At 36.5% G+C, this 576,716-nt stretch overlaps 2 protein-coding genes across 5 annotated transcripts; one reads left to right on the top strand and one right to left on the bottom strand.

Annotated features, from left to right (window-relative positions):
- Nucleotides 1-147,470: 147,470 nt before the first annotated feature.
- On the bottom strand, nt 147,471-395,684 carry GABRB2 (gamma-aminobutyric acid type A receptor subunit beta2). 4 transcript variants are annotated; one of them, XM_046000987.1, is made up of 11 exons: nt 395,197-395,684; nt 393,863-394,095; nt 393,615-393,706; nt 392,526-392,593; nt 308,608-308,828; nt 269,662-269,744; nt 194,188-194,325; nt 191,950-192,102; nt 188,068-188,312; nt 183,427-183,540; nt 147,471-153,488 (listed from the first exon to the last, which is right to left on the bottom strand). In XM_046000987.1, the coding sequence occupies exons 2-11, from the start codon at nt 393,937-393,939 to the stop codon at nt 153,141-153,143; spliced, it is 1,539 nt and encodes a 512-aa protein (XP_045856943.1). In that variant the 5' UTR covers nt 393,940-394,095; nt 395,197-395,684; the 3' UTR covers nt 147,471-153,140. The 4 variants fall into 4 exon arrangements, with proteins under 4 accessions (XP_045856943.1, XP_045856940.1, XP_045856941.1 ...); XM_046000984.1 differs by lacking the exon at nt 183,427-183,540 and having other exon boundaries at nt 395,197-395,681; XM_046000985.1 differs by lacking the exons at nt 183,427-183,540; nt 395,197-395,684 and adding an exon at nt 394,757-394,849.
- Nucleotides 395,685-548,184: 152,500 nt separating this feature from the next.
- GABRA6 (gamma-aminobutyric acid type A receptor subunit alpha6) lies at nt 548,185-564,078 on the top strand. Its single transcript, XM_045998724.1, has 9 exons — nt 548,185-548,616; nt 548,814-548,932; nt 549,525-549,592; nt 551,542-551,762; nt 551,847-551,929; nt 552,454-552,597; nt 553,004-553,156; nt 554,449-554,708; nt 563,021-564,078. Exons 1-9 carry the CDS (start codon nt 548,579-548,581, stop codon nt 563,294-563,296), a joined length of 1,362 nt encoding a protein of 453 aa, XP_045854680.1. The 5' UTR covers nt 548,185-548,578; the 3' UTR covers nt 563,297-564,078.
- The last annotated feature ends 12,638 nt before the right edge of the window (nt 564,079-576,716 follow it).

Genomic DNA, 576,716 nt, shown 5'->3' with positions numbered 1-576,716 from the left:
GGGATGGCTTTTCCTAGGCAAGAAAGATTTACAGGGCTCTGAGTAAATTAGCCAGTAGGAAATAGTCTATCGATCTAGAGATACAAGCCCTTTTCCTTACTTGGTTTTAATTAGAAATAAGTCTTTGAGGACTTGTCATCCATTCTGTAGGTAGCTTATTAAATTGAGTTTATCATCTCCATACTTCAAAAAGACAAAAGTAGAGATGCAGGGACCTCCCAGTCATACTAGCCTACAAGATTCTTCAGCTAATAATTGGTGCATAAATATAAACCATTGTTTTTTTCTAATTTTTACAGTCTAGATGTGTTAAGTTAAATCAGCTCCAGGAGCTACTAACTTCAAATAGATTAAAACCCAAATACCTCAGCTGTGTGATAGCTTTATTTTCAGATCCAGACAGGGCTAGGAACATGGCAGAGACTAAAAAATATATGTTTAATGAGTGAATGAATGAATGAATGAATGATGTTCTCCTTCAGTGTCACTTTTGAATGTATGTAGGGTAGACTGTGAATTGGAAGGGTACTGGGAAATTTAAAAAAAGTGATCTTATAACTCACCAGGAAATGATACCAGCTTCTCAGTATCTCTTGGAAACAGCCCTCCAAGGGTCTATGCCAAAAACACTGAGCCTATATAGGGCCAATGATGATAATTTTACCCACTTTTATCCGGGGATATCTGTATGTTAGAGCTTGGAGTTCTGGTCATCACAGTCTTCTAGGGTGCTCAAAGTCTGCACAATAAACAGCAGCATGTCTTCAGATCCTTGCTTACCATTTATTTAGATTTCTCCTCCACCTGCCAACCAGCCCCTGCTCTATTCTTTGACAGAAACCAAGGCATCATCTTTGGTTTTCCCTTTTTACTTAATGCTTCCACATCCAATTTAAAAACAAGTCTTATTGATTTTGACTTTAACTTACCCATAATCTGTCCATTACTTTTTTTTTCCTTGTTTATTTATTTTTTTTATTTATTTATTTATTTATTTTTTTCCATTTTATTTATTTTTTCAGCGTAACAGTATTCATTCTTTTTGCACAACACCCAGTGCTCCATGCAAAACGTGCCCTCCCCATTACCCACCACCTGTTCCCCCAACCTCCCACCCCTGACCCTTCAAAACCCTCAGGTTGTTTTTCAGAGTCCATAGTCTCTTATGGTTCGCCTCCCCTCCCCAATGTCCATAGCCCGCTCCCCCTCTCCCAATCCCACCTCCATTACTTTTTTTTTTTTTTTTTTTTTTTTTTTTTTTTTTTTTCCCTTTTTATTAATATTTTCAGCGTAACAGTATTCATTCTTTTTGCACAACACCCAGTGCTCCATGCAAAACGTGCCCTCCCCATCACCCACCACCTGTTCCCCCAACCTCCCACCCCTGACCCTTCAAAACCCTCAGGTTGTTTTTCAGAGTCCATAGTCTCTTATGGTTCACCTCCCCTCCCCAATGTCCATAGCCCGCTCCCCCTCTCCCAATCCCACCTCCCCCCAGCAACCCCCAGTTTGTTTTGTGAGATTAAGAGTCATTTATGGTTTGTCTCCCTCCCAATCCCATCTTGTTTCATTTATTCTTCTCCTATCCCCCTACCCCCCCATGTTGCTTCTCCATGTCCTCAAATCAGGGAGATCATATGATAGTTGTCTTTCTCCGATTGACTTATTTCACTAAGCATGATACGCTCTAGTTCCATCCACGTCGTCGCAAATGGCAAGATTTCATTTCTTTTGATGGCTGCATAGTATTCCATTGTGTATATATACCACATCTTCTTGATCCATTCATCTGTTGATGGACATCTAGGTTCTTTCCATAGTCTGGCTATTGTAGACATTGCTGCTATAAACATTCGGGTACACGTGCCCCTTCGGATCACTATGTTTGTATCTTTAGGGTAAATACCCAGTAGTGCAATTGCTGGGTCATAGGGTAGTTCTATTTTCAACATTTTGAGGAACCTCCATGCTGTTTTCCAGAGTGGTTGGACCAGCTTGCATTCCCACCAACAGTGGAGGAGGGTTCCCCTTTCTCCACATCCTCTCCAGCATCTGTCATTTCCTGACTTGTTAATTTTAGCCATTCTGACTGGTGTGAGGTGATATCTCATTGTGGTTTTGATTTGTATTTCCCTGATGCCGAGTGACGTGGAGCACTTTTTCATGTGTCTGTTGGCCATCTGGATGTCTTCTTTGCAGAAATGTCTGTTCATGTCCTCTGCCCATTTCTTGATTGGATTGTTTGTTCTTTGGTTGTTGAGTTTGCTAAGTTCCTTATAGATTTTGGATACTAGCCCTTTATCTGATATGTCGTTTGCAAATATCTTCTCCCATTCTGTCAGCTGTCTTTTGGTTTTGTTAACTGTTTCCTTTGCTGTGCAAAAGCTTTTGATCTTGATGAAATCCCAATAGTTCATTTTCGCCCTTGCTTCCCTTACCTTTGCCGTTGTTCCTAGGAAGATGTTGCTGCGGCTGAGGTCGAAGAGGTTGCTGCCTGCGTTCTCCTCAAGGATTTTGATGGATTCCTTTCTCACATTGAGGTCCTTCATCCATTTGGAGTCTATTTTCGTGTGTGGTGTAAGGAAGTGGTCCAATTTCATTTTTCTGCATGTGGCTGTCCAATTTTCCCAGCACCATTTATTGAAGAGGCTGTCTTTTTTCCATTGGACATTCTTTCCTGCTTTGTCGAAGATTAGTTGACCATAGAGTTGAGGGTCGATTTCTGGGCTCTCTATTCTGTTCCACTGGTCTATGTGTCTGTTTTTGTGCCAGTACCATGCTGTCTTGATGATGACAGCTTTGTAATAGAGCTTGAAGTCCGGAATTGTGATGCCACCAACTTTGGCTTTGTTCTTCAATATTCCTTTGGCTATTCGAGGTCTTTTCTGGTTCCATATAAATTTTAGGATTATTTGTTCCATTTCTTTGAAAAAAATGGATGGTATTTTGATAGGGATTGCATTAAATGTGTAGATTGCTTTAGGTAGCATAGACATTTTCACAATATTTATTCTTCCAATCCAGGAGCATGGAACATTTTTCCATTTTTTTGTGTCTTCCTCAATTTCTTTCATGAGTACTTTATAATTTTCTGTGTATAGATTCTTAGTCTCTTTGGTTAGGTTTATTCCTAGGTATCTTATAGTTTTGGGTACAATTGTGAATGGGATTGACTCCTTAATTTCTCTTTCTTCAGTCTTGTTGTTGGTGTACAGAAATGCAACTGATTTCTGTGCATTGATTTTATATCCTGACACTTTACTGAATTCCTGTACAAGTTCTAGCAGTTTTGGAGTGGAGTCTTTTGGGTTTTCCACATATAGTATCATATCATCTGCGAAGAGTGATAGTTTGACTTCTTCTTTACCAATTTGGATGCCTTTAATTTCTTTTTGTTGTCTGATTGCTGAGGCTAGGACTTCTAATACTATGTTGAATAGCAGTGGTGATAATGGACATCCCTGCCGTGTTCCTGACCTTAATGGAAAAGCTTTCAGTTTTTCTCCATTGAGAATGATATTTGCGGTGGGTTTTTCATAGATGGCTTTGATAATATTGAGGTATGTGCCCTCTATCCCTACACTTTGAAGAGTTTTGATCAGGAAGGGATGCTGTACTTTGTCAAATGCTTTTTCAGCATCTATGGAGAGTATCATATGGTTCTTGTTCTTTCTTTTATTAATGTGTTCTATCACATTGATTGATTTGCGGATGTTGAACCAACCCTGCAGCCCTGGAATAAATCCCACTTGATCGTGGTGAATAATCCTTTTAATGTACTGTTGAATCCTATTGGCTAGTATTTTGGCGAGAATTTTTGCGTCTGTGTTCATCAAGGATATTGGTCTGTAGTTCTCTTTTTTGGTGGGATCCTTGTCTGGTTTTGGGATCAAGGTGATGCTGGCCTCATAGAATGAGTTTGGAAGTTTTCCTTCCATTTCTATTTTTTGGAACAGTTTCAGGAGAATAGGAATGAGTTCTTCTTTAAATGTTTGGTAGAATTCCCCTGGGAAGCCGTCTGGCCCTGGGCTTTTGTTTGTTTGGAGATTTTTGATGACTGTTTCAATCTCCTTACTGGTTATGGGCCTGTTCAGGTTTTCTATTTCTTCCTGGTTCAGTTGTGGTAGTTTATATGTCTCTAGGAATGCATCCATTTCTTCCAGATTGGCCAATTTGTTGGCGTAGAGTTGCTCATAGTATGTTCTTATAATTGTCTGTATTTCTTTGGTGTTAGTTGTGATCTCTCCTCTTTCATTCATGATTTTATTGATTTGGGTCCTTTCTCTTTTCTTTTTGATGAGTCTGGCCAGGGGTTTATCAATCCTATTGATTCTTTCAAAGAACCAGCTCCTAGTTTCATTGATTTTTTCTATTGTTTTTTTGGTTTCTATTTCATTGATTTCTGCTCTGATCTTTATGATTTCTCTTCTCCTGCTGGGTTTAGGGTTTCTTTCTTGTTCTTTCTCCAGCTCCTTTACACGTAGGGTTAGGTTGTGTACTTGAGACCTTTCTTGTTTCTTGAGAAAGGCTTGTACCGCTATATATTTTCCTCTCAGGACTGCCTTTGCTGTGTCCCACAGATTTTGAACTGTTGTGTTTTCATTATCATTTGTTTCCATGAATTTTTTCAATTCTTCTTTAATTTCCTGGTTGACCCATTCATTCTTTAGAAGGATGCTGTTTAGTCTCCATGTATTTGGGTTCTTTCCAGCTTTCGTCTTGTGATTGAGTTCTAGCTTCAGAGCATTGTGGTCTGAAAATATGCAGGGAATAATCCTAATCTTTTGATACCGGTTGAGACCTGATTTGTGACCCAGGATGTGATCTATTCTGGAGAAGGTTCCATGTGCACTAGAGAAGAATGTGTATTCTGTTGCTTTGGGATGAAATGTTCTGAATATATCTGTGATGTCCATCTGGTCCAGTGTGTCATTTAAGGCCTTTATTTCCTTGTTGATCTTTTGCTTGGATGATCTGTCCATTTCAGTGAGGGGAGTGTTAAAGTCCCCTACTATTATTGTATTATTATTGATGTGTTTCTTTGATTTTGTTATTAATTGGTTGATATAGTTGGCTGCTCCCACGTTAGGGGCATAGATATTTAAAATTGTTAGATCTTCTTGTTGGACAGACCCTTTGAGTAGGATATAGTGTCCTTCCTCATCTCTTATTATAGTCTTTGTCTTAAAATCTAATTGATCTGATATAAGGATTGCCACCCCAGCTTTCTTCTGATGCCCATTAGCATGGTAAATTGTTTTCCACCCCCTCACTTTAAATCTGGAGGTGTCTTCGCGTCTAAAATGAGTTTCTTGTAGGCAACATACTGATGGGTTTTGTTTTTTTATCCATTCTGATACCCTGTGTCTTTTGATTGGGGCATTTAGCCCATTAACATTCAGGGTAACTATTGAGAGATATGAATTTAGTGCCATTAGTAGCCTGTAAGGTGACTGTTACTGTATATTGTCTCTGTACCTTTCTGATCTACTACTTTTAGGCTCTCTCTTTGCTTAGAGGACCCCTTTCAATATTTCCTGGAGAGCTGGTTTGGTGTTTGCAAATTCTTTCAGTTTTTGTTTGTCCTGGAAGCTTTTGATCTCTCCTTCTATTTTCAATGATAGCCTAGCTGGATAGAGTATTCTTGGCTGCATGTTTTTCTCGTTGAGTGCTCTGAATATATCATGCCAGCTCTTTCTGGCCTGCCAGGTCTCTGTGGATAAGTCTGCCGCCAATCTAATATTTTTACCATTGTATGTTACTGATTTCTTTTCTCGGGCTGCTTTCAGGATTTTCTCTTTGTCACTAAGACTTGTAAATTTTACTATTAGGTGACGGGGTGTGGACCTATTCTTGTTGACTTTGAGGGGGGTTCTCTGCATCTCCTGGATTTTAATGCTTGTTCCCTTTGCCATATTACGGAAATTCTCTCCAATGATTCTCTCCAATAGACCCTCTGCTCCCCTCTCTGTTTCTTCTTCTTCTGGAATCCCAATTATTCTAATGTTGTTTCGTCTTATGGTGTCACTTATCTCTCGAATTCTCCCCTCATGGTCCAGTAGCTGTTTGTCCCTCTTTTGCTCGGCTTCCTTATTCTCTGTCATTTGGTCTTCTATATCACTAATTCTTTCTTCTGCCTCATTGATCCTAGCAGTGAGAGCCTCCATTTTTGATTGCACCTCATTAATAGCTTTTTTGATTTCAACTTGGTTAGACTTTAGTTCTTTAATTTCTCCAGAAAGGGCTTTAATATCTCCAGAGAGGGTTTCTCTAATATCTTCCATGCCTTTTTCGAGCCCGGCTAGAATGTTCAGAATCGTCATTCTGAACTCTTGATCTGACATAGTACCAATGTCTGTGTTGATTAGGTCCCTAGCCTTCGGTACTGTCTCTTGTTCTTTTGTTTGTGGTGATTTTTTCCGCCTTGTCATTCTTTCAGAAAGTGGTTGATTTTCTGTTTCTAGAGTTGCTGTTCTTCTTCTCTTCGCTCTCCCGTTGGATTTGTAGGTGTTTGCTATGTTTAGATAAGCTATCGAGCTGATCTCCTGTTACCTGATGTAGTCTCAGCCTGCTACTTCTCCGCCATCTTGACTCCTCTTTCCTCCATTACTTTTTAATGTGGCCACAACCCATCTCTAATTTAGATAACTGCAACAGTGCCCAGGGAACCCCCTATATTTCCACTTCCGCACCTGTTCACCTAAAGTTGTGTCATGTTAACTTCTCTGTTTCAAGCCCTTCAATGTCTTCTCACTGGTAACGAGCTACATCTCTCATATGGCTTCAAGGGTCTTGAATGATTTGACCCAGTCTGCTCCTTTAAGGCACAACTTTGCCACTCTCCCCTCATGTACAATACCTGAGCTACACTGGGCTTCCTTCAGATGTCTAAAAGTAGCAAGCTTTTCTTCATGTCCTTTACACATGCTCATCCCTCTGACTGAAAGTGTCCTTTGCTCCATTGCCCCAGGGTCTTTCATCAGCTGATGCCCATTTATCCTTCAAGATTTCTTTTAAGTATTACTTCTCCAGATCCCTTAATTCAGGTTGGATTTCTTTCATGATTCCATTCACAAGTCCCCTCTCTTCTTTATGACATTCGTTGTAATTATAACTTTTGTTTAATATCATTTTCCTTGTTCTGCTGTAATTTCCATGAGGCCAGGGTCTGTGAGCATCTTATGAACTATTAGTACAAAATGCCAACCTGACACAGTGGCTGATAGACTGTAGGTGCTCAGTAATTATTTATTAAAAAAAAGAAATAGTATATATTCTCATCATTTCCAGTGATCATTTTCCTCTTTCTTTCACAGACCACTCTTTTCTTCATCCCCAAACTCTTCTATCTTCATAAATAAGTTATTAATGATCCTTACCTTTACACGCAGTGCTGTGGGAAATATGCCATTGTGAGAAGCTGGAGGGTTTGCCTGGGGAAGCATGTTTGTCTGGTGTAACAAAAAGGGTGCTCAACAGGGAGTTACAACTCCAAGTTTTAATGCCAGGGTCTACCATTAAGTAGCTACATAAACTTCACCTAGTTCCTTCCTTGCTCCAGGTCTTAATTTACTTTTGTGTAAACTGTACAGTAGAGGAACTTTAAATGACTACCTAGGGCTAATGTCCTATGTTTAAGGGCTTCCCCGAAGAAAACTGTGATAGCTGGCCCTTCCGTTACAAAGAGTAGAAGCCACAAAAGTTTTAAAAATAAAGTATAACCACCTTTTGGAAAATCTAAGGAAAAATACTGATATTCTTTCCAGAAAAAAGGAATGTGTGTATGTGTATGACCATTACAAATTTGCTTAGAATTCCAAGTTAAGAAGTATTACTCCAAGACCATTACAAATTGGCTTAGAATTCCAAGTTAAGAAGGATTACTCCAAATAAATTTTATAGATAAGACCATCTCTAGGGAAAGTTTTGAAGTCACTGAAGTTTGACTTTTATATCTTTTCACCATCCTATTTGCTCTCTCTCTGTTCAGTCACTTATAGGCACCTGGGACTACTTTCCATTTCGGTGCAAAAATCTCAATTTCTTTTTTCAATTGCCATGAAATATTACTTATCCAGCAGATAGAAAAATTCCAAAAGGAATTAAAAAGTCTACTAATTATGTAATAATATTAATAATGGTTAACACATATTGAACACTTACTAAATGTCCGGCATTATTATAAATACTTTACTTAACTTCGCCGATCCCCTTGATTAGCTTCTACTCCAGCCAAACCATTTTTTCTTATTCCTTAAACACCCATACACATTCCTATAGCTGAGCCTTTTCTAACATGGGGTCCTCTCTCTGATTCATATGTGAGTGAATAATTTGTTCTTTTTTAAAAATAAATTATTAACTTTATTTTTTTTAAGTATGTATAGTTCACAGCAAAATTGAATGGACAGTAAAGAGAGCTCACACACATCAACCACCACCCCCACACATGCACAGTCTCCCCCACTATCAACACCCCACCTACAATGACCCAGAGTGGCTCATTTGTTACCATTGATGAACCTACACTGACACATTATTACCATCTAAAGTACATAGCTTACATTAGTATTCACCCTAGGTGATACACGTTTCATGTTTTTTGACAAATGAAAAATGATATGTATTCTGTAGCATACAGAATGGTTTCAGTGCCCTAAAACTCTGCTGTGTTCTATTTATTCAACTTCCTGCTTTCACTGAACCACCGCAACCACTAGTATTTTTACTGTATTGCCTTTTCCAGAAGGTCATATTGTTGGAATCATATAGTATGGAATCTTTTTCAGGTTGACTCCTTTCACTTAGAAATATGCACTTTAGTTTCTTCCATGTTTTTTCCTGGCTTGATTATTCATTTCTCCTTAGACCTGAATAATAGTATCCTACTGTTTGGCTGTACCACGGTTTATTTATCTACTCACCTACAGATGGGCATCTTGATTGCTTTCAAGATTTGGCAGTTATAAGTAAAGAACAGAAACATTTGTGTTTAATCTATTTATTGCTTCCTCATTTGCTGTCTATTTTCTCACTGGATTGTAAGGGGAGGGCAGGGATCTTGTTTGCCTTGTCTTATGTTATACCCTCTGATATAGTACACTGACTGGTTCACACCTGGTGTTCTGTGGCTATTTGTGGAATGCATGCATGAATGAAATAGTTCCATTTTTTCAACACACATATTCCAATTACTTTTCAACACACAACCATAACTACCTATATGTCGTAAGAGTGAGATGAGGAAACAACATCAGTACATTCTTTGGGTGGGGAGATGTGTCTGGGACACCAATTCCTAGTGTTTTTTTCTCATTTTCCATTTTGCCCTTGGCATCTTTCAATTTTTAGCACTTGTGGATAAACCCTGAAGGATTGGGCTTGCCTGGACATCTTGATGCCTAAATCATAGGTTGGATCTTTCTTTATGTTCAGCTTTACTATGTCATCTGAGTACTAAAGTTATATAGATTATATATATGAGGGAGGGGTAAGGCTAAAACCATTCTAAGATCAGAATAGAGGAGAGACTACTGCTAGGTAGCCCAGGCAAGACTAACAGATAAGACAGAAGACTGAAGTATCACTTACAGTAATGCCTTAGTCCTGAAGAACAAAGAAAAGAGAATTTTCATCAGAGTAGATTTGTCTTCACTTTAAAACGGGAGCCTATTATAGCATCCCAATTCTGATAGAATCTTATCATTCTGTTATTTAAACTCTCCCAAAACTCCTCTCTTCCTCTGTTTCTAAATCATGGTAGCTGAACTAAATATTCTCTGATTCTGCTAACATTCTATGACGTTTTCATCCAGGTCAAAGAGTTAGTAGTTCTTGATTGTCCCAATCTTTCATGCACAATATATCATAGTCGTTTGTTTACTTTTACCTCACTAGGACATAAGCCTCCTAAAGTCACCCACCAGGCTTTTTTTTTTCTTTTCTTTCTTCCCATTATTGTATTCCTGGTACCTATTATAGTGACTGACATATAGACGTGACATATAGACGTGAATATTTGTTGAATTATTGAAACATCTATTTATATGGAGCCTCTAGTCCTCATAGCTTATATACATATTAAGTAATCAGTTGTTTGGGCCATAGAACATTACCACTGAAAAGGATTTCTCAAGATTTTCTAGTTGAATTCCTTAACTATATACATGAGAAAATTCAGCTACAGCTAACTAAGAATCTTGAAGAATAGTCTCACACACCCAAGTGGTTAACTTGTGCTGGTATTCTATTCATAAACATGAAAACTCAAGAGAATGTACTTAACAATGCAATCATAGTGCATGCAGTAGAACATTTTCTCAGTAATTCTCCAACCCTGCAAGTTCTTCCAGTTTTTCTGGGTCCTGGATAGGCATGATGATTCCCATGGAGAAATGTGCCAGTTAGTAGAGGTCTGAGGTTTTTTTCCAGTTTCAGATAGTAGGAGCTTGATTTGTTTCTCTGGGTCAGCAAAACAAAATAAAACAAAACAAAACCCCACCTCTGGGTTGAGTTAATACATTTCTTAGCTGTTAATATTTGTTTTGTACTTACTTTATGCCAGATACTTTTCAAAGTGTTTTATGTGAATTAACTCATGGAGTCTATTCTATTCTTGTCATTTTCATTCTGCTGGTAAAGAAACTGAGATACAAAAAAGTTACTTTTCTGTAACTTTTTTCTGTAACATTTCTGTTATAGAAAAGTAACTTCCCCAAGGCCACACAGCTAGGTAGTAGAAGAGTCAAGATATGAAACCAAGCAAGGTATTTAAAATGGCAAGAAAACAAAGTATTATCATTCGAAGTGAAGGTTATAGCTGGCTCCCTCCCCCAATTGCTTGCAAAATTGAGATTCAGCTTTCTCATACCCAAGATGTGCCTTTGGACTATTGAGTTACATGAATTCATCAGTTCTCTTATTATAATTAAGTCTCTCAGAGCTGGATTTTCTATTGCTCTTCCTAACTGATAAGAGTTTACAAATCAGTTAAATGAGTCAATGTGTACATGGAACTATGCCTAATAACCTGGGACTTACTAAGCATTCAGTAACTTGTACCAGTATTATTCTAACCAGGAGTTGCTCTCTGGTTTTTGGCGTTTTCTGCCTTCATTCACACATCCAAGGCTCTTCTCAGGTTCTTAAAGTCTCTTGACTTATTGAAATCTCATCTATTTTAGAGTCTACCTCATTCTCTTCTCTTCTTTGCCCAGGTCCCTGGTATCTGTCTGTAACCAGCTTCGATGAGATGCTCAAGGCCTTGTTCTCTGTGCTCATATAGCATATTCTTCCTCTATCATTTAGCAGAACATTGTAATTATCTGTCTCTGCTCCTTAAAAGCAAAGACTGTGTTTCCTATGGCTGTATTCCTCATAGACTGACAGATAGTAAGTGCTCAATAAATGCAAAAATAATCAAATGAAGTTTCCTTAGGTAAGCTCATCTCAACACGATGCCCCTGGAGTAGGAGCAGGAAAAATGTCAGGAACACTCCTTAGTATATCAGAGTCACATTAATAATTTATCACTAACAAGCAAAGGAACAACAAAGCAGAGAAAGTTTTCCTAACTACATGCTCCTGGAAACAAAGAGGGATTAGTTGACTGGAGTTACTTATAAATGTAGAGTTTCTCGGAGTCTCTGGTAATGATTTGTAAACACCTTTGATTTTTATTTGTCAGAGAAGTATTTCCTCATTCCTTCATCCTAATGCACCATATTTAAAACTCATTTCCCAAATATTGCCAAACTGAAAATTAAGTGGAGTCTCCCAACACACTTATGAAGTCTTTTTTTCTTATCATTTCTACCAGTAATCAGTTAAAAAGCTTTAGTTAAGGATGGGGGTGGGGCAGGGAACTCATTGTCTTACCCATCTCAGTGGGGATAACTTTAGGTCAAAGTTTTCCTTTTCAATCCTCAAGTTGAAAGGAGTTTTCACATTCTTTGAAAGGACTGGAGATGAGATTGAAGCAGGGTACTGAGGGGAAGAAAACGTCCCCCAACAGGGCTTTCTAAGGAGACTGATTGGGTCTCTTATTGTTCAAGAGGAAAAAAGAGAACAGAGTGTTTGATGCGGAACTTGAGCAGAGTCTCTCTGGGAATGAAAATGCTTCTTGCTGACTACTTGGCTCTTGAGGTCAACTTCAAAACTGCTTCCTGACAGAATCTTGAGTAAAGGAGGCTCCTCTCCCCTGGGTCCTGCCTCAAAGCTGGACAGCCTGAAGCTGCCTTGTTTCACTGAATAAATATATTTTCTGAGTTAAGCTAGGGATCAGGGTTAGGAAGCCAGAGCAATGCCACTCTCCAAATCCAAGGAGTGATGGGACACCTGGGTGGCTCAGTCAGTTAAGTGTCTGCCTTCAGTCATGATCCCAGTATCCTGGGATCAAATCTTTGAACTCCTTGCTCAGCAGGGAACCTGTTTCTCCCTCTGCCTGCTGCTCTTCCTGCTTGGGCTCTCTTTCTCTCTCTGACCAAAATAAATAAATAAATAAATAAAATCTTTTTTTTTTTTAAGTACCAAATCTAAGAAGTGTGATAAAGTCATCAAATATAGGTATTTAGTCCCAGATGATAATCATTTAGTTATGAACCTGTATGTCAATGCTCCTAATCACTATATGGTATTTGTGGTCTTAGTAAGGCAGGGTTTTTGTTTATTTCTTTAATGGTAGTTGCTCTTCTGCTTTTTTAACCATTTATTCTGTCTTTCTCTTTCTCTTTCAGTGTATGTGTGTCTGTGCTCTCCAATGTATTATCACATGAATGCTTGTCATATAGATGCCAGGAGGGGCAAATGTAAAGGACTATATGCTTTATCCTCAAGAAAAAAGGAAATGTAGTACAACAGGAAGGAGTTTCAACTCCAGAGTCATCATCTGGGCCAGAATTTGGACTCTGTTTCTGTCTCAAAGTCTATATGGCCTTAGTCAGTTTACTCTGAAGATCAAATGACATAATGTTTTATGTACATTATTATAATAAAATTAAACATTTATTGTACATTGTTCTACATAAAATTTAACTGTTATGTGTCAGAAACTGCTTATTTTATACACATTATTATATATTATATACATTGTTGTATATTAAAAAAAGAGTTTCTGACACAAAATAGTTATCACAATAAATGGTGTTCCTGGTGATGATTTCCATCAAATGAAGTTTTAGACTACATTCTTTCTGGAAAAAAAAAAAAATCTCACTACACTTATTACTTAGGCACCATAATGTCACCAAACTCTTTATCCCTCAGTTATCAAGCTTGATAGTAATTTCTACCAAATGACATTCTTCTTTCCATTGTGGAGACAGAAAATTGTGTAATGTGGAGTGATTGTTTAGTGAGTGAGACTGTAAAAGAGAAAAAAGTAAAAAGTCCAGATCCTCTTTACTAGGTCTAGCTGTTACTGTTGGCTGCTAATGAATGACTCATAGCTGCAAACTGTTCTTCAGAAATTTGCCCTAGGGCAATAGAAGCCACCTTCCTCAGGGACACCTGGGAGGATATGTCAACATCCCCCTACCCTTCCCTAGCCAAAGGTGTTGGGGAATAAAACTTGCTCTCTCCTCCAAGGTGGGATTTTGGTAGTGCCATTGTGACTCTGGAGTTCCCTGTGGGATCAGGCTGAGTTTTTGTTTGGCATCTTCCTCCATCTACCAAACTGATTTTTCTGAAAGCCTTCCCTCAATGGCTTACTTGTATACAAATCACCATCTTAGGCTCTGTTTCTAGGGGATTAGACCTAAGATAACAAACAGTCATGGCAAATTTCAGAGAAAAATCCCTTGGCTTTGAGAGGTAGTCCAAAATGAACATTTGTTTTAGCTTCTAGCTGGCAGACAGGAGAATGAATTTCCAAGAACATAGAAGTGAGCTTGGTAAAGCACACCTGTAGTATCTTTATGAGGTAAGAGTTGGGCAGATAGAAATGAGGGGACAAATCATTATTCAGTAGCAAACACTGTGTTGACACCTTATGTATGCTTTACCTTTTAAAAATTCTAATAATCCTAACATAATGTCCTCTAGGTTCATCCATGTCATTGCACATAATAGGATTTTCTTCTTTTTTAAGGCTAAATAATATTCCATCGTATGTATATACCACATTTTCTTTATCCATTCATCTGTTGATGGACATTTGGGTTGTTTCCATATCTCAACTATTGTGAATAATGCTGGTTGAACTTGAAGGACATTATGCTAAGTGAAATAAGACAGTAACAGAAAGAGAAGTATTATATGATCCCATTTACATGAAATATCTAAAATACTCAAACTCATAGAAACAGAAAGTAGAATGGTGGTTGCCAGGGATAGCAGAAAAGGAGAAATGAGGAATTGTCATTCAATGTGTATAAAGTTTCGGTTATGCTAGATTAGTAAATTCTAGAAATATGCTATACATCATCGTGTCTATAGTTAACAATACTGTATTGTACATTTAAAAATGTGTTAAGAGGGTAGATTTCATATTAAATGTTCTTAGCACAATAAAAATACATTCTAATAGGCCTAAAAGGTGGTTTAATATTTTCATGCTCATTTTGTAGATGAGCAAATTAAAGCCTGGGATGTGACCAAGGTTGTATAAGTTTGTATATGGCAGAAGAGGAAATAAAATATATTTGATATGTAGTTAATAGAATTTTTTCTAAATATTGGCATGGTCCTCTTTCAAAACTAATTTTTGATGAACAGGGGATCATTTTTCTCTACACTGCTTGTTATCACTCAAAATCAAGAATGTAGTGGTAAGCTGAGGAGAAAATCAGGGCAGTAAACCTAGTTAAGAGTCTCTGCTTATCTGGGACTTTCTTATCTGAAATGCAGGGTTCTCAGCAATGGCATTTTCAAATCCAGCATGCATGGTTTCAGGGAAGTCTTGTGGTTTGGAATAATTTTATGATATCACCATAGCAACTTATGTGATTGTGCAGATACTGAGGATATAAATCTACAACAAAATTGGCATGAAGGTAATTTTTTAACACATATATAGTTAGAACTAAATAAAAATGTAAGTGTTTTCATATGGTGATGTTGAACAAAGTGTTAAAAATGAATTTGTTTTTAATACGGGTAACTCTGTAAATAAAATTCAATGCAAATGACAGGTATAAAAAAGTTCTGAATAAAATAGTGCTTGTGTAGCAATGGAAGACCGAGGGCTGCAGGAGGAGCTTGCATGTTAGAAGAAGGTTGAAAATGTAGTGAATAGGAGTAGCTGATGAATATTTCAAAAGATTGATGAAAATAATCAGTATAGTGATTATTGGATCATTCCCTTCCCCAGCCTAATGTGCTCAGTTTGGGAGTTTCAGACGAGATTGGGCACGTTCAGCGTCAGTTTGGGAGTTTCAAAACTAGGGAATCAAAAACTATTAGTATTGGAAGAGTTCTTAGAGGTCATTTATGATGCTTGACACCCACCCCCACCACACCCTGCAATTTTTCCAGTAAATTACATACCAATAATATATAGTGGTGGATGTTGGTTGTTTTGCCTGCATAATCTGTATTCCTTCTTTATATAGTAGCATGTACTATAATTTTCATTGGGAAGCTAGCCTTCCCCATCATATCCTTCTGTTTGAATGGGTCTGAATCTACCCCAAACTCTGGCTCCTGGGAGGACACATGGCCCAGCTAAGCAGAGCACAGCATCCCCCACAACCACAACAATGAGATCAAGCCTGAGCAAAGGCTGAAGCCCAGTAGAAGAGAACTCACTCAGAAAATTACTGAACTCTTGGGAAAGAGGCTTTTTCTTTCCATGGGATTTGCTAAGGTGTTAGGATGTAAGCTAAGAGAAGTGGATATCCATTTTGGCGTAAACAGATTAAATTTGCTGGAGAATGAAGGCAAAACACAGAAATATGACCATAAGCCTTGTGAACCCTTGGCAATGCTGACGATGTACTTTGTCATTCTCTGAAGGGTCCACTTCAAATCTTTCTCTTCAAACTTCCAGTACACTCCCCTCACCATTCACTTACATCTGATGATCCTGCTTTTAATTTCAGGGAGAGAAAAGAAGCAATCTGAAGAGAATTTCCACTGGAAAATCTATCAGCCTACACCATGTTTTATTACAGTAGCGATCTGTCCCTGCTCCTGATATCAACCCCCTCTTATGCGCACTGGTTCCCAAATCTGAGTACATAGTAATCAAGGAGCTTGTTCCTTTGTTTACCCCTTGCTCTCCTTCATTATCAGAGTTCTTCTCTTTACAGTGCTATTGCCACCAATTTATAAATTTCCTAACTTTCCCCAATTTAAGAAATATACACATGAATGAAAAACATCCCTTCCCGGTCACATCTTTCTTCAACTTCTGCCCTATTTCTCTATTATCCATTACTCTGAAGAGTACTCTGTCTCTTCTTTCTCCTCTCATCTCATTTGGACCTTTTCCAATCAGGATCTCATCATCCCACTGAAATCACTCTTGCCATGTTCTGACCTTACTCAACATCCCTTAGTAGCATTTGGTACTATTAGATCACTTCTGACTCTTAACCTATTGACTTCAGTTGACTTTGAGAGTATCTGCTTTTCCCTTACTGTTGCTTTCTCATTTTTGTGGCTGGATCTTCTTCCTCTTTTAGCACAGAACTGAGTCCTATGCTAAAACATTGTCTATGTACACCCATTGTCTATGGTTTTAAATATTACCTTTTCACTCATAGATAACTCCCATCTTTTTATGTTCAGTCTTTACTTCTCCCTTGAAATGGCCTTATGTGCACCTCTGAGCCTCACAATATATATGTACAATTATTTTGTGCTTAGACCCTAAAATATCAGTCAGTGTTCACTCCTCTCTTTCTCTTATACCACAATCTGATCCGTCATAAATTTCTGTCTATCACAAACCTGACCACCTCTCTCCACCTTTACATCTTCCCTTAGTCTAAGTCACTACTATCTCTCACTTGGATTATAAGCATAGTCCCCTAACTGGTTCCGTGCTGCTTGGAGTATCTTGCCTCTTTCAGACAAGATTTTACTCAGCAGGTAGATGTGTTCCTTAAAAAGGAAACCAGATCATGGCACTTCATGGCTCAAAACATCCAACTGTTTTGCATAAAGCATGAAACCAATTGGAAGAAGTCTGAGAAACAAATATAATATGCTGTATTTTGAAGGTTACATTTTGAAAGCTGAATTTATAGGACTTGAGGATGGATTGAATGTTAAGTATTGAGGAAGACAGAGTGTCAAAAAGGGAGTCCTTGGTTGAGGACTAGTGCCATTAGAGAGATGATTATGACATTTACCAAAATGAGAAGATATGGTGCATAATTGATTGGAGGAGGACCTGGGTCTCTAGCATCCAAGAAATGGGACAACAAATCCTTCAAGACAAGAGCAATTCACTGAGCATGAGAACACATTTTTACACCTGTGAGTAATCCCAGGCATTCTCCCTAAACATGCCCAAAGAGGTCTTTACATTTTTCATTCTTTATGTGATTGTTTTAGTCCAGATTGTTCCTAGGTTTCTCCCCAGCTCTTTACTTGTTTGATTTATAGCAACACCTGCTTCTCCACAACCTGACACTCATAGGTTCCTGTTTTCACACAGGAAGAGAAGTTCTGGTTCCCAAAGTCAGATGTAGGTGTTCTATTCTTTGTCCTCTTTCTTTCCCTTAATTATTTTGCATTTTCCTGACTTTTCCAGGCAACAGGCCAAATATCAGCTCATATGTATTAAAGTCATGGCTTTTCAGGATACCTAAATTCATCTTTTTTAAACACATACTTGAAATAGCTTGCTTTATTCAAGTTGGGTCTCCCAACTGAAGTATGTTAGGAATATATATATATATATATATATATATATATATATATATATGAGTCAGATGTACTTTTTATTGTAGATCCCTCTAAACTGAAGAGTATTTTCCTGTGGTCAAATTTATCCTAATGAAAGAGATCCCAGAAATGGCAAAGGTAGCCATTTATAAAGAAGAAGGAGGGTAAAAGTAAACAAAGTAAGAAAGATTAATGTGCCCACCTTTAGGAATAATGTGCTGCCTGCCTGAAAAAGAACCAAGTACTGCTGTTTCCAATAATGCTTCCATTAATCAAAACCTGGTTGTAACTGCATAATGAGGCAAAGAAGTTAATGGATATTAGAATATTGCTGTACTTTCTCCTTTACTGTCATGAGTGGCAAGCTCATGGTCTGTACCAGCACCATTCTCTCTTTCCCAAATATTATAGCTGGAGAGAAAGAAAGGACTAGAGCAATTCCCAATCAGGATTCTGCAGATCACTCCCCAGCACTGAAAGATGCTCCAGAAATAAAACAGTTTCTTTGTTTATACATGTGGAAAACTTTGCATACTGTATAATCTTCTTGGATATTTATAAAACACATTACAAAGGTTCATGGTAAAGAAACTTATTTACTTTTGTTGAATGCAAACTTTCTCAAATGACTTGCTAATATTTTAACAATCTACAGTACACTTTGGGATGGGTGGAGTTATTCCCTTTTTACAGTTTCTACAGTTTCATTTACTTAATTACTAGAATTATCCAACTTGAACTCCACAAGTCTCAATGCCATGGCTTATGTGCTGTCTTTACCTGGGCAGAGTGTTTGGCACAGAACTTGGGTCAAGTAGGCCTCAAAAACATTAATTCCATTCGAATCAAACTCAGTCTAACATTCTGCCTGTTGGTGACATGGATTGTCCTTTTCAGTTTCTGTCAAATTGTGGAGCCATTTCTTAAAAGCTTAGCTGATGTCCATGTGGAGACTACCTTTTAGATCATGTTTGGAACTTATGTAGTGACACAGTTCAAGAAAATTCCACATATTAAATTCCTAGTTTAAAACCCAGAATTACCTTATACTTGTTCAAAACCTACTGTTTTTAAGATTCACAGAATTCTCCTGGACTTTATTATTATGGTGTTTATTTAGTGCAAAGCAAAAGCCACCATTTTAAGGTTTCCAGCTGTTTTCTCTTAAGCTGACAAAGTTTTTTGGATCAGTTTTCTTTGTTCTAAGAACAATCTGTCCCTCTGAGGTGCGGCCAGATTCAGAGGCCCACGGTACTTGCAGGAACTGTATAATATGTTGACAGCACCTGAGCTCAGCTGGGGGTGCAAGCTGGTTGAGTTGCATGGCTTTAAATGATCCCTTTGGAAGGAAAAAGATGGAAACTAACCACTTTCCTTTTGGAGAAGTTATCAGAAATTCCCTAGTAAATTAAAACAGCGCTAAAAAAGATTTTTCTATCAAACAAAGGGTCTCAAAAAGGAATTCATCATGGGGAAAGAAAAATCCAGTGAAAATAGGGGGCCTGTGTGAAGAGCATTCCAGCACTTAGGGCAAGCTTAGAGACCAGGGCTCAACCGATCAGTGTTATATAAAGGACTCACACAGGGTAGGGAACTACAGGAATATGAGCACAGCACAGAATTCAGGCATATTATGTGGAGCTAATTTTTTGTGGCCACATTAGAAGAACCTTCACTACAATAGAAGCACCTATGAGTCAATATCTGGAATCTTTTAGAAGAAAAATAACATGTCTAATTTATTCTGTATGGGAACGAACTGACCTATTTGGCTTCAATAAGCCCCTGGGGAGCTGTAAATTTGAAGCAAAGGATTGCAATGATTAATAGGTTTTTAATAAGATATGTGACTTTATTTTGCATGTGTTCATCTTCTGTTTCCGGAATTGTTCTTATAGCTTCCAAATTCTAACCACTAGGCTCTGTACCCATAGACCCTGTACTGGTCTTTGAATTATTTTAATTTAAATACTTAAACATACTTCCTTTAAAACAATGTTTGTCTTTGTGTTTGGTGAGATAATATGACATATCACAAAAAGGAGGATAGATTTTCTACTGAAAAATTTCCTTATCTGATAAAATGGGGAAAATATCCACATTTCTCTGTGGATTATTTTATATAAAAACATTTTTATTTACTGAAGGAATAATCTATCTGTCATTTTCTCCAATATGTAGCAAAAGTCTGTACATACATTAAATATTAAAAAAAAACACCTGCTGCTTAATAGAAGGGCAGGAAATATGGCAGTAACAGAATGATATTCATAGAGCAGGCAAAGACAAGACAATCAAAGCAGAGTGGGTATAACAGAATACATAACCACACATAATTTTACTCTTTGATGGGCACTATGCTAATATATCTATTCAAAAATTCACCCAACAAAGCTATGAGAAGGTGCTGTTATTATACTCACTGTAAGCACTAGTGAGGTTATATACCACAAAGTACAGAGCTGGGAATTTGACCACAGGACCATTTAAATTTAGAATTCAAGTTCTTTTTTTTAAATATAATTTTTTTATTATGTTATGTTAGTCACCATACAGTACATCATTAAATTTTGATGTTCCATGCTTCATTGTTTGCATATATCACCCAGTGCTCCATGCAAGTTCTTAACAATTTCATTATAATACCTCTCATTAAAAATTGAGATTATTTATCCTTTCTGATGGCTGTATAATATTCCATTGCATGTATGGATCACATCTTCTTTATCCATTCATCTGTTGAAGGGCATCTCAGCTCTTTCCACAGCTTGACAATTGTGGCCATTGCTGCTATGAACATTGGGGTACAGATGGCCCTTCTTTTCACTACATCTGTATCTTTGGGGTAAATACCCAGTAGGGCAATTGTGGGTCATAGGATAGCTCTATTTTTAATTTTTTGAGGCATCTCCACTCTTTTCCAAAGTGGCCGCACCAACTTGCATTCCCACCAATAGTGTAAGAGGGTTCCCCTTTCTCTACATCCTCTCCAACACTTGTTGTTGAATACCCAACTTTTGTATCAACATGGATGGGACCGGAGGAGATTATGCTGAGTGAAATAAGTCAAGCAGAGAAAGTCAATTATCATATGGTTCACTTACTTGTGGAGCATAAGGAATAACATGGAGGACATTAGGAGGAGGAAAGGAAAAGTGAATTGAGGGAAATCGGAGGGGAAGACAAAACATGAGAGACTGTGGACTCTCAGAAACAAACTGAGGGTTTTAGAAGAGAGGAGGGTGGGAGATGGGTGAGCCTGGTGGTAGGTATTATGGAGAGCATGTATTGCATGGAGCACTGGGTGTGGTGCATAAACAATAAATCTTGGAACACTGAAAAAAATAAAATTAAAATGTCAAAAAAATTTAAATTATTCCTATGTACCTCATGAAGTATCTAAATAAAAATACTTTAAAAATGTATTATAAATATAGACGACCAAATTTATATCCAACAGTAAGATGATTACCCTATTTTATCTCTTTCCCATTGCTCTAGAATGTATCTCTTCTCTTCACTTTCCAGCAGTGATGGTAGATGATGTAGATTTTGTATATTATTCTTAAACTTATAAGCAGAGAAAAGCAGATTCCCACACTCATTAATCAACACTATTTGAAGATGACTTTTCCTTTTCAAACAAGTTGATATCTATTGTAAGGGTAAAACATTCACTTTCTTCAAATGTTACTACAATTTGGCAGACTGTCCTAGGACCTGATGAATCTAGCCAGCACCTGGACACCCCAGCTAAGTTACTCAGCTTTTCATGATTTCAGTTTCCCCTTCTGTATTATGAGGGTTGAAGCCAAATTTTGAAAAATCATCTGGCACTAAAATTTTGAAGACCTAGGTTAAGTACAGCATAACTTAAGAGATTTATTTTTAGTTTAATCTGGACCAGTTTACCTGCTATTACCAGATGATAAATACTAACTAAAGAAGCAGTGCGGGGCAGTTGGGTGGGTCAGTGGGTTAAGCGGCAGCCTTAGGCTCAGGTCATGATCCTGGGGTCCAGGGATGGAGTCCCACGCTGGGCTCCCTGCTCAGCAGGAAGTCTGCTTCTCCCTCTGACCCTCCCTGCTCTTGTGCTCTCTCTCTCCCTCATTCTCTCCCTCTCAAATAAAATCTTTAAAAACAAACAAACAAATAAATAAGTAATCAATCAGTGCTTGGTTTTTAGAAATGTGTTGATTTTTACTTAATTCCACTACAGAGAACATTTTGAATGATTTCATTTTTAAAAAATTTGTTGAGATTTGTGTAATGGTCCAGAATATGGTATTTGAAAAGAATGTGAATGAATATTAGGTAGAACAATCTATACATGCCAATTCAGTCAAACTGGCTGATAGTATTGTTCCAGTTTTCTACATCTTTATTGATTTTTCTGTCTACTCATTCTATCATTACTGATAAGGAGAATTGAAGCCTCCAACTAGAACTGTGGTTTGTTCATTTTTGCTTTCAGTTTTATCAGTTTTTGCTTCATTTGTCTTGAAGCTCTGTTGTTAGGTGTACAACATTTAGGATAGTTGTGACTTCTCAGTGAATCGACACCTTTATATAATTATTTCTTTATGTAATTCCTTTTTATAATATTTCTGATAATATTTTATTTTCTGATTATCTTCTCTTGTTCTGAAGTCTTTTCTGATATTAAAATAGTCATTACGGATTTGTTTTGGTAAGTGTTTGCATGGTAAATATTTTCCATCCTTTTATTTTTAATCAGAAGTATTTACATTTAAGCTGTCTTTCTTATATATTACATAAAATGGGTCTTGATTTTTTTTTATCCAATTGACAGTCTCTTTTAACTGACATGTTAGAACAACTATAATTATTGATATTGTTTGACTTAAACCTATCATCTTGCTAGTTGCCTTCTATTTATTCCATTTGTTCCCTTTCCTCTTTTCTCCTTGCTCTCAAATAGTATTTTTATTATTCTATTTTATTTCCCCTACTGGCTTGTTATTCAAACCACTATTTTTTATTTTTTAATGTTTGTCTTAGGATTTATGACATGTAGCCTTAATTTATCACAGTATACATTCAAATAATATTGTATGATTTCTCATAAGTAAGAATCTTACAAGACATTAATTTCTGTTTCACTATCCTATTTTTTTGTTTTCACATTTTACTTTATGTATGTTATAAAACAAAATACATTTTCCTTCTAATATGCTAACCTGATTCTATTACTGCTTAAAACCCTTCAGTGGATCCCCACTGCCTTGAAGCATTGTGGTTGCTAATGATACATAACAAATCACCTAAGGTTAGAATTTCATATACAGCACAATGTGGAGAGCTTGTCTCTGTTCCACAATGTCTGGGATTTCATCTGGAAATATTTGAAAGCCAGGAGTATCCCAATAAATGAGGGCTGGTATCATGTAGAAGACAATTCACTCACATGTTTGGTGGCACAGACTAGTTAGGGCTTCCTCACTAAATTGTGACTGAGTTTCAAAAGCAAACGTCCCCAGAGAATGATACAGAAGCTCATGGTACTATATAATCTAGTATCAGAAATCAAAGTGTCCACCCAGTTTCAAGGGGAGGAAGCACATGGCTTCCATGATTTGATCCCTGCTTACATCTCTATGATATTACCCTTACCTGTTTTGAACTCTCCTCTCCAGACATACTAACTACTTTCCTTTAAATCTACCGTATTTACTTGCCTCTTACCTTGTTAATAAGACTACCTGTCTCTCTGAAATAGTTTCCCATCACATATTCCCACCCTCCTCATATTTCCTGGCTGACTTCCTCCTAGATGTTGTTTCCTTTCCTTTGATCTTCCTTCAAATCTGGGTTGCTCCTCTCTACTTTTATTTCTATATCACCCAGCATAGTGCGTGGAGCATGGTAAATGCTCAAGAAATATAGTTGAATGAATGGCTATTTCTCCTAAGACATTAGAATCCAGCTCACCATGATATCCCCTGAGACTAGTACAGTGCTGACCCAGAGTAGGTGCTCAAAAATATTTGTTCAAGGTGCCTGGGTAGCCAGTGGGTTAAGCATCTGCCTTTGGTTCAGGTCATGATGCTGAGGTGCTGGAATTGATTCCCACGTCAGGATCCCTGCTCAGTGGGGAGTCTGCCTCTCCCTCTCTCTCTGCTCCTCCCCCACTCATGCTCTTGCTCTCTAATAAATGAATAAATAAAAATCTTAAAAACTATTTATTAAAAGAATAAAGTACTGTGTTTTCTTGTTGATCTATAAGTTGTTTGTTTTTTGAGAATTTATGGGGCTAGGTAGAGCTCTTTGAAGAAGGTATCATATTGGGCCAGTGCTATACAAGCTGTTGCTAAGAGAACTCTGCAGAGCTAAGTTATGAGTCTATTGTGTTAGCATCCGAAAGCTTCTTCCAGGTTGGTTCTCTTTACCTCTCACTCAGATAAACACAGTCTCTGTTCAAAGGGAAGAAGCTTGATGAAGTCCCAAAAGTTCATTTTTGCTTTTGTTTCCTTGGCCTTTGGAGACATATCTTGAAAGAAGTTGCTGTGGCTGATATCGAAGAGGTTACTGCCTATGTTCTCCTCTAGGATTCTGATAGATTCCTGTCTCACGTTGAGGTCTTTTATCCATTTCGAGTTTATCTTTGTGTACGGTGTAAGAGAATGGTCGAGTTTCATTCTTCTACGTATCGCTGTCCAGTTTTCCCAGCACCATTTACTGAAGAGACTGTCTTTTTTCCATTGAATATTTTTTCCTGTTTTGTCGAAGATTATTTGACCATAGAGTTGAGGGTCCATATCTGGGCTCTCCACTCTGTTCCACTGGTCTATGTGTCTGTTTTTATGCCAGTACCATGCTGTCTTGGTGATCACAGCTTTGCAGTAAAACTTGAAATCGGGTAACGTGATGCCGCCAGTTATGTTTTTGTTTTTCAACATTTCCTTAGCAATTCGGGGTCTCTTCTGATTCCATACAAATTTTAGGATTATTTGCTCCAGCTCTTTGAAAAATACCGGTGGAATTTTGATCGGAATGGCATTAAAAGTATAGATTGCTCTAGGCAGTATAGACATTTTAACAATGTTTATTCTTCCGATCCAAGAGCATGGAACAGTCTTCCATCTTTTTGTGTCTTCTTCAATTTCTTTCATGAGTGTTCTGTAGTTCCTTGAATACAGATCCTTTACCTCTTTGGTTAGGTTTATTCCCAGGTATCTTATGGTTCTTGGTGCTATAGTAAATGGAATCGATTCTCTAATTTCCCTTTCTGTATTTTCATTGTTAGTGTGTAAGAAAGCCACTGATTTCTGTACATTGACTTTGTATCCTGCCACGTTACTGAATTGCTGTATGAGTTCTAGTTTGGGGGGGGAGTCTTTGGGGACTTCATCAAGATCAAATCTTCTGCACAGCAAAGGAAACAGTCAACAAAACAAAAAGGCAACACAAGGAATGGGAGAAGATATTTGCAAATGACAGTACAGACAAAAGGTTGATATCCAGGATCTATAAAGAACTCCTCAAACTCAACACACACAAAACAGATAACTATGACAAAAAATGGGCAGAAGACATGAACAGACACTTCTCCAACGAAGACATACAAATGGCTATCAGACACATGAAAAAATGTTCATCATCACTAGCCATCAGGGAGATTCAAATTAAAACCACATTGAGATACCACCTGACACCAGTTAGAATGGCCAAAATTAGCAAGATAGGAAACAACTTGTGTTGGAGAAGATGTGGAGAAAGGGGAACCCTCTTAGACTGTTGTTGGGAATGCAAGTTGGTACAGCCACTTTGGAGAACAGTGTGGAGATTCCTCAAGAAATTAAAAATAGAGCTTCCCTATGACCCTGCAATTGCACTACTGGGTATTTACCCCAAAGATACAGATGTAGTGAAAAGAAGGGCCATCTGTACCCCAATGTTTATTGCAGCAATGGCTACGGTCGCCAAACTGTGGAAAGAACCAAGATGCCCTTCAACGGATGAATGGATAAGGAAGATGTGGTACATATACACAATGGAGTATTATGCCTCCATCAGAAAGGATGAATACCCAACTTTTGTAGCAACATGGACGGGACTGGAAGAGATTATGCTGAGCGAAATAAGTCAAGCAGAGAGAGTCAATTATCATATGGTCTCACTTATTTGTGGAGCATAACAAATAACATGGAGGACATGGGGAGATGGAGAGGAGAAGGAAGTTGAGGGAAATTGGAGGGGGAGATGAACCATGAGAGACTATGGACTCTGAAAAACAACCAGAGGGTTTTGAAGGGGCGGGGGGTTGGGAGGTTGAGGAACCAGGCGGTGGGTAATAGGGAGGGCACGTACTGCATGGAGCACTGGGTGTGATGCCAAAACAATGAACACTGTTATGTTGTAAATAAACAAATAAAAAAAATCAAAAAAAAAAAAGGAAGAAGCTATATCAGTCACAGAAGAACCCACCAAGCAGAGAACATTCTAATACTGCTGTCAGAAACTTGAGTAGTGTTTGAAAGGAAGAAATTATGCAGGTTTTCCTCTCTCAAACTGGGCAACAGAGCTATGCAAGCTTCTTGGTCTTCCTATAAACATTGCTATGGTAACTGACAGGTAATTAGCTATTATCACACATGCACACATGCATGCCCACACAGTTTCAAGCTGGAGTCCTCTGCCTACAACAGTCTGTAAGCATAAGGAAAGGAAGTCAATTTGCACACTGTGCCCAAAATTACATTTTTGGAAAGTCCTTCCATTGTGAACCTTCTCAGGAAACAAAATATTTATGGATGGGCAAGCATCACTAAAAATGATAATTTTCTCAAATGTTCTCTAAACGTTCTCCTTGTCACTTCTCCCCAAATAGAACTGGGGTTTAGAGATACATCTTTAAGTTTGAGCTGAGGAGCTGACAGAAGAGACGGCAAAACAGAGATAGAGATAATCATAGGAACACTAATGGCAAACTCACCTATTAAGGAAATGTGCAAAGAAACCAGATTTCCTTTTAGCTAGAGGTCAGAATGACTAATTATTTCCTTTCTAGACTCTAACATGCCCCACAGTGCTAATATGAAAAAGGTAAGGTGGATACTAAAAGAGAGCGAATTGCTTATTTTGGTCCTAATCTATATCATTTTATGAGAAGAATACTAAAGCCTATTGTGCATTTTATTCACATAATTTTGAACATATTTGTATATAATAACCTTCCACCCATAAGTAATTACATCCTATTTATGCACAATCAAAAGAGGCATTTGGAAGAAAAAACAAGTTCATAATAAGATCTGTAATAGAGATTAAGAAGGGCCTAATTAAAATTTTTAAGGAGGCATGAACTCTTTCTCATTGCACCTTTTATAATTATGTTATTTAAGTTTTTTGAATCACAACTTTATATTGAAAAAAAGAAAGAAAAAAACTCTGAAGCAATTACCAGCATATATATTTTGTCTTGCTTAAAGGAGCATAGCAACAAATATTCCTAGCACCTGTAGATGGAACTTAAGCTAGGCCAATATTTATTCAATGATAACACATATCACAGATCAAATGAGTATAAAGAATGTATTTTAGAAATTTTGCTAATGTCTTTCTCAGCAAGGAGCCTGTGCTCCTTGATAACTTCCCTCCAGGAAGCCAAGTATGGTGTTATACATTAGTAAGGAGTGAGTTTGAAGAAGACAAATCATCAAGACAGAGGCAGGAAAGCTACTTAGTAAACTCTTAAAAGGAGTCATGATTGGAAATCTCAATGGGTAATGTGCTTCTCAATAAACTCTAATACCCTGGGTTATTATTTTCCAGAGGTATATTTAACAGCAAACAAGAAGGAGGTGTGGCTTCTGCTTCCTGAATGTGACACTTGAGAATTACCTCGGTGGTTAAAGCAAGAACCTAGGGCCACTGCCTCTCCTATCTTTGTTTCAGCTTCATATTTCCCAATCCTAGCCTTGGCCTCCAATGAGATGAGACTGTTCATTTGGGCTTTCTAGATGCAAACATCTGTGAGGAGGGGAAATAATGGGCTCCCACGGCAACTCCTGTGGCTTATAGTTTGGTAGAAGAGGGCACACACATACACACCCTTATTAAGCCAACCCTGACACAACTCCCATTGGGAAGAGCAGATGCCACATGATTCAGTATCGCTTCCCTTGGCCTCTGCTATGGACTAAATCAAGAGCCTCCAAAAGTCATGTTGAAACTCTAACTCCCCAGTGTGACTAGTTGGATACAGTGCAGTAAAGAGGCAATTAAGGTTAGATGAGGTCACAATGGTAGGTCCTTGATCTTATGGGAAGTGTGTCCTTATAAGAAGAGACACCAGAGAATTAATTCTTTCCCTTGCCACTCCCCAACCAAGTCTGAACACTTAGGAAAGGTCATATGAGCACATAGGGAGAAGGTGGCTAGCAAGAGGGCTCTCTTGAATAAGAGATACTGAATTGGTTTATACCTTGATTTTGGGCTAACCAGCTTCCAGAACTGTGAGAAGTAAATTTCTGGTTTTTTTTAATTAATTAATTTTTTAAAAAATTTCTTTTCAGCGTAACAGAATTCACTGTTTATGCCCCACACCCAGTGCTCCATGCCATACGTGCCCTCCATAATACCCACCACCTGGTTCCCCCAACCTCTCACTCCCACCCCTTCAAAACCCTCAGATTGTTTTTCAGAGTCCATAGTCTCTCATGGTTCATCTCCCCTTCCAATTTCCCTCAACTCCCTTCTCTTCTCCATCTCTCTATGTCCTCCATGTTAATTCTTATGCTCCACAAATAAGTGAAACCATATGATAATTGACTCTCTCTGCTTGACTTATTTCACTCACCATAATCTCTTCCAGTCCCATCCATGTTGACAAAAAAGTTGGGTATTCATCCTTTCTGATGGAGGCATAATACTCCATAGTGTATATGGACCACATTTTCCTTATCCATTCATCCGTTGAAGGGCATCTTGGTTCTTTCCACAGTTTGGTGACCATGGCCATTGCTGCTATAAACATTGGGGTACAGATGGCCCTTCTTTTCACTACATCTGTATCTTTGGGGTAAATACCCAGTAGTGCAATTGCAGGGTCATAGGGAAGCTCTATTTTTAATTTCTTGAGGAATCTCCACACTGTTCTCCAAAGTGGCTGTACCAACTTGCATTCCCAACAACAGTCTAAGAGGGTTCCCCTTTCTCCACATCCTCTCCAACACACGTTGTTTCCTATCTTGCTAATTTTGGCCATTCTAACTGGTGTCAGGTGGTATCTCAATGTGGTTTTAATTTGAATCTCCCTGATGGCTAGTGATGATGAACATTTTTTCATGTGTCTGATAGCCATTTGTATGTCTTCGTTGGAGAAGTGTCTGTTCATGTCTTCTGCCCATTTTTTGACATAGTTATCTGTTTTGTGTGTATTGAGTTTGAGAATTTCTTTATAGATCCTGGATATCAGCCTTTTGTCTATACTGTCATTTGTAAATATCTTCTCCCATTCTGTGGGTTGCCTCTTTGTTTTGTTGACTGTTTCCTTTGCTGTGCAGAAGCTTTTGATCTTGATGAAGTCCCAAGAATTCATTTTTGCTTTTGTTTCCTTGGCCTTTGGAGACATATCTTGTTGTGGCTGATACTGAAGAGGTTACTGCCTATGTTCTCCTCTATGATTCTGATGGATTCCTGTCTCACGTTGAGGTCTTTTATTCATTTTGAGTTTATCTTTGTGTACGGTGTAAGAGAATGGTCGAGTTTCATTCTTCTACATATCGCTGTCCAATTTTCCCAGCACCATTTATTGAAGAGACTGTCTTTTTTCCACTGTATCTTTTTTCCTGCTTTGATTATTTGACCATAGGGAGTCTGGGCTCTCTACTCTGTTCCACTGGTCTATGTGTCTGTTTTTATGCCAGTACCATGCTGTCTTGGTGATCACAGCTTTGTGGTAATGCTTGAAATCAGGTAACATGATGCCCCCAGTTTTTAAGTCACCCAGTACATGGTATTTTGTTATAGGATCCCAGGCAGATTAATCTAGCCCAAAGATCTCTGATGAAACCACAACTGGCAATGACACTGTCCATGTATAAGGGACCTTGCTGGATCTGAAAGTTCCAGTCTTGCCATATCATTGCCCTATACTTAAGGCTCCATCAATTAACACTTATGATTTAAGAAAAAATTACAAGCATATAGCCTTCCTTGTTCTCTGGCATCAATACTATTCTTGATTGTCATAGGACCTGGGAGGTATGAGGATATAAAGCACTTTCAGTGTCTGTAATCCCTAAAGAATACCTCTGTATACCTCTGCCACTAGCTTTTTCACCTCCAGGAAAACCCATTTTCTTGTACTACCATTCCCTCTGGGAAAGCTCATCACTTTCCACTGTGGTAGCTAAAACAAGAATCATTTCTTTTCCTTGTTATAAGTCTCACAACACTGTGTAGTGTTATTAACCTTACCCTCCCAGCTAAAGCAGCTGAGAAGCTCAGCCATTGCCCAAGATCACAAGTCTAGATTCATAATTTGAAACCAGGTTTGGCTGACCTCAAAACTCACAAGACTAATACAACAAATTCATTCCAAGTGTTCTATGGAGCAGATGAAGCTATAGAATATGGGGCTAATCTGATAAACAAATCCAGAATCCTCAAAGATTATATATATATATATATAATATTTATATATTATAATATATTTATATATATTATATTTATATATTATATATATATATATATATATATATATATATATATATATATATATAAAATAGTCCTCAAAGATTAACTGTTGGCTTAACCAAGTAATCCTGTCTGGCAATATACTTAAATCTTAATAAACACTATTTAGCTCTAGAGATCTTTTCATATTGGGAGTGAGTTTGAGATTTTGGCTTTTATAGTTAGATGCATAAGAAACTTTTCTCTAAGATAAAAATACAAAAAAACTAATGGTCACATTTCTGGTTTCCCCAAACCATGGAAAGAATCCAGACAACAAAATTCTACTTTCAAAACCAATGTGTTAAATTGGAAAATACCATATATAGGTTATGGTGTTAGAATGATGAGTGTATTTTTCTTTGTTTTCCATAATTTCTGTAATGCTATTAATTACCTTTGTGATGAAAAAAGTTATAAAAATGCTTATTGAAAACTTACTATTAAGGTCTGAATACTTAATGCATAATTAGCTCATTTAATCCTTATAACATCTTGTGAGTTAATTACTATTATTACTATCATCATTTTATAGATGAGGAAACAGTCCCTGGGAGATTTAATACTAGTAAGTGGCAGAATCAGGATTTAAAGCCCAGCATTCTTTCTCCAGAGAACATGCCCTAAACTCTTCAGTAAGCTGGTGTTTCAATGATTCACTCTACTAAAAGAGAGAGGGCCAGAGCATTAGAGTTTGGAGGTGTAGGATAGAAAAAAAGAGGGAAGAAGGTGGGACTGGGAAGCTCAGGAGCTAGACAAAGAACCCTGCTTCAGAAGAGGTGGCAGAAAATTTGCTCTGTGGTAGTCTTCCATCTCGAGTTAACATATCATGCTAAATTAATTCCCAATCCTGAAATAAATGAGTGGCTTTATATCCTTATATACTCAGCTCCAATAATCATATTGCATGCTTTATTTCACTCAGTCTCTCATCACAAATTACAAGGTAAATGCCTTTAATGGGTATGCTTCAGCCTTATAATTAGCAACCTTACATAACAAATTATTTTTTTAGGTAATCCCATCTACAGAGGAAAATAGCTATAGTTCTATAGTGATTTGCAAATAATAGAAACGAGATGTGTTGTCTAGAAACAAGACACTAAATACTCAAGTCAAGCAAAATAACATCTTGATATTTTATATTAGCCCATTACCACCTCAAAAATAATCATGTAAGCAATATTTACTTGATATGTAATGACGATAATGCAAATCATTGAAGAGCAAGTATTCACTTAACTTAATGGTTTCACAAAGACTGAATTTTTTTTTAAAGATTTTATTTATTTATTTGACAGAGAGAGAGATCACAAGTAGGCAGAGAGGCAGGCAGAGAGAGAAGGAAGCAGGCTCCCTGCGGAGCAGAGAGCCCGATGTGGGGCTCGATCCCAGGACCCTGAGATCATGACCTGAGCCAAAGGCAGCAGCTTAATCCACTGAGCCACCCAGGCGCCCCACAAAGACTGAATTTTACCTTATCTGAGGAGAGTGTTTTGGTGATGGTGGGAAAGTCACCATTCAGTTTGTTTAGAAAGAAGAAGAGAGTAAGTACCTTCATCTATATACCCAAACATTTATTTATCATTCTATTCTATCCACCCATCACTCACCCACTCATCCACCCATCCTTCTATCCACCTACCTTCCCAGCTACCGCCTGATCTAGGGAATATTTGTTGAGTGTCTATACTATAGCTCAGTTAGAAACTCTACTTCTGCTGCTGTGGATTATTGTTTGGACCCTTTGTCCAAACAAAGGTTTGCTCTCGTTTCATTTTTTTTTTTAAGTGTAGACTGTGGACCACCTTCTTCAGAATCTCCTATGGTATTATTAAAAATAATCTCCTGGGTCTTATTAAAAACACATACTCCACACACCCATCTAACTTTACCTACTTTATCAGAATTACTGGCAGGAATTTTTTTTTAAATCTTAAAAATAAATTTAGTCTGTTAATAAATGCCAGCCTGGACCAACTCCGTTTCATAAGAATTCTTCTAAAAAGAGATCAGAGAACAGAAAGAACTACAACCATTCTTTCAAAGGTATTTATTAATCTCTAGATGCAAAGAGCTAATGATCTAGAGATAAGGAAATGAGAATAGGATACTGAAGACCTTGAAGAAACATTTGCAGGAGCTGACCTTCCTTAGGCTGGACTCCAGAGCCTAGAATGAGAGAGGGTAAAATCAAGGATCTCAAAGCATTCACAGACAGTCATGGCTGTCCATTTATTTACGTCTGATGACCTTCCTTTTAGGCTTCTGACCACTGATATTTCACTTCAGAAGCCTGCATAGCTGTCTTTGAGTTTGGAATCAGAATCCCAGTTGACTTGCATGATCATAGATAAGTCACCTAACTTCTCTGATCTTTCTACTCCTTAATTATAAAATGAGAAGAATTGTACCTGTTGAAACATTTGAACATTTTAAAACAAATGTTGACATTACATTTCTTTTGGTTCTGTAGCCTTGCTCACCACTGGATTATGCTGTGTATGGTTTCAACTACCTCCAGCTCCCTAACTATGCTAGATCAGTTTATTTTTGATTCCTTCCTTGTACCGAACTCTTCTCTAACCACCTACCTCAAATAGCCCAAATTTCCCTTTTGCATGTAAATTTGTATTGAATAAAGAGTTGTGTCTATCTGTATATCTTCATGCTGAGTTAGCAATCTAGTCGTACCCAAGAAGCTGAATTTTGAAAAAATTCAGAATAAGATTTTATGTACAAGACAGTGAGACAGTAACAAATTTAGAATTTCATAGTAGATATATTCAAAAAAGTCCAATGGGAACCTATATCAAATATGAGTGATAAATGCCAGAAATCCTTCCTATATAAATTTCATCATCAGAATGTTATTCAGGGTCACTCAATCACTTATTTATTCACTCTATTTATCTATTTATCTATCTATCTGTCTATCTATCTATCAATCATCTACCTATCTATCTATTGAGTTTCTACAAGTTATACAGTACGTTGGGGGTTGATGTTTCAACAATGAATAAGAGTTAGAACACTAGGACACCTGCTCTCAAAGAGCTGATAGTTTGGTGAGAGAGTAGAACCATTTACTTTATGTATGTATACAGAAAGAACAAGCCCTTGGAATAAATGTTAGTGATATTCCAGGAAATCATGCTTGTCTATAGGTGGAAGTTAAACTTGAATCACTAAGTAGATCTATGGAGGATGGAAAAGGGATCAGGACGGGGGAAAAAATGGAGAGAGAGGTTAATATTTTCATAAGAGTAAAGGTAATAATTTTTAGGACTGTTTGTTCTCTAGATCTATAATGATTATAGTTTATAGAGTTAGCACAGCAGTTCCCATGTTCATGTCCAAAATTCCTCTCACTCAGATAGCTTTGATACATCAACTAAAGTGGTGGGTGACCCTTTAGAGGTAGAGGTATTTGGTGTGTATTTTTTGCAGTGGAATGAAGTGGTCTGAAAACTGGCATTGAGCTTTCTGTTCTGAAGCCGAAGTGACAAATAGCCCATTGTGAAGGTTAAGATGACTGGATGAGTTAAGATGACTGGATGAGAGGAAACAATACCCATCAACATGCCCTAGTTCCAGGGCTCGTTCCCCCTCATACTGGGGTGCACAAAGTTGACAACTGTCAGCTTTACAATCAGTAAGTTGTCATGTCCAAAAGAGGGAAGTGTCTTATCCAAGGACATGAAGCAAGTTGTCAAGAGAGCCAAGGTGAAAGCACAAGCCTCTCAATTTTCAATCTAGTGTTCTTTTGGCCGCGTCTCAGCATATACAGACACTGAACCTTTATGCTACTGTCTCCGAGGATACTCTTCTTTCTCTGGAAACTGCTGACAAAGAACCCATTTTTCACTGAAAATGTAACATGCAACTGAAAGACCCATACCAGATGGCCCATTACCTTAGCACCCAGCACATCAGCCAAGTTTTGCCTCCTATGGTGAGAACACAGGGCACAGAGCAAGACACTCTGAATCTCGGGCTGCAGCTCACATCAAGTAAAGCTCCATTCAAAAGACATTGTGCCATGAAATGGACACCTATCATCCTCCTCATTATTGTTAGTGTTAAAGACATCAGCACTGCCCACACAAATGACATTCATGTGTGACAGACACTTCATATGGTAAAAAATTCAAATGACATAATATATACCTATATTCTTACTTAACATGCATGATTTCAACTCTTCACCCTTCTCCTCATTCCCTACTCCCCAAAATATGTATAGGGGGAGAGACAGAGACAGAAGAGGAAGAAACAAAGGACAAAAAAGAACGTTAAATAATACTGGCAATTTTACCCTCTCATCCCCAAATGTCTTTGACACTTGGCAGAAATAATGACTAATCCTACACATGAGATTCTTCTCTTCAGGTAAAATTTTTGACAAATTGTACCTTACTCGCATAAGAGAGAAATGCTGACACTGGGCACTGACTTCATGCCAGGTCTTCTGTGAAAAGCTCTCATACATGTTGTCTCATTTAATCTTTCTAACAGGCTTATGAGCCAACTGATAACTTGCAGAGCCAAAGTTCTAGAATCATGAAACACAGAAAATGTTTGTATGACAATATTAGCTTTTACTTGTGTTAGAATTTATGGTTTTCAAAACATATCCACATCTATAACCTTACTGAATGCAATTAGTTTCCAGACGAGGAAACAGGAGAAACTGTGGTTGTTTTTCTGACAAGTATCCCTTTCTTTAATGACTATATCCTTTCCCCTTTCATGTGGTCTTGGGGATGTCAGTCAAGTAGCTACTCTGCTCTGCCACCCTTCCGGGACACACGGTTGGGCATGTTACCAGCCTGATTTCTCAGAGTTTGCACCCCTGGTTCCTTGAGTTTTCATAGATAGACAAAAGAGAGATGGAGAGATCTTTCTTCCTTTTAGATAATAAATTAAGACAAAAATCTTGGAGTTCTTTATGGCCATATTTGTTACCACCTGGAGAGAGTTAATGTAAGAAGACTGTTTAAAAGGTTTAGAGTTGAATTTGACCAAAAGAAGAATTTGAGAGATGGAGGGAAGACAGAAGCTTGCTGTTATTGCTAACCCCTTGGATGATTTCCTTCATAAGCTGGTTTAACCTGTGTTTCTGTAAATTCCAACTAAAGAAGTCATGACTAGTGCACCCACAGAACAGGAACCAGAATCAAAATCTTAGTCCTTTCTGTCTAGGCTAGCCCTCTGTCTCTAGGGAAATCCAGTGCCTAAGAAATCATGCAGAGCGGGCATATCAGATGAAAATACTCTGCTTTTAAAGAGAGGAGGAAGAGGAAGAGTAAGTGTGGAACTGATCACTCAAATTAAAAAGACAAAATGAGGGGCGCCTGGGTGGCTCAGTGGGTTAAAGCCCCTGCCTTCAGGTCAGGTCATGATTCCAGGGTCCTGGGATCAAGCCCTGCATGGGGCTCTCTGCTCAGCAGGGAGCCTGCTTCCTTCCTCTCTCTGCCTCTCTGCCTACTTGTGAACTCTGTCTGTCAAATAAATAAATAAATAAAATCTTAAAAAAAAAAGACAAAATGAATAGGACTAGGAAATGAGCACAATGAATATAAGTATACTTCTTCCCTAATTCTGCCAGTAGCTACCCTTAAAAATTAAACTTAATCTGCCATTCACTGCTGACTCCAACGCAATGATCCTTGTCAAGGAATTCACAGCTTCATTACTTAGGCATGGTAACTAAAACGGGAGTGGTTTCACCTTTCTTTCCTTCTTTGCCACTGTTTTCTACAACTGGGCCTTCTGACCTGCTTAGAATATGTTAATTTACAAAATGTAGTCATTTCCCTTATCAGCCCCTCCAGGCAGTTGGCAAGAAGTATTTTCAGCTCTGGACCTTGCAATCAGCCACTCAGACCTGCTGGCTTCCTGTGCCCTGACAGATAGAGCTAATTAGCACTCAGCAGCTTTTAGGCATTATCTCTGGCTCCAGAACATCCCCATAAATGAGGGGCAGGCCTGTCTCCACCCCTAAGGGACAAGAAGAAAATCTCAAATATTTGGAGGTTAAACAACTTCCTTAAAAGTTCCTCCCTTGACTGCAATTCCATTTCTCCTTTAATGGCCAGCTAATGTCCCATCTTATCTGAGCAGCTTTAGGGGATTACATCAACCTTTTTGTGGTGCTTCTTTGTCATGTGGATTTGTATATAATTTTCCTATCTAGCCATTACCATACACAGTGCAAGAATTGGTGGCATAATCCTTATTTATCCATCCATCCATCTATCCAGTCCACCAGCATTTCTTGAATCTATGGTCTATGCCAAGTACAGTAGGAATTCATAGAACCATGCACAAAAGATAGTTAGCTATACAGTACTTTTGAGATAAAGACAATGGTTAAGAAAACAAATTACCAGGGTAATTCCGTATCATGATGAGAGCTAAGTTAACAAAATCAAATAAAGATATGCAGAGTGAAGGGAGGTTTGTGTGGTTAGAGAAAGCCTTTCTGGGGAGGTGATGTGCAAATCCAGATAAGAGTCAGCTATGCAGACATGCAGGGATGGACATATTCCAGGAAGAAGAAAGCAGCGAGTCCATGGTCTCCGTGTGGAAATGAGGCCTGAGGCCTGTGCATTTGAGAAACAGAAGGACAGCAAGTGTGGCTGGAGCATAATGAGGGAAGGAGAGGTTGGCTTGAGAAGAAGTAAAAGATTCACCCTTCTTTGAATTATCTTCTAACTGCCATGGAGGGTCATTGGAAGGTTTTTGTACCACCGTGGACCAGAAACTGACTTCCTTTTCAAAAGCTCTCTCTGGATGCTAAGTGGGGAATGGACTGCAGGGGGCAGAAGACAAGACAAGCCACAGAGCAGTTTGGCTCCCTTTCCAGAGTTTACAATGTGCCTGACACTGTGCTGAGGGCTCCACTTATGTTCTTCTTAGATCCTTTTAGAACCTAAAGAAGCATTGGTTATTTTTGCATTTTATAGATGAGGAACCAGTTGAGAATTCCTCTAAATCATAAATATTCAGAGTTTGAGCTGGGATTTGCATCTACATCAAAATAGCTCCAGAGCCTTTGTTCTTAAAAGCTTTATTTATTGTATCATGCTGTGCCATGGACCCTTGACCTTCAGAGATTTAACAATCAAGGTTTTGATACATTGTAAGAAATCCTACTATCCCATGATGTATTAATTTTAATTTTGTGGAAGCTCCCACCTGTGTACACTATAAAGATGGTGTGTGGCAGGGAGGCACTTAAAGGGTGAGTGGTTCTTCTGCCAAGAATATGCAGTAACTCTTATGGGATATCTCTCTAGAAGCTAAGTGTAAGAAACATATTCTCCAGGGAACTGTGATTCAAGAACAATTTTTCTGATATATAGAATTAAGAATGTGAAAAGAACACTTACATTTTTCAAATACTACTGCTTTTTTAAGAGAATTTATTTGCTGTGGAAGTATTTGCAAATTGGAGAACTCTGAACATTGGTAGATATACTTTTCAGATTGTCAAAGGTTTGTAACATATTTATAAAGGTTTGGGAAGACCCATCACTAGGTCCCTTCAGTAAAGCTGCCAGACTTGGTTCTGTCAATCTCACTCTCTGTAATTCACACATAAAAACTTGAATTTGATTGCGGAATTTAATAGCCACAAACTCCATGTAAAATTAAAATAAACCATGCAAACTTTTGTAATTATTCTCAAAACTGGTACCAAGATCTTAGAATTATCAAAATATTTGGGTGTTTTTCTTTTTAAAAGGAAAAATGACAAGGTGAAGTGAGGCCCAACTTAGAGGTCCTTGAGTAGAAAGGAATTCTTTTTATGGATTTCCAAGGGAAATAGCAAAATACCAGTCCTTAGCCACTTGCTGGAGTTAGAGTTAATTGTGGGAATAGACAAAATTCACAGAGTCTCTGGCACCAACAGTTAAGTCCTCCTTAAAGTGGGAAGAGTACCATCCCACAATGCACCCTTTATACCTGTCCAAACCTCTGCTCCTCTCCTTAGGACCCAACTGCAATAGGTCTTTTCTTTCTGGAAACCAAGGACTCATATATCTTAGAGTATATATAACCACCCTAGTTAGGGCAATGATATTGTATCAGTGATTTACAAGATCTGTCCCACAGACCCAGATGCCCAGGCAGCACTGTGGATAATGTCTGGATAGCCAGACAGGCCGCATGGTTTTTCTAACTACCACATTTATTCAAGGAATGCAGTTATTTATTAAGAACCATGCCAGTTATTTATGAAGTATAGTGCAATATTAGAGAAGCTTCAAACACTAGGTAGTATCTAAATAATGGAAAAGTCATCTGGAAAGTTCTAGTATTAGCAAATAGCCTTCATTTTGCTCCCTATATTTTATTTGCACAACAAATTATTATTAAGACTCCTTTATGTCATAGGAAGTTATTTTGTAATAGGAACTTTTCTTGGTTCTTGGGGCACATTAGTGAATAAATGGACAAAAATCCCTGCCCCCTATTTAATAGCTAAGAGATGGGAACAACTGAAATGTTTACCAATAGATAAATGGATTTTTAAAATGTGGTCTATACATACAATGGAATACTGGGAAGACTTATTTTTTAAATTTTTTAAAAAAGATTTTATTTGAGAGAAGAGACTGAGTAGAGAGGGAGCGGGGAGGGAGAGGAACAAGCGGACCCTGTGCTGAGTTTGGAGCCCAAGGCAGTCTTGACCTCATGACCCTGATATCATGACCCCCAGATCCTGACTTGAGCCAAAATCAAGAGTCAGATGCTTAACGGACGAAGCCACCCAGGTGTCCCACTACAAAGCCTAAAAAAGGCAGGTCTGACATGGATGGATCTTGAGATCATTATGCTAAATGAAATAACCTTGTCACAAAAGATTGAATGCTGTATGATTCCAAGTATAGATGATATATAAAATAGTCAAATTCATGGAAATAGAAAGTTAAGTGGTGGTTACCAGGAGCTGGGAAGAGGGAGAAAAAGGGTTATTTAGTGGGTATAGAGTTTCAGTTCTGCAAGATCAAAAAAAAAAGTCTGGAGATCTGTTTCACAACTATACACACACATACACACACACATATATAGTGTGTATCTGCTGAAACTTGGGATTGAAAAGTCAAAATATTCTTAATACTACTCAACTGCATGTAAAACATAGTAAAGATGGTAAATTTTCTATATGTTTTTACACAACTAAAAAAAAAAACCTCCGGGCACCTGCGTGGCTCAGTGGATTAAAGCCTCTGCCTTAGGCTCAGGTCATGATCCTAGGATCCTGGGATCAAGCCCCGCATCGGGCTCTCTGCTCTGCGGGGAGCCTGCTTCCTCCTCTTTCTCTGCCTGCCTCTCTGCCTACTTGTGATCTGTCTGTCAAAAAAAAAAAAAAAAAATATTAAAAAAAGAAAAAAAAAACAAACCTCTGCCTTGTGGAGCTTACATTCTAAGTGAGACCAGGGGTATGGTAGAGTTAAGTGACAATATATAATAAGCATAATAAATAAATTATGGGGTATGTTAAAAAATGATAAGTACTATCTAAAAAGTAAAATGTAGGGCACCTGGGTGGCTCAGTGGTTTAAGCTGCTGCCTTCAGCTCAGGTCATGATCTCAGAGTCCTGGGATCGAGTCCCACATCGGGCTCTCTGCTCAGCAGGGAGCCTGCTTCCCTCTCACTCTCTCTGTCTGCCTCTCTGCCTACTTATGATCTCTCTCTGTCAAATAAATAAATAAAATCTTAAAAAAAATAAAAAGTAAAATGTAAAATAGGTAAGAGAGGACTTGAAGGGCTAGTTGCAGAGTGAAGTTCAGTGTTAATAGCATTTAAGACCTCAACTAAAAGTGATATTTGGGAAAAACCTTGAAGCAAAACAAGTGACTTAGCTATACAGGTAACTGAGGAAAGGCAAAAATTTCAGGCAAAAGGAACAGGTGGAGTAGACCTAATGAAGAGAACATGCCTATTGCATTGGAGAAACAGCAAAAAAGCTAGTATATTTGCCCCTTTGAGATACTCATAATGCCTGGGTGCCATTCAACAAAGGTTGGTGTCTTTGTGGAGAAGGTGATTAAAACTTACTCTAATGCCAACCATTCATTCATTCATTTGTTGCAAATTTTGCTCTTTATAAGGTTCCCAATATTGTGCTGGCATATAAAGATAAAGTGGTAAGCAAGACAAACACAACCTTGTTGCTGGTAGGGGAGAGGAATGGCTCTCCAGGCAAGAGTAGTAACTGGTCGGTGATTTATAGGGATGTATGAGGACTTACTCTACCTGGGAGGTCAGAGAAGGCCTCCCTAAAGGTAAAATGGACATTTTCACCAAGACAGCTAAGAGTGGAAGTTAGCCAGAAAATGAGCAAGAGGAAAAGTGCTCTGGGGTGGGAGGGGGCAGGGGTGAGGCAGGGTGTTGAAAGCCCTGAGGCAATATGACCAAGCATAGGAGGAACTCAAACAAGTCTGGCATGAGTTGTGTATAGAGGGAAATGGTACATAGTGAGCACAGTGAGGAAGAAAGATGCAGGGAGACATCACTGGGAACTTGAAAGCTATTTTAAGGATTTTTTTTTTTAATTAAAAAAAAAAGAGCATTGCAAAGAGGAAAATGATGTAACCAAATTTTGTCTGTATTCTTTTTTTTTTTTCCTGTACTAAATTGGTTTCTTCAAGATCTTTGGCTCATTACCATATTCTACATCATTGACCTATGTGTGGCCCTCTTTCATTGATTATTTATTTGCTATATACAGTAATAACCTTTGGACTCAAAGCTATGAAGTTTTGACAGTATCCTTCAATTACTTATATAATTGCCTCCAATTGCCCTGTCCCATACCCCTGTCCTTCCCAGTTCAAAGTAATCATTACCCTAGGTTCTGAGTTTATCTTTCTTTTATTTTCTGTTCTGTGTTTTTGTTGTTGGTGGTGGTATTCCTGTTTAACGTTTTAAATTTTGAAATTGTGGCTAAAAACCTAAACCATAAAATTTACCATCTTAATCACTGTTGTGTATAGTTGAGAAGTGTTACGTATATTTGCATTGTTGTGAAATAGATCTCCAGAATTATTTAATATTGCAAACTGAAATTGTATCCATTTGATAACCCTCAACGTTCTCCTCCATCCTACTTTGGTTTTCCGTGATTCTGACTGCTTCATATCTCACATATAAGTGGAATCATACAGTATTTGTATTTTTGTGACTAGCTTATTTTATTTGGCATAAATTCTCAAGGCTCATCTATGTTACAGCATGTGATGGAATTTCCTTCTTCTTTTTAAGCTAAATAATAGTCTTTATACCACATTGCTTCAAGAATTCTTAAAAGGTATACTTTTATTTTGGCAAGAGTACTCTGGCTGCTCTTGGTGTTTTAAAGGAGACAAGATAGTCCACAGGAGGGCTGTGATGTCCAAATTGCACTAGTGACATCAGTCCTTGTATCCTAAGCGTTCCCATATAAAAATGTCGGTTAACTAGAGTTCCCTAGGCTAGTGTATCACTTATTTTTGGCATGCTGCTTGGTGCCTGGCAATTATCCTCTCTTTGGTGAATCTGCCATAATTTATGGAAATCTACTAATTTCTCACTGTGTGAGATCAGAGATCTCTAGCTGAAACCCGCAGGGTTCTAAAAGTTACCAGTGGGCAGAAAGACCCCCAGTACTTCCTCAAATGACCAGGATTTTCTTCGCCCCTTTTTTTTCCTACCAGAAAAATCTTGAAATTTAGTACCAGACACAGAAATGAAAATTTAAATAGTGTCTTCCTTTCCTTCTCATTAATTCATACATGACCTCTTTCTGGAATGCTTATGAGTAAACAAGAATTCAATGGGGTCAGAGAGGATCAGGATGGAGCTGTTACAGAACAAAATACTAGGGAGGGGGCGGGGAAGGGGATAAAAAAGAAGGAAGAAGAGAAAGAACAATGTATGGCCAGAAAACTAGTCAGTCAGTGGGATGCAGAATGAATTACGCAGGGGTGAATATTTACTGGGGCACAGAGCGTTACAAAAGCAGCAAAAACAAGTAGGAGAGGAGGTGGGAGAGGGAAAGAGAGGGCAGAGAAAGTGAAATTGTGCCAACTCCCAGGGAGATTGCTGAGGGGTTCCAACCTGCAAATCCATCTGTCTCCTCGGATTCTAGGGCAAACCTCATTAATGTGAGGAGGCACCCCACGGTTCCATCCCTACCCCGGGGGACCTCAGATTCCCATCTGGCAAGCTAAGAGAACAAGTGTATTTGCTCTGCCATGGGGTTTGGATTCTCTTGCATACTTTTTCTAATAAGAAAAATGAACCTTTCCCGCTATTTATTAGCTTTTATTGCCTAGTCCATGCTATGTTATTCTAGTCCTAGGGTCACAGTAACTTGATTTTAAGTTGATTATTGAAAGACGCTAATAACTTAACTCTTTGTTCAATTAAATTCTGAAAAGCAAATCTTCGTTTTCAGTCATCCTACCTGGCAGGTGGTCAAAGACGTCTACCAGACTTCCAAACGGTGGTTCCTTGGATGTGGGCCAGATGATGCAGGACTGGGGTTACTCAGAAGGCCAAAGGGTCATGGGCTTGATGAGATGTTCTACTTCTTCCTGGAAAGAAGTGGGAGAAGTTAGGGGACCACTACAAATCTAGAAATTTACATTTCTAGAAGTGAAAAATGCTATTCATAAGAACCATAAAGGGAGTGAAAATATAACTGAAACTTATATAAGAAGCATTCATGCACATAGGAAGGCTTATCTGAAGATGGTTAAAATCTCTCAAAGGTTAACTTCCCTCTGTCATGACAGCATATTCATTCTTATTAGGGATTTGAGGACTTGGCATTACTTAAGTCATTTATTTATTCAACAAATATGTACCAACTACTCAGCCAGTGCCAGTATTGTGAAAAATAGTAGGGCTGTATTCATGTAAAAGATAGACTTTTTTTCCTGCCCTCATAGAGCTTGCAATTTCTTATGGTAATTGAGAATGCATAAAGAGAAGGAAATTATCAAGAATGCATGCAGAAGATATAATCACTTTGTCTTTGGGATAGTTGAAGACCTGACACCAGATTCTTCTGTATCCTCAATTAACTTCCCATTGGAACAAGGGAAAGAAGAGGCAGTGGGAACCCCAGTGCCTGCCTCATATTTCTACCTCCTCTACTTTGTTGACCTTGAGCATGGCATATAACTTTTCTGAGACTCCATTTCTCTCATCTCTAAAATCCAATCTTCCAGATTTACTGATCTCGCAACGCTGTGTAGTTGAAATAAAATCAAATTTGGGAGCACTTTGTAAATTTTATGGTATTATACAATAAGGTGTTCTCAAATGCCCTTCTTCCCTTAGGTCTTGGTTTCAAGCTCTTGGGTGGATAAATCCTTACTCTGTCACATCCAGTTGTGTGACCTTGCATGTTTTTATGACACTTTCCAAGACCTTTTTTCCTAATCTGTGAAGTGGACATTACAGCATTTGGCCCACGCATAGCAAGCATTGAACAAAGCTAACAATGTGAAGTCCTACTCTGTAAGGCAGAAAGTGTGGTGTCCTTGATAAACGTTGTTTCAATGCTTCCCTCTGTTTTTGTTCTCTCTGCTTTCTCCCACCCTTTCACTTGACCTCTAAAAACCACTATGGATAAAAGATCAAAGTTCACAAAGTTATTGTTGGTGGACGGGAAACCGTATAAGTTAGTTTTCGTCCTCAATAACAAATCTTAAGCACTTAAACTTTTTCTTCTCTGGCAAAGCTATAGTCACTAAAATGGCAGTAAACAACAATGTTAGAGTAACAATAGCAGACAGAGTTAACTGTGGAATTATGACTAAGCACTTTCTAAGAAAATCTCATTTAATTTTCTACTATCTAAATCAGACACTATTATGATAAGGAAAATGCGGCACAGAGAAGTTAAATAACCCAACCAAGATTATGCGGTTGGAGCCAGAACTTGAGTCCAGGCACTCTGACAAGAATCCGTGTTCTTAGCCACTTGGCATGCTGGGTTCCTGGTCACTATGTTTTATAAAAACTGAACAATTCAGGGAAAATTGACACCTTTTCTGGATTTCTCCTTCAGATACTACAATTAATTTTTTATAAAAGAATTACAAATGAGTATTGGATGATGATTACAAATAAAAATAAAATAAAAAAGGTTGGATGAAAGGATGGTTGGGGGTTGTCTGGGTGGCTCAGTCTTTAAGCATCTGTCTTTGGCTCAGGTCATGATCCCAGGGTTCTGGGATCCAACCTGGCCTTGGGTTCTCTGCTCAGCAGGAAGCCAGCTTCTCCCTCTCCCACTCCCCATGCTTGTGTTTCCTCTCTCACTGTATCTCTCTCTCTCCCTGTCAAATAAATAAATAAAATCTTTAAAAAAAAAAAACAGAAAAAAAGAAAGAAAGCATGGTTAGGTAGATGGGGGATAGGAGATGGAGGGATGAACAGTCCCTGAAAGCTTCAAATAGTACGTAGTTCTTCCAGGCTTTAATATAGTTCTTCCAAAATCTTTAAGATTTTGATCTTTCTAGGCAAAAATCTGTCATGTTCCAGAATTTTCTTTGTCCTGGTTTTTCTTTTCCTTATTCTTTCTCTACCTTTGTTTCAGAGAAGAACTACTAAGTCCTTTCTTACAGGAAAGTTACTAGCTGCTGCCACTGTAGGCTCAGCTGTTTTTAGCTCTGTTGGTTTATTCAGCTCTTTTGATCTAAATCAGTTTGGTTCAAGCACTGCAATCACCATTGCTTGCTTTTCATCTCTAAGGAGTGGGATGGGAATAGCAGAGAGGCTGCTGATAATCCATTTGTTACTAATACAACTGATAACATAATCATCTGAGAGTCTTCTGGAAGCCAGGAATTGCGAAAGAATGTTTTATCGTTTTATTTTATCTGCATTAATTTTCCTGCTTAAGCGTTATTCTGTCCATTTTCCAGATAAGAACATCAAGTTCACAGCCCCTGACCACAGGTAGGATGCAGTGCAACAAGGTTACAAGCCCAGGTCTGGCCTGTGCTCTTTCTTTTATGCTAAGCAACTTCCCACTCTCCTCTCAGTTTCAAGTTCTGATCAGTGAAACATTAAATGGATCACTAACTCCTTTTCAGGGCTCAAGATGATCTTTTTGAAAGGAGGCAAAATTGCTTTTTATCTATTTCTCGTCTCAAAATTATTCTTTTCTTTCTTATCAAAATCGGAAGAGCCATCTCCTAATTCTGACATTCTCTATATACCTGTGACACCCAGGAGCTTTGACTCATTTTTATATTTTTATATTCATATCACTTTTACCCTTGCATAATGGTTACATACCTCTTTTAGCATAGGAATGAAAAAAATCACATAAAATTCTCTTCTTTACCATGAATGACGTGTTGTGACAATAAGTATAAATAGCTTTAATTTTTTTCCATGTGTCAGGTCTATTTCAGCGAATACCTGATGTGAATATTTATTATAAATGTTTGAATACTGATGTCATCTCTCCACTGGGCAGGAAAAGCCAGGATAAAAGATGTGACCTTTACTTTGGCAATTATACAGTAGAGACGTGTTCCTATGCCATGGCTGCACTTCTTTGGGGAGGAGCATGTGCATGAGAATGTGGTAAAATAACCTTTTTCATAATCTTCAGGTGAAAGTGATGCTTCATTCTCTGTCTTCCTCCTGCTTTGGATAAATCAAAGGGTGTCTAGAAAACTGTTAAAGAAGGTGGGTGTGGTCCCTGCTTTGGAATGAGAGCTGTTATTAACTGGGTCCTCTGGAAGCAGACGATGAGGTGGAATTAGGAGCACAAGAGGTTGGTTGTATGAGAAAGATGAGAAGGGAGTTGAGGGAAATTGGAGGGGGAGATGAACCATGAGAGACTATGGACTCTGAAAAACAATCTGACAGTTTTGAAGGAGCGGGAGGTTGGGAAGTTGGGGAAGCCAGGTGGTGGGTATTACGGAGGGCACGTATTGCATGGAGCACTGGGTGTGGTGCATAAACAATGAATTCTGTTACACTGAAAAGAAATAAATTTAAAAAAAAAAGGAAAATAAACAGTATTGGGCATAGAAAGCTTCCAACCATGTTGTAGATTGGACAAAAGTCTTGGTCAACTGAATGGAAGAACTCTAGAGGAAATATGTCCCATGAGAGGAGTGTAGTCTTGCACAGAAGTGCCCAGGCCCTAAGATCCCACTGGAGCTGCCCAGGGAGAGAATGACACCAGTTTGAAAGCTAGAGAAGGTTCTGAGGGTGTAAACAATTGGAAGTTAGTTTATTGCACCCCTTGCAACTGAATGGCAAGTTCTTTCTTGAAAGCAGAGTCAAGTAGTGCACCCCTGTGGCTATTCTAATCCATTTGAGGTCTTTTAATCCCATTCTTACCTGTTACTGTGTAGTCCTAAAATCTCCTAAAAAATTCTTGGGCATCCTGCAGCCTCTTCAAATGCTTTGCATTTTTTAAAGTTTTCTTAGGGAGTCCAATGTACATATTTATTTTTTGCAGCCCAATTAGAAATAATATAGAACTTCTTCACACAAAATACAGAAACTTATGCCCCAATCCTGTATGTTGTAATGATCTTTATGTATCTCTACAGATGTTACAAATCCCACAAGACAATGTTAAGCGTTGCTTTAAATTTACAAAGTAATTATGAGAAATCGTAAGAAAGAATAAAATAATTTTTTAAAATTCATCCAGATATTTTACCATTTCCAATGTTCTTCACTGTATTTGAGGATCTGAATTTGCATCTGGTATCATTTCTTTCCAGTCTGTAGAATTCCCTCAACCATTTTTACTGGCACAGAATTCTCTAAAATGTCTTGGACCATTATTTATTAAATGCTTTGGTTGTCATAATGTTTTCTTTCTTCTCCTTTTGAGATTCTAATGTTTGTTGAACCAGCTCTTATTTCACAGGTTCTTAAGACTTTATCCACTTTACTTAATTTTATTTTTATTTCTCTTATTTTCTTTCTTGTATTTTTTCCTTCTCTCCTTTCTTCAAATTAGATAATTTCTACTAATGTACTTCTTTTCATTTAGCTTACCTAATTTCCGTCATCACCATATATTTAATCTTTGGTTAAGCTGCTCTGAGTCTAGCCATATATGCCTGGCCCAGGGAACAGTAGGGATGTGGGAAGAAAAAACATGGCGATCCTCTTTTTCCTTTGAGAAAAATCCCTCCCATCGACCTCAGCAGTAATGTTTCCTAAGCAATGAAAAAAATGCATTCTTTTTCCCAACAGTACCCTTGCCACCTCACATGAGCCATACCAACTGCACTTAGCTCTAGGCTAAAAGCTTTGAAAACAACTTACTTTATATGCCTCCCTGGCCCCCTGTTCTGAAAGAACACTCCCTACCAATCTGTCTTCTTCTGTTCAGTCTGTAGAGCCTCAGATGTTTGCTTTTTTTTCTTTCTCTTTTTTTATTAAGTTCATGTTTTATAGCCATTTTCTGCAGGGGAGTCATCAGGTTAGGGTCTTACTCTGCCATTGTTAGATGCTATTAACCGAAGGCTTTTAAAAAAAACATGTGTCAGCTATGGTTCAACTACATATGACTCAGTGAATTTTGCTCCCTGAATCCTTCTTGAATTTGGTCATATCCTTTCGGGTTAATGGCCACTTCAATGGTATTACTTCTGTCCTGTTCAACTAGTTTCTTTGAATATACTCTTATGTGAAGAGCCCCAATGGAAAATATGGCACATGATGACCAGAGAAATCCAGTTATAGTCCAACGTTAACTAGGTCACTTTCTTATTTGAAACCTTTAAATGTATCCCCAATACGTTTAGAATAAAATTTAAAATCCATACATAAACAAAACACTACACAGAATGGCTCTTGCCTATTGGTCTTGACTAGATCCTTATTTCTTATGACTCCAGCCACATAGTCTTCTTTCTTCTTTTTCAGTGACATGAATTTTCATGGTCATAGTCTATACACAAAGGGAATATAATTTTGGACAGGCATACTCTTCTTTTGTTCTTCGCTGAGTAACTTCAGTTCCTCCTGCAGATGTTAGCTCAAATAGCAGCTTCTCCAAGAGGTCCTTCTGTCCTTCAGATTAGCAAAGTGTCCCTTGTGATAGACTTTCATTGTACATGATTGCTTGATTACCACTAGTGTGTTATCCTCAGCTTTTTCCATTTGAAACATCATCTTCCAATACTCTACTATTTGATTTAATGTTCAGGGTTTTGAGCCAAGGTTACTTCTGAGTAGATTCTGGTCCTCTCCTGTTTCTGTAGATTGAAGCTATCTTTCATGGGCTGTAGTTTTGCTGAAGCATTGAAGGCACCATGAATTATAATAATTAGAGAATTGAACATTTTTTGGCACTCAGGACATAAGTGTGTTGGCTCTCAATGTTGTACTCTTGGAAATTGAGACCCTGTTCTTATATATTCATTCTCAGCTGCTTTCAAATACGATTATCATTTCAGTTTTGATGACTCTACATGCTTTCATATGATTCAGGCCCAGGGCTAAATTATTTTTATTTTGCATATTTATTTTTGAAACAAAGTTGAAGCATCTTGAGACTCAAAACTTCAGTTTGAAAAGATGTCAGGGCTTTGCAGCTGGAGCCCTGGAAACATGAACCTGGAATAAAGCCTTCTGGAAGGAGTGGGTGAGGTGGGAGAATTGGATTTGTTGGAAAACTTTGGATCTCTCCAAAGTTTTCACATTTAGGGGAAAAGTACCAGTTTACATCCCATGGAGATGTCTGACTTCAGCTTCCATTTGTGTTAAAAGGACTGAAGAAATCTGATCTTCTGGAATATTTTTAAAATAGATTTACTTAATAGATGGAAATGGGCAGTATTGGAAAATTGGACCTAATGCATTGTTATTCTTTCTCTTGTTTGCACTTGTTTTATAGCAACTAAAGAAAAAAAAAGGGAAGATGTGCTGTAAACATGTCAGCATCAGGATCTAAAACTGTGCACTGCAGTACCTTCTTTTATTGAAGCAAAACTCATATAACATAAAATTAACCACTTTAAGGTGTATAATTAAGTGAAATTTAGTACACTCATAATGTTATGCTACTATCACCTCTAGGTAGTTCCAAAAACTTTCATCACTGCAGAAGGAAACCTCATACTCATTAAGCAGTCATTTCCATTCATCTTGTCTCCTCCTTCAACCCCTAATGAACTCTCTGACTATGGATTTACCTATTTGGTATATTTCATATATATGGAACCAATCATTTTATTTGTGACTTTTTGTGTCTGGCTTCTTTCACATTATGGCATGTATCAGTACTTTGTTCCTTTTTTTTTTAGTGGCCAAATGATATTCTATTGTATGTATATACCACAATTTATTTACCTATATCCCATTGTATCTACATACCACAATTTCTTTACCTATTTATCTGTTTTGCACTTTTTGGCTATTGTGAATAGTACTATTGTGAGTATTTGTGCAGAAGGTTTTGTTTGAATATCTATTTTAATTATTTTGCGGTATATACCTAGGAGTGGGATTGTCGATCATATGGTAATTATATGTTTGTTTTGACAACCCACAGAACTATTTTTCACAGTGGCTATACCATTTTCCATTCTCACAAGCAGTGTATAGGGATTCCATTATCTCTATATCATCACCAAATCTTATTTTTCTTTTATTATTTTTTAAATTAAAGCCTAGCAGGAGTATGAAGCAGTATTTCATTGTAGTTTTATTTGCATTTCCTTAAGGACAGTGATATTAAATAATGTCTTATGTGCTTGTTGGTTATTTATGTATCTTCTTTGAAGAAATATCTATTCAATTACTTCACCTTTTTTATTGAGTTGTAAGATTGCTTTATGTATTCTAGATATGAGACTTTTATCATATATATGATTTGCAAATATTTTCCCCATTTCTGTGTGTTGCCTTTTCACTTTCTTGACAGTGTCCTTTGATGCACTAAAGTTTGAATTTTGGTGAAATCCAGTCTGTTTATTTTTCTTTTGTTGCTTATGCTTTTGGTGTCATATTCAAGTATCCATTGCCAAAATCAAGTTCATGAAGGTCTACCATATGTTTTCTTCTAAAAGTTTGAGTTTTAGCTCATATGTTTTGGTGTTGTTCTATTTGGAGTTAATACTTGTATACAGAAGGAGGTATAGATCTAACTCCATCCTTTTGCATGTAGATATTTAATTGTTGAGACACCATTTGTTGAAGAGACTTCCTTTTCCTATTGAATGGCCTTAGCATGCTTGTCAAAAATCAATTGCCCATAAATGTGTAAGGTAATGCATTCTTGTTCATCAGTGTTTTTACACTCATAAACATTATCTTTCTCTTGGGAAATAGAATCAAGATATATTTAATATTTTGTTGGAAATCAATCCAACCTCTGCATTTTACTTGCTAGAGTAAATATTGATATTCTTATTGTAATATATTACACTGTTCTTTTGTTTACCACTTATTCTTTTCCTTATAAAATTGTGGCTTTTCCCATTGAATCTAAAGTTATTGATGGGCCTACATCTATACTTGCTATATTGGTTCTTAAACTGTGTTAAATGTCAAAAGAAGTGCTCATAACATCTATCTTGATTGTTAGCCTATTATAAAGCAGTTATTAAGATGTCTCTCAGAAATACCATTAATATTGGACATTTGAACACAATGAATATCTAATATTTTCTTCATTATCAGTTTTTAAAGTTATTGCTGAAATTGAGGTCTTTTGATTACATTTTATATACTACATTATTTCTACTCAGTTTCATTGTTTTTTTAAAAGATTTTATTTATTTATTTGACACAGAAAGAGAGTACAAGTAGCAAGTAGGGGAGGCAGCAGGTTCCCCACTGAGCAGAGAGTCCGACATGGGGCTTGATCCCATGGATCCGTGGGATCATGACCTGAGCTGAAGGCAGACACTTAACTGACTGAGCCACCCAGGCATTCCTCAGTTGCATTATGTTAAGATAAAATAGATTTTCTTTTCCTTAACGTCCCATACTGAACACAAATAAGTGCCTATTTAATTTATATTTTATGAAATGTGGTCTAAAGACTCTTAATTCTGACTCTAGTGAAGAAAATAGTTCTAAATATATGAGGATTTATAATATAAAAGTATTGTAAAAAATGTAGGGATATTAATGTATCCTGTAAGTTTTTGTAAATTACTTTGTAAATTATTTGTAAATTGTTCTGCATTTATTTCAATTTTTGTTAATATGATTGGCTAGATATTGGATCATAGCCTTCTGTTATGTGTATATATATGTGTGTATGTATATATATATACATATGTGTATAAACTAGTATTTTCTTTATTATCAGTTATTTATAAACTACTATGTCATTATACTTAAAGTGAGTTTCTTGTAGACAACAAAGAGTTGGGTCCTCTATTAAGTCTGATCTAACAGTCATTGCCTTTCAATTGGGGTGTTTAGTCCATTAAAATTTAGCTATCAGTATTGTTGGACTTAACTATCATTTTGCAATTTGTTTTCTGTTTTCCTTTCCATTTTTTGCTGTTGTTGTTCTTTCCCACTCTCTTATTTTCTTAGGGGTGTTAATAAATATTTTTAATATTCCATTTTAATGCCTCTGCTGACTTTTTAGCTAACATATTAGCATTATTTTAATGGCTAGTCTAGAATGATAATATGTATCCTTAACTTATCACAGTGTTCTTGAATCAATTTGCACCACATATAGTAAAATGTAAGAATGTTGCAACAGTATAGTTTCAATTGCTCTTTGGACTTTGTGCTATTGTTAATTTACATAATATGTAGGCATATAATACATCACATAATACGTGCTATAATTTTTTTCCAATAGTCATATATCTTTCAAAGAAATTAAGGGAAGAAAAAAATCATATATTGAACATTTTCAGTGTACTCTCTTGCTGTATATACAAGTTTACATCCTATATTTCCTTGGAGTTATTCAAGCTTAAAAAATTTTCCATAATATTTCTTGGAGTTCAAGTCAGATTACTGATAATGAATCATTTAAGTTTTTGTTACTGAAACTTTCATCTGCCAACCTTCCATTAAATCTATCCTGCAAATTTGTCATTTTCGATATTATACTTTATAATTCTAAAGTTTCCATTTTGTTCTTATAGTTTCTATTTCTATTATGGGCTTTCGCATAATTCTTCTCATTATAAATATATTTTCCTTTAAGTCTTTAAATGTATTTGGAATAGGACTCAAAATCCAAACTCTGTCTTGCTTGTGGTGGGCAATAGTTGTTAACGATTCAACTCTTTCAGTTTTCCATCTGTTACTTTACACTGAGAACTCTGGAGCTTCACTTAATTCACTTACAGTTCAGGGATGACCAGAAAAGTTGAGCAGAGTTTATTTGCAGATTTTCAGAGTTTTGTGGCAATTTTTTTTCAAAACTGTCACGTTTATTTTCTAGGTTCTCTGACTGAAATGAATGTCATTGTATAACTCCTTAAGATTGTAAGCCCGGGACTAGAAATGCCTGTTTAGATTTGGAGTGTTTAGATGAAATAATAAATCCCTCATATACTTCTTTTGGTCTTAAACTGGTTTGATTTGATTTTTCATCTATTGCAACAGAAGAAGTCCTGATTAATAGAAAGGGTTTTGCTAATTAGCAGATCCTCTTGAAGAAAAAAAAAAATGGAGTTTCTTTAGTGGAGAGTCATCGATCCCAATCCTCTAATTCATGTCAAATTCAAATTATGTAGAAACACTGTACCTTCACCAGGTTATAGTAGTAAAAAATGTGACTGATTGTTTAATTTCTGGGTTTTGTTTTGTTTTGTTGTTTGTTTGTTTTTGCTGGACTGTGGTGAGATTCTTAATGGCAGCAGAAACATTTTATTTGCTTCTGTATTCCCACTGAATAGCATGGAGGGTTTGACAAATATTTGTTGAATGATTAAATTTTGATATTTGAATTTAGCAAGTAAGTTTCAAATTATTATCTAACCAAGCACTTATTGAGTCAGATTTATTTATTTATTTAACATTAACTGACATAATTTTTAAACTTTATACATTGAAAAAATTTGTTTATAGGTAATATACCTGGTGGTGTGGTTACATTTCTGTACTTTATACATACAGCTATTTTGTTTATTTATTTTATATATTTCACCATGTTGTGATATATTTCCCCCAGTATATTTAATAAACACAAGGTAATGTATCATATTTTTTCATGTATCTCTATTCATAATTCAGTTCCATCTACAAACTATTTAGTCAATAATTGCTTGTAAAACCAAAATAAATGCAGTTATTCAATTTCTCTACAGATAATTATCAGAAATTTATTAATCAACCCATTCTCTACACTAAAGCTAAAATAATCTTTAAAGAGTTAAAGTAAGATATTTCATAGAGGACTTAAAACCACCCACTGGTTTCCCAATGCACTCAACATAAAATGTAACCTTACTTCTAGGGTCTAGAAAATGTACTGTGTTCTGGGCCTTTCCTCTCTAATCTCATTTCTTACTACTCTCACTTTTTCTTTTTGCACTGACACATTGGCTTTCTTTCTGTTTCAAGATTTTATTGTCTCTAACTTTATTCTGACTTTATTCAAGAAGATCCTCTAATTAGCAAAACCCTTTATATTAATCAGGCCTTCTTCTGTTGCAATAGATGAAAAATCAAATCAATCCAGTTTAAGACAAAAAGAACTTTTTACTTGCCATTCAGGCCTCCTAGAATATTTTTGCCACACATTTTCATATAGCTGGTTCCTCATTCACATCTCAAAAGCTGACCTTTGCAGAGAACTTCTCCTGGATCTCTCCACTTCATATAATACAAATGCACGAGCACCCTCCTCCTAAACTCTATATAGTGCATTCCTTTATTTTTTATAATTTATAGCATTACTTATTTATGAAGTCATCTTATTTATTTTCTTTTTTATGGCCTTTTTCATGTCATAAAATATAATTTCCATGAAAGCAGAGATCTTTTTTGCCTGTTCACCCTTATATCTCCAGTGTCTGGATGTCTGGATGGTGAATAAATTTGGTGAATAAATGAATTTAATTATAACAATCAAATCAAGGGTGATTGTAAATAATCTGATTTTAAAATGGCCAATTAACTAGAAAAATAAGCAAAAGCAGTTATTTGGAATCATGGAATGAAACTGTTGTTTCTCTGGTTCTGTAGGGACAGGGATTAGCTGAGCCACAAAAATATAGCCATCATGTAAGAAAAATTGCAAAGGACCAGCCTAAGTTGTTTTATTGCTCTTTTTGAAGTAGAATTTATACATAAAAATGAGAACCATTAAAGTTAATGCTTTCACACAGCCTGGTCATATTGATTTTTCTCCACAATTGATCTCATTCATTTTGGGCATTTACTATTTACTAGATATTCATGTAGGGGTAGACATTAACCTCTATGTTCACTGTGATCATTTTTATTGTTAACTTTTTTATACTGTTGCTCCAAACACACTCACATGAATGCTTTTGGTGATTTTTACTGTAAACCTGCCATTTCTTCCAATGAAGACCTCATTTCAGCTATCTGTTCATAAACACGATAGCCAGTGTACAACAGCCCTGGTTGCACATTTATTCTACTTATTATACAAATGTGTATGGAGATGGCACATACCATGAAGGTTTTAGTAGTGTTATGCAGGAATTAAGGCAAGTATAGGTCACAGACTCTCTTCTATCTGCTTTGCAGATCTTCCAATTCTGGAGAGAGATTTCTCCTTTGTATGCAGGTGACTTGTGAACAAATTTGATCAGTGATCACAAAAAAAGCATCGTGTTTTCTCCACTTGTTCTGATCTCCTTCTAGGGGATGTCCTAAGATGTCTGCATCTTCACGTCTTTTGGGAAACACTGCTGTTTCCGTAAGGTCCAACTGCTTGCTTTCTCTGAGCATTACCATGTGCTGCTGCCTCCACTGCCACTCGTTCTTCGGTCAATGGCATGACCCACCACCGCCCCCAACATGACAGGGCTGTGCATTTCAGACAGAGGCAGGATTGATTTTTTTTTTTCCTTTTTGTAGCCTTCTTTGCCGCACAACCTCCAATAAAGTCTGTGTCTTCCAAAATTTCCTGGCGAGTTAGCTGCTTTTGATTTCACTTAGGGTTCCTGATCCTAACCTCTATAATAGATTCAGACTGTTGCATGAACCCATATGGGAATCTATATTCAAGTAAAAATTATGTAATAATTGTGCTCCTCCTCTATAACTATATAACTAAGCCCTCTATAACTAAGCCCTCGTTACTGAACCATGTGTATCTGTCTGACTCAGTGCCAGCTACTAACACTTACAGAGCACTAGACATGTGCTTTTTGTCTCTTTATCTCAGCGCAATCCCATAAGGCAGATGCTGTCATCTGCAAGAGAGCAGAGATTTTTGTCTGTTTTGTTCTCTGCTATATCCCCAACACCTAGAACAGAATCTGGAACAAGTAATTATTCAATAAATATTTGATGGATGAATGAATCTTCATTTCATTCATGAGAAAATTGAGGTTTAGCAAGGTAAAGTAATTTAATCAAGGATGTGGCAGCATCAGGATTTGAATTCAGGCCTATCTGACATTGAAATCCTCACTCAGAACCTTCTGAAGATTGCTTGGTCTCAGGTAGAGATTTCTGTCAGACCCAGAACACCAGACACACACGTCTAAATCTCAGCATGGAATTGGGCCAGGCTTTAGTGAGAACTCTGCTAATACTCATTTTGTGAAGAAAATGGAAAAGTTCATATGGAGTTGAATATTTTTTAAAAAATGAAATACTAACACCTGACAAGAATAAATAGATTGTTTAACCATTCCTAAGCACATTCTCCCTCCTGCCAGCCGAAGTTCCTGTTCATTGTTAGTCTGGGCTCAAAAACTGTAATCAGTTACACTAATCCCTCACCTGGAAAGCCTTTACTTTCCTCCTTCCCAACTGTTCCATCCTCAATGATCAACTCAAAAAGAATCATGCTTGTACAATTTTAACTTCCTTGGTGTAAAGTTAGCTCTTTCTTCCACTTGAGCTTAGTCTTTGTTTGCCTAACATTATTGTGAAATTGCTGAATAAACAGTAGCTATTTATATTAATTGAGTAAACTGAATAGCTCAAATTGAGTAGAATTTATTGTATTGCTTGCTTGTTAATTATATGCTATTTTGAATTTCATTTGTGCACGTGTCTTCTCTCTACAACTAAATCTCGGGAAACTTGAGGAGAGGGTGTGTGTCCTTTTTTTGCTTCACAATGCATACAGTGCTGAGACTATTGTTAGACCCTAAACTTTTGCTAGTGCTCAGACTGATTAGGAACTCTGGTGATTACAGCTGGACAGGGTCTTGAAAAAGGCACTGCTGTCTTTGGCATCACTATGCTTACCTTACACTCCATTGTGTTGATCCTCAAGGTTTACATAACTCAAAGTCAGAGTATGACATCTCCAATTAGAGAGTTTTGTATGTAAATGGTTTTGCTCAATAGAGATTTTCATTTCTGATGAAAACTTTTAATTGTTCAGTTGCCTGTAGAAATTCCAAAGTAGCTGAGAAGTTCATTAATGACAGAGGCAGATATTTTGTCCAGGGAAATCCAGATACTGATTATTTTTCCTTGGATGAGGATTTGGCCTGATTTGGTTGATTTACAAGAGTCTAGAAATGTCTCAATATTCTCTTAAATGGAAGTAGGAAACAGTTAACTTAAGTTCTTCCTGAAGGGTGATAAAACTCACTGCAAACAGGGTTTTTCTCAAGTCCAAGGTGACCTTATTCTGGAAGAATTGCCATCAACATCTAACCCTTCCACGAGGATGCACCTGCCCAGTGGAAGCTAGGATGAAATACACTGCAGCTACATGTGCTGCTGAGTTTTTATAACTTTATTGAACTAAACATAAATTAGGGTATTTGTGCATTTCCATGGCATTTACAAATGAACCAATAACATATCTGAAATACTCAAGGATGTCATTTACATGTCTAAATGTGAGAAGGAAAGTATTATCAGTTAACTCCTTCATCAACTATATGCTTCATTTAAATCAACATATTCTACCTTGCATATTTTCAATAAAAAGTGAGATTTTTGTCCTAGATTATTGGGATAATTCCCCATTTTCTAAACTCCTTTCTGTTTTAAGCACAGTCAAAAATGAGAAAACAATATCCCCAAGTTCCTAAGGATGTTACCTTTACTGGACTTCATATTTATGAAGGCAATTTGAAGCTACAATTCTTGGCTTCTAGAAAAGTCCTTAATCTCAAATTGCATTATCTCAAGACATCCTAAAAATCTTCTAGCTCATCAATGACAGCTCTGAAATAACAGGCGTAGAGGCAGACAAAAACAAGTTATCCCAAGCAGATCACCCTAGACAGGACTCAGGAGAAGAAACAGATTAAAAAATAAATGACAATTGCAGAAGTACACAAAGATGTTAAAGCATACTTGTAGAACTCAGCGGGACACTGGACATTCAGATTTATAAGCATTCAATTCATGACTATCTTCTAAGATAAAATATGCAGGCCTATAACCTGTCTTCTTAAGCCCCATGTATGTGTTAAAATGTACTATAGGGGAGTGCCTGGGTTAAAGCCTCCACCTTCAGCTCAGGTCATGATGATAGGGTCCTGGGATTGAGCCCCACATTAGGTTCTCTGCTCAGTGGGGAACCTGCTTCCCTGAACTCTCTCTCTGCCTGCCTCTCTGCATGCTTATGATCTTTGTCAAATACATAAATAAAATCTTAAAAAAATAAAATTTACTGCAGTTTTCAAATATATTTTGCATATGCTATTTAATTTGATCTTCCCAACTAATGTATAAACCTGACAGAATTATATTTGTGTGGCTCAGTGGGTTAAAGCCTCTGCCTTCGGCTCAGGTCATGGTCCCAGGGTCCTGGGATCGAGCCCCGCATCGGGCTCTCTGCTCCGCAGGGAGCCTGCTTCCTCCTCTCTCTCTGCCTGCTTCTCTGCCTAGTTGTGAATAAATAAAATATTTAAAAAAAAAGATGTGGAAATTGAAATATAGAGAGATGAAATTGTCATGGAGAGCCTGGTTTGAGTTTTGGCTCTACCCAGAGATCTCTTCTAATTATTAAGTAAAGTAAAGTACCTTAATCTCATTGAGGTATAGCTTACTTATATATTAAACAAGGGGAAGTTCTACATGCCTGATTGTTTCAAGGGGTAAATTAGGTAAAGTGTGCAGAGTGCTTCCTAAGCATTATGTTTGGCACATAGTATGTGACCTGATATTATTGGCATTTTCAAGGTTACTAAGCTAATAAATCACAGAGCAAGGCCCAAGACATCAATACTTATTGAGAAGTAAATAGTCTAGATATTGAAACTCAGTATAATATGATTTGTCCATTTACCCTTGACAACTTTTTGGAAATTGATGTCAGTGACTCCCACTATGAGGATGATGTTACAGCTGGTACCATGGCATTTTCACTGCATTTGATATTTTTATAAAGCCTTCCTAGCAGTGATTTTTTTTTTCTTCACAAGTATCCTGTGTAGTAAGACAGATTATATACCGATTTTCCAAACAGTTCAGGGAATTAAAATCCACACCCATCAGGTTCTCTGTCCATGGTACTCAGTGGCTCAGTAATATGCCTAAATGATACGCCTTTGTTCTAAAGGGGCCATGAGGCCTTTTCTCAGTGCCTCTTCAGATCTGAGATTGGGATTCAATGGACTGATTTTCTTTACCTTCCTCTTTCCTGAAGGTAAGTATTTTTGGATTCAGATTTTAAAGAGGATTTCATCCCCCTTTTCCCATCCTGGTGAGAACCCTGGACCAAGCCAAAGTTCTTCTCTTGGGCTTCTGCAACAGACATGTAAGTGGACTTCCCTGTTTTCATTTTTATTCCCTTCCAATTTGTCCGTCATGTGCAAAGTGACTACTTTCACGGTACGTCATGTAATGTTTTCATCCTCTAATGACTTGCCACGCTCTTAGGAAATAGTTACAAATTCCCACTGTGGCCTTAAGGGCCCTCATGTCTGGCTCCCAGGCACTTTTCCCTTATACCAGGCCACTCTCCCACATGCCCATCAAGCTCCTGCCACACTGGATGACTCTCACATTCTTAAACCCAACATGTTCTTCTCTAGTTCAGTCTTTGCAAATGTTTTTCCTTCTCCTAAAATTCATATTCTCTTAGCATCACCTGCATAAGCATATTGATATGGCTGGTTCTTCCCACTATTTCAACCTTGGCAAAAATGTCCCTTTCACAGAGTGGCTGTCTCTGACTTCCCCGATTATGGTTCTGAATGGTTATTCTCTTACACTGCTTCTTTTATATTGATCATAGATTATGGTACTTTATCTGTATTCGTTATCATGCCTCCCCCATTAGATGGAAAAATCCTTTGAGAGCAAGGGCCAGGATTGTTTTATTCATCAATGTATGTCTAGCACATATAAGTACCTTTTGCTATATGTAGAACATCAAAATATAATTATTTCATGAATGTTTAAACCAACATACACTTGTTGTTTGTTAGGCCATATATTCTCAGGCCCCAAAGAGGGTTGAGGGACCATATAGTGGTTTTTAAATAGTGCTGTTTGAAGACCTTGGTTTGATATTTGTGACTTAAAGCAGAGCTGATTTCCAAATAGTGTGCCATAAATTGGCTTCAGATGTGCCCAAGTCTCCCCCACCTCAACACTGCAGTGGCTCTATGGGTCAGCTAAAACATTTAAGCCATTAACTTTCAACCTGTCTTGTCAGTAGCCTGACCGTTTGTCTCAGAAGTTACACAAATACTATCAATTCTTGCATGTTCCAGGAAATAGAAAGGTTACCTTAAATTGGGGTGAAGGTGAAGGTAGAGGAAAGCAGGTGAGTATAATGGTTTGGTCCTAAGGTCATCTTCCTTCCAACCCACAAATGCTGCCTGGAACCCACATTCAACCTGAAAATCAGAGCACTCATAATCTTTTTTTTTTTTTAAAGATTCTATTTATTTATTTGACACAGAGAGAGAGATCACAAGTAGGCAGAGAAGCAGGTAGAGAGAGAGGAAGGGAAGCAGGCTCCCTGACAAGCAGAGGGCCCGATGCGGGGCTCGATCCCAGGACCCTGAGATCATGACCTGAGCCGAAAGCAGAGGCTTAACCCACTGAGCCACCCAGGCGCCCCCAGAGCACTCATAATCTTATCACCTTTATAAAGTGAAGCTTCTGGTTCAAATTTACTCTTTAGCTATATTTTTTTCATACAAAGAAATATGTTTCTTAAAAGATGTTTGAAAAATATTAGTAAAAGGACCTCACTTGACAAATAAGAGAACTTAGACAAGCAATCTTCTGTGTTGGCCAGTCTTTGTTTCCTCTTAGAAAGGCTTTAGAGGGCTGCCTGGGTGGCTCAGTTGGTTAAGCAACTGCCTTCAGCTCAGGTCATGATCCCGGAGTCCTGGGATCAAGTCCCACATTGGGCTCCCGGCTCCATGGGGAGTCTGCTTCTCCCTCTGACCTTCTCCCCTCTCATTCTCTCTCTCACACACACACTCTCTCAAATAAATAAATAAAATCTTTTTTTTAAAGGCTTTATAAAGCACAGGGTCTCGGTCTAAAAGTCTAAATCTAAAATCTAAGAGTTTGTTGGGGAACTTAAAAAAAATTCTTATGTTAGGCAATACCTCACACTAAAGAAATTGGAATTTTTGGAAGTAGGACTGAGGCATGAAGATATTAAAATAAGAAAATACTTGTTGAGATTAGTTTTAATAATAAATATATTTAATTTCTAACCTTTCATCTCATTAGTGACTGGTTTCAGAAACAACACAAAAAATGGCAATAAAACTAACAAAATACAAATAGCATTTTAATGGACTTAAAGAGTTTTTTGGGAAAATATTCTTTTTTTTTTTTTTTTTTTTTTTTTTTTTTTTTTAAAGATTTTTATTTATTTATTTGACAGAGAGAGATCACAAGTAGACAGAGAGGCAGGCAGAGAGAGAGAGAGAGAGAGGGAAGCAGGCTCGCTGCTGAGCAGAGAGCCCGATGTGGGACTCGATCCCAGGACCCTGAGATCATGACCTGAGCCGAAGGCAGCGGCTTAACCCACTGAGCCACCCAGGCGCCCCTGGGAAAATATTCTTAAAAATTGAAAAAATAATAATTTTTTTTGACAGTGGAAGAGCTCTGTAATTGAGAATAGATTTCTGGAAAAAGAAAGTATCTGTCAAGCTTACCGATTAGTTGCATAATTGGAGATGACTGCTAACCTCTTTCTTGGAAGGCAACATTAGGTTTTTGTCATGTTTGGTAATAAGAAATTGGCATGTTGCATAGGCTAGAGTACATGATGCTAATTTCAGATTCATGGGAAATGTTACTTAATCCTATTACTTAATCCTATTAGTAATAAGAAATTGGCATGTTGCATAGGCTAGAGTACATGATGCTAATTTCAGATTCATGGGAAATGTTACTTAATCCTAATATATGAGTTATATATGGCTATTTACACTTAAGTGCTGCGAAGTGAGGCTTTGTCAAAGGTCTGTCTCTTCCACCAAGCAGGGTGATAAGCAATATGGAAATTTCCTTCTAAAACCATCACCCTCTGAAGCTGGGACAAGAGGAGTCCTTTGTGAGGTTGTTGTGAGGATCAAACGTGGAAATATAAAAAGCATTTAAACACAATGCTTGGCAAGTAACATGGGCACCAAATGGTATCATTCTTATAGGTTATTATTCTTAGAATTGTGTTGATTCTCTTGTTGCTACTAGTAATTTAGAAATCCAGAGATCTGAAAATGCCCTCGTAGCACACCGAGAATTCTTGTATCCTGTTCTCAGTGCCTGGCACGGTATTCACTGTTTGCTATTCTTACATGCAAACTGGTACTGTATATTGAAGAATGTATTAAATGACAGACAAGAAAACCAAATGCAAGATTCCACCTAATTGGCTAACTGGTTGAAATCCTGACCATTTCATCAAATTTTCAGGTTCTTACAAGGAAAATACTAGAAATTTTACAGACATTATCCTCTTACTGTCAACATTGAAAAATTTTGATATGTCTTCAATGACATAAAAGACTCCACTGAAGTAAGAAGGTGAGGAACTAGGGATATATCACACTTAAGAGAGATAATATAAGGTCAGTACAGGTCCATTTTAAATTGCATATCATAAAACACCATTGTCACTCTGCTAAACTCAGGACCTGATACTAAAAGGATAATACAAGAGCGGGGACACAATGGTTAAGTTGTTTAACAGCATTTAACTACCCTAACTGTCTGGACACATATACAGAAAGGCATACATATGAATGTCTAAATAATAAAAGTATATTAAATCAATACATCAACATAAGAGGAACAATTAAATTGTATTATTCTGCACAGTAGTATAATCATTAGGAAGTTAAAGTTAGAATCAGTGGGGAAAATGTTTCCTTGAAATGGGAGTAACTCTAAATTACCTAATGCATTTTTGATGACTAAATTCAACATACTGAGTTTTCAATCAGGAGTTAGAGGTATGGGATTTGTAGTGACCTCAATGCCACTCCCTGACTTCAAAGCAGGGGCACATCTCTCTCACAGTTCTGTCTTCTTCCTCTCTCATCTTTATCTTTCTTTCCTTGCAAATGGTGAGATACCCGGTTGTGGGCAGGAGTACCCGGTCAGCAATCTTACGAGCAATAGTTAGCTTGTCTGTTCAGCCACAATGATCCTCTTAATTGCCCCTTATATAAGCAGGTTTCCCCAGTGGCCATGCTGTATGACGTCACCCCAACATTTTTCATTCAGAAGTGGACATTAATTCAAGTGAAGCCATGGTCTCCTTCACTGGAATTTAGGATGAGGTAAAAAGGTGGAAAGAAGAAAATGTAGGAGAGCGTGATGTCTCCTCATCAATAAGGTTTCCACTAACATGTCCCTCCCTTGTAAAAATCTTTCCTGACTATCCAAGTTAGAAAAGCCCACTTCACTCTCTATTTGACATCCTCCTGTTTTACCTCATTTTTGTCACTTATCAGTATGTGGAATAATCTTATTCTTGTTTCTGTATCTATTACTGATATCCCCTCTCTGATGATAACTGTGCAGGTGGGCACCTTTATTTCCTTGTTTTCTATGCCTTTGGAGAGTAGTACCTGACACATATGGACACTCAATTGCTCAATCAGTTCATGAAAAGGATGACAGACAGGATTTTCTTTTTTCTGTGTCAGAAGCTATAAGCCAGTATTTCTTTATCCATTTGGAATAATTGTACTTGATGCCATAAGGATTATTCAATTAAAACTGACAAAAGTTAAGTGCATGCAAAGGTCTTCTTCCCTTTCCCCCAAATCATGCTCTTCTTCATTTTCTCTCTCAGTAAAAGATACCACTCAGGATACAAAAATGATTTTCTAGAATAATTTCACTCAAATCTTTAATGACTACAAGCATCCTACCATTTTCTTTCCCAATTCTCATAGTTAAAAAGAAACATGACTTAATTCTCTAATTCTGAACGAGGAAAAAAAGCCTAGGGAAGAAAAGGAAAAAATTCATCTCAACTTAAATTTTACAGACACTTGGCCTCCCTTACCAAGTAACACTGATTCTTTAAATAAACTCTCTCCTATAGGATATAAACTAGTTACAGTGTAGCAGACTAATTCATTCTTCATTTAAGCTAACTTTGTTTTTGAGACCTATCCCGTGCAGGGAACTATTCCAAATAAGATATGCAAAAAAGAACAAAGCCATATTTTTCTCCAGGAGCTGTTAATCTAATCATGTATTCTGGATAAGCACAAAATAGTTACAAAGAACACAGAGTTAAAGTGCAAGAATATACAGAACATAAAAGGAGCTAGGACATCCATAGGTATAAGTGTTCAGCTTTCTTTTTTTAAAGATTTTATTTATTTATTTGACAGACAAAGATCACAAGTAGGCAGAGAAGCAGGCAGAGAGAGAGGGGGGAAGCAGGCTCCCCGCCAAGCAAAGAGTCCAATGCGGGGCTCGATCTCAGGACGCTGAGATCATGACCTGAGCTGAAGGCAGCAGCTTTAACCACTGAGCCACCCAGGCCCCCCGTGTTCAGCTTTGATGGTAGGATAGTCTACATGTATTTCTGAACTAATGTGTGCCTCTGTGCTATGATTATGTACTAGGCTCAGGGTTGATAAACCAGAATTGGTCTCATGGAATTTATTATTTAGTAGAGGAGACCAAGTAAGAGAGAAACAAGTACGGATTGTAGTAAATGCTATGGTGGAAAAGAATAGGGTAATATGAGAAAAATATCTTAGGAGACCTACATTAAGTGAGAGGCAAAGTAAAAGAGGTCTTGAAAGGCTTGTCTGAAGATATGACACTGAAGCTTAATACCTAAGGCAAGGGAATTGACCCATTCAGGAAGGGGATGGATATGATGCAGGCAGAGGGAAGTAATCACCTTGGCATGTTAGAGGAAATGAAAAAAAGTCACATAGCCAGAAAAAAGAGAGCAGAATAGCTTGAGATGTGTTGGGAAATGTTGGCTGATCAGGCAAAGCTTTGCAAGGTATTGTAAAGAGTCCATCTAGTTAAGCAACTTGAAAATTAACTAGGTATATCATTATTTAGATCTTAAATAATTAACTACTGACAAGGCACAGTACTAGGCACTGTTTCCTGGCAAGTTGACATGAGTAGACCTCAGATGAGTGTGTCTGAAACAAACTCTCTGTGGTTACGGGAGACCCAAGGACTTGGCTTAGAACACAGTGCCTTCACTCTTAAGTCCAGTCCTCACCCTGGTCTCATTGAGAGTCTTCAGAGATAAGAATAGCCTCATCTATTCTCTGCTCATTATTAGTAAGAGGAAATTACAAAAGAGGAAAAATGCCTTCATCAGAAGAAACTCCTTTAATCTAGTTATAACTAGATAATATTTTACATCTGCTTCTGAGGTGTCCCAAAGGGAGGCCTTTTATTATTAGCATTGCCAGAGTTGTGCTAAGTCTGCTATATGCCAAATGCTTTGGAAAATCCCACTGACATCCATGGCTGTTGTGATGTTGGGAAATTATAAGCAGTGATAAGATGTCAGGAGTCCCACCTGCTCTAATGACTAGGAAGAGGCTAAAATATACTTTGAGGATAATAAGTCTAAAGAAAAATAAGCAACTTTCATTTGATACCCTGAGAGTGGGGAGGGAAAATTCTAAACATTTGTATAGCTAGCCATTTCCTCTTTGATGTGGGATTTTATATTTTAAAGACTTGGGAGAACAAAGCATGATTTAGATTTCTCTAGCCTGTTGTAATCTTTAATCTTTCTAAAAATGTCACTTATTTGATTTTTCTAATTGAGGTATAATATAGTATAACATACTAGTTTCAGGTGTACAATGTAACAATTTAATTTTTATATATACTGTGAAATGATCACCACAAAAAGTCTAGTCAATATCTGTCACCATACATAGTTAAAAAATTTTGTTCTTGTCTTGAGAACTTTGAAGATTTACTCTCTTAGCAACTTCCAAATATATAATACAGTGCAAAATACAATATTGTCACCATATTGTATTTTTGATCCCCATAACATATTTATATTATAAGTGGAAATTTGCACCTTTTGATGTCCTTTACCTATTCTGCCCCCCACACCCATCAGGTGCTTATTGGTAAGCACCAATCTGTTTCCTGGATCTATGAGCTCAGTTATCTGTCTATTTATTTACTTTAGATTCCACATGTAAGTGAGATCATATGGTATTTATCTTTCTCTGTCTGACTTATTTCACTTGGCATAATGCCCTCAAGGTCCATTCATGCTGTCACACATAGTAGCCTGCTAGAATCTTGGCAGAGCTTTTTCATCTTTACTGTGCATGTGACTCTCTTGGGGATCTTAAGATGCAGGTTTTTGCTTCAGGAAGTTACAGGTGGGGCTTGACATTTTGCATTTCTAACAAGCTCCTAGGGACAAGCTGGTCCATGAGTCAAAATTTGTAAAAAGCTATATAATTTATTTTGGAATGAGAGTGATGCAGAGCTGTTGAGGGATATTGGTAAGACAACTGTGTTCTAAATGTATTTCCTACTTAGGAGTCTTGGACCCCTGAATGTCTCTAATGAGTGATTTATCCTGTGTGTTTTAACCTCTTCTTATTTTCTCTTTCAAATGCAAATACTTTATGAACTGAAGTATATTAAAGTTCACTGTATTCTGTTGACTTTGTTTCCTAATATCTGTATCACAGCCTCTTAAATTTTTACATCCTTTTTTCATACCTTTAGTATGTTGTTCCCTGCCCCTCCCCCACCCCCATCCCCACCCCAGGCAAACTGGATTGCTCCAAGGGCATTTTACCTAGACATTTTGCCTCTTGTATCCATTAAGACTTTTCACATAGGAGCCAGAGCTTTCTTCTAAAATGCAGATCCTGGACACCTGGGTGGCTCAGTGCGCTGCCTTCGGCTCAGGTCATGATCCTAGGGTCCTGGAATCGAGTCCCGCATCGGTCTCTCTGCTCAGCAGGGAGCCTGCTCCCCACCCCCACCCCGCCCTCTGCCTGCCTCTCTGCCTACTTGTGATCTCTGTCTGTCAAATAAATACAAAAAGTCTTTAAAAAAATGAATAAAATGCAAATCCTGTGTAATGACCTATCCTAAAATCTTTCAATGGCTCCATATTGCCATCAGGATAAAATTTAACAGGATTCTGAGAGGGATTTTTCCCTCTTACTCTGAAATAACAGTAAGGCCCAACATTGAAGATTATAGGCACTAGGTTTCTCACATTCTAAATTAAAATAACTTCTGGGAGAGTTTAACCAGTCATAGATAGACAGATGAAGGGATTTTTAAATTGGCCTTAACCAATTGTTGAAGCTGGTCAAACGGCATAAGGCTCTTGTCTCTATGTTTTGTGGTAAGGTTAGATGGATGTAAAGTAGGGGGATGAAGAGCAAGCTGGAAACCACAAGCTTGAGCTGGACTCCCATAAGACAGATTAAAACCCAATCAGTCTCTGTCTTTGACCTTGGTGACAACAGTGTCCTATAGAAGCCAGGGTCCATCACAAAACTAAATATGCATACTTGCTTAGAAGTTGGAGAAGCTGAAAAGGATCCATGGGAAGATAGAACAGTTTCCATCCCAGCTCCTGCTTCATGAGAACAAAGTTAATCAGCAGATATTAAATATTTGCATGAGCTACATAATGGATGCAGTCTCCCTTTTATCTTCCAGATCAGCCAGGAACCATCCCCATCATACACCCTAACTGGAGACATATAAGAAAGTAAATACTGGAAAATGTAGTTCAGTTTAGTTGTTGACACACTACAAAGTTATCATAATGACTTTGTTTTTTAAAAAACAAGCTCATAGAACCACATTCCTTTTCCTCAAAGTATTTGTCTTAGACTTTGGAAATATATTTCTTCTCCACAAGGTATTAAGCCTTGTTAAGGCAGAAGATATACTTGATTTTGCCCCCACCATATTCATAGTGACCAGTAGAAGGCCTCACAGTAAAAGACACCCACATATTTATTGAATAACAAATGGAAGAATGTATGGATGAATAAAATGCAATAAAATTATAGGAGTAAAATGTATTTCATTTGTGTCAGATTTCTGAAATGTAGAATCATATTAAAAAAGAATTCTTTTTAGATGCAAACTGATTTCAGCCAATATGGTATAGCAGAGATCATACTTACCTTTCCCTGAAAACATTTAAGAATGAGCAACATAAAATATATGGAACAACAATTTTTAGGACACTGAATGTCAGGCAACAAGGACCAGTAATCCTTAGAACAAGAAACAAGTGAGGTAAGCCATGAGTTTATTTCCTTGTGAGAGTTTCTAGACCATGCTGCATTGGGAAGAAACATAGGCAGAGCCACACAGATTCCAGGAATTGAGGGGACAGCACTGAAAGTTCACGGAAAGTCCAAGACAGAGTTCACAGGACAGAATACCAGAGAGGAGAAACCTGTACAGAGAGATAATTGCAGACATCTGTGGTGTCTCCGTAGAGTGTACAGTAGAGTACTGATCAGAGCATGAGAGCGAGAAAATTTCCTGATGAGAGGAAGAACCATCCAAAAGGACCAAAGATTAAAATGCTTAGCATTTACACAGGGCTGGAAGAAGTAACAGAACTGACAGATTTTAGAATTAGCAGATAAGAACTTTAAAACAGTGATTAAAATGTATACTTCCAAAAAGTTAAGTGGAGACAGGGAAGATATAAAAACCAGTCAAATTAAACTTCCACAAAAGAACACAAAAATGACTAAGGGGGAAAATATATCAAACTGATTTAATGGCAGATGAATATTTCGGTACAGGATAACGAATTTGAAGAGACATCAATGGAACCTATACAGAATGAAATCAAGTAAGAATAAAGAAAAGAAAAGGAACAAAAAAGAGAGCATTAGACAGTGGGACAATTTAAAGCAACCCAAGATAAAATAAATAAAATGAAAAAAAAAAAAAAAAAAGCAACCCAAGATATATGTAATTAGAGTATCCCAAGAAGAGGAGAAAAAGTTATATAAAGAAACAATGACTGCAAACTTCCCAAATTTGATGGAAATTATGAATCTATAAAAAACTAAAAATTCTCAATCACAAAAAACATGAAGAAAACTACACTGAGACTCATCATAATCAAATTGTTTAAAGCCAATAATAGAAAAGATCTGTGTACAAGGGAGCAAAGTTAAAGATAATAACATACTTCTTACCAGAAAGAGTGTAATCATGCAAGTGAAATGACATCTTTAAAGTTCTGGGGGTAAAAAGTGTCAGCTGAGAAAGCAAACTCAATGAAACTATTTTAAAAATTAAGGTGAAATAGAAAGGATTATGAGATAACAGTAAGAATGTTTGTGTATCAACAAATGAAGTAACAGAGAAAATAGACAAATCTTGGAGATAAGCTACTTAAATATACTAAAAAATGAAATCTGAATAAATCTATAATAAGAAAAGAGATTGAATTAGTAATAAAAACTTTTTCCACAAAGAAAAGCCCAAGACCATGTGGCTTAAATGGTAAATTCTGCCAAATATTGAAAGATGAATTACACAAGTTCTTCATAAACTCTTCATCTCTTCATGTATCTATCTATCTATCTGTCTATGAATGAGGCGGAAGCACTCCCCTTCATTCTATGAGGACAATATGATTTTGATACCAAGATATTAAAGGAAAACTACAGACTAATATCCCTTATGAATATAGATTCAAAAATCCTCAACAAATAATAGAAAAGAGAATTGGGCAATACGAAAAACAGAAAAAGATTATATACTATTACCAAGTGAAATTTACCCCAGAAATGCAAGATTGGTCCAAGATATGGAAATCAATCAATGTAACACAGCTTATTAATAGAATAAAGGACAAAAAACCATGTGATCGTTTCATTTGATGCAGAATAAGCATTTGAAAAAATCCAAACCCCTTTCCTGATAAAATTATTCAACAAACTAGCAATAGGAGTGAACTTCTCAACCTGATAAAAGGCATGGCACTTATGGGATAACCCACAGATAGCATCATGCTTAAAGGTGGAAAACTGAAAGTTTCCCCCTTTATACCAGGAACACGACAAGGAGGCCCACTCTTATGTGTCCTACTTAACACTGAATTGGAACTTCTAGTCACCTTAAGAAAAATAAAGAAATTAAAGGCATCCAGATTGCAAAGGAAGAAGTAAAATGATCCCCATTTGCAAATGGTCTTATATATGTAAAGTCCCAAGGAATAAACACACACACACACGCATGCATACAGAGACAGCTATTACAGGTGATAAACAAGTTCAGCAAATTTATAGAATACCGGATAAATATGCAATAATCAGTTGTATATCTACATACTATCAATAAGGTCTCTAGAAATAAAATTATGAAATAATTCCATTTATAATATAATCAAAAAGCATATTTTATGCTTTGGAATAAATTCAACTAAAGATGTATAGACTTACACATTTAAAACTACAGAAATCATTGAATAGTATTAAAGAACTAAACAAAAAGAAAGACATCCCATGTTCATAGCCTGGGAGACGATATTGTTACAATGCCAACATTCCTCAAATAATAGATTCAATTCAATCCCTAACAAAGTCCTGGCTGGCTTTTTGCAGAAGTTAACAAACTGATTCCAAGATTTGCATGGAAATTTAAGGTACCCACAGTAGCCACACAAACTTGAAAATGAAGAACAGAGTTAGAAGATGCACACTTTTCAATTTCAAACTTCCTATAAGTTACAGTAATCAAGACTGTGAGGGTACTAGCATAAGGCTAGACATATAAATCAATGGAATAGAAAAAAGAGTACAGAAATAACCCATTAATTTATAGCTAAATAATTTTGAAAAGCACGCCAAATCAATTCAATTGGGAAAGAATAGTCTTTTGAAACAAATCATATTGGGACAACTGGATGGTGGCATGTCAGTTAATTTGGACCTTCCTACCTAAGACCACATTAAAAAATTACATAAAAATGGAACAAAGATCTAAAAGTGAGCGCTAAAACTATAAAAGTTTTAGAAGAAAACATAGACAAATCTTCATGGCCTTGGTATAGGTTATAGTTTCTTAGACATAATACTAAAAGCACAAGCAATAAAGAAAAAATAGATAAATTTGACTTCATCAAGATTCAAAACTTTTGTGCTTAGATTGTACTATTAAGAAAATGAAAAAGCAGGGGTGCCTGGGTGGCTCAGTTGGTTAAGCATCTGCCTTCAGCTCAAGTCAAGATCTCACGGTCCTGGGATAGAGCCCTGCATTGGGCTCCTTGCTCAGCAGAGAAGTCTGCTATTTCTTCTCCCTTTGTCCTTCCCCTCAGCTTGTGTGCATCCTCTCTCTCTCTCCTTCTTAAATAAATAAATAATCTTAAAAAAAAAAGAAAATAGAAAAGAAACTTAAAGAATTAGAGAAAATACTTGTAAATCATGTATCTGGTAAGAGTCAAACGTACAACATTCTTCCAACTCAACAATAAAAGGACAAATAGTCCAATTTAAAAAATTGGCAAATAATTTGAATAGACATTACTCTAAAAAGATCATATATATATATATGATCTTATACACACACACACACACACACACACACACACACACACACACACACATCCATCCATCAAAAGATGTTCAATATCATTGGTCAATACAGAAATGTAATTCCAAACCACAATGAGATACTACTTTATACTTGCTAGGAGAGAGAAAGAGAGGGAAAGAGAAAGAGAGAAAGGAAAGAAAGAGAAAAGAAAAAGGAAGAGAGAGAGAGAGAAAGAAAAGTGTTGGTAAGGATATGAAATTAGAAACTTATAGGGACGCCTGGGTGGCTCAGTTGGTTAAACGGCTGCCTTCGGCTCAGGTCATGATCCCGGGGTCCTGGGATCGAGTCCCACAATGGGCTCCTTGCTTGGCAGGGACCCTGCTTCTCCCTCTGCCTCTGCCTGCCACTCTGTCTGCCTGTGCTTGCTCTCTCGCTCTCTCTCTCTCTGACAAATAAATAAATAAAATCTTAAAAAAAAAAAGAAACTTATATACTGCCAGTGGTGTTATGTAATGATAAAGCCCCTCTAAAAAGTAATTTGATACTTCCTCAAAATATTAAAATCTATCTCAAAATAGATATACTTATAATGACCCAGTAAGTCTGCTCTTAGGTATATACCCATTAAGATTGAAAACATACGTTGACATAAAAACTTACATACAAATGTTTATATAAACATTATTCATAATAGTTTAACAATGGGGGAGACATGTCCATGATCTGATGAATGGATAAACAAAATGTGGTATATTCACACAATGGTTTATTTTTCCATCATAAAAAGGAATTAAATGCTAATATATGCTACAAGAGATGAAAGATGAGAACACTAAGTGAAAGAAGCCAGACATAAAATGTCACATATTATACAATTCCATTCTGTAAAATGTCTAGAATAAGCAAATGTATAGAAGTAGAAAGTAGATTAGTAATTAGTAGCTTATAGACTACTGGTTAAGGTGGGGGGTGTATAAGGGTCAGTAACTGTCAATAGGAACAGATATTTTTTTGAGGTGATGTAAATAGACTGGCATGCAGTACTTCTACCCAATGATAATCAACATTATTAGTGAGGTAGTCTATGTATCCATGAAAGCATATGCCCTTCAATATTTTGTACAAATATTAACATACTATAAATATCATATGCAAATTGAAGGGGAAAAAAGCCAGAGATTAGGAAAAAATATTTGCTTAACATATATCTGATAAAAGACTTATGTTTAAAATAGCTCTTTAAGCTCAACAATAAGAAAGTAAAAAACTCAAAGAAAAATACTGGCTTGAACAGACATCTCACCAAAGACATAAAGATGGCAAAAAGACATGAAAAGATTTCAACATCATTTGTCAGTAGGATATTGCAAATTTAAAACATAATGAGATACCTATCCACATGTATTAGAATGGCCAAAAATAAGGGGCACCTGGGTGGCTCAGTGGGTTAAGCCGCTGCCTTCGGCTCAGGTCATGATCTCGGGGTCCTGGGATCGAGTACCGCATTGGGCTCTCTGCTGAGCAGAGCCTGCTTCCCTCTCTCTCTCTCTCTCTCTCTCTCTGCCTGCCTCTCTATCTACTTGTGATCTCTCTCTCTGTCAAATAAATAAATAAAATCTTAAAAAAAAAGAATGGCCAAAAATAAGAAAAGACTTGACTATACCAGTTGTAGGTGAGAATGGAGAAGAATTAAAACTCTCATAAATTGCTGTTAGGATTGCAATAGAGAGGATACTCACCCTGGAAAAGACTTTAGCAGTGTGCTAAAGTGTTAACAGATGCTTACCATACTATACAACCACTTCACTCCCAGATACAATCCCAAGAGAAAAGAAAATATATATGTCCTTGCAAAGATTTATACATGAGTGATTATAGTATTTTTGTTTGCAATAGACAAAACTCAACACAAAACAACCCATTTTTAAAAACTAGGCAGAAAATCTGAATCAACAAACACATGAAAAGATGTTTAATGTCAGTAGTCACCAGAGAAATGCAAAAATTTAGTGCACAATGGGAAAACATTACATACTTTTCAGAATGGCTAAAATTAAAAAGACCATGCTAAGTGTTGACAAGGATGTGAAGGATTTGGAACCCATGCATTGCTGCTGGGATTATAAAATAGTATAATCACTTTGGAAAATAGTTTACAGTTTCTTTAAAACTGAAGCATCCTACTATCATATGATCTAGCCATTCCACTCTAAGGTACTTATCCAAAAGAAATCAAAGCAAAAGTGCCTATATGGACTTGTACAATGATGTTCATAGCAGCTGTATTTGTAATAGTCCTAAGCTGGAAACATTCAAATATCCATGAATAGCTGCCAAATTATGGGATATCCATAAAATGAATTCTACTCAGGAATGAAAGGGAATCAACTATTAATACATGCAACATGAATGAATCTCAATTATGCTAAATGAAAGAAGGGAGGAGAAAAAGAATATATACCATATAATTCTATGATTACATTTTGAAATACAAATTAATGTACAGTTACAGAAAGGAGATTAGTGATTGCCTGGGGGAGGAGTGCAAGGATGGGTGGGAAGAAAGGATAACAAGGGATCCGAGGCACCTTCTGTGGGTGATGAAAATATTCATTATCTGACTGTGGTGATGGTTTCATGGGTATATATAGATGTCAAAACTTTGTATAGTGTATTGTATAAGAATTATCCCTCAATAAAGCTGTGATTTTTTTTGTATCAATTTTGTTCTTTCAGGTACCACAAATTTTAAATGGTTCTATCATTTGATTCAGTCATAAAACTTCTAAATCAGCATTGCAACTGACACTAAAGGGAACAGAAATGCTCAAAACACTCATGACATCTCATTATCCACTGCCTTCAGAATACAATAAAGTAGCTCCTCACAAGTACAGTCAGGTCCTCTTAGAAGTTCTTGATTCAGTTAAAGGATCCCCCCCTTTTATTCTCCCCCAGTGAAATGAAGAGTGAAAACTGGCAAGGATTTAAAAAGTTATTAAGTGTATTTCCATAATTACATTTTAAGTCTTCATGCCAATATGAAGTTCTTTCCCAATTTAAATTTGAATCCAAAGCTTTTAATATCAAATTTTGTAAAACACCTGTTAATTTCTGACATGCTATTATTTGAATGATTGGAGCATTACAAATATTATGAAAATAATAGAAAAAGTTATTACAGCATTACTGCACAAGATTTGTATTATATATATCTCAAACTTAGGTTTTTCATATTCCAAGTAGGTTTCAAACTTCTGTGATTTAAAAAAAAAAAAGCAAGAATAACAAAATAAACCAGAATGATTCTGTTTTCTGTAATGGCACATATTCAGTAAAAGATGAACTGTTATTCCCCATAGAAATAATTGTGATGGTACCATTAGTAAATATGCTAGCCTTTTAGTTGATCTATGTTTATTACTTCCATATCTGCTCAAAGTGATTTATTATAAAATCCCCACATTTTATTATCATCTCATACATTTTTTTTAGCATTTAAATATTTTTATTTTATTTATTTTTTTTCAGCGTAACAGTATTCATTCTTTTTGCACAACACCCAGTGCTCCATGCAAAACGTGCCCTCCCCATTACCCACCACCTGTTCCCCCAACCTCCCACCCCTGACCCTTCAAAACCCTCAGGTTGTTTTTCAGAGTGCATAGTCTCTTATGGTTCGCCTCCCCTCCCCAATGTCCATAGCCCGCTCCCCCTCTCCCAATCCCACCTCCCCCCAGCAACCCCCAGTTTGTTTTGTGAGATTAAGAGTCATTTATGGTTTGTCTCCCTCCCAATCCCATCTTGTTTCATTTATTCTTCTCATACATTTTTTAATGAAGGACTGACTGTAATTCCTTATGGTGGTATTAACAATAAAAGAAAGCTATTAGGATAGTGTTCTCCAGAGACTATTTGAAGTTAATAATACCTAGATAAGTTCAGTGATCTGTGGATTGCAAGTTATTAAGGAAATTCTAAAGATAAATTCCTAACTGAAAATTTCAGATGTGGGGGAGGTTGCCTTGTTATCACACCTTAACATCAACTAATTCACTAGGACTTTGAAGGGATTGAAAATAAGTCTGAATCATAGAAAGAGAAGTTCATCTTGTGGTTGTACGAGTCTTATGGGTCAAGGTTTTATCTATTCTTTGTGCCTTTATATAACTTTTTCAAAATTTTATTTAAAAATTTGTTAACATATATCTTAATATTTATTTCAGGAATAGAATGTAGTGGTTCATTACTTATATATAACTCCCAGTGCTCATCACAAGTGGCTCCTTAATACCCATCACTCATCTAGCCCATGTCCCCCCTACCTCCCTCCATCAACCTTCAGTTTGTTCTTTATAATTTTTAACATCTATATGAATATCTATCATTTATCTATCATCTATTTATCTAATCTATCTTTCCTCTCTTCCTCCCTTCTTATCTTCCTTCCTTCCTTCCTTCTCTCTTTCCATCCACACATCCATCCACCCCTCCCTCATCCATATTTTATCTCTTCCTTCCCTCTCTTCTGTTTTTCCTTCCTTGTATCCATTCACTCCCTCTTTCCCTTCCCTTCCCAACAAATGGGTATTTCTTCTCATTAGTTCTTCAGATCTTTGGGACAGAGTTGGAACATCAAAGAGGAGTCTTTCCTAGGAAGGGAATAACTCACGCATAGGATTTTACACAATGGATGAATAAAGGAAAATATATAAGACAAGATTTGTCATATACATGACAAAGACAGTTACCTAAAGAGATTTGGAGCAATGTCATGAATGTATAAATGTGGAATAATATACAATTGGATTCCAGTACTGGTTGTGGATGACCCGCCCATGACCCTCCCCAGAGTGGCCTCTGAGCAATTATTTAACCTCTTAAAGTTTTGTTTTCCTTTCTTTAATTTCATAGAATTATTGTGTTCTTAAATCAAATGATCCATGCAAAGTGCTTAACACTGTGTCTAATACTTAGTAAGACTCAATAAATATTTATTGACTCATCAGTATTTGTTAGAACTATCCTATAAGAATGAATAACAAATATAGAAGATCTGAACACCAGCACATTTGATTCTCACTCTTTCTATATATAATCTATATAGACAAATAAATAGATCTCATATACCTCACGTATGCGTAAATGTCTATATTTTTATATAATTACTGCATCCAATATACAAAATATACAGTATTTTCAAGTACACAGAGGACATTTACAAAAATTAACTCTATAGTGGGCAATATAATAAGTCATAATACACATTAAAAGATTAAAATTATTGCAATAGATACAATGCAATTATTCCGGATGACTAGAAAATATGAGTTGAAAATATATGTATAACTAGAATGCAAGAAGTATATTTCTAAATAACCTATGGGTTAAATATTAAAGTTAATATTTAATATTAATTAAATAGAAATTATAGGGTTAGTTATTAGTTAGTTAGAAATTATAGGGTTATAGAAATTATAGGGTTATAATAGAATATAATAGAATATAATAGAAATTATATAATATATATATATAATATATATAATATAATATAATATAATATAATATAATAATATATATAATATAATATAAATATAATAGAATATAATAGAAATTATAGGGTTAATAGAAATTATAGGGTGCTTTTAATAGAATAATAATAAAAATGTTTATAAAAATGTGTGCAATGTACCTATGAAGTACTCAACGGGAAATTTGAGGTTTAAACTCACATAGGACAAAAGAAAGGCTGAAATTAATGAGCCAAGAATCCATCTTGGGAATTTAGAGAGATAACAGCAAATTAAATCCAAAAGATATAGTAAGAAGGACAGTGAGGAGATATGAACAGAAATTCAACAGAAAATAAACATAAACCAAAAAAAAAAGAAAAAGAAAATAAACATAAACCATACCAAATAAAGATGAACAAAGCCAAAGTTGGTTCTTTAAAGTTGATTCTTAAAATTGATAAACCTGTAGGTGAGAGCCATTGATATATGTATGCATGTACACACATACACACCACAATAACCATCAAGAATGGAAAAGGGGACCTCATTATAGATTCTAGTGACATTTAAAAAATTGAAGGAGGCATTACAAAGGACAAAAATCTAGATGAAAGAGAGAAATTCTTAGAAAATCATAATTTAACAAAACTGGTACTAGAATACAGTGGCATGAAAGAACACAGGCAGATAATCTAGCCAGTAAATTTTCCTTCATTACTGAATAATCATAACTTTTGAAATATTTTGAAATTGCAAATAATGGTAGAGGCATGAGGCTCTTTTTTAGTCAAAATTAATCCAAAGGGAGAGTACTTTTAAAAGACCAAAAACCTTTGGCATCTATGTCATACAAAGCAATTTTTAATGGGCTTATTTATGAAGCCAACCTAAAAACATGGTAAAGTATAAGTGTTCTGTATCTGAGGTAGCATTGGTGTCCTATACCAGATGGGTGTCCCATAATTTAACTCAATTCTGACACCAATTGTTTGAAGACAGCATCAGATCCCACAGGTTAAGGGCTCAGTCACTTACCCCCACCCCCACCCCCGCCACTTCAGGTGCTAATTTCAAGCTTATATTGATAGCTGTGCTTCTGACCAACAGGTCACACAAACCTATTCTTAGATGTTGGGGAAGGTCACCAAAAAGGCGTGACTGCTAATTGTCCTCTGAGATGGACCTGGGCACTCAGAAGCTCTTACCTCACTATTGTCCTTGGAATTTAGATTCTGCTTGTCTTTCCTACTCCCAGAGGCTGCTCTAAGAATATAGCCTTGAGATGGTAATGGCAGATATTGAATACCTGCACAGTATGTGTGACTAAGCCCAAGAAGGTCCTGTTCCAGTGGACTGGTAGGGGGTCAGCTCATTTTGCTGTCACACAAGACAAGCCTCCTACTTAAGTTCCCTTTCTTGATTAAAATTGTTACCTTCCAACTTAAAGTGGCTTGCCTCTTTCTTTGGTTTCTCCCTGCCCTCTGAGTGTAGGAACCAGTTTCAGATTGCATCTGGGAAGCTCCTGGAAGGGTTGCGAACCAACACTGGGTTTGATGAATTTGCTAAAGTAGCTCATAGAATTCAGAAAAAAAATCATTTTACCAAATTGTCCGTTTTTTATAAAAGGATATAACTTAGAAAAAGCCAGATGAAGGAGATGCTTAGATCAAGACTTGGGGAAAGAGTGTGGTTCTTCCATTGCCTTCTCTAGGTTTGCCACTCTCCCTGTGTCTCCAGGTGTTCACCAACTTGGAAGCTCTCTGAACCTTGACCTTTTGGACTCTTTTTTGTTTTTGTTTTTGTTTTTAGCAGCTTCTTTACATAGGCACAATTGATTAAATCAGTGGTCCCTGATGATTGATTCAAGCTCCAGTCATCCCCTGAGGTCAGGAGTGTTGGACTGAAATTTCTTATCCTCTAGTCATATGGTTTGTTCACCAGGCAACTGGCCCCCATCTTTAGGAAAGGTCTAGAAATCGCCTCACTAACATAATAAGAGACATCTTTATGGTTCTCAATACCTAGAAAATGTCCATGGGTATTAGGAGCTCTGAGCCAGGAGTAGTAGATGAAGACCAAAAATATATTAATTAAATAATCACAATGCTACAATAACATAACCTGATTCTTCTGTAGCTATTTCATGTTTTGTGTGTGTTTGCGTGTGTGTGTGTGTGTGTGTGTATGTTTTGTGTTTTTGTTTTTGTTTTTTGTGATCCAGTGTTTATGAGAACTGAGGCTCAGACAGCCAAGAATCTTGCCCAAGGTTACGTACCTTGTATATGATGGAGGCTGGATCTCAAATAAGAGTCCCTGTTTATAAATCCAGTATTCTTTTTTGTTGTAGCTATTTCTTAAATCTATATCCTTTATGCTGGTTTCAGACTAGGGAATTGAAATAAATTAATTTAAGTTTGTGACATTAGATGTGTTTTGTAATTGTAATTTATGTAATTACATGTAATTTATGTAATGTAATTAGATGTGTTTGTGTTTTGTAATTTTGTTTTGTGTTTATCATTTTCAATAATATATAACCTTTTTTGGAGTCCTATTCAAGACCAATTCTGCATCAGCTTTAGTTCAGCTTTCAGATTTTTTTCCATTCTTGGATAAGGCACCAAAGACAGTCATCTGTCTTTGAAGATAACTGGAAGGGCCACTAATATTTTTCTAGTTCCTTCTAGTTAGTATAGGAATGAGGACAACAAGTAAACAGATTTAACGGTCTTTCTCTTACTTCCAGGCTAAATGACTGGTATTACCGGTTTTCTTTCTTTCTTCCTTTCCTTCTTCTTTTCTCCTTTCATTTCCTCCTTCCTTTCACTCTTACTTTCTTCCTTCCTTTATTTCTACCTATTTGCATCTAAGGTTCATAAAATCATGTATTTTTTTAAAAGATTTTATTTATTTATTTGACAGAGAGAGGGAGCACAAGTAAGCAGAGTGGCAGGCAGAGGGAGAGAGAGAAGCATACTCTCCGCTGAGCAGGGAGCCTGATGCAGGGCTCGATTCCAGGACCCTGGAATCATGACCTGAGCCAAAGGCAGCCACTTAACCAACTGAGCCACCCAGGTGCTCCATCATGTATTTTTAAAATACATAGGATTCTACTTGCTAACATTCAAAGTGATTTATGGAGAAGACCAAAAATTGCAGCCTAGTGTCAAGGAATATAAGAAGAAAGCAATTAATTGAAACATAATATGATAAGGAATAGAGGAGTGCTTCAGTACAAAAATGGTAAAAATGACCAACAGAGCTCAACTCTTCTATTCAAAGAACAGATCAATTTTTCAAAAATACAACAGTAAACAGTCAACCAGAAATTCAGTAGCAGCCTTCATGAGACCAAACAAATTTCTTTCACTGAACAAATATTTGCTGACCAAAAACTACGTGTCCACCACTGATTTAATCCTTGGGAATTCTGAAGTAACCAAAACAGAACAGGGTTTGTTTTTGAAGCTTGTATTTTAGTGGGAAAGGAAAATAAGAGATAATTAAACACACACACACACACACACACACACACAAATGCACGTGAACACACATGGTCAAATACGAGTACAATGAAGAAGAATAAAGCAGGGGCAAAGTGAAGGGTAGTGAGTGAACATAGAATGATGCTAATTTATATAGGCTCAGTGAATTCTTCTCCAATATATCAGGATGCAGTTCTGACATTTGAATGAAAGCATCAGCTAGGTGAGGGTACTAGCCATGTGGATATCAAGGGAAATACTGCATAAGACAGAGAAAAGAGAGAGTGCAAAGACTGAGGTACAAGCCTGGCTGACATATTTAGGAATCACTGAGAAAGCCAGCATGCCTGGAATGCAATGAACTTGGTGGAGAGTTATGGGAAGTGCGCAGGAGAGGCAGTGAGAGTATTTAAGCTCTCAGGGTCTATACCTGTCATTACATGGATTTGGATGGAAGTTTCCCATATTCTACTTAAATAATACTTTTAATAAAGAGCAATGAAGAATATTTAAAAAATGAATCAAAGTGAGGCTATTCTGGTTCGTGTGGAAATTTCAAGTTATATGCAGTTTTTTACTCTCATAAATTAATAATAAATTAATAAGCTGTAGAAACATTATTTTCCTGTTAACAACTTAATATTCAATTTTTTTTTCTTTTGTGGGAGTCCACATTTTAGCCTTAAGTATTGCTTTCTAATGGGGACAAAATAAAGGTTTTTTGTTTTGTTTTGTTTTGTTTAACAGAGAAGCCAGGATTTTATATATTAAAAAGCCAAAAAGAAATCTATAAATATTAACAGTATGCATCATTAAGGTTGAGGGATATGACATCACTTGACTCAGTGTGTCACCCTAACAAGTATTTAATGAAAACCTGCTAGTTCATACATCCTTTAGCAATAACAGCAGTGAACATAACAGCATCATGTCTTGCACAACAGCCACAAAGCAGAAATGATAGTAATTTTGCCACCGGTGCCACTGGAAACCTAAATGTTACTTCTCCCTTGTCTGCCTCCCCTGCTTTCCTTGAATTTCTAGTTTCTGTTTCAGGTTTTTGCTTTTGACAAGCAAAGCCAAGACCCCATGTATGTGTCTGAGCTTAAGAGGGCTGGGTAAGCTCTCGTCTAGACATTGTTTCTCCCACAAAGTCTCAAAAGATGGAAAATTTCCTGCACCACAATACAAGAAAGAGTTCCTAATTATGGAGAGAGAGAAGAGTCCATCAAAATGCTGAGCATTTCTAGTATTCACTAGAAGCAGTGAAGATGACATATACCCATGTTATTAAGAGATGCCCTGAATGGAGCAGAAATGAACCACTTGTTTGAACCTTGCCTGTAACTGTTTTTGCCACCACCTGGCTGATGCTTCTTGCCCCTTGCTTTCCCCAAGACCATATTGTAAATATGCAACAGAGAGCCTTTTGGATACTTTGTGAACTTTTGGAGACTCTATGCTATTTTCTTATGGCACCAGACGGCTTAAAAGGGGGTCCTCAATACAAACTATAGTTTATGAAGAATATTATCATTTGACAAAATTCAGGAAGAGCAAATCAAATAGCACATCTATTTCTTAGTTTCTGAGTGAGTGAGCGGCAACCAAAATTCATCATTAAGAACAAAAATTACTGATATTCTACATATATTTATTTGAAGAGAGGACAACCCCAAGCCACACTTGTCCAAAATATATCCTAAAAACAAATAGACTTTGCATACCCCAAATATACACAGTTTAAGTGATTAAAAGAATGTGAAAAGTTTAATTCTGATCATGTCACACTTTTTACTACCAACATGTCTTTCTTATTAATCAGTCTAGTTTGGACCACTCTTCCTCTGGGATTTTTTGGGGGTTGGTTTGGTGTATTTGTTTTTCTGATTGCAGAGGTGCCACTGAGAGGCTGAAAAATGCTTTTTGACTGCCTGCTGTGTGAGGAGAACAGGATGTAACACCCAAGTTCCCCAAGTGTAGATCATGATGGTGAGCCTTTTCAATTTGTGCAGGGTCCCAAGAATACTGCAGAATTACACAGCCTGCTTATATATTGCAGAATATATACAATGATTTCAATTCCTGAAATTAGGTTGAGGTCAGCCCAGGGTGCCAATGCTCCCTAAGAGACCCTTAATTCTCTTAGGCCAAATGTAATTCTTTCCTAAAAGAGGGTAATGTATTTCTAGAGCTCAAATTATTTATGAATATACTTTCTCAAATACAATGCCTACTACACTTTATGAAACAAAGAGGCACACTGGTAGACCATACAACATTAATGACACTACAGGAAAATACATAATATAGACAGATACACAGAGACTCCAGTTGTGGGAGCCTTCATATGCGGACATTTAAGTAAATATGCTTTCTACACAAAAAGAAATAAGCAATTGAGAGTTTTTACAGAAAACAGAAACTATGAAAATTAAAAAAAATGTAGCATAGAGGTTCCTCAAAAAATTAAAAATAGAGCTACCCTATGACCGAGCAATTACACTACTGGGTATCTACCACAAAGATAGAGATGTGGTGAAAAGAAGGACCATATGCATCCCAGGGTTCATAGCAGCAATGTCCACAATAGCCAAAATGTGGAAGGATCCAAGACGCCCTTCAACAGATGAATGGATAAAGAAGATGTGGTCCAAATACACAATGGAATATTACTCAGCCATCAGCAAGGATGAATACCCAACTTTGCATCAACATGGATGGGACTGGAGGAGATTTTGTTGAGTGAAATAAGTCAAACAGAGAAAGTCAATTATCATATGGTTTCACTTATTTGTGGCACATAAGGAAAAGCATGGAGGACATTAGGGGAAGGGGAAAATAAAGGAGGAGGATTTAGAGTGAGAGACAACCATGCGAGACTATGGACTCTGAGAAACAAACTGCAGGTTTTAGAAGGAAGGGGGTAGAGGGATGGGTGAGCCTGGTGATGGCCATTAATGAGGGCACAGATTGCATGGAGCACTGGGTGTTATATGCAAACAATGAATCAAGGAACACTACATCAAAAACTAATGATGTACTGATTGGTGGCTAGCATAACACAATAAAAAAATTAAAAAATTAAAAAATTCAGTAACTAAATAATAAATTATGTGAAATGGACTCAAAGGATAGGTTAAAATCAGAATTCAGACAACCAAAAAGAAAATCAGTATACCAGAACATATGGAAAAATAAATGTATCAAATAACCAGAAGGAAACAGGGTCAAAATAATTAGTAACATTGAAAAGAGTTCAATCATTTGTGCTATTAATGTTCCAGAAAAGGAAAAGAGAATAGAACAAAGATAATATTTGCAAAGACAATGGCTGGAAACTGATGAACATTAAGCCACAAAACAAAATAGAGTCTTAAAAGGTTTTTATCCAAAGTATTAACTCAAAAGAAGTGAAATACATGTCTATACAAAGACTTGTACTCATATATTCATAGGGCTTTATTTGTAATAGTTCCAAAATGGAAAGAAAAATACCTAGAAGTCCATAAATAGTCAATGGATAATTTATGATATATCTTTATAATAGACTACTACTCAGCAATAAAATGGAGCTATAGACACACAGAATAACATGTATTAATCTCTAAATCACATTTTAAGCTAAAAAATCTGGGCAAAAATAGAATATGAACCACTTGATTTCATTTATAGAAAACTGAACCGTTTGTACTGACACAAAGCAGATGGATAGTGGTTGTTTGCAGATAGGCCTGGAGGGAGGGATGGATTATGCAGAGGCATGAGAACACTTTTGTGGGTGGTATAAACATTCTTCCTTATATTGATTGTGGTGATGTATATTTTATGTGTATTTTGGACATGTCAATTATACTTCCATAAAGATCTCTCTCTTTCTCTGTAGGTAGATGTCTATCTATCAGAACTGAATAAAAGAGTTGATGTAGCTGTATCTAAAGTAAATTTTAGATGATAAAATTTAAATATCAGAAATGATAAAATTTTCAATTCATCAAAAAAAAAACAGTTCAAAATCAGACACAGAATTTGTCAGAAATAGAAGAAACAACCAACTGAACAATTACTGTGGAAAATTTTAATCATTTATATCAATAATATATAGAAAAAGCAAACAAAAAATCAGCAACAGGGGCACCTGGGTGGCTCAGTGGGTTAAGCCTCTGCCTTCAGCTCTGGTCATGATCCCAGAGTCCTGGGATTGAGTCCCGCATCAGGCTCTCTGCTCTGCAGGGAGTCTGCTTTCTCCTCTCCCTCTCTGCCTGCTTCTCTGCCTACTTGTGATCTCTGTCTGTCAAATAAATAAATAAAATCTTAAAAAAAAATCAGCAACATAGAACATTTGAATAGCACTGTCAGGAAACTAAACTTAACATATCTTTATAGAACAAAATGATGTACATGCATTCATTTCAAAACCAAAAGTGTAACTTCAAAAAACTGACCACATGCCAAGCTGCCAAAAGGAGGCTTTAAAGAAAATTTTTTTATTGGGGCACCTGGGTGGCTCAGTTGGTTAAAGTCTCTGCCTTCAGCTCAGGTCATGATCCCAGGGTCCTGGGATTGAGTCCCGCATGGGGCTCTCTGCTCCACAGGGAGCCTGCTTCCTCCTCTCTCTCTGCCTGCCTCTCTGCCTGGTTGTGATTTCTCTCTGTCAAATAAATATTTAAAAAAAATTTTTATTTATTTATTTGACAGAGAGGGATCACAAGTAGGCAGAGAGGCAGGCGGCTGGGGGTGGGGGCAAGCTCCCTGCTCAGCAGAGAGCCTGATGGGGGTTAGCCCAATGTGGAGATTGATCCCAGGACCCTGAGATCATGACCTGAGCAGAAGACAGAGGCTTAACCCACTGAGCCACCAAGGCGCCCCTAAAAAGCAAGTCTAAAAACATTTTAAGGAATTGAAATTTGTACTGTTTTCTGGCCATACTGCAATGCAAAATTATAAGTTGGAAAACTTCATATATTGGGCATTAAGAAATATTCTTCTTAAAAACCCCAAGTGTCAAAGCAGGAAAAATAATGGAAATTAAAATATATTTTGGAGTGAATGAGAATGAATATGTCAAAAAGTTAAGTCTTGTAGGGTACAGATAAAGCCATGCTTAGATGTAAAATTATGATTTTTTTTTATTTTAAAAGATTTTATTTATTTGTTTGACAGAGACAGAGAGATCATGCATAGAAAGAGAGAGAAGGGGAAGCAGGCTCCCTAATGAGCAGAGAGCCCGATGTAGGGCTCAATCCCAGGACCCTGAGATCATGATGCCAGCCGAAGGGAGAGGCTTAACCCACTGAACCACCCATATGCCCCTAATATTGTGATTGTAATGAAAATATTAGTATATGAATATAAGGTTAAATCAACAAGCTAAGTTCTATTTCAAGGAAAAAACCTGAAAAATAAACCCAAAATAAGTAGAAAGAAGAAATGATAAATACAAGACTAGAAACTGAAAAAATAGAAAGCAAACATAAAATAGAGAAGCTCGATAGAATTAAAACTTGATTATTTAAAAAGACTAACAACATTGGTAAATTCCAGATGAGAGTAAATGGAAGAGAAAAAGGGAAGTCTTGTAATTTCATTTTAAATGTTCACTTTAACCCAGAGTTGTTTTAACAAAGATGTTTTATTTTTGTTCTCTGCTTTGTTTTATTTGACTGCTTGGTTTTTTGTTTTTTTTTTTTTTTTTTAGTATTTCCAAGGTTTTATTTTTCACATTTAATTAATTAATTAATTAATTTTTTTCCCAGCATAACAGTATTCATTGTTTTTGCACAACACCCAGTGCTCCATGCAATACGTGCCCTCCTTATTACCCACAACCTGGTTCCCCCAACCTCCCACCCCTGCCCCTTCAAAACCCTCAGGTTGTTTTTCAGAGTCCATATTGACTGCTTGTTTTGATTTTAGTGGAAGTACTTTCTGTGATATTCTTTTATTTCAATTCTTTATTGATTTCTAACTATATGCCACCATGATAATAGAAATATTGCTTGAATTACATTTTGGAGGAATGTAGTGAGGCTTAATTTGGGGTATAATGTGCAATCAGTTTTCACAAATATTCTACATGTAGTTGTAATAATTTTTGTTGTCAGGGTTTATATTTTTATGTATGTCTCTCTTACACACTTACTGATTATATTGTTTAGGTCTTTTACATTATTAGTCATGGTTTCTTGAGCTGATTTAGACTGCTGTATATGTTAAAGAAAATGATTATCATAGGACCTTATTATACTTGTTAGTTTCATCATACCTGTATTTCTTTCTGTTAACATATTTTGTCTTGCTTCCACACTTATACATTCTAATATAATCTTACATAAACATGTACATGCATATGAAAGTGTTGTCACTGTTTTCAATAAAAATGTTATAAATTTTAAAAAATTTTTGAATAAAAAATAAGTAAACTAAACCATTGTCAGTTTATCTGTCTATTTCTGTTTGCATTGCTTATAGTATCTTTCTAAAATTTGTGGTGTATTACCTGGTGCAAAGACATGAATAATTGTATCTTCTTTGTATATTGTGGTTTTCAGCATTGTAAAATACCCTTTCTTGCCTGATGTTACTTTTGGCCTGATTTATCTCTTGTTTGATAGCAAGATAATGACGACTATCTTTTCTTATGAATTTGCCTGGTAGATATTTGCTGCCCTTTTATTTTTGGATTCTTTTGGATTCTTTCCGCATTAAGTTATGCAACTCATATCCAATCAAATTATATTTTGCTTTGTTAGCCAATTTGAAAATGAAGTGAGTACACTAGCTGTACTCACATGAGATAATATTTGTTCTTGGTTCTGAATTTATTTTATGATTTATTTAGAGCACATGCAACTTTTCACTGTGGTTGATTTTCCCTGTTTTAAAAAAATATTTTAATAGTTATGAAAGCTTACATTTTTACTCTCTTCATTCTCTTAGTTTTCCTTTAATTTTAATACTTTTTGTGGTTTTTTTACTGTAAGGAATAATGAAATTAATTAACAGCCACTTCTTTCTTCCTCTAGCTAAAGACAGGATAACTTGAGCATTAAAAAGAATGATGGCTGAATTTCTGTTTTGCATCTGTTTAATAGTAATCAAGTCAGCAAATTCCAAGATGTAGGAAAATCAACAGGACTTAAAAGCTAATTTCCGTGTCTTGTCAGATAAAGGGCTGGTTTCCAAAATCTGTAACTTACCAAATTCAACACCAAAGAACAAATAATCTTTTTTTTTAAAGATTTTATTTATTTATTTGACAGACAAAGATCACAAGTAGGCAGAGAGGCAGGCAGAGAGAGAGGAGGAAGCAGGCTCCCTGCTGAGCAGAGAGCCTGATGCGGGGCTCAATCCCAGGACCCTGGGATCATGACCTGAGCCGAAGGCAGAGGCTTTAACCCACTGAGCTACCCAGGCACCCCAAGAACAAATAATCTAATCAAGAAATGGGCAGAAGACATGAACAGACATTTCACCAAAGAAGACACACAAATGACCAACAGACACATGATAAAATGCTCAACATCACTCAGTATCAGGGAAATACAAATCAAAACCACAGTGAGAAGCTACCACCTCACATAGGTCAGAATGGCTAAAATTAACAAGTCAGGGATCAACAGATATTGGAAAGATGTGGAGAAAGGGGAACCCTTTCACACTCTTGATGGGAATGTAAGCTGGTACAGCCACTCTGGAAAAGAGGGTGGAGTGTTCCTCAAAAAGTTGAAAATAGAGCTACCCTATGACCCAGCAATTGCACTCTTAGGTATTTACCCCCAAGATACAAATATGGTGATCCAAAGAGGCACCTGCACCCCAATGTTTATAGCAGCAATGTCCACAATAGCCAAATTATGGGAAGAGTCAAGATGTCCATCAACAGATGAATGGATAAAGAATATGCAGTATACACATACACACACACACATGTGCATGTGCATACGCATGCATGTGCATTCTCATGCACACACAATGGAACATTATTCAGACAGCAAAAAGAATGAAATCTTGCCATTTGCAACAATGTGGATGGGACTACAGGGCAACTGAACTTATGCTAAGTAAAAGAAGTCAATCAGAGAAAGAAAACTGTCATATGATATGACTCACATGTAGAATTTAAGAAATAAAACAGAGAAGCATAGGAGAAGGGAGGGAAAAATAAAACAAGACCAAGTCAGAGAAGGATAGGGAGAAAAACCATAAGAAACTCTTAGTCATACAAAACAAACTGAGGGTTGCTAGAGGGGAGAGCAGGGAATGGGGTAACTGAGTGATGGGCATTAAGGAGGGCATGAGATATAATGAGCACTGGGTGTTATATACAACTAATGAATCACTGAACTCCACCTCTGAAAGTGCTAATGTACTATATTCTAATTAAATTATTTTTAGAAAACTTAATTTTTTTTAGAAAACCTAATTTCTTCAATAAAACATAGCAAGGAAGGGAAATAGCCAAAGGGGAAAACTCAAAATTAAAAGAGTTAGGAGATATATCAAACAATTAATTGGCCTTATTTGGATTCTGACTCAAACAAGCAAAATGTAAACACATAACATACATTTGTAAGCGAACTGAGGAGATGTGAATACTGACTGGTTATCCACGAGTCTGAGAAATTATAATGATGTCTGTAACAATGTTATTGTGGACATGATCTGATTTTGGAATGAGTTTCTTTTTATCAGAAAAACATACTAAACATCTATGGAACAAATATATATCTACACCTTACTTCTAAATAATTTGGATAGGGTGCATAGAGTGTGTACCTAGAGATAAAAAAACATGGTTTGCTATAAATTGCTAATTATTGTTAAAGCTGGATGATGGATACATGAATTTATTTATTTTATTATTTTTAAGATTTTATTTATTTATGTATCAGAGAGAGAGAAAGTCCAAACAGGGGAGCAGCAGGCAGAGGGAGAAGCAGGCTCCCTGATGAGCAAGGAACATGATTCAGGACTTGATCCCAAGATCCTGGGATCATGACCTGAGATGAAGACAGATGCTTAACCAACTAAGCCACTCATGTTTCCCTTGATATATGAATTTACTATTTACTACCATCTTAATCATTGTATACAAATGTAGTTTTCATTGTGAAACAGTCATAAAAAAGAATAATGGCTTTAATTCATTAGAAGACATTAATATATATTAAACTGCCATGAGTTCATAGGAAAACATACTCTTCCTCACAAAAATAAGACTGCAAAAACAAAATACAAGTCAAAAAAATAATACAAGTCATTGAACACCACTTCAGATGGTTAAGATACTAACAATTACTCTGAACATTGATAACTACAGGTAAGTAAATAAGTATATTGTTTTTGCCTTGTGAGCCTTACTTCAGGGGAATTAAATAGTTCTGGTAAATGGGAGGGATTTCTTTTATAAAGAAATATAAAATAGGTGCAAAAGAGATGGCATAATTAGAAAAAAAAAACCAACAACAACACCATTTTGCCATCCATAACAAAATAGCTGATTCATGTACATGGTCATCAAAACCATTCAGTGAAATTAATGAGGGCTTTATAGAAGAAGAATCAGACTGCCATCTCCTATAATCACAGATGAATCTTAGCATCACTGAAAGTGAGACTGTCCTTTCCTAATTTATAAACCATTATGAATTCTTGAAAATTGAAATTCTTCCTGAATTTGGTCAGAGTTGGAGCTCCATATTCCAGTCCATAGAAAATGCAGTGATGATAAATAAATTCAGCTATACTATGAGGAAACAATCTGCCAAACCTAAAACATAGAGCAGTACACTTTATCTGAAATTTTTAACAGATCAGTGGCATGAAAAATGGGAGTGGAGAGGAGCCACTGTTCAGTCTTAAAAAAGACTTAAATGACAACTACATTATTAGCCACTTCATGCAATTAGTGCTTCCTGCTTAAATACTAATTTCATTAGATAAATAAATTAAATTAGATAAATAAATTAAATAAACAAATCTCATTAGAAAAACTTGAATATAGGTTGGAGGAGAGGCAAGAAGCAGAGGAGTAATGGACGGAAATGACATCAGGTTCCAGGAGTTCAGCTAGATAGTTATCAAACCATTGTGAACACCTACAAACTCAAGGAGATATAAGAGAAGGACAGCATTTCTAGGAACATAAAATCAACCACTTTCTGAAAGGTAGGATGTACAGAGAAGTGAATCTAAGGTGACTGGAAGATAGACTGCAGGGGGAGGGCCGGCTCCCAGCAAGGAGTGGAACAATGGAGCACAAAATCCAAACTTTTAGAAATCTGCTCCACTGATGGACATTGCTTCAGAGGCTAAGTGGGGGTGGAACCCTCGCAGGGACAGTGTGATCTCAGGACCCACAGGGTCACTGAAAGATTGGGGGTGATTTTGCAGGGGAAAATGATTTCTCCGGGGGGAAGAGCCAGAGGAGTGAGCTCTCAGCTCAGGGTTATCTTAAACCGTGATCTGCGGCACAGTCGGGCCACTGCTCTTTGAGCAGGGACCCCACAGGTGTCACATCCAGGGAAACTCACCTTCCTCCTCTGGAGGCAGTAATCTATTGGGTTTGGAGACTCCAATGGGGCCATGTTCCAGAGACAGAAATGCCCAGTCACAGGCCCAGTGAGCTTGGAGCACGGCCAGCGACGAGGGATATGGGAGAGATTGACCACTTTCCTCTGAGGTGCATTCAGTTCCTGGCTCCTCCAGCCAGAGATTGGGAGGCTGCCATTTTCATTCCTGTCCTCCAGAGCTCTACAGAAAGTGTTCAAGGAAAAAACTTACTGAGAGCGAATCCCGGCAGATTACTTAGCCCAGCCGTGGCAAGGGCAGTGCAATTCTGCATTTGAGAATCACTACAACAGGCCCCTCCCCCAGAAAATCAGCAAGAACATCAGCCAAGACCAAGCTCACTGATGAAGAACAGCAGAGCTCCAGAGATACAGGAAAGCAATGCATGGAATTCATGGCTTTCTCCCCATGATTCTTTAGTCTTGCAAAGTTAAATTTTTTATTATTTTTTTCTTATTCTAATATTTTTAACTACTCCTCTTTCCTCTTTTAACATTTTTTTTAACTGGTTTATCTTAACGATACCTTTCTAAAAAAATTTTTTAAACCTACATTATTATAGTCATATTTTATCCTTTATTGTATTTGACCTTATTTTTTGTATACATATGGGTTTTTTTTTTTCTAAAAAATTTTGGGACACAATTTCTTCCAATAGATCAAAATATATCCTAAATCTAGCACAGGGCTTTGCTTTAGTCTCCAACCTGAGCACATTCTCTCCACTCCCCACCCCACCCCCTGAGCTTTTTTTTCTTCTTTCTTTTTCTAACCAACTTGTCTTATCAATTCCTTTTCTAGAATTTTTAAAAATTTTCATCTTTAAGTCATATTCCATCCCTTCATCATTTTTACCTATATGTGTATATGTGTGTGTGTTTCTTTCTTTAAAATTTTAGGAGGTAGTTTCTTCTAAGAGACCAAAATACACCCAAAATCAAATGGGTGGTTCTATTCTATTCACTAGTTGAATATATGTGTGTGTGTGTGTGTGTGTGTGTATGTGTGTGTATATATATATATGTATACACCATGTATATATATACACACACATACATATATATATATACACATATATATGTATATATTTATACATTTTTTAAAATTTCTTTTTACCCCCTTTTTCTTCCCCCAGTTTGGGGTCTCCTCTGATTTGGTCAGGGTACATTTTTCTGGGGTCTTTGCCAGAAGACTTAGTATTTTATTCTCTCATTCAGTCTCTCATTCTCTCATTCATATATTCTTATCTGGATAAAATGACAAGGTGGAAAAACTCACCACACACACACACACACAAAAAGAACAAGAGGTGGTACTGATGGCTAGGGACCTAATTAATACAGACATTGGTAATGTGTCAGATCCAGGGTTCAGAATGACAATTCTCAAGGTGCTGGCTGGGCCTGAAAAAGGCATGGAGGATATTAGAGAAACCCTGTCTGGAAATAAAATCCCTTTCTGGAGAATTAAAAGAACTGAAATCTAACCAAGCTGAAATTAAAAAAAAAAAGAATTAATGAGGTACAATAAAGAATGGAGGCTCTTACTGCTAGGATAAATGAGCAGAAGAGAGAATTAGTGATATAGAAGACCAAATGATGGGGAATAAAGAAGCTGAGCAAATGAGAGACAAATAACTACTGGATCACAAGAAGAGAATTCGAAAGATAAGTGATACCATAAAATGAAACAATATTAGAATAATTGGGATTCCAAAAGAAGAAGAAAGAGAAAGAGGGGCAGAAGGTATATTGGAACAAATTATAATAGAGAATTTCACGAATATGGCAAAGGGAATAAACATCAAAATCTAGGAGGCACAGAGAACCCCCCTCAAAATCAATTAAAATAGTTCCATACTTCATCATCTAATAGTAAAACTTACTAGTCTTAGTGACAAAGAAAAAATCCTGAAAGAGACTCATGACAAGAAGTCTGTGGCATACAGGTACAAATATTAGAATGGCAACAGACTTATCCTTAGAGACCAGGTAGGCCAGAAAGAACTGGCATGATATATTAAGAGCACTAAATGAGAAGAATATGCAGCCAAGAATACTATATCCAGCTGGGCTCTCATTGAAAACAGAAGGAGAGATAAAAAGCTTCCAGGACAAAGAAAACTTAAAGAATTTTCAAACACCAAAGCAGCCCTACAGGAAATATAGAAAGTGCTCCTCTAAGCAAAGAGAGAGCCTAAAAGAAAAAGTCAGAAAAGAACAGAGACAATACACAGTAACTGTCACCTTACAGGCAATACAATGGCACAAAATTCATATCTCTCGACAGTTACCCTGACTGTAAATGGGATAAATGCCCCAATCAAAAGACAAAGGGTATCAGAATGGATAAAAAAATAAGACCTATTGATATGCTGTTGGCAAAAAACTCATTTTAGACCAAAGACACCTTCAGATTTAAAGTGATAGGGTGCAAACAATTTACCATGCTAATGGACATCAAAATAAAGCTGGGGTGGCAATCTTTATATCAGATCAATTAGATTTTAAGCCAAAGACTATAATGAGATGAGGAAGGAAACTATATCATACTTAAAGGGTCTGTCCAACAAGAAGATCTAACAATTTAAAATATCTATACCCCTAACATGAGAGCTGCCAAATATATAAACCAATTAATAACAAAATCCAAGAAACCCATAGACAATAATACAATAATAGTAGGGGACTTTAACACCCCCTCACTGAAATGAGCAGATCATCCAAGCAAAAGATCAACAGGGAAATAAAGTCCTTAAATGATACGCTGGACCAAATGGACATCACGGATATATTCAGAACATTCTATCCCAAAGCAACAGAATACACATTCTTCTCTAGTGCACATGGAACATTCTCCAGAATAGATCACATCCTGGGTCACAAATCAGGTCTCAGTTGGTACCAAAAGATTGGGATCATTCCCTGCATATTTTCAGACCTACAATGCTCTGAAGCTAGAACTCAATCATAAGAGGAAAGTTGGAAAGAACTCAAATACATGGAGGCTAATGATCATCCTACTAAAGAATGAATGGGTCAACCAGGAAATTAAGGAAGAATTTTTAAAAAATTAATGGAAACAAATGTGAATGAAAACATAACTGTTCAGAATCTTTAGGACACTGCAAAGGTGGTCCTAAGAGGAAATTATATATCCATACAAGAAACAAGAAAGGTCTCAAGTACACAATCTAAACCTACACCTAAAGGAGCTGGAGAAAGAACAGCAAAGAAAGCCCAAACCCAGCAGGAGAAGAGAAGTAATAAAGATCAGAGCAGAAACCAATGAAATAGAAACCGAAAGAACAGTAGAACAAGTCAACGAAACTAGGAGCTGGTTCTTTGAACAAATTAATAAGATTGATAAAACCCTGGCCAGATTTTTCAAAAAGAAAAGAGAAAGGACCCAAATGAATAAAATCATGAATGACAGAGGAGAGATCATAACCAACATGAAAGAAACGTGAACAATTATAAGAACATACTATGAGCAACTATATGCCAGCAAATTTGACAATCTGGAAGAAATGCATACATTCCTAGAGACATATAAACCACCAAAACCGAACCAGGAAGAAACAGAAAACCTGAACAGACCCATAACCAGTAAGGAGATTGAAGCAGTCATCAAAAATCTCTCAACAAACCAGAGCCCAGGGCCAGATGGCCTCCCAGGTGAATTCTACCAACCATTTAAAGAAGAATTAAGACTTATTCTCCTGAAACTGTTCCAAAAAAATAGAAATGGAAGGAAAACTGCTAAACTCATTTTATGAGGCCAGAATTACCTTGATCCCAAAATCAGATAAAGATCCTATTAAAAAAGAGAATTACAGACCAATATCCTTAATGAACACAGATGCAAAAACTCTCACCAAAATACTAGCCAACAGGATCCGACAGTACATTAAAAGGATTATTCACCATGACCAACTGGGATTTATTCCTCGGCTGCAAGCTTGATTCAACATATGCAAATGAATTAATGTGTTACATTAGTAAAAGAAAGAATAAGAACCATATGATATTTTCAATAGATGCTGAAAAAGCATTTGACAATTTGACATCATCCATTCTTGGTCAAATCTCTTCAAACTGTTGGGATAGAGGGTATATTCCTCAATATCATCAAAACCATCTATGAAAATCCCACAGTGACTATCATTCTCAATGGGGAAAAACTGAGAGCTTTCCTGCTATGATCAGGAACAAGGCAGTAATGTCCACTATCACCACTGCTATTCAACATAGTACTAGAAGTCCTAGCCTCAGCAATCAGACAACAAAAAGAAATTAAAGCATCTGAATCAGCAAAGAAGAAGTCAAACTATCACTCTTTGTAGATGATATGATACTTAATGTGGAAAACCAAAAAGATTCCACTCCAAAACTTCTAGGACTTATACAGGAATTCAGTAAAGTGTCAGGATATAAAATCAATGTACAGAAATCAGTTGCATTTCCATACGCCAACAATAAGACAGAAGAAAGAGAAATTAAGGAGTCAATCCCATTTACAATTGTACCCGAAACAATAAGATACCTAGGAATAAACCTAACCAAGAGGCAAAGAATCTGTACTCAGAAACTATAGAATACTCATGAGAGAAACTGAGGAAGACACAAAGAAATGGAAAAATGTTTCATGCTCATGGACTGGAAGAATAAATATTGTGAAAATATCTATGCTACCCAATGCAATCTACACATTTAATGCAATCCCTATCAAAATACCATCAATTTTTTCAAAGAAATTGAACAAAGAATCCTAAAATTTATATGGAACCAGAAAAGACCCCCTGATAGCCAGAATGTTGAAAAAGAAAACCAAAGTTGGTGGCATTACAATTCCAGACTTCAAGCTCTATTTCAAAGCTGTAATCATCCAGACAGTATGGTACTGGCACAAAAACAGACACATAGATCAATGGAACAGAATAGAGAGCCCAGAAATAGACCCTCAACTCTATGGTCAACTAATCTTCAACAACGCAGGATAGAAACTCCAATAGAAAAAAGAGAGTCTCTTCAGAAAATGGTGTTGGGAAAATTGGATAGTCACATGCAAAAAAATGAAACTGGACCAATTCCTTACACCACACACAAATATAGACTCAAAATGGATGAAAGACCTGAATGTGAGACAGAAATCCCTCAAAATCCTTGAGGAGAACACAGACAGTAACCTCTTCAACCTCAGCTGCAGCAACTTCTTCCTAGGAACATTGCCAAAGGCAATGGAAGCAAGGGTAAAAATGAACTATTGGGACGTCACCAAGATCCAAAGCTTTTTCACAGCAAAGGAAACAGTCACTAGAATAGGAGAACATATTCACAAATGACATATCAGATAAAGGGCTGGTATACAATATCTATAAAAAACTTATCAAACTGAACACCCAAAGAACAAAGAATCCAATCAAATAACCGGCAGAGGACATGAACAGACAGTTCTGCAAAGAAGACATTCAGATGGCCAACAGACACATGAAAAAATGTTCAACATCACTCAGCATCAGGAAAATACAAATCAAAACCACAATGAGATACCACCTCATACCAGTCAGAATGGCTAAAATTAACAAGTCAGGAAACAACAGATGTTGGAGAGGATGCAGAGAAAGGGGAACCCTCCTACACTGTTGGTGGGACTCCAAGCTGGTACAGCCACTCTGGAAAACAGCATGGAGGTCCCTGAAAAAGTTGAAAATAGAGCTACCCTATGACCCAGCAATCACACTACTGGGCATTTACCCTAAAGGTACAAATGTAGTGATCTGAAGGGGCATGTGCACCTGAATGTTTATAGCAGCAATGTCCACAATAGCCATACTATGGAAAGAACCTAGATGTCCATCAACAGATGAATGGATAAAGAAGAAGTGGTATATGTATACAATGAAATACTATGCAGCCATCAAAAGAAATGAAATCTTGCCATTTGCAATGACATGGATGGAACTAGATGGTATTATGCTGATCAAAATAAGTCAATCAGAGAAAGACAATTATATGATCTCTCTGATATGAAGAATTTGAGAGGCACAGGGGGAGGTTTGGGGGTAGGGAAGGAAAAAATGAGACAAAATGGGATTGGGAGGGAGACAAAGCATAAGATACTCTTAATCTCACAAAACAAACTGAGAGTTGCTGGGGGAGGGGGGGTAAGGGTGGTTTGGTTATGGACATTGGGGCTGGTATGTGAAATGGTGAGTGCTGTGAAGTGTGTAAGCCTGACAATTCACAGACCTGTACCCTGGGGCAAATAATACATTATATGTTAATAAAAATAATAAATAAATAATTTTTAAAAATTAAAAATAAAAATAAAATAAATAAATTGGAAAAAAGAAAGAAATATAGGTTGCTATTAGATCAAAGTAATTTGGGTTGATTTTGTTTTGTTATAATAATAACATTTTGATATGTAAGAAAACGTTATTTTTAAAATATTTATTTATTTATTTATTTGAGAGAGAGAATGAGTGAAAGAGAGCATAAGAGGGGGAAGGGACAAAGAGAGAGGGAGAAGCAGACTCCCTGCTGAGCAGGAAGCAGGTTGTGAGACTTGATCCCAGGACCCTGAAATCATGACCTGAGCTGAACACAGCTGTTTAACCTACTGAGGCACCCGGGCACCCAAGTTAATGTTATTTTTGTGATATACATTGAAAGATCTTGGAGTTAAATGACAGTGTATCTGATATTTGTTATAAAATACTCCAGGAAAAAACCTCAGAGTATTAGATGAAATAAGAATGCAAAAATATTGATGGTTATTGGAGTTGGGTAATTGGTAGATGGAAGTGGTTTATATACTTCTCTTTTGGGGTATGTTTAGAAATTTCTGTACTAAACAGTTTAAATAAAATGAAATATAAAATCTGTCTGATATAATTTACAAACAAACCACAACAACTGAGACATATGTAAAATGAGTCTACAACACTTTGCTAATGAAGCCATTAATCTTTATACCCAGTCCTTAAAACATGTACACACATGCAAATCCAGTGTGTGTAAATTTCTGAAAGAAATTTATCACTTCCAATTTTACCAGTTCACTCAAGTTGAGGAGAGTAAATCACATCTGTCTTATAGCAAGCAATCTGAAACTTGACATTTGTGATAAAGAGTACACAAGAAGTCAGAAGTTATATGCCCTAAAAGACTTCTCCCCTACCCCACAATAAGCTCAATTCATCAAGCATAAAGGAGGAAATTACTCAATGACTTAAAATACACAAGTGAAAACCAGAGCATTCATGCATATACAGAATATGTGCAACCCCAGGAATGTCCTTGTAAGCCAAGTTTTTCTTTTCACTGGAGTCAAAGCATGTTTGAGTAATCAATTGATAAGATCCTTTTATTTTTTTGAGTAGAACTTTTTTTTTTTTTCCACTAAACAGAATCTTATGACACAGAAGCATATGAAACAGCTTAGACTATGGATTCAGAAATTAGGAGTTTAATATACTTCCTTGTTCTTTTTTTTTTTTAAGATTTTATTTATTTATCTGACAGAGAGGGAGATCACAAGCAGGCAGAGAGGCAGGCAGAGAGAGGGGGAAGCAGGCTCCCCACCGAGGAGACAGCCCAATGTGGGGCTCGATCCCAGGACCCTGCGATCATGACCTGAGCTGAAGGCAGAGGCTTTAACCCACTGAGCCTCCCAGGCGCCCCACTTCCTTGCTCTTATTAGCTGGGTAAAGCTTAAATGCTTAATCTAAAGAATGGGGTATAATAACTACTTCATTGTTTTGTGGCATTTTCTGATTTTTCTTTGGAAACCTCCCCTTCTGCACTTTTTATTGATGGATCCCCTTATGCCATTCCAGGGGTATGCAACTCCAGGTCTGATGAGTCAGTCTTCCGTTTTTGGCTCTAGCAGGGTTTCCTAAGTTTTGCAATTTTGAATTTGGATCTGGATCACTTTATTTTGGGGGGGGGGATCAGCCAGTCCACTGTAGGGTGTTTATCAGCATCCCTGTCCTGTCCCCACCAGATGCCATTTGCATGCCCAAGATGTAACAACCAAAATCATCCTGAGGCGTTGCCAAATGTGCAAAACTGAAATTCATGGGACACGAGCAACTGGCTCAGGGGTAGGGTGTATACCTCAAGTTGGTCTGGTTGGAGTAAATTATTGGAATTACTGGGTAGGAGCTGCACTCTTTTCACTGGGTTTGCTCAGCTAGGGGGCTGTAGGTTTGGAACTATGGTGGATTTATGACTACAATATGGCAAGGCCTTTCTAAAAAAGGTAGAGCCTAAAGATAGAAAGGAAAAAAAAAATTGGCCTGGACAATTTTGTTTAAAAGTTGTATCCAGCCATTGCTGAAGCAAGGTATCACTGGACTTTTAATATACCAAGCAACAGTGCACTCTCCTTACCTCCTGAGTCAGTCTGAACAGGTTTGGAGCGCTTGCAAAGTAGAGGCTAGCTGTACTGTAACAGCAGGGCTGGAGTAGGAGCTCAGATCCATTCCATATTCCATGAGGCAGGCTGAGATGAGCATTTCTTCATATCTTTGTGATATAGATTCCTATGAAAACCTGGGACAGGTTTTGAGGCCTTTTTTTTCCCTAAAACATGCAGGTAAAAGTGTAATTTTTTTTTACCTCATTTCAGTGGACTCAAGAACAGCTCCCCAAAGTCCTAAAGATTTTAAATTTCAGAAATGACTTAGAGAGCTTTATGTTCTAAAATGGGTTCTGCTATTAGCACATGGCCTGAAAGATTCAGACAAATTTAATCACGTCTCTAATATTTCTTTCTTAAAGACACAGAACAAGAGCCCAGTGATACCTTTGGCAGTCTCCAGAGTCCCCATTCTCAGTGTCAAAGCCAGAAGATGACCAGAATGAAAGAGATCCTATTTGTTTCCACTGTATTAAAAAGATAGATAGTCTTGTGCCTGGCAATGATATTTATTCCTTGCCACACTGAAACAGCTTTAGCAATCAGAAGGAGCCTCCTTGTGCTTTCTCGGGACCGCTGGCAGAGATCATGCTGCACCACCATGCCACCCTGTGCAGTTAGGGAAAAAGACTTTCGAGTAAATACGGCTGCCTGAGAGCTTCACCTGGTGTGCCCGATTTCAGCGCACCTTGAGCAATGATGAGCCTAGGGAGTTTCTTTTTCTCTCGTAAGAATTACAGCATCAAATAGGAGGCTTCCTCAGCATCCCACTTTGAGATGAACCTGGGGATTTACCAAAACTGCGTGAAGTAACCTTCTGTTTCATCTTCAAAAAAGGTCCTAGTCCCCATGGCCTGCCAGCTCCAGCAAATACTTTCACCCTTTGTTTTTTGTGAACACAATTGCTGGTGGTTTCAGGCACTGGTGGCATGGGCTTCTCAATCCTTTATTGACACTACAAATATATCTAATACATGGCTTAGGTGGCTTCTTTGTGACATAGGGTTAGAATACCTTATTTAATAACCAGCTCACTTGTAATATCCTTTTTAAAAAAAATCTTATTTTTTATTTGACAGAGAGAGAGATCATAAGTAGGCAGAGAGGCAGGCAGAGAGAGAGGGGTAAGTAGGCTCCCTGCTGAGCAGAGAGCCGGATGCGGGGCAGGATCCCAGGACCCTGGGATCATGATCTGAGTGGAAGGCAGAGGGTTTAATCCACTGAGCCACCCAGATGCCCTACACTTGTAATATCCTATGTTACTTCCAAGTCTCTGTTATCCTATCTACAACGGGAGCTGGCTGGATTAGATAACCTCCGCACATCTTCAGTAGCACCGGGCATCAGGGCAGAGTAGCAATGCAGCGGTGGAATTCTAACATGGACATGCCGACAACTTGATAATTTCCTATGCATTATCTCATTTGACCTTAACTACAACCCAATAGAATGAGGTGAAATGATTTTCTTCTGGCTACGTAACAATGTGATAGCATCAAGCCAGGCCCTCAGACTACCTTCTCACTCTCTTCGCAACATCACCTGTGTGACGCTAGAGCCTATGTTTTTCCACAATCACATGTGCTTGAGTTTTGGCTTGAAAATCAGTCCACCTTTATGCAGCATCTTTAACTAAGTCCTCCAAAAGAATATTCTCTGTGAGGTGTACCTGTAACCCTACCGTCAGGCACCTGGAGGACCAAAGGCCTCCAGCAGCCAGTGAGATTATCTGATTACTGGCTTTTAAAATATGGCTAGACTCTCAAATACCAGGGGAAACTCAGAATCCTTATCTCCAGCTTCTTGTGAGGATCAGGTTATCTTGCTTATCTCTTATTCACAATCTCTACTTCCATTGATCTTTTGCTTTTATGTATCCCTTTCTCTAGCTATTTCCTTTTCGATAATCATTATTAAACAAATGCAGGACATAACCATTTTCCTATTTTCTCCATGAGTCACCTCTCTATATATTAGACTTAATTTTTTTAAGATTCAGTAGAAACGTAGACTTGTAACATCTAATTAGTTCTTTGGTCCTTTAGTTTTTTTTTTTTTTTTAAAGATTTTATTTATTTATTTGACAGAGAGAGATCACAAGTAGATAGAGAGGCAGGCAGAGAGAGAGAGAGGGAAGCAGGCTCCCTGCTGAGCAAAGAGCCCGATGCGGGACTCGATCCCAGGACCCCGAGATCATGACCTGAGCCGAAGGCAGCGGCTTAACCCACTGAGCCACCCAGGCGCCCTGGTCCTTTAGTTTTAAGGAGCAATGATTTGGCAGGAAATGATATTGTTTTCAAAGCAATTACCATTCTGTAAGATCGACATTAAAAACCTGATATATAAATATCTTGTTCTTTACTGCTATTGCACTAAAACATCAAAATCACAAAATAATGACAAAGCTAGGTAAATCCACCTCTGTCCAATGGAAGGGAAAAGTTATTCTAATTACCTAAATTATATCTACCCTTTTTAATATTCTAACAGCTTTGGTGATAGTAATTGGATTTAGAAATGGAGTTAAATAAAATACACAAAGCTTACTGATTTTCTCTGAGGCAATGATGAATTTGCAAGTAAGAATGCTTTCTAGAAATTCCGTTGGCTGAAATCCAAGACAACAATCTATATGTAGAATTTATTACTTATATCTTGAACTTCCTAACCTGCTAAAAATATGATAGCCCCCTTATCTGTTGCTGTGTCAGATTTGGAGCTCATCAGGCAATCTATACTATCCTCATTTATTTATATAAATTAAAGAGCTAAATGTAAGCTTTTGGAGGAGGGAGTGTAGAAGGTGATATTTTGGTCAAGGGATCTTGGAATGCCGTAATTCTACCCGAAAGTATAGCCTGCCACCCTCTCTTTAAGGTTCCCAGCACAATTACAAATAGTGGGGCACCTGGGTGGCTCAGTGGGTTAAGCCTCTGCCTTCTGCTCAGGTCATGCTTCATGCTCAGGGTCCTGGGATCGAGCCCCGCATCATGCTCTCTGCTTGGTGAGGAGACTGCTTCCCCCACTCTCTCTGCCTGCCTCTCTGCTCACTTGTGATCTCTGTCAAATAAGTAAGCAAGTAAGTAAATAAATAAATACAAATGGCAAAAATGAATACAAGTGTTCTTTGTGATTGTCCTGAAGCTCTAGAAATGGAGCTTTCTGGTAAGCCTGATGAGCACCTGGATTACACTGAAAGCACAAGGTACATGGCTTAAAGGCCCAAGGTGATACCACATCTTCTTGGGGAATGAGGCCCAGCAGGTGTTCCAGAATCTGACCAAATTATCTTCTCTTTTTGGTTTAGAAAAGAAAAGCGCGAGGAAGGATTCATCTGGGTCAGAAGGAGAGGAAGATGTTTCTTCCCAGCTCCTCCTCCCACACTATTGCCTCCACGCCACAGTCCTTCACAAGTAAGGAATATGGAACACACATGTGACCAAGATAAATGAATCTTAATTTATTCTCATCATCTTGTTTTTCATCCACTTCTACTAGTGAAAAAGGAATGAGGTTGATAAGAACACAGCTATTATAAAATATCTCAAGCAATATGACAGAAATTTTGAAATATCTTACATAATAGGTAAGCATTAAGGAATAATTTCTCATGCTATATTTTAATACTTACTGTACTCTGGGAAATGGTGAAAAAGCCAGTCTCTGGGAGGCAATGTTATTTTGAGGTTCTGTTCCCAATATTGTATGTGATTAATAAGCAGAGAAATTCAATTTAAACAAAGTGCTTTGCGCATTAAAAATGAGGCCTACACATATACCATGGAAATGAGTTTTAAATGAGACAGTTACCACCAACTAAGTTTGTAAATGAATTATTACCATCAATTTGAAGCTTTTTAAAAGCTTTTATTGTTAGGTTGCTTGGCTTTAAAAGGTGAATTAGGGATGTAAAAATATGGTCATGCAACATAGCCATGACCAAAAGATGCTATTGAATCTTATTTCTACTTTATGCATGCATTCATGGAAATAAAAATTCATTACCACACTGGCCTAGGGCAGAGCAGGGACATGGAAGAATCAAGTTTGGGGAGCTCTCAGTCTCTTCTTCCTGAACTTTTTGCCCTTTTTCTGGCATTGAACTCTAGCTTTTCTTCTTGCTAATCACAATCTGCTCTTGGGAAAATCTCTGAAATAAGCCATTTTCAGGTAGTGTAAATTTTGGTCCCTGTATTTCCTGGCCAAGGGAAATTTTTATGCCTTTTGACATTTTTGCTTTGTAGCTTATTAATAACTTCAAGCACCAAATAATAAGTGGAAGAGATTTTCTTAGATAGAAGAATCTTCTCACTACCCAAGCTACTTAAATTAAAGTTAGGGGCACTTTACTTCACCTAGTTCTTGTTCTTTTGGAATAACTGAAGAACTGTCATATTGCAACTCAAAACCGCGCATTACCTCAGAATGACAAGATATCATCTTTCCATCTTTTATCCTTATTTGAGAAATAGTAAGTGGAGTGAACACGAACACAACAGATTTTTCACAGACCTTGTAAACACAGCATTTACTCTTGAATCCCTCTGACAAATTATTTGATTCAGAGTTTAGGGGGATTGAGTGACAGAGGAGACTAACTGGGATACTGGAATGCATCTGTGAGTCTAACCATGACTCATTTTCTGGATCTTGGTGAGATGGATTTCCACAGAAAGTCTTTTAGACCAAAATTCTAGATAGAATAAATAGGTTCTGTCATCTTATCTTGATAATGATTTTCATCATCCTCAATTATCATGAAGGTACCCAGAAACAGAAATTGATTTCCCTTTTATTTGCCAAATCACAGCACACATTTACATTCCTAAGTTCCACAGTACTAGATGACAAATAATTGTTTGTATTTAGTCAATGAAGCCCAAATAATTTGTGTTTTTTGAATGCAGTTGTTAAGCATGATCTTAATCAATGAAATCACTAAATCAGTAAATAAGTTGTAACTAAGCAAACTGTCATTGCTATTGCCCCATTTTGTAACCCATTAGGCATATCCTATTTTCTACAATTCTGAGTTCCTAGAGAGGGAAAAACTGCACCTTCCGGACGGAATCAGCATGGAGCTTGAAGCTTGGGGACTATTTTGCGAATGTTTCAGGTAATTAGTTTCCAACATAGTGTCCCCATTATGACAATCCCTGAAGCAACATATGGAAGTCATTATATTGTCTGACAGCTGAAAAGTGGTTCAGAGTAGGCTTTGGGGCAAGGCATGCCTTGATTCAAATCCTGCTTTCTCCAGTTCCTAGCTGCATGTAGGGGCTAGGGTAACACTAGCTGCTGTAAAACAACAAACAAAAAACCACAAAAACAAACAAACAAAAAACCCCTAAATCTTAGTGGTTTAATACAAAAGACATCAGGGGCATCTGGGTAGCTCTGTCAGTTAAGTGTTTGACTTTGGCTCAGATCATGATCTTAGGGTCCTGGGATAGAGCCCTGTGTCAAGTACCACACTCAGCAAGGAGCTGCTTCTTCCTGTCCCTTTGCCTCTGCCTCCTGCTTGTGGGTGCTCTCTCTTTCTCTAATAAATACAAATGAAATTCTTCTCAAAAATAGAAAAGATGTCAATTGTTCTCACATATTAAGACAAAAACAGGTGCTCCTGATTGGTTAATGACTGTCCTCCAAGCAATGATTTAAGTTACCAGGCTCATTCATCTTATAATTTTGCGGTTCTCTAAGATGGGTTCCAAAATTTATAGTAAAAGGGGAAAGAAGCATGGAAAACTGAATAGGGGTTATACTATGAGTTAGGTCTGGAAGTGGCACTCTTCACTTCTCTCAGACTGTATTGGCTAGAACCCAGTAACATGACTACAATCAACTGAAAAGAAAAGCTGAGGAATCTGCTCTGAGTATGTTTCCAGAAAGAAGAAAAAAAAAAAAAAACAGATTGGGTTATGAGGTAGGCAGGCTCTTTCATTCGGAATGACCTACACAATTACTTGATCCCTCTCTGCATGATTTCCCTCATCTAGAAATAGAGATGTCCTCTCAATTGTTGTAAGAATTTTATTACAATGAATGCTTCAAATAGCAATAATGGTTATTACAATTAATAACAAAATATTATTGAACATTTCTCCTCTGTGTTAAGAGAGATTTTATTAATCTTCTCTTTTCTTTTTGGTTATTCATCATTTAAAGTGTATTATTTGAATGAATGGCTCCTTCATCCCACTTTAGGTGGATTCAAGAAAAGAAATCTGGAAATGGTAGAATGGTGAAGGACATACTATTTATGAAAGTTCAAATCAAATGCAACAGAAGAAAGAGTTTTAAGATTGACTGAAGTAGTATATATTCTTTCTGATTCTAAGAATGAAGAAGACTTGAATAATTTTGTTGGAATTTTCTGTCACCTGCTTGTAATAGGCATAGTGAAGATGCTATCCAGAGAAAATAAAGCTTTTGTCAGAATTTCTTCCTTCACTTTTAACTTGTTTTGAATCCTTTAGGTAAGATAAAAGTTTGGTGTCCCTAACTGCTGGTCTCAGAGAAACTAAAATGCTAGACATTTTTTTTTTCAAAATTATAGTTGGGTCAAGGTTCCTTAATCAAGCTCCTATATTACTTCTACATACATAAACCTTTGGCATAATTTTGACTGTTAAAAAACAGCCTAGCAATAACATACTTTTAATTCAAACTAAAATAGTTACCAGGGAAACTCATTTACATATCATGAAGGAATATAATCATAAAGTTTACTCAACTAGGGAAGAATTCTGCACCCTGATGGTAATGAAACCAGTTAAGCTTTCTTTGGGCTTATATCAGGGAGTGTCAATTCTTGGCTTGTTTTTATGGATGATTTGCACTGGCCCTTGGGACAGAATCTTCCAGTTAGATTGAAATTTTTATGAGCTAGCAATACTTTACCTATGCTTTAAAGTGAGTATGACACAGCCAGGGAAGATATGTTTTCCCCAATGGATCAAGGATGGAAAACACTGGAAGTAAGACCATGTTGGCACACATGAGAGACAAAGTTTTTGATTGGGGTACGGAAGTGCTAAGACAAACTGGTATTGTAAAGAAGTTGATAACATGACTCTGGGAAAGATTTGAGGATGGTTTTATAAAAGATATCTGAAACCTAAATGCTTAGCTTAAATAACCCACAAAAGTGGCTAGGAGGCAGAGACTTAAATATGTAGAACCATGCAGTGAGCTACCCCTTAAAAATTTTAGTAGGGGAACTGGACCCTTAATGATTTTCTTCTCTCGCTTCATTGAGCTCTAAACTGCTAGACTATAGTACTTGGAGCTCCGTAGTTCTTTCTTATTTCCATACTATTGCATTGTTATTCCTCTAAGCACAGATCCATTCCTTCTTTCTTCCCCTGACTCCCTCCTACTCATCCCTCAGAACTTGGGTTAGGTGATGCTCTTTACAGGTGGCTTTCACAGCCCTCGAAGAAATGCATGACATTTTGTTTTTATGTGTTCCTGCTTATCCAATGATTTATTATAGTAGCTGTGAGTTGCCTTTATTAGCTTCTGTATTTCTGGAGTTTAGATAATAAGTTAAGTTGTCACTGTGTTTTCCCAGTATCTTGTAAAGTGCTATGTACATGACAGGTCTCAATAATTTTTTTGAATGAATAAATGACAAAAGAATGAGATCTGTCCTACAATTTGCCTTTGAAGGGTATTTCAGTTCCTGTATTTTGGTGAAGCTATGCTGTGCATCAGACCCATTGTCTTCACTAAAGTCTAACTTATTTCATGTAAAATTTGAATTCTTTTGAGATCTGCCTAAAAGTAACAGATGAATTAGTCTGAAATACCAAGAACTATGCAATGGTTTGGTGGTTATCTGACTTGAGAAAGAGTCATTTTCTCCCCTATCCATTGCTTTGAAGATAACTTTTTTCTTTTTATAAGATATATTTCTCATTTCTCAAAAGTGATCCCTTCTTATCCCAGTCATGCAGAGCATAAATAAATTATGTTTATAAAAATAAGCTGTAATCTAGAAATGAAAATGGCTGTATGAATGGAAACCCAGTGTTATCTTCAGTCACCAATGGAAGTTTTGCATCTGAAAAACATCAGTTTTTAAATCAAATTATGCCCCATTTCATATTTCTAACTTATGATTAAAACAGCGTTTGGACCAGCAGGTTTTCTACTAACACCATTCTTATACACAAGATGCTGCCCTGTGTTCCATCTAAATAATCCTTTACAGGGACAAAAGGTTAATTACCGGCTGTTCTAATGATTTGTTGTTATTGATTTAAATGCTCCATTTGTTTCAATCACATTTGTACGGTTTTATGCTACAAAAATTCCCATTAACCCCTCAAGAAAGTACAGTTCCCCTATCAAATAATGTTTTCTAAAAGTCTAAGGCAAAGGTGAAGAAAAAGAAAGCAAAAATACTTGGAAAAACCCTTAAGAGCAACTTTCCCATGGTGTGTGAATAATTATCACTCCATGTGGGGAAAAAAAAATCAACAAGATTAAGCACATAAATACCATTAGTCTGCATTTTCATTCTCAAACCAGACCACATATATTTAAATTTCAACTTTACAACTGAGAAGAATGGGAAAATGGAAGTTAAGTAATTGTCCATGCATACAAAGAGAATTAAAGTCAAATGCAGGATGATAATTTAGATCTCTTAAGTCTTTTTTTGTGTTTTATTCTCATCTGGAATACATATACACACACTGTAAGCATTGAGAGATAAACATTATTATAAATCATATTTTTTGCTTGTTACAAAAGTAGATATAAACTTAGGAGAATTTTGGGCAACTGCTTCATGAACAAAATCCTCCTCCTTCTTATTTTTTAAGACTAGAAGATAAAATAAGCTTTGAAAGACTCCATGAAATACTCAATAGTAGATATTTTCAAGAAAGAAAAAAAGGACTAAAGCTTTCAGAGATGCTGAAAATTCATTAGTTTTTAATACCTAGATGTAGAATTTTAGGCTTTGAAATCCATTTCTGGCAATTTCTTTAAGATTTTCCTTCAGGGTATAATACCCAAAGTATTTAAATGTACCAGGTGCTGTCTGACTTCTTGGTCTTACATGAATTTTATATATTGTAATAATTTGTTAAGAATGAAGACCAGTTCAAATCTACATGAACAAATTATCTATGTATACACTTTCTAATCTATACACTTTTAAAAATTCTGTCCATCAAAAGTTTTTCAATGGCTCAAGTGACTGTCCACCACTCTCCAGAAATGGTAGTTGCTATTGTGCCATTACCAGCTAACTACAAACAGGTAGAACTAACAAAACCTCACAGGAAAATGTCTGCATTACAAGATTAACTACAAAGTATTGCAATTACTTTATATTTTCTTGAATTTACAGCATGGATAGATAACCTAGTTTTGCACTTATTCCAGCAGTGCCCCTATTACTCAAAATGTTATAAGAACATTAAGACTGCACTATACAACCAGCTAATAAACCAGTTGAAAGAGCCAGACTTGCCATTTCACAATTAAGTTTTTTTACATCCACATGATATCAGGGTTTATTTCTGAGGGTACATGTGTTTTCATGCCTCATTTACTGCAAACCATTGTGTCCTCAATTAACTTTGGAACCTAAAAAAAAAAAAATTCTTTGTGACTCAGAACTAGTGAGGTTTAAGCAGGGAGAGAGAGTTTTTGGGCCTGAAAGATAAGCAGTTTTCTCAATAATTTAACCAATAAATAACTAGTAAGCAATTTGATTTTTCATAGAATTTGGAGTATTGCTTTCTAATCACCTGCTGATTTCCCTCATGACAATGCAGAGGAACAAACACCAAGTCAGGGATTCTGTAATTTAATCATCTTGCCTAGAGAAGGATAGGAAAAAACCCCAAATTCCCATATTGGTCCAGCTGAACCCAACTTCAGCCAATTTCCCCTTCCCTCACTTCCTTCTAGGTCTTGTTTTGTTTTGTTATTTAGTTGTAAGTCACTTTTCAATGTCTTGAGACTCACTAAAAAGTACTTGCTTTGGTCAAGTATTTCTGGTATCAAGTTAGAGAAATCTACTCAAATTATACTAAGTCAAGAGCAAGTGAGAAAGAAACAAGACTATATCTCAAGAAACATGCATGGGCAGTCCAGAGTCCAATCTTACAAGAGTGGAAACAAGAAAACACACCAGGCTCCAAGGCAGCTAACACACACCCTCACTTGTGTATCTCTGGACCCACATCATCTTTCATCCCTACTGTTCTACTTTGTCTCTTTCAATTCTTCCTCTTGGCAGACTGGCTTTCTCTCCCACTGTTGCTTATGATGCAAAATGGCCATCCAATCATCCCTACCATCCCTGAGCTTATATCTCCTTATATCTCCTCAAGTCAAGGAAGAAGAAAAGATGAACAACATCTGGAAATGCTAATTTCAGACTTCTAGTAGAGGAACTGGAATTAAACCATGTGAATCAAACATATACTTGATCCAATCATTTCTATCTGGGAGAGGGAATTTATAGAACACAAATAGGATGTCATCACCACTTTCCAGTTCTCCCTGCTCTGCATGGGTAGGGGTCATATGTGTATGGTATGTGGTGTATGTTTATGGTGTCTACCATCCTGTTCTCCATGTTAAAAAGATAATTTCTCATCTGCATTCTTTCCTAAAATGATTTTCCTATTTTTATTACCTCAGGGAGAATGTGAAGAGGACAACTTCTGCCAAGCAATGCCAAAGCTATTCACATTTTCAAAAGTAAATGAAGACACTATAGCTAATCTCTGGAAGGCATCCTGCTCAGCTAGATGATGCTCAACGAAGAAATCAATTTGGTTAAAACAAAACCATCCAGGATAGCATCTTATAGACATGATGGGAAGCTTCTCTACTGCCTTTGCTTTTTAGACAGTTGTGGCACCTTAAAAAACATCATGGACACATTCCAGCCAATCAGCTTTCTTCTGACACAAACACAGATTTATTTTTAAGGTAGAATTTAGGTTATTTTTAAAAATAACTGGAATGCTAGATAATAACCACTTGATAGCACTGTACTCTATCATTCAATCATTTCTAAATGAATAATTTTTGAGGCTCTGCTAGATACACAGAGTATGGCCCATACCGTTAGAGAGATCACGATTGACTGGAGGGAGGGTTAGGCAAACACGAAGATGTTAAGATACAGGAAATAAGTTTTGTGATGGAAGAAAGATGACTTTGGAAGAATGACTTTTGTGAGTGGATCTGAAGGATGTTTGGGAGGTTAAAGTAGAGAGGTAAGAGAAAATGAGGCAAGTTGGTGCCGCCAATTTGGAGAACAGTGTAGATATTCCTTAAGAAATTAAGAATAGAGCTTCCCTATGACCCTGTAATTGCACTACTGGGTATTTACCCCAAAGATACAGATGTAGTGAAAAGAAGGACCATCTGTACCCCAATGTTCACAGCAGCAATGGCCATGGTGGCCAAACTGTGGAAAGAACCATAATGCCCTTCAGTGGAAGAATGGATAAGGAAGACATCTTCCTTGGATGGAGTATTATGCCTCCATTTGAAAGGATGAATACCCAACTTTTGTATCAACATGGACAGGACTGGAAGAGATTATGCTGAGTGAAATAAGTCAAGCAGAGAGAGTCAATTCTCATATGGTTTCACTTATTTGTGGCGCATAAGAAATAACATGGAGGACATGGGGAGATGGAGAGGAGAAGGGAGTTGAGGGAAATTGGAGGGAGAGATGAACCATGAGAGACTATGGACTCTGAAAAACAATCTGAGGGTTTTGAAGGGGTGGGGGGTGGGAGGTTGAGAGAGCCTGGTGGTGGGTATTATGGAGGGCACATATTGCATGGAGCACTGGGTGTGGTGCATAAACAATGAATTCTGTTACACTGAAAAGAAATTAAATTAAAAAAATGAGAAAAACAAAAACAAAAACAAAACCCTCATACATTATAAATGAAGCAGTTAAAAAAAAGAGAGAGAGAATGAGGTATAAACAGTTAATTGAGGGTATATATTTATTAAACAAATGGTTATGTGCCAGCCTTTGTGATACATGCTAGGAATACAAGGTACACTAATTCACATAGTCTCTGAATTTTCAATTCAATGGGGGACACACAAGAGCAATCAACATATCAGCTATGCAGTGATGACTGCCAAGAAGAAAGAGTATAAGGGAAATTCATCCTTTTTGATGGGTGAATAATATTCCATTGTATATAAGTACTACATCTTCTTTATCCATTCATCTGTTGAAGGGCATCTTGGCTCCTTCCTCAATTTGGCTATCGTGGGCATTGCTGCTATGAACACTGGGTATTATAGGCAACTAATGAATCATTGGACACTACATCAAAAACTAATGATGTATTATATGCTGGTTAACTGAACATAATAAAAAAAAAAGAAATTAAAAAAGAAAAGAAAAAGTATAAGGGAAATAAATCCCCTTTCAAAGGTGGGGATGGCTCATCTTACTTCTCATTTAGCTAAAGGAGGACTAGACCTAAGAGACAAATGGAAGGAAGGAGAGGCCCTTGAGATCAGTGTGAGTGGAAGAGGGAGCTCCAGGAGTCATGGTACAAGACAAGGTGGAAAGTTGGGGAGTAACCCAGCTACACAGGACCCAGAAGTTAAGGTGAAAGATTTTGACTCAACCCTTAATGCAGTAAGAGTACACTGAGGATGAAGCAGAGTAGCATATTATTGTATTTGATTTTTGGAGAGCATTTTGGTAGTTCATGAATGAGGGAGCATGAATTTAGGAACCTAAAAAAATTCTGTCTAATGGAAACTCAGGAATGGTGTGGATGGAGAGGCTGGAGAGGTAAACAGGAGGAGAACATAGAGTATATTGTAATCATATGGGAAAATATATCATCTGCGATTGATAACAATACACTGCTGGGGCTTCCATAACAAAATAGCACTGACTATACCATTTAAACAAGAGAAATTTATTTCCTCATTGTTCTAGAGGCTAGAAAGTCCAAGATCAAGGTTTAGCAGGACTTCATTTCCCATGAGGGATCTCTTCCTGGTTTACAGATGGACACCGTCTCCCCATATGCTCATGTGACCTTGCATCAATGTATGTAGATGGGAGGGTAAGAGAGAAAGAACAAGCACTCGGATGTCTCTTCACACAAGCATACAAGATTATGTTCTTCCGCTTATGACATCATTTAGCTTTAATTTTTTTCTAAAGGCCCTACTAGTCACCTTGGGGATTAAGACCAACAAATGAATGGGAGGCGGGGCACAATTCTGTGGGTCCACAGCATCCAGGAAATTCATTTCTTCTATGTTTCCCAAGTACTTTTTGTTCATGAGAATAGCCATTTGACTACATGTAACACCCTCTTTTCACCAAACCAATGCATCCAAGAAAAGATGGCCTTATAAAAAAGCTAGAGGCTGAAAGAATACCTTTGATTATAAATCTCATGAAATAGTTCACCTCAAGTGATTTGCCTCGATTCTATGGGGAAAAAAAATGGAAAGAGTTTGTAAAGCAACTTTTCATTCCTTTATTTTAATGCCAAATCTTGCCATTGTAATTATTATTCATTTCATAAGATAAACGTTTCCAGAAACTAATATCCCATTTACACTTGCATTAATTATTCTGATTGCACTCTATTTTGGAAACATTCCACCAAAATGTTTAAGCCTTTCCTCCCCTTTATTTTAGCCTGTCAGGAGTCCAGAGATAGTACCAAATGAATAGCACTTCTCAACTAAAATGAATTATTTAAGTATTATATTCTCAATGATTTACCATGGCAGAGAGCTGAGCTCAATACAAGAATTTCCCCCAAATTTTGTGTTCCACATTTTTTAACATGTTTAAGCAGAGCCTGGAAGATTACTTGGGGGCATGAAGGTGAAGTAGCTGCACCAGAATAAATGACCTTAAAAACATCCCTCCCAACCATTTGCCTCCATTATTTATTGTCAGGCCATTATACCCAAATTTCTATCTTTATTTTAGTTGTTAGGCTTCATAAACCTTCAGAAACTGAACTTGCTTTTCTAATTATAGTTATTTGTCTCCACTTGCACAGTCTTATATGGCATTGTGCTTATCTTGTTTATCCCGTTTATCCAAAGTGGATTTTATTCACTGAGAATGAGATGACATTCCTTCTGAGTTGTTATAATGTGTGCTTTGCCAAGGCAGATGTCAGATGGTGTTAAGCTCTATTGTCCAAAACCTATGCTTCCAGATGGGACCTTAATATCTTTGTTTTACAGAGGAGGAAACTGAGATTTTTATTTTGAAGATAGGCAGTAACAGATATCAATATTTTCAGCTTTCTATATCTTCCCATAGCCATACCCCAGCATAGCATGGGAGAAAGTGAATAGATTTTAGAAATAGGCAGAAACAGGTTTAAATCTAAGTTCTGACATTTACCACTTAGCCTTGGGTAAGTTATTTGACCTCTTTGAGTCTCTACTTCTTCATCCCTGAAATATAGATGTTGTACTCAACTTATTGTAAGTTGAAAGAAACAACTTGTGTGCTACGCTTGGCATATGGTAGGCACTTCAAATGCGAGCCCCTCTTAATGTCAGTATCAATCTCTCACCGCAGAAACAGCAGGCTCTGTGTTTCCGTTTCTTCTCTGCTCCTTTCTCTCTCAGCTTCATGTTGCCTGTGGTCATCGGTTTTATCTTTGTTTCTGCTTGTTATCTCATTCCAAGTCTGGCCAGGACAATATATACAGGGCCAGAACCAGAATAGGGAATGGTGACAGAAGAGAAGACTCCTTCCTGCTGATTCACTCCTGAAGGTGGGAAGGCACCAACCACTTCCCAGTTACTCTGTTTACAGAACTCTGGGCCCAGAATCTGGGCCCCCAGTATTTACACTAGAAGCCTGAGAACCAACATCTTCTAGTATCTGTGGGTGAGTCAGTCCTCTTTTGTTCTTTGGGTATAAAGAATCTACCCATTGGTAATGAATCCAAGAATTAAGGAAAAAATAACAACAACAACAAAAATAAAGTAATATAAAGGCAGTGCCAGCAGGAAAGGCAGCTTAGGAACATTCTGACCCATTTCCCGCTCCTTACCTCCCCAGTCCAACCCCTTCCCATACATACATAGATTGATTGCATTTGTACCAAAACTGAAACCCTGTTCATTCAACAAAGAAACATAGCAAGGAGCAAGCTAGACTAGAGCCACATTTTCCAAATCTTAGTCTTTGGCTCTTTTCACTAAGGCCTACCTCCCTAAACAATATTCTCATGTAGATTTGAATCAGCACCCCCCCCCCCTTTTTCTCCTAACTTAAACCCAGTCAATACTCAACTTTTTGCACTAATGGAGAGAATAATTTATAGTTATGTTGGAATATATTCTATAATGGGTATTTTCTAAAGACATACTTCCCCAGTTACCTTCAGCTGAAGGCAGCAGAGTGGCATGAAATGGGCAGCAGCTTAGGTTTCTGAATGTGTCATTTTTAAATACACTGTCTACAGCATCTGTCTACAATTGACCTTGTGATGACAACTTGTTTCTCCAGGATCCTCAGCATCTTTCCCTTTCAGGACATTCATGAATATTTAGAGAAATGTGTTGTACTGAAAAGAGGGAACTTAATCTATTAATTATGCATGTATTCACTTGAGTATCCCCAGCATGTACCACAGAACCTGGCACATAGATGTTCAATAAAGTTTACTGAGTGGAAGAAGCTTTTGCCCCTGTCACTGATTAGGTGTAAAATCTGTGGTAAGACACCTCACTTCTGAATCTCCATTTTCATCCTTGCTAAATGGGAATTATAACCTTCCCTAATTAATAGTAACAATGTCAACTAAAACTTCTAGAGCACCTACTTTATGTCAGGCATAAGACTATGAACTTTTCTGGCTTCATCTCACTTGTTCCATACGACATTATAATCTGCTTTATTTACAGATGAGAAAATGGAGGCCCCAAGGATTTAAATAACCTGTCCCATCTGGAGAGCCACTGAGTGAGGTGTTCTCACAATATCCTTAGATTTTCAGATTTCATACCTACTAACAAGGCTTCTCATTCTGTGAGCACATCGATGCTGATGAGAGCTGGGTAATGAGATGTCTGCCCAAGGTCATGGAGAAGCCCTTCAGAGGGAAAAGATCAGCAGGATAAAGTTCAGGTATAGAGAATTAGGAATGTCTCCTTTAACCAGTCAAGGTAGGCAGAGAGATTAAAAAAAAAAAATAGAGTCACCTGAGTTGACTAAAACACATGCAAAGGAATTAAGAAAGAAAGAAAAGTAAGTAGTAATTACAGATGAGGAGAAAGAAAGCAAAGAAGGAGACACAAAAGAGGCACCATGGTTAGTGGCCCAGATTGTGGGCAAATCTCATGTGTAGATCTCATGTGCAAATCTCATGTGTAAAACATTCTTTAACCATATTATCTGGGACCTTGAACAAGTTTAAGAACTCCTTTAAACCTTAATTTTCTTATTTAAAACATGGGTAATTATAGCACTGACCTCCCTCTGTGGTTGCAGGTGGGATGAGATGATGCGGGTAAAGCACTTAGCCCAAAGCTGGATGCTAAGGAAGTACTCAGTATGTATTGTTATTAGATGGTGGAATGCTGTGCATTAACTATTGACTATGCTTAGACATGTGAAGTGAAAGCACACTTCTCTGTGCCCATTTGCGCATGTCCTTCTTCATCTGACAGTAATGTGACTTTTTGGAGTGATATTTTGAGTCATTCCCCACTGGTTTCTGGATAATGATGCAGCCTAATATAAAGGTTATCTATCAGGATCACATCACTGTTATATGGCAGTTGGTGACAATGGATTAAATTAGATGATGGTGATGTCTTTGCTCCAGAAGAATCTAAGAACATTGGTGCTGCATAGTTTAGACTAAGCAATGGTTTGACCTACCACTTTCCTGCACCTCTCCACCCCTCCCGCTTTCTCCTCTTTTAGTTTCCATTTCTTCCATCTACCCTCCTTCTCTCCTTTGAATTTCTGCCTGAGGGATTTAGCTGACTGGATCCTGAATCCAAATATGTATTATAGAAACAGAGATAGGAACAGATAAAAATTCTGCTTAGAGGTAAGACTGTAAGAAACTAAAGCAGATATGCAGGATAATCGGACAAGTAAAGAATGAATGATATATCTCCAAATATCAAGTCCCTAAGAATAAAAATCAGTGAGAGAAACCTAATGTCTTACACATGAAGGTCTTTGTGTGTACAACCTAAATGTTCTCATTTCTTCAGCATCAAGTACATATTTCTGTAGTCAACTAACACAGCCTGATCCCCCATCATACACAGCTGCAGAAAATCAGTTTCTTTTCCCCATTCCTTGGAAGGAGTTCTGCAAATCCTCTGGGAATGACATTGACGTCCATTCAGATTATCTCTTGTTTTCTATCACTCTGTGCTTTATTCCTCTGATGATTGTCTCTCTCTGCATTGTGGACCCCTTTCTAACCTGCTTCTCTCCACCTACGAACCAAACATCATTTTCCCTATGAGCATGGCTGAAAAGAGGTTTTGGTATTTAACCAAACTTTACTAAAGACTTGAGCATAACATATAGGAATTTAAATGCAGAAATGGAAAACTTCAATTTTTTCAACTGGACATCAAATATTACAGTTCCTGGGGTCCATTGACTTCAGCTATTCTCAGGGGCTGCCCAAGTGAATCTCCTCCTCTACGTTGGCCTGCCACAATTTGCAGATATATACATGTAACCCCCTTCTTTTCCTTGGTCCTGCCCATTGTCCTCTAAACAGAGGGAAAAGACCCTAAGAATAAAAATAATTCATGTGGCAATTACTCTATCACCAGTGAACATCCAGCTCTTCATATCCCCACCTTTTCCTTCCAGTATAGGTACTCACCAGGACTTTGAAAAACCAAGATGTTTCAATGACATATTTCCATCCCTACCCAAACAAGAGAAACATGACCTTTAACATCAAATTTAAGACTTCATGGGGGTCACACAAAGACTTAATAAAGTTTGACATTTAATTTCTTTTTTTAAGGCTTCAATCTGAGATCCATTTCTCAGGTTGGGCTCAAGGTCAGTGTAACCGGTATTCCTTCCCAACGAAAGTCAAGCAGCGGGAAGCCTTTTTCAAGTCTGCATGATGGTGATAGGCAGCATTGACACCAGAACTGAGATCTTTCTATCCTTTTTCAGAAAAAACCCTGAGTGTCTCAGATTTATTCTTCCAAAAATAACATAATACTACAACTATGCCTTTTTATTTTCTTTTGGGGAGGGAACAATGCAGCCCTAATAAGAAATCATGAGACCACATTAAGTAGAGTACTTAAATTACCCTTTCCTGATGTTCATTAGTTCCTTCATAGGGGCTTGAGGAGATAAACAAGAGATTTGAAGAAACTAAATGGTTTTCCACATATACAGCTCTGAGCCAAATGCTGCTTTTTGTTCATGTTATGCCATTCAACTTATTTTTATCTAGTGCCTCTTACACAAAGTGTTTCAAATGTTTTACAGTGAGAGAGCTAAGAAAGAAAATGAAGGTGGTTGACAAATTAGGAGTAGTTACTTCTGGGGAAACAGAACAAAAAGGCAAAGAAATTTATAGAGAGGGAGAGAAACAAAGACCTTGAATAATGGACAGGTTTGGAATGCTGTCATGGTAGGAGTTTGCTCATACAATATTTAGGGAAGCTAAAAAGAAAAATGTCTAAAAATGTCAGAAAAATACTTATAAGACTTATGTGGTTTGGGTGGGATTAAAAGTAATCTGATTATTACCTCACAGAATAAGAAATAGATGTTTCTGTGAGAAAGGTGATAGTTGAGTAGGAATAGAAATATGTTCATGACAGTGACTCCCTTAAAGAACTGAGTCAATGATAATGCCCAGTGAAGAATTTGAACAGGTCAGGGGTAGAGTCAATGCTTGGTGTTTCTGGACAGCAATTTATATGGTAGACGGAGCTAGAGCAAATATAGGCTATAGAGAATACACAGAATCAGAACCTAAGAATTTGTGTATTTACCCATCCAGAACTCAAAAAAAGAAGGATCCATGAAAAGAATCATAGCTTAAAAAGGTCTCAGAATAAAGGTAATCAGTTCCACAGCCTGGAGAGGCTTAAAACCCACACTCATCAGGTAGAGAGAGAGCCCTTTCTGAAGACTTTAAGCACTTACTGGTTCTGCTGCTACTCCAAGGCCCTTGCGGATGTAAAGAAAAAGCAGACACTGCCGGATCCACCTCGACCTTGCTTCATTTACCTGGAAAGAGTGATTTTTATATTTTAATGGGAGAGTACTGGGTAAAGGTTTTTTGGAAGTCAGTTACTACGTTGGGTCCTTCCCATTTTTCTCTAAGCTTCACCACCATCTTGCCTGCACCTTACCAATGAGAACTGAGAGAGGACGAGTAACCACCTGAATCTACATATGCTAGTGACTGGTTTAGCTCGGAACAATTAGGGCATTGTTGGAGGACTCGGTTAACAATTTTAACAAGATACGAGGAGTTGTTTTTTTTTTTAATATATGCAGCTGGAGTTTGGTCCTGGAACTTATTATTTTCATCTGTAGATAATATGCCATGAAAAGTCCAAGAGTATAGAAGTCAGAAGACTTTCATCTAGTTCTTTCTGTCACATATGATTTATGTAGTTTTGAGCAAGTTACTTAACCTTTCTGAGCCTTCTTTTTCTTATCTGTAAAATGAGTTTTGCTTATATAGAATGGTATGGAGGTTAAATTTTGCAATGTCAGTCAAAACCTTTGGCTGTGATTCAGTTCTGTATGTAGCTATTGGCCTGACTTGGCCAATAGTACATTTCTGTTCTTTTATTCTAATGAATATTTAGTTAATATAATGCTTCTCAATTTAGATGCATAAATAAGAAATGTTTAAGCTAACAATAGCAAGAAATAGAAACTGACTCAATCTAACCTACTACAGCAAGGTGTATTGTAAGGGTCCTGGGTATCTCACAAAATTTAGTAAGTACAGTCACACCCCATGAGAACGGCTATCAAGAATTCAGTAATTTTCTCTTCCTTTTTTCCTTACCCCTCAACACTTGTATCTTCTACTCAAGACCAACTTTTTGGGCACCTGGGTGGCTCAGTCATTAAGTGTCTGCCTTCAGCTCAGGTCATGATCCCAGGGTCCTGGAATTGAGCCCCGTACTGGGCTCCCTGCTCAGCAGGAAGCCTGCTTCTCCATCTCTCACTCCCCCTTGCTTGTGTTCCCTCTCTTGCTATGTCTCTCTCTGCCAAATAAATGAATATATTTTTTTTAAAGACCAACTTTTCTGTCCACTCATCTGCATACATACACATAGCTGTCTATCGAGGCACCTGAAGCTACTAAAGTCTATGTGACTCTACATTCTGGCTGTCCTGGGTTAACTACATCAATCTCTGTGTCTCAGTTTCCAAGTCCAAAGAGAAGGAATGTGATAGACTCAGGTTAGTTCAGATGTGAACCTCAGAGTTTAATCAGTTGTAGATAGAGGCTCTGGGTAAAGGTGGGTAAGCTGGCTTTTCTAACCCGTGAGGGGACACTTTTTACAAGAGGAGTTATGAATGAGAAAGAAAGGGTTGTCATCAATACTTGATGTAGGCACGGTAGCTTTCTCGAGAGAAATTCAAAATATTCTACACTGAGTACTTCTCTACAATCAAATGCTCCTTTGGGACTCAGGATTAAGAAATAAGGTAAAGTAAATGACTTTCCCCAGTGTTATGCAGATATAATTGGATCTAATTAGGCCATTGAGAAGAGATCTAAGGTCATTATGGACCATAATAAGATATTTAGGATAACAAATATTATCCTTTAACTGTATAGCACATGCTACTTCCATGCCTTACAAACATACTCTCCCCCCGCCACCCCGGTAACTTCCACAGCTATAATCTTCTATTATGTTGAAAATTTTCCTTTTGAGTTACTGGAACCTCACAAACCAGAGGACTTAAAAGGCTGAAATGTGGTTTGACAATTTCTTCTGACACCTATAGAGAAATCACTGCCCTGACTTTGATTTAATCAACAAAGAGCATTAAACCCCTAACATTTAAATAGATAAGTGAATGATTCTTTAAGGATCATAAAATTCCTTTGTCTCCATTGGCAAGTCCATTATTTAAAATAGGGCAATCACCATAGTGTTTAAAAGTTAAGTTCTGCTCCCGGACATGGGCTTCTAGCCAAGACTGAGCAAAGTGCAATAACTTTGAAAAGGCTAATAACTGTGAAATGTTATTACATTATTTGGACATTGCTCTGAGAGAGACTAATCGCAGTGACTTAATGTGTGAACTGCCAGACTACAGAAGCAAATGGAACTGAATTTCTGTTCATCAGTAACTCATTCAATTGCCCCAGGTAGAAAGCTCATCATGATCTATAGGATCCTGGATTGCCCCCCCAAAACTGACTTTCTACATACTACTGCTTTCCTTGCTAGAATTCTTGACTTTTTTTTTTTTAACTTGAAAGAGTTAAGACTGAAAGGATTGATTCTCTGAAATGCTTAGAGAGAGAGAGAGAGAGAGAAAAAAAAAAAGAAAGTTTGGGCTACTATTCTGAAAAAGAAAGGTAAGAATGAGCAGCATCATGGGGTGTGATAATAGACATTTTTGGGGTCAACAACTCAACCCCATTTTCTCAGACAATTGTTAGAAATGATGTCCTGACTAAATCTGTCTGGGCCAGAGAGGAAACCTGACCAAGGCAAGCCCATCACATTCTCTCTTGAGAGAGTTTGGAAATAGTATTCAAAGATATTGGTTAGATTATTTTAGTATTTGAACTTGGAGGACATTTAAACTTGGCAGCTGTGAGTGGTCCTTTTAAATTATGTTTACAGAGCAGCAGAAAATGTGAGGAAAAGAGAAGAATGAGACAGGAATATAAAATGAGACACAGAGAGGTGGATTTATAAGTGTGCAGAAAAAGAGAAAGTGAGCCTGACTGCTTCCTGATAAGTTTTCCTGTTCTAATTCATTGTAAAGCATTTCTTGCAAAATGAGACATAACCCTGAAATCTCCACAAGAACAAATCTTAAACTATTTATACGTGAGTTAATTTAAGTGGGTTCCTATTACTTGCAACCAGAGTAACTCCGGATAAGACAGTTGAGACCAAGTTTATAAACTGATGAGAATGAAGAAAGACTGAGAGATAAGAGAATTTGCTGAAGAAACCTTTTCCAAAGTTTCCAGATTTTAATACTTCATTTATTTTGTTTGTTTTTGAAGTGCATGGCTTACAAATTCCACTTTTAGAAGATAGAAAGTTGAATGAGATAATTCTTTGAGTTTCCCTTTACTAATATGATCCTAATCAAGACATTAATTTGGGAAGAAAACATTATTAAACTGACAATTTTTTTTTTCAAAATTAATATTCGAATAAAGCAAACCTCTTCCTTGGTAACCATTTCAAGTCAGAAGGTGAAAAACTACCTCAAAATGGAGCTTAAGCTCTTAATCACAGCAACAATGGCCCCAGAAAGGTATTCATTTCACACGGACCACTTTTGCTGGAATATGGCCCTAATAGTCTTTTTCTTTAATAGGTATGAAGAGATCAACTGGTAAATCCACTACTTACTAAGAGGAGACACAGAATAAAAAGAGTATGCATTGGAGCAGATACATTGAAGATGGAGCCATTGCTCCAAAGAACAAAGAGAAAGAACATTGATGTTGCTGTGATTTCTCATACAAAATCGGACAATTGTCAGGTGTGGGCATAAATAGCCAAAAGTTTCTCAGCTCCCAAATGGAGGAGTGATGTGATTGAGGAAGGCTATTGGTTCTAGCTTTATATTTTTTTGAAGGCACAATTGATAGAAGTGTTTCAAAGTTAGTGGTGATGATTGTACAACTCTGAATTTGCAAAAATCTACTAAATTGTATACTTCAAAAGGGTGAATTTTATGGTAAGTGAATTATATCTCAATAATGCTATTTAAAAATATGTATGCAGTAGTTTCACAAAATAGCATAAATAGTTGAAAATGTCACTGATAATGGCACAATTAAAATTGTTATGTTAGATATGTTAGAATCAGCTTCCTTGGGCTACCAACAAGAAATTTTATTAACAACTATTATATTTAATTTGACCTGGAATTTATTCCAGACATCTTTAGATTGCTGACACTATTTTCTGAGGCTTGACAGAGAGAACAGACCAGCTTATTCTTTCATGAAATAATTTCATGAATCTGCAATCTTCCTGAAGTCAATATCCAAATACTATGAAATAAATTGGGCACTATTTATGACCAGAGAAAAAATGCTTTATAGATTAAGTAGCATGGAGAAAGAGAAATTTAATTCCTCCCTGTCTTCCTATAAATATATTTCTGAGGGACTGGAAGCTAACTTTTGAAAGCAAGGTTTTCTCCTTTTTGGACCTAGTAATGAGGATGAGAATATCCTACATGATGGGCAGGAGCAGGAGGAAAGACTTAAATAGAAATGTTGAAAATACACATATAACTTCCTGTTGTTCTTTTAAGACATAGTTACACCACCTTGATGGGGTAGTTGTGTTTTCAGAAGGGCAATGACTTACCCATACAGCATAACCAAAATAGTCTTTGGTCCGCACTAAAGGGCTTATTGAGAGGCTATACATATTCACTCCATAAAGACCATGAACATTTCTCTTGTTTCTGGTCAGTACTGTGGAAGCTTGCTCTCCACTAAAGGCAGGCTCATGAAAAAGACTGGAAAATTCTCCACAGCCCATAGTAATATAATAACTGGAAATAATAGGTACTATGTGTCAGGTTCTTTACTGCAACATATTTATTTTCCCTCAGTTATAGATAATAAAACTGAGGCTCAAAATCCTCCAATGAGTTTTCTAAATCCTCCCACCGAATAATTGGAAAAACCTGAGTCTGTGATGCTAGAATCAAAATTCTATGCTTATTATCTTTCACAAATAATTAAAAATGGAATGCTAATATTGGATACGCTTTGAGAACTCACTAGCCTACTTTTAATGGTAAATTTAGCAGTCCAGAAAGGGCAAATGCCTTGTCAATGTCCATGGTCATACAACAAGTCAATAACAGATCTGGAAGAATTATTGTTTAACTTCCTTTCAAATCTTTCACATTGATGTGTAAGATATCTTTATTCTGATTTTGTTCTAGAAATTATTTTCATGTGTGAGTCTTGAGGGCAATATTTCCTCTTAGACTTTTCCATCCTCCCCTTTTGGCCCACCTCCCCTCTACTATGTTGAGCTATAAACAACCAGATATAATTAGAATAATATTAATTTATTTTTCCATAATGCTTTACAGTAGAGGTTCTCAACCTTGGCACTTAAGATATTTTGGTCTCAATCATTCTTTGTTGGAAGTGGGTGGGGGATGCCTTGTGTGTTGTAAGATGTTTAGCAGCATCCCTGACCTCTAACAACTAGATGCTAAGAGATCCTTTCCACTTCTTCTACCAGTTATGACAACAAAATGCATTTTCAAAAAAAATTGGAAAATGTAAGCATCCTAATTTTATACTTGAAGAACTGAAAAAAAAAAAAAAAAGGAAGACAAACTAAGCCCAAACTTAATAGAGGAAGAAAATAACAGATTAGAGCAGAAATAAATGAAATAGAGACTAAAAAGACAATAGAGAAAAATCAATGAAACTTAGTGCTTGTTGTTTGAAAAGATAACAAAATAATAGACAAACTGTTAGCTAGACTCACCTACAAAAAATGAGTGAAGACAAGTACAGAAAGTTATATATCAAAAAGAAGCCATTACAGTTGGTACAACATATGTACAAAAGATAATAAGAGACTACTATGAACAATTATATATAAACGAGTTGGATGATCTGGAAGACATGGATGAGTTTCTAGAAACAACCAACCTACCAATTCTGAATTATGAGAAAAAGAAAATATGTACAGAACAATTACTACTAATGACATTAAATTAGTAAACAAATCCAATGAAGAAAAGTCTAGGACCAGATGAATGGCTTCACTAATGAATGCTACCAAACATTTAAAAAGACCTACTACCAATACTTTTCAAACTCCTTCAGAAAGTGGAAGAGGAGGAAATACTTCCAAACCAATTTATGAGATCAGTATTCCCCTGATACCACAGCCAGACAAGGACAATACAGGGGAAAAAATTACATGCCAATATCACTGGTGAACATAGTTGCAAAAATATTCAACAAAATATTAACAAACCAAATTCAATAATACATTAAAATTATTGTCTTCTGTGATCAAGTTGGATATATTCCAGGCATAAAAGGGTAGTTCAAAATTCACAAATCAAGAAATGTGGTATATTACATTGACAAAATGAAGAATAAAAATCATATGATCATTGCAATGGATACAGATAAAGTATTTGACAAAATTTAAAATTCTTTCATAGTAAAAACCCTGAAGTAAATGTAGAGGGAGGAACATAATAAAGGCCATGTATGAAAAAAACACAGTTAACATTTACCCACTGGTAAAATGGATGAAAGTTTTTCCTCTAAGAGCAGGAACAAAACAATAACGTCAACTCTCACCTCTACTAAACACAGTACTGGAAGTCAGTTGGCAAGAAAAAGAATAAAAGGCAACGAAATGGAAAAAGAAAGGTAAAATTATCTCTATTTGCAGAAGACATGGTATTATACAGAAAACTGAGACTCCATCAAAAACTGTTAGAACAAAGAAACACTTTCTGCAAAGTAGAGGGATACAAAAGTCAGTTTGTTTCCTATGCACCAACAACAAACTATCAGAAAGAGAAATTAAGAAAACAACCCCATTATAATAGAATCAAAAAGAATAAAATATTTAAGAACGAATTTAACCAAGAAGGTGAAAGATCTGTACACTGAAAACAGTAAGACATGGATAAAAGAAATTGGAGAGGATACAAATAAGTGGAAACACATTCTTTGCTCATGAATTGAAAGAATTAATATTGTAAAATGTCCACACTACCCAAAATGATCTACAGATTCTTTTCAATATTTCAATGGGATTTTTTGAATAAATTTTTAAAAATCCTAAAATTTATATGGAACCACAAAAGACCTTAAATAGCCAAAGCGATCTAGAGAAAGAGGAGCAAATACGGAGGGATCATACTTCCTGACTTTAAGCCATGTTGAAAAACTCTAAAAATCAAAACAGTCTGGTATTGGCATAAAAACAGATACATAGATCAATGGAACCGAATAGAAAGCCCAGAAATAAAGCCTCTCATTTATGGTAAATTAACTTTTGAGAAAGGAGATAAGAGTGTACAATAAGGCAAGTATAGTCTTTTTAATAAATGGTGCTGGGAAACTAGTCACATGCAAAAGAATGAAACTGAACTCCTATCTTAGAAAATATATGAAAATCAACTGAAAATGGATTAAAGACTTGAATGTAAGAACTAAAACCAAAAAATTTCTAGAAGAAAACATAGGGGTAAACTCTTTGACAATGGTCTTGGCAATAATTTTTTAATGACACCAAAAGCAAAGACAACAAAGGCAAAAATAAACAAGCAGGACCACATCAAACTAAAAAGTTTCAGTGCAACAAAGGAAACCATAAATAACATTAAAATACAACCTGTGAAATGGGAGAAATATTTACAAACAATAAATTTAGTAAGGGGCCCAAATCCAAAATATATTAAAAAAACTGATATAATTCAATTGCAAAAAATCAAATAACAATTTAAAAATGTGCAAAGAATCTAAATAGATATTTTTCCAAAGAAGGTATACCAATTGTAATGGCACATGAAAAGGTGCTCAACATCATTAGTTATCAGGGAAATAGAAATCAAAACCAGATACCACCTTACACCTGTTAAAATAGCTATTATCAAAAAGACAAGAGATAAATGCTGGTGAGAATGTAGAGAAAAGAGAACACTTGTACTCTTGTAAACTGGCAAAGCCACTATGGTAAACAGTATGATGCTTCTTCAAGAAATTAAAAACAGAACTACCAAAAGCTCTAGCAATTTTACTTCTGGGTGTACAGCCAAAGGAAATGAGATATCAAGGTGATATCTGTATTTCCATGTTCATAGCAGCATTAGTCACAAAACCAAAGTATGGAAACAACCTAAATATTCATTGACAAATGACTTGATAAAGGAAATGTGCTTTAAAAAAGAAAGGAATCTTGTCATTTATGACATCATGGATGCACCTGGAGGATATAATGATAAATAATGCCAGACAGAGGAAGACAAATAGTGAGTATTGCATGATATCACTTAAACATAGAATCTTAAAAAAAAAGAAAGAAAGAAAGAAAAAGAAAAAGAAAAGAAAGAAAGAAAGAAAAAGTCAAACTCCTAGAAACAGAGAATAGAAAAGTGGTTGACAGGGGCAGGAAGTTGGAGGAAAGATGAAGGCTAGTAAAAGTATAAAAACTTTCAATTATAAACTGAGTAAATATAATAATATAAACTGAGGATATCATGTATAACAGGGTGTCTATAGATAACACTATATTATATAATTAAAATTGTTAAGAGACCGACTTTAAGCATTCTCACAAAAGAAGGTACAAAATAAGTAAAATAAAAGGTGCTTTCTGAAAAAAAAAAAAAAAATGATGTTGCCAAATGTCTCCTGGGGAGTGGGGGAAGAGGGTGGGAATTGCCCCAAATCAAAAACCACTGCTTTCAGTTTGCAAAGAATGCTTTAAATGTTTGAGGCCTCTCTTTTTCTCTTTAAAATAACTTGCACAGTTCTTGCATAGCTCTATGAGGAGGTAGGGTGAATATGACTGTCACCATTTTATAGAAGAGGCTCTGTGAGACTTAAAGGAGATGAGGTCCAGTGACATACATAGTTTTTCTTCTATTTAGCATCTCCTACCACAAAGTAAAACACATAGGGTTTTCTGGATAATATTAGCTAACTTTAATAATCTTTAAGACGTGTCTTTTTTTCACTCCTGGATCATCCAGCTCTCTCCATACCTGAAGTCTCCTTTACTCATGCAGGGTAGGCATTTTACTATCCATGTTATAGATGAGAAAAATGAGGCTAGTCAGAGGAAATGACTTGGCTCGAACAGGAAATTACTTACAGTATTTACTCATTGAATGATTCTCTGAATTTTAAGAAAGCAATGAAATTTTTTTTTTTTTTTTTTTTTTTTTAGTTTATCCCTATTAGTATCTAATAGTGTCTGGCATATAATAGGTAGTCTATAAATATGGAAGGAAGGAAATGAGAGAGGGAAGGAGGAAATTGAGATTGAAACCAAGGTCAGTCTGATTTCAAAAGTTACTCTCTCAGGTTTCTTTCTGCCTTGCAATGTAAATCTCCCTGAGGATTGTTGGCTAGATCCCTGTGACCTAGGAGGCCATTTCTGATTGAATGAGGTTCAAGAATGGAGGGGATGAAGGCAGGAGGAAAGAAGCTACCTGGAAGCCCTCCACTTGGCCTAGTAGCCAAAGGGGTTGCACAGCCTGTTCAATGGAGGAGGTCCAATTACAGAGTGAATCATCCTTTGCGTTTAGAATAAGATATATCCCATTCAAATTGCAAATGAGATTTATAGCAAATTACCGACTCCATTCCACTGCATGAGTAGCTTGAGACTTTTTTCTTGAGGACTCCATTTTAAATGCAGTGAGATACATGGAAAGGTTATGTCTTCTAGACCCTCTTTATCTCAAACTGTTGCTTGCAAACATATTTCTCCATCTTCTTTTCTGATAGATTCTCACTGCTGCTGAGGCCAGCTGCTCACACAATATGCTTGTAGCAGCTTTTCTGGCAGGTTCTTTCTCAGAAAGCTGGTCTTGTTTATGGGCTTTCCAGATGACTGCATGCTCTAAAGCTCACCCAGGCTTCAGAATCAGAGCAATACATATCCCTGCAGGTATGCATGGTCCAGGGTCAGTCAAAATTAGTGGGATAAAAAGCAGAGTTATGACATTCATAGTTCCATGTTAACACAAGAATGACAACATTAGCAGCAGCAGTAACAACATCTTGGTAAATTTACTTAAAATGCTTTAAAACTGCAAACTATTCTAAAGACAGCAGAGTTAGTTGGCAGAATCAAGGGGTGTTGCAAATCATGGTAGAATTCAGGTTTTTTGTAGCGCAACCTCTCTGACCAATGAAAACAGACTCAAGTCTAATCAGCTCAAGCACAGAAAAGGAATTTATTGACTCATGTAACTGAGAAGTTCTGGGCTTATGTAATAGTTAGATGTAGGCACTAACAATCTCATCCGGATTCTTTCTCTTTTTCTTTTCTCTGTTTGAAAAAGGAAAGCACTCTTTCTCAAATTGCGTATCATTCTCCCCAAAAGGACTCCACGTGGCCTGTGGGTGACATGGCTACCCTGGTACAAATCATTGAGTTTAGGGGGATCGGTTAATTGCTTCAAAAAGTCCATTCTGGAGATGGGGGATGTGGGATACCTTGATTCGCAGTTCCACCTGGATGTATGAAATAAGGCTTCTGATGAGCTCATTCATTTGCTTATTCAAAGGAAGAAAGTGAAGAGGTTGAGTTGGATTTCATTCCTTCCTATGAATAGGATAAGTATTTCAGAGCTCCCATTCAGAACCAGGGGTCCGTCTTTAATTATTTTCTTCTACTTTTGTCAGGCAAAGCAAGATATTCCCCTGCCCTCCCCTGTGCTTGTTCCATCAAAGGTAGAAGCTTATTTATTATTGGTTTGTTTATTCCTAGAACCCACTCATTAAGGATAGAGGCTTCTTTTTTATTGGAGCAACAGGCCTTATGTTCCCCAGTGAAAGAAATTTTAGTAACACAAAAATTAAGATAATTTGAGACTAAGGGCTTGTTCTATTTTTTATCGTGTTATCTGACTGGAGGGAAAAGAATCGAGCTGTGTTCTTGTGCTTTGTTTTTTTTTTTTTTTTTTAAATCTCTCAGGTGAATAAAACCATAAACAGACCACTGAGTCATCTCACATTAAACAAATAAAAGCTAACTTGTTACAAGACCCAGAAACTTCATTTAATGCCACATTCTCTGGCATTAGTCATAGTCAACATTTTTGAATAATAATTTCCCAGCTTGGTCCTAGTGTCTAATTAATGCTAGGAACTATAAAAATATTTACAAATTTGTAAAGAAGAATTAGCATTAGCCTCATCTTATAGGTAATGAAACTAAGGATTAGAATGTTTGAATTGTTTAAGCAGGGTCACAGAATTAATAAGGAGAGGAGCTAGGATTCATACCCAGATCTGTCTGGCTTCAAGCCCATCCACCTATCTCTCAGAACATCACATTGTTTATGCATGAGACACTGTGTTCTTTATCATTTGTTCAAAGATGTTTTTCAGTTGACTAGCACTTATTAAAACAGTTAAGTGAAGGCCCTATTAAATAAGGGATGCTCTTTTTTGTCTGTGAGATGGGGGAATGCTGTTCATCAAAACATTCTGGATCATTAATAGTTAATTTGTTTCAGCATCCTGTATTTCTTACACCAGTTTTTTTCTTTTCTCTTACTCTTGTCACGTTAGTAAGTGAACTAAAATGATCAGTGCATAAAATACTACAACAAAATCTATGAGCACCTGAAATTGAGTTTAAGTCCATCCTGATGCCTTCTACCAAGAGAAAGAGAGGCAATAATGAATTATCTTAGAGAGTAGTATACAACAGAATAACCTCTGGGTCCTTGTTAAAAAATGAAGATGTTAAGGCCCCAGTCAACAAAGATTATACTTTTGTAGATCTGAAAGGGGACTAGCCCAGGGGATTTAGAGAAAAATGGTTTTCCAGTAAGCAATATTTTAGAAAACCTTGGTCTAGCAGCTCAAAAATTAACTTGATTCTCGTTAGATGTGGTCCCATCTTCAATGCCCCATTGCTTGACTGAAGTTTAATAATTATAGTCTGTAATTTCTAGGTCATATTGGAAAGGCCACAATGATAACAGACTGGATTAAGCACCAGGAGACCTGTGTTCTGAACCTCTCTTGGTTTTAGTTTTCAATATTTATAAGAATTCCATATGAGCATTTTGAACAGTTAAGACACTATACAAATTCAGAGACTTTCATGAGGAATATCAGAGATGGTGGCTTCTAGAACTGTACAGCTGCCAAAGGGGCTCTGAACATAACTTTTATTCAACAATAACAACAACAAGAACCTTGTGACTTATTTCTCTCAAGGAATGATGGAATTCCCAAGTTTATATGCATTTCTTCTGAAAGAATTTTGACTGTAATTTGGTTTGTTTCCCTACCTTTTTTCATTTTCAGAAACCTGAGAACTTTAGTGTCATGAGACATGTATCTGTAACATATACATAATACTGGAAAGAAAACAATAAAGGAATGACCAAGAAGACAGTAAGACTATCTTACTGTCTTCTTGGTCATTCCTTAATAGAAAAGAAAAGTAATGGACTTACTCATAAGTAATTAGTAATAATACAAATTTTCTTACATCCTTCAGAAAAGATCATTTGGAAGTATTGGTTTCATTGTAACCTGCTTTCTATTTCTCTGAGTTTAATTCTATTTAACCTGATAGCCCAGAATGTGTCTATTTTCAAACCTGGAATTGCGAGGCAGCTCACAGAAGAAGAAAAATGTTCAATGAACATATGAAGATATTTGGTCTTATTAACCACCTACGAAATGCAAAAGAAAATGGTATCTTAAAATTGTTTTAAGTTAAGCAAAATTATGACAATGTTGGCGAGAATTGGGAAAACGCTGATAAGAAATACAACGATGTGTCTAATTTTTTCAAAAATATTCATGTAATTTAACTTAGCAGTTTCCTTTATAGATAGGTATTGCAAATGAGGATAAGCATGAACTTGTCCAAGATTAATCTTCCAAAGGCACCAGTTAAGGAGTCTGTCATTATGGAAAGCTCCATGGAAAGCAGCCTGTCTCAGAAGTTAATTAGTCCTGGACAACCACAAAGCTGGACCTCAGGCCCTTGACTATTCCAAAAGGGAGGAGTTTCCCCAATCACAAACACTGCTGTAGCAAATTCTGTCACATTAGTTGCTGCGTTCACAGCTGCCATATAGGAAAGGCTGAGATTCAACAGAAGAGGGCCTTCCATAGTACTATAACTAGTAATTCTCTCCCTCTAGATGACAATTTCCTCAAGGGCAGGGAAAAGAAGGGAAGCTGTTTACCTTGCAGTTTGTGGATCCTAGCAGATTATTGTTGGCAAATGATATTGGTGATGAGAATGAGGACAGTATTAGTTAATATCTATTGATTATTTACTACTGTCAGAAATTCCTCATTTATATGTGGTAATAAACTCTGAAACTTCTTTGAAATAAATTGTGAGGGATATAAGAAGTCCATCCTTTCTTCTTATCCATCCCTTACTGATATCACATCCATGCGAGGCACTTTTAATAACATTTTGACTATGGAAATAAAGTTATTCTTAAAATCAACATTTATATTCCATAATTTCTCACCAAAGCTATAAACATTTCATACAAAATCTTATTTTTGAGCTATAATATTATAGTAGCAATATATTATTGTAGTAAGAATCAACAATACTGTACAATCAACTCTGAGCAATGTCATTTCGTTTTAACATAATCACTGAAGGATTTGGGGGTTCTACAATTACATTAAACATTTAAGTAAAAAAGAAATCTCAATTTCATTTTATTTGTCTAAAGACAATTAAACTACAAATGCTCTAATAAAAGATCCCACATTCTTTCATCCACCTCTGTCTAGTTTTTGTTTTTTAAGCTTTTATTTAAATTCTAGTTAGTTAACATGCAGTGTAATTTTAGTTTCAGGGATACAGTTTAGTGATCAAAACTTCCATGTGACACTGGGTGCTCATCACAAGCACAATTCTTAATTTCCATCAACCACTTAACCCATCCCCCACCCACTTCCGCTCTGGTAATCATCAGTTTGTTCTCTATTGTCAAGAGTCTGTTGCTTGGTTTGCTTCTCCCTTTTTTCTTTCCCCTTTGCTTGTTTTGTTTCTTAAATTCCACATTTAATTCTGAGAATTTTTTAAAGGCAAAAAGTGGCCTCCTCTGTTCTAATTGAACTCTTTTTTGTTTTCATTTAAATTCATTGTCATTTATTTTGGTCTCTTTTCAGTTAGCAAATAATTGGTTAACATCCTCTTAGCAATAAACTATTTCCTATATAAAGTTTACCATGAAGTTTAGCCCAAACGTTACTTCTCCAAACCAGGTTATCTCAGTTCTTGATTGTTTATGACATGATTTACACTCCTTCATCTTTTTCTTCTGGTCTTCCTTTATCATTTCCATTACTTCCACATACTTCACAACATGCTTAATCCAGCATATAACTCTTACAAGGAATACAGGTCCCATTGTATATGAAACAGTCAGATAGAGAGTGTAGTTCCATAGTCACCTTGCACATCATTAAAAATAGCCCTTCGCTGGGGCACCTGGGTGGCTCAAGGGTTAGGCCTCTGCCTTCAGCTCAGGTCATGATCTCAGGGTCCTGGGATCGAGCCTCACATCAAGCTCTCTGCTCAGCAGGGAGCCTGCTTTCCCCTCTCTCTGCCTGCCTCTCTGTCTACTTGTGATCTCTCTCTCTGTCAAATAAATAAAACCTTTAACAAAAAAAAAAAAAAATAGCCCTTTACTATGTCACAATTTGAGTAATTGTTTTAGCACCCCTATCTCTCATTAGTAAAGGGAAGGTGAACTAAAATCAAGCTGGACACTGTGTCAAAGGGCCAAAAGAATCTCTCCCTAGTATCTATATAAAGCACATGAATTATCTTTTTTTGTTGTTGTTGTTAGAAGGACTATGTGGTTTTTTAAAATGAAAGTATGCTTCACAGACCTGTACCCTTGGGGATAAAAATACATTATATGTTTATAAAAAAAAAAAAAATTGGAAGGGGAGGCGAACCATAAGAGACTATGGACTCTGAAAAACAACCTGAAGGTTTTGAAGGGGTGGGGGTGGGAGGTTGGGGGAACCAGGTGGTGGGTAATAGGGAGGGCATGTATTGCATGGAGCACTGGGTGTTGTGCAAAAACAATGAATACTGTTATGCTGAAAAAAAAAATAAATAAAATGAAAGTATGCTCTCAATGTGGGAGAGTGGATAGGACCAGAAGTGACAACTACTCAATTACCTTTTTTGACTCGTGATAATTTTAGTTGGGTTTGTGTTACTTACCCTTGAAGAATCCTAAGAAATAATGATTATAAAAAGCTCTAGGAAGGAAGACTAAGAAATCAGGCTGTTAAAAGAATGCATGAACTATCATAAAGGGTATGCTAATGGGATTAAAAGAAAAAAAGAATGTGATCTGAACTGTGATGTAACAATAAATAACAACAGTAACAAATGTAGCTAGTAGTTACCTAGTACTTATTTTACGTACTGGATAATCTACAGTAATTAAATCACGTGATCTTCACAAAGAAACTCATGAGATTCGTAATGTTATTTATGATTCCTTGTTTGCAGGATGAAAAAGAAAGTGAGGAGTGATTAAGAAATTTTCCAAGAAATTCATATAATAAGAGCTAGAGCCAGGCTTCAATTCTCCTCTTCAATTTTTTTTTTTCATTGATCTTCTAAGGTGGACACCTTAAATATTTTCATGTATTTTCTACCTTAAAATAAAAGCAAAAACATACTTATTCTCTCATTCACTTTTTTCTTTGTTGAATACTGGCAGAATTCTTGCATGGTATAAGGCGTAGTATTAGGCATGGAGGACACATAGAGAATCAGGACCTTCTTCATGATAACTGTAGTTACTTCTGCCAAAGGCCTTACTGTTTGGGAGAAATACATTTCCATGAGAAAAAAATGAAACTTATGGGAATTTATCTCATGAGGCATGTTGGAATAAGAGATATATGAAGAGATTATGAAGCATTTAAGTATCTATACTTAAATAAGAGATTATGAAGTATTTAAGTATCTATAATAGGGTGTTGAATCACTAGGTAAAAAGAAGTTGGCTAGCATATAAAACTGCTTCTTCTGGGAAGGTTAGAGAAAACTGAAAACAGATGATGGGGTGGGAAAAAAAAGTTAAAAAAGCAAGGGATTATACTAGACCAATGTAATAGCTGTTGTTGTTGTTGTTGTTTCTAATGCAATAATGCAAGATGGCAAACAACTCCTAAATCCCAGTGGGAACCATGAGTTCTTTGCTTACGGGTCTGCTTGTCTGCTGAGGTAACTCTGCAGCGTTGAGTTGATATAAGACGTACTCTTTTTGTTATTTTGGAGGGATCTGTGACTTCCAGGGACATCCCTTTCTCATGATGGATGACAGGGCCACATTCTCTCTCCAGGCTAGAAGAGGATCCTTCCTTTCTTATTATCTTCTAGTGGTTACCAGCAATCCTTGGCATTCCTTAGCTTGCAGCATTGTTACTCCAGTCTCTGCCTCCATTTTAGTATAGCCATCTTCCTTGGTGTCTTTGTGTCTAAATTTCTTCTTATAAGGACATCAATCATTGGATTAGGGCCCATTCTAACCCAATATGAACTCATCTTCACTTGATTACATTTCAAAACACAATCTTTCATTTTCTATTCACCAGGCTTAATAGTTACCCAGGATATTCCTCTTGCCTGAAATATACTTCCCTTTCTCAGCTAGTCATATGCTATCTCATACATCTGCATCCTCCATGACATTCTAAATGTATTGTGGATGGGTTTGAAGACTTGCTCACTTCCATATTTTTCTATTCTACTTGGCATTTGGTAGGTTGTCAAAACAGCTTGTTGAATTTATTTTAAGTGAGAAAAACATGTTCAGTGATTTATCTGGTTTAAGATCAGATATGCTGAATCCCAATTATAAGAAGTTTGCCCTCTGTCATAATGTGCAGGAAACCATGCTTTTCCCTAGGAAAACAGATTAAAGGGAGATGACATGAAACAAAGAGCTCCTAGTTAGAATTCTAATAAATGATGCTATTAGGTGTGATTTTCTGAAGATACCTCTAATTGGAGTCATGCCTTATTCAGAAGTGATTAAAGGTATCATTTAGGCAAAAAATCAATCTCCTCTTTTTGATTACATCTGTAATTATAATGCATTAACAGAACAACTGTAACTACAGAAGCCTCATGTGCTTTTGACATCAAAATACAATGGTGAAAGCAGTAAAACGACTGAGATGGTATGTCAGCCAAAGTCATGGAAATTACCTCAAAGTGTCCATAATATCAATCCAGTGTCATTGTGTGTTGTGGAAAGAATGTCTTATATGATTTATTGATGTTTTCGCAGGTGATTCACAGTCCTTCTCCTTTCAATTCTGAATCCGTTTCCAAAATTTCCATTGTGTACGAAGGTATGCCTGAGCTATGCTTAGAAACTCCTGGTGTTAGGAGTTTGAAATATCCAGAAATCATCTCTTCTACCTTTCCCTCTTTCACTTTGTAGGAGGTGAAACTGAGACTCACAAATGAGTTGACACAAGGACCCAGGATTCCTTCATTGACTGGGCCACACTACTCACTTTACTTCTGACGTGAGCTAACACTCCACTCACATGCCTCCCAATGTAAATCAAATTCATTTTAATAAACACTTTTTCCTTAGTGATCTTCAAAATGTAAGTGATTAAAAACCCAGATCAAACTAGCATCGGCCTATCTAATTGTAGAGAGTACAGGCCCATGTGTTTCCACATAATCCAATGATGCCATCAGGACATGGTCTCACTTTTCCCTTATCTTATCTCTGCTTTCAGTTATATTGGCTCAGTTTCCAGGCAGACTCTCTCTTTGTCCTGGCAGGAGGGCTGCCAAATGTGCTACATGTATGCCCCACCCTGTTCTCAATTCCAGCTAAAATAAAGAGATATCCCATGTACCACACACCTGTGTCATAGGGTTGCATGCCATTGATTAGACGGACTTGGCCACTTATTTATCTTCCAAAAATCATTGTGGCCAAGTTAGATAGAATAAAATAACTGATCATTCCTGGGTCATGTCCCCACACTGGAGTCCACAGGGGAATGAGCCTTAATAAATCATAGGGATTGTGAGTGGGAGAAGGTAGCTCTTAAAGTAGAGTCAGAGAAATGAAAGGAATCTGAAGGAGGGTAGCATTTTATCCCCAACATCTTCAGCATTGTGGCTTATGATGATAATGAAAAAAAAAAAAGACCAAATTTCTGTCAATTTTATTATTATTTCAAACTCTTCAGGCAATGTATCTCCTTACTGCCTACACCCAGGAAGAATTGACGTCATGGCTAACCCTCCCTAATTTTTGGTAAGTCACTATGTCTAATAACACAGGGAAAGGAAAATATAGCAAGTTTCCATTATAAATGTAGATCAAGAAAAGGAAGATGACTATTTAATAATACTAATAGTATCTGAGTACATACAGTACTTGATACTTTATAGAATGTTTTCACATTGATATTAGAAGACTTTTTCTTCTGTGTCACAGAGGAGGAAACTGAGCTTTTAGAGACTTGAAATGGAGTTCCTAAGGTCACATAGCAAGTTAAGGGCTGTTTATCCAGTTTCTCTGTCTAAGCTGTGGGCTTTTCTAGTTATACCCTAGATCAGACACCACAGTCTCATTTTCATTGTCAGCCTTTTGCTTCTAATAGGTGTCAGGGTCATGCATGGGAAGAGAAAATCATGAGTTAAAAATAAATATGATACATGGAAAGATGAGTCCTGGGGTAAAAAAAATATCAGGATGAAAAGTTCCCATAATGAAGAAATTTCGATTTTCAGAGAGAAATTAGGGGCATCTCTATTCTCCTAAATGCAAAAATATTTTCCCATTAAGCCCTGCTCATTCCCAAGCATTATTATTATTATTATTATTAACTATAAAAATCAAGAACCTTTTTTTTTGTTCTGTCAAGACATTTTTTAGACATGCTGATGATTTATAGATAAAACAAAAGTTTTAGCCAGAACCCTAATGTGGGAATTCAGAACATTTTCAGGGGCACTGACATTGTCAAGCCAAACCATGACCCTGAGAATTTTTCAGCAGTATTAAAAAATTTTAGTGGTCATGACAATACCTAGGTTTCTTATGGAAAATCTGGGGTCACTAGGTTCTATTCCCAAACTTAACTAAATTAGAATCTTTGGTTATGATCAAGGCAATATTCTTTCAATAAACACCCTGATACTGGGCTTCATGTCTGGAAGAGTACTTGGTTGTTAAAGTAATTCATTTTTTCCTTTAATAAATATAAAATAGGTACTATGGATACTTTCCTACATTAGAATGTATCAGTGAAAAATAAAAGACAGTACCCATACCCTTAAAGATATACGTTCTAGCCAGAGAGACAGATGGAAAAGAGTATAATAGGTAATTCAACTATATAATATCATGGATGGAGAAAAAGTAGAGCAAGGGATAGGCTTAGGATTACCTATCCTGAGTGGGTATAGTTAGCGAGTAGAGGACAAGTCACTACTAAAATAAATAAATTGGTAAGGATAGAACTCACTGAAAGACTGGAAGGGGTTGAGGGAATTCATTAAGTGTATTCTGGATCGGGGGAGGATTGTTCTAAACAGAGTGAACAGAGTAAAAGCGCTGCATGACAGAGCAAGGAGGTCAATGTGATGGAGCTCAGAGTCAGGGGAAGGGTAAGATTCAGCCTCTATTGGGCAAGTGCAGAGAACCAGGCTATGTATGAATTTTCAGGACATTTTTTTAAAAGTTGGCTTTAACTCTGATGGAATTGAGGAGGCATGCAGCATTTTGAGCTGAGGAATTCCATGATCCTTTCAAAAGGATCACTCTGGGTGTTGTGTTGAAAACAGTCTGTAGATTGGGAAGGGCTGTAGCTGGGAGGGGCTGGGAGGCTGTTGAAACAGGCCAGGCTAAAGACTGTGGTAGCTCAGAGAAGGGTGGTAACAGGTAGAGAGAGTGAGAAGTGACCAGCTTCTGAATATATTTTGAAGTTGTAGCCACCATGATCTTCTGATGAATTGTATGTAAGGTGAGAGAAGAAGAGGAACAAAAAACCCACTACAGGTATCTAGGCTAGAGTAGCTGAAGTTGCCAGCAATTTGGGGAGAAAAAGCAGTTTTGACTATTTTGGGTTTGAGAGGTCCTGTAGACATCCAAAATATAATGCCAAGCAAGTGCCTGAGGTTTAAGAAGGAAGTATAGAATGAAGATATAGATATGAGGCAGCTCAACAGGAAGAAGTTGGGGTCTAATGAGAAACAAGCAAATGACTTCAAGAAGGCGCAGTCACTAAATTACAAGCAAAACCCAGAGAGTGCCAAGAAGGTTGGTTCCATGAGAAAAATGTCCATTATGAAATAGTTTATGCTGTCACCTAACACTACACCTAACCAAATTCAGGATTACTCTTGGTTTTGCAAAACGTGTGGATTTTATTCAGCTATTTAGCAAATAGCTACTAAGCATATGCCATGTGCCAGGCAGGCTGCTGAGAATTAATCATCAATCTCTGGAGTCAGGAAAGCTCTCTCAGATGAAGTGATATCTAAATTTTTACATGGAAAAGATGAATAGAAATTAATGAGGAAGAGATTTGGGGGATGCGGGGAAATGTTTCAGGAAGAAGAAACACTATGTTTCTGGAGGCAACTAGTATTTCTGTGAAATTGAAAGTAATTCAGCCTGGTGGGATCCTAAGATTCAAGTGTGGGTGGAAGAAGCGAGATCTGGAAATAAGCACGAGACCACAAAGACCTCGAGAACCAGGATAAACTGGGGCTTTTCCTAAGGATAGAGTAGAAACTTTGAAGGTTTTTTAAAAAGGGAAACGATGTGATTAATTTGCATTTTGACATTACCTTGTCTGCTTTATAGCATATGGGCTGGTGTGATGGCTTATTTTATGTGTCAAGTTGGCCAGACCATTATGCCTAGATACATGGTCAAGTACTATTTTGGGTATTTCTGTGAGGACTTTTAGATGAGATTGACATTTAAGTCAGTGGCCTTTCCAGACTGTATGTGGGCTTTATCCAATCAGGTCAAGGCCTGAGTAGAACAAAAGATTGACTGCTCCTGAGCAAGAAGAAATTCTACCAGCAGATGGCCTTTGGACTTGAACCACAATTTTGGATCTTATCTGGTCTCTAGCCTGAGAGCCTTTGGACTTGAACTGTAACATCAGCCCTTCCCTGGGAGTCCAGACTGCTTGGTTCACACTGCAGATTTTGGGACATGCTAGACTCCATAATTTCATGAGCAAATTCCTTAAAATCTATCCTTCTTTCTATATATAAACATGCATCCTGTTGACTCTGTTTCTCTGGGGGAACCTGACTAATACAGTTGGGGAGGGGAAATTGAAAACAGGGCTCCCCCCAGGCTCTGCATATACTGTGTAAGCTTGGGAGGCTCCCTGGACACTTATTTGCTTTTCGCAGCCCACTCCAACCAAGGATTCTAAAGAGACTGTCCCAAGTTCTTCAAGACTGCTCCTGGAACAAGAACCAGTGCTAGGAGCCAGTGTCCTTATTATCTGCCAAAGCTGAAATGGGAAAAGCTCATTTCAAACTGGCAAGATCACCCCTGTAATTTAATTTTAAATGAAACTTCTAAAACATTTAAAAGTTTTTATTTATTAATCATCTTGTACTTTGCATGCATCAGTAGTTTTGTCTTATACATACAGAGATATTTTCTAAATGTTCAAATGAATTCCTGGCAAGTAGAATGAGAAATAAGAATGAATAAATAAAGATTTGGCAAGCCACTTTGAAAGATTGCCAACTCAAATGGTTCTTCAATCCCTCCAAGGGTGTTTTGAAACAAGTAAAGAAAACTAGGTGAAGAAAAAAATCTTTCCATTTCTCTCTCTCTCTCTCTCTCTCTCTCTCTTTTAGACAGGCTTGGTCCATTCAGAATGAGAAGTGGAAGCTCTAACCAGGGCCACTTCTCTATTGATGTTCCAAGATCCTGATGGTTCCCTACCACAAATCTCACACAACTTTAAGGAGCATTTCTTTGCCTGCACATCCAGAAAGTCTCTTGATCTCTTGGGAAGCTTCAGGCTCCTCACCCAGTTTTCCTCATGTTCAGTTGACCAGATAACCAAGAGGTGTGCTTCTCTCTCCATATTGTCCTAGCTATGAAGAAATGTTCAGCCATTACTTTGGGGACTTAAAAAAATAACAACATCTTCCATGCTGAGAAGTATTGCTTTTACAATTCAAAATTGTTCTAAATGATGACAGAAAAAAGATAAACCTATTTAGAAAGAAAGCAAGAAAGTGGATTTTCAGAACCCTTTGGAAGATGTGTTAAAGTAACTCATTTGATTTCTTTAAACAACTTTCTTCTCTCACCAAAATAAATTAAGGAAAACATCAAAATATCTAGCATTTGACAATTCTCAGCTTCAAAAAGTAACACTGAAAAAGTGTAAAACTATAAACACAAAATAGAAGTTTAGGAGTAAACACTCCTCCCCTTCTTTTTCCCTGAAGATTTTGGCTTTGTTTCTAACTTCACTCTTAAAAATACTGTATCTCCGACAGCTAACTGAAGCTATGCAGTGTATTTTGTAGCAGGAAAATAAAGGGTCAAATGTATGGGATCTGGAGTTAGCTAGCTCTAGATGCAATGCTGATCGTGGCCACGTTATGTTTGTCCTCAAGTATGGCAATGGTTTATACCTCATGCTGTTGTTTTGAGAATTAAATTCATAACACATTCCAGATGGGGGTGGTGTCAAGTGCTGAAAACATTTTTAAAAGACTTTCCTTCCCTGGTTATTATACAGAACTAATAAATTATTGAACACTAAAAAAAAAAAAAAATTCCTTCCTCTCTTCATTTCTTCATTTTTCCCTTCCCCCTTCTCTTTCTTCCTCCTCTGTCCTTCCCCAGTAGTATTATGGGTGGGACCAGGATCTTCGACCCACCACTGTGGACTAGTGATGTTCAGACTGCTCCTTTTCTTGTACAATTCTCTTCTTTTACTCTGCTGCCTCACCGCGAAGTTTCCAGATAAGTTCTTCATTTCGGGCTCATTTACTAAGCTCCATTCTCCACGGGGTCTTTGGGGAGATGGAATTTGTAAATAGCTTCTATTGCCCATTTAGTTAATCTATTGCCCATTTAATCCCAGGCCTTATCTCTGAAGTTGTTGACCTAGTCAAGCATCGAAGTCCGCTGCGCACTCTGTAGTGCTGGAGTTCTGTTGAGCTTCCACCTTGTCCTCCCCTGTTCTCTCTCCATCTCTCTCACAAAAGCTCCTTGCCCCTTTGTAACTCTTTGCTCTTCCCAGAAAGCCCTCCTTGGGTGGTTTTGTGTGCTGTTTTCAGTCAAGTTCTCATCCACTGCTAGATGGGTCTGGGAAGTGCTGGGGGAGGGTAAGAGTCTTCCGAGTCAGAGGATAGAGAAAAGAGACAATGACCTTCAAAGGGGATGACTTAAAAGTAATCAATCACATGTTTGCATTGTGAAAACTTCTGTTGCAATTTTCTGTACTTGTTTATACTGCAAAAAAAAAATTCTGTATCTTTTTTATTTGGAGAAAGAACCAAAAAAAAAAAAATCTCATTTTACCTCCTTTATAAGGCATCCCTGCGGGAAAAGGAAGAAAAGCGATCTTGCCACAATTATAATGGCATAGAACCTTGCTCCATCCGCAAACACTCTCATGGAGTTTGTAATGTTCTTCCTAGGATTACAGATAATAGAACATCAGCATGGGATTTTTGGCATAGAAAAGATAAAAGTTTTGGTGTCTCTTTGACAATATGCACCTGTCCAGAAATTAAAAGAGACTGAGACCTGTGTGTCTCAGTCGTTTAAGCATCTGCCTTCAGCTAAGTCATGATCCCAGAGCAGCTAGGTCATGATCCCAGGGTCCTGGGAAATCCCAGGGTCCTGGGATTGAGCCCCACATTGGGCTTCCTGCTCAGTGGGGAGACTGCTTCTCCTTCTTCCTCTGCCCTTCTCTCTCTGTGCTGCTCACAAATGAATAAATAAATTTAAAAAAAAGAAAAAAAGAAATGAAAAGATTCAGTGTTTTGGGGTTTCTTGCATTCTAAGATTAATTTGGCAACATTGAGCTTGCAATTTCTCAAGACAACAATTGGATGGGACTTAATAGTGGTGGCCTTTATTTTTTTTTTTTCCCTTTTTATTTATTTATTTTTTTTTTCAGCGTAACAGTATTCATTCTTTTTGCACAACACCCAGTGCTCCATGCAAAACGTGCCCTCCCCATCACCCACCACCTGTTCCCCCAACCTCCCACCCCTGACCCTTCAAAACCCTCAGGTTGTTTTTCAGAGTCCATAGTCTCTTATGGTTCGCCTCCCCTCCCCAATGTCCATAGCCCGCTCCCCCTCTCCCAATCCCACCTCCCCCCAGCAACCCCCAGTTTGTTTTGTGATATTAAGAGTCATTTATGGTTTGTCTCCCTCCCAATCCCATCTTGTTTCATTTATTCTTCTCCTATCCCCCTACCCCCCCATGGAGAAGCAACATGGGGGAATAGTGGTGGCCTTTAGATGGAGTTTGTCCTCCCCAGTTACCCACAGCCCCCATCACTCCCATTGTGTTATGCTCGGTCTATATTATTTTTTTTTATAATCCTATAAAGCCCTGTATATACATTTGAGTTTCTAAAACATAGAATGTGAGATATATTCATTATGTAGCCAAATTTTCTCTCTTGTTAGCCTTCTACAGTTCTACAGAACTGAAACCAATTATGCCCACTTTGTACCAGCTAGTTCTAGAAATAGTGTATTGCTGATCTAGTATCAAATTCATCCTATTGTTTCTCATACTATTTTCTGAGGTTGAGGGACCAAGGGCACAGTAGGTCCCAGATGAGAATGTAATAATGAATCTAATTTCTTAAATGAATCTATTTAGGAAAAAAATACGTTTCTTTTCTTCTGATATATTGCAGCCTGTTTGATGCTTTCACTGTGATCACAAGACTCTGTCACTTTATGGACATGGCTAGGTCAGTGCCAGAGGCTGGCTTCCCAAGGTTCATCATACCATTTTCCCTGAGGTCTTCCATTTCCACCACTGAACTGTGTGCAAATCTCTACTGCCATGTTACTAACTATGCTTCTGTCCAATCTGAGAGAAATTCCTTTTCTCTCTCTTCACCCTCAAAGACATTCATTTTCCTCAGTATTTAACACTAAGTATTGTCTCTGAGTATGTTCTTCTGTTCTTTCTAATAAAAATCTCTGAAGTGAAAAAATAAATACATAAATGAATGGTAATGTCCTAGCTAGCTACTTGAAACAAGAGAAAGGACCAAAACATATACAAATCAATACACTGATAAGGAGACCCACCATTCTTTGTTACCTTACTGACCATTAGTTCCAGCCTAATCATTTGGGGCTGTATGGAACTTACCACCCTATGATCATTCTTGGGTTCTAGAACCATGGAGTGGTTCTAGTACCATGGTGGGTAAAGTGGAAGAGGGCTACACGTTTGTCTAATGCTCTGTCACATTACACATTACATCACATGGGGATAAGAATGTTTTTACATTATTTTGTAGCTGTCTGCTTGAGGAAATCAAATATTATGGACTGATTATGCCTGTTGATATCCCTGAGAAGTATTCCTACTAACCCGGTATTATTCCAGAGGGAAGATTTCATGGTTTAGAGGGATATTCTGCATTAAAAATGATGTGTGATATTTCAGAATTAGAACAAGTCTCAGAAGAGAGCCAGGGTATCTGAAGTGTCCCAAGAAGAAATCATAGTAATTGGGAAGGAGCAAGATGGTGGAGATGTAGGAGACTGAAATATCATCAGGTTCCAGGAGTTCAGTTAGATAGTTATAAAACCATTCTGAACACCTATAAACTAAAACAAGGGATAGAAAAGAAGAGCAGCAGTTCTAAGAACAGAAAAATCAACACTTTCCAGAAGGTAGGATGTGCAGAGAAACTGACTCTGAGGTGACATATGGGAAGAGAGACCACGGGGGGAGGGGCTGGCTCCCAGCAAGTGGTAGAGCAGTGCAGCACAAAACCAGAACTTTTAGAAGTCTGCTCCACTGAGGGATGTTGCTCGAGATGCTCAGTGGGGGATGGAGCCCTTGTGGGGACAGTGTGGTCTCAGGACCCACGGGGACACAAAAAGACCAGGATGTTTGAGGATAGCAGAGCTCCCAGGTATGAAAGTGGGGAAGCTGGCTGCTGAGGAGGGCATTCTCAGCTTGGGGTTACCTTAAACTGTGATCCAAGGCACAGTCAGACGAGTACTCTTTGAGCCCCACAAGTGGCAGATCCGGGGAGGCTTACCTTCCTCCTCTGAGAGGAGTGGCGTGGGAGTGCACTGCAGGAATCTGCTGGGTTTGGAGACTCCAATGGGGGTGAGCGCTGGAGATAGAAATGCTTGGTCACAGACAAGTGGGCATGGAGCATGGCAGGAGACCAGGGAGATGGGAGGGATTGACTGCTTGTCTCTGAGGGCGCACTGAGGAGTGGGGCCCTGAACTCGTGGCTTCTATGGCTGGAGACTGGGAAGCGGCCATTTTCATTCCCCTCCTCCAAAACCCTACGGAAAGCTTCAGGGAACAAAAGGTCCTGAGAGCGAACCCAAGCAGATCATTTTAGCCTGGCTCCTGGAAAGGGCGGGACAATTCTGCCTCAGGCAAAGACATTTCAGAATCACTGCAACAGAGTCCTCTCCCAGAAGATTAGCAAGAACATCCAGCCAAGACCAAGTTCACAGATAGAACTGCGGAAATCCAGAGCTAGGTCTTTTCAAAAAGACATTAAAAAAAAGTCTTTAGGTCTTTTCAAAAACACCTAAAAAATGTTGAAAATAGAGCTACCTTTGACCCAGCAATAACACTACTGGGTATTTTCTCTAAAAATACAAATGTAGTGATCCAAAGGGGCACTTGTACCTGAACGTTTATAGCAGCAATGTCCACGATAGCCAAACTAGGGAGAGAAGCTAGATGTTCATCAACAGATGCATGGATAAAGAAGATGTGGTGTATATATATATATACAATGGAATACTATGCATCCATCAAAAGAAATTAAATCGTGCCATTTGCAATGCCATGGATGGAACTAGAGGGTATCATGTTAAGCAAAGTAAGTCAATCAGAGAAAGACAATTATCATATCTCTCTGATATGAGGAATTTGAGAGGCAAGGCAGAGGGTTGTGCTGGGTAGGGAGGGGAAAAAATGAAACAAGATGGGATTGGGAGGGAGACAAACCATAAGAGACTCTTAATCTCACGAAACAAATTGAGGGTTGCTGGGGGATAGGAAGGGGAGGGATAAGGTGGCTGGGTTAATGACATTGGAGAGGGTTTGTGCTATCGTGAGTGCTGTGAAATATGTAAGACTGATGATTCACAGACCTGTACCCTGGGGCAAATAATACATTATATGTTAATAATAAACAGAAGAGATCATAGTAGTTTGGTATATGAGTAGGAGAATTTACCCATTATGAACTGATCACCACTTCTGAGGGGAGTGTCTGGGACTTTCTGTTCCCAAGGTAAGTCATAAACCATGAGCCACACCCATAGGATCATTTCCTATTAGCTCTCTCACCATCCCTCTACTTGCATGAATTTATGTATGTGCACACACACATAGCCCACCAGTTATGCGAACATGTTCATGTATTTGAGCATACTTGTGTTCTCTCTGCTGGATAGAATGCAGAAACCGCAGTATCAATAGTGAATGCACATCTTTTGCATGTCTAGATTTACATAATTTACAATATACAGTGCAAGCTGAGAAGAACTGGTTCTTCACTCATCCCGTAATTGGGTCTTTTCGGTGGTATTCATTCTTTGGTGACAATAGCTCCTTTCAATCTTAACTTTATTGGACAAGTGTGTCCTGACATGATGCTTCCCTTACATATAGTGTCTATAGGGTGCTGCTGGGACATTCTAAAGTCACGGGAGGTGAAAATCACTAAGCTTGCCACCAAATGATTTGCTTACTTTAGGAGAGTTCCCACACATTTGAGAGGTGTCACATAATCTAACTGGACAGGGGTTTTGTGTGCCCAACCTCTATTTTTTCCAGTACTAGTACAAGATCTGGTAGATGGCAAGCTCTGAGCAAATGTTTCTTGGGAAATGACCAAAAGGAATGAGAGGTGAATAAGCCTGGTTTTCCATGTTTAATGATAAAGTGGAAAGAATTTACAAGGATTTGGAGATGAGGCCAGCCTGGGTAGGAATCCAAGTCCTTCCGCTCTCACAGGCAAACTCTTTCTGAGCTTGAGTGTCTTTTACTTGAGGAATATGGTAAGGATTAAATAAGTACTAAATTTTTACAGAGCTTAGCATAATGTCTCCAGCAGATATGTATTGACTATTAAATGAATGACCACATAATGTTTATCATGTTTCATGTTTAAAGCCAATTTTTAAATTAATTATCCTTCATACAAAATACCTAACCTAAGAGAACATTTAATAATTACTGTGAAGTTTTATATATAATATAATTTGTGATATATATGATAACTCTTCTAGTAATGATGATAATTAACAAAACAAAAACAATAGTATCTACTGTTTACATACCACTTACCATGTCTCTTTTAGGGTGCTAAGGACTTCTCATGGGTTATTACGTTTTATCTTTACAGCAGCCCTATGAGGGAGGTGCAGTTGTATCATTGCTTTACAGATGGATTAAGTAGCTGCACAGTCATATACCTAATATGTGACAAGTTTGAGCTCCAACTCAAATCTTCCCAACAGCAAGTCCCAAGTTCTGAAGCTTTCTGTTGCTTTTCGCAAAAGCTGAGATTCTACAAACTGGCTCTTACTAATAGATTATATATGTATGTATGTATCTGAACCCAATGAAACTACACACACACATCCTTTTAAGTTTTATTTATATTTCTTAGTTCAAGAATTACACACTAGCCAACATTATTATATATTTACATGCTGAAACTGGCTGTATAAGTTTAAATTCAAGAAAATAATTCTTATGTGCTACTCATTTATAATCCTCATTTGTTACTATCTCATGTATCCCAGAGATTTTAGTAGTCCTGTTTTTAGAAAGACATGAAAATAGATGCAATGATATTCACTTGTGTTTTGCATTTTCTAGCCATTGGAAAATGTGCATTATGTGCATATTAAGAAAGGCTACAAGGTAATTAGTAAGGCTGATAATCACTACATTGTGAAGAAACTAGAATATCATTTTTTATAAAAGGACAATTCAGAACTGTGCAGGGACAATATTCATAACAGAACTATTTAAACACCCATGCAAATAAAATTTTGAAAATGCTATGGAATTTAAATTATTTGCAACTTTGTTTGAAATAATTATGCTTAAAGTGACCATGGTTGAACTCAAATTACTGAACTGAAAAGGAAGAGATACAAGCTGATGGAACTCTCAACTTGTTTCAGGTGGTACAAGGACACACACATGGGCATCAGATTAGGGGACATTTGACAGGAGAGAAGACAGTTGGTTTTGAAAGTTAAAAAACACAAAGTTTTGTCATCATTTTGGATCCATTTATGTTTATCACAAAAGAACTTTTCAAAGAAAATTAAAATCTGATGTCAGAATTTTGCATATATCCACAGAAATGTTTTATTTTAATTTTCAAATAACTAATAGATTATTTAAGGGTGCTGCTGCTTTTTTTTAAAAATGATTTCTTTAGGGCAATATCTTAATTCACATTCTGTTGGCTCCTTACTAGTTTTTACAATGTTCCTAGTGTATTTGGAAAATATTTTTTAAACCTTTGGTGTAAAGCAGTCTTTTTTTTTTTTAATTTTCTCCCATTTTTCCTTTTTTCTTTCCTTTTTTGTTTTTTAATAATTCTGGAGTCTTTGGTTAAAAGGAATAATACTACCTAAGGACAAAATGCTATTATTAAAAAAAAAGTCTGTGTGTATTTTGTGTAATAAATTTCTGGAACAGGTATGAATAATAAGCACTTTTATTTCCTGTAGTGCCATCAATATAAACTTTTACTCTTTTAAAATTGAGATTTAAGTTACAACCTTTGGTTTCTTGAACTCTGACATATAAAAAACTCTACCAAGTTATCAATGATCACTTCTGCTTTTCCCATTTCCATTTCTAAGGCTATCTCTTGGTTGTTACATTGACTACATAAACACTACAGCATTTCCCATAAAGGGGATGAGAGTGGGAGCAAGTGAGCGGAAAGTGAGAGTATGTGTGTTTGAATTTGTGTGTGTGTGTGTATACGCGCATGCATGTGTGCATGTGTGTGACTGTGTGTGTGACAACAAATTGAAACCCTTCTGTCTGGGATCCCAAACCATTTATGCAAAAGGGTGTTTAAATTACTCTGCTGGGGCACTGCAGTAACTGTACTTAGTAAAAAATAAATAAAAATTAAGAAAAAAATTAAACAATTATTTGTATCTATTGACTAGTCATTTACAGCATGTTGAATTATTTACATAATATTATAACACATGAACTTAAGCCATAAACAGAATTAGCACGTTGCCTTACCATAAAATACAAATTAGAAGTTAAAAATATTTAAGAAATCTGTTTTAATATTTACACACGCTCAGTGAAAGTTATGGTTGCTCACATTACATGGACTCTGTACACTTAGCAAAATGGCATGATTGCTACAGTTAAGAGTATTTGCCCTAACCAACATGGTGGGGTTTAGTTACTTTTTTTTTTTTTTAACCTCCTTCAAGGAGGAATTTTTTTAAATCATTTTCTGTTTCCTTAAGACTTTGTTTTTAAATCACCAATAGACAATGTTATTTGTTTCCTTGAAAAAGAGAGCAAGTAGACAAGCAATGTGAGAACTAGTTAATTCCCGATGTTCTGAGGTACAGTACTATTGTAGTGTCAAACTGTGCAATGGTTCATAAGAACTGTAGGCATTGATCTGCTGATAGAGAAATGCTCAGGACCCTGTATTACTAGTTTCAATATGTTGATTTGTTGGCTGCCAATTAAAAATACTCATACACTGGTTTCATGAAGGAAATAAAACATATTAGCTTACTCCTTTTGTTTTCCAACATATGAATGCATATATATGTATGTATGTTTACATGGATCTATATATACACATATATACATGTAGATATGTTGTAAGACCTGTCTTTATTGATTGTTTTGCTGCTTTTGTTGTTGAAGATGAATTTAATCATAAAACTGGAACACAGTGACCTATCGAAAATGGAAATTGTGTTAGTTGCCAATTTAGTGCAGGTTTTGCTTAAAATGAACATGATTCATTTTCCCACTGCATTCCACTGAACTTTCTCTATGTGTTGTGCTTTTTTATAAGCTGACAGACTTTTTGTGTTCCTAATGCTAGAATGTAAAGTCTTTTGGTTCATAAATCATTTTTATTATTATTATTATTTTTACTTAGCACTGCTTTTGAAGACATGAGAAGAGAAAAGGTCTAGATGGCACTGCTTAAGTATTTTCCCCTGTTATTAAATTGCAGTAGAAAGAATTGTAACATTCCTTATGCAAACACATGATTATGTTGCATGAGTTTTCAATTCTGAAAATGCATTTCATACCTACTAGCAGTCATGTACAATATATATACAGATTGAGATCAAAGGTTTCATTTAGACTGTGCATTTTAGAGTCAGAATTTGCCTATGAATTTCACAAAGATGAAAAACACCTTAATTGCTGGCTATCTGGCTGTTTCATAATCAAAAGAAAACTATATATATATATGTATAAAGTGATAGTAATACCATATCAGAATTGCCAAAACACATTTTTGTGGTCCTTAAATTTAACCAATGGATATCAAGCTGACTGGTCTTCAAAGACTTATGAGATCTAGCACCCCTCCCCAACCCGCCCTCAATTTGGTGACTACAATCCAATTCAACTACAGTAAAAATATAGTTAAAATTAAATTCTACATCTACTGATATCTCTGGGCAGGACGAATCACTCGTTTCTACCTACGTGGTTATTGAATGCCGATATATGAATTTTGCTCTAGGGCATCTGTATCAAGCTCCCATGTTTCTCCTTTTTCTGTTTTGTTGTCACTGAGCAGAAATGAGTCCCTGGTCACATGCTTTTGAGGCTCATGTTGCAAAGTTTCTTGTCTCACTTTGATCTAGATTACTATGGTGACTTCCCTGGACATTGAAATTTTGTTGTAACCATAAATGACAATATCAAGGATTTTTATGGCTTTTATGATAATTGCAAATAAGAGCCCACTCCTAGACTGGGGCTCTGAGTTGTCTCTAGAAAAACCTTCCCAGAATGGAATTTGGAGTTGTGCACCTGAGTTATCGATATGCTCCTTCCTGATATATGTTACTCAAACTTTAACCCCTGGCAACAAGGGACAGGCACCTTTATTAGAGTGATGTCCCAAAATGATTGCCTAGGAGAAATCGTGTCCCTGGAGAAGCTTGAGGAATTTCTACTCTGAGCCCATGGGCAGACGCTTAGTTGGAATCTGCCCAAAGACCATACTCAGAGGTGTTCAAGTGTATAATCAAAAAATAAAGGCCAGAGTTCCCTTTGCTGGTGAAGGAAAAAAAAAAATACCTCCCATCCTAGAGAAAATTTAGAAAGCTGAATGCTAAACCCTTTTTTACCCCCTCTCTCTGAAAATTGGAATAGGAGGGCATCAGAACTCCGTCATATTCCAAGCTGCTGAATTATCAGGGGGAAAAACCATACATTTAATCCACAGGCAAATACTGGCCTTGGCTACTATGCACAATTAGGGATATTACTTTGAAAAATAAGTGTTTTTTGTTTTTAAAATAGAAATAGCAAAGTCATCCTCCAAGAAAAAATTCAATCAAATCAAACTTTAAGGAGAAATTAGCGATTCACTATTTTCTCCAAGAAAAGCAAAGTATGAACCTCACATTGATATAAATAAAATATATTAGCTTATTCTCTTTCCTGTCTTACATATGAATGCATATGTCCAATTAGTATAGAAAGAATCACACTGACATAATTCAAAAATTGAATAAAAACAATACATCATGCCTGCCTATCAGTTACATATTTTTCTATAATATCAACTGAGGCTCATAACATTCATCATGTTAATGTGGCTTTGTTGTTATCCTATGCTACACTACTTTTCATATTTTCTTTCATTAGGTCAGTTGCAACATACACCTTGTAAGCACCCTTAAAAAGTCAAACCCAACAAACCCACAAACTAACTCTACTTATGTACATAATCCTTTAAGTGTTGTTTGCTATGAAAAATACAAAGGTGAATTTCACTGCACATAAGGAAATGTAGTTCAATCAATCTCTTCAAAGCCTTACTTTGTCTGTCTCCTAAGAATATAATCAGGATTTCAGAAACAAGAAAAGCTGGAAAGGACCATTAATCCTTTAAAGAAATGAACAACTCCTTCTTTTGAAATACCCTATTAAATTCAGAAATAAACTTACAGGGAAATGTTGTAGAGACAGCTGACATTGTCTGAGAGGATCAACCTGTTTGCTAGCTTTGTCTGTGCTCTATGTTAGTGTATTTGAATGACTCGCAATCTAACCTACATCTAAGATACTTCTAATTTTGCTAACTTTTCTATTTTGTGGTTATTTTTTGATTAGATAAACTATAAAAACTTCTTTAGATCTGCTATCAAAAGCTTGTGAAGTTGGGGGAAAAAATCTCTCTCACTGGACCTTTTGCCATGTACAAAATATGTATAAACCAGATGCTGTGTGGGTCTGATAAGGGTCATGCTGCTCATTTGCTTTAATTTTGTTACAACAGTCACTTCTGTTTCCACTCTGCTCTGGATTATTAACTCTTATTTTAACCACCTAGGAAAGAGCTTTTTAGAAACATTTCTTGGCCACCATGCATGATAATGTTCAGCAGTCCCATTTCTAACTGTCACAATGGAAGACGTCAGTGTTGACTCCCTACGCTCAAGCAGAGACTGGCCAAATTGGTTACCGAATCTCTGTCTGCACTCTCCCTATCCTGTTTGAACTACGTGAGAACCTTCTGGAATCCAGTGGGAATTATCTTCCCATGATACCATTATCATCTTAATAAGACCAGGCATAGATCATCTTCAGTAAGCATGTTTGCATGGCATTGCAAATAATGTTTCATAAGCACAGTGCCATCTCAACAGCATGCCAACGTTAGAAATGAAGATGGGGAGTATCTGGATATGACCACTTCTCAGAAAAATGACTGGCAATGCTACTGAGCCCTCTAAGAATATCTTCTAAATAATTGCCCTCTATATAGCCTGCACACTAAGCAGATAAAGTGGAACACTCAGACACAGTCTTGCCAACATGTGTACAAATCACTTGCATTTCAACTGGAAAACCACAAGGACCTAGTGTTTACTTAGCAGAAGCAACCCAAATGGTATGAAATGGACCACAGGATAGGCCAGCAACTAAGGTATTTTAGCATCACTTTTGTCCTGGATTGATGTGTTTTCCAAGTCCTACGTCAGGCTGTACAACTGGTTTGAGGAGGAATCTAGTCCTTGCTTCCCATGGGAGGCTATGTTTTAGTTCACATAATAAAGCCAATAGACGATGTTGAAGAAGGAAAAAACCACTGGGAAGAATATGCGGGACCACCGATCTATGGCATTCACATCAGTCAAGTCGGGGATGGTGATTTTCAGTTGGGAGGCGCGTCTCCGCAGGCGGCTTTTCTTCTGTGCCACATGTCGTTCCAGGGCATTTCGGCCGAAACTATGCCTGGGCAAGCCGGCTTTCCGGTACTGGATGCTGGTGGCATCATAGGCCAGCATTGTGCTCCTGGGGTCTCCAAGTCCCATCACAGCCTCAGATGTGGCCATTTCATTTTTTATCTCAAGAGTGCTCAGTAAGATGTTCTCGTGTGGGTCCATCTGCAAGGAAGAAGAATCAGAAATGATAATCAAAATGGGAAGCCTTTATTGGTGCTAATTAGAGAAGGCACTATGATATGTGGGCTAGGTTGAATTTATCAGAGTGGCTAAGAGAACTGGTTTTGAGATTACATTAACTGAGTGGGATTACAAATAGATATGGCTCATCATTTGACAACCATCATGGCCCCCAAGTCAGCGTGTCATTTAGAGCCATTTGAGATCACTGAGGACCATCAGGTTATGCTCTGAGATGAGAATATAGTTTGATCAAAGCTAAAGTCTCACAGTTTAACTATCTCATAGATATCTTCTAATGGGTTCCTAATGGGTATAATTTTGATGCTCAAAAATCAGAGGTACTCTGACATTCACCGTGCTAATGATCTTCTTTCCAAAGACCTGTCAATTACCAAGTTGTTTCAAAGTGGTCATTCAAGAGATGAAGAAGGAAGAGGAGCATACTGGCTGGGTGTGCGGGTTTGGGAGCCAGGTGTCTGGGTGTAAATCTTGGTTCTGCCACTTACGACTTAAATGATGGTGGGTGAATTCCTACTTTGAACAGTGGCTCCATCACGGTAAGCTACACGAGCTTCAGTTTCTCCATCTATTAAATGGTATGACAGTGCAACCCTAGAGGATTTCTGTAATGACATCATGATATCATAGACTGTTGCTAGTACCATTTTCATTGCTTCTACTTAGGGGCATACAGAGAAATAGAAGGCATGACACTATAAAAATTTATAGTTCTGATACGAATATATACAAAATTAAACTGTGCTAGGTATGAAATAGTAGTGAAGGATTAATTACTGAATTGTGCTCATAATAATAGCTTAATTACAGATAAATTCAAAAACTAGAACTAAAAACAGTAGATAACACTTGCTATATATGCCAGAGACATTTTCAGGTAACTTCATTCAGTGATGCTTCTTAATACCCACAGTTACAAGATACCACCTTAAATTTGCTGTCATTATAAACAGGGTAACAGAAGAGTTTTGGCAATAGCAATTCAGGCATCATGTGACATGCCAAAATGCAATAACACTCAGAACAACAAGAAACTTGAAAATTAACAGCTGGGCAAACTGTGCCTGGACGAGGGCTGAGTGGGTTGAGGGACTGACTTGAGAGGGGAGGGAGGGAGGCAGGTTTCAAGAAGAGAGTCAGTCCAAAGCAGGTTAAGTGGAATTCTGGGCCTAGGGAGTAGAATTAATGTGGCCGGTAGATAGGGTGACCCTTTTCTCTCTTGGGTGATTTCTACTTGGCTAAGCTAAAAGAAAAGAATGAATACTAACATCATGATACCTAAATACTAAATGACAATGTAAAGTTTTTGTTTGTTTGTTTTGTTTCATTTTGTAAAGAAGGAGAGATTTGTGTGTCTTATTTTTAAGAGTTCTCAACTGCTACAGATAATAAAACCTAGGTGCAACACATTATTATTAATAACAGAGTACATTTATTTTGGTGGAGAATCAGGATATGCCAATTGCCAGTGAAATTTCTGAAATATAAAATAAAGGAAAAATGGTCAATAGTAGATAATGATGATATATGGAAGCAAGGGATATAACCAAACACTTAACTGGAAGATAAAATGGTCTGAGCTTCATGAATTATGCAGAAGATAAAAGTAAGCCTGCTAAGATTATATACTAACAATTAACTTTCAAATGGGTTTAATGACCCTGTATTATAAATTAAAATCTAAAATCTCTTGAGAAATAAAAGCTATAAAATACGGTAGAACCTAGTAATTGACCAATTAATCTCTGCCTACTGATTAGATGTTCTGTATATTTGGTTTATGGTAGTATTTTGCTTAGTGGACATATAAGTTTCTAAGATTTGGAAATGAAACCCAATAAATGTTGAAACATTTCTGTCAAGGAAGGGCCAGGTAATGGCTTTAGTGATGGATCCAATGGCCCCAGGGAAGAAAGCAAATATTCAAAGGCATGTAGCAGGTACCAGGGCTTTGTGGAAACTCTTGCTGAAGGCTCACAACCATCTTTTGAAAAGGAATTCTTTCCTAGGTCATCAGTGAAGGTGTTCACCAAATTTCACAAACTCACATATTTACCGAATGGTAGAGGTGGAACTCAAACCTTGATCATTAGAGTGCACAGCATGGGGGAGAGAAGTATGACTTCACAACCCTCAAGGAAAGTGAAGCTGATGGACGAGGGGAACCTAGCACCCTCATTATTTCAGATTGGGTGTTTATTTTCTATTCTCCTCTGGGTTATTAACTCTTACTTTTACTACCTGGAAAATAACTGAGTAGCAAAATTTCTTTGGCCACCGTGTATGACAATGTTCATGAGTCTCCCCGTCTCTAAGCACCAGGATATTTGCTTTTCTTTTGAGTCATTATATTGAGAATAGTTATGAATATCTATCAGACTTGTCTGAGGTAAAAATACAAGTCAATAATAATAAGCATTATAAAAGTCACAGGAGCATGGCAACCCTTCTGGTTCCCCTCCCTCTTTGGGAGTTTTATACTATCACTTTACTATCTCTCAATAAACTGCTTTGCTGCCCACATAAATAAATAAATAAATAACAGGAGCAGTGGACTCTTACTATGGAAACTTGTTCCAAGTTGGATAATTCAACTGATTTCCATGGGTTTCTGTTTTGTTATCCATGAATTTCAAGATTTGTTAGATTATTCTTGAAGTTTTATCTATTATTTACTTATTTATATTTTTATAAAGATTTTTATTTATTTATTTGAGAGAGAGCACAAGCAGGGGATATGGCAGGCAGATGGAGAGGGAGAAGTAGACTCCCCACTGAACAAGGAGCCCAATGTGGGGCTCGATCTTAGGACCCTGGGATCATGACCTGAGCCAAAGGCAGATGCTCAACTGACTGAGCCACTGATGCATGCCTATTATCTATATTTTTAATAAAAAAATTAAAGAAATATATCTATGGAACACTAGTGTGTGTGTGGCACTGTGCCAATATCATCACAGTGGTGAAGAAGATGGCATTTCTGCTGGTCTGCCTGCTGGTCCGATAACAGTCTCCAGAAAGAATACTTGACTTGGAGTCAAAAGTTTGGCATTTTGGCTGTTCTGTTATTTTTGACCTTGGAAAAGTGATTAATTAATTCATTCAGACTTTATTTATTTATTTGGAAGAGAGAAAGACAGAGTGGAGAAGAAGCAGAGGGACAGGGAGAGGGACAAGCCAACTCCAGGCTAAGAGTGGAGCCCAATGCAGGGCTCGATCCCCAGACCCTGAGATCATCACTTGAACCTGAACCAAGAGTCAGAAGCTTAAGTGACTGAGCCACCCAGGTGACCCAGAAAAGTGATTTAATCCTTTGAAGCCAGTTTTCTTCAACTGTGAGAATAGAGTTTTGAGAGATTAACTGAGATAGGTATGTGGGAAGGACTTGGGAAACAGAAGTACCAGGCAAGCAAATTGTCATGACAGGCTACAAATGCAGGTGATACACAGATGCTAGTGGGCTGGGAAAACAGATTAAGTAGCTATGCCTAAAAAATCAGTAAGGATATTGCTCTTGCAGTGTTTGTGGAGTATATACAGGTGATGAGCTTTCTGTAGGTGAGCATCATCTCAGCACTGCTGGAGATCTGCTCAGGCTGAAGTGGGGGAGGGGTAGAGGTGTGGGGTGGGTGGATTGAACCTGTGCATCAGTTTATAAGGCACTGGTCCTCAAAGTTGTGCTACATTAGGATACCTCAATCTCAAAATCTGACTGCCTGGATAGTCTCAGTTAAGGTCACTAATAGTCAAGGAATACATGAACTTGAATTAAAAAACAAAATAATGATTTTCCAGAAAACTCTCAGCCTTCACTATGGGGCTGTAAAGTGGAGAGATATAAAGTATAACCACCTTCATTTCTAATTTATTTCCCAATTAACAGGGACATGGAGAAGGCAGCTCAAGCAGGTTGTAGTTTATTAGATTGTACCTCAGAGTTAAGCCACGGGACACTGCTCTGATTACCCCACCTTGTCCTTCTCTGAAAGACCAGTTTTCCTCACCGTTTTCTCATGTCCTATCTAAAGGTTTCCAGGTAATGCCAACCCTTTTACTTGCCTCCTCAGAAATGAGCTGCCTCCCTCCCCCGACACCACACCATAGCGTCCATTTCCCCAACTTGCCTTGGAATCACCAGTTCTGAGGAATTTTTTTTTTTTTTTGGAGGTATAAAATCATGGCCTAATTAACACCTTAACTGTGTCAGTTTTCTACTAAAAGGGAAGATACAGTACAGTGTTTCCAAGTTCTAATTCTAGACTCAGACAACCCAGGGTTTGATTCTGGGTTGAACCATTCACTAGCTTTGAAACCATGGGCAGATCATTCAACGTCTTTGAGTTCATTTTTCTTATAGTGGGGGGAAATGTCAACATCCATCTCCTGGAGTTGTTTGAGAGGACTAAATAAGACAGCCCATGCAAAACATTTAGGATGCTTTGTACAAACTAAACACTCAAAAACTCATGACTGATCTTGCTTTTAAAAAGCAATAAATATTCATTAATTGAATACATTTGATTTTCCACTGCCATTCTTTTTTTTAATGCCATGGGATATATGAGCAAACCAGAGCTTTGAATTCATCAGATTATTTGATTTTGCTTTGATTAGTGGCTTCTGAAAAGTGCTGAGAACAATGCTTAGTACAAAGTAAACACTAAACATGTTTTTGTTATATAATGCATAATACATTTATTAAATATAATAAATAAGTCTAGGCTGAGTTACTTCTGAATGTTGAGGTAAGATGACTAGCAGTTGCCTTTCATTTCATAGGTGGAGAGAGGGCACAAGCCTTCATGGGTTCACAGATCCACCAGCAACCTCCTGACCACCAAGGAAAACAGCCCTGAGGCCAGGCCAAAGAGGGAGCTGTCTCCATTGCTGGTGTGGCAGAGCAGGGAAAGGGTCTGGCTTGTCTTTCCTCATGGCCCTTCAACATTCCACCATAATGCTCATCATTAAGATCATCTGTTTAATATTTGTCTGCCCCACCAGACTACACTTCTTGGTAAAGTCAGAGACGAGGTCTGTCTCTTTCATTGTTGTATCCCTGAGCACTTGGCATGGTGCCTCGCACATAGTATGCTCAATAAATAATGATGATTGAATGAAATTAATTTTGTGATCCTTAGTAACTCAATTCCTCTGTGAGTCATAAATAAGGTGGATTTTGGGGGGCCTGGGAGACTCATTTGGTTAAGGGTCCGACACTTGGTTTCGGCTCATGTCATGATCTCAGGGTCCTGAGATCAAGTCCCACGTGGGGCTCCGTGGTTCTCAGCTCCGGCTTTGCTTGAGATTCTTTCCCCCTCCTTCCCACCCCCTGCCCGCCCACCTCCCCCCTATTTCTGAGCATGCACACTTGCTCTATCACTGGCTCATTCTAAAATGAATGAATGAATGAATAAATAAATAAAATCTTCTTGAAAGGTGGATTTAGTTTTGTTAAAACCAGTCTGAAGATTGGAACTGCTCTAAGGTTTTCCTCTCGATTTCCTCTCGATTTCCTCTCGATTTATATAGGTCTCTTGCTGGAGTGTCATGCTCAGGTGCCCAAAATCTGGAAACAGATTTCCCATAGTTCCCTGGCCATTTACATGATGGATGCCTCGTTCTTACCCCAGAGAAGGAAGCTTAGTGAGTAGCCACTTGAAGCCAGGACTAATCATATCACATATTGACCTCTCAGTTATCCCAGTGACCTTGTGGGCCAGGTACTGATCTCATATTCAGAAAATAAAGCACAAAGAAGTTAAGAAACCTAACATATGTTCACACAGTGAATTGGGGCAAGAATTAGAAACTGGTCTTTTTGGGGGCCCCTGGGAGGCTCAGTTGGTTAGGTGTCTGCCTTTGGCTCGGGGCATGATCCCAGGGTCCTGGCATCGAGCCCCGCATCAGGCTCCCTGCTCTGAAGTGAGTTGTTTCTTCCTCTCCCTCTGTGCCTCTTTCTGCTTATGCTTGCTTGCTCTCTCTCAAATAAATACAATCTTTAAAAGAAAAAAAAAAAGGAATCTGGTCTTTTTTACTGTGTTGTGCTGAGGCACAGCAGTAGCCCCCAAACCCATGTGTACTCTACAGCTCATCAAAGAGGGCCCTCTCAGTGCATGATGGGGGCAAGTCATCTGAAGGCTTGCAAAATTTGCCTTAGTGAGGAATAAATAAGAGTGTCTGTATTTACATATGTCACAAAGATGACAGCTGTTGTAAAATCTTGTTAACTGCAATGCTTTCACCTAAGTAGAGTAGACATCTGTGGTCTGACTATCCATCAGCCCTTCCGAGGACAATTTCTATCTGGGATCCACCACTCTCAGTATCTCTTTGGTTTGGTGGATGGCATAGTCTGTTTCAGTGGTTTCCAAACTTGAACATGCATCAGAATCCCTTGGAAACCCCATTAAAACATAACAGTCTCTGGGCCCCACTCCCAGAGTTCCTGTGTTAGTATGTCTGGAATAAGGCTCGACAATCTGCATTTCTAACAAGCTCCCAGGTGATGCCAGGCTGTGGGGCTGAATTCACAGTTGGAAAACTATCAGTCTATTGGAAGCAGCAGAAGGGCATGACTTTAAATAAAGAAGAAGCAGAGGCCTTGAGAAATGAAGAAAAAGCTGAAGTTCTGACCACAGTCTACACCACCACAATGAGAAGCAGCTTTCATAGAAAGCATATATGACCTCCATTTATTATTTTCTGGAGGTAGGCACTGTAGTAAGGGTTTTATACTTATTACAATTTTTTTTGTAATAAGTGTAATAAGTAAAGGCTTTACACTTAATATTACAATTATAATATCTCACTTTGGACAATAACCCTATGAGAAAGTTATTTCTGATATTCTCATTTTGGAAATGAGAATTTTCAAATGAAAGAATCCAAAATTCTCATTTTGGATGATTAGTGATCTGCCCAGAGTTGGTATGGAATGTACTAGCACTTCTTCTATTTGTTCCAAGGTTCCTACTTCTAACGATCAAACAATACACTTGCATATCTTGAGACTTTCTTCAATGCAATCTTGAAATGCCACCTCTGTATTGGGGTGTATTTAGGTGCAGACATTCCAGAAAATGGAAAGAATAGCAGTTGCCACGTGATTTAGCTCATCTTTGAAACTGGGTCTCCACACCAACCTTTCCAGGCTTGCCCAGGTGAATTTCCTAATTGCCTTTTTCTTTACTTGACCAGCGAGACACAGGAGAAAACACTAAACTCTCCTTTTCCTGATTAGGATATTAACAAGACCTAGCTTCCCTTTAACCAGAAAGATCGTGTAGCAATTGCTATTGCTCTGGAAAACATAATAAAATATTTATCCAATTCTCATGTCTTGGCATTTTTACTTACTCAAGCTGTGAGTTGTTGGTAGCAGTTAAAACAAGAGAGAGAAGGAAGCAAAAGTAAATGAAGGGAAAGAAAAGGATGAGAGACTAGTGAATAAGCTGTCATTCTCTGCAGATAAATTGCTTTTGCAAGAGCTATGCCAAGGCCTTGTTTTAGTCCAAGAATCTATACTGTTTGCTTTCTCATCTTGAACTTTAACTCACAAGTGCCCCTTCCTGACCACAAGGGTTTTTGGAGAGACCCTATTAAGCAGGCCAGTGTGAATAAAGTCTCCTGTTTCCCATTCAACAATCCCTCTGAAAATTGTGCCTTACCTGGAGTTATTTTGCTTATCAATCAAGAAGGAAATGCTGAAATTTTGGGAAACAGACTGATTTATTTATTCCAGCATTCCAGAGTCTCCTGTGAATGATCCTCTGTGAATAAGGCAGTTTGCACACTGATTGATTCAGTCATTCTACTGGGTAGAAGGATGGACTTCTCTGCTGACTTATTTCCCAGACTGACCACTGTGCTGATGGTTCAAACAAGGGTAAATTCATGTTAAACGTTGGGACTCAGAGGTTTTTCTCTTCCTTCTTTCCATTTCTCATCCCAACATTTTTTTCCCCCATCGAGGAACAGAACATACTTTGGTTAACAGAGTTCAGTTTTGCTTAAAAGGTATCACAAAGAGAAGAGTGAGAAATTGCAAAACTCCAAGAAATCCTAGCTCTGCAGTTTCCAATTGCTGTGACTAGTTGGATAGGAGATCTTGTTTTATCTTCCATGAAGTGACACTATGACCCAAGTAACTTGAAATGCTAAGGCAATGAACTATTAACCCTCTGGGAATATCCAAAGTACTCTTTTCAAAGGAAAAACACTCAGAAACCAGCTAACATGCATTTGGTATTCTAAGTGGTAAAAGAAAGTTCACCCAACTAGAATATGAAATGGAGATTCTAAGAGAGCAAGAAAAGGCTAATATCTTTGTTGATCCCTCCACCAAAATAAATGGAGAAATAGTAACCAAATTGGAATTCAGATCTGGAAAAGAAATATTGGAAAATACTGATGAACTAACTACCCAGGTAGTTGCAGGAGGGTGATCATTTTTAAATAAAAACTGTAAGAAAAAAAAAAAAGGACCGAGATTTCTACTCTTTTTTTATTCTGTTATGCTATTGTGAAGTGTTTGAAACCTTACAGCCACATTATGAGGATAAAGTTAGTCCTATCAGCACTTCGTAAACAACCCTTCCTGTCAAAATCCAGAAGTTCATAAGTAGCTTAAAGTTTATTAAGGGTAAAGCAATCATTTAAATTTATGTTTGCAGATTCAAATCCTGTACCCTCTCTACTATTTTCACACGAGGAGAAATACTTACGGAAAGGATATGGGTAGGTCTAGTTATTGCTGTTTAGTTTTCCAATTTTTAATTTTTCATAGGTAGATCACAGAAATGCATATCTCAGGGTTTACTTAGTCAGCTGATTCCCTGTTAAGGAAATCCTACTCTGTGGTCATCACAATGTGGTTAAGATTCTGCTCCAGACACACACACACACACACACACACACACACACACACACACACACATCCATCCAGCCAGTTGGGGGAATCATGTGAGTTCAGTGAGGTTTTAAGTTATTCCTTCAAGCGATAATGAAGTTTTTAGATGAAATAATAAGGATACCTTAGGAACAGAAAGAGAAGAATATGATGTTTCTCTGAAAAGGACCCCAGAAGAAAAGGCTTTTATAAAAATTGTGATTAATACAGGATCATGAGTAAGAAGACCTCCAGCAGGCATGAGCCACCAAATGAGCTGAGGCTCTTGTTCTTTCTGGTCCTTCTCATAGGCCCCTTTTAACACCCACAAGCAGACTGGAAAGAACACTGACTTCAGTGATGAGAGCCAGTTCTAATCCTTGCTTGCTCTGGGCCTCAGTGTTCTTTCTTGCTCTAGAAAGTCTAGGTGGACTTAGGACAGCCTCGCTAACCCCCTCCACCAGGTTAAACCCTCTATTACAAACTAAGCCCTCCTTCCCAGCACCCCAACCCACCCCGTGATAGCAAACATGTAAGCAGAGATTGTACCTTATTGCTTACATATTCCCAATGTTGGCCACTATACTTGATACAAAATATTCAAAATAAAACTTGCTAAATGGAATTACTAGAGGGTTAGACTAAGTCTAGGATCCTACATTCAAATCTGGCTAGGGAGATCATACAGAGGTGTGAAGCAGGTGTAATGGAGAATAGGAAGAAGTTGGCCCTGTAATAAATGAAACTAAAAAATACAGGCCTGCCTGAAGGACATTTAAATTCAAATTTTTAAACATCACTATAGTGGTCAAAATCACATCTAAGGGGTCAGCCTATGGTCTGCTATATCAGTCATTGTAGGTATCATTTATACAAACGTTGTCTTTCAGTTCCATTTAATCTATAATTATGAACGACTTTATCGCCTTTTCAAAAAAACATGGCATAACATAGGAACAATACATAGGGAAAAATCTGCCTAGCAAAAATCCTGTAGTCTAATTGGACATAATAGAAAACTATGGTCTAATTGGACATAATAGAAAAACAAAAACAAAAATTGTGATCTAGATTCACTGCTAGTATTATATTTATTTTCCTAACTATGTAGGGCCTTACGGTGAAAAATTCTGCCGTATCTCTCTGTTCTTGAACTTCCTAGGTAGCCTTCTTAGTTTTTTTGTGACTTAATCTCTTCCAGGCCTTTTAATTTCAGAGAATCAAATTTATTTTTCTTCGAAAATTATTCTTTTCTATATGTGTTAATTTACATGGGATTTATTAAGAATGATATGTAAATGATAGAGCTCATGTGTTTTTAAAAATAGTATTTGGATTGAGATTGAAGGATGAATGCTAAATTTAGGGGAAATGAGACTACATTCAAATTGTTACATTAAATAATAAAATTAATAAAATATATAAGGAATTGGCTAATTTCTTTTGGAAGGCTGATAGAATTCTCTCTGGGTTCCTCTTCTCAATTTAATAAATAAAGCTACTCTTTCAACTAAAGTTGAAAGTCAGGAGTTGTTTTAATTGTATGGAAAAAATATAAAAGATTGGAATCATATTCAAATTCCCTGAAGCTGGAAGATGTGAAGGAAACTGTATTCACAATATATTAATTTTAATGGACATTTCTTCCATCCAAAGGAGGGACTTGCCTTGTATTACTGTGTATCTTTAGCATATGTGGAATGGAGCCAGGTTTAAAATGAGCTTATATAAACTCCGAGTCTTATTTCAATAAATTTTGAGGTAGATATGAGAATTTGCCCATCCAGTCCTGACAATTCAAAGATTTTAACACCTGGAAACTCAGGTCCTGAGAGGTAAAGGTTTGTTCCAGTTCAATTTCATCTGAATAATTGACTCCAGTCCCAGGCTGGAGAGAAACAATTGATCTAATCTTTTTATTAGCTGGTTCATACAACTCAAAGTATTCTGGATGATGACTTGCTAAAGATTTTTATACACACCATGTAACCAGTAATTCACAATTTCCCAATCCATTTTTAACTAATACCATAGTGAGCATTTGTTTTGGTTTCTTTCCGCAAGCTGCAAACATGCCAGTCAAGTGTTTCTAATGCACAGGCACAGGGAGAGGGAGAAAAATGGATAAACTTTACCAAAAGAAGAGTTGCATTTTCCCTCTGGGGTTTCCACATGTTGTCAAGGGTGATAACAGTGCATGTTCCTAAGAAGGAAGAGGGGTGGCTTTTCTAGCTCCCAAAGCCCAGAACAGTGAATAAAAATCGTGGCAATTGATCAGGTCAAATTTCAAGAGCCACTGGCAGGTTATATTTGACTTAAAGATTGTGGTCCCTAATTACCCCAGGTCGTTGGAAGACCCATGGTTTTCTCTTGCTACTGGATTTTGAAACCCAGCCTTGTCCCATAAGGAGGAGTTTAGGCATACAGAACCACACATTGCTTTTTCACTTCTGTGTCAGAGGGAAATTACCATCTGCTTCTGTCATCTAGAAGCAAAGAAGTCGAGTTTTAGTTTCTATCCTCGTCAAGGCACGAGTGTTTTAATGCAGTTAAAAATCTGAGAGTTCCCTCCACCCTAAGATATTGACTCAGAACAGAGAATTAGCCTATTCTAATCAAACAAACAAAAACAGACAAACCATCTAGACTATCTGCAGCTCCACTTCCATGTATTAGAGACACTTTCTCCCTCCAAAGAACGTTACCCACTGCCTCCTATTGTTTTTCATTGAACTTGGTGAAGATGCCAAAAAGCTGACCTAATGCAGAACCAGATAGGTAGGATTCCAGCGAACACAGAGCAAAAGGGTAACAGAAAGGAGCAGCATATTCATCTCCACAGAGATGCCAGGAACACAGCCAGGGACCTTTGCTTCTATGGATTTAGAGTTTCATTTGGTTCTTGAATGGCAGGGGGCATGAAAGTGGTGCTGAAGTGGGTGTCTTGAACAGAGGTGGGCTGGAGGAGGAGAGTGCATAGATTCACACTGATTATCAGATCCTCTGAGTGGGAACTGAGGCACATTTTTAGCACTGAACAGCGCTGGATCTAGTAACTGTACTTTAAAAAAGGCACCAGTGAAAAGTGACTCAGCAGGAAAGAAAAAGTGGTGTAGTCCCCATAACTTAGAGTATGTACTTGTAAGCGTGTACCCACTGTATACAGAGCAAGAGCAAAATAACTGATGTTAAGGGAAGTATGATTACAGAACAAATGCCTTCATAACAAATATGAATGGCAAATATCTAATTACAACAAAAGCATTTATAAGCGCCACACAATTTCTTAATAGGACCATGGACTTTCTAATCTTTGTGTCATCAGATAATAGAGAGTAGGGGATCCATACTCATCCTTCCTTACTTGTATGTAGTATGTAGCTTGTATCTTTCACAGTTCAGTTCAAAAATGTTCTGTCCATTGGGGAATCCTTCTTGACCATACCCCACTCTGTCAGGTCCTCTGGTATATTCTCTCATAGCAGTGAAGATGTTTCCCTCACTGCCTTGGTTTTTCTTATGTATTATTTCCATAGATGATTGTTCGAAGTGTATCCTCCCTTTAAGATGCGGTCACTGTGAGGGCAAGGAGCATATCGGATAGGGACGCAAGAAGTATCCGTTGAATTCGCAGGTAATACTTGTAGTCAATGTTTAGCGGGCCCGTATCCTGTATTCCAGGTAGTTAAAAGTATTGTACAGGGATTGTGGCATGTATTCCTTGCCACACTCCTTTAGGGTAGCTCCTCTTACTAACAACTCTCATGTCATAGATGGGCCTGCTGAGACTAAAATGCTAACTCACTTGCAGAAAGTAATGCAATGAGTAAATAAGGGATCTGAAATTTGAACCCAGACAGTCCTATTTCTGAGTCACCACACTGAAGATGGAGGGTACACTAGGATTTATATGTCCCCTTGAGAGAGTAAAATTCCCTTTTGTTTAGAGGGGAGACATTTAGGAACATGAGCATGCACCGTGCAGCTGAAGGAATGTGACAAGAATGGGGCAGGGACAGTGGGCAAATAAGAGATGATGGTCTGAGTCCGGAAGTTGGGGGGAGGAATGAATGTGGCCCTGGGCCTTTATAAAAAGAGACTCAGACCTATCCAGATGGGGAAGAGAAAGAAAGAGGTAAGGTAGAGAGGGGGGCCCCCTTTGTCTACACAACATTATATTCAGTAAGTACCAGGTTGGACAGCTTGAGGGAGCTCATCTTTTCCTTCTGGACCTTTCCTGCCAACTTTGACTTGACTTCATATTAGGAAGAGCCATTTTGTGAAATGAGAGGGACTCACGTTACATTTTAAAATAAGCTAGTACAAATATCCAATCCCTTTACCTGTAGACTGTAGGAACTCTCAGGGTAAACCTATAAGCATTCATCTTCTCTTGGGTTGAGGCATTAATGGGCTCTGAAGCCACACTGCTTAGGTAAGAGGCAGACCAAGTTAAAGGAAAGGTCACAAAGCTCTGTGATCTTGGGCAGGATATTTAACCTTTCTGAGCCTCAGTTTTCTCAACTGTCAAATGGGTAGAACAGTGTCAGCCTTATTGGGTGGTTGTGAAGATTAAATGAGAGAATTCATAGAAAGTACCTAAAACAGTATCCCATAGGATGAACTCACAGAACAGTAACTTTCATTAGAGAGGAGAAAATTCTAAGTCAGGGACAGATGAAGGACGCAGAGACTCTGGAGAGCACATAGTGAAGATAACATGGAAGGTTCCGTGAGACATTAGGTAGAAATAAAGGAATTGAACTGTTGTCACATCATGGCCAGGAGAGATTTGGGATGATAAACCAGTTTTTGAACTAAAGCAGCTGTGGCAGTGGTGGCAGAGGATCACACAGCACTTGCTCAGCTACTCTTCAAGAAATGAATGTAGCAAGACAACTGTGCAACTCTGTCCTACAGCCCTTTGGCAGGGAGCTTCCTGTTGGTTTGGGGCTGTGTGAATTTTCGAGGTTCAGTCACCTGGGAAAGTATGTAATGTTGAGAACTCTCATTATTCACAGGCCTAATAAAAGAATATTTCTTCCTAATGCTTAATTTTGTTTGGTTCTTCATCCCTATTGTCGGGGGGGGGAGGCAAAAGACAATTCAAAGTGTTCCATTTTGTTGTTTGCTAGCAAGATAAGTAAATTTGGGGAAGGGAGAGTTTGCACTCATCAGAAAAGGTAACTTTTTGGATTTATTTCTATCTTCTCTTATGGGAAATGAGGCACTTTCCCCTATTAAATACGTTTATAATGAGAGTTTCATTACGATGTAGAGATAATAAGAAATTACATTCTGTAGATCATCTTTGTGCAGCACTATTTTAGATTTCAGTGTAAATAAGAATATATATATAGTTAGTTAAGTCTTAATTTGAAATCAACTTTGTATTCTAACTTCTAACTTGGTCAAGTTCCATAGCTTAGTTGAGCCTCAGGTGTCTCATATTTAAGATCAAGTTATAGCACCTCATCTTTAAAATAAAAGCACATTATACAATGGTTTGTTTTAAGCTGCAGACAAGATACTTAAGGAGCCTACCAGCATGTCCTGCATATAATTAAGTGTGTAACAAAAGGTTAACACTGTTACAATACTTAAAACTTTGACATTTCTCAACTGGGAAAGAAAATGTAAATTCACTGGTTTACATAGGTAGGTAAAACTAATTCTTTGTATTTCCCCATTAACCTCTGTAGTGGACTGCGGTTGAATTTATCCCACATTGTAACAATGGGAAAGACAGATCCCAGTCATGGGCCTGATTGCTATAAACCAGTCTTGGTATTCCCCCTCCCCTTACCAGGGATTGGTCCAGGAATGGAAAGGCATAATATTACTGAACCAATGAAAAGAAAGGAAAGATTTATTGGAGGCTTTGGGGGTTTAAAAAAAAAATCCCCATCTTTCCTTCTGGATGTGTATAGAGAAACATGGATCCTTGTTGTTACTGGAAGTCCAAAATGAGATATCACTGACAAGATTTTGGCTGACTTGCTTGATATCTCTCTCTCTCTCTCTCCCCCCATGCCTCTTTGCATGCTTTGCACAGACCAGATATATTAAAGGTGGATGGAAAATCAAAAAGGTATCATTAATAAAATTCAAAATAGTAATTTCAATAATTTCAGATAATATTCAACCTAGGATAACAGTAAGGTCATGTATTATTCATCTATATTTTTATATATGTAAATATATATATGTTTATATCTGCATAAAATATAGATATATAGAAATGTAGGGACAGTTTTCTAAAATCAATAATCCTGTTAAAAATAAAGTGATCCTACAGTAATTTTAATAAAAAATGCCTTCTATTTAAGTTACTTATGTTTTATCAAATGGGTTTCGTGTCTTTTATTTCATTGCCTTCTACAATGTCAGAAGGAATCTGAAAGGCCCAGCAAAGACTTATCATCTCATGGATTAACAAAACTAAGACACAGAGAAATTCTTTTCTCAAAGTTGTAGAATTTTTCAGAGGCTGAATTCAACTCTTCTTGGCTTCTTGAATCTAAATTGTACTCTGTGGCTTGCTCTGCCAATGATAGAACTGAGGAAAGATATTTTAAAACAGCTTCACAGGCAATCTGTGATGAAATTGTGCAACTCAGAGAGAGAAACCTAGGTTTATGTTCCAGGTTTGGTTAGTTCCAGCTCTACCACTAACTAGCTTATATGACCCTGAGGAAGTTACTGACATTTCTGGGTTTCAGCGTCTGCCTATAAAAATGAGACATCACAAGAAAAAAAAAAAAAATATATATATATATATGTATAAGTATGTACAGTGATGGATGTTAACTGAACTTATGACAATCATTTTGCAATATATACAGATAACAATCATTATGTTACAATCCTGAAACTAATATAATGTTAGGTCAATTATACCTCAATTTTTAAAAAAGGAACTAAAAAATGCAACTACAAGTAAAAGAAAGTGTTAATTAAAAACAGTAGAAACTTATGTTGAGGTGAAGTTTCCTATCCTTACACCTGAGAGAGGCACAAACCAGGCAAATGGACAAGCTGGTCCCCGAATCAACGACAGAACCTTCAGACTAGTTCTCAAGGCAGCAGCCACTACTCCTTTAGGGTCGGGACTCATTTGCATTCCCTGGGCTAGCTCCTTGCTGTGAGTGTGGTCCAGAGACCAACAGCTTTGGCATCACCAAGAAGTTTGTCAGAAGTGCAGAGTCTCAAGCCTCACCCTAGACCTACAGAATGAGAGTCTGCACTTTGGCAAGATATGCAGATAGCTTTTATGCACATTAAAGATTGAGAAGTACGGGGTTACATCATCTCTTAGATTCCTTAAAGTTCTCAAAGTCAATAGACTATAGGACTTACAAAAAAAAAGGAATTTTTTAAGGATCTTGGATATCTCTCCAAGTCTGCTAAACCAGGTCTTCAATGTCTATATGGTGAAGTGGTAGAGGAGTCCACTGGTAACTTTTTGTGCTCCCTTTTCAGAATGCTGAATTAACCACAATCAAGGCACCGGCTTGATCTGATAAACCCCAGGGAGAGAGTGAACTGGAGAGAGAGTGATTATATCCACTTTAGTCAGGGATTCCTGTACAGTGGTGGCCGAAAACTCCTGTACATTTAGCCAATTTCATGGTGATTTACTGCAGCCAGAATTTGCCAAATGCACTGTCTACTCTCACATCCAACCCTTGTTGGGAGACTCTTATTAATCTGACACAGCCTTAGCAAACATCTCTCTGTTCCATTTTAACACCAAATGACCCTTGTCTCTGAGATCTGCAGATGATGGTGGACAGAAAATGATTAAAGTTTACAAAATTCAGGCTGTAGGTTGAGTTAGGAAATGAAGAAAATTATGAATTTATGGAGATCAGAAAGAACATCAAATCTAACCTGATACTTTGGTAAAGAATATCAGCTAGACTCTGTGTCAAATATTGAAAACCCTCAGATGATGATAATGATGATGATGATGATAACAAAAGACCTGGGTTCAAATCCTAGGTTTGCAACTTACTAGCTATGTGGCTGAATATGTTATTTCTCTGGACCTCAGCTTTTGTCATCAATAAAATTTCAGAGAACTATAAGAATATCTAGTAAGCAACAAGTTTCAAACTTTCATGAGCATCAGAATCATTTGGAGAATGTGCTAAAATTTAAATTCTTGCATCATCAGAAATTCTGATTCAGTAAATCCAGGAATGGGCTGGGGTTCTGCATTTTCTAAAGTATTGATTCTGATATTGTGGTCTGAGGATGACCCCCTATAAAATGCTACTATGGGGCACTGGATGGTAAAAATTTAAGTAAAAATAACATGTAAACCCTTGGTAAATGTTAACTTTTTGGATATATTAGTAGTATTTCAGAAGTGCTTTGTTCAGTGTTACATATGGGGGAGGATCTGGGATGAAACAATTTCCAATGCACCAGAATGGTTTTCTGTTTACTAGTATTTGTCAGAGTACATTGTTGAAAAATGCAAGGGATTGAGGAAGGATGCAGATCAAATTATTATATATAATCAAGTCAAGGAGTGAAAGGCAGTGCTGACAATGAGCACGTTATGCCACAGAATTGGGATCTTTGTTATTTCATTGCTGTGTGTCTGTGGATAGTCAATCTACCTCTCTGGGTATCAGCTTCTTCATCTATAAAATGAGAAGATCAGTTCATATTCAGGATTAAATTGCTATTGTTATGTCATAGCCATGTATATCCTGGCAGGACAGAAGAGCTCCTTGCTCTTTTCTTCTCCTGAGATGGAATGTGCCTTTTACTCTGTGAAGCTTTTTCAGAACATGCATTTAAAGTTAACACCTCAGTAGCCAGAAACTCAGTAGCATGTATCATGTGTACTATGTACTATTTATTCTGATTAGGTCATATAGTTTAAAAGAATATTTTAGGGGCAGTGGACTGTTCCATCAGACTGGCTGACAGAGACAGTGCTTCTGAATTCAGAAACAAATCTTGAGAAATGGGAAAAGTTACAGTTCTGCCCCTGTAACCCTTTTCACAATAGACATCAATTTTGAGATTAGCGCTTAAGAAATGCTTACTTTCCCAAGTACTTCCTCATATTTCCTCCTGCAGTCCTTACTATCCTGAGGGTAGAACAGTCAGTTCTATTTTAAAAGTTGGGAAACTGAGGCTCAGAGAGCTTTCTCAGGCTAACATATCGAATAAGTGAGAATTATGGGCCTTAAATTCAGGACTGTCTCAAATTCAAATTCAGCAGTTTTGGTGAAGCGGGGTGTGTCTGTTCTCTTAACAGCTGTAGTACTCTCCAAGAGCAACAATTTGATAAACTTGCTGAATGACCAACACATTTGTGATGTTCCTTCTAAATCTTGTCCCTTGTGAGAAAAGTTTAAGGCCACCCTGCTGCTTCAAGCTGTGGTGACGGGAGCAATGTGTATCCGAAAGACTGTCAGAGGAATGCAGCCCGTGTCGTTGGCATCAGGGAACCAACATTCTCAACTGCTGAAGTAAACAACCCTGAGGGGGGGGTGAGGAAGTGTGAAATGTTCCAGAAAGCAGTATTCGCTGTTGAGGACTCTTCCTGCAGGGCACTCCCAGTCTGGCCCCTGGGTTGGCATGCATGCGCTCCAGGATTCAGAGATGGTCACCCTCCCATAGAGAGTCATAGCAATGTCTGGGACTCAGTGGAAGAAATTGACTGTGGGGTCTTTGAAGCTGGTCCAGCTTCCAGAAATTTTCTGCAGCAGAAGCTAGTAGTGGTATCAACAGGCAAAAGAGACAGCTTGTTTATTACTGAGGGAGATTTCGAAATTATGTCAGCTTCCATTTTTGTTATGTTTCTCTTGGTGCTTTTTGCCAAAATTAAACAAGCATCAAGCAATTTTGTAAACCTCTTCTCAGCAGAGGCCATAAAAAATTCCTAATTTCTTTAGGAGCATAAGACTTGCTAGAGGTACTTTACTTGTTTTGTTTTTTAACAATTTTATATTAATAGAAAGATAGTTAATAAAAATTTAATGCCCGTCCTTAATTCCCATAGCTGCCCAAGGAACACACGGTTTACTATTTTTCAAGAATTCATACTCTTGCCAGAGTTTTCTCAGTAATAATTGTATTCATTATACTATAACTGTTACTACATTTCCTAAAATCTGAGATTTTAAAAACTACAAAATACACCATTAATTCATTGGCAAGCTTTTTATAAAGGAGAAAAGGAAAGAAACTACACGTGTATAGTATAGGTAAGTATCATACTAACTTCAGGAGCTCTTCGAAAGTGAAGCTTTGTCTTAAAATTGAAAACTATTGCATGTCTTTCCTTAAAGACTATGTTAATAATCCACAAGTTGGGCTTGACTTCCAGTACCAATCTAACAACATGGTAGTGGTATTGTATTTTGAATTCTAGAATGGAATGGAGCACCTGAAGAGGCAAAGTATTACTAGTGCTTTGAAAAACCACAAAGTATTATATATACACTTTTTCTTTTGTTTGCTAAATTTTGTTTACTGGCAACATGGGAAAGAACAAATATGTTTTCAAAATTTAACACTTTGGTTGTAGTTCTCATTCTAAGAAAAAAACATAATTGAAGGGAAATGAGTCATAGCTGGTAAATATTGTCCTCCTCATAGGACAGGAAATAACCAGATTTTCTAATGAAGAAGGGACTCAGTGGAAAAACTGACCAGGTAATGGACAGGAACATGGCAATAAGATTCAAGGGGCTTTGGTCCTGGAAATGTGTTTCATCAATGAATGCCTAGGTGTCTGTTCTATTTACTCATTTATAAAATGAGGATTATATTTACCTTCTATGTATCTGGTTATTCTTGAGATAATTGAAACACATTGAAAAAGTATAAATACTACATGAGGGCACAATATTTTCATAATCTAATGGAACTGCCTGCTTGGCTACTTGCCACCTCTTTGCATCTTACTATTCAGTTATATTCTAATATATCCAATGAAAGAATTACATCTTATTTAGATTAGTTAATTTTAGAATAGGGGTTGGATTCATAGTATGTTTAGTGGTTCCTAACTCAGGAAATTATTTTACAATATTTCTCTCTATAGGCATTTTTCCACATTTTTCCAAAAGGAAAGTTATTAAATAAAATGGTTTTTAACCACAGAGTATGATATAAACTCTGTACAACTGTTTGTAAATTTTTAAATTAATAAGCAATCACTTGTAGTAGAACTAAGTGAAAGGAGGTTTAATCAAAAGGAGGGTATGGGACAAATGAATTTCAGGCAAGGAGGCTCAGTAAACATTCTAGAACCACATAATTTTTAAGGTAGATGAGATCTTGGAGATCACATCCTTATTTTGTAGGACAGGTTGACTTCTCAGATATTACAAGTACGGGTTACGCGTCAGAATTAAAACTTAAATCTCGAGTCATCTGAATTTCATTTTGCTGTACCAAGGTAGAAGATTAATTTTTTAATCTTCCGGGATCCATGGGAAGTGTTGCTATAGGTATGTCCAAGCTTAAAAAAAACAGTGGAGGTCTTGTCTAACTGTATCACTGGTGAGAACGTCGACAAGAAAGTCAGACAGCATGGGCTTGACTGCTCCTGAAGGCAGACTGTTAACTATAGTTAACACTAGCCCACACCATTCTCTCCCTCTTTCTTTCTTCTTCCCTCCCTCTCTCTACTTCCTACTGCCTTCCTTCCTTCTTTTTCTTTCTGATAGCAATAATTATTAGAAACAAGCAGGTGCTGTTTACATGTAATTGGATTATTCTGGCTAAGCAATATATGAAGCATTGGGAAAAGTAGAAATTGTATGTGTGTGGTTTGTGTCTGTAGGGGTGTGGTAGGTATGGTGAATAAGGGTGTGTGTCTGTGTAAGAAAGAGAGAAGGTAGTAAGTGGGTCATAGGAATATACTGGCAAACTGACTGGGAATATGTATACATGTACACACTCACACACTGTCTTAAAATTTTTTAAAGTAATGTATGCTCATTATAACAGTTCAAACAATAAAAAAAACAAAAATGGAAGTGTTTTATCATCCCATCCCACTCTCCAAATGTAACCCTGGGAAAATGGATTTTTAATACAATAGTGTTTGTGCTATTGGTTTTATCCCTGGAAAAATATAAAGTTGACCATTATCTTGCACTAACAATAATATATTATTTAAGATGGATTAAATATAAAACATGAAATAATCAAGTATGAAAAGGAAAAAAAAATTCAGAAAAATTCATTAGACCATATGCCTAACCTAGAGTTTCAAGAACAATTTTTATCCATTCCAAGAAACCCAGAAATTACAGAAGTATAAATAATTAAACGATTTAAAAATTGAGGACTTGTTACAGAATGATTGAGAGCTTGGAAAAAATATCTGCAATGCACATACTAATAAATGGTTAGTATATTTATTATACTTAGACCTCTGGAAACTGAAAAAAAGAGAAATGGATAGGAGTAACCATAGACAAGGGGTTACTGGGTGGCTCAGTCTGTTAAGCATCTAACTTGGGCTTAGGTCATGATCTCAGGGTCCTAGGTCAAGCCCCATGTTGGGCTCCCCACTCAGTGGAGAGTCTGCTTGTCCCTCTGCCTCTACCCCACAAAGCTTTCTCTCAAATAAATAAAATTTTTTTAAAAAAGAGCAATTCACAGGGATGTTGATTTCACCACATCAATATGTGAAAATTTATTAAATTGCTTAACAAATGTGGGAAATGCAAGTTAAAATAAGATTATACCCCTGATAAACTGTGAAGAGCAATTAATAATCAATACTTCTGAACGGAAAATGAGAAAGAGAATCTGCTCATATAAAAGTACAGACAAATCCAACAGATGCATGAAAAAAAATCATTATGGGGCACCTGTGTGGCTCAGTCAGATAAATGTCTGCCTTTGCCTCAGGTCGTGATCTTTGGGTTCTAGGAGGTCCTGGAGTCCCAGCCCCCCATACTGGGCTTCCTGCTCAGCAAGGAGTTGGCTTGTCCCTCTGTTCCTCCCCCTTGTTGGTGCTCTCTCTCTAATAAAAAAAAATCTTAAAAAAATGTTTATAAACACTTTGATTATTTTTTCCCCTCAAAAAAATTTAAAAGTGAAATTATTAAATGATTATAACCATGTGTTTTGAAAAGCAATTGATAATTAAAAAGAAGACAAAAAATTATGTTTCTTGTGGAAAAAAAAAGCTTTACCTGATAAGAATGGTAAAAGAAAAAGAAAATACAGAAACTTAACATTTTTTAGAAGCTCAAATATATTAATCTTTTTTGGATTCTAGATTTCCTGCCTTCTTTTACCTAATCCATGTTTATTAAAATGTTATACATGATTTTCTGCTTTTTATGTATCTTTCCTCTTTTAAAAATATCTAGCTCTTTAATTTGTCTAGAATTTAATCTGGATCAAAGGATGGGTTAGATGTATGGTATTACATTTAAATATTCCCAAATGGTCAGACCATCCAATTACTCACCACTGTCATTAAGTAACTCACATTTTCCCAATGACATTAAATGATACTTTTATTAATAATTTAATTTTCTCATGTTTCTAAGGTAATTTCTATGCTCTTTATTCAGATAGCACTGATTCAGTACTATACCGAATTAATCACTCTGGTTTTATAATTCATTTAAACTTCTGTTAGAGCTATTATTTTCTTATTTTTTTTCACAATCCTGATTATTCACATGTATTTTTTTTTCTTCCAAAAAAAACTTTAGAATTGCTGTGTCAAAATTCTAAAACAAACCACTAAAGATCAAAACTACAAAGGAAGCCATTGGTCATCCAATGGGATTGCACTAAACTCATAGAATAATTTAGAAATACACTGATTCTCTTAAAATGTTATCTTGTTTTAAAAAACAAGCTTTTTAAACAAAGTTTTCTTTCATCAAAAACTTAGTAGTAATATTTAAAAGGGATCTTTTCTTTCCTTCCAATATTTTTATTATTGTTTATATACTCTTTATATGGAAAAGCTGTGAAAACTTCCCTTTCTCCTTTCTCATGTGGTTTCTAAAAATTTCTCCCACAATCTTTCCTTCCTTCCTTCCTTTCTTTCTCTTTCTCTCTCTTTTTTTCTCTCTCTCTCTTCTTCTTTTTTTTTTTGTTAAGTGTGAAATCTTTTTTCCTCCTTTTAAAATATTCTTTATTTTCTCTCATGTAATTTTCACTGGCTAGTAATTTTCACAAAATTAAATAATAGTGTGAATGGTAAGCATCCATTTCTTGTCCTTGCTTTACTTTTCCACCGTAAGACAAAATGTAAGGGAGAGTTTTTTTTTTTTTTCCCCATTTTATTTATTTTTTTCAGCATAACAGTATTCATTGTTTTTGCACAACACCCAGTGCTCCATGCAAAACATGCCCTAAGGGAGAGCTTTTTGCTAGATGAAGAGAAGTAAAGAAACAGCAAGAAAAATATCCATCATTTCCCAATTTTCTAATGGATTTTAAATTTACAACCAAAAATGAATACTGAATTCAAAAGATAACTTTGAATGTCTCTTGGTAATCTACTGAAAGGATGAAAAAATGTTCACCTCTTCAATGTATTAATATAGTAAATAAGACTATAATTTTATTTTGAGATGACAGTATGTGCTTATGTTGCAGTTTGCTTTTAATATTCTCTGGATTAAACCTAATATTTAAAGATTTTTTTCTCCACTGAAATAGTCATTAATAAAATGAATCCATGGCGTATTTTCATATATTTTTGCTTTTTTCAATAAGGTTTTGCCACTGAAAGTATTTGATCATAATGTTTGATGAGACTTACTGCTAAAGCCTTCTAGGCTGGAGTGGGGTTACCTTGTTTTGTCAGTTTTCTTTGGTTTTTCTTTGGTAATTGCTCTGTTTATGTTTTCTCTTTCTGCTAGGGTCAGTTTGCTAATTTATATTTTCTAAGAATGTCATACATTTTATCTACATATTCTGAGATCTTTGTATAATTATTTTTTATTTCACCTTTTAAAAGAAACAATTATTATGCTTTACTAAAATTTCTACTTTGGCCCTCTCCTTGCTTCTTTAATAAGCTTTTCCTTGATCAATTATTTCCCTATTCTATTTTCTTAAAAGAACTGATTTATTTATTTATTTCAAATTTTATTTATTTACTTGTCGGACAGAGAGAGAGAGAGTGTGCACAAGCAGGTGGAGCAGTAGGCAGAAGGGGAAGCAGGCTTCCCGTCGAGGAAGGAGCCTGATGTAGTACTCGGTTCCAGGACCCTGGGTTCATGACCTGAGCTAAAGACAGATGATTAACACACTGAGCCACCTAGGCATCCCCAAAAGAACTGATTTATTTTTATGTTATTTTATTTATATTTATATATTTAATATATATTTTTAGATTTAAATATATTTATAGATATTCTATTTTGTTAACTTATAATTGACCTTGATTAATTACCTTCTCCTGCTTCTTTTAGATATGTTGTTGATTTTTTTTTTTTTAACTTTTGAATTGTACATTGAATTCACTTTTTAAAATTACTGGCTAGAAATGTGTTTGAAACTAACTTTCCCACCATTATTTAACCACATCCCTTGGAATTAATTAGACAGTATTTTAAATTGCCATTATTTTCTAGACGTTCTTCAAATTAATTTTTATTGTATCTGACATGAGTTGTATAAAAACGAGGTTATACAACTAATAAACTTTACTAAATACATTACTCAGGTAATGTTTCTGTCATTTTCTCTTTTTATTTTCTATCATTTTATTTGGATGCTGTTTCAATTTTAATTTTATGAATTGCATATAAATTATTAATCAATGATAACACTTTTATTTTGGATTGCAACTATTATAAAATATCCCTCATTCGATATTTTTTACCTCCAACTCATCCTTATAATGTAATAATAGTCCTAATAGTAATACTATTAAAAAGTACTAATATCCAGTCCTCAGTTATCCTGATTTGTATTTACCTCAATTGTTTTTGCCTGTGACTTTACAAAGAATATTTATCAATACCTTTACTTTAGAGGTGTCTCTAATAAGTAACATTTTGTTGGGTTTAGTTGCTTAATTTAATCTAGCAATCTTACTCTTCTGATAGGTAACTGATTAGGTGCTCTAGTTATATATAGCAGTTACGACAAGCTTGGTCTTAATTCTATTGTCTTAATTTATTCTTTAAATTACCTTTTAAATTGTCCTTATCCTTTTTTCTGATATCTAGCCTTAGCTGCCTTATCTTCATCTTTCTTTACTTCCTTCCTGTTATCTGAGGTTTGTATACGATGAATTGTCAGTTCATCATACGGATCCCGATCCTTAAACTTTCATGTTTCAGTGGATAGGACAGATCTGGGAGATAAAATGCAGATTTCTCAGCTGTCCCACTAAAAGTTGTGATTTATGATATCTAAGGTGGAATCTACTTTAAAAAAAAAGATTTTATTTATTTATTTGACAAAGAGAGAGAGATCACAAGTAGGCAGAGGCAGGCAAAGAGGGGGAAGCAGGCTCCCCGCTGAGCAGAGAGCCCAATGCGGGGCTCTAATCCAGGACCCTGAGATCATGACCTGAGCCGAAGGCAGAAGCTTAACCCACTAATCTACTTTTTAAGCAAGCACCCAGATGACCGTAATATAGGCAGTCTATGGTATACCCTTCAAGAAACACCACTGTAGTAATTGTAGCTATGTTAATTTTAAACATCCTTAATCTTCACCTTCTTGATTCATAAACCCTAAAGATTAAATGTTGAGTGCTTGCTATGAATTAGGAAACAACACTTTATCCCTCTTCAAGAATACACATCCTGATTTATTCTTTTTATATAGTATTTAGTATTTAGTTTTTTTTAAATAATTAAATTATCTTTTACTCTGTAACTCTAATTTTTGGAGCTATATAGCTTTAGATTGACATGCCCTCTTTAGTTCTGAATGCTAGCACACTGGCTTCTCCTGTTCTAAAGTTCTTACTTGGACTACCTTTAATTGGAGCTAGACTTTTTTTATTAAGCTTTTTAGATAAGGTTTCATGGATGCTCTATTTACTAAACCTTGAATACTGAGGATAGTCTATCTTCTTTTGCCTTTATCTATCAACAATAATATTCTTAGGTTATTCTTTCCCCCTCAGAGCCCTATAACATTTTCCCATTATTTTACAAAATTTAATATTACTATAGAGTAGTTTGAATCCTAACTATTTTTTTCCTTCCTCGTAGATCAGCTACTATTTCTGACTGGAAGTTTAGTAATGTCAGAAGGATATAATAAGGTGGTAATGAGATTATATAATTTTTAACCTTGGAACCCAGTATATCCTTATGGCTTACTAATTAATTTCATCACAGATACGTATAAATATATAATGTCTAGCATATTAATTAAGAGTGTAGTCTGTAGTCATATTTTCTGATCAACCATTTCTTAGCTGTCTAAACTTAAGCAAATTAATTACACTCTCTGGGTCTCAGTTCATCATCTGTAAAATTATAATTGCTACAACAAAGGATAATAATAAGAACTACGTCATGTTATAATATATGTAGAGTGTCTACAAACAGAAAAGGCATTCAGTAAGTATTCTCTATTATTATAATTATTGACATCAGATTTTTTCTATTCCATTTTATTCCATTCTATACTAACAACATGATTCGGCACGTTTAATCTCCTACCTGTTTTACATATTTATTATGTCTTTTTCTAAGTGGTTTTTCTCTCTTCATCTCTCTTCTCTCCATTTGGCACAATTTTCTACAATCTGAACTCTGTGTCACCGCATTGATTTTTTTGCCACACTTACTCTCTTTCTCACTGTTTACTAGTTTCTACAGAGATTGCTTTGTCTTCACTTTTGCCTTCTTAATCACCGCGTAGCACCTTGTTTATCATCCCATCCATGATCTTTTGTTTCATACTCTCTTTCCATTTTTGGTGAGAAAAGCTTTTGTTAGGGAAATTTTAATTTACCCTGAAGAATTTTTTTTCAAGTAAAAGTTGTTATCTGTCTTTAGCATCCTGAGTTCCCTTCTCTCTCTACCTGAGAAGACAGAGACAGAGTAATTCATAGTTTTCTTGTAGAGTTGCCATGCTGTTTCTGTGCTTAGACGCATCTAATGATCTCCCCATCTGCTCAAACATAGCTTGGGTGGATTTGTCTGGATTCTGCTTGCGTGAATACTGGCTCTGCTGATGCGTCTCTGTCTATCTGCAGAGCTTCAGTTTGAGTTGTGTGTTGATTGTCTCTGTTTTGTTTTTCTACAGCTGTTTTATTCTCTTTTTTTTTTTTCCCCTCCTCTATGGCTTTTGAATGGAGAGGACATGGGTTTTGGATTCTTCTACCTTCACTTCTCTAACACTTTTTCAATTGGACACAGGCATCAGTTTTCTGTCTCTCTCATTTTGAGGGCTGGGTAACATCGTGTGTGTGTGTGTGTGTGTGTGTGTGTATGTACTGCCACATTCTCATATGGTTCTAGGAGGTATGTCAACTATAGCAGAACTTTACTACGGAACAACTTGACAATAATGTATCATTTTCAAGGCACATACTTTTTTACCCAGAAATTCCATTTTAAGCAATATATCAGGAATCAATGGTGTACAAACATGTCACCAATAACTTAGTGTTATTTATAATGGAAGACCACTTGGAAACAATGTAAATATCTAACAATAAGTGCTCATGACATAAATTATAGTACATATATCAATAAAATATCTTGAAGCTACTAGAAATGATGTATATTTATCCTTGAATGTATAAAAAAGGAAGTGGAAAATAGCAGTATGCAAAATAGCAGAGCATAATTCTTTAAATAAAAGTATATCATGTGAATAAAAGGCAATGTTAACAATGATTATACCTGGGTGCCGAGGTACAGACAGTTTTCATTGCCTTTTATACATTAAAAAAAATCATGAATTAGTTTTATAATTAGAAATATAGTAATAGAACTAAGAAAAAAATGAGAAAGACATACATTCTCTGTTATCTTCTCAAAATAATAAGTATTTATTGAGTGTTCTTTGTCTGGTACTATATAGGCCCTTAATAGAATTATCTGATTTAATCCCTTCAGCAGCTCTGTGAGGCAGAAATTAGTGTTTAGTTTTCAGTTCAGGAATTTGAAGGGTGGAAAGGTTAAACATATCTAATGTCACATAGCTCATAAAAGACCATGCCTGAATGTAAACCCAGTTCAGTCTGATTCTAAAAGCCACCATTTTCCCAGTGGACCCTATTGCCTTTGAGGATTGTCACATACATTTTGATGTTTTTACAGGTTACAGATTTATTAGCTCATTATTCAAACTTTTCAATTCCAGTCCTTATTTCATACACTAAATTTGAACTTAAAAGAGAACTCAAAGAACAGAATAAAGACATAACCACCACCAACAAAAATAGCATAAAAGCAGAAGACATTAAGATTTATACTTCATGTAAATCATTAACATTCTCTTTAACATAATGTTTAATGAAATAGGGAAAGAGTTCTTAGGAAATTAGGATCTAAATTAGTATTAGAGAGTATCAACAACTATTTCAAGTCATTAACTGAGAAACTCAATGCACCAAAGAGGCAAATTGTCTTTAAAATATTCTCACAATTTGAGGATTTTCCTGAATTTTCATATAACTTTACCAAGTCACTAGAACAATCATGCAGTATACTTTGGTTCTGGTTTTGAAAAATACAACATTCTTCAATTGTTTTCATCATAAACCCGAATTCCAACTGTCCAACGTGTTTTTTCTAAATGATTAGCATTCTACCCAGAATACTGCTCAACCAAATCAGTCTACTTAAATTTCAACAAGAGTAGCTAGAGTTAAAAATGAGAACAGCAGCAACAACACAAATGAAGTAGCCTAAGAGAAGAGACACAGTAGGGGGCGGATGTTTAGGGGACTAGGACTCACTTAGTAATGGCAAAATTTCAAATATCTCTTCTCCTGGAATCTACTCTATGCCACTTATCAGACTCTGTTACTATGCATACCACAACAAGTAATAAAGTTAAAAGACAGTTTAAAAACATCAAAACAGAGTAGCAATTTAATAGATAAACTATACCTTTCTCCCACCCCAAAGGCAATAAAAATTTGGAATTAAGGAAATTTGAGTCAGAACAGCAAAATTAGAGAAGAACATGATACTCAGAGGATACAGTAACAGCTTATCAAGCATCAAGTCCTCATAGGAAATATTCACAGGCATTAACTATCATTCACTGCCTCACCAAGAAATAGAAATTTTTAAAAAAATGCAGTTTGGATAAATTGTGGATGATAAGGTAGAATGGTGACAATTCTCTTCCTCCTCCAATGTGGAGTGCAATATGAATGACAATTTGCCAATCAAGAATTGCAAACACATGAGGAACTAAACTGTAAGTATTAGCCAAAAAAAAAGGGGGGGGTTTTCTTTGGAATTCATTTAAGTCAAGAGGTATAACAAGGAACAATCTCAATTATTGCCTTTTACCTATCATTGTAATAGTGCCGAGTCCACCAAGGTAATAGTTATTTGTAAAATATATAACAATAAAGCAATAAGGACTTGATGCAAACATAACATCCCTAGCCATAAATTAATAACCTAGACCAGAAAATATAGGTCCTTAAATTCTGAGTCAACCAATAGAAAGGATGTATAATTCTTCACCTATTCCACTAACCAACAGAAACACCAAGAAAACTAAGAAATGCCACAGTATATAATGATATTCTAGTCTCTCAGCACAAATGAAAAGGAATCTCAAAATATGAGGCACTTGGTTTCTTTCTCTAGCACAATAATAATGACTGAATGGAAACTCATTATAGCTATATTAAAACAAAAACAAAAACAAACAAAGAGGAAAATCCAATTTGGGTCTCATGAAAACATTTAAGTTATTTCCAAGTCTCTGTGGCTATAAGTCCATAGGTTATCTGCAAAGACCCCATACATTATTTTACAGGGAACAGCTAAACAAATTGGCTCCAACAGAAATACAAATAAATGGATTAAAAACTGGCTATCTAACCGTATACAGAGAGAAATCGTAATTGGTAGTCCGTCTAGTTGGGGAGAGGTTTCCAGTTGGGTCCCACAAGGATCGATATTGGGTCCCATTTTGTTTAATATCTTTATAAAAAATCTGGAAAACAAAGTAGAGAATGTGCTAATTAAGTCGACTGATGCCAGTAGATTAGGATTTGTGGTTAAAGTAAATTGGATATTGATAAATGCTACTGGTCTTTAGAAAGACTGGTGCTAACAGAGAGTAGGATTTTGAATTACCTGTATTTTTTTCATGTATCATTTTTTAAAAAAACCTAATTCCAAGCACTAGAAATGAATAGATTTAAATGATTTTAGTGGTTTTGCATAACAAAAAAATTAGGCACAATGGATAAAGGCAACACAGAGACTCGCAACACCTGAGTGCAGAGTAAAGAATGTTCCCCAAATTGAGATCTTTTTGGCTTTATTTGGAAAACTGGTGGTTATGGGTCCCTCAAAGCAATTAAGGTATTGGAGGCTTTTCAGATATGTAGGAGTCAAGGTGGTGAAACTGCAGGAGTAACTAAATTCTCAAGTACACATACATTTGGTAATTGGCAACAAAATAAACAATGAACAACATAAAGCTTAAAGGAAGAAAGGAGAGCTGAAAACTTGAAGGCATAAGCAAGAAAAGGAAGTAAAATTAATCAAGAACAAATTCTATAAGGAAACACACACACACACACACACACACACAAATAGAAGAATGCAAGGAAAAACAGGAAGGTCTCTCCTAACACTAGGGTAGAGATTATATATATAAGAGATTGTAAGAGATTACAAATCATATATATATAAAATTAACAACTCCGGAAGACACTTGGAAGAAATATTCAGTAGACTTCTTTTTGGTTTGAGGTTTATTTAAAATTCTTAGTATTTTAGACCTCAATTTGTTAAATGAACACAATGAAAGTGATACTGTTTGTTGGTCATGGACTCTCGTTTGTAAACAAATTTTGTTTTTTTAGGTGAAGTTAACTGAATTGAATATATGGACTAATGTGGAATCAGCTTTTAAATTTTATATCATTTTTGTACTTGCTAGCATAGCAGAATATATGCCAGATAGACTGGAAAAGCCAGATTAAGTCTCAGAAATTTTATTAATTTTGTTATGCAACTTTGGATATTTTATTCTCCTTAAGAGCCTTAGTTTTTGCATCAATTGAATGACAAGATAAGAATTGTTTTAAGAGCTGCATATATTCTTGTTAAATTGAAAAGGTACAGGAGACCAGTACAGAGAAGAGACTGGAAAAATGTGGAAGTACATCCTTGAGTAACAGTTGGCTCCCACCTGGCTAGGCTTCCCATATTCATCCCTCCCTGACCTCAGGACAGAGCACAGTTTAAAGAATCACTTTAGATGATCTGACAAGCTGCCTGCGTCTCTAGGAAATCATCAAGGGAAGCTGAAAAGGTCAATCCCTTTTCTAGTGACTGATTTTTCCAGAGCATCCAACAATACTTAACTGATTATTTGTGCCCCAGGTTTAGGGTAAAAAAAAAAAAAAAAAAAAAAGAAAGAAAGGAAAAAAATTAGAATTACAGTTGAAAAGAAGGGACATTCTTGATAAGAAATGGAGAGGCATTATTCATGATGCCAACACAAAAGGAAGTGATGTGCAATCAGAGCCCCAAGTAGATCTCTAATCCTTCATGCTGGCTTAAAAAAAAAAGAATAGGAGTATGGAATGTGAGATGGTCACTGTTTTGTTTTAATTAAATCAAGATGGCTCTTAGTATTCTGGCCTAAGAAATGATAAAGTTTGTAGTTGGTTTGCTATAGATTTTATAGCTAATATGTGTTGAAAATGATTTCCTTGCATTGACTTTAAAACTTCTAATATGAAACATTCCTCTGTAGATAGTACTCTCTTTCAGGAATGGGACTGCTCCTTATATACTATATATTTACTCTGTAAAATACACAAACAAGCATTGGCTGTATGTCTGGAGACTCTAAATTTTACTTTAAAAAGTAATAATTCCTATTATTTACAATATTTTAATATTTTATTAGTATTTATCACTTACAGAGTGTTTGCCATATATTGAGGACTATGTTATCCTCTCTACGTATTATCATGAACAATCTTCATAATAACTTATGAGAGAGGAATTAACCCCATTTTTAGGGATAAGGAAACTGAAGGGTCAGAGAGGCTTGCTTGCTTATTTGTTTGTTTAGTATGTATAGTCACACAACTGTAAATGGAGGGTAAATGCTGGAACTAACAATAAAATACTTGTTCAGAACTGTTGCGCTAATTATAACTTCTGATGTCTTGACATTACACATCTTAATTGAAGAAAATGGAGAAACCACTTGCATCAGGACAAGCATCTTATATTTTTCTGGGCCTCAGTTTCCTATGCTTGACATTAGAGGATTGGACGACAGCAGGGTTGTTTAACATCAGCATCATCAACATTTGGGGCTAGATAGTTATTTGTTAGGAGGAGGCTGTTCAATGCACAGAAGGATGTCTGGAGCATCCTCGGTCTCTATTCTCTAGATACTGGGAGCAATCCCCTCCTCCCAGTTTTGATGATCCAAAATATCTGCACATGGCCAAAGATGCTCTGGGGGAAAAAAAGTCACCTGTTTTTTGAGAACCACTGTACTAGAAGAGCTCTGATATCTTTTTTGTTCTCTCATATTCTATGCTCGGAATTATGGGTTCAACTTCAGCCAAGAGGATGGGCTTTTCACCACTGTGGGGTATTTTCTCAGTGAACCATTCTCTATCTCAGTCTCAGTACATTGAATTTAAACTCTGAGCTCTCCAGGTTCAGTTTGCTATAAAACTGTCACTCTCTGGCTTTTAAATTTGTCATTTAAATGCAAATTGGTATAAAAAAGTAGGGTAGATGAAAGTGAAAAGAGATCAATGTTATCTTATTAAGTCAGCATTTCATTAGGCAATTGATTTAGACTCATTTCAAAATGCAATCCTATGAGATACATTTATTTATTTATTTATTTATTTATTTAACTAATGCTACTATATCAGAAAAATCATAGAATGGATTTAGAAAGTATTCTTTCATTTGACAGCTTGAGAGAACCATAATGCTAGGTTGGAACCTATTGACAGATTCTAACAAGTGAAAACTCAGGCACTGTAAAGAAATTGACAATTTTCTAGACCCATGGTTCATTAACTTTCAAGGGTCATACCTAAAATATGCATTATTAAAAATATCATCTCCCAGGGAAGGAGTGTCTTCTCTTAGAGAATAGTCCCCTGCCCCCTAAAAAATGAGATCTATGGATATGTAAATACAGTGAGTTAGAAGGTTTCATTGGTTTGTTCTAAATAAAATTCAACTGTAGAGATTATTTATGGTGTGCTATCCTTGGAAATCACTTGAAGATAGAAATATTAAAATGTCAATTAAATAACGATTGATATGGTTAATAATTCCAGATGGTTTAAAAGTATTATTGCTTTCCTGGTTTCATCACAGTGAACTATGTATTAAATTTAACACTATGCACTACTTTATAAACACTATTTACAGCAGATATTAAAATAGACCTTTTTAAATCTATTTTGAAGGGTTTAAATTTAGACTATGGGAAAACACATATATAAGTATTCTGTTTAGTACAGAGAGTTTGATAGAGGAAGCCAGGTGAAGTCACATTTGGGTAGTAAAAAGGGACTGATCCACTGGGACTGATGTCAAAGACCTCAAAATGGAGATTCTAAATCTTGACTACAAATTAGAATGACATTTGAAGAATTTTTAAAAATTATGGTGCCCAGCCACATTCTAGTACATTCAAATAAGAATTTCTGGGAAAGGAATCAGTCTTCAGTATTTGTTAATGCTCTCACAGTCAGTAAGTTTGGCACCCAAGGTTGAGAACCATTGCCTTAAAGACTAAACAGGGTTTACAACTGCATGGAAATTGTTCTTTGATTATGCGTAACTTAAGCAAGTTGGCAGTCTCCTACAGTCATGTGCTCCAGTGATGTTAAGTGACATGTGCAAGGCGTTAAGTGATTATCTGTCACTGAGGGAGAAAATTATTCTTTCTCCCCTTCACTTATCTTTCTATCCTCCTGATGACTTCAAAGAGAAAAGACTTCATTTGTTGCTGGTGGCTCTTTACTACATCTCTGTACTTGTTTATCTCCCTTTTAAATCAAAGAATAGACTCAGGCCCAGGGTCTTCATCTAGTCTAGAATTTAATAACATAGTTTCATATTTCTCACTTAAGATTATCTTCCAGCAAGTAATACTGATTTAAGTGATATAAAATTTCCTTTGTTAGTTATTTAAAGTGAGCAAATGTAAATAAACATAAAATAAATAATAGTACACATTATACTCATATATGGAAAAAGTCACAAGGATAGTTCTCAGATGACTATGCTTTGGGCAACCTTACTGTTAACATAAGGGATATCCAAAGGTTATATCATGAGTTTGGACCATAATTGTGCCTCCACCACTAATTAACTTTATCATTTTGGAAAAACTACCCATTCTCTTCTCTAGGCCTCACTTTCCTCATTCATTAAACAAGGCCATTAACCTATATTGCTGGCATTCTTCTATAAATTTAGGAAGCAAGGAGGGCTTGCCCTCTGAATTTACCTTGTTGACATCCAGGCGCATCTTCTCATTGTTGGCACTGGCAGCTTTCTCAGCTGCTTTCTTTTGGCGTTGGGGTCCCCTCCCAAAAAAGATGTAGTTGACCAAAGCATATTCCAGAAGGGCCATGAAAACAAAGACAAAGCACCCCATCAGGTACATGTCAATGGCCTTCACATAGGGGATTTTAGGGAGCGTCTCCCGCAGGTGGGTGTTAATCGTGGTCATTGTAAGGACAGTTGTAATTCCTGAAAAAAAAAAAAAAAGACAGAGTTAGAAGAATAACATCCCTGCTTCCTTGCTGTTTTCATCATAGTTGCAAAGGTTTATTGTCCTCTTTCACTCATTCAGATATGCCACAAAATACTTACTGGGTACTGACTACATACCTGTGCTGTGATAGGCCCTGGAGGCACATTTGAATCATGAATTTATGGTAAAATTAATCACTTGGAAACTTTTCCTTTATTTATATTTTTATATTTATAGTTAGATATCTAGTGAAGGCCTAGAGATGGGAATTAAACACCATGGCAGACGTCTGTATAGGGTGAATGTTGAGGATATGGAGAAGACCCTAGGTGAGCCTCTTGATGCAGCAGGAGAGGTCAGGAGATGGAGACTCTGGAGCTGAGTCCTGAAGGATGAGTGGGAGATACCCAAGCGATCAAGGATTTAGAGCTCAAGGTGTGGTAGAGAGAGATTTTATAAAGGTATGTTTTGTGTGGGGGAGAAAGAGTATGGCCCATCAAAACCACTTCAAGGAAGTGAATGGGGTACATTATAGGATATGACAGGAAGCATGGTGAGGAGAGTGAAGATTAAGTAATGCTGCATAATGGAAAGCCATAAAATCAGAGCCTAACTGGGGAGTCTGAACTTAAAACAGATGGTGAGGTGGGGCCATTGACCAGCTTCAAGCAGGGAAGCAAGGGACAGATTGTGTTTAGGACAATCACTCTGGTACTCATGTGGAGGATAGAAGGAAAGCATGTAAGACAGGAATAAAGAATACCAGCTATTAGTTTTTCAGAATTATCTAAGTGATACAGAGAAAATAAATTAAAACAATCACAATAGTACTGAAATCAGTGAATGCATTATATAGATAATACAGACAAATGACTATAAAAACATCAAAGCTGGAAATGATGGGTAATAGAGAGGCAGGTGTCTAGCCCTCGTGTTTCTGGATTGGGCAGCTAGGCACGTAATGCACAATAAACAGTATAGAAGCATTATAAGTTTATGGGACATGGCATACTGCATCAGGTTAAAATTGTTCATTCCACTGAGTGGTCATGACCAAGAGTGAAGAGTAGTTTCCCTCTACAATTGGAAGGTGTGCTGGGTAAAAGCACTGGGAGTCCAAAGTTCTGAGTATGGCAAGGTCCAGTTCTGTAGCAAAATAATGATGTAAAAATAGAGCCCAGAGATCAAGATCACCCAGATGGGAATTGTATGATTAACATTTGAATAGGGGTCTTTCTGACTCAGAAAGCTGAGTTAAATTTCATGTCTATGATTTTATGGAAGTGTAAGTTTTCTGATTTAATTTTGTTGCTCTAAAAAGATAATTTTTGTATTGTTTTTCTACATGCTCATAAAACAGCTATAGAAAAAATGAATTTGCCCATCTAATTCTGAGCAGGGCCAGAAAAACTCTGTTCTTGCTTTGGGTGTTTTAGAATTTTTGTATCTCTTTTATAATATCAGTCATTTTGAACACTTCCCAGTTTCATTTATCTTTTCATTGTTTCAAATGCAGGGTACCCTGTTCAATATGTATGTCATAAAACTGACAGTGCTGATTTTGCTTTTTATCTCAATATTATTTTAAGATATTTCTGACCAAGTAAAAAATTACTCACATCAAAAGACATTTTACAAATTTCTTTTAAAAAGTGAATAATTTATTATTCCTGTAATAAATATAAAAATGACATCAGATTTTTTACTTGGAATAAGAGGATATTTACAAATTCCATTCATTACTTTATTCAGCAAATATTTACTGAACACCATTCATTGTATGAGATATCACAGGTATAATGGAAGCAAAATTAGATATGGACCTTTCTTCAATGTATCTTTCAATACCATGAAGAAAAAGGACATCACAAACCAAATAAATATAAATTATAACTGCACTAGTCTACAAAAGGAAGTTCTCTAGTATTTAAGAGAATATATCACAGGGGACCAGACCTAGTCCAGGAGGTCATTACTTCTCCCTTCTGTTCTTGAATCACCACAATCTAATCTTAACAGAGCAGCCAGAGTTATCCCTTTCAATCTGAAATCAAATCATGTCATGTCTTCACTCAGTAACTCTCTAATTTCATTCAGAATAAAAGCAAAACTTTCATCATGGCCCTGGAACTGCTTCAATATCTTGCAGTTCCCTCTCTCCAACATTATCTTGACCCCTGAACTCTTTCTTGCTTTCACTTCACTGGCCACCTCGCTGACATCCTTGGCACTTTCCTACCTCAGGTCATTTGCAGTCAGCCAGAATATTCCCATCTAGACATTTAAGTGAGTTTGTCTTCTTGAAGTCTTAGTTCCATTGATACTTTCTGAATGAAGTTTACAGTGATTATTGTAAACTGCACCCCCTGGCATATCCAACCCTTATCTTGTGTATTTCCCTCTATAGACTTACTGTATTACACAGCTCACACATTATAAGCAAAATAAATTTATCGTCTTTTTACTGTTACCGTATCTTCCAGAAGAGTGCTACTTTATCTCTAGTGTCTAGTATGCTTGGCACATAGTAGGTGTTCAACAAATATTTGTGGAATGAATAAATGAATGACCTCTCTAAGGAAGTGATGATTGGATTGGGATGTCACAGTGGAGGAGTTAACAGCCCAACATTTTTTTTTCCATTTTATTTATTTTTTCAGTGCAACAGTATTCATTCTTTTTGCACAACACCCAGTGCTCCATGCAAAACGTGCCCTCCCCATTACCCACCACCTGTTCCCCCAACCTCCCACCCCTGACCCTTCAAAACCCTCAGGTTGCCCCAACCTCCCACCCCTGACCCTTCAAAACCCTCAGGTTGTTTTTCAGAGTCCATAGTCTCTTATGGTTCGCCTCCCCTCCCCAATGTCCATAGCCCCCTCCCCCTCTCCCAATCCCACCTCCCCCCAGCGACCCCCAGTTTGTTTTGTGAGATTAAGAGTCATTTATGGTTTGTCTCCCTCCCATTTTAAAGGGTTTAGTCAGAAACTGAAACAATAAAAATTGTGTAAAAGATCATAATTTACTATATCTGGAGTTAGTAACATAAAAAATGTTCATGAAATATAATTTATTCTCTTCCTCTGGTGTTATAAGGAAAAAAAAAAAAACAAGCATAAGATAAGTGATGCTGTGAATAATTTCCCAGCAATCGTACTTTGTTGTCTTCTGCCCTCTACCATGCTAATCCAAAATCTTAATAAGACTTTAGAAGTCTTTTTAGTTATCTGATAGTTACATAATACATTTCCTTGTCTTCAGCTCAGAGAGATTAAAAAAAGATGGAAGGGAGCTCTTTCCAGGTAAGGAAGCACCAATGCAAACTGAACAATTATCAGGTGGTATTACATGAACTATGCTTCAATAAAAACATCAAATTGACGGGAATAATTTCATTACCTACTGTTATATGGTTAACTAAATTTGACATGAAAGAGTTTTAATTTGTATTTAATTGATTTAATGCTGAATCAGACAACCAAAGTCTCACAGCCAAATTCTTGTAATGCGCACAGTCGTAAATACCAGGGTAAGGAAAGGATGTGAGTGGACATGCATACGCATACACACACACAAGCACACACATGTAGACACACAGAGTCAAGCTCCATAAGCAGTGAGAAAATGGCCTACCTAATGCCACTCTTGCAGCTGATGCATCATAATTAATCCAGAAGGACACCCAGGAGAGGATAGTGATCAGGATGGAAGGCATGTATGTTTGCAGAATAAAGTAACCAATGTTTCTCTTAAGCTTAAAGCTGAGGGACAACCTGGGATAGGAACCTAGAAAGGCAATTTTAGAACGTCATCATTATCAATCAATATTTACAGATACTTTCCCTTTAAGGCCCATAAGTAGTTTGTATATCTTTCTTTTTTTTAATATTTTATTTATTTGACAGAGAGAAATCACAACTAGGCAGAGAGAGAGGAGGAAGCAGGCTCCCTGCGGAGCAGAGAGCCTGATGCGGGGCTCGATCCCAGGACCCTGAGATCATGACCTGAGCTAAAGGCAGAGGCTTTAACCCACTGAGCCACCCAGGTGCCCCTGTATATCTTTCTTAAATTCAATTTTAGCTCCTGGTGAAGGGCACTTTCTACTGCAAAAGTAGTCTGAGAACACCGGGCTTTTAATTAGCAAGAGTCACTCAGTGTTGAGCACACCCACACTCCTAAGTAATTAAAAGAATTCCAGCTCTTCCCTGCTCAGCCTCCGGCACTGGATCAAAGATACTCATTCTTTACAACTATGAAGACAAAATAGTTTGGTACAGCCCCTTTGTTCCCCCTCAGCTGTTTCTCAACAAGGCCCTCCCGTAAGATTTTTTGGTTTTGTATGTAAGAATAAGGCTGCAAAGTCTGATCATATTTTAGTAATCTCTTCCCAGGCCCCAGAATTCTCTGTAATTCTGGGATCAATGACACGGCTTCAGGTATACAGCAACTCCCTAAAGTTCTGTGAAGGTTTTCACATGTATGGATCACACTTGTTTGTAATTCCATTGATTCCACCAGAGTTTTAAAGGGATTTCTGACCCACTGAACAGTGGAGAATCACTGATTTCAAAGGGTATTTGTAGGAGACAAAACTAAAGGATCAGATTCCTGTAGCTAGGTCCTTCTATTGTGATGATCTGGGGAATTTCTCTTTAAAAAAGATATGTAGGGGCGCCTGGGTGGCTCAGTGGGTTGGGCCTCTGCCTTCGGCTTGGGTCCTGGTGTCGGGGTCCTGGGATCGAGCCCCCACGGGGCTCTCTGCTCGGCAGGGAGCCTGCTTCCTCCTCTCTTCTCTGCCTGCCTCTCTGCCTACTTGTGATCTCTCTGTGACAAATAGATAAATAAAATCTTTTAAAAATAAAAAAAAATTTAAAAAGATATGTAACTCAGCATAGTCTTAGAATATAAAAAGTCACATTGATAAATAGTGTGTGGGGGGAGTGATATTCTTACTAATATTGAAAGAAAGCCTGTCTAGCCATCTTGGGCTCTAGTAAGTGTCATAATACTGAAGTAAGAATATTTCAAGCATGAATTCATTTCTACGGTACTAGGGATCCAGAGGACCTCAAATTTAGGAAAAGTTTCTGTTGTTTATTTTTTAAAGCTAGAGGCTTGCTATTCTTACAAAGTCATACAACTCTTACTTGGAGTAGTTTGCAGGAAAGGAAGTGCCTGAGTCCTTACAGGATTAAAATGTATAGTTACAGTACTAGCTATTTCTGTGCCTGGGGAAATCATAAAAAGAAATATTCATGTGGGTTTATTGTTTATTTTTCCCCCTTAATGAGTATGTAGCAAAGTATTACTTTCCTGAGCTTTTTTGTTGTTAAAATTTTGTGCTGATGGAACGAAATTTGACAACCTAAACCCTCGATGCTAGAAGAGGAACAATGGAAAAGCATCAGGATAATCTCAACATCTGGAAGGGCTTTTAGCTCCGAAACAAGAGGTAAGGTTACATAAAGAAATTCTTAATCTTTGAGGAAAATGTGGAATTCTCTTCCTGACTTGACTCTTCCCAGTATTTTTCAAAGGATTATGAGGAGTATCGTAGAATGCATAAAGTTGAGGAAACAACTCTGACCTGGGTCTTTATTTCTCCTTCTGTGTTCTGTCTCTAACCATTAGTCCATTCTTGGAAGACAAGAGGAGTAGAACTAACCCTCTCAGCTTTGTTGGGGGTGGCTCCCGGGAAAAAATTGCGTGGGTCCCAAGTGAGCAATGAGCTTGATGGGGTTCTGAAGGTTTGCAGCAGATCTAAATCTTCTAGTCATCATCTTTCCCTGGGACCCAGCTGTGATATAAATAGACTCTTTTGCAAATTATGTGGAAGCCCCTTTTCCCTTAACCCTCTTCCCTGACACAAACCTGTGGAAAAAACGACCTTCTTGGTGATCAGTTTGTAATCCACAATAGAGAACTGTGGAAGTTCAATCTTTGTTACTCCTGTTACTGCGTTATCATCCCCACGCCAGTAAAACTCAATGTCATCTGTGGTATATCCATCTGTAAAAGAAATCACACACATACACACACATATACAGATACACAAAACAAACAAACAAAAACAGAAAAAAATACTTGTTTAAAAGATGAACTATGTTAATGATAACAGCCACAGCTAACGGCTACTCTATTAGGTGTCTTGCTAAGCACCTGAACTATATCACATTTAGTTTTCCCAGCAGTCTCCTGAGAGGAGTATAATTAAGCTCACAGGGGGCTGTAAAGGTTTAGTAAAATTAACAGCTTGCAAGTAGGAAGTAGTATATAGTTCTGAACTGCACCTTGGTTCATCTGATTATGAATCTCATTTTCTCAAACATTATCACATTGTTACATGACCCTGGATGGTACTTTACGTGAAGACAAAAGCATAGAAAAATATCATTTAAGTTATCAGTGCAGCACTGAATGCTTCAAATATATTGAATTACAATATATTTCATTTCAAGTCAGAAGAGTAATGCTTATGAAGAAGTGAGTCATCATTTTTTTAATTAATTTATTTTTTTCAGCGTAACAGTAGTCATTGTTTTTGCACAATACCCAGTGCTCCATGCAATACGTGCCCTCCCTATTACCCACCACCAGGTTCCCCCAACCTCCCATGCCCGCCCCTTCAAAACCCTCAGGTTGTTTTTCAGAGTCTATAGTCTCTTATGGTTTGCCTCCCCTTCCAATTTCCCACAACTTCCTTCTCCTCTCCATCTCCCAATGTCCTCCATGTCATTTGTTATGCTCCACAAATAAGTGAAACCATATGATACTTGACTCTCTCTGCTTGACTTATTTCACTCAGCATAATCACTTCCAGTCCCGTCCATGTTGCTACAAAAGTTGGGTATTCATCCTTTCTTTTTTTTTTTTTATAAACATATGATGTCATCTTTTTTTTTAAACATTCATAGACATGATATCCACATTTGGTTCTGTAGCAGATCTAAATTCCAAAAAATACTCCCTCCCAAAAACCTCAAACAGCAGTAATTCTAATAGTTCTAAGGTGTAAATACAGATGTATTGTGTGCACTATAAATGCACATTGCATTTAGGAGGCATGTTTCTACTCATTCAACAATTGTTTATTGAGCACCTACTATGTTCATCAGTACACAGTTACTGGGGCTAGAACTCTGCATAATAAAAACATGCTCTCTATTATAATCATACTTTCAATCCATGAGGCAGAGTAGAATAAGCGCACATATCTTAATGACTAAGCATATATATAACTGCAATGAATAGGCACATATTAGATTATAAATAGCAATACAAGGAAGCATGCAATGAAATCCAGTAAACATTAATATTTATAAACAATATACCCACCCCCCCAAGATCCCTCCTGTGAAGCATAAATTATATTGTATATCATATTTATTCCTTCAAAGAAATTTTGCATCCAGAGAGTTGAATATTTACAAGTCTAGAAGGTAGGCAGGACAGATATTACTCCCCAATTTAAAGCAAAACAAACAAGTAAGTTAAGACTCCTTAAGTTCTTTGACTTTTGACATGTGACAAGTTAGTATAATACAGGACTAGACTATCAATCTTTTCACTCTTAACTCTTACAATTTTTATGAAATCACATCTCTTCTGAAGAGAGCAAGTCAAATCCCAAAGTAGAAATGGATTATTTTTCAACGAATTACAATGCTCTTGATTTGAGAATCTACATCAACCATAGCACAGCTAGCCAATGTTTTAACTTTTCTAGAAATCTGCATTCCTTTTTACTCATAAGAGCAACCATCTTTATCTAATGCAGAAATAAATCAGAAGAGTTATTGAGAATTTGAACTTCTGGTTCCATAACTATAGGCTTTTAGATGATAGCTAATGATTTTTAAAAAGGCTTGTTTACTTGCAAACATCATAAATTATCATCAAAATTTTGAAAATTTAATAGATTATACACCACCAACACTTTTATTATCATGATCTCATTTGGAGCCATTCATTTTGTTAGAGAATGTCTTTATTGTATGATTAGCTTTGATTTAAAAGCAAATTATTCATAATTTTAAAGGGAAGTCCAGGTATAAAGTGAATTGCACAGTACACAGATTCTTCTCATTCTCCATTAATCTACCCCATTAATATTCTCTCTCTAATCTTAATAACTAAAGTATCTGTCCCAAAGGATAACTGTTGTTCTCTGTGATTGCAACTTTCTTAAAATGGCCATGGGAATCTTCACCATCCAGGACTTCATCTCAAGTATAATACCATTTCTCATTGTTTTTTGCACACATCTCTCAGTTATGAAATGGTTTAGTCAATGACAATCCCACCTTTAAAAAACAAGGATTTTATTTATTTATTTGAGAGAGACACAGAGAGAGCACAAGCAAGGAAGAGGAGCAGAGGGAGAGGGAGGAGCTGACTCCATGCTTAGCAGGGAACAGGATGCGGGGGTTCAATCCCAGGACCCTGGGATCATGACCTGAGCTGAAGGCAGATGTTCAACAGACTGAGCCACCCAGGCACCCCTGACAATTCCACCTTTGATAAGATAGTTTAAAATATTAAAAGAAGGACAATTCATTCTTAGAATCAAGCTAGCTAGTTAGAAATGCATAGTAAAATTGGATTTGTAGTATATAAACATGAAAGAAAGTATTTATGAAACAAGAAGTCCATAGTTTTCTAAGGAAAAAAAGAAGTGTAGAATGCGGCCATCTTCAAAAGAGAATGAGAGTAAAGTCAACTCTTACATTTTCAATGAAGAACTAAGTCTAAATTACTGAAGAATGTTTCTGGTCCTCCAGCTTCCTCAGCTCGTTTTTACCTCACTTGTTCATTGCTACAAACATTATCACAGAAGCCCTCTGTAGGCAGAAGCCTGGGAACATCTGTGGTGTTTCAGTACAGTTGTATAGGAGATGCTTGATAATTGCTTAATAGGTAAAAATATTATTATTGAATATAGCCTTTGTCAAAATGCCAGCTTTTTGACAAAGTGCTTGCTAGATAATACTTGGTAGAGGAGAAGCATTTGGGATATATTGTTAAATTAATACATTAATTATTTAATACCTGTGTAGATTTGGGTGATGGTTGCTTATCCAGATGCTTGGCATTGTGGAGGTATTGATCATGTTTATACTTCTGTCTCCTGCTTCTAATATGGTACAGTGAATTTAAAAAAAAAAGTCACCCAATGATAATTTAGCCCTTAAGAAAAATCCAAAGGGGGTCGCCTGGGTGGCTTAGTCGGTTGAGTGTCAGCCTTTGGCTCTGGTCATAATCCCAGGGTCCTCACATCAAGTCCCACATCAGCCTCCTTGCTCCCTGGGAAGAATGCTTCCCCTTCTATCTGCTGCTCCCCCTGCTTGTACTCACTGTCTCTATCTCTGACAAATAAATAAATAAAATTTTAGCATATGTGCTGCCGAAATAAGCACTAAATAAATAAAATTTAAAAAAAAAGAAAAATCCAAAGATTCTTCATTATGTATTTATCTTTATGTGATAGTTTAGCAAGCTGCTTAACATCTCTCTGTCCTCCATTTTTTATTCTGTAAATTGTAACAACAACAATAATAAAAGTTACTTCACAGAGTTCTTTTGCAAGAAAAATGCGTTGTTATTTATAAAATGCTTAGAATAGTACCTGGTAGATAATGCTCAAAAAGGTTAGCTTATACTTTTTCAAATAAGAATTATTTAAAATGAATTAAAAACTCATATGCAGTTGCATGTCACTTTGCTTCTATTTCATGAACACATGAATGCATTTACACAATGAGAAAATTGGGTGTTCAATGATACAGAACCCTCCAAGTTGTTTGGAAGTTGAAAATGAAATATCTGAAGTTTATTCTGATATCTAAGATTTTGGAATCTGACATAATGGAACAGCACATTGTAATACTTCTTGGTTCCTGCTGATCTTAAAAATCCCAATCTTCTTGACTTCATTTTGGTTTAACCAAGTGTAGAATATTGTCAACGGACAGCAAATGTATGCTCTTGCATCACCGATTTCTGAAGATGAAAGACCAACAATCCATGACAGTGCCAGGGTGGTCAAGTTCACAAGCCAGCTCAGTATACTGTGTAGGATAATCTGAAAGCAGATCTAGTTTTTCTCCTCCTGCTCCTCCTTTTCTTCCTCCTCCTCTTCCTCTTCATCCTCCTCCTTCTCCTCCTCCCCTCCCTCTCCCCTCCTCTTCCTCCTCCCCATCTCCTCCTCCTCGTCCTCCTCTTTTTCTTCTTCATCTTCATCTTCTTGGAAGAAATATTCAACAGTCTCTCAAAGTGATTAAAAAATAAGACATATGCAAATATATATGACCTGACTTTTACAGCTTTCATTATACTAATGAGTGAAAAATAATTAGATATCTTTTAAAAGATATCAGAAGGAGGAGACGCACTGAAGCTTCTCATTAATGTCTTGCAAATTAAATTCATCTTTTATATTTTATTCATAGGATTCCAGAAACTGAGTCATTAAATTGTATTGTTATCGTTAAAAACATAACCCACATAACCTCAAATGGCCTACGAATAAACCAAAATATAAATTCACTGGAATTTACCTGAAGGAATTAAAACTATATAAAATGTTCAAGTTTTTGATCAGTTTAGATAAACATGTAAATTTAAAAATCTGTATAATATATGAATGATAGATATGCTTTCTTTTAAATATTGATAAAATATATACTATATGAGATCTAAGAAGCAGATATGCCATTTTAAAAACATTCACATAATAACTGAACTTGTTCTTACAATTGGGACATGATCTTATTACATAACATGGCATTTTAAAAAGTTGTTTTTCAACTCTTTAGTGTCAGTCTACTTGTCTATTTTGTTATCTACTAAATAAATATTTCATGTTAGAAGAATTTTACTGTGTAGGGAATATGAACCTATACCAAGATATTAAATGGGGGCTGGTGAGAACATTTAGAAGAAATGAATTATCAATGCCATCATTTTTTTCCTAGTAAGAAATTAAAGTGACTTAATGTTCTCTTGCTATTTATTTAAACTTTGCTCCCCAATTGGACTCTTAAACATTCTAGGGTAATTATCTATTTTCTATCTCCCATTGTAGCCAACTAGCGATAGTAACATTATAGTTGCTTTATAGATTTTATTTATTTATTTATTTATTTATTTATTTTTTTTGGAATTTTCATTTTTATTTTTTATTTTTTTATTTTTTTCCCTTTTTATTTATTTTTTCAGCGTAACAGTATTCATTCTTTTTGCACAACACCCAGTGCTCCATGCAAAACGTGCCCTCCCCATCACCCACCACCTGTTCCCCCAACCTCCCACCCCTGACCCTTCAAAACCCTCAGGTTGTTTTTCAGAGTCCATAGTCTCTTATGGTTCGCCTCCCCTCCCCAATGTCCATAGCCCCCTCCCCCTCTCCCAATCCCACCTCCCCCCCCATTTATTTACTTGAGAGACAGAGAGCACCCACCCATGGGGTGGGGAGGGGGCACAGGGAGGGACAGAGGGAGAGGGAATCTCAAGCAGTCTTGGCTGTGAGCTGAGAAGGAGGTGGGTCTAGATCTCATGACCTTGAGATCATGACTCTGAGATCATGACCTGAGCCAAAATCAAGAGTAGGAGATTTAAATGACTGAGCCTCTCAGGTTTCCTTGTAGTTGTTTTAAACTGTTAATTCTCAATCATCATAACCGATTGGTGGTGTTTGAGAATTATGGGCTAGTATTATTGGGACAATCCACTCTAGTCCTGGATGGTTTCAATTTTTTAAGGGTTGTCTTATTTCAAATTTTCTGCCCTCTTATGTAACTATCAGAGCGCTTTTTTTTTTAAAGATTGTATTCAACTATTTGAAATACAGAGAGAAAGAGTGAATAAGAGAAAGAGAGAGAGAGAGAGAGAAAATGAATGGGGGAGGTGACAGAGGGAGAGGGAAAAGCAGACTCCTTGCCGAGCAAGGAGCCTGACATGGGGCTTGGTCGCATGATCCTGGGATCATGATCTGAGCCAAAGACAGACACTCAACAAACTGAGCCACTCAGGTACCCCACTATCACAGCACTTTAAAAGCTTTTTTGAATTGGACACCTCATTGTAAAAATTTTAGCAAGTCACTCTCCTAATAGTATTTAAAATTTTATGTAGTAACTGTTAACAGTATATAAGTAACTATAATTAAAACTTAATTTATGTTCTGGGGAACACTAATCTTGTGATGTGCCTCATGGAACAGGGTTCTACAGTAAATGTATTTGGGAGTACCTACATATTTTGGGCAGCCTCTCATAGTCACAAACCTTTAGCACAGTACACTTCAGAATATCCCTCAATAAATTTGCTCAATATTATTTACCCTTGGTATCTCCCACACCTATTTGACCAGACACATTGTTTTTTCAGGATATAAAAAATATTCACACAGTGTAATGACTCCATAAAATGCTAGAGCTATTCACACATTTTAGGGTGCTTTAGTTATGTTCCTAGGTAAGTATCTGAGATCATAGTCCCTTGGAACCATATCTTATCCTTTAGTGGATTAAAAAAAATTTTTTTTCCCTCCAAAAGTTTCCAGAAGAGAAGAAAAACATTTGCAATAACAACATATATCGAATTGCCTTTTAAGGCAGACAAACATTTCAGGGAAGTAGCATGACCAAATGTGCAAAAAAAAGCAAGATTTTTCTCATGACTAATGCAATGACCACAATTAGAAGTCTATCAGTCCACAGTCAGAATGGATGCCCCTCTATACAGAGTCCTGTATGTTGTGCAAAGGAGCAAGACTGAATACAATCAATGCCAATTAGTTATGAGGATTTTTCAAAAGGAAGAGAGAGAAACTCACTTGTCAGCAATAACTCTTTAAATTCAGCAAAGAAAGTGTTCCAAAGACACTCTGAGTGATTGCTCTGACTCCTTAATTGCATCTTATTCTTTATTCTCCTCTTTAGATGGACTGCTAGACATGAATGTTCTGCTATCAAATCATTTCTCAGCCTTGAAGCTCAAAATAATTGGCCTAGGGTAGGTCAGACTTGATTACCAAGTGGCATCTTAGTAAGGAACATCATCAAGTCATGGTCTGGCATTCAACTCCTACATCAAAGAGAACCTATTTTTTTTTTATGTTATTAGCATTTTCAAATTCAAATCTTTTGTAAGAGGATTGAAATTGATCATAATCAAGTAAAATGTTAGATTCTGTGTTCTAAAGATAATTTTTCTTTTTGGATTTCATTGCAAAACTCAGTATTTGTGGTCTTTATATGGAAGCAGAGAGCTCTGGTGGCTGTTCCTTTAAGTGTAACTCCATGATGTGTTTCTTAAGCTTCCTTATGTTTGTAGAGCTTGAGCAATTAAGCTGATGCTCCAGGTAAGAGAAACCATTAATAATAAATAATAATGATAATTATAATAATAAAAATAACCACAACAATAATAGCAACTGCCATTTCAGAGCCCTTATGTGACAGACACTGCCTTAAACTCTCTACATGGTTCTGTCTAGAACCATATGAACTAGACTGGGTTATGGTTACCAGGATTCTTCCCCTCTATTCATCCCTGTTTCTCTCATATGCATGAACCCTAAGTCCTGAAATAACATAAAAGGGGCAAAGAACTGTTGGGTAAGAGGACAGACCAGTACTTCTCAGATGTAACATGCACAGAAATGATCTGGAAATCTTATTAAAATGCAATACAAATTTAGTAATCCGAAGGGGCAACTGCACCCCAATGTTTATAGCAGCAATGTCCACTATAGCCCAACTATGGAAAGAGTCAATCGACAGATGTCCATCAACACATGAAAGACAGCTATGCTCACCATTATACCACCAACGCTGTCCATCCACACATGAATGGATAAAGATGTGAGAGATATATATATATATATGTTATTCATATATATATATGAATATATATGTTATTCATATATATGAATATATATACATATATGTATATGTACATACATGTATATATATGTATATATATTCATATATATGAATAAAATATTCATATATATATGAATAACATATATATATATCTATGAATATTATGCAGTCATCAAAAAAAAGAAATCTGCCATTTGCAATGATGTGGATGGAACTATAGGGTATTATGCTAACCAAAATAAGTCAATCAGAGAAAGACAATTACCATATGATCTCACTGATATGTGGAATTTGAGAAACAAGGCAGAGGATCATAGGGGAAGAGAGGAAAAAAACGAAACAAGACAAAACCAGAGAGGGAGACAAAACATTAGAGACTCTTAATCTCAGGAGACAAACTGAAGGTGGCTGGAGTGGATTTGGATGGGAGGATTTGGGTGGCTGGGTGGTGGACACTGGGGAGTGTCTGTGTTGTAGTGAGCACTGTGTATTGTGTAAGACTGATGAATCACAGACTTGTACCCCTGAAACAAATACTACATTATATGTTCATGATAATAATAACACAAAACTTGGAGAAAACAGAAAAAAGAAAAATAAAATGCAATGTGAACTAGGCTTAAGTAGGTGGAACCTGGGATTCTATAGTCCTGATAAATTTCCAAGCAAGGCAGATGGCAATTGCCACATGGATCACCTCAGCAGAGCAAGTGATTAGGAGAATGCTGCAGAGCGGACAGCATTTACTTTGCCATAGGAGTCAGGCAAGGGATGTCTGGTATCTAGCGTGACCAAGAGACAAACAATGTTTCTTCTGAACCGAGGTTATATAAGCTCCAAGATAAAAATATTTTCTCCCAGCTCTGTCTCTCTTGTAAGAGATGAGAGGAGATGTTTCTGATGCTGTCTCTCTCTAGCAGTCTGATTCTCTTCAATAATCTACAGCGTACAATCACCAATAGCCCAGAACAGAGAGATGGAGCCAGGTCCAAATGGTTTCTGCACATCTGTATTCACATCAGTTTTTTTTTTTTTTAACCCCTAAACCTTTTATTTTTTATTTTAAATTTTTTTTAATTTTTTGTTAACATATAATGTATTATTAGCCCCAGGGGATGAGCAGATGCTACTTGCTGAACTGTAAGGTGGTTGGACTGCAAACTTGAGCATCATTAGAGATTTGGGATGTGGAATTCCCAGGCACCAGCCTTGGAGTCACTAAAAGAAAGGTAGTGCCATTGGTACTAGTCCATAAGAGGCAGCTGCTAAGTTGAAACAAAGGCCATTGTGTCAAAAGAAACTTCCTGGTGTTGCTGTCTTTTAATATATATTATCATTCTGAGGTGAACAAGAGTTCCTTGGAGTGGCCATGGGCCTCTGGTAATGACTTTCCCTGGGCTGACAGATTTTGAAAACCAAACTGCCATGGTAGCCTCCAGGGGCAGCCAATACCTACAGGTCAAATAAAATAGTGCTCCCTGGTGACAAGGGGATTTAGTCAAATGGAAGAGTTTGTTAGCTCAAGAGTGATAATGGAAGATATTTAAATTAACAAGGCCAACTGAATGGCCTAGGAGATACACACAGCTGTGTAATAAAAAGCTATCAAGTGTTACACCAACCCATCTGCTTTCTCATAAGGGGTGACAGAGAAAGTGAAGGCCTAGCCTGCTGTTGCTGAAAGTGGTCGGAGCCTCTCTGTCTTAATCCATTCTCTCACACACCTTGGCTGTGACAGGCCTCAGCTGGGAATCACACACTGAAGGATATCAGACCAGATGTTCTTGCAGAGGAATTTTTAGTCTGAATGAATGGCTGGTCTTTGAAACAGACTGTTAACATGTGTCTTGAGAAATAAGAAAAAAAAATTCATACTGCTTTTATTTTTTTAAGATTTTATCTACTAATTTGAGAGAGAGAAAGAGCACGGGGCGGGGGATAGGGGGAACTGGAGAGGGAGAAGCAAGTTTCCCACTGAGCCCACTGAGTAGCTGAGCAGGGAGCCCAATGACGTGGGGTTCCATAGATCACGACTCGAGCAGAAGGCAGACACTTAACTGACTGAGCCACCCAGGTGCCTCTTCATTCTATTTTTTTTTTTTTAAGATTTTATTTATTTATTTGACAGAGAGAGATCATAAGTAGGCAGAGAGGCAGGCAGAGAGAGTGAGAGGGAAGCAGGCTCCCTGCCGAGCAGAGAACCCGATGTGGGACTTGATCCCAGGACCCTGAGATCATGACCTGAGCCAAAGGCAGCGGTTTAAACCACTGAGCCACCCAGGTGCCCTCATTCTATTTTTAAACTCCAGATGTGAACCCCCTTCTTCTGTGCTTGCATAATATCCTGAAGTAGCACTAAATAAATTTAATTTAAATTATCTGGTAAGGAATCCATACACTATACTCAATTACGAGCTCTGATTTAAGCAGTGAGCATACATTTTCCAAATTGGTATCCATGGCTTGGAGTGTAAAAGTGGTATATAGCAGATTATTAGTACATTTGCCAAGATGGACCTGAATTATGTTCGGTGAAGGGCTTATGTGAACAGCAGGAGGCCTTGGGGGCTCATGCATGCCAGCTGCTCTTGAAAACATATATGCGGGGCACCTGGGTGGCTAAGTGGGTTAAAGCCTCTGCCTTCCGCTCAGGTCATGATCCCAGGGTCCTGGGATCTAGCCCCGCATTGGGCTCTCTGCTCCGCAGGGAGCCTGCTTCCTCCTCTCTCTCTGCCTACTTGTGATTTCTCTCTGTCAAAAAAAAAAAAAAAAAAAAAGATACATTTAAAAAAAAGAAAACACATATGCATAGTTAAATATGGCATTGCTATTTTGTTTAGGGGAGTCAGAACAAATTCAAGAGGTGATTTAATGCAAAGGAGTTTTAAAGTTGCTAAAACTCATTTCCTGTGTGATGCCATGTGCTTCACAAGCATGATCTCATTTAATCCTTTTGAGGTAAAAATTATTATCCCCAGTTTACAGATGAAGGAACTACAATTTAAATGGTTACATGACTTTCTCAAATGTCAGAAATGGGAGTTGAACTAAATCCCCTTCAACATCCGGGTCCAATCCCTCAGTAACTATTTACTGTTATTCAAAGCCCTCTTTTCAAATTATTCTGTAATATCACAAAAATATGTCTGAAATCATCCCTCTCACTGTATCAATGCCTTTTTGCAATGTGACTCTGCAGCTCCTCCCAAGAAGAGATAAGAGTATTTCCCTACACCCTGAATCTCAGTTGCCCTTGACACTTGTTTTAATCAAAGTAACATGGAGCCAGTTCTAAGCTGGGGCTAGTGAAGGTTTGGTAGCTCCCCCTCCCTCCCTTTTGGAATCCCGCTGCCACTCTGTGCAAGGCCTTGCACAGCCTGTGGAGGAGGAGGGACACGTGGCCACTCACCCCCATCACAGCTGTCAGCCAGCTCCAAGCCTGCCTGCGTGAGAACCACACATGCCTGTGTGAGCCTGGCTCAGAGCCTCCCAGCTCACCTGCAGCTTCCTAAGCAATAATAAATAGTTATATTTGAATCCACTAGCTTTCGGGGTAGATTGTAAATTAGTTAAAGCTAATAGAGGACACTAGGTTCTCTAGAAAACAAAAACAAACATTTTTCTTCCCCTTCATTTCCAGGATAAATTCATACTCACAGCTGGGCATTGCTTCAGAGAATCTCCAACTGGATTCATAAGGACTATGGGCTCAGCCATATGGCATAACCCAAATCAGGAGACCTACCTAGGTTTCTATATCAGTGAGGCTACATCAGGTTGTAGGATTTGGGGCAAATCATAGAACTCAGTTTCTATACCTAAAAAATAAAAATTTCTAAATAACAGTCCTCAAATTTTTGGACTTAGAAGCCCTTTATATTCAAAAAATTATTGAGAACTCCCAAAAGCTTTTGTTTATGTGGATTATACCTACTGATGTATACTATGTTAGAAATTAAAACAGATATTTAAAAATATTTATTCACTCATTTAAAATAATAATGATTCTATTTACATGCTAACATAAATGACATTTTTATGAATAGTAGTTATATTTTACAAAACACACACAAAGACTGGTATTGTTTTGTATATTTGTAAATTTCTTTAATGGCTGGCTTAACAAAAGACAGCTGGATTCTCATATTTGTTTCTGCATTCAGTGGTTGTGCTAATTTGTTTCATGGAGCCTTTAGAAAACATGACTGTACATTTTGAAATAATGAAAGTGAAAAAAGCAAATAAAGGCTTAGTATTGTTATGAAAGGAACTTTAACCTTGAGGATACTCTGAAAAGGTCTCAGCAACCCCCCAGCGCCCTTGTAGATCACAATTCAAGTCACTATTTTAGAGGATATCTAATTTAAAATTTGGTTAAATTTAAGGAAAACTCCAAATAATTCATAACTTAAATTACTAAGGACTACCAAAAACTAGTAATTTTGTTTTTTTATAGTAGAAATAAAAATAAGGGATCTTGAAAAATAATTTTTATTCCTTAGACTAAATGTGTGTATATGAAATTATATTTTTAAGATTTTATTTATTTATTTTTCAGAGAGAGAGAGAGAGAGAGAGCATGAGCAGGGGGAGCTGCAGAGGGAGAGGAAGAAGCAGACTCCCTGCTGAGCAAGAAGCCCAATACTGGACATGATCCCAGGACCCAGGAATGATGACCTGAGCTGAAGGAAGACACTTAACTGGATAAGCCACTCAGGCATCCCTGAAATTCTTGAAATTAAATGCAAATCATTTGGTTCTCCAGTGCAGTGAAATACATATTTTTTTTTAAAAAGGAAGTTAATGCATTTGTTTACAATTGAAACTATTGTCCATCCCTATCGGACTATCAGTTTGGTGGAAGTTGTACATATGTGAATGCAGTGAACTGCCAATTCTCTTTGTTTGGTCTCTAAATACCTATGCAAATTAATTCATATAAACAAGACCCTGAAATTGACATCATTAGTGCAAGCCAAGCAGTTAACATTTGGAGCTTCTAACATGGAATAAAACATTTCATCTTAAAAAATAAATTTATGATAAAAACAGCTAGAGTAATGCCTTAAGCCTTGAGCAATATTGAGGCAAAATATGCACTTTTTTAAACTATTGATTATATTCCTGGCTTCAGAATAAAATTACTCCTTAAATATAATTTTTTAAATGTTGACACTAAAGATGAAATAAAGGACATGTGGAAAATGCTTAAAACTAAATAATTATCAAGACATGACCCAAATTCACCCAAGCTAAGTATAGTATCCTATGTCTCTATAGGTTTGTTTGTTTTTTTATTTTGTTTTCAAGCTGAATAGAGAACTAGCTTGCTGTGGTGATTTTAATAAAATGTCCACGTATTATTTACTATTACTAACTACAAATGGTGAAGCTTAATTTCCGTCTCCTGGAGTGTGAGCTGGACTTAGTGATACAGAATATAGCAAAAGTGATGAGAAGTATTTTTGAGATTAGGTTTTAAAAAGACTTGGGCTGGGCCACCTGGGTGGCTCAGGTGTTAAGCGTCTGCCTTGGGCTCAGGTCCTGGTCCAGGGTCCTGGGATCATGACCCACATTGGGCTCCCTGCTCAGTGGGAAGCCTGCTTCTCCCTCTCCTAATCCCCCTGCTTGTGTTCCCTCTCTCACTGTGTCTCTCTTTCTGTCAAATAAATAAATAAAAATCTTAAAAAAAAAAAAAAGACTTGGACTTCTTTTGAATGTATTCCCTCTGACTCTGTCTTTCTCCTTCTGTTCCTCAGGTTGGAAGCTACTCTGTGGAGAGACCCATGTGGTGAGGAACTGAGGGAGGCCTCCAGTTGACTGAGTAACTGAGACCCTCAGTCTAACTGGAACACTGTGAGGAACAAGACCTACCACAACGCTGAGTGAGTTTAAAAAAATGAGTCCTTACCTGGGTGAGTCTTCAGATGGGACCACAACCCTGACCAACAGCTTGGTCACACCTCATGAGAAACCCTGAGCCAATCACCTAGCTAACTGACTTGTGATTTCTGACCCTCTAAAGTATGAGAAAATAAATATCTACTCTTTTAAGCCATTAAGCTTTAGGGTAGTTTGTTACCCAGCAATAAATAATATTGGGCAAATAATTTTAATATTTATCTTCAGTAAATAATGGGCACAATCTTTAATATGTGATAGAATAATATTCCCTCTCTTATAGGGTCTGAACAGAGTAGCAAAGGAAGGAAGCTGATTTATTGGTTGTCTCATCCCACCAGTACCTGGGTTAAAACATTTGGCAGTCAAATAAGGGCTAAGAACCTCAAATGCTTCAGGGGTCAAACAAAATGGGTAATATGTATAAGTCCTGAGGACAGTGCTGAACTGGAAAGTGTGCTCCTATATCTGAAATAATTCAAATTCAAGGACTAATGCCAAAAAGAGTGACATTGTGTTGGCAAAGAGACAAACAAACAAGTACATTCTGAATAAATCTGTCATCTGAATCTGTGAGTTTCCATCATAAAAAATCAGAGAAGCACATTTCCATACTTGTAGAGTGACCTAATGGTCACCTCTGCTACTAGTTTGCTTTCTAAATTGGTTTAAACCAATTTGTTTGGAAAAGTGGAAGTCCCTTTCTTCCACCATTGCTTATTAACAGACTCAGGAACTGTGTGCCTCTCCTAACATAATGGTAATTAAGTCAGTGATTTCAAACCAATAAACACCCAAACAAACATAATTTTCAAGATGGTGAGGTGTTTGGGCGATTTGTTTCCAGCCTGCAGAAGCATAGCTTGAGCATTTGCACTTCGAATATTTGCAACCCAGCTTGTTTAAGGCAAGATGCCTGAATGTCTAAACATAACTAAGGTCATACCTTTGATTTGGCAGCAGGTAAGTGCAGTGTACAGGATACCTTGTACTGATCCTGCCAATCCAAATCAACTGTTTTATCAGTACTTTCTCTATATAGAACTTGGGTACTCGTTAGCAGGAGACACTAAAGAAAACTATCCATGAAGATTTCATAAAGCAGAACAAAAAGAAACCAAACTACTAAAATTAATTTCCTTAGATCCTAAGGCTTGTGCAATTGCAGATAAAAGGGCAATTTTCTGATGGGAGGAAAAACTCAATTGATTTTCAAATTCAAGGGGCAGTTTTCTCCAAACCACATTATCATTATAGAACAATGGTTTTAGAGTACAACGGCTTCTATGATGAGGGGGGAAATAAAGGACAAATATTACCAACATAGTTAATTGGCATTTAATATAACAGTGCTAGGACTTAAAGAGTGATTCGCCTCAGGAGTATCCTCAAATTTTAGTGAGCCAACAAACCACCTCCAGGACCAGTTATGCATGCCCATTCCTGGACCACACCTACAGAGTCTAATTGTGTAGGCTAACTGTGTAGGTATATTAATAAATGTACCAGCAGATCTGATGCATGGACTACATGTCTGTGCTTGGGAGAAACTCTGCTCTATAGAGTTCGAAAAATTCCTTAAAAATTCAGGAATGTTCTAAGACATACGTATGTTTATATTTTCTTAGATGTAGAATATCCTAGGAGCTAGGGACTCTATAATCTTGGAGTCTCTATATGAGATAATGAACTTCTCCTCTGGCTTACAGCATATATATCTGCAAATCTGTTATTTCCGTATGTCCAAAATAAAACTCTAGCTTTGGTTTCTACCTTCCAAATATATTCATTGAATTCTCTCCATTTCCCAGTACTGGTCTCATAGACTACGACTACATCAGTTCACGCCTGCAAAACTGCTATCACGGCCTAACTGGTTTTCTGGGTTTCAGTTGTACTCCCCTACAATATATAGTAGGCAGTGAACTTTAAAGGAATAACCTGACCATGTCACTCTGTTCAAAATCTTCTAGGTATTTCTCAGTTTACCTTATAAATAAAACAAGAAACCCGCTTACATGATCTGACTCTGGTCTTGCCTACCTCTTTGAAGTCAACTTCTACTATTTTTCCCTTAGTCTTTTAGCCAAACCATATTGGCTTGCTTGGCTCTTTAAACACAGGAATCATCTTCCCAGTCTTGAGGCCTTAGCACTGGCCTTGTACTCCCTTCATGTAGATCTTCACGTGAATGTCTCTTATTCCTGATTCAGGTTTCAGCTTCAATGACCTCCAGATGAAGCCTGGCCCCTCTACCTTATTCTGAGCCATCACCTTGATTCCCCAAAATAGTTGTTCTCTATAATTTTGCCTTGATTTTCTTATACTTCATCATTCAGGGATGAGTTTCTCTATTCATTCCATTGGCTGTCTGTACATAAGAATGATATACATTCTTGTAGGGCAGGAATGTGTCTATTTTCTTCACTTTGGTATAAAAAATATCTAAAACATTGTTTGGTACATGATAGGTGTTAAACAAATGTTTTTGAATGAGTAAGTAAACTCTGCTGATTAACATCTATATAACAGGTAACATTGGTCTCATCATCTGTATATATTCAAAATAAACCAAGAAGATCTTCGGTAGGTATATAGTTTAAAATCTAACAGATTAAGAACTGACTTTTAAAAAGAAGTATTAGACTCAAATCATAACAAACATATATAAATACACAGATTGGAAGATATCTATTTATATGGAAGGTTTGCCAATTTTTAATATGTACAAGAGCATTTGAAACCTTATTTAGTATTCATACTACAAAGGAATGGGTCTTCTTGGTTCATGTTCTATGGAATTATGATACTTTTATAAAGTATATTATTGATATCATAAAATGTGTTACTCAAAAATAGATTTCTGTTATGGGTGCCTGGGTGGCTCAGTGGGTTAAGCATCTGCCTTCGGCTCAGGTCGTGGTCCCAGAGTTCTGGGATCGAGCACTGCATTGGGCTCTCTGCTCAGTGGGGAGCCTGCTTCCCCCTCTCTCTCTGCCTGCCTCTCTGCCTACTGGTGATCTCTCTCTCTGTCAAATAAATAAAATCTTTTAAAAAATAGATTTATGTTACTAATTTGTTGACATGCCACTTTAGTTCCCATTCCTTATTCTGTTGTCAACTCAATTTCTCCAAAGTACAAGGCTCCCTGGTGGATATATGGATTTAACAAATACAAGGGGCAAGAATGAAGTAAGTAAAATTTAAAACCAGTGTTTAGAGTCAAGCACATGCCAAAAAAAAAAAAAAAAGTAGGATCAGATGAAGACAAAGGAAGATTGATGTTTTGCTACACTTTTTCAAATTTGCAATCTTACTTAATTTAAGCAAATAGATGGCTGAATAGACCAAATGCACATCATGTTTTAAGACTTGTCATAATAAAGAACCATGAGAAAATTTTCTGTTTTAAAGTTGTAATGGGAGCTAGGAGAGTTTATATAATCTGAATCTGGCTTATATCTATCTTTACAACTTATGTAGAGATATGGCATATAAAAGAGAATAACTATAGTACATAAGTTTAGGGTTCTCTGCCCACCAACACCAAACATCAGTTGAAACTACTCCTCCCCACAGCCCCTGCTGAACCTGGATGGTACCATCAGTTGCAACCATGGCTGATTATACATGACTGATGTCTACTTTAGCCTGGATTAAGCATATTCCTTTGCTAAGAATATGGAATCTACATATTGAGATATTGAATCAGTATATTTACCAGTGAAATATGAAAAGGTAATGATTCAGAGAGGGAGAGAAGAATAGAAACAAAGAAGCCATACCTTGCTATAAGAAAGTAGAGGAAGTCAATATGCAGAGAATGAACAATGAAGCACAGATATCATGGGAAAAGGTACACGGGGCTCCTGAGAAAGTCAGAGAGGCAGAGAGAGACATGGACAGAGAGGTATTCTAATTCTCAAAGCCTCAAGTTTACCCTTGGAATCCTGGATATTTCCAAATAACTTTGAACAACCTTTTTTGAGATATCTCTGAGGTTGCTTGTTGTGTTGTTATTCAATACATGCTTATTGAATGTCAACTATGTGTAAGCATGGATCTCAGCACTTATGGCACACTGGTAGAAAAAATAAACTAAAAAAAAAAAAAAAACAAAAAAAAACCCAACCCAGCTGCCCTTACTGAGAATGCATGCAAATGTGGGGAGATGGACAATAGATAGTGGGCATAAAAAACAGGTAAATTATATAACATATTAGAAAGTAATAGACTTATGTTGACTATGGACAAATAAAAATAGCGCAAATTGAGTAGTATGTGGAATCTTGGGACGGCACTTAGGTTGCAATTTTTCTTAAAACAATTTTATTTGTTTATTTGACAGAGATCACAAGTAGGCAGAGAGGCAGACAGAGAGAGAAGGAAGCAGGCTCCCTGCCGAGCAGAGAGCCCGATGTGGGGCTCGATCCCAGGACTCTGGGATCATGACCTGAGCTGAAGGCAGAGGCTTTATCCCACTGAGTCACCCAGGTACCCTAGTTAGGCTGCAATTTTAAAGAGGGTGGTCAGTACAGGCCTCATCAGAAAGCTGAATATAAGCAAAGACTGATGAAAGACTTAGCCACAGGCCTATTGGTGGAAAAGCATTTCAGGTAGAGAAAAGAGATGGTTCAAAGTTCCAAAGCTGGGATGATACATGATGTACTGGAAGGATAGTAAGAAATCCAATGCCATTGGAACAGCATAAGCAAAGTGAACGAATAAGAGATGAGGTCAGAGAGGCACTGGGGAAGGGGGGGGTCTTACAATATGGAATCATGTAAGCTATTATTTGGAATTTGGTTTCAAAGTCTGAGTGACGGCTTTGAGCAAAGACATGACAAGATCTGGCATATGTATTAAGAGAATTATCCGAGCTTCTGTGTAGAGAATGATCAATATGGAGTTAGATAAAGTTTGAAGAAGGGAAACCAGTCAGAAGACTCTTGTAGTAATCCTCATAAGAGATAATGGTACTTCACAGCATGGTGGAAGCAAAAGAAGTGGTGAGAAGTGCTGGAATTTTAGAAATATTTTGAAGTCCCAGCTAATAGGATTTTATTTAAATCCTATTAAAAAAAAAAGAAGTTGGGGCACCTGGGTGGCTCAGTGGGTTAAGCCTCTGCCTTCGGCTCAGGTCATGATCTCAGATTCCTGGGATCGAGCCCCGCATCGGGCTCTCTGCTCAGCAGGGAGACTGCTCCTCCCTCTCTCTTTCTGCCTGCTTCTCTGCCTACCTGTGATCTCTGTCTGTCAAATAAATAAATAAAATCTTTAAAAAAAAAAAGAAGTTGACAGTGACAGTTAAACCCCCTATGTTTCTGCCCTGAGAAAATAGAAAGATGAAGTTGACATTAAGTGAGATAAGAAGGGCTGCACACATTACAGATTTTGAAAAGAAGAGAGGAGTTCCATTTTGGGCATACAGTTGAATATATAAAGTCTGGGAAAGAAGTCTGGATTAGAGATAAATATTTGGGTGCAATCAGCATATTGATGATATATAAAACAATGCAACCTTGTGAGATAGCCCAAAGAAGTGAATGCAGATTATAAAGTAATCCAAGAAGTGAATCTTGATGTGCTCTTGTATTAAGAATAGAGGATGAAGAGAAGGAAACCACAAAGTAGACTGAAAAAAAAAAATTAGAAGTAAGAAGGAATCCTAGAGAGAGTGAACTTTATGAAATCAAGAGAGAAAACTGTATTAAGGAGAAGGGGGTAATCAACAGTATCAAATGATCCTGATGTAACAGGTTGTGGAAACTGTACAAGATGAAACTTGAGGAATGCCCATTTGAGGTTAGCAATGTGAAGAGCATTGTCAACCATGACAAATGCAGTTTTGGGGGCACGGCGGAAGACAAAGGCATGCTGGAATGGTTTTATGATAATATGAGAAAATATACTACTAAAGGAATTTTGCTACAAAAGGGAAAAAAAGTGGTATGGTGGCTAGGAGGGTTTGTTGGGAAGAAGGAAGATTAGTTTTTTAAAGTGGGAAGAAATAACAACAGCATGTTTATAATACTGATGGGAGTGATCAGTAGAGAACTAAAGATTAATGATACAGAGAAGAGAGCATAGATTGCTAGAATATCTTCTCAAGTGGGCAAGATGAAATTATATTTAGATGGAAGCATGATAACCGCAGGGATAAGGCAGATGTGTGGGCATGGATTCTGGTAGGTGGATAGGTGTAGCAGTGGGAATATTCTGAGTTCTTTTACAATGATTCAGTTTTCACAGTGAGGTAGGAAGCAAAGTCATTAGCTGAGAGTAAGAATGCGGTAGCAGGTGTCGGTAAAGTAAGAAGAGAGGGAGGAAGATACAGAGTAGTCATTTAGGAGAATAGAAGAATGATCGGACCAGAACAGCATATTATTATTTGGCAGCACTAGAGTCTGAAGTCTGTGGTCATGAATTTAAAGATCCTTTACTTGAGCTAGTGTAAGTAGACTTTCCTTTGTATCCAAAAAGCCTTGACCAGAATACAGAATTACATGGATGCAGTTTTGCCTCCTGGGAAATCTATGGGGTGGCAATTTTTTATTTTGATGTTTTAGTAATGAAAATCTAGGGCACCATTATGTGTTCCTTTTTTTTTTTTTTTTTTTTTGCATCATAAAGGGAAAAAAGCCCAACTCATTTTAGCACATCTAAGCATACGTAGTCTAGACTGTTGAGGACTCACGGGTTAGATGTATTAGAAAAAAAATACATGTATTCAAAATTCCATAACGATTTTTGAAATATTTGCTACTCTGTCAGCAGTGTCATTTTCCAGTCTTTTGCTGTTACACAGTGCTCATCATCCAGTGCATAGTTTTAGGATCTCTGCAGAACAATACTGATAAATTTTTACAAGCGTCAAATGTTTCATTGTTTTAAATAGAATGATAGTTAAGTTTGAAATAAAATATTTCATAGCACACAAGGTTGCTTATTTGTTTTCCCAAAATTCATATGTTGAAAGCTAATCCCTAATGTGATGGTATTTGGGGGCGGAACATTTGGAAGGTGATTCGTCCATGGAGGTAGAGCTCTCATGACTGACATTAGTGCCCTCATAAGAGACCAGAGACTCCCTTATCTCTTCTACCATATGAGAACCCAGCAAGACTACTAGGAACTATATATGAACCATAAAGTGGGCTGTCACCAGACACTAAATCTGGGGTGCCTCCAACTTGGAATTACAGCCTCCAGAACCATGAAAAATAGAAGTTTGTTGTTTCCAAGCCACATAGTCTGTAGTATTCTGTTATAGCAACCTGAAGGAACTAAGACATGCGCGCGCGCGCACACACACACACAGAGTTTCTGAAGCCACATGATTTCTCTTAGGGTATAAGGGTGACAAGCAGGATATATATGTCTCTACTAGAATTTTGATGATAACAGTGATAACTGACAATAGTATATTTAATGACATATTGCCATATGTAGAATTAGGAAGCAAAGGTTCATATCCCCAGCATTGCCTGGTTCTAAAATATACCTTACTTATTATATGGGGGGAGGGGGAATGTCAGAGTCAACAAGTGTGTTTTTCTCACATATTAAACATTTAAGGACCAGATTAAATGGCTTCTTACAGGAAGATTTGATCTCTCTGGCCGATATTAAATTCCCCCTATCCTGAATAACTTGAAAATAGAACTTGCATTTTTAAAAGTATTTCAGTTTGTGTGATGATTACTTCATACCCCGTTTGGCTTATTTTCTGAAATACTTCTTAATATAGTAGTGTTTTTTGATTGAATCACTCATAATAGACATAATATGATCTCATTAATCTAACACTTCACTGTTGTTGCTGCTACCACCATGTTTAATAAGCTAGAGGCACTTTTAATAATCAGGTATTTTATGCACATTAAAAATATTATAATCATCCCAATTTTACAGATGAAGAATTAGGGATACAGAGAGGTAACATATCTATTCTAATCAACTAGTAAGTGGTAGAACCAGGATTCTATCCTTTGCCTATCTATCTCCAAAGTGTTCTCTTATTCATTGTGCTTTGGGGTTTCTCTTTTTTCTCTTATTTAAGTAATATTCACATGAGCCTCTGAGATAGCAATATAATATAATGCAACATAATGAGGATGATGTTGTTTTATTTTTATTCTTGTGGCAAGGTGGGATTTGTGAATAACTCTTCTTTCTGTCTCTGGAATCTGACTACATTACAAAACTTGAGACATTGCTTAGAGCTGGGGTTATGCTTAGGTGGGCCTTTTGCCTGCATCTGGGAGATATTAGGTACTTCAGGTGTCCAGTGAGTTGGCCTTAAAAGTTCCCAGCTTATCTAGAATGAGTTCTGTAAAGCCAGTGAAGCTGGCACTTTTATGTCACGGAGCATTTTGTTCTGCCCAATTCCCCAGAGACTCAACGTTATAAAAAGTAACCTAGATTCTAAAGAATACAATAAACCATCTCGAAAGGAAATGACAGTCATAGAAAGGGAATCTCTTTCAAAACTGCATTTAAAATGAAAAATATGACTGGCACAGTTAGCTCCAAGGCAGAATGCTGCTGATGAAGCAATGACCAAAGAATATCTATTATCTCTCCATCATCCAAGGGTTTCTATGTTTCCATTGCTCTTAGCTATGAAATAGGCAAGTGATTGTTCTCCACATTTGGTTACTTGAATCTCATTCAAGTAAATGTGCACAAAGGACTATAAATTTAGAACCAATCATTTGACATTATCTGAACAAAATCAGCAGAGATCTAATTTAACCAAAGAAAAATTTCTATTCAAATGCCAGTCATCTGGGTACCTTAAGAGCAAGAACAACATTCATCATTGTCCTACTTAGCACGTGGTAAGTGATCAGTTAATTCTTAATGGAAAGAATGTGTGCATACATAGATGAATGTATATGTGCCCCATTTTTAATAGAAAAATCAGGGCATGGATACTAGGACAAATTGGTCATTATCCACTTTGTTGTTGATAAAGATTACCAAAATATTGTTTGAAGTACCCTCTTAGAAATTCAGACACTGTTCTAAGATATGGTCAACTGATGAGGGGGAAAATGTATGGAAAATGATAAACACAATTTCTAATTTATTAATCTTTCAAGAATCGGATTAGGAATCTCTCTATATCAGTAGTGCATGTTAAGTTCTCTATTCTTGAATTCTTTTAACCTCATTACGTAGAATATTTATAAATTTCAAATTGTAAGCATGAGTGAAATTCCCTGTACACAAACTAAAAAAACAGACTTAAATGCTATAACTGGATTCACACACATGGAGTCTTTGTGAAGACACAATGAGATCATTCACATGAAAATGATCAGCGTGAGGTCTGGCACATGTTGAGAGCGCAATAAATGTGAGATATTATTTTTGTTGTTGAAAATTCAGATAAATTATTAAAAATCACCAATTATGTATTTAGAGTTTGCTGAAATACTATGAGTTAACATGTTTTTTTCTTTCCAAAAGTAGTGACTAAGAATTTTCATCTTATTTCAGTCCTCCCCAATTAATACATTGGAATTTCTGGTTTATTTGTTGCATTTAATTCAATCCCATCCCTTTCCCGGTTTCTACTTACAGCAAAATTCATGTGCACACTTGAATTTATGATAGGTGGTATCTTTCTCAGATGCATTATTTAAAGCCTAATTATCCACTATCTTCAAAACACCCCAAGAAATGTCACTTTGAGTGTCAGAAAATGTTACAGTATGTTTCAAAGTTCAGTGGGATTCACATATACATTCAAAGACCAAGTTTAGCTTCAAAACATTAACACCAGGAAATAACAGAATTTCACAGGATTAAATGTCTCCACCAAAGATAAGGAGGCATTTTGATGGGAAATTTTCAAGATTCATTTAGAATGAAACTTCAGTCTATCTGTAGTCAGGCAACTCAGCAGAGATTCATTTTACTGCACACAGCACACCTGAAGTAGAAACCCCCAATTTACTGTCTAATGTACATAGGCAAGTCTAAGCTTCCCACCTCCAAACTGTGTTTTAACTTTGTGACCTCATTTCATACAAATATCCCGTTTTAATTTATGACCCCATTTTCATATGCACAACTTCCCCACACATATTTCCATCTCTTCAAATATTTGAAAGACAAAATACAGAGGAGAAGAAATAATAGTTAGAAAGGGAGAAAAATTAGGCAAACTTGTCCACAAAGTACTAACACTTTCATGCAATTAACTGCAGGAAAGTCAGTTTAAGTGTCAGTGAATGGCCACTTACAGGCCAGTGATTTAGTTAGAGACCTCTGTGACACTGTGTTGGTTATTACTGGTTAGGGGGTGGGATGACAATTGCAGCATATGCCAATGGTGCCCAAAGCATCTGCCCTTATGGAATTTGTGAAGTAATTTTTTTTTATTAGAATATGATTTGGGAAACAGGTATATTACCTCATATTCAACTGCTGATCAAACCTGTGGCTTTAGACAAGCTACAGTCTCTCTTGGGTAGCTCTTCCTCATAAACAAAATGGGGATCCTACTACTCTTCCCACCTTACAAGGCTCCTACAAATTTTAGATGAGAAAATGCAAGGGAAGTAGAGAAACATTAATACCATAATGCCCTGCATGAAGTAAGTGAAGTGAGATGTCTTTTAAATGAATAAACTGCCAGACTGCGGAGAAAGTGGTCGGCTCCTCAACCTCTGAAACCTTTCTCCATTACCGATACTTCTGCTAACTAAGCTGCTTTTATTTCTTAAAGTTTGTGGATACTTTTCTAACTGCATTTGATTATCTACTCCTCCTGAACTTCCCAGTCTGTCAGTTCAATTTTTCTTGCCTAAATTGGAGATGCAATGACTGTGCTGATAAAGTTAATTCTCAGTCCTACGTCGTAGGTTAATTCTCAATTCCATGTCATAACCAGTGTCTGAAAGCCATCCTGCAGAGCTTGTAAGTAAATTGCCCACATGCAATAATGACCTTGTCACTTCTATTTGAAACCTTTGATGGGTTCTCCATCACTTATTGGGAAAAATCTCAAGTTATTTTATTTTATTTTTTTAGAGAAAGAGAGAGAGGGGAAGAGAGAAAGAGAGAGAGAGAGAGAGGGAGATGAGAGAGGAGGGGCAGAGGAAGAAGGAGAGAGAGAATCTTTAGCAGGCTCCATGCCCAGCACAGGGCCTGATGCAGGGCTCTACCTCACAACCTTGAGATCATGACCTGAGCTGAAATCAAGAGTCGGATGCTTAACAGACTGAGTTACCCAGGGGCCCTCAAATAATTTTTTAAATCAAAATTGGACACTTAAGATCTTGAGTGCTGGAAGAACAATTCTGGTTTGATATTGTCAGCCATGGAAATTGTCTTATGTTCTTGAGCAGCAAGGTATAAAGGAAGGCACGGTTTTAGAAAGATCTGGCAATATTTTAGAAATAACAATAGAAAACAGAAAAACCTAAAAGCAGGGAGCTGTAGTGTCAGAAACTGCCAACCATGGATCTTCAGATCTAGCTTGGCCTGCAGACATTATGTATGGCTAGGCTAACACTTAAGAAATGGGAGATTTCTAATTTCTCTTGGAAAAACAAAAAACAAACAAACAAAAAAACCCCTCTCCGGCAATCTTCTGAAGTTGAGTAGAAGCTACCTGCTATAGATGTTGCATATTCTTCCCACCTGGTCCAACTGACTTGATTATACATTCCACCCGGTTTTAGGGGAAGCATGTCATGTTTCAGTGTCTGTGTAAGGAGCTCTAGTGAAACAAACAAGACCTGAAAAGGATTAGACTTGGGAAGTATTTGTGAAGTGGGAGAGGAGAAGCTAAGAGATACTTTGATGGAGGACTTGTGAAACCTGTTACAGATTTAGTGGAAACAGTGAGGCATCATTTTAGTTATGTCCTTCAAGTTCCAGAACTGCTAGATGGCTGATTATTCCATCTTTTCTCATGGTAATATTTTCATGTTTAGAAATATGTTTGAAAGAAAAATGTAGGGTCCTGTATAGCAACTTTTATTTTTGTAACAGAATCAGTGTCCTCAGATCTCTTTTCTAGAGAACACAAAAATCAGCCCAGTTATAAACATCAATAACTAAATAATGCCTATGGGACATGGTGGACCTGCAGGTCTACATTTGGAAACTTCTAACCCTGGGGATGCCTGCCTTCAGATTTCTTTAGGTTTTATTGTTAGAAGAACTTGCCTAAGAAAATCTGATAAAATTCCCATTTTATCTTCTGTGGCTGTGAACATATTAGCATATCCAAATCTATGCAAAATAGATTTCCTGCAGGGAAACTGGCAGCTACTGCTGAGAGACCATTGAATTGTTCTCAATTAAGGTGTTTTAAGAGCAACGTTTTTTTCCCCTAAAAATAATATCTTAAATGGCAATTCTATTTTTAAACAATGCAGGAAAGAATATGCATTAAAATATGCACAGATAGCGCAGATTTCTCATACACATGCGTGAAGACCTCTCCTTCTTTTACAAAGATAACATTTACATGAGGCCGATTTGAACTTTTCCTTTAAACTAGAAAGAATAAATGGTTGAGTCTGATCATTGAAATAACATGCAATAAAAACCCAATTTATGATGGGGGAAAATGAGATTTCTCTCTACCTCTTTATCTCAGAGAGAAAGAAATTGAGAACGAGAATGTAATAAAAGATCACAAGTTCATACTAGCAGAGAAAGACAATTATGTATGATCTCATTTATTTGTGGAATTGAAAAAATCTGAACTCAGGGAACAGAGTGATGAACAGAGAACAGACTGGTGGTTGCCAGGGATGGGTGGTTGGGTGTGGGAAAATGGATTAAGGGGTCCAAAAAGCTAGAAACTTCCAGTTACAAGATGAATAATTTGGAGATGTAATGTACAGTGTGGTGACTAAAGTTAACAATACTGTATTATATATTTGAATGTTACTAAGGCAGTGGATCTTAAAAGTTTTTATCACAAGAAAAAATATAACTATATAAGATGATGAATGTTAACTAAAATTATGGTAATCATATATATGTGTGTGTGTAATCGTACATACATGTATATATGTGTGTGTATATATATATAAACATACATACACATACTTTGAAATGTACAATGATTTTATATATATATATAAATATAAAATCATTGTTGTACATCTCAAAGTAATACATACTTTCTTTCTGTCATTGGGAATGGATTTGCCAAGCTTCATACAGAAATTTCATTACAAATCTGTTCTATTCTCCAGTAACTAGAATTCAACCATGTTAATATTGATTTAAGACCTTTAAAACAATATCCCTCAGTACAATTTGCTTGTCTTATTTGTCTCTCTTCAGAGTTTAATATTAAATGGTAGCTCTCTTAAAATGAACCTAACTCGAGAAGGTAATTAGTGATGTCAAAAAAGTCTCTCTGACTAGTGTCTTCAGATTTCTTCTTTTGTAAAAATTAAGCTGTTCTGCTTGCCTATTTATGTCTAGAATCATTCAGTAAGTTTTTAACCTATCAACTCAGTGATAGCTAAAGCTCCATATAATGAAGTACTCAGCATCACTAAAAATCTTTAGGCTAATAATTAAGAAGAAAAAAATAAAGATGAGACTTATTTTAGTAGTGCATGGTACTGGAACCCATTCTTTATCAAGATTTTTCCTTTTCAAAAGTGAAGAGGAAAATAAAATACCAGATGGCTTAGAGGATCCTATGTCCTTTTATGGCTGTATGTATGAATGATTTACAATGGAGGAGAAATACAGTGTTAGAGAAAGTGTTATTTGGTGTCTTGTCCATTTGTTAAACAGTAGGTAGGCTTAGCTCAATCTATCAGTCACAGTGCTGATAAATCTGAACTTAGCTTCAGTTTTGAGAGACCTAGCTGTATGGAAGCAGAGTTGAAAATAATTTTAGAAGAATACGTGACTTGAGATCACCTATCTAGAAAGAGGAATGTGAACAGATCTACCATCTCCATTTGTCAAAATGTGCCAGAAACCTTTGCAACCAAACTCTGTAAATCTGTCATTTTGCCTAGAGGAAATTGTGTTGTATAACTTCCCATTGGCTGTGGATCATCCAAAAAAACCTGCTTTCCTTTTTTCTCCTTCAGCATTTGACTTGGTGTTTTGGCAAGAGCAGGTACTCAGAGTCTTTTGGCCAGAGAATTAAATCTTCTGCTACTTGCAAATAAAGTAATGATGTAGTAGTCCATAGACTTTAAGAATCTTCCTGCCAAGGAGGTAACAATGAAACTGGAATCAAGGGGCAGCCTCCACCTTTATTAATCACTGCACAATTTAACTTAGAAGAATAGCTACATGGTCATTCAGATACCACCTTGATGACCAGGTTGGTGGAAAAGCCACTGGTATGAATAAGAAATATCAGCCTTAAGCTTTTGGGAAAGTCAGTATCTATTGTGCTATGGATTTCTAAAAGCAGAAAATAATGTTTCTAACCTTGTTTTCAGAAAAATCATGTAGCAGCATGTTATTATTTAATAGTTCTGAGGTGGGTAGTCCTACACTTCTTCTCACCTCTACCTCCTTTTAGCTCTAAGTGCTGGTCACACTGGGTACCAAGCGTGTGTTAAGCCATAGTCTTATCTCCATAGATCCCTCTGGCAAGCATCAACTTCCAGAATATAAAAAACAGGATATTCTTATGAGTAAATAAGTTTTCATTTCTTAGTCATGATCGGGGCTTAAACTTTCTTAGAAGTACACTTTTAGAATGACTTCAAAGCTAAGAAAAAAAAAGAAGGTAAAATTAATGACCATTTATTTAAATACATGAATTGTCTTAAAATAACAATATCTATTATCTATCTCTCTATATTGGGCCACATCTAAATTTCTAAAATAAGTATCTAAAGAGAAGACAAGGCACAATCTAATCTCTTTTAATAGCCTTTAATACATCCTGTGGACTAGAAATTTAAAATGCCCATTGGTTTATTTCTATGAAAAGAAAGCGCTGATGGGCTGATATGCAACAGAACCACAATCCGCCTACGCAGCAGAGCCTTATTCCAGAGCTGGCTGTCAAGGACAAGTGTAGGATCGAGTAACAGTTTTTAAATGGGATTTTGAAGGAACTTTATATATCAATGCTGAGTCTAAGGATGGGAAAGGATTCCAAAAGTCCCGTTGTCTGTTCCAAATGAGAGTCAAATACACAGCTCATAAAAATACTTTGTGAGGAGCTGAATCCAATCACTAGCTAATTGATTAAATTATTTCTCTCTGTTGGACATGTTGCCATTTGACCCAGAAGTGACAGATCAAATCTGATCTGCAGATATATTGTTTTGGATCACCTTCAGTGTTTTACAATTTAAAAAAAATTACTTGCCAAACATTTTATGTCTTAATTTCATACAAATGAATTTGGAAATTCTTTTTGAAAAATCAGAGAATGCGGCCCCCCTGGGACTGTATTTCTGTACAGGACAGATTTACCTGGCCCCACCACCCTGGGGCTGACTTGGCCTGCCTACTTCTGGGGAGAGGGAAATGCCACCTTCTAATTCCCCACAGTCTCCATCTCTCTTTTGTGTTATGCATGGTCATTTTCACTTGTTTTCTTTACCTCCTTACCTTCCACAGGTATTTGAGACTGTATCTCTATTTTGGGTTGTTTCTAAAATATGTCCTTCAGTTTAGGAAACTTACTCATTTACATGTGCCCTTAGAGAAAGACTAACGTAATATCCGCTAAAGTAGAATAATCTTCATGGCTCCCTCTTTTCACATACTTCTCTTCATTATAAGGAAAACATTCATGGACCCACCTTTCCTTCATTAACAAAATATAGATAATATTCATAATAATAGATGTGCTTAATATTTATTGAATGCTTACTCTGTTCCAGATACTTTCCTAACCTTTTTGCATGATTCATTCACTCATTTAAAGTCCATGTCAATTTTTATTTGGTATGGTCATCTCCCTTTTATAGATGAGACAATTAAAGGACCATACAAGCAGTGGTAGAGGTGAGATCTACATGTGGCCAGTGTGGTTCCCAGACCCTATGTTCCATTCTGCTGTGCTGCACGCACTAAGTTCTACTACATTAAAATTACTGAAACAGAGTTCTCCCACTCAGGGAGTGAGCAGCCCCAACCTCCTTAGAAAGAAAGCACTATTTCTTGATTGGATTATTTGTTCTTTGTGCGTTGAGTTTGATAAGTTCTTTATAGATTTTGGATACTAGCCCTATCTGATATGTCATTTGCAAATACCTTCTCCCATTCTGTCAGTTGTCTTTTGGTTTTGTTGACTGTTCCCTTTGCTGTGAAAAAGCTTTTGATCTTGATGAAGTCCCAATAGTTCATTGCCATTGCTTCCCTTGCCTTTGGCGATGTTTCTAGGAAGAAGTTGTTGTGGCTGAGGTGGAAGAGGTTGCTGCCTGTGTTCTCCTCAAGGATTTGGATGGATTCCTGTCTCACATTGAGGTAGAACCAGACGGTATTATGCCGAGTGAAATAAGTCAATCAGAGAAAGACAATTATCATATGATCTCTCTGATATGAGGAATGTGCGAGGCAGGGGGTGGGGGGGGGGTTGTAGGGGGAAGGGAGGGCAAAAATGAAACAAGATGGGACTGGGGAGGGAGAGAAACCATAAGAGACTCTTAATCTCAGGAAACAAACTGAGGGTTCCTGGGGGGCGGAGGAGGGATAGAGTGGCTGGGCAATGGACACTGGGGAGGGTATGTGCTATGTTGAGTGCTGTGAAATGTGTAAGACTGATGATTCACAGACTTGTACCCCTGAAGCAAATAATACATTATATGTTAATAAAAGAAAGAAAGAAAGAAAGAAACAGAGAAAGAAAGAAAGAAAGAAAACGAACCCTTGGTTATGGAGAAAATCAAAACTGTGAAGTGCCAGGGGCATCAATATTCCAAACTAACACACCTCTTTAGGCGGATGCCTACATTCTTTTTTTCTTCTTGGAAATTGGAATTCCGTATACAAATGTGTGTTACATAAGGACATCCCTTGGGCATCCAAGTGCAATAACTGTGGGTGAATTATCATAAAAAAGACCCAAGTAACAGTTCCTTCTTAGCTCATATACTGAAGAGATATCAGTCACAGACAAACAAGTTCTGCCTTGCTGGGCTCAATTTCCCCACAGATTCTCACCGATTCTGTGAGTTACAAAAGCATTTCAATAGACAATACATTTCAAGAGAATCAACCTCAGTACACTCATAAAATAAAGAAAAACTGAGCAGCGCTGGTACCTTTATTAATTTCGGAACTGTGCTCCTTTTGGGGCTCACACTCAAGGAGAACTTCATTTAAAAAAATTTACCTTTCACCCATTGTTCCACAGCTGGAACACATTTTATCAGCCATTGAGCACTAAATCTTCCACTTTCGTAAGGTGGCATTCTCTCTCTCTCTCTCTTTCTCTTCCTCCCTCCAATAGATCACCTTTGAAATTGAATCTTATGTGTCAAAAGTTTCAGAACTGTCCTGGGCAAAGAAGTTAGGATATTTAAGTGTTGTAACTCTCATTCATTCTTACATAGCTTTGCTGCCTCAAGCTATGTTTATTTTACAGCTTCTCCTCTACCGACCTTCTCTTTACTAAGCAGTTTGCAGATATTTCAGACTACAACAAGTCCTTTATTCTCTGAAAACCCAGGGTACTTCAAGTCTATGTCACTTGATCAAGTGTTTTTTCCTTTTCTTTTCTTTTTTTAAGATTTTATTTATTTGTTTGAGAGAGAGACAGAAATAGTGACAGAGATAGCAACAGAAAGTACTAGTGGGAGGAGAGGGAGAAGCAGGTTCCCTGCTGACCAGTGGAGCCTGATGTGGGGCTTGATCCCAGGACCCCAGGATCATGACCTGAGCTGAAGGCAGACACTTAACTGACTGAGCTACCCAGGCGCCCCTTGAGTGATTTATTTTTCTATCTCTTTTTTTTTATGTTGCCATCTCTAGTTCATTCTTCCCTTCTGAGCCAAGTTCCTTCTTGACATTTCATCCAGACTTGAATTTATAGAGGTATCTCAAATTTAACATCTTCAAAACAGAAATCTTGATTTCTACAACAAAACTGTTTCTCACAAATCTCCATCTCAGTAAATGAAACCTCCATTCTTCTAAATGCTAAGTCACCTTTGACTTCTTCTCTCACTGAACAGCCATCAACATACACTACTGGCATTTCCTTCTAAATATATCTAAGATTAATCATTTCTTATAAATTCTGTCCAAGCTATGAAATCTCTTCTCTGAGTAATCAGTAAGAACATTTCCCCAGGGCATTTGTGCTTGCTTTACTTTCTTCCTAGTGATAATCTTTCGTCAGTATACATATGGCCCAATCCCCAACTTAATTCAGGTCTCTGCTCAAATCTCACATTATTGGAATGGCCTTCCATGATCACCATATATGTTAGCTTCATGGCATATGCTACCTCCTACATTATATATGTATTGGTCTACTATATGTCCCCTTCAGTAGAATTTAATCTCTTTAAAGGCATGATTTTTTTTTTAAACTTCTTAACTCTAATGCTGAGGAGAGTACTTAACACATAGTCAAAAGGAATAGATAAATGAATGAATACTCCGGGTAGACAAAATGCCATATTTTCTATGTCTTACTATCCCTTATGGTATCTCGCTCAGTATGAGACACAAAAAGGAGATTTAGAAACTGATTATTTGCTTCTCACATCCTTCATTATTCAGAAAGCTACTTGAATGCATGAGTTGAACTGGTTCTCAGACACTAGCATAAATCATAGTCTGTAGTTAGTATCCAATAACTATTTATGAAACAAATGACTTCAAAACACCAAAAAGGAAGAGATCAAGTTTAAATCTTTAGGAGAGAGGTTATAAATTGTTGGCCAGGGGACTAAATATTGTAATAAACAAATACTGCTTTTAAAATAATTTGATATAAAAATTAGTATCTAGTTTCTCTTGAAAAGTCAGAAGATCCAGCAACAGTAGCTTGCTGCTCCCTCCTGGGAATGATCACTGTAAGTCATAACTTTCAAGCTTTGAAGTTTTGGTAAATAATCTTTAAAATATGTATTTTAAAAGCATAGACATCATTTTTTGAGTTTTTAGTGTCTAAAGGGTCAAGTGTGTCTGTGTGTGTGGGTTGACACTCATATGGAAAAAGCCTTGGTAACCCACTAACATTATGGAAACCCCCAATAGAAAAACAGGGTTTCCATATCTCAAATTTGTTCTCTAAGGATATTAATCATGGCTTCTCTTCAGGAATTAGTGATAAGTCTCTGAAGTAAACTTTTCATTTTTACAGAGAATGTTTACTGAGGGAGAAATACAATACATGATATCATTACTGAGAGATTAAAACTACATTACTAAGAAAGACATATTCTCAGCAATAAATACAATTAAAAACCTTCTGCCTGACAAGAATTTTTCTGCTATTAGATATATGAAGTCTATAAAAACAAAACAAAATGGAGTTGTCAATGCTTCCTAAAAAGAAAGGAACACGAATTATTCTGACTGCAAGTTCTCTGATAGCAAACAACACAATGTCTCAAGATAAATGTTCAATGTGTTAATAAATAACTAGGTTTAGCTAAATTATGGGTGGTGTAAGGACCCAGGGAGTTCAACACTTATTTTTGTCAGAACAGAAAACCCTTATTAAGTTTATAAACCAGTTATTTGGTTGCAGCACTTGCTTTCCTATATAAGGACTGGCTACATTTGCAAATCAGCTCACAAAATTTCTTTGAACTCGTAACTGGTCTGACTATAGTATTAGACTTAATACTAAGTGTTTAACCACTATATATAATGTCATTTAGATAGGAAATCCAGTTAGAATTTCCCTCTTGGGACCACAAGCTAGTCTTGTCTCATGGATGGGTAACTAGGTAACCTGCACTCTGGAGCAAGTAGTCCAGAAGGGGACCCAGAGACTGGACAAATAGATACCACAACGAAATGTAGAGAGGCTATACTGAAGAGGATAGGAGGGGTGAGGACCTAGGTTCCTCTAGGTCCCTCTAGGTCCACCTCTAGGAGAACCTAGACTCCCATGGTCTAACCACCGAGGGAGAGGTAAGAAGCAGACTAGCACACCGGGGAGCCTAAAGTGTAAAATAAAATCTCCAGGCATTTGGCCTTGAAAATTAGAGGGGCTGAATTTCATAAGTGCTTAGAAATGAGGAGAACCAAGGCAAGAGAAATGTAGCTAAAATTAAATTTCCTTACAATGTGCAGCCCCTTGATAAACACCTTAGACATGCAAGTGTGACATTCCTCAAGGAACTCAGAGCTGTCTTTAATAATGTGTTTTGCTAGAGACTGCAAGGAACCTTATCTTCACAGTAGCCAGGCCTCCAGGATCCTATAACTCTTCCTTAACATGCAGAAATCTCTTAGAGACTTACATTATTTCGACCCCTATCACCCCCCCACCAAAAACCTTAAAACTATATAATCTGTCCTTCTTCACAATCACAAAAGCAGCTCTTTTGCTCACGGCTCCTGTCCCTGTGCTATAATAAAAGCGCCTTTTGCAGACGTTAAAAAAGAGAGAGAGTGAGAAAGAGAATCTCCCTCTGAGGATTCCAATTTCAATTTTTCTACTCTATTTCTTTGAGATTGAAAACTTTGAGAACTCTGAAACTAAGTATTTAAGAAAACAGGTTTATTAGTTTCATGCCTTTGGAAAATTGATTTAATCTTTTAGAAGTTGTGTTTCCTCATCTGTAAGATGGAGGAATGATCACAGTTAATAGAAGGTTGTTGTGTGGCTTAAGTAAGTAAATTATGCAACTGGGTAACACATAGTGAATATTCAATAAATTTGTTATTGACAAACATGAACGTAAAAATATTCAATCTTAATCATACTGAAATATGAAGTTTATGAGGGAAGAAACCAATATTTTTACATTAACCTTAATTCCCTACAATACCTATAATTAAATATGTTCTCAATGAACTCGATATGGCTCTTTAAACAAGCTAATAGCAAGACTTAGTGGATTGAGGTCATGTGATATTTTTGTAGTTCTGGAGGCAAACACATGTTTTCACCAGCTGGTACCATTCCTGACTTTAAGCTAATAGCAATCATAGTGATACGTTTACTGTGATCCACAAGTGGAAAGGCAGTTGTGAGACTTTCTGAGACTAAATAAAAGAATTTTCCTAAACTAGTCCTATTCTGCTAAAAATAAAACTTGATATAAATTGATTATAATGGCTCTGAAAGGTGCAGCCAATAATGACAAAATACCACAATCCTCTAAGTCTCAAAAACATGTAGTGCATTTAAAAGCACATATTTTTAAGCACATATTAAAATTTGAAACAAAACTGAGAACTATTAAACAGAATCAGCTATAATTTAATTCAAGCCATAGTGACTGATGGAATTTGGAACATAAGATACAGAGGGGTCCACTTACACCAGCCACAGGAGAGCTACTTGAATGGCATGATTTTAAAGATAAAATGATCATGGACATTGGGGAGGGTATGTGCTATGGTGAGTGATGTGAAATGTGTAAGCCTGACGATTTACAGACCTGTACCCTAGGGCAAATAATACATTATATGTTAATAAAATAATTTAAAAAACTATCTAGAGAAGTGGTTTCCTAAAGTCATTCAGCTAGACTAGAAATTTAATCTCCTCATGGTCATTACACATCACTAAACCATACTCTCCTGCTTTTTGATTTAAACTACATTAGGAATGACATTAGCTCTCATTTAAAAGTAAACATAGAAAACATATTTCAGTCTTTCATGAAACGTGTCTGGCCATTTTTCTGCGCCTACCCTAAGTAGTTTCTGGGCATACAGAGAATGGATAAAAAAGAAAGGTAAGGTGTCCAGGAGCTGGGGCCCAGTGAAACAGTTATTTCAAATATAAACCCATTACAGTTGTCCAAGCAATATAATACATATGTTGAGTGAAGATAAACACCGACAAAAACAAAAGCAAAAACAACATGGTGAACAACACAGGCCCTGATACTCACTTCCATACTGTGAAACTTAGAAGGAGCTTCACACATACGTCCTTAATGGTCCCAGAATAATACTGCAGGGTTTGTGGGGTGTGTGTGTGTGTGTATGTGAGTGTGTGTGTGTGTGTGTGTATGTGTTGTGTGTGTTTGAATTTCCTGAGTTTTAGAGATTTTGCCCTTTTTGCCCCCTCAGACATGTGCTTGTATTTGTAAATACTGCAAATATTTAAGCCAAAAAGAAAAATACTCATCATCAAAGAGCAATATACCTACAAGATGATCTCCATTAAAATATTTCAAATAACACATTCTCAAATTTCATTCCATTCCTGTTACATTGGTTCTCACCTTCCAGGTGCTCAAGTATTTCGGGTGATGAGTCAACACTCTCTGACCACAGAACATATTTTCATACATTATTTCTAATACCCATTAAAATAAGACTTCACTGCCCATCACTTCCAATTATCTCCGGTCCCTGACTCAACTCAAACTGTACTATTAACATTTCACTCCTTTGGTTGAAATGAAGCTTAGGGTTTAATATATGTTAAATTGTGTATGCTGATCCTTGGAGGGAAAACTTTTGAAATCATTGTCAGTTGTTTGTGCCGCAGTGTGAAAGTGCTGAATGCATTCTTTCTAGAGAGCAAAATGAAAAAATACTGAAAGAAGTCTGAAGGAGGAAAGGGACAAGGTACAAGTGGAAAGCAGAGGATGCAATTAACTACAGTAATAGATAAGAAATACTGAGAGCTTACTACCTGCTAATCTACGATCTCACTAATCTAGCTGATCTCATTTAATTACCCTTCAATGACTTTTCTGTCCTTAAATGTTTTGGTTGGGGCTATATGTCTATAGAATCTGATTCATTAAGCTTGAATCTAAAAGTCTATTTTTATTTATTTATTACTAAAGATTAAGTGAAATGCAACATTATATTAGTTTCAGGCATACAACATATTCTGTATATTACTCAATGCTCACCAAGATAATTATCAGAAGTCTACATTTTAAGCAAACATTCCAAGTCAGTTTGATGCAAGTGTTCTGATAACCACACATTATCAAATATACCCTCTGAAATAGAGTCTATTATTATTGGAATCAGATCTGCCTTATTTTGCAACTCTATAATAAAAAAACAGACAATCAAACAAAACCCCCAAACTTCTTTCCACAAAATTATACCTCTTTAGGAATTTATTTTACCACTGAGGGTATAAACTATCACCTGGGCAATGGAAAGTAGCTTTATTATTTTATGAAACGCCAGATCACTTTCACGGTACCTTATCAAAATTCTGCACTTTATAAAAATTCCTTTCTCTTTCTTTTTCTTAATGACATGCTCAAATGTTCTTCAAATTCTATTTAGAACCCCGGTGTACCAGCTTTTTACCAATTGCATTTGCAAATAACAATTTCTGACTTTGGGAGTTAAGAACTGAGCTGCATTGCGACTGTCGGGGGGAATTAGCTTCCCGTGCAAAGTTTCAAGAGCGATGCTGAGTCAGTAACCCTTCTGTTCAGGACATGCAATGCTCTTGTGAAAAAGGATTCTGACTTTTGAAAATTAGAAAACAAGAGTGGCTAGAGCTGAATTAAATCAAGCTTGAGGGAATGCAGAAACTTTTGACAACATAATGTTATAAACCTGAGGGTGAACACATACTTATCACATGGAACCAGGATGACAAAACTGTAATGAGGTGGAAATAAAATGGCTGTGTCTTGATACAACACGATGTGATAAGAGGTCAATTGTTCTCCTGATTTTACAAGGGGAAAAAGGAATGCACTTTATTGAGTCTAAGGGTGAATATGAGGGGATCAGAGAGAATATATAAAAATTCCATGTATTCTAAAATGAACAGATATTTACCTGACTTCAAAGGCCCTACCACAAAACTTCGGAACAAGAGAAGCTGGTACCCAAATGGCAGATTTTGGGGGTCCTTCAACCCTCCCCACAAATATTTCCCCTTTAACCTTTTTCAGTAAAAGAAATGTGGGCATTGGACCCAAGGAATGCCGTAATCCCAGCATCTGCATTTATCACTTTGAATGACCTCAGGTGATCACTTAAATTATTAGAGCCAAAGTTTTTACAACTGTGAAATGGAGATCACATTATCTACTAGTTTGTCTATTGTCAATGTGTCAAGCACTAAGTATAGTTCCTGGGATATTTGAGGTACTCAATAAATGGAAGCTGCCACTACCACCAACACTACTACCACAACAGCATTACCATCATTAAGAATTAGGATGAAGAAAAGGATATGAAGTGACCTTGTGCCCTCCTTTGGACATAAGGCAAGAGAGATACCCAGGATCAGGGAGTAGGGAGGAAAGGGAGATTTTCAATTTGCAGTTGATTTGGATGAATGATCCATCTATTACATGAAGAGATGGTAGACTGGCTGAGGTCTTAGGATGAGGCTGCATCCCTGTGGGAGAGGATAGACTTCATTCTGAAGGGGGTGAGTGGTTATTCACGGTGCTCTTTACGAAAGGAAAACAAAGCAAAATGAAACATGTCCCCTGACACTTGGAGGCAAGTCAGGAAACAGGTGAGGCAATGCCCTCTAGAAGTTTCCAAGCTAAATGTGAAATAAGAAAATACCCTGAAGTGGTAAAGCACATGAGCTTTGGAGTAGTCAAACTCAGATTCACATTCAGTCTGATTTCAATAGCTTAAGCTTTGCAAGTTAGGCCAAAAACTACTTCAGTTTTCTTTTGTATTAAATGCGAATAATATCTATTTTATTTATCTGGGGTATGGATCAACTAATATTTATAAACAAATAGTCCAGTATTGGATATGCGGTATATTTTCAATACACTTTAATATCTTCAATATTATTAATAACATATGTTACCTGGCTGTCTTTTAGGCTTCCTGTTCATTTCCCTTTTGACATTGCCATGCCTTAGAGTGCAGTGCTGCTTAGTCAATCCAATCTAAGCCTTGCTATGCAGGTTTTAACAAGTATTTATTTTGCCTATTCTTGATTCAAGACATTGAAAAGATGAGACAGAGAAGAGAGGAGGGGGAAGAAGAAACTTCAAGTGGCAGATGAGAGCAAATGTCAGGGTGGCTGGCTCAGATCCCCTCACTGCCAGGAAGAGCTCTAACCTCTGCAGCGAGCCTGAAAAAGCTGGACAGTAGGTTGTTGGCATAAGGGAGTATTTCATCAGAGATTTCCCGAAATTGCTTAGATACTCAGACTGAGGGTGTATAAAATTAAAGGTTCCTGTCTCCCAGCACAAAACAAATCTATTAATCTCCATTGTGTCCACTGATCATAGAACTTTCACAATCCGCTATCTGGGTCGTAGTCTTTAGTCTTCTAAGTGATAGATTCCATAGCAATTATACTTCTGCTTAATCTCAGTTGCTCTCTTTCTTTTCTGGGCAAATGAATATTATCTTCCTTCACCTTTCACTCTGGTCTCGCTCCTTCTCAGAGTTATTGTCACATGACTTGCCTCCCAAGGACCTAAATTCTACCCATTGTTTTAGAATCTTCTGGCTTTTATGACATGTTATGTTTCTGTCTCTTACACATAATAGGATGGTAGCCTCATGGCTTAATTCTAAATCACTTGTTCATCTCACCCTACAATCTAGTCTACAATCTAGTCATAAAGGTCTCTTCTTCACTTTGACAGGCCAAGGTTCCATTCTTCACTCAAGCAACTCTGCGGATACCCAGAACCTTCCAGTCTTGCCATGCATCCCCTTGTGTCAGTCTCCTGGCAACCTCTCCTGAGAAAAGGCTGCCAAGATCCAATAGACATCTTCTCATCCTTCAAAGAGAACTCAATGGACATAAAAAGAATTGAGTTTTAAAAACTTCATTTTTCTCCTTTCTTTGTCCATTCAAACATTTTTTTCTTCAATTTTAGAAAATTTGTACTATTTTTTGCTTCTTTATAGTAGTAAGATGATTTAACATGAGATCTATCCTTTTAAGACATTTTCAAGTATACCAGGCAGTACTGTTAATTATAGGCACAATGTTACAAAACAGAATTCTAGAATTTATTCATCTTATAAAACTGAAACATTTTACCTGTTGAACATCAACCCCATTTTCCCCAACCCACAACTTCTGGCAACCACCATTCTCTCTGCTTCTGTGACCTCTACTATTTCAGATACTCTATATGAGGGGAATCATACAGTACTTGTCCTTCTGTGACTGGCTTACTATACCATTCCAAACATATAATCAAGAAAATGGTTTAAATAATAGTCATATTTAAGTGTCATCACTGGATGTCCAACTATGTTGATCTGCTCCTGTACTGTCCAGTACAGTAACACTTGCACTTGTTAATTCATTAAAGTTAAAAAATACACAAAAGTTCAGATCCTCATGTGCACTAGTCACATTTCAAGGGATCAATGGCCACATGTGGCAAGTGACTATCACTGGACACTACAACTCTCTACAAAACAGGTGAACACTTCCATCATCACAGAACTTCTTATTGGACAGTGCTAACCTATATCCAACCCTAACCACAGAGCATTTTGAAGTAAGTACTATGTCATATAAACATAACATCAATATATTAGAAATATGTTAGAGTATTATGGATATATTTATAGTGATAATATATAACAACAGTAATATGTAATAATATCAAATATGGAATCACTGTTAAGGTTTGTCCCTTATAATAAAGCTCCTTAACCTGGGGTACATAGGAGCCTTCAAGGGCTTAGCAAAAGTTCTAAGGTTACAAGAAAAAATTTGTTTAAAGATATACATGCCTTTCTCTGAGGAGATGATTTATGGTAGTAATTCTAAAATTTTAATAAGGATCAGTTTTTCCAAATACAAGAAACCCTCCCTTAGAAAAAGGTGTGGCCAACTAGATAATTAGAGAGATGAAGTAGTTTAATTTTTAATACAACTGTAAAACTGGCCTTATAAATGTAAAATTAAGAATGTATTCTTAGAGACATCTTTTTTCTATACATTTCATCATTTTTAACTATGAGGTATAAGTGGGTGTTGGAGTTTTCATCTGATATATAGTAACGTATAATTGGGTATGTAGAAGAGGGGAACATGCTTCTCTGTTTGTTTTCGATATGATTAGGTTAAGACTTCTTAGAAAAGTGAAGAGTTTGCCCTAGGCTTCTCTTGTGGTAACTGTAGTGTTCACCTTCATTCATTTATTCTCCATCCATCCACTCATTCATCCAATACCTATTTAATACTAGCACCGACCATGTGCTAGTAATATAAGCCTATGGTTTTGATACGGTTAAGAGATGACCTCCAATCTAAAGGCGCCTTGGTGGCTCAGTCAGTTGAGTGTCTGCCTTCGGTTCAAGTCATGATCCCAGGGTCCTGGGATTGAGCTCCGCCTAGGGCTCCCTGCTCATCCAGGAGCCTGCTTCTCTCTCTCTCTCTGCCTGCTGCTCCCCCTGTTTATGCTCGCTCACTCTCTCTGTCAAATAAATAAGTAAAATCTCAGCTCTAAATAAGCCCTTAGCTGGAATGCAACTTTGGTTCATGGGACAGTTGGCATTACTGAGGATAACTGTGCCAAAGTCCAGGGACAGGTGGCAGTAGAGTTTTCTTAATTTAACTCCAAACATTTATCCAATAATTACTACAAAGCAGGCCTTGTAGTGGGTAAGCCAAATGGATGCAGTCCTCACAAATATTATATTCTCTATTTACATTCTACCCAATATCCCCATTCTGAGAGCTGGGGAGAAGATTGTCTTTTGATGAACATTGTTTGGGGCAGTAAGTAAGATAAAGTGGGATTATACAGTTTTACATTTGCTGTGACTTCTCTTCTTTAATTCTCTAAGTTGTGTTTCTGATTTTGTACTCTCAAAATGGTAGTTAACCTATTGCCCCTTTGCATGATCTTCCCCAGGACCACAGTCTCGACACCCATTAAGTTAAGTAGAAAATGAGCAATCCCCAGACACAGCTGGAGTCTTCCTGTTGAGAATATGTGACCTTTTCCAGGAAGTTCCAGGTCTCTGATTTCCTCTTGTCTTTCTTGAGCTAAGAATCCCCATCAAAAAGTCTCCGTGAATATTCTCTTCCACTCCAGAAGCAAATATCTGCCAATTGTATCTGTATCTCTACATACTCTGCACATACTCCCAACTGAATTCTAGTACATCAATCATTTTTGAAGTCTTTAAAGCAAAATCTCTCATGAACATTTTCTGTAAATAACTTTTTCCAGCACACTTTTCTCTCCTCATTTCTTTCTCAATAGTGATGATGTGGAGAGAGGCCCTCTCATTTGGAAAATTCTTCATGAAACTAACAGAAACAGTTTTGGTTATTGATGCTTGAAATAGTCATTTTAGGGGCGCCTGAGTGGCTCAGGGGTTAAGCCTCTGCCTTCGGCTCAGGTCATGATCTCAGGGACCTGGGATCGAGCCCCACATCGGGCTCTCTGCTCAGCAGGGAGCCTGCTTTCCCCCCTTTCTCTCTGCCTGCCTCTCTGACTACTTGTGATCTCTCTCTGTCAAATAAATGAATAAAATCTTAAAAAAAAAAAGAAATAGTCATTTTACATTTTCTTTAGTACTTCAAGGTTGTTTCCTTTTTAGGTGGAGAGAAAAAAAAATTCTTGGTGGCAAAATAGGAGATAGGGAAATTGATCTTAGCTTGTTAGTATTCTGTTATTTGAGAATCCCTACAGCCACAAGATTTGAAAGGAAAATTATTTTATTTTATTAAGTCAGTAAATATCACCTGATTGTTTGCTCTGTGCAATGCTCTGTGCTAACCACTGGATACAGAATACTGAGTGATATAAACATGGTCCCTGCCCTAGTGGAGAATAATGGGAAACAGACACTGAACAAACGAGCACCAGAGTAAATACATCACTATGCACTATGAGAAGAGCTATGTCGTGACATAAAGTATCTTGTACTAAAAGCTTTAATAATAGGGGGCTTAGTTAATTCCACTGGTGAGAGAAAACTCCAAAAAAAGTGGGTAGGCATTAGTCCGGTGAAGCTGGGAGAGTTAACAATGGAAGTATATCCCAGAAGGGGGCAGGGCGGAAACATTTGAAGAAACAATAAGGAGGAAAGGAGTCAGCCAGTTTCAAGAGCAACACAGGGAGAATGGAAGAGCATGCGGCAGTTAGAGGGGTCTCTATTTTTCAATTTGAAGCGTTCTTTCTGTCAAATCTGGGATAAGCTTGCAGCACATTCTTTGCTATGCATGTTTTTCAAATAAAGTAAGTTTTGACTCTTGTATATATTTAATTCTTCAATATTATCTTCCAATAAAAGGCAGAGGCATTGTAAGATAACAGGTGAGTCTAAAGACATTGTAGAAAACTCTTTAAATTATAAGTGCATTGTTGCCCTGATGCTTCTATTGCTATGTTTATTTAAAGCCGTGGTATATTTTAAATAATTTTTTAAAAATTTATTTATTTATTTGACAGAGAGAGAGAGAGAGAGAGAGATCACAAGCAGGCAGAGAGGCAGGCAGAGAGAGAGGGGGAAGCAGGCTCCCCACCAAGCAGAGAGCCCAATGCGGGGCTCGATCCCAGGACCCCGAGATCATGACCTGAGCCGAAGGCAGAGGCTTAACCCCCTGAGCCACCCAGGCACCCAGTCTTGGTATATTGTAAACATGATATTCCATTGTGGTCTTCGATGTTGTTTTTGGTGGAGAGAGTAGAATTATCACCCTAGAAAGATCCAAACCTGTGTTTTTTGTTTTTTCCCCTGAGTTCTAGGATTAAATTTTGTGTGGCCTTTGACAACTTGTTTAAAAATTCTGTGCCTCAATTCCCCTGTCTATATAACCAGGATAATAAAGTTAGGCCTGGGGAATTTAGCAGATGGCTGGGATAATTAAATGTGTTAATATTGTGAAATTTTCTTGCAAAATATGATGTGCTACACAAATGTTCCCTATGTCATTTTTAATTATTTATTTTTTTCTTTTTGGAGTGGCATTGTGAGGAGGTGTGTGACAGTCTTGCTCAAGAATCAAAATGCCAGTGCCCAAACTGCCTCCCTCACTTCTACACTCCTACCTGCGCTGGTTAACATAAGTGACTGACCTTGTCTGCACCCCCTTTTCCTTTCCCAAAAAACAAGGGAAAGAATAATCCCTAGTTCATACACTTATTAAAGGATCAAGTGAGATAATCAAGGAAAGAATCTAGAACAGTACTTGTGACATAATTGGCTTTTAATAGCTGTTACCTATTGTGGTGTGTGTGTGTGTGTGTGTGTGTGTGTGTGTGTGTGTGTTTGGATGGAAGATGTAGAAATACATATTCAGAAGTTGAGTGGGTCCCTGGATTTCACTGGATACTTCCATAGCACTCCCAGCTCAAACTGCCTTCCCTTCACGTTCAAATTACTCTTCTAAAATAACCACCAGAAAAAATAAATCTGTGGTTTGATATTATGGACCTACCCAATCATTATTTTCACCCATCTGAGGTTTATACTTAACCTAAGTGGCCCTCAGATTTATTTAAGCCTCTGATCTCTGCCAACATTTAAATAGCAATATGATTTCCCCCCAAAATCTCCCAGCGTAAAAGGACCTTATTGTGATTTAATGCCACAGGAAAAATTTTAATTATTTTTTAATATTATGCAAGCTACAGTGAAGATTGTCAAGAAACTAAAATATGAAGTTTGACACCCCTATACAGTACACTTTCGCAAAATTTGGACTGCTAACTCCTTCCACTCTTCTAACTGGGAATCCATAGGACCCTGGGATCATAACCTGAGCTGAAGTCAGGTGCTTAACAGACTGAACCACCCAGGCACCCCATACCTATACTTTATGTATCTTAGGAAGCTGACCAGCATTTATAATTCTGTCAAAGAATTTAAGGAGCTCAATTTATGATGGAGATACAGGGTTATATCAGTACATTGGAAGAATATATAAGATTATATCAGAATACGTTTATTACTCTGGGGTAACAAAATATCATAAGAAGAAAACAATACCCAAAGGCAAGAAAACAAAAGACCAACTGATTAGACCAAATAAAAAATTCAAATTCTCTATGATGAAATTCACCATAAACCAAATGAGAAGACAAATGGTGAACTGAGTCTTTATAAATGTGAAACAAAGGGTCACCCTTTTCCAAATACAAAGAATAAAACATTTAGAAAAGAAGAAAAATTAGCATAATACTAGTCAAAAATTGATAGAAGAAAAATATCAAAATCCAATAAATATTTGAAAAGATGCACAAATTGACTAGTGGTCACAGAAAAATGCAGGTTAATTAGAGAAAAATCTTTATCAACCAAACTGCAAAAAAAAAAAAAGTTAAATATTGACAAAATATACTGTTTGCAATTTATTTGTAAATATTTTAAGTGGAAATTTCCCTTTCAACCAACACCTCCAGTCTTATTAATCCAATATCCTATGGAATACAAGAGTGCAAAGACAGGTAAACAGTGCTTTTCATTGCTTTCATTGTATATTATAGTTGAAAACTCAGAGAAGACCTAAAGGTTCATTAATAAGTAATGATTAAACAATTTATGGCACATCTGGGGGCACCTCGGTGGCTCCGTCAGTTAAACATCTGCCTTTAGCTCACGTCATGATCCCAAGGTCTTGGGATGGAGCCCCGGGGCTGTGAGGCTGGCTCCCAGCTCAGCGGGAATCCTACTTCTCCCTCTCCTCCCCTCTCTCACTATCTCTGTTGCTATCTCTGTCCCTCTCTTTCTCAAATAAAAAAAAAAAAAAAACTTAAAAAAAATTTATGGGTCATCTATATAATGCAATACTAGGCAAGTGTTGAAAAAAATTGAGTGATATCTATGAATATTGACATTGAAGGATATTCATAATGCATAGAGTACCGAGAGGGTGGTTACAAAACAGTATTCATAGAAAACAGTTCTGGCTACACAATCTATCAGCGCTGGTTATCTCTAGAAAGTATAAGGGATGATAAAGAAATTTTATGCCTTACTTTGTATGTTCATATTTATATATCATAATCAAATTCAAATGTTATATTTGTAATTAAAATAAATGAAAAGTCCATTTTCTAATCCTGTGGTATTCACTACCTTAGGCTGTCATGCTTTCTCTGTCCTTAGCTTTGTGAATTATTGAACATAATTGCAGACGGGTACTTCTAGCCGTGTATGTTAATCATGTTGGAATTGTTGGTATAACAGCTTTGTTCATCCCAGCCTGGGGCCTCCTGTGTCCTGACACCTAAGACAGATGAAGTACTAATACCACAAAATCTCCTGGACCCAAGAGGTTATCCTTACTCAAAGCATTTTCCAGCCTGATGTATCCTGGTCACTCTGTTGAGAATATATTCCTTGAGGTTTTCAGAGGAAACTGAAACTTTTCTAAGGTTATGTCAAAATACTAATTTTCAGGGCACCTGGGTGGCTCAGTCATTAAGCGTCTGCCTTCAGCTCAGGTCATGATCACAGGGTCCTGGAATCAAGCCCCACATCAGGCTCCCTACTCAGCAGGAAGTCTTCTTTCCCTCTCCCACTCCCCCTGCTTGTGTTCCTGCTATCTCTCTCTCTCTTTGTCAAATAAATATTTAAATAAAATCTTTAAAAATATATTAACTTTCTGTCAAACCAATCCTCTGAGAGATTTCATAGAATCAAAGAACATATGTATTAAAATCATTCATACAAATTAGCGGTGTGGAGACTGTAGAGTATCTATACCGCACAGAATCCATATATTACCTAATGTTAATACTTACTCATATTTTTCTCTTTTCATGCTGAAATAGGTAATAAATCACCTGTGATAGATGTAAACAACCTAATCTTTCATGTCAACTATTTTTCTTTAGGAAAGAACTATATAACTAAAAATACTTAACCCTAAAATTAGCATAAAATCAAATGAAACATTATATAAGAAACTATTAGTTTAAATCAACAGTTAAGTTACTAAAGATTTAACACATCTAGAGATTTTCAAATCCTACTTTTTTTTTAAATAATGAACCATACATAATTAAATCTAGGGAGATATTAATACACACACATCCTAACAGATTTAAGGATTTAAATTCAACTAAACCTCATAAAATTGGCACAGAAAGCCAATAGCAGGTTTTTAAAGACAAAGTTCAAAATGTAGTTTTGTCAGAACACAGAAAACTGAACTATGATTTGGGATCACAAACTAAATATATGCATCTTTCAATTTAAAGTCGTTCTTATTCCACTAGGTACAAATATGCTGGCCATAATTCTAAGAATCTGTGAAAGGATTTAAAATTTAAATTCCTCTAAAGTGATTTTATGAGCTGCTCAAAGTATCTAGAGATGTCACATAGATGAGTTGCTTTCCCTTTGATTCCAACTTGTAAAAAAGCATTTCAGAAGGATCAATTGAAACGATTTTCAAGATACCATTCATCAAAGATGTCAATAGATGAAAGCTATAGAAATTAGTCCATTGATATATTAAAAATAACCACTTAAAGATGCATTATGCCACAAATTTATTATCTATAGTCTATCAGCATTTTTCAAACCGAGAGGTATAATTTGCTTGCGATGCTGGCTTTTTATTATACAAACCACATTTTTATTGGCACACATTTTTTATTAATTTAACTGTAGAAGATAGATAACATGAGATATATTGGCCATTATGCATTTAATCATTCTTAGGCTATGCAACATCCTCTATAAAATCAGGTAGTGGTTAGATTTTTAAAAATATTTTTACTACTGGTTAATGTATCATCAAATCTCTTCACCCTTAAATTCCAATCTGTCTCCAATGGCAACGCATTGATTAATCACTGTGATCAAGAATATATAGTTTTGCTTTAATTTTGGTAAAAATGGAAATAAAATCACACATAATACCCACAAAGCATACCATAGGTCTTAGACCATTCTTCTCTTATAATCACATGTGTGAAATAAAAATAATTAGAAAATCTTATTTTTTTTTGAAAATCTTATTTTAATCAATTCTTTTTTTTTTAATATTTTATTTATTTATTTGACAGAGGGAGACACAGCAAGGAAGGGAACACAAGCAGGGGGAGTGGAAGAGGGAGAATCAGGCTTTCTTTCATTTTTTTTTAAATTTATTTATTTGACAGAGAGACACACAGCAAGAGAGGGAACAGAAGCAGGGGAGTGGGAGAGGGAGAAGCAGCTTCCTGCCAAGCAGGGAGCCCCATTTGGGGCTCGATCCCAGGACCCTGGAATCATGACCCGAGCTGAAGGCAAATGCTTAATAACTGAGCCACTCGGGTGCCCCTTATTTTAATCAATTCTTAGCTCAATTTGTTTTCTCAGAATCACAGACTATCAAGAAGGAAGGAACTTATGACCTAGATATTCTAGCCATGATTCTGTCATTAACCAGATTAATGACCTTAAAAATATTGATTACTTATCTGTAAAATGGAATTGTTGAACTAGACAATACGTAATTCTCAATTAAGTGCACTCTATCAAAACAATAGACAATGGGAACAATGCCAGAATGTGATGCATCCAAATTAAAACACAAACCTTTAGTGGTTTTAGTTTAATAGTCTGTAACCACCCAGATCATCCAATTTAGTAGGAGGCACCATGTCAACATTGAAGATAATTAAACTTCTAAAATATACTCCTAAAATCCCTTATTTCTACTGACTCATGTTAAAAGTCTGGAAAAAAACTGGTCTTTGACTAATATCATCTTGACACTGAAGCAAAAGAAATTTCACCAATTAATCATATTTGTTTTGAAAGCATGATTTTTAATAGATCTCATATTCAGTATGCATTTACGGACATATTATAGACAAGTATTTACACACACATACACACACACACCTATAATGTGCACATGTGTGCATGTGTGTGTGTTGTATGTAGAAAGAGTAACAGAGATGAGAGAACCAGAGAGACAAAGGAAGAGAGAGAAGAAGACAGGGGATTAAGGAATTGTTTTAGATTATGTTTTGATCAGTATCTACGAAAGGAACAGTTTCATAGAAATTTTCATCAATATAGTATCAATATCTGGGATAACTCAAAAACCCCTGGAATATACCTCTACTATAAATTTTACATGGGCTTTTCTAAGAGAAGGAGCAACAAATTACAGAAGACCTACATTTTTATTGCTTAATGAGTAAGTAGCATGGACTTTGGAATCAGAAAGACATAGGCTTAAGGATGCATTCCACACACAGTATGAGTTGGGCTTCTGGGAACTTAACTTTCCCTAAGCTTAAATTTCCTCAATTCCGAGATGATGATGATGATGACAATGACTGTATAATAGTAATAATCATACTAACACCTAAATCATAGGCTGTTTTGACAATAAAATTAGGCAATGTATATAAAGCGCAGTACCTGGGACATATTATTGGCATTATTTTCTTTTGCGAAATAAGTTTCCATTATGGTAAACTTACAACCTATGTTTCAACTAATAGATGACTAGTCCAGTTGGTAATGTTGGCCTTTACGGGGTCAAATATGATCAGGGTAGCCCTGTTCTTTCCTGCTTTCAGAAAGTTAGCTCTCCTGGATTTCACGTAGTTTCTTAAGGAAGTTGATTAAATATTTGTGTGGACCCACTTAATCATGAGAAATATGAGATGCACCCAAATGGAGGGACAGTCTAAAAATATTTGACCAGTTCTTTTCAAAGTGCTGAGACGATGAAACAAAATGGAAATCTGGGAAACCATCATGTGAAGAGACTAACAAGGCATGATGACTAAATAAAACATCAGGAATAGATTCCTGAACAGAAAAAGGCCCTCCATGAAAAAAAAAAAAAAAAAAACCTGATGAAATCTTATTGAAGACTTGTTTATTCAATAGGATTTTACCAATGTTAATTTTTTAGATTTGAGAAATGCATCCTGGTATGTAAAATGGTAACATTAGGGGAAGCTAGGTGAAAACCTGAGGGAACTTACTATACTATCATTACCACTTTATTTATGAACCTAAAGCTACTTCAAAAAAATTTAAGAATTTGGGTGGAATCTGAGGGGTAATACTCCAGATAAATGATCAGGCTTTAAATTAGTCTATATTTCCTTTCTCCCAACCCTTTACACCTCAGCTTCTCCCATAACAGCAGGCTCATAGCACTGTCCTTAACTCACCTATGTTCTTGGATCCACACCAGTGCTCCAAGGAAAATGGTTAAGAAGAGTATACCCACATGTGCGTCTTCTCAGGTTTCAAATAAGTATCAAAAATAGAAGTTTATGGTTCAGGGGCCATCAATGTTGTTAGACAGAATTCATTCCAGCTAAGTTCTAAGAGCGCAACATCTTTTTATTACTCTAATAAATTAACCAGCAATGACAGTTTTGTGGCAATTAGGTTATATAAACTTCTTCCCATAAAGACACATCATTAGGTTATATTTTTAAGCTTCCATATGTCATCTAAAGTTAGGCAGAAAGAAACATGCAATGCAATCTTTATGACAGATTTTCTTAAATTCACTAGTTTTCCCATTTCTCCTGACATTCTGTTGAAATTTTCATACTCTACACTTTGGCATTTGACAGGTTTGCTTCAACTAACTTTGTAAGGCAGGAGCATATGTTAAAAAATGGCAAACGATGCCCTCTTGTGTGTGTGTGTGTGTGTGTGTGTGTGTGTGTGTGTGTGTGTGTGTGAGAAAGACAAAGAGAATGGAGGGTCACTTTAACAAGACAGATTTTTAAAAATCTGTGATATCAAAGAAGCATTAGGAGGCTATATACTTTGTGCAAAACAACTTTCATTTAGTTTCTTTAATCATTGGGATATTCTCCTGGAGTGGAGTGGTGGGAGTAAGTCAAATGTGAAGTAGCTTCACAGGGTAGAACAAAAAAGGTAGAATAAAAAACATTCTTCACAGGTAGAATAAAAAAAATAAAAAAATATAAATTTTGAATTCTTATATGGCATAAAAAACAACATCATAGCAAACAGAGAATGCATAATATTAGTGTTAGGAATCATGCTCAGAGAGAAAACCGAGAATACACATTGAGAAATATCTCTTTCTCTCTCTTTGTGTATGTGAGATCTATGTAAATATGTTTCATTATCTCTCCAATTAGATAACTGATACCTATCTTGGTATCAGAACTTGGCTGCAGATATTCATAAGATGTAATGAAAAATTCTGCTCCTCTAGAATCCAAAAGGCAAGAAATAGTAAGGATCATCAAACCAAGAGACTCAGCATTCACTGATGGGTTATTAGTTGTCTCTAAGTAGGGACTGGATCACAGATCATATTCCCATATTAGGGAGCATCTCCTAATCCTGACCCCCATGCCAACTGAACTTCTGCTATCAAAAGCCACATTAAGCAACAGCTTAAGACTACCACAGATGGATTGAAAACAGAACTGGTGACATAATTTTCTGGGGTGCAAAATTAAAATGAGAAGTCTCTTGCTGACAAATTATTATGAATTTCAGGACAACATCAGAGAATTACACCAAGCATGAGAACCCTGTAATGACAGGGCCCTATTTTCCTGCCCAGGTCTTGTGCCCATGAAGCCAAATCTTAATAAGAATGTTAAGCTCTGCATGCAGACAGAGCAGAGCGATGCTCAAACTCTAATTCTGTCATGTACTCTGACACAAGAATATTCATCTACGACCTTGACAAAAGGCCCGTGTGACAGTATTTATGATTATCCTTGCCTCTTCTTATGAAAATGATCAGGTATCTAAGTAAATAAGAATAATTATACTATTTTGAACTAAAAGAACTCCTAGTGACAATCTGGTTTAACTCCCCCACTCTCTGAAGAACTTACTTGATGTCTGGCACTAGTCCATGGCTCTGACTTGGATCTTCTGACCCCACATGCAATGCTCTTTCAGTAACATTGTGGGCAAAGAGTGGTTGTTAATGGCTCAGGGTTTGGAACCAAATAGTCTCACCCAAATTCTGGTTCCACTACTCTGTGAAACCTTGGGCAAGTTTCTTAACTTCTCTGTGTCTCAGTTCCCTTATCAGAAACTGGGCATTCTAAAAATACTTTACAGGATTGAAGTCAATGTTTCTTATAAAAAATCCAAAACACTTGTTTATTGTATATAGTGTTAGATAAATGTTAGCTATTAATATTTTATGCTTCACCTCTAAAGACACCTTTTTTGAGGCAAACAGTTGATAACCACATTGATTGGTAGGAGAAATGTAAGCTAAATTAGAAAGTAGATCTAAATTATAGCCAATTAGATAACTTTATAAAACAAATTATTAATGAGTTCATATATATATGGCAGGGTGACTTTTATATATTATTTAAACTTTTTACTAATAGTTTAGATAAAAATATATGTGATATGATTTTAAATTTATTAATGCAACAATTCTGGGAAGGAATTCTTTTTTTTAAGTTTTGGGAAGTAGAAACGACTGACACAGGAAGAACTAAAATAAACAAGATGAAATTTCACAGGGGGACCTTTTTTTTTTTTAATGAAAAAAGATATCAAGGATATATGACTTTAAAGTAGACCAAAGCTCCACATGAAATAACAAGATAATGTGACTTTCCAGAAAGTAGTATAATTCTAAGCTGTATAGATAGGGTATCCAATGAAGGAAATCAATAGTACAACCACAAGTACCCACCCATGCCTAAGGTTTCTCAGTATCTTCCTTTTCAGAACTCTTTAAAAACATAAAAAGACACTTTTAGTAATATGCCATACAAAAAAGAACATAGGCTAGATTTGGCCCATGGGTGATAGTTTGCCAACCTCTGGTCTAAACGTTTTCATCCAATTGAAAAACGGATTATCAAAGTGTAAAAGAAGTAAAACCCTATTATATGAGACCTACAAGAGTCCTACTTTAAATATAAAGGCATAGATATATTGATAATAAGTGGATTAGAAAAAAAGATTCATCATGTAAAAAGCAAGCATAATAATGCCAGATGGCTATTTTAATATGAAAAAATGCTTTGAGACAAAGAATATTACCAGAGATAAAGAATTCATCATAATAAAAGAGAAAATTAATCAGGAAGACATATCAATTATCAACATATATGTCACAAATAATAGTCCTAAGATGCATGAGGCAAATATTTACAGAATGAAAGAAAGAAAAATTACACAAATAGAGCAAGAATTTCTTTACAGCCCTTTCCCATGGTTTGACAGGGCTAGAAAATAAATTGGTAAAGATAAAGAACACACAAAGAATATTATTAACCATCTTGATCTAATTGTCTTGCAGAATAATGTATCCATCAGGTACAGAATATTTACCCATGATAGATAACCTTCTATAAATTTTAAAAGATTAGAAACTATAAAGAAGGTACTCTCTGACCACAACAGGATTGAATTAGAAAATACTAATAATACTGGGGCACGTGGGTGACTCAGTTGGTTAAGTATCTCACGCTTTATTTCAGCTGAGGTCATGATTTCAGAGTTGTGGGATCAAGCCTTCATTGAGCTCCATGCTCACAGATGAGTCTGCTTGAGAGTCTCTCTCTCCTTCTGTCCCTCCCCTCAACCTGCCCAGGCTCTCTCTCGCTCTCAAAATAAATAAATAGGGCGCCTGGATGGCTCAGTGGGTTAAGCCTCTGCCTTTGGCTCAGGTCCTGATCTCAGGGTCCTGGGATCTAGTCCCGCATCAGGCTCTCTGCTCCGCGGGGAGCCTGCTTCCTCCTCTTTCTCTGCCTGCCTCTCTGCCTGCTTGTGATCTCGCGATGTCAAATAAATAAATAAAATATTTAAAATAAATAAATAAATCTTAAAAAAATTACTAATAATACTATATCTAGAAAACCTCCAATGGGAAGTAAAACAACACAATTTTAAGAAATTCTTAAGACAAAGAGGAACTCACAAGAGAAGTTAGAAAATATTTTAAAAAGAATGCCCATGAAAATACATTAAAATTTTGGGAAAGTAAATAAATCAGGGCTTAGAGAGAAATTTGTATCTTTAAATCCTCATATTAGAGTAGATAAAAGTATTTGACTCAGTAGCCCCAGGTTTCATCTAAAAAATCTAGAGAAAAGATGAGTAAAAAAGGAAGCAAAGGAAGAAGATAATAAAGAACATAAATCAATAAAGTACAAAATAGGCACTAGAGGAAATTAGCAGAGCCAAAAGATGATTTTGAAAATGCTATAAAAATTGACACACCTCTAGCAAAACTGAGCAAAAAACCCCACAAATCACCAATATTAATCACCAATATAATTTGATTAAAAGGGGATTATCACTACAGATGTTTTAGGCATTAAAAGAATTATAAGAGGATACTATGAACTACTTTGTGCTAAAATTCAACATCTTAGAAGATACAGAAACATTTATGGAAAAATAGAACTTACCAAAATAACACAAGAAGAAAGAATCTGACCAGCTCTCTATATATTGAAGACATAACATTTATCAAAAAGAAGACAAACTATATGAGAATAAGTTCTGAAGCCCAATATACCATATAGAAAACTATTATCTAAAATTTTTACTCAAACAAAGTAAGTTTTTCCTCTTTTTGTCTTGTCTTTAGCAAAGTCTTACAATATCACACCAACACCATATAAAAATGACAATGCACCATGACCCAGTAAGATATATCCTAGGAATGTAAGACTAGTTTATCCTTCAAAATCAATTAATACAATCCACCAAAGTACCATAAAGACGGAAAAAACATGTGATCAGCCACTGAGGGGCTATTTATTCTTCTTTTTTAGTAAGGTTGAGGAGGCAGCTGATAGCTGGATATCCTTTACATTCTGGGAGTTAGCCTAATGAAACACAATAGTCTCATTTTCCATTCCTGTTATTCTTCTTAATTTGAAGAGGTTTAGCCTGAGTTTGATGTTAAAACTGAAAAGAGCTCCTTAAATGTAGCATATGATAAACAAAAACGGGTAGGGCTGGCTATTCCTTACTCATCCAACCCTCCACTCATCCTTTTATTATTCAACAAATGCTTTTGAATTTTATAATGCTTTGCATTCAGTACTGTGGATGGAATGACAAAAAATAGCCATTGTACTTATCTTGTGAAATTTACAGTCAAGAAAGAAAGGCAGACACTAATTATAAGAGAATAAAACCCACAAATATTACAATTGTTAACAACTACTATGAAGAAATGGTACAGGTGCTTTGAGAAAGGGAAATTAAGAAAGGCAATGCTAAGAAATTAATTATAGCTCTAGATTTGAAGGATGAGTAGGAGTGAGCTAGGCAAAGAGAGGAAAAAGCATTGCAGGCAAAGAGAATAGCAAGGTAGAAATCCCCAAGGCTACCGAATTTTTTTTTTTTTTCCAGGTATATGTGTCTCAGTGACTTGCTTCTCTTGATTTCAGGTAAAGAATGGTGAGGCCGAAGAGTGAAGGCTGCTCTCCCCACTTACCACACCTGCCTTTCAGTGATGAAGAGGTAGTTCACCAACTCAATGTTATTTACAAGAATATACTAATCATTAATACACCTTCTTTGGGGAACTTGTGAAGGTCCAGGAAAGAAGCCTCTAACCTCTGATTCTCTCTTCCTGCTTTCCATAGCCAAGACAAAAAGAGGAAAAATTTACTTAGTTTGAGTAAGAAGTTTAGATAATAGTTTTCTATATGGTATATTATGCTTCAGAAATTATTCTCATATGTTTTTGGTCTTCTTTTTGAGTCATAGATGCACATAATGGTTAGTTAAGAAGCTTACAATGTCAGAAACCAGGTCTAGAAAAGTAAGTTTAGACTAGCCCTATTAGGATGCAGAGGACCACACTGAGTATAAATATATTCCATCCCTTCCTCGGGGTCAATGAGTTGCATTATAGCCCACTGGGACTTTAAAATGTTACAGCAGAGTGATTACAGGGACTGAGGATTTCTCATTGCTCCAAGAATGTCACTCATCTCCTACTTGGCAATGGAGAGTTAGGGCAGATTATCTGTTTTCTTCTTTCTGGAAAACCTGATAAAGCATTCTCATTGCCTCAGATTTCCCAGAGGAGAGAGATGGTTAAAATGAGAAACCAAAACCCCCATGGCTTATATAACAAATCCTTCTGTTGGCTCTTGAATGAGTCTTTTTTACATAATTTCTCCCAATTCCTTTGATGGTTTCCTAAACCCAGTAAGGTATCAGTAAGTATGTGTTTAATTGACTGTGAGCTACAATTTCAACTTCTGTTCTTAAGCCTGTATTGTTTTTATTAATTCAATGAATAAGCATCACCAACATGGTTAAATTATCATTCTGTAATTAGACTTTAGGGATTAAAAAAAGTCTATGCTTACCACTTCCAAATGTGTGTTTTAAGTTACTTAACCCTCATTCTCCCCGCTCTGTAAAATAGTGATGACATTGTACTTACACCAAGGGCTGTTGGTGAAGATTAAATGATTATAAATGTAAAGGGTTCACCACAAAACTGGCATTCCAAGTGGTACCTATTTTTAGTATTGCACTGAATATACTTCTTTAAATCCTAAAAGAGTCTTTTAGTTAAACTTTAAGGAACACTTGGCTAACATATCTTCACAACTAGAAAACTGTACCAATTAGCAATGACCTTTATTTACATAAGCACTAAGAAGAGAAGGTAGGATTGGAAAGACATATTAAAATAACTTTTCTTGGCATATGTAAGTAATCTATAGTACTGTCTTCTCCTTATACATTATTTTGATACAATTGTAATCAGAAGAGCCTCAATTATTCAACTTAAGGCCAGATCATCCTTAATGTATTTTCCATGTCTGTCCACCAAGGCTTACCTTTGGGCAGTAAATTTGATTAAGTTTAGACACAAGTAGTACTTTATGTCAGGGGTTTAAATACAAAAATACTTCAGAATGTATAACCATACTAAATATTTATTTCTTAAGGTGATAAAAAAGGTCATTTGGAGTCAACTAATCTATCAATAAGTAGCTTTCTCTTAGTGAAAAATAAATCTTTAATTTTTCCTCCCCTGGAGTGCCTTGATGGCACACTGGTTAAGCATCTGCCTTTGGCTTAGGTCATGATCCCAGGGTCCCAGGTTCAAGCCCCGCCTCTGCTTCTCCCTGTCCCTTCCCTCCTTCATCTGCTCATGCTCCCTCTCTCACAAATAAATAAAATCTTAGAAAAATAATGAATTTTTTTTTCTGCTTACCAGGGTGGGAAAAAAAAAACTAGAGAAAAAAAGTGACTGACTAGCAATGGTTTAAGAAATTCTTGGCACATTTATGGATATTACAATTAATATGCATATACGAACAGAGTATAAACACTCCTTTGATTATGGGGACTAAATTGGAGTAGGGCAAATTCCAACCTTAAAATAGCTTAAGAACTTAATACCTGGGGCGCCTGGGTGGCTCAGTGGGTTAAGCCGCTGCCTTCGGCTCGGGTCATGATCTCAGGGTTCTGGGATCGAGTCCCGCATCGGGCTCTCTGCTCGGCGGGGGGCCTGCTTCCCTCTCTCTCTCTCTGCCTGCCTCTCTGCCTACTTGTGACTTCTTTCTGTCAAGTAAATAAATAAAATCTTTAAAAAAAAAAAAAAGAACTTAATACCTAGTTTCACCGTTAGTGTTTATTTGACTTCACATGATCTTTCCTTGTATAATTTTTTTTAAATATTTTATTTGTTTATTTATTTAGAAAAAGAGAGAGTGCACGTGCTCTGAGACTGAGCCCATGTAGGCCTTGATCTCATGACCCTGAGATTATGTCCTGAGCAGAAAACATAAGTCTGAGGCTCAACTGACTCAGGGGCCCCAATTTCCTTGTATATTTTCAAAATAGGTGGTATACTGATTGACAGCAAGGTCCCTGAGGATGTCTGGCTGGGACTGAATCCTGACTATGCTCTAGTGTGTGACCTTTACTTAATCTCCTATTCTCATGGGGTTGATTGAATAAAATGAGACAATGAATATAAGGCACTTAGCACTTAGTAAGTGCTCAATAAATTCTATCTACCTACTTTGGTCACAGAAAAATTAACATAAAGTCTCTAGTATTTTCATGCAAATAGCCTGAAATTATTTGCCAAACAGCTTTGGGGCAGCTAGGGTGATAAATCCTAACAGAGGGGCTTATATTTAGGGAATTCCTAATTGCACTATTTTGTTTAGGGAGGACCTTGTTCTAGAATGAACTTTGATGAAATAAATGAATTAAATTGGTGAGGTATTTCTTCACTACTTACCTGTCATTTGCAAAGCAATACAGGAGATAAGGATAATATAAGACATAACGCTTCCTTCAAGAAACATAGAATTCAGGATACTTAGCTGCAGATAATATAAAGTGACTTGGGTTAAACTAAATAGAACAGGCATTTATTAAAATGATATTGAACAGTTTACAATAGACCAGAAATCCAGGTGTGGAAGCTATGAAGTCAGGAGCAATGTCCACAAATATAGGACAGAACAGTTGTAGTGAAGTGGTCAAGGCATGTCCACTAGGTTGAGGTACTACAGTTTTCACTGCCCTTCTTAGAGCAACTTGTGCCCCTAAACATTTCCACCTATCCACTGCTGTGGCTTCTACTTTTCTTAGGCTGGGTATTCCCAAAGTCGTTGGTTTTCATGGCACAGGATTCCAATTCAAAGTTATAGGATTGGTAGAACCCTGCTCTTGCACCCACCTTCTAGTTGCATGTAAGGCTGAGAGAATGTGAGGCTTTTTCAGCTTCTGTTATGGGAGGTTCGCTCTCTTTCATAAAGTAGGTGATTATTAAAATCTAGTGTTCATATATGGGCAGGCAAAGAAAATAACAAAGTCCACTGAAAGCATACAATTCAGCAGTTAGTATTTAACAAATATAGAATTATCAGAAATAAATTATTTATAATACAAACAGGAATATATTCATTTTATGTTAAGGATATAAACAAAGAAACAATATGTACAATGGTTAGACATGGGCTCTAAAATCAGACTGATCGGGGTTCACATTCCACTTTGGCCACTCTGCTCAATAATGAGTACTGCCTGACTACATTCCTCACTTTGGTCTATAGTTCTAAATGTGATCCAGGCTCTGACAATCAGATACACTTGCTAGAGACTTGAATTCAGAACTCAAGAGAGAGGTACAGCATGAAACACCTTTTATTGATGTGGATTACATGAAAGGCAGTGTGCTCTTGGTCTAGCAACTAGAACAGAGGCCCTTTAGTTCAGCAGGCAGTCATAATACTCTGGCAGGAACAATGACTGCCTTGTCAGTACAGGCCCCAGCTGTGATTGTAGGAATTATACATAAAGGCTCAGTCTAGAGTCTATTCCTTCAGTCTTTCCTAGAATTCAGTAAGCCAAATAAGTCTCTGTTTAAACTAGCTACATTGAATTCTGTTTTCTCCAACTACACATTCACCTGCTAACCTGTGTCCTTTTGTAAGTTACACAACCTCACTAAGGCACCACATCCTCATTTGTAAAGAAGAAATAATATTAGTAGCTTCCATATGAGGTATTTACCTGAGATCATGTATGTACATACACAGCACCATGTCTCATACAAAGTAAACATTAAATAAATGATAGTTACTATTATTGATGATGTTGAACATGATAACAATAAATATAATAATCATGGTACTGGCTACAGTGGAGGTGGGAGCAGGGACAGAAGGTAAACTCTGGAAACTATCAAGAGGAAAAAGATATTAGATTTGCAAAAACAAATGAACAGTGTTGAAACCCTACTGAAGGGAAAATATCTTCAAGTGGTAACACAGGGAGCTAGATTCAGGAACTGAGAAAAGTCAGTCTGAGTTATAATTCACTGGGCTGCAACTATGTAACAAAACAACATGAGTCTTCTGGAAATGCTTCAAGGAAGGTCTGTGGGTGTATTTATCCCTCTGGCTTATGATGTTCACATCAGGTTTCATGAAGTGCTCTCCAGCTTTCACTGAAAGTGCTAAGAAAGCCACAAATGTGGCATCTTCACTTAATTAGGACCAATATAAGTTGAAGCCCAGCCAAAAAAGAGAGAATTTTTGCTGACAGCACTACTGGCACCTTTCCTGATCTAAAGGAGAACCAAGTAAACAAGTTTGTACACCCACCACCCTTCCCCCATGAGATCTGCTTTAGAAAAATTTATAACACACAGTGAGCACCTAAACTGCATTTTTAGTTTTAATGGTAGATTTCAAAGCAGGGGGAAAAATGCGCATTAGAAACACAAAAGAAAGTGGCCATCAATTTCAGAAAGTTAAACACACACAATGCAGGGTTTTGAACAGAGCCTCATCCAACACTCTGTCCCCAGAGACTTAGGACTTCATTTAGTCTTTAAGAAAACATTCCATCTTTAAGAACCTATATGGGAATCAGTTTCCTTTTAATTTCTCCTTGCTGTTTTTCTTTTTTAATTTTTATTTATTTTTTACATTTCTTTTCAGGGTTCCAGAATTCATTGTTTATGCCACACCCAGTGCTCCATGCAATACATGCCCTCCATAATACCCACCAACAGGCTCACCCAAACTCCCACCCCATACCCCTCCAAAACCCTCAGTTTGTTTTTTCAGAGTCCACAGTCTAGAGCTTCCCTATGACCCTGCAATTGCACTACTGGGTATTTACCCCAAAGATACAGATGTAGTGAAAAGAAGGGCCATCTGTTCATAGCAGCAATGGCCACAGTCGCCAAACTGTGAAAAGAACCAAGATGCCCTTCAGTGGACGAATGGATAAGGAAGATATGGTCCATATATACACTATGGAGTATTATGCCTCCATCAGAAAGAACGAATACCCAACTTTTGTAGCAACATGGACGGAACTGGAAGAGATTATGCTGAGTAAAATAAGTCAAGCAGAGAGAGTCAATTCTCATATGGTTTCACTTATTTGTGGAGCATAAGAAATAACACGGAGGACGTGCAGAGATGAAGAGGAGAAGGGAGTTGGGAGAAATTGTAGTGGGAGATGATCCTTGCTGTTTTTTGAGTTGCAAGCTGAGCCTGTGCCAATGCATCTTAAACTTTATTCCTGTGCTTATAACATGGTCAGAAGGGTGAGCAGCTCCTAAGCTCTGGGCTCCTTTAGTTACCGAGTTAGCTTAATAGAGGTGAGGGTGGAAGGCTTTGTGTTTAATTTGCCCGGGTTTGGCATAGTATTTATATTAATGTATACAGGGCAAAAAAGCTAATAAGGGACTGAGTCTACTGCTAAAAAATTTCTCCCCAAATTCTCTGTATCTAAAACTCTAGATTCCAAAATTACCTGTTAATTCATGTGGAAATCTTGATCACTGCCAGGATAACATGTCTACCCACATTGTACCTTTTTGGCTAACATTTACTAAGGTATGCATACACACGTCATAAACTTCTTCCCTTTGCACACAATGGCAGAGATGGCCTAATGGTGCCTTGAGGGAAATGAACAAAACAGGCAGATTCTCTCACATGTGAGACTGGGAGATATTAATTTGATAACACTATGGATTGTGCTTCCTTTCAGTTTGCCCACTTAGGAACAATAAAATAATGGTTTCCTTTTCATTAAGAAGATGTACTTCACTTCTTTTTTTTTTTAATATTTTATTTATTTGATAGAGAGAGATAACACAAGTAGGCAGAGAGAGAGGGAAGAAGCAGGCTCCCTGCTGAGCAGAGAGCCCAATGCAGGGCTCAATCCCAGGACCCTGAGATCATGACCCGAGCCGAAGGCAGAGGCTTTAACCTACTGAGCCACCCAGGCGCCCTGATGTACTTCACTTCTAATGCCCTTTGGCTTCCTTTTACATTAAGTGTTTTTGAAATCAGGATATATCTAAAACCATATCAAAAGACTTCATATGGGGCACCTGGGTGGCTCAGTGGGTTAAACCTCTGCCTTCGGCTCGGGTCATAATCTCAGGGTCCTGGGATCGAGCACCGCGTTGGGCTCTCTGCTCGGAGGGAGCCTGCTTCCCCCTCTCTCTCTCTGCCTGCCTCTCTGCCTGCTTGTGATCTCTGTCTGTCAAATAAATAAATAAAATCTTAAAAAAAGATTTTTTTTAAAAAAGATCTTTTAAAAAAGATCTAAAAAAGATTTTTTAAAAAAGATCTAAAAAAGATTTTTTTTTTATTTTTTTAAACTAACCTTTTTTTTTTCCCTTTTTATTAATTTTTTCAGCGTAACAGTATTCATTCTTTTTGCACAACACCCAGTGCTCCATGCAAAACGTGCCCTCCCCATCACCCACCACCTGTTCCCCCAACCTCCCACCCCTGACCCTTCAAAACCCTCAGGTTGTTTTTCAGAGTCCATAGTCTCTTATGGTTCACCTCCCCTCCCCAATGTCCATAGCCCGCTCCCCCTCTCCCAATCCCACCTCCCCCCAGCAACCCCCAGTTTGTTTTGTGAGATTAAGAGTCATTTATGGTTTGTCTCCCTCCCAATCCCATCTTGTTTCATTTATTCTTCTCCTATCCCCCTACCCCGCCATGTTGCTTCTCCATGTCCTCATATCAGGGAGATCATATGATAGTTGTCTTTCTCCGATTGACTTATTTCACTAAGCATGATACGCTCAAGAAGATGTGGTATATATACACAATGGAATACTATGCAGCCATCAAAAGAAATGAAATCTTGCCATTTGCGACGACATGGATGGAACTAGAGCGTAAAAAAGATTTTTTAAAAAAGATGAAAGACTTCATATTTTATATTTTCTATAATGTAGTTATTCAACTTCTTTGCATTTACTTTTTATATTATTGTCACTCAGACTTTTTGAAATGAAGAAAATGTTCTATATACTTGCACTGTTCAGTATGGCAGGAACTAATCACCTGTGGTTACTGAACACATGAAATATCCCTAGTGAGACGGAGGAACTAAATTTTTAGTTTTTAGAATTTTAATTAATTTAAGTTTAACATGACATATTGCATTATACAGAAGAGCCATATATATATACACATATATAAAATGATGACTGTATTTAATGATAAATAGCTTTAATCAAACACAAATTATAACATTATTAAAAATAGCAACATAGTGGAATTATTTTGTGTTCTACAATTAGGAACTTGTTAAATAAATTATGATTCAGCCACAGGTGGAATACTATACAGACATGAGAAATTATGAGAGATTTCAGAAATTGGGATATTTATGGTATGCTATTAAATTTTTAAAACGAGGTTGAAAATTGTATATGTAGTTAAAAATTGAATATGTGGTTCATCTCCCCTTCCAGTTTCCCTCAACTCCCTCTCCTCTCCATCTCCCCATGTCCTCCATGTTATTTGTTATGGTCCACAAATAAGTGAGACCATATGATACTTGACTCTCTCTGCTTGACTTATTTTGCTCAGCATAATCTCTTCCAGATGAACCATGAGGGACTATGGACTCTGAAAAACAACCAGAGGGTTTTGAAGGGGCGGGGGGGGTGGGAGGTTGAGGAACCAGGTGGTGGGTAATAGGGAGGGCACGTACTGCTTGGAGCACTGGGTGTGATGCCAAAACAATGAACACTGTTATGCTGTAAATAAACAAATAAAAAAAATGGAATATGTGTATGAAAAATGAGAATTCCAGCTTAAGATTGCATATTTACCTTTCCAGCCTTCTTGCAATCTCATAGAAATAACTGTAAGGAGAAGGAATGGTAAAAATCCATAATAGCACTATAAATTACAGGAAAGTATTACATCAATGGGCTGGTAATTTTGAAAAATGTACAAAAGTTAGAATGTAGATGAGGTCATACAGACAGAGAAAACCACAAGAACAAGTTTTCCATGACAAGCGTCAAGGAGAGAGCTGATCTTTCCACTAAAGTCCTAGAGTAGTGTGGTCTTTACACCTGCAGCATTAGTATTGCCAGCAAATGTGAAAAATGCAATCCTGAGATTCGCTTCAGACGCATTTTAGTTAGAAATTCCAGGAATGGGACACAGCAATCTGTGTTTATTTAGCAAGCTCTCCAGGACATTCTCATGCTGTCTCAAGTGTGAGAACTGTGCCCGTAAAGGACTCTCTTCCAACTTTGTTCATTGTCATCACCTGCAGAACTTTTAAAATGACTGATTCAGGGGGCGCCTGTGTGGCTCAATGGGTTAAGGCCTCTGCCTTTGGCTGGGGTCATGATCCCAGAGTCCTGGGATGGAGCCCCGCATGGGGCTCTCTGCTCAGCCGGGAGCCGGAGCCTGCTTCCTCCTCTCTCTCTGCCTGCTTCTCTGCCTATTTGTGATCTCTGTCTGTCAAATAAATAGATAAAATCTTTAAAAAAATAAAATGACTGATTCAGTAGGTCGTAGTGTGGCCTGTTCATCTGGATTTTTAAAAACTCCGCAGGGAGTCTGATGTTCAGAAAAGTTGAGAACCTCTGCCTTAGAGAATTTGCAGACTTGGGAAGTTCACAGAGTAGAAGCCACCATGCCACCTACGGACAAGTCCCCTTGCTTCTTTCACATTGGCTGTGGTGACTGCCCCTGAGACAATGCTGGAAAAAGGTCCTTTAAACAGAGTAGGGGGTGCCTGGGTTTCTAGTTTAGATACTGGGCTGAAGAGAGAATCAGTACAAAGCCCCAAATAGTCCTGGGTACTGCTACAAATGGAGGGAGAAACAAACAAACAAACAAACAAACAAACAAAGATAAGTTGTTGGTCCATCAGATCTTTCTAGGAATGAAAGGGTGAAATAATGTAAGGTGCTTAAGCCCAGATGAGCCTTGGCTCCCCGTGAGCGATCTTAGCCCACTCTCCTAAAGGGGGAAGCTGCCTGCTCAGCATGCCCCGTTCTCCTCCTGCCTCCATTCTCCTTATTCAGGCAAGAGGCTGACTATGAGAACAGCCATGTAAAAGTGCTAAGAAAACCCATATCAGTTCGGAAAACCTATATCAGTACCCTGTTGGTCAAACTAGCCCTTTATTTACAAGTATAAATGGACTGCCAAGATCAGCAGACTTACAAGGAAAACCATCAGCATAACAAAAGAAGGGCCACAATAAATAAACATACATCATCACAAAAGGAATTAGAAAGATGAAGAGAGCAAAAGAAAACTTGAAAAATAATTTAAAATATCCTTAAAATAAAAAGGACATTCCATAAGAAAACAAGTGACTATCAAAAACGAGTAATCAAAGAATGAGAAAGAGTTCTTAGAAATTGAGAAAAAGGGGATGCCTGGGTGGCTCAGTTGGTTGGACGATTGCCTTTGGCTCAGGTCATGATCCCGGAGTCCCGGGATCGAGTCCCGTATTGGGCTCCCAGCTCCACGGGGAGTTTGCTTCTCTCTCTGACCTTCTTCTCGCTCATGCTCTCTCTCACTGTCCCTCTCTCAAATAAATAAATAAATAAAAAGAAATTGAGAAAAGGATGGCCAAAATAGAATACTACTAATAATAATTTCTTTGGACTAAAATACTAGTAATCTGGAAGATATAAATCTACAAATTTTATTTCAGAGCCAAGGCTGATAAATGTGAGAGACCCAAGGTCTATCCGTGGGAATTCCAGAAGGCAAAAATAGAGACTACAGAAAGAGAAAATTTAAAATGTGAATAAAATCAAGATTTCTCTTTGGGGGAAAGAAAAAGCTTTAGATGGAAAGAGTTCAATATTCTCACTTTTCATACGCTACATTAAAGTGTACCCTTTATATCTAAGTCAATTCTTTACTTTCTCATAATGGAAGAATTGAAAGAACAGAAGTCCTAAAGTCCAGATACAGAAGATTACAAATAATATCTTCACAAGATGCCAGAGTTTCTAAATACACATCCTAGCATTTGCTTATTGTAAAAAGGAATAATAATTATTAAGCAGTGATCACATTCCAACCAAGTAGCACTCAGCAAGGAGGGAAAAACAAATCCTCCACTTCCACACTGCTAGATACAATTCACGAAAATACCAAAATGGGACAGTGATGCAAATTAAATCTGCAAGCAGTAACACCACAGAGCATTTGCAATGCTGTTTGATTTTCTCTAGATAAATTATGACTAACTCCCACTGGAACGTCACAGGAATATTTTTTTCCAACTTGAATAATTCTAGGATCACCTAAAATACTTGGTAGCTTCATAATTTTAACATCTCCCCCCCCCCCCCACACACACATAGACATATGCACACATACATTCTCTTCTGCTGTGATGATTCTTAAAGGCTTAATGAGATCAAAACCCTCAAGGGAGTCTAAATTTTTTAGAAAGGCAGGAGAATGTGGGGGTCTTAGTCTTAATCCTCACACTACCATTGAGTGTGTGAGGAAATCTGAGAAAAGAAAGATCGCTGGTTAAATATCAACAGACCATCAGCAAAACACACATAGCATTACTTAAAATCTTAGCCAGCATGTGATTTTCATCTTTTCCTAAATAGCACTGCTCCCAGATGTATATGCATATGGGATCTGCATCTTCACAGAAACCAAGTTCCCCTAATTGTCCTTTACCTAAAGTCCTACATATTTTTGCTGGTGCCAAGTAACCATCAGCACAGAGCTCCTTAGAAATCATATAATCTCATCACTTGCCCAATGCAAGAATTCCCTTTTTCCCAGAAAATGGTCTTACAGCATTCCACAACCTGCTGAATTTTCACCAGGTTTAACTGCTATGAACTTTTCTTTTTTAAAATATTTCAGTCCAAAATTGCCTTTTGGCATCTTTTGTCATTAGCCTCATTTTGCCCTGGGAGCAGACTGCTCTCTTAATAGGAAATGCTGTAATTTTTTGAAAACAGCTATCCCATTCAAATACTGCCACTCTCCCTGGGTTTCTGTTCCTCAAGGTAAACATACTGGTAAATTTCTTCTACTGGTTCATCATACTCCGTGGCTTACCTACTATTCATATTTTGTTTATTCTGACTGCTAAATATCCCATTTAAAATGTTGTGACTCAAACTGAGCACAATATTCCAGGTGAAATTGATAATGATAATAATAATGGTATAAAGATAACAGCTGCTACCTATGGAAATACCAGTACAAGAATGGCACAAAGCTTTCTGTCTTGATTATCTCATTACCTTTAAGGTATTGCAATATAGTAGAGATGAGAAACCATAGCTTGAAAAAGCTAAGTGACCTGTCTGGTTAGCGTGAGGAATCAATACCAGAAAGCTACCTGTATCCAATAAATGACCTCTCATCCACTATACACATTAACTCAGAATCCTATCCAATCACTACTTCCTTTATGATGAGTATTTTGAATCTAATGACATATTCTAAACTGCAATCAATTTTCACTTTAGGAGTGGAAGAACACTTCTCTTCAAGTTCTTAAAAATCATATATGTATATTCACTAAAACGTTGACCAGTATATAGCATAAAGTATATCCAAAATATATTAATTTGTGCCATAGTAAATATAGATCTAATACCTTAATTTGTTTAAATATATCAATCTACATTGACCTCTTTAATAAGGATTATTTTAAATAAAGCTGTTGAAAGAAAATAGAGCCTTTATTCATTCAATAACCTAACAGCGAGCTCTTTTATATAATATCCAAATTGGAATTCAATAAGACAACAACAAGCACATTTCTATTTCCTCATTTCCTTAAAGCATGGTGACTTTCACAAGGAAGAAGAGAGACCTGTGCCAAAACACTGTCACACACTCATAGATGTGTTTACTACATTGATTGCAGAGACTTTAGATGGTCAGCAGGTGATGACTTTTTTCTCTGGTCAGTTTAAATTTTAGCAAAATCACAAATGAATTATATTTTAAAAGGGACTGCACTTTCATTTCACCTAAGTACAGTGTCAAAGAGCTTTTAAATCTCCCTATTTGAATTCTGAAACTAGCTATTAATTCTTTTCCCTGTGACAGAAGTAGAAATTAATTTGCATTTTATACTGTAGGCACAGCTGGCTGAGACATTCTGTGAGTAAGTAGATAGCCCTGCAGATAATGAGACTTACTTATAATGTAAAAGCAAGAGCTAGAATAAGATCCACAAAAGTCGAGAGGGGCAATGTTTTGAGCCTCTCTTTCGATCAAATCTGTGGTAGTATAGGAATCTTTAAAAATAACAAAATCAGTGCTATAATAATAATAATAATAATTAATTAATTACCAAAGTCACTGCTCATTAGATGTCTACAAAGTACCAAGGAAAGTGCTATATTCTTTATCTTAATTAGTTCATTTAATCCTCAAACAACCTGATGTGGTAGATATTATTATTCCTATTTTATCTATGAGGAAACTGAGGCTCAGATAAATTGGGTGACTTCCCTGACATAATGTAGGTGTTCAGAGACTGTGAGAGGCCATCAACAACTGGTTTCTGATACGGCCACAAGGGGAGTATTGGATTTCTGGGGTTTTTTTTTTTTTTTTTTTTTTTTTTTTGTATCCTAAAGGGAAATGCCTGACTGGCTATCCCAGTGAACACCTGGCATAGCCCTGTGAGCTGCTGGGAAAGTTCTAGATTCTCTAATTTACTATAGATAGCACCAAACCTGAGACTGATGGAAAAACCAACAATATTGAAAATAAGAGCATTAATCTTATTCTCTGAGACCCTGAGGCTGTCCAATCCAAGTCACCCAGAGATGGGCTAAGATAAAAGCATACCAACAAATGGGGGAAAAAAGAGAAACCTTTGGGGTTTTAGCAATGTGAGCTCTTGCCAGTAGATCTAGTTGAGAGAATTCCATATTCTCTTTTATACTATTGGTTCACATGCCCCAGGTGAGGAACCTGGATATGGGGTTAAGGAGTATATAAGACAATCTTACCCTTCTAAGGAGGGGAGAGAGACCATGTAGCTGATATTGATATGGCAGCTAATTTGGCTCAGAATATAAGAGATTAGTCTTCTAAAAATTCCCATTTCAAAGATATGTGATACTCTCCTTGCCCCTTTTGCACTATTTTTCATTTCTGGATGGAACATATATTTTTTTAAGATTTTATTTATTTATTTGACAGAGAGAGACACAGCGAGAGAGGGAACACAAGCAGGGGGAGTGAGAGAGGGCTTCCTGCTGAACAGGGAGCCTGATGTGGGGAGCCAGATGCAAGGAGCCCAATGTGGGGCTCATCCCAGGACCTGAGCCAAAGGCAGACATTTGATGACTGAGTCACCCAGGCACCCCTGAATGGAACATACTAAATAGCTTTGCAGTAAGCTCAATCCTAATACTCCCTCACTCAGAATCAAATTATATTAGTTTCTCTGACATTAAACCAATATACTAATTGCTGACATGGAGACAAGGTAATAATGATTTATTACTACTATGGCCATTTGCATTTGAGCGAGGTAGGGAGGAGGGACAGTAAGGAGGGGGATGAGGGAGAGTAGAAGAAAAGTAAGGAGAAAGGTAGAGGCAAAGAGGGAGGGGAGAGGGTGAAGGAAAATTCATGAATGCCTAGATTTTCCTTAACAGAAAAAAATAGTTAAATAAGGCCTAATGTCAGACATGAACTTCAGAGCTACTTGTTTAAGGGACAGAATCCTAAATTCATTTCAATAGGCTTAATTACTTAACTACCTACTTATAATAGCAATAAGGAATATCAATATCAATAAGGAAACAGTAGATTTGAACAACATTACAGACCAAATGAACCAAAAAGACATAAAGAACATTCTATCCAACAGCAACAAAGATACATATTCCCCTCAAGCATGCACAGAATATTTTCTAGGGTAGATCATATGTAAGGCCACAAAATAAGTCTCAAAAAATTCAAGAAGACAGAAATTCTATCAAGGGTCTTTCCTGATCACAAAGGTATGAAACTAGAAATCAATAACAGTAACAAAGCTGGAAAATGCACAAATGCATGGAAATAAAACAATCCTGAACCATCAATGATTAAAAAAAGAAATAAAAAAGGAAACAAAAAATATTAAGACAAATGAAACAGAAGCAATATATCAATACTTATGGGATGAAGCAAAAGCTGTTCTGAGAGGAAAGTTTATAGATACAAACATGTATCAAGATAAAAGAAAGATTTCAGATAAACAACCATTATATCTCAAGAAACTAAGAAAAGAACAAACTAAGGCCAAAGGTAGCAGAAAGAATGAAATAATAAAGATTAGAGCCGAAATAAATGAAATAGAAACAAAAGTAATGAAAAAAAAAAAAGTATAAAAGAAAAAAACAAAATTCAGAGTTCATTCTCTAAAAAGATAAACAAGATTGATAAATCTTTAGCTAGACTAACCAAAAAAAAAGAGTAAACTCAAATAAATAAAATTATAGATGTTAGAGGAGACATTGGAACTGATACCACAGAAATACAAAGGATCAAAGTGACTATTATGGGGGCGCCTGGGTGGCTCAGTGGGTTAAAGCCTCTGCCTTCGGCTCAGGTCATGATCCCAGCGTCCTGGGATCGAGCCCCACATTGGGCTCTCTGCTTGGCAGGGAGCCTGCTTCCTCCTCTCTCTCTCTCTGCCTGCCTCTCTGCCTACTTGTGATCTCTGTCTGTCAAATAAATAAATAAAATCTTAAAAAAAAAAAGTGACTATTATGAAGAATCATATGCCAATAAATTAGACAACCTAGAAGAAAGTAATAAACTCTCAGAAACATACAATCTAGGAAGACTAATTCATGAAGAACTAGAAACTATGAACAGACCAGTAACAAGTAAGGAGACTGAATCAGTTCTTAAAAACTTCTCAACCAAAAAAAAAAAAAAAACCCCAGAACCAGGTGTTTTCACTGTTTTACCAAACATTTCTTTATTTCCAAAAATTTAAATATCAGTCCTTCTTAGACTTTTCTAAAAAGTTGAAGAGAAAGGAATGTTCTCAAACTTATTTTACAAGGTCTGGATTACCCAGACACCAAAGTCAGACAAGAATACTGCAAGAAAATTACAGGCTAATATCCCTGTTACATATAGATACAGAATTCTCAAAAAATACTAGCAAAACAAATTCAGCATCACATTACAAAAAAAAAAAAAATCATATGATAGTTGTCTTTCTCCGATTGACTTATTTCACTAAGCATGATACGCTCTAGTTCCATCCACGTCGTCGCAAATGGCAAGATTTCATTTCTTTTGATGGCTGCATAGTATTCCATTGTGTATATATACCACATCTTCTTTATCCATTCATCTGTTGATGGACATCTAGGTTCTTTCCATAGTCTGGCTATTGTAGACATTGCTGCATATGATCTCCCTGATATGAGGACATGGAGAAGCAACATGGGGGGGTAGGAGATAGGAGAAGAATAAATGAAACAAGATGGGATTGGGAGGGAGACAAACCATAAATGACTCTTAATCTCACAAAACAAACTGGGGGTTGCTGCGGGGAGGTGGGATTAGGGGAGGGGGAGCGGGCTATGGACATTGGGGAGGGGAAGCGAACCATAAGAGACTATGGACTCTGAAAAACAACCTGAGGGTTTTGAAGGGTCAGGGGTGGGAGGTTGGGGCAACCTGAGGGTTTTGAAGGGTCAGGGGTGGGAGGTTGGGGGAACAGGTGGTGGGTAATGGGGAGGGCACGTTTTGCATGGAGCACTGGGTGTTGTGCAAAAAGAATGAATACTGTTACGCTGAAAAAATAAATAAAATGAGAAAAATAAAAAAAAAAATCATATACCATGAGCAAGTGGGATTTGTCTGTGGGATGTAGGGATGGTTCACGATATATAGATCAATAAATGTGATACATCAAATTAATAAAAGAAAAGATAAAAATCATCTCAATAGATGTAGAAAAAGCATTTGAGAAAGTCTAACATCCTTTCATGATAGGAACTCTTGACAAATTTGGTATATAAGGACTGTACTTCAATATAATAAAGGCTATATATAACAAATCCATAGCTAACATCACACTCAATGGTTAATCATTAAAAGTATTTCCTCTAAGATCAGGAACAAGACAAGTGTACCCACTCTCAGTGCTCCTGTTCAGCATAATACTGAAAGTCCTAGACAGAAAAATCAGGCAAGAAAAAGAAATAAAAGATATCCAAATTGGTAAGGAAGAAGTAAAATTATTTCTGTTTGCAGATGACATCATCTTATGTGTATAGAACCCTGAAAGACTGCCAAAAATCTGTTAGAACTAATAAACAAATTCAGTAAAGTTTCAGGATACAAAATAAACATACAAAAATCAGTTGCATTTCTATACACAAACCATGAACTCTAAAAACAAAATAAAGAAAACAATCCCATTTACAATAGCATCAAAAACAATAAAATAGTTATGAGTAAATGTAAATGAGGAGGTAAGAGATCTGTACAATGAAAAGTATAAGACATTGATGAGAGAAACAAGACATAAATAAATGGAAAGATAGCTTATGTTCACATATCAGAAGAATTAATATTATTTACATGTCTATATTACCCAAAGCCACCCATAGATTTAATGCATTTCCTATCTAAATTCCAATGCATTTTTACAGAAATAAAGCAAAAAACGATCCTAATATTTGTACGGAACCACAAAAGACTTAGAAAGTTAAAACAATCTTAAACAAGAATAATAAAGCTGGAGGCATCACACTTGCTGATTCCAAACTATACTGCAAAGCTATAATGATTAAAACGGTATAGTACTGGCATAAAAACAGACACATAGACCAATGGAACAGAATCAGAAATAAACTCACATATATGGTCAGCTCGTCCTTGACAAGGAAGCCAAGAATACTCAATGGGAAAAAAGAAAAAGTTTCTTCAGCAAATGGTGTTGGGGAAACTGGATATATACTTGCAAAAGAATTTGTGTCAGGAAAATACAAATCGAAACCATAATGAGATATTACTTCACACTTTTTAGAATGGCTATTATCAAAAAGACAAGAGAACAAGTGCTAGCGAGGAGGTGAAGAAGAGAGGAAGAGAGAACGAGGGAATCTTGTGCTTGGTTGGTGAGGATGTAAATTGGTAGAGACGCCATAGAAAACAGGATGGAATTTTCTCAAAAAATTAAAAATAGAACTATCTATCAACCAGCAATCCTTCTTCTTGGTAAGTAGATGAAGGAAATGAAATCTCTATATCAAAGAGATACCTACTCTTCCATGTTCATTGTAGAATTATTTATAATAGCCAAGACATAGAGATGACCTAAGTGTCTACTGATGAATAGGTTTTAAAAAATGTGATATATGCATACAATGGAATATTCAGTCATAAAGGAAATCTTGTCATTTTTGACAACTAGATAAAACTTAAGTGGGTATTTTTAATGATTTATTTATTTATTTGTGGGGGGAAGGGCAGAAGGACAGGAAGAGAGAGAATCTCAAGCAGACTCTGTGCTCAGCATGAAGCCCAATGGAGGGCTCCATCCCAGAACCCTGAGATCATGATCTGAGCCTAAACCAAGAGTTGGTGGCTCAACCGACTGAGCCAACCAGGCACCTCAAAACTCAAGGTAATTATACCAAGTGAAATAAGTTAGAGAAAGACCAATAATATATAATCTTATTTATATATGTAATCTAAAAATAAATACTGAGGTCATAGAAACATAGGGCAACTTGGTGGATGCCAGGGGGAGATGGTTGAAGGTGGTTAAAAGTTTACAAGTGTTCAGTTAAAAGATGAATAAGGTCTGGGTATCTACAGAAGAGTGATTATAGTTAACAACTACGTATTTTATGCTTGAAAGTTGCTGAGAGAGTAGATATTTCTCAACACACACACACAAACACACACAGGGTAATTGTGTGAGGTAATGTATGTGTTAACTAACCCTACTGTGGCAATCATTTCACCAAATATAAATTATGGCATTACACATCTTAAATTTACACAATGTTATATATATATATATATATATATATATATATATATAATATTTCAGTAAAGCTGGGGAAAAATTTTGTTAAGAGGATAACTGTGAATTGAAATAAGAAATGTAAAAGCCCCTTTATTAAAATTTAAAGTTTCTAAAAGTCTGAAGAATTATCATGTTAATTTCAAAAGATTCCTGTCAGAATTATAATTTAATTACTTTAAAATACCTGGGTGTTGCCTGTGCCCTTAGGCATCAGTTCTTTAAAATAAAAAGTTCTCTTTTACTTACCTGAGAGGGTTGTAAACAGCTCAAATGAAATAACGTGCAAGTGCTTTAACTATGTGCAAAATTATGATTATTTAAAATTCCATTCAAATTCCATCATGAAAAATATCTTACCATAAAAATTCAATATCAGTACATGGCAATCTAATTAAAAAAAAAAACCAAAAAACACCCACATTCTTACATCAACAATTTGAACCAACCAAAGAATCTGAACTTTGAAGAACATTCTACTCTTAAATTGTATCGTAAGTTATAAAAATGCAAAGTTATCCCAAAAATACTTACATAAAAATAATCATCAAAATCCTACAGGCCAATTTCATTCAATAGTTCCTTATTGCAAAGATCTAATGTGAAAATAATGATGATTTAGTAACAAATATGAAATCAAGTTCTTAAAAATGCATGTAAATTTAATTATCTCTGCAAGGTTTTTTTTGTTGCTGTTTTATTTTTTTTTTAATGGACAAAATACTAGCAATGTGCCATAAATGCTTGTATTTCCTCTCAGAGCAATGACTTAGAGTTGGACTCCTTGTCACAGCTAGAGTTCCTCATAACAGCTGAGATTTCCTATCTGCACAGCAGTCAAGTTACTCATTATCTAGAATACTGGATATAAAATCATCAGCTTCCAATTGTTTCATGGGATGAGATACGAAAACATTGCAAAGAACTGACAAAAAAAGAGATTCAAAATCCCATTCTATCACAAATGACCTCTGAGTGTGACCTCCAAAAAAGGAGACAAGTTATGAAATAAATCAATGTTTTAACCCACCCAACAGGGTAGGTGAAACTAGGGTTTTAGGAGGTGGTGGGGGGGTGGGGTGAGTCTGGTGGTGGTTATTATGGAGGGCACGTATCGAATGGAGCATAAACAATGAATTCTGGAACACTGAAAAAAATAAAATTAAATTTAAAAAAAAAAAAAAAGGGACACTGAAACTGTGGCCCAGAAAAGCAACAACACTGCAAAACAGGTCAGCACAGGAAAGAAAATAAACATGCACATATACACCAATCTTGTTCATCATATGGCCTTCGGCAAGAATATAAAATAAATTTTAGACACTGAAAATAGTCCCTCAGAATAAAAACCATTCCACCAATCCACACTCTGTGAATGTTTTGACTGGTCCAGAGACCACATTGATTTTGCAATTGCAAAGAGGTAACGTTTATGAGAGGCAAAAACAATTGGGATTTCCTGTGTTAGCCTACCATCACCACTTATTTTCTCAACCCTATTGCGGCACTATGCACTAATTCCATACTTGAAATGCCTGGAATAGCATTTGGTCTCCTTCTAAGGTCTTAGGGTCTTCCTTTTATTGCTAGATTATGTCTTCCCTTATATATCTCTCCTTGGGATTTAGAGATGAGACTAAGAGGTTGGCACATCACTGAGGAAAGATACTGTATCTCCATCCACTGGATTTACTTGGTAGCAAGACCTTTGTAGGACCTGTGGTCTGGACATGAACAAGAAAAGCCTTAAAGCAGTGTTCAGTCTAACTGCATTCTTAGAAAAACTTACAGCTTTCAATTTCCAAGGTGCAGTTTTGTTCATCCAGTGGGTACCGCCTTAAGTCCATCATGCAAGCAGCTGTGGTTGTGATTCTAGAAGAGAAATAGTAACAATATATACTGTTAGCTTGTCCATGGCTGGAGTTAGAAAAATTAAATCTAATATCAAATACGGCAGAACTGGGCCTCTAGGAGACTGATTTAGCCAAAGTTCTAGCAAAAAAAAAGGTGCAACAGCTTTGGATAACCATTTTCCTTTATAAGCCTCGGGCTGGTTTATTTAAAAAAAAAAAAAAAAAAAGACAGAACTAAATCAGTGTTTTCCAAGAGTGTGGTGCATTACCTGTTGTACCAAAGTCACCAGGGAGTGTTTGTTAAACGGGCAGCTTCCATGATTCAGAATGTCTTGGTGTAGGGAGGGATGGTCCCTGGGCTCTTTATTTTATAGGCATCACAGGTAATTAAGAATATCAACATAGAAAATTCCTCTTCCACTCACATTTGCCTTCTCCTCCCTCAAATCTAATCTTCATTAGATCTTGACTTTGACTCATCATTTTTGACATTTCTATTGCGTAGTACAGTACTTTGCAACTGCTTTAATACAACACACAATCAACCTTTCATCTATCGCCTGATTTGCTCTGTGCTGAGTAATCTGATATTCTCATGACCTCTTACAAAGCATCCTCCTATGGGCTGGAAGAGTGACTTATTTAGAACACCTGACACCTTTATTATTTTATCAGAGAGATATGAGTATGTTCCTTTATTTTATTATTTTTTTTAATTTATTTTTTTGACAGAGAGAGAGATATCACAAGTAGGCAGAGAGGCAGGCAGAAAGAAGGGGAAGCAGGCTCACTGCTGAGCAGAGAGCCCGATGTGGGCCTTGATCCCAGGACCGTGGGATCATGAACTGAGCCGAAGGCAGAGGCTTAATCCACTGAGCCACCCAGGTGCCCGAATATGTCCCTTTAATGTCTTTATATTCCTCTATCATAAATTTTCAGTAATCTTTTATTGAAGACCTATTAAAATGAGTCAAAGAGCATGTAGCCCTAAATGATTTGTTAATATATATTTTCTGATCAATAAGGCAGCATAACATCATGAAAAACACAAGTTTTAGGATACAATGGACATAGGTACAAATTCTAAATTCTAATTCTGTCTCACTAACTGACATCAACGCTGTTAGTATCTCGTAACCAACCTTAGTTTATCGCTAAAAAGGGGATATTATTATTAATAACACTAATAATTACATAACAAGGTTTTTATAAGCATTAATAATTTATGAAAGAATATAAAAGAGTACCTACATATAGCAGGTCTTTACATCTGCTGAAAAAAACTAAGAGAAGAAACTGATACTGAATTTGACCAACTTTGGCTCCCTCTACTCGGAAGGGCACTTTACTATGAGTTGGGAATAGAGAAATATTATACAGCCCCAACTTGGGAGAAAGAGGCCGCAGCCAGACATTTTCCACTGAGAGGTTAGTCAGAGTTAACAAGTAATCTAAGTAAACTGAATTTATGAAATTCCTCAATTAGGTGTGAGAGTCCCACTCCTTGATTGTAGGATGGAAATAAGTGATTAACTTAACATCGGTAGTTCATGCCTCTTTAGTTTGATTATTGCTTCATTAAGTTTGTGCTCTGTTAATTTTTGTTTTTCTTTTATGCAATAAGAGTATCCTAGGGCTGATGTTCATCCTTGATTCCTTCTTCCCTTCACCAGGAGTTAGCTACTCTGCCTCAGCTCCTTTTCATCTCCACTGCCTCCCTCAGAATCTTTGGCCCCCACTGCCTCACCTCCTGCTATTACAGTAAATTGGTCCCCTGGCCTCTCCATTTGCCTCCCAACTGTCCATTATCCACACAGCTATCAGACCTTTGAAAACATAGATTTTATCACTTCTCTGCTAAAAAGTTTTAGTGGTTCTTCCAATAAAATCCAGTCTTGCTGTGTCCTACTGTGCCCTGAATAATCTGCTTCTTCCTTCCTAATATTATCTCATACCAAGTCCATACTTGTTATCTTCCAGTCTGCACATTTTTTCTTTCTACCTAGAACTTGTGTCTTCCTGATCTTCAACAAGCCTTCTCTTCTGATACTTCAGGTCAAAAATCACCTCCTCTGAGAGGCTTTACCCAAACAGCCCACCCAAAGTAGTTGCCTTAACTAATGTTGCATGTTACCTGTTTATTGCCTTCAAACAAGCATCACAATCTGAAATTATCTTGCTTTTTTTCACTTTTAAAAATTTAAATTAGTTTCAGGTATATAACATAATGAATTAACCATTACTCAGCCATAAGAAAGGAATGAAATCTTGTCATTCATGACAACATGGATGGACCTAGCAAACACTATGCTAAGTGAAATAAGCCAGACAGAGAAAGACAAATACCATATGCTTTCACTTCTGTGTGGAATATAATCAACAAAGCAATTGAACAAACAAACAAAAAGAAAGAGAGAGAAACAAACTGATGATTGCCAAAGGGGAGGGATTAGGGGGATGGGGGAAGGGGATTAAGAAGTAAAAACTTCAGCTTCTTTCTTTCTTCTTTTTTTTAAGTACCATTTCTCTCAAGAAAATGTAAACTGTTCAGGGGCACAGGCTTTGTTCTATCTATTGTAAGGCAATTAATAAACATCTGTTGGATAAATAAAAACAAATTATAAACAAGCAAGCAGTTCGTTTTATTGATTATAAATCTTTTGTTTGGAGGACTATCTTATTGCATAATTTCTCTTCTTTTTTTCCAACTTATAATGTGCCTTAAGTTTTAGGGTTTCTTCTTAAATTTTTAACAGTAAATAAATTTTAATCCATTTGATTAACATTGTGTATATAGTACTAGAGTTTATCTTATCATCAAGCTGATTGTTTCTGCTTTTTTTTTTTTTAAGATTTGATTTATTTACTTGACAGAGAGAGAGAGCACAAGTAGGCAGAGTGGCAGGCAGAGGAAGAGGGAGAGGGAGAAGCAGGCTCTCTGCTGAGCAGGGAGCCCCACCATGGGACTTGATCCCAGGATCTTAACCGACTGAGCCACCCAGGCGCCCCTGTTTCTGCTTTTTTTTTTTTTAAAGATTTTATTTATTTATTTATTTGACAGAAAGATCACAAATAGGCAGAGAGGCAGGCAGAGAGAGAGGGGGAAGCAGGCTCCCTCCTGAGCAGAGGCGGGGCTCGATCCCAGGACCCTGAGATCATGACCTGAGCTGAAGGCAGAGACTTAACCCACTGAACCACCCAGGCGCCCCCTTGTTTCTGCTTTATTTATTTATTTATTTATTTATTTATTTATTTGACAGAGAGAGATCACAAGTAGACAGAGAGGCAGGCAGAGAGAGAGAGAGGGAAGCAGGCTCGCTGCTGAGCAGAGAGCCCGACGTGGGACTTGATCCCAGGACCCCGAGATCATGACCTGAGCCGAATGCAGCGGCTCAACCCACTGAGCCACCCAGGCGCCCCCTTGTTTCTGCTTTTAATGGGACTTACCAAATACTTATATTTTACAAATTCTAGAAATTATATAAAAATTAACATTCACATTTAACTATTATTTATATAACATTTAATTATTTACTGGGGGTTAAAAATGACAACTTATTTTGGCTATGAAATATTTGACTGAATTTCTCACTGGTCTTTCTCTTTCTTTCTTTCTTCCTTTCTTTCTCTCCCTCTCCCGCCACCTTCCTTCCTTTCTTTCTGCTATTTTTTTTCTTTTTTAACATGTAGTTACAGGCTGAATTGCTACGAACATACAGAAACCTGCATTATGTAGAAGAGAGATTTTTAAAGAAAATAAAATTATGTGTATGATAGTCATACCAAAACTTCCATGTTACTTTTGTAAAATAGCAGAAATAATCCCTATCTTGAGAAACTAGAGAAAATCAACTTCATCCGACAGAATGAACACAAAGGACATTAAAGGTACAAGGGCACACATATGATAAGACAAAATAAGCAAGAGCCATAAGCAGATGCTCAACTGTGTAAGTGGGGGTGAAGCTTTCAGTATATAGGTTGTGGTTCACACTTTTTGCGGATACATATTCATGGCAACTAACATCTGTGAACTGATGCTATAAACACGAGTGCTGTGAACAAGAAAAATAAGTTGACTGATGCTATTGCAGAAGAAATGAGTTTCTATCCATATTTAAAAAATAAAATAGATGAAAATGTTTTAGTCGCATCAACATTTGTATTTACACCAGTGTTTTAATTTTTAATGTTATGCTTTATAAAACAGAAAAAAATACATAGAGGTATTTTTCTAGTCAATGTTTATAAGGCATTTGAGTTTCCTATTGGGTTAAAGCAGAAACTCCGTAGACAAAGTATTGCACTTGGAGTCCTGTTCATACAGACCAGAATGAGTGAGCTGGGATGAGTCACTCAGATCCTGCCATACGTGGATGCTCCTGAACACTTGAAATAAAAACTTGTCATCCGAATTGGTTGTGAAATGGTAAAAGCAAGAAGAGATCTGTAACTCGTAAAATGTCCTGTAACTTTTGTAATGACCACCTGCTAATGAGAAGATATAGTGATAACTCATTTGATCAGTGGTTGGTATGTGGACATATGCATATGTATATGTTTATATACATGAAGAGGTATCAAATACTCATACACCTATATTAAAAGTAAAGCAGAACTATAAAATATGATGTAAATAACATCCAAACATATAACTCTGCAAAAAATTATGCCATACATGTATATAGAACTACATTCAACAGATTTTAATACAAGGTACAGACAAGTGTAACAAACCTGCATCTTCTCCACATGATTTGTCAGATCAGGAACTACATCTGTTTTTGTCTTATTTGTATTTCAGGCATGTTGGCATGTACCTAGCGTGTATCACTAACCCAAGATTAAAATAGTCATAATAATAATAAAATAAAGAGAAGAAAAAAAGAAAGCAATGGTCATAAGCGTTTTCAAACTGAGAATTTTGAAACAATTCTTTATATTAAGTGCCTCATTTAAATTATGTAAAAAATTCTAAAAGAACAGATTTATAGAAGAAGCTACTCATAAATGAATCTTATTTAGAAAAGCTTAATGATCAACATCAAAATCTATTCTTTGGAACTTTATGATTTATAGCAGTGCTAGTTTCTCTAAAAATAAGTCAATATAACAAATATACTTAATGGGGTTTTCATAAACATGCCTTTCTCAATCCTGATAAACATCCTTAATGGGCCTTAAATTACCCAACACTAGTACTAGGAGTCTTCAAAATGAAGCTAGTAACTCATTATGCAGGTATTCTGATTAAATTTTAAGACCACTGTGTAGAGATAGCTTTGTCTTTAATCACAGGAAAGAGTAAATGATGCTTTCAGAATGTACCTCATTTACATGCCACAAATTTTCTTTAGTTACACGTGGAAAAATGCCTTTTTAGGGCTGAATACTATTGCATGATGAAAGCCACCTTTGGGGAATGTCAATATTCTGACTGGGCTATTCCAAAGGCCAGATCTTTGGGGAAATTTTTTATTCCTTAGCCATTGGGCCCTGTCAACCATAAAATACTGACACAGTACAAGAAAATTATATATGTAACATGCCCTAAAACAGTCAGTAAAGGCACCTATAAAATCATGAAATTCAACAGCTTTGCCAGCTTTTACACCAAAGCCATAACAAATATTTCACCGTGTCATTGCCTGAAATTTAATGACACTACATAGCATTCTGAGATTGAATATGATCAAATATAATTATTAAGTAATAATAAATGTCTTTACCTCTCAGCCAATAGGAGATAACTCAAAATCATAATCAATGTGACATGTTTTTGGCCCTTTCAACAGACTCTTTTATTTTTTGAGTTTTATTTATTTATTTAAGAAGGGGGAGAGGGAGAGTGAGGAGGAGAGATAGAGGGAGATGGAGAGTGAGTCTTAAGCAGACTCCATGCTGAACATGGAGCCCAAAGCAGGGCTCAGTTTTACAATCCCAAGATCATGACCTGAGCTCCAACCAAGAGTCCCACACTTAACCAACTGTACCACCCAGATGCCCCACAACAGACTTTTCAAGATGAGCTTCCAGCACTAGAATATATGGTCAAGCAAGTACCTTAACAGGTGAGAAGTTTGTCAGGATTTCAACCAGAGATAATAAAACAGTGACTGTGAACTTCTACTTTGATTTCTTTATCTAGATAACCACCCAATTATTCTATGCACACAAAATTCTTTTTTTCAATATCTTTTTACTTTTTTTAAGAAAACAGATGGCCATCTCCAACTGTATTCAAAACATGTTTTCCAATCCATAGCATGCTTTTATTTTATTTGAAATGTACATTTACTTAAAAGCCCAACTTTCTCTGATTACAAAGGATAAGGGAATCCTATAACATGAGTAGGCATCATTACTAGAGAAAAATTACAATGTTAAAAACAACCAATGATCAAAAAATATGTTTATATATATTTTTTCTGGTTGTTAATTAAGGACTTCAGGTGGGGGTGGGGGAAGAACAATATGCTGAATTTAAGCACGAGAGTACAAACTGAAATTTTGAAAAGTTCTAAAGAGCTCATCTGAGTCATTTCCCCAAAATGTACTTGAAAAGATTTGCTTCTGTATCTCCAAGCATGCTTGATATTATTTTGGGTCTCACAACCACTTTAGCTGAGAAACTAATTTCTCACATATATTCTTGTGATATGCTCTTACATTTTATAGAGTAGGTAAAGCATTGATACAACACTTAAATAACTTCAGCTTTGCATTCTTGCTAGTAATAAACATACCTCATATTAACTGATCACTTATTGCATTCCAGACACCATCTAGTATTGCTTACATGTATCATCTCATGTAATATCAGTGTCCCATTTTTCCCACTTTATAGATAAGAAAATTGAGGCACAGAGAGGTAGAGTGTTTTTCTCTAACAGTCGCAGAGTGAGTAGTGGAGTTTGGATTTAAATCTAGGATGTTTGACTCCACAGCCCACGTACTTAACTACTGTACTATAACTAACTAGTTAGTTGACCTTGATAAAGTCATAGCTTCTCCGGGGAACTGACTGATTTATGAAATCGCAAATGAGCTTGGAAATTCTGTAATCCTATGAAAATACATTGCATGTTCTGTGACCCTGTATATTTTGTAATTGTGTTTTACCCACACATTCAAATGCTGTATTTCACAGCTGTTCATTCTGTTTTAGTCAATTATGTAGATTAGCCTACCCCAGACAAGCAAAAACAGGCCTCTCCCCAAGGAGTCCCACTTAATATTCTCCCCTGATTGAAGGTCTCCCTCAGCATTTTTCTTCCAGCCTATGCTCTTGATTTACCTCCACAGAGTCCTGCTTAAATTAAAATCTCCAACACTCATGCATAATTGTTTTTAAAAGCTCTTTACAAGTCCTCATATAGAGTCACATGCGCTAGTACACTCAACTTTGTAATCACCAAAAAAAGTAAGATTGCTAGCAATCATGTTCCCATTTGATAAATCGTGCATTTGAGATTAGAGCTATTTGTACTGTTCTGCAGCTGTTTGGCCTTCTGTGACTCTTTGCTTTTCTGGAATCTTATCCTCTATAGAGATACTGTAACCATTTTACACAGGTTTCTGCTACAAATCCTGGTGCTATTATCAAAGACATTTCCTTAAATAACATGCCTGTAGAATCCAAACAGCAGTATCGAACAGAATCTCACTTTGCAAGTATATAAATCCCACTCAATCAAAAATATTAATCAATACGGACATACAGTCTAAGCCTTTATTCTTCTGCAGTCAGTCGCTTGTTTACCAAGATTTCCCACATTACATTCTCGATGGTCTCATCTGCAAATTGTGTGCTTATTTCAGCAACGAGAATATGCTCCCTTCTTTCTAAATTATGTCTTAAAGGAAGTCTGAGTCCCTGAGAAAAAGTAATCCTTCTATTTTTTGACTCATAACCTAACCACTGAAATTTGATTTCAGATCAATGTAAGGGATTTAATTGAACCAGAACCACTTACCAACTAGAAAGACATAGAGCTGGGACTAAAATGATCTCAACAGTGATTTTGTTTTGTTTTTAAAATTTAAAACAATATCCACGTATGCCAGAAACTTTTTGTTGCATTCGTCAAAATACATTTAAAATGTTTAATTTTGATTTTTAACACATCTAGAATCATACCATTTCAGAATAAATTAATCAGTTTTATTCTAGTCTTTTATTTGTTTATTTGTTTCAAGAAAGTAGTAGTTCACAGATGCTGATTTATAGGTAGCCAGTGTCAGGCTGGGGTTACAACCTCACTTGGATCTATTACCATTTCTTCCAAACCCTTCCAGTATTACTTTATAATATAAACTACACATGCTGGATATCTTCCTTTGCCTCTCCAGCTCCACCCTCCATCACCATATTTTGTGGCCTTACAGACTAGAATGTTTGGATTTCATAAACTGTCTCCCTGATTCTCTGGCTTCAGGTTGGATTTGGCCACTGGGGAGCAGACCAGGAGTTTAGAGGAGGAAGGAGAGTGAGACCAGGGGAATTCACTCCTAGGCTCCATTCCTGTGGAACTTGTGTCCAGGTTCCCCTGGCCCTGCCTTATTCTCCCTCTTCATGCCTGGCATGCCAGGGAATGGATGGGCAATCCACTGATCCTATGTAGGGGATGGGAGAGCACTGTTCTCTTTGTAAACCTCCCTTTTAATACATTGTCTTCAAATTATCCCATTTTCAGAGTGCTCTCTGTTTTGGGCCCTTTACTGACAAATTATATTGTAGAAATGTACTTAAAATCTGAGGTTTTTTGAGTTAGACTGTCAAAAAAATCAGAAGCATTTCATTCCTGGGTCTTTTGTCTTGGGATTTTAGGGATGAGGGAATGAAGGTTCCCTCTACCTTAAATGAACTTCCCCCCTTCTATGACTACAGTCTCAGTTCATCACACCTAGGAAGCCTTCTCCCTCCACCTTAGCTAAAGTAGCCCTAACTCCCCACCCCATTGGCCACTGTCATATTTCATTTTACTTCTCATTATCTGAAATTATCCTGTGTATGCATTTGTTTGTTCATTACTTTCTGTCTCCCTAGGAGACTCAGGGTCTATCTGAAGTTGGGTTTTCCAGTAGACCCTAAAGGAGACTTATCAAGCATCATCACCTATGAAAGAAAGGGAGAAGAGGCAGGACTGGACACAAAAAGTGTCAGTACAGGATTCAGGCCAATGGCATGGAAGTTCTGGAGGGAATATTGCCATCAGAGTACCTATATGAGCCTGACAGGGCCTTTAAACCATCCCCCTTCCCACCACTGCAATCACACACACACACACACACACACACACACACATGCAAACACACACACTCCTTCCTTAAGCAACTGGTATCCAACATCTGAGGAAAAGACATACTATATGAAAAGCTCAGAGAAACACTTTTTTTGTAGTAGATCCAGCTTTTAACATGCCATCACAACATACTTTCCCTGCAGTACACAGTTGCAACTGTGATAACCTTAACCAGTAAAGTAAAATAGGCTTTACTACAGTAACAGTAACATAACTACTGTTATGTTTCAAACATGAAAAATGAATTACAAAAATCTGCCCCCTGCCACATACTGGCAACTTACTTTGTACTTCCAATTCGAGTAAAATCCACAAACACTGCAGTCTCTGGCCGTTCTGCCACTCTGATCTCCGATGGTAAAGATTTCCAACTAAATGACAGTTTTACTATTTGAGAGTTAAGTCTTTTACATAAAATAGGCACCAGATGTGTGGAAACAATGCTTAACACCATTAGAAACCACACATTTGTAGAAATACAAATTAAGCCATGATTATTATTGCTTATATAATCAGCGAAAATGTAAAGGAATTATAATATTCAGTTTTAGAGATTCTTCAGGGAATCTTATGCTGGTGGTAGAACTCAATGTAAATCAGTACAAACTTTCTGGGTGGTAATTTGACAACACTAATCAAAACCCACAAAATGCGCAACATTTGTTCTTGAAATTCCACTTTAAGAAATTAATGCGAAAACGAAATCATGTAAAACAATATACAAAGATGTTAAGTATGACTTTAAACTGGGAAAAAATAGAAACATTTTATACCTATAAATGATAACTTATAAGGATAATTAAATGTATTTTGATTTAGTAATATGATGCAATAAAAAGCACTTTGAGAAGAATGTGGACATAGAAAAGTGCTCTTGATTTTTTTCAGAGAAAAAAACATTAAAAAGCAGTTAAGTGCAATCTCATATTTACTTAAGGAGGTATATTGGTGCACAATTAAATGGCTAAAATTATACTAAAATAAAGAGCACAAATGTAGTCGGGTTTTGTTTTCTTATATTTTCTGTTGTTTCATCATTTTTCTGATGAATTTATGGTTGCTTTACTCTGAAAAATGTTAAGGTAATTTTTCCTGTCTGCTTTAGTCTTGACCAAGACTATTCATTATTACTCACTTATTCTATTTGTAGCAGCATTTGTTCTGTATTGTGAATGTTTGATAATGCCCAGGATACTTAGATTCCATGGGTTGGAAATGTTGGTCAGCGTGTTAATTGTGTCAAATGTAGGTGCTTCAATAAGTTTCCTACGCCATTAAAATGTTGGCAGAAATGCCGTCATTTGATTATAGATTCTCAAGGTAGAAAGGATGATTAAATGATGTACAGGTATACAAATAGCTTTCTGATGAGTGAATTCCTTTCATAAGACCTCTATAATTATTGTTCTAACTTGAACCTCTCCAGTGACTTGGAACTCACTCCTTCTGAAAGGACCCTATTCCATCTTTGAAAAGCTATGATTACCAGAAAGTTTTTCTATATTTAACAGAAGTTTCAATTTCTTTAACTATAAATTGTTTCTCTATATACTTTGCAGTATTTTGTATAGGGAGTGTTTTTATTTTACTTAGTGATTCGCTAAAGTTTTTGATGTTATTTTGTCATCAAAGCTATAAATCATTTACAATCTTGTTTCTTAAATTGCTTATGTCTAGACAGTCCCTCTCCATCCTAGGATGAGATTAAGATTTTTTTCTATATTTCTGTTTCACAGTTTCAAATTTTATAGTAATTCTTAAATCCACTTGGAATTGTTACTGATATAATGTATGCACTGAAGACATACTTAAGATTTTTCATGGAAAGAATGGGCTATGATTTTTGACTAGCAAAATGTCATTTTTTTAACGTCATAAGTGGTGAAAATATGGATAAAGTGGAATTCTCATAATTGCTGATAAAAGTGTAAATTGATTCAAACTTTATAAAGGGCAGTTTGGTTATCAGAACCTTTCACATACTGGCTAGTAGTTTTGCTTTTTGGAAATTTATTAAGGAAAACAGGGAAGAGGACAAAGAAGCATGTACAAGGATATTCATCTTTGCATGACACATCGTTGTAAGGCACGGAGAACACAGCAGCTGGTAAATGGATGGTATAAGACTCTCATACACATGAACACAGAGATCAAGAATAGGCACCTTGGAAATGACCAAGGAGTCTTGAGCTCAGGTCTTGATTCTACCTCTTGCTGTGTTTCCTTAAGCCAGCATATGAGGAGGAACTTCTGCAATGCAAAAGCTCCTTCTGAATCTGGAAAATTATTTATTCAGAATTCTACGGAAGCATGACCCTGAGAATCTCACCAAAAAGCAATTAAGACTAACTTTCTTTTGACTTATGGAAATCATTTTATTTATCCAGAGGTATTTAGTTACTTAGGACGGAGTTTTGAAGTGAGTGTGGGGGATGACAAAAGCAGTTCACAGCAACTAAAAACTGAAATTCAGAGAGCCTCGCACAAGTAAAGACTGATTAAAACAAAACAAAAAAGGTGTGCCTTGGTGGCTCAGTTAGTTAAGCATCTCACTTCATCTCAGGTCATGATCTCAGGGTCCAGAGACCCAGCCCGGCATCAGGCTCCCTGCTCAGGGAGGAGACTGCTTGTCTCTCCCTCTGCCCCTCCACCCCCCACTGGGGTGCTTGCATCCTTCACTGTCTCTCTCTCAAATAAATAAAATCTTTAAATTAAAAAAAAAATAGAGGCTAAATTGGAGAAAGGTGTATTTGAAAAATTCCTACTAAAACACATCTATAATGCAGAGTTGTTTGAAGACACAGAGGAAAAGAAAAAATAATTGCCTTATACCCAGATGATGGCCCACTTTCTTAAGAAGTTTAGTTGACAAAATAAACAGATAAAGCAGAATGAAGTGGTTCATAATTTTTAAAATGGGACCACTTTAAAGGAGCCTTTTATTTTTTAATTTTTTAAAAGATTTTATTTATTTATTTGACAGAGAGAGAGATCACAAGTAAGCGGAGAGGTAGGCAGGGAGAGAAAGAGAGAGGAGGAAGCAGGCTCCCCTCTGAGCAGAGAGCCAGATGCGGGGCTATATCCCAGGCCCCTGGTATCATGACCTGAGCTGAAGGCAGAGGCTTTAACCCACTGAGCCACCCAGGCACTCCTAAAGGAGCCTTTTAAAGAAACAGAAAAGGTTCACAAAAAAAAAGCATAAACACATTAAAATGACAATTTACAATAGAAATTACTCAAATATTACTATAGCACATTGCAAAAAGGCAAGCATGAAAAGAAGCACCTCCAATTCTGGGGTGAAAAATGAAAATCGATAACAGAAGTTATCATAAGGGAAAAGGTGTGTATCACTGTGTTTATACGGACAATTTCATTTCACCAAAACTGGGAGGGAGAAACAGAGCTGGAAGAATGAGAGAATGGACAACAAGGTTAAAGAATGCCTGCAGTGTCAGTGTTTCGCCTAAGTGCTGTATTGGTCTCTCTGTCTCTCTGTCTGTTTCTCTCTCTAGGAAGAAGAAAAAGAATATGACAAAATGGCTTCATAATTCAGCAAAATGTTACAGGGTATTAAAACCTGAAAATTAATTGTTTAGCAAAGGGCTGGATGGGTTCTGCTCTTCCAGCTGGAGAAGAGAGAGTAGACTGATGGATATGGTAACAGCCTCTATTTATATGGAGGACTCAAGGGAGTGATGATCGGCTGTTCACATTTTCTCCTATGGACCAAATGGAAGCTATGGTCATAAATTCTATCTTGAAGGACGTGGAAGATTTAGGTTAAACAGAAAGATGACTTGGCTGGTCATGAGGGCTGTAAAATAATGAAATGGCTCCCCAGGGTAGATGGTAGATTTCCCTTTCCGAAGATGATGTGTAAAGAATAGGTTCATCTGTCCGGGTGATGAAGGCTGGGGGCTAACCATGGCACAAGGAGAGTCTCAGTGATGGGCTGTACTTTCTGGTTCACTAAAGCAGCATCTATCTTTAATTTTCAGCTACCGAAGCAAATGCCCAAATTCTTTGCAGTCTCAGCACACCTTTGCTAATTGGGCCTGTAATGGATTTTAGCTTAATAAAACAGACACTAACTTGAGGACTCCCTAAGTGTAATTAAATAACTAAAGAGTTGTAATACAGCCTATAAATGTTAAAAGTATTTCAAGGCATGCCTAATGACAACAAGGGCTAGGTAAAGATCTATTCCTGTCAAGTAATTATTAACAAAATCATTCAAGACTATCCTTATAGCCCTGGGATGCAACATTACATGTTGGTCATAATTTTTATGCTCGGTGTTCACATTAGTTAAGGCATTTGTGGTGATGTAATACTACAATGTTGCTAATGAGTAATTATATCTGTAAGTGATTAAGGTGTATCACTGTGACATGTACATGTACATGATACAAGATGTATCACTGCTACAACCAATTTTATATTTGCTATCTCAATGGATATCTTGTCTTCCCCCATCCCAACTTCCACCCTAAAGCTCATTCAACTGTTTTTTCTTCACGGGAAAAAAATAGTCTAATAATTGCCAAATGCACACCATTCCTGAGAGAAATACAATGCAGCAAACTAATCTCTATCAATTCTTAACCTACCATTAGGGAGTAAAGAGAGTATAAGGACTTTGAGCTGGGTATGTATTAATTTAAAAACCTAAACCTAAAATTTCCAAGTTGATTATAATTTGGTAAATGAGTTTGAGAAAGATTTAAGCTCCTGAATTATAATATACTTGAGTGACAATAAAGAATTGATCAATATTAATATCCATAGTGAGTCTACATTTTTGCATGATGCTTGCTAAGAACTGGAGAAAATATTTTATAAAATTACTAAGATGAGGTCTTTGGCCTTAAGACCTTAAAATCAGAGCTCAGATACAAGATCCAGGTGGTCCAAGTGGTCTAAGAGGATATTAACTATATAAGCTTGGATTAATTATTTAACTCTTTGAGTCTCAATAATAAAAATAACATGTCAAAAATTAGGGCATCTTCCTCTTAGTATGGATATAAAAACTTAAACAATACATAGAAATTGTTTAGCATGGTATAAGCATTCCTACAAACTTTAGCTATAAATATAATTATATTTATTTTTACTTATATTTATTATTGTTAGACATATGTGTTAATTATGAATAATTCGTGTTATAAGATCTCCAGTAAGGAAGATGATTGGAAACTGAAGCATCCACTGCAGAGAAAATGAGCTATCAGCTAGATGACAGAGAATAGATAACATTTTGTTAAACAGAACGTAGGTAGGAGGATTTTCTCATCAGCTTTGCACAGGGTGAGCACATGCTCAGAGTCAGGACATAGGGGTAAAATGGATAGAGAAATTTGCATGGTAAGCAAATTTGTTGAGATTCATACCTGTTTGAGGGGCTGGATGTAGTGGTTGACTTTATATTCCAGGCAACTTGGTTTATATTTTTATCCACTGAAAATTACAGAACATGGTATAATATAATCTGAAACAAAGTGGTAAAATTATGAGATACTTAAATCTGATTGACGAGTCACATACTCAGACACCTAAAGGGTCCAGTTTATGGCCTCTGTAGTACGTGGAGTAGGCTTGATGTAAGACAACTGGGAATGGTGAGGACTGGGGTGAACCAGAGAAAACATACCCTGTCTGGACAAAGTATTTCTCAGCTCTAGCTGAATGCTGCTATGTGGGAAATAAGGCCCAATGTCTCCAATCATTGGATTTTTAAATAAATAATTGGAAAATATAAATTTTAAAATAAGATGTCCTAATTTTTTAAAATGCTGTGTTGGTCAAATAAAACACCTCCATGAATTGGATATGTCCTGAGGGCTGATAGTAGGCATCCCTTGATATAATCCGTAATTTTACAAATGAGGAAAGCAAGTCTCTGAGACCTTAAGTGATCCACCTGAATTGACACAGAGTGAGTGAGAGGCATCTCTGGGATCTGAACCAATGGTAATTTTATCCAAAGGTAAACTAACACTCACTGGGGGCTAGGCTTTATCCCAGTCAGCATGGAACCATGTGGGCACATGCCCAGAGCCAGGGCATCTTGGAAGTTTCAGTGCAATGTCCACTGTACTAATACATGCCTTTAAGTTCTAGATTATTTTTCATTAGAGTCTGAAAGTAAACAATTTGGCAGATGAACAGAAGTCAAAATAAAATTTAAAAAAACAAATGTAAGCGTTGGTTCTCTTTTCTTGGTCTGAGTATAATAGAGAGGAAAGAACATGTCCAGGGGAGTTACATGGTCCTGTGTTTACCGTTTCCCAGTCATGTCACTTGAGGAAGTTAGTTTGCTTGTTTTTAAAATGGAAATAATTATGCCTACCATGTAGGTGTTGCTGGCACTGAATAACTTGATGGCATGTTATCACAACATTTGAGTGATCATGTCATAAAACTTAGTTTTCAAACATTGATTTAAGGAAGTCAAGGAAAGAATGAATGATTTAAGAATCAGGAAAGCATGTTCTGATGTAACATTTATAGTCAAGTTCCCTAGGAAGTGTAATTTAAAATTCAGCAATGATAACAAATAATTAAATTACTAACAAACAACTCTGCCATTCATATACTCTAGATCAGTGAAAAATTCAGACCTTGTTAAAGCAGAAATAGAGATGGGTTACACACAGTATTAAGATTGGTTGCTTTTATAATGTAGTATGAGATAGAAGAATTGTGAATTAAAGCCAATTTTCACAGTTAAAGAAATGAGCTGTTACTAAAAATCTTCAAGAAAATTGATGAGTTGGGGCAATAAGCAAGCCTTGTAATAGAACAGATTTCTGTATTTACAAATGTGACTCCAAAAGACACAGAACTAGCATTTTTGGAAAAGAGGTGGGATAATATTTGGCATCAGTCTTGGATTTCAAGCTGGACCTGGCATTTCCAGCTCTGTGACACTGGGGATATTATTAATCTTTCTCACCGTTTGCTTTTCTGCAACTTGTGGATAAAAAATGTCCATTTTATAGCAGTGCTATGAGAAATCAAACAAATAATGTCTATGAAGCATTTAGAACAATTACTTGCAAATCCTCAGTGTTAGGTAGGGGGTAACTGCTCTTATAATCATTATTATAATCTATTTTAAGACATGGGGGGAGTAGAATTTTTTTAAAGATTTTATTAATTTATTTAAGAGAGAGAAGGTGGTAGGAGCAGGTTATGACCTAAGCTGAAACCAAGAGTTGGAGGCTTAACTGACTGAGCCACCCAAGCACCCCTAGAATATTTTTTAAAAAAGAATAAGAAAGGAGTAGTTAAAAATACTATTGCAAAAAAAATTACAGTTAATGCTTTGAACACATGGATAACATGATGAATTTTTATATTAAAAGTAGTGTGATTTATGTTAAATCTAGAATGGCAAATTCATATTTATGCCTTTGATTTTCATAATTGACAGGAATGCCCTATCAAATAGCAGCTTCTGTGACATTGGAAACAGAGTACGTATACCTTTTAAGTTGTCCTAACAATCAGCAAAATATTCCACAAAAACTATGTAAGGAAAGCACTTGATAAAGAGTAGTTTCTAGATTTCCTCTGAATGATTTTTATACTTTTCTCTAGTAATGGCTTTTTAAAAAATAATTTTTTTTAAAATTTTTTTATTTATTTGACAGACAGAGATCACAAGCAGGCAGAGACAGGCAGAGAGAGAGGAAGGGAAGCAGGCTCCCTGCTGAGCAGAGAGCCCGATGCGGGGCTCGATCCCAGGACCCTGGGATCATGACCTGAGCAGAAGGCAGAGGCTTTAACCCACTGAGCCACCCAGGCGCCCCTAAAAAATAATTTTTTAAAGATTTTGTTTATTTACCTTAGAGATAGAGCACATGCATGCAAGCAGAGGGGGAAGCAGAGGGAGAGGGAGAGGGAGAGAGAGACAATCTCCAGCAGATTCCGTGCTTAGCACAGAGTCCAACATGGGGCTTGATCCCACAACCCTGAGATCAAGACCTGAGCCAAAACTAAGAGTCAGATGCCCAACCAACCAACTGAGTCACCCAGGCACCCCTCTAATAATGGCTTTTTTAAAGAAGAAACACAAAGTGGTAAGAAATACAGCACTTCCATCTTTGGGTTTATTTAAAAATAAATATCTAAGATTAGTTCATTTCTTTAGGTGATTATTCAATCATTTTTCTCATTCTGGAAAATAGCGTTTTATATTAAAGCATAATTAATATACTCTTTGATTTCCATAGATCCTGAACTGGTACCATTTAACGGAATAGTGTCCATTAAAAACAAATGTTAACTAAAGATTTTGGGAGTATTTTATCCCGTCTGAGGAAGCAGGCCAGGTGCATACATGAAGTGGGTCACCACTTATTTCAGTTGGTTGGCATATAGCTTTAAATTGTGAATTAAAAGACCTTTAATGAAGACATGCATTGTCCAGTTTCTCTAAGGACCCATCTTTCCAGATTCTCTTCAGTTTGTCATCCGCCCAGGCCCAGTGGATGTTTGACTCCATGGCACTGGCTTCAAGATACATTCATACCTCAGAGCTAATGTAAGTTTGGTTCCAGACCACCACAATAAAGCAAAAATCACAATAAAATAATTCAAAGGAATTTTCTCATTTCCCAATACTATAAAAGTTATGTTTATACTACAGTCTGTTAAGTCTATAATCTATTATAGTTTATTACATGTAGTACATTATGTCTAAAAATGATGTACACACCTTAAAACAATTTATTGCTAAAAAATGATAACCATTATCTGAGCTTTCAGCAGTTTTAAATTCTTTTGCTGGTGGAAGGTCTTTCCTCTATGTTGATGGCTACTGACTTAGTAGGGTGATAGCTGGAGAAGAATGGGGATGCTTGTGTCAATTTTTTTTAATATTTTATTAATTTGACAGAGAGAAATCACAACTAGACAGAGAGGCAGGCAGAGAGAGAGGAGGAAGCAGGCTCCCCGTGGAGTAGAGAGCCCGATGCGGGTCTCAATCCCAGGACCCTGGGATCATGACCTGAGCCTAAGGCAGAGGCTTTAACCCACTGAGCGCCCACCCAGGCGCCCCGCTTGTGTCAATTTCTTAAAATAAGACAATGAAGTTGGCTACGTTGATTGACTCTTCCCTTCACAAATGATTTCTCTGTGGGGTAGCTGGATGGCTCATTTGGTTAAGCAGCTGCCTTCAGCTCAGGTCATGATCCCAGGGATCGAGTCCCACATTGGGCTCCCTGCTCAATGGGGAGCCTGCTTCTCTCTCTGCCTGCCACTCCCCCTGTTTGTGCTCTTTCTCTCTCTTTCTCTCCGTAAAATAAATGAATAAAATCTTTAAAAACACACTAACAACAAAAGCCCACAAATGCTTTGTCTGTAGCATGCAGTGCTGTTTGATAGCTTTTTACTCACAGTAGAACTTCATTCAAAATTGGTGTCAGTCCTCTCAACCCCGCTCTGTCAACTCAGTTGACATAATGTTCTAAATCCTTTGCTTTTACTTTGACAATCTTCACAGCATCTTCATCCGGAGCAGAAGCCATCTCAAGAAACACTTTCTTTGCTCATCCATGAGAAGCAATTCCTCATCCGTTCAAGTTTTTTCACAAGAGTGCAGCAATTCAGTCTCATCCTCAGGCTCCACTTCTCACTCTAGTTCTCCTGCTGTTTCTACCCCATCTGCAGTTACTTCCGCCACTGAAGTCACGAACCCCTCACAGTCGTCTACCAGGTTTGAAATCCTCTTCTTTCAGACTCCTGTTCATGTGGATGGTTTGACCTCTTTCCATGAATCACAAGTGTTCTTAATGGCATCTAGAATGGTGAATCCTTGCCAGAGGTTTTCAATTTACTTTGCCCAGATCCGTCAGAGGATCCATCAGATCCTATCTAGGGCAACTAGGAAATCTATGAAATCTATGAGAACTATTAAATTTATGGCTTTAGTAAGTGTATTTCTTAAATAACAAAACTTGAAAGGCACAATTACTCCTTGATCCATGAGCTTCAGAGCGGATGTTGTGTTAGCGGGCACGCAAAAAAAACATTAATTATGCTGTACCTCTCCATCAGAGGTCTTGGGTGGTCAGGTGCATTATCAATGAGCAGTGATATTTTGAAAGGAATCTTTTTTTCCAAGCAGTAGTTCTCAACAGTGGACTATAAATAGGAGTGCTGTCATCTAGGCTTTGTTGCCCTATTTATAGAACACAGGCAGAATAGATTTAGCATAATTCTTAAAGGCCCTTGGATTTTCCAAATGGTAAATGAGCATTGGCTTCCACTTAGAGTCACCAGCTGTCTTAGCCCCTAACAGGAGAGTCAGCCTGTCCTTTGAAGATTTGAAGCCAGGCACTGACTTCACCTCTCTAGCTACAAAAGTCTTAGAAGGTGTTTTCTTTCAATGGAAGTCTGTTTTGTCCATATTGGATATCTGTCGCTTAGGGTAGTCACCTCTATTAGTTAGCTTAGCTAGACCTTCTAAATTACTTGTGGCAGCTTCCACGTCAGTCCTTTCTGCTTCACCTTGCACTTTTTTTTAAAGATTCTATTTATTTATTTATTTATTTATTTATTTATTTATTTATCAGAGAGAGAGAGAGAGAGAGCACACAAGTAGGCAGAGAGGCAGGCAGAGAAAGAGAGAGAAGCAGGCTCCCCGTTGAGTAGGGATCCTGATGAGGGACTCAATCCCAGGACCCTGGGATCATGGCCTGAGCCAAAGGCAGTGGCTCAACCGACTGAGCCACCCAGGAGTCCCACCTTGCACTTTTCTGTTAAGCAGAAGACTTCTTAAACCTCATGAACCAACCTCTAAAGTTTCAAACTTCTTCTGCAGCTTCTTCACCTTTCTCAAACTTCATATATGTATTTTTTAAAGATTTTATTTATTTATTTGACAGAAAGAGATACAGTGAGAGAGGGAACACAAGTAGGGGGAGTGGGAGAGAGAGAAGTAGGTTTTCTGCCAAGCAGGGACTCTGATGCGGGCCTGATCCCAGGACCCGGGATCATGGCCTGACCCGAAGGCAGTCACTTAATGACTGAGCCACCTGGCTGCTCGGCAACCTTCATATATTGAAGAGAGTTAGGGCCCTGGTCTGAATTAGGCTTTGGCTTATGGGAATGTTGCGGCTGATGTGATCTTCTGTTCAGATCACTGAAACTCTCTCCATATGAGCAAGAAAACTGTTTTGTTTTCTTATCATTCATGTGTTCACCAGAGTAGCCTTTTAATTTCCTTCAAGAACTGTTCCTTTGCTTTCACAGTGTGGGTAGCTGGCACAAGAGACCAAGTTTCCCTCCTATCTAGGTTTTTGACATGCCTTCCTCACTGTGCTAAATCATGTCTAGGTTTTTATTTAAAGTGAGAGACAGATGTGTGAGTCTTCCTTTCACTTAAACTAAGAGGCCATTGTAGGATTATTAACTGGCCTCATTTTAACACTGTTGTGTCTCAAGAAATATGGGGGCTTGAGGAGAGGGAAAGAGATGAGAGGAATGGTCACATGGTGGAGCAGTCAGAGGACATACAACGTTTTCACTTAGGTTGGCCATCTTATGGGGTACAGTTTGTGAGGCGCCAAAACAAAATAGTAGCACTAAAGATCACTGAACACAGATCACTGTAACAAATAAAATAATAATGAAAAAATTTGAAATACTGTGAGAATTACCAAAATGTGACACAGAGACATGAGGTAAGCAAATGCTGTGGGGAGAATGGTGCTGGTAGGCTTATTTGATGCAGGGTGGCTACAAACCTCCAGTCTGTATCTGTGAAGTACAATAAAGGGAAGCACAATAAACCAAGGTATGGCTGTAGTTAGTAGTTGAAAACCACTTAAATATTCTGAAATACAGGGTTGGTAACATGCAGCATTACCTACAAATATGACAGATTAAGTAGCTTCAAAAATCATACTGCAGAAAAATGAAGGAACATTATTAAGTGAATAAAGATTATCAAATGGACAAAAAACATAATGAATTTTCTGTGAAAATATATTCAAAGAATACAGAAGGAAACTACCTGACCTGAAAATGACAGGTATCTCTAAAGGTATTTTTTTCTTTAGAATTTGATACTTTTAAAAATACTTTACTTGGGGCACCTGGGTGATTCAGTCAGTTAAGCATCTGCCTTCAGCTCAAGTCATGATCCCAGTGTCCTGAGATCGAGTCCTACTTTGGGCTCCTGATCAGCAGGGATTCTGCTGCTTCCTCTGCCCCTCGCCCTACGTGTGCTCTCTCTCTCACTCTGTCTCTCTCTCTCAAATAAATAGTTCATAAAATAATAAAATAAAATAAAATACTTTGCTTTCCAAATTTTCAATGACTAATATTTATTATTTAGGTACCTGGAAAACACACTGTTTTATTAAAAAAGGAAGGGAGAGAGAAAGAATGACATTTCTTAAATAACTCCGTATAATGGAAGGCAGAGGACTCCGTAATTTTTCAAACCTCTAGTGCCTCATCATTTTACAGACACATGACTTTAAACAATGCCCACACTTATGCCGCACATCCTATCAGCCCATATGGTCTATAGACAGGGCATATATGCAAAGACACATAGATATAGATATAGAATGATGTTTTAAATGGAATCCTCTATGAACAAAATCCCTTACCTACAAAATATGTGGCTGGAATTTAAATTTATAAGATTTATTTTTCTAAAATGTAGGAGCTATAGCTAAGAAAGCAAATCATTCCCAATTTATGTAGCTCTAAGTATGAAGACGAGTTCGGATCAGTTATAATAACCGATGTGTTCACAGAAAGGTAAAACAGACAATACAGAGTCACTGTCACAACTGCAGAAGTCAGATAGACTTGAATCCAATATTAGGTCTGCGCTTACGAGATGTGTGATGGTAGGTACTTATTTAACGTTTTTGGGTTTCACTTTCCTCTTGTGTAAAAATACCTACTTTCTGAAGTTAAAGTATATAAAGCACTTAGTATAGTACGCCTGGCCCAAAATGACTGTGAAATAACTGTGGATTAAAATGAATGTTTAAATGAGCAATAAATGAATGGAAAAAATAAGCATAGAAGTAAACAAAATGTCATGGGCAAAAGTATATGCTTTGTGTTAATTTGGGGAATGTATTTAAAATAATACATCGAGTGTTGTGTAGAGTCTTCCACCAGCATATGGAGGTATAGCCCCTTTGCTGGACAGTGGCCTCAGGGAAGGGTTAATGGAAACTAAACTTTACTATCCTCTATGGGGAATTTTTAGTGACAGTACCGGAGTTCTCCTCCTGTCAGCGTAGAGAAATGGCTATGTATGTGCCTTCCCAGTGCTGAGCAACCTGTCCAGAGCACAGGCAGAGCATTGCTGTTCTGGGGACTTTGGGATTCCATGGGTAAAAAGTACTCCGTGACCATTACCTGGGTCAGACGGAAAAGAATTCCCAGCCACTGGCACTCATCCGCTCTACCCTGCCATTGCATTTCTTTTGCATTGCTCTCCTCTTTTTTTGATCTTGGAGTCTCCCTCTAGCCCTGTGACATGTCTCCCCATCTGTTCCTGCAGATGGTGCTATCCAGAGAAATAAAAAATCTGGTGTCCCCAAATCCCTCCTGATTCAGTTGGTTCTCTTTAAAACAGAGCAGTGGAGAAAATAAATGAGGAAATGGAAGGCACATTTTATTTTATTTATTTCTTTAAAAGATTTTGTTTATTTATGAGAGAGAGAGAAAGAGCACAAGCAGGGGGAGGAGTATTAGAGGAGGAAGAGGGAGACAATCTCTAGCAGACTCGATGCTGAGCACATAGTCAAGCATGGGGCTCAATCCTACCACCCTAAAATCATGACCTGACCCAAACCAAGAGCTGGACCCTTAACCAACTAAGCTACTCAGGCACCCCAAAACCATATTTTAAAGCACAGAAAGGTAATGGCTCATATAAGAAATACATTCATGTTTCATGTCTAGTTTGCCGTGAATGCTGTCTGCCTAGGTAAACAGTTTTGTTCAGGAGAATGTCAGAGTAAAAATTTATATTCTCCTGAACAAAACTGTGTTTGCAATAGCTGACAGTACCTGAAATACAGAATTAAACCTCCCCCTGTCCTCCAACCCCCACCAAATCTTACCAGTCAGCAACTTCACTAATGACCTATGGAAATTTGGATCATGTATATTTTACTCTTTTTTCTATCCATGCCTATGAAAACTAAAAACTTGCAAGGACAAAATCATTTTTTGAAATGAAAGGAGGTTGTCACTAAACAATAGTAATTTGATTTTGCAAGAATTTAAAAATACTACAAAAGATGAAATTAAGCCAAGCATCCCACTCATGATGGAGAAGACAGAAGCCTAAGCATCAATCAAAAAGAACAAAATCACAAATAAAGGAAAAGTAACCCTGGGATATAGTCTCTTCTTTGTCTAAGATGTCTGAGATCTTCATAATAAAATAAACACTAAAACTAAAACCTATCTAATGACTCAGATGATAGTCAGCCTCTTAGGCAATTTTAAAATCTTAAGGATTCTCAAATTAGAAGGTCTGATAATCTATATTATTGGAACTTGGCCTCTCAGAGTAAAACACTGTTGTTCTTATGCCTAGAATTTAGAAATGCATTTTCACTCCTGTGTTGATCTCCCCCTCTATTCTTTTAGCGTGCATTCCCACCCAACCCCTCGCCATGCATGTTGTGGACACCTACTTTTCCTCTTTCAGAGTAACTCCACCTTCTACAAATAAGGATCAGACCTATGGTTTGTCTCATCCCCCATCACTAGGTGATGATTGATTGTCCCAGAGATAAAGTAACAAGGATCCATGAACTAACCCTTAGTGAGTAAGGTTAGTGAAGCAGTGAAATGTACAATTTTGTCACATACTAAATGGGCCAATTAAGAGCCAGCTGGGAGTGGGGGGCAATGTTTCTCATTATCACACCATAGACCCTTTTACACAGATAGAAGATTGACCCCTGTGTCCTTTATATCTAACTTCCCAAAGGAAAAATAAACCCATGATTCCAGCCAAATGGGCTAATATGATTTGCAAAAAATACTGTTCTGAACAAATATTCGTGGTTCTTTTCTCCGCACAGTAGTCAACCTCACTCCTCCCACTTCCTGCCTTGCTTCCTATCACACAAACACAGAGAACATACATGTGTGCACACAGGTGCACATGCATACACACACAGTTTGAAATACAGACAATATAGTTCAAATAACATAAAGACATACTCTATGCTAAGCAAAGAAGATGATATTTCTTCTCTGCAATCAATGAGAAACTATATACCTTTTTAATTATAAAGATTTGACTATCATAAATAAAAAAGAACAACTCCCTTGAATCAGCCATAATGGATTTTTTAAGGTGTGTGTCTGAAAAGCACTAGCTCTCATTAGAAAGTGTTTTCTCACTGACTCATCTGCAGTAGAAGGCTAATATGGGTCACCTAAATTCCACATTCATACAATATTCTCTTCACCTTCACATCCCTGTATATCTTTTAAAATACCACATGCACAGCAAATAATAAGAAAACACCACACCAATGGGAATTTCTACACAGTCAAGTCACATTTGCATTTAAGTCACAACTTGGAAAGCTGAATTCATGACAAATACTGTTTCTGTCTTTGTTTTCAGAAAGCTTTCTTATCATCTGCTTATATAAATATTACCTCAAGTACCATCTCACTGTAATGTAGTTGTCCCCACTAATAAAGAGAAATGTAGACAGTATCTACTAAGTAAGACAATCAGATTTTTCCACCTTATTAAAACATAATAATCTTGGATAATTCTCCATGATATTGATTTGATTTGATACTTCTCTTTTTCTCCTCTTAATTTACCTCAGTATGCAAATTCATTGTTTAAAAACATTAGATGCCATTTTGCCCGAGTTGCATGCATTGAGACAGAATGATAAATCAATTTGAGATAAGCCCTGCAGAGAGCACAGCTCCCTTCCAACTGATAAACAGAATCAGGTAGTCACACTGATAAAGTAGGGAGTGCTGTTGAGAAATTGCTATTGCTTATTCATTCATGCAGACATTGACTCAACAAGTAGTTTTTCATTGACTCGTAGGAGACGGGCACTGTTCAAGATGCTGGAATATAACAGGGGAAAAATAAACAGAGATCTCTGGTCTCATGGAGCTTATTGTTTAGTGGGGTGAGGCCAGTAAGAATAGTAAAAAAATGAATAATGCATTTAGTTATAAAGTACATAAAATGCAGTGAAAGAAAGGAAACAGAAAGACTTAACTTTCTTCCTGTGAGCACATGAATGTGTTCTGTACTTAAGACCATTGGGTTTTGTTCTTTCGAACTGGAACACTCATTCTGCAGATTTCTGCCTATTGATCTTCATAAACAACATCTTGGTTCAGATGTCACTCCTAAGTAGGACTCCAGCCCTCTCCTCCAGTCACTCTTCCTCAGATCATTCATGCTGTGTAATTTTCTTTACAGAATTCATCACAATTTGCAAGCCTCATGTTTATCTTTTTTGGGGGGGTTCTGGTGGTTTATATATATTTCCTTTACTAAGTACAAGTCTCTGGAGTTAGGGACGATGCCTGGCTTATACCCCCATTCCCCACAGCAGCTGATTGGATGAATCAATGCATAAATGAACTAAAGGTTCAGAAACTGACTTGACTATAATGTCTATGTTTCATTAAACATAAATTAAAACACTAGCATTTTCTCATGCTTCCTTTGGGTACACGACACAGACATTCCTAATATTAGGTAGTCACAATGAATAACGGCATTCAGCTATCAGTCTAATGAAAATTCTGAGTATGTCTGTCCCTGATCTGCTACATTCCAGTCCATGCCCTGCGTCATTTCTCTGCCTTAAGACCTGTTAAAACATAAAGCACATGGGCTTCAGAGTCAAACAGACTTGAATTCTCTTCCCAGCCTTGACATTTGAAGTTGTGCTACTTTGAACAAGTTACTAGATTGTCTAGGCCTCAGTTTCCTCTTCTGTAAAAATGGAATGATATTAATATCTGCCAGATGGGATTATTTGGGGATCAGAAGATACAATATATGCACGGTATAGGATACACAGCATGTATCCTATACATCCATATTAATTTTGATGGCTATAGTTATCTGGGAACTATAGCAATAAATGAAGCCACAACAATTATTTATTGGGCAGCTACTGTGTGCTGGCTACTTTATATAAGTTACATTATTTAATTTTTTAAAAATTTTTAATCATATTCTTATAAGTTAAGTGATATTATTATATTTTCAATTTTAAGTGCTTAGGTAACTTTTTAAAAAGGCACAAAACCTACAAAAAACTCTAGAACCTGGCCCTCTCCCACTATCCTATCCTATTTCTCTTTATCTCACCATTACATATGTTTTCATCTCACTAATCTCTAAGTTCTGAGTCTCAATTTTGGTTGCCTCATTCATCTTCATGTATCCCCAGCACCCGGCACAGTGTTGATACATAATAAAGGTTTAACACCATCATTTCCTCTTGCCATATATCATCCAGTACTAATCATGATATAAACAGCAGGATAGGTCAGAGTTAGACACATGTAGCTATCTTACAATGGCAAATAATCTATACAAAGAACTGAGTTTGTGCTGAGCACTCTACTAAGTCCTCTACAAATATTTGTTCACTCAATCTCCCCAGTAATCCCAAAAGGTGGGTACCATAAAGCCCTATAACACTGATAAGGGAACTGAGCCTCAGAAAGATGGAACATGGTGAGTTTGTGACAGAAGTCCTTGAAACAAGACAGTTAGATCCCAAACCCATGCTCTAAATACTCAGCAATACTACTTCTCCAGTGGCTTTGTGTTCTGTGGCCTCACTATACAGTGATGTAAAGAGTACAGATGCCTCCTGCTACTTTGATGCCAGAAGCAGCTCTAGTCTTTATCCTGATCCTTTTAGTAGTTTCCCTTAGTTGTCAGACTGTTAAAACTGCTAAAATAAAAGTCCTAATTATTTCCTCTATTATGGCTAGTGAGAACAATTCAACATGGAATTAATATCTTCCTCCAAGGATTTATGGCCAGTTAGCATTTTGTTGCCTTTTATTCTGTCCATATGAGTACAGATAATGAGCCGCTTCTGAGAAATGAAATAGCTTGAGCATTTCATAATGTGGTAACTGTGATTTGAGTCATTAAGCTATTATACTGGCTTGGTTTCCAAAAGGAAGGTTTGCTTTATTTGTGACCTCCAGAATATAAAGGTAGGGATGGGTTAGAAATCCTCTCTTACTAACCATTTAGCAAATCAAGGCATTAAAACTTACCAAAAGTCCTTCAGCAAAAAAATTTTGGAGGTGATATCCTTAGATTAGAGAGCTTTTTAGCTCCTTTATTATTTTTTTTCTCTCTCCATGGGAAATAAGGCTGAAAAATACCTCAGTGAAATAAATCCTTTTTTTAAAAAATTATGCCATGAAACAAATACAGATTTTCTTCAGTGTATTCTGGGATCTTCCCAAAGAGCCTTGTAGACAAAGGTATTTCTAGTTCTAGTTATCTGAAAGTCAGAGGTACAACTAATAGCTCAATACTTTGTTTTCCCTTCCAGGATGAGTATTAATGGTAGAGTTATAGTCAAGGATCTCCGTGAAAGAATGCCTGTGAATCCTTGACATGAAAGTGTACAGATTACCAAGGTAATCATTTCCCAGATCATAAAGAATTTAGCTTCTTCAATCCAGCAGAAAAGCCTGTGGACAGAGTAAGTCTATGGTGGCTTCCGGTCTCTGGGAACCACAGAAGCTAGGTGGCCTCCTCACTTCCTGTAAGGTGTTTCATCTTTGGCTAACTGACAGTCTAATCTTACAGTGGTTGCTTTTTCCCTAGTCTGCAACCAAATTCCACAATATGGCTATGTAATTCTGAAAAAAAAAAAGAGAATTTCAAAATCCCTACACCCCAAATTATAAACAGTATTTTGCTTTCCCTTGAACTTGGGGGTTCAAAAACATGAAGCAAAAATAACTTTCTGCATCTAAATTGTAAAGTAGAAAATCCTTCAAGGATAAAGGATGAAAGTAGAGGTGATGATATTAATTTAAACCCAAAGAATACACACCATGTGCTGTATGTATAGAAATGTCTACAAGCTAGCCAAAACAGTGCATAAATCCACATTAGGGAGCTTGTTTAAGACGGAAAAACCCATACTCATTTATTTATGAACAGCAACCATGACAGTTTCTCTAGGGGGAGAGGAATGACTATTAGAATTTCCTTTTAGGAGCCTTGGAAACGTGGGCCCCCCTTTCTTCTTCCATCAAGATTTTCAGTATTTGTTTTCCCTAAGGGTCTTTTGCATCCATCTACCTGGACAGATATTGCATTTTCTCAGACTCTGGGAAGGTGACTGAGATCATGGGCTTTGAGTTCAATTCTGAGCCCAAAACCAATCAGCAAGTTATCTACTTGCTGTCTCCGTCAGTATTCTCAAGCAGAAAATAGAAGTAACAGGGGTTATTAATGCAGATAATTCAGGGTATGACATATAGAAAGAACTTGATACAGGTTACTACTCCTACTGCTAACACGACTACAACCCTCTCAACTAAACTGCTCGTTTATATTTGTTTTGAAAAGGTCGTTGTCTAATTAAAACTCTGCCACGAATTAACTCCTTACAAAGACTATCTAATCTAACTGCATTTTGCCTATTTGCCAAGCAAATTGCCATCAAAAGCTGCCAACAAAATTCACTGATTTCATGAAATCATGTTACAAATTTATTCCAAATGTAATTGGAAAAACCTTTAATGCTTAGGACAGCCTCCACTGTTTGAAGGTTAGGTTTATGGAAGTCCCTTTAGTTTTCTTTAATTTTAACATAAGACAAACAGAAGAAAAAAATGTTGCTGAGGTATATATGTCTGAATATATACACACATACATATATGTACCCATATATATACCTCTGAATTGATGCATAGGCATATTTGTGCCTATAAATGGAGTAATACACCTATATACAAACATATATGCAACACCTACAATTTTAATTTTCCACTAGGAAATATTTTGCTTAAAATAAAATCGAATAGAATATTTATTTTAAATGAATTAAATAAGTGAAGATCTAGCTTCTTTCTATGATGACAATATTCTTGTGACCTAAAGAGCTCACAATGGAGTTAGGAATGTGCAAGTGTCATCTCCAGATGTGCTATGTATAGCAATGCTGTATATAGCTACGCTCATGAGCCTGTGAATAATGGGTCTTCAGTGACCTTAATGCTTCTTCCCTTTTCAGGCAAGGCCCACTTCATGGCACCATAGTACTCATTTTTGAGGCCTGCAATATGAGACCCATGTCTTTACAGGGAGTAAAGCTGGTGTCTTCCCTGGAAGTCTCTGACCATTCATCTTTTCCCCAGCAGCCCTTTGACAGCTTTGATTTTTGTTCTGCCAACATCCAGCTATCATTTGACTGAAATCAGTGAACATGACGATAAATAGGGACCCATCTAACTGTCACTGAAAAAGATTTACTGACTACTGGAATATTATGAGTCAGTAATGGTTAAGAAATGTTTAAATGATGAACATTTTTTCATGTGTCTGATAGCCATTTGTCTTCATGTCTTCATTGGAGAAGTGTCTGTTCATATCTTCTGCCCATTTTTGATACGATTATCTGTTTTGTGTGTGTTGAGTTTGTGAAGTTCTTTATAGATCCTGGATATCAACCTTTTGTACTGTCATTTGCAAATATCTTCTCCCATTCCGTGGGTTGCCTCTTTGTTTTGTTGACTGTTTCCTTTGCTGTGCAGATGCTTTTGATCTTGATGAAGCCCCAAAAGTTCATTTTCGCTTTTGTTTCCTTTGCCTTTGGAGACATATCTTGAAAGAAGTTGCTGTGGCTGATATCACTAGCCATCAGGGAGACTAAAATTAAAACCACATTGAGATATCACCTGACACCAGTTAGAATGGCCAAAATTAGCAAGACAGGAAACAACGTGTGTTGGAGAGGATGTGGAGAAAGGGGAACCCTCTTACATTGTTGGTGGGAATGCAAGTTGGTGCAGCCACTTTGGAGAACAGTGTGGAGATTCCTCAAGAAATTAAAAATAGAGCTTCCCTATGACCCTGCAATTGCACTGCTGGGTATTTACCCCAAAGATACAGATGTAGTGAAAAGAAGGGCCATCTGTACCCCAATGTTTATAGCAGCAATGGCCACGGTTGCCAAACTGTGGAAAGAACCAAGATGCTCTTTAAGGGACGAATGGATAAGGAAGATTTGGTCCATATACACTACGGAGTATTATACCTCCATCAGAAAGGATGAACACCCAACTTTTGCAGCAACATGGACGGGACTGGAAGATATTATGCTGAGTGAAATAAGTGAAGCAGAGAGAGTCAAGTATCATATGGTCTTACTTATTTACAGAGCATAACAAATAACATGGAGAACATGGGGAGATGGAGAGGAGAAGGGAGTTGAGGGAAATTGGAAGGGGAAATGAACCATGAGAGACTATGTACTCTGAAAAACAACCTGAGGGTTTTGAAGGAGCAGGGAGTGGGAGGTTGAGTGAGCCAGGTGGTGGGTATTAAGGAGGGCACGTACTGCATGGAGCACTGGGTGTGGTGCAAAAAAAATGAATACTGTTATGCTGAAAAGAAATTTTAAAAAGATATTTAAATGTTTTTCATCTAGGGGCACGTTGGTGGCTCAGTCAGTTGAGTGTCCAACTTTTGGTTTTGGCTCAGGTCATGATTTCAGGGTCCTGGGATCAAGCCCCTCAATGGGCTCCATGCTCAGCTGGGAGTCTGCTTGAAGTCTCTCTCCCTCTCCGTCTGCCCCTCCCCCTCCTCTCTCTCTCTTCCTCTCTCAAATAAGGAAATAAATATTGAAAACATATGTTTTTCATCTGAAAGTCCAGCAAATGTGGCAACAGAAAGAGCCATGGATTATTTCCTAGGGCTGCTAATACACACTGCCTCCATTTCTCAAGTCCAAAGAATGGAGTGATCCTGATTCTATTCTTTAGATTTGGATTTGACTTACTTGCTGATGTCAGTCAGACAATGATGACTCTAAATAACCAGATGACTCCAGTAGCAGCAGCAAGGATAGCAAGCCTAGATTAGCAATTGTGGGTTTGGGTTCTACTCTGTGCTTTACCATTAACGGTGGGATGTTAGACATAATCCCTTTCTTCTCTGAGCCTCCCTCTTCTCATCCATTAAAAAAGAAGGTAAAATTGGAGATGTCAGAAATTATTTCTAAATATTTTTAATCTAAATAATTTTCTCTAATAGGGGGAAAATAATGAGCAAGAAATTTTTTAAAGATTTTATTATTATTTATAAGATATTTATTATTAAAGAAAGAGAGCAGGAGTCAGGGGGTGAGGGGCAAGAGAGAAGTGAACTCCCTGCTGAGCAGGAAGCTTGATGTGGAACTCAATCCCAGGACCCTGAGATCATGACCTGAGCCAAAGGCAGATGCTTAACCAAATGAGCCAGCCGGGCACCACAAGAAATTTATTTAAAAATTATTTATATCTCTTTGGAGAGGATATATTCTATAGAAAAGTATCATTATATGCATTTTTCCCCCAAGAAGAGGAGGTAGATGAAGATGACTTTTCCTTCTTAGAAGTCTGAGAAAATCTAGACAGCAAGGTCTCATACTCTAACCATGACAACTTATATTCTTTTTTTTTTTTTAAGACTATTTATTTATTTTTGACAGAGAGACACAGTGAGAGAGAGAACACAAGCAGGGGGAGTAGGAGAGGGAGAAGCAGGCTTCCTGCAGAGCAGGGAACCCGATGTGGGGCTTGATCCCAGGACCCTGGAATCATGACCTGAGCCGAAGACAGACGTTCAACAACTGAGCCACCCAGGCGCCCCAGATATTCTTAATAAAATTTGTGTTTTTCTACTTGACAAAAACACAGTCACCATCTCTATGAAAATGCATTAAATCAATTAAGAAATCTGAGTAAAAATTGATACTTTATTATTTGATAGACTACATTTCAGTAAGGGAGGGCCACTTGATTATTTGCTCCTTTAATATCCTGTGGTAAAACTTTAGGAACAGAAGAAGAAGGCAAAATTAATAAAACCTTTCCTGTCTAAATTCATTACAAGCTAACATTACCCTTTGCCATTTTCCCAATGACAGAACATACATAGCAGGAGGTGGTTGAATTGCCTTCTGCTTCCTGCTGAATTTTTCTTTAAGAATGTGAACCTTTAATCAGAAGTGACATGTTTCTGATCTAATGTTACATATGGGAGGTGTACGGGCATATGAAGTCAAGGCCTCCCCCTCACATCAAAAGATAAACAGCTATTTTTAGATGGGTCAGCTATTATTGAAAGACTAAGCCATTCTTTCCGTGAGAACCGGTCTAACAAAACCAGCATTGGTACATCTCCAGAGCCACTTATTTAACCCATGAGACTACAAATTATAACAGATTATAAGATTACAAATTGTTCAACAGATAGCTTTGCCTGTCACTAAAATATTGAGTAAATGTTAAATGGGAGTCCTGTATTTTATAGCAACAACCACATATTTCTCACGTTATATCAAAACCATAAACCACATCCTATAGTAGATAAAGAAATATATCCTAAATATGTCCCATAATGGTTAAAGAAGAGGAGGAGGGTTTTCTTGACATGCAAACATGTTTACGATATGTCTATTGTTATTTTAAAAACTTCAAATCACAAAATGGTATGTATAATGTAAATCTGCTTTTATAAAAAACTTCCTATATGCTTTTTCACTAGAAAAGTATCTGGAATACTCTAAAGCAAGGTATAGGTAGTGGTTAACGCTGGGTGGTAAAATTAAGGGTAATTTTATGTTCATAACAGCACTTTCTGAGTTTTTAATAATAAATTTACATCAACTCCTGATAGGAGAAGTGTTTTGTCTTAATTATGTTTGTGGAAGAGTTTTTAATATGTGATAAAATGCTTATGATATAAATAATATGCAGCCCAATTTAGATTCAGATACTAAATGTTAACAAATGTACATTGTTATATTAAAAAAAGATGTTATCATTTGATAACTCAGGTCTTCTTGTGTACCAAAATGTAATATTTTTTTGTTTTCTTAATCAGACTTTTTCAAAGAGATAAGTGCAATTGCTAAATAACTGAAATTAACTGAAATATCATGTTAAGTACTACTGTATGCATAATGAGATGGGAGTGTATATGCTTAAAAATGATGTGCCGTACATTAGCAAAATCATAGGATTATGAGAGTTGGGGAGCTAGAAAAAAATTTAGAAATCACTTAAATGAGTAATTATAAGAATCATTAATTGTAAGACAAGGCCTCCTAATTTTATGCCCACTGTCAATATCCATTTACTTTTGAAATCTAACAAATATCTCTTATTTCAAGTAAATAACAGTCTAAGTTTTATCTATATAACATTCTTTATAATGTCAATATCAGATTAAACCTGATTTTTACCTGTGAGGGCTTTAACTAGATTCATTAACAAAAATCTTACATTTTCTATACCATTTTCCCTTGAAGTGTTCTGAAAACGAATTGATTGGGCCAATCTTGTTTGTATTATATAGTTCATCTGTTTGAAATATTTCCTTTGTAAATTGCTGGGAATTCTTCTGCCTCGTCAACTGGAAAGTCTTTTGTCACCAATTATCCAGCTGGGTTACTCCTGAGAAAATACTCTTCTTCCTCCAGCTACATCTCCTGACAGAAATCTCTAAATAGCATTGTTAAAGACAAGAGGTATTTGATTTTACGATCAAATTGGTGTAATTGAGCTATCAACCAGTCAAGAGTGAAGGTGAGAATCTATATTCAAAGATTTCATTATTCTTTAGACACAAACTATAAATTTGAGTTTCAGAAAGGCATTATTCATAACTTTGGTTTATTATTCCTGTATCCCATAGATTTTTTAAAAGGTATTATTTATTTATTTGACAGGGAGAGAGCAAGCGAGAATATAAGCAGTGGGGGAATGGCAGGTAGAGGGAGAAGCAGACTCCCCTGCGGAGCAAGGAGCCTGATGTGGGACTCCATCCCAGCACCCTGGGATCATGACTCAAGCCGAAGGCAGACTCTTAACCGACTGAGCCACTCAGGTGTCCCTGTTTTCCACAGATATTATAAATACGTTGAGAAACTAGACATACAATGAAACACAAGGAAAAGGAAAGTCTTTTTGAGAAATCACACAATACTGGATTAAATAATTACTGTGTGCATGTTACAAGCAAGGCCCTGGGCTGGGGCTACAGGCAGATTTACAGGTGGTCATGCCACCTGGGTCTCAAGCCAGGCATCCATTTTTCTTCCTCCAGATTGTGTGCTGTCAGATGCAATGCCTTGAGTTCACTGACTCCGGCATACATTTTCTTTTGTCGTTCCCTTTTTCACTCTAGATAACCCTGGGCTAGATGTTTCGCATTCTCTTTAATCCACTTGCTCACTCTTCTGGCTCTACACAACGAACCTAGTGTCTTACTTAGCTGAATTGTGAAAAGATAACTGAAGTAAAATTCTACAATATAAAATGGCCATCTTGATATGTGAGGCTTTCCCTACGTTCATTTATTCGTTAAATAGCCCCACGTTCATTTATTCGTTAAATAGTAACACTGAACACTTACTATGTGCCAGTTACTATGCTATTCCAAATATATAATTTCATTTTCTAGACTGATGTTAGATTATATAGTCTTTTAGATTCATTAATTATTGATTCAGAGGATGACTGGGTTGTAAAAACATTGGCATCATCTAATTTACTCCTCTGTTTTATATACAAGGAAATTAAAACCTGGATAAAACACTCAAGGTTCAAAAAGGAGCTTGTTACAAAAAATCAAAACTAAAACCTTTGTTTCATTACCATTATGGTTTGTTAAGGAAATTAGTTTCATTGACTACTTGAGTCCATTTATGTATCTGAACAACATTAAAGCTTTGTTCTCTGAACCTCTAATACAGTTATCAACCAGAGGAGCACTGGGATAATAGAGAGTAAGCTGCTAATCTGTGCTTTTGGTGATGGGGAAACAAAAATCTAATCAGAATGAAAACCATTAAAACCTACCCATAGCACTAGCACGTAAAAATTTTTCCATGTTTCTAAATCTCAATCTCCATTTCCTGAGCTCCTCAAAGCCACTGTACCTTAATGCAAGTTTGCTGAGTGGCTGCTATGTTGCCATCCTCAAAACTCCTGATTTCCAAACACAATATATCAGCGTAAGTGTACTCAGAGCTCCTGCTGTGTACAGTCAGACACAAAGGGTCACTCATGTAGGAGGACAACTGATTTCATAAAGAGGTTATCAAGATTGTAACTGAAGGGTTTTGACCACTCCTTCCTGGGTTATGGCTTAGCCCGGTTGTCTATGGTCATGGATGGGCCCCATGCTCTAAGCCACACACCCTTTGAGATGAGGTGACCTCCTTTTCAGACATAGCTCCTGAAAGTAGATGTCATGTATAGAATATTCTCCATCTTTAAGAGATTAGAAAGATCTTTTCCTGGCTACAGACTTTTAAATCTTGAATGATATTTCCTGGATATTAGAATCAAACATTCCTAGGTCTCTGAAACATAGCATTTTTCCTCTTCCAAATTTTATCATAAAAATTTCTAAACCTACAGATAAATTGAAAGAACAGCACAATGAACACCTATATACCAATGACAAAATTAAACAAGCATTGGTGTGCCTGGGTGGCTCAGTAGGCTAAGTAAGGGTCTGATTCTTGATTTCGGCTCAGGTCATGATCTCAAGGTTGTGAGATTGAAACCTGCGACGGGCTCTGCACTAGGCGTCGAGCCTGCTTAAGATTCTCTCTCTCCTTCTCTCTCTGGCCATACCCACCTTCTCCCTTTCTAAAACAAAAAGAAAAATTAAACAGGCATTAAAAATGCATACTACTTTCTCCTTCTTACGTTTTAATACCTGAACATTTCACTAAAGTAAACCCTACAAAAGAAGCTTACTCAGATCCTCTGAATGTTCTGTTCTCTGGCCCCCTTGTCCCTGCCAATGTGTGTGAATCTCAATGGGAGAGGAGTTGAAGGGTAAGTAGGAAAAGAGAATAGGTGCTGTCAACCCTAGCAATGGTAATTTTAATTAAATTCCTTTTACTTATATATTGCACATGAACCTCCTGGAGTTGAGAAGAGAATATGTGTGGTCTGCATTAAATTTCTAGCGATGAAAAAAAAAATTCTATAATTAGTCAGTAAAAACTTACTAAATTTTTATAAGGACACTTATAAATTCTATAATTAGTCAGTAAAAACTAAGTTTTTATAAGGATACTTATAAATTTCCTGAAAAACCTTGTTATCAATTTCAAAGTCAGAATTAACAATACAGCTGATAGAATGATTATAATTCATGCACCTTCTCTGTCTAGTAATGTTAATTTCCTACATGTCAGATGTGTTTAAATCCTTTATTGAAAGAGGGGGAGGGAGAGCGACGATTTCATATTGTTGTAAGTTTTAGTTACAGCAGTGTCAAATAGTGGGGCTTAAAATAAGAATGAGCAGTCATCGATGTTTTTGTCTGATTATATAATGACATAAAGAAGCCATATTTTTCATCTATACTGGTCCTCTCTTTTCCTTCTCAATTCCAAAAACATCCTGATTGTTGATTTTCCCATCCATTCAACTTTGCATATATGTATTCAGAATTACCATCTTTATTGAGCGTATTTATGGTGTAGGTCCCTTGCCAGGCCTGGGTCTACCAAGGAGAATACAACTTGTTCTCTGCTTTCAAGGTAGGTATTCCACGGAAATGGGAAGAGCTCAGGGTAATTTCTGCATGACTTCTGTGCAGATTAAGTGATTTGCTAAGCAAATGCCTCCAGCACTGGGTCTGGTGTTTAGCCAAAACTTGCCACTTGCCAGTCCTCCTCCTCATTCACTGCTGAGTGGGTATTACTTCTATGCCTCCTTCTGCCTTCTTCAGGATTCTAACCATTCTCTGTGCTTAACTCTTAAAAAGTGTGACCTACTGTTTCTTTTGAACCCCCATCTCCCCCACAGCCTGCATGGTCACACTCTTATCAAGGTCTTTGTGATTCTAAATGTTTTATAGTTCATTCCAAGTGGTAAGTTTAGTACAATGTATCCATTAACACAATCCTTTCCATTAGTGCTTTCAAAGTCCTCCACTTGCGTGGAATCTTTTCGACATTGCCAATTTCTCTCTCTACTGTTTCTCTTTTTTTTCTAAGACACCTATGTGAGCCCTGCCCATATCCAATCCATCTGCTTATCTCCAGTGGCTGACAGAGGACACACGTGCCTTCTCCATGCCTCACCCTCACCCACTTTCCCTTGTTAGCCAAATGCCACTTTCTCTAAAAATATGATCAACAAAAAAGCTGGTTCATAAGCACCCAAGACAATGTGCCAGTCAGACACACAATATATCAGACAATGAAAACAAGACATGACAGACAAGAAATATGTGGAAGTGAGAAGCGTCTCAGTGTAGTGGTTAAGAGCTGTGGCTCTGAACTCAGATCTGAATTAAAATCTCTTCTTTGTAGCTAACTTGCTCTGTGATTTTAGATGTGAGCCTCAGTTTCTGCATTTAAATATAAAGATCATAACCATTTGTAACATATGAAGTTGTTGTAAGGATCAACTATAACAATGCATGGAAAGCATTTAACTCCATATCTGACCCCTAACCCCTAAAAAATGGTTAATAGTATTGTTACTACCATCATTATAATGATAAGGTAAGCACACATGTGTGCAAAACAGAATTGATCAGAGACATTTGAATGTTTCAGAGTTTAGAGTTTCTTCCTGATAACACAGAGGAATCCTTTATATTGTAATAATGTAATTTTTTAGAGTAAGATAGCTATCTTTTTTTCTCTGTTTTCTTGCAGGAAACCAGCTATTGCTTCTAATACAAAATAAACTTTAAAAGAAGCAGCTGTCTTACTTTACAATTCAGCCTCACGTTAACAGCAGAGCAATACAATTACTTTCTGACATAAAAGTACATTGAATAGTACAAATTTATTATTAATAAATGTGGGATAATGACTTTATTTATTTGCAAGTCTGATTGCTCCTTGGAGGGTAAGAAGGCACAAAGAGCCTTCCTGTCATCAGAGGACCAGACCCAATTCCTGCAGCTTACAAGCAATTTATGAAGCAGAGCATCTGCCATACTCAAACAAGTATTCAGCATCCAACAATTTTTTTCCCTTTTAAGGAAGTCCTATATCTCAGCTATTTTGATTGCTTATCCTTACTCCTTAAAGAAAGCAGCTTTAGGATCAGCAGCTGATATTAGAAAATAATTCAGAAAAACTTATTCTTAGCTAGGGCTAAGTCCCTTTGTAAACATGGTCCCCTAAGCTCTCAGATGTCCACTGGATAGGAGATTTAACTGCTTATGATAGAATTGAGGGAGGAATAAGGAAAACAGCACAATATTGTCCTCCCATAAAAATCAACAGCTATTTCATTCAGGAAAAATTCAATTTTGAAATGGATGCTACATACCTGAGGCCATAAAGAACCGTCCCATCTGGATGCAGGCGGATCATGCGGTTCTTGACAGTCACTCCATGTACAAATGACTTCTTATCATTCAGGAAGTAGGTATCCGGTACCCAGAGCTGGTCTGCCACTCTATTGTCCAGAGTCAAGTTTAAAGGTATTACATTATAGGACAGTCTCTTATCTCTCCAGGCTTGCTGGAAATACATTGTCAAGGTATAATCCTGTGAATGTGAAAAGAAAATGGTTATTTTGTACACAAACTTGGGAGATAGGCAAACATCTTATTATTCATAAGAAAAGAAAATATACACAACCACACACTAGAAACATACTATTCACATATAGGCAAATATTAATTTATTAAACCCTTTCTAACTGAACACCCACTATGTGTCTGTCAGGCACTATGGCAAGCACTGTAAATATGGAAATGAGGAGAGTATATCCTGGTAAAATTTATTATATAGTACCTAGGAAGAAAGACGGTAAGCAATAATTACTGAATTAACTAGACTTTCCCAAAGTGGGGTATGTAAAATTGTTTTAGATGGGATACAAATACAATTGTGAAAAAGTGGTTAATTGGGGCACCTTGGTGGCTCAGTGGGTTAAAGCCTTTGCCTTCGGCTCAGGTCATGATCTCAGGGTCCTGAGATCAAGCCCCGCATCAGCCTCTTTGCTCAGCAGGGAGCCTGCTTCCTCCTCTCTCTCTCTCTCACTGCCTGCCTCTCTGCCTACTTGTGATTTCTGTCCATCAAGTAAATAAATAAAATCTTTTTAAAAAAGTGGTTAATTTGTTATAGTAATAATTGTAAGAGTTTGTCAAAGAGAATCCTAACCAGTCTAATCAAGGGGGATTTCTCAGGAGAGGTGGCATTTATACTGAGACTTATGTAGCTTCTTGGCTAAATAATATTAGCATAGTCAGTATTTCATAAGAATTTTAATCCCAGGATTCTGAATCATCAGGAGGCTCTTAGCTTTTGAGAAACAATGAGTTGTTACAAAGTGAGCACTGGCTTTGAAGTCCCAGATTCAGCATTTCTCAATTGTTTCTAGCATGTAAATTTTTACAGTCTTTTGCTTAAGTTCCATTAACTATAAATGGGACTTTTAATACATACTTGATCTAAGCAGAAGATTGTTGACAAATGTATAACTTAAATGCAATTTGTAAACTACAAAAAGCTATATATTATGAATAAAGCATTTACATATATATATTGTGACATGTTTGATCCATTAGAAGCCTATGGGTACAATGTAATTGTTCTCACCCTCATTTGAATGACTTAATGAAAGACCAAATATCATTTCAAAAGATAATTACCATTCTGCTTTGAAATCAGTTCACAATGCTCTACTTGAGGGCTTTTGAAAAAACCAGAATCATGTATTAATCATCTTGAGAGCTAGCATAGTCCTAGGGCACAAACAGTGAATGAATGAATGAATGAATGAATGGGTATCCAATAAAGTACACCTACTGGATTTCTGCACATATCTGTATACTTTTGTAGATAAGATACACAACTCAATCTCTGTGAAGTCCCTAAGTTTTTCCAACCTTTATTGAGATTTATACATGCTAATTTGGTTATGTAATTTTAAAATATAACTTGTAATATATTACCTGTTAATAACATTGAACAGTTTTAATAGGAAAAGTACAATCCCTCTGCAAAAATATTAAATATTTTCACTTGTTTCATAAACTTACAAACTGATCTCATTCAGAAGTCAGGGTAGGCTGACTTCTGAATGAGAGGTATAGAATCAAAGCTCTATTCTAACAAAAGACACATTAATATCCTCAAGTTCTATCAAATAATGGTGGGTAAAATTTCCTTTAATGGATCAGTTTAGTTAGTGCTTTGAAGTGCTCTGTAATCCTCAGCTTTCATAAGAAACTAGTATGAGGATCTCTAGAATAATAGCTTGATTTATAGTAAAAACAACCATTTAGACTTATAATTAAAAAAACAGAAAAGGACAGATACATTTTTTGCATAAGCATATGTTATACCCTAAAAAGTAGGACATAAACAAATAGGTAATTTATATGGAACTTAAGAGAACACATTTTGTAATTTCCAATTCTTGGAGATAAAATTGAAAATTTGATCTTTATCTCTATTAGAAGATAAAGCTACTTATACTTCTTTGATCATAAATCCTGTTAAGATTTAGAGAAGATAATACTGCTTGGAAGGTGCTTGGGTTTATGAGTAAGCTGAGATATGTTTGGATGTAAAAACTGTATTCTCTTTGGGGTTAAATAAATGGTACCACTGTGATAACCAATACTATATGCTAATTCCTGTTATTTGTCAGCAAGGCAAAGCCTGCTAAGAAATGCACCCAGACAGACTCTAGTAAGTCTGCTGTTGCATCAATTTTCACTTTATTTATTTTTTTAATTTTATTTTTTATTAACATATAATGTATTATTAAGCCCCAGGGGTACAGGTATGTGAATCGCCAGGTTTGCACACTTCACGACACTTACCATAGCACATACCTTCTCCAATGTCCATAACCCCACCACTCTCTCTCTACCCCTCTCCTCCAGCAACCCTCAGTTTGTTTTGTGACATTAAGTTAAGAGTCTCTTATGGTTTGTCTCCCTCCCAATCCCATCTTGTTTCATTTATTCCTTTCTTACCTCCCAAACCCCCCACATTGCCATCACTTTATTTATTTTTAAATGTCTCATCAATGACACTGTCAAGAGTAAAAGAAACTCCTGAGTCTAAATAAATATTATTGGACTTAAAAAGAAAGAGTGGTTCTGTGTTCCATCCTCTCCCCGAACACTCTATCCACCCAAGATAAATCCTTTGAACATTCACATAAAAAAGTGTATCTCTTACATTTAACAACCCCACCTTTTGAAAGCTGTCTCACAATTGGTTTATTCAACTGGAAAAGCAAAAACAGAAACAAATAAACCACTTCTGGATGCTTCTCAATCTAGGGCATCACCATGCAAGAAGGACTTAGATAATCATAACTAAAACTAATTGACTTCGAATGTTGAAAAAGATGCAGTAAGCCCACTACAGGCTATCTCTCACTAATTACAACTAAATATCCTGGAAATAATTAAGAAAAAAAAAATAAAAAGGGAAAAAAACTACCAAGGCTATGCAAAGTAAGAATAGTATGTAGATTAGAGAGGGAATCAAAATGTGAAGAAAGACCTTTCCATTGCTGAGTTTATTATTTGTTTTAATTTTTTCTCCCTATTTTATCTCATTAAACACATAACACACAAAGTCCAAAGCAAATAAATGGAGAGATACGCCATGTTCCTGGATCTGAAAAATATTAAGTTGTCAATCTCCCCAAACTGATCTATAGATTAAATTCAATCTTAATCAATATACAAGCAGGATTTTTTTTTTTAGATATGCAGTAGCTGATTGTAAAATTTATGTTAAAAGCAAAAATAAATGAGATTAGACAAAACAATTTTGAAAGAAAAGAGCAAAGCTGGAGGACTCTATTTGATTTCAAGACTCATTATTAAGCTATATCTAACAATAAAAGAATCTAAAAACAAACCCACACAAATATGCTCAATGATTTCTCACAAGGATGCAAAGGCAAGAGATTAGAGAAAGCACAATTTTTTTAACCAATAGTCCAGATCAACAGGAACATCCATATGTAAACAAATATGTAAGAACCTCATCCATACTTTATACCTTATACAAAAATTAATTCAATTACATAGACTCCAATGTAAATGTAAAACTATAAAACTATGAGAAGAAAACATAAGAAATTCTCCATGAGTTTGAGTTGAGCAAAGACTTTAATATAAACCGACAAACACAAATAACAAAACAAAATACTGATAAACTGGACCTCAACAAAATTCAAAACTTATGCTCCATGGAAAACTCTCTATTAGCAGAGTAAAATGACAAACCACAGACTGGGAGAAAATGTTTGCCATCACGTATCTGACAATGGAAAGATATTCAGAATATATAAATGTATAAAGAATTCTCAAAACTCAACAAACAACCCCATAAAAAGTAGGCAAAATATGTGAAAACTTAACCGATGAAGAAATGCAAATGGTAAACAGGCACATGACGTGATGCAAAACATCATCAGTCATCATGGAAAATCAAATTAGAAACTCCAATGAGATCCTATAACACACCCATTAGAAAAGCTAACATAAGGGGCATCTGGGTGCCTCAGTCAATTAAGCATTCGACTCTTGATTTTAGCTCAGGTCATGATCTCAGGGCTGTGAATTGAGCCTGGTGTCGGGCTCTGCCCTGGGCATGGAACTCCCTTAAGATTTTCTTTCTCCCTCTTTCCTAGCCCCCTCCCCCTCCTAAAAAGAAAAAAAAAATCTAAAATAAAAACATCAGAAAACAACTGACAATTCCAAGTGTTGGTGAGGATGCAGAGCAACTGAAAATCTTATCTGTTGCAGGTAGGAATATAAATTATCAGCCATTTAGAAAACAGTTGGACAGCTTCTTATAAAGTTAACATACATTTGACAAAGGACCTAATAATCTTACTCCAGCGTGCAAATATTTACAGCAGCTTTATAGTAATCACCAGAACTGGAGGCCATCTGGATGCATGATCTTCAGCAGATGAAGAGATAAACAAACTGCTACACCCATGTAATAGAATACTACTCAGCAACAAGAAAGAACAAACTCTTGATATATGCCACATTATCAATATTTTTCAAATACAGGATACAAGCAAATACAAATACAAGCAAAGGATACATATTAAATGACTCCATTTATACAACAGTCTGTAAAAGGTAAAAGTATAGAGGCAAAGAGCTGATTAATAGTCCCCTGGGATTCCAGATGGGGGAAAGGTTGACTGCAAAAGGCCAGCATGAGGGAATGATTTGGGGTAACAGAATTGTCCTACATTCTAATTGCAGTGGCAGCTACATGACCTAGGCATTTGTCAAAACTCATGGAACTATATACCAGAATGAGTGTGTTTTTATGTAAGTAAGTTTTTTAAAAAATTTAAAACTGGGGCACCTGGGTGGCTCAGTGGGTTAAAGCCTCTGCCTTCAGCTCAGGTCATGATCTCAGGGTCCTGGAATCGAGCCCCGCATCGGGCACTCTGCTCAGTGGAGAGCCTGTTTCCCCCTCTCTCTCTACCTGCCTCTCTGCGTACTTGTGATCTCTGTCAAATAAACAAATAAAATATTTAAAAAAAAATTAAAAAAAAAAACCCAACATAGTCTGTAGGGTCAGACACATACAGGTTCATTCATATCCTAGATTTTTTCCTCTGTTGTGACCTTGGGTGTATCCTCTCATATTTCTGCACCAGCTTTCAACTCAGAAGAACAGTTAAAGTTAATTAACTTAGAAATTAGGGTAAACAAAACTGCTTTGACATCTGTGGGGAAAAAGCAGACTTATGCTACAAAATAAGTCTCCTCTGTGCATACTAGGGGACAAACAGCCCCATCAGGATGGGCTGAAAAGACTCCCACTAAACTCAACAATTCCTCATTGGTACCATGAGGGAGCTTGACTAAGCAGCCCCTAAGGCTGTTTCTAGCGATAAAATAATTCCATTCTAAGTAACGTTTTACTGATTTTGCGTTCAAATGCATGCTATCACTTAAAAATCTTCTAAATGTCTATTTCTTATATTTGTTTTTTGCTATCTTTGTAATTTGTTTTCTAATAACCAAGATTCAAACTTTTTCTGTTTCTTTGGCTTACTCTTCTAGAAAATGTATAGTATGAAATAATTTGTGTGTGTATTTCTTAACTGTTTTAAAGTTTATTATTTTGCAAATTGCCTATCCATGCTCTCTGAACATTTTTCTGCTTGAGTGCTTACCACCTACTATTGGATATATCAAGATAGATATAGATACAGATAGAGATATAGGTAAATGATATAGGCATAGATAAAACATTCTTAATTTTCTATTTTCTTTTCTTTCTATATTTCTTTCTATATTTATCTTGACTTTGTATTTTGAAACATGCAGTACAGTTTCACACAGCTTCCTCTAAAAGTAACATTTTGCAAAACCATAGAACAATATCAAACCAAGATAGTAACATTAATATAATACTAGTAACTAAATATAGACATTATTAGAACACCATCCATTTGTTCACTAAGGTCTTTTTACTGTTCCAGGATCCAATCCAAGATACTACCTTGCACTTAGTTTTTATGCTCCTTACCCTCCTTCAGTCTGTGGCAGTTCCTCTTTGATTTATGCTTCCAAAGAATACTGGTCATTTATTTTGTTGAATGTCTCTCAGAGTTTGTCTGATGCATGCTTATGATCAGATTGTTTATACATTTTGGGCAAGAATGTCACTAAAGAAGCATTAAGTCACATTACTTGTGATATTAATCTTGAACAGCTGATTAAGGTTGTCTTTGCCAGGCTTCTTCACCGGGAAGTTAATGTTTTCCTTTGTAGTAAATAAATATCTTGGGGTAGACACTTTAGAACTGCAAAAGCAGTAAGATTATTAGGCTGACTTCTATAATGAGTATAATCATTTGCATGTTTTCCAAATTTCTATTTCTCTTCATTCACCTCAACCTGAATTGATGTATTCAACCTGTTGATAATGCTTAACTATTTGTAAGACAAACCAAAAGAAGTATATACCAACATAAGCCATTTAATGTGCTTTATTATTAAATAATGAGAACTATCTTCTTGAGGATCATTCTGTCTACCTCCTCCTTCCACAAACCAGTGAGATTGTTCTGGATCCTGCTCTCAGCTACAGATTTTCACCCTGCAGGTATGGTGCGCATCTCATCCTGTCTCAAGCCTGCAGATTGCACTTCTACATTCATACACTTCTACATTCATACAATGGTCTACATTCATACAAGGGCCTGATTTGCTGTTCAATTACAAAGCTTCAGCATTCTTTCTATCTTCAAACATCCCTATGGTTTTCCATATGCTTTTTTGTTCTCTGGACACCTCATCCTTTCTAACCAATGGAGCTTTCCCTTTCTTCTTTCAAAGCATGGCTATGTATGTGAGAAAAAAATGTAAATGCAATTATATCACTGCCCACCCCTTTATGTCCTTTTTCGTAGTTTTCTTTTGGGAGCACAAAGAGTAAGGAAGGGGGCTAGTTTCACATGTGTTTACTCTGCCATCTGAGGACATAAGGACACCTAACAGTTTATTTTTTCAAGGAGCAGGGTTTGAGGCTTATTTTCATCATTGATAGTGTGTGGGTTGTTTAATTTGCTTTACTTAATGGAACTGCAATCTCTAAGCTTGACAATAACTGCTGCTTCTCTGCTAAAATATTGAGCTTTGGTGATTAATCTTTTTTCTTGAGATCTTCTAGATAATAGTTTTGCCTCCAAAATTAGATATTTTCAGATCTCTCTCTCTCTCTCTTTCTCTCTCTCTCTCTGTTTAGGCTTTCATATGGTGATAGATATTAAGGAGGACACCTATCGCAGGGAGAACTGGCTGTTATATGCAAATAATCATGGAACACTACCTCAAAAACTAATGATGTACTGTGTGGTGACTAACAGCATAATAAGATTAAATAAAATTAAAATAATAATAAATAGAAAAATAAAAAATAAAAATTTTAAAGGAAAACCTGCAAAAAATGATAAAATTTTTAGCTTTATCTCAATTACCTCTTGCTGAAATGACAACTGTGCCTAATATACTATCATCTATTATTTTCCTTTAATGTATTATACTAGGTCAAAATTGAGGTTTTGAGCTAAGAATCTGAGTTTCTGGCTTTTATAAGACAGATTTAATTAAATAATAATTTAATAATTGTTAATTAAATAATTTTTAAGGCATTATAATCTGTGATTTAGGAACCATGAGTGCAATTTTAATTTAATTTAAATGTAATGCAAATTTCATGTCAATAAAACTCCATGACAGTTTGTTCAACATAGCACATTTATCACTTTTACTATCATTCTGCGCATAGTCTTTAAGTTTGGGTCATGTTTAGAAAATTTTTTCATTGTTTCTGTTTGGAATTTCTATTTTCAAAAAATGTAATGCAAGAGATTGAATTCAAAGATTGGGATGCTAAATTATTCCCCTAATTAATAGCTTCTGTTTTTATCCCTGTATGAAAGAAAAGACTTTACATCTGAGTTAGAAATTAACACTTAATTAAATATCATAGGAAGACACAGTAAGTACATAGTAAGGGCATTCTCAACATCTTAAGCCTTCACCTCCTTGAGAACAAAGAATGTTTCTTAGTCCTGTGTATGTAGACAATATTGTGCATACTTTCTGATAAATGGTACAACTACCTTTGTCTGTTAAATGGTACAGATTTCCTTGTGAACACCTGGGAATATGTACAGAGGTCTAAATTGTGTATACCCTTTGCTCTGATATTTACATTGCTAGAGATATTTGTAGAAAATAAGCAGTATGTTTTGACAACTTTATCTACAATTAACATAAATCTCTTACTTTTCTGTCTCCAGTATGAAGAATCTAATTTAAATCACACTATATCAGTGAGTTAAGTGTAATGCCACTATTACTGTCTCCTTACTTATAGCCCTTGTCTTCACAGGACTGTAGAAACAAAAATCTGTTCACATTTCCCTTGGTTAGTAGCATCCAGATGCTTTTCATGGCACTTAGAATAAAAGCCAAACCTACTCCCAGATCCCATGTGACCTGGATTCTGTATGCCTCTCTGATCTCACCTCCTATTACCCCTTTTCTTCCCCCCACTCAACTCACTAAGCTTATCTACTACTTAAGATTTTTCTCTGTTTCACAAATAACCCAACCCCCTTCAGCCTTACAAACGCTGTCTTAACAATTGACTAACTGGAAAAGCTATGTACCTGAGTCTAATTGGCTCTTCCTTGGGATTCAGAGCTCAACTCAAAGATCAAACTTACTCAGCAGGCTCTTCCCTGACCATTGTACTCTCAATCCCAGCAGTCCTATCACATCCTCCATTTTTATTATGTTTATAGCACCAACCATTTTATTTCAACTAATTCTATTTATTTATTGGCTTACTTTATTTTTCATCTCTCCCAAGTGGAAGGTACATTCCATGAAAATACGAAGCTTTCTTGAATTTATTTATCACTATGTTCTCATGTCTAAAAAAGAGTTTAGCTGAGTAACAATACAAGAACTAGCTACTGAAAGATGTGAAAAACTGGGGCCCCTGGGCTGCTCAGTCGTTAAGCGTGTGCCTTTGGCTCAGGTCCTGATCCCAGGGTCCTGGGATGGAGTCCTGCATTGGGTTCCCTGCTCTTTGGGAAGCCAGCTTCTCCCTCTCTCACTCCCCCTTCTTGCATTCCCTCTCTCTCTGTGTCTTGCCCTGTCAAATAAATAAATAAAATCTTTAAAAAAAAAAAAAAAGATGTGAGAAACAATGAAAGACAATGCACAGAAATTTATCTCCTCAAAAATACTTATTGCTGGATTATCAAAAAAATTAATAAAGACCATCAGCATGGAACTGAGTAAATACAAGAGAATACAAATATATAATGGAATACATGTTGGAATTAAAAATAACATTGTAAAAATATTTATTGACACGAATAGATGTTCTCAACATATTATTATAATTATTGTTTTTTAAAGAATACTATAAAACAATATGCACAATATGATCCCATTTTGAATTATATAAATATACATATTTGGAAAAAGTGTCTAAAAGGAAATATAAATATTAACAGCGGCATCTCTGTATGGTGAGATGACAGGAGATTTTTAATTCTTTTTGTAATCTATATTATTTTGTTTTATAAATATAAATTTTTTTGTTTATGCAAATTCAATTTAGTTAACATATCATGTATTAATTTCAGGGTAGAATTTAGTGATTCATCAGTTGCATATGATACACAATGTTCATTACATCAAGTGCCCTCCTTAATATCCATCACCCAGTTACCCTAGGTCCCCACCACACCCCTCCAGCAACCTTCAGTTTGTTTCCTATAGTTAACACTCTCTTGTAGTTTGTTTCCCTCTCTGTTTTTATCCTGTTTTATTTTTCCTTCCCTTCTCATATTCATCTGTTTTTTTTTTCTTAAATTCAACCGGTGAGTGAATCCTATGGTATTTGTCTTTCTCTGACTTATTTAACTTAGTGTAATACCCTCTAGTTCCATCTACATCATTGCAAATATCAAGATTTCATTATTTTTGATAGCTGAGCAATATTCCATTTATGTATACTTATATACACACACATATCACATCACACCTATAACAAAAACTGTATAAATAAATAATTCCTTGTTGAATTAAATTATAAAAATAGATGCTAATATTAAAAATATGTCTTTGTTTTCTGCATATTTTGGAGATCAGCATAAAGGAAAAGGAAATGTAGTCATAAATGAAAAATTCTCAGCCTTTTGGCTTGTTATTAACAAAATACACACTCCTCTGTATTGATCAAAGGATTTTATCCAAAATCACATGAGAAGTAACATCTTTGGGTCAGAAACCATTTTTGCACCCCAGGGAAATTCACAGTTAAATCGTCATTGGGAAGTGAAAGTCCATCCCTAATTTTCCTCCTGAATACTGAAAGAGGAGATCCCAGACTCTTCCTCTGACACTAACTTCTGTTTTCCTCATACTAACCATTAGGAAATTTCATTATTAATGCAAAGGCTTCATATCTGTTCCTTGTTTAATACTCAGAGGAGATGAACACACATGTGCACGCACACACACACACACAGGCGCACACGCACACACACACACACACACACACACACACACACACACACAGCATACTGCAGTGCAAGTCTGAGTCAATGGATTTTTCCAAAAAGCATTCAAAGAGACTCCATTGTTTTTAAATTCCAAACTCTTCTTTAAGGTCTGTTCTATTCGCTTCATCTCTCTGCATCTCTGTTTCCTCATCCAAAATAAATTAAGAGAAATTGAGAGCTTCAGAGTTTTCAGAATTTGAGTTTCAGATGTTCTAGGGTGGTGTCTCCACTTTTCTGCAACTAATCACTCTCCTGAACTTTTTGTTTCATCTAAACTTTTCTACCTCCCCAACAGATCTTTACTTTCCACTTAGCTCATTCTTTTCCCTGTACCTTTCCTTGTCTGCCTTCCCAATTCCGACCCATTCTCTAAGCATTTATGAGGACTCTCCCACTTCTCCCTCTGCCACTACCCAAGTTTGTCCTCTGAATCCTTTAATGCAGTGGTTTGTAGCACCCTAAGCATCATTGAATTGAACTGTTACCCACTGTGATGTTAATTAGAGGAGGGGGGTAACCTCTCCAGCTAAACTGTACTGTGTTCTCCAAAGTCAGAAACCATGCCATCATTTCTTCAGAGTGACCTGAGCATCTCATCTTTAACATAATTGGTGTCTTATAAATATTTATTCATGGACACACTAAAATAAAGCTTGTTCTACTTCTTCATTAGTCCTTCTGGGTTTCCAATTCTGATCATTTAACTCTTAGCAATCATTACTCCTGAATCCACTAAGGATTTGTTCTCCCCACCCACAGGCATTTGAGAGTGAGTTTTCATTCTGTTCCCTTCCCACATGTTTCCAATACCCTCAGAGCTACTGTTTTTTTTTTTTCTTTTTTTTTTAAGTTTTTTATAGCTCCTCTAATTCTACTAGCAAAGTCCCCAGGGCTGAGAATGAGGATTTCTGAAGGACACATTATCTATCCAAAGCAGAAAGAACTCAGAAAGAAGTACAAATATTCCCACAAAGCCCTTTCCACATTGCTAGCTCTTTAAAAGGCTCTCTGTCTTCCACATCTGAGCCCACAAATTGGTGATCCAATTATAGGTCATGGCAATATTTCCACATTCTCAACCTCCTAAACTAGAATGTAATGGAGTAAAACTCGGCCCCCACTTAATAGAAGCCATCACACCAGATGTTCAATTGGAGCATTTCAGAAGAAACACATGGCTGCAGCTCTGACTAATTGCTAGAGACACATTCGGGACATGAGAGCTGCACCTAAGATCACTCATAAGGGAAATCTAAGTTCAGAAGTGACTGATTATTTCCTTGTATGTGAAACTAAAATGCACATGGTCAAGATAATGAGCTCTTCCACTATTTTGCTTAGTTCACTTTGCATTTTATTACAGACTAACCTTTGCAGTGATGAGGGGACTAAGTCCAAGGATGGCTACAAAACTAAGCCAGTATAACTGGTTATCTCTGTCCCCAGCTTAATATAGAATGCACCCTGAGTAGGGAACTCAGTTCACCCTGAGATAATCAACATCAAAATTATACTTTGATTGGGAGGGAGACAAACCATAAATGACTCTTAATCTCACAAAACAAACTGGGGGTTGCTGGGGGGAGGTGGGATTGGGAGAGGGGGAGCGGGCTATGGACATTGGGGAGGGGAGGCGAACCATAAGAGACTATGGACTCTGAAAAACAACCTGAGGGTTTTGAAGGGTCAAGGGTGGGAGGTTGGGGGAACAGGTGGTGGGTGATCGGGAGGGCACGTTTTGCATGGAGCACTGGGTGTTGTGCAAAAAGAATGAATACTGTTACGCTGAAAAAAAAATAAATAAAAAGGGAAACAGTGCAAAAAAAAAAAAATTATACTTTGTATGTATGATTTGTTCCCTATCATTTTGTCTTTTTTCTTACTCAGTAAGTTATCTTTCTCCAATTTTAATATTGAACATTGACCCTAGGCTAACATTTTTTACATGCATTATCTTATTAATCATCAAAACAGCCCTATAAGTTATGCATTGGATAGATTTACCACTTCCTAGCTACTGTGAGATTTTGGGCATGCTACCTAAATTCCCTGAGCCAGCATGCTCTGTAAAACAAAGTAAATCATAATCCCTATTAGCAAATAACTTCACCCAAGGAAGGTGATTAGTAGAATGCTTGGCTCAGATTAAGTGTTCTATAAACGTTTGCTGTTATTATCATCATTGTTTCATTATTTCCATTTTCCAAGTGACACATTTGAAACATGGAGAGGTGAGGGTTGCCTTGGTGGCTCAGTTGGTTAAGTGTCTGCTCTTGGCTCATGTCATGAGCCCAGGGTCCTAGGATGGAGCCCCGCTTTGGGTTCCCTGCTCAGCGGGGAGTCTGTTTCTCCCTCTCCCATGGCCCTCTCCCCAGCTCATGTGCTCTCTCACTCTCTTTTCTCTCTCTCTCTAATGAATAAATTTAAAAGATCTTAGAAAAAATAAAATGAAGCATGGAGATGTGAGTAATTTTTCCAATGCCACTCAGTCAGTAATTTCCTAAGTCATGATTTGGTTAGGGAAATCTCTGGCCATGGATCCCATGTTTTAGTACTATAATGAGCTGCCTCTAGAACACTGATCTTACTGCCAGTTTTGATTTTGAGTCATCATTTCCCAACATTGCTTTCTATTCTACTCCACTCCAAAAAGTGAGGGAGGAAATTATATTTCTAGCTAGATAGCTAGTTAGCTATCTACACGGTTACATAGAAGAACAAAGAAATTAGAACAATTGTGGGCAAATAAAAGTTATTTCTCAAGGGGAAAGGTAAACGTTGATCTCTGAGAATTCTCTGAGATTTGAATACCGAAGTTGTGTATATATGCATGTCTTCCTGATTAGACATACAGAGACTCAATTTTACACCAAAGATGATTGCATCAACTCCCTTTGACCCTGTAGAATGATTAAAATAGCTCTGGTTTTGCCAGAGGGTATAAGTTACTATTGAGAAGCCCAAGGTAATCAGAGGAACTATAGGGGACGATCTGTAGTAAAGTACTTATTCAGAAATAATTCAATTGGAAAGCTATTTTCAGCAAACTAAAGCATGCTCAACTTAGATAAGAAAGAAAGAAAGGGAGGGAAAATAGTAAGTGCTATTAGGGATGTGGAGAAATTGTCTTGTGCACTCTTGGTGGGAATGTAAAGTGATGCAGTTGCTGTGGAAAACCGTATGGTACCTCTTCAAAATATTAAAAATAGAATTACTATATGATTCAGCGTCCCACTTCTGGGTATATATCCAAAAAGAATTGAAAGCAGGATCTTTAAGAGATATTTGCCCACCATGTTCATAGCAGCATTATTCACAATAGCCAAGAGGTGAAAGCAACCCAAATATCCATTAATGGATGAATAAGCAAAACATGGTATATACAATGAATTGTTTTTTCCACCTTTTAAAGGAAGAAAATTCTGGCACATGCTACAAAACGGATGAAATTTGAAGATATTATGCTAAGTGAAACAAGTCAGCCACAAAGAAACAGATAATGTATGATTCTGCTCATATGAGACATCTAATGGTCAAATTCACAGGAACAGAAAATATAATGGTGTTTTCTAGGGACTGGGAGGAGAAAGAAAGGTATAGTTGTTTAATGGACATAGTTTCAGTTTTGCAAGATGGAAAGAGTGTTGGAGACTGGTGATATAACAATATAAATAAATACATTGATATTACTGAACTGTTCACTTACAAAAAGTATATTAGGGACACTTAGCTAAGTTACCATTTGCAAAAAATAAAGAATTATTTTATAAAGCACTCACTTGTTTTATAATTTTAGATTTATATAGAGTTATTTAGTAAACTTTCTACATTTTACATGATATTTTGTAAAAAAAAATATATATATATATATATAAGAAAAGCTGGAACTGTTCTTTCTCCCTCTTTGCACGAATGTATTCAGTAAAAAAGTAATGTTACAGAACTACCCTATGACCCAGCAATTGCACTACTGGGTATTTACCCTAAAGATACAAATGTACCTATCCGAAGAGTCACATGCACCCTAATGTTTATAGCAGCAAATGTCTGCAATAGCCAAACTATAGAAAGAACTAAGATATCCATCAACAGATGAATAGATAAAGAAGATATGGTGTGTATATTCCATATACAATGGAATACTATGCAGCCATCAAAAGAAATGAAATCTTGCCATTTGCAAAGATGCAGATGGAACTAGAGGGTATAATGCCGAGTGAAATAAGTCAATCAGAGAAAGACAATTATCCTATGATCTCTCTGATATGAAGAATTTGAGAGGCAGGGTGGGGGGTTTGTGGGGTAGGAAAGGAAAAAATGAAACAAGATGGGATTGGGAGGAAGACAAACTATAAGAGACTCTTAATCTCAGAAAACAAACTGAGGGTTGCTGGGAGGGGTATGGAGAGGGTGGTTGGTTTATGGACATTGGGGAGGGCATGTGATATGGTGAGTGCTGTGAAATGCGTAAGACTGACGATTCACAGACATGTACCCCTGGGGCAAATAATACATTGTATGTTAACAAAAATAATTAATTAAAAAAAAGAAGAAAAAGTAATGTTACAAAGTCTTTGTTGCTATAGGACACAGATACAGAAAGATTGGTTTGATCAAGTTAATAGGAACAGTTTTATTTGAGATATACAGGTATATTTAAAATCTCCAAGGAAAACTGCATTTGTGGCTACTTGACATGACAGTATTAAGTATTTTTTATAACTCACCTTGAATAACAGAAGTTACATCCCTATTATTTTTTCAAATCAAACGAATTCATTGAGTTATCATTGATGTAAATTACTACTTTCACCAGATATGATACATCTGATGGTTGGTCTCAAAAATGATCTTTGAAATTACCAACTTTTAAATATTCATTTTCAGCATACAGCACACTGACCAGTGGTACATATTATTATTAAGTACATCAAAATAAAACCATTTACAAGATGCTTCTATTGTTTTTTGGTCTCCCATGGAGTTTCCTACAATGGTGCATTAATCTACCAGTTACAAAAGAATAACTTTGCAAGAGATTTTAGGGAGAAGGGAATAGGCAAACAAATATTCCACATAGATTCCACGAGCATTTGTCATGATTGATTGCAATTATGCTACATCATTTTACGTGTCCTTTCAAATAAGTTTGTCTTACCTTATTTACGCATACTTGCAATGGGTAGAGCTCATCCTATGTTATCTGGCTATTTTAGTTTTTCCTTCAATTCTAAGCAGTTGATTTTGTAGGAAAAGGGAAAATTCTGAGGAAATGACAGAGACAGGAAATGCTATATAGACCCTTTTCAATATTTTAGATGCTTATTTTTGTTCTGCCCGGCATGAGACAGGCTCATTCTTTATGAAGCACTAGCCTCTGAAGAGATCTGACACTATTAAAAAGACAGGACATTTTAAAATAAGTACACATCACTGCTTTCATACTTTTGACAAGCTTGTAGATGCTGAGAAGGCCAATCTGCAGACCCAGGTAGGAACAAAGAGAATATGCTTAGTCAATGCTTCCAAGAGAATACCTGATGTGTTAAGATGAAACAGAAATGCATATGATCACTTTTGGAGGCAAAGCCAATTAAAAAAAAAATTGGGGACAAAAGTGGCATTAGGCACAGAGCTTTGCCACTGCCCTGTCTGCATCAGATATTCTTAGTATCTACTGAATGCATCAACAGGCCAAGATTTCTGAGGTTGAAGTAGCATCCTTCTTTCTTGTATGATTATCCCCTACATATCTAACTTCTGCGACTGTAGAGTCAGAATTTGACAATCCTTTTTAAATTGTGCATCCTAACACCCCCCTCTAGGTCTGGCCCTACATGATGTATAAGCATATGTCTCAGATTTAAAAAAAAATATGCTTATTGGTTTATATTACCGGGAAGCAGATTATAGAAGATCTGAATACTGTGTAAACATTAGGATGAAGAAAATTTAAACAGCTCAAGATAGCACTATTCAGAGTAACCACAAATACACTGGACTGTTTCTTCAGGTAATCTCAAAGCAGTCCTCCAAGTATTACAAATTTATGGTTTTATGCCACACACACACACACACACACACACACACACACACACTTCATAATCCTAATGATTTATCAAGCTAAGCCTGGGACCATTTTTCCCTGTTCTCCCATCAACTCTCTCCTCATTGTCTCTTTGAGACTATCAAATGCAAGCCAGTACAATGTGTTAATTCCTGAACATAGCGGCCCTTTTTCACCCCTCCATGACCCCAGAGAATGACAGAGCCCTCAATATATTGAAAGAACCAGAGTGCCTGATCCCACACGCCTGCTCAAAAAGGAACAAATGCACTCATCTGTTCGATAAGTGAGAAATAAACTATTATGTTAAGTCAGTTACAAAAGCTGGCAGAGAACGTAGAAGTTCATGGATTGTGATAGAACTGGAGTTTCAATGACTAGATTACCTACTTCCTATGCAGCAATCAACAAGAGGAGTCATCCAGTCCTCTCCACCTACTGGAGAGAATGGTACCTGTCTTGCAAGATTCTTCTAAGAACTGAAGAGTACATGTGTTTCTGTGCCTGGTGCAAAGTAAGTGGTCAGTATTTTATTATTGAAGTAAGCAAATCAAACAAATAATAACCATTCTTAGTAGGATAGCTATTGGAGGTTTTTTTGGCATCAAATTTAAAACTTTTTTCATATCTTTATCATTTTGTGTATTCTAAAGAAGATTTTGAGTGGACTTGAACATGTTTGTCAGAAACCAATGTTGAAGCAAATTAGATATACTGCAAGTATAAACTTGGTCAACTTAGGGTCACTGGGACACTTCATAAATTTCAAAAATTGCTACTTTCATCCTTTAAGAAATGCAAAAAAGTTTATAGTTTGACGGTGAATATAATAATGCTTCTCATTTTAGCATATTGAGATGGTGAAAAAAACATTCTATCAACTAAGTTAAAGTGCTATCAATTTGGGTTTTCAAATCAACAGTAAATGTATATTTCCATTCATGCCCAACAGGAGATATATGACATGAAAAATAAATATTAAAGAGAAGAAAAGTGAATATGAAACAGTCTATATATATTTGACATAAATTTGCATCTAGTTAAACAACAGATGCATTTAACCAAATATTTGGTTATCGGTCATGTATTATCGTGTATTAAATACTATGTATTACAAGTATAATATACAGACCCAGTTTCCAAGTACAATAGCTTATATAATAAATCTAGTTTTCCAAGAAAACTAATTAAAGGCAACTGGGTGAACAGAATCACATATTAAATATGGCCATACAGGAGAAGAAGCCTACTGGCAGAATCACAGGGAGAATTAATGTTAATATACATAAAGGACTTGGAACAGCACGGAATTCAATACGTTATCATTACAGTCATTTTTGGTACTTTCTCTCCAATATGTCTCTTTCTAATAATCACACTTACTTATTTCTGAAGAGAAAAAAGTTGTCATAGATGCTCCAGGACCCAATGATAAATGGAGCTGTTGTACATCAAAATAAATTCCTGACTTCCCCCAAAGTGAAAATATAAATGGCAATCTAAAATTATGTTGCATACTTCTATATATGGCACATATATTCACTTAGGATAGGCCTGTTTTCTGAATCCTTTTTCCACAGAGAGGAACAGTATCTTACCTTAACCAAAAGCGGAAGCATGCTAACAATTTATTCCATCCAGAGTCCATAGTCTCTTATGGTTCGCCTCCCCTCCCCAATGTCCATAGCCCGCTCCCCCTCTCCCAATCCCACCTCCCCCCAGCAACCCCCAGTTTACAAATCTGGTATTACATGGTTAGCTTTAATCCATTCAAGGAACTTTTATAATAAACCTATGGCAAGAGTCTTACTTAAAGTTCATATACATTCTGACTCAATGAGTTTGAGGGCAAAGTTGATGATGTGGTTTTAATAGTTAATACCAAACTGAAAGTTCATATTCTGGAACTAGAATGATTTGGTCATTCTTATTTCCCAGGCTATAGTTCAAATGAGCCAGGAGTCAGCCAATGGTCCCAAGTTCCCAAATTATCACAGGGAGTGCAATTCCTAGAGCTGGGAGATCCTATTTCAATTTGGAGTCCAGTCCTTACAATTTACAGAAAAGGAAACTGAAATCCTGAAACTTATAATCCTGCCCACAACCATAAATGCATATAAGGACTAAGTGGAGACAGACCACAGGGGGTCAGACCATGCCATCTTGTGCTTTCTCCCCATTCTCAGCTTTACGATGAACAAAGATTCACCTCTTTCTAATTTTCTCATTAATCATTAAAATACCTTCCAAAGTTGTGGGTGGGAAGATAGCAGGAAAATGTCACTCATGATGTGTGCATTTGTGCCTTGATTTCAGGGATTTAGAAAATCAAACTATACACTTTCTATAAAAGGAGACCTGCCAGACCTGCTATTGTCCCTGTCTTCTTCTGGTTCCATGAGGTAGAACTGGTTCCTGATTAAAAGAATTTAGATGACTTTATAGCAACATAGTTACTGTGAGAGTTTTCCAAGTCTAGCATCATTCCTCCTCACCTTAATGCTCCTTAAGAATCTGGGTGGCTCAGTGGGTTAAGCTGCTGCCTTTAGCTCGGGTCATGATCTCGGGGTCCTGGGATCGAGTCCCGCATCGGGCTCTCTGCTCAGGGAGGAGCCTGCTTCCCTCTCTCTCTCTCTGCCTGCCTCTCTATCTACTTGTGATCTCTCTCTATCAAATAAATAAATAAAATCTTCAAAAAAAAAAGAATCTCAAGAATCTCAGAGTATCTCAAAGGCTGTCTCATGGAAGAAAGGAGCACCTATAATGTGCATTAATACTGATACTGCCTTCTCTACACTAGTTAAGTTGATCTTTGAGCCATTGTCAAATCTATTTTTAGCACAGTAACTTTCCCTATATAATGTCAAAACTACAATTCCAGTCTTAAAAAGGTGGTACCCCATAAGATGAGAAGTACACCATAAAGAATACAGTAAATGATATTGTAACAAAGTTGTGTGGTGATAGATGTTGACTCCACTTATTGTGGTGAGTACTGAGTAACGTATAGAATGTATAGAATTGTTTAATCAATGTGTTGCTCACCTGGAACTAATATAGCACTGTATGTTAATTATATTTCAATTTTTTTTTTAAAAAGTGGTACCTCAGGGGCATGAGCATGATCATATCAATTCCTTCAAAAAATATACTTTGTGGATCAGTGACAAATATTTAAAGATTCTTCTGGTATAAAAGTCCATTGGTCCAATGTGTCTTATTAAACATAGAAGTTTGAGAAGACTATTTTATTTTGAGTTGAGCATTTTGTTCCATGTTTAATTGCCACCTATGAAGAAATTTGAAAGGCAGACAACAAGTATTCTTTTCTTACTTCAGAAACTCTAGATTTCATTATATTTCCTACTTGACTGTGGTATGAATTTTCATATATATCATCAGTCTGGCCACAATGTCTACACAACAATATTCCACTAAGACGTTTCTCAAGGAAAGTGTGCCATGGTCAGTTGTGTTAGGAAAACACTACATGCATTCTATTTTTTTTCTTTGGGATTTTCTTATTACTGAGAAGTCCTAGAATAAAGAAACTTATTAACCTAATTCATTATAGAATTTCTCAAACTCATTGACTATGTAACAAATAGGAATTAGCAGAATTCCTATTTACATGTGATGTTTCTGTATTATTTAGGAAGGGCCCCTTGATTTTTCTTTCTTTCCTAGGCTACAAGCCATACCAAGACAAACCTCCCCTGAATCTTGCTTCCTGCTGTATTCCAGGGATGAATAGAGAACCTAACACATGGTTATGTCTCAAACATAATTCTGAATAAATGGGTAGAAGGGTTCAATTATATAAAAATTAGATACAACCAAGAAAACAAAAACAAAAAACTGGTAAGTTAAAAATTCTACAAGACTATTATCTCATCTCATTATTGAATCACTATTGCTTCAAAAATGGGACTGAAATGGATTAAACTAGATTTAAGGTGAATAACTCTCAGATACATGTTGTAATCCTGGATTCAGAATTCTGCTTCAGAAAAGCCCACTGCAAAGGAAAATGTGAGAAGAAATTAATATAGTATGTTATAGGAGCAAACATATTAAAATAGAAAGGTAGAAGTTGTTGCTGTTATAAATTATGGCATAAAATAGTATAAATATATGTATATTTATGATTTAGACTAAAGAAATCTAGGAGAAAAACACAAGAACATGTTAAAAGTGGTGGGATTATTGTGATTTTATTTTGATTCCAACATTCCTCTTTAATGAGAGAATCCATTCTCCCCAAATCCCTGACAGATGGTAACCCAAATTCTGCTTGGATATGTCCAGTAACAAAAATCTCTACCTGGCAAGTCTAGTGCTGCACTCTTAGAGGATGACAATTATAAGAAATGTGCTCCCTATGACGTCCACCCATAGAGTATACTAAAACTGATTCAATCTTTAAAAATGTAACTGATATGTAGCTTGAGAAATGGCCATAAACTATGGCTCAAAGACAAAGGGAATGAAAAAAAAAGCATAGTGTTATTTCATTTAAGCATATTCCATGTTCATTTGGTTATCACTGCGCCCATGTTATTTGATTCAGTCTTCATTTTTTTGCATGGGTGGTTTCTTTTTCTTTTAAGATTTATTTATTTATTTGAGAGTGAGAGAATGAGAGAGCATGCATGAGCAAGTGGGGGAGGGGCTGAAGGAGAGGAAAAGAATTTTTTGTTTTGGTTTGGTTTTTTTAAGATTTTATTTATTTATTTGACACAAAGAGAGAGCCAGAGAGCACAAGTAGGCGGAACAGCAGAGGGAGACAGAGAAGAAGGCTCCCTGGTGAGAAGGCAGACCCTGGTATCATAACCAAAGCTGAAGGCAGTAAACCACTTACCCGACTGAGCCACCCAGGTGCCCCAGGAAGAAAGAGGCTTAAGCAGACTCTGCACTGAGTGCAGAGCCAACAGGGAGCTTGATCTCACAACTCTGAGATCAAAATCTGAGCCAAAATCAAGAGTCAGAGGTTTAACTGACTGTCCCACTCAGGCACCCCTGCATGGATGATTTCTTTACAACTATTCTTGGATTAAAAACATCAGCCCAACATATGTCTGGAGAGATATATCTATTTCCCAAAGACATCCATATGTATTGACCATCCACTCTTGAGTAAAAAGAAGTCATCAACTTGTATTCATTTCCTCTTTTTCATGAACTCTTACTATGCCCTACACAGTAAGAGATGTACTATGCTGTTTCTTCTGCCTATATTACTTTTTCTTTTCCTTCCTACCTAGCCATTTCCTCTTCATTTGACCAATTCCTGCAAACACTTTAGGTCCTAAAATATGTACCACTTCTTTTCTAATGATTCTCCACCTCTACCGCTGTCCTCTACCCCTGTATGCCCTATATCTCGTACCATGTGATTAACTTGCCACTTCTCCACCAATAAATGGCTCATTTCTCAAAGTACAATGGAGAATCAGAGATGAGGCCATCATACAGAGAAAAAACATCAGCCTGGAAAGAAGGACCTCCAAACAAACCTCTCCTTGTCTATGAATTCCCCCTCCCACCCCATTTCTACCCAAGGGAGACCAAAATTGATGCTCACTGTTTCTATTGTTCAAGTTATAAAACACTAGGCTATGTATAAAACTAAATACCTAAAAAAACATCCAGAGGCACCTAAGTGGCTCAGTCAGTTAAGCATCTGCTTTGAGCTCACGTCATGATATCAGGGTCCTGGGATCAAACCCAGTGTCAGACTCCTTGCTCAGTGGAGAGTCTGTTTCCCCCTCTCCCTTTGTCCCTCCCCCCAACTCATGCTCCTGCTCTCTCTCTCTCAAATAAATTTTAAAAAAATTCCATAGCAAGGAGTTTATGTAAACTCAGAGTACATAATGTATCTACTTATCTCCATCCCACATCTCCTGACTATATTTAGGCAACCACTGTTTCACCTGTTCATTAAAACTAGTGTCTCTGCATCCAATCTCATTCCTTCTTATGTTTGCTATCATTTTGCTAGAGAGAGCTTCTGAAAATGAAATTCTGATCTTTTCCTTACCCTGCTTATAATTTTTTCAGTAGCGATCTATAGTCCTCAATATACAATTCAGACTTCTCAGTGTAGCATATAAGGACCTGCCTATTTTTCCAGCCTCATCTCCAGAAATGTTCAAGCTCAGAAGTTATTCTTCAGAACATTGAACATATTCAAAGTCCTGGATCTGCTAGGCTACCTAACAGCCAGATCTTTGCATAAGCTGTTCCTTCTGCCTATATTATTTCCTTTTCCCTCCTACCTAGCCATTTCCTCTTCATTTGAGCAATTCCTATGAACTCTTCAAATCCTAAAATTCTTTTCTAATGAGTGCTTCTCCACCTCTACTGCAGTCCTCTACCCCTGTACACATAAAACCCTGAACTTGTCATTGTCCTGTTCATTATACTTACCATTATTATCCTTAGTGTTACCAAAGACTAGCACAGAATAGTAATTCAAAAACATTTGTTGAACACATGGGTGGATGGGTGGATGGATGGATGGATAAAGCACCTCCAAATACAACAAGTTAAAGGAGATAGTTGAAGATATCTGGGGGGAAGGGCCTAATGTTCACATGGGTTTACTTGACATATGATAACAGAGTCATTATCTAGAAGGAAAAGAGACCACTTGTGTATAACTCTGGAGCTAGAAACCATGGCTAATAGGTAGAAGTTTAGGAAGAAGTATCTGAGTTAACAAAAGACATAAGTATGTGAAAATTACAGCTACAAAGATGTGTATGTCTGCTATGAAACAAAAGGAATATCCTGCCATGCATGAGTACAGTATAGACATAAGATTTTAAAAAAATCATTTGTCAGAGGGTCATTGTAGATATCAACAACATAGAGAAGACAGAAATGTCAGATGAAGACTTTAAAAAGATAGCTCATTATAGAAGGAGAGGCAATGTGGGGGGTTTGGGAGGTAGGAAAGGAATAACTGAAACAAGATGGGATCGGGAGGGAGACAAACCATAGAGATTCTTAATCTCACAAAACAAACTGAGGGTTGCCAGGGGGAGGAGGATAGGGAGAGGGTGGTTGGGTTATGGACATTGGGGAAGGTATGTGTTGTGGTGAGTGCTGTGAAGTGTAAACCTGGCGATTCACAGACTTGTACCCCTGGGACTAATAATACATCATATGTCAATTAAAAAAATAACTCATTTATAATTAGAGTGAGGAATCACTACCACTGTACTATTAGTATTACTACTACTACTATTGCTGCCAGCACCACTCAATATTAAGGGCCTAATATGTACAAAGCACACTGTTTTATATAAATTACTTGTAATCTTCACAATAACTTTGAAGTATAATGTTATTCTCATTTTTTCAAAATTAGGAAAGTGAGAATTTGTCACGTATTTAAGGAATACAGTTAAATGACAGAGCAGGATTCAAACTCAGGACTACCTATTTCCAGCACCATCAAAACTACAACCTAAAGGTCCAGAGACTAGAATGCCCAATACTGGGGTTTAGAATGAAGAGTAGTTACCATTTGTTGCCTCTGTCTGGCCAAATTCCATTTCTTCAACTTCTGGTTATAGCAACCTAAACCTCTTCTTTGAGGAAGAAATCCTCTCCCACTGTATCCATGTAATTTGGGTTATATTGACTTTCTGCTCTTGAGATGAGATACATCTGGCTAGATTATTTCATTCTGTTTACAGATGGTTTACAGATACTCATGTGACTGCAGCCAAATCAGTAAGACTCAATCCATGACTTCTGTTTCAGCAATTTGAAAAAAGAAGCTATTTGCTTTTGTGTCCTGGAATTCTGATGGTCACCATTTGGAAAGCAATTGACTGGGAAAAAAGAAAAGTACAACCAAGAGATGGGAAAAGGTTATTTCCTGACCATATTAAATGAGCATTTAGACTCAGCCATGCCTAAACTAAAACAATGACTCATCATTGTAATTATGGAGATAATGTGTTTTCTCTTTGTTTAAGCCTGTTTGTGCTTTGTCTCTTTTATTGGCCATTTAAGTGATCCATACCTAATACATGGTACACCTGCTTATGGTTAAGGTAATTGCAGACAAATGGATTCATGCTGAACTTTGAAAAATAGGTAGAATTTGCAAAAAAAAAAAAAAAAAAAAAAAAAGAACGATCTTCTTCTTTAGTTACACAAATAACTATTAAATGGCCACCCTGTACCAGACCACCTGTTAGAGATGTTAGAGACAAGCATTATAAAAACTAATAAGGCACAGCTCTTGTTCTCAAGCTTCTTAGAGTTTGATCTATACATTTCATCTACCATAACTAAATAATCTCCAGAACTAAATATATTGTCCATTGAATTTAATCTCCAGTAAAATGCAGACATGAAGACACTTTGTCAACAATGATGGATTACATTATAATGTCTTTCACATATCACTGAAAGATTCTGATCCATCTCTGATTTGTTCCAGCCTGGTTTATGTGGGCACACCATGATATCTCAGGCTGAGAACACCACAGGTTAAGCTGCAAGGATGGTGCATCAATTTTAAGTGCATTAGTTCATGACATGTTAAGTCAGCTGTGTAACATATAAATTTATATATTAACTTGGTGGCTTTCTTCATGCCATCCTGAAAAAGACTGATATGCTTTTTCCTCCCATGTAGTCCTATCTTTCTAAGCCTCCTCCTCCGCAGCTGGAGATAATAAATATTCATTTCAGAAAGGCATCATGACCATCTCCAGACACTGGAGAAGTCACTATGATGGTCTGTCTCATAAAAAATTTTGGACATCATGGAACATAACCCATATACCCTAGCTTTTCTATATACTTTGGTTAACAACAGACAAGGAATCTTTACCAAATTTACTAAGAAGAAAGAATAAATTTAGTTTTTGATTCAACAACAAAATCGGGGAGTCCCTAAGCAAAATTCAAGATTACAAGTACCTCCTTCTATAGCTGTCCTCATGCTGTCTAAAAGACAGGGGACTGAGATTTTTTTCCAGGTCTGCCCGATTCAGTAGCAACACAGATTTGGAAAAGATTCCTCCCCCAGTTTCCTGGTGAAAACCATTACCCTGTCGTTTTCTTCTAAGTAACAAGCTAATCTGAAAAATTAATTCAAGGTTTGGGGTTTTAGCTTATTATAGAAAAATAATGCTGCTTTTCCAGATAAGTAATCACAGAGATCTCCCATATGTTTTTCCCCCAAAGTGGTAGATAATGATAAAAATTGATCTTAGGCTGGTAATGTGAGAGATGATCTCAGGAGTCTCAGTTTAAAAAAAAAAAAAAAAAGCCATGAATGTGAAATTGTAAATGAATTACAATTTGGGTTGAAAGCAGTTGGACTTGAATTTGTGAATTTGGACTTAAAGAGGAAAAATTCCAAATACAATTTTGGCTTATAGGGACAAGAGATTTGGAAAAGATCTTAAACGTAAGAAAAATGCTTCTGTCCGTTGACTATAGACTACTGTTGAAAGTTCTATAGTAAGAGATACAGCACATCTATGTGTTTGAAACTCGGGCCTGGCTCTGCTCCTTCTCAGCTGTGTGAATTTGGCTGGTCATTTATCCTTTTGTCAATTTCTTTACCTGTAAGATGAATGCCCAATTCAGAGTAACCAGAAAGGTTAAACTAACATGTAAAAAAACATATAAACTAGTACCTGCTTTATAGTAAGCACTGAATAAATAGTAGCTAGAGTTATGGGAATTACAAATAAGTAAAGAGAATTTCCTCATGGCTTTACTCCTAATTAGATTCCTATGTTTTGTTGTTATTTTTTTTTGTTTTGTTGTTTTTAATACTTAAAATTTGAAAGGAAAGTTTGACTACAACTAACCTACTCCCTGTAAAACTATTCTCTGAAACCAGACGATCTAGTGGTGGGGGATAAAAAATCCTTAAGAACTAGGAGGGAAAAAAATGTAAAAGCACAAAGGAAAAAAGAACTAGAAGAGTACAGAGTATGTCCACCTCCATTAAAATGCATATGAATATTTTCCATATACCTTCATGCACAAGAATAATTGAACAGCTATTTCCATGAGTTTTTCTATTAATATAAATAATGGTTCAAGGGTCAATATGGTTTGGATGAAAAATGGAGAGGCTTGAGAGAGTGAAACAGAAGAACCTGGCTTGGCACAGATTGTTTAGATTTTTCTTCCAGTTTTGGTATTTCACTTTCTTCTGAAGACTGCAAGACTTTAAGGTTCCAGTAGTCTCACGATACCCTTCAAGCCACATGCCAATGTGGATACTGAAGTTCAGCCATTGGTTTCAAGATTTCAGACCCAGGGAGCTTTGTTTCTCAGCCTCTCTTGGGGAGGATATACTCCTTCTCTTATTCTGGTCTTTATTATTTTTTACCTAGGGCTCATTACCTCACTTTATGCAGTTTTGGTGAGAAATGACTGTATAAATATGGTTTTATGGCTAGAGAAATACTTATGAAACCCTTAGGGTGGGAAAAAAGTTATTGCCTTTTACTATTTTATGATTATTGGCTTTTGATTACAGAATGTTTCAAGGAAATCTCTGTTGTTAAAATAGTTGATTTTTTTTCACATTATAGTTATCTTTTTATTATCCCCAAGTGATGAAATTAATTCCTCTTCTAAATTCTTGTCTAATCCATTCAGCATGCATAGCACCAAAAAAGCTTTTCTCTGGCCTAAGACAAAACATGCTTACCTGTTGCTTTGTTACAAATTTTGTGTGGTATCTCTTCAGAAGAAAATATTTACAAAAGGTATAGATTGATAGCATAGCTGTACAATAAGCCATAGATATTATTCCCAGCTCAGAAACAGCACTTAGCAAACTCATGAATCAGAGTCTATTCATGGTTGTGTTGCAAAGTATAACTATGTTTTACATTTTGTTAAGTGCCTATACTTCGATTATGTGTCAAGAGGTTAACATATGAATGGAGAGCAGAAATGCCTTGTAAAGAAATGCAAGACATACTGAAATTTAAGCTGCTCTTCACTTGGTAGTTGGAAGGAACCCTGGACTCTAATGAAACAGCCACCGTTCTTCAAATGAACAGATGATTGATGTTGAAGGTAGATGGCGGCTGAGTAGCAAAGCTGTAAACAGACTTTCTAATCTGTTTCTTCCCTGCAGAAATGACCAGCCTAGTTTTGTAGTAAACTATCTCAGAATATTAATATAGTAGAAGATAGAATGGCCCTCAAAATTATGTACAAATATTTTTTGGAAACCCATGAAAAAGACAACATAAATGAGGCAGAATAACAATAGTTAACACTTACCAAGCACATATTCTGGGTCAGCCAATTTGCATAATTATCTCGGTAAATTAAACAACAACCCAATGAGGTAGGTATTGCCCGTCCCCCTTCTTTCTTACATATGAAGAAACCCAAAGAAGGACAGGGTAAGTAAACGTGTCAAGTTCACAGAGATAGTAAATAAGGGAATCTGAACTCAAATCCAGGCAGTTTGACTACTGAGCTGAAGTTTTCACCAATATAGCGCCTTAGTGAAATCGCTGAAAGAACCTACACTGAGAAAAATGTATCAGGCTATATGATTGGGAAATACTGAAGTTGCCACACAAGTTTTTTTTCTCCATACCAAGTTAGACAAGCTGTACTGAAGGATTTATGTTACCAAGAAACAGTCTTTTAAAAAGTAAATAATAATATAATTCTATCCCCAAATGTTTCACCTTAAGCTTATTAAAAGCTCTTTACTTGATGACTACAAGACTGCAAGCACCTTTTCTTTATGACATTGAACTGTTTTTATAGATTTAAATTCTAAACTCAATCACATATTTCCCTAAAGCATTCTATGGGTCTCAATTTATGGATCATGGAGCAGTAGATAAGAACCATGTCTTTGTAGGAGGCCAGAAAATTCAGTGTTTGTGCTTTAAGCATGGAACATGATTGCTAGACTTCATGGGGAAAAAAAAAAAGAAATTCTCCCCACAAATAAAAGCTTTCAGTGGTTTTGGGAGAAGGGATACGAATGTCTAAGCTGCAAAGTGTTCCCTTGTGTAACCATTTAGGCCACTTACCTATGCTAGTTTCTCTGGCTAGGAGTCTTTCAATTTCACAAATACATTTTCTGAGATTGTCTTGGATTCTACATGCCATGGATGAAAGCAATTATAAAAAGCATAACAGTAGGTGCATTCAGCACTAGGCTTATCATTTTGGGACATAGAATAAACACAGAGCTTCAAAATAAGAAGTCTGGCGAAATCATCTGTGGAAACATTTTGGTGTAGTGGTTGAGAATTCTAGTTTAGAGACAGACAAACGTGGCTCAAAAGTGGCTTACAGTTTATTAATACTGTGAACTTAGGTAAGTTATACAGGTACCTCCTAAACCCTTTCAATGGATTATATAATGGGGATGATTAATTCTACCTGGTAGAACCACTGTGAGACTTAATTAACATATTATTTAGTAAGCTTTCAAGTACAGTACACAGTAAGTGTTCAATAATCACCTAGAATTTATTACTGTCTGCCTAATCCCCAAGCTCTGGGCTGTTAAAAATTATTTTATAGATGAGCCAACACTAGTCTAGAATTAATGAGTAACCTGATACAGATACTATATGGCCTTATACTGAATTTGTAACATAATAAATTCACAATAAAGTTTTATAAATAGATAATAGAACCTAAAAAACACATCTGCCTCCTGTTATATTACTTTTACTTTAAAGTATTCTCATACTATGCTTCTAAAGGCAAGAGAAACCATCCTTTCTCACATGTTTATGGTTCCTATGTTTTTTTTTTTTATTTATTTAATTTAGAGAAAGATTGATAGAGAGAGAGCATGTGGAGGGGGAGGGACAGAAGGAGAGGGGAATCTAGAATCTCCAAGCAGACTCCCTGCTGAGCACAAAGGCCAGATGTGGGACTCAATCTCAGGACCCTGAGATCATGACCTAAGGTGAAATCAACAGTCGGTCACCCAACCGACTGAGCTACCCAGGCATCCTGGTTCCCAGGTTATTTCTAAAAAATCATTTCTTCTAGGTCTGTCTCCAAAGAGCAGTCAGAATAACTGATTTAGAACTTTATTCCCCCCATAAGCTAGAATTTCATTGCAGTTTTGAGAGAGTTTTTAATGGTATCACAAACCAGGAACTCTTTCCTCATTTGTAAATCTCTTTTCAAAAAAGAGAAACCTTTTATTGGGTAAAGCCAGCACTGCAAATTGAAAGTAATATTTACTAAAATTACTCATGAAAACAAAATCGGTTTTAAAAAAGATAAACCTGCTGGCCTTGTAATTTGCAGAAAAAGGTCAGGAAAATAATCATGTAGTAGCGGTAGTAGTAGTAGTAGTTGTAAGGAAAAGGAGGAGAAAAATATTTTCCCAAGTATGAGTATCCCAGCAAATTATTTACAAGTGGAAAAGTGTTACTACGAATAATAAAAATGAAAACTGAATAATAGAAGACTAAAATTCTATCCCATGAAATTTAAATCAATGACTCATGACTTGTCATTAATTAATGTTCCTTTAAAAAAATGATTTTATTTACAAATAATGTTCTCATTGCAAAACATCTTGGATGCAAACGTAATTTTCAGGAACTATGTGAATGAGACTACTGAAGTAATTAAATAAAAGAAATTATTCCTATGATCTTCTGGTAAGATTAGTTCTGGTTCCAGATCAGAAGAAAAACCTCTGAATGTGCCATTTGGAATCTTTCCTAAGGGCCCATCAATACTGCAGTGATTGTCCTATTCATTTGGAAAGATACTTGCCCAAGGGTGTAGTGGGCAACATCTGTTTTAGACTCTTTAAAATCAAGGAAAGTGATTTGATTAGTCTACTAGAAGTTCTTTTTAAAGGTAAAAGATGTTTCCCTAGAAAATCCTCAACTTGATGAATCTATTCCTTATATTACTGAAGATTAAATCTTTTATTAAATTTATTTTTTATTTAAATTTGTCTTGTTTTATTTTTCCCTCCCTTCCCCTATGATCCTCTATTTTGTTTCTGAAATTCCACATATGAGTCTGAGAGCAAATTAAGTAAATTGACATTCTGATTGCATACACACATTCATATACACATTCTTCCTATAATACGAATATGAATATACATGAATATACATATTCATGTACTTACATATTAATATTCCCATAATATGAATATTTTATGAATCTATATTACACATATGTATATGAATGTGCATACACACATTCATATACACATTCTTCCTATAATACATCAGGTATTTTACCTTTTTGTATATGTCCAGCATCATCAACAGAGCCAGGAGTATCAAGAAGAAGCAACATATCAAGTTTTGATGATGTAGTAACATCATGTAAAAATGCCAATAAAGAAAGCGGTATGTTAGGGAGGGTGACTCCCTATCACTCAGATGCAAAAATAGATTAAACTAAATTTATGTTCCCAGTAGGATAATGTGTATATGATTACAGGCCCATATTTCAATCTTGCTTATTAACAACCTATGTCTTCACTATAAGACCTCAGAAAATACAAGTCACTAGTATTTTAGAAATTTAAAAAAGATAAACTTGATTATTCTTAATTTTAATATCAGGTAGCTAGACTCAACAAATATCTTTCATCATACCTATAATCCAGACAAAAGATCTTAATTTATTAATTAAAAACTTTAGCATCCAGGTGCTATCATTAGATGTTACTGTTAACATTTCTCTGTCTCCTCCTCTCTATAACCAATCATGTTGATCCTATCTTGCAAATGTTTACAGAATCTAGTCCTCTCTCTCCTTTCCAGTCTCTATCCCTAAATGTCCTCTCCTTGGATTAATGCAAGGAGCAACTAATACGTGTTCCTGCTACTCACCCCATTTCCCTGCAATTCATGCATGTTCCACATAGCTATGAGGATCTATAATTTTGCACTTATTTCTTTTCTTTTTTCTTTTTTAGAGTTTGTTCATTTTTTTAAATTAAAAAGTAACAGACACTTGTAATACATTCAAACAAAATATAAAGTGTGAAAAGTAAATGTTCTTTCTTCATCACTTTACACCCACATCCTAAAGGTAGCCACTGCAAACAGCTTGGTATCGGTCTAATGGGTTCACACTAGACATGTTCATCTCTAACAGGCATTTGCACTTCAGGACACATCCTAGACATTTTTCAAATAAGTAAAAATGAACTTACTTGAACATTTTTATTTCTACCTGGTGCTTTATTGTATGGGTTTACAAAAATTGATAGATTCATTTCTTCATTCAGATACCTTTATGTTGCTTTCAATGTTTGTTTTTTCTATTAAAAAAAGTGCTGAAACAAATATGACTATAAACATATATTAATGAACTAATGAAAACATTTCTCCGTTATAGACTCTTACAAGAAAGTTAGCTGCATCCAGTAATATATACCAGGTAAATGAAAGCTGCTTCAAGCTGCATTTTTAATTTTGATAGATATTGTCAAATAGCCAGCAACAATGTCTGGAAGAGTTGAGAAGACTAATGGTAGTTTAGCATCTTTCAAAAATAAGGTGGTATCTCTTTATTACTTTGTCATTTCTTCAATTATTGCTGAGGCTGAGGAATATTTTACATAATAATCTGTCATTAATGTCTCTTCTCATTTTTCTATTTGTTGTTTCTTATTGATAAAAATGAGATGTTTACACATTATAGATAATAACACTTTGTTCTAAGTGGTTTTCCCTCTCTTGATTCTGGAAAAGAAGTAGACAAAAAAAATCTCCTATTTTTATTAATGCCATGTTTTATCATATAACCATTAATAATTTTAGGTATTTCACCCTTTCCCACTGATTTAAAATGGTACCTTTTCATATAATGAGTTCCAGTGATTTATTTAATCCACAAATCTTTTCTTTGAGATAAAAGACTCCATTCTCTCTTTTAAAAAACTGAGATTTTGATGAAAATTCTATTGTATTTTCATATCAATTTCAGAGAATTGAGGTTTTTGTAACACTGAATATGTATGTTTATAAAATTATTCAAATTCAGATTTATTCTTCATTTTATAAATAACTATGCATATTTCAAGATATATTTCCAACTCATTTTAATGGATGATTGCTGAAAGAAAATAAAATCACCAATTTTTGTATATTTGTATGGAATCTGACCATCTTAGCACCCATGGAGATGATAATATATTAATATAGCATATTGCACCAATATATTTGTTAATGTTGAAGGATTCTTATGTTATAAAATACTACTTGACATGGTGTATATTTCTCTAAACACACATCTCTTGTCATAATAAGTAATGCTCTCTAATAAGATCTCAAACTCAGATGCCCATAAAAGCCCAGCAGGTGATATAAACTAATAAAGAATGAGACCATTATAAACTAAAAATAGATATGTGGTGCTTTAAAAAACACAAATTTATTATATATCTTTCAAATTTAAAAAATGAATTAATAAATAAGCAATAACAATATTTCTTGGTATGTGTTCTTTTGAGCAAAAGTTATCTGTTCTCTGTTTTCCATTCATTCAGTAATCATATACTGACCACTGGTTTATTATGTGTATAAAACATCATTTTAGGTACTATAGTGGTGACAGAGTTGAATAAAACATGATCTCTGGGTGCCTGGGTGGCTCAGTGGGTTAAGCCTCTGCCTTCAGCTCAAGTCATGATCCCAGGGTCCTAGGATCAAGCCCTGCATTGGGCTCTCTGTTCAGCAGGGGAGCCTGCTTCCTCCTCTCTCTCTGCCTGTCTCTCTGCCTACTTGTGATTTGTTTCTCTGTCAAATAAATAAATAAAATCTTAAAAAACAAAACAAAACCATGATCTGTTCCTTCTAGGAGCTTATCATCTAATCATAAACACATAATAAAAAAAATTACATGAATCACTAGACTGTTACAAGCTCTGCTAAGGCTATCTGCACTTGATGATGAAAAAAGAAGAATCTGAGAATTACTTACTGGATTATGTAATAGATGAAGAGAGATTGTGATAATTGACTTAATTTCTCCTCTTCTTCCCTAGTTCCAATATGGAATGCAAATTATAGTGTCTAACATATATTATCTAAATTAACTGACCCATCACTAGACATAAAAATTCACCTTAACAATTGAAAAAGAGTGGGGATATATTTATTCATATGCATGCCTGTTTGTGTCTGTATGTGTTTGTGTGTATGTCTAAGTGAAGTCACTTCACTTAGATGACTGAAGACTGAAAGCATTTTCCAGTATCTCCTGAAATATAAAAAGTAAGTTTACTTTTCTATGTGGAGAAGCATTAAATGTAAAGCCAAATTTTGCACCTCATAATCTACTTAGTAATTCCCCAGATAATCTGTAATGTCCAGAGTTACTGCAATATTGTGCATTTTCAAATCTGAAATGGCCTTTCGTGTTTTGTTTTCTTTTAAAATCCTAAAGAAAAATTCAAATCAGTAAACGAACTTCTCACAGGTATTTATCATAATGTTTCCTCAAAGACAGAGTATTTTTCATTACTCAATAACTGTGTATGTATATGAGTAGTAGAAATTTAGACAACTAGTCTATACAAAGTCCTTATCATAGATTCTAGCTTCCTAACTCCATAACTCCCAGTACTTTGACCTTTACAATTTTAATTGGCTTACAACATGGACTATGTTTAAAGTGGTTGCTGATGTTACTACTGTTGTTGTTTTTTTACAGTTAAAGCCAAAAATCACATATAAAGTAATTAATTAATATCCAGCTACTCCTAAAGTTATAATCCTCATGGTCCGAATTCTTTAAAATTGAATTCACAAGTATTAGCCTGTTTTGTGTGATTAAATGTTTGATTGATTGAACTCTGTTATCATAGGAAAATTTTCTTGAATAAACCCTTCCTTATATGTTCTTGAGAGTTATCTATTACAAATGATTTGGATAATGAAGCATTATCCATAATAAAATACTATAGGATAAGGGCAAACTGATTTATGTAGAATAATTTAAAGCAAGTAAGTAGTTTAAAGACATCAGACTTTTTTTCCTTTTGAGTTTCTGTTTCATTCATTTCAAGGAATTTTTTTCAGTTCATCCTCCTGTAGAAAAATCTGTAGATGGTTTCCCTGAATCACCCTGAATTTCCCCTCTATCAAGGTACCCTTGAGAAATTAAATGTCAACATCTCAGAATAGTGGATTCTATACTCCAGAGGCTGAATGGTATTCAAGGCTCAATGATTAAAATTGTGGCCATAAATGGAAAATTTCTCTGCTATTATTAGTGGGGTTTCAACCATGCTATTAGCTGAACCAGAAATAAAGTTAGGGATACACTCCACAAGGAAATAATAAGCCACTCTAAAACAGAGGACAGAGTGAGACCTCCACATGAGTAGGGAGTACACAGGAAATGGATTTCATAGTTCTATCCCTTATGTCTTCTGCAATAAGTTGGAAAAACTAAATTGAAGCAGATAGGTTGTGTGTGTCTTTGGTCCACTACTATAAATCTTCACATTAGACTTTCTGTAACCAAATAGTTCTCCACATTTCCATTCCTAACACATTCCTTACACAGTAAAGGTTGCTACAGTCCACACTGGAAAGCAGAGGTGATAAGGAGGACTATTAGTAATAATGGTAAACACATGCCACTCTTCCCTTTCCCTTTCCAAGACTGATGGGCCTTTGACAACATGCCACCAAATTGCCCTTAGTAAGGCAATGTGGGAACAACATAAAGATTCAGAGAAACCTGGTAATGATTCCTGAGTCTATCCCTTACTAGCTATGTAATTTGACATTGGACAAGTTATGTAAGCTCTCTAATTCTTTCTTCCAGCCTGTAAAATAGTGACTGTAATACCTCTAGTCAAGGATTTACGGAAGGATCAAATAAATTAATCATCCCAAATTCCCAAACAAGTATAAAGTACACAGTTAATTGCTCATTTCATACTAATTTTTCAATTTATTTTATATCCAGATAAGATTAGTTTCCTCAAAATGGAAAGAGACTGGTTTTTTTTTTTTTGTTTGTTTGTTTGTTTTTTTAAAGATTTTATTTATTTATTTGACGGAGAGAGAGATCACAAGCAGGCAGAGAGGCAGGCAGAGAGAGAGGAGGAAGCAGGCTCCCCGTGGAGCAGAGAGCCCGATGCGGGGCTCGATCCCAGGACCCTGAGATCATGACCTGAGCCGAAGGCAGCGGCCTAATCCACTGAGCCACCCAGGCGCCCCGAGACTGTTTTTCTTATAAAAATAATCTATAGATTGTAGAAAAACTAGGAGACACAATAAGGAATAAAGGAGAAAATAATCAAGCATAACCCACTACCTAGAAATAACCACTGTCAAAAGACTGTCATATAAACTTAGAAAACAAATATAAATATAAACTTTATGACCATATTACACATACTATTTTGTTACTTGCTTTTAAATATATATTTATATTATTTATTATTATTAACTTTATATATATATTTTATATATATATCTTTGATATCTTCTACATCATCAATTCAATGTCTGCAAAGGAGTCTCCTCAATTTTAGATACCATTAATACTCTCTTATTGTTTAATATAAGTTTTTTAATCTGTAAGCTTTTTTCTATTAAAATTGATAAATTGGTAAGGAGTATTCTTAAATATTTCATTTTTGTATACTTGGCAAAATATCTTTTCAGGAATAGTTCATATATATTATTATTATTAATTATTATTATTTGATATAACTGGTATATTATAAATGCTGTATTCTCCATAAGACTTGTGCCTCCTCAGCTGCCTTTAGGTCCTTTTTCCCCTCAAAAAGTAAATAACCCAATAATGTCCAACATTTGAGGGGCCATACCCCTAAGATAGAAGTTATTAATCTTATATATGGAGTGCTTAGAAACTGAGCTCAAGGTTATTGAAACTCTCAAGATGAGTTCTAATTCAATGAGCCTCTGTATCATGCTTTAGATTAAAAAAATTGCTCCAGGGGCACCTGGGTGGCTCAGTGGGTTAAACCGCTGCCTTCGGCTCAGGTCATGATCTCAGGGTCCTGGGATCAAGTCCCACATCAGGCTCTCTGCTCAGTGGAGAGCCTGCTTCCCTCTTCCCTCTCTCTCTCTGCCTGCCTCTCTGCTACTTGTGATCTCTCTCTGTCAAATAAACAAATAAAATCTTTAAAAAAAAGTGCAAAAAAAAAAAATTGCTCCAAGCTCAAAAATGATTTTAAATATGATTACTTCTTTAAAAACAGAAGGCAACAGAGAATCTTAGCAATAATTCACTTAGTATCTGGCAAACCTCTCCCAATCCTTGATCTTTGAGTCTTGCTAGAGGATAAGCCTGAAGGACACAGCCCCAGGTGAGATGATGGCCATTAGCATTGCTCAGGTAGAAAGCACCATTGAGTCCTGAGGCATTAAGATTGCTGAAGTGTTTTATATAATAGGCAGAATCTAATCTGAACTCAGCAGGGCACAATCATGTGATCTTATAGGAACTCAAGTTTAAATGTACTGCCTTCTTCTTTTTTGAACAGTAACTAGAATTTCCCAATGAGCCTGGGTGGAAGACAGCCAGTCTGTGGTGGGCAGAAGGACCTGCAAAGCCTGCAATATGCAATACCAAAATCACAATAATCATACCAACACGGCGTTTGCCTCAAAACCTCTTTGTTCCCTGACAGTTCAATTTCTTCTACACATCACAGAAGCTGACTTTTGTTACTACCTTTCAAGTTACTTGACAAAGATCACGTATTTTATTCACTCTCCAGCTGGGCAGCTAGCCTGTTCTCACACTGATCCTGAGTCAGGAAGCCTCCAATGATTCTGCCTCTGTCTTGGAGTGCAGCTACCCCCTGCCTCTATCACTTTGGGAGAAAATTTCCTTGCTTGGGTCTCTTGGTCAAACTCAAAATTATTTAAAGATTTCTTGACTGTTTGCAATATGAAATACAGGATGTTTATTTTGGGGATGTTTAGACATGTTTCTTAGAGAAACATTTGGAAATAATAATCAACTTTTGGAAATAAAGAGGGTAAACATAGCTTCGCCCCTAATTTTCTTTGAAAAGCTACTGCAAAGTAGTGCAGTTCATGAAAATACTACTTTATTGCATATGGGAAATACTAATTTAACTATGAAATTTAGAATGCTTTGCATGGATCTCTGAGCATGTTTTCACCATGAGTCAGACCCAAAGGATACAAATATAGAAAAAGTCTGACTGAAATGGATGCCTTAAAATACATCATAATTGATCCTCTTAAGTATTCACATAACAAAGAATGTGCATTACGTAAGTATGTTAAGTTAATTCTCCTTGGTATCAGGGACTCTCCTTGGTATCTTTGAGGAATCATTGTTCTTCCTTTCATAAAGAGTTAGGACAAATTAAAATTACTTAGTTTTATATCATTTCTCTTAACCATACTTAAATAACACCAATGCCACTAAATTTAAAAAAAAATAAATTGAGAACGCAAAATATCATGTTTCTGTATTTCTATTCCTTCTGATTCTCTGGAGCTACAGTTATCTTAAATTTTGGTTAAAAAAAGTATTAAATTCCGTTCACCAAATCAAGGACAGTAATCAATTAGATTCTTCTTGCAGTTATTCTTTTCCAAAGTTTGTGCATTAATCTTTCTAGAATAATACCTTATCAATCACTATTTCAAAAATAATTCTATTATTCAAAAATTACTCAAATTATTCAGAAATGATATTCAAAAATAATTTCAAAAGTAAAGAGTTCTCTTATTTGAGAGAGAAAGCATGCACCACTTCCTCAGGCCTGCATTACCAGCAATAAAATATGGCCAAACATGAGGAGAATAGAATTTCATATTAAAATGTTTTAAAAAGTAGTTTTTTTCTTATTGAAATTGAATTATGTTAAGAGCCTAAAAAGCATGCAGCATTTCTTCATTTGTAAAATAAGAGGAATAAACTAATTAGGTAATCTTTTATGGGCCCTTATAAGCCTTGAAGCTTCATGGCCTTCCTTTCAAATATTTAAGAGTTCATGATTTCACTGGGTAGTTGAAATTAGTAAAATACACAGAAAGCAACTATCTCTAAATAATGAAATTATCAGTCCCCTTTCAGGCATTGCCAATACCATGTCTTTTAATGACTGTGTAACATTTTGAAAACAATCAACTAGGTAAATATTAAATATAACAAAATATTTTTGTAGTAATAGGAGAACCATCGGGGGAATATTTTCAATCCATTTTTCACGATGACTACTGGATATATGGGATAAAAAAGAAACATGAACAGGTCAAATATTTTATCTTCCTTCTGGGGTGGGAGAGAGGGAAGAAACACAAACTGCAATGAACATGAAAGCTCATTAATTGCTTTGCTTATCTCTTAAATATTTTTTAATAAAGTACTATATCCTGTAGCTCTTCATACCCTATGATGAGGAAAATTGATTTCATGGTTCAAATCCTTAGCCTACTAGCTAGGACAGCAGTGAAAAAAAAGTCATCCAAACAATATCACAAGGCAAGTGGTGCAAATCCACAAACGCAAATCCACAAGGAAAGCTTTGGGAACCCTGTGGATGCAAAATGGCAGAGTTTTAAAAATTTAAATATATAGGTTCTCCTAGGGTTCATTTCCTAAGATGCGTTTTATCATTCTGAGGATAATATTGTTGAGTCTGCTGCAGACGCAAGCACTGGGGAGTTCTGGGACTAAATATCCAGGCTACTACTTGCTGTCTGTCTTTTTTTTTTTTTTTTTTTTAAGATTTTATTTATTTATCTGACAGACAGAGATCACGAGTAGGCAGAGAAACAGACAGAGAGAGAGAGGAGGAAGCAGGCTCCCCACTGAGCAGAGAGCCCAATGTGGGGCTCGATCCCAGGACCCGAGATCATGACCTGAGCTGAAAGCAGAGGCTTTAACCCACTGTCTGTCTTTAAGTAAATGAAGTATCTTTCTGGGACTCAGTTTCTGTTTCCTGTGTGTTTGGTTGGTGTTGTTGTGTGTTTTTTTTTTCCCCCTTACATATATAAAACAAAGGGGCTGGAAAAAATGACCTTGAAGTCAGTGTGAAGTAATGGAAAGAATATGGTTGTAGGGATCTGGTAAATCGGGCTCCATCTGTAAAATGGACATACTAGGGTTATTGTGGAGATTAATTGGTAAATGTATATAAAGTTACTATAATTTGGGGTAATCCTTAATTGGCAATTGGTGAATGGACTTTTTGCTTTGTTTGTTTTTTGCTATTGTTGTTGTCCTTGATTTTTTTCCCTTTCCTTTCACTTACCTTTCAACCCTTTTTGAATGATATCAAACTATTAGCACAGATCTCCCTGAAGACTTCAATGAATTAAATGGATTTTTACTTTCACAATATGAGTCTATACTGGGAAAGTAAAAATCAATTTAATTCAAAGGAAATTACTCATTGGTGATTTCTACTTCAGGCTTTATGTCATTTAAAAATGTTTCCAAACATATCAGGCAATGTAATATAATTTCTCTAAATCTTTTAATCCAAAATTATTATTTCTAATCAAATTTTTCCTGATACATGTGTTTTAAAATGGACATGTATCATCCAGTACATGGAATGTTTTAAATAACAAATGAATTTTCAGTGTTAGTGAAACCCCTTAAGTTCTTGAGTAAGTGATCCTGTGAAAAAAATATACACTGAAATCTCATTGACAAAATTATAAAACTATCTTAAAATCAAGAAGGAAACACAAAAATCTATGCATGTGTATGAGATTTACTCTAAAAAAGAAATCTAAGCTTCTTTTAAAAATCTTTTTTCTGCCAAGTCTTTGTCACACAAAAAAAAGGAAAAAAAAGAAAGAAAAAGAAAAAGTGCTGTGAGTAGTATTCAAAGAATGAGAAAATAATGTGCCTTTAGCAAAGTGGAATTAATTACCTTTCAACCACAGATCTTTAAACAGACAGTTGGGTTTTTCCATTATCCATTTTAAATCACAGTAGCCTTTTGAGTGCTTTATTTCAGAAAATGTTTAACTATTACACTTTCCCTTTTGACTATTTAAAAGATACTGACCTAATGATCCTTTTATTTTTCAATATAATAGCTCAGTTTTAGAGATGTACCAACTGAAGCATTCTGTGTTAAGTTACTGCTATACTTTTGTAATATTACACCATATCTAGTGCACTGTCCAAGAATAATCTAGGATATATATTTTATATTGATCCTGATTTTTTTGTAGGTGGTCTGTGCACTTATCTATATTCAAATCTGGATATTTATCTTATCTCTTCCTCTCTACAACTAAAAAAAAAAAAGACATTAAACCCACTCAGTGGTTAAGTGTCTGACTCTTGGTTTGGGCTTAGGTCCTGATCTCATCAGTTGTGAGATCCATCCCCACATCTGGCTCTGTGCTCAGCAGGAGTCTCTTTAGATATTCTCTCTCTACCCCTCCCCTGTTTGTGCTCAAGCTTTCTCTCAAATAAATAAATAATTCTTAAAAAAAAAAAAAAGAAAGAAAGCTGGAATGACATGTTAAATAATTAATATATATTGAATACCTTAATTAAATATATTATTGTTAAACTTCTTTATATATGTGAATAAAATGCATCTATAATATATAAATGATTATATATAAATTATTACATTTATAGTTATTTTATATTTATACTTTATATTATTGTATTCTTATACACAAACATGTCTGCATACTTAATATAAAATATCTCATATTTTATAAATGTGTAATATTATTTATATTTCCATTGTTTTATGGAAACCTTGGTATAGTTTCATTATATTGATGGCAAAAATAGGATCTAAATAGAATATAAAAAAGAATAAAAAATAAAGTATTTTTGATATATACACTTCACTTTATAAATGTACATATATCCCAATGCAAATGATGATAATAAGCAAAAATATTCAGATTGTTTAAAATATCAGTGTCTTCATTATTTAATAAAGTCACCATGAAAGAGACAAGTTGTTTATTAGAATAGACATGAAATGCATACATGTGTGTCCAAATGAATGAACCGAATGATCTACAAATCAAAAACTATCTTGATAAGCAACATAAGATTAAAACCTATTTCTAACTTTTGGTTCTGATTATGAAGCCTGATGGATATTAGACTTACATTTCCATAACTCATGTCTCTCCTCCCTTTAGTGCTTGCTGTAAATAACTGTAAAACCAGATAATATATATAAATCAACTGAGTCAACTGTGTTCAAAAACTGAACATAATATACAGAGGGCTGTGACCCTTGGAAGAAAGAAAACAGGTAGTGAGGTTCACAAGCAGCACAACCTCCTGCCTGGAAGCACTGTTCAAAGCACAACAGAAGGAAGTACATCTTAAACAGGGAGCAATAGTCTGGTAATAGAAGAAATGGATATCAAGATTTGGGGCTGGTAAAGCAACTGGAATTTGTGGGACAAGGAACCAAGCAGCGTACTGGAGAGGAGACAGTTACACAGAGAAGAAACTCTAGCAATCTCCACAGGAGTTTTCCAGTGAGAGTTGGCCAAATGCTAAGCAATGCAAGAATAGGGCAAAACTCTGTAAGGCCCTGAAGAAAATAATTTATGGGGATCTGTGAGCAGAGAATCTGGAAATTTTATAGGTCATACAGTGACAGCAACACTGGACTTCCAACAAGCCAGAGAACAAAGACTTCAGAGGAACACTCCAGTCATTCAGTTGAGACTCAAAAAGGCCATTTCTTAGGAGTCAGGCTACTGTAGCAAGGAAAAAAAAAAAAAGCCTAAAACCAAGTCTTTCATTTTATTTTTTAATTTATTTTTAAAGATTTTATTTATTTATTTGAGACAGAACATGAGCGGGGCAGTGGCGGAGGGGAGTAGGAAAAGTGGGGGATGGAGTCAGAGGGAGAGAGAGAAGCAGGGTGTCTGCTGAGAAAAGAGCTGGATGGGTGGCTCCATCCCAGGACTCCAGGGTCATGATCTGAGCTGAACGCAGACACAACACAGTCCTCAGGCACCCCCTAAAAACAAGTCTTAACAAGATCCAACTAACCTGCTAGTAAAGTAACTACCTATCACAACACTCAACAAATTTTAAATAAAGAAAACAATAAACTATTGGTAATGCAGCATTAAAAAATTCGTCATACATTCAAAAATTACTAGACTAAAAGAAAAAAGAAGATGTGACTAATAAACAAGAGAAAATAGCCAATAAAAGAAGAAGAAGGTTTGTTTTTATTTGTTGCTATTTTTTGTTTGTTTGTTTGTGGGGGCAGTATTTTGCTTTTTTAGATAGGGACCTTAAAAAGTCTTTTGTAAATATTTTCATGGACTCAAAGGAAAAGCTGTGTACAATAACGAAACATAGAAAACCCCAGCAGAGGTATAGAAACTAATTTTTTTTAATCAAAGATCTTAAAATTGAAAAAGAGAAGAAAAAAATGTAACTAAAAAATCTTCAATAAATCCAAGCTGTCAGGAAAGAGTGAAAAAATGAACAACAACAACAGAAAAAGCAAATGGGACAAATGGAATGGAAATAGCAATATGGTTTATTTACCCTCCCAAATATTTCAATGGGTACATTAAAGGAAGATATAAATGGAGTAAACACTTGGTCATACGAAACTCAATCACATGATAACTAGAGTGGAAACATTAAAAACAGACAAGACTCCTAGACAAGAAACATGACTGATTATCAAGAGGGAATGCCATAATAAAAGCATAAATTCATCAAAAGACATAACATGAAATGCATATACATCTCATTCCAGAATTTTGAAAACATGAAGCAAAACTGACAGACCTAACTGGAGAAACAGATGAAATCCACAATTATGGCTGGAAATTTTAATAACCCTCTTCCCCTAGTTGATGGATAAAGTAGACCAAAAAATCAAGAAGGACATTGAAGATGTGACTGACTCTACATACCAAAAAACCAAGTTAATACTTATAGAACACTACATCCAGACAGAAGAATACACAGAATTGTCTAGTGTACAGGGAATATTCACTAAGATAAACCATATGCCAGGGCATTCAATAGGTCAAAAATTTATAAGGACCGAGGACATACATATAGCATGTTCTCTGACAACACTAGAATCAATCTATATTTCAATAAAAATGACAACAAAGAAAACCTTGGAAACCACACAATATTTAGAAATTAAACAAAATTATTTTAAGTAACTCATGAATGACTTAAACAATCATGAGGAATATTTAAATATTTTGAATTAAATAACAAAAGCAAAGTTTAAAAATTTGTGGGATGCAGCCAAACCAATGTTTAGAGAGAAATCAATAGCTCTTTATATGCTTATATTTAAAAAGAAGAAAAGTTAAATTTAATAATGTAAGGTTTACTGTAAGGAATTATGAAAACAAGTACAAATCAAGCACAAAGTAGAAGGAAGAAATTAATAAATATAAGAGAAAAAGTAATTAGAACAAAAGCAGATTCTTCAAAAATATCAATTAAATTGATAAACTTTCAGCCACATTAATGAGGGGGAGAAAGAGAGATAAAAGATGCAAAGAGAATACAAACTGATATCTAAAATGCAAAAGGAACTATCAGTATAAAGCTTCAAGGCATTAAAAAGAAAAAAATGAAATATGATGAACAACTTTATGTGCACACATTTTCCAAATTAGATTGCAAATTCATTGACAGAGACAACTCACAAAAATGATACAAGAAGAAATAGTAAATATAAATTGCCTAATAACTATAAAATAAAAATGATTCATAATGAAATTTTTGCATACAAAGATTTACAATCCCAGATGGCTTCACTAGTGAGTGCTATCAAATTTAAAGAAGAAATGTTACTAATTTTATACAACTTAACAAAATGATAAGATCAACATTCCCAAGTGTAGTCCTGAAGCCAACATAAACTTGATACATAAAATAAGAAAATGATATTACAACAAAAGAAAATTAGATACCTATTTTCCACTCCACATGAACACAGACACCAAAATCCTTAAAAAATTAGCAAATCTAGTAATATAGTAAAAAGATAATACAGGGGCGCCTGGGTGGCTCAGTGGGTTAAAGCCTCTGCCTTCAGCTCAGGTCATGATCTCAGGGTCTTGGGATCTAGCCCCACATCAGGATCTCTGCTCAGCAGGGAGCCTGCTTCCCTTCCTCCCTCTCTGTCTGCCTCTCTGCCTACCTGTGATCTCTGTCTGTCAAATAAATAAATAAAATCTTTAAAAAAAAAGACAATACAGAATGATCAAGTGGAGTTTATCTTAGGCATATCAACATGTGTTCATGTTTTAAAATAAACCAATATATTTCTCCTGCTTATTAACATAATATAAAAGAATAATAATTTGATCATATTATTAGATTCAGAAAAAGTATATGGCAAAATTTAATACCCTTTTGTAATTTTTTAAAAAAACCCACAGCAATTAGAAATTGAAGGGAAGATCCTTATTCCAATAAAAGACATCTCTGAAGAATTTACAAATAATTCATACTTAATATTAAGAAACTTATTTCCTCTGGGATCAGAAAAAGCTAGATTCCCTGCCACCATCACTGTTGGAAATGAAAGCCCCTATAATAAATAAGTAAAATAAATAAAATCATAAAGATTAGAAAGGAAGACCTATAGCTGTCTTTATCCACAGATGAGATGATTTTTTTAAGGAAACTACAAACAAAAGTACTAGGATTACTAAGGAATTTAGGGAGCTCACAGAATGCAAGGTTAATAATAGTGAAACTGGGGGCACCTGGATGGCTCAGTAGGTTAAAGCCTCTGCCTTTGGCTCAGGTCATGATCCCAGGGTCCTGGGATCCAGCCAGGCATCAGGCTCTCTGCTCAGCCGGGAACCTGCTTCCCTCTCTCTCTCTGCCTGCCTCTTTGTCTGCTTGTGATCTCTGTCTGTCAAATAAATAAATAAAATCTTTAAGAAAAATAATAGTGAAATTGCAAAATAAATTAATTCATACTGTTTATAAAAACATCAAAACCACAGAATACTTAGGAAACATTTTAACAAATCATGTACACTATCGCTACACAAACATTTATGAGATAAATTAGAGAAGACATAATCAGTGAAAGAAATACCTCATGCTCATGAATTGGAAGACAAAATATTGTTAAGATGTCACTTCTCAGGGTGCGTGGGTGACTCAGTCAATTAAGCATCTGCCTTAAGTTCAGGTCATGATCCTAAGGTCCTGGGATGGAGCCCTGCATGGCTGCTTCTCCCTTCCCCTCTGTTCTTCCCCCACATTGGTGCTCACATTCTCTCTCTCAAATAAATTTTAAAAAAATGTAAATTCTCCTCAAATTGATCTATAAATTCAATGCAATCAAAATAAATATTTCAAAAATAATTGCTTACTTCCCATAAACCTACAAAAGACCAGAATAAACACAACAATTAAGGAAAAGAAAAACCAAGTTGGGAGGACTTACATTACCTGATTTTCGAGTCTTGCTCTGAAATAGGGATCAACAAACTACTGTCCACAGGCTGGCTTGTTTTTATAAATTTTAGTGAAATATAGCCACAGCAATTTATTTGCATATTATCTATGCTATAACAGAGCAGAGTAATTTTAAGAGAGATCTTATGCCCTGCAAATCTAAAATACTACTTTCCCCTTTAAGGAAAGCTACAAATTGGCATAAGAGACAAATAGAGCAATGAAACAGACTAGAACCGGCAATAGGCCCATACCTGCATATTTTAACTTTTGACAATGGCTTCAAAGCAATACAAAGAAAAAGGGTCAATTTTTAAAATTTTTTATCTCAAACCAGAGAGAAAAATTAACTCGGGTTGGATCACAGACCTAAACACAAAAGCAACAACTACAAAACTTCTAAGAAACATAGAATATCTTTGTAAACTTGGATACTCAGAGATTTTTTGACTAGGATATGAAAGCATAAATTAGGTAAGGAAACATTGGTATATTGAACTCCAAAGAAAATTTTAAACATTCTGCTCATCAAAAAACCGTTAAACACAAACTGAAGCATATTCTAAATAAATAAATGACTGGACTTTTCAATATTTCTAAGGTCATAAAAGACAGGACCTGTCCAGGAAACTATCACAGATTGGAGGAGAAATGAAAACTAAATGTATATGGTATCCTGGATTGGATTCTGAGCCAGAAAAAGGACATAGTGGAAAAACTAGGAAAATTTATAGTTTGTAGGTTATTTAATAGTATCTTACCAATGTTAATTTCTTGGTTTTAGTAAATGTTATGTAAGATGTTAACAATAGAGAAAGCTAGGGGGAGGGTATTTGGGAACTCTCTGTACTATCTTTGCAACTCCTCTGTAAATCTAAAATTATTTTGAAATAAAATTTCTGAGGGGGAAAAGGTTGTTATGAAAATGAATAGGCAAACCATAGGCCAGGCAGAAAAACTGTATGTAGAGATAGAGAGAGAGAGATGGATAGAGATAGAGACAAAGACAGAGATAATCTTGTAAGGGACTGTACCCAGAATGTGTACAAAAGCGCTACAACTCAATAATAAAATGACAAACAACTCAACTAAAAATGAACAAGACTAAAACAGATATTTTACAAAAGAAGATATGCAAACTGGCCAATAAGTATATGAAAAATTGCTCAACAGCATTAGTCATCAGAGAAAATGCAAATTAAAACCACAATGAGATACCACTACACCCCCACTAGAATGGCTAAATTTATAAGGAACAACACCAACGTCTGGCAAGGATATAGAGCAACCCAAATTTTCATACACTGCTGGTGGAAGTGTAAAATGAAATAACCACTTTGGAAAAGAGTTGGGCAGTTTCCTAATCCTACTAATCCAACTTAGTATTGGGTATTTATACAAGAAAAATGGAAACACATATATACAAAAAGATCTGAACAGTAATGTTCAAATACCATTTTAAAATAAGCATTGTTTTAATACTAGTTATTAAGTAAAAAAAATATATTACTAAATGACTCTTCTGTGAGAGGTACTATGCTAAAAACGTTATAGATTCAGACTTCCTTAGCCCTCACAAAAAAACCTTATGTAGCTCCCTATGTTGTCTACTAATACATATGTTCTTCAAACATTCATTAAAAACCTATATTGTGCAAAGCAATGTTCTAGGCACTGCACACATACAAACTAGATGTCAAGATCTTTGTTCTCTCTCACTTTTTAAAAAGATTTATTTATTTATTTTAGAGAATGAGAGAGAGAGAGAGAGAGTGTGTGCCCAAGCATGCAAGCAGGAGGTAGGGCAGAGGAAGAGAAAGAGGGAGAGAACCTCAAGCAGGCTCCCTGCTGAGCATGGAGCCCTACACAGGGCTTGATCCCACAACCCTGAGATCATGACCTGAGCCAAAAATCAAGAATCAGTCACTCAACTGGCTGAGCCACCCAGGCACCCCAAGTTCTTTGTTCTCTTAAAGCTTAAACTCTACAAGGGGGAGACAGTTGATAAATATAAACTATGTTATAGATGGGGTTTCAGAGATGGTGGCTGGGATTTGAATCTAATTTCTCTGACCCAAAACGCAGACTCCCTGAGTACCACACGATCATGCCAAAGAGCATAGCATACTCCCTGTTTCTTTAGACATCACCCCACCTTTCAAGTTGTTCTCACTTGACCAAGGAGAGGGACATTAAAACAACTATGATAGGTAAGATTTAATCAAATTTATAAGGAAAATAAACTTCCCAGGTTTCTAAAGAGAAAATAAGACTGGACCGATGGTTTCTACCAGAAGGAGGCAATTGTGCAGAAACCTGAAGATGTACTTAGTAAGTAAAAGGATAAGTGCACCATATCTTGCCCTGACTCCAATTCATAATGGTGTAGGCCAAACTATTCTATCTCTTAATCTTAATTGGCTTCACACATCATATTTATGATCATCTTTGTACATGATCACAGAATCATCATGTTTTCTGCTACTATCATAAAAAGAAGGCATGGAAATCTTTAAACCACTGTTGTATAAGTAAGGTAGAATTAATTTGCCAGAACAACCTAATTTTCTCTAAGCTATTCTCCTTGGAGAGGTTTTGTGGTTTCTTTTCGAACTAGCAATACTTAACTCCATTATAGATAGCTATATAATGAAATGAGGCAACACTTCATAAATGAGGTACTAGATCTCTCTTATTTCATTTGCTTTGCATTAGTCTCAAAATAATAGACGTAAAACATGGCATGGACAATTCACTCTTTGATTAAAGTGCCCCGACAACCAGTATAATATCAGATACAAAGCATATATTAAATATGATTTGCTGAGTGAACATCAATGATTTCCATCCATTCCAATGTCTTGCAGGATAAAATAGCTTTCCAGTAATATCTTTGTCACACTTCTCATTTTGTGTACTACAGTCTAGCAATATCAATCCATGTATATGTCCCTGAATATCACATTCAGTTTTATTACTTTGCAAATTTGACATATGCTGTTTCTTTTGCCTGAAAAGGCTTTATGCCATTCTTTTACATGAAGAAATCAGCTTGGGCATCACATTCTCTAAAAAGTCTTCTCTGACATCCTCAGAGAGCGAATCACTCTCTCCTCGGCATGAGCTCCATCTTATTTATACCCATGTCAATTACTACACGCATAGTGTAGTAATGTAATACACTGTATTATATTATTTGTTTACAGACTATCCTTTTCTCCCTGACTTCTCTTTCTCAGTCCTCACTTCATATCTCTTCCACCCATGCACCACAGTTAAGATATTACACCTAGTAGGGTATGTAAACTGAGCAATCAGAACACTGACATTATCGAACTAAAACAGTTCTAGGGGAGGACTATAAACCCCTCCTCTACACCCTACTACCTCTGTCCTAAAGAAGACTGCCATCACCTCTGCCTAGCCTTCTGCATTCCTTCCTAGAGACTTTCTAGTTTCAGTTTCATTCCCTTAAATCCTCTCTTCACATTTTGACCAGCATGATCTTTTTTTATAAAACAAATTTATTTTTACTCCTTAAGATCTAGCTTGACTTTCACCTCAGAAAATTATTTTTAAAATAAATGAAAAGAATAAAATTCTCCCATGAACTCTTTAAAAAGTTATTTTGTTACATAGTATTTGTGAATTTTAATTATTTAAGCTTATATTTATACTCTAGTCTAAAGGATAATGTAGTTTTTTTTTTTTCCCTTACATATCTACTAATGTACCAAAGAACCCAATGTTCGGTCTACCACTTAGACTTCATTTATGAAAAAAAAAAAAAAAAAAAAGCTTTATGGAAAGAAGGCAAGGAGCAAAAAAATTCATTTCTTATGATGATTTGAATAGCTCCAAGGTTTTTTGGGTTTTTGCTTTTTGTTTTTTTTTTTAGCTTCTGTTTTACTTCTTTGGTCTTTTAAGGACATACCCATAATTGCTAGAGGCTCACAACCATATTCTTCCCATATCACAGTAGTCAGGATAAAGACAGTCAGGTTAAGGAAACAATCGCAATGCTATCAGTATTTTGACTGTGTTATTTTACCACACCATAATTAGTTTCAGAGTAAAACAAAAGGGCAAGTCCACAATGATTGAGAAAGTAACAACTTCACATACATACTAAATACATGATAAGACTCTTTCTCCTGAAAAATTGGTCTGATGACTCAGATTCCTGTACTAATCCACATCAAAACCAAAGGTATATGGAACTTAACAAGACAAATCAATACAATTGGAAAATCTTGCTCTTTTTTTATGCACAAAGAATTATATATTGTATGAAACTATTTTATTTTACATTCCAAAGTATATCCTTTTCTGACTGCAGAATACACAGTCTTTGGAAAAAAGCTTTAAAAATATGGAGAAGTATACAAAATTGAAACATTCCTAATGCTCACCACCCAGGTACATATTACATAAGTTATTCTTACTAAAGCTACTAATTAAAACAAAACAAATTTGCTGTCATTCAGTTTCAAAGAAAAGCGATAGATTTAAATAAAGCCACAAATGCAAAATAATAATATTTTAACACAAGAAATATACCCAAACACTATTTAACCATTAGTTTTCTACATACGTATTTTGAAAAATTACGATTAATATCACCAAACCAAACAAATTAAATTTCAAACAGGATTTAATAGTAACATACTAAGGTTTAGACAGACTCCACTATAATCATCTGTTACATGTACCCATAGATCCCAACTAAAACTGACTATCAATGGAAAGAAATTGCTACAAAAAAATCACACTGGAAATCCTAACTACAATGAAGCTGAAAATGACCTATATACATTACCAAATTCTGGCTTCTTCATCATTTGATTGCTTTTTCAAAGACAAATTCCTTTTAAAGTCACATGATTTTGACTCCATTTTATCTGGAGCAAGAAAGCAAATATTTTTTGTACACTTACACTCTTCCCATGCCACAAATATTAGCCAAGTGTGATTTCATTCCAGAACTTTACAATCACAGCCCAGTGATGTGCTCCTTACCTGATACTTTTCCTTAAACAGTTGCAAATGTGTTTGCTGATTATCTAACCAGAGTTTTGGATACTCTTCCCTCATTTCGTCCCAAGGGTGGCTTCCTCTCATCCTTTATCACAGGCTTAAATTCAGTCTCTTTCAAAATACAACCACTTGTTCTAAAACAGTCATTCCTCCCCTAAGCTACTCTCTCATCATACCCTTCATTTCCATATTCTGTTTATTTCCTGCATAGAATGTATAATATTCTTATTTGCATGTTCACTTGATTATTGTTGGTCTCTTGTAGAAAAAGTACATAAGATGAAAGATCTGGTCTGTTTCATTCATTTTTCTTATCTCCTTAATATGAGACACAGTTTCATAGAGTATCTATCCTAGAATGAATGCTTAATGAATATTTGTTGGATAAATGAAAATAAGAAAGAGAAAGTAAATTCTCTGGCCTTCTCTTTATCATTAAAGTATATGCATTTTTTTGGATTTTATTTAAATTTATTTGAGAGAGAGAATGAGTGCATGAGTGGGGGTGAGAGGCAGAGGGAGAGGGAGAAGCAGACTCTCTCTCTGCTGAGCATTGAGCCGGAGGGCTCAATCCCATGACCCTGAGATTATGACCTGAGCTGAAGGCAGATGACTAATGGATTGAGCCACCCAGGTGGCCCATAAAGTATATACATTTTTAATCGAGTCATTCTTATATGCTATCACTGCCCCGAAATGGTCCTCCGTAGGCATGAGAAATGTGCACTGATTATGAATGTCATGCACAGTGGATCCACTCACACTAGAACAATGGCCTTTTGGACAATCCTACAGTGCTGAGGTATTCCAGATTCCCCAGCCAAGGCTGACATCCACGTACAACTCTGCATTCTAGTCATCTCAAAACTTAGCTTGAATTTTGAGTTAAACTGGTTTTCTTCATTTATGAGATGCGCGAGTTTAGAAGTTGTTTACTCTTTCCAATCTCTAGTTTCTTCACATTAAATATACTTTAGTCTCATAATCACTAATTACTTTTTATTAAAAAATTGTATGTTAACCCAAAGCCTTACCAGAGCAAGTGCTCATTAAGGAGTAGTTATAATAAGTGTATTAGTCAGGGTCAAGTTGACAAATTAAATTAACCATTACAATATTTTTGGTCCTTATTTGTTGATGCTGCTGTATGTAATAATAGTCTATTCATTCAGATCAGTTATTTCAATAGCTACTGAGTTCACTTGAAATACAGTTTATATAAGGAAAATGACCATGTTAGGCAAAATAAACTCAGTCTATATAGTCAACCTCTTTGAATGTTATCATTTTTTTTCATTAAAAATATCCCTACAATCAGTTCTACACTAAAATCTTCAACAGATTTCTCTGAAACTCTATTTAACATTTTGACTAAATGTGAATGAAAAGGAAATTAAAATGCAAAAAAAAAAAAAAAAAACCCAAAAGTAAAAGAATCTTTTGTTTTCAGCAATATGAATCTATTATTGGAAAATATGCACCACTCTACTCAGGAGACAATTTGCAAAACAGATCTTTTAATTTGGAAAATGAATGAATTGCCTACAAGTATAGTTGTGAGAAATTCAATTTTACTAGAGATCTTCCTGTTTTTATTTTTTCTAAGCGACTTAATTATCCAAACAAAATATTTAACTTCTGGTATGCTTCACATATCCCATTAATTCCACACTAGGTTTAAGTTCTTTAAACGTCACTGATTTTTAATTACCATGCAAATACATTAACTAAGCTTCTTAGACTTAAAGGTTAGAAGCACACGCTAGAGAGCTGATAAAGGAATTTCCCCTTTTCTTGTTAATAACAACAACAACAAAATTGTGAATTCCTACTCTGTAGTTGTAATTCTTTAAGATTATTTCCAACATACTAAAAATGTAATTCTCAATTAACTCCAAACAACCCATCAGCATATTTGTTTTATAGGTAAGGAAACATTTTTAGTTTCAGTGTACGGACTGAACAACATGTATCAAAAACAGACATTATAATTTAGGTAGAACAAAAGTACAAACAACATGCCACACTAGAAAGGTGCAAGTCAGCTGTCTGACTAAACTGGCATTGGCCCAATACTATGGTAGCTTTTCTGCCTGCCACTTCATGGAGGTTTGTCCTGAGGCAGCTGCTATAGAAAACAAGCACAGACTAAGCCGGGTCATTTGCAAGACTTTGACTTTCAACCCTAGCATTTGCTAGTTGAGTGTGTTATAGTTTAATCTCTCATTCTTACTTTCCTTATCTGCAAAAAAAAAAAAAAAACCAAACTTATTAGCATAACTTGTGTATAATAAGACAAATAAATAAAAAATCTTTCATTGTTGTTGACTACTCTTATCTTTTTCCCATTTATATTGCTTAATATTTTAATATTTATTGAGTATTTAGTATATGCCTGAAACTGTATTAAGGGTTTTATACAATCTTTCACTTAATCCTCACAACACTGTGAAGTAAATATTATTATATCTGCTTTGTATGATTTCCAAGGACCCCTCTTAACCATTACAGGTACCATGATTTCTGCAAAAGACATATGTGATTTCATCATAGCAACCAGAGGTAATCATTTCTGTGTCCAAATTATGGAAAAGGAAAGTGATGATAAGAAATACAAGGAAGCCTCCCCACACATACATATAATTAATAAGGGACCAACTAAACTTGAACTCAGATATTTTATTTATATTTAAGGGTAATGTTATTTCTGATATGCCACACTCTATATGTGCTTCAGGGTTTGCAAAGTAAGAAAAGACCTGATTCTTGTTTTTGAGGAAGATTTAAACACAATGGATTTTACATAATGTTTAGCACATTTCATGGAATATTCTTATTAAGAAATTACAAACTTTCAAAAAGTGTTTTTGCTTAATCTATGCTCAAATAACCAAAACAAAAAGGCACAAAACATTGCTACTAGTAGCCCAGGTAACAAAAACAAAAATGAAGCTCTGACCCAAAGAGTTGAAAAATATTTCACTAGTTCCCAGTCTTTGATATGTCTCTTCTTTTTTTTTCTAGCAATAATGAATACTTGACTTAAGGGAACATTTCACCTCTCTCACTTCGACTTTTATCTCACCTTTTTTGTGTATAAAGCAGCACCTTTTTTTTTTTTTTTTTTCAGATATTTTGCTAGGCTCTTTTCTGCTCTGTGACTGAACTTGATAGGTTAGAAAATTCCTGATGTGAATATATAAATTAATAGGACAGAAACTGGCATGCTGGGGGATATGATATGAGGATATTTGTGTCCAAACTTTTCACAAAGACAGCTGGCATGTAAGTGGAATTTGGACAAGATAAACAGTATCAGGTATACACAGTTACCATATATGTATACCATACCAAGTATGGTATACCAAGTATACCATAGTAATGGTATACTTGAGAGGAATGAAAATTTCCTTCTTCCATCATTCGTGGGGTTAGATTATTGACCCTGATTAAAGATCTCACATCATTCTGGGAGAAGTAATATGGCCATGCCAAAGGCAACATAAAGACCTCTGTCTGATAGGATATATAACACTGGATCTTATGGCTGGGATTAACTCAGATTTGAGTTTCTGAGAGTAAATTTGTGCAGCAAAGGGTGAAGCCATTAAAGAAAGAATATGAGTTAGATTTTTTTTAATTAGTTATTTTTTCAGCAAAACAGTATTCATTGTTTTTGCACAACACCCAGTGCTCCATGCAATACGTTCCCTCCCTACTACCCACCACCTGGTTCCCCCAACCTCCCACCCCCGCCCCTTCAAAACCCTCAGGTTGTTTTCAGAGTCCATAGTCTCTTATGGTTCACCTCCCCTTCCAATTTCCCTCAACTTCCTTCTCCTCTCCAGCTCCCAATGTCCTCCATGTGGTTTCACTTATTTGTGGAGCATGAGTTAGATTTAAAAGGGTTAACTTCCATCTCAACTTATAAGTATGGTGGATAATCACTGTTTTTCCCAGTGACTTAGGTTGAACTCAGTTGGGGTAATATTTGGCTGCCCATAGACTTTTTTTTTTTTTAACTTATTTGATAGACAGAGGTCACAAGTAGGCAGAGAGGCAGGCAGAGAGAGGAAGGGAAGCAGGCTCCCTGCTGAGCAGAGAGCTAGATGCAGGGCTCAATCCCAGTACCCTGGGATCATGTCCTGAGCTGAAGGCAGAGGCTTTAACCCACTGAGCCACCCAGGTGCTTCTGCCCGTAGACATTTTTATGTCAGTAATACTCATCGTCCTCATAGGGCCTGGAAGAAAACCTAGAGAGCAAACTGATGTAAACTGCTTCTTTAGGTACCTGGTGTTATTTGGTGGAACATTAAAACAGCTGCAGTGACCACTAACTACATCACTGTCTATATTCAGGCTGCACAAAATGGCTCATAATAAGTTATAGAATGACGTGTTAGTGCCACAGGAACTGTTTATAGGGCTGACTCTAATGAACACATCTTACCTAAATTTTGGTGAGAGGGAAGTGTGACTGACACAAGCCACTGATGATAAAACACAACTGAAAGTTTCTGATTTGCTCATGAGAGAACACTGAGGTACATCTGAAGTAAAGCGCTTCGCCAACCCTCCCTTCTGTACCACATGGGAAAAGCTTATTGTTTTCTAATTATGCCATATGAAATAAAAAGTATGAACAGAAAGAATTCCTTTGAAAAATCAAGTTCTTGATCTAGAAAAATTTCAGTGATGTAAACAATGAGCTTAAAGGAAAATGAAGACCAAGTTTTAATCCATTCTAGAAAGGGGGCCTCATATAGATATTATCAGCTATAGACATTACCATCCCATTGCTGAAGGGATAGACTTCAAAATCTTTAGCAGTCAGTTAAAAGTCCAAATGGAGTTCCCTAACTTTTGCAATAGTTTATAGTCAAAAGTACATCTGATTGTAAAAAGTGAAAATATATTAAATATTATCTATGATCCCACCATGAAACAGTCTTTTATAGGTGATGCTACTTGACTACAAAATTTTTCTTGATTACTGAGAGCACAACATTCATAAACACTGCATCCCACAGAAGCCAATGATTTCTACAGCTTGCTCAAAATACATCCACGTAACAGAGAGATACTCTGATTAATGCATGATAGTGATAAAAAAGGACACTGATAAAGTCACTGGTATTTTGAGAAGACATTTTAAAGCTTATACATTATTTTCAATTGTGAAAAAAAAAGCCATATTACACACTACAACTTATAAATGAAATCAGAATTCTTTGTGTCATACCTATAACACAAGTTCTTGACCTAAACTCCACCATCACATTTTAGTTTGTAAAGGAATTTACTAACTCTTAAAACAAATTACTGTGGAAAGCAGTAGTGGCAGTTTAGGCACCAACCTAAAAACAACTACCTTTGAATTTTATAAGGTTAACAAAGAATCATATGTAGCTTCAGGGCAGAATTTATGAAGTGGTAATGAGCATGTTCAGACGGCCATCCAGAGTATCTAAAGAAAGGTTAAATTTGGATGTTAAGTTATTTCGAAAACCACTATGGCCTTTAACACACACCAGAAAAGAGATGAAGAGGCAGGTCAGGGGTTCCCTTCTGGAGACCATGAGCCACAGCAGAACTGGAAACACTTTGAAAAGAGACTAGAATTTGATCCATGCACACATCTAGACTCCGAGTGGGCTCACCATATGTTCAATTATCTTGCAATTTAAGTCTGCTTTGCTTCAGATACCGTGATTATATTTGTCCTACACTAAGGCATCACCCTTTGTTTGAACAGGAATAGTTTTTGCAGAAACACACGCATTAATTTACACAGGAGGCTTCTGGAGCTCTCCTCTAGGTACCAACTCTTCTGAGAATCATTCTACCACTAATGGTTGCCACTCAGTCTCTACTGTAGACAGGAAAAATCAATGAAGCATCACGATGAAACCTTTAGGATTCAACAAAGGTAGTTACAGTAAAAACATTTTCATGTTAGAAAAATTGACTTTTTAAAGCATATTCTACATGTAAGTTTCATCAAAGATTGAGGCATTAATGAAATAAAGCAAAAGACTATCAAGAGATAGTTTGAAATTACTAAAGAAAATGCAGAATGAAACTAAAATAAAAAATAATATCCCAATTTAATGAGACAGAAAATAATAATAATAAAATAAAAGTGAACAAAGGTGAAAAAAGATGGAATTTTGCAAGTCATTCTGCAGTTTTTGTTTCTAAAACTATGAACCTTGTGATATAAAAGTTATGTCTAAGAAATCTTGTCAATAAGCAAAGAAAGGTCAAGGTATAATAAAAAATACATTTGATTATTTATTTATTTATTTCTAAAGATTTTACTTATTTATTTGACAGAGATCACAAGTAGGCATAGAGGAAAGCAGAAAGAGAGAGGAGGGGAGCAGCTCCCTGCTGAGCAAAGAGCCCAATGAGGGGCTCAAACCCAGGACCCTAGGATCATGACCTGAGCCGAAGGCAGAGGCTTAACCTATTAAGCCACTCAGGTGCCCCTATATTTGATTATTTAAATGGCATCTAACACCATGATGATATTTTCTTTTATAGTTCTCTTTTCCAATGTTGTTTTCCCCTCTCTAGCCAAAGTTGATATTAGATTTTGCATTAAAATGGAGCATAAAATGAACCATAGCAGCTTGCTTTTAGGATAATTTACTACCAAGTGAATTATAAGAGCATTAAAGGTAAAAGAAGTTCTTAGCAACTTTAAAAAAAAAATAACCACACCTTCCACCTGACCATGAGGTTATATGAATTGTATAATTAGGAAATATTTCTATGGCTCTGCTAGTATGTAGGAGTCGCTTATAAAAGCTAGATGGCAGGTGCCTGGGTGGTTCAGTTGGTTAAGTGACTGCCTTCGGCTGTGGTCATGATCCTGGAGTCCGGCAATTGAGTCCTATATCCACTGGCTCCCCGCTCAGCAGAGTCTGCTTCTCCCTCTGAACTTGCCCCCCTCATGCTCTCTCTCTTGCTCTTTCTCCCTCTTTCAAATAAATAAATAAAATCCTTAAAAAAATAAATGAAAATAAAAATAAAAGCTAGATGTCAAGAGTAGTCATTTTAAGTCACCTATAACCTTGAACACTTACCAGATACTCAGCTATTTCGTCATAAAATAAAGAGATTTGAATTTGAAAAACTGGATTTGAAAATAGAGATTTGAATTGCAAAATGCCTTTCTGCTTTGCTAATTTTTACTTTTAAATTTTAATTTATTGAAAAGCAAATCTTCATGAATCTATATGGTTACAAAATTTAAAATAAATCTTTTATTATTTTAACCTATTCAAATTCTTAATATTCAGTTCCCAGCTGTCCAGTGTTTCATCTCTTTTACATAGGTTCTCTGGGAATAGTATCCCTTTAGACATAATGTGATAGCCAACATCTATATGTAACAAAGATAATTTTTTAAAAAAGATTTATTTATTTGAGAGTGAGCATTAGTGGGAGGTGCAGAGGGTAGGGAGAGAGAATTTCAAGTGTACTCCATGCTGAGCTTGGAGCCTGATGTGGGGCTTGATCTTATGATACTAAAATCGGGACCTAAGCCAAAAATCAAGAGTTGGACACTTAACCAGCTATACCACCCAGGCACCCGTCAAAGCTAATTTCTAATGAATGCTTTCTTTGTACCAGAAGTATCCTAAAAACATTAAAGAAATTATCGTATTTAATCTCCAATAAACTCCATGAGATTTACTTCATTGGACAGGTGAAGAAACTGAGGCTCCGAAATTAAGTAACCCGCCTAATTTACACGTGCGTGAGATGTTAATGAAGTCTCTCTGTGTCCAGACTGTGTACTATGAAACCATTCACAAGAAATCTGTCCTATGACAGCTGGCTCCTGGCCATCCCAGAGGAGAAGCTCTGTTGTTTTGGTATGGGCCATAGGCCCTCAAAAAAGCATATTTGCCTTTCTGAAATGAACAAAAAAGAAGCACGGGTAAATTTCTCGTCACAGCTTGCCACATTAGATCTCAATGATCAGTAAAACTTTCCAAATAATCAATTGCTGCTATAATACACTGCCTCAGAAAACAGGTATTGAAAATCATATTTATGGATTTGGGGAGGTTTTCTGCAAGAGGTCTACTTTGTTGGCTGTGACTTGGAACGTGTATAATTTATGACGCTTGATTAAGTGTGCCAATCCTTCAAATGTAGACAAATCTCATGGGGACATGAGTTTTAGTGGTTTCCATGGTTTTAGTGGTTTCCTGAGATTACCCAAGGCATTAAAATGAAATGATGCTTAGCAAATCCAAGCTGCTCCTTTTGGATTAAGTATTATGTTTATTGACTCTTTAAAGGAATGTATTTGATGTTTGCTCCAAGTACTTTACCTATGGTCACCAAAACCTCTATCACACTTTAAGATTTTTAAAAATCTTTTCCTCAATCATATTTCTAATATCTTGCTTCCTGAATAAGTAAATAGAACCAGATTTGAGTTTGTAAAATCAGGATTCTAGTTCAAATTCTACTATATAGTTAGTTAGTAATATGACCAAGTATTAATAAGTCACTTAATGTTGCTGGATTTTATTTTTGAAAAAGACAAAGAGAGAAGAGGAGGCAGGGAAGAAGAGAGGAAGACAAAAATGGAGGAAGGGAGGAAAAAAATAAAAACAACTTATATTTATCTCCCAGGAATGGTGGGAAGATCAAATGAAGTAGATTATACTAAAGCACTTTTAAAATCCTAAAATGTGGGGTGCCTGGGTAGCTCAGAGGGTTAAAGCCTCTGCCTCTAGCTCAGGTCATGGTCCCAGAGTCCTGGGATGGAGCCCCGCACCAGGCTCTCTCCTTGGCGGGGAACCTGCTTCCTCCTCTCTCTCTCTGCTTGCCTCTCTGCCTACTTGTGATCTTTTTCTGTCAAATAAATAAATAAAATCTTTAAAAATAAATAAATAAATAATAAAATGAAATAAAATCCTAAAATGTAATAAAAATTTCAGTATTGGTATTATCATTGTTGTAAGTATTTACACTCAACTAATAGCCTTGGTAGCACATAATAAAATTCAAAAAAAATAATGGACCATGATGTGTTGTTGAAGGGCCGTATCTAAACCAAGCTACGGAGGTAGCAATCTGAGCTACTGTGTGATGACAAATCACGGTTTTCGGTCTTGTCTCAGCAAAGCAGGTAAACCAAACTTTGAAGGTAGGAAGGGATTTATATTCTGAACATTTGCATTTTATTTTGAGTCTTCACTCTTTGGGAATGACTTTGGCAATAACTTCCAAATGAATCAGAGAAGACAGAGTTGCCTTTCTAGCATTACTAAGCTGTATAATCAGCTCTTTTCTTTTCTTCCTTCACAGAAGGCAAATAGTAGCTATAAAGCCATGTTGTAGGGGACCTGCATTTCCCAAGGTGAAATCCCATGCTATGTTCAATAAGAAGGGTGTCATTTTCCGTATATGAACCTTGGATCTTCATCCATTGAACATAAAGCTCTCATTACATTCGTACAATTAATAGCCCCCTAGTTGTTTTCACACATTTAAGATTAGACACATGTGATTCAGAAAGAAAACTACCTTGGGAAAGAGAGTAGAGTTGTGTCTTACTTGCATTTTGGCTTCTCAATAAAATTCTTTTTAGAAATATGAACAGATATTAGCATCCAGAAGTATTAGCATCTGACTTCATAGCAGATTGCTACAGACAGAACACCTTGAGAGGATTATACCCCTAAAGCTCTAAAGAATTAGCAAAGTGCTTATTCTGCAAAACAACTGCAAAATATTCCATTGCAAAGAAGCACACTTTCTGATAAACAACACAACTAACCATTTGTCAGCTTTTTTTCTGGCCTAATAAGCAATGTTGTCTTTTTTTCCCCCTAGTTCTTTCCAACTTTGATTCCAAATTTAACAATTTAGAAATAAATTTTTTTTAAACTGCTTCTTTTTTTAACTCAAAGATTTTTTCAGGATTTCAAAACTAGAAGACTGTATCAATCCTGTCATTACCCTCAACACCACCCTGCCCCCATACCACCACCATATCACACACAGAAATATAACTATGGTCCAGAGAGGGGGGAAAAATAACATACTTGAGATCACACACTAGTGTGTAGGTGAATTGGAGTTAGAACTTAGGTCTCCTTAATACTAGCCTAATGTCTTAGAATTTCTTTCTAGCACAAAGCTTTTTTGACCAACATATGATCATGTTTTTTTCAAGATATCATTACCCTTGATCTGGTGTCCATTCTGCATAAACTGAAATCAGGAGTATGTCAGAGGTCTTATAACACCATACAAAGTTAATTTTGTATGTGTGTAATGTTATTAACAGATATAATTTATTGAGATTTATGATGTGCAAAGAACTTTACTAAGCCCTTTATGTATATTAAATCATTTAATTTTTATTTTACTTATTTATTTATTTTATTTTACTTATTTATTTATTTTAAATATTTTATCTATTTGACAGAGACACAGTGAGAGAGCGAACACGAGCAGGGGGTAGTGAGAGAGAGAAAAGTTGACTTCACACCTAGGAGGGAGCCCAATGCAGGGCTCAATCCCAGGGCCCTGGGATCATGACCTGAGCCGAATGCAGACACTAAATGACTAAGCCACCCAGGTACCCCTAAATCACTTAATTTTTGGAATTATCTTCTGAGGCTGGATATCATTATTCCTATTCTATAGATGAGAAAAGTGATGCATTATGACATTAGGTTACTTGGACCATATTACACAGCTAGTAAGAAGAGCCAAGATTCCAAAAACCAGATCTTCAACTACTATGAAATTCTACCAACGTTTATAAAACCATCAAAAAAAAACCACACAACTCAGAAATTTTCATAAACAAAACTGCCTTTATCAGTCTTAAGAAAGAAAACAATTTCTTCTTGTAGTTGGAGACATAACTAACAAATGTATTTAGTTCTAATCAAGCAATAAAAAGCAGATTGTTTAATTTTGTTCTTTAAATACATTTCAGCCAATTTCAAAGACTTTCAACATTAATAAACAGTTTCAAGGACTGAGCTTAAAGCTTTCTTTGTCTGGTAGGCTAAATTAGTTCATTGCTGAAATCCCTGCTCTTCTTACATCTGAAATACGATGGCATATTTATTAGCTGTTAAGTCACAACAATTATACCTCTTCTTAGGTACAGTCTGGTACTCCTGTTATCTCTGCTCTTGGGTTTAGTTTTAATTCCATCCATAATTCTAGTGCACAAACTTCAGAAAGGAAGGAGAAACTGCCTAAAGTTGTCAGGTTGGGAACCATTTGAGTTCTGTGGATTCTATTGTCACCACCATTGATATGCAGATCCTTACATAACTGTAAGACTATTGTGACAGCTCTGTACAATGACTTCCTGAACAAATTCTGAAAATCAACCAAAACATTCTTGAATAAAAACTGCAGATTGAAAGTGAGCTATGATAAAAATTTCTGAACAAAACTATGATTTTGCTGTGCTATAACCTCTTAGGAGCAAAAAGCACTAATAAAAGGGATTATAGATTATTCTACCACTAATTTAAATCACTTCTTAGGCAATTTCCACGAGTCAGACCATTTTGAGCTAGGGACAGTAGTTAAAATAGTCAAAAAATCAGAAATGGTCCTGACTTCATGAAGCATAGTTTAAATGGCTATGAGATTATTTCTCAGTAGAGAGAAACTGTTAAGGACTATGAGTAGAAAAGATCCTCTTGATTTTAATTCTTATATGAATATGTTAATCTTCTAAGAACCATCCATACATTTTTTAGGTCACACAAATTCACAATTGCTACAGAGCAAATCTCAATGTAAGTTACTATCATTCTTTTTTTAAAACTATCTATGGTATTAAGGAGCAAATCTAAGAATAAGTGTTATGAGACAAAAAGCTTCACATTATTTTCTATAATTCTCCTAATTTTAGTACTAAAGAGGTTTTCCTTTTTACCCTTTCCATATCTCAATTAACAAAAATGTACTTTTGTGTGAAATCACATTTTTCAATACATTCTTATTTAATTTGAACATTCTTTCATTCAAGTAAAGTCCAAGCAGATATATAAGCAAGAACAATGATGTTCAATTTCATGTGCTTCCTCTTCTGGTTTATATATCCAGAGTATTTTATATTCATTCTATACTAATTGCTCTAAAACACAAGTCAGAAACTTTTCTTCTATAATGACCACAGAGTAAATATTTTGAAGACTTTGTAGGTCCTATGGTCTCTGTGGGAACTACTCAATTCTGTCTTTAAAGTGAAAAGATGGGGCGCCTGGGTGGCTCAGCGGGTTAAAGCCTCTGCCTTCGGCTCAGGTCATGATTCTAGGGTCCTGGGATCGAGCCCCGCATCGGGCTCTCTGCTCAGCAGGAGCCTGCTTCCTCTCTCTCTCTCTGCCTGCCTCTCTGCCTACTTGTGATCTCTGTCTGTCAAATAAATAAATAAAATCTTTAAAAAAATAAAAAATAAAGTGCAAAAGCTGGTATGGATAATATGTAACTTAATGGGCTTTAGTGCATTCTAATAAAAGTTTACTTATAAAAATATGCAAATTTTGGGGGCATCTGGGTGGCTCAGTGGGTTAAAACCTCTGCCTTCAGCTCAGGTCATGATCCCAGGGTCCTGGGATCTAGCCCTGCATCAGGCTCTCTGCTCAGCAGGGAGCTTGCTTCCTCCTCTCTCTCTGCCTGCCTCTCTGCCTACTTGTAATCTCTGTCTGTCAAATAAATAAATAAATTCTTTTAAAAAAAATAGGCAAATTTTGGCCATATTTGGTTGACCCTTGCTCAAAAATATCAACAATCTTTTGGCCAACACTAGCTGAATAAAGATGAGCATGATTATCAAAAGCACATCTCACTAAAATCCAGGTTAAAAAATAAAATATTCTATAACATATCTTTGAAGATAAATTTTATAATTATCTTTTAGAAGGGAAAATAAATCTATAGAGATTAAAAATCAAATTCCCTTTTTTTGAAATTCCCTTTCAATTGTACTAACATTCTATTTATGATAGTACTGTAACTATATTTTTTATGAAAATAAACAGAACCAAAACAACAGTTGTCAAATATCAAGCCTTCCTTGATACATCAGTCAGAAGTCTAAATTCATTAATGTGTACACATCAATACTTTAATATTGAAAAACATTCATCCAGTATAGACATTGTGCAAGGAAAAACATATATTTGAACTCATGGAAAATAGCATGGAATTTCTCTCTCAGTTTGCTATTTAATTACAAGTAACACATTTTCCTGTACAAAGGTATACTATCTTTTCCAACTTATGCATGTGGCATTATTGTTTCATATTATATCCCCATCTACTCATGCATCTAATTTAAGTTTTCCAATATTAAATAACTCACCCAGAAACTGGTAATTTTTTATTAAACAGAAAAAAACTTATACTCAATTTTATATCTGTGTGCGTGTGTGTGTGTGTGTATGAGGGCCAAATACTATATGACAATGACAATGCTGGCCTAGTTCATAGAAAGCCTTTTCTCCTCCATCTGAGCTTTTGCTTTTCCTTAAAGGAGCTTCTGACTTAACCAATACAAAAGTTACAATTCAACTAAGGAGTCACTAAAATCCCCTAAAATGTATATGGTATTCTAACGCTTTCCCTAAACTTCTGTAACATCTATTGGGATATTTTCTAGAGATCTCAAACTTCATGCACAATTAAACCATTCTTAGCTGAAGGATGAAAACGAAAACTCTTCAGTCAATGTATTTAAAATGATCAAATTATTTATGAATTTAGACTACCACAATGGGGGAGCCTTTATTGTCCTCAATCTTTGATGATCAAGTCTGTGGATAAAGGTCATGATTAGGTTTAGTATTAAATCCAGAGAAGTCTTTACTCTGAAGCAGATATTTGAAGCAGTATGCACATATTGTGTCAATTACATTGTTTTTTTCTCTGGTTGTAACTGCTCTAGATATAAAATATACCCTTTTCAACTATCTGTAATTAAATCATCATACTTCAAATAATGGATATCAGAGCTTGAATGTAGCATGTGATGATGATTTGGCCTACTACATCAAAAAAGCTTTCTTATTTTCATATGGTTCATAATGTGCAAGATAAAAATGTGATATGTTAAGCAGAGAATTCTGCTTTAAATCTAAATTTTAGATTTAACCTCAATAAGGTTAAAGGAATAGAAGGAATCTTTAAGACTATGGATTCAGTGGTAATTCATCTTGGCTTTATGGTGACAAGTAAGTGAATCCTATGTTGGAGATTAAAATTGAAATAAAACAATCATTTTAAATGTTTATGTTGGTTATGAAAAATAAACTGCAAAAAGTACATAATGTTTCTCTCTCTCTCTCTCTCCCCACATATATATATATACAACCAAAATATATACATATACATATATTTCCTCTCTCTCTCTTTCTATATATATACACACACACACACACACACACACACACATATATTTCAAACAGGTTAGTGACACTTAAGACACCTCATGCATAAACTGAAATAGAAATGGTACTCTGAGTTGTAAAGATAAAAACACCTTTCTCCAGCATGGAGGTTCCTCAAAATGTTGAAAATTGAACTACCCTATGACCCAGCAATTGCACTACTAGGTATTTACCCTAAAGATACAAACGTAGTGATCCAAAGGGCACCCGAATGTTTATAGCAGCAATGTCTACAATAGCCAAACTATGGAAAGAACCTAGATGTTCATCAACAGATGAATGGATAAAGAAGATGTGGTATATATACACAATGGAATACTATGCAGCCATCAAAAGAAATGAAATCTTGCCATTTGTGACAACGTGGATGGAACTAGAGGGTATCATGCTTAGTGAAATAAGTCAATTAGAGAAAGACAACTATCATATGACCTCCCTGATAGGAGGACATGGAGATGCAACCTGGGGGTTAGGGGGATAGGAGAAAAATAAATTAAACAAAATGGGATTGGGAGGGAGACAAACCATAAGTGACTCTTAATCTCACAAAACAAACTGGGGGTTGCTGGGGAGAGGTGGGGTTGGGAGAGGGGAAAAAAAACATTGTTGACAAAAAAAACACAAAAAACAAAAAACCACCTTTCTCAGATGGCTATATGGCATTTATTCTTTTGGCCAAGGATCAAAAATAATCATTGGATATAAAAATCCTATTCACAATAACCATAAAAACTGTAAAGTATTGAAGAATAAATTTAATAAGAATTATAGAAGGTCTATGAGAATAAATTTAACAAGAAATGTGTAAGACATGTGGAAAACTATAAAACTTTACAGATGGACATAATAGAATATATACAAATGGTGAAACACAGTATGTTTTTCATTAGAAAGAAATCAGTATTGTTGAGAAGTAAATTTTCTTCCAAATTTCAAAGCAAGTACAACCAAAATATTGATTGCATTTTTAAACTTGCCAAAATATAAAGATTGTATGAAAGTATAACTACCTCAGCGTCCAAAAAAAAAAAAAAAAAACTACTTCAGTGTTTAAGTATAAACTGAAACATAGTGAGGGGAGATCTGCCTTGATATTTAAGGTCAGAATAATTAAAAACACATGATGCCAGCACAAAAAGAGAGAGAAAAAAATTAATAATGCAAATTACCAAGTAAAAACATAGACCTAAGGACACATGAGATTTCCTATATGATAAAAACAACATTTCGAATTCTAGGGCAAGAACAGATTATTTCATTAAATTTTACTGTCACAGCTATGTATCCAGCTATCTATCTCTCTATCCTATGGATAGTCCCATTTCAGAACTTATATGAAAACACATTTTAAATGGAGTCAATATTTACATAAAATCTTGAAATGAAAAATCACATAAGATACTGAAAGATCATTTGAATATTCCTTTCAAATCTTGGGGTAGACAAAACTTTTCAAAGTCTGAAAACAAAGACCAAAAACCATAATATATCTTAGTAAATATGAATATAAATCTTCTGGATATTAAAATATATTATTCACAAAGTGATTACATAAGGAGGTATGTTTATAATGTGTAAGAAGGTGTTAATACCCTTAATATATAAGAAGCTCCAACAAATCAATAAGAAAAAATGAATTCTCTAATAGAAAAAAGATATCAATAAATGACAGGAAAAGTCAATTCAGAGAAGAAATGCAACCTATTAAAAAAAAGTAGAGATAGTTATTTTGCACACACAAAAAAATTAATTAGTCAAGGAAATTACCAGTGTCACCTATTAGGCTGGCAAAGGTCGAAAGAATGAACACACTGAGGGAGATACCCAGGAATGGTCTAAGTATGTGCACATGGAACTCTCATACACTGGTGGTGTGAACCTAAATTAGCACCTAAAGGAAACACAGTTTTGTTATATGTAGCAATACCTAAAATCTACAAGTTCTGGCTTCCAGTAATCTCATTTCTAAGAATTTACCAGGGTAGATACTTTTACAACGGCATCAAATATGACCACATATGATGGTTTAATGTAGTTTCATTTACAATAGTAAAAATCCCCCAAATAATCATAATGTCTATCAATAGGATTGATTTAATAAAATCAATGAAATTTAGCAACCCATGGGTACTATGTTGTACAAAAATTTTAGATGTCATCAAAACATGATCACAAACTATTAGGGGCAGAAACAATATAACATGATGTCTGATACTATCTGATTCTATTTTATGTACATCTCAAGAAGTCTGGAGTTTCAGTGACCATTTTGCTAGCAGTATTTCTATCTGGGTGATGACACTAATAGGCATCTTCACTTTTAATTATAGTTTACTAATTTTTCTATAATGGACAGGAACAAGTAATAAAACAATTCAGGTTAAAAAGGGAAATATTTTTTTAAATGGGAGAATATTAAAATTATATAACAAATTTGTCCACTTTGCAAAATGAACATAACAGCTGGAAGTTACTTTATACCTTTTATTTGATTTCCTTGATTTCCAAATATAGAAACCGAACAAGAATTCTATAGGAGGTTTTATCATCAGTGACAAATTCAGGACAAATCCAGAGCTTCTTAGTCACTGCTTTTAATGTAAGTACTGAGTTTTTCATAATAACTATAGAAATAATCTCTTTAAAAAATGCAATAGCATATTTTAGCCCAAGGATCACTTACTTTCAAAGGAAATCTAGAACTTAATAATTTTATATATATGTATATACATATACACACATTTATATGTGTGTGTATAAAATTAGATATATAAAATATATGCAACTTAATTTTATTCTTAATTTTTATCAACCCCATTGTATATTTGATAAGGTAGAAAAAAAGAAATTAGAAACATTTTAAGCCACATATTTTTCTCAACCTTTAAGAACAAAAATATATTCAAACTGAAGTCTTTTAGATTGACTTTGAAATACAACACAAATATTATCTCACACAAATGCTAATCATCATTTTACTAAATATTCTGAGATGCTCAGATCCTGACATAGGTACTCATTAAAATAAAACTCATTAAAATAATAATAATTCATTAAAATAATAAGTTAACTCATTAAATAACAACTCATTAAAATAATAAGTTAAGATATCAAAGACTGATATTTTCTTGGTTCTAAAAGTCATAAAAGTTAATCACAATTTAATTTTGTTCTTAATTCTCAAGATTACCATATCCTTTTTTCAAGTAGATTTTTGTTTCAAGCAAGAATTGAATTCATTCTCCAGTGATGAATGATAATTTATAATATCCAAGAAAAAGGTAAATAATAATCTTCAATTTACCCACAAACGCTAATGATGCTGACATAGAAAATTAGTAATTTAATTGATCTCTCAATGAATTAGACTGCCTACTTTTGTGTATTACAGATTTTATTCCTTATGTTCTATTTATTTCATTTTTGTAGGTTTCCCAAAAGTCATCTGGGAATCTGGAATATGGACGATTAATGATCATCCAAGGAGATTATGATAGAAGCAGGCCCATTCAATTTTTCAACTTCCTTTTCCGTTAACTTCAGAAAAACACAAAATAAATGGGATAGGGAACAAATCAGGCTCAAATTCCAGTTCCAGCACTTTTCCAGCTATAACATAAGGAGGGCTGTATTGTCTTGGTCCTAATAGGCTCTAACTCACAAAAATCTTCTAAAACACAGTTTATTCATCTGTAAAATATGATAATACTTCTTAATTCATAGAATTTTTGAGAATTAAATGTAAAAACATTTAAAAATTAAGGTTTCTCAAAAAATGGTAGTGACTTTTAGTAGGGTCATTAATCAAATAAATATATCCCAGTTACATGTCGAAGATATACTGCAATTTTTCAACTCCTGTTTTTTACTGACCTTTTTAAATTAGAATATTTATTAACTATCAAATGCTTAAAAGAACAGAGAATCCACATGCACTTTGATATCACTGATTTCATATCATTCAAAAAGATGGTCCTTAATTACATATTCATTCTTACATGCTACATCTTTGTTACATACTTTACATATGTAAATATTTATTTATATAAACAGGACCCAGCAACTATAGAAGAAAGGCCTTCTGCTATTTCTCAACTATATATTTTTTAAAGATTTTATTTATTTGACAGAGAGAGAGACACAGCGAGAGAGGGAACACAAGCAGGGGGAGTGGGAGAGGGAGAAGCAGACTTCCCACTGAGCAGGGAGCCCGAGGCAGGGCTGGATCCCAGGACCTTGGGATGATGAGCTGACCTGAGCCAGCAGCTGCTTAAACACTGAACCACCCAGGCGCTATTTCTCAACTATTGAAAACACACTACACACTCCTCAAGAGAAGAGGAGCACATATGTCTAGCCTTCTTTTCATCTCCTTCTCTGGGTCTCTCTATCTTTGTCTCTCTCTCTCTCTCTTTAAAGCTCAAATACTTAAGTAGCATTTGATTTAATCAGGTTTTATTCCTGTCATGATTACAATGGCACAACAACAGCAACAACAGAATAGAAAACCCAGAGCTTCAGGATTGCTGCTATTTTTAATTAAGAGACATTTTGTCCAAATCTGGGAATTTTAAAACTAGAACACATCTATAGCATTGCCACTTGGGGACTCAAGTAACCTAAGAAAGTTCCATTAAAAACAAATTTCCAGGGGCACCTGGGTGGCTCAGTGGATTAAGCTGCTGCCTTCAGCTCAGGTCATGATCTCAGGGTCCTGGGATTGAGCCCCGCATAGGGCTCTCTGCTCCGCGGGGAGCCTGCTTCCTCCTCTCTCTCTGCCTATTTGTGATCTCTCTCTCTGTCAAATAAATAAATAAAATATTAAAAAAAAAAAAAAACAAATTTCCACCTAAGTGGTGGTGATGATGATCAGAGTCGGTTTGGTAAACTAATAAATAAAGCCATTTTAAAATGTGGCTCTCAAAGCTGATTTATTAAACAGAGAGGAAGAATTTTCTCATCTGTTAGAAAATGTGTAAATAAGATATGAAAATGAGAGTAGATCTTTCTGTGTAACCAGAAAATAATGTATTTGTCAGAAAATATTACTTTGTAGTGTTAAAAAAAAAAAAGCAATTGGCAAAATGCTCTTATTCAAATTTCTTATGGAACAGAACTTGGCCTCCAACACCTAAAGTTTAAAATAAATCATCCAAAAAATCTGAAGGAAATGAGATAAGTTGTGGTTTTCATATGCTCTGTAATTCTATAGATCTTTCACCTGTAAATTTGGCAAGTACTTAAAATATTATGACTTTCAGAGTAACAAAGGTATCATTCTCTAAGGAATTCAGTTAGAAAAATGGTTTGCCATACAGTCATGCTAATGTGATTCAAGTAAACACTTAAACGCATTCTTCCAACACAAAAGCCAGATGCAAATTTACACAGCCTAACAGATCACCCCACCAGTGTCAAAAGAGAGTGTTGGTTTAACAGTGCTTGAAAGAGGAATGGTTTACACAACTGATTGATGGGAGAATGCTTCAAGAGATCTTCAGTCTATTAACTCAAGCATTGATTTGGAAAAAGAAATAGAAATATATATTTACAAAATAAGTCTTGAAGTTTCTCTGTAGGTCAAAGAAAGCAAACAGATAAAGTACTTAAATTTCATTTTTTTAGAGCACAATATATTCAACAGTGGTTAAATTTACAGAATGGTGATTAGATTTTTACAACCCAATAATTGGCACCTACTCACTTGTATTTAAAACTCTTTACATCTTTGCTTGTTTTATGATATTCCTTAAAATGGCCTATTCGTCATTTCTTTAAAGATTAATGTTAAAAAATGTTTCTTGAGAAAGCTACAGTTGAAGAAATATTAACACCCTTAAAAAAAGCCTGGGTGGCTCAGCGGGTAAAAAAAGCCTCTGCCTTCAGCTCAGGTCATGATCCCAGCGTCCTGGGATCGAGCCCCGCATCGGGCTCTCTGCTTGGCTGGGAGCCTGCTTCCTCCCCTCTCTCTCTCTCTGCCTGCCTCTCTGCCTACTTGTGATCTCTATCTGTCAAATAAATAAATCTTAAAAAAAAAAAAAGAAAAAACAATTTAAAAAAAAAAAAAAGAAATGGACAATTTTTAAACATTATCTATGCAGAATTGTTTAAAAGTTGACTGTGTGACTATACTGTCCTTTGTGAAATCCAGTTAACTTATAATACTAAGTAGCAGGAACATTCAGTAATTATTTTAAAATAAAGGCTTTGGGGCACCTGGGTGGCTCAGTGGATTAAGCCTCTGCCTTCAGCTCAGGTCATGATCTCAGGGTCCTGGGATGGAGCCCCATATTGGGCTCTCTGCTCAGCAAGGAGCCTGCTTCCTCCTCTCTCTCTGCCTGCCTCTCTGCCTACTTGCGATCTCTGTCTGTCAAATAAATAAATAAAATATTTTTAAAAAATAAAATAAAACAAAGGTTTCATTCTGGGAGAGATGAACAGCACACTCTAAAAAACTACTTGCCTGATGTTGATGCTTTAGAAATTAGAAGGTAGGAATAAATGGGACTGTTTCCACAAAAAAGGTCATCTTTGAATTATGTATATTACAAGCCATACTATCCAATATTTCCTCTCAGCAGAATAATAATGCAGAATAAAACAGCCTTTAATTTCCATTATCATTGACTCTATTTCTATTTTCATGGAAAATGAAAACACTAACCCAGTGTTAGATGAGCATGAGATAAAAATATAACTTCCTATGTATTTTATTAAATTCTCTTTAAATCTCTATTTTGAGGGCATTTGGGTGGGCCAGTGGATTAAGCCTCCAACTCTTGGTTTTGGCTCAGGTCATGACCTCTAGGTGGTGGGGTGGTGGTCAGCTTCAGGCTTTCTGTGCTCCACATGGAGTCTGCCTGAGATGCTTTCCTCTTCCCTCTTCCTTCCTCTTTGTGCTCTCTCTCGCAAATTAATTAATTAATTAATTAAAATCTTAAAAAATAAATCCCTACTTCTAGTATGTTTGGTAGTATACATTATATATTAGTGGATAGATAAATAAATACACATTTCTTGAGCAAGTCAAGTAGATGGATTAAATTCTCATGAGGAATCATCATTAAGATTTAAAATAAAAAATAAAATAGCTGAGTGAATCATGGCTTTTAAAAACTACCTATTTAATTTAAAAAAACTTCATGGAAAAGTCTATAGATAAATATTTTTAAAAATGTTTTTGATTCGATGGTCTTGTACCAATTAGGCACTGAATTATTGATCTTTAGAGAAGCAATCTCAAGATGCTTAATCACTGAGGCCTTAGGATTAAGCATACTTCCAGAATTATAATGAGGCATCCATAAATAATTTACAGGAAGCTATTCAGTGGGATTGTCTCTATATGTAAATGTGCGATACTAGTATTACTAGCCTCCAATTAAATCGCTACCTTCGAACCAAGGAATAGCTAAATCATATTACCCTGAAATGTATATTAAAATATAAGTATTTCTGATTTTTTTCAGACATCTTAAAACTAAATAATTGATGTAGCTCTTATTAATTTATTCATAGTATCAAACATTGTGGTAGGTGCTCATCCCTCCCCCATTTCAAAATCTTTGTTTCAACTTTTGTTCTTTCACAATATTTTCATCATCTGGTTCAATAAAACTGGTATGGCAGCTCCAAAGGACATTTTATAAAAATAAAAGCCAGAGTTAGAAAATGTTTTTCAACATCTTCATACTTCCTTTAGCGTCACCTGTCTTCTATTCCTCTTTGTGAAAATGCTTCAGATTCTCTCATCATGTCAGAGCACCCACTCAAGAATTTCCAGTCTCTTCTGCATAGCTGCCAAGTTCCTGTGCAATTAAGCCTCAACTTATGTGTTCACACCCTGCATATTCATACCCTACACTGCACCCTACTATTCCAATCCACTCACATTAACTGTAAAATCTGTCTAGTTCTTAGTTTCTGCATTTGTAAAAGAAAGTGATAATACAATTACCTAGCTCTTTGCATTTTTGTGAACATTAAATGAGATAGTCATATACACCTTAAATTTATATTTTTGTAATATTATTATTGCTAACATACAATAACTTTCTTCATGTTGTCTATATCCTATTACCCTTTCCCACAGAACTGTTCTTATTTTCCATCTATTCAAATAGCACTGATCCTGTTTGTTTAGTTCAACTGTCTCCTTCATGACGTCGTCTTCTACAAATCCCACCCACTCTGACCATTTAGCTCTTTATTGTCACAAAACCCACGTTATAACTAGAGGCCAGTCAGTTGTTGTAAAATTCCTTTAACTAGTGATTATATTAGCTTCCAACTTCACTATAAAATCAGTGTTCCTCAAACAGTGCCCTTCAGATAGTACCTGTGTCAATCACATAGAGAGTTTTTAACATGCCGATTCCTGAACTTCATCCCAGTCCTACTGAGTCAGACTCTGGATATGGACCTAAAAATATGAATATGAATACTAGACTCAGATGATCCTACTGCAGAGGAAAGTCTGAGAATCACCGTAAAAATTTGGTTCTCAAATTTTTATTTTGATTCTTCTACCTGGAAGATACCCACTCTCTTCTCCCACCATCTGAAATATTCTTTTTTCCATCTACCCTTTTCCTCTTCAGGCAATAAGATTAAGGTTTCTTGACTCTAGACTTACTTAGCCCCTGTGTAAGAACCATTTCACGTCCTTCCACGATCCAGCTTAATTAACAGAGTGCTACTTAAGTTAGCACTCAATAAATATTTCCTTGTAGTTTGATGTCCTGTAGTCCTTTAATTATCCCTTCAACAAATTCATCCAATCCATATCTGTTGAGCACCTATTGTCAGGCATTGTTGTAGGTACTGTCTATGCATCTCTGATCTTCTACGGCTTATTTTTGTGTATCATTTTTCTAAGATATACGTAGATTCACCTTTAAAATTCATTAATTGTTGCTATTGAGTTTGGAGAGAAGTTATTTTATCCTCAATTGCCAATTACTTCTAAGTTAAGACCTCTTGGCAAGTAAGTGGGTGGTAAGTGCCAAATTATAGAGCAAGGAAAAATGAGACTTGGCAATAAAAATGCCGATAGAATGTTAAAGTGAGCACCAGCAAAAGCCAATGGGCTGAAGACATTCCTATATTTTTCCGTATAAATAGGAACAGGATAATATAAACCCATTTTTCTCCTTGTTTAATAAAATATGTATTTTGTAAATAAAATGCACAACTAGAAGCAACATATAAATCTTGTGTTTGTGGGCACCTGGGTCGCTCAGCCAGTAAAGTGTTTGCCTTCAGCTCTGGTAATGATCCTGGGGTTTTGGGATCCCATCCCATGTCAGGCTCTCTGCTCATCAGGGAGACTGCTTCTCCCTCCCTTTGCTGCTCCCCCCTGCTCATGCTCCTTCTCTCTCTCTCTCTCTCTCTCTCGCTCACACACACAAAAATAAATAAATAAGTAAATACTTTTAAAAAATCTTATGTTTGTGTCTTTTAAAAACTCAAAAACCATCCTTCCTCTTATTCCTCTTCTAGCTGTTTCTAAGTGTTTTTGTCATCTGAAAAATGTAAGTTGATTTTGGAAAAGCGAAGTAATATCAGAATAGAAACAGTGTAAAGAATAGCTGTATAAACATGAGTCAAGTTGATTTAAAAACTTTTAAAAATTTTCCATTTATATGCTACTTAAATCCAGTTCTCTATTTTATATATGATTTGTATATTATTGTTAATGGTGCATAAGTAAAAGAAAATGTGTTTATTTTCAAATAATCAATAGCTAGAATTATGACTAATAATCTATAAAATGTATTTTTAAATTGCTTTTTGAAAAAATACAGGATGAACAAAAAATAAAATGTCAGTATATTCATATGTATGTTTGTAAGATCATGGAAAAATACACATCAGTTCACTTAGGTGGTAGTAGAGATGTGTATTTTTTATGAAGCATAAGTCTATAAAAATATTCATGATGTACTAAGTGAAAATGTAGATTATAAAATTTTCTCTACAAAATAACTGCAATGTGTCAAATATGAATAAACAAAGAGATGAGAACTAGAAGGTAATATAGACCAATTAAAATACAGTTTTAATGAAGTAATGGGGATGTGGATAATTTTTGCTTTCTATGCTTGCTGGCATTTTAAAATTGGTTTTGTCACAATGTACCTCCAAACATAAATGTACGTAGTGATTAAGCAAAAGATTATTGAGAAAAATCTCAACCACAAATCTCCTCTTTTCTCTTTGGTTGGAGATAAAACCACAATACCATTCTTTACACCAATGGTTCTCAACTGGGGACAATCCTCTCACCGTACATGACACATTTAGCAATTTCTGGAGACATTTTTGGCTTTCACAACAGCAGAAGTACTTCTGGCAGCTAGTAGGTAGAGGCGAGGATGCTGTTCAACATCTTACAAGGCACATGACAGCCCCCTAACAATAAAGAAGTTTCTGGTCCAAAGTGACAATAATGCTGAGGGTAAGAAATCTTGTTATAGAATGATCACAAAACAAATCAGTGCCGTTCCCCAAAATTAATATACACACATGCCCCTCCCTTTTGTAGCTACGAAAAACACTTTGTCTGACTTCCATTCTTAAAGGAATTCCCACAATCATTTAATTATTTGAGTGGGGGTTGAGAGGAGTGCTTAGAAGTACCCATGATGCACTATAATATGAAACCTGAGATACTTCCTTAGCCTGCTATCTCTTGCAGAGTAAGCCCATAATCCTATCTCTATTTCATGTCATAGTTAAGCAAGAGCATTATTCAGGGTATCCATAAAGTAACAGCAAAAAAATTTGTCCTAAGAGTCAACCAAGAAAAAAATAGATTTATCAGCTGTAATATAAAGTGGCATAGATGTTTAAAAATAGGCAAGTCTTCTAGAGATATAATCTTTATAATGAGTCTCATTGATACTACGTGGGATGGAGGAAGGAAAGATCTGGGAAGAAAAGAAAAAAAGTTCAACCGCCTTTAAGAGAATTATTTGCTGGAACAATTTATCAGAAATCAGAAAAATGTGTTCTCAATGGAAAAAAGTTCAATTAAAAATGAGGTCTTTATAATAAGAAAATAAGGGAAAGGGTGTGGTCTTTTCACATATTGTCCACCCACAGGCATAACAACTGAGTTTATGTTTCTTAAACACACTAGTCAGTATTTTCTGGCATTTATTGGCCTTAATGGTTATCTGACAGATTCTTTTGGAGCAACAAGAAAATTATTAGATAAGTTAAAAACAGTACCCATTGATAATGAAATAAATTATGAATCAAGAAATATTCTAGATTTTTCAAGATCTTATGTAAATCTTCCTTTATTGCATGGTTTAAATTATGTACAATAGATGTAATTTAATGTATTAGTTTCTCAAGGATGGCGACCATCTCTTTTATTTAATATACCCTGAATAAAGCACCTACTTGGAATCACTTTAATAAAAATTAAGATTTTTTTTAAGGTGGATAGAGTGAGGAATATCATCTTATGAAGGATAGCTTAGTTTATCTGGTCTATCCACTGTTTCAAAAAAAAAAAAAAAGAATGAAAACAAATCCTGAAACAAAACAGTGTCCACAAAGGATGAAAATGATTTTTTTTTTAAACGAAGCCTTGTTACACTTAAAACTGCAGTATAATCATATGGCTAAGATTAAGGAATATGAAATCAGTCATTTGCTAGCTGTATGACCTTGAACAAGTCACTTAACCTCTCTGCGCCTCAGGTTCCTCCTTTGCAAGTAGGTTGGTAGTAGCCATCTCACTGTTTTTATAGGAAGATTGGTTGAGATAATGTAAATCAACAGGATAGTTACATGAGTTAACTCAATAAACATTAACTATATTTTATTATATTAGTGTTATGATGACAATGAAAAATGTTGGCTACTGTACAAGAGAGGGAGAATGGCAGGAGAGTGGGAAGGAGAAGAAGAAAAAGGAAAGAATGTAACGTGCTTGCCAAAAGTTGGGTAGGAGTGTTTCTAAGCATAATGTGTTTAGAATTAAGTATGCCATAACCTTCGCCATGCTTCATGCTTCATAGCCATCCTTCTGTGTGTCCCAGCTAACCTCACCTACTTACCCATTCTCCAGAGTCGTTTTAACCTCCTCTATTCTCAACAGAAACTGTCTCCCATGTCAGAGAGAAGAGAGAGGTCCCATCAAGCAAGCCTCTGGCTTCCTGTCCTGCCACTCTACCTATCCCTTGCATTGTATCTGCAACCTACTCCCTTCTAAAGGAAAATTTTCCAAATTATAATTCATTCCTTTTAGCAATTGCTCCTTCTCTACTTCAGTCCAGATCCAATTTTTTCCAAAGTATGGTTTCCAACTACGAAAGCTCCTCTATGTTTACCAGAGAGCTCTTTTTACTACTCTAGTTGGGAGCTATGTCTCAGAACTTATTTCAGTTGATCAGTGTGGCATGTGACACTGCTAACCACTTTCTTCTTTTTTTGTTAAGATTGATTTATTTATTTGAGAGAGACAAAGACAGGCTGAGAACATGGGTGGGGAGGGGCAGAGGAGAAGAAAGAGAATCTCAAGCAAAGTCCCTGCCAAATAAGCAAACAAGGAGTCTGAGGCAGCCTTATCCCACAACCCTGAGATCATGACCTGAGCCAAAACCAAGAGTCAAGAGGCTTAACCAACTGAGCCATTCAGGTGCCCCACTTTCTTCTTCTTCTTTTTTTTTTTTTTAAGATTTTATTTATTTATTTGACAGAGAGAAATCACAAGAGAGGCAGAGAGAGAGGAAGGGAAGCAGGCTCTCCGTTGAGCAGAGAGCCCGATGTGGGACTCGATCCCAGGACCCTGAGATCATGACCTGAGCTGAAGGCAGCGGCTTAACCCACTGAGCCACCCAGGCGCCCCACTTTCTTCTTTTTGAACCTCTCTTGCACCTCAGTTTCTGAAATACTCTTATCTGCAGGTTCTCTTCCTAACTCTCTGATTACTGCTTAGATACTTATTAATCTTTGTGGACTCCTTTTCAGTATTCCTCCATTTAAATTACAGTTCTCGCCATATCTCCATTTGTGGCTGTCCTGTCACTTTCCCTATTTAATTGTACCCATTCATACTGTTATAAGTACTACTTATATGCTGACAATGTCCAAGTTCATTTCTCTAGTCATGACTTCTTACATGGCTCTAGACCTATATTTTCCAATCTCCCATGGGAGATTTCATGTCTGTAGAAAACATATCCCAAGCTGAGCTTGCTGTCTGTCCCTATGCCTAATTCCCCACCCCATCTCCAACTTGGCTGCCCTTTTCATGTCCTCCATATCAATTAATTGTGCCATCAGAAATTGGGATTCACCAAGTCCTTTTGCTTCTACCTTGTAAATGCCCCAGTTTTTTATCTTTTCTTTTATATCCCTGCCTCAATTCATCAATTCTTCCCGGATTTTTGCAATGAATTTTCATCTTCTCTCCCAACTTTACATTTTGCTTAACTGTATTTCAGAAGCATCTTCCTGAAGTGTGAATCTGTTCATGCAATTCTCCTATTCATATCCTTTCATGGGTCCCTGCAGTCTTCAAACAAAATTTAAATTCTTCAGCAAGCTGCATAAATGGTCTTTATAGGTTGATCACTGCCTGTGATCTCCATACCAGCTCTTATCACCTCCTCACTCCCACTCCCAACTCCAGCCATTTAAAGCTACTTGCAAATCTCTAACCCCATTTATCTCTCCAGTGCTTTTTTTTTTTTCCTATGTGCCATTATTTTTGCTTGGGACATCTATCCACAGCCCTCTAATCCCATCCTCACCTAGTAATTTCTATGTACTACCTGATTCTGCATTCCCAGTATACCCTGTGTATTTCCTCCTTCAAAGCATTTATAATCCTGCATTGTGATTCTTTCTACATTGGTTAAACTGTGAATGCCCTGAGTTCAAGTTAAACTTGAATGCCATAGTTTAAGGCCTATGAGTCTGTGTTCTGTTTCTTCACATATATGGCATGGTGTTCTAGTGAATAATAACAAATTGCTGTTATGAAAACAAATAGTTCACCCAATATCGGTGGCATTCACCAGGAGTCAAACATCCAGCCAACCATTGTGTACAGAGCGAGATCTACACACTGTAATTCTGTGTATAGATACACAGGGGAGGTACACTGTAATTCTGTCTATATGCAGTTTATAAACATGAATCAGGAAGCTAGAATGAATATGTAGCATATGTGGCGATTTGAAATGGCAAATACCAAACAAATGGTGAAACCAACAAGTGACAAAAGAACACATGGGAGGTACAGACCACTAGGTACTCAATTGACGGCTCATAAAAAAAAAAGTTTTAGAAAAAAAGATAAATATAAGTACAGTAAGAATCTGCAGAAGAATTAAGAATAGTGAACACCTAGATGCTAAGTCTCATGAGGTCAGGGGACAAATCGATCTTGTTCACTGTTATGTTTCTAAAGCCTAACATGGTTGGATCATAGTAGCTGCTAACTAAGCATTTGTGTTGAATTGAATTGAATTTTAAACTGTGCATCTGGTGATGCAAGAAAACATCTGTTAAAAAAAAAAAAAAGGCAGCACTTTTCTCTTTCGCCATTCCATAAAAAGGTAATTTGTATGTGTGTTTACTAGAACTATTTCCTCAAAAGTGAAATATTGCTTCACTCTTTGGTTGGCAAATGTGTTGTTTCAAGATGGAGAAGTATCTGCTTTAAATGAAGAGAAAGCTATTTTAGTCCTTAATTCTCAGAGCCAATTTTGGATCTTAAAATGCACTTTTCATCAAAGAGTCTTAACAAAAAGATTCCTGCCAATGTAACCAAGACATCTAAAAATATTTCATTCTAAAGCCAAGCTTTCTGCTCAGGAGCACTCTAATTGAAATCGCATTCTTCCAAAGACCTAGCATTGGGCCAATAGTCACCGGAGTAAGCTACCATCCTCACTTTCGTGAGTAGGAACTCGTAACAGCATGATATTTAGGAATTCTGCATTTTCCTTACATTTATGCTGGATTTCCAAGTTTTCCAGGAACTTCTTTGTACTCAACAGAGCTATTATACTAAACCAAACCAACAACACATATAATTGTGGGTTGGAAGTCAATTTAACATGTCCCCTCTCATTTCAAACATAAAGAAAATTGAGACCTGCTAATATAAATTATTGACCCAAGTACATTTAAGGCACAGTTAGAGTAGACAGAGTTTCTTGAGTGATAGCCTGTTATTCTGTCTTCCACATAAGCTATGTTCATAGAACATCAATACCTTCACATATGTTGTTTAATTAATTCTAATTGCCACTAAGTAAAATGGGACGATTCCTCCCCTCAAACAGGTGAGGAAACTGAGCTTCATCTGTCTTTGAATTCCCTCAGGATGACTGAACAGCAGAAGCAGAACGAGTATTCAAAACTCCTGACTTGATTCAGATATTACTATTATTGTGATTTACTAGGAGCATCAAATTGACATGGTCTTTTCCTTCAGTACAAATGAGTCTTTGACAATCTATATGGCCCAGTGTCTACCATCCCTCAAAGGAAGATTTGCTATAGTAAAAGAAAGTTTCAATTACCAGAGGTTGCAAGTCACAAAACACAACATATATGTTAATTAATTTTGAGGTTTCATTTAAATAATCAGTCATTCTTTCAGAACAAAAATGGTCAAAATATACTAATACTTTTAAACCTATATACAGGGGACAATATGCCATGAACATCTTCTTCTTTTTTTTTTTTTTACACACCAGTGATGAAATTTCCCATCTGTTGCTTCATATCAAATAAGCATATCTAAAAATGAAATATCCTGCAAAATTTTTCTTTGAAGGATTAATTTAAAGTCACTCTGACTGTTAGCTGAAATGTGTTAATTTTTCAACAAGTAAAAATACGTCTGGACAAGTCTACATGTGTTAGCAGTAGGCTAAGAAAGGAATCTGGTATGGGATTTTTGACACTTGGTTCTAATCATTAATGCTGCAGTACTGGCCTATTTACAACCTGACATTTGTTTTTGCACTTTCAACATCCCATGATTTTTCAGCAACAGTAAATAGCTTTAAGAGATGACACCTTGCCTTAGCTGGTGTCTATATTTTGACTAGCAGGTCTTGGCATTGTGTCCAGCTCCGATGCCTTTCCAAAAGGCTGCATGCAGGTTAAAGGTGAACAAAACTTAAGAAAAAACAAACAAACAAACAAAAAAAAAACACTACTCTAAACATTTGGGGGATATAACACATCTAAGTTCCTAGCTGACCTATCACAGCAACTTCTAATCTTCTCATCATTGTCTGTTTGGACTCTGTTTCCTAATTTTTCCATAGAATACCATTTTGTGATGTTGTTATGTAAAAAAAAAAACAACATAAATCAAAAGGCAAAAGAAGGGAGTCTAATTTGACTATATGTAGGACACACAGAACAATACCTGATTTCTAATCACTTTGTTTCTAGCAACACAATTTAGATTCAAATGTTTGGGACATGGGAAGTACCCACTTTAGGACATTTTTTTGCTTTACTCTTTTTTTTTGTTTGTTTCACTCTTGTTGGCAAATGGTAATGGTTATGGTAAAACTCCAAATTTAAACCAATGAAAGACCTCCATAATCCCACAAAAGTGAATATTTGTGTATTTGAGAGATTAGTTTCCCAAAGAGGACATATTCTCTAGACAACAGGGGATTTTCATAATGTGTGGGAAATCTGTGGTTCTGAATCACCCAATACTGTCTCAGTCTGTGTTTGTATACTATATATCAAAAACCTTCCCAATAAGTAGAATATAAGAAGACACACAGGACATTAAAACACGGCTGAAACTGTTGAATATTCCCTGGAGTAGTCGTGAAATGTTCTATAATCTTGTGATACCTCAGGATTATCAACTGTCTTTGGAGAGTGTATAGGGATAAGGCTGGTGATTTGAGCTTGCTCTCTATTTGAATTCTGAGAATATGAAAATTTGCATAATGTTGAGAGCCTATCCCCTACCTAGTACTTTGGCTCTCTTGAGTTAATTAATAAGTGTCCTAACTTTCAAGTCCCGATGGCTAGCTTAGAAGTGTTTTTGCATAAAACTTTACACAGGACATCCTCTTATTTAAATAGTGCATTTCATTTCTAGGAAGAACCATGCCACAACACGATCTTCTGAAATGTGCTGTGTACTTTCAGGATTGAAAGTAACACTCGCATCTTCCATTCAAATGTGGCCTTTCTAGAGAGACTTTTCCAAAGGAGAAAACTTCAAAGACACAGAGTAGAAAAGTCACTGGAAAAACAAGTAGCAGCCCAAGTAATCTGGGGTATCTGGGACACTTGTCATTGTTTTGTACGTCTGCAGTGACCCAAGGTAGGCAGCAGGGGGCGCTCCTGCATGAAGCAAACCCCCCACAAGTGTCCCTGGTTGGGAACACGGAGGCTTTTTCTCTTAGCATTTGCCCCAAGTCCAACGAGGTAGCCCATGAAAAGTGCAGTTGTCCATAAAATGTACGACCTTAGGACATGCAGTGAATAACATTGCAGAAGTGACTAGCTAGGGCACATGGGTCTGAGCTTGCCTTTAGAAAACAGGGTGACCAATCTTTGTAATTTATTTTGGTGGGCAGCAGACTTTAAAAGAGCTGGTGAACAATTGTGGGAGGAGGAGATTGCCATCAGCTGTAAAGAAACCATCTCTGAAAGCAACAAGTGGACATCAGTATCCCAGGGTCATTTATTCAGCCTCTTTGTGACAGTTTAGTTTATAGTTATATTCCCTGTGAAATATCAAATCAAAACCCTTCCCTCTTTTCCTGACCCCACCCCAAACTCAGAAAATCTTCGATGAATCTCGTTTCCCACTAAACCTTAAGAAATGTGGCTTCTGCAAGGGATCTTCTGCATGTGGCTGTGTTTGGCACGTGAATTATGATGTATTTTACTTGCTCTCTAACAATTCCCAGGTATCCAAAACAGGTTGGAAAAATTCTTAGGGACCAAAAAGGATGGCTTTGAAACCTCAAACACAGTGGGTTCCAAAGCAAAATCTCCAGCCCTCAGCCCCACTTCATACACATACTCATGCATATGCCATCCCCACCAACCGGCTCCTTTCCACTTCCTGTCCCCAAATGAAGATCTGCTGAGATACAACCATAAACCTCAGTACTCACCATATTAACTTCGGAAACCATATCAATGCTGGCGATGTCAATGTTCATTCCCACAGCCACAGGGGGACCTGTGAACCAAGATAGCCAGCCACGTGATTTCTGAGAACTTCATTCATTCTCAGCAAGAGCTGTCCCTGGGCATGGGGTATTCTCCCCCAAATGCCTCCCCCATTGCTCACCCTTATATTCTTCACTTTTCTGCTCCTTTTAAAAAAGAGTGTCAGGCACTCCTCTAGGAAATGCTCTATGGAACGTGTACACACGTGCCCTCGTGTAAGAGGGATTCCAATTCTATCTACATATGTAGATGTCTCAGTATGAGAAAACACACAACTCGCAGAAGTCAGAGGAACTGTCTAGCCTGAGGGAATTTTTATAGATTGCACTAAAACCCCCTCCTCCTCATTCTTTCCCGCCCCACTTCGGTGCGCAGGTTTTAACTCTTTGAGTTTCGGAAGAATCTAAAGCAAAATTAAATGGGCATATCAGTGTATCTAAGGCTGCAGCAAGAGGTCCCTAGCCCTTCTCCACTTACCCTCCCTGCCTTTTAGCCCTCCCCAACCCCTTTCCTCCCCACCCCCTCACCCTCCGCCCGGAACTGTGGGGCTTCCAGGTCCGGATAATATCCAGATACCAGCCACTTTAAACCATTGCCAGAACTCTTCCAAAGTAGGCGGGCACAGGGGATTAATGTCACTTTTCAACCAATTGCCTGCACATTTTGTTCTCAAAAATGTTCATGATGGCCTCCAGTAAACCAGGTTCTCTGGGCACACAATTAACTAAACTTAAGAGGTTTGTATCTCAATGAAGCAAAGACAGCGAAGCAAAAGATTTCAGCAGTGAAGCTTAAGAACAGCAGCCACCTCTACACTCTAACAGGGTCTCACTGAAAGACCATCTAAGTGCTGGATAGCAACAAATCGGCTTAAGTTTGGATCACTTTCTCAATATGGTAACAGAGAGACACATTCGCTATACCACATGCAGCCAACAATGAGGAAGAGGGAAGACACAGCACGCACAAAGCTCACAAGACCGCTTAGGCTATAGCTGGGCTGTTTCTTATTTCCAAGGCAACCCCATTACCTCCAAAATCTGGTCTCAGACGAATGTCATAGCCTTTCAGGAGTCTATCCACTGTCTCTTTAACCAGCGACATATTACTAGGGTCATTGACACTAAAGAAAGAAAAGACAATAAACAGGCATCAATAAGGCAGCAGGCACATCGTCTTCAGCATTTATCTGATCCTCACTACAGATCCCTGCTCACCGAGGTATGCAGAGAGAGCCCTTCGAAGTGAAATGAAAAAGAGAAATGCTGGGCACACTTACCTCTGCGCACAGACAGCGGCGATTATTAAGGGGAATGACCAAATCCCAAAGTAGCCCTTTTTCCGGACTCTCCACATCCCTTTAGTTTTTGATGGGATTGAGGGTTTCACTGAAGAGAGGAGATCCAACTTAGTCTGCCCAGTGCAGTAATTCTAATGTGAGGCGCATGCGCACGGTGTACCAAAACATCAAAGGGGCAGCGGCGGCTGCCTGGGACCAAGCAGATTTTCTTGCTAAGAAAAAAAAAAAAAAAAATTAAAGGGGAAAAAAGGAAAAACATATATATATATAACATATACATATTTGAATAATATAAGAAAGTCACCCCAAGGAGGACCCAGAGTAAAATCTTTGTTTTCCTTTCGTTAAGACAAAACAACTAGAGCCTCTGGTAAGTTTTTGGTAGTTCCTGGAGGCAGTTTTGTACCTCACGGGTTTTTGGGGCGTGTTTGTGTGTTTCCTCTTAAATATGCAAAACCAGACAGGGAATTTAAAAGACAGCAGGTGTGGACAGCTAGTGGAAATGGGTTGCCTGGGAGCCCACTTCTGGTATCAGCAAGCCTAAGAGGAGGGGAGTTTGAACTTTATTTCCTGGCGAATAGCATCCCTTGCGTGGGGCGAGATTTGTGTTGGAGATGGGGGTTGTGCGGTGGGGAGTGGGGAGGGGGGAAGGGACGGTGAGTGCAGCAGTCCAAGGGGGAGGGAAGAAAGAAACCAATGGGAGAAGTGCTGAGCAATCTGTCGGATTTGGGGCGGGGGGGGGGGGCGGGTAGGGGAGTAGAGAATAAGAAAGAAATGGAAAAATAGAAATAGAAAGAAAAAAAAGAAAGGAAAAATAAAATGATGTCTGGTCTCTTCTAGGAGTCAAGGAGCAAGCTTTTCTTCACTACTCACGAGCGGTTTCTTTCTCCTCCTCCTCACCCTTTGCCCCCTATTCCCAGAGAAGAAAACCTCGGGGTCCCGGTTTCTTGCCGTGTGACGTGCCTGACCCGCTAGTCCGGATTATTTATAGAAGGAGGGGGGGGGGCGAGGGGAGCAGAAAGGCAACGCTGTCTCTCCAGGTTTCGGTCTGATTCTGCATTGGGAAATTATTAGTGGGGAGGGTGGGGTTTGGATGAAGGGGTGATGGGACTTGCGAGCGTGGGGAACGCGAATGGCTAGAGCCTGACCCTGGGTGACGGGGGCGAGAGGGCTGGAGCGGCGAAACGGTGCTGCAAGGGCAGGTGGCCCTGGGGGGGCGCCCCTGGCGGACCCCCCCCCACGCCCCCCGGAGCACGCGCACAGGCGCGCGCACGTGTAGGCACTCTCCCAACCCGCCTCCCGCGCCTACTTACCTCCCGGGCCTGCGCTCGCCGCCTGTTCCTGCTGCGGGCGGAGCCGGTGCCCCCGGAGCTCTGTCCCAGCTGGAGGGGGCGAGTGGCTGCTAAGGGACACCTGGCTGTTCTGGGGCTGAGTGTATCTCAGGATGGCAAAAGCCAGAGCGGTCCCTAGAAGGCAGCAAAATGAGGAAGGGGCCTAGGGACGCCTGGGGGCCCGGCGTTCTCCCTCTGCCTCCGCTCCACCTCGTCCTCGCTCCCCTTCCCAGTGCCGGGAGACACTCTGAGACCCCGATACTGCCTCTTCCCTTCCGCCCGAGCCTTTTCCCGGCTCCCCAAAGCCACCGGAACCCGGAGGAGGCAGCGAGTGAGCTCGGAGGTTGGAGAGGGAGGGAGATACTCAGTTCACGGCCGAAATGTTTCCTCAGCTCGAGGGAGAGAGACGTGCCGCGGGTGCCAGCAGCGGCTACGAGGCTGGGGGTTCTGGGTGTGTGAGGGAGCCCGAGGCCAGGACGCCTTCCTCTCCCGGTACTCCCGAGTTATCTTGGAACGAGGGAGGAGGGACGAGGGGGATGTAGGGCAGGTGATGCCGCTGCCCCTTCCCCCACTCCTCTGTGAGGAACGGGAAAAGCTAGAGCCCAAACCTACGTCCGGGACCCACAGCAGTTTTCGCTTCTAACTCCTATTGCTAATCATTGCTACCCATTAACTGAGCGCCTACTACTTGCCACGAGTGCTTTATTAATTCTTACAACTATCCAGGATTTAGCCACCACCTCAGTTCCCGCATATGGATTTAGAAGCTGATGCACTGAAGCGAAGCGACTTGGCCAAGGTCACCTAGTAGGCTAGAGGTGGAACCCGAATTGAACTCCAAAGCCAGTGTCCCTAACCTAAACTGGACAGCCTTGGCCCCTAAGTCCGAGACCATGCCAGCTGCCGGCTCTCGGCTGCCGCAGAGCTCCCGGGGCCCGCGGAGCCCTCGGCGGCTGCGGGAGGAGCGGGAGCGCGAGGTTCCAGGCTTGCCTGGCCCAAGTCTGAACCGACGGGAGGCTCCCGCCGCTCGTACCCGCTGTAGTGGGCGGGCGGTGCTCCGAAGGCTAGCAGTCCCCGCAGCACCCGGGAGTTCTCAGGGTCCTGGCCCCAGCCAAGTTCCTGACCCATTTACCTCTTGACCGCCTCCCTCCCTGGCTCCCACCCCGCCTAGGTCAGAGGGTCTTCCTGGGGCGGCCCTGGGGGAATGACTCCTAGGCGAGGGTGGAGGCAGGAGGGATTCGAGGCGGGAATCCGACAGCTCCCCTGTGAGGGAACGCGAGCAGGGAGAGTTCTGTGCCTTCACTAAGGGAGTTTCTGAATTTGAGACAGGTAAAACAACGCCGTAAACCTTGCGGTTCTACAGCCTGGCGTTCTGCGGGGCTCCAGGCTCAAGGAGTCCGCTGAGGGGCAGACTGGGAGACAGAAGGAGAGAGAGGAGAGAGGAAATCTTTAACTCTCCCATCTGTAATTATTCCGGTTGAGAGTTTCAAGGACAAAGTATAGACCCATGGCAGAGGAAAATTGCCAGTTTTCCTCTTTTTACACTTATATACAATGGGAATCTTTTACACAAGCTAACATATTGAAGAGAAAACAAAGTTTAGTCTACCAGCATTATATCCAGAGGAGTCCTAAATCAGTTTCAATCCCAGGTAATTAACTGGTGAAAACCTAGGAAACTTGCCTTTTTCTGAAAAGCACTCCAAAACAGGATTTTCCTTCTGACCATTAGTTATCCATGTTGCACTTTCTGCACTGCCAGCCTCCCTTCAGTTTGGTTTGAAAGAAGAATATTTAGTTAACAGAATACCAAAAATATTGTCATCCACTAGTAATAAAAATAACCCAGTGAACAATTAAACAAGTACTATTGGAAAACTTGTCTTATATAGAAAAATAAGAGAGGAGGACAAAGAGTTAAAATCAAAGTAACTTGCATCTCAGCAAGTAAAACAATAGCACAATGCAAACTGTGAGTTTCAAAGGAACTGGAGGCAGAACTTCTGGTTCAAATCCCAGTTTGAATACTTAGTATCTTTGTAACCTGAATAGGTCAGTAAACCTGCCTAAGCCACATTTCATTCTTCTGTAAAAATGGGAATGATAATTGTACATTCTTCATTTGATTATAGAATGATGTAAATATATTGTAGCATTTAGCATGAAATTAACAAATATTTACAAATTTTAATGAATAAAGCATAATGAGTAGATAGAACAACAAACAAGGTTTAATAACATTAATGTATAAAGACTGAGTGGATGTAAATTTAATGTGATGATGATAGACTGGCTTGAGAAGACAGGAGCTGACATTTCAAGGGAACTAAGATAGGGTTAAGAAGGCAGTGTATTAAAGGCAATCTAAAAGAGAAACAATAAAAGAGTATTTTCTTTATGTGGTAACATCTCAGGGATATCTCTTACCAATAGATACTACTAATATAATAAAAAAGATATTCCCACTACTCATAACATCTGAGATCAACTTATATCTAAAGTGAGTCTTATTCTACAGCAGAATCAACATGAGAACTTCTCTCTGGAACTGATAACACAGCCTAAGAATGTGAAAATTGGAACAATAATGTGCAAGGAGGGCACTGCTGGAATCGAGATGTATTAGTTGCTGGAGAGCATCCTCCATGATCCCAGAAGCATAGCAAGAAGGCAAAAATGTAAGTATTATTAAGAGATCATGATTCAAAATCATCTCTGAGTATGAAGCACATAAATTCCAGATAAAACCAGTCACCAACCATCTGTCCTTCCTTAGTCTTTACTATAATATTTATTCATTTATTCGGTAAATATGTATTAGGCACCTACTCTATGTTAAACATTATTTGACAAACATTAGGGATGATGTGTTGAAAAGGCAAACACGGTCCTTATCTTCTTGGAGCTTACACTCCAGTATGGGTAGAGCCATTAGAGAAGTAATAACGTATAGTGTGTATCATAAAGCGGGAAAGATAGGAATTTATGGAATTCATTTGGTACAAATAAATCAGCTTGAGGTATTGGATAAAATTTGCTTGTTAAATTAATGCATCAATTGAGATTTGAAAGATGGGTTAGCCTAATGAAGAGTTGGGGGAAGAGCGTTCCAGGAAGAAGGAATAGTATGTGCAAATATTCTGGACCAAGAGAAGATGGCATAAATGAAGAATGAAGGAAGAACTATAAGACTAGAGGAAAAAGAAGGGGAACACGATGATCTCAATGAAGGCTGCAAGCTTTTTCCTATTGAGGATGATATTTGCTGTGGGTCTTTCATAGATAGATTTTATGAAGTTCAGGAATGTTCCCTCTATCCCTATACTTTGAAGCGTTTTCATCAGGAACAGATGCTGGATTTTGTCAAATGCTTTTTCTGCATCAATTGAGAGGACCATGTGGTTCTTCTCTCTTCTCTTATTGATTTGTTCTATCACGTTGATTGATTTGCAAATGTTCAACCATCCCTGCAATCCAGGGATGAATCCCACCTAGTCATGGTGGATAATCTTTTTAATGTGCTGCTGGATCCTGTTTGCTAGGATCTTGTTGAGAATCTTAGCATCCATATTTATCAGTGATATTGGTCTGAAATTCTTTTTGGTAAGGTCTTTGCCTGGTTTAGGGATCAGGGTAATGCTGGCTTCATAAAAAGAGTCTGGAAGTTTTCCTTCTGCTTCAATTTTTTGAAACAGCTTCAGAAGAATTGGTGTTATTTCTTCTTTGAAAGTTTGGTAGAATTCCCCAGGGAATCCGTCAGGTCTGGGCTCTTGTTTTGGGGGAGGTTTTTGATCACTGCTTCAACCTCATTACTAAATATCGGTCTATTCAGGTTGTCAATTTCTTCCTGGTTCAATTTTGGGAGTTTATAGTTTTCCAGGAATGCATCCATTTCATCTAGGTTGCTTAGCTTATTGGCATATAACTGTTGGTAATAATTTCTGATGATTGTTTCTATTTCCTTGGTGTTAGTTGTGATCTCTCCCTTTTCATTCATAATTTTATTAATTTGGGCTTTCTCTCTTTTCTTTTGGATTAGTGTGGCCAATGGTTTATCGATCTTATTGATTCTTTCAAAAAACCAGCTTCTAGTTTCATTGATATGTTCTACTGTATCTCTGGTGTTTACCTCATTGATCTCTGCTCTAATCTTGATTATTTCCCTTCTTGCATGTGGAGTTGGTTTGATTTGTTGTTGATTCTCCAGTTCTTTAAGGTGTAGAGAGAGCTGGTGTATTCTGGATTTTTCAGTTTTTTTGAGGGAGGCTTGGATGGCTATGTATTTCCCCCTTAGAACCGCCTTTGCTGTATCCCATAGGTTTTGGACCAAAGTGTCTTCATTCTCATTGGTTTCCATGAATTGTTTAAGTTCTTCTTTGATCTCCTGGTCGATCCAAGCATTCTTAAGCAAGGTAGTCTTTAGCTTCCAGGTGTTTTGAGTTCCTTCCGAACTTTTCCTTGTGATTGAGCTCCAGTTTCAAAGCATTGTGATCTGAGAATATGCAGTCAATGTACAGAAATCAGTGGCTTTCTTATACACTAACAATGAAAATACAGAAAGGGAAATTAGAGAATCGAATCCATTTACTATAGCACCAAGAACCATAAGATACCTGGGAATAAACCTAACCAAAGAGGTAAAGGACCTGTACTCGAGGAACTACAGAACACTCATGAAAGAAATTGAAGAAGACACAAAAAGATGGAAGATCTTTCCATGCTCTTGGATCGGTAGAATAAACATTGTTAAAATGTCTATACTGCCTAGAGCAATCTATACTTTTAATGCCATTCTGATCAAAATTCCACCGGTATTTTTCAAAGAGCTGGAGCAAATAATCCTAAATTTTTTATGGAATCAAAAGAGACCCCGAATTGCTAAGGCAATGTTGAAAAACAAAAACGAAACTGGCGGCATCATGTTACCTGATTTCCAGCTTTACTACAAAGCTGTGATCACCAAGACAGCGTGGTACTGGCATAAAAACAGACACATAGACCAGTGGAACAGAGTGGAGAGCCCAGATATGGATTCAATTCTATGGTCAAATAATCTTCGACAAAACAGGAAAAAATATACAATGGAAAAAAAACAGTCTCGGGCCGCCTGGGTGGCTCAGTGGGTTAAAGCCTCTGCCTTCGGCTCAGGTCATGGTCCCAGGGTCCTGGAATCGAGCCCTGCATCAGGCTCTCTGCTCCTCAGGGAGCCTGCTTCCTCCTCTCTCTCTGCCTGCCTCTCTGCCTAGTTGTGATTTCTCTCTGTCAAATAAATAAAATTAAAAAAAAAAAACAGTCTCTTCAATAAATGGTGCTGGGAAAACTGGACAGCTATATATAGAAGAATGAAACTCGACCATTCTCTTACACTGTACACAAAGATAAACTCTAAATGGATAAAAGACCTCAACGTGAGACAGAAATCCATCAGAATTCTAGAGGAGAACATAGGCAGTAACATCTTCGATATCAGCCACAGCAACTTCTTTCAAGATATGTCTCCAAAGGCCAAGGAAACAAAAGCGAAAATGAACTTTTGGGATTTCATCAAGATCAAAAGTTTCTGTACAGCAAAGGAAACAGTCAACAAAACAAAAAGGCAACCCACGGAATAGGAGAAGATATTTGCAAATGACAGTACAGACAAAAGGTTGATATCCAGGATCTATAAAGAACTCCTCAAACTCAACACATACAAAACAGATAATCATATCAAAAAATGGGCAGAAGATATGAACAGACACTTCTCCAATGAGGACATACAAATGGCTATCAGACACATGAAAAAATGCTCATCATCACTAGCCATCAGGGAGATTCAAATTAAAACCTCATTGAGATATCACCTTACACCAGTTAGAATGGCCAAAATTAGCAAGGCAGGAAACAACGTGTGTTGGAGAGGATGTGGAGAAAAGGGAACCCTCATACACTGTTGGTGGGAATGCAAGTTGGTGCAGCCACTCTGGAGAACAGTGTGGAGATTCCTCAAGAAATTAAAAATAGAGCTTCCGGGGCGCCTGGGTGGCTCAGTGGGTTAAGCCGCTGCCTTCGGCTCGGGTCATGATCTCAGGGTCCTGGGATCGAGTCCCGCATCGGGCTCTCTGCTCCGCAGGGAGCCTGCTTCCCTCTCTCTCTCTCTGCCTGCCTCTCTGTCTACTTGTGATCTCTCTCTGTCAAATAAATAAATAAAATCTTTAAAAAAAAATAGAGCTTCCCTATGACCCTGCAATTGTACTGCTGGCTATTTACCCCAAAGATACAGATGTAGTGAAAAGAAGAGCCATCTGTACCCCAATGTTTATAGCAGCAATGGCCACGGTCTCCAAACTGTGGAAAGAACCAAGATGCCCTTCAACAGATGAATGGATAAGGAAGATGTGGTCCATATACACGATAGAGTATTATGCTTCCATCAGAATGGATGAATACCCAACTTTTGTAGCAACATCGACGGGACTGGAAGAGATTATGCTGAGCGAAATAAGTCAAGCATCATATGGTTTAAGTTAAGTTAAGTATCATATGGTTTCACTTATTTGTGGAGCATAACAAAGAACATGGAACACATGGGGAGATGGAGAGGAGAAGGGAGTTGTGGGAGATTGGAAGGGGAGATGAACCATGAGAGATTATGGACTCTGAAAAACAACCTGAGGGTTTTGAAGGGGCGGGGGGTGGGAGTTGGGGAACCTGGTGGAGGGTAATAGAAAGGGCACATATTGCATGGAGCACTGGGTATGGTGCAAAAACAATGAGTACTGTTACGCTGAAAATAAATTTTAAAAATAAAGAAATATTAAAAATTAAAAAAAATAAGACTAGAAGAGAAGAGTAAGAGTGGCCCCCAATTAATGCAGTTGGAGAGCTTTGCAGTAGCGATTTGGGACCATTGATCTGTGGAGATAGAGGGCTGATAAGATGAGTTTTAATGACACTGGAAGTAAGATGCTAGTAGCTGTAGGGAGATCTATTATTGCAGGAATCCAGATGAGAGTTAATGTTGACCTGCATTTAGGATAGTGACAATGAAGATGGAGAGAAGTGACCAGAATTATGCGATAGAACTGACTGAACTTTGTGATGGGTAGAATATGGGGAGTGAGAGAGAAGTATCCAAAGATAATTCATACATTTCTTCTTTGAGCAATTCAGTAGTGGTGGTAGAAGTTGCTGGTGATAATACACTCAGTTTGGGTCATGATAAGTTTAAGGTACCTGCTAGCCATCCAAGGTGCACCACATGTTTTGATCCATGTGCTTCTGAACCTCCACTTCAGCTCAGAAGTGAGGGGGGAGGCGGGACCAACACAAAATTTCTGTTCCATTCTAACAATTTTATTTCTCTTTTCTGCTTTGATTTGTCTCTTTAGAACATATTAGTATCATCTTATATTTTACCCATTTTATTTCTATCTTATTGCATTGAATAAAAGTTAAAAATAGAAATTTTTGTCTGCTTTACTCACCACTATATTGCAGTACCTAGTGTCCATAGTAGACACTTAATACATATGTTTTAATGAATGAGTGTATTTGTGAAGATCCTGATGGTGTAAATAACTTAAATCATAGGAGCATATGAGACTTTTCTCAGAAGGATGAACAGAATGAGAAGACTAGAGGATCTGGAAGAGAATCTTCTGGTAAAGGATAATCACAGCCATCCGAAGAGCCAAATTAGGACTGGTCCAAAAGGTAAGAGGAAAACTACTGTGATGATAAAAGCTAAGGAAAGAGGATATCCTAATAAAGAAGGACTTCTCAACTGTATTAAATTATTTATTAATTTTGGAATAGAACTTTTATGCCTATGGTATAAAATCTAAAAGGTAATTCACTCTGTCCCTCTGCCACCCTCACTCCTTCCCCACAAACTAACACGATTCAGTTGGTTGGGGGTAATGTGACATTCTATATCGTAGCCTTTTATCTGATGATGAACAAGTATAGAATATGACCACAGATGCTAGATCATTTTCACTAACCTGCTGCTAGTGGCAAATCATCAGCAATGATGATTTTGAGGAAAGTCTTATGGAACGTGGGTTATGTGTTTTGCAAAGTCATTTAAATATTTGTACCTGTTTTTTTTTAATAAACAAAGGATCTCTTAGCTTTAAATATTGATTGAGTTCTTTTAAATTAATATTTAGAAATTTCAGTAATACTGAAGAGTAGGGAAAAAGTCAGAAATACTATGTGGGAAGAAAATATACCTTTATTACTTTCAGTACATACAACAGCACAAATTTATTCAATTACTAATAACATGTTTTCAAGCATATGGCTTCCTGGACCTACTGTAATATACAAATAAGAACCATTTTTAAATAACCTCTCCATGTATCTTACACATTAATGCACCTTAACTTATATTTATATGCTAAAAGATCATAGAGTAGTTTAAATTTTATCAAATATTTTTCCCTTATGCTAGTCAAAAATACCCTTTATTTATTTGTCTGGCCAACTTTGCTTTCACAGACACTGGAAAATAAAGTTTCTCCTAAATTACTACAAATTCCAAATCATGGGGTTATGGCTCACTGTTACCTTATTCTGCAGAGTTAGAAATGTAAATTCTATGTTCACTGAGTCCTGCCTGTTTCTCCTCCAGCAGTTTAACCCTAATATTAAACCTGGGTTTCTATATAATTCTTGGCCATAGTAAGTCTGATGACATAAAAGTCAATTTAAATTATTTAACTAAAAATTAACACATAATAATAATAATGAAATAATAATGTGTCAGATACTGTTTCATATGCTTTACATGTAATAATATTAAATCCTTATAATGTGCCTATGAAATGTTATTATTATAATCTTATATGAGGAAAGCAAAAATTAAGTGCTATAAGATTATACAGATTGTAAGAAAAATTTGAAGGACTCAGACCTTCTTAATAACTATGCGACTTTATAAATAAAACTTCTGTGGATTTGTTTACTTTGCAATTAGTTCTCAGCTTGTCTCATCTAGTGAGTTTATACAACAGAAATAAAATCTTAGCCAAAACAAAGGATCTCGGCCTCTAATGGAGATTTGATTTCACAATCAAACGACCAACAGGAAATTTTAAGAGTTTGAGTTACTAGAAGTTTTTTGAAAGTTCTTTTCCATTTAATATTCTTTAGTCCTTTATACCTTTCAGCATCACCTCAACTTAATCGATCTTCAAGAATACAGAAAAAGTGTGCCTTAAAGTACAAAATGAAATTACCGATGCTCCAAATGGAGGTAAAATTGTTAGATGAGGAAATTACCTTAGCTCTAATGCCACACAAGGAGACAAATTACATTCGCAGGCTCAGTAGTAACAAGACACCACATCCCTTATCTTTTTACCAACTACTGCTCAAAACCTGAAGGAGGAGGAAAGCTGAGCTTCATAAGTAAAGGAGCAAAACTGATGTAAGCAGTGACACCGCAGGTCCCAAGGAGGAACTTTTTAATATTGCTCTCAAGTTGGGTGGTTACTTAGGAATAACTTTGAGAGATGGCCAGAGAGAGGTAATCTGACTTGTGAAATGAAGCTTTCCAGAATGTGAGCCACACACTCCGAGGTCTCTCTTGATGCTCCTCTGCCAGGACTGTTTATCCAGTAGATGCCTGAGAGAACCTCGGGTTTACAAGCTTTTTGAGGGCCTATAAAGAATGTTGAAATCTTGAAAAAAGAAGTACTTATTGGTTCCAAATTGGCAAACTACAATGCTGAAATTAATTGTTTAATTAAATATCTAGAAAATGTAATATTGTGACTGTAATTATAAAATTTAAATTTCATATGGGAAATCTGCATTTTAATATGTTTTATATAATATATCAAGGGGCCTCCAAAAATTAGAGGACCTGGGCATATGAAAGTCTTAAAAGGTTAGTCTCTTCCTACTTCTGTGCATCTAAAGCCAATTATAGAATCTTGCTTTTTTGTTTTGTTTTTCTTTAAATTCACTCTGAAAACATCTCCATTTGTTAATTCCATGAGGGACTTGTATTCTTATTTTATTATTCTCCATGCTCACTGCATTTACTTACCTTGTATGAGACATTCAGTAATTGATAAATTAAAATTCCAATTATTATTCATGGTGAGTGTCTATTAGTATTACTTGTTTACTAGTTTGCTTATTCTGTGATGAACATCAACAATTACTCATTTAATTCTGTGAAGTAATTATTCAATGGTCTTGGGGTTGAAAGGGACAGAAACCAAACTCAGACTAGTAAATGCAAGTTAATATTGGGTTATGTAACTGAATAAGCCAAGGGTGTTCAACTCAGTACAGGTAGATTCAGAAGGCTTAAAGTTTCTCATTTCATCTGTTTGTTGAAAGTTGGTTTCAGTCTCGGGCTGTCTTCCAAAGATAACCATCAGTTACTCCAGTTCAACAACATTGAGAGGATTAGCAATTTTGTTACTCCACCAAACTACATGATAGGACACTAGAGGGGCTTGGATCCCACTCCTATTTTCAACCTATCACTTACGCTAATTGCTGGGCCTGCGATCACTCCTGGTCCCGAAGTTGGGATGACCCAAATCCAAACTATGTGGACTATGAATGTTGAGAAACAATTACCCAAAGTCAGATTATTCATGTGCTATTACCAGAAAGAGGAAGAATGGATGCTGAACAGATAAAGTCACAAATGTCCACTATAGGTAGAATAGGTGTTATGACTAACCATATGTTTTTGATATAGAAATTATAACATGGAGACTTGAATATGACTAGAAGAAGAACATAAATCCACCATATCTATTTTACATGAATGTCCCTGCAACTGGCCAATAAGGATGAATGAATCAGTCTAGGACATCTGATCTCTCAGATTCATGTCAAGGGTGAAGGATTGCTACTTACATTTTAGCAGCTCCCATAGTCATGTGTGAAACAATCACCTTGAAAACTGTTTAAAAATAATCATGCTGGGTGTGCCAGGATGGCTCAGTGGGTTAAGCCTCTGCCATCGGCTCAGGTCATGGTCTCAGGGTCCTGGGATCGAGCCCCACATCGGGCTTTCTGCTCAACAGGGAGCCTGCTTCCCTCTCTCTTTTTCTCTACCTGTCTCTGCCTACTTGTGATCTCTCTCTCTGTCAAATAAATAAATAAAATCTTTAAAAAAATTATGCTGTGACTGAATAAACATAAGTAAACACAGACAGGAACTGACATAAAAATTTAATAAAATTATGAACAAGAATTGCTAGGAATAAAGGTCCTCAGTAAGTGAATATTTGAGTAACTGGGACCTATTGTTACAAATATTGTAGTATTAATGTCAAACAATTGAATTAGCTCCACTTATACATGGTAAGACCTTATCAATATATGTTGAATGAACTCCACAACAGTTTTGCTGTCTAACCATTTAGTTAGAAGACCTCCTGGGTGGCTTAGTTGGTTAAGCAACTGCCTTCAGCTCAGGTCATGATCCTGGAGTCCTAGGATGGAATCCTGCATAGAGCTTCCAGCTCCACAGGGAGTCTACTTCTCCCTCTGACCTTCTCCCCTCTCTTGCTCTCTTTCACTCTCTCTCTCTCAAATAAATAAAGTCTTTAAAAAAAAAGAAACTGTATCACCTGAAAAGTTATAAAATATATATTACCTTAAAAAAAAAAATAGAAGACCTCCTGGGACAGCTGGGTGGCTCCCTCCATGAAGCCTCTGCCTTTGGCTGAGGTCATGATCCCAGGATCCCCATATCAGGCTCTCTGCTGAGCAAGGAGTCTGCTTCTCCCCATATCTCTCCCCTCACTCAATTTCTCTCTTTCTCGTTCGAATAAATAAATAAAATCTTTTTAAAAAGACCTCATATTAATAATCATAGAATAGTTTAATTAGTGTTAATATGCAATGTTTCTTAATAATAAAATATAACTTTGTTTGGTATTTAACTTACTCATAAGTCATTGTGGATACCAAATGACCTTTCCTGATATTTACATTCTCACCTCTCTACACCTCACTAATTTTCACAAAATACTATGAAGTAAGTTCTAATATTATCTCCACTTCACAATATTATGGAAGTGTCAAAGATTTTGTGATTAAGAAATCTTTTCTGCAGAAAAGGAAGAATGGAGAACTAGTCAAAGTCTGTTGGAGTGAAGATTTTCTTTAATTGGAAACCTTAAGAGCAGGTGATAACAACCACTGTTTTCTTCCATGTTTTAACATAATTCTCCCATATTACAACTGCCATGAAGACATGTTTTGTTCCTAGTTCCTGAGAAAATGAATTTGCTTTTGGTTTCAAATAAATTATTAACAGCTGTGAAAGAAGTGTTTCCACTGAGGGTTGTGTTATTTGGTGGCCTAGAGCACAAAGAGCTACTCTAAAAAATAAAGACAATTCTTTTCAGGCTAGAAAGCCCAACAGACAATTTTTGCCAATGTCATTCTTTTGACTGTAATTTATCTTTTTAAAAAAAATTTCCACTTTTCTTGAGATGTTATTGATATAGGACTGTATATGTTTAAGGTTTATAGTTTAATGATTTGACTTACATGTATTATGAAATGATTACCACAATAAGTTTAGTTACATCGATTATCTCATACAGACACAAAAAACAAAAAAAGGAAAAAAAAACATTTTTCTTGTGATGACAACTCAGCATCTCTCTCTCTTTTTTTTTAAGATTTTATTTATTTATTTGAGAGAGCATGAGAAAGCAAACACAGACAAAGTGAAAGGGCAGAGGGAGAGGGAGAAGCCATCTCCAAACTGAGCAGGAAGCCCAAATCAGGGCTCATTCTCAGGACCCAGGGATCATGAACTGAGCTGAAGACAGAGGCTTAATGGACGGAGCCACTCAGGTGCCCCAGAATTTACTTTGTAACAATCTTCAAATATGCCATACAGCAGTATTAACTACAGTCATCCTGTTGTACCTCTCTAGCACTTCTTCATCTTGCACCTGGATATTTGTATCTTTGGACCACCTCCCTCAAGTTCTCCCCCCACCCACCTTCCACCTCTGGTACCCACAACTCTGATATATTTTCTCTCTGAGTTTGTTTGTTTGTTTATTTTTTAGATTTCACATGTAAGTGAGATCATGCAGTTTTTGTCCTTGTCTGACTTATTTCACTCAGCACTGAAGTCTCTCAGTTTCCAACATGTGTTCACAAAAGGCAGGATTGCCTTTTTTTGTTTGTTTGTTTGTTTGTTTTGTTTTTAATTCCACTGGGTATATGCACCACAACTTCTTCATCCATTCATCCATCAGTGTATGCTCAGTTTGTTTCCATGTCTTAGCTACTGTAAATAATGCTGTTATGAACATGGAGGTGCGGAGATCTCTTCGATAGAGGGTTTTTGTTTTCTTTGCATTTATTCCTAGAAGTAGAGTTGCTGTATGATATAATCCTACTTTTAGTTTTTTGAGGAAAATGCATACTGTTTTACAAAGTGGCTGTACCAGTTTACAATCCCATCAGCAGTACCAAAGGATATCCTTTTCTCTACATCCTTACCAGCATTTGTTCTCTTTTGTGTTTTTGTTGATGTGTGAAATGTTTGGTTTTGTTGATGCCTTTGTAACAGGTATGAGTTGTTGCCTCATTATGGTCTTGATTTGCTCTTTGCTAATGATGAGGGGTGTCAAGGACTTTTTCCTGTCAAGGACTTTCCTGTACTTTTTCCTGTTGGCCATTCATATATCTTCCTTTGAAAAATGTTTCTTTCAGGTCCTTTGTCTATTTTTAAATCAGATTATTTTATTTTATTTTTATTATTATTTTTTAATTTATTTATTTGAGAGACAGAGATCACAAGTAGGCAGAGAGGCAGGCAGAGAGAGAGGAGGAAGCAGGCTCCCTGCTGAGCAGAGAGCCTGATGTGGGGCTCGATCCCAGGACCCTGGGATCATTACCTGAGCTGAAGGCAGAGGCTTTAACCCACTGAGCCACCCAGGCGCCCCAGATTATTTTATTTTTTATTAAACTATCTTAATGAGAGTTTAGGATTGAGTGATTTAGCTGTCAGAGCCAATGATGATTCAACAAGAAGCAATGCGTACTTTGAGAGTGGGGTACGCTTCGAACAAGCACTTTATCCAGAAGTTTGCATGTAGACACTGGATGGTTCAGGAGATGGTTTTGCACAGTATATGGACAGAGATTTAAATAAGATTGTATCACAACATGGATCAATTCCCTTTCCATCCTGATAAAGCTGCCAATAAAATCTCAGTTGACACCAGCATGCCATTAACCTTCCCTTACCATTTTAAATAAAAGGTCAGTCTTCAGATGCAAAATATTGATCTATCTCATTATGCTTACATTCCATTTATGGCCAAAAGTACTGAAATTCCACAAAAGGTAGTTATATCACCTTTCTTTAAAATACATTTATGTAAGTTAAAGGTGATTAAATTCAAGGAAATACTAATAAAAATAACAGAGCAGATGGTACATGTATTTGGCAAAAATAGTGTTGGTGCTATGAAAAGATTCTGATAGGCAAGCATTTGGGAAACTCTGACTAAACTATTTGGGCCGTAACAATCTGCCAAAGTTCTATAAGAGAAACTCTTGTAGTTTAGGCTACAGTGAGGGCCTTCTAACTCTTTAGTACCTATAATTACCAGAAGTCACGAGTGTGAATGATCATTCAGGAGATGTGAGGTGAACCTGAACATCATCAGATGAGGTCTTCTCTATACATAGGGTATCAAAATTTAATTCACCAATTCAATGAATATACTGAGCATATCTATGCGTGTGGAAATGTGCTTGGTTCTGGGGTGAACAAAAAGATGAATTAGACAGTACTCCTCCCCTCAAGGAGCTAAATTGTAGCAGCCTGAGGAGGATAGCAAAAATGATTACTTTAAGTGGTAGAATATTAATGTCACAAGAAAGGCATAGACCAAGAAGGACCTAATTCAAGGAGATGGAAGGAAAAAGAGATCACAACTGGTTGGAATCAAATAGGAAAGCCTTTACGGAAAAGATGCTATTTAAAATGGCCCTGGAAGGATGGGGAATGGGAAAGTTTGAGGTAAGTTTCTTTAATGGCAAATCAGCGTCTGACTAGAGAGAGAAATGGCCGGCAAAGTCAGCCATGATGTAGAGAATGTTAATATCAGGACAAGGATTTCAAATTATGACATAGATGTAGGGTAGCCTGGATTCCAGTCACCCTTTGATCATTTATTACCTATGTTATAGTTGCCACATCATTTTGATCAAAGTGAGCAAAACTTTTTCCGATATTAAACATTTTAGGTTTTGCAAGCTACTTAACTATGGGCTAGTGGTGTGAAAGCAGTCATAGACAAACTTAAACAATACAGATCAGTCATGGATTAAGGAGAATTAGAGAAGGAAAAAAACCAAAACTGAAACCAAAATACTTCTGGGACAATGTGCTAAGATTTAACCAAGAAAGAAAGCAAACAAAGCAAACAAAACATTTCTCATATTATATAAATGGCACTAGTGATTTGAGAGGATCTTTTATGCCATTTCCATGTACAAAGGGGCATGAAAGTATTTGAAAGAAATGACATGGCATCATAGATCAATTTAATCTCAGTGCAAAGTTGAACTGAGTTAGGGAGGAAAACTTCTATCTCAGATTCTTTTAAAATTATATTTAAAAAGCACTAAAGAATTTACTGCAAGAGACCCGACTAATAAAATGAATGCTTACTAATTTTTTTTTTTTCATGTGGAGAGTGGGCTTATGTGGTATATAAGGAGATAGCTGCCCCCTTCCATCCTTCTATATGGAGAGGGAAGTATAAATGGATATGAAAAAAGAAAGCCATTAAGTTGTTATTTTGACTAAAACTGATGTTTTACCTGGAAGAAAGAAAGCAGAGTGGGAAGTGATGGTTAAAAAACAAACACTACTTTCCAGAGTGGTTGCACCAGCTGGCATTCCCACCAACAGTGTAGGGTTCCCCTTTCTCCTCATCCACGCCAGCATCTGTCATTTCCTGACTTGTTAATTTTAGCCATTCTGACTGGTGTGAGGTGATATCTCATTGTGGTTTTGATTTGTATTTCCCTGATGCCGAGTGATGCAGCAATGTCTACAATAGCCATACTATGGAAAGAACCTAGATGTCCATCAACAGATGAATGGATAAAGAAGATGTGGTATATATACACAATGGCATACTATGCAGCCATCAAAAGAAATGAAATCTTGCCATATGCGACGACGTGGATGGAACTAGAGGGTATCATGCTTAGTGAAATAAGTCAATCGGAAAAAGACAACTATTATATGATCTCCCTGATATGAGGATGTGGAGATGCAACATGGGGGGTTAGGGGGATAGGAGAAGAATAAATGAAACATGATGGGATTGGGAGGGAGACAAACCATAAATGTCTCTTAATCTCACAAAACAAACTGGGGGTTGCTGGGGGGAGGTGGGGTTGGGAGAGGGGGAGGGGGTTATGGACATTGGGGAGGGTATGTGCTATCATGAGTGCTGTGAAGTGTGTAAACCTGGAGATTCACAGACCTGTACCCCTGGGGATAAAAATACATTATTTGTTTATAAAAAAAAAATTGGAAGGGGAGGCAAACCATAACAGACTACGGACTCTGAAAAACAACCTGAGGATTTTGAAGGGGTGGGGGTGGGAGGTTGGGGGAAACAGGTGGTGGGTAATAGGGAGGGCACATATTGCATGGAGCACTGGGTGTTGTGCAAAAACAATGAATACTGTTACGCTGAAAAAAATAAATAAATTTAATTAAAAACAAAACAAAACAAAAAACAAACAAACACTACTTGACTTGTTTCACTCAGCCTAATCACTTCCAGTCCCGTCCATGTTGCTCCAAAAGTTAGGTATTCATCCTTTCTTTCTTTTTTTTTTTATTAAACATATAATGTATTTTTATCCCCGGGGTACAGGTCTGTGAATCGTCAGGTTTACACACTTCACAGCACTCATGATAGCACATACCCTCCCCAATGTCCATAACCCCTCCCCCTGTCCCAACCCCACCTCTCCCCAGCAACCCCCAGTTTGTTTTGTGAGATTAAGAGTCATTTATGGTTTGTCTCCCTCCCAATCTTGTTTCATTTATTCTTGGAGCATAACAAATGACATGGAGGACATTGGGAGATGGAGAGGAGAAGGAAGTTGAGGGAAATTGGAAGGGGAGGCGAACCATGGGAGACTATGGACTCTGAAAAACAACCTGAGGATTTTGAAGGGGTGGGGGTGGGAGGTTGGGGGAACCAGGTGGTGGGTAATAGGGAGGGCACGTATTGCATGGAGCACTGGGTGTTGTGCAAAAACAATGAATACTGTTTTGCTGAAAAAAATAAATTAATTAATTTTAAAAAAATTAAAAAATTAAAAAAAAACAAACACTAAAATTTAAAGTTAAAAAAGTTAGGTACCAGATAAAACAACTTTTTTTAAAAAAAGATTTTATTTATTTATTTGACACAGAGAGAGAGATCCTAAGTAGGCAGGGGTGGGGGTGGGGGGGATGGGAAGCAGGCCCCCTGCTGAGCAGAAAGCCTACTGCAGGGATTGATCCCTGGACCCTGAGACCATGACCTGAGTGAAGGCAGAGGCTTAACTCACTGAGCCATCCAAGCGCCCCATAAAATAACTTTTGAAGAGAGCAAACCAAACTCATAATTTTGGAAAGACCCTCAAGTAATCATCGAGACGTTAAGGTAAAATACAAAGTTCATATGAATTTTTATAGATAAAACAAGAACTTCAAATAGGTATCTAGCTTGCAGCAGACATTTCTGGTCTATACCTTCAGATGAGATTATTTATTTATTTATTAAAGTTATGCAGAACAGAATACTAGGGTTCTACCTAATTTTTTTATCCTCCCGACCCCACATCCCTCCCGCCCCCACACACACTATTTTGAGTGATGTCTACTGCCAGTACCTGCATTCATCCTCTGCAGTATACGACCGTTGGGGCTACTGGAGCAGCTCTGTACCACTGAGATCGCTGGAGAGTTTGCAGCCTTGCCAGTGCCCATTAACTGATGATTATGTGGTGGAGAATAGAGCAATCCTTAAGCAACTTACACTCCAGCATTTCCTCATAGAATCAGACAACTTATCCTCCTTGGCTTTTCCTTGAAATCTCACCCTTATTTGGTTTGCCCTGCTTCCCTTTCTTATTTCCTCTATGTGCTTATCACTGCCAAAAAGTTTCTTTTTTTTTTCTTGGTCTGCTTCTGGGGAGTGGACCTAAGACCACTGGGAAGTATGAAATCCATTCTAGGGAAAACCTTTGTTTCTGGAACATATGACATCATTTTTGGAATGTTGCAGATGAAAATTATATCATGAGTTATGTAGGAAAAACAATCAGCTTTGTTGTTTTCACACTAGCCATGTGATTTTTGGGGGGGATGGGGGAGAGGAGGTGGACAAGGTACTGCCTCTTCCTGTCTCTTAGTTGTCTCATACGTTAAATAAGGCTGTCAGACTAAGTGATCTTTCATGTGCCTTCCATATCTAAAATTCTGTGACCTAAACCAGGAGGTTGACAAACTGTGGATCACTAACCAAATATAGCCTTGCCCCCTGTTTTATTGGAACATGGTCATGCTCATTGTTTTAGATACTATCCTATGGTTGCTTTTATGCCACAAGAACAGAATTGAGTAGCCTATGAGGTAGGTCTATTATCATCCTCAACATTTTTTTAAGTGAGGAAATTAAGAAAAAGTAAGGTTAAACAACTTGTGCAAGTTCATAGGGCAAGTAATGGCAGAGCTAAAATCCACATTCAGCCTAATCTGCCTCCAGAGTTGGTGTTTTTTTTTTTTTTTAAGATTTTATTTATTTATTTGATAGACAGAGATCACAAGTAGGCAGAGAGGCAGGCAGAGAGAGAGGAGGAAGCAGGCTCCCCACTGAGCAGAGAGCCCAATGCTGGGCTCAATCCCAAGACCCTGAGACCATGACCTGAGCCAAAGGCAGAGGCTTCAACCCACTGAGCCACCCAGGCACCCCCAGAGTTGGTGTTTTTAACCACAGTGCTGAACTTCCCTAATTTAGGACGGACATAATGAAAATGAATGTTAAATCCCTCTGACTCATAGTAACTACATCATTTTTTGTTTTTTTTTTTGTTTGTTTTTAGTAGCAGGGTTAACAGTAACAGGAACACATGTGGAAGCATGAATGGAGGAGAGAAAGGGGGGTGGGTGTCTGCAGGTTCAGCAAAGTTGTTAGGAAATAACAAGAATAAAATAAAACCTACTTATTTCTTTCACCATCACATGCCGTTCTAAAATGTGGTTTCATGTTCTCTTCACTTTCTCTCATAGTGCAAATCACAGACAAGTTCACAAACAAATTCACAACTCAGATGCTTGACTTGGTCCTTAACACGGCAGCTCCTGCGTCTGTGAAGTGGAACTAATCATTTTAAGTCACTTCTCACTTCTCATCCCCTTCCCACTTCCTCTGAGATTGCAATTTTGCTTAGGCAACATGATGGATGACAATGTGAAGATAGACAATTTTACTTCTGACAATCCACAGTGTTATACTGCGTCAGCACAGTCTGTTTTATATTTTTTGTTTGTTTTAAAGCCCATTGATATAAATTCCCTCAACATATGTTTGTGTATACTTTTCCACTGAGTTAAAGACTCATTTGAATAGAACAAGTTCATATACTTATATATGTTGGTGAAGAAGGAAATACCCCAAAGAGGGGAGGATGGAGAAGCATTTTTTAATTTATTTTCCTTAAGTGAATGATAAATGGGATTTGAATCATGGAGGAGTAGGGGTAGCCAATATGAATTTCTGTTTGTTTGTTTTTAAGAAAATTATTTTTCCTGGTAAATATTTTGTCACTCACAATTTGACAATCACATCATGTGAACTTGGGTAAAATAATCTGATTTTGGACATTGTAGCTACAACTTGACACCATTCTTCAAGCAGGAAAAGTGGGTGATACCTTCCTTATTCTACCCAGCTCAGAATTTCCTGGCATGGTAATTTTTAGTAGTGTCTAAGTCTGCAATAAAATTAAATCAACTTCCTTCTCTCCTTGTGTGTATGTGTGGGTTTGTGTGTGTGTTTAACTTTGACATTATTAAATGATTGTCTGAGTATATAATTGTACTAGCTACTGTGTTAAGTGTTTACCATGCTTTACTTCACTCAGTTTTCACATTAATCTGTGAGGCTGGGTTTGCTGTCTATAATTTTCAGATGAGGAAACTAAGATTGTTTAAGTGAAGGGACTGGCCCAAGCTCACAAAACTGCTAAATAAGGCACTCTAGATTCTAACTCAGGTCAATCTGGCTCTAGGTAGTTACCTTAAATCCTGTACAAAACCCAAACAGGTAAAGTATAAAAATTCTCAAATAGTAGTGTGAATCAAGAAAGATACAGGTTGCCAAATGGGGATCAGAGGGTTATGATGACTGACAGGGCAAATGTTAAGAAATTGTATTACCAAGGTCAAGAACAGATCAGTGATATCATTCACCAAGGTAGTTAGAGAAAGAAACATTTATCCTGGACTGAAACTTGATAGAGATTAGGGCTTGGGAGACAGGTTGGTGACTGATGTTCAGAACAGCACCTGGACTCAGAACCAGCACAGAAAGACCTACTAACATGAGAATCTTTCATTAATATAAAAGATGTAAAGGGACCTGATTCTTCAGCAGTAATTTTCCAAACTAAGGAAATGAACCAGTATTTATGGGACACCTACTTTGTGTTGAACATTTTACACAGACTGTATCTGTTAGCTTATTTATTCTTCACAAAAATACAGGAGAGACTAGAGAAGTTAATTATGTTTTCTAAAACTACACAGGTAACAAGGCAGAATATGGATGTGAGGTACCATTGGAAAGAATGTTGGCATTTCACCTGTAAACTAAAAAAATGTTTTTCATTATAAGGTGGTGCTACTATAAGTTTATAGAAGAAAAAGTCCTGATAATTTAGGGATGTTTGAAAGTTTTGTTTTCTTCTTCTTTTTGATGAAGTTTATTTTCTTAAGTTTTTATTCAAATTCCAGTTAACATATGATGTAATATTAATTACACTTGTACACTATAGTGTTCCAATATTTCCATACAACTCATCACAAGAAGTGTTCATCAAAAGTGCACTTCTTAATCCCAGCACCTATTTAATCCGTCTCCCTACCCACTTCCTCTCTAGTAGCCAGCTCTTTCTTCTCTATAGTTAAGAGTCTGTTTCTTGGTTTGCCAATCTCTCTCTTTTTTCCCTTTCACTCATTTGTTTTGCTAAATTCCATATATGAGTGAAGTCATATGGCATTTGTTTTTCTCTGACTGACTTATTCCATTTACGAAATATTTTCTAGCTCCATCCATGTTGTTACAAAGTGGCAAGATTTCACTCTTTTTTTTATGAGAAACAAAAGCAAAAACAAACTATTGAGACTACATCAAAATAAAAAGTTTCTGCTCAGCAAAGGAAACATTCAACAAAACTAAAAGGCAATTATGGAATGGAAGGAGACATTTGCAAATGGCATATCTGAAAAGGGTTAGTATCCAAAACGTATCAAGAACTTATAAAACTCAACACCCCAAAAATGGATAATCTGACTAAACAATGGGCTGAAGAAATGAACAGACATTTCTCTAAAGAAAACATTCTCTAAAGACACATGAAAAGTGCTCAAAATTGGGGCACCTGGGTGGCTCAGTGGGTTGAGCCGCTGACTTCGGCTCGGGTAGTGATCTCAGGGTCCTGGGATCGAGTCCCGCATCGGGCTCTCTGCTCAGCGGGGAGCCTGCTTCCCTCTCTCTCTCTCTGCCTGCCTCTCTATCTACTTGTGATCTCTCTCTGTCAAATAAATAAATAAAATCTTTAAAAAAAAGTGCTCAAAATTGCTGATCTTCAGGGAAATACAAATCAAAACTACAACAAGATATCACCTCACACCTATCAGAATGGCTAAAATCAGCAACACAAGAAACAGTAGGTATTGTTGAGTATGTATAGAAAAGGGAACACTTTCGCTGCCCAGAGGGAATGTAAAGTTTTGTTTTTTCTTGAAAACGGATTTAAAGAAAGCAAAGGCACAGAGTTTTATGGTTTTGAAAATATCCATTATATAAATAATATCTACTTGCTTTGAAAGAAATATACATCATTCTTCACCTATATTTTAATGCTATGCATGTTGAATTCAGACGTGTAAACTGCTGAATCTGCCTCTGAAACGGAAAAAGTATAGGAAAATAAGATAAGCTATAAGGTCTCTTGAGAAGTTCAAACAGACAGGCTGTTTAAAAATACAAGTTGTGCTTCCCTAATACTTTTAATTTTTAGCAGGGTTTTCTATGAAGGCTATAATACACTTAGCATTTTAACAACTTCTTTTGTCCAAAATTTCTCACTAAGATTTGACCCAAAGGAAATGGAATCCAAAGTGTAGAACCAAGCCCTAGAAGGCATTAGAATTCTTGATGAACTTTGCTTTGCAATCCATATATACCTTTTAAGAAAAAGAAGTAACTATGAAATCAAATTTCCTTTACTTAAATCTGAAGTACACTTCTAAGAACTTACACAAAGCATGAATTTGTATTCCAGGTAGGCTCCTTTTTCCTTGCCTCATTTCTTAGGCTCCCTTTCTTTCCAAAGTGGTATACTTGCACTGTTTTTCTGCACAACTTTAAGGGGTGCAGCAGGTCCATCTGATCCTTTTGCTCCATGGTCTTCCAGGCACTCTGTGTTAGAGCCCAGAATTACTTCTGGACCCTCACCTCACTCACCCCCACCTTCACTATACTCCATATGCACTACCCTTCCATACCAAGCAGGCTCCTGCCTCTGAGCTTTCCCCTTGTGGCCCTTTGCCTAGAATACTCTTTCCCCAGATTTTCACATCTAGTTCCATGTTCAGGTCTCATCATCTCACATGTAATCTGCTCGGACGGGCCATTCCTATGCTTCAAAAACTCCAGTCAAGCCTTTCTCTGTCATATTACAACTCCACTATCTTCTCTCGTGAACTGTAATTTTTTAAAAACTTGTTCATTGTTTGACTTCTCCCATTACACATAGACTTCAAGAAATTATGTCTATCTTCTTTAACACAGTAACCAAAAGATCTGACATATAATAAGTCTAAAATAAAATTTGCATTTGAATGAATTACTGAATTTTGATTCTTTTCTTCTCCATGAATTTTTCCTCTCTGACTTAATATTGCTGTTTTCTTCCTCTCATCAGGTATAAGAGTTGCATGTTTTCAAGAATATTATGTGAGACACTTTGCATATTTTAATCCTTGTAACAGCTTAGTGAGGTAACCAGAAATATGCTCATGGAAATTGACAAAGCTAATAAATATCAGAACCAGAATTCACACAAAGGTCAGATGATTTCATTTTCTAAAAGAGAACATGAGTGGAGGAGAGAGGAGGTCAGATGATTTCAAAGTGATAGTCTTATTAAACTGTGCAAATATTTGCTATCTCATGTGGATCCCCTTTTTTCCCCCTAATTGCTGTGGCTAGGACTTCTAGTACTATGTTGTACAAGAGTGATAAGAGTGGGCACCCTTGTTTTGCTTCTGATCTTAGAGGAAAAGCTTTCAATCATTCACCACTATGATATGGGCTTCTCATATGTAGCAATATTGAAGTGAGGTCCTTGGTTGTGCTCAATATCTCGTTTTAGTAAATTCTGTCTCCTGTGCTTTTCTATTCCAACCTTCCCCCTACTTCAAGTCATGGATTTTATCTTGTGACCTCAGTATGGTTGATAGTTCTTTGAACTTCTTGTTTTAGGTTCCTTTTGTATTCTAACAGCAAGGAGCATGGGGTAAGGCACATTGTAGACATTGCCATTAATGCTTGTTGAAATAAATTTACCAAATGGATAGATAGATGACAAAAATATGGAAAATCTCCTAGAAGGTTTTTGAGAGTACACGCTGGCTCTGCCCTGAATGAAATTTACTGTTCAAATAAATATGTATTCAGAATCATCACTGTATGTCCCTTAAGGTGAGTTAGTGTAAGAGAATGGCATAGTTATATGTGAAAATTAACCAGTCCTTTCAAATTTATTGAGAAATTCCAGGATATTGATTTGAAGTAAAATATTCTGCCTCCCCCCTACCCCCACTGCCCGGGATTAGCAGGTCCTATCACAAACTCCTCTTGAATTTAGACTCATCTTCTGGTTACTTTCTGTCTCTGAGGAATTTTCTTGAATTTACATCGATTCTCTGATTTCCTACAGATAAAGATCTTTCCAAAAAATGAGTAGGTTACTAAATGGAAATATTAAATATTGAGCTGGTTATTTATTTTTTAAGCATCAATTGAAATTGCTGAAGTGAAGAAAAACAACCATATGAATGTAGATCACCTAGTAAGACTGGGAATTAAGAAAACCAATGTTATTTTTAGGGATTAAACCAGCTAATACTTAGAAACACTTAACATTCACTGTTTTTACTGAACATCTACTGTGTGGTAAGTACTTTCTAGGCACTAGTAACACCATGGTAAATAAGACAGTATTACTTTGCTCCAGGAAGGCACATTTTAGTAGGGAATCTGTTATTGAATAAATAAACCTAAGAGTAGATACATAATAACTAATTGTGATAAAGTAATTTTAGGAAAAGAATGGGGAAATAGGGAAAATTTTGGGAGGAGGGGGTGTTGCAAAGTCACTATATGCTATGCGACAAAATTACATTTAGGTTATAATCTGAAAACATTACCCAGGCATAGACTGGTATTGTGGTGTTGGGATGAACAAGAGAAGAGGTATAGAGGGGATGAATCTAGTGGAGAGAACAGTGAATGTGAGGTTCTCCCCATTCTGAGATAGGAAAAAGAATGACTGGATTGAGGAACTCCAGTGTGACTGGAGTAAAGTGACCAAAGGAGCCCCCAAATTCAGAGAATAGACCATATTTGGTAAGTAAACCAAGCGAGATGCAACTACTAACAATGACTTAAAAACGCATTGTCATGTTTGTGTTTTTTTTGTTTTGGTGGTATGATTGATTCAATCAGATGCCTTTGTTTTCTCTTACAAAGTCCCTACAAATTCACGCATTCCTTCATTTAAAAAGCAGCTATCAAATATCTGCAAAATGCAGGGGATCACCCCATGCACTGATGGCATTTAGAAATGACCCAGCATGCTAAAACAAATCCGAGCATATACAAACTGAATCACAGAATGCATTATTTTCATAATATTAGGAATATATATTTTGTATTCTGTAGCCTTGGGTTAGGGTGAAAAAGGATGAATGAATTCACAAATAATTCACAGAATTGTTGATTTTGAACAAAGATCAGGCTCCAAATATTACTCCTTTAGTTTAAATCCTAGCTCAACCACTTCCTGAGTGTAGGCAAGTATGTTCTTTTCTTTGAGCCTCAGTTTACTGTCTTTTAAACTGGAGATTGTGGTAAAAATCTTACTTGACACACAAATTATCAAGGGAGAGCCTAAACAGATAATGCATGTGAAATACAGATCTCAGTGTTTGTCAGGTGTAACAGACTTAATAAATGATAACCATTATATTTTACTTCACACACTGAACCAGAAGAATATTTTCTTTTTATTGTAATTTTCAGTTTGAGGGCATTATTTGGCTCTAGTCATACCTGGCTGATTGTTAGAACAACCAGAAATAATCATTTGATTGGTCTGTGGACATGGCTGGGCAGCTGTAGTGTTTCAAGCTCCCCAGGTGATTGTAATGTGCAGCAGTGGTTGCAAACCACTGACCTTAAGGTTGTTTCAGTAGGATGACAACAGCTAACTTCATGCTGTATTCTGACCTCCCTCAGGTAAGAATTCTAATAAGTGGTGGAATTGCCCAAGGGCAGGTACATACTTCAGCATTAAGGAACCTGAAAGATCCATGTACTAGGTTCCCAGGGCCCTGTTTGCCCTACATTTTCTGTTTGGTATTAGTTTCTAACTCACGGTGAACATTCAGTTTCTCTTCTCTGGAGCCCTAGCTCCCACTGCCTCTTTGTAGAACCCAGTGACATGAAGAGTTAAAATTACTCTTTCAAGTTATTAGTAGGAACATCTTTGCATCATAAAATGTTCATACATTTAATAGTCTCCCAGCAGCCTGAAGGAGCCTATGTATTTCTGAAAGTGTCTGATGGACTTGAAGTAGTATCTTACAGAAAAGATTTGAGACTACTGATCATCATGTTCTTTCACAATTAGTCCCCTTCCTCCAGTCTTCGTAAGCCATGTCTTTGGTTATGTCATTTCTCAGGGCAAAAACTTCCAGTGTCTTCCCATGACTACAGAAAACTTTTAATTTCTTGAACATGGCTTTCAAATCTCTTGACTGTCTGGACCAACCATCATTTCTAGACATGTTAAACTTTTTCTTTTGCAGAAACCTGTGCTTTAGCCAAATGATCGATTTACTATACCCTGAATATACTTTATGCTTTTAACCCTCTATACCAGTGGTTCTCAATCCACTCTAATATGCATATAAACCACTTAGGAATCTTGTTAAGGTACATGTTTACTAGTATATGTTATTGAACACATTTAACAGTGTTCATTATAGGGTGTACAATGAGGCTCTACATTTCTAACAAATTCCCATGTGATAACAATTGCTGTTGGTGCTAGAACCACATTTGAGTAGCAAGGATTTACACATAGACTAATAAAACCTCAGGTGAACCAGAATGTTCTATCTTGCCTTCTTTGCTCATCTCATTTCTAGTTGTCCTCAATGTTTATGTGACAGAGTGATTAACTGAGATATTAATTTGCTTTTTTTCCCTTATGGCCCATTCTCATTCTTCATCCATTCCACAAAAGTATCATGATCTTGTGTATCTCCTTATGCCAGGAGAGGTATCTGTTTCTGGGCCAGAAGAAAGGTGACCTACAAGATACATCCTACTCTGGTTTTTGTTTTCTTAAAGCCTAAGTGATTGAGAGGAATTGTGTTGGCTTTCTTTTGGAGGCGAGGAGAATCTGGCTCTTTGAGAAGTGGCATCAGTGAGGAGAATCCCATGCTAGGGAAAGGGATGGAGGTCTGAGGAGGCCAAAATGCCCAAGGGGATGTTTGCCTGATGTATCTCTGGTGCAGGATCCCTAGTAATAGAGCTCCCAAACTTGCCAGAAAGGCAAACACATCAAGGTAAGTTTAGCACATAAAAAAGAGAATTTCGGTCACTGGTAGAAGGAAGCTCCTTCCTCTCTATACTTAAACAAACTCAGAACCTCTGTACAAATGGTTGGAGGTGGAATTAAAAAACAAACAAACCCTGATGTGATGTTCTACATGCTGGGGAACTAAAAAAAGCTTTTAGGTAGATTTATAGAAAATAAATGGATACTTCCTTTAGGACTGAATGTTTGTAACAAGTTTCATATGTATTAAACTTATTTCTGATCTAGTCTCCTCCTCAAAGCCTGATTTGATGTGTTTAAGGACATCATGACTGAGACAATAAATCCTGACGGGAATTCTGATTGAATTCCTAATTTAGGTATATGTGAGGCTGAGTTCTCATCTGTAAAAATGTGGCATATAGCACTTACTTCATAGAATTGTTGAGAGATCTAGAAATAATAAATGCAAAGCATGTCTTATACAGTGTCTGATTAGTAAATATTTGCTGTTCTTATACCTACTAACTTTACCACTACTATTATGACTACCATAAACAAGTTTGTTATAATCAAGGTAGCATTTTATTCTCACAGTTTGACATCCTCAAAATTCCTAGAGCAATATTATGAAATAATTTATTTGAGTATTACTCAGAATCCTCCTGCATAGTAACCAGGCACTAAATAATAAACTTTTGATTATGATGATGCCTATGAATTTATTGCCTACTTTCATAGTTATTTTTCGATATATCTTAGTGCCATACCTGTAGCATAAACTCTAAAGACAGAAATTATGTTTTATATTTCCTTGTAATCTATAAGTGATTCCTGTTTTATAAATAGTAGACACTTAGCAAATAGTTGGTAGCTGGTTGTCATAAAACAATGAGTTTTTGATAACTTAGGAGAAGAGAAGGAGACAGAAATTTTAGACATAATTTGGTAATCTGGGATTAGACGAATATTAAATTTTACTCTATATTATCTCCATATTGCTTCAAGCTTAATTATATCCAAAAGTAGCTTACGGGGTCACCTGGGTGTCTCAGTGGGTTGAGCCTTGGCCTTCGGCTTGGATCGTGATCCCAGGGTCCTGGGATCAAGCCCCGTGTCAGGGGCTCTCGGTCAGCGGGGAGCCTGCCCCCAACCCCCGGCCTGCCTCTCTGCCTACTTGTGATCTCTGTCAACAAAATAAATAAAATATTTTTTTTAAAAAGTAGCCTACGTTTTGTTGCTTACCAAGTGGGCTGAATGTTAGTCTACATGCAACTATGGAAACCACAGCAGGGATAAGCTGACCAGTAAGGAGAATCTCATTTTCATCTGTTTTATAAATATTTTTGCAAAGCTTTTGAAACTAAGGTATTAAGAAAGAAGTCATTGCTGTTAACCCAATTAAATAGCTCATATTTTTAAAAGTAATATCCTGATGCGTATGTCAGCAAGTTGTAACTTCTTTAGAATTCAGTTAGTTTGGGGTTAAACTCTACCCTAGCAACAGAAACTTTACAGCTGCTATCAGAAAAACAGTAATTACTTTGGTCAACATTTTCCAAGAAACTCCAGCTGTCTTATCAAGCTTTCTTTGTCAGAAAGACTCCTTTCCTTTTAGGGGGCATGAGTTGTAGAAACCACAATAGTGCTAGTGAAAGAGTTGGAAAAAATGTATTTCGGAAGCCATATTGTAGGTTTTGTTTTCGTTTTTATTTTGTTTGTTTGTTATGCTAGAATTTGAGATTCTAATAATATCTACTGTGCTTTTAGACAGTTTCACTGAATTTTAGGGACTTCAGAAAATTAGAAGCTATAGCTTTTTTCTCTGAAATTAAACTCACATGGAATCAATACTGACAGTGGCCATCAGTGCAAATCTCCACCCACCTAACATAAAGAAAAGTGAAGACATCAGTAACATATATTGTGTATGCTCTAAGACTTCATCACCTCCGTGTGACTAGAAGCCTCGCTTTAGATCTAGCTGAAGGTCACGAATGGTTCATTTTTTTTCAGAGCAGGTATTCAGGGAGATTCTCATCATTCATGGAATTAGGGTCATTCAGAAATGACTTCTAGTTCATATGATTATTCGTCATGTTTTTTTTTCCCTCATTTTCTCCTCTGAGGGAGCTTTAATGAGAAGGAAATTATAGTCAGGTGATGCGGAAGGGATAGGTGAGGAGAGAAGAGTGAAGGATTCGTGTAAATGGGATTGATTAAAGCACAATTAAAGGTCCAAACCCTGTATTATTAACACTTAGTAGTGGAATGTGATAGTAGAACACTGGCACTGATTATCATTATCCCCATTTTCTTATGCTCACTTTCCCTCTGGTCATCGATGACTGACAACTTTTCTAATTTCATCTCATACCATTCCCTACTTTCCATACCGTGCTTGAAACACTCAGACATTTTTGATTCCCAGACTTATCAAGTTTATTCCTAATTAGAAATTTTGCACAGGCTGTTCCTTCTGCCTGTGTCACCACCCCTTGATCTTCGTATGACTGTCCTCTGCTTATCATTACAATTTCAGCTTAAATGCCCTATCTTCCCAGAGATCTCCTTTGATCATGCTGCATAAGGTAGTTACTCACTAGCTTTTTATTTTAATTATCTGAGTGACACTTCATATTACCTTTCTCAATTTCTTAAGCATTTTATTATCATTTTCCTCCACTTGAAGATAAACTCCACAGAAGCAAGTATCTGACTGGTTTTGTCCACTCCAATATTCTTAGGAATTATAACAATGACAGATATAGGTAAACACTCAATAAACATTTTTGAGGGAGTGAATGAATTTGAGAAGACATTACCTTAGAGATTTTTAGTCAAGTGATTCTTAAATTGAAATTCATAGATTATATAAATACCTTTGTGTAGGGTGTGTGTGTGTGTGTGTGTGTGTGTGTGTGTGTGTGTGTGTTTTTTCCTGAGGTAAGGCATGGTTTTCAGCAGACTATCAAAAAGGTCTCTGGACCACTGTCTCATATATCAAGTTGGATTCCCCCAGAAACAGCTCTAAGATGAGGATTCATGTGAAAGTGATATATTAGGAAGTGTTTCCATAAAAGACACATTGCCAAGCGAGGGAAGTGAGACTAGGAATGGAAGCAAGCCAAGCAAGGGTGAGATAGCAAACTAAATTCTGCTGAGGGTAGGGGTGCCTGGGTGGCTCAGTGGGTTAAGCCTCTGCCTTTCGCTAAGGTCATGATCCCAGTGTCCTGGGATCGAACCCCGAATCGGGCTCTCTGCTTGGCGGGGAGCCTGCTTCCTCCTCCTCTCTCTCTCTCTATGCCTGCCTCTCTCCCTACTTGTGATCTCTATCCGTCAAATAAATAAATAAAATTTAAAAAAAAAAATTCTGCTGAGGGTACCATTGGGTCTGTTTTGCAAGAGGGGCTCTGGAAACTGAGTATGCCTCATTCAGAGTAATGGGTATCAGGGGCTAAGAAGTTGGGACATTTATAAACTACATGTTTAGTCACTGGCTCATGGATTCCCAGGGGTAAGGATGGCAACAGGAGTTGTAATTCTGACTCTCTCAGTTTTCAGATAAAGCTTTCTCAGGAACCTTGAAGGTGGTCTTCCAATAAAGGAAGGCAGGTTCTAGCTACTGAAAATAAAAGCATACTGGAATCTGATGTTCATGAAAATGTTAAGAGATCCCAGAAGATATGGGTAGAGTACTGACAGGGTCTGCTATACCTTCTTGAAAAGAAACAAAAAGTATAAGAATTACCAATTTAGTCTAATTTTCTTATTTTAAAATAAGACTTACTAAGAATGAGGTGGTTCTCAAATAGTTATACAGTCAACTGGTGAAATGTGTTTGGATCAGATCTAAGGTCTTCTCATAACTAGTCCATTTGCTATCTATTCATTTTTAAAAATTTAAATGAAAGATACTCTCTTTGAAGTTATGGACAACACAAAGATGAATGAATTACTGTCCCTATTCATAGTGATTATAGGAGACAAAAGATGCATATGAACAAGGACCATAAATAATTGCTTTAAAAAAAGAATACATTTTAAGAGAGAATGAGAGCAGAGAATAATCATCTCCAGTTTAGGGACTGAAGGAAGATTTTGTTGAAGTTGAGATATTTGACCTTGGTGTACTAAAAGAAAATACATTCATTCATTCAAGGATATTTAAATGACAATCTATTATATTTTAGACATGGTGATATGCACTGGGAATAAGGTAGTGAATGAAAAAGGCCAAGTCCCTACTCTCATTTACTTTATATTCTATTTAGGTAAAGACCAACATTATAACAAACAAACAATATAATGCCAAATAATGGTAAGTATTATTCAGGCTATAAGGATAAATGAAAAGAAGTGAAGGAGGAAAAATTGGCTACATTAGATGTAGTGATTAGAGAGGATCGCTTTCACATTTGATTGAGACCCAAAGGATGAAAAGTGTTAGAAGCAAAGAGGGAAACACTTAGGAGAAGAGAAATCGAGGCAAAATAAAGGGTGAGTGCAAGAGCCCTGAGATATGAAAAAACCTTGGAATAAGTCAAGAAATAAAAAAGAGGGGTACCTGGGTGGCTTAGTGGGTTAAAGCCTTTTCCTTCGGCTCAGGTCATGGTCTCAGGGTCCTGGGATCGAGCCCCACATCAGGCTCTCCACTCATCAGGAAGCCTGTTTCTCCCTCTCTCTCCCTGCCTGTCTCTCTGCCTACTTGTGATCTCTGTCTGTCAAATAAATAAATAAAATCTTTAAAAAAAAAAAAGAAATAAAAATGAGAGTGAGTTTGAAACTTTAGGAATTAAAGCTTATCCTGGCTTAGAAAGATCTGCAGGGTCTTGTAGGCCAGAATGAAGGAATTTGCACTTTTTTTTAAAGGTTTTTTTAAAATTTAATTTTATTTTTTCAGTCTTCAAAGATTCATTGTTTATACACCACAAGTGCAATGATTAAATATGACATTGCTTATGTTCAAATTTTACTATGTGTACTAGCTGTAAACATTAGAATGTGAGATTTTAAAAACATACTATTCATATATCAGCCCCCCTCCAAAGAGTAAATAGTTAGGTATAAATATAAGATAATATGCACAAGATCAGTAGGAGAAAAACTAAAAGAACACTGTTGAAAAAAGATCTAAATAATGCAAAGACATTATGTGTTTATAGAATGAAAAATTCAATGTCAGTAAGATGTCAGTTCCTTCCAACTTGATGTAGAGATTCAACTCTATCCCGATGAAAAATTCCAGCAAGCTATTTTATAGATATCAACACAATGGTTTCAACATTTATATGCATATGGAAGGACATAGAATAGCCAATACAGTCCTAAAGAAGCAAAATAAAATTTGTCGAATCTACTTCAAGATTTACTCTAAAGTTCTAGAAATCATAGCACTTGCTTTTGGTAAAAGAATAGACACATAGATGAATGTAACAATATAGAGAACAGAAATAGACCCACACAAATTTAGTTAACTTATTTTTAACAAAGGCACATGGCAATGTAATATAGAAAGGATAGTCTTTTAAATCAATGATGCTATAAAGGATAGTCTTTTTGTATACTGGTGTTAAAAAAAGTAATTGGAAATCTATATAAAAATATGAACTTAATCAGATATTATACCTCACACAAAAATTAATTTAAAATTGATTAAATACCTAAATGTAAAATGAAAAACTATAAAAATTCTAGAAGAATATGCAAGAGAAAATCTATTTGACCCTGGGTTTGTTGATAACATTTTGTGTACAACACCAAAAACAAAATTCATGAAATTTAAAAAAAAGATGATAAATTTGACTTTATTAAAATTAAAATATTTCATGCTGTGAAAGATACAGACAGGCTTATAGAAGCTCTTGGTTTCTAATATTGTTCTCCAAATGAAAGAGGCCAACTGTCTTTGAAGAAAAGCCTTATTCTGGGACTGGGGCAAGTATATGCATGATGAACGTGGAGCATATTTTAATACCAGAAAGAAAGGAAGAACAGAAAACAAAACAAAATGCCACACACAACTGTGGGAATATGCCAAAAGGCACAGAAACTGCAAAACACCCAATGGCCAAAGACAGAATTACTTGAGAGGCAATATAAGTAACATAGCATTGGATTATAATATAAAGTATAATATAAATATCCATGACCTCCTACTTATACAAATAACTAATTTAGTAAATAAATATGGGAAGAATAGCTGAGTTTCCTTTGAAGAATTTTGAATAATTCACCATCAAGATGTGTGGAGTGGGCATAACTCCTTAAGTGTGTGCACGGTAACTTCCATCCCAAGAGTACTCTGTGGAAAGGAGGAAAAAAGGAAGTTCATAGTGGAGAAACCTGACAAACATTATCTCAGCCAGGTGATCATGGTTTCTTCCACAGCAATGTCATGCTGACAAAATGATCTCTTGCTATGATATGATGAAAATGACACCTTACCTCTGTGGCCTTTTCCCCCCAAACCCATAACTCCAGTCTAATCATAAGAAAAAAAGGAACCCCAATTCAGGGATACAAAATGCCTCTACAGAATGCCTCTTTAGTACCTCCAAAATTCTCAAAGTCATCAGAAATAGGGAAAGTTTAAGAACTGCCACAGTCTGGAGAAGCCTAAATAAAACATGCCAGCTAAATGTAATGTGGTATCCTGGATGGAATTCTGGAACAGAGAAATAACATTAGGTAAAATCCCAAGGAAATTTGAGAGAGAGATGTCACCAAGTTGGTAAAATAGTTTGTTCCTGACTTCACTGCCCCTCACAAAAACAACTAACAACTATTTAAGCACACCACAAACACTGAGAGAATACTAAGGCCTAACAGTGAGACTGAAGCCTCCTGTACCACAAAGACCAAGACAGACTGTACTATAAACGTAAGAGAAATGGCTGTGTGTTGACTGTATTGACCCAGCATAGCACCATGCAGAGAGGTCTCCCTTGAGCCTCTGGTTCCTCTAGTAGAGAAAGAGAAACTTTGGGGACAACCAGTCCCCAACATTGTAGGTCACTTTGCTGGAGCCCTTACTCTGATCTTGAAACCATGAGTTTGTAGGGGAATCTACAGAGCCCAACCACTGGGAATCTGACTGTGGCAGAGAAGGGAGGAGGGGCTTCTAACAACCAGCACACATATCTTGGGAGACTGATTTCATAACTGCAGTATCTAAGTAGTAATCCCAACCAGCAGGTTTGCTCATCAGCAGAATCATGTTTGGGGCACACTCTGACCAGAGAACTTGGTATTATACACATCTGCCTAATTTTCATCCTCAAATGAGGAATTTGGGGCCAGAAAGCCTAGTTTGCCAATGCACAAGCAAGGAGTTGAATTGTAGGCCCACCCACTATGGAAAGTGCCTTCCAGTACCATCTGATCACACAGGCTGGTGAAAACTCCTAGAAGTTCAGTGTTGTTTGAGCTGAGAAGTAGCCAGGCAGAGCTGATCATGCCCAGAGCAAATCAACTGCTGGGGTTGGAGTGTTCTGGTGCTATGCATAGGCAGGGTTATTAATTCATAGCTAAGGCTGTGGACAGTTCCTGGCTCCATTCAACTGGAGGTCCTGTTTGGAATTTGAGAGTAGTCTGGACAGGCCCCTCCTCCTGCTCAGGCAAGGAAACTGAGATGTAGGCCCATCAACTGTGGAGAATATTTTTCAACCCCATCTGGTCAGAAGTGTTGGCAACAATTCCTGGAAGGAGTACAGCCCAGCAGCCCTCAAGAAGAAAGGGGAACAGGCAGAAGCAACCATTTGAAGAACAAGGCCAGTGGCCCTGTTTGATCAGGAAAGTTAGGGTGTGGGTCCACTTGAGTTAAGACAACATTGCCAGACTTAGAGCTGCTTCTCCCACTGTGACCAGGTGGGAACCTAATTTGTAACCCTGCTCATTGCTGAATAAATCTTGTCCAACTATGGAACATTATAGATCACAGGAAGCTGCATAGCCCACTCAAAGTCCTATGTACAGTAGCACTTGAACAGAGAGCACAACCCATGGCTTCTCCCACCTGCAGAGCATAACTGATGGCCTCAGCTGATCAGGTCTGATTTGGGTCCCCAACCAATGATCTGTACAGGCCCTGGGTCCCATCCTTCTCCCTTGCCAAAGAACAGAAACTAATTCATCTCTGATCTACTATAGAATAGAGTACCTGTCCTGACCACTTAGTAAACCTGACCAGAGAATCCAGGAAAATACAGAACCTATCCGATAGCCTCATTTGTGTAGGAACCCAAGCCAGCAGTCTTATCCAACTGTTCACAGCCAGTGTCATACTTCCCATCCCTGTCTTCAGAGCTCGAACAGTTGCCTCACCCAAAAATAGACCATAATAGCAGGCTCCACCTGCCCAAGAACATTACCAGAAGAAGAAACCAGAAACCTAAACTAAGCTGACTGATGAAAAACTGTTTCTGCCAAAGAAAACATGTTAAGTCTGGAAGAGGAGCCCAATTACTCAAATATGCAGATGTCAATGTAAGTAGTCAAGAACTGCAAAAAAAAAAATGTCAGGTAAATATGACACCACCAGAGGAAAACTAATAAATCTCCAAGATACTGGCCCTAAAGAAATAGAGATCTATGAATTGTCAGATAAAATTTTTAACAAAATTTAGTGAACTATAAGAAAACATAGACGACTAAACAAAATTAGGAAAGTAATGCATGAACAAAACAAGAAGTTTGACAGAGAAATAACAATCATCAAAACACACACAGACATAGAGAGAAATCCTAGAGTTGGAAAATGTAAGAACTAAATTGAAGAATTCAATAGAAAGTTTCAAAAATAGACTCAACCATACAGAAGAAAGAATCAATCATCTGGAGGATAGGACATTGGAAATTACTCTGACAGAGGAGATAAAAGAAAAGTAATGAAAAAGAGTAAAGAAATTTCCTTTAGGAATTATAAGACACAAAGAAAAAAATAATATTTGCTTTATGGAATTCCAGAAAAAGAGAGAAAGGGAAAATAAGTACATGTAAAGCAAAAATGACTGAAAAATTCCCAAACACAGGAAGACACATGGACATCCAGATTCATGAGTCTCAAGGGACTCAAATAATTGAATTCTATTAGGACTACACCAAAATACATTATAACTAATCTGACAAAAGTCTAAGAGGAAGAGACAAATTTGAGTGACAATAGAAAAGAGAAAAGTTATGTATAAGGGAACAAACCCCCATAAGATTATTGGCAGATTTCTCAACAGAAACTTCAAGGAGACAATAAGAAGATATATTCAAAATATGGAAGAAAATAACAGTCAGTCAAGAATTCTACACCTGGCAAACCTGTTCTTCAGAAACAAATGAGGAATAATGTCTTTTCTGAATAGACAAAAGCTGAGGGACACCATTATTACCATAGTTGCTTTATAAGAAATGCTGAAGGGAGTTCTTTAAGTAGAAATAAAAGAATGTGAATTAACATCACAAAAACATAAAAAGGTAGTATAACTCACACTAGTAATAGCTGGTAATTGTAAATATATAGTCAAAGGTGGATTCCACAATATGGTAATAGCAATAAGACTAGTGATATAGTGATGCATAATTCACTTAAAACGGGGAGCCTGCTTTTCCCTCTCCTCCTCACTCATGTTCTCTCTCTCACTATCTCTGTCTCTGTCTCTCTCTCTCAAATAAATAAATAAAATCTTTTAAAAAATAATAAAACAGTGGATTTCAATGACACTATAGACAAAATGGACCTACGAGACAAACACAGAACATTCTGTCAAACAGCAGAATACATATTCTTCTCAAGTATGAATGGAACATTTTTTTAGGATAGACCACATGCAAGCCATTGAACAAGTCTTAGCAAATTCAATATTAAAATTATACCAAGTATCTTCTCTGACCATAATGGCATGAAACTAGAAATCAATAGCAAGAGGAAAGCTGGAAAATTCATGAACACATGGAAATTAAGCAACAGTCTCCTGAATGACCAATGAACCAAAGTCTAAATTAAAGGATAAATAGTTTCTTGAGACAAATTAAAATGGAAATACAGCATATCAGAACTTATGAGATGTAGCAAAAGCAGTCCTAAGGGGGAAGTTCTTAACAATAAAGACCTACATTAGGAAAAAAGAAGGTCTCAAATAAACACCTAACTCTACACTTTAAGAAACAAGTAAAAGAAGGACAAACTGAGCCCAAATTTCACATAAAAAAGGAAATCATACAAATTAGAGTTGAAATAAATGAACTAAAGAACAGAAAACAGTAGAAAATATTAAACAAAGGTATTTCTTTGAAAAGATAAATAAGTGACAAACCCTTATCTAAACTGACAAAGGACAAAAGAGAAAGGACTCAAATCAAAATTATACATGAAAAAGGAGGTGCCACAACAGATATCACAGAATTCAAAAAATCCATGAGAGGCTAGTAAAAAGAACTATATGCCGACAGACTAAACAACCTAGAAGAAAGGGAAAAAATTCTTAGAAAGATACAACTTACCAAGACTAAATTAGGAAAAAAAAGAATAGAAAAATCTGAATAAACCAATTATTACTAAAGAGACTGAATCAGTAATCAAAAACTCCTTATGAAGAAAAGTTAAGAATTAGATGGCTTCACTGATGAATTTTAGCAAACATTTGAAGAAAAATTAACAACAATGATTCTTAAACTCTTTCAAAAATTGGAGAGGAGGGAAAACTCCCAAATTCTTTGTATGAAACAAGCATTATCCTGACATCAAAGCAAAAAAAAAAGGATTCTACTAGAAAAGAAATCTTCACACCAATATCTTCAATTATAAATGCAAAAATCTCAATAAAATGTTAGAAAACCAAATTTCAGCAGTACATGAAAAGGATCATTCACCATAATCAAGTGGGATTTATCAAGGATGATTCAATATATGCAAATCAATTGATGTGATAAATCACATTAATAGAATGAAAGAAAAAAATTACGTAATCATCTCAATAGGGGCAGAAAAGGCATTTGACAAAATTCAACATTCAATTATGATATTAACTCAACAAATCAGGCATAAAAGAAATATATCTCATTACATTAATGGCCATATATAGCAAACCCACAGTTAAGATCATACTTAATGGTGAAAGGTTGAAAGATACTCATCTAAAATCAGAAACAAGACAAGAATCACCACTCTTATTCAATTTAATACTAGAACTCCTGGCTAGAACAATCAGGCAGGAAAAATAAAAATAAAAAGTATTAGAATTGGAAAAGAGGAAGTAAAATTTTCTCTATATGGAAATGACATAATTTTATATATAGAAAATCCTAAATACACAATCAAAAATTTTAGCTCTAATCAATGAATTCAGTAAATTTGCAGGATACAAAATTATGTAACACACAAAAATCAACAATGTTTCTACACATGAACAATTTTCTGAAAAATAAAGAAATTGATCTTATTTACAATATCATCAAAACCAATAAAAAACACAGGAATAATTTTAAGGTGAAAGATATCCATTCTGAAAACTACAAGATGGTGAAGAAAATTGAAGAAAACACAAATGAATAGAAATGTACTGTGTTCATGGATTAGAATAACTAACATTGTTTAAATATCAATACTACTAAGCCATCTATTAATACAATACAATCCCTATCAAGATTCCAAGGCCATTCTTTACAGAAGTAGAAAAAACACTCATAAAATTTATGTAGTACTAGAAAAGACCTCAAAGAGCCAAACAAATCTTGAAAAAGAAGAAATAGACAAGCATCATCTCTTCTTTTGATTTCAAGCTAAACTATAAAGATATAGTCATCAAAAAAGTATAGTCTTGGCATAAAAACAAACAAATAGACCAATGGAAAGAATTGAGACCCTATAAATAAAACCAACCATATATGGTCAACAAATATTTGACAGGGGATCTAAGAATATTCAATGGAGAAAAAAGTCTTTTCAATAAATGGTATTAGAGTAATTGCTTATTCATATGTAAATGAATGAAACTGGGCATATATCTTATACCAGCCACAAAAACTAATTAAAATGAATTTAAAACTTTAATGTAAGACCTGAAAACATTAAAATCCTAGAGGAAAACATAAGAATAAAGCTCCTTGACATGGGTCTTCATAATGATATTTTGAATATGAAATCTAAAGTACAGCCACAAAATAAAAAAATTAACAAAGGGGACACAGCAACTAAAAGCTTTTGCTCAGCAAAAGAAGCCATCAACAAAGTGCAAAGAAAATCTAAGGAATGGAAAAAAAATATTTCCAAATCATATATCTGATAAAGAGTTAATATCAAAAATATATAAAGAGTTCAAAGAACCCACTAGCAACAAACAAACCAAAACAAATAGAAAAGAAAAACAAAACAAAACAAAAATTTAAAAATGGGCAAAGGACCTGAATACATACTTCTTTTAAAAAGATACATGAAAGGCCAACAGGTACTTAAAAGATGATTAAGGAAATACAAATTAAAACCACAAAGTGATGTCACCTCACAAATGTTAGAATGGTTATTGTCAAAAAAACAAGACATGACAAATCCTGGTGTGGATGTGGAGAAAAGGGAACACTTGTACCTTGTCAAGAGGATTGTAAATTTGTATAGACACTATGGAAAACAGTATGGAGATTGAACTACCATTTGATCTAGCAGTTCTATTTCTAGGAATATATCCAAAGGAAATAAAAACACTAATTCAAAAAAATATCTGCATCCCCATGTTCACAGCAGTAGTATTTACAGTAGTCTAGACATGGATATAATTAAGTATCCATCAATGGTTGAATGGATAAAGAAGTTATTTTATACACACACACACACACACACACACACACAGACATTATTCAGCCATTAAAAAAAAAAAAACAAGGAAATCTTGCCATTTATAAGAACATTAAGGGAACTTGAAGCCACTATGCTAAGTGAAATAAGTTAGAGAAAGGCAAATACTGCATGTTCTCACTTATATCTGGACTCTAAAAACAAAACACAAAAACAAAAAAAAATGCAAAGTAAAAGAGTTATTGTCATTGGAGGTGGGGGTGAGACAGGGAGATTTTGAGAAAGGTGGTCAAAAGGTATTAAGAGAGTAAATTCTAAGAGTTCTCATCATAGGGAATTTTTTCCCTTTTTTTCTTTCTTTTTTAAAAAATTTTATTTATATAAGAAGATGGATGTTCATTGAACCTCTTATATAATCATTTCAGAGTTTATACAAATGAAATCACCATGCTCCAAACCTTGGACTTATTCAGTGAGGTACATCAATTGTTTCTCAATAAAAATGGAAAGAATAAAATGCCCAAGTTTAAAACAAAAATCTAAAAAAATCAGAATGAATTGTGAACTTTAGGTAATAATAATGTTTCAACATTGGTTTATTAGTTGCAACAAATATACAAGACTAATGTAAAATGTTAACAATAGGGTGAACTGAAAGTGAGCTACATTGGAACTATTTTTACTATCTTATAACTTTTCTGTAAATCTGAAACTGTTCTAAATGAATACTTAAAAAAAAAGTTTATTTGTCAGAAAGAAAGAGGAAGAGAGAGAGTGCACAAGTAGGGGGAGCGGCAGGCAGAGTAAGCAGAGCAGGCAGAAGGAGAAGCAGTCTCCCTGCAGAGCAAGAAGCCCCAGGCGGAACTCGATCCCAGCACCCTGGGATTATGACCTGAGCTGAGGCAGACGCCCAACTGACCGAGCCACCTAGGCATCACTAAAATAAGAATTTTACTTAAAAAATTACTGTGATGGGGCACCTGGGTGGCTCAGTGGGTTGAATCCTCTGCCTTCGGCCCAGGTCATGATCTCAGGATCCTGGGATCGAGTCCCGCATTGGGCTCTCTGCTTGGCAGGGAGCCTGCCTCCCCCTCTCTCTCTGCCTGCCTCTCTGCCTGCTTGTGATCTCTGTCTGTCAAATAAATAAATAAAATCTAAAAAAAATGACTGTGACATGATAGCAAAAAATAGGAAATGACTCAAAAGACCATCAGTAGTAAAATAAGTAAACAAATTTAGGTCCATGCTTTCAGTGGAATACTACACTGTGCTAAAAATAACCAACTTATTCATACAACAATCTGGAAGCATTTCAAAAATATTTTGTTGAGGAAAGAAACTGGAATAAAGAGATAAAGAGTACATACTGCATGATTTCATATACATATATATACATATATGTATATATATATTTCCATGTGGAAAAAAATCAAAATAGTGGTTGCTGCTGAGGGATGGGCATTGGAAGATGGCATGAGAGAAATTTCTGGAGTTTTGAAAATGTCCTATACTTCAATTTTAGTATGGTTGCATGAAATATATATGTATTAAAACTCACTAAAATGTATTTTTACAATCTGTGCTTTTCATGAGCATATAAATTTTACTTCAGAAACACCTTACAAATTTTAAAGTACTTGGCTACTGTGGAGAGAATGAATTTTAGGAGGATTAGTATCAAGGAGACTTTTGAGGAGGTTATTGTGAAACTCAGGAGGAAAAATATGTGATAAAACAGGAAATGAGAGAATAGATAGATTGAGGATATATTTTGAAGCTGGAGGCAACTAGCGCATGTTGTTTTATTAGATGTAGATAATTAAAAATTTTTAGGAAGAGAACGCTGAGGTTTATCAACAGACCCAGATACCAGTTTCAGGTCTGCTACTTTTCCACTGTGTGATCACACACGAATAGCTTCATCTGTTTGGGGGTTCATTTCATCTTTTAAAGTGAGGTAACTAGACTTTTTGTCTACTTAACTCATAAATTCCAGAAAGAATTGAATGAGGTAATATATGTAGAAAGTTAATAAATTGTAATGTATTATGGATTTAAAAACTGTTATTAAATACATTATGTAAGTAGCATGACAGCACTGGAAAATACATCATGGATATTTTAATCATCAACCATGAGCAGGTAAAATATCCTAGGATAATAAACAGCTCTATTTCTCTGGAGGAATATTACAACTAAGAATCTCAATTTTGAATCTGAGTTGGAAAACAAATTTTGAATACTTGGTGAGAAATCAAGGTTGCAGTACTGAGAAATCGTGCTATAGCATGTCTATTAGGAGAGTCTTCAAAATTCCATGCACAGATCTTTCTGCAACATGATAACACCTTGGACTCAGCATAGTATGCATCTGCTTGCAATAAGCACAGAGAAGCATTGTTACATCCTTAGAACAACTTAACTGGGGCTATGCCATTCTAACTCTGTGCTCAGAACTCTCACGATAAGTCCAGCATGACATGACAGCCAATCAACATTTCTCCACTAAGGTTTCCTAGGAAACAGACTCACAGCTAAAGAAACGAATTATACACAGTTGAGAAGAAAAATACTACAGCAATTTCACCTTACTGATATTTTTTCTTCCTAAAAAGAATATATGTATATACATAACGAGGATAAGTTTTGGAAAAACGGAGAACTAAAAATCAACATAGCAATGAAACAAAGGGCCAGAACATCCCTGTTGTCTAAATCTAGGAATACAATTGTCTTTTGGAATACAGTTGCAGATAATAAAATAGAAAATAGTGATGTGATTTAAGAAATGTTTTAACTTCCTAGAGAAGATCATTTAGGATAGCATTCTTTGTTTTTTTTTTTTAAGATTTTATTTATTTATTTATTTGACAGACAGAGATCACAAGTAGTCAGAGAAGCAGGCAGAGAGAGAGGGGGAGGCAGGCTCCCCGCTGAGCAGAGGATTGAGGTGTCATTTATTCTATTTCCTTCATTGAATGGATAGAAATAATGAATTCCAGGGAAGGTAATGTTTGCTGAAAGTCAGATGTCCAGTTAGATAATTTCTGAGCTTTTTCCATCTTCCTACTATACCATGGTGTGATTGGAAGGAAGTAATGGACTGAAAATTGGATGATGAAATTCAGTGTGGTTCCTTTTCAAGGAAATATGCAGATCTTTTAGAGGGCAGAATTGGACCCTAAGAGTAAACTTCTGCATAATAAAGATAACTTTAAAAAGTAATGTAATTTAAACATTTTCATTTTTATGATTTTTAAGTCATACTATGTTTCCAAATGGTCTATGGATCCAAATTTTTAAAAACTTTCTATATACATATCTGTAGAGAGAACCTTTTAGAATGATCTACAATGAAATGCCATCAGAGATGTCTGAGTGGTAGAATTTTATGTCATCTCATAGTTATTGAACATGAAAGTTGATTCTAAGACCATTTTAACCAATACTTTCATTATTTATGGTTTAAGATAAATCTATGAGCATACAACATTATATATCTAATTTTGTGTGTAAATATAAAATAGTGCTTGGCATCTGGGAGGTGTTCAATAAATTTTTGAACAGTTTGTATGTAATTTATGCATATGTAGAAACATAATGCAGTAGAACCCTTTTGACTATTTAATATATTATTACATACTTTAGATAATCTAATTTTAATTAATTAAGATTTTTGTCTATTTAATTGTAAATTTTTCAGTCCTGATAGGGCGACAAACCTTATAGTGAAATGGATTATGCTATCTAGAATTGATCATGCTGCCTTGAGTTTGGGTTTTATGAAAATCTCAAATCTATCAGATAATTTGTTCATACATCTGAAGATATCCCAAACTGAATTATTTGACAAGGAAAACAAGGCTGCAAATGAAACAAAGACAGACCTGCTTCTCTTCAAGAGACCTCACAGAAGCAATAATTACTAAAATAATTACAGTCTTGATTATTGTTTTAAAACTGTCAAAATATTCACTTCCAAATACCTTCTATTTTATCCTGTTTGTGGACAGCCAAAGATAGAGGGGGAAAAAATAGAAATACTGCCCAATATAGCTATTCTTAGATGATTCTCTCAGGTGGTTAATCACCAGGATTAATTAGCAAGCAGCAACTGTGAGAACTTGATCTTTTTTCTTAATTCTTAGTCTTACATCATCAGGTATTTTCTAAAATCAGGCTGAGCACCTCCATAAATTAAGTCTTGAAGCTTGCCCCTGAAGGAAGGAAGAACAGCCATATGTGTCCACCCAGCAGTAAGAGCCATGCTCTGAGTGCAGAATGAGATAGGGATTTGAAAAATACATTTGTCTCCACCCACATTTTCTTCCACTGTCAAATGTTATGGATCTCCAGGCCAGAATTCTACTTTACCAAATGGATTTACAAAAATAAAAAGAAAAGAAAAGGGGGAGAAAATAAAAGCCTGTCAGAGATACAATACCTGCATGAAATTGAATATCTCATTGTGCCCATAATCCTAAAATAGTACTTTTCAAAACAACTGAGTGTTGCGGTCTCAAAACCAGTGTATGTGTCTAAATGGTCCCATAATTAAACACTTCTGGTCATGGGACTGATAGGCTAGGAAATATGAAAATGCTTGCTGAAACTAAATATAAAACCATTTTTTAAAGTTTGTATTCAAACTCCAGTTAGTTAACATACAGTGTGATATTAGTTTCAGGTGTACAATATAATGATTCAACACTCCCAAACACCGGTGCCTATCACAAGTGTACTCCTCAATCACATCACTGACTTAACACATCCCCCGCCCCACAACTCCCCTCTGACACCATTCTTTTATAACTCCAAATTCTAAACTGGTTAAGAATACTGCCTACTTCGTACTACCTTAATGTGGAGTACCATATTCAAGAAGCTTGTGTAGAATTTGATACATAGGAAATGGAGGGAGGAGTCAAGATGGCGGAGAAGTAGCAGCCTGAGACTACATCAGGTAGCAGGAGATCAGCTCGATAGCTTATCTAAACATTGCAAACACCTACAAATCCAACGGGAGAGTGAAGAGAAGAAGAACAGCAACTCTAGAAACAGAAAATCAACCACTTTCTGAAAGGTAGGACTGGTGGAGAAGTGAATCTAAAACGACGGGAAGATAGACCGCGAGGGGAGGGGCCGGCTCCCGGCAAGCAGCAGAGCAACGGAGCACAAAATCAGGACTTTTAAAAGTCTGTTCCACTGAGGGACATTGCTCCAGAGGCTAAACCAGGGTGAAGCCCACGCGGGGTCAGCATGGCCCCAGGCCCCGCAGGGTCACAGAAGGATCGGGGGTGTCAGAGTGTCGGAGAATTCGCAGGTATTAGAACGGAGAAGCCGGCTGCAGAGACAGAGCCGAGGACTGAACTCTCAGCTCGGGGTTACCTTGAACTGGTCGTGGGCTGGGTGAGCTCGGAGCGCGGCTAGAGGCTGGGGATACGGGAGTGATTGGGTGCTGTCCTCTGGGGGCGCACTGAGGAGTGGGGCCCCAGGCTCTCGGCTCCTCCGGGCCGGAGACTAGGAGGCCACCATTTTCATTCCCGTCCTCCGGAACTCTACGGAAAGCGTTCAGGGAACAGAAGCTCCCAAAAGCGAACCCGAGCCGATTACTTAGTCCGGCCCCCGGTAAGGGCGGTGCAATCCCGCCTCGGGCAAAGACACTTGAGAGTCACTACAACAGGCCCCTCCCCCAGAAGATCAACAAAATATCCAGCCAGGACGAAGTTCATCTACAAGGAGAAAGCAGATTCAATTCCCAAGACAGCAGAGCAATTCCAGAGGAGGAGAAAGCAAAGCACGGAACTCATGGCTTTCTCCCCATGATTCTTTAGTCTTGCGGCTACTTCAATTTTTTTTTTCTTTTTTCAATTTTTTTTTCTTTTTTCTTTTTTCTTCTTCTGCTAAATTTTTTAAAACTTTTACCCTTTTCTTTTTTAACGTTTTTTGACTAGTTCATCTAAATATATATATTTTTCTTTCTTTTTTATATTTTTTTATTTGTTTTATTTTTTAAATTTTTTTCTTTTTTTTTCCTTTTTTTTTTCTTTTCTTTTTTTTTCAGAACCTGTTTTTATCCCCTTTCTCCCCCCCACAATTAGGGGTCTCTTCTGATTTGGTTACAGCGCATTTTTCTGGGGTCTTTGCCACCCTTTTAGTAGTTTATTTGCTCCTTCATATCCTCTTATCTGGACAAAATGACAAGGCGGAAAAAATCACCACAAACAAAAGAACAAGAGACAGTACCGAAGGCTAGGGACCTAATCAACACAGACATTGGTAATATGTCAGATCAAGAGTTCAGAATGACGATTCTGAACATTCTAACCAGGCTCGAAAAAGGCATGGAAGATATTAGAGAAACCGTCTCTGGAGATATTCAAGCCCTTTCTGGAGAAATTAAAGAACTAAAATCTAACCAAGTTGAAATAAAAAAAGCTATTAATGAGGTGCAATAAAAAATGGAGGCTCTCACTGCTAGGATAAATGAGGCAGAAGAAAGAATTAGTGATATAGAAGACCAAATGACAGAGAATAAGGAAACCAAGCAAAAGAGGGACAAACAGCTATTGGACCATGAGGGGAGAATTCGAGAGATAAGTGACACCATAAGACGAAACAACATTAGAATAATTGGGATTCCAGAAGAAGAAGAAACAGAGAGGGGAGAAGAAGGTCTATTGGAGAGAATCATTGGAGAGAACTTCCCTAATATGGCAAAGGGAACAAGCATCAAAATCCAGGAGATGGAGAGAACCCCCCTCAAAGTCAACAAGAATAGGTCCACACCCCACCACCTAATAGTAAAATTTACAAGCCTTAGTGAAAAAGAGAAAATCCTGAAAGCAGCCCGAGAAAAGAAGTCTGTAACATACAATGGTAAAAATATTAGATTGGCAGCAGACTTATCCACAGAGACCTGGCAGGCCAGAAAGAGCTGGCATGATATATTCAGAGCACTAAACGAGAAAAACATGCAGCCAAGAATACTCTATCCAGCTAGGCTATCATTGAAAATAGAAGGAGAGATCAAAAGCTTCCAGGACAAACAAAACTGAAAGAATTTGCAAACACCAAACCAGCTCTACAGGAAATATTGAAAGGGGTCCTCTAAGCAAAGAGAGAGCCTAAAAGTAGTAGATCAGAAAGGTACAGAGACAATATACAGTAACAGTCACCTTACAGACTAATAATGGCACTAAATTCATATCTCTCAATAGTTACCCTGAATGTTAATGGGCTAAATGCCCCAATCAAAAGACACAGGGTATCAGAATGGATAAAAAACCAAAACCCATCAGTATGTTGCCTACAAGAAACTCATTTTAGACGCGAAGACACCTCCAGATTTAAAGTGAGGGGGTGGAAAAGAATTTACCATGCTAATGGGCATCAGAAGAAAGCTGGGGTGGCAATCCTTATATCAGATCAATTAGATTTCAAGCCAAAGACTATAATAAGAGATGAGGAAGGACACTATATCCTACTCAAAGGGTCTGTCCAACAAGAAGATCTAACAATTTTAAATATCTATGCCCCTAACGTGGGAGCAGCCAATTATATCAACAAATTAATAACAAAATCAAAGAAACACATCAATAATAATACAATAATAGTAGGGGACTTTAACACTCCCCTCACTGAAATGGACAGATCATCCAAGCCAAAGATCAACAAGGAAATAAAGGCCTTAAATGACACACTGGACCAGATGGACATCACAGATATATTCAGAACATTTCATCCCAAAGCAACAGAATACACATTCTTCTCTAGTGCACATGGAACCTTCTCCAGAATAGATCACATCCTGGGTCACAAATCAGGTCTCAACCGGTATCAAAAGATTAGGATTATTCCCTGCATATTTTCAGACCACAATGCTCTGAAGGTAGAACTCAATCACAAGAGGAAAGCTGGAAAGAACCCAAATACATGGAGACTAAACAGCATCCTTCTAAAGAATGAATGGGTTAACCAGGAAATTAAAGAAGAATTGAAAAAATTCATGGAAACAAATGATAATGAAAACACAACAGTTCAAAATCTGTGGGACACAGCAAAGGCAGTCCTGAGAGGTAAATATATAGCGGTACAAGCCTTTCTCAAGAAACAAGAAAGGTCTCAAGTACACAACCTAACCCTACACGTAAAGGAGCTGGAGAAAGAACAAGAAAGAAACCCTAAACTCAGCAGAGAAGAGAAATCATAAAGATCAGAGCAGAAATCAATGAAATAGAAACCAAAAAAACAATAGAAAAAATCAATGAAACTAGGAGCTGGTTCTTTGAAAGAATCAATAAGATTGATAAACCCCTGGCCAGACTCATCAAAAAGAAAAGAGAAAGGACCCAAATCAATAAAATCATGAATGAAAGAGGAGAGATCACAACTAATACCAAAGAAATACAGACAATTATAAGAACATACTATGAGCAACTCTACGCCAACAAATTGGACAATCTGGAAGAAATGGATGCATTCCTAGAGACATATAAACTACCACAACTGAACCAGGAAGAAATAGAAAACCTGAACAGGCCCATCACCAGTAAGGAGATTGAAACAGTCATCAAAAATCTCCAAACAAACAAAAGCCCAGGGCCAGACGGCTTCCCAGGGGAATTCTACCAAACATTTAAAGAAGAACTCATTCCTATTCTCCTGAAACTGTTCCAAAAAATAGAAATGGAAGGAAAACTTCCAAACTCATTTTATGAGGCCAGCATCACCTTGATCCCAAAACCAGACAAGGATCCCACCAAAAAAGAGAACTACAGACCAATATCCTTGATGAACACAGACACAAAAATTCTCACCAAAATACTAGCCAATAGGATTCAACAGTACATTAAAAGGGTTATTCACCACGATCAAGTGGGATTTATTCCAGGGCTGCAGGGTTGGTTCAACATCCGCAAATCAATCAGTGTGATAGAACACATTAATAAAAGAAAGAACAAGAACCATATGATACTCTCAATAGATGCTGAAAAAGCATTTGACAAAGTACAGCATCCCTTCCTGATCAAAACTCTTCAAAGTGTGGGGATAGAGGGCACATACCTCAATATTATCAAAGCCATCTATGAAAAACCCACCGCAAATATCATTCTCAATGGAGAAAAACTGAAAGCTTTTCCATTAAGGTCAGGAACACGGCAGGGATGTCCATTATCACCACTGCTATTCAACATAGTACTAGAAGTCCTAGCCTCAGCAATCAGACAACAAAAAGAAATTAAAGGCATCCAAATTGGCAAAGAAGAAGTCAAACTATCACTCTTCGCAGATGATATGATACTATATGTGGAAAACCCAAAAGACTCCACTCCAAAACTACTAGAACTTGTACAGGAATTCAGTAAAGTGTCAGGATATAAAATCAATGCACAGAAATCAGTTGCATTTCTGTACACCAACAACAAGACTGAAGAAAGAGAAATTAAGGAGTCAATCCCCTTTACAATTGTACCCAAAACTATAAGATACCTAGGAATAAACCTAACCAAAGAGACTAAGAATCTATACACAGAAAATTATAAAGTACTCATGAAAGAAATTGAGGAAGACACAAAGAAATGGAAAAATGTTCCATGCTCCTGGATTGGAAGAATAAATATTGTGAAAATGTCTATGCTACCTAAAGCAATCTACACATTTAATGCAATCCCTATCAAAATACCATCCATTTTTTTCAAAGAAATGGAACAAATAATCCTCAAATTTATATGGAACCAGAAAAGACCTCGAATAGCCAAAGGAATATTGAAAAAGAAAGCCAAAGTTGGTGGCATCACAATTCCGGACTTCAAGCTCTATTACAAAGCTGTCATCATCAAGACAGCATGGTACTGGCACAAAAACAGACACATAGATCAGTGGAACAGAATAGAGAGCCCAGAAATAGACCCTCAACTCTATGGTCAACTAATCTTCGACAAAGCAGGAAAGAATGTCCAATGGAAAAAAGACAGCCTCTTCAATAAATGGTGCTGGGAAAATTGGACAGCCACATGCAGAAAAATGAAATTGGACCACTTCCTTACACCACACACGAAAATAGACTCCAAATGGATGAAGGACCTCAATGTGAGAAAGGAATCCATCAAAATCCTTGAGGAGAATGCAGGCAGCAACCTCTTCGACCTCAGCCGTAGCAGCATCTCCTAGGAACAACGACAAAAGCAAGGGAAGCAAGGGCAAAAATGAACTATTGGGATTTCATCAAGATCAAAAGCTTTTGCACAGCCAAGGAAACAGTTATCAAAACCAAAAGACAACTGACAGAATGGGAGAAGATATTTGCAAACGATATATCAGATAAAGGGCTAGTGTCCAAAATCTATAAGGAACTTAGCAAACTCAACACCCAAAGAACAAACAATCCAATCAAGAAATGGGCAGAGGACATGAACAGACATTTCTGCAAAGAAGACATCCAGATGGCCAACAGACACATGAAAAAGTGCTCCACGTCACTCGGCATCAGGGAAATACAAATCAAAACCACAATGAGATATCACCTCACACCAGTCAGGATGGCTAAAATTAACAAGTCAGGAAATGACAGATGCTGGCGAGGATGCGGAGAAAGGGGAACCCTCCTCCACTGTTGGTGGGAATGCAAGCTGGTGCAACCACTCTGAAAAACAGCATGGAGGTTCCTCAAAATGTTGAAAATAGAACTACCCTATGACCCAGCAATTGCACTACTGGGTATTTACCCTAAAGATACAAACATAGTGATCCGAAGGGGCACGTGTACCCGAATGTTTATAGCAGCAATGTCTATAATAGCCAAACTATGGAAAGAACCTAGATGTCCATCAACAGATGAATGGATAAAGAAGATGTGGTATATATACACAATGGAATACTATGCAGCCATCAAAAGAAATGAAATCTTGCCATTTGCGATGACGTGGATGGAACTAGAGCATATCATGCTTAGTGAAATAAGTCAATCGGAGAAAGACAACTATCATATGATCTCCCTGATATGAGGACATGGAGGAGCAACATGGGGGGGTAGGGGGATAGGAGAAGAATAAATGAAACAAGATGGGATTGGGAGGGAGACAAACCATAAATGACTCTTAATCTCACAAAACAAACTGGGGGTTGCTGGGGGGAGGTGGGATTGGGAGAGGGGGAGGGGGCTATGGACATTGGGGAGGGTAAGTGCTATCGTGAGTGCTGTGAAGTGTGTAAACCTGGTGATTCACAGACCTGTACCCCTGGGGATAAAAATAAATTATAAGTTTATTAAAAAAAAATTTGGAAGGGGAGGCAAACCATAAGAGACTATGGACTCTGAAAAACAACCTGAGGGTTTTGAAGGGTCAGGGGTGGGAGGTTGGGGGAATAGGTGGTGGGTAATGGGGAGGGCACGTTTTGCATGGAGCACTGGGTGTTGTGCAAAAAGAATGAATACTGTTACGCTGAAAAAATAAATAAAATGGGAAAAAAAAACGTGAAATGATTAAACATGAGAAAATGAAAAAAAAAAGAATTTGATACATAACAACCTAGATACTTGAGTTGGTATTAAATATCATCATTCATTTTTTAATGAACATTTTTGAGCCTGTGCTGGAGCTGTGAGGAGAGTGCAGGGGATGTAATGGGTAGGAGTATGAACCATTTCTTCTCTCATGAACCTTATGGGTCCATACATTCATTACTTTTATAAAATATTACTGATTTATATATTTGTGATTTTGCACAGGATACTTTTACATTTGATGTAAAAAATACAGAGCCTGAGTATTTATTCTCACACCATTGAAAGAAGCCTTAATAATTGGCATCAGGTTTCAGGAAAATGGGCAACTGTAGGACTAAATAAGAGGTAACATACGAACAATCTAACAAGAATTGTCAGTGTGTATACTATGTACCAAGACACTATGTTAGTCAGTCTGTGAGCGCTTTTGTTTTTCCATTTTTTTTTTCTCCCTCTGACTTGCTTATTTGTAATTGTCATCTGGACTAGGAGCTAGAATATTTTGGGGATCACAGAGAGTCAACCTGAATCACAGTTTCCATGAAGAATGGAAGTAAAGTCACAGGGCTTCCAGGGAAAGAACCAAAAAGTCAAGATCCATTTGTAAGTTTTATCCCTTCTTTGAAGCATCAGGAATGATAGCTCTGGGGTATCTCTCAGTAAAAAATAGATACAATGTGTATCACACAGGCACTTTTTAGAAGCTCAAACTGCTTTTCAATAACATATAATATTTCTACGTGGTCACAATATTTCTCTTTGCAACTATTTTTTTGGAGAGGAAAATAAGTACTTAAGGGGGAGAAAAATTATTATCCTTTATGACAGAATAACCTAGACACTCAAATTTCTGATAGGTTCTCCAGTTTTTACTTCATGAGTCAAGGCATTTTAAGTGTCGATTATGGAAATCTCAAAATTATTTCTGTGTGTAAGCATAAGTTAGCTGAGATAATATTAAGTACACCCTTAATAAGACATTATTGAAACCCTAATATATTTGCCATGCACTGCGATAAGTATTTCATATCTATGTAGTTTTACAACAAACTATTTGTAACAATGATTAAAGCCACCTTTCAAATATTTCCAATTCTCCAAACCTGTAATAAGATTGCAGTTTTCTTCCCCCTTGAAGTTGGGTGAGGCCATATGACTTTGCTTGGCTGGTGAAATACAAGCAATTAAAACCAAGTCAAAAACAAACAAACAATAAATAAAACCAAGTCAATACACACTTACTGCTCTCACTTTCCCTCTGCTCTAGTGATCAACACAGTTTTATGCGGCAGCTACTCTAACAGCAAAGGTTCCAGAGTGAAAAGAAATGAAGGATAGTACCTCAACCGACCCACAAAGGGCATATAGGACCAGTGACAGGGAAAACAAACCAACCTTTCTATATGCCACTAAAACTTTGGAATTTTTTTTTTAATCACAGCATAACCTGTCCTAGCCTGTCCTAATTAATAGGTTATCAAGTAGATATTATCTGCATCTTATTGATAAGTTGGAGACTCAAGTAAATTTTCTAAGTTGTTCAAGGTCAAGGATTCAATAAAAGAACTGTGATTTGAACAATTCTTTGAGACTTTAGAGCCCAACTCTTTAACCACGAATTTCACAGACTTGAGTTAGTGCTTGCAATGTTCACTTTTGTCTGAACTTCCTTAGATGTAGTGGTTCTAGAAAAGACTTGTTTGTTACACTGTTTCTTTGGAATATCTTTTAAAAGCCAAACAGAAAATAAAAATACTTTCTATAATCTTCATGATTTACAAATCATTTTCATAAATAGTAACATATTATATTTTCACAATAAACCTGTGTCTTAGGGAAGACAAGCAAAGAAAATCAAGGTACAGGAAAGTTAATAGTTGACATGCTCAAGGACAAATAGCGAGGCAATGACTAATTTTGGGATAAGAATCCCAGAGTCATTAATTATTCTCCAATGACAGCAGCAAGCAGGAGGTCTATAAAGGTAGTGATCACTTCTAGCACAGTAGAGAGGAGCCTGTTGTTAAACTCAGCTCTGCAAACAATCTGCAATTTTATTTTGCAATCAGTATCATTGATAACATTTTCAATCACTCTGTATTATAATCAGTTCTATTAATATTGTCATAAAATTAGTAGAACAATTCAGGCTTAGATTATAAAATGATCACAGTTAAAAAAGTATCTCAATGCTGTGAATTGCTTAGGAATGATGATCACAGACCCGTACCCCTGAAACAAATAATACACTATATGTTAATTAAAAAAAAAGAAAGCAACTCAAACCAAATGAAAATACTTCAAGTTTATTTATGATCCTTAAGTATCTTTTTTGAAATTTCCCAAAATGAGACATTATCAAAAAGAAACAAATTTAAATTGTCAAAAAAATTGGACAGATGTATAAAAGCAAATGCATTGTATATTTTAAAAATTGTATTTTTGAAAATATACAATTGCTACCATGTGAACAAGTTTAGATTTCTTTCAAACCACAGTTTACTCATTATTGGTTATAATTTTAATGCTCTATTTTAATAAACTTATTGATCAAAAAATAAACTTATTGATCATTAATTGAGAAATGTTTATTTAACATTTCTTTTTATAATCACACAGTATTTAAAAATTGTGTGGTTACAAGTAATTTCAGGAGGAAGTCCTGAATATTTTATGTAACCCATTTCTTTTGCAACACTAAGTAGAATTTCAAATATCATCTGAAACCACAACAAGATTAGGTACAAAGATAACAAAAACTCAGTTCAAAGGCACACATTTTGTAATTCTCTTGAATAAGGAAGTTTGTATCCAAATTTCAAGTGTCAGACATGATGCTAATTCTGATTTTAGCACATCTCTGACAGAGAGAGTATAATAATTCTGGTAAGTGCTTTGAACTCATACATTTCATGAGTTTACTCATCATCTTAGCTTTGCAAAAGTCTTAGGAATTCAAGGACTTTTTTTTACTTCATTTTGACCTATTTTTAAATAACATTTTGAATATTTGTTTATATTCTTAAATGTCTATTTGTATATATACATTTATTTTTCTATATATTGAAACAAATATCTATATATCCATAGTTATACCTAATCTATATTTATATCTGTGCCTATATCTATAAATCTTTCTGTATTTATACATATTCATATACATATACATCTGTATGTACACTATTTATATTTATAGATATGTATACAGATATGTACATACATATATAAAGATTTATAGATACATCTTAGAAAATATACACATATATACTTACAGAGATGAATAAGGACACAATATATAAATTTGAAACACTAGAGCAAATACCTTGAATTAAATAACATTTATCTCTCAAGCTCTATCTCAAATACTAAATTCCTCCAGAGAATTGAATTTCATTCCAGAGAATGAAAATGATTGCTGCCTACTTTGAACCCATAAACGATACACTCTTCTCATGAAACTTTTCCCAAACTTCAAATAATAATGTGAGCCCTCACATGCTGATGTGCCAAACACTACCTAATTAACTCGCAAACTTAAGCTTGAGGAGTAGCTATTATTCTCTTCATTTTAAGGTGGAGGAAACCTAAGTCAGAGACACTGAGAGACTTTCTCAAGATCAAATAACAGAAAACATGCAGAGGAGAAATTTGGATTAAGATCTGCTTGATTCCAGTGTCTCATATATGATTTAGTTTCATTTATTTATTAATTTCAGAAGATTTATTGAGCTTTGCTATATGTAATACTGCATATAAACTTCAGCCAACTACCTGGCTAACCATGAACTATGTGTGTGTGGGATAAACTCCAAGCTTATTAGCTAGGCTGAAATAATTGAATAGAGATTTCAGAGATACATGCAGTGTGTGGAGTTTGGGTTCAGAAATTTAGCAGCCTAATAAAAACAAATCAAACACTCTTGAGAAGAGCATAATAGAATACAGAGTCTTTACAACAAATCATTGACAACATTTAGGATAAAATCTAAGGTATAATATATGAAGAAACTGGAAAACATGCCCCATACTTAAGAGAAAAGACATTCAAGACACAAGATGACACAGAATTTGGAATTAGCAAACATTTTAAAGTAGATATTGCAACTATAGATGTAAAGGGAAATAAGAACATAAAGATTAACAAGACAGCAAATCTCATCAGAAAGATAGAAATTATTAAAAGAATTAAATGGGAATTTGAGGACTTAAAAAATATAGTGTCTGAAGTAAAAAATTTACTGGATACATTTAACAGCATATTTAAGGTGACAGAAAACAGAATCAGTGAAGACAGGTGAATAGACGTTATTCAAGCTGAAAAACAGAAGGGAAAAAAGGTTGAAAAATTATGATCAAGGACTCAGAGATTTGTGGAGTAATGCCTAAAAGTCTAACGTGTATTGGACCCTTAGAGGGAGAGGAGAGAGAGAACAGGACAGAAAAAATATCTCCTAAATTCATTGAAAGACAGAAATTACATGTTTCAAAATGCTTAGCAAATTTCAAGGATGACTGTAACAAAACCACACTTCCCACTTTATTGTCAAATGGCTGAAAAACAAAAAGGAAAAGAAAATCTTTAAGGTACAGAAAAAATAACACTATATACAAGAACAAGAATATTAAAAATTATTGCTGAAATCTCATCAGAGCAGGGAAAGCTGTTAAGAAGACAGAGAAACAGTGTATTTAAAGTCCTGAGAGAAAGAAAAACTTGTCACCCAGAAATTAATATAAAAAAAAATCACTCCAGAATGAAGGACAAATAACTGCATATTGAAATAAATAGATTTTATATATTTGTTGGCTGCAGATCTGCATGAGAAAAAATGCCAAAGAGAAATAATTCTAGCTGAAGATAAATAATCCTAGATGAAACTTGACTGTTCAGAAAAGATTAAAAATCATTCTAAATGTTAAATAAGTAAGTTCAAAACACTATATTTTATATTTCTCCTAATTGCTTAAAATTTAGATATTGTTTAAATGGGAAGTATAGCGGCGCCTGGGTGGCTCAGTCTGTTTGCCTTCCGCTCAGGTCTTGATGCCAGGGTCCTAGAATTGAGCCCTGCCTCAGGCTCTCTGCTCAGTGGGAAGCCTGTTTCTCCCTCTCCTACTCTCCCTGCTTATGTTCCCTCTCTTGCTATGTCTTTCTCTCTCAAATAAATAAATAAAATCTTAATAGATAGATGATAGATCGATAGACAGATAGATGGATGATAGATAAACTGGAAGTATAGCATTGTATTATGGGCTGTGTAAATATTTAGACATAAAGTATAGGACAGCTGTTTCATAAAAGTGGGAAATAAAGTTATATGATGTATGGATCTTTCATTTTACATAATCTAGTACAGTATTAACTCTAATTAGATTGTGAAATGTTAAAAATATAAATTGTAATATCTAGAAGAAACACTAAAAAATAGTAATAAAAAGAGGAATAGCTAGGGGCACCTGGGTGGCTCAGTTGGTTAAGCCTCTGCCTTTGGCTCAGGTCATGATCTCAGGGTCCTGGGATCGAGTCCCGCGTCAGGCTCTCTGCTCGGCAGGGAGCCTGCTTTCTCCTCTCTCTCTCTCTCTGCCTGCCTCTCTGCCTACCTGTGATCTCTGTCTGTCAAATAAATAAATAAATTCTTTAAAAAAAAAAAAGAGGAATAGCTAAAAAGCCAATAGAGAAATTGAGATAGAATTTTAGCAAGTATTAAAACCAAAAGAAGGAATGAAAGGAAGGACAGAGGGATTAAAAACAAAGGATGGGATGAGCAGAAAACAAGCAGCAAAATTCAACCATATCAATAGTTATATTAAATGTAAATGGATGGCCCAGAGAATAAAATATATAAATAGATATACCATATAAAAAGATACTATTATGGGCCAAACTGTGTCCCCCTAAAATTTATATGTTGAATTCCTAATCCCTATTACCTCAGAATGTTACTTCATTTGGAGTAGGACCTTTACAGAGGTTATCAAGTAAAAATGAAGTCATTTGGGTGGGCTCTAATTCAATGTGACTGCTCTCCTTATAAGAGGATATTCGGACACAAACAGGAACAGAGGGAAGACCATGTGAAGAGACCAGAAAAAGATGGCCATCTACAAGTCAAGGAGAGAGGCTCTCAGAAGAAACCAACCCTGCAAAAACTTAATCTTGGACTTCTAATCTCCAGAACTGTGAAGAAATACATTTCTATTGTTTAAGCCAACCAGTCTGTGATCCTTTGTTATAGATGCCTTAGGGAATTGATACAGATACTTATCCTCATTATTAATCAGAGAAATGGAAATTAAGACCGGTCCAATATTCCGATTTACACCTATGAGATTAACAAAAAAATAGATGGGAAACTTAAGTGTAGATGGACTGAACATACCCATTAAAGACATAAGTTATCAGGCTGAATTTAAAAAAATAGGCAACACTTTATGTTTCTTACAAGAATCACATTTTAGATATGAAAATATGGGCCAGTTGAAAGTAAAAGAATCGGAAGACTGGACTGTATTAATATCAGATAAAGTAGATCTCATTTCATTGGCTTACCATCAATGAAGCAAGACATTTTAAATGATGTAAGGGCCAATTTATTGGCAAGACATAATAACCCTAATATGTGTCCACATGATAACAAAGCATCAAAATATCTGAAGCAAAATTTGACAGAATTAAAAGAGATAAATAGGCAAATAAATATATTTGGAGATTTAACACTCCCTGTTGGTAATTAAAAAAAGAAAAATGAGTCCAAAGAATCGGTAAAAAGACAAGAAGATCTGAACAACATTATGGAACACTTCGACTTAGCTATCATGTAAAGAGCTCGACAACCAAGAACTTCAGGATACACATTCTTTTCAAGTACACATGCCACATTCACCAAAATCTGAATGTCTATAATATCTAACAATCATGGAATTGAATTAAACATTGATAATAATAAATAATCCATGAAATCTCTAAATTCTTAAAAATTCAGCAAAACCAGACACAGTTAAGAAAATAAAAAAGCAAGCTACAGATTGGGAGAAAATATTGACAAAATATATATCTGAAAGAACATTTATATTAAATATAGAAAGAACCCCTTAAACTCAGTAATAAAAAGACAACTGGATTAAAAATAGGCAAAAGATAAGAACTATGAATTGCCGGTAAGCACATGAAGATGTGTTTAACGTTATTAGTTATCAGGGAAATTTACATTAAATCTCTGAGTTTTGCTACATATCCATAAGAATGGCTCGAGTTAAGAAAGATGGAAAATTCCAAGTGTTGGTGAAAATTTGGAGCAACTCTCATACATTACAGTATAAGAGTAAAATGCTATCACCACCTTGGAGAAATATATGGCAATTTTATATAAAATTAAACAAAGGTAGGGGCGCCTGGGTGGCTCAGTGGGTTAAAGCCTCTTCTTTGGCTCAGGTCATGATCCCAGTGTCCTGGGATTGAGCTCTGCATCAGGCTCTCTGCTCAGCAGGGAGCCTGCTTCCCTCTCTCTTTGCCTCCCTTTCTGCCTACTTGTGATCTCCCTCAAATAAATAAATAAATAAATAATCTTAAAAAAACAAAAACAAAAAACAAAAACTAAACAAAGGTCTACTTTATACATCAATTCTGCTTCTGGATATCTACCCAAGAGAAATGATCATATAGTCTATGAAAAAATGTATACAAGAATATTCAGACATCTTTATTCATAATAGCCAAAATCAGAAAACAATCTAAGTATTCATCAAGAGGTGAATGATTAAATCTCTCTCTCACACACACACACCCCACATGTTTGTGCAAAACTGGTATAGGTATAATTGTATGCTAGTAAGGAACTGATATATGCAAAAACCTGGATGAATCTCAAAGAGCACATGCTGAGTAAAAGGCTAATCCAAAAGAGTACATGCTGTAAGATTTCATTGATCTGAAATTCTAAAGCGGTAAAATTAATCTTGGTGAAAAATAATCAGGACATGGGTTGTCTCTGAGAGTGACAGAGATCGAATGGACTACTAAGGAGCATGAGGAACTTCCCTGAGGTGATGGAAATGCTATATATTTTGTTGGGATTTAGATTCTTTGTACCTATTTGTTTTCTAAATCTTATTGAATGATTCACTGAAGACTAGAATATTTCAGGAGGGAACTATTAGACTGTATTAAAAATATTAGACTATAACCAAAGGGGGTGAGGGAATCCAGCTTTTTTCTTTTATGCTATAATGTTCAGAGATTTGGTTTCATTCATCTTTGATTTTGCATCATTGCTGGCAGAGTACTCTCAGATATATTCTGCTTACTAAATGTTTGTCAAATTCATATATTTCTGTGACCCTCTCTTCCTGTTTCGTTCATTCTCTTTTTTTTAAGATTTTATTTATTTATTTGACAGAGAGAGATCACAATTAGGCAGAGAGGCAGGAAGAGAGAGAGAGAGGGGGAAGCAGGCTCCCTGTTGAGCAGAGAGCCCGATGAGGGTCTCGATCCTAGGACCCAGAGATCATGACCTGAGCCGAAGACAGCGGCTTAACCCACTGAGCCATCCAGGCACCCTGTTTCATTCTTTCTTAACATTTTTATAAATGACAGTATCAATGAACTTACTGACACCATTGTCAGGTATTTTAATAGGCATGTGTTAGTTTTAATTTTCATGATATGTGTGTGATTCATACGGCACAGAGTCACAAATACATAGCTTAAAGAAGGTGAGACCGATTTCTGACACTCTCAGCCTGCTCAGATGAAGAATTGCAATGCCAAAGCACATGATGGAGAATATAATTGATACGATTTATGTTAATGAAAACCATTTCAGTCTGGTCTTCTGCAAATCACCACCTTCAGTGGCTATAGAAACCCTAGTAGTAGTTTCATGAAGGATTTTGAATTTGTTTATTCCTTGAAGCAATTTTCTTATACTCAGTGAATTACAGATAGAAACATCTATTAAAAATCCTAATCATCAGAGTCCATAGTCTCTTATGGTTCGCCTCCCCTCCCCAATGTCCATAGCCCGCTCCCCCTCTCCCAATTCCACCTCCCCCCAGCAACCCCCAGTTTGTTTTGTGAGATTAAGAGTCATTTATGGTTTGTCTCCCTCCCAATCCCATCTTGTTTCATTTATTCTTCTCCTATCCCCCTACCCCCCCATGTTGCTTCTCCATGTCCTCATATCAGGGAGATCATATGATAGTTGTCTTTCTCCGAGAGACTATGGACTCTGAAAAACAACCTGAGGGTTTTGAATGGTCAGGGGTGGGAGGTTGGGGCAACCTGAGGGTTTTGAAGGGTCAGGGGTGGGAGGTTGGGGGAACAGGTGGTGGGTAATGGGGAGGGCACGTTTTGCATGGAGCACTGGGTGTTGTGCAAAAAGAATGAATACTGTTATGCTGAAAAAATAAATAAAATGGAAAAAAAAATCCTAATCATCAGAAGAAGTCCACAGAAGGAAGGAAAAATCAGCTGAACCCAGCTCCTTGTTTTAAGTTCCCCTGACATTTCCTTCTTTGGGAAATTGTCCAAGAAAGATAAGTCATTCCAGGTCCTCATCAGGAAAGGTGTCTGGGTTGGATCACAATTTTTCTTGCTTTAATCAAATACTCATTTCAGAAAACGAAGCGAACATGTATAAAAAAGAAGCTGCAGACCTTCATTCCAACTATTAATTTTCTTCTTTCATTCAAAAAAACAGTAACTCTGACTGTAGAATCTAATTTGTTGCCATACTCCACCTGATAAATTTTCTTCCCATGTTCTTCATCTATTAAATGTAAACAGTCTTTTTGTGTATATGACCTTTCTGGCTAGATCAGCACTTTATGCATTTAGTTTTGTTTCTACTCCTGTTCTCAGAAATCATCTCTAAAAGTCACTTGTTTCACTTTTACTTAGAAATAGGGAAATAGGGGCGCCTGGGTGGCTCAGTGGGTTATGCCGCTGCCTTCGGCTCAGGTCATGATCTCGGGGTCCTGGGATCGAGTCCCGCATCGGGCTCTCTGCTCAGCAGGGAGCCTGCTTCCCTCTCTCTCTCTCTGCCTGCCTCTCTATCTACTTGTGATCTCTCTCTGTCAAACAAATAAAATAAAATCTTTAAAAAAAAAGAAATAGGGAAATAAAGCATTCTTCATACTTCAGACTTAGCACTTTCAAATTGTAAATTAAAATTAAATCAGGTTTAGAAAATTTCCACAGGTGAAACAAATTCAGGCAGCGTTAGCTGAGCCAGTAAGTTCTAATTTTAAGGTTTCTGAAATGCTGTATGTGTGTGTATATTGTTGTAATATGGATGAGTCTGCTGTAACCTTCATAATACTTCACTTGTCATTGGATCCACTTAACTTCTTCTTTTTAAAAATTTTGTTAAAACCATATTAACAGACCTAGACTCCTAAACTCATTCTAATAAAATTCTTATTCTTTAGCAGTATTACATTAAACATAATGGCCCATAGCTTTCTAGTATTTTCTTGAAAATAACATTTCTGAATGCCAGAGTATTACAGGAAGTATTGTTCCTACTCCCTACGAACAGATATGTTGAAGTCCTAACCCCAAGTACCTCAGAATGAGACCTTATTTGGGAATAGAGTTGTTGCAGATGTAGTTAGGATGAGGTCATTTTAGAAAAGAGTGGGCTCCTAATCCAGTAGGAATGGTATTCTCATAAAGGGCAGTTTGAACACAGCCACACAGATAGGGGGGGAAAAACATGTGAAGCGAAGGTAGATATTAGCTAGGGGAGGCTGAGTATTGCCAACAAACCATCAGAAGAAAAGAGAAAGGTATGGAACAGCTTTTCCCCTACAGCCCTCAGATGGACTCTACCCTGTTGACACCTTAGTTTTATACTTCTAGCTTCCATAACTGTGAAACAATAGATATCTACTGTTTTAAAACACCCAGTTTGTGGTACTTTGTTATGGCAACCCTAAGAAACTGATACACAGAACAATGATAGACTTAGTTATCAAGTAACCAGAGTGGGAGAAAAGAAGAAATTATAGCAGATAAGAAAAAAAGAGTTATTTGGCTAAATCTGTCCTGAATTGTGCTAACAAGCCACTTCACCAATGAGAAATGCCACATGGACATGTCTATGTGGGTGCTCTCTACTTTTGAGACTCCTGGGTCTGTCAGCTGGTACCTTACATGTCACCATCAAACCATGTTTTTAGACATTAGAGATGTTTGTTATAAAGGGATCCTCCAGGCTGTGCAGGGATTGGAGAGCAACAAAATCCTGAATAATATTTGATTATTGTTGTCAGTGACTTAAGACCCCGAATAAAGTATGTGGGGCCTTTATCTACCTGATAAAAGCCATTATATTTTACTCCTCGTTCTCCTTTACTCATTTCTTAGCATTGAAATATTTTTTGTTTGGAAAAATATTAGCTATTTATATAAGAATTAAGGCTTTATGTCTTCTGTTTTTCTTATCCTTTTCCTTGATAGGCCTGACACCGAGATATTCTGAATAAAGTGTGAGTGTATTTGTTCTTTTAAAAGTGATAGAAAATCCAACTTAAAGTTAAATGAAATTTTATTTAAAATTAAGAAAGTTCAAGATTGTGGTGATGGATTCAGAAATGACTGCGTCTAGGACCTTAAATGACATTGATAAAGAATCATTTCTTTCTATTTCTCAACTTTTCTTTCTTCTCCCTTGGGTAGGAAATGTAAAGCTATGGGGAGCCATATTGGAAAATTCCTTGCCCTCCTCATAGCTCCTTGGGAAGTCCTGACATGCCGTCTGATTGACCAGTCTGGGTCATGTGCCCATGTGTGAGTCAATCCCTGCAGATTCTTCAGATTGGCTTGGACTTAGGTTACACAGATGCGTCTGGAGTTCTGATCAGCATGGATTAAAGCCAGGAACAGAGGTTGTACCAAAGACATTTAGTAATTGTAGTTAGAACAATGCAGAAATAATTCTGTTCTGTTAAACATAAAATTCTACTTAATTAATTTATCCAAAAAAGTTGAACATGAATAACTATTGTGTGGAAAGTACTATGCCAGGGACTGAATAATCTGAGTGAAATAAGACATTTAGAGTCTACTGCAAAGAAAAATGTATAAGCTAATAAAAATTTACTGTTACATGTTCTGTAGTAGAAGTGTAAGTGAAGTGCTATATGAAAATGGAGGAGGTAAAATTTATTATTTTTTCTGTCTGGGACAGAGCAGGTCTGGGGGTGGGTGGAGATGTTAGGGAAGGCTCCATAGAAGTTGTCTGAACATGCCTTGAAACATAAATAAAGGTGAAAGAGACAGAGAAAAAAAGAGACATTCAAGCAAAGAAACAAAACTATTTTCTTCCAGGCATAGACAGGAGATGTAACTTTAATGAGGCAAGCGTGCCAAACACTAAAATTTAACAAAAGTGACCAGTCTTTAAACCTCATTTTTTTGGCTGTTCGTGCTTCTGTCCAATCCTTAGTTTTATGGCTCTGTGTTCTTTCTTTTTTTAAAAATTATAGGTGAGTAGTCAAGACTAGAGCCTGATAGACTTAATCTATTTAAATAATAGGAAATTATCTCATTTAACTCTTACAACAACACTGTCTCAAAAATATATAAACAATAATGAATTTTATTCTGGTGTTATTTTGTGATCTATATTATTTATGCATGTTTTCTGTGAGAACATCTCTTTGTAAACATTCAGATTTACTGGAATCTTGAAACTTTAAATGGGGATACCTATTAGTGTTTTTATAATGTAGTATTTGAAAGGAGTGCCTTTAAAACAGATGAGCTTGTTTGAATCCTGAATTCTCAACAACAGCTGTGTGATCCTAGGAACTTTAATTCTCTGGGCTTTTGTTCTATCATAATAGTATAACCCCTTAGAATTTTTATGACAGTGAAAGGAGGCAATCTATGCAAAGTCCTTAGAGAAATCTTTGGCACAAAATAAATGTTCAATGAATGTAACTGCTAGAATGACAGTAAAAGCGATTTGATATTTTAATAACCAAATTCTTGTTTCAAAGATTATCATAGACCAGTTTTGCCTGGAAAACAAATCTCCAGTATCTAATTTAAAGATGGCTCAACCATATGACTCCATCTCTTAAAACCAATTTTTATTGATAGAGCATTGGTCTCAGGATTGGATGAAATGAGGTCACAATCAGTTCTGCCACAGGAAATCAAGATTACTCTCAAGACTTCAGTTTTCTCATCAATAAAATGACATTAATGACATTTGTTGCCTTCCAAATAAAAATTCTATAATTTTGAATGATATAGAGCACCTATAATAATCCTTCTTGCTTACCAGTCTAGGGTTACATAAAAAAATGTTTTGTTATATATAGTATATTCAGACACTAAATCAGAATATGAAAATGGTGATTCAGCAAATGTGTTAGACTTCCACTTTATGGTGCTGCATTTTTATGGAGGTATGTGCATTAAACATCAACCACAGCATGAACATGCCCATTTAGGTGAAAATATATGTATACGTGACATTTATAAACCTATAAATAAGCCTGTGGGTATACAAAGAAAGCAAAATATGTTTAAATATTTATTTTCTAAGTCTGGCTCCAAAATGTTTAACTTTCAAGTTCTTTGAGCCTACCAGAGAAATGCTGACCTAAACTAAAAACTGTGAAATGTTGTCTTAGGGAACAGTAGACTCCCCAAGATGCGGTGGGTCAATGAGAGTATAGTTGTCATTTCAGGCTTCTTGAACTTAAAGTGAAATCTATATTCAGGTATGATTTGATGGTGTTACCTAAGTTGAAAGAGATATGCTTCCTACAATACAAGATCAATCCAGATGCATTTGATAGTCTTCAGAAAAGAAGAGCCAAGCACAGTAATCAAAGGGAAGAGCTGAGAATTCAGAAAGGCCTTCTAGCTTAAATTCATTAAAAGGTTGTTTGAGGGCAATTTTAATCGTCAATAGCCTTTTGGATACTCCAGCTCAAGCAATTACTCAAGTATCCTGGCAGAGGTGTTTATTTGATTTTGATGTTGACATATATATTTTCTGTTATCCACTACTGGACAAAAGTATTGGATACCTCTTATGTACACTATGATCAAAAATAAATACAGTAAAGCAAAAACAAATGTAAGAAAAACCTATTATTCTAGGTTATTCAAACTTAATATATCTTAGAGGGAAGAAAGGAGAGGCTTAACTTCCTGGCAAAATTGTCTACTGTACTGCATGGGCAAGTAGGGTGTTTTCTGCCATATTTGGTGAAGCACTATAAATATCGCCATGGGGTAGGTACAAGGAAAATTCTGATTACCTGAGGAATTCAGAGGAATAAGAGTAGAATGTAAACCAACAAGACATTTAGAAAAGAACATTTAACAATGAACCAGTAGACTCATGATGAAGTCCCAAATCCTCCACTAATTAAATCAAAGACATCAGCCAAATCACTTAACCTCTTTGAGCTTTATCTGTAAAATGGAATCTGTTGCATTTGTCTAGCTTACCCCACATTATTGTATAACTCAAATGATATACTGTGTTAACGTGATTTGCAAACTTCGTTAATTCAAAATTTAAACCTATATCCAGGAAGACCTAAAAACACTATAAAGAATACCTAGATAGGGGTGCCTGGGTGGCTCAGTGGGTTAAAGCCTCTGCCTTCGGCTCAGGTCATGATCTCAGGGTCCTGGGATCGAGCCCCACATTAGGATCTCTGCTCAGCAGGGAACATGCTTCCTCCTCTCTCTCTGCCTGCTTCTCTGCCTATTTGTGATCTCTGTCAAATAAATAAATAAAATCTTAAAAAAAAAGAATACCTAGATAGATTATAAGTTATCTTTCTTAGTATAGCTTGAAGACCAGTTCCATATATGAATCAAGTAAAGAATGTGATACAGTGAATAATCAGTCTGCTAGAATGTATATACACAGCAGCTCAAAGCATTGACTATGTCTGTTGAATTTTATTTCCTCCTCTTCCAACAGTTTTCTCTCTGGACATTTGTTTGGCTCCACTTCTAGCAGCCTCTTATGTAAATATTCCCAAAATCTTCCTCCCAAATTACTTTACTCCATCCTTTCTCACTGGATGGATTCCATTATATTCCATCCATGCAGGGTGGCTCTTCCAGTGGTTTCACTGATACCCGCTAGTTACAGCCAGCAAGTGTTCTGATTGCCCAGTACAGACACATTTTATTGCTCATTGTCCATGCCATACTCATTACCTGTACCATTAACTCTTACCTTTGCCTTGTATAATTCTTGTCCCACATTTCCAACTTCTTTTTCAAAAATTGCACCTGGAAGGGCCCCTGGGTGGCTCAGTCATTAAACGTCTGCCTTTGGCTCAGGTCATGATCCTAGATCCAACCTCTCACTAGGCTCCTTATTCACCTTCTTTTTTTTAAGATTTTTATTTATTTATTTGACAGACAGAGATCACAAGTAGGTAGAGAGGCAGGCAGAGAGAGAGGAGGAAGCAGGGTCCCGCTGAGCAGAGAGCCAAATGCGGGGCTCCATCACAGGCCCCTGGGACCATGACCTGAGCCGAAGGCAGAGGCTTTAACACACTGAGCCACCCAGGTGCTGGGCTTTCTCTTCAGTGGGAAGCCTGATTCTCCTTCTCCCACTTCCCCTGCTTGTGTTCACGCTCTTGTTGTGTCTCTCTCTGTCAAATAAATAAATAAATAAATAAACAAATAATTGCACCTGAAATTCTCACCAACCTGACAACCATAATCACTAAACCTGAATTCTTTGTCTGCTATGTACAAATTGGCTTTCTTCCAATTGACTTATTTTGGTTTATGGCATGATGATTATCTTCTCACTCAGGTTTGAAAACGAAAGTTTTTTTTGTTTTTTTTTTTTTAAGTTTTCCAGGTCTCTCCACTGCTCATTATTTCCTCTATCTTGTCATTTCCTCTTTGTAATACCTCTTGTACAATTCTTTTGTTCAGTTACTACTTTCAGTATACAAGTTGAGGACTGTTTTCTTGAATCATTGCACTTTTTTCCCTGCTTCCAGTTTATCTTCTCTCCATTATCCTTTCACAAACAATGGTTCCGGATCAACTTGATTATGCTATTTTTTTTTTAATTTTAAAAAATTCAATGTTATTTTACTACTTAATAAAATCACCAAACACAAGGCTTTATGTTCTGGGCCCATTATATCATCTCTTCCACATTTCCATTCATGCAGTTTATGCTTTGCTCTAATGCACAGAGATTATTTAGGTATGGAGACTCAGAACAGACATAGAAGGAGTAGTACTTGTTAAGTGGCAGGCTCCCTGCACTGATCCTTCATAACACTTATTTTAACACTAGATTGAGAACCCAGATATACCCAACTCTGTGATACCTTTCTGATGTCCATATAGTGGAACGTAGTTTCCCCCCATTTTGGAAAATTTAATGTGCTTCATCTTGTCTAAAATTGTCTTACTGTGATGCTTGGGTGGTTCAGTTGGTTAAACGTCTGCCTTTGGCTCAGGTCCTTAGGGTCCTCTGATCGAATCACACATTGGGCTTCTTGCTCAGTGGGGAGCCGACTTCTTTCTCTGCCTGCCCCTCCCCCTGCTTGTGTGCTCTCTCTCTCTCTCTCTCTGTGTCTCTCTCTCTGACAAATAAATAAATAAAATCTTAAAAAAATAGAATAATAAGGCCAAGGAAACAAAAGCAAAAATGAACTTTTGGACTTCATCAAGATCAAAAGCTTCTGCATAGCAAAGGAAACAGTCAATAAAACAAAAAGGCAACCCACAAAATGGAAGAAGATATTTGCAAATGACAGTACAGACAAAAGGTTGATATCCAGGATCTATAAAGAACTTCTCAAACTCAACACACACAAAACAGATAATCATATCAAAAAATGGGCAGAAGATATGAACAGACACTTCTCCAACGAAGACATACAAATGGCTATCAGACACATGAAAAAATGTTCATCATCACTAGCCATCAGGGAGATTCAAATTAAAACCACATTGAGATACCACCTGACACCAGTTAGAATGGCCAAAATTCACAAGACAGGAAACAACGTGTGTTGGAGAGGATGTGGAGAAAGGGGAACCCTCTTACACTGTTGGTGGGAATGCAAGTTAGTGCAGACACTTTGGAGAACAGTGTGGAGACTCCTGAAGAAATTAAAAATAGAGCTTCCCTATGACCCTGCAATTGCACTTCTGGGTATCTACCCCAAAGATACAGATGTAGTGAAAAGAAGGGCCATCTGTACCCCAATGTTCATTGCAGCAATGGCTACGGTCGCCAAACTGTGGAAAGAACCAAGATGCCCTTCAACGGATGAATGGATAAGGAAGATGTGGTCCATATACACAATGGAGTATTATGCCTCCATCAGAAAGGATGAATACCCAACTTTTGTAGCAACATGGATGGGACTGGAAGAAATTATGCTGAGCGAAATAAGTCAAGCAGAGAGAGTCAAGTATCATATGGTCTCACTTATTTGTGGAGCATAACAAATAACATGGAGGACATGGGGAGATGGAGAGGAGAGGGAGTTGAGGGAAAGTGGAAGGGGAGATGAACCATGAGAGACTATGGACTCTGAAAAACAACCTGAGGGTTTTGAAGGGGCGGGGGGGTGGGAGGTTGAGGAACCAGGTGGTGGGTAATAGGGAGGGCACGTACTGCATGGAGCACTGGGTGTGATGCCAAAACAATGAACACTGTTATGCTGTAAATAAACAAATAAAAAAAATAGAAAAATAAAATTGCTTTACCACCTTCTGAGTGTCATTATAGTTTTGGAGGTTTTTCTTTGTACTTGTCATTCTCCCTTATTAGATTTCAATCTCCTTGAGAGTAGGGATTTTATTTTTGATTTTGTGCAGCATATTCATTCAGCATTTATTGAATTAGAAAATTCCAACAGTAAACTAATGCTTGTTTTGATTCTTATTTACAAGACTATAACTAAAATAAAAACATAAAATACTATAATCAAATGAGTAAATATTATAAATAAGTAAGGTGATACATAGTACAAAAATACACTAAAATCTATCATCAGTTCAGTGATCGGGATGAATTTTTTTCTTTTTAAAATAAATTTAGAAGAAACTTGCTACCAATTGAGCTTTTTTTCCTAACATATTTTAACATAATGCCTTACTCCATTGGAAAATAAAGTCAATGTTTCCAGGAAAATTAAAATTGGCTAACCTACTTCTTTTTTGAGTCACTCTCTAGCTGCAGGAGACTTAAAAAGGGCTGTCAGTTCACAAACTTCTCTTCTGAAAACAACATGGCAATTTTCCCAGGTGATGGTGTTTCTGTAGCTGTTTAAACGCAGTTAAATTTTCACATGCAATAATAGATTCTATTAATCTTTTTAAAAGACAGTCACTTTAAACGACATAGCAGTTAAATGAGATTAAGAATGATGGTTCCCCATCAGTATATACAGTGAAGTTAGAAGTCTTTGGAATCTATCTCCATCTCTGAGGTCACCATCATGAAGATAAATTACCTTCTTTTCCCACAAGATGGCCCTTAGTGACATTATCTGAACTAGGATTTGATAATGGATGGACCTAGATATAAATTATTATGAATGTACATAAAACTTTAATGTCTATTCCTCCTTTCAATAAAATTTTATTAAGTGGCCACAATGTTCTGAGGATTGTGTCATAGAAACCTCTAGAGAAGAATTTTTCTAAATTATTCAATCAGAGGGGTGCCCAGTGACTCAGTCAGTTAAACGGCTATCTTTGGCTCAGGTCAGGATCTCAGGGTCCTGGGATGGAGCCCCATGTCAGACTCCCTGCCCTACCAGGCGTCTGCTTCTCCCTCTCCCTCTGTGGCATCCCCCGCTTATGCTCTCTCACTCTCTCTGTCTCAAATAAATAAATAAATAAAATATTTAAAAAAATAAATTATTCTACTAGCTTAGAGAAATACATGCATATTAGTTTATGAAAACTTCAGGTAAGTCCGACACTAAAGAACCATGCTTCAATTTATCTAATCCATCTTCTCCCACACTTATTTACTGAAAAAAATTTTATGTCCTCTCTCATCCAACTGTACCAGTTAACAAATAGATAACCCTCTGGAAAATAAACCTTATCAGACTTATTATTGTCCCAGTGTAGCTTATAAAGTCTTGTCCATGCTGACATACACATATTGATGGAGATACAATGTCTCATAGGAGAATGGTATCCTGTTTGGAAGGTAATCAGAATTTCAATTTAAATTTCAGAATCTGTTTAACTGAGGAAGTCACTTGACCTTTCTGGGTCAAATTATTTCCATTTCACGAAAGTGAAATAACAATGGATTTATACTCTAAAGGAGTAGGCATTATGATTTCTTGATGTTATCCTTGCCAATTTTGAGAATAAGGATGCATGCTTATAATTCTATCAAGATTAAACATTAACTATAGTGTACCTAAGAAGTTATGAATATAGGACATGGGAAGAACATATTGAGTATGGTTAACATCCAGTTGGTGCAACTCAATGAAAGACCTATGGCACTCCCAAAGGGACTTTGAGAGAATTTAAGTGATTTCTCCCATTTTCCTTAATATAGCACTGGTAGTTTATTACTATTCAATTATACATTATTGGATTTGATTATGCATGTCTCTAAAATACTTGACCAAAAATGATTGACTTAGACAATTGAAATAATATGGAATTTCATAATAAGGGAAATCAGTTATAGATTTTAAGGATACAGTATACCAAGGGAAAATTGAACAATATGATGATATTTAATATAGATAGATTTGATCCATGAGAGCTATTTTGTGGAAATCCAATCAATTAATTACAGAGGTTAAATGGACAAGGACAAAGGATTTCTACCACTTTTAGAATAAGTGCTCTTTGTTATACTTGCTTTCTCTTTTTGAATATAAGAATGGTTGTTTTGTTTTTTTATTTTTAATTACAAAGAGAAATGAAATTGTTACTTGGGTCCTATATTTGCAGCTAAATAGCTGTGTGACATTAGACAATACCCACTTTACTTCGTGTGACCTTGCATTTTTAAATATACATAGTGAAAGCTCCATGCTTTTTGGAGTCCGAAAATCCCTTACTCTATGAAACAATATAGAGATGTCAGAAATATGATCAACATGAAGGTAAGTCAATTTAGCACACCATATATTCTACTTGAACCAGTTGAAAATGTGCTTTTAGTAGTATGAGGTTATTTGAGAATACCAGTTCATAGGTAAGCTCAGTTAATAGCCATTTTAGGTCAACATGCCTTGGGTAAATGAACAATTCAAAGGCCTTAAATGTATATTTGAGAGATTGCAATAGTCTGGTAAGTCACTGGACATGAACAAGTCACAAAAGAGACATCTTGGCTCCAGTGATACAAAATTTAGTTACGGGATACTTTATCAGAGCCAAAGGAAATATCTCATAGAAAATCTTACCAAAAAAATATGTTTGAGTTGTGGAAATAATAACCTAGATAAAATTTCAATCACTTTCTAGTATTAAAAGAAAGGACCAGTTTGGAGATGGAAGGTATAATAGTCATTAAAATCAAAGCCAGATATCCTAGCTTTAAAACCCAGTACTGCCTTCGACTAGTTATGTGCTTTGTGGAATTTACCTTCATTCTCTTTGTTATCATTGTCTTATCTGACAAATTGGAATGAAATTAGAAAATATCTTATAAACGTTTCTGATAATTAAAGTTTAAAATGCATGCAAAATACAGTAACTAACTTACAAAAAGCGCTCAACTGTGTGTGTTGAATCACTAAATTGTGCACCTGGAAGTAATATTACACTCTATGTTAAATAACTGGAATTTGAATAAAAACTCTAAAAAAGTGTTCAACTAGTGTTAGCAATTTTTAAAATTGATACTCAAAAGTTCTGGTTTCAACTAAGGGTAGCTTAGCTTGATTCACATTAGTCAATCTGCTAGTAACAATGACGAACTTTGGTCAAATATGAAAACAATTTCTCACAAAACAATTGTAAAGCTCTGGAAAGGAACCAAAAGAGGTAGAAAATAAAAGAAAAAAATCGTTAAATGAAGGGAAGCAAACTATGCAAGTTTTGCAATCAAATAGGTTTTCCCCAGGGGTACTCTCAGTGTCCAGTAGCAAAGAAGGAACAGACCCTGAAGTGGAAATCATTAGTTTTACTGTGATGAAGACACAGCAGTTGGAATTCGGAGCTGCCAGAATGACTGGAAATTGAGGGGAAACATTCTTCAAAGGCAGACACCACAAAAAGGGAAGCACCAAAATTATGTACAACTTATCAAATATCAGCTGATGCCTAAACTCTGCATGTGCAAAGTGATAGAAAAGACCCCAGAAAAAAGTTGCAGCTGGCAGAATAAAGACTTGAGCAGAAACCAGTGAGAAGATGCCTTAAGAGGAAAGTCCAGGACTACATCTTAGCTCTAAGAGGAAAACCAAAGTTCTTAAGGGGCGCACAAAGCTTAAATCAGATCAAATCAATCTGCCTGTTTTCTAATTCTCTACTGCAATGAAACACAACATTTTTTCAGAGAAGATAGCATAATCCATTTCTACAGCATATCCACAATGTCCAGTATATAGTTCAAAAATAGAAGATATGAAAAAGGAAAAATAAGACACAAAAATAAAATAAAATAATAGAATAGAAATACCAATGGTAACATCTAATTATGGTCCCTTAAGCAGAGGAAGAAAGGGAATAGTGATGGAAACAAATATTTACAAATCTAAGATAATAGCAAAAATTACAGTCAAAATTGATAAAAAGATATCAAGTCACAGAACCAAAAATCTCTCGGGGTCAAGCAAGAAAAAAAAACAAAGAAAAACACATCTATGTGCATTATAATCAGCCTATTGAAAACCAAAGATGAGGTAAAAATATTAAAGAGCAGCTTAAAGAATAAAAATCCATTGTAGTCCACTAAACAACTTAGACTTACTTCTTGTTGAAAGAAAAAATAAATCAAAGCCAGAAGATAATAGGAAGATATCTCCTGTGTACTGGTGGATGTGAAGGTGGTAAGAAAATTGTGAATTCTAGATCTCCTCCTTAAATATCTTTCGCAAGTGGAAGAGGAGTTGACTTTTGAGGGGGATATAATTTGCCCTAAAAATGCTAATAAAATGTATTCAGCCTGAAGAAAAATAATCCACCAAGGAAAAACACATGTAAGAAAAGATGAAGACAACTGGTAAATATATGGGTATATAAGAAGGATTGCATTTTTCTTTACTTCTTTAAATGTCTATTGACTGTTTAAAGTAATAATGGAATTCATAGAAGTAAAATATATGATCAGAGTAGTGGAGTGGGTAGATTAAGTTATACATGTTGAAGTATCATTTTAAGTTAGACAATCAGAATTTAATGATTTAAATTAACCATTGAGAAACTAAACAAAGAAATGAAGGTAGTTAAATGAAATTAAAGAGATTAAATGAAATAATATGAAGTACTCAGTGGTAAAGGAGGAAGAAAGAAACAAAGTACAATATAGGACATAGAGAAAATAAAGATAGACTTAAATACAGTCTATCAATAATGGCATTCACTGCATATGGATTACACACTCCAATTAAAAGAAAGAGATTGTCAGACTGGTTTTAGTGATGAGTCACACTAAAATTATATGTAAATATATAGGTTGAAAATGGAAGGATGGGAAAAGAGAGAAAAAGCAAACATTAATCACAAGAAAGCCATATTAATAGCTAAGAAGACTTTAAGAAAGTATTACCAGAGATACAAAAGAGAAACATTTATAATGTTAGATTATTTTCCTCCAAATTTAATAGAGCAGAGATATAAAAATCATGTAAGGGCATAGAAAATTTGGGCAACACTAGCAACCAATGTGAGCAAATTGGCATTGCTGAACAGTACCTGAAAAAACTTCAGAGTACATAGCCTTTTCAGGAATGTATAAACCATTTACCAAAATAGACCGTATAATGCACTACAGATGAAGCATCACTTGATTCAAGGTTGAAAATATAAAGCCTATCTTCTCACCTGATGCAATGAAATTGAAAATAACAAGAAAATACAAAACATCCAAATTTTTGAGCCTAAGTGACACATTTCTCAGTAGTCCATGGAGCAAAGAAGAGACCATAAGGAAAATTAGAAAATACTTTGACTCAAAGACAATGAATAAGTTTAAAAATCCTGCTGAGTGGGAAATTCATAGCTTTATATTTATGTTTTTTAAAAGATTAAATATTTTAAATGAGCTAATAACAAAGATTGAAAAATAGTTGAGTAACTAAACTCGAACAGAGGAGAGTAAAGGAAATAAAAATAAGAATGTTAGAGATTTAAATAGAGAACAAATAATACAGAAAATTAACAAAGATAAAAGTTGGTTAAAAATAATAAAATTTGTAATACTGATACAATCAATAGCAAATATTTGCAGGGAAAAAAAGAAGAAACACAAATTAATATCAGGAAGGAAGTAGGGAGCATCATTACAAAGTATACAGACATTAAAAGGATATTAAGGGGATAGTATAAAAAACTTTAGCCTAATAAATTCAACTACTTAGATGAAATAGTCTCCTTGAAAACCCTCATTCACTAAAACTAACACAACAAGAAATGAAAAATTTAATACCTCATGACTATTAAAGCAGTGAACTAATTACTAAAAAAGCTTTTCCCCAAAACTCCAGGGCCTGATGGCTTTACTGGTAAATCCTATCAACACTTAAGGATCAAATAACACCGATTTATAATAAATCTTTAAAAAATAACAGAGATGGGCATATTATTAACTTGTTTTATGAGGCCATTATATTATTTTTAGAATTTAATTTATTTTTTTCATTATTATGTTTAGTTAGCCACTGTATATGATACCAAAACTGACAATAAACAGAGCAAGAAAATAAAATTTTAAGATAGTGATCCTTATTAACATAAATGCAAGCACTTTGGTGAAATATAAACAAAATCCAATAACAAATAAAAAATGATAATACACTAGGACTAAATTCTTGAGTTTATCACAAGAGTACAACCTTGGTATAACTTTTAAAATCAGTTGATGTCATTCATAACATAAAAAGAATAAAGAAGAAAAATCATATGATTATCTTAAATGCATTTAAGCATTTAACCTTTGATAAAGTTCAGTAACCATTTATAATGAAAAGTTACAGCAAACTAGAAATTAAAGAGATATAATTGATTAAAATTGGTCATCTATATTAGTGATCAATAATCATAGAAAGTACATCAACCATTGTCTGAAATTTATTGACTGGAAGAGGGCAGGGGAAAATATTTAGGGGCAGTTGGAATATTCTGTATTTGTGCGATGACTACACTGGTAGATATATTTGTCAAAACTTAAGGAACTGCACACTTGGGGTTCATTCTTTTTACTAAATATAAAATGTAAAATTAAGTATAAAATTAAAAATAAAAAAGAGACAATAGCATCTCATCGAGTTAATTAATGCCAACACAAGAATTAGAATGTAGAACTCTTCATATCTTTTCCAAAATGTTTAAGATCTTCAGAATTTTAATGTAGGTTTAAAAATTCAAAATAATAATAATAATATCAATCACTTTAGGGGCACTTGGGTGGCTCAGTCAGTTAAGCTTCCTGCTCTTGATTTCAGCTCAAGTCAAGATATTGGAGTCCTGAGATCAAGCACCACCCCCCCCCCCCCCCCCCCGCCTTGCCTCGCCCTGCGGTGGTCTTTGGGATCAACACTGAGTCTGCTTGTCCCTCTTCATCTGTTCCTCCCCTGGCTCTCACTCTCACGCTCCCAAAGAAAAAGAAAGAAAGAAGGAAGGAAGGAAAGAAAGATAGATAGATTGATTGAATAAAAAAATAATTTTAATCACTTTGTGAGACACTGAACTTGTCCAATTGTATATTTAAATTTTGTTGGAAAGGTTTTTTTTTAAGATTTTATTTATTTGACACAGAGAAAGAGAGAGAGCACAAGTAGGGGGCACAGCAGGCAGAGAGAGAGGGAGAATCAGGCTTCCAGCTGAGCAAGGAGCCAGACTCAGGGCCACTCCCAGGATCCTGGGATAATGACCTGAGCCAAAAGAAGACATTTAACTGACTGAGTCACCAATTCACACCTGGAAATATTCTTGATTCCTTTTTATTTCTTGATTCCTTTTTAAATGCTCTCTCCATGCTATAGAAATACTAGGTATATACCTAGTAAGAAATTTACAAGGTTTTCAAAATAATATTACAGTTGTGAGAAAAATATTCAGCTCTGTGCAAAATGGAAAAGAGCAGTGCAGACTTCTTATGTATGGTCCTGACGTCTCTTTCTTTTAAGTTACATAAACATGTTTGGGGGTGGGGGGACGCCTGGGTGGGTCAGTGTGTTGAGCCTCTGCCTTCAGCTCAGGTCGTGATCTAAGGGTCCTGGGATCAAATCCCAAGTTCAGGCTCTCTGCTCAGTGGGGAGCCTGCTTCCTCCTCTCTCACTCTCTGCCTGCCTCTCTGCCTACTTGTGATCGCTCTCTGTCCATTAGATAGATGAAATCTTTAAAAAAAAAAAAAAGACAAACCATAAATGACTCTTAATCTCACAAAACAAACTGGGGGTTGCTGGGGGGAGGTGGGATTGGGAGAGGGGGAGCGGGCTATGGACATTGGGGAGGGGAGGCGAACCATAAGAGACTATGGACTCTGAAAAACAACCTGAGGGTTTTGAAGGGTCAGGGGTGGGAGGTTGGGGGAACAGGTGGTGGGTAATGGGGAGGGCACGTTTTGCATGGAGCACTGGGTGTTGTGCAAAAAGAATGAATACTGTTACACTGAAAAAAATAAATAAAATGAAAATAAAAAAAATGAGAAGGAAGGGGAGAAGGAGCAGTCATAATCAAAAAAAAAAAAGTCACATAAACATTTTTGTATCATGGCACAGTTGCAACTGTAATTTTACTTTCCTATTACCTAGACTATGCTAACTAGCAAATTAGGTGATTTCACATAATTGATCCCATTTAATTTAAGAAGAAATTTATAGAATATAAATATAGTATATAATACTGAATAAAGTTTTTTCCTAATTATTAGTTTATTAATTTCCCTATTTTTAAACTATAGACAGGGATTTTTTTTTTCACCATTGTATCTCTACTATATAATAAAATGTCTGGCAAATAGGAGGCGACTGATAAAATTTCACCAGTTAAACAAAAGATGCAATGAATTCAAACACCCATCTCTACCTTGAAGCCTTTGCTACTAATTTAATATTAATCCCTTTTTTGTTCTAATCACCAATAACAAATCTGTAGGATTTGAATAGTTGTATTTGTTCCAAGAATTCCAGTAGACACATTATTGTATATTATTTGTTCCTCATCTTACAGGATCAAAATTTCTTTCATTTATATATGCGTGGCTCTCTACTACTCCTGTCAAAAGAAAGTACATCAGAAAATAATTTCTTTTAAAACATCTCGAAATTGGAGTCAAGATGGCGGGGAAGTAGGAGGAGGCACCATTTCAACCTGTACCCTAAAGTGAGCTGATTACCTACCACAGAACACTGACCACCCATGAAATCAGCCTGAGATCAGAATTATACACGTCTGGATCTCTACAGGAGCAGAAGACACCAGTGGCAGGTAAAGCAGACTGGGAGCATCGGACTGATATCTGAAGTTAAACAAAAGGGGGAGGGAGCCACCAGAGGTGACCGATTGGAAAGTAATACCCCAACACGAGAGTGCTCTGCGACTGGGGACCAGCATTAACTTGGAGTCTGGTTGAAAGCACTCAAAAAACAAAGAGCAAAGGATCGAGGGGGGTAAGAGTGGGAACCTGGGCGGTTAGGGTCAGGGACCTAAATCCCCGGACCCAGGACAGCCTCCCCTGGCGCAGAGCCAGAGAGAGTGCGGCGGAGAAATCAGGTCTCCATCCCTGAGCCACCAGTGCGCCTGAATGCCAGCGCGCCCGAGAACGAGTGGGGTCTGGCTCCCGTGAGGGATCCTGAAACGCGCGTGTCCCATACCCTCCCTTGGGATACATGCTCATAGGTGCTAGCCTGGAGCTCTGGCATCTGGAAAAACCAGACATTCCCAGCCCGGGACAGTGGGAAAATCTCAGTGTGCGATCTCTGCTCGGAACCTCTCTGGCGGTCTGGAGCTGCCTAGACAGCCACCGCTGCCCTGGTTTTGGGTACAACGAGGAGCTCCTGCATCCCCAGGGACAGTGACTCAGAACCGACTCAGCCAGCAGCTTTTCCAAAACATTCTGGGGCTTCTCTCTGAGAGGGAGGTCGGGGTGCAGTTTGCTTTCCTTTAAACCTCCAAAAACCATCAAAAGCTGTCAAGGCGAGAGAAAGCAGATGAAAGAACATAAAAACCCCCAGAGAACAAAAGGTTGAAAAAACAGTTTCCTCAGAGCTCACCCCCTTGAGGGGAGCGGGAGGACCTAACTCAGGGAACATCATTGTCTGAAAACCCACGTGTCAGGCCCCTCCCCCAGAAAACCAACCAGGAAGGAAGAAAAAAAAAAAAGACTACAAGAGAATAACCACCACTACTTCATAAATACAACTTCTATTTTTAACTCTTTACCAATATTCTGGTTCTTTTTTTTATACATACAGATAATTTTTTAACCTATTTACCACCATACTGAGATGTCCAGTACATTGAATTCTTTAATAACCTTCTAACCTGAACTTTTTGATACATACACCCGTGTTTTTCTTTTGCTTTTCTATTTTTTTAATTCTTTTTTAATTTTAACTTAGTTTAGTCTAGTTTATTCTTTTTTAATTTTTATTTTCTACTATACATATAGAGTTAAACTTCAAGGTAATCCCCTTTCCCCAATCAATGCTACCCCTATAGGCAAACCAGTTTCTAATCCCCCTGTAACTTAGGAAAGTTGAGTCCCTTAACAAAAACATCAAGATACCTTCAGGAAGAATCAAAATAACCTTTGTCACCCACACTGAGAATTTATAACCACTCTCCCAATTTTTCCTTCTGTCAGTGTTTCTGTGAATTTGTGTTTGTCCTGATAATATATAAATCTTATACTTGGGGTTCTTTCTGATGAGGTTCTTCCCTTTTTTTTTTTGCTTATATATATATATATTTTTTCTCTTGTCATATACTTTTATCAGTCTTTTTGTTTGTCTGTTTTTGTTTGTATGCTTCATAAATCTTACCTTGTGGCCCATTTGGGCTGAGCCTTCTCTTTTATCTTCCCATTTTTTCCTATCTCTCTCTCTCTTTTTTTTTTTTCCTTTTTTCTTTCCCCCTTTTTTTTCTCTCTTCTTCTCTATTTCTTTTTCTTTTCTTTTTTATCTCATTTGGGTGGGGAATCCTGATTGCACAGAAGCGTTCCAGGGTGCACATTGACTGCACCACAATTGATAAGTCCAGCTGCATCTGTTCAGTCATCTCTTTCCAAAATGACTAGGAGGAGGAATACCCAACAGAAGAAAAATACAGAGGATGGGTCTTCTGCAACAGAGCTAATGGCTATCGACATAGACAATATGTCAGAAAAGGAATTCAGACTAACAATTATCCAGGCAATAGCTAGGTTGGAGAAAGCCATGGATGACCAAACAGAATTGATTAGGGCAGAACTGAAAGCCACCAGGGATGATGTTCACAATGTTAGGGCAGAACTGAAAGCCACCAGGGATGATGTTCAAAATGCTCTCAATGAGTTTCAATCTAATCTAAATTATCTAAAAGCTAGGGTAACTGAGACAGAAGATAGAATTAGTGATCAGGAGGACAAACAGATAGAGAGAAAGGATCAGGAAGAAGCCTAGAACAAACAGCTCAGAAGCCACGAAAACAGAATCAGGGAAATAAACGATGCCATGAAATGTTCCAATGTCAGAATTATTGGAATCCCTGAAGGGGAGGAAAAAGAAAGAAGTCTAGAAGATATAGTGGAAGAAGTTGTCTATGAAAATTTTCCCAATCTCATGAATGGAAACAACGTTCATGTACTAGAGGCAGAGAGATTTCCTCCCAAGAGTTTAAATTCTCAAAAGTCCTCACGACACCTTATAGTTAGAATGAGGAATTATGTTTCAAGAGAGACCCTCTTAAAAGCAGCTAGGACAAAAAAGCTCCTTACGTACAGAGGAAAGCCCAGTAGAATAACGTCAGACCTTTCTACAGAGACCTGGAAAGCCAGGAAAGGCTGGCAAAATATATTCAGAATACTAAATGAGAAGAACATGCAACCAAGAATACTCTATCCAGCAAGACTGACATTCAAAATGGATGGAGAGATAAAGAGTTTCCAAGACCGGCAAGGCTTAAAAGACTATGCAACCACCAAGCCGACACTGCAGGAAATATTAAGGGGGGTCCTATAAAAGAGAAAAAATCCTAAGAATATCATTGAACAGAAATATAGAAACAATCTACAGACAGAAAGACTTCAAAGGCAACACGATGTCAATAAAAACCTATCTCTCAATAATCACTCTCAATGTGAATGGCCTAAATGCGCCCATAAAACGACACAGGGTTGCAGATTGGATAAAACGACAGGACCCATCCATATGTTGTCTACAAGAGACCCATTTTGAACCTAAGGATACACCCAGACTGAAAGTGAAGGGATGGAGAAGCATCTTTCATGCCAATGGGCCTCAAAAGAAGGCCGGAGTAGTGATTCTCATATCAGATAAATTATATTTTGAACTAAAGACTGTAGTCAGAGATACAGAAGGACTCTACATAATTCTTAAAGGGACTATCCGCCAAGATAATCTAACAATTGTGAATATCTATGCCCCCAATATGGGAGCACCCAATTACATAAGAAAACTATTAATCAAGATAAAGAGTCATATTGATATGAATACAATAATAGTAGGAGATCTTAATACGCCTCTCTCAGAAATAGACAGATCATCGAAGCAGAAAATTAATAAAGAAATAAGAGCATTGAATGAAACATTGGACCAGATGGACCTCATCGACGTATACAGAACATTCCACCCTAAAACAACAGAATACTCATTCTTCTCAAGTGCACATGGAACCTTCTCCAGAATAGACCACATACTGGGTCACAAAGCAGGACTCAACCGATACCAAAAGACGGACATTATTCCCTGCATATTCTCAGATCACAATGCTTTGAAACTGGAACTCAATCACAAGGAAAAGTTCAGAAGGAACTCAAACACCTGGAAGCTAAAGACCACCTTGCTTAAGAATGCTTGGATCAACCAGGAGATCAAAGATGAACTTAAACAATTCATGGAAACCAATGAGAATGAAGACACTTCGGTCCAAAACCTATGGGATACAGCAAAGGCGGTTCTAAGGGGGAAATACATAGCCATCCAAGCCTCCCTCAAAACACTGAAAAATCCAGAATACACCAGCTGTCTCTACACCTTAAAGAACTGGAGAATCAACAACAAATCAAACCAACTCCACATACAAGAAGGGAAATAATCAAGATTAGAGCAGAGATCAATGAGGTAGAAACGAGAGATACAGTAGAACGTATCAATGAAACTAGAAGCTGGTTTTTTGAAAGAATCAATAAGATCGATAAACCATTGGCCACACTAATCCAAAGAAAAGAGAGAAAGCCCAAATTAATAAAATTATGAATGAAAAGGGAGAGATCACAACTAACACCAAGGAAAAAGAAACAATCATCAGAAATTATTACCAACAGTTATATGCCAATAAGCTAAGCAACCTAGATGAAATGGATGCATTCCTGGAAAACTATAAACTCCCAAAATTGATCCAGGAAGAAACTGACAACTAAATAGACCGATATCTAGTAACGAGATTGAAGCAGTGATCAAAAACCTCCCAAAAAACAAGAGCCCAGGACCTGACGGATTCCCTGGGGAATTCTACCAAACTTTCAAAGAAGAAATAACACCAATTCTCCTGAAGCTGTTCCAAAAAATTGAAGCAGAAGGAAAACTTCCAGACTCTTTTTATGAAGCCAGCATTACCCTGATCCCAAAACCAGGCAAAGACCCTACCAAAAAGGGGAATTTCAGACCAATATCACTGATGAATATGGATACAAAGATTCTCAACAAGATCCTAGCAAACAGGATCCAGCAGCACATTAAAAAGATTATCCACCATGATCAGGTGGGATTCATCCCTGGGTTGCAAGGTTGGTTCAACATTTGCAAATCAATCAATGTGATAGAACAAATCAGTAAGAGAAGAGAGAAGAACCACATGGTCCTCTCAATTGATGCAGAAAAAGCATTTGACAAAATCCAGAATCCGTTCCTGATGAAAAGGCTTCAAAGTATAGGGATAGAGGGAACATTCCTGAACTTCATAAAATCTATCTATGAAAGACCCACAGCAAATATCATCCTCAATGGGAAAAAGCTTGCAGCCTTCCCGTTGAGATCAGGAACACGACAAGGATGCCCACTCTCACCACTCTTGTTCAACATAGTATTAGAAGTCCTAGCAACGGCAATCAGACAACAAAGAGAAATAAAAGGTATCCAAATTGGCAAGGAAGAAGTCAAACTCTCTCTCTTTGCAGATGACATGATTCTTTATATGGAAAACCCCAAAGACTCCACCCCCAAACTACTAGAACTCATACAGCAATTCAGTAACGTGGCAGGATACAAAGTCAATGTACAGAAATCAGTGGCTTTCTTATACACTAACAATGAAAATAGAGAAAGGGAAATTAGAGAATCGATTCCATTTACTATAGCACCAAGAACCATAAGATACCTGGGAATAAACCTAACCAAAGAGGTAAAGGACCTGTACTCGAGGAACTACAGAACACTCATGAAAGAAAGTGAAGAAGACACAAAAAGATGGAAGACTGTTCCATGCTCTTGGATTGGAAGAATAAACATTGTTAAAATGTGTATACCGCCTAGAGCAATCTATACTTTTAATGCCATTCCAATCAAAATTCCAGCAGTATTTTCAAAGAGCTGGAGCAAATAATCCTAAAATTTGTATGGAATCAGAAGAGACCCCGAATTGCTAAGGAAATGTTGAAAAACAAAAACAAAACTGGCGGCATCACGTTACCTGATTTCAAGCTTTACTACAAAGCTGTGATCACCAAGACAGCGTGGTACTGGCATAAAAACAGACACATAGACCAGTGGAATAGAGTGGAGAGCCCAGATATGGACCCTCAACTCTATGGTGAAATAATCTTCGACAAAACAGGAAAAAATATTCAATGGAAAAAAGACAGTCTCTTCAATAAATGGTGCTGGGAAAACTGGATAGCGATATGTAGAAGAATGAAACTTGACCATTCTCTTACACCGTACACAAAGATAAACTCGAAATGGGTAAAAGACCTCAAAGTGAGACAGGAATCTATCAGAATCCTAGAGGAAAACATAGGCAGTAACCTCTTCGATATCAGCCACAGCAACTTCTTTCAAGATATGTCTCCAAAGGCAAAGGAAACAAAAGCGAAAATGAACTTTTGGGACTTCATCAAGATCAAAAGCTTCTGCACAGCAAAGAAAAGAGTCAACAAAACAAAAAGGCAACCCACAGAATGGGAGAAGATATTTGCAAATGACAGTACAGACAAAAGGTTGATATCCAGGATCTATAAAGAACTTCTCAAACTCAACACACACAAAACAGATAATCATATCAAAAAATGGGCAGAAGATATGAACAGACACTTCTCCAATGAAGACATACAAATGGCTATCAGACACATGAAAAAATATTCATCATCACTAGCCATCAGGGAGATTCAAATTAAAACCACATTGAGATACCACCTGACACCAGTTAGAATGGCCAAAATTCGCAAGACAGGAAACAACGTGTGTTGGAGAGGATGTGGAGAAAGGGGAACCCTCTTACACTGTTGGTGGGAATGCAAGTTAGTGCAGACACTTTGGAGAACAGTGTGGAGACTCCTGAAGAAATTAAAAATAGAGCTTCCCTATGACCCTGCAATTTCACTGCTGGGTATCTACCCCAAAGATACAGATGTAGTGAAAAGAAGGGCCATCTGTACCCCAATGTTTATTGCAGCAATGGCTACGGTCGCCGAACTGTGGAAAGAACCAAGATGCCCTTCAACGGATGAATGGATAAGGAAGATGTGGTCCATATACACAATGGAGTATTATGCCTCCATCAGAAAGGATGAATACCCAACTTTTGTAGCAACATGGACGGGACTGGAAGAAATTATGCTGAGCGAAATAAGTCAAGCAGAGAGAGTCAAGTATCATATGGTCTCACTTATTTGTGGAGCATAACAAATAACATGGAGGACATGGGGAGGTGGAGAGGAGAGGGAGTTGAGGGAAACTGGAAGGGGAGATGAACCATGAGAGACTATGGACTCTGAAAAACAACCAGAGGGTTTTGAAGGGGCGGGGGGGGTGGGAGGTTGAGGAACCAGGTGGTGGGTAATAGGGAGGGCACGTACTGCATGGAGCACTGGGTGTGATGCCAAAACAATGAACACTGTCATGCTGTAAATAAACAAATAAACGAATAAAAAAAAAAATCCCGAAATTTGTGGATCATGAGATGAATACTGTGATGCCATAAATGACAATTGCACACAGCCAATTAAACAAAAGCATTGTACAAATAGAAAGGGTTCTATTAATGCAGATGATATCTATGTTTCTGGTGAGTATTTCTAAAAAATTACAAATTTATTTTAGTCTCCTGCCAGTTATGATTTTTTTAGCATCACTAAATTTAAGATAGTTGTGATTATGATACAAATATAATTATTTGGGAGAAATAGAGCTAAAGTGAATTATTAACAATGATTGATATTATAATTTACTCCCAGGACAAATAATTTTATACATAAGTCTATGTCAAAAGTACAATGCTTTCAATGTTCATTATACAAATAATTTTTCATATCATTTTATAATTTAACTATATTTACTAACCTAAATGACTATGAAATGGATGAAAAATAATTATGGAAAATAGATTGTATCATTTCAAAATGTTCATAAATATATTGTGAAGTTATTTCATGCTGTGGAGATTTTATTATCCCATAATAAAATAAGCTTCTATAAAATCAAAATTTTTTTTTATTGGACCAATTTTCCTGGGATAAAATTTTTAATAATAATGCAATAGCACATTCTCTCAAGATTACTAACAGACTTAGGGACTATATCTCTTAATTTATGACTCAAGATTATTGTTTATTTGTTTATTTTTAATTGGCTCCCAGGATGTCTTTTCTATTAGAAAATACTGCTTTTCCCACTAATAAACTTCCTCATCAATAGAAAAATCAGATTTCCTATGCAAGATTTCAAGTAAGTTTTATCGCATAGGTAGTAATGATTATGCCATCTATAAACAGGTAGGCATGGAAGAAAATAGGTTATGTGATGGTACAATGCCATCCCACTGCCCACCATAGTTTCTTAGAATAAGATGTATGAGATAAGTTAATTTCTTCAATTAAGTCAAAGTTTATGATCCTCCCAAGAAGTGAGTATTAGTCACTTTTTACTTATCACTGATTATAGAAGAGAGGGAACTGTAGATGATAATATGTTACAATAACTTCTAAAGATATGTTTAGTTTATACATAATAAACTTGAGGCTCAGAGCAGTTAAGGTACATGCTAGAATTAGCCATACACTAGTAAAGAGCTAGTATCCCAAATTCCTGGTTTTAGGTCAAAGTTTTGTTATTTTTCTATGTATATTTGTTAGGAAATGTGCTTGTTCCCTTTTGTTTGTGCATCTAGAGGAAGAAGACTTCCAATTCTTAGGAAAGAATTTTGAATGTATGTTTCCTCCCTTCATCTCATTTCCTCCTTTCTATGCAGAAATCTATCAATCTAAGAAGGTAAGTTTAGCAATGGGTTTCTCAAAAGCATTGTAGAATCTACATATCTCTCTGCTACATTATCCAGTTCTGCTTTACAGTAATGTTGAGAACTCTGCTTCATTTGACTAATGAAGTGTACTTATCAATTTGTTGGAAATTTAGGAGTGGAGGTGATGATCAAGTGGCGCCACATCTCTAAAGGTTGGAACAATTTCACCCATTAATATATCTCCCTCCCAGGGATGCCTGGGTGGATCAGTGGGTTGAAGCCCCTGCCTTCAGCTCAGATCATGATCTCAGGGTCCTGGGATCAGCCCCACATCCGGCTCTCTGCTCAGCAGGGAGCCTGCTTCTCCTCCTCTCTCTCTCTCTGCCTGCCTCTCTGCCTACTTGTGATCTCTCTCTGTCAAATAAATAAATAAAATCTTTTAACTATATGTATATATATCACCCTCCCCAATTCAGATTCTATAGTGATTCCCAGGGTTAATCACATCATAGCACAGATAAACAATTGTATTTTTGGGCACAGTAGGATAAACAGAAAAGGCTATCTGACAATAGTGAGAAGAGGGATCTGGCTGCCCTAGACTCGGACCCCTTCCTCTAAGGTGCAAGACAATCCCTTACTGAATGCTTATTAAACTTGATACAGGTGTTTTTGTTTCATTTCATTTCATTTTGTTTTTTATTTATTTTATTGCATTTTTAACATAGTTGCTAAAGAATGGTAATCTTCAGGGAAAGATATTATCAATGCATGAACTCTAACATAGTCATAGCGATCTAGTATTATACCATCAATATCAGTAGAGGCCAGTCTTCCTTAATTGGTATTTTGATATGCCAATTTTAATTATTCTTATCCATTCCTTAAAACAGACTTCTAGTAGGTAACTAGAGAAGGGTAGAATGTTGTCATTATTTGTGTACTCCTAATAAATGACACTTTATATTTTAAAACATTTCTTTTTCAAATGGGTCTTAATTAGGCTGAAATCATAACATAAAACAAGACTATGTTCTTGTTATTTATTCATCTGAGACCTTTTAATTTATGCAGAAGAAACTGTTTCCTTTTTGTTTTGATCCTATCTTCCTCCAATTAAATTATCAAGTACCAATTGATTTGTTTGGAAATGTATTCTTTACAAATATATTATCTCTATAAGGCTCTATAATTCAGTGTATTATCTAGACAAATTAGCATTATCTGCTGGTTTACTTGGTCCAAAAGAATGTTAAAAATGAGTTTTTGGATTTACAGAAACTTAAGGCAAAAAGTCCTAAGTAAGCAGGTCCTAAAGATTTGAATTTTTTTTCTGGAAAGGGTCAGATAGTAAATATTTTTGGCTTTGTAGACTAGACTAGTCACCCCAGGGACTGCTCAACTCTGCTTTTGTAGGCAATGGTTTTTAGACAAAAAATAATGAATGGATGGGCTGGATTTGGCCTATAAGCTATCATTTGTTGATTTTTGATCCAAATTTATCTCCATTTGTAGATATATAGAGCACTATCCAGAGAGGACATAACTTGCCTCTGGTTTCACATCAATGGTGGGAAGTCAGGGCTCATACTTCCTAATTGTTCACTCTTTGCATGCTGTTACATCACTTCTATCTGTGTGTGGGGGGGTGGGGGAGAATTAGGGAAACAAATGGCACTGAAAACTTAAAAACAGTTTTATTTCTGGGTGCCTGGGTGGTTCAGTGGGTTAAGCCTCTGTCTTCAGTTCAGGTCATGATCTCAGGGTCCTGGGATCGAGCCCCACATAGGGCTCTCTGTTCAGCAGGGAGCCTGCTCCCCACCCCACCCCACCCCCGCCTGCTGCTCTGCCTACTTATGACCTCTCTCTCTGTCAAATAAATAAATAAAATCTTTAAAAAAAAGTTTTGTTTCTGATATGTAAATATAAAAATATTAAACAGACAAATATTACTACCCACTATCTATTTGTTCAGTACTATGTATTGTGTAATATGCTGTTTTTAAAAAAATTATTTATTTGACAGAGAGAGAGGGATCACAAGTAGGCAGAGAGGCAGGCAGAGAGAGGGGGAAGCAGGTTCCCTGCTGAGCAGAGAGCCCGATGCGGGGCTCAATCCCAGGACCCTCAGATCATGACCTGAGCCGAAGGCAGAGGCTTAACCCTCTAAGCCACCCAGGTGCCCCTAATATGTTGTTTTTTTACATGCATTTATACCCCACCCAATATAGATACTTTTATTATAGCTTATTTTATTAATAAGAAACTGAGGCTCAGAGAGGTTAGGTAAATGGCCCAGGACACAAAGACTATAATTTGGCACAGCTCAGATTCCAACTCAGTTACCAATGCTGGTAACTCCTACTCATCTACCATCCTATCATATTGTCTCCATTTCCAAATATGGTGAATGTGGTGGACATTTATTGTTATGGTTATCAAGCTCTGTTTTCATATTTCTGGTAGCTATAATAATAGTCACCCCACGATTTTAAGTCCTAATCTCTAGAAGTCATAAATTTTATCATATTTGGAAAGATAGGGAAAGGATCTTTGCAGATGTATTAAATTAAGGATTTTGAGATGAGGAGATTAACCTAAATTATCTAGGTGGGACTTAAGTAAACACACAGGTATCCTTATAAGAAAAAGGCAAAGGGAATTTAGAGAGAAACAAACAAAAAAAGGCAGTGTTACCACAGAGACAGACATTGGAGTGATGTAGTCAGAAGGAAAAGAATTGTTGGAATCACCAGGAGCTAGGCAAATCCTAGAAAATTCTTCTTCAGAGGCCCTAAAGGGAGTATAGCCCTGCCTGATTTGGGGCTACCTGACTCCAGAACTGTAAACAAATATTCAGTTATGTTTTGTTTTGTTTTGTTTTAAGCAACAAAATTGTGGTAATTTGTTACAACAACTTCAGGAAACTAATACAAGTAACAATAATCTAATTTTCCCCTAGATCACCATCCCTTCCCTACTCTCTACTCCTGTGTTCCTAATTGAAAATGATTACACCCTTGTCCCTAGGAGTGGTGCATTTGTCCAGTCCTAAGTCAATCACACTACGTTCCTCTGGCCCTCATGATTGGCTCAGGGACCAATATACAATCCAGACAACCAATTAAAATAAGTATATGAAATTCATAGCTATTGGGGTTACTTTATCTTTTCTGATGGATTGTGGGGAGAACATATAATTTAAAGATTACCTGATGTACATCCTGCAACCATGAGGGAACAAGTTGCTTAATAATGAAGTCAACACATGATGTAATGAGCACTAGGTGCTATATGCAGCAGATGAATCACTAAATTCTACCCCTGAAAATAATGATAATAATAATAATAAGAAGAAGAATGAATGAATGAATAATAATATAAAGTCAACTCAGAAGAAGCCAAGCCAGAAATAGGTAAAACTGGGTTTTGATGGTATAGTAGGATTCTCTAGAGAAACAGAACCAATTGGAGATAGATATATAGATATAGTATCCATATAGTACAGATATGTATATATAAAAGATTTATTATAAGGGATTGGTTCTTGAGATTTTGGACACTGAGAAATCTCATGATCTGCCATTTACAAGCTGGAAACCCAGGAAAATTGGTGGTATATTTGCGGTCCAAATGCGAAGGCCTAAGAACCAGAGGAGTCAATGGCATAAGTCCCAGTCTGAGTCCAAAGACCTGAGGACCAGGACCATTGATGTCCAAGGGCAGGAAAAGGTAGATGTCCTAGTTTAAACAGAGAGAAATTTTACCCTTTCTCTTACCATTTTTTTGTTCTATTCAGGCTTTCAGTGGATTCAATGATGCCAACCTGCTTTGGTGAGGGTAATCTTTACTCAGTCAATTGATTTAATGCTGATTTCTTTCAGAAACACCTTCAGAGACACACCCAGAAATCATGTTTTAACAGCTATCTGAGTATTGCCTAGCCCAGTCAAGCTGACACATAAAGATGTTGAGTCCAAGATGGTGGGAGATTAGGAGACCTCAGTTTCATCTGGTCCCAGGTATTCAGCTCGATAGCTATCAAATCATTCTGAACACCTGTGAACTCAACCAGAAATCTAAGAATAGCTGAAACTCTACAAATAGAGAAGTGGCCACTTTCTGCAAGGTAAGAGATAAGGAGAAGTGACTCCAAGGCAATATATCAGAAGATAAACCTCAGGGGAGGAAGCTTCTGTAAGCCAGCACCGGAAAGTGATGCAGCAGAGGAACACAAAATCAGAACTTTTAGAAGTCTGCTTCACTGAGGGACATTCCTGCCTGAAAGGTGCTAAGCTGGCAAAGTGGGGAGGAATCCCAGGTGGGACAGTTGTGGTTTCAGGATCCCCAGGGTCACAAAAAGAACAAAGGTGCCTAAGAGTGGAAGAGTTCGCAGGCATTGGAGCCAGGGAAGCCAGCTTCAATCAGAAAGCCCAAGAGTGGGTCCTCAGCTCAGGGTGGCCATATACCACAAATTGTGGTGTGGTCAGGTGAATGCTCTTTAAACAGGGGCCCAGCAAGCAGGGGGATGAATGAAAAAAGGAGGTACCATTTAACCCAGCAATTGCACTACTAGGTATTTACCCAAAGGATGCAAACATAGTGATCTGTAGGGGCACTTGCGCTCTGATGTTTATAGCAGCAATGCCCACTGCTAGGTATTTATCCAAATACACTGCTAGGTATTTATCCAAAAGATACAAACAGTAATTTGAAGGAACACCTGCCACACCCAATGTTTATAGCAGCAATGCCCACAATAGCCAAACTATGGAAAGAGCCCAGATGTCCATCAATAAATGAATGGATAATGAAGATGTGAGATATATATATAAAATGGAATATATATAATGGAATACTTTGCAGCCATCAACAAAAATGAAATCATGCCATTTTCAATGATGTAGTTGGAACTAGAGGGTATTTTGATAAGCAAAATAAGTCAATCAGAGAAAGACAATTATCCTATGATCTCACACATATGTGGAATTTAAGAAACAAGATGGAAGATCATAGGGGAAAGGAGGAAAGAATAAAACAAGATGAAACCAGAGAGGGAAATTGCTTAGATAATCCCTTCCAGTTCCATCCATGTCGATGTGGGTTTTCATCCTGCTGGTGGCTGAGTAATATTCCATTGTATATATGAACCTTGGATTTCTTTCATTCTTCCTTCTTTAACTAATGGAATGGTGATTCTCACTAACTTAAAATAATTTTATCACCTTGTATTTATTCTCTAAAGTCACCTCTTCAGCACTTATGAAATTCTTATGATTTTGTCACTGCTTCTCCAATTTTTTTGTTAACTTTTTCCTCATTTTTTCAGTCTTAGCTTATAGATTTCAGAATTAATTCTATTTCCTTCAGAAACAGTAAACAGAGGAGAGAATTTTTCAGTTAATTTCAGAAAATGCTTTGTATTTGATGGAGTTCAGAGCAGGCCACCCTCAAATATGCCTCTTTGGCATATTGATTACTTTGAATTAAAGTTACTTAAAAAGCAACTAGTCTAAAAAGCACACTCTGTTCCTTCTTTGAGCCCCTGAAAGCAGGAAATAAATCCTATGTAATGTGTATCCTCCCTGTATCAGGAGGTAAAGAGATATCCTTATCACCAGAGACATGAAAATCAGGGCTGAGAAGGGTATATAAACAAACCTTGTTACTTCTTTATTCATTCCCTCCCTTAAGCCAAAACTTCATTGTCTTGCCAATTCATCATAAATTTACTGTTTCCTTGTCAAAAAGGTATAAAAGCCATCTGCCTCGGTCTGCTTTTGTGGGGTCTCATATCTGTGGGGCCCCTATACATATGAAATTAAATGCTTTTCTCCTGTTAATATCTCTTTTATTACAGGGGGTGTCTCAGCCAAGATTCTAGAAGGGTAGAGGGAAATTTATTTTTCCTCCCCTACATATTTTACATCAAAACAAAAGATGTCATCACAGTAATTTGCCTCCACAATGTTAATGTCTATTCAGAGCTGGTATATAACCAAAAACTTAAAACTAGCTATTCACTGTGGAAGTTTGAATTATTTTGGACAAAATCAATGTCGGTTGTATGGGATAACACATTCAAGAGGGCTTTTTCTAATTTAGTAAATGTCAATCGATAGCATATAACTAAAACATCATTGCATAATTATCTATTAAATGTTCCCCAATTTGTTTCAAAATATTCTTCTTTTGTCAACCCCTAAATAGAAAAGGCAGCTGAACACATGATACAAACTTTAACAAAAATGAAATAGTATGTCAATTATTCCTCAATAAAACTGGAAAAAATGAAATAAAACAATGCATCCATTGAATATGCAAATAAGACAATCTTTACAGCATAATGTCTTTAATTTGATGGTTGTTTGAGTTGTTTGCTAAGAAAATTAGTGAGTATAGGAAGTTACTGATAGAGCAGAAAAATAATGAATATGTTAAAAACTCTTTACAATAATTAGTATAGCCTTATTGTCATGTAAAATAAAATTGCTTTTATGATATAGCTTGCATGGTTTCCATTACATCAAAGAAATGTCATCACAGCTATTGCAAATGCACAGACGAAATTGAAAACACATGGTAATTTAACTATATGGAATATAAGAAATTGAAAACTTTGGACAGATTGACCATATGAAGTATGGTTCTCTGATGCATTTAGCTAGGTTGTGAATGTGGTAACTAAGGTAATTGCTTAGGTAACAGTTCTTACCTCTTTATACACAGCTGAGTGAATTGATTCTGTGGTTAATCTGGGTTGGTTGTTTCTAATGGCTCAAATAACCATAATCAGAATTGTTCTGAATATCAGATTTTAGTTTTTTACAAATGTCCAAAATATATCTAGGAATATTACCTGCATATCATAAACACATTGTTCTTTTGTGCACATGTGAGCAATGATCTGGACATGCAACAAGGAAGACTAGTGTTTGGCCTGTTGCTTTGGGAATAGACATCAGTGGAATTACTCTCTCTCCCTGTGTCATCCTTCTGATCACTGGTACCATGATCCTCTTTGCAAAATGTATCCTTTTTTCTTTATTTCCTTATGTGGAATATGTGAAAATGGCAATCATTACATTATAACATCTTCTTTAATTTGATGTGTATTTTAGTTGTGTGCTAAGAAAATTATTGACTACAGAAAGTTGCTGATAGATACAGTAGAAAAATAATGTTAAAAACTCTTTGCAATAATTGTTAAATATTAAAATTCTCGAAATTCTCCTAACACAGAAGGGAAATGTGAAGGCCAAATATTCTAAACCAAAATCTTTAGGTTAGTCTCTTGTGGTTTATTTAAGACATGCAGAAATTAAGGATGATGGAGAGAGGACTAAAACATAGACTTGAAGCATATTATCCAGAATGGTTGTGATACCAGTTTAATCAGGAAGTTTACAGTAGACTCTCATACTGAAGTCATTCCTAGCACATGCTAGCAGGGATAGAGGCAGATAGTAAGTCAAAGGGAAAAAAGTGACTATTCTTTAGTGCATACTCTGTTCCAGAGATTTTGCTTAGCACTTTTCATGCCATATTTCTTGTGGTACTCATGACTTTATCATAATTATTAAAGTAGATTGTCTTTAATAGAAAATAAAATAATTATAAATCAAGAGAGAAATAGATGGATTATTCAGTATATTATTTTGGTAATGGGAAAACCAATTCAGAAAAAAATAAATTATACATCAAATTGATTTCAAATGAAATAACAAGTTAAATGTAATAAATAAAACATTTTAGTACACGTGCCCCTTCGGATCACTATGTTTGTATCTTTAGGGTAAATACCCAGTAGTGCAATTGCTGGGTCATAGGGTAGTTCTATTTTCAACATTTTGAGGAACCTCCATGCTGTTTTCCAGAGTGGTTGGACCAGCTTGCATTCCCACCTAGCAGCAATGTCTACAATAGCCAGACTATGGAAAGAACCTAGATGTCCATCAACAGATGAATGGATCAAGAAGATGTGGTATATATACACAATGGAATACTATGCAGCCATCAAAAGAAATGAAATCTTGCCATTTGCGACGACGTGGATGGAACTAGAGCATATCATGCTTAGTGAAATAAGTCAATCGGAGAAAGACAACTATCATATGATCTCCCTGATATGAGGACATGGAGAAGCAACATGGGGGGTTAGGGGGATAGGAGAAGAATAAATGAAACAAGATGGGATTGGGAGGGAGACAAACCATAAATGACTCTTAATCTCACAAAACAAACTGGGGGTTGCTGGGGGGAGGTGGGATTGGGAGAGGGGGAGCGGGCTATGGACATTGGGGAGGGGAGGCGAACCATAAGAGACTATGGACTCTGAAAAACAACCTGAGGGTTTTGAAGGGTCAGGGGTGGGAGGTTGGGGGAACAGGTGGTGGGTGATGGGGAGGGCACGTTTTGCATGGAGCACTGGGTGTTGTGCAAAAAGAATGAATACTGTTACGCTGAAAAAATTAATAAAAAGGGAAAAAAAAATTTTCTAACATAAAAAAAAAAAAAAAAAAAAAAACATTTTAAAATGCAACCAATGGAACAATCATAAATAAAACAAGTTTTTTATTGAGTACCTACCATGTACGGGACATTGTGGTAGGATTTGTCTTTAATATAAAGCATAAATACTATGTTTCTGGTCTTTCTGAATATCATAAAGTTACTCGGAAACAAGGGTTCTCAAAGTGGTTTCCCTAAAGGAAGTAGAAGTAAGGTATATTAAATACCTCTTGTATGCCACCTTAAAGTCTTTTGGTTTCATTTCCCATTCCAGTATTGCCCTGTGACCAATTCAGAACAAGTTTTAATTGACTTATTGCACCTAGACAGAATTTCCTAACATCTGTTTCCAACTCTAGGGATTTTTATTAGGTACTTGAAAATGCGTAACCTGGATTTGCTTGAATTTATGTCCTTGGGGTCGCTCCTGGATAGTGGGGTTAGGAATCTGTGGGAAAAACATTCTTTCTTTCATCCCTGGTTGGACAGTTTTAGGAGATAATTTATAAGGCCTTTTAGAATATCCCTCAAGATGGAGAATCCATAACACATTAGTGGTGACAAACCATATAACACGTTTGCACTGAAATCTTCTTTCTTCCTGTTTCACTTCTTCTGTCCTACAGTCTGACTGTCTGGTATTGGGCTCAGCAATCAGTGAGACCAGGGTTTAAATCCAGATTCCATTCATCCAAGAGTTATGGGAAGGCAGCTAGTTAATACATCTAGGCCTCAGTTTCCTTATCTGCAAAAGTAAGTCATGATAGAATTTTTTAATGAATTTGATGTGGTAATATTTAACAAATAGTAAGTGTAAAACAAAAATTAATGACAATTTTTCCAATTTTTTTTTAATAAACATATAATGTATTTTTATCCCCAGGGGTACAGGTCTGATGAAGAGAGCAGTTGAGAATTGGAAGGTCAGAGAAGTATTATTCTGCCACATACACTTAACTATTGAGTAGGATTTTGAACTTACTCAAAATCCTGTTATTAGGGGCTTCACAAACAGAAAGAAACTCTTAAAGACCAGACATGTGCATTATCATTAATGACTGTTGGATTTGTTTGTTATATAGATAACACTGATTTGATGTAAATGCAGAAAAAAATTCCCCTGACTTATTTTCATTTCTTATCTACTGTATATTACAACATCTTATCAGAGAGTAAAGTGAAATCAGTGAACAGAAATGTTTTCTGCATTAGGAATTCCTTTTTAAAAAAATTCTATTAAAATTCAATTTAATGAACATATACAGTATTATTCATTTCCAGAGGTAGAATTCAGGGACCCAACCAGTGCTCATTGCTTCTAGTGTGCTCCCTAATGCCCGTCACCCAATTAGCCCATACCCTTCCTACCTCTACTCCAGCTACCCTCAGTTTGTTCCATATATTAAGAGTCTCTTATGGCTTTCATCCCTTTGTGGTTTTGTCTTATTTTATTTTTCCTTCCCTTCCCCTGTGTTCATCTGTTTTGTTTCTTAAATTCCACATATGAGTGAGATCACATGGTTTTTGTCTTTCTCTGATTCACTTATTTTGCTTACCATAATATCCTCTGGTTCCATCCACATCATTGAAAATGGCAAGATATCATTTCTTTGATGGCTGAGTAATAATTAAATATATATATACACACACACATATATACATATACACATGTGTATATATATACATACACATATATACATATACATACATATATACACACACACATATATATGTGTATATATATACATGTATAAATGTGTGTGTATATATATATATATCACATCTTCTTTATCTATTCATCTGTTGATGTACATCTGGTCTCCTTCCACATTTTGGCTACTGTGGGCATTGCTGCTATAAACATTGGGTGGCAGGTGCCCCTTCAAATCACTGTTTGTATCTTTTGGATAAATACCTAGCAGTGCAACTCCAGGGCTGTAGGATACCTCTATTTTTAATTTTTTGAAGAACCTCCATACTGTTTTCCAGAGTGGTTGCTTCAGTTTGCATTCTCACCAATAGCGTCAGATGGCTCCCCTTTCATGCCATCCTCACCAATATCTGTTGTTTCCTGACTTGTTAATTTTAGCCACTTTAACTGGTATGAGGTGATATCTCCTTGTGGTTTTCCTTTGTATTTCCCTGACACTGAGTGATGTTGAACATTTTTTTATGCCTGTTGGCCATTTGGATGTCTTCTTTGGAGAAATGTCTTTTCATGTCTTCTGCCCATTTCTTGATTTGTTTATTTGTTCTTAGGGTGTTGAGTTTGATAAGTTCTTCATGGATTTTGATTACAATTACATTATCTGACAAGACATTTGCAGATATCACCTCCTATTTCATAGGTTTCCTTTAAGTTTGTCAACTCTTTCTTTTGCTGTGCAAAAGCTTTTTATCTTGATGAAGCCCCAATAGTTCATTTTTGCTTTTGTTTTTCTTGCCTTTGCAGGCATGTCTTGCAAGAAGCTGCTGCAGCCAAGGTCATAGAGGTTGCTGTCTGTGTTCTCCTCTAAGATTTTGATGGATTCCTGTCTCACATTTAAGTCTTTCATCCATTTTGAGTGTTTTTTATGGTGTAAGGAAATGGTTCAGTTTCATTTTTCCACATGTGGCTGCCCAATTTTCCCAACACCACTTGTTGAAGAGACTGTCAATTTTCCACTGGATATTCTTTCCTACTTTGTCGAAAACTAATTGATAGTAAAGTTAAAGGCCCACTTCTGGGTTCTCTATTCTGTTCTATTGATCCATGTGTTTTCTTTTGTGCCTGTCTGTACCACACTGTCTTGATAATTACAGCATTGTACTAGAGCTTGAAGTCCAGAATTGTGATCCCCCTGGCTTTGATTTTCTTTTCAACATTCCTCTGGCTATTTGATGCCTTTTCTGTTTTTGTTTTGTTTTAGGATTGTTTATTTCAGCTTTGTGAAAAAAAGTTGATGGTATTTTAATAGGGATTGTGTTGAATGTATAGATTGCTTTGGGTAGCATAGGCATATTAACAATATTTATTCTTTCATACATTAGGAACTCTTTAGCAAATTCTTTAGCAAATTTTCTAAGATTCCTTACCCTGTCAACATTCCTAACATTTCTAAGGACAAGTCTGATACTTGAAAATGGAAAAATGGGCAATGTTTGGGAAGTGACAGGAAATAAATATGTGATTGAAACGCACTGAAATATTTGTTCTGTACTCTTTCATTTTCATTTTTTAGAAGAGCCATAATACCCTATTTTCTTAAAACTAGTGTTTGGTTACTTGTTGAGTGACCTTTGTGAAAAAAAGAAAAAAAAGATCAAATCTTCATTTTTTTATGTAGCAAGTATTTTCTAAGAACAGTTGAAATAAAAGAATGCTTCTAGCTATTTGTTATAGTTGACAAACATTTATTCCTATTTGCTGTAACATTTATTTCCCCTATTCCTAAGGCCTGATATGATGACAGACAGTGCTAATAAAGCACATAAAACTCAGAAAACTCATTTTTGTAAATTTGGGTTCCCAAAGTTATTTCATTGTATCTATTCATTTGTTGCAGTTTACTGTTTAAGTGAAAACCATGCAATTTCAAATTGGTCTTTATAAGAAAATTGAATTTTTGTTAATATATGTTAGACTGTGCATTCATCATTTTCTGGTATGTTTTGATTTTTTGATTATATGGATGTTAAAAATGACTATAGCACTGTTTAGGTGGTACAGACTAATAAAAGAATTGTTGAATTTTCTTCATAGTTCACATGTGTGGAAACTGCAATTTAATAATGTGAGGTCTAAAATCAAATACAGAACAATACTTTTGTGCTAATTTTATGCTGGCCTATTGGCTTTTCTTTGCATTTTTGCTTTGATACATAAGCTTTTTCATAATTCTGATAATCAAGTGTAGGACTTACAGTTTTTCACTTTTACTGTCATTTATGTTTTTGATTAGATATCTAGGTAAATTAAACAATGCAGACATATAAACCAAGACTTAAAGTTTGTTTACATATTAATGAAAAAAAATCAATCAATTTTTCTTACATTTTTTATAAATACACCAAAGCATATTTGAATATTTTAAAATTTGAGGCACTTGGATGGCTCTGTTAGTTAAGTGTCTGCCTTCAATTTAGGTCATGATCTTAGGGTTCTGGGCTTGAGCCCTGCATTGGGCTCCCTGCTCAGTGGGGAAGCCTACTTCTCCCTCTCCCTCTGCCTGCCACTCCCCCTGCTTGTGCTCTCTCTCTCTCTCTGTGTCAAATAAATAAAATCTTAAAAAAAAAAATTCAAGCCATCATTCAAGTATTTCCAATATAAAGAAAAAAACAACTTAAACATTTTAACTAATCCATCCATTTCACATAGGTTTTTATTTTGGTTCAATGACTTCATCAAAGTATCATTAACAATAACAATTAACATTTCATTTTGGTTTTCCAGCTATCTTCACCAAAAATTTACCTGAGAAATCACACACTTGTGAGTGAAAAACTGAAAAGTGGAAAGTTTTTTTTTCTCTTTAATTTAGTAATAATCAACTCAGAAAAAAGGTCATTATGTTTGAAAATACAGAATAAAAATATAGTCATTGATTGCTGAATATTTCAGCTCATATCTTCAAAGGTACAAAAAAAAGAAAGAAAGAAAATCAATATAAATAAAGCAATTAATTCAATGTGGCGTTTTACAAAAGACTAGGTAGAATTAATAATATAAACACTATACCCATAATATATGAACACAATAGCTATAAATCTGGGAGGTGAGAGCTACACTTTAAGAAATTGCTTAGCCATAAAGTCCTCCTTTGTTTTGCCTTCCAAAGAATTGATATAAAGGAAATAATTCTTTTTTGGAACCACAATTTGCCATTTTGCTGTCAAACAATAGTCATTGACAAGCCAGAGTTGGGATCTGAGGTGTGAAAATGGAATGATGACTGTGAAGAAAAGTACTTTTAAAAATGTATGTAGGTGTTAACTCAGTAGTGTTACTAGCCTCCATTTACACTTTGGTGGTGCATCCTTAGAACATATGTCCAGCATCAAAGACTATTCCCTGAAACATCATTGGATCAAACTGAAGTCGGGTGACACGTTTCAGGCTGAACAGACCTGTTAAGATGACATTTTCAGGAACAGGAAGAGCACTGAGACTTGAGGATCTGAGATGTGAATCTCTGTTCTCATGCTCTCAATACTGAAAGGACACAGAAGGTGCTGAAATATCCCAAGTGTCATCACTTCCTGGTGAGACTGGCACATATTTGAGTGATTTTAGAGACTGTACTAAGATACTTCTTTTGATGGAACTATGTTGGTGAAATTAACAGAGTATCTAATTTTTCTCATGCAAAAACCTTATTTGTCTTTTTAAAACCCATATCTTTTCTGAAGTGCAAAAGAAGGAAGTTTCCTAGCCAAAACAAATTCAAAAGTAGATTGAGGATAAACCAAGAAAAAGATTGCAGAAATGCCTGCTTTCCATCCTTTTACACTCTCTCCCTCTCACATCACTTTCCTTTCCTGGGGCTCTCTTCTGAGGCAAGCAGCTTCCTTTGAGATATTGGCAAGAATCTTCCTCAAAAGTACTGTGAACTTGAAAGGAAAATGGGATTTGTAGCTATTTCAAAAGTATCACTCACCTCTCTGCCAGACCAAAAGTGTTTCTTTTCTTCAAATTTGATTTCCATCCAAATAGAATGAAGAACTATAATGCCAGAATACTTCAGGCTGATATACCTGAGTTACCTCATTGTAACCAGTCTCTAAAAGCCTTTTCAGTGTTATAGGTACAAACTATTTAATTGCTACCAAATAAAGACGTTGTACTTGTATTACAATCCATGAGAAGAATATTGAACAGCCCTGACAAAATGTTACAAGGGTTTGAGAAATGCATGTACTTGAGTACAATTTAAAGTACATGGATATTAGGGATGCTCATCACAGAACTCTAAAAGAACACTTTGTTATAATACATTTTGCAAATAAAACAGAGAATAAAATTATTCCATCTCTACACTGAGTTCTCAACGGAAGCATTGATTTGTAAGGAAGTACATGCTTCTAGTAGGGTAGGCATAGAAACAGAAGATAATCTTTTTCCCCTCTCTGTTTTCTAGAACATATAACATATAGCCTGCCAGCAAATGGAAGAACTATCCGCAGCCTATGTTTTCTTCTTATTTTCTTCCATCCAAACATCAGAGATGTGGCTGGAATTAAGTTCTAGAAAGTCATCAACTTAAAATACCATACATATTTGTTTTTCTTGTTAGCCTTTGGCCTGGGAATTCATTTATCATTATTTTATCAAAGAAAGAGCTAATACTTATTTACATTATGGAGTATAATTGAACAAAGCAAAATCCCATGATAGTTAGGCACTATAGAGTACAAAGTAATAAATAAATTTAAAAATTAGGAACAGTTCTATTAGGCTTTCAAAAATTTAAGAGACATAGCTTGGAAAAATGTAGCAGCATAAAAGAAGAGGAAGAGAGAGCGGAAGGAGGAAGAGAAGGAGAGAAAAGGAAAGAAGAAGAAAAAGAAGAAATAGAAAAATGATCACTCTGCAGCTGACAATCTGTAATACTAGGTAATCACTTGCAATGCTACTGGCAATACCAACATACCAAGGTACTATACACAATTGGGAGAGAGGGAGGTGGGAAGAAGGTAAGCCAAGGTGCAACAGACTCCTTTAATTAAAAAAGGGAGCAAAAAGACTTCTGGTATAGTGAAGGAAAACATATTAATAAAAAAAATAATGATTTGAATAGATAAGGACTCAACTACAGTTGGACATGGGACATGATATATCAGGTGATATATCAGATAAATGGCTTCCTTTCTAAATATGCAACAGCAATTTTCATCTAGCCTAGATTAAATTACCTTTCCAACATATGGATCACTAATTCACACCCAAGATGGAAATGTATTTCTTTCCTATTTCATTGTTCAACTATAGATGTTAGCAACAATAAACCGGGAACTTTAGCTGCTCAGAATATTTATGTCAAAGAACTGAATCTTACTTCAAGCAGCCTGAGCACTTTTCTTGGAATATAATATAGCTAAATGGTTTGAGGGAGTTGCTTATTTTTTTTCACACCAAATATCATATATTTGGTGTTATTATTATCTGATGATAAGCTGGAAGAATTCCATTAAAATTTTTCTAATTAAAAGAGCCCGTGACAATGAATTTCTAAAAGGATTGTCATCATAAACCATAAGTGACTCTTTATCTCACAAAAACAAACTAAGGGTTGCTGGGGGGAGGAGGGTTGGGAGAGGGGGGTGGGGTTATGGACATTGGGGAGGGTACGTGCTATGGTGAGTGTTATGAAGTGTGTAAACCTGGTGATTCACAGACCTGTACCACTGGGGATAAAAATACATTATATGTTTATGAAAAAATAAAAAATAAATAAATAATTTTTAAAAAAAGGATTGTCATCATAATTTTCCCCCTTGACATGCTCTATTTTCTTAAGTAGAGAGCAAAATAAACTTTTAGAAAAAGGTGAAATTAGTAATCAAAAATCAAATCATTCAATCACCAATGAATAGTCTTCTTGTTTTAAACAATTTCACAAAGTTTTAAATTTGATATTCAAATATATGTATATCATATAGCAAAGCTTTATCATTTTTTATCTGTCGAGGTTCTTTTAAAATCTTATTTTAATAGGCCATATAAGTCTACTTATATTTTACTCTCTCTTAATGCTGTTACTATAAATAAACATATATTTTGTTGCTATGAAAAATCCAATTATAAATCCCTTGATAAAATGAATTCTTAATTTTACAAATAAAGCTAAGACTAATTAATATCTTATTAACATCACTTTCCATTTTTAAGTTTTACAGTTGCAATCTTACAAAATTAGAATGTTATCCACTAACAGCTCTCATTTTGAAAACATAATATAAACAAAATGATAAAAATTTCTCTTAAGAATGGTTGTAGACAATCCAAGAAAGAGTTTGGTTATTTGCCTTGGTAGTTTTTAATCACTTAATTCATGATATTCCTATCTGTTGTACTACAGTGCATTGCAATGATTATATTGCTTTGCAACTTGCTGTTAAATTATTTCAATGAAAGAAAGCATTTATGGACTATGAAGTATTAAACTCACAAAAGCAATTTTTCAGTGCTTTGAGTAATAAAGGTATTTTTATAACCCTAGTGTTTATTTTTATAGCAAGAAATAACTAATTGGTTTGATTGGAACTAACTAAAACAAAGTTTTGCTTATTTTTCTCTTCAAGCCATATGGTTCTGAGTTTCTTGGTCTCTTTAACCCTACAATTTTGCATTCAAGTGCTGTTCCTAACCATAAAGAGTATATTTAAAATAAACAACAGTATTCAATATAACAATAATTTTTAAAAAATAAAATAAACAAAAGGAATAATTTATGAAATGTCAAAAATATAGCCCCCTACTCAATAAAACTTCCCTACATTTTAAGATGTTGGATGATAACCTGAGTATTGTTGCCAATTAACTGTGGGAGCCTAGGCAAGTCCGTTCTTACTTTTGAGTTTCAATTTACTTATCTGCGAATAGAGTACATACTATTTAAGAAGGGACAAACAATATTGCATAGCTGTAGGGTATGAGCCCAAACTTTCAGACATGTAGATCTGAGAGTGAAACCTAACTTACAGATATGTAAAAAGGTATGATTTTGGGCAAGTTCTGCACAGTTTGTAACTGTGGCTATATTAGTAAATGGGAATAATTATATTTTCCATGTACTGTAAAGAGCTGGTACCTGGTACCTAGCATCTCTATGAAGTGATTGATACCCTCTAAGTTGCCTTCTAATTCTCTAATCCTAAAATTCCTTTTAGTATGATCTATCTGTATGTATGAGCCTACCACATGAATGAGGAAATAATAATACAAAATACATCAGTAGAGTTATTAAATCTGTGACAACATTAAGAATTATTAATAAAAACATGAATCGCCATATTGGAGATGAAAATGCATTATTTATTTAGTATGAAGAACATGTTGAGTTCATGAATACAAGATAATAGAAGATAATATCTAGGGAGGCTTTGGAAAGAAATGGAAAGATATGAAAAAAGAGGCTGAATAATGTTTACATTCTTGCAGACAGATTATAAACTTTCTACATTCTTGCAGACATTATGATTGCTCTATGGACAAAGAGTAAATTCACAAGGATGCTGTTGATGGTCTTGGGAATAAGCAGGTAATTTGGGAACTTCTGCTACCCTCTATATAACTTAGTTTTAGTGAGTATGAAGAAACCTATGCTCCTGTTTCTGTTACCTCACTTGATCAACCAGTTGTACATTTCTGGTGGAAGCAACATGTAGCATTAGACTTTGATAGATGTATTCCCCATGATTTAGTAGTTCTTTGAACTGGCTTTGTTTACAAGCAATATTGGTAGCTTCTCCATCAAACTCTCCAGTAAATTCTTACCCCTTGTTAAAGCCCCCTGTATATATTGAACTCCTGCTTTAGAAGAGGTGAATGTGGCGGGAGAAAAAGTACCAATTGTGCTTTAAATTTATGACCACAGATCACTGTGGGAACTTAACACTCCCTAACAATTCCATTGAATTTCCTAGAAAATGTGTTGTCCCTTTTATGCAATGACTATTTCATATCTTTACCTTATACTTAAACTTCCTTTTCCTGACTCACGCCCAGCTGCTTGGTATATTTTGGTACTTCTTTCACTGAGAAAGAAGAAACAATTATACAAGTACTACTTCATCTTCCCACCACTTAATATATGAATCCACTGAAGCTGTAACAAAATATGCTGCTTCCATTTTTGTAATTTTGATCAAACTACTTCTGCTTCTTCTAAGGCCAATCTCAACATATGGGCATGAAATCCAACACCATTTCATCTGATCAAGGATTTTGCTTCTGAAATCATCTCCTCACTACGTTATTAATTCTACTCTTCACTTCACCAACATAAAATATGTCTTAATGTCTCTAATTTAAATATATAACCCTTTCCCCATATTGCTATCCAGCTTTCTTTGTATATCATTTCACCTATTTTGGGAAAACCTTTTACATTTGCTTTTTCTAGATCTTCACATTTTGTTCTACCCCCATCAGATTTGTTTCTACTACTACTCAGAAATGTCTTTGGTCTGTAGATAGGATAATGCTACACCACCCACATTTGGTAACTGTCAACATGTCTAATGTCACAAATATTTCTTCTATGTTGTCTGCTGGGAATTTTACAATTTATGGTCTTACATTTATACCTCAATCCATTCTTTTAATTTAAACTCAACTAATTAACATATAGTGTATTAGTTTTGGAGGTAGAGGTCAGTGATCATCAGTCTTATATAACACCCAGTGCTCATTACATTACATGCCCCTTAATGTCCATCACCCAGTTACCTTATCCCCCCTCACCCCTACTACCCCACCCGCTCCCCTCCAGCAATCCTCAGTCTGTTTCTTATGATTAAGAGTCTCTTATGATTTGTCTCCCTCTCTGATTTACCTTGTTTTATTTTTCCCTCCCTTCCCCTATAATCCTCTGTGATCCAGTTTCAACCCAGAACCTGAACATGATACCAAAAGCACTAACAACAAAAGCAAAACATTAATAAGTGAAATTACATAATCTATAAAGATTCTGCACAACAAAAGAAACAATCAACAATATGAAAAGTCAATCTATGGAATGGGGAGAAAATACCATCTTCTACCTGATAAGGGGTTAGTATCCAAAATATATAAGGAACTCATGTAATTCAGTAGCATAAAAACAACAATTCCATATCTTTAAAAGGACAGAGTTACTAAATGGATATTTTTTCAAAGAAGACCTGAAAAAGGCCAAGAGATTCATGAAAGGTACTCCACATCACTAATCATCAGGAAAATGTAAACCAAAACCATAATCAGATTATCGCCTCACACCTGTTAGACTGGCTATCATCAAAAAGAAAAAAGATAACAAGAGCTAGTGAGAGAACGCTTGTGCACCTGTGGGGGAATGTCAACTGATACAGCAACCATGGGAAATAGTGTGGAGAGTCCCACTAAAGTTAACAATGGAACTACTTTTCCATCTAGCAACCAACTTCTAGCTATATATCAAAGTAAGTGAAATCAAGATATCAAAGAGATTTATGCACTCCCATATTCATTGCAGCATTAATCATAATAGCCAAGGTATGGAAACAACCTAAGTTTCCAAAGAGATAAGTGGATAAAGAAGATGTGGCATAAGAAGTTTAGCCATGAGAAGGGAGGAAAGCTTGCCATTTGTGACAACAGGGATGAACCCTGAGGATATTCTTCTAAGTGAAACAAGTCAGAACAGGAAGAAAAATATCTTGTGATATCACATGACTGTGGGGTCCAGAAAAGCTGAACTTGTAGATATAGAGAGTAGAATGGTCGTTGCCCATTATGGAGGAGTAGGAGAAGTGGGAGATGTTGGGCAAAGGGTAAAAAACTTTCAGTTACGTACTGCATGGAGCACTGGGTGTGATGCCAAAACAATGAACACTGTTATGCTGTAAATAAACAAATAAAAAAAAAACTTTCAGTTATAAGTAGAAGTCCCGAGGAGCTAATTAATGTATTGCATGGTCCATGATTCCTGTAGTTAATATGATTGTATTACAGACTTGAAAACAGCTAAGAGAGTAGATCATAAGTGTTCTCACCACAGAGAAGAAAGGGTAATTATGTGATGTGATAGGGGAGTTAGCTAGAGCTATGGAGGTAATAATTTTATGTATATATACTCACATTTTCTACTCCTAAAACTTGTTCAGTGTTACAAATCAGTTGTATTTTAGTGTGTCTGGAGAAAAAAATAAAAACAAAAGGTACTATTAAAAAAAGAAATTACTTTTGTCAACATCAATAGGGCTTTCAAACTTACCAAATTTAACTTCTGAACCTATCTTATTTCCTCACTATTTAACCCAGGTGAAGATTTTTCTCTCCTAGATAATAAGCATTTGAAATTAACATAGTCAACACTGACCTTTTAATTTCCCACCAAGTACCCCTTTCTTCCCAATTGTGCCTCCCTAAATTCCCTCTCTAAGTTGATTATATATATTTCACTTAATTGTACAGGTCAAAGAACTAAGGATTATGGTTCCCTTTTTTTTCTACCCCTTGATACTCAATTAATAAACAAGTTTCTTACATTTTTCTTCAAAATATATTCTTAATCTGACCACATCTCATCAACTCTTCTACTTTTGCTTTGGTCTAAGTATCTCCCTCGTTTATAAAGCAATAATCTTCTTAACCTGATATATTGCTTTGCTTCTCTCAACACACTTTCCCTGGTATAGTCCTATCATAATAGTTAGATTTACCATTTAGTACTATAAAAAATTCATGTAACTTCCCTGAATAAACCTGCAGAGGTTTCACACTGCACTGAAAATTAAATCTGAACCTTCTTCTGTAACTTATGAAACCATTTCTAAAAAATATGGTCTCTTTCTTTTCCTCTCTGATCTTATGGCCTACTACTCTTCTCTACCATCATTCTCCAGGAATGCAGAGTTTCTGTTTGGGCATAGAATACTCTAGTCTTTTCCCTCTTCTGTGAACTTTGAGACTCTACTTGACCTTCCTCTGTGAAGACTTTGACATTCTGGGAAATGTTGATAGCTGGTAGAAATTATTTATTACATTATTCAGTTTCCATTTCTTTCTTTTTTTTTTTTTTAAATTCAATTTTGGTGCAGCTGTAAATCAACATTTTTTTTGGCCTGCTCAAAAGGTAAGCATGTTGCTCAATCCTAGCAAATCAGTTTCTTTATCCTGGGAATTTGTACTTTGAATTTATGTAGGGGTGGACAGAGTTTATACTTATTGAATACAAGGGCTGAAATTCTGAAATAACCATTCATTGGATTTTACAGCAATTCCTGGAAATAACCTTATTTAATTCTTTCTGAGACTTAGGGTTCAGTAATGTATTTGTCAGGGCTGTCATAGCAAAGTACCACAGATTGGGAGATTTAAACAATAGAAATTTATTTGACATAGATTTGTAGTCTAGAAGTCCAAAATCAAGGGATCAGCAGAGTTGGTTTCTTGTAGATAGCCTTTATTCTGTATTTTCACATGGTCTTTCCTTTGTGCATGTCTGTAGCTTAATTTCTTCTTCTTATCAAGACATCAGTCATTTTGGATTAGAGCCTACCTGTAAGACCTCACTTAGTCTAACCACCTCTTTAAAGGTACTATTTCCAGAAACTGTTCATATTCTGAAGTACTCAGGGTTTGGGATTTCAGTAAGTATATTTTTGGGGGGAGGACACAATTGGACCCATAACAAATAATCTCTTTGATTTTAAGACTGACCTGTGATCTCCCAATACACATACATGTTTTGTTTTGCCTTTTCTGAAATAGTCTCTGTTGCTTGCAGTCAAAGTACTCAAACAACTATAATGGACCATAGTCTCTCTCTCCATATATGCACATATACATATATATGTGTATGTGTGCATACATATATATCAGGTTTAGAACTCATTGAATTGAGGCATTATGCCATTTTATGTCCTGTTTGCAATGAATATAAAAATGTATGGTCATTTAATTGTGTGAAAGGAACTTTAGGAGGCATAACTGAATATGGACACTTTTGCTACCTTTATTTAGAGCTAAACAAATTTTTTTGAAATTTTGTATTCATAGATTTCTTTTTCTCCTGGCAACTGTGGGAATTTTTATTTGTTCAAGGTGAAGGGAAAGTCATTTGGGGAACAGTGGAGAAATAGCAGCCACCTTTGATTAAGCTTATACCAAACTGCAATGAGAGTTTTAAGTTTGTACATGTTTTACATATCATACTTTATTTTGTTATTGAAAATCTTATTTCCCTAACAAAATGAAGAGTAATTTCAGCCATTTATGTAAATCTTTATTAAAGCATTATTATTTATTTTTTTATACTCAAAGAATGACAAAGTACCATATTACATTTGTCATCTGAAGCAATGAATTACACACTGAGACATCTGGTCTACTCTACACATGGATCTTACAGCCAAATAAAAAAAGACATTATATGTACATAAAATTCCAAATAGTATATAAAATCAAAATATAAAATATAAACAGAAGGTTCTTCATTTCCTAACCTTTGTTCAACAATTTCTCAGCATGTATTTCTTTTTAAACAACCCCAATTAATTATCCCCATGACACTTGAAAGTAAAATTGTTCAAAACTGTTTATATTATCCTCCTCTTGCCTTAAACTTAACTCCTGTTTCTATTTTACACTTATCTACTTTTACTATTTTTCATATACTCAGTTATCCAAGATACAGAACTTGAAATTACACATTAAAAAAAGAGTGGTCCTTATTCAGTCAACCATCAAGGGCCATTTCCATTGAGTTACCACTTCACTGTCCGTCCTTGATGATTAAGTGGAGATAACTGCATTATTCTGTTCTGGAACATCCCACTGCACTTTATAAGAGTGGTAAATGAAGAACTCAGCTGGCCTAGTAAGAATCAAGTTGGATTAATTGATTGGTTGATTGATTTTTACTTATTTGGAAGGGGTAACTGTATTTTTCAGGGATGTTACTCAGCTGGGAGAGCCTGGACCTGCTGTGAGGTAAAAATCTGAGGATAAAACCAACCAGAGTAAATCATGGTTTGATTATAGAGAAATACAAACATTAAAAACATTTTTGAACTCGTAGTTCTGTCCATTCCTTATGTTAGCAGCTACTTCTGAGCTTTGCAGTTCCCTAAGCAAATTAATTCTCATTTATTTATTTGTTATTTATTTATTTATTTGTAACAGTATTTATTGTTTTTGCACAAAACCCAGTGCTCCATGCAATACATGCCCTCCCTGTTACCCATCACCTGGTTCCCCCAACCTCTTACCCCCTGCCCCTTCAAAACCCTCAGGTTCTTTTTCAGAATCCATAGTCTCTCATGGTTTACCTCCCTTTCCAATTTCCCTCAACTTCCTTCTCCTCTCCATCTCCCAATGTCCTCCATGTCATTTGTTATGCTCCACAAATAAGTGAAACCATATGATACTTGACTCTCTCTGCTTGACTTATTTCACTCAGCATAATCTCTTTCAGTCCCATCCATGTTGCTACAAAAGTTGAGTATTCATCTTTTCTGATGGAGGCATAATACTCCATCGTGTATATGGACCACATCTTCCTTATCCATTCATCCGTTGAAGGGCATTTTGGTTCTTTCCACAGTTTAGCGACCATGGCCATTGCTGCTATAAACATTGGGGTACAGATGGCCCTTCTTTTCACTACATATGTATCTTTGGGGTAAGTGTTCGGTCTAGAAGACTCCCCTCTGCCTCCCATCTCAGATGCCAGTTACAAGCCCAGGTTATTAACCTTTGCTTCTGATGAACTGGCTATAAATCAAAGTTCTCAAGATTCACCCCTTGGGTTCCCTTAATTTGCTAGAGCAGCTCAGAAAACCCATTTACCCACTGAATTACTGATTTATAAAAAAAGGATACAACTCAGGAACTCAGGAACAGCCAAATGGAAAAGATGCATAGGGAAAGGTATGTGGGAATGGGTGCAGAACTTCTATGCCCTCTCTGGGCACAGTGTTGTCCCCACATCTTCACATGTCCACCAACATGGAAGCTCTCTGAACCCTGTTCTTTTGTTGTGTGTGTGTGTGTGTGTTTCGTTGTTGTTGTTGATGTTGTTTTTTATGGAGGTATCAGTATAGAGGCATGACTAATTAAACCATTGGCCATTGACAATTGATTCGACCTCCAGCTCCTCTCCTCTCCTTAGAGATTAGGGGGTGGAGCTGAAATTTTCTACCCTCTAGTCACATGGTTGCCTCCATTAGCTACTAGCCCTCATCTTTAACTGCCTTCCAAAAATCACCTCACTAATGTAACAAAAGACATATTTATCACTCTCAACACTTACAAATTCCAAGTGTTTTGGGAGCTGTGCTTTAGGAACTGTAGATGAAGATCAAGTATATCTATATCTATCTATCTATCTATCTATCTATCTATATATATATATATATCTATGGATGACCAAATACATGTTTCTTATAAATCACAATATCACAGCATTCTATTCTCTTCCATTAATCTGTCTACTCTTCCACTGATACCATGATATCTTGATTATTAAAGGTTTATAATAAGTATTGAAGTTGGTTGGTGTGAGTCCTCCTGCTTTGTCTGATTTTTATTTTTTTGGTATTGTGCTGCTTACTCTAGATTTGGTCTTTCAATTTAAACTTTAGAATCAGTTTGTTATATACACAAAATGGGATATTTATTGGAGATCTGAAAATAAGACTTGGAAGAATTGACACAAATGATACTGAGTCTTCAAAACCATGGGCATAAAATATATCTCCATTTATTTGGACCTGTTTTGAATTCTTTTATTAGTTTTTTTTTTTAGTTTTACACTTATAGATCCTGTACATATTTCTTGAATGTATATGTAAATATTTAATTAGTTTGATGTTACCATAAATTTGTCTTTTAAATTTCAATGTCTAATATTCATCACTGGCATAGAGGAGAGCAATTGACTTCAGTTTATTGACCTTATAGCTATGATTTTACAATACTTACCATAAGTTCTAGGAGATAGTTTCTGATTATTTTGTGTTTTCTATACAATCATATTACCTATGAATAAAGGCAGTTATTTATTCTTTTCTAATCTGTGTATCTGATTTTTCTTCTTCTTGCTTTATTGTACTAGATTGAACTTCCAATACATTATTGCATAAGAGTGGTGAAAGGGAAAATTGTTGTCTTTTTCTTGATCTTATAGGGAAGTCCTTAGTTTCTCACAACCATTATATTACTTGTGGTAGGTTGGTGGTGGTTGTCGTTGTTGTTGTTTTGTAGCTATTCTTTATCAAGTTTAAGTTCCCCTCTATTCCTAGTTTGCTAAGTGTTGTTATTATGAATGAAGTCTTGGGGTTTTTTTAATGCTTTTTCAGTGTCAATCAATGAAATCATATGATTTTGCTTCTTTATTTTGTCCCTGTGATATATTACACCAATGGATTTTTAAATTTTGGCACAGTCTTGCATGCTTGGATAAATTGCACTTTGTGGTCACACATAATTCTTCTTATACAGTTTTGGATTCAAGTTTTTAATATTTAGTTGAAGATTTTTATATCTATAGTAATGAGAAATATTTATCTGCAATTTACTTTTCTTATAACCTAATTGACTTGGGTGTAGGACAATGTTGACCTCATAAAATGAGGAAGTGTTAGTCATTGCTTCCAAAAGAACACATCATTGGTATATCATGATAAACCAATCTTTTTCTTTTTACATAGAAATTTTACTTTTTAGAACAGTTTAAGTTGACTGTAAAATTGGGGAGAAATACAGAAAAACTCCATAAACCCTTGTTCCTCCCCAGACAGTTTCCCCAAGTATCAAAATTTTGCACCACAGGTGTTACCTTTGCTGCAAATCAAACTCATTTTGAAAAGTATTTGACTTACCAATTTCTACCATGAAATATAGAGTTACATTGGAGGCAGTACCTCTTTATCTATGATTTATGTTATATTTCAAGGAGGTAAAGTCATGATCATAGTAAAAATTTATTGAAATCACAGGGTAGAATCTCTTTATAACCTTCATTCAATTACTTTATAAAATCCTTGGGAGCAAGTATCATGGCCATATTTTTTTTATATCTCTCTGGTAGATATGACATTGCAGAATGCTAAGCACAATATAGATACTCAATAAATATTAATTGTCTGGAAGTGAATTTATATATTTGAAGTATAGTATTAAGATATGAAACAGCAAAAAAGTACCTAAGCAGTGTAAAATTATATATGCTTTCCCAGCTACGCTGTAAGCTAATTAAAGACAAAAAAATTACATTCTCATTACCTTAGCCTAGCATTCACTTATAGGATGTACCTAATAATTAATGTGTGATAAACTGAGAAATGAATGAAGAATGAAATACATTTTATCTATGTATTTTCGAGATAGTAGGTACTGTTTCTGAGTCTTACAAAATTACAGGCCAAAACAATGAGAATTATTAATATAATATTGTGATAAAAATATATTCTACTTAATATATTTCCTCAATACATTCTAGTCTATAATGCGACTGGATTGAGGAGGTATAAGAACTCTTCAGGAATGGTTTACAGTGTAGTAATTTATTTATAGGATTTATAGGTCATGGACGGAGGAATACATGGTTGGAATGATGATTAGTGTCTGATCTCATATACTTTTCCTCTGATCTAGATTGTCCTTATCAGGAAATAGGCTCAGTTAGCTTATGTTATTTTTAAGAAATTTTACTGACTTACCTTTTTCATGTAGATATATGTTCTATCTGGAATTCATTGAGGTGCAGACCAAAGTTTATTTCTTTTTAATTTCCAATTTATTTAACATCATTTATCAGAAAGATCATATTTTCAGCATTGCAACGGTGCCTTCATGATAGATAAATCAGGTATCCATATGTGATAGGTCTAAGTCTGAGTTTACTGTTCTGTTTTAGTGGTATGTTTGTATATCCCTATGCCATTTCACTTCTTGTAAGTTATGGTAGATTTGAAATAAGTTAGATATATGATAATATAAGTTCTCTAGCTTTACTTTCCAAGATTCTTTTGGCTTTTCTGCTTGCATTTTCATATAAATTTTTAAGTCAGGTTGTGAAAAATCCTTGCATTTTAAATAGCATTGCATAAATCTATAGATCAAGTTAGAGATTTGATGTCTTTATCATACTAAGGTTTATAATCATGAAACTTAACATAATCCTTCATTGTTTAGATCTCCTTAAATTGTCACATAAATGTTTTGTTAAATTTCTGTGTAGGAAACTTCCACATAATTTTTAGGTTTACTCCTAGCTATTTGATTTTGATACTTTTATAGATATGTTGCTTTGTAAAATTTCACTATATTCAGATCACTGCAATATTAAGATATATAGTTTATTTCATATATTTAACTTGTATTAAGCAACCCCCTTTAAATCATTAATTAAAGTTTATTAGTGATGTTTTTATATTTTTCACTATACACATTCATGTTATATGAATAATGACAATTTTTTTACTTTCCAATCCTTACATCTTTACTTTTTGGGGGTGGAGTGGGGCTTATCTACTAGTTTGATTTTCCAGTGCATCAGTGAATAGAGTTGGTGCTAGTAAACATCATTGTCTTATATTTTATCTCAAGAGAAAATTTTCAATATTTTACAACTAAATATGGTATCATGTTTTGAAAAACCTTATAGATTAAGAAAGTTTTATTGTTTTCCTAATCAGCTGACAGGGCTTTTCTTTTAATTATTAAGTGGGTAATGATTATTTTCAGATGCTTTTTTCAGATGACACTGTGATTTTCTTACTTTAACTTGTTAATGTGGTGATTGACATCATTTTTTAAAATTTTTGGATAACTTTGCATTGTTGCATTAAATTCCAACTTTTCATGATGTACTATCCTTACATATTGCTGAAATTGATTTGCTATTTTATCTCAAATTTTTGCACTTAGACTCATGAGAAGTTTGTCTTATGATTTTACTAACATAATTTCTTTGTCAGATTATGATATCAAAATTTATCTCAAGTGAAGCTGAGGATTTCAGAAGTAGGTGGTGGTGACCTTCTACATCTACAAATAAAAGCAGGTAGAGCAATTATATAATAAAACCAAAGCCCATAGTCAATATTTATAACAAACCTTGGAGACCAACTCCATGGACACTAAAAGGCCAAGTGGATACAGAAAAACCATCACAAATCCCAAGACCTAAATGGTATTGGCATCAATGCTGGAGAAATAAGGATAAAGGAACAAGGTTGTGATCTGAGGACCTCAGGAAGGGATAATCCCCAAATTGCCAATTGATATTCACTGCAAAGTAAGGGGATTGTTCTGAAGATAGTCACTAAAATGGGTGGGATTGTGTTCTGCTTACTAGTAAGTGAGTACAAGGAGTTCCAGTAAGGACTAAATGAGCTGCCTTTAAAAGTCTTGTTCTTAAGATTTCTCAAACTGACCACCAGGGTTCCCTTCTAGAATACAGCCCACGATGAAAAACTATTAAGGGTAGAATAAAAATTGAGCAGGATAGGCACATAAAAGAGAAAGGAAACAAAACATACAAACCAAAGTTTGTGAAAGAGTAGCCAAAAAAATTCCAGAAAGCAAGATTCCTTGTTTTTTAACTTTACAGAATAATAACAAAAGAGGAAACTCTGTGAAATTAGAGCTGCTTTCCTAAATAACCCTTCATTCTAAAAATTTAGGAACGTTAATTTCACACAAGGAAGAAGAACAGAAGAGTATCAAGATAAGAATCTAGTAGAGGGTGCCTAGGCAGCTCAGTTGGTTGAGTGACTACCTTTGGCTCAGGTCATGATTCCAAAGTCCCAAGTTCAAGTCCCACATCAGGCTCCCTGCTCAGCTGGGTGTCTGCTTCTCCTTCTGGCCCTCTCCTCTCTCATGCTCTCTGTCTCTCTCTCTCTCTCTTTCTCTCAAATAAGTAAAATCTTTAAACAAGGATAAGATCAAGTACAGAATTATTATGAGAAAAAAAATCCCACGGAGCGAAATAACCTCATTGCAGAAGGCTGTGTGCATGAAGCCAGAATAAATCAGTAACCCACCATTTTAAAATAACTAAGAGATACTTAGAAACAATGAAGGATGTGAAGGAATAATATAAATCACAGTCAGGAAAACTCAGAAAGGGATGAGAGGACTCAAGAAAGTTTTGATGAGTTTTCTTTTACCTTTGGCTTTTAACAATTTTACAATTATGTGCCAGGATATATTTTGTTTTGTTTTGTTTCTGTATTTAATTTGTTTGGGGTTCATAAATTTTTATGAGCCTATAGATCAATGTGTTCATCCATTTTGGAAGAATCACAGCCTTTATTTCTTCCAATATTGCTTCTTTTCTACTCTCTTTATTTTCTGGTCTCTTCTTTTCTATCCTCTTTTCTAAGCCTCTAAATATTCGTATGTTAAATTTTTTTCACTGTATATACACATACATACAATATACACACAAACAAATACACACATACACATATTTTATATTCTCTTATGTATCTTAAAATTCTCTATTTTTACATCTGGGTATTTTTCTATTAATTTATTTTCCAGTTCACTTATCCTTTCTTCTGCCACGTCAAATCTTCTCTTAAAACTGTATGTTCAGAGGAGGGGTCAAGATGGCAGAGAAGTAGCAGGCTGAGACTACATCCGGTAGCAGGAGATCAGCTCGATAGCTTATCTAAACATTGCAAACACCTACAAATCCAATGGGACATCGAAGAGAAGAAGAACAGCAATTCTAGAAACAGAAAACCAACCACTTTTGGAAAGGTAGGACTGGCGGAGAAGTGAATCTAAAACGATGGGAAGATAGACCGCTGGGGGAGGGGCCGGCTCCCGGCAAGCGGCGGAGCAACAGAGCACAAAATCAGGACTTTTAAAAGTCTGTTCCGCTGAGGGACATTGCTCCAGAGGCTAAACCGGGGTGAAGCCCATGCGGGGTCAGCGTGGCCCCAGGTCCTGCAGGGTCACAGAAGGATCAGGGGTGTCTGAGTGTCGCAGAGCTCACACGTATTAGAATGGGGAAGCCGGCTACAGAGACAGAGCTGCGGACTGAACGCTCAGCTCGGGGTTACCTTGAACCGGTTACAGGCTCGGTGAGCTTGGAGCGCAGCTGGACGCTGGATTGGGTGCTGTCATCTGGGGGCGCACTGAGGAGTGGGGCCCTGGGTTCTCGGCTCCTCTGGGCCAGAGACTGGGAGGCCGCCATTCTCATTCCTGTCCTCCAGAACTCTACAGAAAGCGTTCAGGGAACAAAATTTCCCAAAAGCAAACCCGAGCAGATTACTTAGTCCGGCCCCGGTAAGGGCGGTGCAATTCCGCCTCGGGCAAAGACACTTGAGAGTCACTACAACAGGCCCTGCCCCCAGAAGATCAACAAAATATCCAGCCAGGACGAAGTTGATCTATCAAGGAAAGCAGGTTCAGTACGTAGGACAGCAGCGGAATTCCAGAGGAGGAGAAAGCAAAGCACTGAACTCATGGCTTTCTCCCCATGATTCTTTAGTCTTGCAGTTAATTCATTTTTTTTTAAAGATTTTATTTATTTGACAGAGAGAGAACACAAGTAGAGAGAGAGGCAGGCAGAGAGAGAGAGAGGGAAGCAGGCTCCCTGCTGAGCAGAGAGCCTGATGCGGGACTCTATCCCAGAACCCTGAGATCATGACCTGAGCTGAAGGCAGCGGCTTAACCCACTGAGCCACCCAGGCGCCCCTAATTCTTTTTTTTTTTTTCAATTTTTTTTTCTTTCTTTTTTTTTCTTCTACTAAATTTTTTAAAACTTTTACCCTTTCCTTTTTTAGCTTTTTTGACTAGTTTATCTAAAATATATATTTTTTCTTTCTTTTTTATTTTTTTTCTTTATTTGCTTTCTTTTTTTAATTTTTTCTTTTTTTTTCTGAACCTCTTTTTATCCCCTTTCTCCCCCCCACAATTTGGGGTCTCTTCTGATTTGGTTAAAGCACATTTTTCTGGGGTCTTTGCCACCCTTTTAGTATTTTATTTGATCCTTCATATCCTCTTATCTGGAAAAAATGACAAGGCGGAAAAAATCACCACAAACAAAAGAACAAGAGGCAGTACCAAAGGCTGGGGACCTAATCAACACAGACATTGGTAATACGTCAGATCTAGAGTTCAGAATGACAATTCTGAAGGTTCTAGCCGGGCTTGAAAAAGGCATGGAAGATATTAGAGAAACCCTCTCTGGAGATACAAAAACCCTGTCTGGAGAAATTAAAGAACTAAAATCTAACCAAGTTGAAATCAAAAAAGCTATTAATGAGGTACAATCAAAAATGGAGGCTCTCACTGCTAGGATCAATGAGGCAGAAGAAAGAATTAGTGATCTAGAAGACCAAATGACAGAGAATAAAGAAGCTGAGCAAAAGAGGGACAAACAGCTACTGGACCACGAGGGGAGAATTCGAGAGATAAGTGACACCATAAGACGAAACAACATCACAATAATTGGGATTCGAAGAAGAAGAAAGAGAGAGGGGAGCAGAAGGTCTATTGGAGAGAATTACTGGAAAGAATTTTCCTAATATGGCAAAGGGAACAAGCATCAAAATCCAGGAGGTGCAGAGAACCCCCCTCAAAATCAACAAGAATAAGCCCATACCCCATCACCTAACAGTAAAATTGACAAGTCTTAGTGACAAAGAGAAAATCCTGAAAGCAGCCCGGGAAAAGAAGTCTGTAACATACAATGGTAAAAATATTAGATTGGCAGAAGACTTATCCACAGAGACCTGGCAGGCCAGAAAGAGCTGGCATGATATATTCAGAGCACTAAACGAGAAAAACATGCAGCCAAGAATACTCTATCCAGCTAGGCTATCATTGAAAATAGAAGGAGAGATAAAAAGTTTCAAGGACAAACAAAAACTGAAAGAATTTGCAAACACAAAACCAGCTCCACAGGAAATATTGAAAGGGGTCCTCTAAGCAAAGAGCGAGCCTAAAAGTAGTAGATTAGAAAGGTACAGAGACAATATACAGTAACAGATACCTTATAGGCAATAGAATGGCACTAAATCCATATCTCTCAATAGCTACCCTGAATGTTAATGGGCCAAATGCCCGATTCAAAAGACACAGGGTATCAGAATGGATAAAAAAACAAAACCCATCTATATGTTGCCTACAAGAAACTCATTTTAGATACGAAGACACCTCCAGATTTAAAGTGAGGGGATGGAAAACAATTTATCATGCTAATGGGCATCAGAAGAAAGCTGGAGTGTCAATCCTTATATCAGATCAATTCGATTTTAAGCCAAAGACTGTAATAAGAGATGAGGAAGGACTATATCCTACTCAAAGGGTCTGTCCAACAAGAAGATCTAACAATTTTAAATATCTATGCCCCTAACGTGGGAGCAGCCAATTATATCAACCAATTAATAACAAAATCAAAGAAACACATCAATAATAATACAATAATAGTAGGGGAATTTAGCACTCCCCTCACTGAAATGGACAGATCATCCAAGCAAAAGATCAATAAGGAAATAAAGGCCTTAAATGACACACTGGACCAGATGGACATCACAGATATATTCAGAACATTTCATCCCAAAGCAACAGAATACACATTCTTCTCTAGTGCACATGGAACCTTCTCCAGAGTAGATCACATCCTGGGTCACAAATCAGGTCTCAACCGGTATCAAAAGATTAGGATCATTCCCTGCATATTTTCAGACCACAATGCTCTGAATCTAGAACTCATTCACAAGAGGAAATCTGGAAAGGACCCAAATACATGGAGACTAAACAGCATCCTTCTAAAGAATGAATGGGTCAACCAGGAAATTAAAGAAGAATTGAAAAAATTCATGGAAACAAATGATAATGAAAGCATAATGGTTCAAAATCTGTGGGACACAGCAAAGGCAGTCCTGAGAGGAAAATATATAGCGGTACAAGCCTTTCTCAAGAAACAAGAAAGGTCTCAAGTACACAACCTAACCCTACACCTAAAGGAGATGGAGAAAGAACAAGAAAGAAACCCTTAACCCAGAAGGAGAAGAGAAATCCTAAAGATCAGAGCAGAAATCAATGAAATAGAAACCAAAAAAACCATGGAACAAATAAGTGAAACTAGGAGCTGGTTCTTTGAAAGAATCAATAAGATTGATAAACCCCTGGCCAGAATTATCAAAAAGAAAAGAGAAAGGACCCAAATAAATAAAATCATGAATGAAAGAGGAGAGATCACAACTAATACCAAAGAAATACAGACAATTATAAGAACGTACTATGAGCAACTCTATGCCAACAAATTTGATAATCTGGAAGAAATGGATGCATTCCTAGAGACATATGAAATACCACAACTGAACCAGGAAGAAATAGAAAACCTGAACAGGCCCATAACCAGTAAGGAGATTGAAACAGTCATCAAAAATCTCCAAACAAAAGCCCAGGGCCAGACAGCTTCCCAGGCGAATTCTACCAAACATTTAAAGAATTAATTCCTATTCTCCTGAAACTGTTCCAAAAAATAGAAATGGAAGGAAAACTTCCAAACTCATTTTATGAGGCCAGCATCACCTTGATCCCAAAACTAGACAAAGATCCCACCAAAAAAGAGAACTACAGACCAATATCCTTGATGAACACAGATGCAAAAATTCTCACCAAAATACTAGCCAATAGGATTCAACGGTACATTAAAAGGATTATTCACCACGACCAAGTGGGATTTATTCCAGGGCTGCAAGGTTGGTTCAACATCCACAAATCAATCAATGTGATACAACACATTAATAAAAGAAAGAACAAGAACCATATGATACTCTCAATAGATGCTGAAAAAGCATTTGACAGAGTACAGCATCCCTTCCTGATCAAAACACTTCAAAGTGTGGGGATAGAGGGCACATACCTCAATATTATCAAAGCCATCTATGAAAAACCCACCGTAAATATCATTCTCAATGGAGAAAAACTGAAAGCTTTTCCGTTAAGGTCAGGAACACGGCAGGGATGTCCATTATCACCACTGCTATTCAACATAGTACTAGAAGTCCTAGCCTCGGCAATCAGACAACAAAAAGAAATTAAAGGCATCCAAATTGGTAAAGAAGAAGTCAAACTATCACTCTTCGCAGATGATATGATACTATATGTGGAAAACCCAAAAGACTCCACTCCAAAACTACTAGAACTTGTACAGGAATTCAGTAAAGTGTCAGGATATAAAATCAATGCACAGAAATCAGTTGCATTTCTGTACACCAACAACAAGACAGAAGAAAGAGAAATTAAGGAGTCAATCCCATTTACAATTGCACCCAAAACTATAAGATACCTAGGAATAAACCTAACAAAAGAGGCTAAGAATCTATATATGCAGAAAACTATAAAGTACTCAAGAAAGAAATTGAGGAAGACACAAAGAAATGGAAAAATGTTCCATGCACCTGGATTTGAAGAATAAATATTGTGAAAATGTCCATGCTACCTAAAGCAATCTACACATTTAATGCAATCCCTATCAAAATACCATCCATTTTTTTCAAAGAAATGGAACAAATAATCCTAAAATTTATATGGAACCAGAAAAGACCTCGAATAGCCAAAGGAATATTGAAAAAGAAAGCCAACGTTGGTGGCATCACAATTCCGGACTTCAAGCTCTATTAAAAAGCTGTCATCATCAAGACAGCATGGTACTGGCAAAAAAACAGACACATAGATCAATGGAACAGAATAGAGAGCCCAGAAATAGACCCTCAACTCTATGGTCAACTAATCTTCGACAAAGCAGGAAAGAATGTCCAATGGAAAAAAGACAGCCTCTTCAATAAATGGTGCTGGGAAAATTGGACAGCCACATGCAGAAAAATGAAATTGGACCACTTCCTTACACCACACACGAAAATAGACTCCAAATGGATGAAGGACCTCAATGTGAGAAAGGAATCCATCAAAATCCTTGAGGAGAACGCAGGCAGCAACCTCTTCGACCTCAGCCGCAGCAACATCTTCCTAGGAACAACGGCAAAGGCAAGGGAAGCAAGGGCAAAAATGAACTATTGGGATTTCATCAAGATCAAAAGCTTTTGCACAGCCAAGGAAACAGTTAACAAAACCAAAAGACAACTGACAGAATGGGAGAAGATATTTGCAAACGACATATCAGATAAAGGGCTAGTATCCAAAATCTATAAGGAACATAGTAAACTCAACACCCAAAGAACAAACAATCCAATCAAGAAATGGGCAGAGGACATGAACAGACATTTCTGCAAAGAAGATATCCAGATGGCCAACAGACACATGAAAAAGTGCTCCACGCCACTCGGCATCAGGGAAATACAAATCAAAACCACAATGAGATATCACCTCACACCAGTCAGAATGGCTAAAATTAACAAGTCAGGAAATGACAGATGCTGGCGAGGATGTGGAAAAAGGGGAACCCTCCTCCACTGTTGGTGGGAATTCAAGCTGGTGCAACCACTCTGAAAAACAGCATGGAGGTTCCTCAAAATGTTGAAAGTAGAACTACCCTATGACCCAGCGATTGCACTACTGGGTATTTACCCTAAAGATACAAACGTAGTGATCCGAAGGGGCATGTGCACCCAAATGTTTATAGCAGCAATGTCTACAATAGCCAAACTATGGAAGGAACCTAGATGTTCATCAACAGATGAATGGATAAAAAAGAAGTGGTATATATACACAATGGAATACTATGCAGCCATCAAAAGAAATGAAATCTTGCCATTTGCGACAACATGGATGGAACTAGAGGGTATCATGCTTAGTGAAATAAGTCAATCGGAGAAAGACAACTATCATATGATCTCCCTGATATGAGGATATGGAGATGCAACATGGGGGGTTAGGGAGATAGGAGAAGAATAAATGAAACAAGATGGGATTGGGAGGGAGACAAACCATAAGTGACTCTTAATCTCACAAAACAAACTGGGGGTTGCTGGGGGGAGGTGGGGTTGGGAGAGGGGGAGGGAGGTTATGGACATTGGGGAGGGTATGTGCTATGGTGAGTGCTGTGAAGTGTGTAAACCTGGCGATTCACAGACCTGTACCCTTGGGGATAAAAATACATTATATGTTTTTAAGAAATAAGAAATAAAAAAAAATGTTAAAAAAATACATTATATGTTTATCAAAAAATGAAAAATAAATAAATAATTTTAAAAAACAACAACAACAACAAAAACTATACGTTCAATTCTGAATTTCAATTGTAATTTTCAGTTATTGGCAATGACTCACCTTTTTAAAAAGTTCTCTGCTGAAAATTTCCTATTTTTTTCTGTATTTTATTGAAAATATTTATCATAGTTATAATGTTTTTTTCTGATAACTACAGTATCTGAACCACTGTAGGTCTGTTTCTATTATTTATTATTCTTGCAGTTTGTTTATTTGCTCATTTTTTGGCCTATCTCATAATTCAAGAGTGAATGCTCCATATTATTTATGAAAAATAAATGGTTCTAGCTGATGTTCTCTTCTTTCAAAGTTAATTTAATTTTTTTTTTTTTTTTTGGCCAAGCAGCTAGGGTAGAGCCAAAATTAGGTTTTGTGATTTTTGTTAAAAATATTCTTTGTCTGGTTTGCTCTTAATCCTAGGGGAATATTCCATGCATCCAGGCTGTAGCAAATTAAAGTCTCATTTGAAACCCTAGGGGTTTTGCCAGATAACTGTTTACCTTTGTGGAACGTGAATTCCAAATTCAATTTCCCCAGCAGTGCAAGACTGACTACACCTCTATTTAATTTTTAGACTTCTAGCTACTTTACTTAGACTATAGATGGGGCTATCTGATCCAGATGGCATCCCAGAAAAAATGGTGTTTGTGTTGTCTTTTTAGTTTAATTACTATAACTTAGTGAAATATTAAAAGGTACAAAAAAGTTATGGAAAGCTAGATCTTGCTCCTCTTTTTTTTTAAGATTTTATTTATTTATTTGACAGAGAGAGAGAGATCACAAGTAGACAGAGAGGCAGGCAGAGAGAGTGGAAAGCAGGCTCCCCACTGAGCAGAGAGCCCGATGCGGGGCTCAATCCCAGGACCCTGAGATCATGGCCTGAGCTGAAGGCAGAGGCTTAACCCACTGAGCCACCCAGGTTCCCCTAGATCTTGCTCCTCTTAAACTGAAGTGATTAGAGAAGATTGAGGATCTAAGGGGTAAGTTTTCTTCCAAGGTAGGAACAACATGGACAAGGATGTGAAAACCAATACTGCTACAATATTTGAAATTCTTTTTTTTTTTTTGTGAAAATAATTTTTTTTCCATTTTATTTATTTTTTCAGCGTAACAGTATTCATTCTTTTTGCACAACACCCAGTGCTCCATGCAAAACGTGCCCTCCCCATTACCCACCACCTGTTCCCCCAACCTCCCACCCCTGATCCTTCAAAACCCTCAGGTTGTTTTTCAGAGTCCATAGTCTCTTATGGTTCGCCTACCCTCCCCAATGTCCATAGCCCGCTCCCCCTCCCCCAATCCCACCTCCCCCCAGCAACCCCCAGTTTGTTTTGTGAGATTAAGAGTCATTTATGGTTTGTCTCCCTCCCAATCCCATCTTGTTTCATTTATTCTTCTCCTATCCCCCTACCCCCCCATGTTGCTTCTCCATGTCCTCATATCAGGGAGATCATATGATCTTTGTCTTTCTCCGATTGACTTATTTCACTAAGCATGATACGCTCTAGTTCCATCCACGTCGTCGCAAATGGCAAGATTTCATTTCTTTTGATGGCTGCATAGTATTCCATTGTGTATATATACCACATCTTCTTTATCCATTCATCTGTTGATGGACATCTAGGTTCTTTCCATAGTCTGGCTATTGTAGACATTGCTGCTATAAACATTCGGGTACACGTGCCCCTTCGGATCACTATGTTTGTATCTTTAGGGTAAATACCTAGTAGTACAATTGCTGGGTCATAGGGTAGTTCTATTTTCAACATTGTGAGGAACCTCCATGCTGTTTTCCAGAGTGGTTGCACCAGCTTGCATTCCCACTAACAGTGGAGGAGGGTTCCCCTTTCTCCGCATCCTCGCCAGCATCTGTCATTTCCTGACTTGTTAATTTTAGCCATTCTGACTGGTGTGAGGTGATAACTCATTGTGGTTTTGATTTGTATTTCCCTGATGCTGAGTGATGTGGAGAACTTTTTCATGTGTCTGTTGGCCATCTGGATGTCTTCTTTGCAGAAATGTCTGTTCATGTCCTCTGCCCATTTCTTGATTGGATTGTTTGTTCTTTGGGTGTTGAGTTTGCTAAGTTCCTTATGGATTTTGGATACTAGCCCTTTATCTGATATGTCGGTTGCAAATATCTTCTCCCATTCTGTCAGTTGTCTTTTGGTTTTGTTAACTGTTTCCTTTGCTGTGCAAAAGCTTTTGATCTTGATGAAATCCCAATAGTTCATTTTTGCCCTTGCTTCCCTTGCCTTTGCCGTTGTTCCTAGGAAGATGTTGCTGCGGCTGAGGTCGAAGAGGTTGCTGCCTGCGTTCTCCTCAAGGATTTTGATGGATTCCTTTCTCACATTGAGGTCCTTCATCCATTTGGAGTCTATTTTCGTGTGTGGTGTAAGGAAGTGGTCTAATTTCATTTTTCTGCATGTGGCTGTCCAATTTTCCCAGCACCATTTATTGAAGAGGCTGTCTTTTTTCCATTGGACATTCTTTCCTGCTTTGTCGAAGATGAGTTGGCCATAGAGTTGAGGGTCGATTTCTGGGCTCTCTATTCTGTTCCACTGATCTATGTGTCTGTTTTTGTGCCAGTACCATGCTGTCTTGATGATGACAGCTTTGTAATAGAGCTTGAAGTCCGGAATTGTGATGCCACCAACTTTGGCTTTGTTCTTCAATATTCCTTTGGCTATTCGAGGTCTTTTCTGGTTCCATATAAATTTTAGGATTATTTGTTCCATTTCTTTGAAAAAAATGGGTGGTATTTTGATAGGGATTGCATTAAATGTGTAGATTGCTTTAGGTAGCATAGACATTTTCACAATATTTATTCTTCCAATCCAGGAGCATGGAACATTTTTCCATTTTTTTGTGTCTTCCTCAATTTCTTTCATGAGTACTTTATAATTTTCTGTGTATAGATTCTTAGTCTCTTTGGTTAGGTTTATTCCTAGGTATCTTATAGTTTTGGGTACAATTGTGAATGGGATTGACTCCTTAATTTCTCTTTCTTCAGTCTTGTTGTTGGTGTACAGAAATGCAACTGATTTCTGTGCATTGATTTTATATCCTGACACTTTACTGAATTCCTGTACAAGTTCTAGCAGTTTTGGAGTGGAGTCTTTTGGGTTTTCCACATATAGTATCATATCATCTGCGAAGAGTGATAGTTTGACTTCTTCTTTACCAATTTGGATGCCTTTAATTTCTTTTTGTTGTCTGATTGCTGAGGCTAGGACTTCTAATACTATGTTGAATAGCAGTGGTGATAATGGACATCCCTGCCGTGTTCCTGACCTTAATGGAAAAGCTTTCAGCAAAGAATGAATGTATTCCTCACCAAAAATATCAGCTTAACAGATAACTCTTTCCTTGTAATGAACTCCAACTACCTTCTCCCAACTGTACCTATCTCATGGTAGATGAATTTAATGCCTACGTATATATGAAAAGAATTCACAGACATTACACAACCCACAAACATTCCTGGGAACCTTTCACACAGGTTCTATATTTGTGTGTACCTGGTATCTACATAAGAGATATATTCCTTGTTATTCTTACCCAGAAAATTTGTTTCTGCCTTTACTCTATGTTATATTTGTATTGCCAATCCAAAATTCAATTTCACTTATCACCACATTCTCCCCTAGAGCAAGATCTATCAGTTTGGCTAAGAAAATCTCTATAGTCTCTTTCCTTGATTGATGATTCTCTTCCTAATCTCCTAATCATTCTCTCCATGGTCTTCATTTCCCCCTTCAGTTCACACTTTTTCTATTCAACTGATTTCTTTTACATTAAGTAGACATCAGTTTTGCTTTCAGAGACCACGCCTGGTAAGATATCCACTGTTCACCACAGAAGATGAACTTCATCCTCTAACAGATAGTCCTAGTTGTGAAGGTACAAAGTTAGATATTGATATTAGGGAAAGACTAATTTATACTATATATCTATTCAAAGATGCTAAGGATGTAGAAAATCCTGTGGATTCCATGAAAAGCCTTTTGGACTGATAAACACGTTCAGTAAGGTATTAAAATATAAAATTAATACTCACAAATTTATTGTATTTTTTCCCATTTTATTTATTTTTTCCAGCATAACAGTATTCATTGTTTTTGCACAACACCCAGTGCTCCATGCAAAACGTGCCCTCCCTATTACCCACCACCTGTTCCCCCAACCTCCCACCCCTGACCCTTCAAAACCCTCAGGTTGTTTTTCAGAGTCCATAGTCTCTTATGGTTCGCCTCCCCTCCCCAATGTCCATAGCCCCCTTCCCCTCTCCCAATCCCACCTCCCCCCAGCAACCCCCAGTTTGTTTTGTGAGATTAAGAGTCATTGATGGTTTGTCTCCCTCCCAATCCCATCTTGTTTCATTTATTCTTCTCCTATCCCCCTAATCCCCCATGTTGCTTCTCCTATAAAATAGCAATAAAATGAAACACGTAATTGTAGTGAAGAAAACAATTTCATTTAAAATAACACCAAAAGGGCGCCTGGTGGCTCAGTGGGTTAAGCCGCTGCCTTCAGCTCAGGTCATGATCTCAGGATCCTGGGATCGAGTCTCTCATCGGGCTCTCTGCTCAGCGGAGAGCCTGCTTCCCTTCCTCTCTCTCTGCCTGCCGCTCTTGTGATTTCTCTCTGTCAAATAAATAAATAAAATCTTAAAAAAAATAAAATAACACCAAAAGAATAAAATACTTTGAAATAAATTTAACAAAGAGTAGAAGACTTGTGTACTGGAAACTACAAAATATTGTTTTTAAATAAATGAAGACATTTCATGTTCAACACCAAAATCTTCCAAAGATGATAAACATCCCTAAATTTATCTTCAAATTTTATGCAATCTCTATCAAAATCCCTGCAGGCTATTTTGCATGGTTGATAAGGTAACTGTAAAATTCATGTGGAAATGCAAGGGACACAGAATAGCTAAAATAATTTTTTTTTTAAAAAGAACAAAATTATAAGACTCATTCTTCCCAATTTCATATCAAGACAGTGTGGTACTTGTTTAAGGCTAAGCATATATACCAATGGAATAAAATTAAGAGTCTACGAGCAAGATATTGCATTTATGAACTGTTAATTTTGAAAAGAGTTCCAAGATCATTTAATGGGAAAAAAAATTGTCTTTTAAACAAGTGTCCCTGGGACAACTGAATAGCCACATGCAAAGGATATCTGTTTCACACAATTTACAAAAAGTAACTCAAACTTTACCATAGACCTAAATATGAAAATGAAATCTAGGAAAGTCTTAGAAAAAAAATCAAAAACATTTTTCATTTTCTTGGATTAAGTAATTTTTTAAGATATTACATCAAAGAGCATAAGTAACATTCAAAAAATAAGTAAATTGTATTTCATCAAAATTTAAAAAAAATTATGGCTCAAAAGACACCTTTTAAGAAAGTGAAAAAGCAACCCACAGAATGGGAAAAATGTTTCAAAATCATGTTCAGATAAGGGACTTGTATTCAATGTAAATAAAGAACTATTACCCTCAACAATAAAGAGACAAATAAACAAATATTAGTTAAAAGATTTAAATAAATATTTTCCAACGAAGATATATAAATGGCCAATAAACATATGACAAGATGCTCAACATCATTATTCATTACTGAAATGAAGATCAAAACCGAGGTAAATTGAAACTTTGTACCCACTGGGATGGCTGATGTAAAGAGACAGAAAATAATAAGTATTGAAAAGGATATGGGAAAATTGGAACCCATATATATTTCTAGTGGCAGGAGTTGTAAAATGGTAAAGACACTTAGAAAAGAGTTTAGCAGTTCCTCAGCATGTTAAACATTGATTTGCTGTATAACCCAGGAATTTCACTTTTGGATATGTACCCAAGGGAATTGAAAATGCACACATCCACACAAACACCTCTATAAAAATATTCATAACAACTTTACTTCTAAGAGACCACCCCGCAGAAATAATCTAAATGTACATTTATTGAGAAATAGGTCAAAAATATACTATATTCTGGAGCACCTATGTGACTCAATTGGTTAAGCTTCTGCCTTCAGCTCAGGTCATGATCCCAGGCTCCTGGGATTGAACCCCACATCTGGTTCCTTGCTCAGTGGGGAACATGCTTCTCCATTTTCCTCTGCTTGCCACTCCCCCAGCTTGAGCTCTCTCTCTCTCTGTCAAATAAATAGGCAAAATCTTTTTAAAAAGGTAGTATACTCATAAAATGAGATGTTATTCAGAAATAAAATGAATAAAGTTTGAGTAAGTAAATAAATGAAGGAAAAGGCTAGCCTATACAGAAAAAATTACAAATAATTTATGTAGATACTCTGTCTTCAAGCACATGGATCATAATTCCTTATATTTTAAATGTGGCCTGACCATAATGACTGCCTTCTAAAGAGTACAGCATGGAGAAGGCAGGGAAAAGAATAACTTCATAGTAGAAGAATCTGACAAACACTGTTTCAGCCACATTTTCAAAGTGGACATCAACAGTAATGAATCATGTTGATAGTAAGCAACTTTGCTGTAAGATGAAAATGGCACTTTATTTTTAGGGTCTTACTCCCCCAAGCCCATATCCCCTATCTAGTAATAAGAAAAATGTAAGACATAAGAAAAACATGGACATTCTGCAAAATATTTGAGAGTACTCTTTGAAATGGTGCAAGTAATTGAGCACAAGAGATTTTGAGCAACAGTTACAGACAAGAGGAGCCTAAAAAATCATGGTGACTAAATGTAATGTGATATGCTGGATGGGACTGCAAGGCAGAAAAGTATCATTAGATACAAACTAGGGAAATAGAAAGTATAGATTTTAGTTAATAATGATATATCAATATTGGTTCACTAATTGTAACAAATATTCTATATTTATATGTATATAAATATTATATATGTAACGAACATGCTTATATAAGATGCTAATACAAAGGGAAGCTAGATGTAGAGTATAAGGCATCATGCTTTACTATCTACTTTCACAGTTTTTCTGTAGGTCTAAAACTATGCCAATTATAAAGAAGAACTAAGTACTGATACATGTTACAACACAGATGAACCTTGTAAACATGTTAAGTGAAAGAAGCCATTCCATTTGGCCATATTTTGTATGGTTCCCTCTCTACAGTATGTTCAGAGTATGAAAATTCATAGAAGTAAAATGTAGACTAGTAGTTACCAGGTGCTTGGGAGTGGGGAAAATAAGACTGAGTGCTAATGAGTATAGAGTTTCTTTTCAGTCTGAAAGTCTGGAATGAGATAGTGGTGGTGATTACACAACCTTGTGATATACCAAAACTATTGAACTGTATTACTTAAGGGTGAATTTTATACTATGTAAGTTGAATAATATAACATTATTATATATATACAAGTATATATATAATATATATTATATACATATTATATATACATATATAATATATTATATTATATATATTATATATTATATATAATATAACATTATTATATATACATATATATTATATTATATTATATTATATGTTATATTATATACATATATATAATAATGTTATATTATTCAACTTATATAGTATAAAATTATATATGTATATATAATATATTATATATTATAGTATATAACAATATATATTATGTTATATTATATTATATAATATATATTATATATAACATTATATATTATTATATTATATATAAAATATAATATATATTATATATATGTTATAATATATAACAATAATATAACATTAAGTCTGTTACTGAAAAAATATGGAGGTCTAAGATTAAAATAAAACTGAAAATGAACTGATCAGAAAAATTTAGATATATAACCATTGACCCAGTCTTTAATGAATCTCTGATGGGGTGGGGGCTTTCAATGGACTCTTATCTTAAAAAAATCATTTTCTTTTATTCTTTCATAACCAATTAAATGAAAATATCTCTATTAAACAAACAAGGTTCATTTCTTGGACACAGTTACAGCCTATGTGAACATGAGGAAAAGTGGGAAAGGTATAAAAAGTCTGTATTGCCCACTTCTCCATCTGATAATAACCATATAAATTTGGATTTTTGAGGCATAGCATGAGGAGCTAAAGAACTAGTCATAAGTTATTTACAATATTAAGAAAGGGGAAAAGACTTCCCAGCACAAAGAATGAAAGTTATGAAATCTCTTAATGTTTTTCATTATACTCCCTTCCTTTATTGCATGCAAGTGTTTCTGGTGTTAAGTTCTGCATTACCCAGTAGGTAAGTTAAACATCTGCATAAAATTCAGCAAAACAGGGACACCTGGGTGGCTCAGTCATTAAGTGTCTGCCTTTCGCTCAGGTCATGATCCCAGGGTCCTGGGATCGAGCCCAGTATTGGGCTCCCTGCTTGGTGGGAAGCCTGCTTTTCCCTCTCCCACTCCCCCTGCTTGTGTTCTCTCTTGCTGTGTCTATCTCTGTCAAATAAATAAACAAAATCTTTTTTAAAAAATCCAGCAAAACTGAAGCACCAAAGTCATAAAAATAAATTGAAATCATTTCATTTTTTTTTTAAGTCACAAGAGCTATCATGAATCAAAAATAGTTCTTATTGGTGGTCCTCAATCTTATATTTTGAGTTATGGAATTTAAAATCTATAAACAGAAACATAATCTTAACTCACTTAGTCAAAAGATGTCCTTGGGAAGATTATACTGGAAGGGAAGTATAAGAATTGGAAAATGATTGTGGTATTGAAATTTATATAATCTCCTTGAATATCTATTTTTTTCAGTCTTGGATGGTATCACGTGTTCAATAAAATCTCCCAAATCTTCACTAACCAAATACATCCTGTAGAATCATTTGAATACAGAGAAAGGACAGGCCTAGCTCACTAAAAAAATGAAGGCTTAGAATAGGCTTAAGTGAATATGGGGGCTCAGATTGACCAAGAATAAGTCAAATGAATGATGTGCAGAGAGAATCATGATAATTTTGGACACTCTGCATTTAGCATATTTATAATGATGGTTTAAAATTGTCTTCCAACAGCGAACAGCAATCTGAGATGTTTGGTATTCAAAGCAGTGTTGTTTTCCAGACAAACGTTGTTAGGCTTGCCTGCCAATTGGTACTACTGGTGAGAAACAGTTAAGACAATCAAGCTTAGGGACATCTGAGTGGCTCAGTCAGTTAAGCGTTTGCCTTTGGTTCAGGTCATGATCATAGGGTCCTGAGATATAGTCCCGCATCGGGCTCCTTGCTCATCAGGGAGTCAGTTTCTCCCTCTGCCTGCTGCTCCCACTGTTTGTGCTGTCTCTCTCTCTCTCTTTCTCTGAAAAATAAAAAATAAAATCTTTAAAAAAAAAAGACAATCAAGCTTATGGTTCCATTAGAGTAGGGAAGTGACACCTGGAAGAGGTATATAGGTTGAGGGAATCCAACAGATCAAAAGATTGGAAATCTCTCTATGAGAAACAGGAGCAGAAGCAATGAGAATGAGATGATGAGAAATTTGGACTGATGAATCTGGTGTTTAGAGAGTAAATATTGTTACATATTTCTGAGGTAGGGCTTTTCTAGGTCATGATGTTTCCAAGATGTGTTCCTGAAAATAGATGGCTGAAGGAGACTCAATGAGAATATTATTGAAATAAAATAGATCCTGAATGAGCCAGTTACATGAATAGCAAAATATCTCATCATTATGATAGAAGTTTTGGTCCAGGTGGAAGCTGTTCCTGTTTCTAAATGAATAAGGCCAAGTGACTCAAAGGAGAGTGGCTGACTTTATATTTCCTGTCATTCTTCTATGAAACTGATATTTGACCTCCATATGACTCCCTCTCTGTGGCAGCCAGCCATGCTGTTTGTCTAATATTTCTGACTCTCTTCCATATAGGCCCATGGTAGAATTGTATATCCCGGCTCTCTTGAAAACCAAGATAGTAGATTTCAGATGCACTCCAACTTCTATTATTTCTAGTAATGTTAACAATGGTAATAGCAGATACTACTCATTGAGTTCTTGCTGATGCGGCCTGCATTGTGCCAGGCAATTTAAATGTATTCTTTCACTTGAATCTTATAACAACCCTAGCTATTATCTCTGACACAGATGAGGGAAAATGAAGGCACAGAATATTTATAACTTGGAAGTAGTGGAGCAATTTCAAACTCAGGCATTCTGATAATGAAGGATATTAGGAATAAAAATAGTATATTAGGAATATTAATATTCCTAATATAAATATTAGGAATAAAAAAGAGTGTGATAGTTGACTTATATATCAAATTGAGTAGGCCATAGCATGCTCAGATAGTTGGTTAAACATTACCTCTGGGTATGTCTGTGAAAGTGTTTCTGTATGAGATCAGCATTTGCATTAGTAAATTGGGTAAACCATATCGCCCTCCCCAATATGGGTGGCATCATCTGATTTATTAAGGATCTGAATAGAACAAAAAGGCAGAGTAATGCATACTGTCTGTCTTTGAGCTGGGAATTAATTTTTTCTTGCACTTGGACTGAAACTTGCATCATTGGCTCTCCTGGTTCTCAGGCCTTTGAAGTCAGACTGGAACTTAAACCACCAGCTCTCCTGAGTCTCCAGCTTGAAACCGCAGATTGTTGGACTACTCAGCCTCCAGAACCATGGGAGCAAATCCCTTATAAAAAATCTTTTTGTATGCTGTTGGTTCTATTTCTCCAGGGAACACTTCTAAATACAAATGAGTAATGAAATGTGGGTAAGTCTTTTTTCCCCAGTATTAATCTCTCTCTTTTCCTATTCTCCTACTCCCCTCTTTCCACCTTCATTAAAACTATAGGAAGATCACCACTTCTTCTACTAAGTTCCTGATCTATCATTGGATACTCAGTGGGCACCAACCAAATAAGACTGTAATTTAATAAGAATGCTTGTGATGTGATTCTTTTCCAGCTTTAATGTAACATTGCCTATAGTTTTCTGGGAAGTCTTCAGAGTAAACAGGGTTGTCATATGGCTGATTTATCTATACACTTACCTAAAAACAAGAATCCACACTAAATAAAATAAGCACGTTTCATGCGGTGCAATATTGAAACACCCATTGTGATGTCCTTATAAATAATTCCAAGTGAAGATCATTAGAAATAGGTATATATTTATATCCACCTTTCCATTATAGAAAAAAAATAAAATACTGACAAAATATTGAGTTTTCTTAATAATGTCCATATACTAATCACTCACACGTTGGCATTTACTAGAATGCTTGAATAACCTGATTTGCAAACAAGTAAACATTTGTACAGCCCATGACTTATATTTTCAACTAAATACTCAAATTATGTCCTATTATTATGCTATTTCACTTATTAAGCAATAAATAAAAGCAAGAATTAAACAAAATATAGCAAAGCTTAGGGCAAGATGAGTCTGATCTTTATGGATCAGAAATAGAAATAAAACAGAAATGACCAAAATAAGCTTAATATTTATTTTATATTTACAAGGGCATCATATTTAGTAATATGTTTATTGAGTTTCTGATCCTGAGAACATTACATAGAAATGAACTGCCTGTTACTGGTTTCACTTCTAGAATAGACATATTAGTAGCTAAAATGAAGGCACTGCTCTTGAGCAATAAGGTACTGTAGTCTAAAGTGAGATCATCTTTCATCATTTACAAATCTTTTTTTTTTTTAAAGATTTTATTTATTTATTTGACAGAGAGAGAGATCACAAGTAGGCAGAGAGGCAGGCAGAGAGAGAGAAGGAAGCAGGCTCCCCGTGGAGCAGAGAGCCTGATGCGGGGCTCGATCCCAGGACTCTGAGATCATGACCTGAGCCGAAGGCAGCGGCTTAATCCACTGAGCCACCCAGGCGCCCCACAAATCTTTTTTTTTACTATTTTATTTATTTGACAGAGAGAAATCACAGCTAGGCAGAGAAGCAGGCAGAGAGAGAGGAGGAAGCAGGCTCCCCGCGGAGCAGAGAGCCCGATGTGGGGCTCAATCCCAGGACCCTGGGATCATGACCTGAGCTGAAGGCAGAGGCTTTAACCCACTGAGCCACCCAGGCGCCCCGCATCATTTACAAATCTTAAGGGACTTGTGTTTCCAACACCTTCAAATGTAACTGTTTGATATGATGTGACCAATTACAAGCAGTGTTTAATGGGTTGTTTTGGATACTTTGGGATTGCATTTTTCTCTTGCCATATTCATGCTCCTTCTTGACAATGCTTTCTGATATTCAGATTCTGCTACCCAGCACATGGTGAGTGTTGGAGGTATATAATTAAATTTTTTCTCAATAATTTTTTTGGATAAAAAGCTTATATGGAGTTTCACAAATCTCCCTCAGACATACAAATACATGAGCACTCCAGGAGAGAAGTATAACTGAATAGCAACCTGGAATTGCTCATCACACCATGGTTCTTATCTCGTGATGTAGATTTCCTTCACATGTGTTATTGGAATATTAAGCAAGCCTGATCCAACAGCACAGACTGTAGAAAGAGATGCAAAAAAACCCTTCATTCAACTTGCAGATTTTCGATCTACACTATTCTTACAAGAATTGTTACTATGTTAGTTTTTTTTCCTATCCGTTGTAAAATGACAGTTATTAAAATGACATCTTTTATGGAATATATGCATGTGTATATTCATATTCACACATATATTATATATGTATTTATATATAAATAATTGAGAAAATGGAAACAATAAACTGAAGTTTATTCATTCATATGTTCAGTCAAGCAATATTTACTAAATACTTATTATGTGTCAAAAACTATACCAGGTGCTATAGAAATAACTTTTTAAAAAATAACATATAATGTATTATTTGCTTCAGGGGTACAGGTCTATGAATCATCAGTCTTACACAATTCACAGCACTCACGACAGCACATACCCTCCCCAAGGTCCACAACCCAGCCACCCTGCCAGCAAACCTCAGTTTGTTTCCTGACATTAAGAGACTCTTATGGTTTTTCTCCCTCCCAATCCCATCTTGTTTCTTTCTTTCCCTCCCTACCCCCATCATGAGCTCCCGCCCTGCCTCTTAGATCCCTCATGTCAGAGAGATCATATGATAATTGTCTTTCTCTGATGGGCTTATTTTGCTTAGTATAATACCTTCTAATTCCATCCATGTTGTTGCAAATGGCAAGATTTCAGGTTTCTTTGATGACTGCATAGTATTCCATTGTGTGAGTGTGTGTGTGTGTGTGTGTGTGTGTATACACACACCACATCATCTTTATCCATACATTTGTTGATGGACATCTAGGTTATTTCCATAGTTTGGCTATTGTGGAAATTGTTGCTATAAACATTCGGGTGCATGTGCCCCTTCAGATCACTACCTTTGTATCTTTAGGGTAAATACCTAGTAGTGCGATTCCTGGGTTGGAGGGTAGCTCTCTTTTCAACTTTTTGTGGAACCTCCATACTGTTCTCCAGAGTGGCTGCACCAGCTTGCATTCACACTAAGAGTGTAGGAGGGTTCCCCTTTCTCCAAATCCTCGCCAACACCTGATTAATTAATTTTAACCATTCTGACTGGTGTGAAGTGGTCTTACTGTGGTTTTGATTTGTATTTCCCTGATGCTGAGTGATGTTGAGCATTTTTACATGTGTCTGTTGGCCATTTGGATGTCTTTTTTGCAGAAATGTCTGTTCCTGTCTTCTGCCTATTTCTTGATCAGATTATTTGTTCCCTGGGTGTTGAGTTTGATAAGTTCTTTATAGATTTTGAATACTACCCCTTTATATGTCATTTACAAATATCTTTTCCCATTCTGTCAGTTGTCTTTTGGTTTTGTTGACTGTTTCCTTTGCTGTGCAAAAGCTTTTGATCTTGATAAAGTCCCAATGGTTCATTTTTGCCCTTGTTTCCCTTGTTATTGGCCATGTTTCTAGGAAGAAGTTGCTGTGGCTGAGGCTGAAGAGGTTGCTGCCTGTGTTCTTCTCAAGGATTTTGATGGATTCTTGTCTCAGATTGAGATAGGAATGTCTTTCACCCATTTTGGGTCTATTTTCGTGTGTGGTGTAAGGAAATGGTCCAGTTTCATTCTTCTGCATGTGGCTGTCCAATTTTCCCAACACCAATTTGTTGAAGAGACTGTATTTTTTTCCCCTCCATTGGACATTCTTTCCTGCTTTGGCAAAGATTAGTTGACCATAAAGTCGAGGGCCTATTTCTGGGCTCTCTATTCTGTTCCATAGATCTATGTGTCTGTTTTTGTGCCAGTACCGTACTGTCTTATGATGACAGCTTTGTAATAGAGCTTGAAGTCTGGAATTGTGATGCCACCAACTTTGGCTTTCTTTTTCAACATTCCTCTGGCTCTTCTGGGTCCTTTCTGATTCCATATTAATTTTAGGATTATTTGTTCCATTTCTTTGAAAAATATTGATGGTATTTTGATAAAGATTGCATTAAATGTGTAGATTGCTTTAAGTAGCATAGACACTTTCACAATATGTGTTCTTCCAATCCATGAGCATGTACCATTTTTCCATTTTTTTTTTTGTGCCTTCCTCAATTTCTTTTGTGAGTACTTTATAGTTTTCTGAATACAGATGCTTTGCCTCTTTGGTTATGTTTATTCCTAGGTATCTTATGGTTTGGGGTGCAATAGTAAATGGGATTGACTCCTTAATTTCTCTTTCTTCTGTCTTGTTGGTGTATAGAAATGCAACTGATTTCTATGCATTGATTTTGTATCCTGACACTTTACTGCATTCCTGTATGAGTTCTAGCAGTTTTGCAGTGGAGTCTTGGGTTTTCCACATAAAGTATCATATTATCTGCAAAGAGTGAGAGTTTGACTTCTTCTCTGCTGATTCAGATGGGTTTTATTTCTTTTCATTGTCTTATACTGAGGCTAGGACTTCTAGTACTATGTTGAATAGCAGTTGTGATAGTGGACAGCCCTGCCATGTTCCTGACCTTAAGGGAAAAACTCTCAGTTTTTCCCCATTGAGAATGATAGTCACTGCGGGTTTTTCATAGATGGCTTTTATGATATTGAGGTATGAATCCTCAATCCCTACACTATGAAGAAGTGTCTTTTTTTTTTTTAGGATTTTATTTATTTATTTGATGCAAAGAGAGAGAACACAAGCAGACAGAGTGGCAGGCAGTGGGAGAGAAAAAGAAGCAGGCTCCCTGCTGAGCAAGGAGCCCAATGAGGGACTCGAATCCAGGACCAGGGATCATATAGTGAGATGAAGGCAGTCACTTAACTGACTGAGCCACTCAGGCATCCCCACTGTGAAGAGTTTTGATCAAGAAAGGATGCTGTACTTTGTTAAATGCTTTTTCAACACCTATTGAGAGTATCATATGGTTCTTGTTCTTTCTTTTATTAATGTATTGTAGCACATTGATTGATTTGCAGATATTGAACCAAACTTGCAGCCCAGGAATAGATTCCACTTGGTTGTGGTGAATAATCCTTTTAATATACTGTTGGATCCTATTGGCTAGTATTTTGTTGAGAATTTTTGCATCCATGCTCATCAAGGATATTCATTGGTAATTCTGCTTTTTGATGGGTCTTTGATTTTGGGATCAAGGTAATGCTGGGCTCATAAAATGAATTTGGAAGTTTTCTTTCCATTTCTATTTTTTGGAACAATTTCAGGAGAAGTGGTATTAATTCTTCTTTAAATGTTTGGTAGAATTCCCCTGGGAAGCCATCTGGCCCTGGGCTCTTGTTCGTTGGGAGATTTTTGATGACTGCTTCAATCTCCTTACTGGTTATGGGTTTGTTCAGGTTTTCTATTCCTTCCTGGTTCAGTTTTGGTAGTTTATGTCTCTAGGAATGCACCCATTTCTTCCATTTGTCAAATTTGCTGGCATATAGCTGCTCATAATATGTGCTTATAATTGATTGTATTTTTTCGGTGTTTGTTGTGATCTCTCCTCTTTCATTCATGATATTATTAATTTGGGTCCTCTCTCTTTTCTTTATGATAGGTCTGGCCAGGAGTTTATTAATCTTATTAACTCTTTCAAAGAACTAGCTCCTAGTTTCATTGATTTGATCTACTTTCTTTTGGTTTCCATTTCACTGATTTCTGTTCTGATCTTTATGATTTCTCTTCTGCTGGTTTTAGGCTTTCTTTGCTGTTCTTTCTCCAGCTCCTTTAGGTGTAGGGTTAGATTGTGTACTTGAGACCTTTCTTGTTTCCTGAGAAAGGCTTGTATCTCTGTATACTTTCCTCTCAGGACCGCCTTTGCTGTGTCCCAAAGATTTTGAACAGTTGTGTTTTCATTTTCATTTGTTTCCATGACATTTTTTTTTTAAAGTCTTCTTTAATTTCCTGGTTGGCCCATTCATTCTTTAGTAGGATGCACTTTAGCTTCCATGTATTTGAGTTCTTTCCAACTTTCCTCTTGTGATTGAGTTCTAGCTTTAGAACATTGTGGTCTTAAAATACGCAGGGAGTGATCCCAATCTTTTGGTACCATTTAAGACCTGATTTGTGACCCAAGATGTGATCTATTCTGGAGAATGTTCCATGTGCACTAGAGAAGAATGTGTATTCTATTGCTTTGGGATAGAATGTTCTGGATATATCCATGATGTCCATCTGGTACAGTGTGACATTTAAAGCCTTTATTTCCTTGTTGATCTTTTGCTTGGATGATCTGTCCATTTCAGTGAGAGGGCTGTTAAAGTCCCCTACTATTATTATATTATTGTTGATATATTTCTTTGATTTTGTTATTAATATGTTTATGTAATTGGCTGCTCCCATGTTAGGGACATAGATGTTTAAAACTGTTAGATCTTCTTTTTGTATGTTAGATCTTTTTAAGTATGTTATAGTGTCCTTCCTCATCTCTTATTATAGTCTTTGGCTTAAAATCTAATTTATCTGATATAAGGATTGCCACCCCAGCTTTCTTTTGATGTCCATTAGCATGGTATATTGTTTTCCACCCCTTCACTTTAAATCTGGAGGTGACTTTGGGTCTAAAATGAGTTTCTTGCAGATAGCATACTGATTTTTTTAAATTCATTTTGATACCCTTTGTCTTTTGGTTGGGGCATTTAGCCCATTTACATTCAAGGTAACTATTGAAAGATATGAATTTAGTGTCATTGTATTGCCTGTGAGGTGACTATTACTGTATACTGTCTCTGTTCCTTTCTGGTTTGTTACTTTTAGGTGCCCTCTTTGCACAGAGGACCCCTTTCAATATTTCCTGTAGGGCTGGTTTGGTGTTTACAAATTCTTTTAGCTTTTGTTTGTCCTGGAAGCTTTTTATCTCTTCTTCTATTTTTCAATGACAGCCTGGCTAGATATAATATTCTTGGCTGCATATTTCTCTTGTTTAGTGCTCTGAATATACCATGGCAGTCCTTTCTGCCCTGCCAGGTCTCTGTGGATAGGTCTGCTGCCAATCTGAAATTTCTACTATTGTACATTACAGACCTCTTGTCCCAAGCTGTTTTCAGGATTTTCTCTGTGTCACCGAGACTTGTAAGTTTTGCTATTAGATAAAGGGGTGTTGACATATTTTTATTGATTTTGAGGGGGGTTCTCTGTGCCTCCTGGATTTTGATTCTTGTTTCCATTGCCAAATTAGGGAAGTTCTCTGCTATGATTTCTTCCAATATACCTTCTGCCCCTCTCTCTGTTTCTTCTGGGATTCCAACTATTCTAATATTGTTTTGTCTTATGGTATCACTTCTCTCTCAAATTCTCTCTGTTTGTCTCTTTTTCTCAGCTTCTTTATTCTCTCTCATTTGGTCTTCTATATCATCAATTCTCTCTCTGCCTCATTTATCCTAGCAGTAAAAGCCTCCATCTTTGATCGCACCTCATCAATAGCTTTTTTGATTTTAACTTGGTTAGATTTTAGTTCTTTTATTTCTCCAGAAAGGGATTTTATTTCTCTAGAAAGGGAGTCTCTAGTATCTTACATGCTTTTTTTGAGCCCAGCTAGAACCTTGATAATCATCATTCTAAACTCTGGTTCTGACATATTACTAATGTCTGCACTGATTAGGTCCCTAGCCATTGGTATTGCCTCTTTTTTTTTTTTTTTTTTTTTTGTGGTAAGTTTTTCTGCATCGTCATTTTATCCAGATAAGAATAGATGAATGAGAGAACAAAATACTAAAAAGATAGCGATGGCCCCAGAAAAATATACACTAGCCAAATCAGAAGATACCCAAAATGGGGGGGGGGGGCAGGGGAGAAGAAAGGAGGAGGAAGGAAAAAAAATATATATATATATTTTTTTCTCCCTTCCTTCTCATATATAGATATAGATATAGATATCTATATATGGTAAATAGATCAGACACACACTTGATTTTGAATGTATTTTGGTCTGTTAGAAGAAACTGCCTCCCAAAATTTTAAATAGAGAAAAAGTTATATATATACAAAAATTAGTGTAAACATGATGAAGGGATGGAACATGACTGTAAAGATGAAAACTTAAAAATATTCTAAAAAAGGAATTGATAAGAATTTGGTTGAAAAAAGAAAAGAAAAGAGGAAAGACTGTGATCAGGCTGCAGACTAGAACAAAGTCATGTGCTAGATTTATTTCGATCTATTAGAAGAAACTGTATCCCAAAATTTTAAAGAAAGAAAAGCCTGTATGTATATAAAAAATAAGGTTAAATACAATGAAGGGATAGAATATGACTATAACAATGAAAATTTAAAAAGATTTTTTTTAAGTATTGATAAGATAAAATAGTTTAAAAATGTTAAAATCAGAAAGAGGAATAATTTAAAAAACAGAATAAGATTTTTTTTTAATTTAACTTTGAAAGACTAAAGAATCATGGGAAATATGCCATGAATTCTATGTGCTGTATTTCCGTAGCTCTGAAGTTTTGCATTTCTTATTGATCAGTGAACTTGGTCTGGGCTGGATGTTCTTGTTGATCTGAGGGAAAGAGGGCCTGTTGCAGTGATTCTTAAATGTCTTTGCCTGATGTGAAATTGCACCGCCCTTACCAGGGGCCAGGCTAAGTAATCTGTGTTAGCTGTTAGCTCGCTCTTGGTAGCTTTTGTTCCCTGAATGCTTTCCATAGAGCTTTGGAGGAGATGAATGATAATGACAGTCTCCTAATCTCCAGCTCTGGAGGAGCTGAGAACTGAGGGTCCCCACTCCTCAGTGCACCCTCTGAAAAAAGCAGTCAATCATTGCTGTTTCCCTGGTCTCCGGCCCTGCTCCAAGCTCACCCAGACTGTGACCAAGGCTGTGACCAAGACCAATGACCCATGGACCCATTTGGAGTCTCCAAACCCAGCCAATTCCTGCAGCACACACCTGTGCTGCCCCCTCCTAGAGGAGGAAGGAGTGGTCTCCCCAAATCTGCCACTTGTGGGGTCCCTGCTTGAAGAGTAGTGTCCTGATTGACTTGGATCATGGTTAAGGTAACCCTGAGCTGAAAGCCCACTCCTCAGCTCTGTCTTTGCAGCTGGCTTCCCTGCTCCAATACCTGGGAGCTCTGTCACATTCAGACAGCCCTGGTCTTTTTATGACCTCGTGGGTCCTGAGCCACACTCTCCCTGTGAGGGCTCCACTCCTGCTTAGCCTCTGGAGTGATGTCCCTCAGTGGAGCAGACTTCTGAAAGTTCTGATTTTGTGCTCTGCTACTCTACTGCTTGCCCAGTGATGGCTCCTCCCCCTGAGGTCTCTCGTCCCGTATATCACCTCGGATTCACTTCTCCACAGGTCCTACCTTCCAGAAAGTGGTCGATTTTCTGTTCCTAGAATTGCTGCTCTTCTTCTCTTTGATCTCCTATTGAGTTTGTAGGTATTCAGAATCATGTGATAACTCTCTATCTGAACTCCCTGGACTGGATGATATTTAGGTCTCCTACTCTTCTGCCATCTTGCTCCTCCCCTTAGAAATAACTCTTTAAACTACAGTTTACATTCTAAGTGGGAAAAGGGAGATCCTTTGTCAAAGAATTGTATAAAATAAATTTAACTACTGTTATGATAAGTGCACAATATGATAAGTGCACAATAGTACAAGAATATATAATTGAAAAGTCAAAACCATTTTTTGGGGGGAGGAAATTGGGAAAAGGTAGATTTAGTGGTAAAATTTACCTTTTAAGTTGCAACCTTACCTTAAGTTGTAAGGTAAAAAGATTAGCAAGGAATATTCATTATAATAGATCCATTCCTTGGATTATAAATTCAGAAATCTCTGAGGGATATGCCTCAGCAGAAAAGACTAGATAATGAATGAAAGCTAGGTATCAAGTCTGTGAATTACTAGTTATCCCTCCACAACCACTGCATATGAAATATCATTTTGCAGTTAAAGACTGAAGCAAAAAAAATGATTTTTGAGAAGAAAACTAGTTTATTGCTTCTATTTCTCTGATCCAGCTCTTATTTTCTCCATAAATCCTTTTCTCATCTTGACCCCCCACAGAGTCACAAAGAAGGATTATAACACAGTGAAAGAAGCAGTATTTGAACAAAAGGCAAATAATAAATAGGAGACCATAGTATTATACATTTGTTGTAGATATAACATAAATCCCTGTTGACAAATTCTGGTATGCAAAAAATGAAACCTCTTCCCTCCTGATGCTACGGCAATAAGATTTTATTCAGTGCCAAGACATGGACTGAGGACAGGGTACCTGCTCAAACATCAGTTTCCAGAGTTGACAGTAAAACTTCACTGCCCCTGAGAAATCTAGTGGTTCTCCATGGCTACTGAGTTATTCCTGGGGGAAAAACATCTGCTTATAGTCCCATTTGCCTAATCTACAATGCCACCATTTCTACCCTCTTTCCTTGCCTTGTTGTAGCTGGGAAGTAGAGCCCAGCAATCCTATTTTTCCCAGCGGAATATGTCCATGTTTCACTACTCCCCTAGCCTGGGGGAATCTACTTGCAATCTGAATGAAATATTTCCTTTTTCATGCTTCTTCAATATAACCTGTGCATGTCTACCACTATAGGGTTTTCTGGACACAAAATTTAGGAACAAAAGTATATTCATTGCTTTCTGCACTGCCACAAACTCCTAAAGTTTTTCACTTTAGGACAAAATTTGCCAACTGCTTAAAGGAGGGGGTGGAATATAGGTAAACTGAAAGGGAAGAAATAAATCACAAATTAAGATTTCAAAATATTTTCCAAGCAAATATGGAATAAGAGTGGTCTATAATAGATGATTAAACCGAAAAACAGATATCCTTGATAAGTGGAATAAAATTGAGCTTTCAAGTCTCTCTAATCTAAATGTCCACTGACTCCTGCCCTTCCACATATCCCTGTTCATAGCCTGTTTACAACATAGTCATTGCATACTTGTCATGTTCCTCCTTGAACAAATTCTGTGTCTTGCTTTTCTTGTTGTTTCCTCCTTAAAAACCATTTCAGTATTTGGCATATAACTGCCACTGACTGTTTGCCACTAAATACAAAAAAAAAAAAAAAAAAAGAATATTTTAACCACAGCATTTCAAACACATGAAAATCAAAAAAATATTGGCATAGTGGTTAAAAAGAGAAGCCAAAAGGTGGGTAATGACAGTTCCCAGCCTTTTTCTTTGAATGTCTGGAATCACGTGTAAGGTCTAGTACACACTAGATCTAAATGCTTGTTGAAATTTAGAAAAAAACTACATAGCATATATATTTCCATAATAGAGTCTTTCAAAACAGTCTTTAGGGTCATTTTAAAATTTGCATATATGATCTATTTTCTTGTGGCATACCCACAGATCTTCTCAAGAACAGGTAGTTTACCACCTAGAAATATAAGATATAAAAACATATATAGAGAGAGAAGTTTGTGCAAGAGGCTAGAAACTGGCAGTTTGCCAATGAAATCTGCTTTGAGTCACAAGCTTCATTCCCTGAACAGATTATGCAACAAAGGATAGCCTTTGGGCAGTTTTTAGGGAGTGCTTTGGCATTACCACCTGTGGAAAGGAAGAGATCTGACTGGAAAATTTGCAATCTCAACAATGGACCTGGACAAATCCATGGGAGTTCTGAAGTTGAGATAGGACTATACATGTGTCTCAAGTTCTGGGGAGGGGTAGAAATATTTGTATCTATGTTACTGAATGTTTACTACTCCAATAGGGGTATCTGGGTGGCTCAGTCATTAAGCAGCTGTCTTTGGCTCAGGTCATGATCCCAGCATCCTGGGATCAAGCCCCAGCATCAGGCTCCCTGCTCATGGAGGAGCCTGCTTCTCCCTCCCCTCCCCAGTTCCCCCGTGCTTGTGTTCTTTCTCTTGCTATCTCTCTCTGTCAAATAAATAAATAACTTGATTAACAAGTGGGAAAAAAATTTTAACAGACACATCATCAAATGTAACAAATATTACACAGATGGAAAAGAAGCATATGAAAGGATGCTCCACATTATATGTGTCATTAGGGAAACAAAATTAAAACATTTGATACCATTACACTTAGAAGAATGACCCAAATCAAAAACACTGAGAACACCAAAGCCTAGTGAGGATGTGGAGCAACAGAAACTCATTTATTGCTGGTGAGAATTCAGAATAATACAGTCATTTTGGAAAACAGTTTGGTGATTTCTTACAAACCTTATGTTGACATAAAAACCTGCACCAGGTGTTTATAACAGCTTTATTCACATTTCCCCAAATTTGGAAACAACAAGATGTCCTTCAGTAGGTAATGGATAAATACACTGTGATATATCCAAATGATGGACTATTACCTGATGCTAGAGAGAAACAAGTTTTCAAGTCACAAGAAGGTATGGACACTTGCATGCATATTGCTAAGTGAAAGAAGCCAATCTGAAAGTTTAGATATTATATAATTCCAGCTATAGGACATTCTGGAGAAGCCAAAACTATGTAGACAATAAGAAGATCAGTGGTTTCCACGGGTTGGGCTGAGGGAAGGTTGACTACGTTGAACACAGAGGATTTTCAGGGCTGTGAAAATACTCTGTAAGGTACAATAATGATAGATACATGTCATTCTACATTTGTCCAAACCCACAGAATGTATACCACCAAGAGTGAATAAAATGTAAACTATGGACTTTGGGTGATAACGATGTGCCAGTGTAGGTTCACCAATCGTAATAAATGTACTATAAAAAACAAATGTAGGACATGTTGATAATGAGGCACACTATGCATGTGTGGGAGTAGAGGATATATGGGAAATCTCAGTACTTTTCTACTAATTTTTCAGTGAACCTAAAGAAAAAAGGATCTAAAGAAAAAAAAGGGTAATTTTTTTATCACATAAATAAAACAGTATTTCCTTCTTACCTAAAAACAAGAAGATATATGACATTTTGTTAATGTTTCAGAGTATAAATTGGCAGGAACTTCAAAGTAACTACCTTTTTGCTGTTAAAATATATTATATCCAGTTCTGTGTCTGATTTTGCTGAATCTTCTGGTTCCAATTGTCCTCTCACAGTTTATGTCTTTTTATTTAGTATTTTATTTAATACTGGATTTTATTTCAAACACTATACCAGATAATAAATAGATAATGTGATATAATTGGTCCAGATGAATTAGTAGTCCCCCCAAATCACCAATAACTGTTTCACTTACTAGTGTTTATTTATATTCTTTTTCTGTAGAAGTTTTGAGGAGCCTCTCATAAAAAAACAACAAATGCAAAGTATAGAATAGAAAAACAGGTACAAGAATAAAAGAAGATTAACACAACCAAAAGTCAGCTTTCATTCAGTTCTGACTTCAAGTATCCAAGCAGCAAGGTCAAAAGAAGAAACATGCTTGTTTATACAGTTTTGGAAAGAAGAATTATTATTTTAGTTTCTCATCAAGACAAATATTTCCCTATTACTTAACATTATAAGAAATCTTCCAGGTGGGACTTAATATAATGGATACTAATTGATGTAACAGGTAAAACATCTTTCGATTCTTCCCTGTAGGAAACTTAAAAGTATATATCAGTTTATAACATAGAAATGCAACCCAGGAACCCAGTTCCTATTCTGGTAGGAGCTAAACTAATGGGCTTCCATAATTTAGACCTTTAATGGTCTAAGTGCTTTAATTGAATGTTAGGTCTCTCATTCTATTAGCCTTTTGGACCGTGACTGTGTTATCGATATTAGATAGCAATGGAATTCAGCAGAATATCTTGAAATTATTGGGAAAGATATTAAGAAAAATATTGAGAAAGGATTTTTCAAAATTCTCCCAAGCCTCTCATGAGGTTTTTGCACATATTTGTGTAGATTGTGCCTGGCCCAAAAGCTGAGTGTGCCAGTGGCAACAGAAATGTAGCCTACACTCTGCTCCCTAAGCCATCAGACCAGAGTAAGGGGTATCTTGCTGTAATTAATCTACTCAGAGGCAGATCCCTGACTGTGACAGATGGCCCATTTAACTTCCATTCTTAATCCTCAAATTTATTGGCCATTTATGTTATAAAGAATGACAAAACTAAAAAAGAGTATTTCTTGCTATTGTAATCAGTTCAGTTTTCCAAATTTCTACAGTGGTGTCAAAGTAGGATTCATCTGAATATTTACCTGTATTTATTCACTTCCTAAATCAGAAAGCAAAGAGTATCTTGTAAGTATCTCAACTTCCTCTGTAGCTAGACAGGGTCACATGACCCTATTCTTTATTTTTCCTGTTAAATGCAGATCAGATGACTGAAACTGAGGTAGCCATATTGCAACCATGCAGGAAAGCAACATGAAATGCAGCCTAGTCCTCTCTGTCATTACTTAGCTACCAAAGCCAGGAGCTGCCTACTTCCAACCTTTTCTCTACTTTTGTTTACACTACTGCAAGTTGGGTTTTCTGTTTTTACATTTAACACACTCCTCACTGATACAGTGCCATAATAGCAAAACAGGCAGCAATAACAATATGCTCACAGCAAGCTCACAGAGCTATATAGCTCTTTTAATTCTGACATATTAGACACTCTACTTCTAGCACACCTTCTCCAAAGCCTGCTAAAAGTCTCTTTTAAAATAATTTGTTTCTTTGAAGGTCAGGGTTTGTAAGAGAGCATTTACCAGCACTGTGTGTGTGCATGTGTGTGTGTACAACATCATTCAGTCACTGCTGAGTCATTAGCTCCAAACTGTGCATTAAAACCCTTAGCCTCGTCTGAGAGGCTAAGAACCTCCCCCACCCCATCATTTATTTTTCCTCTCAGACTAAATCATTCATATATAAATAGCAATCCATTTATATTTTATTCTAAGAAGAAACATAAAGTCATTTAATATAACAACATGAAGAACAAAATTATTCCCATGAAGACCTCTGACCTTTCCATGGCACTTTCAAATGTATATTTTTATCACTTGCTTTGAGAATATCCCTTTACATGGTGGTAGGATTGGAATTTACATTTTATCCAAGTCCAACAGAATCCATGTTAAGAGACTTCCATTCTTGCTTGTTCTTCTATAACATTTCCCAAGAGTTCATCACTGGGCTTGAACCCAAAATTCTGTCCTCCTTTTCCTATATTCCAAGCACCTGATAAATAGGCAAACAGATTTTGGGGCATGGGTAGCACTGCCAGAAGACGATGCTCAGTAGTCCCCTAGTGGCCTGAAAGAGTTCATGCAGTTTACTAAAATGCTTACTCTACTCCATGGAGGTGCGAGAGATTCAATAAGCAGCAAGATCATTATGTATTTGCCAGTTAGCACCTTCCCTTCCAGAAGGCCCAGGAAGCACACTCATGATTCCACTTTGTCTAGGTTTGCTCTCCACTGGGTCATGCACATGGTCCATCCAGGTGTCATACTGTCATATCGCCATCTGAAATTTTGCTTTCAAGTTTGGGATATAGTTTTCTGAACTATAAAAGACACCTCAGGAGCTAGCAACAGTAACCCCCTTACCTGGAGCAAAAATAAATAAATAAAAATAAAAATAAGTTATAAAAAGGAACTCAAGATAGAAATGATACCTAGATTATGAAGGAATGAAATCAGGGAGGCCATCAGAAATCTAGGCAGTTGCTGCCTCAAGAATTTTGGGTTGCAGTGATTTGTCTCTGCAGTGATTGTCTCTGGTTTTTTTCTGTAGGACTACTGCATTTCTTGTTCCTCTCTGTCTATAGCTATTTCTCTGATATAGCGTGAATTTGGCCAAATATGCCTTCCTCTAACACTGGCAGCCTTAGTAAATTATATAGACCAATCTCTTTTTTTTTTACTTCATTTTTTACTGGAGAAAAAAAATGGTTTGGCCCCAAATGATAAAAACAATGTTGATTATGGGTGATGATATTTGTAGTGATGTAGATGGGTGGTTTTGCTTCTCGTTTACGATAGGCAATTTCCTGTGATAAAGGCTTTAGTGAATTTTTAATTTAATCCTCACCAAGACCCTGTAATTTCATTTTATAGGTGATGAAGATGATACCTAGAGGTAAAAAAATAATTTTCCTGAGTTACTTGCCTGCTGATGAACCCAAGTTATCTGATAGCAAATTGGTATAATCAACAGAGGTTTGACACAGGACCAAGCAGCACAGCCATAACAAATTAAGTCCCTACCCCTATAAAATATTAAGGCAATACTCAGAGAAAAAGTGCTGTTATGAATTCCTTAGACAACTCCATCATAGTCTGCTACATATGGCCATGACTTTTTTCAAATCCTCCAGTGAAAAGCATGAAATCTCTCTCTATTGGACCATGTTTATCTTCCAGTCTTTTTTAATCCATTATATTCTTTGTTTCTTATTTTCTAGTTTCTCAGACTTATTTGCTGTTTACAAACATACCATGAATTGCCACACCTCTGAGTTCATAATGCAGCCTGGAATGGCCTTTTCTAATCTACTCAAAGTTTATTCAACATCTCAAGCTCAGTCCAAATGTTGTGTTTTTCATGAAATAATCACTGACCATCCTTCCCCCCCACCAGATACCTTTTTGCTCTGTTCCCATTGCACATGGCTAATAATTAACCATATGTATTTAGCAATCAGTTCTATTATGTTAATATTAATATCTAGAATATGAACTTCCTAAGGATAAGCATTATTTTTTAAAATTTCTATATCCTCAGCATCAAGTGTTTGTCACCAAGCACTTAGTAAACAAACATTAAATTGAAGTGATACTGGTTGAACAGGCATAAATCATGAATTCATAGACCTGTGATCTTTTGGACATGACTATTGTTCCCTCAATATTTGTGTTTTAAGATTTGAAATTGATATTGCCTGCCTATACGTCCATGCCATATAATGTGTTCAACATTCTATTGGTAACTATGCCAGAACAATTTAAAGCTGGTGACCAGAAGACTTTCTCTTTATTGTCCTTTGTCTCCCAGAGCAATTTTATTCTTACTGCATTGGATCCCCAAGCAGGATTGCATGAGAATTTTCTACAGTGTCCACAAAGAGGTCAGGTATCCTTTAACAATATAAAAAATATTGTTGGTCCAGAGGGTTTAACAGTCCCAACTTTAGAAAACAGAGTCAGAGTTATCATATGTAAAGCATCAAGTATGAAAGTATATTAGGAATTTGAGATAATATACCTCTGGAATATTAAGATAGATACATTTATCTTTTGTGAGCCTTATTTTATCCTTTGTAAAATAAAGATGAAAATTGCTACCTTGTAAGACAGTTTTACAGATTAGAGATAATATCAATGTACATGGTTGACATATAGTAAGCGTTCAACAAATATTATTATTGTATATTCTACCACTTTTTCTTCTTCTTTTAGTACAGCCTAGTAGTATCTCTCCATTTTTCTCCTCCAGTGTACCTCCAAGGTATATTTTACCACTAGTAAACCCTTTAAGTCCCTCATCTCACATCACTTCAGAGAAACTCCCTCATAGAATCTTTGAATCCAAATCTCTACCAAACAACTCTTCCTTACAATGACCCCAAATAGCCTCAGCCTCCTACTGAATATTCTTAGGGATTATGTCATTTCCTCCTGAAACAAACATCCATTAAATCTACATGTGGTGTTCTATGCTATACTTGAATATTTTGTTAACAGGTAACTCATTTTCTTTTATGGTACTCATTCCATCTTTGGATAAATACCACAGATAGAAATTATTTCTTTTATACAATGGAAACCTATTTTTCACTGCATTCAGTCCAGTGGCCTTAGTTTATACCCACTTTTGAATTCTGATTCTGCCATTTTTTTAGCTGTGAGATTAGGCAAGTTACATACTTGCTGATTTACAAAATGGACTCAATTATAGACAACTCATAGATTTTTGTATTAGCAGTGAATAAATGTGAGTATATGGGTTCTTAACATTAATTCTAGGCCCATGGTAAATGTTAAATATTTGGTAGTTATTATTAATATTAAGTAAATTCTCACTGATACTGTCTTAACTTGCATTTATTATTTTTAGACTGACTTGTTCTCCATAACAGTTTCTAAGGCATACAGGGAAAAATGTTTCAAGTTCTTACTAGGTAGGAAGTACTTACATAAATACCAGAATCCTTTGGTTCAAGTCCCTTCTACACATGGGAAAACTATTGGCTCTTTTATATCATGGAAAGTACTACTTAGTGTTTGGTGCCAAGTTTGCTTTTTCTGTGCAATAATTTTCTCTAATCATCCCTGAATCTTTAAAAGTTATTTTATACACACAAATCTTGTTGTTGGTGATGGTACAAGGAGTTAATATTCTCTTTAGAGACAAAAGTGACTTAACTATTATTTGTCTCTTTTAAATAAATATATTTAATGAGAAAAACATATCCACTCTATAAGAGTAAGTATATGGGTACAACTCACCCATGACCATTTTTTTTTAACCATACAAAAAAAAATCCAGTCTTAAATACCTCATTAAGTTTTCTCTCTGATGATAGAAATCAGAGATGGATGATAAACATATTGATAGAAAAAAATCATGCAAATCTACAGATCTCAATACAGAGTCCCATGCTTGAATGAAAATAGTAAGTTGTAGCAAAAATGAACAGAGAATTATTTCATAGCATCATATATACCACACAGTTAAGGTTTAGATTATAATTGTACAATCAATGGGAGTTGAAAATGTGTTGTGGTCATCAATTATAGTCAGTTTAGTGTGAAAAGAATAAGAAGAGATATGGAAACCAGGTCCTATAATGAACAAGAGAAGATTTTAGGAATGTTAACTTGAATTTGAGTGTACATGATAGCTATACTTGTTTAAATGGCTGCCATGTGGTCTTTCCCTGACAAATTATTGTGTATGGTTTCAAAGGTGAGAGCTAGGACCAGGGCCTAGGTTTCAGCTTAGCACAAGTAAAACAATCTAAGAAAACAGATGCCGAATACCATTTATCAGGAATGCTGGGGGACATTGATATTTGATGAATAACAAAAAAATTCCATTTAACAGTGAGATTCTGTAATCTTAAAAAAAAACTGCTTCACAGAAATCTTTTAGTCTTACCCTTTTCTATTGTTTCTTTTTAGTCAGAGCTAATTTATTGAAATGTTCCTCAAATAATTTATGTCATGTCTTCAGAAAAGACTCTTAAGACTGCTGTATGTCTGAAATAGTAATGATTATCTTTGTAGAATTTAGATTCTGATGATACAGACTGTGAACTGGATAAATATTGTGTAGATCTGGCAGAATGATGGTCATGTGAGATATTTGGTTCTTTTTCTTATGTTCCTGATGTTCTAAATATGTTATTTATATATATAATATTTAATATATATATTACTAATTTAATTCTATATAATTAAATATATATACAGAGAGATTCACGATGTTTTTCTTTATTCTCATTTTAAATCATTTATTTAAGGATTACAATTTTAAAGATTAAAGTGACTTCTTTTTCTTCAATTCCATCTACCTGACTAGGCAGAGAATGCTATTTCCTGGGTTCAAACATTTTGCTTTGACCTGTGCCAAGCCTAGTGAAATAGTGCCAGCAAATCATCAATAAGCATGTGCAGAGATGCTTTATTCTTACAGTATTTCTACATGGAGAACTTTAATCAGCTATTTCTGGACATCCATGAAGCTGACGAAGTTTCTAAAGATAGTGGTAGGACCCATTTATGGCTTAGCTTGAGCTGTCCTATCTTAAGATGGATCAACAAAGTACTTAAACAAAATACATTAACCCAATAGTAAGACAGTCAAGTGTTGTTCTAGTATATTATAAATGCTTTTCAAAGAATAATGAGGAAAAATTTTTAAATGCAAAGGAAAGGTGTGTCTGATGCAATAAAGCTGATGAAATCAGAAAGAGAACTCAAAAGGATCTCAATATTGTTGGACTTTTTAAGCAGTAAGAGCTGTGTAGGAATCCTTCCGTGAACCACAGAAATAATATATGCTGAGCCCATTGGAACATAATCTCAATCAGCAAGATGCCACTGCTTTCCAGATTTCCTCACAGGGCCCTGCTAATTCCATGCCAAAACTAGCAGTGGCTTTCTTCCTTCTAATCTCCCCTAATGCCTTATTCGATTATTGTCACTGCTCTCCGACCATACACTGTCCCTTCAGACTCTCCTTTCCCAAGTGAGTCTACCAGAAGACGCTGAGTATCCACCAGGATGTAGTCTTAAGACCACAAGCCACATTGTTCCACGTGAAAAGGCAGAAGAGAGAACAAGTTTTGCTAGGAACCTCTTCATCTCCGGATTACTGGCTGAAGGCAAATAGGGAAAAGAGATATGAGGGGTCTGGAAGGTTGCTTTAGTTGATTGGCAAAGTCAGGGTGGGGGGGACTTGTTAAGAGGAAGGAGAGCACAGGAGGAGGGTGAACTAGGCATTGCTGAGCACTGCAGGATGGCATCACCTCTGCCCTGGCTCTACATTCTTCTATGGTGAGTAAGATTTTTTTCTGATTTTTCATTTTAGTGCAGAGGAAAACGAGAGCACACACCCACTGGGTGACTTCTATACCAAATCATGGAAGAAGCCTGGGTGCTGTGGCATGTATTTGTGGTGGGGTACATGAGTAGATTGAACAGCCTATTTTCTCTAAGTCCGGGAGTGAGGATCATGGACTGTTTGCTCACAGGGTAGAAAATACTCTAGGGACACTTGAAGATGAAGGAAACTTCTACTCCAGAAACATCAGTCGGATCCTGGACAATTTGCTTGAGGGCTATGACAATCGGCTACGTCCAGGATTTGGAGGTGAGAGGCAGCATCCTTACTAAACCAAATGTCCATATTCTCCTTTCCCCCTAACCTTTGTCTAAGACCCCGAGGCTTCATAAGGATTGCAGATTGGTAAGGGGCAGGGGTACTGGGAGAGGCCACATGTTCCATCCAGTCTCTGTCCCTTCCTCTGTGACCTTCTATGCATGTTATTTGAACCCTCTAAGCCTCAGCTTCCTCAGCTGTAGTGTGGGTGTATGAATAGTGTTTGCCTCGTAGAGTTGTGTGAGTGTGGAATGAGATTCTCCATCTAGCGCACTTTTCTAAGCATTTGTTTCCCCCACCAAAAAATTACCAAGGTGTGTTAGTTATTGTTATAATTATTATGAGAATACTAACTTACTTCTCTTCCATTCCTTAAATTTTTCAAATTGACCAGAAAATTTTCAGAATAATCAACCGGTTTGAGTTTTCATAGTTGAAAAACCCAAGGGCTTCTGCTAGTGAATTCCTTTAGGATGGACTGCAGGTTCTAACCATGAGAAGGGACTTTGTGGTAGGGTCATTAAGTTCAGTGTCCTTAAAATCACTGGTGATATTTGCCCCTATGCTTCTGGGCTAATTTCAGGTGCTGTCACTGAAGTCAAAACAGACATTTATGTGACCAGTTTTGGGCCCGTGTCAGATGTGGAGATGGTGAGTAAGCTCTGAGTGAGGAGGGTAACTTTACTTATTGGCGGGAGGGCAAAGCCCCAGAACTAATGATCTTGGACGTTGTTACCAAGCTTGGCTCCACAGTCCTAATGCAATATGTGTTCATGCCGGGAGGGCATGGTCATTAGAACAGATTACTGGCTTAATTGCCTTCACATTTCACTAAGGGCTTGAACACTTTAACCTGCGGAACTTTCTAAGATTCTATTCTCTCTTCTGGCCATATATCATGCACCCATCATTTTCTACAAAGATAAGGTTTCCCCATCTTTATATAGTCCTGGTAAATTTTTAGAATAGAAAAAAAGAAAAATCAACAAAGATGATATATCATTTAAGAGTATATTCAGAATATCTATGAAACCTAAAATATGGCTGTTTTCTGTAGCACATCATTTTCAGTATATTTTATTAAAACAGTGAAGGGCATCATTTGGAAAAGCTAGTGCTTTGTACCTTTTGTGTTGCAAATGGACCAGTAGGTGTTCTGGGAACTCTGTTCCAGGTACAGATGGCTGTAGGATTCGTAAGAGATTATTTATAGTATGTGGCAATGAAAATCTGAACTAGTCTTCTAGAACAAAGTGCATTATGATATTTTTGCCACAGTTTTCAGTTACCATTTCCCCCTAAAAGTAAAATATAAGTACTAAAATCAAAATGCACATAACTCTTTAAATAATTGAATCATTAAAAATTATTAGGGAAATGTAGCTCTGGATAAATAGTTATTGGAGACTTTTTATCTTCTGATCTTTGAGTTGACGAGAAAAGAAAGAGGCAAGAGGGGGGAAAAAATGAAGTACCAGAGGAAAGAAAAGGAGAAGGGAGGGAAAAAAGTAAGAAAGAAAACGAGGAAGTAAAGGAGAGGGAGAAGGACTTTATTTAAGAGAAAAATGTCTTAAGACTTGAAAGAAAGGAGAGTCAGCATTATCCAGAATCCTCAATTATTTTACTATCATATTTTTCATTGAGTACTGACTCACCACAAGTATAAAAAACCACAACCATACTATACTATATTATTGACGTCTGGGAAACACTTGACACTTCATTTTATGTATGTGTCTCATTTTTTAAGTATATTTGTACAGTAGAGACTTGTTAAAGCCTGGATCATTATTATATGGGTATACTGTGTGTCAAATTATAGTTTAAACATCTAATCACAACTTGTAGTAATATGTCTCATACAGGAACACATGAAGTAGACAAAACAATTATTGGCAATATTTTTATATACTTACAAGCTGTTATTTATCATTGATTTTTGCAATGGTTCTTACCATAATTCTTAATATTTCTAATGTTATTTCATAAAAGCCACAAATTAAAACTCAAAATTTCAATTATGCCTACTTAAATGATGCTCTGAGTAATCATGGTAACATTTGCTTTTATATTCTCCGAGAACAATATAAAATTATTGGGATGCGCAGCCAGAGTACACTTATCAAGCAAAGTTTACCCATCCTTGGAAATTTGCTAAATGGTACTATGGTGTTTGGAGACAACTCTGAAAGTGAAGAAGGCACTGAAGGGTGTGCTAGACTGTGATGGTAGGAACGCCAGACAAAACCTAGACTGTAAATCTTTTCATATTTTTCTCCTAAATTAATGGAGGGGAATTCGATAGGTCAGTAGATGGAGAGGTGGATGACTGATAGAAAAGAGGAAGAATGTTGAAGAGGGTCAAGGTGGAGGAGGGAGTTTGTCACAACACAGTGCTATCTTTTATAATAATATTGCAAACTTTGAGTTTGAGAAAAATATTAATTACTGAAATCACAGGTTCTCTGATAGTCTGATAGTTATTATCACAAAAAGTTGTTTTATTTCCTAAATTTTAGAATTAAGTATATAAGCTAGTGAATAAACTATTCTTAATAAATTATCTCCCCAGCTTGCATGAATATCTTATTTTCTCTTAGGAGTATACAATGGACGTTTTCTTCCGCCAGACTTGGACAGATGAGAGGTTGAAGTTTGGGGGGCCAACTGAGATTCTGAGTTTGAATAACCTGATGGTCAGTAAAATCTGGACACCTGACACTTTTTTCAGGAATGGCAAAAAATCAATTGCACACAATATGACAACCCCTAATAAACTCTTCAGAATAATGCAGAATGGAACCATTCTATATACCATGAGGTGAGGTTTCCCCAATTCAACTACCTCTAATCCAAATGATTTGTCCACATACTAACGTGGAACCATTTATTTTAATATCCCTAGGCTTACCATCAATGCTGACTGTCCCATGAGGCTGGTTAACTTTCCGATGGATGGGCATGCTTGTCCACTCAAGTTTGGGAGTTGTAAGTTATGCATTCAAAATATAATTACTGGGACACGTGGATGGCTCAGTCGGTTACGGGTCTAACTCTGGATTTCAGTTCAGGTTATGATCTCAGGGTCCTGGGATTAAGCCCCACCTCAGGACTTCCCACACTCAGTCAGAGTCTACTTGTCTCCCTCTTCCTCTGCTTCTTTCCTCCACCCCTTTCTCTGAAATAAATAAATGTAAATAAATAAATAAAGGCAGCAGTCTTTTAAAAATACGTGTGTGTGTGTGTGTGTGTGTGTGTGATTATTTGATTGTATCCAAAGACCAAAAAGAAAAAGAGAAAGATTACTATGATATTCTCATTGTTATTCCAGGAATATACTTACTTATTCATGTCTGTCAATCTTATAAATAGTCAGAGGTTTTAGTTACCCAGATTAAAAAAATATTTTAAAAAATTTATATTTGTAGTTGCTTTTTATATGGACAAAATTTGCTTTGAAAAAAAAAACTAGTCAGATTCACTGTTATGTTTAATTGGTTTTAAAAATTCAGATGCTTACCCCAAAAGTGAAATCATATATACTTGGAAAAAAGGACCACTTTACTCTGTCGAAGTCCCAGAAGAATCTTCAAGTCTCCTCCAGTACGATCTGATTGGACAAACAGTATCTAGTGAGACAATTAAATCTAACACAGGTAAGAATTAGACCAATTCGTGAATGTAATCCAGCAAGGTGACTCTCATACACATTTTCAAAATATCTATTTCTTTCTTCTCTGCTTTAGCTATCCTTGGCTACATTTGCTGTTTTGAAGTGATGAGTAGCCTTCTTTAAAATTGATTTTGCAACCATGTGCATAAAAAGATTTATGTAACCTGGGAAAAAGTAGTTTTCTATGCATATGACACAAAGAACCCGACCTAAAACAATGAGCTGATGTATCTATCATCTGCTTGATCAAGTATCTTTGTCATACAGAGAAATATGACTTTACTTGTTTTCTTCCAGCCCACTTTAAAGATCTGCAAGATTTATTTCCAGCTGCATTCTTTCTGCACCCTGTCAAAAGCAATGATACTGATATACATGTTTCCCAACAGGTGAATACGTAATAATGACAGTTTATTTCCACTTGCAAAGGAAGATGGGCTACTTCATGATACAGATATACACTCCTTGCATTATGACGGTCATTCTTTCCCAGGTGTCTTTCTGGATTAATAAGGAGTCTGTCCCGGCCAGAACCGTCTTTGGTATGCTTCCCACTTTGGCTATACTTCCACTCATCCAGCTCTTATTGCTTGTGTAGGTTAGGGGAATATTCACACTAGTGCACTTTTTCGATCCACAAAGGAAACAGACTCCTGTCTCATTCAGGCATATGTATGATATTAAATGACCCTTATGTTATCCCAAGCTATGTGGTGAATTCACAAAAAAATTTGTCTTGGCAAGAATTCTGGCTGGATTCCTATGCCTTTTCTGTGCCCTATTAAGGAGTGTTTTGTTTTCTTTTGTTTTGTTTTTAATCTCAATTTGCTTTTTCATAACTAAGGTAAAGCAGGAAAGTAAAAGTGACATGTAAATTCATGAAAAGAAAGGCTAAGATATTGAAATCTAATACATAAATTGTATCTATTATAAATTATATCTTGCTTTAATAGTTTGAATCATAATAAACTGTTGTTTTTCTGGATCTCAAAAATAGTTAAATATAACCAATTTCCCATGTTTCAACCTATTGAGTTCACTATTTATGATATGTGGAATCACTATTAGTTTTGAGAAAAAGCTGTAACAGAAAATATCGTCAATAACAAAAGCCAATTTTTTCTGGGTTTTCATGCTTGTACATTTAGAGAGGTTTATAGGGAAGATCTGAGTTGAACTAAAATCTCAGATGAATTTTTACTTTTTAATTTACTATATTAAAATAGATCTTTTTCCACAAATTATAAAAGAATATCTATATAATGATGTTGATCATCTTTAAATTACATGTATTTCCCAACTATTATGCAAGACATAAAACTGCTGGTGATGGAGTGATGAAATTATCTTCTCATGAGTAAATATTTTACCTTAAAACTAAGCTAGAAATTTCAAAAAAAAATTGAGGAGCCTAATTTTATGTTTACTATTCATACCAGAGAGACTTCTTAAATATGTTGATAGACATTACCAGCTATACAAATTAACCAAGAATTCAAGTTTTTAGTACTTAAGTGATTATTTGCTATAAATTTGCTTAAGAAGTAAACAACTAAAATTATTCACCAGTTAAACTTTACAATAGTTAAACTAAATCGAATCAGAAAATATTTTTTGAGCAACTACAGTGTATATGGCACTATACTAGGTATTGAAGAATACAAAAATGGTAACACCTATATAATAATTGTGAACAATTATAAAACAAGGTCAAAAATTGCATTTGGAGTGTTTAATCCACTGACACATTCTCATTTGATGTTGGTTTTAGATTCCAAATGCTAATACTGCATTTCTTTTTTTTTTCTTCTTTTTTTTTTTTTTTTCACTTTAGGGATCACCACTGTTTTGACCATGACCACATTAAGCATCAGTGCTCGGCACTCCTTGCCAAAAGTGTCGTATGCAACCGCCATGGATTGGTTCATAGCTGTTTGCTTTGCTTTCGTCTTCTCAGCTCTTATTGAGTTTGCGGCTGTCAACTACTTTACCAATCTTCAGACACAGAAGGCCAAAAGGAGGGCACAGATTGCAGCTTCACCCCCAGTGACGATATCAAAAGTGAGGGAACCCTTGGAAGCTGAGATTGTTTTGGTAATTATTTACTTTTCTCATGTTACCTATCAGTATAGGAAAAGACAACCTAACAGTGATCACAAACAACTGAATAGTGCAAAAGTACTATTAGCTGAGTACAGGTTACATAATTCCGAATCCAAGGCCAACTTCTTTTCCAACTTTATAGCAAAAAACAAACAAACAACAATCCTCCATTTTTCTTTGCTCTAAACTTCTGGCATTCTTTTATCATCCTCGTTGGTACTAGCAGATTCCAAGCTCTCAGAGGAGATGAGAACATTTTTCTCAGCCTTTAGATGTTTCCTTTTAACAGGTTTATTTATACCAGCTAGGGAGAATAAAATGAAAAAATAAAGTTCCTAATGAGGCTTCAGAATCTGAGAGAAATAAAGAGGGACTCCTACAGAATGGACAATTTTTGTTAGAAATCTGCTTGCTACTTCATTCCATGAAGGCAAGATGTGAGTATTAGGTCTGTGAATGCCGAGTCATAAGCAAGGTTTTTGATTTTCATGAAAACTCTCATGTTCACATTTGTATATTAAATACATGTATTTTAACGTGTTTTTATTCAAAGACATATAATTAGTGACAAATAGCTATAAAACTCAGTTTAGATTTGCTGTGGCTAAACTTTGGTCCTTAGAGGTTATTTTGAAAAAGAAACAAATGATGGCATTAATAATTTAAGGGTCATAAATGCACTCCCAAGCTTCAATCTCACATGTGAGTAAATTTTCTCGGCAGTTCAGCTGTGCACACTTTTTTAATGGATTATAGAATTGATTGACAAATATAAATTTTTATGTCAATGCAAATTCCAAATTGTAGTTGTTGAAAAGAAAATTTTGCTCTGTAAAATCAAGTACTGCTGACACTTTGAACTGAAAATGTCTGTATAATCAATTCTGGAGAATATTTCCAAATCACAGAACCACATGTAGTTCAACTAATCCTTGGTTAACTTTAATGATAAAAATCACAAAGCTGTATGTGTTTTGTTCTCAAATACTTGGGTATTTATTGGATAAAAAAATGATAGGTCTTATTGAAACTTCTCTTTTGATATATGAAGAAAATTGTTTGAGAATTTATATTTTCTCCAAGGAATAAAACACGGCCGTTCCCATAAGTGAAAATATATAATTTAAAGATTTTTTTTTCTTAAATTCGTTCTCATTAAAAAAAAAATTGCCATCCAGTGATCCAGACTAATTACCTCTGCTTACAAATCAAAAACAGTGTCTTGGAGAGGGAAAATGTTTGTTGCTAATTGGTAGAAAAACTAAGAATTGATTGCAGGAGTCCAATATACACAGATTTACAGAGGCAGAGGTTATCCCTTCTCCAACAATTCCTCAAAGGCTGATATATAAAAGAGTGCATACCACAAAATAAAACATTTTCAGAATGTGAGGTCATTCCCAAGATTCTTCCCCTGACCTAATGATGTTTTCTTTATATATGTGTATTTTGAAAGGCCACAAGTATATAAATTTCATAGCAGAAGGATACTAGTCTGAAGACTCAATCCAAAACCCTTGAAAATATTGTTTTCAGAAAATATTTTTGAGAATCAGCTTATGTTTGTAAAAATAAGTGATTATAAGTTGTCGGTATCTATATAGGTATTGCGCAATGGTCACATATCATCTTAACATATACCAAAAATGAAGATTTAATATTTATCAGTATTCAGTTTAACAGTTTCCTTTTAAAAATGCAGTAAAAATGCAAAGAGAGAGTCATGAGAAACAAGATAAAAAAATAAGTCCAATGATTTTGAATATGTTCATTGATCTGATATTGAGATAAAAAGAAAGACCAACTTCCTTACTTTAACTCTTTTGAAATATGTATTACTGAGAGGATTATGATTTCAAATCCTTGGAGAAAGAATAGAGTTAGCATTCTCTATTATTTTAAAGATATAATTTATTAATAAGATGGAATTTAAGACCTCAGGTCTTCATATAAGCTATCTTCTACAATTCTAAAATAGTAACATATAATGAGCAGGTCCTTTGGGAAGTTGGATAAAAAAAATGCATTCAAATCATCTCAAAGTACTTTTTTTCTTGCAAGTTGACTTTTTTTTATGAAAAATTTTATTTCTAAACCTGGCTTCACTTAAAATATTTTAAGGTAATGAAAAGTACCATTTTGTTTCTGAAAGGCCAGGTCAAAGAGTAAAAATAAAGACCAAAACAAGCAAACCTAGCAATACAAACGTTGTAGGTATCAAAAATAAATATAGATGATTACATAGAGCATTTATATTTTATTTATTCATGTCAAACCTTGGCAATTTGCCTTATATGATGTAGAGGAACAAACATAAATTACACATTTGCAATTTATACAACAAAATGGTATATTATGATTGCTAGGCCATTTTTTCTTTCAAATACCATGACATTTAAAAGTGCCTATTCAGTTGTAATCAAAATAGCATTATTTGAGTAAGTTAGACATTGAAATAGCAAACCAATGTGGTGAGGTTGAAATAAAATTAAGTGCTTAGATGTTTCATGTGATTCTAAGTTATATTTTAATGTCCTCATTGCTTCTCACAAGAAGCTACTTAGAATGAATACAGGAAAAAGTTTATCACTTTGATTTTGACCTTGAAATTTAATATAATAATGACAAGGAAATTCAGGAGTTTTAGATCTAATACTCAAACCTGAAGAGATATTTCAAACTAATACCTCAGAAGTGCTTTCTGGTTTTAAGGGAGTTGGAACTAGATACTGGGTTTTGGATTTTTTGTTGTTGTTTTCTTGGTTTTTTGTTGGTTTTTTGTTTTGTTTTGTTTTTAGATTATGAGAAGAAATTATCCAGAGCTTCTTTCTTGCTTTTACAGTACTCTTTCTTACTGCTTTTATCTGGTTTCTTATCTTGTCATTAAAGAGTTAGTCTTATCTTCATGTTTTATAAATTGTTATGTATCTGGGGTATACTTATTCTGCATATGAGACCAAGTTTAGACCTCAATCATTTCTTGGATGTTTTGCTAGATTCCTTGTTATTTTAAAGGTCTAAGCCTTCATTATTATGTTCTTAAGAATGAACTCCCCCCACCCATCGACGCATCCAGTCTTGCTTTCCTTTTTCACAGGAGGTGTGACGTTCTTGGTATATTATCTACAACAAAATTGGCCAAAATTTTATTAGTCAGGACAATGATTATATTTATACTGCTTATATTGTTTATTCATTATTTTTTCCCTTGTCATCTGACACCCATTTATTGAGTACACATGTATTCAATGAATTATTCACATTATAAGTACTTGTTAAATGATCTTATGTTCTATATCCTTTGTAGAATGCTAGGGATATATTAGTGAGTGACATCTGTACTGCCTCGTCTTTCATGAGCTTCTTGCTGAACAGGAAGAAAGACAAACGTATGAGCCGTAATGATACATTGTGATAAAGGCTGTATTAGAGATGTATAGTGGCTAATGAAGAGCCATGCAAGGGTACCTACCACAGGCTGGAGAGATCATCATTCTGGAGGAAGTGTTGTCTCAGCTGAGAACCGAAGGATGAGCTTGGTCCTGTTCTAGAAACACTAAATCAGTGCCTAGAAACTTGGGAATAGAGAGGGAAATAAGACATATCCTTTCCATATTCCCTTTCAAGGTTGGGATGATCTGCTGGGTCATTATCACGGTTGCCTTCCACCCATGTACAGAGATAGAAAGCATAGGATACTGAAAGATTAACCTCCCATGTTCCAAATATTGTCAAGATTTCTTTGAATACTATCATTACTCTGTAGCCTATCCGAGACTCAGTCCCTGCACCATGGTTTTGCGATTTCATAACTTAAAGAGAGGGTAGGTTGGATTAGTTCTTTCCCTATACCTTCTATCAAATCCTCAGCCAATATTCCCTTCTTTACCATCCAAACATTTCAATATGGTTTCTGGACATGTTCCTAGCATCACTGACCCACCCACCTGATTGCTGCCAAAAAGCTGCTTCTTTGTAGAAATTCTGGAATCGTCTCTGTTCCAATTCTACCAGCTATTACATAGATGCAAGAAAGTTTGATTTGAAATTCTTATTTCCTCCACAATAATTAATATAATAGTTTTTTTTTGAAAAATCAAGTACTAAATGTTTTCAAATTTCTCTTATATTTGGTGCCTCTCTTTGCTGCTTCTAAAAACAGATGCTTTGTTTGTCCCTTGGATAATGTAGCTGTGGTTAGAATATCTCTCTTGAGAGGTAACCCATTGCCCCCTCCTCTTTAACATATTAGAGTTACTGAATGTTGTATCAAAATTGCTTTAAGTACTTTCCAAATGTCTTATCTTTACATCAAATAATTGATTGTCATAAAGTCCAGTTTGACTCAAAGTACCTTTGCAATATGGCATTACTTAAAACAAAGCAATGCTCTATAAATACCCAAAGCAAGATGGCATTCAGCAGCAGGGGAGCCCTGGAAAAATTCAAAACCACAGGTGTTCCACTCAAAACAGTGACAGCCCCAAGCTGAGCCCTCATCTGGAATCTGACAAAAACCTATTTTACCATCAGCCGAAGCTGCTGAGCTTACAATAGAACAGGCGGGGTCTGATGCAAACCTGTATCTTGAATGGCTTGCAAAATTGGCTTTCTTTTCACTCCAGAAATTCAATGTGATTCTTCTAAATTGGAGTCCGGTTTCCTGTACTGCCAATTCCCAATTATGCAGGAGCTGATTATCCAGCATGTGGGTTAGCCAGACTTCTTCCATTTCCTTGAGTATGTCATATTTGCTGCCTGTTAGAAACACCCCCAGTCGCCGCTGGACAGTGAGATAGCTATAACTCTAAGCCAGTGATACTCAGTGGTAGGTGACTTTTCTCCCCAGAGAATATTTTGCAATGTCTGGAGATATTTTTGGTTGTCACCACTTTGGGGAGGGAGATGCTCCAGGCATCAGGCATCAGGTAGAACCCAGGCATCAGGCATCAGGTAGAACCCACAACTGATGCTCTTCAACATCCTATGAAGTTAGGACAATGATCCACAACAAAAAAGTTATGACCCCAAGATGTCAATAGTTCTGTGTTTGAGAAACTGTACCCTGAACCTTAAAACTAATGGGGAGAAACCATAATGATTATTAAGAGTGTGATCTTTATCATCTGAGAGAGATCACATTCAGGCACTGCCAGTTACTGTGTGAGCTTCCCACTTAAGCCTTCATTTGATTATCTCTAAAATAAAAATAATATTTCATCATAGTTTCTTTTTCTAGGAATTAGCAAAATAATGCATGTAAAGTCTGTGTAGTGCTTCTCAATTGTAAGCATTTAGATATGGTACTTGTAATATGAAACAGTACACTAAAATACAATGTTAAATAATCGTAAATTTTTTTGTTTTCTTCTCCTTGCCTGATTACTCTAAGAAATCCTGGAAATGTTCAGATTTTCATTCATTTGTTGCATTGGCATAGGCTTATTAAGCACATACTGTGTTCTGTGAACTAACTAGGCACTGTGGAGTGCTTATACTTGACAATAAGATGCCCTCTACCAATAAGGAGATTTCACATCAGGAAAAGAGATAAGGCACAACAGAAATAATATTCACAAGGAAGAATGTGATAAGAGCTGAACAAATTATAACAGTTAAGTAAGCAGAAAAGTGTTCTCTTTCTTGAATATCTATTATATATTATATACATAATAGCCATCTATCTTATCTATAAATATTTTCTTTCCCAAATTCTTAAAGAAAAGAAAAACTTACAAAGAAAGCAATAATTGTCCCTAGCTTTACATATGGGAACTGCATATAGCAGGTAAGTAGTATATATGGAATTGCACTCAAGGGCTTTCTGACTCTTTTGTCCACTTAGCTCTCAAGGAACCCACCATTGAGATTGTTTGGAGAAGCAGATGAGGAAAGGGAATACTGTTGAAGGGGATCTTTCATTCCAGGCCAAAAATTTTATGCCATTAAAATTTCCATGGTATTTTTAATGATGTTGCTTAACTCCAGACAAGGGTCATTTGGTAATTCTTAATAAGTCTTGTGTGACATTGTGACAATGTTAAAACATTAACAATTAAGTTTTCTCCCCCACAGCTCTAAAGAGGGAGAGATAAAACAATGCCTTATATCTTTATGGTAGATTATGTTTTATAATAACTTTTTCATCTCAATCAATGAACTTTTTCATGTCTGCTCTCTTTCTCCTTAAAAAAAGAAATAAAAAAAAGAAATAAACACAGACAATGCATGCTATTAAAAATCATGAGTTTAGAAAGAGTATCTACTCTAAGACTTGCCCTTGTTTTACTCTATCATGATCCTTAGAAATTTTACTAGAGCCAAATATTTTAATATTGCATGTATCTGGGAGGAGGTTGACTCTTTTTGGAATATGAAACAGTAACACATTTTGCTCTTTTAGGTGGAGAACACTTCAGTAACATAGTTAATGGCTAAAAGTTCAAATTAGAGCCTGAGATACACAATAGAAACTCTGGAAAGTGGGTGCTATGTTTATTCTCTACAGGCAGCATATACTGAGACTACTCTGGTCCTATCCACATGCTGACCAGTGACCCTGGATGCAATAGTCCTTAGCTGTCACATGTTTTTAGTAGAAAGCATCACTTATTTCCCAAGATCAGCAGAATGAGCCCTCACTATTTTAAATGATCTTTACCACCAAGACCTATGATTTATTTAATTATGTCAAGAGTCCCTAGGATAATACTGGACCAATATATAACAACAACAAAAAAAGATATTCTTTCCTTGCAACTCACGGTCAGACTTGACTGCAGAGACTCATTTTTGCTTTTGGTGAAGAGATTTTCCCACAGCCTTTAAATGTACACTGGGCTTGAACTCTCAGTGATGACTATTATTATTTAAATACTCAGTAAATTCCATGACAAATCAAACAGCAAAATTCAAAAGGGGACTATAGAGAGAAGAGGTTCTTAGAATTGTTGATTCTCACACTCCAAATGTCACCACATCGGCAGGTCACTCTGGTCCTGTGGCTCAACCAGCACAGGGGAGGTGGCTGCCTCATCCTGTTGCTGCAGGGTTGCTGGCTTAAGCCACAGGAGTCTGCCCACGTGAGTAACATACCCTGCCAGGCATCAAAGTGGTGATTTTGCTGCCAGGGAGAAAACAAGGTAGTTTTACAAGAGCAGAGATAATGTACAGCAAGTGTTTGAAGGCAGAAACCAGCAAGGACAACCTGGTCACAAGGAGAGTGACTAGTACAGGATATAGACAAGAAAAGATACAAATCAGAGCAAGGTCCTCTAGTCTCCAAGTATGAAAAGAGTCTAAAGCAAACAAAATTAGAGTCCCTGCACTAGACCCAATACTTTAAAGTGAAGACAAGAAAATGTGGGGATGATGAAACAAGGATCGCAAATGACCAGTGTAGTTTATTACAAACTGTGTGACTATGGGCAAGGTATTACCAGCTCCACTCTCTGGACTTAGCCTTTTCACCTAACAATTAATGTACTAAATATCCCTTTCAGGACTAAAAGTGTTGTCTTAAGATTTCTAATGACAAAAAAGAACATGTAACAATTTTGAGGTCAGTAATTGCATCATTTTTTGGTGACTTAGGATGGAGGAAGAAGAGACTAGTGGAGAAGTTCTGAATGGGAAGCAGAAAGCTCTCAATATTGAACTTTTGAGCTTAAGAGGCAGCTGTATTTCAAGGGATGAACAGTCATCCCACTCGGTTTAAGGGTGTCGGTACTCTGTCACTGGCTTTTCACATACATGAGCACCTTAGTATTTTTTGTGGCTATTATCTCAGCTGGGTCACACTTATGAACATGCGAAGATGAGGATGTAGGCTAGAAGAATGATATCAACTAACTGAACTGCTATATTTTCTTGTATTAATTAATTGTCCATATATTCCAAATTGAAATCCCTCTCGTTGCCCACACTCATTGCCCTATAGCTTTACATATTACCAGGGAGAAGGGGTTGGATAAACATTTGCAGCCTGGTTTATCTCTTCCTAATGGCCCAGTGGTCAACACAGTTTCTGGGATGTAGACTGTGCTTGGCATCAATTGCTGATGTATGAAATTATAAGGTGTTGGATGGCAGCAAATCATTTTTTTTAATTTATTTTACCACTTTCTTAGAAAGGTAGGACCATCAAATACTATTAATAAATTCCTAGTATTAAAAAAGAAATTTGCTAATATTTCATCTTACATAGTATGTAGTCAATAAAAACTGTTCACAGTGAAAAAGTAAATAACTAAGTGATCACTAGTCTTTTACCTAGGCTGAATGTTTATGTCTTTTGCCTGCAGCATCCTGATTCCAAGTATCATCTGAAGAAAAGAATCACCTCTCTGACTTTGCCAATAGTTCCATCCCCTGAGGCCAGCAAAGTCCTCACTAGAGCTCCTATCTTACCGTCAACGCCTGTCACACCCCCACCACTCTCTCCAGCCTTTGGAGGCACCAGTAAAATAGACCAGTACTCTCGGATTCTCTTCCCAGTTGCATTTGCAGGATTTAACCTTGTATACTGGGTAGTTTACCTTTCCAAGGACACAATGGAAGTGGGCAGCAGTGTTGAATAGTTTGCAGCCAGGACAACTTGGATGTTGTAAGTTCTCATTTTCTGATAGCACTGAAACTTGTATAGATGCTTTTCTGAACATTGAAAATCTGTAACATATAGCTCTGAGTAGCATGTATGGGTCAAAAACACTAATGTTACTTCTCAACACTAGAAGTTGAAGGTTGTTGAAAAATATGACTTTTCTGTATGTTAGAGAAAATGTTTGTAAGAGAATAAGATAGACTTAAGAGGAATTTGCCAATCTTTGTCCTTCATTGTTCAATATTTTAATTGTCACTGTGAAGAGCATTTACCACAGAGAATATAAAAAAAGAAATGCCAACACTTCCAAAGGTTGCCTTAAACTATGTTTATTTTGGCTTAGTTGTCAAAGACAGCAAAATATAAATAGTCTAAATATTTATCAGTAGATTAATACCAGCATGTTGGAGGCCTTTATGCTAGTAAAATGTTTTTCAGTGTCAAGCCCATATTGAGCTTAGCCTTTTTTTTTAACCTTGCTGTGCTATTTTACCTCAATGAATAGATAAATTTAAAAAGTATGCATATGTACATAGTTTTAGTTGGGCTGCAATACAGTGCTATTTTATCTCAGTAAGCTCTTCTTTCAAAGTAATATGTTCATCATAATTCCATGAAAGTGTAGAAAACAATGAAACTATAACAAAGCCTTGTTATATTATGACTGTGGCTATAGCTCATATTTTCTACCTATGTATACCACTAAATAAAACAATAAACATGGTTCTCTGGATCTATTTAATAAAGCTAGGGAGAAGACTTCTTTGAAGTATGAAGAAATTAAGACACTCTACTTCATGTTAGTGTCCCTGATGATTCTGACAAGTAGAAGGTACAGGACAGGTCAGCTCAGTAACCTCACCCTAAACATTAAAGAGTTGAGTCTGTTTTCAGAGTCAATCTTTCATCTCCTTCTTGTTCCCTCCACACACTTTCAGTTATAAGATGAATAGAGTCTGAGGATCTAATATATAACAGGGTAACAACAGTAGAACACTGTATTGTATAATTGAAATTTAGTAAGACAGAATTAAAATGTTCTCAGCAAAAAAAAAAATTAAAAAGGAAATATGTGAGGGGATGGATATGTTGACTAACTCAGTAAGGGGAATCATTTCCTAATGTATTGCTATATCAAATCATCACACAGTACACAGTACACTATAAATACCTTACAATTTTATTCGTCAACTTTTACCTCAAGAAACCTGAAAAAAAAATGAATGAGACTTTTCTCTCTTTCTGCTATCCCAACTCTTCCTGATGCTGACTTTATCCATGCTTCTCCCACACAGAGTAACAGTCTTAGAAAAACAGGAACTAGGCATAGGAAAACTCATGCAGTGTGGTTCGTCCAAATTGATAAACCCTTCATTAGCTGTTGTTGCATCTTAAATTGAGGTCATTGAAGTCACCCTGAGCTATGAACCCAGAAAGAAATATTTTGAGATTACTGCTCTTGACTCAATCCAGAAAAATGCGAAAATTCTACAGCCCAACAAGTCAGAGGGTAATTAAAATAGCATTCTGCTAAAGGTGAAGAGACCAAGAGCTCCATCCAATGTCTCTATGAATTAGCTCCCTGACCAAATCTCAATCTCTGGGAAACTTTATTGTATTTTCAGCTATAGGATATGAGGGATTGATCAGATGCCCTTTAGAGTCCTTCCATTTTGAATAATTTATGGTTGTTTCATTACAATTCTTTTCTATGTAAATTAAATGAGTCTAACTCTATACGGCCTGCTTCTGTTTTAGGGAGTACATCAAATACTAGGCAAGTGTTATCATCTTATATGCTACATTACATTTAATCTTCCTCATAAACAATTCTTTTCTATGTAAATTAAATGAGTCTAACTCTATACGGCCTGCTTCTGTTTTAGGGAGTACATCAAATACTAGGCAAGTGTTATCATCTTATATGCTACATTACATTTAATCTTCCTCATAAACCAATGAAGTATATACTACTATTATCTTCCATTTAAAGATGAGAAATCAAGGTACAGAGAAGATAACTCATTTTCTTCAAAAGCAAGTGGCACTCAGGTGACATATATTAGAGTCATATTTAAGCAGTGTAAATTCATAGCTTGTTCACTTAACCATAACCATACATATCTTCATAGAACCCATTGTGACTCTATTTTTAATCCTCTCCAGAATTCTCTCGTCTTTCATTTCCTGTAATAATTTTCCTGGTTTTCTGACATCCTTCTTGCCCCTTCCTCAGCATTCTTTCTACATTTCACTGCAAAGGACATTACTTTCAGTCAACATTTATGCTTAGAGCTGAAAGAGATAACTAAAACCAATCTATTGGCATTAGATTTCTCCTTAATAAAAGCATCTTGAAAAAATTCATTAAATTACAAAACTTCTAAATTGCTAAGGATTCTAGAGAATACTATTATTCAATGTATGTCATGGAATGGCGATAGAGATGAACTGAAAATAAAACAGTTTTCATAGCTAAATAATTTGTGAAGAGATGTTGAATTAGAGTAAAATAAGTTTTTTTTCTGCTGGACTTATCAAAGCCTTTATTATGCTTATGTGTACTATGATTCTCCCACAGTTTGCTATACTATTTAACATTTCCCAAATCCACATGGCCATAAGTATTATTTTGAAGGGAGGAAATGCTGGGACTAGTATTCACCAGAAAAGGTGGTGAAACACCACTTTAATATTATTTGAACCATCCCTTCTATAACCACTCACCAATAAAACAGGTAAGGAACTGAATCTGAATGGCGACATAACTTACCCCAGCCAACACAAATTAGGACTGTGTAAAACAGAAACTAGATTATGTGTTTCAAGAGAATTTAGTATAGAAGGAACTGATAAATGAGCAACACAGAGATAGTAACTATGGGAGTAAACACCAAAAGAAAGCTGATAAGATTTACAGAGCCTAAATCATTAGGCCAGAGGCCTTATAGAGCTAGACTCAATCATCCTTAGAAGAGAAGAGGATAACTCAGCAGCTCAGAAGAAGGAAACCCCAGAGCTGAGAATCAGACTTCCAAGGGCAGAGTGCCACATGGTTGATGGTGGAATCACAGGTAATCAGAAAAAGGGCACCTCGGGGCTGCATCTCAGACCTCTTGGTCTGTCCATGTGCTGCTAGAATCTTAGTCATGTGCCGGAGAACAGGTGCACATTTGGGATCAGACTTGGAAGAAGAGGTGTTGCTTGACGGAAACTGATACCTTGGAAGGCACAATGAGGCTGGTTCTGGAAATGCAAAACACTGGAGACTGGAATTAACTGTTTCCACAAGGTGAAGAGTAACATTAAAAGGCAAAGCAAGTCAACAAAAAAGAGAATGTTCTTTTCTCTTCCCTTTCCACCTGCTCCCTTCTTCCACCTCCTTCCTCCAGTGCCTTCTATGAGAATAACCTGACAGTGGGAGAGAAGAAATGAAAACTTGAGTCCCAGCCCAAGTATCACAAAATAGAGTATGGAAGTTTGGATTTGGAGATGACAGATAAATGTTTAATAACAGACAAACTTCACCCTTTCAACTACTTGGTACTATACGTTCACTTCTGTGCATATGTATACTATCTCAGAAAAATAAGATGCAATTATCCTTTGTACAAACAAAATGCTCTCATCTTTTGTCTGAGAAAGATATACAAAATCCAAACAGCCATCATATCCATTTCTAGGCAAGAATCACAGCATCCATTTCTGAATGATGATATTTAATCTTCTAATATAATCATGGTCCCACTTGAATAATCTGTTTCCCAAAGATTCAATTGTAAGCCTGTCTATGATAAAAATACCTTTCCATAAAACAGTAAGGGAATAGAAGGGAAATCAAAAGAAAGCATTTAATATATACAAATATCAATTTGTTGAGATTTATTTAAATACCCATGTCACCTTTACAGAAAGAACTCTATATATGTCTAAAAAGTAATAGCAAGTAAGGAAAAGATATGCATACCTTCTATAGTCCCCATCTGTGTAATGAATTACATGATTGTAGTTGATATAAATAACTTCCTTCTTCTACTACCCTTTTCTCTCAGCCTGTCAACTGGTTGATTTGCAATTTTTTTACCTGACAGAATTACTGAAGGGTCTTGACACAAGAGCAGGATAGTCCTCTCACATCCAGGAAGGTGGACTGCTTCCATCACTAAGAAAGTCTTAGAGGGGAGTTTGGGTGGCTCAGTAAGCTCAGCATCTGACTCTTGATTTTGGCTCAGGTCATTATTTCAGGATCTTGAAATCCAGCCTCATATGGAGCCCTGTATCCAGCTCCATGATCAGTGAGAAGTTTGCTTGTCCTTCTGCTTCTGCCACCTTCCCCCTAGTCAAGCATGCAAGACCATGCTTATTTTCTCGCAAATAAAAATCTTTAAAAAAAAATCGTAGAAAACCTTAGAGTTCTAAGATTCTAAGCACTGTTAAAGTCCATTCATATGTCACCATACAAGTTTCAATCTCACTTTCCTTCCCAATTAATGTCCTGACTTTCTCATGAGAGACACGGCCAATGTACATTTTGATTTACATGATAATTCTAAAATCAGCACAATTAAAATATGCACCTACTATTTAAAAGAAGCCAGCCTTGTAGCTACAAGAAATAAGAGATTCTTTTGAGACTTCCATAGAAGTTCCTTTGTTCTCTGTTACTTGAACTGAGAATTAAAAGACTGATAAGGCTCATACATTTCTGCCTGTTGATTCTCGAGTGCAGTCAGAAGAGGACCAACCCCCACACAGTTCTTATATCCCTCATAACTACTATAAATTTATGAAGTGAAGACACTTGATTCTCAGGATCATTTCATTACAATCAATAAGAGTGATGCTTTTTGTTAACTGTGATGTGACTTCATATTATGAATTACTAGTATGACACTTCCTATTGGAAAGGAGAGCAGCACTTTATTAAAGGACATGGATGTGATCAAATAAACTTCAGAATCTCCTGGTATCAAGCGCAGTTCTGGTAGAGATGCACCTACTATCCTTAAAGCTATGGGGAAAAAGAGAGAAGGAGAAGGGGCCAGGAATATCATCTTGAGAAAGATACCCAAGGAACTTGGGTCCAGTCTTTTAAAGGGGTCAGTGCCTGGGGCATGATGGAGCTAGTCCTGGGAATGCAATAATAACTTAGAGGTTGAAACAAGTGCTATTGCCAGAGTGGAGGGCTATTATCAGGACAGCCCTTAGAGAAGAACAGATTTAGAATGGACTGAAGAAGTCCCTTCTTCCTTTTCTCTTCTTTCTTCTCATCTCCCTAGAGTACTTCCTATTCCCAGAACTGCGTAGGACACATCTTAAAGAGAGCAATGAAAGCTGTGTAGTTTAGCACCAGGATTGCAAAGTATAGAAGGGTAGATTTGCAACCAAAAGATAATAGCTTAAATATGAACTCAGACTGGGACCTAAACTATATCCAGTTTAAGCTCTTTAAAATGCTTCCTAATGGTTGGATTTCAGGAGCCATAATGAGCTGGTGGTGAAGCTATACAGGAGCAGAGGGACTTGTCTGAAAGCACTTACTGGTTCAAAACCCATTTCAATATGTTATCATCAAATGAAAATATATGTATCCAAAACTGCTAGAACTTGTACAGGAATTCAGTAAAGTGTCAGGATATAAAATCAATGCACAGAAATGAGTTGCATTTCTGTACACCAACAACAAGACAGAAGAAAGAGAAATTAAGGAGTCAATCCCATTTACAATTGCACCCAAAACTATAAGATACCTAGGAATAAACCTAAACAAAGAGGCTAAGAATCTATATACAGAAAACTATAAAGTACTCATGAAAGAAATTGAGGAAGACACAAAGAAATGGAAAAATGTTCCATGCTCCTGGATTGGAAGAATAAATATTGTGAAAATGTCTATGCTACCTAAAGCAATCTACACATTTAATGCAATCCCTATCAAAATACCATCCATTTTTTTTTCAAAGAAATGGAACAAATAATCCTAAAATGTATATGGAACCAGAAAAGACCTCGAATAGCCAAAGGAATATTGAAAAAGAAAGCCAAAGTTGGTGGCATCACAATTCTGGACTTCAAGCTCTATGACAAAGCTGTCATCATCAAGACAACATGGTACTGGCACAAAAACAGACACATAGATCAGTGGAACAGAATAGAGAGCCCAGAAATAGACCCTCAACTCTATGGTCAACTCATCTTCGACAAAGCAGGAAAGAATGTCCAATGGAAAAAAGACAGCCTCTTCAATAAATGGTGCTGGGAAAATTGGACTGCCACATGCAGAAAAATGAAATTGGACCACTTCCTTACACCACACATGAAAATAGACTCAAAATGGATGAAGGACCTCAATGTGAGAAAGGAATCCATCAAAATCCTTGAGGAGACTACAGGCAGCAACCTCTTCGACCTCAGCTGCAGCAACAACTTCCTAGGAACATCAGCAAAGGCAAGGGAAGCAAGAGCAAAAATGAACTATTGGGATTTCATCAAGATCAAAAGCTTTTGCACAGCAAAGGAACCAGTTAACAAAACCAAAAGACAACTGACAGAATGGGAGAAGATATTTGCAAACGACATATCAGATAAAGGGCTAGTATCCAAAATCTATATGAAACTTAGCAAACTCAACACCCAAAGAACAAACAATCCAATCAAGAAATGGGAAGAGGACATGAACAGACATTTCTGCAAAGAAGACATCCAGATGGCCAACAGACACATGAAAAAGTTCTCCACATCACTCAGCATCAGGGAAATACAAATCAAAACCACAATGAGATATCACCTCACACCAGTCAGAATGGCTAAAATTAACAAGTCAGGAAATGACAGATGCTGGCGAGGATGCGGAGAAAGGGGAACCCTCCTACACTGTTGGTGGGAATGCAAGCTGGTGCAACCACTCTGGAAAACAGCATGGAGGTTCCTCAAAATGTTGAAAGTAGAACTACCCTATGACCCAGCAATTGCACTACTGGGTATTTACCCTAAAGATACAAACATAGTGATCCAAAGGGGCATGTGTACCCGAATGTTTATAGCAGCAATGTCTACAATAGCCAAACTATGGAAAGAACCTAGATGTCCATCAACAGATGAATGGATAAAGAAGATGTGGTATATATACACAATGGAATACTATGCAGCCATCAAAAGAAATGATATCTTGCCATTTGCGATGATGTGGATAGAACTAGAGCATATCATGCTTAGTGAAATAAGTCAATCGGAGAAAGACAACTATCATATGATCTCCCTGATATGAGGACATGGAGAAGCAACATGGGGGGTTAGGGGGATAGGAGAAGAATAAATGAAACAAGATGGGATTGGGAGGGAGACAAACCATAAATGACTCTTAATCTCACAAAACAAACTGGGGGTTGCTGGGGGGAGGTGGGATTGGGAGAGGGGGAGGGGGCTATGGACATTGGGGAGGGGAGGCAAACCACAAGAGACTATGGACTCTGAAAAACAACCTGAGGGTTTTGAAGGGTCAGGGGTGGGAGGTTGGGGGAACAGGTGGTGGGTAATAGGGAGGGCACGTTTTGCATGGAGCACTGGGTGTTGTGCAAAAACAATGAATACTGTTACGCTGAAAAAAAATAAATAAAATGGGGAAAAAATGAAAAAAAAAAGTAATCTTAAAAAAAAAAAGATACAAACGTAGTGATCCAAAGGGGCACGTGCACCCGAATGTTTATAGCAGCAATGTCTACAATAGTCAAACTATGGAAAGAACCTAGATATCCATCAACAGATGAATGGATAAAGAAGAAGTGGTGTATATACACAATGGAATACTATGCAGCCATCAAAAGAAATGAAATCTTGCCATTTGCGACAACATGGATGGAACTAGAGGGTATCATGCTTAGTGAAATAAGTCGATTGGAGAAAGACAACTATCATATGATCTCCCTGATATGAGGACGTGGAGATGCAACATGGGGGGTTAGGGGGATAGGAGAAGAATAAATGAAACAAGATGGGGATGGGAGGGAGACAAACCATAAATGACTCTTAATCTCACAAAACAAACTGGGGGTTGCTGGGGGGAGGGGGGTTTGGGAGAGGGGGAGCGGGTTATGGACATTGGGGAGGGTATGTGCTATGATGAGTACTGTGAAGTGTGTAAACCTGGCGATTCACAGACCTGTACCCCTGGGGATAAAAATACATTATATGTTTATAAAAAATAAGAAATAAATAAAAAATTAGAAATAAAAAATATATATATATGTAAATTGCTAAGAACAGTGTCTAGCATATATAAGGCACCATAGTAAGAGAATGTTTATAGTATCATCATTGTCATCATCTCACTATGCTAGTATTAAGCATTGATATACAACTGATAAAATTAAAGTTAAAAACATTCCAAATCAAGTCTATGAAATCTGTAATCATAAACTTGCTTTTAACAAATATTAGCTGATACAAAAATAAAATGTGTACTATCACACCAAAAACAAAAGAAAACCACAGATTGCTGAAGTTTGAGTGATGTGAGGTGCTAGTAACATGAATGGTACATTTTCTCAGAGTGTCCCACAAACTTTGGCTATTTGATTATGTGTTATGGCTTAAAAATGTCCTTAACCAGCACTGGGTGTTGTGCAAAAACAATGAATACTGTTACGCTGAAAAAATAAATAAATTTAAATACTGAAAAAAAAAATGTCCTTAACCCAGATTTTGGCAGTCTAATGCTTTCTGCCATAGAAACACAGAAGGCTATTATCGTCTTAAATCCTCCAGAACCTGAGCTACATTCATCTTTCTGACTGTGTGTGTTTATGAGCTTGTGGGTAAATACTGGGGGAGACCTGTAGACCAGCATTATGCTAATTTAATGTCCCTTTGAATGGGAACTCTTCCAGACTAGATGCTTTATGTACAGTCATAAAGATAATATGCAAATAGACTTTTCCTACATTTCTAAAATTAATTTGCTTGTTTCTCAATTATTACACAATGAATTGACAGACAACCTTCTCTGTTTAACTTCTACATTTTAGTTCTAATTGAACACATTAAAATCTCATAATTTAGTTACTATTCTTGAATTATTTTTTGGTGGTGGTGGTTTACTTATTCACTTTCAGTGCCTGAGTTTTACATTTATCCAAATGTTAATAAAACAATGTTTCACTTTTATCTCTAGTTCACTTTTCTGGAGATTTTAATTTTTTCATGAAACTGATAACGTGATGCAGGGCTCCTGGGTGGCTCTGTTGGTTAAACATCCAACTCCTGGTTCTGGCTTAGGTCATGATCTCAGGGTTGTGAAGTCAAGGCCCATGCTGGGCTCCCCACTCAGTGGGAAGCCTGCTTGAAATTCTCTCTCTCTCCCTGGGCCCCTCTCCCCGTGCTCTCTCTCTAAAATAAATACATCTTTTTTTTTTTAAGATTGTATTTATTTATTTATTTATTTATTTATTTATTTATTTGTCAGGGAGAAGACAGGAAGCACAAGCAGGCAGAGTGGCAGGCAGAGGCAGAGGGAGAAGCAGACTCCCCACTGAGCAAGAAGCCGGATGTGGGACTCAATCCCAGGACCCCAGGATCATGACCTGAGCCAAAGGCAGCAGCTTAACCGACTGAGCCACCCAGGTGTCCCTAAAATAAATACATCTTAAAAAAAATTGATAACCTGATGCTTAGTCCCGAATTCCCCTCAACTCCCACTACCATCCATGAAGTAAATAAACCAAAATATAAGTACTGGAAAGCAAGTGTTTTACTCAGATCAGAGTCACTCAAAGCCTGTTTACTTCTATTTTAAACCTAGTTCACTTTAATTAGTTTCTTACTCCAAAGTAGATGAGAGGAGTAAAATGTGGATAAATAGGAGGGGCTTTAAAATCAGGCACCCAAAATAGAACTGATAGTACATGGAAAGCAGTGAGGCAGAGGAATATAAAAATTAGCTGCACAATTGTGGGCTCACTGTGTTTTGGGGCACACAGCTCTCCTTTATAAGAATAAAGTCTTGAAGCCTTAATGCCTTAAAGTCAACAGTGCATGGGAAAAGATTCCTGCACTAGGGTTAGGTGAACCATGAGCAATTAACTTACTTCTCTGCACCTCCATTTCTACATCTCTATTATGGGGAGGGAGATTTGATGAGATGATTTCCAAAATGCTTTAACAAACTAAATTTCTATTATTTTGTAACAATTGTGTAATGAATTTTCAATGGCCTCCATGTAGAATGTTATGAGAGTGAGATAAAATATTTTAAAGTATTTCTACCAAAAACAGTCAAAGTAAAAATGGTTTGGTCTTAATCTTAGTAAATACATGTTATTTAGTACAAGTCAAGCATTTTTGTAAGTATTTAGATGTATTATTTGGTTTAATCTTTACAACAGTTCAATATTTTACAAATGAGGAAATAGACTCATACAAGTGATATTAATTGCATGATATCTTATGGTGAGACAAGAACCACAATCTATTTTCGTTTTCTGTAAGTCTTTGTACTACCTCTTCAAGTAGTACAGTACACCTTGCATGGGTGGTTCTGCTTTATTCCTGAGTCACAGGCAACCAGCACATTTCTGGTTTGCGAAGTTGGACATGCAATTGTTGCTTACATGGTGCTATTCCCACCACAGCTCATTGATGAGGAGCATGGCCCCTGACCCCTGTTATATATACACAGCCATAGATTCCACTGTTTTGCCACGTGACCCAGTTTCTACAACAATATTCAAGTGATTGAAAATGATTCCCACTGCTCTGCCTCCATATGATTTGAATACCAACTTATCACTAAGGGATTGCTAATACATGAGAGTTTTCTTTTTTGAATATGGCTAATTGTCAATTTTTTTAAAAATCTACTATGTCTGTGTATTTGAAGTGATCAAGTATGCACAAATATTTCCTTATGATATCTTGATCAGATATTATTGTTCTTTTTTTTTCTAAGCAGATATATAAGAATAGAAATCACACAATAAGAGGCACTGTCTCACAGCAGGGAACATGAATATGAAGGCTATCTGGTACAGCTAAACACTTTAAATATGCCATCTTAGGCAAACTACTTCAATTCTCCCAACCTTGGTTTTATCACCTAAAAATTGGTGATAATAATAGTTCTTAGGTTACAAGGTTGTTGTGAAGATTAAATGGGTAAAATAGCATCTGATGTAAACGTTAAAAAAAAAAGGTCACTGAGGGGCTCCTGGGTGGCTCAGTGGGTTAAGCCTCTGCCTTTGGCTCCAGTCATGATCTCGGGGTCCTGGGATCAAGCCCCACATTGGGTTCTCTGCTCAGTGGAGAGCCTGCTTCCTCCTCTCTCTGCCTGCCTCTCTGCCTACTTGTGATCTCTGTCAAATAAATACAATCTTTAAAAAAAAAGTCCCTGAAAAAAATTAAAAAAATATATTAGCTTCTAGTAGCTGACTACAGAACCATGACTTAGGGGTCCTCTGATAGTTTGAGACAACTGAAGACTATTTGGAATCTGTTTATCTTTATTTATCTAGAGTCTAGTGCAGTATCTGATATCTTACAGATGCTCCATAAATTTTTGAATGAATGTCATTTACTTCTCCAAGGTTGTTTGCTTTTTTTTGCCCCCCATCTTGAAGGGACCTAAACTGCTAGTCTTGCCTCATGGAAAGGGTTGTTACAGGTCACATAATATACTAAGCAGTTTGCTTTATGAAATCTGTTTTATCCCCCCATGTTTTACCGACAAGGAAAGTCATGTAACTTGTTCACAGTCAGCAAAGAAAAGCAGAGTCAGAATTTGCATCCAGGTCTGTCTTGTGTCTGAACCATGATACTTTGTTGCGTCTCTCTGTTAGCCTACATATTATAAGCTAGTTTATGAAAAAGGGCTTAGAATACTGAGAAACATACGCTTATATAAGACATTTGCATATGTTAGCAAGTTTGTGCCAGTAGCATCTTAACTAGTTCTCTTCAGTGACTCATGCACTCTGTTTCCCGGTTTATGAGCTACCTAAGACACTGAGAAGCAATATTTAGAATAGAACAAAAGAGGGTGGAGTGCTCTTGCCATTCCCATACAGACCATTCAAGTGGGTCAATTATCCAGTATGTGCATTATTCCTAACCTTTCATCTTTCTAGCAATTGTCCAACTGGAGGCTCTTTCCTCACTGTGATTAGCAAAAATATATTTTGATCAGACCATTGTAACATTCATTAGCAGATCATCTGAAAGTCACTTGGAGAAAGAGAGCAACACCAGTATAATTACATAATCACCTATGAATTCAGTATCCTCGGTTTCATTTCATGCTCCAAAGTACTCAATTATAAAATAAGAAAACCAAAATTACTTCACTATAATCATGAAGTTTAAAATTTTAATGCAGACGTCCCTCTACGGTGCCTGGTATATATGTGGTGCTCAATAAACCACGGCATACTGTGAATAGCAATTAGGATAAAGGTTGTAATTTCAAAGCTAAAATATCCATAGAAAAATCAACGTTGAAGTAACTGTGGCTCATTCTTTATTTATCCTGTACATATTTAATTCATATCAGGTGTGACCATCAGGTTTAAAAGAAGGCTCACATCAGCAGGACTATACAGAATTCACATAAGTTTAGTATGTATGGTGACCATAAATTACATATATCAAAGTCTCTGTTCCACATAGATGGATTTCTACTTCTAACCTATATAGGGTTTTCTGTCTTTTCTCTTTTTTTCTGAAATTTTTTCCCATCATTAATCTAACACATAAACTTCACTCATTCAGACTGAATGGCACTTATGTGTCAGAGCTGTGCTGAAATTAAAACAGAAAAGTAATATATACCCTATGCCTTCAAGGAACTCAATCTAGTGAAAAGAAACATCGACAGATAATTAGAATCTAGGGAAAGAACTGCTAATAGAGATATTTGTAACACAATATGGTAGTAATGAAGAAGACATGGATGAGTGAGTGCCATGTTCTGCTAGGGGCATTAAGTAACACAGGAAGAGAAGAGTGATCTTTGCCAGATGGGCTCACTCCCCAAACTTGTTCATTTTGTTTCCCAGTAGAAACTGCTGCAATAGAAGCTAAGAGAAATGAAGGCAACATAGATATAACCAGAGGTCGATGCCTGTGCATTCTTCTTCCGTGGCCTCGTCCAGAGCAGAGGGCATCAGAAGATTGAATCAAAGAGAATTCCAAAAGACCAAAAAGAATTCACCTAGTAGCTCATTCGACAAAGAAATGTTTTATCTCTTCTCACCCTCTGTCCCTCCTTTTATTTTCAGCATATCAAGTGTCTTGAATACATTAGCTTACTTAACCAAAAGTTCAATGAATTAGAAATTAATCATTCAGTTATAAAACTGCAATAAACTAAGGTCTAGGTTTTGGCCAAGTCTCCAAACTACTTAGTGATA

This window comes from Meles meles, chromosome 3 (assembly GCF_922984935.1).
Source record: "Meles meles chromosome 3, mMelMel3.1 paternal haplotype, whole genome shotgun sequence".
In the NCBI taxonomy this organism is placed as follows: domain Eukaryota; kingdom Metazoa; phylum Chordata; class Mammalia; order Carnivora; family Mustelidae; genus Meles; species Meles meles.
This window is presented reverse-complemented; position numbering and strand designations above follow the sequence as displayed.

Excerpts from the sequence above, each read along its gene's own strand:
- GABRB2 (XM_046000987.1), bottom strand. The coding sequence starts at position 393,939 with ATGTGGAGAGTCCGGAAAAAGGGCTACTTTGGGATTTGGTCATTCCCC. Across the intron at positions 308,829-392,525 it reads TGGTTTCCGAAGTTAATATG|GATTATACCTTGACAATGTA; the intron begins GTGAGTACTGAG and ends TCACATTCACAG. Across the intron at positions 153,489-183,426 it reads ACGATTTCTCTCTGTATACG|ATGGACCCACACGAGAACAT; the intron begins GTTAGATAGCCA and ends TCTTCCTTGCAG.
- GABRA6 (XM_045998724.1), top strand. The coding sequence starts at position 548,579 with ATGGCATCACCTCTGCCCTGGCTCTACATTCTTCTATG. Across the intron at positions 548,617-548,813 it reads TGGCTCTACATTCTTCTATG|GGTAGAAAATACTCTAGGGA; the intron begins GTGAGTAAGATT and ends GTTTGCTCACAG. Across the intron at positions 553,157-554,448 it reads CCCGGCCAGAACCGTCTTTG|GGATCACCACTGTTTTGACC; the intron begins GTATGCTTCCCA and ends TTTTCACTTTAG.